Genomic DNA, 487526 nt, shown 5'->3' on the forward strand with positions numbered 1-487526 from the left:
CACTTCCACCAGCTAACGCTATTTTAAGAAGAAAGCTGCAACTGTTTATATGGACTTGGAAAAGTTGCATTCTCGTGTATTGCATGCTGTTTAAAACGAAGAATCATAGCTCTACTAGCGGAGTAAACCCTCTCTGCGATTCATGATAAATTGTAAGAGCAAAACCATACGGAAATTGGCAGCCTCTTGTTCTGCAATTTCTCAGGGCTGACCACTATAATGTTGTTGTCTTTAGAGGACGATATGGCCAAGCGTTTCACTTGTTTGGTGACACATTCTACATTGCTGTAGAAGTCCCAATTAGTCCCAAGTCCCTCGATTAAGTCCCAAGCCCGCCCCGCTCGTACCACCTACCACCGTTACCTCTCCCCACATTCAGTGAAGGATATGCTGAATGGTTCGACTTCTTCTCATTGTTCAAGATTACCATCGGACGGCAGACGAAGATGGCAAAATTGTCTTGGCTTATTTTTTGCTTGCGAGACTCTGCGCTGGAAACGGTCCTTTGAAAATTTCAAATAAATCACTTCTCTCTCTTCCTCTTAAGCGAGCGGTAGTGTTTTTTTTGAGCGCACTGCGTGAGGAGGGAGGGTGAAGAGACCTCATTTCGGTAGACTCCAATCTCGCTTCAGAAGACATAAAATCACAAGAGTTTGATGATATATAATTTATTTCCATTAAAATCATTTGGTCTGCTAAATCTTTATATACACATAAGCAACGGAATGAGGAGTTTAAAGCAGTGGTGGGCAAATCGTACACATGTTTAAAAATGAGTGTATGCGTAGCATCAAAAAAAATTTATTTTATTTTATTTTTTATTTAAAAAAAAATGAAAAACTAATTTTTCTCATTGATAATGTTTTTTATTTTTTGTTTGGGTTATCAAATGAGGCAAAATGGAAGCATATGAGAGGTTTATTCTTTAAAATAAGAATATAAAATAATATTAAATAATATTATATAATGTATAATAATATTTATAATGAAGTAAAATGTTTAAGCAATCAATTGTTTAAGATTCTGCCTAACAATCATCATGAAAATCACCTTAGATTAAAAATAAATAGTAACAGAAAAATGACTTCTAAATCAATTTACTGTTTGCTTTTCCTTACAATCTCGGCGGCAAAATAAATGGACTTCCAAAACTATCAATTTCTAGCAGTTTGAGACTCGCAGCTGGTGAGTCTTTTGACTCAGTAAGCAATAAAATAATATAAAGGAATAATAAATGTGGTCCGTAAACTGAATTAAGTATTACCGGATATTTCAACATATTGGTCTGCAGACCCATTGTCGATCGACCACCCGCATTTACCGTTACCGTGCGCAAGCATTCTCGACGACTTTGTTAAAATTGCCTATTGAAAATGCGTCTAGTTTGTCTCTCTTAGAAGCAAGCACTTTCTGAGCCAAAGTGCTGTTGTTCCCTTGGAGAATGTTTTCTCTCTGAAAAATAGAATATTACATAAAATTAGCAAATCTCATTTTCTGTCCGTCTTTCTCCAAGAATAGCTTATTATCAGATGTTCTAAGGGTTAAACCCTTTTATTCGCCAGGCCTTATTTTTCTTTTAAGAAACGCTCTAACACTTGAATCTCGGACTCTCCTCCAACTCAACGCTACAAACTTACTAAAAAGACTCGTCCCGATTCGCTCTAATAGGCCTTTTTATATACAGGGTGACAATAAATAACCCGGACAAACTTTGAAGCAATCTATTATAAATGTGTTATGATGCACCCTTAAATAAATGCATTAATCGATAGCTTGTACTTTTCTGAAACTAATATATTTACATTTTTATGATTCCCATCAATTTGATATTTGTTTCGGGATGTCTAACAATCGTTGTGCAATTTTAAAACTGTTTCAACAAGGAAATCGCCAATGCGACATTGTTCGTTTACTTGGCATACCAAAACAAACGGTCTCTGACGCTATCCGGCGATTTAATGAGCTTGGCCATGAAGGTGACCGTCCCGGACGAGGCAGACCATGCACCGCTAACGCTTCCAGAGTTCGCCAGATCGTGAAAAAGCGGATCACTCGGAATTGCAGAGTCTCGGCCAGAAAAATAGCCCGTGAAATCGGAGTGAATCGAGAAAGTGTTCGGTTGATTGCAAAAAATGAACTTAATCTCAAGCCCTACAAGCTCCAAAAAATGCATCTTCTTACGGATGACAATAAGCGCGTGAGACTCCAAAGATGCCGTCAGCTAAAGCGTCGCGCCGCAGGTCAAAAATGGGAGCGTATTCTCTTCACGGACGAGAAGATATTCACCATCCAACAGGCGCACAATCACCAAAATGACAGAAGCTGGTCTGCTAAAGCTCCAGGTACCTCTGCAAAAATCGAGCGCCGTCAATGTGAGCAATCTTTAATGGTTTGGGGAGGAATATACGCCACTGGCAAAACACCCCTTGTTTTCATCGATCAAGGGGTCAAAATCAATCAGGAAGTGTACCGCCTGGACATTTTGGAAACTTTTGTGCTTTCTTGGGCCCACCAGCACTTCGGTGATACGGAGTGGACGTTTCAACAGGATTCAACGTCACCCCATAGAGCCAAATTGACTCAGAACTGGTGCAAAGCCAATTTTTCGGACTTTATCACATCCGGTGTATGGGCACCTTACTCGCCAGACCTTAATTCGTTGAAATACAGAGTGTGGTCTATTTTGGAGTCCAGGGCATGTGCTTAACGCCACATAAGTTTGGAGGCGCTGAAGCAATCATTGCTCCGAGAATGGGATCGATTATCGGAAGAAGACCTGCTGCCCATTGCGCTAAATTTTCAGAAACGTTTAGGGCTCTGCATCGCAGTCCAAGGAAGCCACTTCGAAACCGGCTGAATATATGTTACCACAATACCTATTTAATAGTTGTGTATCTGCATTTTTTGTCAAGTACAGTTCCTTAAAAAGTTATGATCAAAAATGTTTGTCCGGGTTATTTATTGTCACTCTGTACTGCTTGGAGTACCCGGTAATACATGCTTTCTCGCCTTTCTCGGCCACGGACTTCTGCTATTGCTATACGGGCACCAGCGGACTTTCAGGGCCCGCTACACTTCGCGTTGTTTACGTTCCATGTTGTTTCTCCTTTTTACATTTTCAAGATAACGCTGCCGTTCCGCGAATCGTTACGTTCCACATTGATTCTGCCTTCCCAAAGCATGGCGGCGCTGTGGCTAGACCTTTCTTCCCGTCCCGTTACGTTCTTCCCGTCTCGTTACGTTCTTCCCGCCCCCCCGTACTGATCCTTAAAATACACCCCGCCCTTGCCCGGATTTTGACGTGTGCTTGACCGCTTTAGTTCCCTCCTCAACCCTACCAACCAAAAAACCTACATTAAATATGTTGAGGGCCTCAGTAGCACCTTCGATAAGTATTACGTCATCTTAAAAGACGGCCGTGACAAGATAATGAAAAGCACAAATCGTTAGGAAGATGCTGACGATCAAGTCGAAAATGAACTTTGACTCAACCTAAGAGGTGCTCTACGAGAGTTCAAGGCATCCGAGGGTGCCCCTACTGACTTGCTAAAAATTTAATAGACATTGGATACAACAAACCACGCGCCAAATCTCATTGATACTCACATTCCTCGGATAAGCGTTCCGAAATTTGAGGGGGATGTAATAAAGTGGACCAAGAGGATCCTCATGGATCGCGGTGGCCGGGTTACAAAATTGAATAAAGAAATTGCTCACATTAAGTGGCAATTATATTCACCCGAGGCCAACACACCATGGAAGGCAACAGCAAGGCTTCAGGCCATGCTTGACCTTTATAAATTAAACTTTACACCACATACTCACTTAGCAAAAATACAAGCTTTAAATCAAACTAATAATCCACCATCCCCAATGCCGTTGCCGAAATATACTTCTGTATATTCACTTGCCGTACCCGGACGCGTTTCTTCGATCGCTTTTGCTAGTTTGCAATTATTTTAGATGTTGAACTCATGCTTTCTCCTTCCGCGACAAGTGGAAATAAAACGAATAATCTCTAAAAATAAATTTGAGTTAATAAGTTCATTGAACTATTTATTTCCAATTTATACATTTAATCGTTTAAAGTTATCTCTGTTGCGCTTTAACTATATTCTCCAACATAAGTCTCTCCCAGCTGTACTCTCTGGACGTAACGCGTTACATCATAGTTACTGTGGAGTTTGTTGTTCTTCACGACGCCAAGCCTTCGTTGCACATCTCTTTTGTAACGTCGTCTCTTACATCCGATTTGATCGTCCACTCTCGGCTACAGAGTGCTTCAGAGAGCCTAAATTCTTTACACGCTACTACAGTGGTCTGCATTCCGTCAAAAATGAGTCTTATTTGCACAGCAAAAAAATGTGAATTTGGTGGATCCATCTCGGGAGACTCATACCTGTCTTGTTGGCTATGCAACAACTGCTCACATATTAAATGTGCTGGAGGAGGACACAATGGACGGATAAGTGACCTTATCAACAAGAAAATTGGCCTGACGTGGTCTTGCATCGCTTGTAGAGATATTGAGTCAGAGATGCGGACTTTTATGAAACAGACGAGAAATGGTTTCCTAGATGTTCAAATCTCGAGCCTCCTATCATCTTGGAGCCCCCATCGTTGGACATCGTTGGACAACCTCCATCGTTGGACAACCTACCCTCTGCTCTTGCTGTGATGTCTCCAAAGCCTCTGATTGGTGTGGCGCCTGAATTTAGATCTTCTGGACTTACGCTGAAAGCGGTGGCTCCTCGTAAGGCCATATTTGTCTCTCGGCTTATACCGGTTGATGTTGATGTTGATGTATACCGGCTTATACCGGCTACTGTTGATGATGTCAGGAGTTACCTGTTAAACCATGTTAAGGTAGCTCCTAATGAAATAGCTGTTTTTAAGTTTAACTTTAAGCATAAGCGTTCTATTTCTTCTTTTAAAATAGTTCTACCTGATTCCTACCTTGAAAAAGCACTTGATCCTGTAGCTTGGCCTGAGCACAGTATCATTCATGAATTCCTAGCAAAAGACGCTCAGAATCCTATCCCTGCAGAAACTGGGGTTCATTACGGTGAAAATTTTAACTGGCTCATCTCATATTTTCCTAACCTGTTCCTACATTCCTCCCATGGCTGAAGATATTGTGTACTTTCACCATCTTGATGCCATTAGGTCTGTTTTTTCGTTGGCCAAGGACCGTGATTTAATTCTTATCATGGGAGATTTCAACCTTCCCATCATTTCCTGGATCCCGTCTGAGGTAGACAATTCCTTGCTTTCCAGTTGTCATAACGACTTTATCGATGGCTTAACCGATCTTGCCCTGCGCCAGATTAATCCAATTCATAACACGCATGGCAGATTTCTGGACCTTATTTTTTCCAATGTGTCATCCTCTGTGACAGTCATTCGGTCCCCGCCGCTATCGCTTCCTGAAGACTTTCACCACCCTACACTATTGCATCGGTGTTAATTGATGTGCCTCACAATGATGCTTGCTTTAATGCTAAACCTCGTTTCAAATGCTTCAGAAAGACTGATTTTATGGCCCTTCGGAATCATTTAGCTGAAATCGATTGGAATGTTCTTTCATCTATAAACACAATTGAAGCAGCTACGGATTCGTTTTACGAAATAATTCATAATGCCTTGAACAAATTTGTTCCGGAAGTCCCAGTATCATTGTCTACAAAACCACCTTGGTATAATAAACACCTTTCTCGTCTTAAGAACAGGAAATCCAGAGCTTACAAAAAGTTTCTTAAGTCAGGACCAGTCAAACTTTCTTTATGTTCGCAACCAGTTTATTATTCTCAACGATCAACTCTATAAGCAGTATATCAGGAATTGTAAGTTAAACTTTCGTAATGATCCAAGCTCCTTCTACTCTTTTGTCAATATGAAACGTAAATCAAATCTTTTTCCTCCTTCCCTATCATATAAAAATATTTCACATCCTTCTGAGCAAGGTATTGCTAATCTCTTTGCGTCATTTTTTCAAACCACCTGTTCGTCTTATTCATATAACCACAGTTCTTCTTATCCTTATAAATTACCACATATAAACAACATTTACTTTTCAAAATTTCGAATTCAGGATCTGTTCGAAGCTCTTTCAACAATAGATATATCATTCTCAGCTGGTCCTGACAATGTTCCTAGCTGTGTTCTAAGGTACTGATCTTATATCCTTTGCTATCCTCTCACTATCTTATTCAAGCTATCCTTGGAGCTGTCATGTCTTCCCAAGAGATGGAACGAATCTTTTATTATTGCGCTTCACAAGAAAGGCTCTAAAGTACTTATTGAGAACTACCGGGGGATTGCTAAGCTACTTACTTTCCAACTGCAACATTTTTGTAAAAGCATTATTTCCACTTCACAGCGTGGTTTTGTCAAGCATCGCTCTACCACAACTAACCTTCTTGAACTCACTTCGTTTATCCACAGAGGTTTTCTGAGCCGCATGAAAACTGATGTGGTGTACACTGACTTTAGTAAAGCGTTTGACTCTGTGAACCACCATCTCCTCCTTCATAAGCTGTGACTTTTGGGGTTTTCTCCACATATAGTACAGTGGTTGACCTCTTATCTATCGAACCGCACGCAGCGTGTTTTGTTTAAAAACAGTTCATCACAGATTATAAACGTTTCATCTGGTGTCCCACAGGGTAGTCACTTAGGACCTCTTCTGTTTGTTCTTTTTTTTAACGATTTACCTAGTGTTGTAAACTATGGTACTACATTTATGTATGCTGATGATGTCAAGTTATGTCTTTCTTTCTCAGACCATTTCCTTCATAGACACCTGCAATTTGACCTTAACGAAGTCTTCTTGTGGTGCTCAAACAATCTCCTTTTACTTAACGGCTCTAAGTGTAAGGTTATGACGTTCAATCGCAGTGTGCCTCACATCGTTTCGTACTCTCTTGGGAATAACGTCTTTGACCGTATTTCCCTAATTAACGATCTTGGAGTCCTCTTTGACAATAAGTTGTCGTTCAACGAACACATAAAACTAACAGTTAATAAAGCCAGAGGTGTGCTAGCTTTTATCAAACGTTGGTCTAAAGAATTTGATGATCCTTTCACAACTAAAACTAATCCCAATATTATGGAATATCTTTTAACTTAATTTATCCTTACTATTAGTTATAATAATCTAGATTCTAGAATAACAGATCATTGTTAATAATAATAAATAAATACTGAAGTGTGCCCGAACGACTGCCATGGACCACGTGCAAATTTACTTGCATTAAACAACACAGCAGTGCAAAGACAGACACCGGCCCCGCCCAGGCCAAAAGCCCAGGACGTTAGCAGCTCCGAGGACCTGAGGAAAATCTTGTGACCTGTGCACCCAGCACCGGCCCCGTCGGGCGCATCAAGTGCGACCAAGGATATCGAGAACCGATAGCGCTACAAAAAGCACACAACAACAATAAATATTATTTTTTTTTGTTATTTTACTTGTCGCACTTCGTTGCATTGTTAATGTATTGCGTTGCATTATAATTATTACCGACTGTATGTGAAATTTTACCAGAATACTTTTTGCCTAACTAGAAGTGAGGCCCATAAAGCCAAACTGAAAAATTAGGCAGGTTGCTGACAAACTTCTGAAAAAAAAATTTTCAATTTCAGTCAACACATTGAATTAAATTAAAGCCCATAGGTAAAGAAACTATTCCATTTATGAATAGTAATGAAATAAGTAAATTTTCAGAAGATTTTTCAAATCCCAAAAGATTTCGAACCAAATCATAACTCTAAAAAGAATTCCAAATGGGATTAGCAGACGTTAAGGCATTGGATTCCACTGCTAATGCTACAAATAAAGTTGAATCAAGTAACGTAGATACAGAAGTAACAAACATATTACCAAAGATTATAAAGTACATAGATGGGACATCTTATACAAAGAAAAATTTTCTATGGCGGGTTCCAGCAGTGGAACCCGCTGGAACGAGCGGGTTCCATTGCGCGACAAGTTAAGTTTGAGACATTTTTCGCGCGACAACGAATGAGGAATAGCCGAGTGGTAGAGTGCTTGGCTTGTGTGCAAAGTAAAAATGAAATAAAATAAAGTAAATTTAAAATAATATATATGCATATTCATGTAAGCATATACAAAGAGCCATAAGTAAAACATATGAAAGGGACCCATACTTCAGCGAAAGGATTCACCAGTCACCTTTAGAAAACTGTTATGCCTCACCAGTTTTTCACTGCGCTGCAACCTAAAAAGGAACAACCATTCCGGGTGTGCAAGTTAGATCAAGAATAGATGACCACCCAATCATAGTTAGAGAAATAGTCTTGATGGTATCTAAGAAATAATTAATATCCATAATATAATGGAATGAAATGAATTATCAAAAGAATTATCAAATATTAAAGCAGACTTTGACAAATCGCATGAGTCACAAACCCAAAATAGACCGATACAGAAAACCACAGTTAGAAAACACGTAGAAATATTAGTCAAATGCTTTAATGAAGCACGAATGCTAATATATGAATATATATAATATGAACACAGAGATAAGTTCAATCAATATCATTGGTCTCAAGTATTAAAGTTTTTGGTCAGACTAAGATCCAATCTAACAACTATTAGAGAAAAGTTCAAGCTAGATATATCAATACCTAATATACTTAATACGTCAGTAATAATTAAAACTGGTGAAGAACCAGAATCAAAAGTAGTTATTAATATTGAACAAGAGGATTTGGAAGAGGAAGAAATAAATAATCTCAGACGCTAAGAATCCGAAGAATTGTCCATATAAGACATTAATTTAGCGGGACAGTGAGATTATTTATTTCTTCTCGAGTATAGTTGAAGAAAAATTTATTACAATGGCACAGTTAAATATTGATTTCACTAGGTACTCCTAGGTATGTTACTTCGTTTGCTTGTGGGAGTAGAGTGTTGTTTAATGTTATCGGCGAACAGTTTTGCCTGTTCAGAGTAAACGTAACATGCTTGCATTTTAGTTTGTTCACTTTAATTCGCCAATCTGACAGCCATTTTTCGACATCGACCATATGAAGAGCTAGCTGCGCAGTTGCTTGAATCGGGAATTTTGAGCGGCTAAGAATAGCTGTGTCATCGGCAAACGTGGATGTTGTTAGACGTGTGCTTGTCGGGATATCTGCTATGTAGAGGACATATAATATATTGGCTATATATTATATATATAATATTGGCTTTGGAATAATACGGAGGCTACGAGTTTTCCCATTCCTTTGAATTTTCCTATACAGTGTTCCTGCCCTTAATTCATACGTTTTTGCCAAATCCTCAGCAAGATCATCGTTACACAATTTAGAAACAATAGACGACGTTTCCTCGTCGCGTTGCCACTCAGCTAACAACCAATGGTCAGTGATCTCTGTCATATTCATATGTTTTTCCACTGTACTTTTTCACTTGATGCGATCTTTTGATATAGGATTTTGGGACAGAAAATCTACGTTAGCCATTCTTTCACCTGGCCTATGCTGAATATAAAACTCAAAAGATTGCATGTATGACCACCACCTATGGACTCTCGGAGTTCTGCATTTGTGCGAGAGGCTTTTAATTGCAGTCAGTAAATTCAACTAAAAGTCGACCATGTAGGTAATGGCGAAAATGTTTAATAGAGTTGTAAACTGCAAGTGTTTCCAGTTCGTATGAATGGTAACGCGGTTCCGCTGGCGAGGTCCGTTTACTAAAGTATTTGATAACTCGTGGCTTGTGTTCGATTTTATGCAATAAATTTGCAATGCAATTTTATGCAATTTTATGCATCAGTATGAGGTTCAATGAGTAATTGGGGATCGAAGATAGTAAGAACAGGTTCACTAGTCAGGATACAAATCACTTTCTGTCGTATTTTCTTATGCTCTAATTTCCATAAAATTTACATTTGAAGTAAGAGCATAGAGGGGTTTTAGCAACTGTGAAAACTTGGGTACAAATTGACGAAAAAACGAGACCAGTCCAATAAATTGTCACAGTTGAGTGACGGATTGCGGGGGCGGTAAGTCAACTAGAGCTTGTACTTTCCCAGGATTCGGTCGAATTTCACCTGCTCTAACTTCGTATTGCACAAAAATTTTAGAAAGGAACATTTCTTTATTTTGAAAGAAAATCCTGATTCGGATTACATCTTTCATATAAACAATGGCATATTATAAACCAGATCACCTAAGGCACTATTAATAGCCCTTTGGAATACGGAAGGCGCATTTTTAAGCCCGGAAGGCATAGCCAAGTATTCGTACTGTCGTTCTGGGGTTACAAAACCCGTCCGTTCAATAGAGTTTGCATGTATTGGGATCTGATAGAATCAACTGGCCATATCAATACACGTGAAAAAACCTAGCCTTACTCAACCTAGCTATCTGGTCAGATTTAAGTGGCAACGGATAATTGTCGAAAACAGTATTGGCATTAAGCTCTCGATAGTCAACACAGAGACGGTCTGTACCATTTTTCTTTCGGACAAGTAAAATCGGACTCGCAAAAGGAGAGGAATGTCTAACCTTTTCTTTTTCCTCCATACTCAAACGAAAAGGGTGGAATACAGTTTATGAACGAATTTGAGAATTTTTTTAATATTGATAGCAGTCTATCTTTATCTGGTCCATGCAAATCGGTATCCACATCGGCCAGGTCAGGAGTACATTCGGATACTACGACAGGTAATATAGACTTTTCACTAAACAAAGTATGCGCGCTTGATGTAATTGTCACGCCGATGCTAAAAATTTCTGCTCTGGCTCAAAATTTCGCGACCAATCAAAGCTTCAGATTGAATATGATTATCTAGAACTACGTTAAATAATATTTTAAGTGAACGCTCACAATTCAAAACATTTGCCGTAATCTGTAAAGTGCTACAGTAGATACATGTCCACATTTTCCACATTTGTAACAGATTACGGATGATCGATTTCTTCCTCCAGTTTATCCAGATTGTTGATTACGGGGCTGCTGACGCTGAGTTGTCTTTTTGTTCGACATTCCGCCTTCTTGTGGCCGGGTTTGCCACAGTTGTGACACGTGATGTGAGGCATAGCTCTGATTCTTTTTCGTTGTGGTACTGTTACGTTGTCTCCCTGCTGGCTCTGTCTGGCATCAAACGAAAAGCCTTTGAGTTCCTGATGCAGCTCGTTTCTGGTTTGGATGTCCGTGGTAAAAACCAATCGGCGTAATCGTTTATCTATCCCAGCTGCATGTGCACTCAAAATAAAATTAACCCTAATATTTAGAAATTCGCCCTATTTTTGTCTTCAATAGCACCGCACCATAAAATTTAGGCCATCGATGCCAACATCGATGTTTTTGAAACATTGGTAACATCGATGTTTTACCAGGCAACATCGATGTTTTTCCATCTCTAAAGCACTTCGAGGAAGATTGACGAATAACTTGTAAGTATATCATTTTATTCCATTATTTCATTATAAATTACTAACAGAATATTTTAAATTTAGTGATACTTGTTGGTGGTGTTGGCGTGAGTGTGGAGGCGATTAGACATGGACAGATTTTTAAGAGATCTTGAACAAGAAGGTTGATTGTGTGAGCTACACAGGGTAAGTGTTTATATTCCAACAAACGACATGCTTTTAACATGGTCGAGTCATTGTCGGTTACAACAAAAACAATCTTATTTCAAACTCCCCAATCATCAAGCATAGCCTTTAATATTTCGGAAATATTGCTTGCGTTGTGATTACTTGCATCGAGGAGCTGTCTTGTTGCTAGAACTGCAGATTCAAGCTTGAAGCTATTTTGAGACAAAGTGGCATGTAATCGTAATGTAGCCTTCATGTGCTCTAGAAGTCCAAAGGTCCGTCGTAATGGCCAGAAAATCAATGTCTATCAGAATGGAATAGAGCTTGTTTTTTAGAGAATCTTATTGGGTTTGCAGAACTACATCGCGCAGGTGTGATCTACTAGGTAACTTATAGCGCGGGTCCATTTCATTCATGAGCTCTTTAAAACCTTCGTCCTCAACGCATGGAAAAAGGTTGAACATCGACTGCAATCATGTTCATAACCTTATTATCCAGGTTACGTTTTCGAGCGGAATCACTATTGTAAAATGCATGAGATATTGCAAGAAAAGTTTCCATTGCTGTTGATTATTGGCCAGTTCCGACTTTTAGGCGATCACCATGAACGTGCTTCAAATGGTCCATAAGATTTGTGGTGTTGCCCGCTGTCTTTATAGCCTTACCACAGTAGTTGCAAATTCCATGAGTTTTCTCGACTGTTTTTTTGAAATGATTCCAAGCTATAGATACATCACGCTTCCTCCTCTTTGGCTCCTCATCCGATCGTGGCTGCTAGTTTGTTGTTCCTATAAAAATTTATCATATTAATTCAAAAGTACAACCACAGTTTAATGCAAAGGTAAAAATGAATGCAAGTATGTATGTATGCATGTGGACGTGCATAAAATCGTTAAAAAAAATCACAAGCAATATTTTCGAAACATTAAAGGCAGTGGCGGATTTAAGGAAAAAGGCTCAGTGGGCCAAATTTGTTCAGGGCCCCCCCTGTCACCCCATACCCCCAATTAGAGTTAAAGAGTTCAAATTTGACATGAGAGCTATTTTTGGCGAAACATTATGACATGCCAAATTTCATAAGGATCGGCTGACTATATCCTATAGCTGCCATATAACTGAACGATCGGAAATGACCCAACTTTCGTGTTTTCGTGAAGATAGAAAGCTGGAACTTGGTACAGATTATATTTTTGGTCAGTTAATCCGGCCTAACAAATTTCATAACGATCGGCCAACTATATCTTACAGCTGCCATATAACTGAACGATCGGAAATGGTTTTTGGTAAAAATACCAACTTTGGTATTTTTGAAGATAGAAGTTTGGGACTTTTTTTAGATTTTGTATTGTAATAAATTGGATTATATTATTATATTCTCATAAGAATCGGCCAACTATATACGATGTTTGCGATATATATCCCCTGTATCTGCAAGGGTATATCAACTTCGGCTCCGCCCGAAGTTAGCTTTCCTTTCTTGTTTTTGAAATATTTTTGATTGGTTCTTGCCGTCGAGGTGCTTTCCCTATCGGAAAAACTTACAAAACGTTTAATATCGACGCCGTAATATGGAAAAAAATTTAATTAAAAAAGAAATCGAAGGTGTAACTTTCAGCAAGAGGGGCCCTGAAAGCCTTTCGTCGGGGGGGCCCAGTGGGCAAGCGCGCCTTTGCCCACCTGTTAAATCCGCCACTGATTAAAGGCTATGCTTGATGATTGGGGAGTTGGAAATAAGATTGTTTGTGTTGTAACCGACAATGACTCGACCATGTTAAAAGCATGTCGTTTGTTGGAATATAAACACTTACCCTGTGTAGCTCACACAATCAACCTTCTTGTTCAAGATCTCTTTAAATTGCCAGATATCGATCCAATCCTTTCAAAATGTAAGTCTATCCTATCCGCGAAATTCAAAGAAGCACAGGGAGATAGTCCCTATACTCTGCTGTTAGAAATGCCAACTCACTGGAACAGCGCATTTGAAATGCATTACATTGGCTTATATATCTTCGCATAACGTTCCACCGCCCTTCTCTGCATCAGAAGTCGACATTTTACAAGACATATCGAAATTGCTATCCCCCTTTGAAGACGCTACGATTTCTGTTTCATCAAATCAAAAAGTATCAGTTTCTTTAAATATGCCAGTTATTTGCGAACTGCATCATAAAATTAACAATATTAAATTGAAAACAGAAGAAGGCAAATCCAAAACCATCACCTTGGGCAACTCATAAGCGACCGACGGACTCGGCTATCATCGACCGTTGTCGACAAACTTTTATTTCTTAACAAAAAAAAACATATAAATAATATGTACATATGTATATATGTACCATATGTATATAATAGTAAATTAAGAATACTATAGAAGAATAGTGTGGTGTTAGTATAAAGAAAGTGGAATGTATATAACAATTTGTTTTATCTTTTTAGTTTTGTTTTTATTTTCAAGGTAAATAATAAAATGGATCATTTTGTTTATGTTGGAAATTATACTTTTTTTTTTACTTTATTACAACTTAAAATGAACCAAAAGCACTTAATTTTGTTTTTTATTTAAAACATTGATGTTTCATCGATGTTTTGCGCCAAAAACATCGATGTCCGCGAACATCGATGTTTCTCCACCTCTACAGGGCAAGGCGCCCTAAAATTAAGAAACCCCTTTCTACAATATATAACAAAATCCTTAAATTGAGGGTAAACTTTTCTAAATACTAGAAATTTTATTTCTACATTTTACATTACATATTACATCATACATGTACATATTTTTACATTATTTTTACATTTAAATTTGTTTTCTTTGATAGCTCTCTTCAGTTCTTACTTTCACATAAGACTTTATTTATGGTATATAATGACTTGACTTTTAAATTTCCAGAAGCACCACGTTTTCCCCTTTTTGTGGGGACTAGATTAGCGTGAATCATGTGCGTCCTTTTTATCTGTGGAAAAATCACGTCAATTAATATTGCGATATATATATCAATGTACTATTTAAGCGTGAAGATTGTAAAACTTTTTTTAAGGTAGTGTAATTATGGTCTTTTTACCATAATTTTTTTATGGTAAAAAAAATTTTTTTTTTTTGTTTTTTAATTTTATATCAAAAATGACCTGAATTTTGTATCTCTCATGAAGATCTCTTGATCTCTGTTGAAGCTACCTTATAATTTATGTTATTGATAAGATAGAATAATTTTGATCTTTATTTTCTCTTTTTTATTATGTATATAGCTTAAAAAACAAAAAACCCTATGTGTTTGTAGGGGGGCGTTTGTTCCGCAAAAGACTCCAGAAATGGGGATAAAATGATAATAAGTCGGGGGCGTCTTCAGTTCAAGTAAAAAACGCGTTCAGCTTTATTGGCTGCGTACATCGAATTAAAAACTTAACTTAGAAAGAAAACAGGCAATGGTAATAGAAAAGAATACGATCAACGACGACCGACGAAGGAGCGAGAGCGCAAAGAGGGGCAAGCGCGGATGCGCTCTTCAGCGCGGGTGCGCTCTTCAGTGTTGGTGCGCTCTTCAGCGCGGGTGCGCTCTTAAAGTTGCGGCACAACGGCCCCTTACGTAAACATCCTCCCCCCCTTGCATTCGCTCGGGTTGCAACAGATCCCTCGTCGCTAGCTATGCGTCACTGCAGCTAGAGGGCGTACACGGGTCGATGAAGGCCCCCGTGTCGAAGATCCGGGTCCCGGTGTTGTCGCTGTTCCGGTTCAGCAGCGACGATAGGGTGGGCGCAGCGACCGCGTCCTGCGAGGGCCCTCGAGGAGAGGCGGAACATTGTTTAGGCGCGGATGACGCGGGCGGACGAGCGGTGGACGGCACTCGATGGGTGGCGGACGAATGCAGTGGAGCACTTGACGGCTGCCGGCCAGTGGCGGAAGAATGCCGAGGAGTTATCGAAGAGTGCCGGGAAGTCGGCGGCCGTGGATCGGTTTGGGAATGCCGGAAAATGGCGGACGCAGGGCGAGATGCACCCGAACCGCGCCGGGAGTTGGCGGATGACGGCCGACGAGAGAGCGAGACACCCCGTGTACTGTCTCCCGCGGGCGGTGACCGGTGCTCCTTGTTCACGGGGTGCAGCAGCGTGTGGTGATCCTGACCACACGTCTTACAGCCGTCCCCACGCCGACAGGATCCGTCGGAGTGCTCGTGGGCCAGGCAGCTCGAGCAATAGCGGTTCACGAGAACCGCTCGGAGCCGCTCCTCGACACTAAGGCGTAGCAAGCGCCGACACCTCTTCAATGGATGGATCCCATTGCAGACTCGGCATCGGGAGGATTGTGTACCTCGAGTACATCTGCTCTCCAGTGACTGGGCGTTGCGTGGGCGTGGCGACATCGTGCTGAATATGACCTTGGAATCCAGAATTTGGCCCGGATCAGTCGGATCATCAGCTGATTGCCACCGTGCAGCGTGATGCGATGTGTAAATCGAAGAAGGAGTCGAGACAGAGTTGTGCTCGCATCCTGAATCGAAACCCTGAACCAGTGAGTCACCGAGGCTGCGGGCAACTCGTGCGGAAAAAACAGACACGCTGCGGGGGTTAGCTGGAGACAATGGGCCTGTCAGCACCCATCCAAAAATGATCTCCTGACCGAGAAGCGACCCGCAGGTGTTAGCCTTGGAATTACAGAGGAGAATGGACAGAAGAATGTCAGCTCCTAATAACACATCGATTTGGGAGCTCTCAAAGAAGTTGGGGTCCGCCAGGGGAATGTCGGGCAGCCCCTTGAGAAGATATCGCGAAATCGGATATGACGGCAGATTTCCTGCCAACTGCGGAAGAACGTAAGCCGCAGTCTCTAATTATAGCCCGGGTCTAGACGGCGATCGAATGGAAAAATGGCACAATTTAGTAGACTGCGCGGAAATGGTCTGATTGAGGCCGGAAACTTGGGCTTGAATCGTCTTGAAGGGAGGCTTGACGAGGTTGAACAGTCGTTCCGTTATGAACGTCGCTTCGGACGCTGAGTCTATCAGTGCTCGTGCCTGGACGGTGCACCCCAAATGGCACACGTTGATAAGGGCCGTGCCCAGTAGGACGGCTCCTGACCCGGAAGCGAAACACACCTGCACATTCGACTGATCCTCTGAACTGTTTGTTGACGTAGGCGGACTTGGAGCGGTAAGCTGCGTAGGCGGACTTGGAGCGGTTACGAATGGATTGCCGCGGTGCAAGAGGGTGTGGTGTCTGCTGTGGCATGTGAAGCAGGTATGGGCGCTCGTGCAGTCTCGCTGCTGGTGCCCTCGGGCAAAACAGTTTAAACATAACTGCTTCCTCGTTATGTAGTGAGAGCGCCCATTTACATCCATTTCTAGGAAACGCGGACATAAGCGAATGGGGTGGTCCTCCCTCGAACAGAGATCACAGCCCTTTTGGCCCGGAACCACTCGAGTCTCGTATGAAGTGAGCCTCCGAGCAGAGGCAGTAGGAAGTCCCGCCCTTGGCGGAAATTGCACAGAGCCACTAGGCCTGACGTCGTCGATGGCCTCCAGAGTGCGATGGCGCTCTATCAGGAAGTTATCTAATTCCTTCCATGTTGGAATCTCGGCCTTATTATGTACGGATTGCTCCCACATACAAAGTGTGACCTTGGGGAGCTTTGACGAAATCATAAATACAAGGAGAAAGTCCCAAGCCTCAACATTAACGGAGGACATTTCTAGGGCTGTCAAACAACTCTGAATGGAAGCTTGCAGCTTCTTCAGCGCGACCCCGGACTCTTGAGAAATAGCCTGGATGTTGAAAAGAATCTTCAACTGGCTGTTGACCAATAGCCGCCGGTTCTCAAAGCGGTCTGTGAGGCTTTGCCATGCGGCGACAAACCCCTCATGGGTAAGCGGAGCCTTAAAAACAATGGCGTGGGCGTCACCACTTGTTTTGGACAATAAGTGGAACAACTTCTTTACCGGGGTGGGCCGCGAGTTTTGGATGCAAATGGCCGTAAACAAGTCTCTGAAGGTGGGCCACCGAAGATAATCACCCGCGAAGACCTCGGTATCCACGGGAGGTAACCGGCAGCCTGTAGGCGCGGGCGTGTCGACATTGACGGGAGCCTGAGTGGATTGGGAAGCAATTTTCTCCCGAAGCTGGGCAATACATCTCGAATAGACGGAGTAACAGTAGCTGTACTTCGCTTCCAGCACTGTCGAGGCGGCCGCATTGTCGTCGGACACGGCTAGCAAATCGGAGCAGCTCTCATAGTACTTCTCCACCTTCTCCCATAGTGCCCGAATTTGGTCCCGATGGACTTCGCACATGTATTGGGAGCCTATTTCCGTTTCTGGGGCGCCCGGAGTACTTATGTTAGCCTCAAATTGGCTAATTCGATCTGTTGTGGCGATGAACTTTTTCAACGCCACTTTGACCGCACTTGGAGCCATTTTCGCAACGGAGCGAGTCTGCCTCTGTAAAGGACCGGGGGTTGTATTGACGGATTCCTCACTCCTTGCCCTTGAACTGGCACTGGTAGCCTTAGGCTTCAAAAGAGGCGTCCGCGGAGATTCGGATTGAGATCTGTCCAAACGGATGGCTGGGATCGAACGCGGCTTTTTGTCGTCTCCCGTGGGCATTCTCAGAGTCCAATCCGCTGGTCAGCGCTTGTCGACTGACTCGCGCAATGGGTGCCTCGTACGAAGTGGTGGCCGGTCGCACTAACGTGATGAGAACGGTGAGATCGCCGATGAAAAGCAATTACAAGGAGCAAGTGCGAACTAGTGGCGCCGATGTGGAAAGTAAAGTCGTGTGCGGCACAATTCGAATGTGGAAAGAAAAACTTCAGGCACCAGAAAAAATCCAAAAGGAGACGAGGTTTGCTCGGATTGTAGGCGGATGTTGCCTGATGCGGAGTAGAAGCAGCGTTGGAGGTACGAAAAATGGAAAAAGTACCGGAAAATTCATGCTTGTTCGGAAAAAAATGATGACGGTCTATATATGTATGCATATTTCGACTTGTGTGGTTCGTACTGAATTTAATATATACTGAGATATAAAGTTCTTAATTATTTTCGAATTTGCGGAGCCGGAAGGTGGACTTAACTTTGGCTTGAATTTAACACACAAAAAATTATTAATTAATTTTTGGCTAACTGGCTCGGATTTAGTTATAATTATGATTAATTATAATCTTTATTTTTAATCAATTGAGGTTAATTATCACGAAGCTGGAACGGAGGAATTGAAACCTAAATCTTTAACTAATTGAATTTAATTAACACGAAGCCGGGAAGGTGGAATTAAAACCGCGGCTCTATTCGGACAGAAGGTGGATAATTAAATTAATTATTTATAATTTTTTTCGATAATTAAATTTTTGACTTTTATTATTGAGTGGCCGGAAAGGTGAATTAAAAACCCTGGCCCTTTGCTCGATAATAATTAGTTATAATAAGTTATAATATATAATATAAGTTAGTTATAATTATAAATACAAACATTTATAATTAATTGATTTTCTTTTAATCTATTTTGTTTCTCAGCCGGTTATGCCGTGGGCACCCTGTACCCACCTCAAAGGAAAAAAAGCAGAACCGAAAAACACAACACGGCTAGGTCGAGAATTTAAGCGACACAATCACGGATTTTTAGTGAAATGGCGGTTTATAATTGTTGGTTTTAAAAAATTTAAATTTTCTTAAAATTTTATCGTCTATATATTTCCTGAAATTGGAGGCAGAAAATATTTAGAAATATATGGACATGCATGCAAGTAGGGCAAGGGCATGTGGAGCATATGATGGCACAGTGGAACGTCGATAAGTGGACTGTATATTTTAAATTTTATCGGTTATATATTTCCTGGAATGGGAGGCAGAAAATATATGGACATGCATGCAGGTACGGATATATGTAAGGGCATGTGGGCATATGTTGGCACAGTGGAGCTTTGATAAGTGGACTGTATAATTGGGGGAATAGAAAAGTTATGTGGTGTAAAAAATGACACTGATTGAGGGAGATAAAAAACAAATATTACGACAGCGGCGGACTGTTCGGTGAATTTGGAAATTCCGGAACTAATTCACACCGGTGGCCAATATTAATTATGCCTTCTTTTTGTCACCACACAATTTCACTGTTCACTTGCGAGTTTTTCGCGGATTAATTTCACCAAAAATAATATGTACGTGCGTACGTATGTATGTGGATGCACATATGCCTCAACCGTTGGCAAGCGAATGGATAACGGAGAGGCCGAAAACGGCGAGGAATATGGGCAGCACACAAAACGGAGACGGATGGAAAAATTTGCAGAATTTTAAGATTATAGATTATTAGTAAATCTCAGCCGTTGTGTCGGAAAACTCGGACTTGGAGTTGACACGGAGGGAAAAACAATCTTGCAGCAGTGTGAACGAAATTTAATGTTCGGATCACTGCTGAAGACCGGCAGAGAGGTGGAGACGGAAAAATGTACGTATCTTTTGGCGGAACAATGCCGAGAACTGCTGGCAGAAGAAAATCCAGTAAATATCCGGCTCGAAGGACCAATGTTTGTAGGGGGGCGTTGGTTCCGCAAAAGACTCCAGAAATGGGGATGAAATGATAACAAGTCGGGGGCGTCTTCAGTTCAAGTAAAAAACGCGTTCAGATTTATTGGCTGCGTACATCAAATTCAAAACTTAGAAAGAAAACAGGCAACGGTAATAGAAAAGAATACGATCAACGACGACCGACGAAGGAGCGAGAGCGCAAAGAGGGGCGAGCGCGGATGCGCTCTTTAGCGCGGGTGCGCTCTTCAGTGCTGGTGCGCTCTTCAGCGCGGATGCCCCCTTAAAGTTGCGGCACAACGGCCCCTCACGTAAACACTATGTATGGGAAAAAATGAAGTAAATATGACTATACTATCGATACTATCGAATTTTTGATTGAAAACATCGAAACCATCGAATGGCGCGACCATCGATAGTATCCCAGCTCTATTCTACAGTAGAGCTGGGAAAAATCGATTCTCAGTGCATATCGATTATCGATAAGTCGATTATTTTCGATGTTTAAAAACAAAACATCGATTAAATAATTAAAAAAAAACATTTTTTTTCTCATATGTATAGAGAGCAATCAATCTTATTTATTTAGAAAACAAACAAAAATACTTTTCTATGAAATAAACAAGAAAGGAAAGCTAGCTTTGGGCGTAGCCGAAGTTGATATACCCTTGCAGTTAAAATCGGATAAATATCGCAAACATCGGATATAGCTGGTCGATCCTTATGAGAATATCATAATAAAACCAAATAATTACAATAAAATACATTAAAAAAAAAGTCCTAAACTTCTTTCTTTAAAAATACGAAAGTTGGTATTTCTACCAAAAACCATTTCCGATCGTTCCGTTATATGGCAGCTATAAGATATAGTCGACAGATCGTTTTGAAATTTGGTAGGTCGGATTAACTGACCAAATATATAATTTGTACTAAGTTCCAGCTTTCTATCTTCAAAAACACGAAAGTTGGGTCATTTCCGATCGTTCAGTTATATGGCAGCTTTAGGACACTAGTCGGCCGATCCTTATGAAATTTCGTATGTTGGATCAACAGACCAAGAATCGAATCTGTACTAAGCTCCAGCTTTCTATCTTCAAAAACACAAAAGTTAGGTCACTTCCGATCGTTCAGTTATATGGCAGCTATAGGATATAGTCGGCCGATCTTTATGAAGTTTGGCATGTCGTATTATTTTGCCAAAAATAGCTCTTTTAACTCTCTATTTTAAAAAAACCAAAGTTATACCATTTCCGATCAATCAGTTATATGGCAGCTATAGAATATAGTCGGCCGATCCCGACCGTTCCGACTTATAAGGAAAGAAGGGTGTGTGCAAAGTGTCCAACAAAAGTTGGGTCACTTCCGATCGTTCAGTTATATGGCAGCTATAGGATGTAGTCGGCCGATCCTTATGAAATTTGGCATATCGTATTATTTTGCCAAAAATAGCTCTTTTAACTCCTTAACTCTAAAAACACCAAAGTTATTTCATTTCCGATCAATCAGTTATATGGCAGCTATAGAATATAGTCGGACGATCTCGGCCGAAGTTTTGTCTGATTCAATCAGAGGAACAGCAAACGTTCTGTTTCAATTTTTGCATACATATCGACAATGTACTGATGACTTCGTTTCTTACTGAAACTGAACAAAATAGGTAATTAAAATAATAGTCTCCAATTTCTTCTTTCAATACGGTTGCCCTTGGCAACTATAAAGGAAGTAGATACGAACAGAGCATTTTTGTATATATATATAGATATATAGATAGATAGATATACAATACAAACATACAATACAATTCCCATACAAACAGGCTTACATTTTGAACTCGTGAATCTGAACTATAAGAGATAGAACTATCGGATTAGGAACTTGGGATCGTGTGATATCCGCGCAGGTCAAGTTTCTGTCAAAATTTTGGCACGCCCACTACCGCCCCCAAAACAGATACCTGAAGTTAGCGCCAGTTCTTTAATGGTTTTGGAAAATGTCTTAATGCCAAACTGTTCCAATGGCTTATTTACAGCTACAAATCAAATCGGATAATTTCAAGAGGATAATTTTTAGTGGAATAATTGAAATTTTAGTATTGACAGTATGGCCGTAGGTTTGTTGTTGTTGTCTTGCCCAAGCGCAAAAGAATGCAACACAAATTTGTTTGCTGAAAATCCATACCGTCAAAGTTTAAAGTTTAAAGCTTAAAGTTGTAAGTCCAAAGTTTTAAGTTTTTGGTTGCATCTTTGTTACAGTGCTATGCACAATCAACAATCTAATGCAGTGGTCGGCACGGCCCTATCCCGAGGGCATAGGAAATTTCTCTGCCCGAGCTCTGCCACACACACACAGTATAAATGTGTGAAACGTCATGCTCACAGCTTACTTTCTGCTATTCCTTACAAATACTAATGCGTTAAAATCATATAAATGTATTGGGGTGCCGACCACTGATTTAACGGGATCCTATTCTAATAGACATAAAAAAAAAACAAGAAAGGAAAGCTAACTTCGGGCGGAGCCGAAGTTGATATACCCTTGCAGTTAAATCCGGATATATATCGCAAACATCGAATACAGTTGGCCGATCCTTATGATTAGATCATAATAAAACCAATTAACTAAAAAAAGTCCCAAGCTTATATCTTAAAAAATACGAAAGTTGATAATTCTACCAAATACTATTTCCGATCGTTCAGTTATATGGCATCTATAGGATATAGTCGGCCGATCCTTATGAAATTTCAAAAATAGCTTTCGTGTCAAATATGAACTCTCTGACTCTAAAAACACTAAAGTTACACCAATTCCGATCAATCAGTTATATGACAGCTATAGGATATAGTCGGCCGATCCGGGCCGTTCCGACTTATATACTGCGTGCAAGGGATAGAAGGGTGTGTGCAAAGTTTCAAGACGATAGCTTTAAAACTGAGAAACTAGTTCGCGTAGAAACAGACAGGCAGACGGACAGACGGACATGCTCATATCAACTCAGGAGGTGATCCTGATCAAGAATATATATACTTTATAGGGTCGGAGATGTCTCCTTCACTGCGTTGCACACTTTTGACCAAAATTATAATACCCAATAATATAATTATAATATGACTCCAAACCAAAAAACTCAAAAGATTACAAGACTACAAGCCTGCACTAACTGCTTGTCCCTACATCACTTTAGGGGGAATTTAACCAGTTTTTGTGACATAAATTAATAACTCAATATCGGAGCAAAATATTTGACAACTGTTTTTTGCCAATAATCATTTACCAATAAAAACCGATATCATATACCAATAGAAAAATAAAGGGCGTTGCACCGCCCCTTTTTTTTGTTAGCTAATGTAAATTTCTGCAGATTTTTAGAGTACTTATTAACTAGTTCTGTGACAGTATTTTGTTGTATTTTTTAGAGAAAATAGTGGGCGTGGAACGCCTTTAACAATCTATTACAGTTTTAAGAAGAAAATCCATCTAAAGCGTCGTGTGCCCCTGTATTGAATGAACAATTAATAATGTATAGAAGACAAAAGTTCAGCTCTTCGTTCTCCAACTCAATTTATATTTATGTTCAAAATGCACAATATCAAAAGAGCTTTCCTCCTCACCCGCCGTGGTGTCATCGGGATTTGATGAACCCTCTAATAGGTTTAAAACCTCTAATGGAAGACACATTTTTTTCTGTCACTGTATTCTTCTATCTAAATTCACTGGCAAAATGATCGGATCAGAAGTATCTGTAGCTCGCAGAAATACTTTTGGACTACAAGTCTGGAGGCACTGCAGCGTGCTTTCTGCGAGATATATTGCCCTTCGCATGAAAAGGCAGTGTTGGCCTACTGGCTTTTAATTTAGCCGAACTGCATGATTTCGGCGCTACTGACTTTAGATAGAAGAGCACCTCTTCCACATTTGCGTCAAGCGGTAGCAAAATTTTTTACTCGCTTTTACTCTTCAAAATTCACTCCTGAGATGGAATCTTTAATAAAATGAAAGGCAGCATTCTCCTTTGCGACTTTTTCCTTTGCTTCGAAACACTTCGCAAAAAAATCTGTGTTTGCCAAATTCAGGTTATGTCCTAAAAATAAAAAATGTTTGCAAAATCGGAAAAAATGGTGTTGAAAGCGTTCCTGATGTCCAGGGTGACTATCAGGCAGTATTGCTTGGAGCCACCTTTCCTCCTGGTTCCCGCTATTGCGTTGCGAGCAATGCCGACCACCTCTGCTATGGCATCTACCGTAGACCTTCCCTTCCGGAAGCCATACTGCTTGGGAGACAGCCCTCCCGCCTCCTCTATGGCAGCTTCGAGCCTCGCCGCGATCACCCTTTCGAAGACCTTGCCCGTTGTGTCCAGCAGGCAGATTGGCCTATAGGACGACGCCTCCTCCCTTGGTTTCCGTGGTTTGAGGAGCAGCAGGAGCTTCTGTACCTTCCACCTGGTGGCAAAAGTTCCTTCGCGGATACATTTATTGTAGAACTCCGCAAAGCTGCCCGGCTGCAGAGCTAGAGCCAGCTTCAGGGCCGAGGAGGCGGAAAAAGGGGGTCAACCACCGGTCATCAACCCGGGCAGCCCAAGGGAATGTCGCCAGGATCAGTACGGGGGGTTGGGGGAAGGTGAAAGCCAGTTACCGTGGGTTCCGGTGAAGGACTACCCGTGGGAGGACGGAATCCACGTGGAACGTAATGGTGGCCGGTGAAAGGGTAAACGGCGCCACCCGGGGGAAGAAGGAATCGACGTGGAACGTAACGGGTCTCGGGGAAACGTTGGGAAAGTAGTCCAGTGGGGGAATCAGCACGATGCGCAGGCGTGCATTAGAAAGTGTGGCGAGGGTGGCGGAGGTGGAGAGGCGGCGCGGACAAACCGGACGGTGGTGTGTGATGGAGCAGTTTGGAGCCATATGCTTCCGGGTGCGAGGAGGTGCCAACGGCGTGACGGTAATGAGGAAAGTTTAGAAAAAGAAGTATGAATCAAGGAAAAACTTAGAAATAAAAAAAACAATTAATTAAAAAAAAAAAAAAAAATACATTAGGTTTAGAAAACATCCGAGTAAAAATGAGGGGGTCATATAAAAAAAAAAAGAAGAAAACAAAAACAGAAAAAAAAACAAAACAAAATATTAAAATAGAACAAATTTTAACTGAAAAAAATAAATACATATACATATATGTACACAAAAAAAAAATAATAATTGATAAATAAATAAAGAAAAAGAAATTTAAAAAAAAAGAAAAAACAAAGCAAAAAAAGATTATTAAAAAAAAAAAAAAAAAAACAACAACAACAAAAAATAAAAAACATGGAATGGGGTACATAGGCACCCATAGAAAGTAGTCCAGTGGGAGAATCAGCACGATGCGCAGAGGAGCAAAGGGGGGGTGCGACGAAGAGTGCAGCAGGCCCTGGAAGCACCGGTGCACCACATACCAGCAGCAGAGATCCGTGGCCGGGGGAAACGAGGGGCCACGGACAGCGACCCGCCAACGGGAAAGTCGCGTGATTGTGGAAGCAGGATTAACGGCAGGTAGCGTTCCAAGGAAGTGAGGAAAGGATAAGTCTGGCGTATGCCTTACCGACTCCTGAAATCACAACCAACAGGCGCTGTCCTGCGAAACAAGGAGGCCTATGTACTTGGGATCACACGCCCGGTAACCACGAGACGTACAGAACAAGGGAGACAAGGATTCGTTGCTGGACGGTTTCCTCTACGAGCCCGGGGCGCCAGAGTCGAGTAGGGCCATTCCCGAACACGGCAGGTAGCCTTGCAATGAAGTGAAGAAAGGATAAGTCTGGCGTACGTCTTGCCGACTCCTGGAAACGCAACCAACAGGCCTTGTCCTGCGAAACAAGGATCGGCCGACTCGAGAACTCGCGTCCAAATCACAGACCAAGTGAGAAAACTACAAACTCGGGTTCGCCGGCGCGTACGCACGGTGTCCCGGTGTAGCGGGAGCGCGACATACGGTCAGGCACACGGCGGCTTCCAAACCTGGCACCGGAGCGTATGCACGGTGTCCCGGTGTAGCGGAGACGTCACACGGCAACTTCCAAACCTGGCGCCGGAGCGTATGCACGGTGTCCCAGTGTAGCGGAGGCGGCAGTCAGCAAACAAACTTCCAAACCTGGCACTGGAGCGTATGCACAGTGTCCCGGTGTAGCGGAGGCGACCGACCGTAGCCAACCGTCTGACCAGTCGTAGTCGACCCAAGGGGGTGTTTCTCAAGGCAAAAGTGCGGAGGGTAGCGGAATCGCCAGCAGCGCGACAACAGGAGTACAAGCTTATATCTTAAAAAATACGAAAGTTGATAATTCTACCAAATACTATTTCCGATCGTTCAGTTATATGGCATCTATAGGATATAGTCGGCCGATCCTTATGAAATTTCAAAAATAGCTTTCGTGTCAAATATGAACTCTCTGACTCTAAAAACACTAAAGTTACACCAATTCCGATCAATCAGTTATATGACAGCTATAGGATATAGTCGGCCGATCCGGGCCGTTCCGACTTATATACTGCGTGCAAGGGATAGAAGGGTGTGTGCAAAGTTTCAAGACGATAGCTTTAAAACTGAGAAACTAGTTCGCGTAGAAACAGACAGGCAGACGGACAGACGGACATGCTCATATCAACTCAGGAGGTGATCCTGATCAAGAATATATATACTTTATAGGGTCGGAGATGTCTCCTTCACTGCGTTGCACACTTTTGACCAAAATTATAATACCCAATAATATAATTATAATATGACTCCAAACCAAAAAACTCAAAAGATTACAAGACTACAAGCCTGCACTAACTGCTTGTCCCTACATCACTTTAGGGGGAATTTAACCAGTTTTTGTGACATAAATTAATAACTCAATATCGGAGCAAAATATTTGACAACTGTTTTTTGCCAATAATCATTTACCAATAAAAACCGATATCATATACCAATAGAAAAATAAAGGGCGTTGCACCGCCCCTTTTTTTTGTTAGCTAATGTAAATTTCTGCAGATTTTTAGAGTACTTATTAACTAGTTCTGTGACAGTATTTTGTTGTATTTTTTAGAGAAAATAGTGGGCGTGGAACGCCTTTAACAATCTATTACAGTTTTAAGAAGAAAATCCATCTAAAGCGTCGTGTGCCCCTGTATTGAATGAACAATTAATAATGTATAGAAGACAAAAGTTCAGCTCTTCGTTCTCCAACTCAATTTATATTTATGTTCAAAATGCACAATATCAAAAGAGCTTTCCTCCTCACCCGCCGTGGTGTCATCGGGATTTGATGAACCCTCTAATAGGTTTAAAACCTCTAATGGAAGACACATTTTTTTCTGTCACTGTATTCTTCTATCTAAATTCACTGGCAAAATGATCGGATCAGAAGTATCTGTAGCTCGCAGAAATACTTTTGGACTACAAGTCTGGAGGCACTGCAGCGTGCTTTCTGCGAGATATATTGCCCTTCGCATGAAAAGGCAGTGTTGGCCTACTGGCTTCTTGGTTTTCGGAAAATTTATAAGAGTTTTTTAATTTAGCCGAACTGCATGATTTCGGCGCTACTGACTTTAGATAGAAGAGCACCTCTTCCACATTTGCGTCAAGCGGTAGCAAAATTTTTTACTCGCTTTTACTCTTCAAAATTCACTCCTGAGATGGAATCTTTAATAAAATGAAAGGCAGCATTCTCCTTTGCGACTTTTTCCTTTGCTTCGAAACACTTCGCAAAAAAATCTGTGTTTGCCAAATTCAGGTTATGTCCTAAAAATAAAAAATGTTTGCAAAATCGGAAAAAATGGTGTTGAAAGCGTTCCTGATGTCCAGGGTGACTATCAGGCAGTATTGCTTGGAGCCACCTTTCCTCCTGGTTCCCGCTATTGCGTTGCGAGCAATGCCGACCACCTCTGCTATGGCATCTACCGTAGACCTTCCCTTCCGGAAGCCATACTGCTTGGGAGACAGCCCTCCCGCCTCCTCTATGGCAGCTTCGAGCCTCGCCGCGATCACCCTTTCGAAGACCTTGCCCGTTGTGTCCAGCAGGCAGATTGGCCTATAGGACGACGCCTCCTCCCTTGGTTTCCGTGGTTTGAGGAGCAGCAGGAGCTTCTGTACCTTCCACCTGGTGGCAAAAGTTCCTTCGCGGATACATTTATTGTAGAACTCCGCAAAGCTGCCCGGCTGCAGAGCTAGAGCCAGCTTCAGGGCCGAGGAGGCGGAAAAAGGGGGTCAACCACCGGTCATCAACCCGGGCAGCCCAAGGGAATGTCGCCAGGATCAGTACGGGGGGTTGGGGGAAGGTGAAAGCCAGTTACCGTGGGTTCCGGTGAAGGACTACCCGTGGGAGGACGGAATCCACGTGGAACGTAATGGTGGCCGGTGAAAGGGTAAACGGCGCCACCCGGGGGAAGAAGGAATCGACGTGGAACGTAACGGGTCTCGGGGAAACGTTGGGAAAGTAGTCCAGTGGGGGAATCAGCACGATGCGCAGGCGTGCATTAGAAAGTGTGGCGAGGGTGGCGGAGGTGGAGAGGCGGCGCGGACAAACCGGACGGTGGTGTGTGATGGAGCAGGTTGGAGCCATATGCTTCCGGGTGCGAGGAGGTGCCAACGGCGTGACGGTAATGAGGAAAGTTTAGAAAAAGAAGTATGAATCAAGGAAAAACTTAGAAATAAAAAAAACAATTAATTAAAAAAAAAAAAAAAAATACATTAGGTTTAGAAAACATCCGAGTAAAAATGAGGGGGTCATATAAAAAAAAAAAAGAAGAAAACAAAAACAGAAAAAAAAACAAAACAAAATATTAAAATAGAACAAATTTTAACTGAAAAGAATAAATACATATACATATATGTACACAAAAAAAAAATAATAATTGATAAATAAATAAAGAAAAAGAAATTTAAAAAAAAAAGAAAAAACAAAGCAAAAAAAGATTATTAAAAAAAAAAAAAAAAAAACAACAACAACAAAAAATAAAAAACATGGAATGGGGTACATAGGCACCCATAGAAAGTAGTCCAGTGGGAGAATCAGCACGATGCGCAGAGGAGCAAAGGGGGGGTGCGACGAAGAGTGCAGCAGGCCCTGGAAGCACCGGTGCACCACATACCAGCAGCAGAGATCCGTGGCCGGGGGAAACGAGGGGCCACGGACAGCGACCCGCCAACGGGAAAGTCGCGTGATTGTGGAAGCAGGATTAACGGCAGGTAGCGTTCCAAGGAAGTGAGGAAAGGATAAGTCTGGCGTATGCCTTACCGACTCCTGAAATCACAACCAACAGGCGCTGTCCTGCGAAACAAGGAGGCCTATGTACTTGGGATCACACGCCCGGTAACCACGAGACGTACAGAACAAGGGAGACAAGGATTCGTTGCTGGATGGTTTCCTCTACGAGCCCGGGGCGCCAGAGTCGAGTAGGGCCATTCCCGAACACGGCAGGTAGCCTTGCAATGAAGTGAAGAAAGGATAAGTCTGGCGTACGTCTTGCCGACTCCTGGAAACGCAACCAACAGGCCTTGTCCTGCGAAACAAGGATCGGCCGACTCGAGAACTCGCGTCCAAATCACAGACCAAGTGAGAAAACTACAAACTCGGGTTCGCCGGCGCGTACGCACGGTGTCCCGGTGTAGCGGGAGCGCGACATACGGTCAGGCACACGGCGGCTTCCAAACCTGGCACCGGAGCGTATGCACGGTGTCCCGGTGTAGCGGAGACGTCACACGGCAACTTCCAAACCTGGCGCCGGAGCGTATGCACGGTGTCCCAGTGTAGCGGAGGCGGCGGTCAGCAAACAAACTTCCAAACCTGGCACTGGAGCGTATGCACAGTGTCCCGGTGTAGCGGAGGCGACCGACCGTAGCCAACCGTCTGACCAGTCGTAGTCGACCCAAGGGGGTGTTTCTCAAGGCAAAAGTGCGGAGGGTAGCGGAATCGCCAGCAGCGCGACAACAGGAGTACCATCGGCGACGGAGTAGCGGCGGCGTAACCTGGACAACCCGCAGAGGACGCCGACGACCAGCAGAAACGGAAGGAGCAACGAGAAAAAAAAAAAGAAAGCATTTTGTAGAGTAAAGAGGTCTCAAAATAAAGAGTGTGGAAACTGGAAGCTATTTGTATTACTTTCTGGGCTTGGGCAATCACGTTGTATCTATAAATTCGGTGGAACGGATCCACGAAACTCTGTGAGCTAGCCGCGGCAAATTGTGGCGAGCGGAAGCAGAAAAGACAGTTCGTTACAGTACTCAGCTCGGATGGAGCCAATCTCGTCGCTCCACCAGTAAACGGGAGCCTGGTTCTGGTTCTGGAGGAGCCGGTAGCCAGGGTATCAGCCATTTCGTTGGCTCCGCTTGGTAAGACGTTGCCGATGTCGCGCGCTGCCTCTGTGAAGTTCCTCGCCTGGAGCGTGCCGACTCTGTAGCCTCGTGGTTTCGGATCCCTCGGTCGTTTTTGAGGGTTACCAATTGAGCACAATATTGCTTCGTTGTCGCTGGCCGTAAAGCTGCCGCTTAACCTCCAGTTAGCGCCAGTCGCTAGCGAGGCGCTTGCGAACGTCAGGTCTATGATGGAACCTGCTCCGGCTCTGCTGAAGGTGTGCTGGTTTCCTTCGTTCAGCAGTACGAGATCGAGTGAAACAAAGGTTTCTCTGACCACTCTCCCTCTCGCATTCGTCCTCGGGCAGCCCCAGTCCTGCGCCCATGCGTTCAAGTCCCCTGCTACAAGGACGTCAGAACGGCCTCAGATATCATTTCCTAGGCAGTCCATCATGCGCTCAAACTCATTGGTGGTTAGGCTAGGTGCCATGTAGCAGCTGTAAAGCCATGCCCCACCTATCCGAGCCCTTACGAATCCCTCCGCACTGTGCAGTGAGTGCATTGTCGCGCCGGTTGCGCCGCAGCTCCAGATGGAAGCCTTCCCCGATAGGTCAACTGCCCAGCGGTTGTCTGAGCCAGTCCTATGGGGCTCGCTTAGGAGCACTATGTCCAATTGCAACAGCTGTGTTTTTCAGCTGATTCCTTTGTTTTGGCGCCCTCTATCAAAATTGGAGAATTTTGGTGAAAACTCTATTGGTGAATTTGGAATGTGTTACACTGAAACTTTATTTAATTTTCCGACTTTCAGAAAAAGGGTTTTTGTCACAAAAACTGGTTGAATTCCCCATAGTGCATCACATTTCCACACGTGTAGATCACATATGCCGAGAGAACCACAACACTAGGTTACATTTTCATGTTACTTTTTTCGTCGCTTATGGCATCATACAAGTTTACTTATTTACAAAAAATAAAATTAAAACTAAGGAATAGAAGTAAAACATAAGATAATTCGTGACGTAGTACGACTCTACGACTCATGAGATAAATGCTTCATTGGGTTAGGTTTTTCAGTTTTAGGATAGTTTCGCACCTATAGTTCTATAATAGTATAATCATTTCACTGCCCACTTCAGCTTTTCCATAGGGATTATTTGAACTTGTATGTACGTTGTGTTTTCGATGTCCGAGCAGAAAGAATTTCATGAGGATCGCTTCGCTTTACAGACGGCCTTATTATATGTGGCCAGGGGGTCTTATAGTTGGTCCAGAGACTTTCCTTGTTTCCGGCTTTCACCCTGTGTAACAAGGTTCTGCTTGCCGTTTGGAGGGTGATTAGCAATGACAACCACACGGGAAGTTTTATTCGCTTTTTGAGCCTTGTTTTGGGGCATGCCTTTTTAAGGCGTTGTTTCGCCATTATTTGTTGCACCAGAGTGTTCAGGCTTTCTACGCTTTATGGATAGAATTGTGGCTATGGTATGATTTTGTTCGCAAGGATTTAAGAATATTTAGACCAGTTTGTTTTCCTGGGGTTTTGAAAGTTATCTGGCTCTGCGCTTTTAAAAAGTAGAAAGGCTTCTATGTATCTATGGTTGGAGACCGAGTGCTTACTTAGCACTTTCCAGTGAAATACGGAGCTAAGTATCTGTTTGGATACTAATGTTAAATCTATCGATTCCTTACGGTTTTTACTGATAAAAGTGGGGTCATTTTCCCTAGTACAGAAGAACTGTTTGACCTGGGTGTAAAGTTAACAAAAAAAGGACGGCTATAGCCGAGTTTCCCGACAATATTATACCCGGTACTCATCTCTTGGGAAAAACAACAACAACAAACCTACGACCGTACCACCGATTCAGTAGGGAAGCAGGCTAAAAAGTCTTTAACTATTCTAAAAATTCCTCTGCGACTTCGGATCAAGCCATTGCCGATCTATTCGCAGAATTTTTTCAAACATCTTATTCTCCTCCTAAATTGACTGATCAGCCTTACGCATATAACATTCAAGCAGCAAATCTTATTTTCTGTCCGTCCTTTTCTGAGAACAACTTATTATCTGGTCTTTTAAGGGTAAAACCCATTTATTCGCCAGGCCCCGACGGAGTACCAGGCTGTGTGCTAAAATACTGCGCCAGGGCTCTGTGCAAACCTCTTCTAAGACTTTTCAACTTATCTTTGGAAACCTCGATTTTTCACCTAAGTGGAAGGAATCATTTATAATTCCCCTACATAAAAAGGGGAAAAAGTCCGAGGCTGCCAACTACAGAGGCATCTCTAAGTTGTCGACAATTCCAAAGTTATTTGAAAAATTAATTACCCCTCATTTGCAACACCTTTGCTCTTCGATCATCACTCCTTGTCAGCATGGCTTAATTAAGCGTCGCTCCACCACCACAAACTTATTGGAGTTGACATCCTTTGTCATAGATGGCTTTTGTAAGGGATATCAACCGATGTAATTTACACAGACTTCAGCAAAGCATTTGATTCAGTTAATCACTCACTCTTGTTGAGTAAACTGAATATGCTGGGTTTTCCTAAAGACCTCTTAACGTGGATCTCCAGCTACCTAGATGGAAGGACACAAAGAGTTTTATTTAAAAACATTCAGTCCCGTCTGGTCCGTGCTACATCCGGCGTCCCTCAAGGAAGTCATCTTGGCCCGTTATTATTTACGCTTTTTATAAACGACTTGCCCCCTGCTTTAACGAACTCTCTAGTTCTTATGTATGCAGATGATGTAAAGCTTTGTCTTCAGTACAAATCCATCTCTGCCCAATGCAGTCTTCAGTCTGACCTTGATAACTTTCAAAAATGGTGTTTAGCTAATGATCTAATACTTAATGGATCGAAATGCAAACATATGTCTTTTTATCGTTCTTGCCCTCTGCAAGCTACTTATTCTATTAATGGGATTGCCTTAGAAAAATTAACCCAGGTTAATGATATCGGCATCCTATTAGACATCAAACTTAAATTGGCCGACCATATTTCCTTAATGGTTAATAAGGCTAAAGGAGTCCTTGGTTTTATCAAAAGGTGGTCAAAAGAATTTAATGACCCCTATATAACCAAAACACTAATCATTTCTTTGGTCCGTCCTATACTGGAGTACGGTTCATGTGTCTGGAGTCCCCAATATGGAGTACATCAGGACCGCATAGAATCCGTACAAAAGAATTTCCTAACTTTTTCACTTAGAGGTCTAAACTGGGATGCAAATCTGCAACTTCCATCTTATAGTAGTAGACTCTTACTCATAAACTTACCTAGCTTAACAATTCGTAGGACAATGCTCGGTGTAGTTTTTCTGCATAACCTTATTAACGGGGATGTAGATAGCCAGCATTTACTAACACGCTTAAATTTTAACATTCCTAATAGAAGGACTCGAAACTTTAGTCCTCTGTTCCTTAGCCGTTGTAGTTCGACATATGCACTGCATGACCCTTTTAGGGTATTATGTTCGAACTACAATGGTCTCTACTCTATTACATCTCTTTCCTGTCCCTCTAAATTAAAATATAGAATTTTAAATTTCCTTACTAACTCCTCTTAGCTTAATAATTAACAAATAACTTAATATATTCTAACAAATCGTTTCTTGAGCGCCTCGGTCGCCTCTAAGCTTTATGATGAATAAAGGAATGCTAGCTGATCTCGCTGTCTTCCACTAGCCTTTTCACTAGCTCGTCTTCCGTCCTTTCGTAGGCCATGTACGCGAAAGCTCCCGAAATGGAGTTTGTTGAAGCTCCACGATTGCCGCCGCGTTGTCTACGTCACTGTAGTTCTAGATCAAAAATATGCTTAAATGCTTTTTAGCAAGAATGCAGGCTATAGTTTTACCTCATAAACCTGCTAACAGTAGTTTATAGTCCTTGGTTCCTAGTCCAAAGACCCTTCTTCCTAGAGTGAGCAAGAGAGCAGTCATGGCTGCCCTACAGTGGTGGAGGTTTACCTGCAGAATCCATAGGGACCTCTGTTGAATCACCATCCACCACCGTGACCTCCGACTTGCTGCCATGCAGCGAAACAAATAGTCGTCAAAGTTGTAGCCATCCTCGGCCTCTAAAGCCTCATCCTCATCCTCGTTACCAACCACATATCTATACACGTTTTGGTAACGTTTTGTAGAGCATAATCTTTTACATAAACTCTAAAATAATGTGGTAGTTGATTACCAAATTTAATTACCGGGTCTTGTTTATTTGTTTCGTTTGTCTAAGGATATTTTTAAAAGATAATTGTTCGCAATAATTTTTGAAGATGTAGATTCAACAAAATGTAATTCTATTGTATGCTTACCTTAAAACTTCAGTGAATTTAGTATTTATAAGATTTTCTTAAATTTTGTTCATATTTACATGCTTTAAATATATCATTGATAAATTCTTTGACGTACTCTGACACCATTTTATCTGTTAAAAATAGAATTATTTCATAATTTTGGGAACTCAATATGTTCCAGCTGTTGTGGTCTATCATAACATTAATTAAAATTATATCTTCTATAATGCTAAGATTTGACTTTGTGACAAATCTAAAATACGATAAGCGGCGGTTTTTTAATATTTTATTATATGCTGGACACAAGACGACTTTTTTGTTATGTAAAATCCGCATACAGGTAAAATCATCATAACAGTCATAGTCAATTAAATAGTTTAATAATAAAACTGAAAGTCCTCGAAACTTTTTTATTAAACAACTCTTATATATTTTAGTCAAATCCAAAATGATACCAATACAATTACTTCCAAACTTGAACTTATCTAGAAACGAATCTGAAAATATATATATACAAGAATAAAAAATATAAATAAAACATGAAAGGAAAGCTAACTTAGGACGAAGCCAAAGTTGAGATACACTTGCAGTTAATATTGGAAATATATCACAAATATCAGATATAGTTGACCAATTCTTATGGGAATTTCGTTATAAAAGTCGATAGCTTCAAAACTGGAAGACTAGTTCACGTTTCTACATAATACTTATTACGTAGAAGTAGAAACAGACAGACCGACGGACTATAAGCAAGTCCAATCTGTCTAAAAGACAAATATGCAATAGCCTGAAGCTATCTGGCATCTGACCTAAAACTTGGCCCTATTATATTATATAATATTATATAACTATTATAAAAAAATAGTTTTATCAAGAAAAGACGGCTTTAAATGAGTTTTCCGACTTTGTTACACCTACTACTTATCTCTTCCCCCCACACCTTAACCAACCTTTTAAATAATGTATTCACAGAAAATAAATTTTCTTTGCAGAATAAAAAGTCTATCAGACAGGCTCCAGTGTTTCCTTTACAAAACTGAATTTCGCAACCAAAATTTCCTGTGAATTCAATTGAGTTTCACACCTTCTTTTTTTCGTCAAAACTTTTCCCAGTAGAGTTGTCATACTCCTACCCCTTTGATTTCTCTCTTTTCAATTCCATATTCCGATTTTAATTCCGTGTCTGCACAATGCAAACTTCAGTCCGATCTCGAAAATTCAAAATCTCGAACCCTGGGCTGATGGACAGCTTTATTCTGTCACCTGAGTACGCGGAGTGAACTTTCGCCGAAATGGCTGCCAGGCTAATGCAGCTTCTGGCCCCGTCCCGCTGAAATTGGGCAAGTCTCCAGAAAACGTTCCATAGGTGTCGCCACTAAGCTGGCCGTGCAGGCTCAGATGAACCATACCTGACCAACGCGGATCTGGCTCTGAACTCTACACTTCGGACCTCGGGAAGGAGATCGCGCAGCTAGTGGAGATGCTGGAGGACGGTAAAAGTAGGTCCATCCAATGAGGGACACCATAGGGAGCATCCGAGCTCTCTACGAGCGACTGGCCGCTCAGACGGACGAGCAGGGACGTAAGGAAGCGCTTAAATCCCAACAGGCGTCACAAACATCGCCCCATCGCCAACATAGCGGATCCCAGAAGGAAGGGAACAGGCCCAGACCCCCTCAACAACAAGAGGAGCAAGAGGGAGACTTCGCAGGCGGCGACACGAACGAGGACGGAAGCCAGGGCACCAGGATAGGCCGTGGAACCTGCAACTCAGGCGAGCAAGGACGCCCAAGATAGGAAGCTAGTTGGCCCTAAAAAGAAACTGCCAAAGAAGCAGTGGGTAACTGGCTCAATGCCCAAGGAAAAGCCAATGCCGGACGCACTGGTCATCACGGCTAAGGGCGAATCTAGCTACGCCGATATCCTGCAACGGGTAAAGCAGGACAAGAAGCTGCAAGGACTAGGCGAAGCAGTATTGAGAATTAGGAGGACCCAGAAAGGAGAGCTACTGCTCCAACTGAAGAAGTCAGGGGAGGAAACAGCAGCATTCAAAGCTCTGGTCTCGGTATCGGTAGGTAATCAGGTGGAAGAGCGCTGCTTGTCGCACAAGATCGAAATCGAGTATAGGGATCTGGACGAGATCACTACAAAGGAGGAGGATTCTGAAGCCAATGGAAAGCTGGTGGAATCTCCAGGGGTGCCGGTAAGCGATATCCTTTTAAGGAAGGCTTTGACCAGACGCAGACAGCCATAATTAGACTGCCTGCAGCGTGTGCTCGGAAAGCAATGAATATAGGCTGGTTGAAGGTAGGCTGGGTGCGGTGCAGACTCATGGAAAGGACCAATGTCATTAAGTGCTTCAGATGCCTCGAGTTTGGGTACATGGCGAAACAATGTCAGAGCGCCATCGACCGCTCCCGAATGTGCAGGAGATGTGGCAAGGACGGCCATATGGCAAGAGACTGCGCGGAAGAACCAAAGTGTGCGTTCTGCAGCAACGTCGGGAAGGAAGCAGGACACATAGCAGGAAGTGGGAATTGTCCGATGTTCAGGAGCGCCCCCTCACAAAGGAAAAGCTAATGAGGTGCACCCAGCTCAAACTCAAGCATTGCGAGGTGGCTCAGTCGCTGCTTAGGCAGGCGGTCAGAGACGAGCAGACACAGGTAGTCCTTATCTCGGAATCATGTAGGAGCATCCCAGGAAACGGATGGCTGGCTGCAAGGGAGCGGCTCTGTGGTCAACGGAGACGGCTCCCCAGGACATAGGGACATCCAGCGAAGGTTTTTTTCGGGCCAAAATAAATGGGGTTACATTTTACAGCTGCTATTTTACAGCTTAAGATGGGAAATCTCGCGCTACCTAAGGATGCTACGAAGCTTGGTTGCGGATGCAAGAGGCAGATCGCCGGTGGTCATTGGAGGGGACTTCAACGCCTGGTCCCCGGAGTGGGACACACAGTCTCTTGGAACACTTTGCGGCACTGGACGTGGTCTTGGCCAATAGAGGCCACAAGCTGACGTACAGCAGGGCAGGGCGTGGATCTATCATCGACATCACCTTCGTTAGCAGCGCACTAATAAGGAGGTGCAGCTGGGAGGTCAGTGATGATTTTACTTTCAGGGCAACCAGGCCATACACTTCACTCTTGGAGGGGTAAGTAAGAAACGGATTCCCAAGGTGACAGGACCGAAATGGAAGGACACGCGTTTGGATCGAGAAGCACTCTCGGTAACCTTGCAGACGCTTGACTGGACTTCATCATCCTCTCCGGAGGGAGCAGCGGAGGAACTTTCAGGGTCACTAGCAGATGCTTGCGACAGTGCCATGCCCAGGAGGAAACCCAGCAGAAGAGGAGCATCAGTATACTGATCTCCTGAGGATCCAACTACCGACGGGATGTATACTCAGTGTCGTCACGTCGGTCTTGCTGTACGCAGCTCCCATATGGGCTGCGTCAGGCACAAGACAACAGGGGCCTAAGATAAAGCTATGGGCATCGTACCGACTAGCGGCCCTACGCGTCATATCCGGCTTTAGAACCGTATTCGAGGAAGCCGCCCTCGTTCTAGCCGGAATGATCCCAATTGATATACTGGCTAATGAAGCGAAGGAAATCTACGCATCCAATCGGCAACGGGGAAGGAATTCATCCCGAGGGGCCATCAAGAGGTCAGCCCGACAAGCGGCATTATCCTCATGGCAGGAGAGGTGGGACTCAACGACCAAAGGAAGATGGACGCACAGGCTAATCCCAAACATCCAGGAAGAAATAACGGTCAAGTTAGTTACCAGCTTACCCAGTTTCTTACAGGTCACGGGGATACAGAAAATACCTCCATAGATTCGGACACGACGAAAGTCCAGTGTGCCCCAACTGCCCAGGAGCAGACGAGGACCCAGAGCACATTTTGTACAATTGTAGAAGATATCGTGCCATGGTCGGATCGCTACCAGATCCGGAGCAGCTTGTGAAATTCATGTTCAGCTCACAGGATCAATGGGACTGGGTAAGCCAGTTGATAGCTTATACACAGGGCGACTTAAGAAGACTTAAAAATGAACGTCGCTCAAGGGAGAATGCCTAGTTTAGGCAACCCTTCCCCGCGAAATAATACTTTGCAGTGGTACCGTGGGGTCCGTGGTGTGTGCGGGGGTGCCTTTAGTAGGCGTAAGCGCCGGCTAGACATGCCGGTGAATCGTGCATGCTATTGGTACGGGCCAATAGTATCTATAATATCTAGGCAAACCAAAAAAAAAAAAAAAAGTGGTGCGCTTGTCGCACTTAAGAAAGGGTCGCACAGCAGGTCAGCGTGCAGTGCGTTGATAAGAAGATTTTCATGTAATAGATTTAAGATTTTCATGTATCTTTTTTGGAAGAAAATTGTACAAAAAAAAAACACTTTCTAAAAGAAACTCATTGGAGAAGGACCTTTATTTGGGGCTCCTCTTAACATTTGGTCCTTCGAGACACCCTGACGTTTTCCCTCCTGTGGGAAGTTCTAGCTATTTGTATTATTTCTGGGCTCGGGCAATCACGTCGATCTATAAATTCGGTGTTACAGACCCGCAAACTCTGTGAGCTAGCTGCGGCAAATTGTGACGAGCGGAAGGAGAAAAACAGTTCGTTGCAAGATCCAAAAGGAAGCGCACTCGGCCCGTGTCTATATATTTTGTATACTACGGATATTCCTACGAACGCTCAGCGTTCGACAACAATACCGCTATCGTTAGTCGCTTCAGATGCCCAACGCATGCAACAACCAAACTAGCTAATCATCTAATCGTAGTGGAAAAGGTAACTGTACGACTGGCGCATTAGGTTAACGAACAAAAGTGTAAACATATAACTTTTCATCTTAATAGACAAACATGCCCTCCGCTTTCACTAAACGGTATGTAGATCCCTCAAGCTACCGACGTAACGTACCTTGGATTCATACAAAGAAAAACTATCTTCGCATCCAAATTTTCTCGCTCGGGGATAGACTCGGGTTTCTAGCCTGCGATGCAACGACCTCCCAATCCAGCAATAGATTTTTAAGGCCGTCTAAATCTGAAATTATCCGAAAGCATTTTTTTAAATTATTAAATTTCTTACGTTAAAATAAATTTTTTTTTTTAATATGTCGAAAATTTGACTGAAAATTTTCAAGGGGCAATATTAGCCCTAAAATCGAAAATCTTAAGCTTCCGAGGAATTAGCTCTAACGTTGCATTTATTACGTCTTCTTTCGAGGATTTCCTACAAAATTTTGAGAAAACTAGAACTCTAAAGCACTTGCCAGCATCAGGAAAAAAAAAGGACACCAACTACCACAAGGATCGAATCCTTCCACAATTAAGCATGACTGATCGTTTCAAATCAGCAAAAAATTTACGAAGTAAGTTTTTCCAGTTGAATGGAGTCAAAATAGGCACTCGAACCGTTCGAAGGAACATTGAGAAGGCAGGACTATAACAAAAGGCTACAGTGGGTCAAAATGCAACGCTTCAAACGCTTCAAAAATAATTGCTTTCGGCGAAAAGTCAGGCAAGGAGCATGCCGGATGGTCCGGGGATGCTTTTCTTACTATGGCGTTGGTGATCTGGCATTAATTGATGTAACTGTGAATGCTGAAAAGTGTTCTGGTGTTCCAAGGTGTTCTGAATCGTCACCTTTTACCCTCAGTGAGCATCTCTCTCATGCCTTAAACATAATCTTTCAGGACGACTCAGGTCCTTGCCATCTTGCAAAAGAAAAAAGGATATATTTTTTTTTAATTCTTTAAGGATTTATTTAAACAATAAATTAAATTTTAAATGTCTAGTATTTTTTTTTTTTAATTTAGGTAATAAATTATTTGCAGAAAAATCGAATATCAACATTAGACTGGCCAGGCAGTAATCCTGATTTCTATCCGATTCAATATCGTTGTCCTATTTTAAAAGTTAAAATACATAAAAAACAAAACCAAAAAATATGAGGATTTAATTTAACAGTGGAAAATGTCTGTTATAAAGACATAATTAAGAAAACTTTATGCCATCAAGAATAAAGGCCGTATTAAAAACTCAAGGAAGTCCAACTAAATACTAAAGAACCAAATCAAAATTATTTTTAAAAACGTTAATTACTAAGCTATTAAGAAATAATTTTCAAAAATTGTTGTTACCTAGGAATAGTTACATAAAAATTAAAAAAAATACACAGTTTTGAAGATTACATCGGACAAATGATGGCCGCCGTTTTCAATGCACTGAGATACCCGATTTTATAAGCTCAGCTGAACTCTCTCAATGTTTATATGTGTTCTGACTCTCCGATGAGCTGGATGGGATTTTGGGATTCACGCTCTCCCTGAATGTTTTCACCCACGAAACAATCGACTGCCGGCCAGGAACGCGACCTGCAGGATGAATGTTAAAGCGAGTACGGAAGGCACGTTGAGTACGGAAGACCGTTGGAAAAGTAAGCCTTGCAGGCCAATGCGCGCTGCTCTTTCGTCCAATGCATGATGTCGACTGACTGCGGAGTAGACGAAACTTCAGGAAGTCCCCTAAAACATGAGACACTCCCCACCCTTACCAGACCACTCCCCGCCTCTTGGCGCCAATAACAAATCAACAAGTTTTCGTGCCGCACCCTGTATAATATGAATCCGTGGTATTAGTATATTTTCACCTCTGAACTTTCAATTTAAAATGCTGGCTTCGATCACGTTTTTCATTAATTTTTGAATGAATAACCGCTTACCGTTGCACAGTCGGGGCGGGTTCAAATTACGAATTAGGATAATTGGAGATCCAACCTTGAATTGTACATTATGCGTTGGCATGCCATGCGAATCCAGTGAGTTCAAAAACTCTGTAGAAAAATTTACTGTTTCGTTTCAACAATTCATTGTGCTCGTTTCATAGAGCATCTAGCTCGCTGACGATACGTCTGGCATAAAATTAATCAAAGTTATTATAATCACAACGTGCATTCATGCGATTGGCAAGTGCGCTTCCGAAATCCTCGCCGCCCATAAAGCAGATTTGGAAGAATTTATGTGGTTCGTTTGGCATTGACAGCAGTAAGCTCATTTTATGATAAATTTGGCCTCTGATTTTGAATGTAGAATTGTATTATTAACCATTTTCATTAGTTTTTCGAACTATTTCTGTTTCTCCAAACGATTTCATTTAAAAGCATGAATTGAATGTTCGAATTGACTTCAGGAACACATTAGAGTCTGGATCCGTGCCGATAAGTAAGCCGTTCAATGGTTCAGGTGGTGTTTCAATTTCTGGTAGTTGCAATTTTCCTGACGCGCAACACATCCCAGCTGGCTCATTTTTTAATTTCAGAGCGTGACAATGACAGGAATGAATTATTGAGCGGCAGAATTCGAAGCCACCAAAATCAGAAAACCGTTTGTATGCTTCGGAACTTTATTTGCGACTAAAAATGTATGCTAAGGAAAAATAAAAAAAGTTGGTATTTCTTATTTCTCTAATTTCTTATTCTCTACTTCTTAGAGAGGGACAATTATAACTTCTTCAAGATCTCTATCTCTTTCATATAACTACCATATACAAGCGTGCATTGCATCATACTAATAATGTACAGGGTACTTTATTTTTCTACATGAATTATATAAATGCTCGACTAATGACCGCAAACGGCGTGATTGTAGTTGTTGCGCTATTCTAACACGTACAAGTTAAATTTGTTTTTAGATTGTGAATCAAAAAAATATAATATTTATTTTAAATTATACAACTTGGTGTTAAACTATTATTGAACAAATTGAACTATTACAAGACACTTTCGATTTTCTTAAATATTTTCCGTCAACCGTTCGCGGTCTCGGTCAAAATAGGACTGCCTTCTTAATTCTAAATCTCATCCAAAGAACCTCGGTCATGAGTTGTGTTTAAGATAAAACTGTCACATCTCATTGTGAAATTCGATTAAGCTGATCGATGCAATTTGGTGGGTACTTGAAACGCAAAAGGCGCAATTGATTGGGCTTCGGAGGGAAGCTGATGTTTACTTTTAATTTTGATTTGTTTATGGGGAGCCGAGATCGGACCTCAGAGCCAAAGAAAAAGCCGAAAGCAAATGCAGAGTTTGAAAATACTGTTTATTAAAGCCATAAGTGGCCTGTATTTACGGGTTGGATAACTCTCCCCCTTCTAAAATGGATCATCCCGATTCAATATGAAATTCGTTTAAATGATCTCTTAATTCTGTTAAAAAATTTTCTTGGTTAATCGATTTTTCTGGTTCAGGCCAATGTTTTTTGGTTACAAATAATATAGCATTTTTGTATTTTAATTTTAACGAAACGGTTTAAAATGTTTAGTTTAGCTTTCCATCGATTTGGGAAATCGCTCTAGCGTGATACATTTCACATCTGTTTTTTATTATTGGGTATTTTATATAAATTATTAAAAGTTCTTTATGCAATGTGATTTTAAAAGAAGAGATGTCCATTATATCAGCTATAATTACTGGTTTTCGTTCATGTTTTAATATTTCCAAGATGTCATCAGTCTTTAAAATTTTGGTATTAAAAACGTAAATTTTTGCAGATCAAATGTTAATAATCGTAAGCGATGTTATCGAAGTGGTAGATCTTGATCAATAAATGTAGAAAATAAAGTACCCTGTATATTTTTAGTATGTTGCAATGCACGATTGTATAGTTATACATAGGAAAGAGATAGAGATCTTGAAGTAGTTATAATTGTCTCTCTCTAAGAAGTGTGGAATAAGAAATTATGTATACCAATTTTTTCATTTTTCTTTAGCATACTTTTAGTCGCAAATAAAGTTCCGAGGCAAACACACGGTTTTCTGCATTTGGTGGCTTCGAATTCTGCCGCTCAATAGTTATTCGGTGTGTGACTCAAGATTAAGAACAATGAGTGCTCTTTATAAAATTGATAAGTTAGGGGAGACTATGACACATGGAAAATACAGATGCGATCTGTGTTAGTGCATTCCGGTCTGTGGAGTGTTACGTCTGGAGAGCTAACTGAAACGAATGTTCCGGAAGGACAACAGTTTGCGGCCTTGGACAGTAAAGCGTTGGCGACAATAACATTGAGTGTCAAGACATCTCAATTGGCCTACATCAAGAATTGCTTAACGGCTGTGGAGGCATGGACCAAGTTGAAGGAAGTTCATCAACCAAGCGGACCTGTACGAAAAGTACAGTTATACAAGAAACTGCTTAATAAACGGATGGAGCAAGGGCAGAGCATGACGACCTACATAAGTGAATTTGTGGAAATTCTGGATTGTCTAACTGGAGTTGGAATAGACATAAACGACGAACTTCGCACTAACGTTTTGCTATCAAGTCTTCCAGAGCAATTTGAACATTTCGTGGTCGCTAGGGAGACACGAGATCAGTTGCCTTCGTTCGAAGTTCTCACCATAAAGTTAAAGGAGAAGAGCGAATGAAAAGGAATAACAGAGGAACGATTCGACACTAAAGCATTTGCTGCAACGCACAAGCACAACTCACAGACAAAAACGTATGGACAGAAGAAATGAAAAAATATCGTTTGTTTAATGTGTGGTGAACAAGGGCACATTAAGTCCCAATGTCGAACTGAGGGTGAGGGAGATCACCGCATGGTATCAAGAAGTGTGGTGAATCGACAAAGCAGCCTGTTGCACCCCTGTGACGTCAACAACATTGACAATTCAACATAGTGCTTGGATAGTGGCGCAACAAGCCATATGTGTTGCGCAAGAGAGCTATTTACAAAGTTTGAGGAGCACACTAAACAGATCGGACTGGCCGATGCTGGTTTCCTTCAAGCAGAAGGTATAGGTGACGTCAAGATACAGACAGGCCAGTGCATGTTTACACTAAAAAATGTTCTCTACGTTCCGATGATGACCGGAAATTTCTATGCCGTGAGCTGTGCTGTCCAAAACAGGTGCAAGGTGACCTTTGACATAGAGAATGCCAAAGTGATCCAAGATGGAGAATGCATAGAGAAAGACAAAAAGATTGGCAACTTGTACTTAATTGCAGGTGGCCGAAGTAAATGTTTCGCCATGTCAGCTGTTGATGGAATCTTGCTACACAATAGATACGGACATATTAATTTCTCTAGCTTAAAAGAGATGGTATCAAAAGGGATAGTTCGAGGAATAGAAAATATTCAAAATGTGTATGGTTAGCAAAATCCATGTTCAACCTTTTCCATCTGCAACAAGTAATCGGGCTAAGGAGCTTTTGGATCTGATACACGCAGATGTTTGTGCACCTTTATCAACACTGTCCCTCGGAGGTTCCAAGTATTTTCTGACCTTCATTGACGATAAGTCCAGGAGGACTTGTTTACTTCCCGCGTGGAAAGAACTAGGTGCTATCCAAATTCATCGAATTCAAGAACATGGTGGAACGGCAGACAGGAAGAAGATTGAAATGCCTGCGCAGTGATAATGGCGGAGAATTTGTCAATAAACAGTTTGACGAATGTCTGAGGCAGCATGGAATCGACAGACAGCTAAAAATAGCGTATACTCCCCAGCAAAAAAGAGTTGCGGAACGGGCAAATCGTACGCTAGTGGAGATGCTCTGGACAAGGGTCCGAGGAAGGGTAGCCAATTTCAACCTAAGGGCAAGGAGAACATTATGGTTGGGTATTCTGTGGCAGTCAAATGTTATCGACTATATGACCCATCAACTGAACAATTGGTCGAAAAACGTAATGTATTATTTGATGAACATCATGACGTGGCATCCAAGGATGATACTGTGACGATGAGCTGGAGAAGCTGGAGGAGGCCCGCCAGCAGCACCCGGAGATGCAGAAATCGTTTCTGACTTATCCATCGACGCCGACAGCTCCGATGAGAGCACAGATCAGTACGAGATAGCTGAAGAAAACAGTGAGCATGTTGAGGGGGAGGCACGCCGGGGCCCCGGGCCGCCCTAAGATCATCCGGACTAGAAAACCTGGACTTCCAAAGAAGCAGTACAATATCCTAGGCGCCCTTGTTTCGGAAAATGTTCCGATTCCGTTATCCTACAAAAAGGCGCTCGAGAGTACAAATGCAAAGGAGTGGCGTGAAGCTATGGAAAGAGAATATGATTCAAGTCACTGATTTACCCAACAATCAGTGAACCATTGGATTCAAGTGGGTGATCAACGTGAAGCGTGATAAAAATGGCCAAATAGAACTTTTCAAGGCACGACTGGTAGCAAAAGGGTGCTCCCAGAAGTTTCCCTTTCGAGAGTGTTCGCTTTATTATAGCACTGGCGGCTGAGCTCAAGCTACATCTTCATCAAATGGATGTGTGCACCGCGTATTTCAACAGCGATCTGAGTGAGACGGTCTTCATGAAGCAGCCGGAAGGGTACTCAGATGAATCATATCCTGACAAGGTATTGCTTCTGAAGAGAGCAATATATGGCTTGAAACAATCAGGAAGGGCCTGGAACGAGAAACTTAATGGCGTATTGGTTAATATGGGATTCGTTGCCTGTGATAACGAACCATGTTTGTACAAACATTGTAGCGAAGGTAATCTTTTACTAATCCTTGTATATGTTGACGATATACTTATAGCTTGTCAATCCCTCGAGGATTTGCTGAAAATCAAGAGCAGCATCTCACAATCATTCGAGTGCGTTGACAAGGGTCAACTTAACCATTTCTTGGGCATGGAAATCGAACGAGACGGCGATCTTGGAGCAATTACTTTGGGACATACGCAATGTATCAAGGACCTTTTGCATACCCATGAGATTTTTGCAAGTCGGCGACACCTTTGGATGCTGGTTTCCAAGTAGACTGTACAAGCCCTCCATGCAAAAAGGTGAATCCCACTACTTATCAGTCCGTAGTAAGAGAGCTTATGTGGCTAGTTCTTACAACAAGGCCAGACATATTGTGTCATTCAGTGTCAAAATTGGCTTAGCGGAATCAAAACCCGCATGCTGAACACATGGCTGGCATAAAGCACATCATTAGATACCTCTCATCAACGATTGACATGAAACTACACTATCGGCAATGTGGTCAATCGTTCTGTGGATACGTGGATGCAGATTGGGCAGGCGATAAGCTTGACAGGAAGTCATATACTGGTCACATCTCCCTGTTAGCAGGTGGTCCGATTTCTTGGCGTTCGGAAAAGCAGCGAAGTGTGGCGTTAAGCAGTACCGAGGCAGAGTACATGGCACTATCGGCGGCATTTAAGGAGGTAATAGTCATGCAAAGGCTGATTATGAAGATCGGTTGCGAAGACAACGACACCCCGATTGTCGTGTATGGGGTCTGAGTGCGCAGGCGTTAACCAAGAATCCTGTTCATCATTCGAGAACGAAGCACATCATCATTTTGATAGAGAAGTTGTGAAGGAAGGGCTGAAATGATTGCAGATATTTTGACAAAAAATCTTCCTAAAACGAAATACGAAGAGTTTACAAAAATGTTTAATTTGTTTTGATAATAATTTTTCATGAACAAGCTTGCATTGAGGAAGGGTGTAGAAAATAAAGTACCCTGTATACTTTTGGTATGTTGCAATGCACGCTTGTATAGTCATAGGAAAGAGATAGAGATATTGAAGTAGTTATGAATGTCTCTCTCTAAGAAGAAGAGAATAAGAAATGATGTGTATTAACTTTTTCATTTTTCTTAGCTAAATGTACGCAAGTAAAGTTCCGAAGCAAACACACGGTTTTCTGCATTTGGTGCCTTCGAATTCTGCCGCTCAATAATAAATACATTTTTAAAATCATTTAAAAGAGATTCTATTCTTTGAATAATTGGGAATTGATAATAGACTGATTATTATTGTTTTCTATTAATTCATTAATTTTATTCTGAACTGTTATAAAATCATCATGGTCTGGAGTTCCAGCTAACCTTTTCCACACGGTGCCTAACTCATTTATCCATCTTTTTGATCTAGTTGAATTTAGTTGAAATCTAGTTGAATAAATTTGCAATCAGATAATATTAAAAGGGATACTAATAAAAGGTTTCTGATTTTGTTAATAAAATAAGGTGTAAGGTGTAATGTTTTATCATACACCTGATAAAACATTTTCTGGGAAAGGAAAGAAAAAAAATAATGATATATACATACTTAGAATTTTATATTATCTTTGTGAATAATTCTATTTATATTCATGGGGTCCTGGGTTCGACTTCATTAACGGGCGGTTGTTTCGATTTTGATAAAGTTTTAGTTTTATGATTCTTTTTATATTTACTTTTATTTTTTTATTATTTTTTTTTTTACTTTATTATTATGTTTTTTAATTGAATTCTATTACAATTTTTGTAAAAATATGTGACGGACGTTTCGGATGACAAAATGCCGGAAGGACTCCCTTGAAATTTTATTAGCCGGACATAATAAAGAAAAAAAAAATATCACAATTTGAAAATTAAAGAAAAATATTATAATTAAGGAAAAATAAAAAAAAATTATAATTATAAAAGAACGAAAAAGTTCAAAGTCCTTACGAGGATTTGAACACAGAAAAATTACACATAGAGTAATTACTCTATGCATTACGCTACCATCCTGTCTCGATCGGTGGCGATCAAAAATACTATCTGTTCTACCAACTACCACATCGGCGCATCGAAAACAGAAACGAGAAATTGAAATTGAAATTTGGAAGCCAAAACATTTTTACTCCGTCGTGCGAGCAGTCACACATACACACATAGGTTCACATTTTTGTTGACGGGTACATGTAAAGAGTTCTAAAACTAGAATCGTATGCATGTGCGTTTCCCCCCTCACCAACAAGCTCGACGCAAAAAGTTGACCGTTTTGGGCCCTGATGTCCCATCTATGTACTTTATAATCTTTGATATTATATAATCTGGTTACTTTATTAGCTGGTTGACTTTCTGTTCCATCTGATTCTCTTTTTTGAGCTTGAGTTTGCTCTCTATTTTGATTTGTGCTATAGAAATTTGAACGATTTTTATTTTGATAATAAATATTATTATATCTACCTTGATTATCGTTTGCCTGCCAATTATTATATCTTCCTTGGTTACTAATTGCCTGCCAATTTTGGCTCGGCTGCCGATTGTTATTAGATTTATTCTGGAGTTGAATCGTTGGATCAACATCCATTGGCTCGATAGCTTTTTGCTTTTGATTATTATTTTGATTATTATTTTGCCAAAAATTTCCCTTTTGTGGCCAATTGTAATTTTGGTTATGATTAAAATTATTTCCCATTTTAGTGGTATTATTATTTTGTCGTATTTAATCAAATCGTAAGTTGTTTCCCAGATTTCCGATATTTACTTTCATTTTTAAATCCATTAAACCTATTTGCGAATTGAGCACGGAAGTTGTTTGATTCTAACTCTTGGACCTTTGCCAAAGCATTTGGTAAATCTGGTGGATTTAATGAGAAAAGAGTTTCTGAAATAGATCTATTAAGTCCGGATATAAATACTCGTAGAGCATTGTTCCTTATTGAATTGTTTGTTTCTTTGGTAATTACACTGTCCTTTACGTATGTCTTTATGGTTTTGTTTATTAGTAAGGTTATTTTTTTATTGACTTCGTTATAGTACTCAGTAATTGTCATTCGTCCTTGCCTGAGGATACTTAGTTCTGACACGAGAAGATGTATTGGTCGTTTGTCACTATATATAAAGTCAAATCGGGATAAGTTTAAAACTTCAAAGTTTAAAACTTTGCCATGATTGGTAAGAGCATCATGGGCAGCTCCCATAATTTTATTTCGTAAAATTGTTAGGGCGATAAAATATTGTTCACTTTCAATTTTATAGAGACTCATTGCAGTTTCTGCAGCTTCCCTCCAACCTACATATTGTGTTGGTTCCCCTGTGAAATTTGGTAAGGATTTTACCACTTCAAGTGTTGTATCGCATTTTATAGCTGGGTCAATTGTTTGTGTTTTATAATCTTCCACAGTTTTTGCATCTGTGGCTAGCCTTCCTTCTAAACATTCTACTTTCCTGCTAACTTCATTCAATTGAGCGTTTATTAATCTGTTTATCAATTCTACTGTTAAACCGCCGGCAGTGGCTACACTGCCTGTAGAAAAATTTGGTGCTGAACCTCCGGTTGCCATTGTTAGATTTAATTCACAAAAGCTATTTATCAAATCTTCCAGATTTATTCCTTATATTATTTGTTAAATCGCGAATCTTACTTTTTGCAATATATAAATCTTATATTATTTTTCTAAAATTCCTTGATTTTAATTTATAATCTTTAATTTTTTATTATTTTTTTTAAATTAATTCCTCACGATATTGTCCCGTTGGGGTCATTTTTCTGCGTGATCGTCCTTCCTGGATACAGTTGATTAATGGATAGAGAATGTCCTGTCTTCCTTTCTTGTTTTTTTTTTGTTGGAGCGAGTTGTCGTTTTATTTGAGAATGTACTGTCTTCCTTCCTTGGTTTTTCTTGTTGGAGCGAGTTGTCGTTTTTTTTGTTTTTGTTGTTCTTGTTTTTTTTTTTTTTTTTTTTTTTTTTTTTGTGCGTTGATTTATTAGTTTTGTGTTCTTGTAATTGGTTCGTTTAAAATATCGGTCCACCTTTGTTTTAATTCACTCTTTATGAATTATTTCATTCATTAATTTCCATTTACTTTGTTGTTAACGATCACTGTCACTTGGTAGTGTCGTTTGGTGGATGTTTTAATTTTTCCACTAAAAATGTTGAGTTGTTGACCGCGCGAGTTCCGTTTATGTTTAACTTATTTTTTATTTTAAATATTTTTTTGGAGCTTTATGTGACTCGGCCCCACGTGTTGGGCGCCAGTTAACTTTGTTGTTTGTCGGTGTTAAACATTTATTTATTAAACTGAATTATTATATGATACTTTCGATTTTCTTAAATATTTTCCGTCAACCTTTCGCGTTCTCGGTCAAAATAGGACTGCCTTCTTAATTATAAATCTCATCCAAAGAACCTCGGCCATGAGTTGTGTTTAAGATAAAACTGTCGCATCTCATTGTGAAATTCGATTAAGCAGATCGATGCAATTTGATCGATCAATCGATCGATGGTACTTGAAACGCAAAAGGCGCAATTGATTGGGCTTCGGAGGGAAGCTGATGTCTACTTTTAATTTTGATTTGTTTATGGAGAACCGAGATCGGACCTCAGAGCCAAAGACAAAGCCGAAGGCAAATGCAGAATTTGAAAATACTGTTTGTTTTTCGGTTCTTTCGGATCTTTCATTTTAGCACTTTTTGAGATCCAATTGTATCACGGTTCAAATCACCCTTTGCGTTTTCTTGGAATTTCTCACTGTACAAAAAATTCACAAATAGAATTATTGTATTTACCTAATGATGAAGGATTTTTGCCCCAGTTTTTTATGTGTCGAACAGGAGAATAGATGTTGGCGGATTTTCAAACCTACTCAATACACTCACCAAATTTCATGAGAATCGGTATAGCCGTTTCGGAGGAGTAACAAAAACTATGACACGAGAAATTTATATACATCGATTTTTTCGGTCTTTTAGAATTATTGGAATGGCTCGTGCACCAATTAGTGCATTCTTGCATTCATCATAAAGGTTAGAAGATTTAATTAGCTTAGAAGCTTTAATTTTACTTAATAAAGCTTTTATTTAATTTTTCGTTAATACAAAAGTTGGAATGGGCACTAAAATAGGGTATTTTATTTTAAAGAAAGCTTTGCTAGCAACAGTTCTTAAACAAATGAAAAACTACGCTTTACTATCTATTTTTTCAATAGAGAAAACTTTTTCCAACCCGATTTCTGAGAAAATGTTTCTCAATGGAATCATTTTGATTTTTAAACGGACCCATTCACAGGCGAGCATGTTGGTGAACTGAAAATTTTTTTGAAATTTTTTTTCAATTCGCTGAAATTTTCCCCGTGGATGGAAGTGTTTGTCGTCAAATTTTTGTTCGCCAAAACGCTCGCATGAAATTTAAATCATTCTATTTTGTCTACGTTGGCAACAACATTCTCGCCAATGGATGGCAACGTTGGCACGAACATCATTTGGAAAAATGTTTAGTACCGATAACAATCACAAAAAATTGAGAGTGCTCACACTGTCAGTGTGCCGGCAGCGCTGCGGCAGAATTTCCTACCCTATGCACGCATGCTATGGAAAATGAGAGTTTGCCCCCACTGCCCTAAAGGGTCGTGTTGCGCATATGTCGAGCTACAATGGCTAAGTAAAAGAGGATTGATGTTTCTAGTCCTTCTATTAGGTATATTGAAATGAAATCGTGTTATTAAATCACCGTTAAAGAGGTTATTTAGAAAAACTACACCCAGTACTACGATTTGTTAAGGTTTGTAAGTTTATCAGTATGCGTCTGCTACTATAGAGGAAAGATGAAGGTTTGCGTCCCAGTTAAGAGCTCTAAGTGAAAAAGTTAGGAAATTCTTTTGTACGGATTCTATGCGGTCCTGATGTACTCCATATTGGGGACTCCAGACACATGAACCGTACTCCAGTATCGGACGGACCAAAGAGATGAAAAATGTTTTGGTTATCCATAAAGATCCAATCCCATAAAGAGTATACGTAGCCTGCAGAGGACAGGAAGGATAAAAAGACATAAGCTTGCATTTTGATCCGTTATTCCGATCCGATATTAAATCGTTAGTTAACCACCATTTTTGAAGGATATCAAGGTCAGAGTGAAAACTGCATTGGCAGAGATGGAATTATACTGAAGACAAAGCTTTACTTCATCTGCATACATAAGAACTAGATAGTTCGTTAAAGTCATTTATAATCAGAGTAAATAACAACGGGCCAAGATGACTTCCTTGAGGGACGCCAGATGTAGCACGGACCAGACGGGAATGTGTGTTTTTAAATAAGACTCGTTGTGTCCTCGTTAAGAGGTCTGTAGAAAATCCCAGAAGATTCAGTTTAGTCAACAGAAGTGAGATATTACCTGAATCAAATTCTTTACTAAAGTCTGTGTAAATAACATAAGTTTGATATCTCTTTCGAAAGCCATCTATGACAGAGGATGTCAACTCCAATTAGTTTGTAGTGGTGGAGCGACGCTTAATAAAGCCATGCTGACAAGGAGATGCGATCGAAGAGCAAAGGTGTTGCAAATGAGGAGTATCTAATTTTTTAAATAACTTTGTTATTGCCGAAAATTTAGAGATGCCTCTGTAATTGGCGGCATCGAACTTTTTCCCATTTTTATAAGGGAATTATGAAAGATTCCTTCGAAAGATAAGTTGAAAAGTCTTAGAAGAGGTTTGCACAGAGCCCTGGTACAGTATTTAGAACACAGCCTAGTACTTAATCAGGGCCTGGCGAATAAATAGGTTTGACCTTTAGAAGATCAGATAATAAGCTATTCACTTGGCGTGTACGCCGTTTACACATAGCCAGCAATGGATGGTAGACTGGGATGAGGGGATTGTCTTGATACTAGACTTTATAGAAAAGACCAGTTTTAATTTCATATTACACACTGTGTAAAACTGTATTACACACAACAGATAACAATTTTAAGTTTAGCTGCACCTTTAGCCATATATACATATAATTAACATTTTTCTATTCAGCTGATCCCAACAGCCAATTCCCAACAGCTGTTAATAAAACGAAACTTTATAAAAAATCTGCAGTACATATGCACGAACACTTTGATCGGGCTTACGCCTCTGAATCTCCATTCGGACTATCTCGGGAATTAGCATGGTCAAACCGGCAACAAATTTCTTTACAATAATCGTCTATGACACATCCAACCTATTGGATCTATTATTAGATCTATTATTAAGAGCAATCTATTATCTACAGCTGTGTCATGAAGAACTGAGGAGAATTAATAACTGAGGAGCTTCTAATTGGTGTTGCTGTGGTAACTTACTTACACCTACAAATTCATTAGTTACACAGCCACACAAAAAAAAATATTTTTTCGGGTCTGGAGGTCAGACCATGTTTACTATATGTTTTCGGGGTCAGTGAATCCGAATCCGAGGTCCAAAAAACCCCAGCACGTCAGGATTCTGACATAACCTCAAAAAACCTCATACAAAATTATATTGGAGTCCGTGGGTCACACCATGTTTAATATATGTTTTCAGGGTCGCTGAATTCGAATCCGAGGTCTAAAAAACTCCAGAATGTCAGGGTACCGACATAACCTCAAAAACTTGATAAAATTCTTATTTTCCGAGCGACCCCAAAAACATATGGTAAACATAATCTGAGCCCAGAACTCGGAAAATAAAAATTTTATCAAGTTTTTGAAGTTTATCAAGCTATATTTAAGCTACACTTGCTATTTACTCTGCACTAAATTCGTTGTCCATTATTATTTTTTCGGGCTTACCAAATTTCGTAAATTAATCAAATTTATTTTGTAATTTTTTCCTCCAGTTCCTATCTTTGATATTGTATGCTGTCACAAATTTAGTAAGTTTATCTATAAGTGTCAAAAATGATGTATGGTTAATATGAAAAAATGGATTATTTGATTTTTTTCAGTGTTTCCTGTTTGTGTTTATGTTTTAGTTTAGGGAAGTAAATTTTGTCTTTTAAAGAAAATTTTTGTCGCAAGGGCCATTTTATGGCATTGAAATGATTTGTGATTGATTTTGATTTTGACCCAGTTTTCTATTTCTTAATCAGCTCCTTAGCGGAGAAATACATAAACAAAACACCAACATCCAATTGATTTGAATTCATTTTTGCGTATTTGTTTTTTGTTTACAAACATCAGCTGTTCAGTATTACCTTTTTTCTTAATTTTTTTGGCACACTAGCTCGGTAGCTGAATAAAGTGCGATTTCGTTATCGGATTTTCGACAGCGGATTTTCTTCAACTCAGTACTAGGCTTTAAGCTATAAAATATTTTATTCATGCCACTGTGAAAGGATTCTTTTGTTTGATATAGAGAAATTTGTTTATAAAGTTGTTCTTAGTTTTCTATTTCTATCGCCCTTTTTGTGCATTTAAAAAATTTTATATTTGCTTTGTCTTTAAAGATGTCTATTATGATGCATTGAACTTTATAATATACTGTGTCTGGTACTTCAGAAAATATACCAATTGTACCCATTCTAGTGGGTTATCTGCTGGTTTATAATTTTTCTCTCGGTTTTTTAAACAAAAGGGTCTCTTGCTGAATAGGTTACAATAATTTGTGTTTTTTATTTATTTACTATTCCTTCTTTTATGAAAAATTTTTGATTCGTTTTCGCCCGCAGAATGAATAGTTTCTGATATCTCTCCATTCTGTTCCTCATCATTGTTATTATTTATTAGAGGTGCTTTATTAGATGGATTTATATTATTTATTAGCATTTATTTTTTATTTTTATGTTGTGTTCTTGAAAGGATTCTTTTGTTTGATATAGAGAAATTTGTTTATAAAGTTGTTCTTAGTTTTCTATTTCTATCGCCCTTTTTGTGCATTTAAAAAATTTTATATTTGCTTTGTCTTTAAAGATGTCTATTATGATGCATTGAACTTTATAATATACTGTGTCTGGTACTTCAGAAAATATACCAATTGTACCCATTCTAGTGGGTTATCTGCTGGTTTATAATTTTTCTCTCGGTTTTTTAAACAAAAGGGTCTCTTGCTGAATAGGTTACAATAATTTGTGTTTTTTATTTATTTACTATTCCTTCTTTTATGAAAAATTTTTGATTCGTTTTCGCCCGCAGAATGAATAGTTTCTGATATCTCTCCATTCTGTTCCTCATCATTGTTATTATTTATTAGAGGTGCTTTATTAGATGGATTTATATTATTTATTAGCATTTATTTTTTATTTTTATGTTGTGTTCTTGAAGTTTTCGAAAAAATATTTTTCTACTTCACCCGCTGGAACAAGAGGGTTCCACTGCACGACAAGTTAACTTTGAGAGATTTTTCGTGCGACAACGAATGAGGGATAGCCTTGTGGTAGAGTGCTTGGCTGAGTGAAACGAGTTCAAATCAGGTTCGGGACAACCACTTTTTTTTATTTTAAATCTATTTATATTATATATGTATTCTTTTAGTGCAGTTTAAGTTTTTTTTTATATTTAGTGTTATTATTTTTTATTTCATTCTATTACTATTGTTGTAAACATAGTTATGTTTTTATTAATTTTATTATAAGAAATTAGCGGAATGGGGAAAATAGTTTCTGACGAGTCGGATGACAAAATGACGGACTCTTTTGGAATTTTATTTACCGGTCATCATTTTTAATTTTTTTCTTCAATACTACAATTAAAGATAGAGCTTAAAGATAATTAAAACAAAAAAAAAAGTTGATCCTTTGACCGGGCCCTCATGTCCCATCTATGTACCTTATAATCTTTGATGAAATCCATACCCAATAGAAAATCATATTATTTGTCTAGGGCTAAAGCCACCCATTTTGGACGCATATTTTGGGTGTATTGAAATTCCATTGGTACTTCTGTTTTTACTAAGAAATCGTTGGTTTGGAATTTCATGTTAATAGTATGAATTACTTTTGAATAGTTTTTAATGATTTTGAAAAAATTTGTAGTAACATCATTAGTGTTAAGTATAATAATTGTGGATCCTAGTCCTCAATGGTTCCCCCTATGAACATTTTTTCTTCCGAGGCTTCTAAATAAAATACTCTTTGGGGGGTTTAATTATTATGTTCTTATTGTCTTCTTCGGTTAAGTGATCTACACTCATTGCCTCTGAAGCATTTTGTCGAATGTTTAGGCTTTGATTTCTATTACAATCATTATTTAAATTGACTGGGTTTCGGTTTTGCTGAATATTATTATTATTTTGATTTTGCTGTTGGTTATAGTTAAAATTTCTATTTTAGTTTTGATTAGTGTAGTATTTTCCAGTGTGTTGGCTTCTTTGAAAATTATCATTTTGATTCTGATTTCTCTTATTTATATTTTTACCTGAGTTATAATCATTTTTTTGCAATAACCATTTTGGATTAAGGCTACCAAAATTTAGGCCTTTGTATTTTGAAATTTATCATCTTTAACTTGTGGTACTGTTGTTAATGGCATTAAAGACACTAATTATCCTGATGAAAATTCCTTTATTCTTTTGTATAAGTAGTGGACCTAATATGTTTACTAAGTTTTCATTGTTTTCAAATATTGCCAAATCTGTTGTGTAACTTTATATCTATATCTAGAATACTTGTGACTCTTATGTTGTTGATATTTCTGGTGAGTCCCAGTTGGTCCATCCTGGGTCGACAGTGACGTCTAAATTTTTTCTTGCATTGCTCCCATGTTGTCGACGTGTTAATGTTTAGCACTGTTCTGGCTTGTCCTTGTATGTTGGTGTTGAAAATAACACTGAATACCTGATCTGCCTCCTCTCCATGTTCCACGATCTGCACGATCGATCTGGTCTACTGATGCGATGAATACATGAAGAGTTCCCTCTTCTCCGGTGACAGTGGAAAGATATCGGGTCTCTTTCTCGATGTTATTTCCCATTTTTCAATAAGAGTTTTGTGAGGTATGAAATATTTTTTTGATTAGCCAGGATTTGGGTGAGAACTCGAATGCAATTCTGCATTTCCCGTTCTTGTCCGATTGCCACTTTGATTCTTTTTATTATTATATTTTTTGAAATACTTATTCAATATTTAACTCAAGGTGATTTTATTACTTTTTAGTGTGTGTTTTTGTTTAGTTTTGTTTGCAAAATTATGAATTTAATCCGAGTTTGTGTCAAAAAAATTTTTTTTTAATTTCACTTTTTCACTTTTGGTTTGTGAAAACCGAGTTATGTATTAATGAGTAATGTACCAAGTAAAATACAGCGCTAGTTATTATTTAAACTTATTTATTGGTGCATTCAATTTTGAAGTTGGTATAAAAACTGAACTTAAAACTATACAATCTGATGTATTGTCTTTTTGTTTGGGTTTAAGATTGCAGAGTGATTTCATATTGCAGAGTCTGGTTTTGGGTTCGAAGTGGGGAGTGTGATTCAAGTGGTTAAGTGGTTCCTTGTTTATGTTTAAATCTTTGGATTGACTCTGCATATTCGTAATAGGGTTTCAGTGTAATATAATTGGTATTGTTTACATTAATTTAGATTGCAACGCTGGCCTTATTAGAAGTTGTGTATTGTGTATCACCAGCTTCAAAGCTACGCCTTAAAAAAGCAACCCGATCACTCGACCAGGTTCTTCACCAACAGGAAGAAAATGCAGAGCTGAGGTACATCCAGAATCTCTCGCCAACAAGCACAAAGTACCCCCTGTACTTCCAGTACCTTCCAAAAAAGATACATGAAAATCTTAAATCTATTACATGAAAATCTTCTTATCAACGCACTGCACGCTGACCTGCTGTGCGACCCTTTCTTAAGTGCGACAAGCGCACCACTTTTTTTTTTTTTTTTGGTTTGCCTAGAAATTATAGATACTATTGGCCCGTACCAATAGCATGCACGATTCGCCGGCATGTCTAGCCGGCGCTTACGCCTACTAAAGGCACCCCCGCACACACCACGGACCCCACGGTACCACTGCAAAGTATTATTTCGCGGGGAAGGGTTGCCTAAACTAGGCATTCTCCCTTGAGCGACGTTCATTTTTAAGTCTTCTTAAGTCGCCCTGTGTATAAGCTATCAACTGGCTTACCCAGTCCCATTGATCCTGTGAGCTGAACATGAATTTCACAAGCTGCTCCGGATCTGGTAGCGATCCGACCATGGCACGATATCTTCTACAATTGTACAAAATGTGCTCTGGGTCCTCGTCTGCTCCTGGGCAGTTGGGGCACACTGGACTTTCGTCGTGTCCGAATCTATGGAGGTATTTTCTGTATCCCCGTGACCTGTAAGAAACTGGGTAAGCTGGTAACTAACTTGACCGTTATTTCTTCCTGGATGTTTGGGATTAGCCTGTGCGTCCATCTTCCTTTGGTCGTTGAGTCCCACCTCTCCTGCCATGAGGATAGTGCCGCTTTTCGGGCTGACCTCTTGATGGCCCCTCGGGATGAATTCCTTCCCCGTTGCCGATTGGATGCGTAGATTTCCTTCGCTTCATTAGCCAGTATATCAATTGGGATCATTCCGGCTAGAACGAGGGCGGCTTCCTCGAATACGGTTCTAAAGCCGGATATGACGCGTAGGGCCGCTAGTCGGTACGATGCCCATAGCTTTATCTTAGGCCCCTGTTGTCTTGTGCCTGACGCAGCCCATATGGGAGCTGCGTACAGCAAGACCGACGTGACGACACTGAGTATACATCCCGTCGGTAGTTTGATCCTGAGGAGATCAGTATACCGATGCTCCTCTTCTGCTGGGTTTCCTCCTGGGCATGGCACTGTCGCAAGCATCTGCTAGTGACCCTGAAAGTTCCTCCGCTGCTCCCTCCGGAGAGGATGATGAAGTCCAGTCAAGCGTCTGCAAGGTTACCGAGAGTGCTTCTCGATCCAAACGCGTGTCCTTCCATTTCGGTCCTGTCACCTTGGGAATCCGTTTCTTACTTACCCCTCCAAGAGTGAAGTGTATGGCCTGGTTGCCCTGAAAGTAAAATCATCACTGACCTCCCAGCTGCACCTCCTTATTAGTGCGCTGCTAACGAAGGTGATGTCGATGATAGATCCACGCCCTGCCCTGCTGTACGTCAGCTTGTGGCCTCTATTGGCCAAGACCACGTCCAGTGCCGCAAAGTGTTCCAAGAGACTGTGTGTCCCACTCCGGGGACCAGGCGTTGAAGTCCCCTCCAATGACCACCGGCGATCTGCCTCTTGCATCCGCAAACAAGCTTCGTAGCATCCTTAGGTAGCGCGAGATTTCCCATCTTAAGCTGTAAAATAGCAGCTGTAAAATGTAACCCCATTTATTTTGGCCCGAAAAAAACCTTCGCTGGATGTCCCTATGTCCTGGGGAGCCGTCTCCGTTGACCACAGAGCCGCTCCCTTGCAGCCAGCCATCCGTTTCCTGGGATGCTCCTACATGATTCCGAGATAAGGACTACCTGTGTCTGCTCGTCTCTGACCGCCTGCCTAAGCAGCGACTGAGCCACCTCGCAATGCTTGAGGTTGAGCTGGGTGCACCTCATTAGCTTTTCCTTTGTGAGGGGGCGCTCCTGAACATCGGACAATTCCCACTTCCTGCTATGTGTCCTGCTTCCTTCCCGACGTTGCTGTAGAACGCACACTTTGGTTCTTCCGCGAAGTCTTTTGCCATATGGCCGTCCTTGCCACATTTCCTGGACATCTCCTGCTTCACCCGTCGCAGGATATCAGCGTAGCTAGATTCGCCCTTAGCCGTGATGACCAGTGCGTCCGGCATTGGCTTTTCCTTGGGCATTGAGCCAGTTGCCCACTGCTTCTTTGGCAGTTTCTTTTTAGGGCCAACTAGCTTCCTATCTTGGCCGTCCTTGCTCGCCTGAGTTGCAGGTTCCACGGCCTATCCTGGTGCCCTGGCTTCCGTCCTCGTTCGTGTCGCCGCCTGCGAAGTCTCCCTCTTGCTCCTCTTGTTGTTGAGGGGGTCTGGGCCTGTTCCCTTCTGGGATTCGCTATGTTGGCGATGGGGCGATGTTTGTGACGCCTGTTGGGATTTAAGCGCTTCCTTACGTCCCTGCTCGTCCGTCTGAGCGGCCAGTCGCTCGTAGAGAGCTCGGATGCTCTCTATGGTGTCCCTCATTGGCTGGTGGATGGACCTACTTTTACCGTTCTCCAGCATCTCCACTAGCTGCGCGATCTCCTTCCCGAGGTCCGAAGTGTAGAGTTCAGAGCCAAATCCGCGTTGGTCAGGTATGGTTCATCTGAGCCTGCACGGCCAGCTTAGTGGCGACACCTATGGAACGTTTTCTGGAGACTTGCCCAATTTCAGCGGGACGGGGGCAGAAGCTGCATTAGCCTGTCAGCCATTTCGGCGGGAGTTCACTCCGCGTACTCAGGTGCCAGAATACAGCTGTCCGTCAGCCCAGGGTTCGTCGTCTCAAGTTCCTTTATTCCAGTTACCTATCCCAGGGCTTTACTGGACTCAGCCCTGGTCGCTTTCTCGCTATTTTGAAGAGGATGCCTTTCGGGTTATGAAGAAAGGTTGCGAGTAGCCTTTTCCCTGCTTTCCTGCAGGGATATCCCCTTGCCCTGACAATCGCCTCTTACGACAAACCAGAGCTTGTTAAAGGTTAGGGGGTTTTGGGATGGTTGGTAGAAGTTTTTTCTGTTTTTTTTAAAAGACTATGAATATATAAATATAAATTTAAATTAATAACATAACTCTAACGCTAGGCTAGGCTATAGCTCGCGACGGCAGGTATGCTCCATTTGGGGGGCGCTTTTTGGTAGTACCATCTAGCGCCGTCTACGGCCCATCCGTCTTCGTTGCACGACACTGTCAGGGCTGCATTACGCGTCTGTCCGCTTCGACCTCCAACCTTCAACTCCCAAGCAGAAATTTAGTGCTTTGTATGTCGTGCTGCTCGCACGACTGCGTAAAAATGTTTTGGCCTCCAAATTTCAAAGTCTCATCGTTTCTGTTTACAATGCGCCGTTGTGGTATTACTTTTGATCGCAGAGAGTATTTGCTCTCGGTACAATTTTCCTATGTTCGAATCTTCTTAAGGACTTTGAATTTTTTTTATTATCTTTAAGCTCAATCTTTAATTGTTGTATTAAAGAAAAAAATTAAAAATTGTGTCCGGTAAATAAAATTCCAAGGGAGTCCGTCCGTCATTTTGTCATCCGACACGTCCGTCACTATTTTCCCCATTCCCCGGTCCCATCCAGCTTTTCGGATCAAGTCAACGAGTCCGGGTGGAGCCATCTCCGTGAGGTCTGTTTCCATAGCCTGATTGCCGATAGCGTGGCTATCGTGACCCCTAATGTCTCTTCAGGCAATAGATTAAGTAATGCAAGTCTCTGCCATCCTTTGCGTTTTCCTAAACCTTTCCTAACATATGGAGGTCACTAGACCACTACCCCGTAGAAAAGGAAAGGTCAAATAACCTCTGTATATAGCCATCTCACTGTTTTTAGAGACATACCCCATTTAAGTCCAATGACCTTGCGGCAAGCATAGACGCGATAGTCGCCTTGTTTCCTCTAACAATAGTATTTAGCTTCCAGCCCAGTTTTTTATCTAATTCCTAGGTACTTGATGTTACCATGGAGGGTAAGTGTTTCCCGTGATAGCTTTGGAAGCCTTAGACTTGGTAGTTTGTACTCCATAGTGAAAAAATTAAGTTCGGCCTTGGATGGATTTACTCTTAGTCTCTTAATTTCTGCCCATGTTAAGAAAACGGATTCGTCGTATATATTGGCTTGTTATTAATTTGAATTTGTTGTTAAATTTAATTGTTTGTTTTAGTTGAATTGTTAGTTATCTAAATCTAGTATAAAAAAGCTTAGGTTGGAGCTGGAGCGAAAGCTCATATTCGCCCTCTTCGCCGCATTAGATAAGTTAGGCTTAAGATTAGAGAGAAATAAAGACCGAATTATTGACGTTGAATATAGATTGAATATATAGACCGAATTATTGAATATAGACCGAACTTTGAACAGGCCACGTATTAGCTTTCGTTTTCGTCATTTTGCTTATATTTAGCATCCACCCTTATTTTTTTTTATTTTTTATCGTTTTTGTGTTAGAGATAAAATAATCTCATTCAACATTTTGGCACCCCCGGGTGCTAAATATTTAAAAAATGTGGTTTTAAAACAATGGGTGCGTTTTGCCCCCACATGTTTAAAATTTGAGTACATGATACAAAAAATGGGAGAATCGACTGCAAGAGGAAAGTGGCAGCGGGATTAAGGGATCCTAAGGCAGAACCGCAGGTATTTGTCCAAAAAATTGAAAGTAGAGAAAAGACAAATTAAATATAATTAAAGTAAATCTAATTAAGTGCCGTTCAATTATTAGCGCATACATACTTGCAAGAGGTAACAATTTGAAAAGTTTCGAGGGCAACATATTTTCGATTATCGATTTTTTTGTTTTACTATGATGGTACACTCTTCCCTAACATCTGTACCAAGTTTAAATTGAATCCCCCTTTTTTGCGTCAAGGTTACAAGTTGTTTTGCGTGCTGGGCGATTTTTTGCTATCGAAAAATATGGATCAAAAGATTTGCATCACATTTTGTGTAAAAAATAAAATTAAGTGCTCCGAAACACTTGAAATGTTGACAGTGGCATACAGTAAAACAGTTCTGAGTAAAAAAATGTTTACAAGTGGTACAAACTCCTCCAAGATGGCGGGAAGATGCCAATAACGAGCCTCGCTCTGGACGCCCAAGCAGGCCAACAACTGATGAAAACGTTCAAGCAGTGAAGAAAATTGTTTTAGAAAATCATCGAATCACTATCAGAGAAGTTGCTGAAGATGTCGGTATATCGCTTGGCTCGTGCCATGAAATTTTTATTAACGTTTTGGGCATTCTTGGTGTGTCAGCGAAGTTTGTTCCAAAACTGCTAAATTTTGACCAAAAGAACCGTCGCATGAGCATCGCGCAAGAGCTGTTGAATTACTTCAACGACGACCCAGATTTACTCAAAAGGGTCATAACAGGTGACGAATTATAGGTATACGGTTATGGTATCGAAACCAAAGCCCAATCGTCCCAATGAAGAGCCAAAACCGAAAAAAGACTACATCGCTGAAAGAGCTCAAGGCTATACCGAAAAGTGCTGAGAGGGATTACTTTGAAGGGGACAACATAAATACTGATTAATAAATTAATAGTTTTTCTTGAAAATACAAAGTCACCTTACTTTTTGAACACACCTCGTATGTACATATATAGTACATATTTCCGTGCATAAAATATTTCGTGCATACAAATATATTCAGCGGTAAAATTCTCGTTTTCTCGTGTCATTGGCCACCAACAATTTTTTTGGATACTCAGTGATTGACTATCAACAATATTCGACTATCAATTACATAATAAATTAATTATTTCATCTTTTTCGCCATATATTAATTAATTATTTTTTCATTTTTATCTAGATGTTAAATGAAATATTTTTATTCCGTTTGTTTTCCCTTTTGTTATTTTCCTTAATTAATTAAATAATTGAAATAAAAAATATTTTATATAATTAATATTTTTTTTTTACTAAGTAATAAATTAAAATAAAGAATTTGTATTTAAAAATAAAAATAATACATTTTTAAATTTTTATCGTTGGTGTCTGTTTATTAAAAAATAAATAAAATCAGAAAATGGATAATAGTAAACCGAAATTGAAATCCACGACTCTTGATGACTTAAGACTTCTTCTTAAATGTCAGAGTTAAAAGCATTCGCCGGTTAGAGGAACGTTTGGAAGCTGGGTCAGTTCCTTTAACAAATACCGAGCTAGAGTGCAGGCTTCCGGTTTTATATGAGACAATTTAAGGCAAATGAGTTGCAAGACCAGATCGAGCAATTAGATGGGGAAGATGAATTTGGAACCGAGTTAGAAGAATTAGAAATAACGACCGAAGCAAGGGTGATGTCTTTATTAAATACCTTCACTGTAGATGAAGAGTCCCACCTGCTACTGCAATTTCTGCAGCCCCTACTCGATCTCGACTTCTCAGTTTGGCATTGCCAATATTCAGTGAAAACTATTCGAAGATTAAAAATTTTTTGAGTCTTTTTGAGACATAAGTAGACAAGGATGTGAACATTCCTGAAAACTATCTCGGGTTATCACCATGACCTGTCAGTGAACGTGAAAGATTGGGATCTACCAAAGTTGCCTTTAGCAGACCCATTTTTTTATAAACCTCAGTGGATAGACATGTTAATTGGAGCTGAGTTATTTTTCGAACTGTTGTCCGTTGGCCAAATAAAACAAGGTCCGAACCATCCAATCCTCCAAAAAACTCTCCTTTGATTAGAAGAATTACTCGAGTCGATAGACGGCAATTCGAAAAAATTCTGGTCGTTGGAAGAAGTACCAAGTTCTCATGTCACCTGTCATGAGGAAGTTATGTAAGAAACACTATCAGAAAAATACCGTTGTACTTCCTTCAGGTGGATGTGAAGTCAGGCTTCGACTTAAATTGGATCCAAGAGTGTTGGGAAACTCGTTCGAGCTAGCCAAATGCCGTTTTTTGTCGCTCGAGAGAAGATTATCTCGAGATCCGAATATAAAGAAAATGTATGTGGAATTTTTGGAAGAATACGAATCCTTAGGTCATATGTTCCCTACAAGCAATGATGTTCTTGCTACTCCACACTACGTCATACCCCATCAGTGCGTCTTACGGCCTCAAAGAACATCGACCAAATTACGAGTCATGTTTGATGCGTCTTGTAAGACATCAACACAGAAGTGCCTAAACGATCTTTTAATGGTTGGTTCTAAAATCCAGGAAGAGTTGTATTTAACTCTTCTTCGGTTCCGGCTAAACAGATTTTCTCTGATAGCAGACATAAAAAAGATGTATCGACAAGTAATGGTAAATGAAGCTGATAGGTGATACCAGTTGATAGTGTGGAGGAAAGACCCATCAGAGTCCTTGAAACTTTGCAAGCTCAACACCGTTACATATGGCACTGCGCCAGCCCCATTCCTGACCATAAGGTGTTTGAAGAGGTTGAGTGAATCTGTGAAAAATACATTCCCTCGAGCTGCCGAAGTTATTGGGTCCGACTTTCACGTCGACGACATGTTAACGGGTGCTGGGGGCATGTAAACGGGATAACGGGTGCATTGAGGAGCTAAAGACAGTTATGTCTGAACTCAGGGTTTTCAAAACGCTGGGTTTGAATTGAGCAAGTGGTTTTCAAACTCGCCTGAAGTTACTGCATCCGAAAGCACGGTTAAGCCAATAACACTTTCGGACTCAGAACTGAACTCAGAAGTTCCTAAAGAAGATATATTTAAATTTGAAATTGATGCTTCAGTCATGGGTCAAAGGGTGACCAAGCGGAACATTCTTTCGGTGACATCGAAGCTGATGACTCTCTTTGCTTATTAAGCCCTATACTTATAAAAGGAAAGATCCTATTGCAGGAACCAATTAAGCTAGTTGGGAATGAGTCAATTCCACTGCACTTAGAAACACCGTGGAACAAAATACAAATTCCTTTGCCGCAATTAGAGGTCATATCACCCGATTAGAGGAGCCGATGTCACCGATTCAAATTGATGCTCTTTCTGACGCATCGATGAGAGCCTATAGAGCCTGGAAATATATTCGTTGCGAATCTGCAGAAGGTCTTAAAGTTTCAAAACAAAGACGCTCAAGACAAAAATGCTCCCCCGTCTTGAGTTATTTACCGCTCACTTTCTCGCAGATCTCTGACGCATGACAAAGCCTCTATTAAAAGTTCCAATCAAACGAAGTGTATTTTGGTCGGATTGAGAAATAACTCTACATTGGATTCATTCCCATCCATCGTCGTTGTCAACATTTGTAGCGAATGGAGTAGCTGAAATTCAAGAGTGGTCAGATGATAGCACGTGGCGCCATGTACCAACTAAATAGAACCCGGCAGATATAGGGTCCAGAGGTGGAGACGTTAGGGAGACTGTAGAATCGAACTGGTTTACAGGTCCATCGTTCTTAATGGAACCCGAAAATAACGTGACCGACGAGCCCCCGGTTTTATCTGTCACTAGAACATCTGCAGATGGAAGCAAAAAAGAATGCGGTCGGATTTACCGCAATCGTATTTACCTCACATTTATTGGAAGTGATAGAAGGATCTGCGAGTGTTAGTTTATATGTTCCTCTTCATAAGGAAATCGAAGAGATTAGCAGTGAATTCTGATATTGTTCCCTCTTCTGTCGAATATAATGAAGAGATTAGCAGTGAATTCTGATATTGTTCCCTCTTCTGTCGAATATAATGAAGCCTTTAAGATAATAGTCGAAATAGCCCAAGAGCACGAGTATCAAGAAGAAATGGAAAAGATCCGAAAAAATTTAATTGTTGGCCCTAGTCTACAAAAGCTAAATCCCTTTTTACACGAACCCTCAGAGGCTGGGCTTATTTTTTCGTTGTTGCGGTTTCATGCCAAAGTTTCCAGTATTGTTGACAAAACGCTCTCAATTTGTTTAGAGCTACGTCCGATACTTGCACGAGTCTAATTTTCGTGTGGCCAACGAGCACTTGTGACTCTTTTGCGACAGCCCATATGAATCGTAAAACCGCAGGAATTCTTCAGTCAGACTGTACGGTCATGCATACGCTGCTTTAAATGCAAGCCTCGTTTGATTAGAGATTTACCCTTAGACAGAATTCGTGCTCTCCGTCCATTCTCCATATGTGGCCCTATTGATACGACATTGAAAATTCGTGATAGGCCACCCCATAAAGTCCAACATTGCCTTATTTGTTTGTTTTGCGTCCAAGGCAGTTCATTTAGAAGTAGTTTCCAAGGTTGTTTGCAGATAGTGCACTGCGATAACGCGACCAACTTCGTCGGAGCGAGTCGCCACATCGCGGAGCCCCGTTGGAGAATCGAGGACGAGGTCGCTTTAACAGTCGCTAGTACCGTTTACTAGGACCTGCTTTATCAGGTGCATGGATTGATCGTCTACCCCTAGTTTCTTCAGCGCATTGATTATTGAACATGGCAGGATATTGTTGAACGCACTTTCTATTCCTAGAAAAGCATTAACGCGTTTTCTTTGTCACTAAGTGCTTTTTCGAGAAACGTAGTGATCTAGTGGAGTGCCGTTTCTGTAGATCTGCCCTTCCTATACGCGTGCTGTGATCCCGAAATGTTATTTGGGTTAATGGTAAGATGAATGTGGAGGCTAATGAGCCTTTCCAGGGTTTAAAGCAGGAAGGACGACAGACTTATTAGTCTGCAGTCCTAAGTCCGGCGGAGTGCGATGCTTTTCCCGCTTTGGGTATGAAGACAACCTTCGTTCGCTACAACGTCTGGGGCACGATAACTGTCCTCAAAATTGCTGCAAAGATTTTCCTGATTTTCCTGACATAACCACAGATGGGACCCACAGATGTTTTCTGCGGCTACGTAATGTTCATTGCTGAAATTAGGTAGCAAAAAGAGGACATTTCCTTTTTGCGGCTTAGTTTTTTTGTCTCCGAGGATCCAGTGTTCCTGGATTAAGGCCACATCAGCTGCACTTTCGGCGGTGGAGTAGGAGGGAAGCTGATAGCGTCTTGGTGAAGGTTTATCTGCAAGATTGTCAGAGATATCCTTGAGATTCTCCACTACAGCAGAGAATTCTCCTCCATCCCGCCGCCTCTAAGAGCCCTTGCCAAGGCGCTCTCCTCCGAAATGTACCCTTCCAGGATATTTTCTCCTCATCCGACATTCCTTCCGGGTGCCCATCTTTGATCACTGGCTACTGGCTCTTGATCGTCTGCCTCCAGCTCGATGCCACCAGTCTTGCTCCTGGCATCAGACTTATATACCCAGACCTTAATGTGCTCGAAGCCGTACTTAATCCGGTGCCTCGCCTCCTCCAGGCTTTTTGCAGTCGGTCGGCTTTTCGGTGAGCCTTACTCCCTCGGCGTGTTGCGGATCTCAGACCAGTCAATCGTCTCCAGCTTTGTACCGGGAGGAACAAACCTTGTCAAACCTTTGTGCAGTTTTACCGATCGCGCGTATTCGCGCGTCAGCCTGCGTCTTCGCATTCTGGTAGGGGTCCTCCGCTCTTCAGCATCACCTCCATGAAGCACCCATGCAACTCATTTACAATCTTCCTTAGGGATCAGCCCATTCTTGGATCTCCTATCAAGGACTCCAATGAGCGTTTTACACTTTGTTACCCCGGCGAACGATCGATTAGTCGGCTGCGGCTGTAGATCCTTCTTCTTCGCTTGGCACCCTTCTCCTCACCGCTGCGTCCCGCCTCCGATTGTTACCCCTCCATTGGGAGCTTCTTCATCGCAGCATCTTTTTGGCTTTTAATTCCATATTACCCCATTTCCATATTTCTCAACTTTGGTTTTTATTTTAGTTAGTTTAACACATGTTTGGGGTACCTTATGGGATTGGGGGTACTTTAAGGGAGAGTTCTTCTCCCCGCCCGACTACAATTCGACAGCATCCTCGGCAAAGACATGACCGTACCTGTTACCAGCCGCCCTCACGTGGAAAGTATAGTCGCACTTCCAGCGGTGTACATAATTACGGCATGACATTGCTTGTGTTTTGGTCCCCATTGTATTACAGTACCATTAAAAATATAAATAAAAATAAATACTATACAAAAAATAAAAAACACTAAAAATTCACTTTTTAAAAATTGAAACAACCTCACTCATAGAAAACTCAAGAGTGCGGAGCGTGCGCTTTCTATCTTTCCATTCGGATCTCTTTGCTCTCACACTGGTTCGATATGAACGTTTCAAACTTTGAGCGTTCCAAAGATGTTACGTTCTTAAAATATAATTCTTATTCTATTTATAAAATAGAATATAATTTCTAGGCTGTCTCGTGAAAGAGCTCACAGCTATACGACTCACCTCAGCTATATGGTTTTGTAAAAGTAAAGTTTCTTTAAATTCGATTCTTAAGTGAGAATCCACCCAGATTTTTCCCTGTTATCTTCGCAAAGCTTTACTTTGTCTCTTTCTGCCATTTGTAAAGTAGGTGTTTAAAAAGAGTCGTCGAACAAGCAAGGCGATCAGAGTGGTGGAGAAGGTCAGGGTACAAACCACTAGAGTTTAAAGCTGAACCTTTCAGAAGTTACCAGTTGTACCCTAACCAAAATAAACAACCTTAAGTAATTAGCAAGTAAATAAATATATGAAGTTTAATGCATTAACACTGGCTAGTCGTTTGGATTTGAAATTTCCCGAGCCGAACTGTGGTCAACTATGACATTCCGCCCATGAAAGTCATTTGTCACAACACTGGCAAATTTCGCTTTATGTAAGAACTCGTATTATATAAGAAGAACTGTAAGAGGTAGTAATGAATTGGAAACTGTAAATGGTTAGCTGGTACCCCGCACTATGATGATATAGTAAAAATTGGAAACAAAATATTGACTTAATTGATAACAACAAGCAAAAAATAATAAATTTACAACTTTTTGTTGAAATAACAAGAAAGGAAAGCTAACTTTGGGCAAAGTCGAATATCAAAATTATTATTTTTAAATTTAGTATAAAAATCAGATAACCGGATAATTTTTAGAGAAGTTATAGACTTTTAGTCTGCTTCTGTACTGAATCGGTTGTACCATATGGCCGTAGGTTTGTTGTTGCTGTTTTGCCCAAGGTTTTGTTATTGCTCAGAATCCATACCGTTAAAGTTTTAACTTTAAAGGTTGGTTAAATTGTGGGTGGAAGAGAAGAGTACTAGGTATAATATAGTCGGTTTTTATATATATAAACACTTTCTTGTTTTTTATGCAAACCTCTTGAAAACATGTTGCGTTGTTAAAAAAATGATAATTATGAGCCGTAAGTAAGTGCTATTGATTGTTGAATAGACCTGTTGGAAGCAAACAGCACGTGCTTGAAAATATCAAAAAATAATGAAGATGAATTTGAAAGCGCAAAGTTCAAAATAAAAAATGTTTTTTGATGCAATTTGCGATGGACACCAATACTACAGGTTTATTATGTGTTTTGTGTATTTTTGTGTTTTGTGTGATTCCATTTGTGTGGAATAGAGAACATTTACAATGTTCTGTAAACTTTAAAAATTTTTGCTACAGACGCGTCTGTTAGCGCCCGTGAAAATTCTTGAATTACTTTAATTTATCAAGTTAAAACTTCATAAACATCGCAAACATCGGATATAGTTGGCCGATCCTTATGAGAGTATGTGTGAAAGGAAAGCTAACTTCGGGCGGAATCGATGTTGATATACCCTTGCAGTTAAAACCGGATATATATCGCAAACATCGGATATAGTTGGCCGATCCTTATAAAACATCATAATATAACAATTTATAAAAAATAAAGCTAAAACAAAGTACCAAGCTTCTATCTTCAAAAATACAAAAGTTGGTATTTTTACCAAATACCATTTCCGATCGTTCAGTTATATGGCAGCTATAGGATAAATTTAGTAGGTTGGGTTAACTGACCAAAAATAAAATCTGTACTATGCAAGTTTCAGCTTTCTATCTTCAAAAACACGAAAGTTGGGTCGTTTCCGATCGTTCAGTTATATGGCTGCTATAGGATATAGTCGGTTGATCCCGGCCGTTCCGACTTATATAATGCGTGCAAAGGAAACAAGGGTGTGTGCAAAGTTTCAATGTGTGCAAAGATAGCTTTAAAACTGAAAGACTAGTTTGCGTAGAAACAGACAGACATGCTCATATCAACTTAGGAGGTGATCCTGATCAAGAATATATATACTTTATAGGGTCGGAGATGTTTCCTTCACTGCGTTTCATACCTTTGACCAAAAATAATAACACCCTCTGCAAGGGTATAAAAATATGCAAATATTTTTAATGTTCTAATTCTTAATTTTTGTTTTTTTTTTCCTAAAAAAACCCTTTTTTTGGTTCTATAACTAGTTTTAACTTATAGCTAAAAGATATGGTTAGGACTTTCGGCAATAAATTAAAAACAAGGAAGGACCTTCCTCTAGGGAATGGGCCAGAGTGCCTAGAAGGAGGCGGAGAAAGTATAGACGCCGCACAATGCAAGAGTTTCCTGAGGGGCGGCTCGACCGGGCAAGCGACGGCGGAGGAGGAAGAAGGGAGGGCGGCCTGCAAGACCGTGGAGCCTATGGGCCAACGCCCACTTTGGCCCAAAAGGGCGCCCACTTCTTTTAATGTATAAGGGCGGAAAGGGGCCTGTTAAATATTTAACGCATATAACATAAACGCATGTTGCTGTCTTTATTTGGAAGGTCTAACTTTTGAAACCAGCGATATATTAGATTTTTTGTTGTTTTAGTCGGCGGTAAGGTCCATGACACGCCCATTTTTTTATAAAAGCTTTTTTGGTTCTTAAGCTTCATAACAAAAAAAAGGTTAAAAAAAAAACATTGAAACATCTTTCGTCTTACTGTTATTTTTTAAGGCCAAGAAAGTTGTTCGTTGGCCCCATGGTGCGCCAGGACTCCTCACATCAACACCAAAAGTCCAGGGCTGGGAGGATTGAGGGGGCACGAAAAGGGACCCGCCGAGAGTGTGCAGCGAGTTTGGAAAGGAAAATTAACACCCGGAAGCGAATTCAGGAGAATTGAATGTCGCTCCAGGCGATACATAGGGTAAAGACCGCTTTTAGAGAGTCCGACAAGCAAGTGGAAAAGTCTTCTTAATCTTTACCCCAACGAAAATGCGTGATCCTGCAATGCGAGGTGTGTCCGACTCGGGAATTCAAGCCCGTCAAGAACCCTGATCCGGGACACCCCGGTCAAGTCAGAAAACTCCTGATCCAGGCTGGCTGCTGCACAGGCACCGATATTCCCTGGTGTAAAAAAAGGCACGATGCCTAGTCTTGGGTCCGCAACAAATCCAGCAGTGCGTATGCATGCAGGTGTGAGGTGACTAGTGGCAAACGCATTCGTGAGTATGTCTTGAAAGGAGTAAGGCCCTTGTATGGCTGACTTTGTATTCTGAATTTGTATAGCGACAAGCCCGAATCAGGGGCTGGCCATAGCGAATGGGCGAAGTAACTGAGCCGAAAACGGCGACGGTGCGGCAGTAGAGAGTGAGAGGTTATGTACTTTCAGAATTGTATTGTCAAAAATTTGGTTTTCAAAACTCCGAATAAACCATATGTTTCTGTGTTTATTGCGTATAAGTTTTAAAGATTTATTTTTTTTTATACCCTTGCAGAGGGTATTATAATTTTGGTAAAAAAAGTGTGCAACGCAGTGAAGGAGACATCTCCGACCCTATAAAGTATATCAAGAATTCAGGATCACCTCCTGAGTTGATATGAGCATGTCCGTCTGTCCGTCTGTCTGTCTGTCCGTCTGTCTGTTTCTACGCAAAATAGTCTCTCAGTTTTAAAGCTATTGACTTGAAACTTTGCACACACCCTTCTTTCGATAGCACGCAGTATATAAGTCGGAACGGATCTGCCGGCTATATCCTATAGCTGCCATATAACTGATTGATTGGAAATGGTATAACTTCGGTGTTTTTTGAGTTAGAGAGTTAAAATTTTACATGAGCGGTATTGGCAAAATATTACGACATGCCAAATTTCGTAAGGATCGGCCGACTATATCCTATAGCTGCCATATAACTGAACGATCGGAAATGACCCAACTTTCGTATTTTTGAAGATAGCTGGAACTTGGTACAGATTTTATTTTTTGTCAGTTAATCCGACCTACCAAATTTCATAACGAACGACCGACTATATCTTATAGCTGCCATATAACTGAACAATCGGAAATGGTTTTTGGAAGAAATACCAAATTTGGTATGTTTGAAGATAGAAGTTTGGGACTTTTTTTAGATTTTGTATTGTAATAAATTGGTTAAATATATTCATATTCCCATAAGGATCGGTCAACTATATCCGATGTTTGCGATACATATATCGGCTCCGCCCGAAGTTAGCTTTCCTTTCTTGTTTTTTGATGTCTTTATCATTTTTAGGCGCATTTTGATATGATGATTTTAAATAGGTAAAATTTATTTGTGAAAAAATTACTCACACTCCATTTTCAATATAAAGTCTAAATGAATTTCTTTTTTGACCTTAAAAGATTGTCTTGATGCCAGTTTGAAATAATTATTCAATGTGATTAATTTATGCAAATTTTGATCAAAATCATACAACAATTTAAGTTTTGTTTGAAAACTTTCCGAGCTCCACAAAAATAATTTTTTTAAATTTTTCGAATCATTTATACCATAAATAGTTAATTTTAATAAAAAAAAGTCGTTTGACAACAATTTGTCAAACAATTTCTGAATTTTGGTTTCTTTAAAAGATACACAGCTTTTTGATATCATTTCAATTTTCTTTCTTAAAGCAAATATAAAATTATACTGGTATAATTCAGAGCTGTAAAGATCCATTGTTGCCTTTGAAACACGTATATTTTTCTAATTTTGAAAATGATTTTTGCATATCAAAAGGGTTCTGAAATGAAATAAAAGAAAATTATTAGTTTCTAGAAAATCGGTTATGTTATTGAATGTAACTATGAATAAGGAATCTAATATAAATATTACCTGCATCTACAGATTGTATAATATAATCGGCAATGAAAAATTGAATATGGGCATTTCCTGGGGTCGCGAACGTACGTTCGTACGCAATTAGTGCAACAAAAATTAAAGAAAAAAACATTTTTTGATACTTATTTTTTTTTGTTTCCGATAGCACTTGGTGATGGATTCTAATGGATTTTTCATTTTCATAATATTGGCAAAAAAACATGAGGTCGCGAACGTACGCGAAATGGAAGTCGGTTTTGGCTTGCTGTAGCAAAATAAATAAATCTGCGAATTGGAATGGAATATTTTAATGGAATAACTTTACTTTTAAAATAGAGGCATGAAGCTTTCTATCGAGTCTATTCCCAATTAAATATCTCTGTGTAGGGGGGCGTGGTTCCGCAAAAAGATTCCAGAAAAATTAGAAGTCGGGGGCGTCTTTGGTTTCAGTATAAAAGCGCGTTCAGCTTTATTGGCTGCGTACATCGAATTGATCTTAAAAACTAGTGAAAAAAAAGAGATCGCCGACAGCCAACGAGCGAGAAGAGAGGGCACAGAGGGGCGAGTGTGCACGCGCTCTTTAGCGCGGGTGCGCTTTTTAGCGCGGGTGCGCTCTTTAGCGCGGGTGCGCTCTTTAGCGCGGGTGCGCTCTTCAGCGCGGGTGCGCTCTTCAGCGCGGATGCGCTCTTCAGGTGAATGGCTCATGGCCTCACCTAAACATTCCGCCCCCCTTGCAATCGCTCGGGTTGCAATATCTCCCTCGGTCTGTCCGGGATAGTAGAGCAGCTGCTCCCACAAAGGTCTTCCCGTTGTCGGACTGCACTTGACGGGGGCATCCTCTCCGGGACACGAACCCTGCGAAAGCCGCCAGAAATTTCTCGGTCGTAAGGTCCGACGTAGGCTCTAAATGGATGGCCTTGGTGGAGAAACACACAAACACCAACACATAACCCTTTGTGATGAGACAGGCCCTCCCCGTATAGTTTTTTATCTCGAAGGGACCGGCATAATCCACACCGGTGAGCGTGAACGGGCGCGAGAAGGACGTCCGTTCCTTGGGTAGCTCTCCCATGAGTTGCGTCTGCAACTTCTTCTTGTGGATGACACATACCTTACAAGAATGGACAACGGACTTGACCAAATTCCTCACCCTTGGAATCCAGAACTTGGCCCGGATCAGACGGATCATCAGCTGACTGCCACCGTGCAGCGTGATGCGATGTGTAAAATGAACCAGGAGTCGAGACAGCTGACAGTCGTACGGAAGGATAATAGGGTGCCGTTCGTCATATTGGAGAAGCTTAGAGGACGTGACCCGGCCGCAGGCTCTCATAAGGCCTTGCGAATCCACGAAGGGGTTCAGATTCTGAATCGGACTGGATGCCGATATTGGACGCTTTTCGCTTAAGCAGCCCATCTCAGAGACGAAGTGTCTGCGCTGAGTGACGGAAACTAGAAGACGTTCAGCCGACGTAATCTCATTAGCGGTCAGGTGCTCTTCAAACGAGGGTCGAATCTTCCGCGCGCGCTGGATGAAGCGATTAACATAGGCAAGGACTCGTAATGCCTTGTCGAGTGTGGAAAAACGCTCAAGGAGATCTTCGGGGGGTACTTTCGCGACATGGACCTTGCCTGCTCGCTTCTCGAGTTCAGTCACGGGGGTATCATAGCCTTGAGTGGGCCAGTCGCTGCGAGGCCTCTGCAGCCAGTCAGGACCGTGCCGGCACAACTGGTTATCTGCAAGATCTTGGAGAGCTACGCCCCGGCTAGCGAGATCCGCAGGGTTATGCTCGGAGCGGACATGTGCCCATTTCTGCACGTCGGTGAACTGGGTGATCTTGGTCACCCGGTTGGCCACGAACGTTGTCCACTGGCACGCTGGCTTATGCAGCCACGCGAGGACAATAGTCGAGTCGGTCCAACAGTATAGGGCAGACGTGGCCCCCGGCATTTGTGGCAGAACGGCGGTGGCCATCTCGGACAACAACAAGGCACCGCACAGTTCTAGTCGAGGGAGCGATACCGTCTTAACTGGGGCCACTCGAGTCTTTGCAGTCAGCAGGGTAATACCGTGGACCCGATTTCGACACGAACGTAAATTGCTGCGCCGTACGCCTTCTGTGAAGCGTCGCAGAACCCGTGGTGTTCGACCTTTAGGTGTGGTCGGAACGCGACCCATCGAGGAACACGAATCTGATCGAGCACCGAGTAATTCTTTAGGAAGTCAACCCATCGCTGACAGAAATCTTGAGGGAGGGCGTCATCCCACCCTAGATCCAGAAGCCAAATGTCTTGCATGAACATTTTTGCCCGAACAATGAAAGGAGCGAGCCAACCTGCTGGATCGAACAATTTGGCAATTTGGGAGAGGACTTGGCGCTTTGTGAAAACCGAGCCGGAAGTCAATTCTGGCGGGACAAAAAAGAATTCATCAGTCGTCGCTTTCCACCGCACGCCGAGTGTCTTGGCCGTGCTCTCTGCATCGATGTCGAGAAAGTCAGCACGGAGACGGTGATCGATCGGAATGTCGGCCAGGATTGCCTTGTTATTCGACGTCCATTTCCTAAGTGGGAGCCCTGCTGACTCTAGGGCCCCTTTCAGCTTTCGAATCGAAGCTTGGGCTTCAGTTTTGGAGTCTGCCCCCGCGAGAACGTCATCAAAGTACATAAACTGCCGGATAATTTGGCTTGCCTGCGGATACTTCGACTCTTCGTCGTCAGCGAGCTGTCGCAGCACACGGATCGCCAGGAACGGGGCACAATTGACACCGAAGGTGACCGTTTTCAACTCGTAGTCGCGGATATCCCCATCGGGATTGCGAAACAAAATACGTTGGAGCGGAGTATGCTTGGGGTCTACCCAAATTTGCCGATACATCTTCTCGATGTCGGCGTTGAAGACAAACCTAAAGTACCGCCACTTTAGGATTTGAATCGTCAGGTCGGATTGTAAGACCGGGCCCGCGTAAAGAATGTCGTTCAGACTGGTCCCGTTTGCGGACGGGCTCGAAGCATTGAAGACCACTCGCACCTTGGTGGTCGTGCTTTCGGGCTTGAAGACTGCATGATGTGGAAGATAGTAGGTAGCGGAATTGCTCGCGGGAGAGATCTCGGTCATGTGGCCTAAGTCGATGTACTCCTGAATTACCGAGTCATAGCGGGCCTTAAGGGGCGGGTCCCTCTTCAGGCGCTGCTCGTTACGCAGAAACTGAGCAAGGGCAAAGGACCGTGAAGCCGCTAGCTCGGAACCCTTCTGCCCGGGGTCGCGTAAGGGGAGCGTCACAACGTACTTGCCACACTCGTCTCTTTTCGTCGTCTGGACAAAATTGTGCTCGCAAACGGAATCCGATTCCGAACTTATCGGTGTGGGCACATCTTCCACCTCCCAGAATTTGGTGAGGAGCTGATCCAGTGAGTCACCGAGGCTGGGGGCCACTCGTGTGGAAAAAACGGACACGCTGCGGGGATTGGCTGGAGATAATGGGCCTGTCAGCACCCATCCAAAAATGGTCTCCTGACCGAGAAGCGACCCGCATATGTTAGCCTTGGCGTTACCGAGGAGAATGGACGGAAGAATGTCAGCTCCTATTAGTACATCGACTTGGGAGCTCTCAAAGAAGTTGGGGTCCGCCAGGGGAATGTCGGGCAGCCCCTTGAGACGATCTCGCGGAATCGGGCATGATGGCAGATTTCCTGCCAACTGCGGCAGAACGTAGGCCGCAGTCTCTAATTGTAGCCCGGGTCTAGACGGCGACCGAATGGAGAAATGGCACAATTTTGTAGACTGCGCGGAATGGTCTGATTAAGGCCGGAAACTTGGGCTTGAATCGTCTTGAAGGGTGGTTTGACGAGGTTGAACAGTCGTTCCGTTATGAAGGTCGCTTCGGACCCTGAGTCTATCAGAGCTCGTGCCTGGAAGCTGCACCCCAAATGGCACACGTTGATAAGGGCCGTGCCTAGTAGGACGGCTCCTGACCCGGAAGCGAAACACACCTGCACATCCGACTGATCCTCTGAGCCGTTTGTGCTTCTGGCAGTCTGTGCGGGTCGAGCCCTTGCTGTAGTAGGCGGACTTGGAGCGGTGGCGAACGGATTGCCGCGGTGTCGGCTGTGACATGTGAAGCAGGTATGGGCGCTCGTGCAGTCTCGTTGCTGGTGCCCTCGGGCAAAACAGTTCAAACATAGCTGCTTCCTTTTAATGTAGTCCGAGCGCCCATTTACGTCCATTTCCAAGAACCGAGGACATAAACGAATGGGGTGGTTCTCCCTCGAACAGAGATCGCAACCCTTGGGGCCCGGAACCACTCGAGTCTCGTATGAGTGGAGCCTTCGAGCAGGGGCAGTAGGAGTTCCCGACCTTGGCGGAAGTTGCCCGGAGCCACTAGGTCTGACGTCGTCGATCGCTTCCAGAGTGCGATGGCGCTCTGTCAGGAAGTTGTCTAATTCCTTCCATGTTGGAATTTCGGCCTTGTTATGAACGGATTGCTCCAACATGGAAAGTGTGACTTTGGGGAGCTTTGACGAAATCATAAACATCAGGAGGCAGTCCCAAGCCTCAACATTGATGGCGGACATTGCTAGGGCTGTCAGACAACTCTGAATGGTGGCTTGGAGCTCCTTCAGCGCGACCCCGGACTCTTGAGAAATAGCCTGGAGGTTGAAAAGGATTTTCAACTGGCTATTGACCAGTAGCCGCCGGTTCTCAAAGCGGTCTGTGAGGCTTTGCCAAGCGACGACAAACCCCTCATGGGTAAGCGGAGCCTTAGAGACAATGGCGTGGGCGTCTCCACTTGTTTTGGACAGTAAGTGGAACAACCTCTCTACCGGGGTGAGTCGCGAGTTTTGGATGTAAATGGCCGTAAACAAGTCTCTGAAGGTGGGCCACCGAAGATAATCACCCGCGAAGACCTCGGTATCCACCGGAGGTAACCGGCAGCCTGTAGGCGCGGGCGTGTGGACATTGACGGAAGCCTGAGTGGATTGGGAAGCAATTTTCTGCCCAGCTTCGGGAGAAAATTGCTTCCCAATCCACTCAGGCTTCCGTCTCGAATAGACGGAGTAGCAGTAGTTGTACTTCGATTCCAGCACGGTCGAGGTGGCCACATTGTCGTCTGACACGGCTAGTAAATCGGAGCAGCTCTCATAGTACTTCTCCACCTTCTCCCACAATGCCCGAATTTGGTCCCGATGGACCTCGCAAATGTACTGGGAGCCTCCTTGCGTTTCTCTGGCGCCCGGAGTATTTATGTTAGCCTCAAATTGGCTAATTCGATCCGTTGTGGTGATGAACTTTTTCAGCGCCACGTCGACCGCACTTTGAGCCATTTTTGCAACGGAACGAGTCTGCCTCTGTCTGTCCAGACGGATGGTTGGGATCGGACGTGGCTTTTGGTCGTCTCCCGTGGGCATTCTCAGACACCAATTCGCTGGTCAGAACTTGTCGACTGACGCGCGCAATGGGTGCCTCGTACGAAGCGGTAGCCGGTCACTAATGTGATGAGACCGGTGAGATCGCGGACGAATTGCGATTGCAAGGCCAAGTTGGAATTAGAAGCGCCGGATGTGAGAGAAAATTCAGGAAGCCAAAAAGAAAAAACCCAGAAGGGCCAAGGTTCGTTGAGATTCTAGGCGGATTTTGCCAGATGCGAAGTAGAAGCAGCGTTAGGGAAATGACGGAACGGAAAATGGACAAGGCCCGGAAAATTCGTGTCTGATGACTGTCTTTATAGATATGTCTGTATATTTCGACCAGTATGGCTCGTACGTAAATATTCAATTCCTGACTATTTTCGAAATTGCGGAGCCGGAAAGGTGGACTTGACCTTGGCTTGGATTGAACACAGAGAAAAAAAATAAATAATTAATTTTTGCCTAATTGGCGGATTTAATTATTATGGAAACAAACGGGTGGAGTTGAAAATTTCAGTTCTTGATCAATGGAGGTTAAGGAACCCGAAGCTGGAACGGTGGAATTGAAACCGCGGCTAGGTTCAGAAAGAAGATCGACAATTAAATTATTTAATTATAATTTCTTTTTCGATAATTAAATTTTCGATTTAATTATTGAGTGGCCGGAAAGGTGAATTAAAAAACCTGGCCCTTTGCTCGGACGGAAAATACGAATTAAATAAATTTTTGTAGTTGTAAATATAAATAAATAAATTTATAATTAATTGATTTTTTTTTAAATTTGTTTGGTTATATATTTCCTGAAATTGGAGGCAGAAAATATTGAGAAATATGTGGGCATATATGCAATTAGGGCAAGGGCATGTGGGACATATGATGGCACAGTGGAACGTCGATAAGTGGACTGTATGGTTAAATTTTATCGGTTATATATTTCCTGAAATCGGAGGCAGAAAATATTTGGAGATATGTGGACATGCATGCAGGTACGGATATATGTATGTAAGGGCATATGTATGTTGGCACAGTGGAGCGTCGATAATGTGTAACGGCGGAAACGGAAAAGTTATGTGGTGTAAAAAATTGGGGATGAAAAACCAATATTACGACAGCGGCGGACTGTTCGGTGAACTTGGAGATTCCCGGAACCACTTCACACCGGCTGGCCAATATTAATTATGCCCTTTTATTTTAATATTTTTTTTTTTTTTTTCACCACACACTTTTACTGTTCACTTGCCGATTTTTTTTTTTTTTTTTGCGGATTAATTGCACTAAACACAATGTATGTGTGTATGCATGTACATATGCCTCGACCGTTGGCGAGCGAACGGATAACGGAAAGGCCAAAAACGGCGAGGAATATGGCGAGGCACACACAACGGAGATGGATGGAAAATTTGGTAATTTTTTGTCTTAGGAAAGTCTCAAGCTGCCGTGGTGTCGGAAAACTCGGACTTGGAGTTGACACGGAGGGAAAAACAATCTTGCAGCAGTGTGAACGAAATTTTATGTTCGGACCACTGCTGAAGACCGGCAGAGAGACGGAGACGGAAAAAATTTCGCACTTATCTTTTGGGCGGAACAATGCCTGAACTGCTGGTGGATCCAAAATATCCTGAATATCCTGGTATCCGGCTCGAAGGACCAAAATGTGTAGGGGGGCGTGGTTCCGCAAAAAGATTCCAGAAAAATTAGAAGTCGGGGGCGTCTTCGGTTTCAGTATTCAGTTCAGCTTTATTGGCTGCGTACATCGAATTGATCTTAAAAACTAGTGAAAAAAAAGAGATCGCCGACAGCCAACGAGCGAGAAGAGAGGGCACAGAGGGGCGAGTGTGCACGCGCTCTTTAGCGCGGGTGCGCTCTTCAGCGCGGATGCGCTCTTCAGGTGAGTGGCTCATGGCCCCTCACCTAAACAATCTCCATTAGTTTTTTTTAATTAAATTAAGTACGGGTCGCGAACGTACGGGTCGCAAACGTACAATTTTTCCCCATATAAAATTTTTTTTTTTACCTCTTTTTTGTATAAATAAATTTATATTTTCTTAAAAAATCATGTTTCACCAAATTTTTTTTTTTTAATTAAAAACAAGAAAGGAAAGCTAACTTCGGGCGGAGCCGAAGTTGATATACCCTTGCAGTTAAAACCGGATATATATCGCAAACATAGGATATAGTTGGCCGATCCTTATGAGAATAAAATAATATAACCCAATTTATTATAATATACTATCTAAAAAAAAAGTCCCAAACTTCTATCTTCAAAAATGCCAAAGTTGGTATTTCAACCAAAAAACATTTCCGATCGTTCAGTTATATGGCAGCTATAGTTGGCCGATCCTTATGAAATTGAGTAGGTCGGATTATCTGACCAAAAATATAATCAGTACTAAGTTACAGCTTTCTATCTTCAAAAACACGAAAGTTTGGTAATGTCCGATCGTTCAGTTATATGGCAGCTATAGGATATAGTCGGCCGATCCGGGCCGTTCCGACTCATATACTGCGTGCAAAGGAAAGAAGGGTGTGTGCAAAGTTTCAATGTGTGCAAAGATAGCTTTAAAACTGAGAGACTAGTTCGCGTAGAAACGGACAGACAGACAGACGGACAGACGGACATGCTCATATCAACTCAGGAGGTGATCCTGATCATGAATATATATACTTTGTTGGGTCGGAGATGTCTCCTTCACTGCGTTGCACACTTTTGGACAAAATTATAATACCCTCTGCAAGGGTATAATTAAATGGGTCGTGATCGTACGATTAGAACATAGTTAAAAATCAAAATACAAATTAAGAGGTAATTGAACATTTTTTCCCCCTCTTTAAATTTTTCTCGTCTTATTAGATTGTTATTAAGAGATTTAGTACAAAACGAGCAAACACATCATATGTTTTCCTTGAGAAATAAATAAACATAAAAATGTCTTTAAAAGTAAAAAAAAAGGTGAAAATTACATTTTTTTACTTTTCAGGCTTTTTTTTTTTAAAAAGCTGAGATATGCTATGAATCCAATAGATTATGAAAATTGTTATATTTATTTATGAAAATTAAAAAAAAGAATCGAGGAATATGGACATTTATTTTTGGTTGACCTGGTTGACCATCCGCCGGAATAGGCGATATGCAATAAAATATATATCGAAAGGCTTAATGCTGTAGATATCAGGTGTCATGAAAAAATTCTTTAGGATCAAGTTTGATCGACAATACAAATTTGAAGTTTAGAAATACCCCAAAAAAAATTTATATTTTGAGCATTATATCTTTATAATGTGGGTGCGTGCAAAAGAAGCGAATGCGAGCTAAATTTCTCAAAGTATCATAAAGACTGGTACAGATTTTCGGTTTTCTTTCGCGAAGTTTTTGCAGCAGATTCATAACATGCTTCTTATCAGTTAAAATCCTACCGAGAAACACGCAGGTTCAAAGTTAATGTGTAGTGTGCACCTTATTCCGAGATAAAGACAATTATCGAGGCAGGCCAATATTTCATTCCTTTACTGTATCCACCCAACCGATGGGAACAGAACTGCATAGATAGATGCGATGACATGAACGGACCAAATGAGGTAGAAAATTTGTTAGGTAGAACAGCTTATACCTTACACCCCCTTACAACTTCCAAGGCGAACCTCGATAGCTGCGCCAAATTCGTATCGACTCCCACCCTAACTGAAATCAGGCAAAACGCACACATGTTTAAAATTTGAGTGTATGCGGAGTTTTTTATTTCATTTTTCGTTAAGTCAAAAGTTGGAATGGGCACTAAAATAAAAAAGTTCTTAACCAAATGGAAAACTACGCTTCCCTATCTATATTTTCTATGGAGAAAACTTTTTCCAACCCAATTTCCCAGATAATTTTTCTCAGTGGAAAAATTTTGATTTTTAGCTTGGGCTGTCAAATGAATCAAAATGAGAGCAAAGAAGAGAGCTTCTAAAAAAAATTTGAGAATGACCAATTCCTAGTCAGGTGGCACAGCGTACGACGATTCTGACTAGGTGCAGCCTGATAGGCTTTCCGTTTGGAATTTGGCCTCGGATCGGGCGTATGGCAAAACGAATCAGGAGAACCGCCCTAGCAACCCCCCCATGGAATCAATTGGACTGCCGTAGTACTTCGCCTGGACCTCCGATAGAGTGCCGTAACCAGCCGACAGAAAAGCCTTAAAATAATCATGCAGTAGGGAGGATCAGGATGTAGAAGAGAAATAAGAATAAGTCGCAACAAAAAATAACTGTGGCCGCTCAGTTATTCAGTTTTGTTTGATTTGCTTCAGCGAGCAGCCAGCCACTTATTAGTGCGAGTTTTCGTATTTATATTATCTTTTGTGAGCCTGAGTAGACCAAACATCAGTGCTATACCGTGAGAAAACAATAACCCTTGCCTTTTTTTTTTGTATTCATGTTTATTTGCTTCTGACCGGGCTGTAAGAGCTTGGACCTAAGTTGTGCGATACGACCGTGAAGCAATGCTTCGCACAACTCTGGCGCCCTACTCCTCCCGCCCGTTTCGTGACCTTGCCTGCGAGCATGTGTGTGTGAACAACTTCCAAGGCGAACTTCGATAGCTGCGCCAAATTCGTATCGACTCCCACCCTAACTGAAATCATGTATAATTTTCCTTTAGTTTAATATTATAAATTCTTATTCTTATAATTCTTATAAAGTTTCTTAATATCGCTTAAATGTAAACTCATAGGAGTATGAAGTATTTAGCATAGGACCGTATCTTAAGTTAGTTTTATAAGCAGTCCAAATCAGCCTTGAAAGGAAGATCAGTCAGGTATTTCCCAGTTGTATTCCTTCTCTTTTTGTATTATGTAAACAGCTAAAACCTCATCCTCTTGGGCCCAACGATGAATGCAAAGTCGGAAAAGCTGAGTGAGTAAACCACCACGAGTAATTATTGAATTTGATTACAATGGGAAATCCGTGACATATTTTACTTTCCTTTTGAATATTAGGTTAAATTGTATTTTCTTATGGATTGTGTTTTCTCATTTTGAATATCTTTAATTATTTATAATGAACAGACGAAGGACCACAACATCTAGTCTTTCACTCAATAGGGTCAGTAGAATCAACCACCTAAGGATCGGCTAACTCCTACCGCTTTCCTTTCCCACTTCCTTATCTCTGTCTGCGACGATTTTCGTAACGTACACGGTCTAGTTTGCCGTGCCACGCCCCTTCCGACTGAGCCAAGCCGTCCCTCAAGTAGACAGAGGGGCGCGGTAGAGACCACGTGCAGTGTTAGGGATAGTTTACTGTACCTAACCTTATGCCTTACTGTACGCGTTCGTTACAAATGTAACTAATTAATGTAACAACATTATTAGACTTTTTTTTTTTAATAAAATATACATATGTCTGAAAGTTATTACGTTGTATTATTTATCATAAGCAACTGCAAATGATCAAACAAAAATAAAACAGAATGGATGTCTTCAACCGATGCGTATAAAAAATTTCGCCTCTCAAGTAGTCAAGAAATCGCAATCGTAGGATCTTGGTCTATATGTCAATAGGAGAGAACGACTGACCGGAAAAACTCCAGAAGCAGTCTTACAAAAAAAAACTAATTTACTTTAGAACAGAGGTCGGCACGGCCCTATCTCGGGGGCATAGGAAATTTCTCTGCCCGAGCTCTGCCACACACACACAGTATACATGTGTGAAACGTCATGCACACAGCCTACTTTCTGCTATTCGTTACTAACACTAATGCGGTAAAATCATATCAATGTATTGGGGTGCGATCCCTGCTTTAGAACAAATATCAAATTAAACCAGAAAGGACAGCTATAGTCGAGTTTTCCAACTATATTATAACCCGTACTCATCTCTTCCACCGACACCTTAACTCACCTTTACGACAAAAATCCGCTGCAACACGTGTAAAACGGTGTAAAAAAAGGAAAAAAAAGAAATTTGTGCCTCCTAGATTTTGCCGGTACTCTAACGACGAAAATGATGGCTGTCAAATTGAATGGCGTTGCCAGATCAAAATAGTAAACAGCTGATCTCGTGGTCTAATTGATCTAATTGACAGATTGTACAGATTGTTGTTACAGTTCATGATATTTTTGTTGTTGTTACATTTATTTATTTTTTTTTTTTTCAATGGTTTTATCTTCAGTGATGTACAAAGAACATTTCCTAACAACGGGATATTTTCCATGTAAAGCATTTCCTTGCTATCTATTTTTTGTGGATTCTAATATCTTCTTAACATTCATGAACATAATTTTTTATGTTCAACTTATGTTCAACAAAGGACAAAACTTGTGTTTTTTCTAATTATATAGCTATAACAATTTTTTGAATTTCTATACCCTATCATATCCTTCCGTATCATATCCTTCTATAGAAGGCTACATCTCCGACCATATAAAGTATATATATTCTTGATCAGGATCTCCTCCTGAGTTGATATGAGCATGTCCGTCTGTCTGTCTGTTTCTACGCGAACTAGTCTCTCAGTTTTAAAGCTATCGTCTTGAAACTTTGCACACATCCTTCTTTTCTTTGCACGCAGTATATGAGTCGGAACGACCCGGATCGGTTTTTATACCCTTGCAGAGGGTATTATAATTTTGGTCAAAAGTGTGCAACGCAGTGAAGGAGACATCTCCGACCCTATAAAGTATATATATTCTTGATCAGGATCACCTCCTGAGTTGATATGAGCATGTCCGTCTGTCCGTCGGTCCGTCTGTCTGTCTGTTTCTACGCGAACTAGTCTCTCAGTTTAAAAGCTATCGACTTGAAACTTTGCACACACCCTTCTTTCCTTTGCACGCAGTATATAAGTCGGAACGGCCCGGATCGGCCGACTATATCCTATAGCTGTCATATAACTGATTGATCGGAAATGGTATAACTTCGGTGTTTTTAGAGTTAGAGAGTTCAAATTTTACACGAGCGCTATTTTTGGCAAAATAATACGTAATATTTTGGCAAAATAAAAAAATAATACATGCCAAATTTCGTAAGGATCGGCCGACTATATCCTATAGCTGTCATATAACTGAACGATCGGAAATGACCCAACTTTCGTGTTTTTAAAGATAGAAAGCTGGAACTTGGACTACAGATTATATTCTTGGTCAGTTAATCCGATCTACCAAATTTCATAACGATCGGCCGACTATATCTTATAGCTGCCATATAACTGAACGATCGGAAATGGTTTTTGGTAGAAATACCAACTTTGGTATTTCTGAAGATAGAAGCTTGAGACTTTTTTTAGATTTTGTATTGTCATAAATTGGATTATATATTCATATTTCCATAAGGATCGGCCAACTATATCCGATGTTTGCGATATATATCCGGTTTAAACTGCAAGGGTATATAAACTTCGGCTTCGCCCGAAGTTAGCTTTCCTTTCTTGTTTTAGAGTAAAATAGTTCAAATTTGACACGAGAGCTATTTTTGGCAAAACATTACGACTTGCCAAATTTCATAAGGATCGGCCGACTATATCTTATAGCTGCCATATAACTGAACTATCGAAAATGACCCAACTTTTTGAAGATAGAAAAAAGTTCTTGGGAACTTGGTACAGATTCTATTCTTGGTCAGTTGATCCAACCTACCAAATTTCATTAGGATCGGCCGACTATATCCTATAGCTGACATATAACTGAACGATCGGAAATGGTATTTGGTAGAAATATCAACTTTCGTATTTTTGAAGATAGAAGCTGGGGACTTTTTTATATTTTTATTTAAATTAATTGGTTTTATTATGATGTAATCATAACGATCGGCCATATAACTGAACGATCGGAAATGGTTTTTGGTAGAAATACCAATTTTTGTATTTTTGAAGATAGAAGCTTGGGATTTTTTATTAAGTGTTTTATTGTAATTCATTGGTTTTATTATGATATTCTCATAAGGATCGGCAAACTATATCCGATCTATATATCAGGTTTAAACTGCAAGGGTATATCAACTCCCCCCGAAGTTAGCTTTTCTTTCTTGTTTCCAAAAAAGTGTTGAAACTAAAAGAATGTTCTAAAGTAAATTAAAAACTATTAAATTTAAGAAAACCAATAAAATCACAAGAAACCTAAGACAAAAAAGGTAAAAACCATATAGCTTTTGGAATGCCGAATGCAGCCGAATGTCTCGAATGGCTTTTAGCACACTCTATGCATTTGTTTATTTTTTCCAATTGAGCAAAACGCTTTTCTTCCTTAAAAATGAATGAGTTGGCCAAAAGGTATGTTAGAGTGCTAGTGTTTTTTTGTTCGCGAATGTATGAATTCTTCTATATTGTTTTATACTTATACCTCTAATAGAAACGTATAAAACGTCCAGCTCTCAGCCTACCCTTCTGTACCAGTGTTCCGGACTTCACAAATGAGGAACTCTCTAATACCTGCTCACCACTCTTAAGAAATTGCCTAGTGACCTAGTGGGGAATTTTTTCCTTAATGGGCTAGGGAATTACACACGAACTCATGCAAAGAAATCTTAGGGAAGATATTCGGTTATTTTTTGCATAGAACTTCTAAACGAGTTCTTGGAGAATATTTGTGAAAAAAAAAACAAAAATTAATTAGAATTCAAAAAAAAATATCGTGTCTCTAAGAAATAAATGGAAAAATCGTATTCAACCTCCCAACAAACTTAAAAACGTGTGATATATAACTTATTTATTTTTATAATTATTTAATTGTTGAAGGCTGAGCTGAAGCAGCACGAGCGAACTCGATAACTCACGTGAGTATCTATTTTGCGGGAGTCCATCTCCAGCAGAGATACTCATTCGCCTAACGACTTCGAAAGCTACGTCCGCCGCTACTACTACGTATTTGGCACATTTCATTCATGATCACGACGCCGATGCCGTTACTCGCGGTTTCGACGCAGTTATTAACAGTTATGAAAATACCGCCCGAGTGCCCAGAATGATGGTTATCGCAAAGCGAAGCCCAATTCGTTTTTGCAGGAATATGAAGAAGAAACGAAGTTTAACACGATCCTAGGGGCCGGTATAGGACCGAATCTCCGACGAAATCGTCAACCAACCAGGCAAATGCAAGTACGAAAGCTTAAAATCGTACATTCTAGAAAGCGAACAAAAGAAAATCCAGAAGTTAATATCGGCGACCGACCTTGGTGACAAGCACTCGGTGTAAAGAAAGTTAATGAAACTTTCTTGAAAGCACTGTGGCTGCAGCGCTTACCAAGTGTAAGCGATCTTGAAAGCATCGGACGCTGGCCTAGCAAACTTAACTAAGTTCGCAGTTAAAGTGATCGCCAACTTCCGATTCCTATCATGTTGACGCCATCCAGCAGCGTCGTTTTACGCGATCGTCTACTGTTGGTACCATAGAAAATTTGGCAACACCGCCAAGAAATGTCGCCAACCATGCTCATTTTCATCGCCAACCAAAAAACTAAAACAGTCTGCTGATTCGAAAGAAGGTCACAATACAATTGCCAATGGCCTCTCCATTAATGACAATTTCTCCAAAACTCAGAAGAAACTCAAAAAACGCATACCATTGTCACTGGGATTTGGACGAAATTTTGTTTGACCTGCGTGATAGCTGACGTCAACTTCGCTATCACTGGATCCGATTTCCCTCAACATTTCGACTTACTTGTCGATTTGAAAAGACCGAGCTACTCTGCTCGATTCAACAAGTCGCTCGCCTCAGCGTGAAATCAACGCGATTTTATCCTACGAAACGAGCAACCAATACGCTAGGTTTCTGCACAAACCGAGTTCTCCTATCTCATCGAAAAAGGAAAATTTCGCCCCTCAAATAACAACTGGTACATCCCATTACACCTGGTAAATAAAGCAAATGGACAGTGAATGCATGAATGTGCCGGATCGATATCCTATTCCGTTCATACTGAATGTAACGAGCGTCTTGTACTGTAAAAAGACATTCTCAAAAATCGACCTGCTAAAAGCATATCACCACATCCCTGTCGAACCACAAGAAATTCCCAAAACAGCAATAATTAGGCTTTTTTGGCTATTAGAATTTTTGTTTTTAGCGTCACATAAACGACATTATACAGGGCTTCGACTTCGCTTTTTCATACATCGACGACATTCTGGAGGCGCAGCACATCCGCACGATCATCGACCGCCTTCGAATGGCACATCTCACCGTGAACTTTAAAAGTGAAAATTCGGTAAATCACATCTCACGTTCCTGGTACACTACATCAGTCAGCACGGCTTAAAACCATACTCCATACTCCAAAACAGACTCCAGACGCTGATCCAAGGCAATAAAAACAACGACAGAATCCCGGTATTCTGGTCTACAGAAGCCAATCATGCATTTACCGCCTGCAAGGACAAGCTTGCAAACGCTACGTTTTTGAACTACGTGGCATGCACTAAACTCGCAATTAACGCTAACCAACGATGCATCCGATGACGCCATGGGTGATGCCGGCAGAAAATGCCTTAGTCAACAATACAGAACAATCTGTAGCCAACGCACTGATTTTGGGCTGCTTCGCTCACTACGGAATCCCTCTCCACATCACAACGGTTTTAGGTTAAATTGTCGACCTAAACATTATTCCAAGAGCTCGCCAAAATGTGTGGTTTTCACCACAACCAGGCCCGGTGACAGGGGGGGGAACGGTGTGTTTCCCCCCGGGCCCGGACTTCTGAGATGGGCCCGGAGTTTTGGCGAAAACTCAAATAAACTGTGTGTGCAAAAAAATGCTCCGCGATATTTTAAAGAAATCGCTAAGATGTGGAGCCTGAAAACTGATCAAAGATAAATTATTAAATTATGGACTATACATTAACAAAATTGAATATAATTTTCGTTATTTTCAAAAATATTTCTTATTATTTCGAAATTTTAACAAAGCACGACAAATATTTTAAGCTTAAAGGAAAAGAAGATCTCGATCGTTCGACCTAAACCAGCATACATCTTCAAAGACAAAACGTCTCCAAATGACTACAACCTAACACAACAAAAAGACTCATTTTGGTAACTAAAAGACTTACTAATTTTTGGTTAAAACTGGATAATTTGGTTATTCAGTCAAATTTTCCAAGAAAACAGGTAATAAAGCCATAAGCTATTGAAACAACGTTCAAAATGTGAACAATATTAATCTCAGACTCCTCTGTAAGTTAAGATAGTACTACATCAGGGCAAGGTTCTTAAGCTTTATTTTGCTAAAAAGCTTTAAAAGGAACATAAAATTAGAAATTATTATCTGATTATTAGTTAATATGATCGAACCTCCAAGTCCAAATTGAGTCGTGCCCAAAAATAGGAAAAAATTGTATGCTCAGGTGTATATTATATATATATTATTATATATACACTTCCGTGTACTTGAATAGGGACAAGAATTTGTTAATATTTCGTTTTATTTTTAATAATCTATTAATCTATTATAGCTTTGCTGATTTCTGAAGAAGAGAACAAGCTAACTATGGAAATACCTAAAAGAGGTCCCAACATTTTCCCGATATAATTCGGGTTTTCTTTAACCGTTTCTAGAATGCTATACATTTTTGCATGCACTTGAATAGGACAAACTTTATTCTCAGAAAAATTTCATGCGATAAAGTTTATTATTTGTCAACTTACACACCTTTTAAACATAAAAAAAACAGAATGGGCCGCGGCAAAACTCTAAATGTTGTTGAAAAAAGCAAAGTAATTTCATATAAGGAATGTAATCATACATACGTATTTGCAATTTCCTTAAAAACCCCGCAAATTATGGGAATAACGTGGAAGGACGCGCCAAAAAAGTCCTCTTATCTACTGCAGAGCGCCGAATTCTTTCAGAAGCGTCGAACTCATACTGTGCGGCTTTGAAAATTCGTTAAAAACTACATTTACATCCAAGTGTTGATACAGGTTGGAGAGTTATAGGGCAAGCTGATTATGAAAGCTGAAAAGAAGAGCTGGAATTAAAGGAACATGCTCCAGGAAAGGAAATGCTGTTGCCCACAAACGGCTGAAGAACGAGCAGCTATGGAAGAAACAGGGCACAGGTCTGGACCTGGAAAAGAACAAGCTACGTTGGAGCAGGATAAGAAAACGACCAGTTAAGGCGAAAACACCTATAATAAAAAAAAAGGCAGGCGCAGATGTGCGAAAGAAAGGGCCACGAAACATCCTGCTAAATCAGGAGCACGTTAAAAAAGAAGCTATTAGGTACAACGGCCGGCAAACAACCAGCTAGAGTCAAATCAAGGAACAGATCTAGAGTCAAAAAAAGGGTAAGCTACGTTGGGGACGGGCCGGCCCCTAGGACGGTTCAGATGGGTGGAAGAATAGCTGGAATAAATGGATCATTCTTCATAAAAGGCGAAGGTGTTCGGTACGAATAACATTGGCAAAAAATAAATAAAAAAAAAAATTTACCGTTAAAATGAATTATAATTTTAAAAATTTATTATATGGTTCGTTATTCCCCCAATTGAAAACAGTCCTACTCTTACCCAAAATTCTTTTTAGATATTCATTTGAAATATCCTTTTAAAAATACCCGTTAAAGCAACAAGAAAAATAATAGCCACACTTTCACTACTTACTTACAGATTCACTGAAATTTGATCCCTTACCTTGATAAAATTAACCACTTTAATAGATTTAAGCTTAAATTATATATTTAGGTAAAAAAAAAGTACGTAAGGTTAAAATTTGACGCGGAAACCACTGCAATGTGAAAAAACGTAATATTATTTAAAAATATATAGAGATAGAAATCTTGCAAAATGAGTTTGGTTGCTTAGTCAAATTTTCCAAAAAAATACCTAATTAAGCCGTACGTATTGATACAACTTATAGAAGTAATCAATATTGATCTGCGAAAGTCAATATAGTACTGCGTCACGGCAAGGTGGTTTTGCTAAAATCCAAAAAAGATTTTAACGGACCTCAAAATACAAAATGATGGCTTAAACAGTTCGCTTAAAGCCAGTTCGATGACTTAAAGTTAATTTATTAGTCTTCATTAAATGAAATGTGCCACCTTCAAATGCGCGACAAATTACACAGAGCATAGATGTAGTTTTCCAAGTAGCCTTCGAATGGCACGACGCTCAAAGTGGTTAATTCTGATGGTACATTATATAAAAAGGTATGGTATATTAAAGTCACAACACAAAAATGCTTAAGTATTGAGGGTACAGTATAGTTTTCTGGGCATACTTTTCCTATAATGGAGTATAAAAACCCATCATGGATTAGCATAAATGGATGAATATCTTGAAGACATCTACGATACCTTTTTTAGAATGCAAAATGCCACTTATAGAGGTCCATTAGCTAAAAATTAATTAATGCAGGGGGTCTTAGTTTTGAGTATTGATAATGTTCTCGGTCATACTGACAAATTCATTTGATTTTGAAAATTTACATTGTTTAACAAAAAACTTACTTAAATAAATCTTCCATTACCGGAGAAGTCATTTGTTGTTTTTATTTATACTTGGGTGTAAAAATATAAATTTAAAACAGTGGTCGGCAGGGTCTATTCTAGGGGCATAGGAAAATTTTTCTGCCCGAGCTCAGCCACACACACAGTATTAATATGAGAAACGCTATGCTCACAGCCTATTTTATGCTATTCGTTGCCAATATTCGTTTGATGTATTGAGTGCCGAGCACTGATTTAAAATAATTATTGCGGTAATAAAATAGTTGCAGTTAAAACCGGAAATATATCGCAAAAATCGGATATCCTTATGATCGGCCAATCCTTATGAGAATATCATAATAAAACCAATTAATTACAATAAAATATCTAAAAAATAGTCCCCAGCTTCTATCGGGACTTGGTTCCTCAAAATCTGTGGGACCGATTTTAATGGGACAGGTACCATTCAAATGGGCTAAAAATTAGCTTTCTCGTGGTATACCGTGCATAATGGCGCATCCTCTTTAAAAAAAGGTAAACATTAATAATGGCGGCTGGGGTGTTGGGCAGCGTCAAAACTCGGGAAAATGATAATGCCCAGAATTGGCGAACCAGGGTCCGAAAATTTCGGGACTTGGTTCCTTAAAATCTGTGGGAGCGATTTTTAGGATGTAGTCTCATGTTCCGGCCTACTTTTTAGAGGTTATTTCAAAAAATTTATTTTGTAATAAAAAATAATGCGATCGTTTCAATTTTCACATATGTTTTTATAGGCATCATAAACTATTTGAAAATATTTTGTTTAATTTATTCTTGTGTAGTTTAATACACTTTATAGCATGCCAAAAAATGCATATAAAAAAAAAGGTAGGTCCCTGGCGCAGGTGATTTCGACTGCTAGAGTCATCCGAAACAAAAAATTAGAATAGATTATTGTTTTGTAAGCTTATGGCTCTGTCCCATACTAGAATGAAATATTTTCATCAATAAACAACAAAATGGCAAACACACAAAAAAAAATTTTTTTTTTAATTTAAAAAATTGATTTTAAATTAATGATAAAAAAAAACTAATCATTAAAAATAAATGATTATAGTACGGGACAGAGGTGTTACTTTTTAGAACAACATATCCAAATTTCAGCTAGATTGGTAACATAGAATTTTGTAAATCACCTGCGCCGCACACAAAAATGTCGTTCCGAGAAAAACGCGTTTAAAGTTTAAACGCTACCGAGAAACTCATTCTTTTCGGTGTAGGCGCGCTTTCGATTATGGGCTGTATCTCTGCCATTATTTGATATTTTTATTTGAAACTTTAACAGTACATTCTTAATAAACAATACTATCGAAATATGTGAAAACAATTTTTTCAACCTCACACATGAGACTACATCCTTAATGGCACAGGTACCATTCGAATGGGCTAAAAATTAGCTTTCTCGTGGTATACCGTGCATAATGGCGCATCCTCTTTAAAAAAAGGTAAACATTAATAATGGCGGCTGGGGTGTTGGGCAGCGTTAAAACTCGGGAAAATGATATTGGCCAATATTGGCGAACCAGGGTCCGAAAATTTCGGGACTTGATTCCTCAAAATCTGTGGGAGCGATTTTAATGGCACTGGTACCATTCGAATGGGCTAAAAATTAGCTTTCTCGTGGTATACCGTGCATAATGGCGCATCCTCTTTAAAAAAAGGCAAACATACATAATGGCGGCTGCCGTGTTGTGCAGCGTGCAAACACGGAAAAATGATAATGGCCAGTATTGGCAAACCAGGTCCCGAAAATTTCGGGACTTGATTTCTAAAAATCTGTGGGAAGGATTTTAATGGCACTGGTACCATTCGAACGGGCTAAAAATTAGCTTTCTCGTGGTATACCGTGCATAATGGCGCATCCTCTTTAAAAATGGCAAACATACATAATGGCGGCTGCCGTGTTGTGCAGCGTGCAAACACGGAAAAATGATAATGGCCAGTATTGGCAAACCAGGTCCCGAAAATTTCGGGACTTGATTTCTAAAAATCTGTGGGAAGGATTTTAATGGCACTGGTACCATTCGAACGGGCTAAAAATTAGCTTTCTCGTGGTATACCGTGCATAATGGCGCATCCTCTTTAAAAATGGCAAACATACATAATGGCGGCTGCCGTGTTGTGCAGCGTGCAAACACGGAAAAATGATAATGGCCAGTATTGGCAAACCAGGTCCCGAAAATTTCGGGACTTGATTTCTAAAAATCTGTGGGAAGGATTTTAATGGCACTGGTACCATTCGAACGGGCTAAAAATTAGCTTTCTCGTGGTATACCGTGCATAATGGCGCATCCTCTTTAAAAAAAGCTAGGGGGGCATTCAAATTCCATAACGGCTAGCGCCGTGTTAGGCAGCGCAGAAATATGTGATGCTGTTAATGGCCAGTGTTGGTGAATCAGGGTCTGAAATTTTCGGGACTTGATTTCTTTAAATCTGTGGGAGCGATTTAAATAAAAGTTGTCTTATAATGTTCTGTATAAAATAAGCTTTTCAACGGTATACCGTGCATAATGGCGCATCCTCTGTGAAGGACTTAATAAGTCTAACAGAGCCATATAGTATTTTTAAACTAGTTCAATGAACTTTTTGCGGACTGGTTCCGGTTCATTGGTTGGCGCTCCTCTTATTAGTTCAAATTATATGGGAAACTGTAATTCGATTTTCTCAAAATCTGTGGGAACGATTTGTATGATTTTTGGTCCATATATACTTGAAAAGGTCCTACATCGACTCCACTACCGTGCATATTGGCGCATCCTCTTGGAGCTTCACAATTTTAAAAACAATTTTTTGGGGTCATTTTTGTATGGGCTGTTAGCCGGGTTGGTCCACTTTTAGTCGATTTGCTCCAAAACGTAGGGAACGATTTTAATGAAATTTTCAGGGCATATTCTCAAAAGAATGGGCTATAAGCTGGTGTATCGCGCTTATTGGCGCATCCTCTTATTTCTGAGATAATGCTCAATACAGTATAGGGGCAATTTTTCAACCCCATTTTTAAGCTACTTAAAGAGTGAAGAACCCGCTCAAAGTAAGAAAAAACAATAGTTTATTCAATTCTTAACAATTCTAGTGTTTATTTCATTAAATTTAGTGGCTAAATACGGAAATAATTGAAAAACAAAATATTCGTTGCTGTGTTGCAATTCCACCGTTCCACTTCGACGCTAACTGAGCGACGCTAATTTGACGTACATCAAAAAGTATACATAAATACAAACTTGTCAATAATTATCTAAATGTTTGGTCACACCAGGCCATAAATTCTCCATTGATTACGGAAATTTCTTTAATATATTTCAAAAATTTCTATATTGTTTTTTTTAACATTTATATTAATTGATTAAATAAAAGTAGACTATGCACTCGATATGAGCAGGGATAGTGAAATTGCGTTAAATACGTCTAAGAAAAAGGGCGTCGACCCAACTTGTAGTGCTAAACCAGTGCTGAGTTGTGTTGATGATTTGGTTCTTTTACAATCGGAAGCAAGGTTTAAAGATTATCAACTTCATGAAAAAACGCAAAATATGTCAGGGGATCAGAAATTGTTGCTGAAAGGTCAATCTTCTCAGTATGTTAAATTAAATGTCGGTGGTAGTTTGTACTATACGACTGTTGGCACATTGACTAAACATAATGATACAATGCTCAGCGCGATGTTTAGCGGTCGTATGGAAGTATTAACTGATTCAGAAGGTATGTATGCATCCAATGTAATAAGTTAACTTAAAATATCACAACGTTCTTTTTAGGTTGGATTTTAATCGATCGTTGCGGGAATCATTTCGGAATTATTCTTAATTTTTTACGTGACAGTTCTGTACCACTACCCGAAACCAACAAGGAAATAGCCGAATTACATGCCGAAGCAAAATATTATTGCATTACAGAATTGGCTTTGTCCTGCGAAAGGGCCTTGTATGCACACCAAGAACCAAAGCCAATTTGTCGTATTCCTTTGATAACTTCACAAAAAGAGGAGCAGCTTTTAATAAGTGGATCGTCGAAACCAGCGGTTATTCTGGTGGTACAGCGTCAAAACAATAAATATTCATACACAAGTACATCAGATGACAACTTACTTAAAAATATAGAACTTTTTGATAAGCTATCACTGCGGTTTAACGAACGCATTTTGTTTATCAAAGACGTTATTGGTCCAAGCGAAATATGTTGCTGGTCCTTTTACGGTCATGCTAAGAAAGTTGCTGAAGTGTGTTGTACTTCGATAGTTTATGCTACTGATCGAAAGCATACCAAGGTTGAGTTTCCCGAAGCACGTATTTACGAAGAAACACTCCAAGTCTTACTTTATGAAAATCGAAATGCTCCTGACCAAGAACTTATGCAGGCCACATCTTCAGTTCGAGTGGGTAGCGTCGGTGGCACAAGCCTGCAGCAATACACAAGTGACGAAGAAGAAGAACGCACTGGTCTGGCTCGGTTACGAATTAACAAGCGAAACAACCCAGCTTAACTTTTTGGACACTCATCTTGTTATAATTGATCGCGTTGCAAAATTATAGTATCATTGTATACTTTATAAAATGATCAATCTAAAAAAATTTGTTCAGTATAATATATAAATTACTCAATATCGATTTTGTGTGCTTTTACTGCAATAAAAAACGAGATGAATTTCTGACGCAGAACTTAAGGTCTGTTGACTTCGAAAACTTGTGTTTAGGGACAAATTTTGGGTAGCGCAGTCGACACACCAACAGTAACCGTGTTTTTTTGGCGCTGCGACAGAAAATTGCCTATGCAAAAACTTCGACGCGGCAGAGACGCAAAACTTATGGTCTGTTCACTACGCAAACAAACGCACTAAAAATGTGTTTCTGCATACCGACCACTGATTTAAGGTTATAATAATTATTGAACAGCCTGAATGCAAGTCTAAAGACTATTGGGAACGGAAACACAACTGGGTTCTTAACAATATCGTCCAATTCTATGATTTCGAATTTAAGTAAGTTAAAGGAATTTTGGCACGTCCTTATGGCACAGTGATTGCATCCATAGGACAAAAATCAAAAAATATTAGTCATAATGTAATGCAAATCCAAAATTTGGATTGGCGAACCGGTTTGGCTCGGAATTCTATGGGAATAATAATTCGGAATAATAAAATGTGATAGAATAAAATGTGTGAGCACGTGTTTAATTTAGTGTATTTGTTAATGTTTTAAGGTAATTAAAATGTTAAGTCTATCTGCTGATAACACAGTGCGACACAAAAAACGAAGGTATCGTTTTATTCAGAATTAACGAGGCAATATTGATATTAATATTGTCAAAAATTATACCATTTCTTGGAAGTTGTACCGAAAAAATGGCGTCAAAGTCCAAAAAACACGACTAAAATTTGAAAATGTCAGTTACTTGTGTAAAAATTGTATCCTTTTTGTTAAAATAAATTAAAGATCTATTTTTTTCAAAAGCTACAACATTAAACTATTAAAAAACGTTAAAAATTTTAAAATTGGTTTAAAATTACGCGCTTAGAAATTTTTAAGAGCAAAAAAGTTCCGAAAAACGGTTTTTTCTAAATAATTCAAGGTTTCGAGGGTGTTAGAAAAATTTCAAACATGGTTTTTTACTATATTCTCTTATATTTTCTCTATTATGTTCTCTATAGGTCTCTTCAAAAGTTCCAAATCACTGTCGCACTGTGTAATTGCTTATTTGCATATAATAATTACTCAGACTGTTGCTCTTCGTTTGTTTTTTGTTTTTGTCATTTCTTTTTACCGGAAATTTTGACTATTATTTTTTTTTTTTAATTTTTATGTTGCCGTTAGCTTTAGTCGCTTCATGTAACTTCGAATGTTGACGCATATACATTTTTGATATTTGGTGCACTCAAAAGGGGACAAATGCAGAAAAAACTCGTAGTGTGATTTGTTTAATAAAAGAAAATATTGAAAACAAAGGCAGTTGAGATAAATTATCATGACAATTGTATTAGTTACATTTGCAAAAAAATTATTGCTTATTGGTCAAAATATAATCAAATCAAAAGCGCAATTGTTGAAACTAAAATTGACCAATAAGAAATTACTCATAAATCATAATAAGTCATACATTTTTATCATCATTTGAATTGTTAGATCTTTATTAAACTTTACACATTACTTTTAATAATTAAAATAAATGTTTTTATTCTTATAAACGATTGGAAAAACTAAAAACCATTTTTTTTTTGTATTTCGTATAGCTTGTGGAAGGAATTGATGGGGTGGGGGGCTGGCTGGGGTAAAAGGGAGGAGTTACACTTTCACATATTTATACAAAAGATAATTTAAATATAGCACATACATACAGCCAAAAATGAAATTTAAGCAATTCAACTATACTGGAAGTATTTTTTGGCATCATTGCCAATTCAGTCTTACTACGGTGCTATGTGAGCTATAGAAAAAATTCGTCCAATGCAGGCAACTTTTTTACTACATGTTTAAATTGTTTTTGTTGATTGTTGAAAAAAGACACGATGAAGGAATGGTGTCGTCTCTTCTAGGCTTTGGTATTATTATAATGGATTTCTTCAACCGTTTTAGAAAATAGCCAAGAATAATGATCCCATTGAATAGTTTAAGGACGACCCCAATAATGCATTTCGGAAGTTCGACTTGCATCGACTTTTTATGGTCAGTATGCCTTTTCTGGCTTTAGCTTCGTTTCGATTTCGTTCCGCCGAAACGTTAGTGAAGTTGGAAAAGGGATAGTTTCTGGCTGAATTAGTGACAGAAAAAGTGAATTGGAGGCAGTATTTGACTGCAACACACTTTGAAGATTTGTGGGCGCACTTCCAGCTGATCCCCTATCGATTTAGAGCCCAGTGCTTTGAATCCAGTTATTTTCTCTCCTGATTTCCTGAGCTTCTTGTCCTGCTTCGCAGGATATTGGCGTAACTCGATTCACCCTTGACCGTGATGACAAGTGTGTCCGGCTTTCGCTTCTAATTGGCCAATGGGTTAGTCCCTCGGTGTTTCTTCAGCTGCTTCTTTTTGGGGCCTACTAACTTCCATTATTGGGCGTCTTTACTCGTCTATTTTGCCGGTTCCACGACATGCGCTGACGCCTAGACTCCCGTCGTCATTTGCGTCGCTGCCAGCAAAGACTCCTTCATGCGCCGCGTGATATTGCGGGGTCTATGAAAGGGGCGAGGTTTATGACGTCTGGTGGGATTTAGTCGCTTCCTTGCGTCCCTGTTCGTCCGTCTGCGTGGTCAGTCGCTCGAAGAGAGCTCGGGTGCTGTGGTCAGCGTCCCTCAAAGGCTGATGGAAGGGCCTGCATTACCGTCCGCCTAAATTTCAATTAGCTTCCCGACGTCTTGCAGTATTGCTCCACGCGGATTCCTGAAATTGGAAGGGTACCATCCAGCTCAGTGCTTCGTGATCTGGTTATTTTTCAGCTTTTCACGAAAGCTGACTCTCCGTCTGTAATGGCAGAAGCTGCATTGGTTTGGCAGCTATTTCAGCGGGAGTTCACTCCGCATACTCAGGTGCCAGAATACAGCTGTCCGTCAGCCCATGTTTCGTTAGGGCTCGTTTGTTACAGTATCCTATCCCAGGGCTTTAGTAGACGCAGCCCTAGTCGCTTTCTCGCTTTTTTTGAAGAGATGCCGTTCGGGGTGCGAAGAAAGGTTGCGAGTTGCTTCCGGCTACTTTGCTGGTAGGGACCTTTCATCCTGCAGGGATATCCCTTGGCCCTGTCAGTGGCCTCCCACGAAAAAACGGAACTTGTCCCGGTAGTATTCTAGGCTCCCGCGCCCGGGCGCGAGGAGGGATTTAGTGGAGAGTTAGGGGTTTTGGGATGATTTTTCTGAGAGTCGGCATGGTTGGGGAAACACTTCTACCCGAATCAGGAAAGCTAGATCTAGCACTAGGACAAGGCCAGCCGCAGCATACTCCATTTTTAACGGCGAGCTTACTACATTTTGTGGTCGCTTTTTGGTAACGGCATCTAGTGGTCACGACGTTACCAAAAACGCCCTTCCCTCTCCATTGCCCCACACTGTCAGGGCTGCATAAATGATCAGCTGGAAGCACTTTTGGTGGGTGGCCACGTTCATGGAAGTTTCGGAGAAACTATCTATCAGAAGCAGAAAGAGCTGCAAAGAGAGCGACAGGAAGAGAAAGTATTCTGAAAGTATAGGTAAGAGTACCTTAGCATTGGCGCCATTGGCGTCGGATAGACCAGGATTTAGGCGTTTCGAAGCAGGCCATTATGTTCCCTTACGGGTAAGTCCTTTGCACACCTGATGGGCACTTTTTTTAAGCACTATGTATTTGCCAAGGTACTATATGCGGCTTGCGCTTCGGGGAGCGCCACACGACACGTATGTTAACTTCGACCTCCAACCGTCTTGACGAAGTTTACGCCTTGACAGGGTCTGATTGTAGACTGTTGTGCTCAAAGTCTCGAGCGCTCATAAAGACTCGGACTATACCACAGCTGAATTTATTTGGTGCTCAACAAATTTTCCGATTGGGTTGATTTTTTTTTTCCAGATCCTGACGGTTAAAATTGAGGGCAATAAGGTCTGGGTCGATGAAAGCTTAAGAAGCGCCGTTGAAGCTGACATTCAGCAGGGTTTTCTGAAATTGATACAATAGGTCTTGAATTAACGATTGAGGCTATGTGGCATAACACAGTGCTCAATTCCTCGAAGCCAAAAACTGTGGGACCAACGCCCCTATACAGGTGCTCTTTTGCTGTCGTTGGGCGGCTTCCCACAGACTGTCAAAATGGGCGTGGAGAATTAAACCGCAACTGGACAGGCAAAACTTGTAAAGAGAAGTCTGGTGATCCTGGCTGGGGAATTTTCGTTTCAACTCGACCACTTTATCTTATGTCAAATCAAAGCATTAAAAACTTTTGACTTTCTCAATCGGAAGACATGCTCCAGTTGCCGAGGCTTAGTGCGAAAATAACGTTTAAATTTGTTCAATCCCCTCGAAACAGTCTTCCATCTCCCAATGGGCCAGTATTGGTAACGAGAACCAGAGTACAGGTTCGTCTCAAGAAAATGAGCCACTAAAGTCGAAGTGATAGGATAGCTTTTTTTTTTTAAAAAAAGGCGAAACTTTTTGCAAGACGTGAAACAAGTTGTCATACTTGGACCATGATGCGATGTACTGGGGAGAAGCCGTCAATAAGATTCTGTCGAAAAGTTCAATCGTTGCCTTTTCGACAGGTGGCAGATTAGTCATCCTTGAAATCGCGAAGAAATAAAGGTCCAAAGGTGCCAACAGCTTATTGGGAAGAGCATCTGTCGAAAGTAGATCGGCTGAATTGACGGTTGTGGGAACGTACCGTCATTTCATTGCTTTCGTGAACTCCTGTATGCAAGAGACGCGATTTGAAACAAACACGTTAAATCGAGCGGTTTCGTCTTGAATCAAAAATAGAGCAACCGAAGACTCCCACCAACAATAATAATCTCCGTTATAAGCCCCTGGCTCAGCAACCTTGTGGCCCAAAGTCCGAGGTCCGTTATCAGTCTCCAAATATGCAAGAGAGCTTAAGGCTTTTTGATGAGTTTTAAGCTTTTTATTCTTATTCTTTCTACCTTTTTTTTATTTCCCGAGCCAAAAAGTATGAAAAAACAATATTCAATACTCAATTCAAAAAAATTCAAAAACTAATTAAAAGGGCGTATCCAGCTTGTGGGCTGCTCTCCTAATCTCAGCTCCTGAGCTAGTCCTGACGCCGATGACGCTGTCCCTTGATCTGTTGGCCACTTCGACCGCGTCTGTAGGTTCAAGATATACTCCCGGGACCATCGCTGCAAAAACGTTCGCTTGATTGACGAGACAAGCCGCCATCGCCACAAGCATGCTGGCCCGGGGTCTGCGGTGCTGATGGGCGATGGCAACAGGTGCCTTGGAGTAAGCGTCTCGCCGTCGCTTGGCAACGGTAAATCGTATCAATAGGGCAGTGGTGGGCAAAACGAACACATGTTTAAAATTTGAGTGTGTGCGAAAGCAGCAAAAAACAATGAGAGCTAATCATTCACTGAGCATAAAAAAAAAGTTTTTTTTGTCATTTTTCGTTAATTTAAAAGTTTGAATGAGCACTTAAATAGTGTATTTTATTTTAAAGAAATCTTTTCTATATTATCTATATTTTCCTATAAAGAAAACTTGTTCTAACCCAATTTCTTTTCTATTTCTTCTTGATACTCGTGCTCTTGGACTATCTTTAAAATATTTTTTAAAGGCTTCATTTTGTTCGACAGGATAAGGAACAATATCAGAATTCACTACTAATCTTTTAGATTTCTTTATAAAGCGGAACATATAAACGAACACTTACTCACTTACTTATGTGAGAGGAAAATCCTTCTATTACTCCCAATAAATATGAGGTGAAGACCATTGCGGTTAATCTGGCTGCATTCTTTTTTGTTTTCAGCTGTAAATATCTTGTGACAGATTAGCCTGTGACAGGGGGCTCGTTGCACACTTAACATTCGGTTCCTTTAAAAACGATGGACCTCTAAAACTGAAACTATTTCTGCTGGGTTCTATTTAGTTGGTACATGAACACTTCTAATTTTAGCAACTCTATTCGATAAGAACATTGACAATGACGCTGGATATGAATAAATGCAATGAAGAGTAACTTCTGAATTCGTCCAAAATACACTTTGGTCGATCGGAACTTTGACTAGAGGATTTATCTTGTGGCAGAGATCTGCGAGAAGGTGAGCAGGACATAACTTTAGACGGGGGAGCGTCTTTGTCACCCCCTATCGATAACAATGATATGTATATCGCTGCCACTGGGTCGATGAAACCTCAAAACGACGACGCAGACCAGTCGTATTTCGGAAAGCTGAATAATTATTTTTTATTAATTATTATTAAAAGTTATATTTTGCTTATTTGGTTCGCAAAGATGAGACATTCGATATCGTAAATTCTTTTTATACTAGCGATAGCTTTGTCATAATTACTCTCGGTGACTTAAGTATAATGCCTATAGTTCCTAAGGCTTCACCGGAAAGACTTATAACATTTGTAAACTTCAAATTCTTTTCACTGAATTTTGTTTCCGCTCGAAGTAGCTTTCCGCAGACATTGCAGTAGCGGAAAATCATTAGGGAGGGAAATCATTAGCTACAGCAATTTAATAATTACATCACCCTTTGCTAAGTCGTTATGTCTAATTTTACCAACTCGGCTCCAAATTCATCTTCCCCTTCCAATTGCTCAATCTGATCGTCCAAACCAGTGCCAGTACCACCAAACAAACCAAATCAAATAAAAAAAAAACCAAACATGGTTGGAAAAAGAAATCATTGCAAATCAGCCTCATTTGCCTCCTCCTACTTTCAGCGATGGATACTCTGAATGGTCTAAGTTTAACTCGATTTTCTGTAAAATCGTTGGCGGCAAGCCGTATATCAGTAAGGTGGAAAAGCTGCAAAGGTTGCAATCTGGACTTTGGGAGTCCGCTTTCGAAGTAGTTCGTTTCTTGGAAGTCTCCGATGAGAATTATGATGTCTCACTGAAATTGTTGGAGAAACTAATAAAAACAACACTCCCACCAGCACATAGCTCTATCTACACGACGGAAATGGCAGCTATTTATTTAGCTTGCAAATACGCTATATTTCAAAAGAAGACAAACCTAACATCAAAACAACCTCGCAAAGCCATATACATATAAATCAGACAAATCTGAACGATCGGAAATGACCCCACTTTCGTAATTTTAAAGATAAAAAGCTGGAACAAAGTACAGATTCTTTTTTTGTTTATGGTAATTGACCCAACCTACCAAATTGCATAGCGATCGACCGACTATATCTTATAGCTGCCATATAACTGAACGATCGGAAGTGGTATTTGGCAAAAATACAAAATTTGATATTTTTGAATCGGCTCCGCCCGAAGTTTATTTTCCTTTCTTTTTATTATTATTATAATAGTATTGATTCTTTAATGGAACTCTAACGGATACAAAAAAAATTACGACCAACTATAATTACTAATTAAACGTAAAAACCCCCATTAAACCCCAAAAGCCATCTGCCTGCAAGAAACCCATTTATATTCCCATCATAAAATTCCCATCCCTATCATCCTTAAAAACATCACAAATTCTTACGGTGGAGTATGATTTCTAATCCACAATTCAATACAGCACGAAAAATTTAATCTTAACATCATTTTAATTCTGTCGGAATTGTGATTCCAAGTTTCACTTCCCTCTCTTTCTTTCAAGCGAACGGTCGTGTTTTTTTTGTGCGCACTGCGTTTTATTAAAAATATTGGTAAACCGGTGTTTTCATACTTGTGAATTAAATCTTGTGAATCTTAACAATCTTAAAGCCTAAACGGTATCGCTTCGCGAGTGCTGTGGTGTATTTGGAGTCGAATTGATAATTTGCCTAATATCTATTCCAAGCATAGCTCAGCTCTGCTTCTTCCCCGGCTTATCTATATTTCTGTTTCTCTTTTTCTCTTTTGCACTCTTTCAAAGCTCCCGCTTCGGCTACTTGTTTGGCACAGTGGTTCAAGGTATTGTGTTTTTTAACTTTTTAAATATTAATTTTTTTTTTATTAAATAAAAAAAAAAAATAATAAATAAAATGGAATTTAAACTTGTCTGTGCCATTAAGTCTTGTAACAAGACAATTTCCACATCCCAGCCTACCATCCATTGCTGGCTTTGTGAAAACGTCGTACACGCCAAGTGTGCCGGGTTCACTGCATCAGTTTCGGATGCCATTTCCCGTAGGTCAGGGATAAATTATTGTTGTGAAAATTGTCGTGCTGTGCAAGGCGAAATGAGGTCGTTCATGAGACAGACCAAAAATGGATTTAAAGAGCTGATCACTGGTTTTCGTAAAATCAATGACCAGCTCTGTGCGCGTGACACTCAATTTAGTGGCCTTCAGCTGCTAAATGAGTCCCCTAAGCGTAAGAAATCCGCTGTTTCTGATCCGCCTCAGCCTGCTCAGCCAACATAAATGCAGCCACTCATATCTCTGGCCACCCCAAAAGCTAGGACTGAGAAAAATTCGTCAGAATTTCTCAGGGATAATGAGCAATTGTCTGATATGTCCGCCATGGCATCCCTTCAAGTGATGCCACAGGTCCTAGGGAACGAAACCCCCATTAGAGTCACCCAAAAGGGTATTCCACAGTCCGGACCACCGGCACCGACTGATGCTGCAGTTCTCGTACCTGCGACACCAAAACCCTTACAGGTGATTCCTCCATCGAAACATATATTTGTTTCTCGGCTTGCCCCTGATACTTCAGAGATTGATATCTCGGCTTATATCAAAGCCAAAACAAAAGCCGATATAAAGGTGGAGGACATAACTAAATTTAAATATAATTATACACGGCGCACGTCTTCTTTCAAGATTCGTGTGCCCGCGCTGATGTTCAAGACGATTTGTTCTCCCAGTTTTTGGCCAGAGAATCTTTTCGTCCAAGAACATCAGCCTAGTTCCGTGAAGAAAAAAGTTAAAAAACCAGTGGGAGTGAGACTTCCCAATATCGGAACCACTGACCAACCCTCCATCTCTTTTTTGGCTACTAACCCAAAAAACTAGTTTCGTCACTAACTCTTACCTATCAGAATACTAGGGGGCTACGTAGCAAACTCCCCAAGCTATATTCTGATAGTTCTTTCTTTGCATCCCATATAATAGCATTTACAGAAACTTGGTTAAATCCGGAGATCTTTAGCTCCGAAGTTTTTCCAAGTAAGTACACCACTTTGAGACGGGATCGATCTCAGCGAAGAGGAGGTGGAGTCTTCATTTCGGTAGACTCTACTCTTGCTTCTGAAGAGGTGAAATCCCATGAGTTTGGTGACATAGAATTTATTTGCGTTAAAATCACTTAAAGCTTGCGTTAAAGCTTTATTCATTACATGTTCATATATACCTCCTATGTCTGAACCGCCTACATATTGGCAGCATTTGTCCGCCATTCGATACGTCTCTAATCTTATGTCACTTTAGAAAAATTTTATTTTACTTTAAATAAATTTTTTGACTCATGTGTGCCTTGGAAATATCCGTCCGCTTCAACAAATCCTCCTTGGTTTACAAGGTGCCTCGCTAACTTAAAAAATAAAAAAAATAAGCTTTTACTTAAATATAAAAAAACCTGCAGTAGTGTTGATTTCTCAAGATACCTACTAGCTCGGTCGAATTTTACCGTGCATAACGCTGAATGTTATAGGCATTATATTGACCGCTGCCGGATACAATTTACTCAGGATCCAAAGCAGTTTTATAATTTTAAACACTAAGCGTAAACACGCATCTTTTTCACCCCTGCTTACGTTTGAAAATTCCTCTGCGACTTCTGAACAGGCCATTGCCGATCTATTCGCAGAATTTTTTCAAACAACTTATTCTCCTCCTAAATTGACTGATCAGCCTTACGCATATAACATTCATGCAGCAAATCTTATTGTCTGTCCGTTTTTTTTCTGAGAACAACTTATTATCTGGTCTTTTAAAGGTAAAACCCATTTATTCGCCAGGCCCCGACGGAGTACCAGGCTGTGTGCTAAAATACTGTGCCAGGGCTCTGTGCAAACCTCTACTTAGACTTTTCAACTTATCTTTGGAAACCTCGATTTTTCCCCTTAAGTGGAAGGAATCATTTATAATTCCCCTACATAAAAAAGGGAAAAAGTCTGAGGTTGCCAACTACAGAGGCATCTCTAAGTTGTCGGCAATTCCAAAGTTATTTGAAAAATTAATTACCCCTCATTTGCAACACCTTTGCTCTTCGATTATCACTCCTTGTCAGCATGGCATTATTAAGCGTCGCTCCACCACCACAAACTTATTGGAGTTGACATCCTTTGTCATAGATGGCTTTTGTAAGGGATATCAAACCGATGTAATTTACACAGACTTTAGCAAAGCATTTGATTAAGTTAATCACTCACTCTTGTTGAGTAAACTTAATATGCTGGGTTTTCCTAAAGACCTCTTAACGTGGATCTCCAGCTACTTAGATGGAAGGACACAAAGAGTCTTATTTAAAAACATACAGTCCCGTCTGGTCCGTGCTACATCCGGCGTCCCTCAAGGAAGTCATCTTGGCCCGTTATTATTTACGCTTTTTATAAACGACTTGCCCCCTGCTTTAACGAACTCTCTAGTTCTTATGTATGCAGACGATGTAAAGCTTTGTCTTCAGTACAAATCCATCTCTGCCCAATGCAGTCTTCAGTCTGACCTTGATAACTTTCAAAAATGGTGTTTGGTTAATGATCTAATACTTAATGGATCAAAATGCAAGCATATGTGTTTTTATCGTTCTTGCCCTCTGCAAGCTACTTATTCTATTAATGGGATTGCCTTGGAAAAATTAACCCAGGTTAATGATCTCGGCATCCTATTAGACATAAAACTTAAATTTGCCGACCATATTTCCTTAATGGTTAATAAGGCTAAAGGAGTCCTTGGTTTTATTAAAAGGTGGTCAAAAGAATTTAATGACCCCTATATAACCACAACTTTATTCATTTCTTTGGTCCGTCCTATACTGGAGTACGGTTCATGTGTCTGGAGTCCCCAATATGGAGTACATAAGGACCGCATAGAATCCGTACAAAAGAACTTTTTAATATTTGCACTTAGAGGTCTATACTGGGATGCAAATCTTCAGCTTCCATCCTACAGTAGCAGACTTTTACTTATAAACTTACCTGCTTAACGAATCGTAGGACAATGGTCGGTGTAGTTTTTCTGCATAACCTAGCCAGCATTTACTAACACGCTTAAATTTTAACATTCCTAATAGAAGGACTCGAAACTTTAGTCCTCTGTTCCTTAGCCGTTGTAGTTCGACATATGCACTGCATGACCCTTTTAGGGTATTATGTTCGAACTGCAATGGTCTCTACTCTATTACATCTCTTTCCTGTCCCTCTACTTTAAAATATAGAATTTTAAATTTCCTTACTAACTCCTCTTAGCTTAACAAATTTCAATTAGCTTAATTTGTACTAAAAAATCGTTTCTCGGTCGTCTGGGCCTCTAAGCTTTATGGTGAATACAGCAGGAATGCTAGCTGATGCTCTTATTGATGCACAAGCCATTTCCAAATTCTAAAAAACCGCACAAAAAAAAAAAAAAAAAAAAAAAAAAAAAGTTTGGGACTTTTTTTTTTAGATTTTTTATTATAATAAATTGGATTATATTATCATATTCTCATCAGGATCGGCCAACAATATCCGGTGTTTGCGATATATATCCCGTTTTAACTGCAAGGGTATATCAACTTCGGCTCCGCCCGCAGTTAGCTTTCCCCTCTTGTTTTATATTGCAATGAAAAATATCTTATAAATAATAATTTGATTTTTTTAAAGTATATGTGCTCTTAATAGTGTTTCATTTTAGAAGACAAGCAATAGTAGCAATTATAAAACATTCAAAAAGGTTTGGCACATATCGAGCTGTAGACACTTATTGTTACAGACCTAATCATACCTGTGATAGCTCATTCCTTGCATAAGATTTTCTTCCATATAGGCGTACTTTTGTTTCGAATTCTTGCAGTTTTTTTGTCAATGAATTAATGTTTACGCCTATGTAAGGTTGATGGATTTATTTTGTATTGAAACATTGTCGGTGCACATATAACAAAGTATTTAAATTTTTTTTTTCGGGATGAATGGAATGAATTATTATAGAATTTCAACTTTACTTAAGTTTTGAAATTGTTTAAGTGAAAATGGTGTGGCTTACGTTTACAGATACATTCCTTGGTCTTATGACTATTTATTCCGTATTAAAGCAATGAAAGTTTTGGAGAGATTTGAGATTGTACTTCACAACAAACTTTAAGATATATTTTTTTAGAGACATATGTTCTTGCATAAGGCAGCGAAGATGTCGACTGTTTTAAAATTGACCATAGCTTGTTTTTTGATTTGTTTATTTAATTTAATTTCGTGAAACTAAAGTGTTTATGATATGTTTAATTCAAAATGGGCTGCGGAAGGACATTAATTAATAAAAAAGAGAAGATCAAAGCTAACATGGGTTCTGAACTATTCATTGCTAAAATAGCTGAAAATATCAACAGTTGTCGATACGTTATTAACTCATTTTTACGTAATGAGTCTAACTTAGTGATGCGGGAAAGCGGACATGCGGACACTTAGCCACTAACCCAATATTTAAGAAAAATGCAATGCCAAGGTAAGTAGTTATAAAAGCAATGCATCGTGTAATTAATGATTATCCGCATCTGAAAAGGAAAAAATAATAAACAAGAAAGGAAAGCTAACTTCGGGCGGAGCCGAAGTTGATATACCCTTGAAGTTAAAACCGGATATATATCGCAAACATCGGATATAGTTGGCCGATCCTTATGATTACATCATAATAATTAAAATAAAAAATCTAAAAAAAAGTCCCAAGCTTTTTTCTTCAAAAATACGAAAGTTGATATTTCTACCAAATACCATTTCCGATCGTTCAGTTATATGGCAGCTATAAGATGTAATGGGCCTATCCGGGCGGTTCCGACTTATATACTGCGTGCAAAGGAATAAAGGGTGTGTGCAAAGTTTCAAGTCGATAGCTTTAAAACTGAGAGACTAGTTCGCGTAGAAACAGACAGATAGACAGACACTATTTCCATGACCTAAGAACAGATAGGCTGATACCACGGATCCAATTCAATGAAGTTATTTCCGTTATTTTCACCCAACAGGGTATTGCACAGGACTGATGCTGCAGTCCTCGTACCTGTGAAACCAAAACATATATTTGTTTCTCGGCTTGCCCCTGATACTTAGGGGATTGATATCTCGATTTATTTCAAAGCCAAAGCCATTTCAGAGGACATAACTAAATATTAATTTAAATATATAAAGCGCACGTCTTCTTTCAAGATTCGTGTGCACGAACTGATGTTCAAGACGATTGGTTGACGCAGTTTTTGGACAGTGAACATTTTTGTCCAAGAACATTAGCCTAGTACCGTAAAAAATGCTTGTAGCTTTGGGTAACTTTAATATCCCAGAAATAAAGTGGTCTAATGCCGATAACTCACTATCTGTATTACTTATCAGGAACCATGACATCACCGCGGGCATGTTTGACATGTCCCTTGGCATGTTTGACATGTTAACCATTCATAGGTCGGCTATTAGATTTATGTTTTGCTTTTAGGCTCTTCTCAGAGCATTGCCCTTTTCAACCTCTGAGGATCCATTTTCATATATACCTCACGCTTGAGGTTTTATTGAAACCATTTCTGGTATCGATCAAAAGATTCCTACGCTGTTTCCGTAAGGCTCATTTTCATTAACTTATTAGTCTTATCGAAAGCCTTATTATTAGCCTTGATTGGTCCGATATTCTGGCATGCACCGATGTCAAGTCACCTTAGAAAAATTTTAACTTACTTGGATACAACCAATCCATCTTGGTTTACAAGGTGCCTCACGGGCTAAAAGAAATACTAAAAACAGGCCTTACAGCCTTACGCATATATCTTTCAATCAGCAAATCTTATTTTCTGTCCGTCTTTTTCCGAGAATAGCTTATTTTCATATCTTCTAAGGGTTAAGCCCGTTTAAGCTCGTTTAAGCCCGCCAGGTCCCAGGCTGTGTGCTAAAATACTGTGACAGGGCTCTATGCAAACCACAACTTAGACTTTTAAACTTATTTCTTTCTTTCTTAATTCTTTCTAAATTCCTTAATTTTCAATTCCTTAAGAATCTTTCTTAATTCCCTACATAAAAAAGGGAAAAAGTCCGATGCTGCCATCTATAAAGGCATCTCTAAATCGAGAATTCCAAATTTATTTGGAAAAATTACTTGTCAGCATGGCTTCATAGGGCGTCGCTCCACCACAACTTATTTAATGGAGTAGATATCCTTTGTCATATATGACTTTCAAAAGCGACTTTAAATTTACGTTGTTTACACAGGCTTTAGTAAAGCATTCGATTCAGTCAATCCAAACTCCTGTTGAGTAAACTGAATCTTCTGGGATTTCCTACAGACCTCCTACCGTGGATCTCCAGCTACTTTGATGGAAGAACATAAAGATTCTTATTTTTAAAATGTACCGTACTGCTAGGTCCATGCTACATCTGAGGTCCCTCAAGAAAGTCATTGTTTACTGTTTACTTTTTTAATACTGTTTCTTCTTCTTAATAACGACTTGCCCCCTGCTTTAACGAACTCTCTAGTTCTCATGTATGCTGATGATGTTAAACTTTGTCTTCAAAACAAATCCGCTTCTGCCCAATGCAAACTTCAGCCCGATCTCATTCTTTAAAAAAAGAGTCATTGGAAAAAAAAAATTATTTTGAATGGTCGGCTATAGTAGAGATTCGTGACCATCTTATATCCGGTATAATATTCCAATCACAACTTAACTTACCTTTAAAGTGTAAGCTTTAACGGTTTGGATTCTCTGCAACCAATTGGTGTTACAAACTTTTTCGCTTGGGCAAAACAACAACAACAAGCCTACGGCCATACTACCGATTTATTAGGGAAGCAGACTGAAGAGTCCTAAACAGCTCCTCTAAGAATTATCAGATTTTGCTGCTTTTTGGTTTGAAGAAGTAGATTAGCCATTGAAACATTTTGAATTATATTTTTATAATTACTTTCCGTCTTTTTTTAACTTATTCCACCAAAGTGGAGCTCGGAACTCCCAAAGAAAGTCCGAAAATGGGATCAATGATCCATTACCCTCCATTACAGAGTGCTAGGATATGGATAAGCTGGGATGGTGAAGTTCCACAAAGAGGGACTATATTTGGGTTGAGTCGTTTGGTTGGGATACAACCTAATGGGACCCTAATGAGACAGTCCTTAGGGTTCAGCTACGAAACAAACGGAACCGGGCACCTGAGAATCCCGGTTCCGGCAGCGGCTCACTCGACGCAGCGCAAAGGAAAAAGGTGCAGACACAGCTGGCCAAAAAGTCACCGAAGTGACGAAAGGCTAGGCTATTATTGAAGTTCTTGACAATAGATCCTAGGATGGTCTGATCATAAGGACCTTTGGGGAAAGGTCGTGAACGAACTGCCCGGGCGCTTCATAGAGGAGATGTTACAAAACAGTACCATAATGGTACCTTGTTACCAAGTTAGCATTCAGTTGATAGCATACCAGGATGTGGTATTCGTATGTCTTTAAAAGCGCATGATCGCCTCGCTTGGAAAGGTGTATCTGGGGGTTAAGCTAGAGACGGTGGATTGAGATTAACGGAGAAGTCGGCCACCTACGTGGAGAGACTTGTGGTTCCAACGGCGGAAGGCGAAAGTTACTGTGGTGGAGGATCTCAGAGATGTCTCTAACGATCCATTGATAATCCTCCACCACAGTAAGGCAGCATCAGCTACATTTCACCTTAAAAGGCGTAAAAGGCGGGCCTGTATTCTCGAAAAAAGGACCTTTACCTCTTTTTGCTACTAAATTTCAGCAACGAAGACTATGTATCTGCAGCAATAGAATACCCAAAAGAGACTCTGATTATGTGCTCGGCGTATATGAGCCATGAGCAGCCTCAACTAAATGTGACAGGTTGGCTCGGCAATGTTGGCCACCGCTCCGCTTCATCGTCGCTGCAGCCTAACCTAACTAATTTATGTGAACTGTGGCAGCCTGTTACTGCGAACTTTGCTGAGAGCGGAGAGCATTTAAGCTCTTATTGAGTCAGTCGTTTGACTTGTAGAGCACTTGATCGCACCAAAGAAATAATTAATATTTTTTATTAATATATTTTGCGTTCAATCGTTCGAGCTAGTCTCTCAGTTTTAAAGCTATCGACTTGAAACTTTGCACAAACCCTTCTTTTCTTTGCACGCAGTATATAAGTCAGAACGGACGGAATCGGCCGACTATATCCTATAGCTGCCATATAACTGATTGATCGGAAATTGTATACCTTTTGTGTTTTCAGAGTTAGATTGTTTAAATTTGACTCGAGAGCTATTTTTGGCAAAACATTACGACATGCCGAATTTCATAAGGCCGACTATATCCTATAGCTGCCATATAACTGAACGATCGGAAATTATCCAACTTTCATGTTTTTGAAGATAGAAATCTGGAATTTAGTACAGATTATATTTTTGGTCAGTTAAAGATCGCTGCCATATATACATTTGATAACGATATCCTATAGCTGCCATATAACTAAACGATCGGAAATGGTTTTTGGTAAAAATACCAACTTTGGTATTTTTGAAGATAGAAGTTTGGGACTTTTTTTTAGATTTTTATACCCTTGCAGAGGGTATTATAATTTTGGTCAAAAGTGTGCAACGCAGTGAAGGAGACATCTCCGACCCTATAAAGTATATATATTCTTGATCAGGATCACCTCCTGAGTTGATATGAGCATGTCCGTCTGTCCGTCTGTCCGTCTGTCCGTCTGTCCGTCTGTCTGTCCGTCTGTCTGTTTCTACGCGAACTAGTCTCTCAGTTTTAAAGCTATCGTCTTGAAACTTTGCACACACCCTTCTTTCCTTTGCACGCAGTATATAAGTCGGAACGGCCCGGATCGGCCGACTATATCCTATAGCTGCCATATAACTGATTGATCGGAAATGGTATAACTTTGGTGTTTTTAGAGTTAGAGAGTTCAAATTTGACATGTGAGCTATATTTGGCAAAACATTACGTCATGCCAAATTTCATAAGGATCGGCCGACTATATCCTATAGCTGCCATATAACTGAACGATCGGAAATGACCCAACTTTCGTGTTTTTGAAGATAGAAAGCTGGAACTTAGTACAGATTTAATTCTTGGTCAGTTGATCCAACCTACCAAATTTCATTAGGATCGGCCGACTATATCCCATAGCTGCCATATAACTGAACGATCGGAAATGGTATTCGGTAGAAATATCAACTTTCGTATTTTTTAAGATAGAAGTTTGGGACTTTTTTTAGATTTTGTATTGTAATAAATTGGATTATATATTCCTATTCCCATAAGGATCGGCCAACTATATCCGATGTTTGCGATATATATCCGGTTTTAACTGCAAGGGTATATAAACTTCGGCTCCGCCCGAAGTTAGCTTTCCTTTCTTGTTTATTATAATAAATTGGATTATATTATCATATTCTCATCAGGATCGGCCAACTATATCCGATGTTTGCGATATACATCCGGTTTTAACTTCAAGGGTATATCAACTTCGGCTCCGCCCGAAGTTAGCTTTCCCCTCTTGTTTTATATTGCAATGAAAAATATCTTATAAATAATAATTTGATTTTTTTAAAGTATATGTGCCCTTAATAGTGTTTCATTTTAGAAGACAAGCAATAGTAGCAATTATAAAACATTCAAAAAGGTTTGGCACATATCGAGCTGTAGACACTTATTGTTACAGACCTAATCATACCTGTGATAGCTCATTCCTTGCATAATATTTTCTTCCATATAGGCGTAGTTTTGTTTCGAATTCTTGCAGTTTTTTTGTCAATGACTTAATGTTTACGCTTATGTGAGGTTGATGGATTTATTTTGTATTGAAACATTGTCGGTGCACATATAACAAAGTATTTAAAATTTAAAATTTTTTTTCGGGATGAATGGAATGAATTATTATAGAATTTAAACTTTACTTAGGTTTTGAAATTCTTTAAGTGAAAATGGTGTGGCTTACGTTTACAGATACATTCCTTGGTCTTATGACTATTTATTCCGTATTAAAGCAATGAAAGTTTTGGAGAGATTTGAGATTGTACTTCACAACAAACTTTAAGATATATTTTTTTAGAGACATATGTTTTTGCATAAGGCAGCGAAGATGTCGACTTTTTTAAAATTGACCATAGCTTGTTTTTTGATTTGTTTATTTAATTTAATTTCGTGAAACTAAAGTGTTTATGATATGTTTAATTCAAAATGGGCTGCGGAAGGACATTAATTAATAAAAAAGAGAAGATCAAAGCTAACATGGGTTCTGAACTATTCATTGCTAAAATAGCTGAACATATCAACAGTTGTCGATACGTTATTAACTCATTTTTACGTAATGAGTCTAACTTAGTGATGCGGGCAAGCGGACATGCGGACACTTAGCCACTAACCCAATATTGAAGAAAAATGCAATGCCAAGGTAAGTAGTTATAACAGCAATGCATCGTGTAATTAATGATTCTCCGCATCTGAAAAGGAAAAAAATAATAAACAAGAAAGGAAAGCTAACTTCGGGCGGAGCCGAAGTTGATATACCCTTGAAGTTAAAACCGGATATATATCGCAAACATCGGATATAGTTGGCCGATCCTTATGATTACATCATAATAATTAAAATAAAAAATCTAAAAAAAAGTCCCAAGCTTTTTTCTTCAAAAATACGAAAGTTGATATTTCTACCAAATACCATTTCCGATCGTTCAGTTATATGGCAGCTATAAGATATAATGGGCCTATCCGGGCGGTTCCGACTTATATACTGCGTGCAAAGGAATAAAGGGTGTGTGCAAAGTTTCAAGTCGATAGCTTTAAAACTGAGAGACTAGTTCGCGTAGAAACAGACAGATAGACAGACACTATTTCCATGACCTAAGAACAGATAGGCTGATACCACGGATCCAATTCAATGAAGTTATTTCCGTTATTTTCACCCAACAGGGTATTGCACAGGACTGATGCTGCAGTCCTCGTACCTGTGAAACCAAAACATATATTTGTTTCTCGGCTTGCCCCTGATACTTAGGGGATTGATATCTCGATTTATTTCAAAGCCAAAGCCATTTCAGAGGACATAACTAAATATTAATTTAAATATATAAAGCGCACGTCTTCTTTCAAGATTCGTGTGCACGAACTGATGTTCAAGACGATTGGTTGACGCAGTTTTTGGACAGTGAACATTTTTGTCCAAGAACATTAGCCTAGTACCGTAAAAAATGCTTGTAGCTTTGGGTAACTTTAATATCCCAGAAATAAAGTGGTCTAATGCCGATAACTCACTATCTGTATTACTTATCAGGAACCATGACATCACCGCGGGCATGTTTGACATGTCCCTTGGCATGTTTGACATGTTAACCATTCATAGGTCGGCTATTAGATTTATGTTTTGCTTTTAGGCTCTTCTCAGAGCATTGCCCTTTTCAACCTCTGAGGATCCATTTTCATATATACCTCACGCTTGAGGTTTTATTGAAACCATTTCTGGTATCGATCAAAAGATTCCTACGCTGTTTCCGTAAGGCTCATTTTCATTAACTTATTGACTTATCGAAAGCCTTATTATTAGCCTTGATTGGTCCGATATTCTGGCATGCACCGATGTCAAGTCACCTTAGAAAAATTTTAACTTACTTGGATACAACCAATCCATCTTGGTTTACAAGGTGCCTCACGGGCTAAAAGAAATACTAAAAACAGGCCTTACAGCCTTACGCATATATCTTTCAATCAGCAAATCTTATTTTCTGTCCGTCTTTTTCCGAGAATAGCTTATTTTCATATCTTCTAAGGGTTAAGCCCGTTTAAGCTCGTTTAAGCCCGCCAGGTCCCAGGCTGTGTGCTAAAATACTGTGACAGGGCTCTATGCAAACCACAACTTAGACTTTTAAACTTATTTCTTTCTTTCTTAATTCTTTCTAAATTCCTTAATTTTCAATTCCTTAAGAATCTTTCTTAATTCCCTACATAAAAAAGGGAAAAAGTCCGATGCTGCCATCTATAAAGGCATCTCTAAATCGAGAATTCCAAATTTATTTGGAAAAATTACTTGTCAGCATGGCTTCATAGGGCGTCGCTCCACCACAACTTATTTAATGGAGTAGATATCCTTTGTCATATATGACTTTCAAAAGCGACTTTAAATTTACGTTGTTTACACAGGCTTTAGTAAAGCATTCGATTCAGTCAATCCAAACTCCTGTTGAGTAAACTGAATCTTCTGGGATTTCCTACAGACCTCCTACCGTGGATCTCCAGCTACTTTGATGGAAGAACATAAAGATTCTTATTTTTAAAATGTACCGTACTGCTAGGTCCATGCTACATCTGAGGTCCCTCAAGAAAGTCATTGTTTACTGTTTACTTTTTTAATACTGTTTCTTCTTCTTAATAACGACTTGCCCCCTGCTTTAACGAACTCTCTAGTTCTCATGTATGCTGATGATGTTAAACTTTGTCTTCAAAACAAATCCGCTTCTGCCCAATGCAAACTTCAGCCCGATCTCATTCTTTAAAAAAAGAGTCATTGGAAAAAAAAAATTATTTTGAATGGTCGGCTATAGTAGAGATTCGTGACCATCTTATATCCGGTATAATATTCCAATCACAACTTAACTTACCTTTAAAGTGTAAGCTTTAACGGTTTGGATTCTCTGCAACCAATTGGTGTTACAAACTTTTTCGCTTGGGCAAAACAACAACAACAAGCCTACGGCCATACTACCGATTTATTAGGGAAGCAGACTGAAGAGTCCTAAACAGCTCCTCTAAGAATTATCAGATTTTGCTGCTTTTTGGTTTGAAGAAGTAGATTAGCCATTGAAACATTTTGAATTATATTTTTATAATTACTTTCCGTCTTTTTTTAACTTATTCCACCAAAGTGGAGCTCGGAACTCCCAAAGAAAGTCCGAAAATGGGATCAATGATCCATTACCCTCTATTACAGAGTGCTAGGATATGGATAAGCTGGGATGGTGAAGTTCCACAAAGAGGGACTATATTTGGGTTGAGTCGTTTGGTTGGGATACAACCTAATGGCACCCTAATGAGACAGTCCTTAGGGTTCAGCTACGAAACAAACGGAACCGGGCACCTGAGAATCCCGGTTCCGGCAGCGGCTCACTCGACGCAGCGCAAAGGAAAAAGGTGCAGACACAGCTGGCCAAAAAGTCACCGAAGTGACGAAAGGCTAGGCTATTATTGAAGTTCTTGACAATAGATCCTAGGATGGTCTGATCATAAGGACCTTTGGGGAAAGGTCGTGAACGAACTGCCCGGGCGCTTCATAGGGGAGATGTTACAAAACAGTACCATAATGGTACCTTGTTACCAAGTTAGCATTCAGTTGATAGCATGCTAGGATGTGGTATTCGTATGTCTTTAAAAGCGCATGATAGCCTCGCTTGGAAAGGTGTATCTGGGGGTTAAGCTAGAGACGGTGGATTGAGATTAACGGAGAAGTCGGCCACCTACGTGGAGAGACTTGTGGTTCCAACGGCGGAAGGCGAAAGTTACTGTGGTGGAGGATCTCAGAGATGTCTCTAACGATCCATTGATAATCCTCCACCACAGTAAGGCAGCATCAGCTACATTTCACCTTGCCGAGAGTGGAACTGATGAACCACTCAGCCAGAAACCAAGGAGACATGTTTCTTGGGTTGGAAGCGTCAGAGTAGAGAATTTGCAAATCAATATGGGACGTAAAAGGCGGGCCTGTATTCTCGAAAAAAGGACCTTTACCTCTTTTTGCTACTAAATTTCAGCAACGAAGACTATGTATCTGCAGCAATAGAGTACCCAAAAGAGACTCTGATTATGTGCTCGGCGTATATGAGCCATGAGCAGCCTCAACTAAATGTGGCAGGTTGGCTCGGCAATGTTGGCCACCGCTCCGCTTCATCGTCGCTGCAGCCTAACCTAACCTAACTAATTTATGTGAACTGTGGCAGCCTGTTACTGCGAACTTTGCTGAGAGCGGAAAGCATTTAAGCTCTTATTGAGTCAGTCGTTTGACTTGTAGAGTGCGGATCGCACCAAAGAAATAATTAATATTTTTTATTAATATATTTTGCGTTCAATCGTTCGAGCTAGTCTCTCAGTTTTAAAGCTATCGACTTGAAACTTTGCACAAACCCTTCTTTTCTTTGCACGCAGTATATAAGTCAGAACGGACGGGATCGGCCGACTATATCCTATAGCTGCCATATAACTGATTGATCGGAAAGTACAGATTAGTACAGATTATATTTTTGGTCAGTTAAAGATCGCTGCCATATGTACATTTGATAACGATATCCTATAGCTGCCATATAACTAAACGATCGGAAATGGTTTTTGGTAAAAATACCAACTTTGGTATTGTTGAAGATAGAATCATAGAATGTATGGCCTTATCCATACATTTGACTGGTCTGATATTCTGGCGTGCACTGATCTTAATGTCACTTTAGAAAAATTTTATTTTACTTTAAATAAATTTTTTGACTCATGTGTGCCTTGGAAATATCCGTCCGCTTCATCAAATCCTCCTTGGTTTACAAGGTGCCTTACTAACTTAAAAAATAAAAAAAATAAGCTTTTACTTAAATATAAAAAAACCTGCAGTAGTGTTGATTTCTCAAGATACCTACTAGCTCGGTCGAATTTTACCGTGCATAACGCTGAATGTTATAGGAATTATATTGACCGCTGCCGAATTCAATTCACTCAGGATCCAAAGCAGTTTTATAATTTTGTAAACACTAAGCGTAAACACGTATCTTTTTCACCTCTGCTTACGTTTGAAAATTCCTCTGCGACTTCTGATCAGGCCATTGCCAATCTATTCGCAGAATTTTTTCAAACAACTTATTCTCCTCCTAAATTGACTGATCAGCCTTACGCATATAACATTCATGCAGCAAATCTTATTGTCTGTCCGTTTTTTTCTGAGAACAACTTATTATCTGGTCTTTTAAAGGTAAAACCCATTTATTCGCCAGGCCCCGACGGAGTACCAGGCTGTGTGCTAAAATACTGTGCCAGGGCTCTGTGCAAACCTCTACTTAGACTTTTCAACTTATCTTTGGAAACCTCGATTTTTCCCCTTAAGTGGAAGGAATCATTTATAATTCCCCTACATAAAAAAGGGAAAAAGTCTGAGGTTGCCAACTACAGAGGCATCTCTAAGTTGTCAGCAATTCCAAAGTTATTTGAAAAATTAATTACCCCGCATTTGCAACACCTTTGCTCTTCGATTATCACTCCTTGTCAGCATGGCTTTATTAAGCGTCGCTCCACCACCACAAACTTATTGGAGTTGACATCCTTTGTCATAGATGGCTTTTGTAAGGGATATCAAACCGATGTAATTTACACAGACTTTAGCAAAGCATTTGATTAAGTTAATCACTCACTCTTGTTGAGTAAACTTAATATGCTGGGTTTTCCTAAAGACCTCTTAACGTGGATCTCCAGCTACTTAGATGGAAAGACACAAAGAGTCTTATTTAAAAACATACAGTCCCGTCTGGTCCGTGCTACATCCGGCGTCCCTCAAGGAAGTCATCTTGGCCCGTTATTATTTACGCTTTTTATAAACGACTTGCCCCCTGCTTTAACGAACTCTCTAGTTCTTATGTAGTTCTAGTTCTTTCTTATGCAGACGATATAAAGCTTTGTCTTCAGTACAAATCCATCTCTGCCCAATGCAGTCTTCAGTCTGACCTTGATAACTTTCAAAAATGGTGTTTGGTTAATGATCTAATACTTAATGGATCAAAATGCAAGCATATGTGTTTTTATCGTTCTTGCCCTCTGCAAGCTACTTATTCTATTAATGGGATTGCCTTGGAAAAATTAACCCAGGTTAATGATCTCGGCATCCTATTAGACATAAAACTTAAATTTGCCGACCATATTTCCTTAATGGTTAATAAGGCTAAAGGAGTCCTTGGTTTTATTAAAAGGTGGTCAAAAGAATTTAATGACCCCTATATAACCACAACTTTATTCATTTCTTTGGTCCGTCCTATACTGGAGTACGGTTCATGTGTCTGGAGTCCCCAATATGGAGTACATAAGGACCGCATAGAATCCGTACAAAAGAACTTTTTAATATTTGCACTTAGAGGTCTATACTGGGATGCAAATCTTCAGCTTCCATCCTACAGTAGCAGACTTTTACTTATAAACTTACCTGCTTAACGAATCGTAGGACAATGGTCGGTGTAGTTTTTCTGCATAACCTGATTAACGGGGATGTAGATAGCCAGCATTTACTAACACGCTTAAATTTTAACATTCCTAATAGAAGGACTCGAAACTTTAGTCCTCTGTTCCTAGCCGTTGTAGTTCGACATATGCACTGCATGACCCTTTTAGGGTATTATGTTCGAACTACAATGGTCTCTACTCTATTACATCTCTTTCCTGTCCCTCTACTTTAAAATATAGAATTTTAAATTTCCTTACTAACTCCTCTTAGCTTAACAAATTTCAATTAGCTTAATTTGTACTAAAAAATCGTTTCTCGAGCGCCCCTCGGTCGTCTGGGCCTCTAAGCTTTATCGTGAATACAGCAGGAATGCCAGCTGATGCTCTTATTGATGCACAAGCCATTTCCAAATTCTAAAAAACCGCAAAAAAAAAAAAAAAAAAAAAAGTTTGGGACTTTTTTTTTAGATTTTTTATTATAATAAATTGGATTATATTATCATATTCTCATCAGGATCGGCCAACAATATCCGGTGTTTGCGATATATATCCCGTTTTAACTGCAAGGGTATATCAACTTCGGCTCCGCCCGAAGTTAGCTTTCCCCTCTTGTTTTATATTGCAATGAAAAATATCTTATAAATAATAATTTGATTTTTTGTAAAGTATATGTGCCCTTAATAGTGTTTCATTTTAGAAGACAAGCAATAGTAGCAATTATAAAACATTCAAAAAGGTTTGGCACATATCGAGCTGTATCGAACGCCAATGGTGTCTCACGGCATAAACTAGAATTGTCACAATTCTTGACCGAAAACCATATTGACGTTATGCTACTGGTGGAAACGCATCTTACAAGCAAATACAACTTTCATATAAGAGGCTACACAATCTACCGCACAGATCATCCAGATGGGAAAGCCCACGGCGGAACTGGAGTTCTAATCAGAGAACGAATTAAACACCATTTTCACAAAAGGTTTGCAACAAACTTCTTGCAGGCCACATCGATACAAATTCAGTCAAGCAACGGAATCCTTTCAATTGCTGCCGTTTACTGCCCTCCTCGCTTCTCAATCTCGGAAGGACAATTTATGGACTTCTACAATTCACTTGGGGATCGATTTATAGCCGCAGGAGACTACAACGCCAAACATACGCACTGGGGATCACGTCTAGTGACTCCCAAAGGAAGACAATTGTACAATGCAATTATAAATGTGAAAAATAAACTGGACTACGTTTCCCCTGGAAGTCCCACATACTGGCCAACAGACTCACGAAAGCTCCCAGACCTTATTGATTTTGCAGTGACAAAAAACATACCTCGCAATCTAATAAGTGCCAAAGCAGTCTCGGACTTATCATCAGACCACTCGCCTGTGATTCTAACGCTTCTTCAAAGCCCAGAAATAACCGAACACCCCTTCAGTCTGACGACGACAAAAACAAACTGGCTAAAATACAAAAAGTACGTGAGTGCCCACATAGAACTCGCCCCGGATTTTAACATGGAATCGGACATCGACTACACTACGAGCGCCCTGGAAGAAGTACTCGTTGCGGCAGCTAAAATCTCTACTCCTCATAGGAAAGAAGTAGACCGAAACAAACACTTCAAATCTAATCAGCAAATCGAACAGCTCGTGCGAGAAAAGAGGCGCACGCGTCGTGATTGGCAAAACAGCAGATCACCAGCTTCAAAACAACGCCTTAAGGAAGCAACCCGATCACTCGACCAGGCTCTTCACCAATAGGAAGAAAATGCACAGCTGAGGTACATCCAGAATCTCTCGCCAACAAGCACAAAGTACCCCCTGTGGAGGGCCCACCCAAATCTTAGTGCCCCAATTGAAACGACCACCCCGATAAGAAACTCTTCGGGATGCTGGGCTCGCAGCAACGAAGACCGAGCTGAAACATTCGCCACACATCTCCAAAGTGTCTTCCAGCCAAACCCAGCCTCAAATTCATTCCTCCTGCCAGTAATTCAGCCAGAGTCCTCCCCTCAGCCAGCCGCACCTCCATTCCGGCCGAACGAAATCGAAAAAGTCATAAGAGGGCTAAAACCAAAAAAGGCTCCCGGTGGTGACCTATTGACCCCAAAGATGCTGATCGAACTTCCAAAATGCGCTATAGAGGTCGTCTGCAAACTATTTAATGGAATCATTAATCTTGGCTATTTCCCAAAAAAGTGGAAGAAATCCATTATTATAATGATACCGAAGCCTGGAAAAGACCACACAATTCCGTCATCATACAGACCAATAAGCTTTCTATCTTGTTTGTCTAAACTGTTTGAAAAATGCTTGTTAACTCGCATAATACCACATTTGGAAGCTTGCAATATCATCCCGGCACACCAATTTGGCTTTCGAAGAAACCATGGAACCATCGAACAAGTGAACAGATTAACATCCGAAATACGCTCAGCCTTCGAACAACGAGAGTACTGCAGCGCTATTTTCCTCGACGTATCTCAAGCTTTCGACCGAGTTTGGCTCATCGGACTCATGCACAAAATTAAAACGTATTTGCCAACATACACCCACAAGCTACTGGAATCATACCTCTTCAATAGGGTATTCTCAGTGAGATGCAACGCAGCTACTTCGGGCGACTACACCATCGAAGCTGGAGTTCCACAGGGAAGCGCACTCGGGCCGTGTCTATATGTTTTGTATACTGCGGATATTCCTACGAGCGCACAACTAACAACGTCAACGTTCGCCGATGATACCGCTATTCTTAGTCGCTCCAGATGCCCAACGCAGGCAACAACCCAACTGGCTAATCATCTCACAATAGTGGAAAGGTGGCTGTCCGACTGGCGCATTAAAATAAACGAACAAAAGTGTAAACATATAACGTTTACTCTTAATAGACAAACATGCCCTCCGCTTTTACTAAACGGTATGCAGATCCCTCAAGCTAACGACGTAACGTACCTTGGCGTTCACCTTGATAGACGACTTACCTGGCGTAAGCACATCGAATGCAAAAAGATGCATCTAAAACTGAAAGCCAGCAGCCTCCACTGGATCATAAACTCACGATCGCCACTGTGCCTAGACTACAAGTTACTACTGTACAATTCAGTCCTAAAGCCAATCTGGACGTATGGCTCCCAGCTGTGGGGGAACGCGAGCAGCAGCAACATAGACATCATACAGCGCGCACAATCAAAAATCCTGAGAACTATCACAGGGGCACCTTGGTATGTTCGCAACGAAAACATCCACCGGGATCTGGGCATCCTCGCAGTGAAAGACGAAATCCAGAAGCAAAAAGAGTCATACAAAGAAAAACTGTCTTCGCACCCAAATTTTCTCGCTCGGGGATTGACTCGGGTTTCTAGCGTATCCCGCCTTAGACGCAACGACCTCCCAACCCAGCAATCGATTTTTAGGGCCGTCTAACTCCGTATCAGTCAATATGACTGTTAGTTAAGTTAAAAATATAAGATTTGATACACCTCTTGTTAGTCTCGCAAAGAGAAGATTCAAGAAATAAAAGCAACGTTAAAATAAAAAAAAAAAAAAAAAATATCGAGCTGTAGACACTTATTGTTACAGACCTAATCATACCTGTGATAGCTCATTCCTTGCATAAGATTTTCTTCCATATAGGCGTACTTTTGTTTCGAATTCTTGCAGTTTTTTTGTCAATGAATTAATGTTTACGCCTATGTAAGGTTGATGGATTTATTTTGTATTGAAACATTGTCGGTGCACATATAACAAAGTATTTAAATTTTTTTTTTCGGGATGAATGGAATGAATTATTATAGAATTTCAACTTTACTTAAGTTTTGAAATTGTTTAAGTGAAAATGGTGTGGCTTACGTTTACAGATACATTCCTTGGTCTTATGACTATTTATTCCGTATTAAAGCAATGAAAGTTTTGGAGAGATTTGAGATTGTACTTCACAACAAACTTTAAGATATATTTTTTTAGAGACATATGTTCTTGCATAAGGCAGCGAAGATGTCGACTGTTTTAAAATTGACCATAGCTTGTTTTTTGATTTGTTTATTTAATTTAATTTCGTGAAACTAAAGTGTTTATGATATGTTTAATTCAAAATGGGCTGCGGAAGGACATTAATTAATAAAAAAGAGAAGATCAAAGCTAACATGGGTTCTGAACTATTCATTGCTAAAATAGCTGAAAATATCAACAGTTGTCGATACGTTATTAACTCATTTTTACGTAATGAGTCTAACTTAGTGATGCGGGCAAGCGGACATGCGGACACTTAGCCACTAACCCAATATTTAAGAAAAATGCAATGCCAAGGTAAGTAGTTATAAAAGCAATGCATCGTGTAATTAATGATTATCCGCATCTGAAAAGGAAAAAAATAATAAACAAGAAAGGAAAGCTAACTTCGGGCGGAGCCGAAGTTGATATACCCTTGAAGTTAAAACCGGATATATATCGCAAACATCGGATATAGTTGGCCGATCCTTATGATTACATCATAATAATTAAAATAAAAAATCTAAAAAAAAGTCCCAAGCTTTTTTCTTCAAAAATACGAAAGTTGATATTTCTACCAAATACCATTTCCGATCGTTCAGTTATATGGCAGCTATAAGATATAATGGGCCTATCCGGGCGGTTCCGACTTATATACTGCGTGCAAAGGAATAAAGGGTGTGTGCAAAGTTTCAAGTCGATAGCTTTAAAACTGAGAGACTAGTTCGCGTAGAAACAGACAGATAGACAGACACTATTTCCATGACCTAAGAACAGATAGGCTGATACCACGGATCCAATTCAATGAAGTTATTTCCGTTATTTTCACCCAACAGGGTATTGCTGCAGTATTGATGCTGCAGTCCTCGTACCTGTGAAACCAAAACATATATTTGTTTCTCGGCTTGCCCCTGATACTTAGGGGATTGATATCTCGATTTATTTCAAAGCCAAAGCCATTTCAGAGGACATAACTAAATATTAATTTAAATATATAAAGCGCACGTCTTCTTTCAAGATTCGTGTGCACGAACTGATGTTCAAGACGATTGGTTGTCGCAGTTTTTGGCCAGTGAACATTTTTGTCCAAGAACATTAGCCTAGTACCGTAAAAAATGCTTGTAGCTTTGCGTAACTTTAATATCCCAGATATAAAGTGGTCTAATGCCGATAACTCACTATCTGTATTACTTATCAGGAACCATGACTTCACCGCGGGCATGTTTGACATGCCCCTTGGCATGTTTGACATGTTAACCATTCATAGGTCGGCTATTAGATTTATGTTTTGCTTTTAGGCTCTTCTCAGAGCATTGCCCTTTTCAACCTCTGAGGATCCATTTTCATATATACCTCACGCTTGAGGTTTTATTGAAACCATTTCTGGTATCGATCAAAAGATTCCTACGCTGTTTCCGTAAGGCTCATTTTCATTAACTTATTAGACTTATCGAAAGCCTTATTATTAGCCTTGATTGGTCCGATATTCTGGCATGCACCGATGTCAATGTCACCTTAGAAAAATTTTAACTTACTTGAAATACATTTTTAACTCATGTGTACCGTGGAAATATTCGTCTGTTTCAACCAATCCATCTTGGTTTACAAGGTGCCTCACGGGCTAAAAGAAATACTAAAAACAGGCCTTACAGCCTTACGCATATATCTTTCAATCAGCAAATCTTATTTTCTGTCTGTCTTTTTCCGAGAATAGCTTATTTTCATATCTTCTAAGGGTTAAGCCCGTTTAAGCTCGTTTAAGCCCGCCAGGTCCCAGGCTGTGTGCTAAAATACTGTGCCAGGGCTCTATGCAAACCACTACTTAGACTTTTCAACTTGTTTGTAGGGGGGCGTTGGTTCCCCAAAAGACTCCAAAATGGGGATGAAATGAAAAGTCGGGGGCGTCTTCAGTAATTTCCAAAAGAAGCGCGTTCAGCTTTATTGGCTGCCTACATCGAATTAAAAACTTAACTTAGAAAGAAAACAGGCAAGGGTAATAGAAAAGAATACGATCAATGACGACCGACGAAGGAGCGAGAGCGCAAAGAGGGGCGAGCGCGGATGGGCTCTTCAGCGCGGGTGCGCTCTTCAATGCTGGTGCGCTCTTCAGCGCGGGTGCGCTCTTAAAGTTGCGGCACAACGGCCCCTCACGTAAACACAACTTATTTTTTGACTCTTCCTGGAATGAAGCTTTCATAATTCCTTACATAAAAAAAGGTAAAAGTCCGATGCTGCCATCTATAAAGGCATCTCTAAAACGGGAAATCAAAATTTATTTGCAAAATTTATTACTCCTCATTTGCAACATCTTTGCTCTTCGATCTTCTCTCAATGTTAGCATGGATTCATTAGGCGTCTCTCCACCACCACTTGTTTACTGGAGTTGACATCCTTTGTCATAGATGGCTTTCGAAAGAGATATCAAACTTATGTTATTTACACAGACTTAAGTAAAGAATTTGATTCAGGTAATATCTCACTCCTGTTGCCTAACTTAATCTTCTGGGATTTTCTACAGACCTCTTAACGTGGATCGCCAGCTATTTAGACAGAAGAACACAAAGATTTTTATTTTAAAAATGTACATTCCCGCTTGGTCCGTGCTAATGGAACTGAATATTTTGGGATTTCCTAAAGACCTCCTATCGTGGATCTCCAGTTACTTAGATTGAAGAAAACAAAGATTCTTATATCAAAAATATACATTCCCGCTTGCCCGTGCTTCATCTGGGATCCCTCAAGGAAGACATGTTGGCCCGTTACTTTTTATTTTTTTTACTATCGACTTGCCCCCTGCTTTAAAGAACTCGCTAATTCTCATGTATGCATATGATGGTAAGCTTTGTCTTTAATATAAATCCGCTTCTGCCCAATGCAAACTAAAGTCCCATCTCAAAAATTTAAAACAAATGGTGTTTAGCGAATGATTTAATACATAATAGTTCAAAATGCACACTTATGTCTTTTTATGGTTCTTGCCCTCTCCTGGCTACGTATTTTCTCTATGGGATTGCCTTAGAAAAATAAACTCTGTTTAATGATCTTGGTCTCCTATTAGACGTTTTACTCAAATAAGAGACTCTTCCTCCTATTATCCAGGGTTCCTGCCAGGGTAGGAACTAGGGACTAGTTCCTGGACTAGGACGATGTCGGCTCCATCCTCAGCCGGATGGACCAAGAGAGCAGCCGAGGCTGCCTTACAGTGATAGGGTTACAGTTTATCTGCAGAATCCGCAAGTAAATCTGCTCAATTCCCCTCCACCACTGTGATTTTCACCTCTTCGTCGTTTATGATGTCATTGTCCAGCCGACTAGCTGCCAAGGAGCGCAGCAAAGAGTTGTATATCCATCTTCGGCGGCTGAAGCTTCAATCTCAGGGGCCAGATCCTGCGTAATATTGGCTGCTGTTGCAACGCCTTCTCAGTCAAATCTTTACACCTGAATGTGATAGAAGTGATCCAAGTTCAGCTCCTCTTGCGCAGCTTCTATGAGAGCTAGCGATTTCTTATTGATTTTAAGGATCGCTTGGTTGGTCAGTCTCTCCATTTGTTCCAACTTTGCCGCTTGCCGCTGGGAATTATGCCTTAGAAAAATTAACCCAGGTTAATGATCTCGGCATCCTATTAGACATCAAACTTAAATTTGCCGACCATATTTCCTTAATGATTAATAAGGCTAAAGGAGTCCTTGGTTTTATCAAAAGGTGGTCAAAAGAATTTAATGACCCCTATATAACCAAAACATTATTTATTTCCTTGGTCCGTCCTATACTAGAGTACGGTTCATGTGTCTGGAGTCCCCAATATGGAGTACATAAGGACCGCATAGAATCCGTACAAAAGAACTTTTTAATATTTGCACTTAGAGGTCTATATTGGGATGCAAATCTTCAGCTTCCATCCTACAGTAGCAGACTTTTACTTATAAACTTACCTAGCTTAACAAATCGTAGGACAATGCTCGGTGTAGTTTTTCTGCATAACCTTATTAACGGGGATGTAGATAGCCAGCATTTACTAACACGCTTAAATTTCAACATTCCTAATAGAAGGACTCGAAACTTTAGTCCTCTGTTCCTTAGCCGTTGTAGTTCGACATATGCACTGCATGACCCTTTTAGGGTATTATGTTCGAACTACAATGGTCTCTACTCTATTACATCTCTTTCCTGTCCCTCTAATTTAAAATATAGAATTTTAAATTTTCTTACTAACTCCTCTTAGCTTAATAATTAACAAATAACTTAACTTAATATATTCTAACAAATCGTTTCTTGAGCGCCCCTCGGTCGTCTGGGCCTCTAAGCTTTATGATGAATACAGGAATGCTAGCTGACGCTCTTATTGATGCACAAGCCATTTCCAAATTCTGAAGACCGGAAAAAAAAAAAAAAAAAAAAAGGTTTCGATAACATCGCTTGAGCATAGTAAGAATCTGAACCGGTTTCTTGATAGTAGCCTGGATCCAGATCCTCGCTTGGGCCCTACAGTGGCGTTAAACCAGCGCAGCGCTACAAGTTTGGCGCCCTCGTAGACCTCACCAAGCTCCCCTACCGCAGTTTTGTAAAGATCCTCAAATCGCTTGTCATCGCACGCTTTCACCTTTACCCTGCCCTGCCACCAGTCCTAGTCAGGACCTCAAAACATTTCGTAGTAAAGGCAGCTTCCATCCATCTCCACTTGTCTCAAGGTATCTTTCCATCAATATTGGCTCGGCTTGTTGCTGTTTCCGCAAAGGACCTTTTTGGGCTGAATGCTCAATCGCTTCGCTTTAAGTCCTCCTTGTACGTTTTGAGCTTTCGAGCTTTCCCGCTTGGGCTGCGGTCGCTCCTTTTTGGGCTTTTGTGCAAGGTCCGTCGGCTTTGGAGTCGTGCCATATGCCGCGAGTATAGATGTTTCTGGCCCACTCCACCTTTTTCAGACATTCCTCTGAGCTTTTAGAGATTTTGGCTCTTTTGTGACTTTTAAGTATTTGGCCAGCGCTTCTTTTCTCCGCGTATGTTGGGCCCTGTGACCAGGAGATGGTACCATGGTACCATGGCAGCTTATTTCCAGCCATTTCCAGTTTGGGATGGGGCCCTGCCGGATCCTGCTTAGCAGGTGGGCTCGCTCAGCGTCTTCTCTACCTCAGGCCCTGTCTAAACTTGCACGTCAACGCCAGTTTACTGGGTTTTTTAGGAGATCCCGGCAACGTATTTTTATTGTTACTTCAACTGCTCCATAGGTGGTGCCACAAGGTGCGTGAAAGGGTAGTCCAACCAGGTGGAGATCCGCGAGATCTTTTTAGGAAAGAGTGTCGCCAGGTACCCTAAGCCCTCCGTTAAAGACAGGGCCAGGCTGACTCTCGGCACGGGTCGAGTAACACGTTAGTCCAGCCCGGAGTGAGTGGAAAGGTAAATGTATGAGGCTACTTAAGGGTCCATTCTGGTTAATTGTGTAAAAAAATAGACAATCTTCAAGAATTTTTTTTTAACAAAGAAAAAATCATAGATATTTCAAACTTTTCAGGTATATTTATGATATTTTAAAGATAATTTTGTAAAAATTAAAAAAAATTTGAAGCATTTCCGGAAGCAAGACACAGGGCGACGTAGGCCAATACCCGAAACAGGAACACCGCTGGCGACTCTTCTACAGGTCGTAAAAATCGTCTGAAACAAAACTCTCAACAATCTTCTTGTTTATTAGGAGTGCGGTTATGGAATAGACTACTTGTATCAAAATTAAATAAAAAATAGTTGAAATTGAAAAAAAATTAGTGTAGTTTTTACTAAAAATTTTCTTCACTGTTTTGTCGATAAAAAATCCAAAGCTATCTATGTAATTATAGTCCATTCCATAGACAATTTAATTACCCGTATTGCAAAAAAATTGATTGAGATATGACAGTCGCCAGCTCGAAAAATGTAGTTTTCCAGAAAATGCGTTTAGTTTTATGTACAGTTTTTTTCGATCAGTGTGTTCGTTTTTCGTAGGTTATAAACAGTGTAGAATAGGTTATGAAACTGATTTCATCAGTGAAACCGTCTTAATTCAATGCAGAAAGACTTCATCTAACGTCAAAAATAGAAAACTTCGGGGAAAATGACATTCCGAAAAAAATGCGGTCGACTATGTACCTGCGCCGCTCGACCCATTCGACGCTCCCTACCTGCTTTGAGTCGGTCAGCTCAGAGGCTCATAACTTTTAAACTATTACGTATTTCGATTTACCATTTTAGTTATCGATTTTTTTTTACAAAACTAACCAGAGTGGACCTTTAAGAGAGACGGCAACACAAGCGCATCGTCGGTACCGCTTACGGCGCGGATGTCGGCAAGCTGTCCGGGGCTGTTTATTTTAGAGGAGGGCCCCTCTCTTCTTCAGCATCTCTTGAGCATAAAGTCTTTAATTAAACCATAACAGGCAATATTCTTATGAATTTTAATCCAGTATCGGACAGACCAAAGAAATAAATAAATTTTAGTAATGTAGGGGTCATAAGTCATTAGTTTGCATTTGAGCCATTAAGTATTAAATCATTCGCTAGACACAATTTGTTTTTCATTTTTGAGATCGGACTGAATTTTGAATTGGGCAGAAGCTGATTTTTACTGAAGACAAAGCATACATGACTACTTTAGAGTTCGTTTGAGAAGGGGGCAAGTCGTTAATAGAAAGAGTAAACAGCAACGGCCCAAGATGACTTTCTTGAGATGTTGCACGTTCAAGGCACAGATGTCAACTCCACGAAATTATGCACAAATACCTAAAGTCACCCACACCAACTGACTAACACCCCCATACATACACAGCAGCTACCAAATGTATGTATAAATCAAGTCGAACAATAAAAATTGTTTATTTTGAATATTGAATCGTAATTTTAGATAGCTTAAGATAGTTTAGGCCGGAGCTTAGAAAATTTAGCGAATTATAACGTCGAGCTGAGCGTGTTGCCCCCGGGTGGACATGAGCTTAATTATCAAACAAAACCAAAACTAAACAAATTAAGAAAAAAAGAGGATTTTACAGTGACCAGGATCTAGGATCCCATCGTCATCACATTGAAAGGCCCCTGTATTGCACCTGCATCGATTTCAAGATGGAAGTGGCAGCAGGATTGAAGGATCCTAAGGTAAAACCGTAAGTATTTGTAAAAACTTTAACTTTAATTTGAGAAAGGACAAATTAAATCCGTCTTATGCTGAAATATTGAACCCTCCTTTCAATTTTTGAAAAAAAAAGTTTGCTTTAAAAAGCCTTAAAATTTTTGAACATTACTAAAAAACTGCCTGTAGAAAAATTTAATAAAAACAAAAATACTGTCGCTAATAACTTGATTTTAGTGGAACGCCAAGTGAAGCGCTACCCTACATATTGGTGTCGTGTCGTGTCATATTTTCGGGCTATTGTCAACCAACTATGTTTTCTGGATTCTGGGAGCAACATTATTCGACTATCAATTAATTAATAATATCAATTCGTTCTTCTCCCTATATTAATTAATATCTTTCCGTTTTTCGCCAGAAATAATTTAATTTAATATAATAATTTAATATAATATAAATTAATATAATAATTCAATATTTAAAAATAATTACAATAAATAATTGTCAGCTTATAAAAAAATAAATAAAATAACAAATATGATAATTGTTGGATTAGCTTAACAAAAGGTACATAAACTGATTGCTGGGTGGTTGCCGAAACTTGAGCTTAAAGAAGTTGGACGAGAAGAAAGAAATCTCTCATCCAATTTACAGAATAGGTTTGTCTGAGATTTAATTTTTAATTGATTTGAATTCAATAAAAATGAGAATAGGTTTTTAATTGATTTAATTGATTTAAAACTGCAATGTTTATAGCTAAGTTAATACATGAATATTTCTGGTGGTAAATTAATGAAGATATGGCCCAAAATAAAAATGATAAATTTTAAATTTAAAAGTGTGGACTATGTTACAATATTTTAGTGATTTCATCAATCGGAAACTCATCAATTCTTGTTCAAGCTGTTGTTCCTTTTATGTGTAATCAGCATTTTGTGGTATAGTTTATGAGGTATCATTTTATTTATTGTTTATAATATTTTGTAATTTAGGCTATGACTTAATATTTTCCCGGCCGTTGAATGCTCTATGAGTGCTCTCCCAGCTCTATGGTAAAATTCCTTACAGTAGTTTCGGGAGTGGTCTTCTATTGGTACCTTTAATTTTTGGAGTCCACAATTATCGTTTATAACGCAAGATGTACACTCATATCAGAACCAGTATGGAAATATAAGCCCATTCAAGTTGAGTTTTTTTTCCAATGCCGCTACTGGAGGGAGCTGCGAATCCACATTCAGAATCGCACACAACGCACGAACGTGCAACTCATAATCCATGTAAACAATCACAGCCTTATTTTTCACGTACTGTTCCATGGTGGAAGCGTCGGCAGCGCTAACCTTAGCTCCAGAATCCATATTATAACCCCTGCAGAAACACACGAGCAGCTTGTGGATAACTTTGTTTGGAAAAAGAACACCAAGTGCCAATTAAAGTGCAAGCATTTGCAACTGGGCCTTATTGGACGCCAGGTGTAACAAACTGTTTTCCTCTTCGCTTGCAACAATTTGCCGCGGCTAGCTCACAGAGTTTTTAGGGTTTTTCCATCGAATTTATTGTTCGACGTGATTGCCCGAGCCCAGAAATAATACAGATAGCATAAAAACGTAATAAAAATTTAACTAAGAGGCCCTGAAACAAAAAAAATATATTATTCGTTCCCAAATAGACTCCAATCCAAAGACTCCAATAGACTCGCCGCGGCTGTTCCTGTTGCTCCGTCGCCGTCGGTTCTCGCCCTTTCGATGGCTCTTTTCACCTTTTAAAAGTGTTGTTTGTTCCACAGTCGGTCCGCAAACTGCCAGTTCTTTTTAAGAAACGCCATTACACTTGAATGTCGGACTCTCCAAAGGCGGTCCTTCAAGCCAACGCTACAAGCTTCTTAAAAAGACTCGACTCGATTCGCTCCATTTGGCTCCATTTTATGCTGCTTGGAGCGCCCGTTACTTCTCCTTTTTTTCTCCCTGTTTTTCATTATTATTATCATTGTTCTGTTTTTTTTTTGTGTGTGTATCTCCCGTCCTATTTTTATTGTTTCAAACTCATATTATAAACTCATAAAATATTACTCTTTTTTTTTTTGGTTAACTTTAGTTTTTTATTCTTCAATTTTTTTCTATTTGTGTTGTTTTTTTCTAACTGCTTCTCTGATACCCTAACGCTGTGGGCACTTCTTCGCTCCAGGAACCACTTTGCTCCCAGCTGCCACAGGACGGCCCATCTTTCTGGCTGCTCTCTCCTTATCTAAATCTTACCCGCCACCTTAGGGCTGAGGTCCAGTGGCCATCTCTCCTCCGGAACCTCCTTCTCACCCCTGCCGAAAGCGACCGCTTTAGGATTGGCCTCAGGGGCCGCATCTTGGGGCAGGAGCTCTGGCGAGCCACCGCTGGCCTTTCTGGCGCTGGCCATATCCATGGGCCTCTCGTTCATGGCTTCTCCTCATCCCACTTCTTTCTGGGGCGTGGAGTTGGCGGTACTGCGGGCCATCAAGTAGGCTACCTCCGCGAATTCTTTACCCGCCGCAGTCTTGCGTCTCCCTCCTCCTTCCTGGTCCATTGCACGGACCGCCGCATCCGCCGCTGCTCCATACTCCTTATCTTCGCCATCCTCAGCATGGGCTTGCGGTTGTTCTCTGCCGCCTCATTCTACTTCCTCACGGGCCTCTGCCGGACGACCTTAGCCAGTTTGGCCCTCGCTCTGGCTAGGTCCTTCATTGTTGTTCTTTACTTCAGCCTCCTCCACGTAATTTTGTGGCTTGCCTATTTTGGCGCAGCCTACCAGGATCCACCGCCGTCCTGCCGCTGCTCGGCCGTCTTCGTCATGCGGATGTCTCACATCCGCTCGATAACCACCTCCAAATCGCTCTAGCCTGACGAGACGCTCATTTTTCCCATTTTTTTCTTGATCTCTCTCTTGTTTGTTGGTGCATCTATCTATTTTTTTTTCTCTTTCTCTATTTTGTGAGTTTTTGGTTCGGTTTTTGTCCCTTACGCGTTTTCTTCTTACAGGGCCCGCGGCATCCTTGGCTTCCGGCCCTGTGTTACGAAGCACGGTGACGGTCTAGTGGATTCTGACTCGCTCGAGAATCACACAGAATAACGATGGACCCACAGTCAACCGGTCGTAGAGGAAAGGTGGCAGCGAGAGGAAGTTGGAAGTTGGAGGAAGTACCCGTTGTGTCATTGGGCAAGTGAGTGCAGGAGCCTAAGAATGTTGCTATGCAAGCTGTTTGGCGCGACAGAGGTACGTAGCACAGAATGCTGCCAGGGGCGGAAAATGTGCAACGTTTTCAGCCACATAGAGGAGAGCAGGCCTCTCAAAACTAATCAAAGGATTGTCAGAAGACGAGCAGTAGTTGTCAGCAATCGTCGAGGTCGGAGGCACAGAAGTAAAGGCCATGGTAGACACAGGAGCAACGGCGAGCTTTACTCGGAGGAACTAGCGGACAGCCTGGAAATCACCGGGCGATGCACCGAGACGAGAAGGCAGGTAAAGTTGGACAATGGAAGTTGGCAACGTGCCGTATTCCAGACAAGCATAAGCTTCGGTGACAAGACAAACTTGAACTTTAACATCTCTGAACTTGATGGTGATGTCAGGCATGGAGGGCAGTCTGGTGCTAGCATGAGACTAGTTCGATACAACGGTAACATGCGCAGGCCACCACATTGCGATGCCTTAAAAGGAGATGGATCAGCTGTCTGGAGGATAGAGGTTCATTAAAGAGAGCTGGATGCGATCGCAGGCCAAAGAGGGTGTTCAAACATAACACAGCACACGATCACCATGAAGAACGACATTCCCATAAAGCAGAGGTATTATCCCAAAAACCCAAAAATACAGGTGGATTTAAACGCGAACATGAAAGAACTGCTGGAGAAAGGATGCATCGAAACCTCAAATAGCGCGCACACTTCATCCATTGTAATGGTAAAGAAGCAAACGGGTCAATGGAGGATGTGCGTGGACTTCCGACAGATTAACGCAAAATCGATAAAGGATGCGTAGCCGATGCCACAAATTAACTTCAGTGCACCAAAGAAACGGCTTCTACTCTTAGTTTTCTGCCCGCGATACCGAAGTGGAAAAATCGACGATTAAGAGCAACCTGGCTTTACTGACCACTGAAACCCAAAGGGCACGGTCTTGCTCACCCGCTCTGCTCACTCCGACTCCCGCGTCATGGAGTTCGCAGTGTAGAACCCCCCTTCCAATATCGGAAACAAATCTCGCACCAACAACTAGCAGTGCTAAAATTTCTGAAATCACAGCGACAACCACTGCAATTCAAAGTACCGCGACGTCAATGACTACAGCGAGTACAAAAACAACAACTTCGGAAAGTGCCAAAGCGGCCACACAGACTGGAATGGATTGCTACCTCCAAATTAAGCGCAAGCTTAGCCCCCAGAGTAATCCGGCAGGAAATAAAACAAAAATTAACCGTGTCCTAACCGATTTGCCTTACTGGCGGAGGTTGAGGAAAACCAACCAGCCCAAGATACCGCAAAATAACCCAAGCCCCCTCCAATCTATATTAGGGAAAAAAGCTCGAGTGCCCTGGTTAACAAAATTGCGTCGTTGATTGGGAACGGTGACAACTTTCATGTTGTTCAGCTTATCAAAGGGAACATCCATGAAACAAAGGTGCAAACCAAGACTGAAGAGCACTTCCGAATCGTGTCCAAATATCTGGACACTGTACAGAAAAACTATTACACGTACCAGCTGAAAAGCAGTAAGGGCCTACAAGTGGTAGTAAAGGGAATAGAACCTGGTTTTACCGCCGCGGAAATAAAAACCGCCCTTAATGAAAAGGTCTTCGCCCCCAAGAATGTTATTAACATTCTAAATAAAGATAAAAAGCCGCAACCCCTCTTCAAGGTCGAGCTCGAGCCAGAAAGCAGGTCGCTGAAGAAGAACGAAGTCCACCCAATCTACAACCTGCAATATTTTTCGCACCGGAAAATTACTGTTGAAGAGCCACATAAACGCAACGGTCCAGCTTAATGGACTAATTGCCAAGAGTATGGACACACCAGGTCTTACTGCACACTTCGGGCTGTCTGTGTAATTTGCGGGGACGCCCAAAACTCCGCTTTCTGCACTACAAACAAGGACAGTACCGTGAAGAAATGTGGAAGCTGCGGTGGCAACCATACGGAAAACTATAGAGGGTGTATGGTGTATAAATTAAAGAGTCGCGTGCGTCAAGCGACCGCAACGCGCAACCAAAATCCACAGAATGCCAGATGTCTTCTTTGCCAAAGCTGCGAGGTCCTCATTCGGTCCACTAAAGACCACCAACGACTTCTCCTATGCCGATGCTCTACGATCTGGAAGGGAAATACCTATTCAGCCTTACTCTCAAAGCGCTCAACACGCCCCAGAACAGCCACACAGCAAAACGGAAACTATGATGCTTACCCTCCAACAAAGTACGATGGAGCTTATGTCATTCATGAAAACGACCATGCAAACGCTTGTTCAAAACCAGAACATGGTGATACAGCTGCTCGTAGCACAACAGTCTAAATAATCTATGCAGGCTCTACGAATATCAATGTAGAACGCCAATGGTGTCTCACGGCATAAACTAGAATTTTCACAATTCTTGACCGAAAACCATATTATGCTACTAGTGGAAACGCATCTTACAAGCAAATACAACTTTCATATAAGAGGCTACACAATCTACCGCACAGATCATCCACATGGTAAAGCCCACGGCGGATCTGGAGTTCTAATCAGAGAACGCGTTAAGCACCATTTTCATAAAAGGTTTGCAATAAACTTCTTGCAGGCCACATCGATACAAATTCAATCAAGCAACGGAATCCTTTCAATCGCTGCCGTTTACTGCCCTCCTCGTTTCTCAATCTCAATTATAAATGTGAATAAACTGGACTTCGTTTCCCCTGGAAGTCCCACATACTGGCAAACAGACTCACGAAAGCTCCCAGACCTTTTTGATTTTGCGGTGACAAAAAACATACCTCGCAATCTAATAAGTGCCAAAGCAGTCTCGGACTTATCATCAGACCACTTGCCTGTGTTTCTAACGCTTCTTCAAAGCCCAGAAATAACCAAACACCCCTTCAGCCTGACGACGCCAAAAACGAACTGGCTAAAATACAAAAAGTAACATGGAATCGGACATCGACTACACTATGAGCGGCCTGGAAGAAGTACTCATTGCGGCAGCTAATATCTCTACTCCTCATGGGAAAGAAGTAGACCGAAACAAATATTTCAAATCTAATCAGCAAATCGAACAGCTGGAGCGAGAAAAGAGGCCCACGTGTCGTGATTGGCAAAAAAAAGCAGATAACCAGCTTCAAAACAACGACTTAGGGAAGCAACCCGATCACTCGACCAGTCTCTTCACCAACAGGAAGAAAATGCACAGCTGAGGTACATCGAGAATCTCTTGCCAACAAGCACAAAGTACCCCCTGTGGAGGGGTCCTAAGATCTAAGACCCAAATCTTAACGCCCCATTTGTATGACGTGGTACCATTTTGGATGCGTTCGTGTCGAGAACACCCAGACGCCAAAGGATGGGAATGCTTCTTCTGCAGTAAACAGCCACCTGACACAACCACCGGATGTGTCACCGGATCTACCGACACTCAACGGAAACCCGGATGACTGGCCTGCGTTTCTCAGTGCCCACGAAAAAAGCACCACAGTTACTGGGTGTTCCGATGTCGAGAATAGGTATGCTACGACTCCAAAAATGCCTTAAAGAATAGGCACTCAAACTGGAGAGAGATAAGCTTTTGCTTCCGACGTCAGTAGCACGCTGAAGACGTTCTTCCGACGCCCCGATCTAGTAAGATAGATTAATTGAAAAGGCGAGAAAAACCTCTATAAACAAGGAAAGACTTGACACTCTTATCGAAAACGCCCTGTCAGTACGAAATATTTGTGCTACCATGGATGCATGCAAATTAAATGAACACCTAAACAATCCCTTGCTGTTGAGAGAGCTGGCAGAAAAGTTGCCCAGCCATTACAAACTGACTTGAGTTATGCACCCGAAAGACCCTAGCGCTGCATCAATAAGGGCGTTCAGCGACTGGTTCTATACAATCGCCGAAGCAGCATCCACAGTGACACCATCAATATACTTCAGGTCCAGCCAAGTAACACAGCCATGTCCAATATAGCATGGACCAGAGGTCGGCAAGGCCCTAACTTGGGGGCATAGGAAATTTCTCTGCCCGAGCTCTGCCACACACACACACAGTATAAATGTGTGAAACGTCATGCTCAAAGCCTACTTTGTGCTATTCGTTACTAACACTAATGCGGTAAAATCATGTCAATGTATTGGGGTGCTGACCACTGGCATGGACGAACACGGCAGCTCGTAATACAATCCACCTACGCATAAAGCTTCTCAAAGAGAAGTTTCCCATTGCATCGTCTGCAACAGTGCACTCCATCCTATCACCGAATGCGAGGTATTTCAAAAGCTACCTTATGAAAAGAAACAGAAAATTGTTTGAGAATACAGGATTTGCTTTAAATTCTTAAAGATCATAGACGAAAAATTCTTCAAAATTTTAAACGTCCAACGTATACCTCGGTAGTCTGGATGCTATCTGCATGCTGTGGACGAATCTAATGATACGTACGGAGAACGAATCCGTTTGCTTCACGGTATCAAGAGTATCCATCATAGCAAAACATGAGGGAGTCAACCTATAAACACACTTATCTACATAAATACTCTTATATACACGCAATTATTACCGATTGTGTTATACTATACATTGATGCTTTATCAATGGTGCTAATTGGAACGGACAATTGTAAGCTAGCCGTTACACAGAAAATAAGAGAAGAAAGGTGGACAGACCCCATCGCATCCACCACTGTCAATGGCCCAAAAAATAAAAAGGCCGTTAAGGAAAGCTTCAACATAAAATCCGTCATTCCAAGGACACTTCGCTCTAACGAAGATGAAAAATCTTGTAAAATCATGAAAGAAACTTGCATTATAATCGACGAACGATACGAAAATTGCCTTCTTTGGCTTTAGGTCGACCTAAGTATTTCCTAAGTTACAAACGCGCTTAGTCGAATCAATTGCTAAAATTGAAAGAGAGCCAGATCTACGAGGGAAAATTCAGGACCGAATTGACAATCTACAAAATAAAGGTTACGCCGTCGAGCTGTCGGAAAATGAAAATGCATACCACAACTTGGTATCTTCCAAGTGTCGAATCAATCAAGATTCGACTGGATTCGAAACATGGCGGTCGGGAATCGGATGGGTTGACAAACTACCCGAACCTTTACAGATATGTTGGCCCAATTGTTTGTATATATTCACCCAGGCTAAGTCCGTGCATATTCCACGACATTACTCGCCATTATTGAATACAGCCGACAGCGTCGAACTATACACTTTTGTTCATGCGAGGGAATATGCGGCTGGTTGCTACCTCCGGGTTATTAAAGGATCAGACATCACGACAAATCTGGTCATAGGCAAGTGTAAAGTCTTTCCCTTGAAACCGCTTTCGATACCACGAATGGAACTGTTAGCTGCCGTCGTTGGCGTCCGCCTAACTCATAAAACACAACTCATTCGAAACTTCTAGCCACCAGAGTATAGCCACCCACTCCCACTCCGTCCTTTGGATGTTTTTGTTTTTTTTTAAGAGAACCTAAAGCATCTCTTTTCGCTACTTTGTACAGCAGGTTCTTTTCTTGGTTTTAAGTCGTTACTTGCTACTTTGTACAGCAGGTTCTTTTCTTGGTTTTAAGTCGTTACTTGTTTATAAACATAATATTGAGGGAAATACGTAGAACTCGCAACTTGGGCTACTTAGCTATGAGACGGAGCATAGCAAGCTACGAGCAAATAAAATAACCCCAACGAGCCTGAGCTGCAAGATATGTACGTGTGTTCCTTACGCCCATGCTTATGAGAAATATTTGAATTGTACCGCCTAAAAATATTATCGCTCTGTTAAGTACTCGTTCTAGTTACTCGCTGCGTCGCAGTTTCGAATGAAAGAAGAGAAGGAGCAGATAGAAACTAGTAATAAATGAACTTCCATTGAATTCGGCTGATGCGTTTCTACTGGGAGCATAGTTGCTGGCCTGAAAAGGCATTTTCACAGTTTGCCAATTCGGAGCCAACACTTGGATTACTATTTCATCGGAGAACGTTTTCAGGATGATTTCTCCTCGGCATTTCGCCTTTAAGATTTTCACGTACATGATGAAGGTCGCTGTGGCACGGTAAAGACGTTTCCTGCTTGAAAACGACTCCAATTTAGTTTCAAAAAATCTGGTCTGTATACTCTCGTACATATAGAGATAGCGCATACTATGCGCCGCATAGCCTTGACACAAGCTCAAGCGTAATGTGCCTCTCAAACTTTATGGCCCGACGAGGAACACCCAGAGAAATATACTCGGATAATGGAACCCATTTCAAAGCAACTGAAAAAGTTGTCAGGGATGAGCTGAAGAATGTAGACTTCCACAACCTAACCGTCAAATACGATGAGATTAGATGGAACTTCAATCCTTTAGCGATCAGGCCAATGAGGTAGCTGATCTTTTCTGGAAATGCCATATTTACTCGTCGCTCAAAGTGGTTCCCGAAGCGGCCACCATTGGCAATCGGCAGAGACGACGTATAATCGATGTAGCCACAGTCGAGGACGGGCAGGTGTATTCGGCTACAGTGGTGGACCATGGTGTGGCTAGCAACAAAAATAGCAGTGTTAGACTTGAAGAATGGATAAACACCTGCAGGCATTTATGGGGGAGAGAATGTTAGCGTCTACACTACAGCTACAACTAAATAGATCAGTGCCACCACGAGACCGTGGATGGTAGCAGTACTTAAGGTCACCGATATTTAGTTGAACAGTTATCGAACCCAAATATCACCTCTAATCGTTACCAGTGTCATTATAAGCCAAAAAGAACAAGAACAACATTTTTTAAAGATTGACAATTTTGATTAATTAAATATTGAAATATCATAAAAGCGTACTATAGACACTTGTTTTCTTACACTACATATCCTAGGCTGCAAAAGACGGAAATTAGAAGATCCCTTTGGAGGAAGGAAGCAAGAAGTACACCGCCCTAACTGTACTAAAGAAAGGCCTATACCAATTGAAGGTGATGCCGTTCGGGTTGCACTTAGCCTCGGCAACGTTCCAGAGGGCCCTTGACCAGCCCAAGGCCTTCAGCAGTCCATATCAGGCCCGTTCAGGAGGGTAAATGCGGCGAACCTGAGGATAAATGCGGAAAAGCGTCATATCTATAGCAGTACCAACGTAACGGGAGTACGCCAGTTTATCGTGATTTCTTTATGGTATCGGCGTTTCGTCCCAGGCTTCGTAGGAATCACGAAGCCACTGAACGATTAGAAAAGGACGGAAAAGGAGGACATCGGAATGAACAGCCTGATACCAGGAGGCTGTCAATGTGAGCCACTGAAGTCACGGATAGCAAAAGATCCCGTGCTGGCATGCCCAGATTTTGGAAAAAGATTCGTGCCGCAAACGGACGCCAGCGACTAGGGCGTCGGTGCGGTCCTGACGCAAGACTCCAAGGAGGTTCAACGAGAGATCGCCTACGCCAGTCGAACCTTGATAGGGGCGGAAAGAACTACTCGACAACTGAAAAGGAAAACCTCTCCATACTATGAGCGATTAGGCAGTTGAGACCCCAAATGGAGCGATATACATTCGACGTAATCACGGCTTACATGGCGCTGAAATGGCTGAAGAACATTGATAGTCCGCTTGAGAGAATAGCGAGATTGGTGTTTAAGTTGCAGCAAAACGAATACATCATCAGCTACCTGAAGGGAAAGCGTCTCCTACGTTCAATGGCTCAGCTCACGACAAGTACAAGGGAGACCCCAAAACCCATGCATCATACAAAAGTGAGAGCGAGAAGCTTAAGGTTCAGATAGGCTAAAGGCATTTCGCTATGTACAAGTACTTTGGGTGCAGCTAATCTTCCCAAAAAGCCTTCAATCGCTGCCGTTTACTGCCCTCCTCGTTTCTCAATCTCAATTATAAATGTGAATAAACTGGACTTCGTTTCCCCTGGAAGTCTCACATACTGGCAAACAGACTCACGAAAGCTCCCAGACCTTATTGATTTTGCGGTGACAAAAAACATACCTCGCAATCTAATAAGTGCCAAAGCAGTCTCGGACTTATCATCAGACCACTTGCCTGTGTTTCTAACGCTTCTTCAAAGCCCAGAAATAACCAAACACCCCTTCAGCCTGACGACGCCAAAAACGAACTGGCTAAAATACAAAAAGTAACATGGAATCGGACATCGACTACACTATGAGCGGCCTGGAAGAAGTACTCATTGCGGCAGCTAATATCTCTACTCCTCATGGGAAAGAAGTAGACCGAAACAAATATTTCAAATCTAATCAGCAAATCGAACAGCTGGAGCGAGAAAAGAGGCACACGTGTCGTGATTGGCAAAAAAAAGCAGATAACCAGCTTCAAAACAACGACTTAGGGAAGCAACCCGATCACTCGACCAGTCTCTTCACCAACAGGAAGAAAATGCACAGCTGAGGTACATCGAGAATCTCTTGCCAACAAGCACAAAGTACCCCCTGTGGAGGGGTCCTAAGATCTAAGACCCAAATCTTAACGCCCCATTTGTATGACGTGGTACCATTTTGGATGCGTTCGTGTCGAGAACACCCAGACGCCAAAGGATGGGAATGCTTCTTCTGCAGTAAACAGCCACCTGACACAACCACCGGATGTGTCACCGGATCTACCGACACTCAACGGAAACCCGGATGACTGGCCTGCGTTTCTCAGTGCCCACGAAAAAAGCACCACAGTTACTGGGTGTTCCGATGTCGAGAATAGGTATGCTACGACTCCAAAAATGCCTTAAAGAATAGGCACTCAAACTGGAGAGAGATAAGCTTTTGCTTCCGACGTCAGTAGCACGCTGAAGACGTTCTTCCGACGCCCCGATCTAGTAAGATAGATTAATTGAAAAGGCGAGAAAAACCTCTATAAACAAGGAAAGACTTGACACTCTTATCGAAAACGCCCTGTCAGTACGAAATATTTGTGCTACCATGGATGCATGCAAATTAAATGAACACCTAAACAATCCCTTGCTGTTGAGAGAGCTGGCAGAAAAGTTGCCCAGCCATTACAAACTGACTTGAGTTATGCACCCGAAAGACCCTAGCGCTGCATCAATAAGGGCGTTCAGCGACTGGTTCTATACAATCGCCGAAGCAGCATCCACAGTGACACCATCAATATACTTCAGGTCCAGCCAAGTAACACAGCCATGTCCAATATAGCATGGACCAGAGGTCGGCAAGGCCCTAACTTGGGGGCATAGGAAATTTCTCTGCCCGAGCTCTGCCACACACACACACAGTATAAATGTGTGAAACGTCATGCTCAAAGCCTACTTTGTGCTATTCGTTACTAACACTAATGCGGTAAAATCATGAAAAGAAACAGAAAATTGTTTGAGAATACAGGATTTGCTTTAAATTCTTAAAGATCATAGACGAAAAATTCTTCAAAATTTTAAACGTCCAACGTATACCTCGGTAGTCTGGATGCTATCTGCATGCTGTGGACGAATCTAATGATACGTACGGAGAACGAATCCGTTTGCTTCACGGTATCAAGAGTATCCATCATAGCAAAACATGAGGGAGTCAACCTATAAACACACTTATCTACATAAATACTCTTATATACACGCAATTATTACCGATTGTGTTATACTATACATTGATGCTTTATCAATGGTGCTAATTGGAACGGACAATTGTAAGCTAGCCGTTACACAGAAAATAAGAGAAGAAAGGTGGACAGACCCCATCGCATCCACCACTGTCAATGGCCCAAAAAATAAAAAGGCCGTTAAGGAAAGCTTCAACATAAAATCCGTCATTCCAAGGACACTTCGCTCTAACGAAGATGAAAAATCTTGTAAAATCATGAAAGAAACTTGCATTAAAATCGACGAACGATACGAAAATTGCCTTCTTTGGCTTTAGGTCGACCTAAGTATTTCCTAAGTTACAAACGCGCTTAGTCGAATCAATTGCTAAAATTGAAAGAGAGCCAGATCTACGAGGGAAAATTCAGGACCGAATTGACAATCTACAAAATAAAGGTTACGCCGTCGAGCTGTCGGAAAATGAAAATGCATACCACAACTTGGTATCTTCCAAGTGTCGAATCAATCAAGATTCGACTGGATTCGAAACATGGCGGTCGGGAATCGGATGGGTTGACAAACTACCCGAACCTTTACAGATATGTTGGCCCAATTGTTTGTATATATTCACCCAGGCTAAGTCCGTGCATATTCCACGACATTACTCGCCATTATTGAATACAGCCGACAGCGTCGAACTATACACTTTTGTTCATGCGAGGGAATATGCGGCTGGTTGCTACCTCCGGGTTATTAAAGGATCAGACATCACGACAAATCTGGTCATAGGCAAGTGTAAAGTCTTTCCCTTGAAACCGCTTTCGATACCACGAATGGAACTGTTAGCTGCCGTCGTTGGCGTCCGCCTAACTCATAAAACACAACTCATTCGAAACTTCTAGCCACCAGAGTATAGCCACCCACTCCCACTCCGTCCTTTGGATGTTTTTGTTTTTTTTTAAGAGAACCTAAAGCATCTCTTTTCGCTACTTTGTACAGCAGGTTCTTTTCTTGGTTTTAAGTCGTTACTTGCTACTTTGTACAGCAGGTTCTTTTCTTGGTTTTAAGTCGTTACTTGTTTATAAACATAATATTGAGGGAAATACGTAGAACTCGCAACTTGGGCTACTTAGCTATGAGACGGAGCATAGCAAGCTACGAGCAAATAAAATAACCCCAACGAGCCTGAGCTGCAAGATATGTACGTGTGTTCCTTACGCCCATGCTTATGAGAAATATTTGAATTGTACCGCCTAAAAATATTATCGCTCTGTTAAGTACTCGTTCTAGTTACTCGCTGCGTCGCAGTTTCGAATGAAAGAAGAGAAGGAGCAGATAGAAACTAGTAATAAATGAACTTCCATTGAATTCGGCTGATGCGTTTCTACTGGGAGCATAGTTGCTGGCCTGAAAAGGCATTTTCACAGTTTGCCAATTCGGAGCCAACACTTGGATTACTATTTCATCGGAGAACGTTTTCAGGATGATTTCTCCTCGGCATTTCGCCTTTAAGATTTTCACGTACATGATGAAGGTCGCTGTGGCACGGTAAAGACGTTTCCTGCTTGAAAACGACTCCAATTTAGTTTCAAAAAATCTGGTCTGTATACTCTCGTACATATAGAGATAGCGCATACTATGCGCCGCATAGCCTTGACACAAGCTCAAGCGTAATGTGCCTCTCAAACTTTATGGCCCGACGAGGAACACCCAGAGAAATATACTCGGATAATGGAACCCATTTCAAAGCAACTGAAAAAGTTGTCAGGGATGAGCTGAAGAATGTAGACTTCCACAACCTAACCGTCAAATACGATGAGATTAGATGGAACTTCAATCCTTTAGCGATCAGGCCAATGAGGTAGCTGATCTTTTCTGGAAATGCCATATTTACTCGTCGCTCAAAGTGGTTCCCGAAGCGGCCACCATTGGCAATCGGCAGAGACGACGTATAATCGATGTAGCCACAGTCGAGGACGGGCAGGTGTATTCGGCTACAGTGGTGGACCATGGTGTGGCTAGCAACAAAAATAGCAGTGTTAGACTTGAAGAATGGATAAACACCTGCAGGCATTTATGGGGGAGAGAATGTTAGCGTCTACACTACAGCTACAACTAAATAGATCAGTGCCACCACGAGACCGTGGATGGTAGCAGTACTTAAGGTCACCGATATTTAGTTGAACAGTTATCGAACCCAAATATCACCTCTAATCGTTACCAGTGTCATTATAAGCCAAAAAGAACAAGAACAACATTTTTTAAAGATTGACAATTTTGATTAATTAAATATTGAAATATCATAAAAGCGTACTATAGACACTTGTTTTCTTGCACTACATATCCAAGGCTGCAAAAGACGGAAATTAGAAGATCACTTTGGAGGAAGGAAGCAAAAAGTACACCGCCCTAACTGTACTAAAGAAAGGCCTATACCAATTGAAGGTGATGCCGTTCGGGTTGCACTTAGCCTCGGCAACGTTCCAGAGGGCCCTTGACCAGCCCAAGGCCTTCAGCAGTCCATATCAGGCCCGTTCAGGAGGGTAAATGCGGCGAACCTGAGGATAAATGCGGAAAAGCGTCATATCTATAGCAGTACCAACGTAACGGGAGTACGCCAGTTTATCGTGATTTCTTTATGGTATCGGCGTTTCGTCCCAGGCTTCGTAGGAATCACGAAGCCACTGAACGATTAGAAAAGGACGGAAAAGGAGGACATCGGAATGAACAGCCTGATACCAGGAGGCTGTCAATGTGAGCCACTGAAGTCACGGATAGCAAAAGATCCCGTGCTGGCATGCCCAGATTTTGGAAAAAGATTCGTGCCGCAAACGGACGCCAGCGACTAGGGCGTCGGTGCGGTCCTGACGCAAGACTCCAAGGAGGTTCAACGAGAGATCGCCTACGCCAGTCGAACCTTGATAGGGGCGGAAAGAACTACTCGACAACTGAAAAGGAAAACCTCTCCATACTATGAGCGATTAGGCAGTTGAGACCCCAAATGGAGCGATATACATTCGACGTAATCACGGCTTACATGGCGCTGAAATGGCTGAAGAACATTGATAGTCCGCTTGAGAGAATAGCGAGATTGGTGTTTAAGTTGCAGCAAAACGAATACATCATCAGCTACCTGAAGGGAAAGCGTAAGGTGGTCGGAGACGCATTTTCCCACTAGCCAGTAATGGAAAAACTTTAAGCGCCACAGCAATAGAAAATGTAAAGAGCGTGTGGAAAATCGCGCTGAGAAACAAGACAATCGCCAAAGTGGCCGCCATATATTTCTGGCCAGTAATGCAGAGAGACATTCAAAGGTATGTCAGGAGATGAGAGACGTGCATGTCTCCTACGTTCAATGGCTCAGCTCACGACAAGTACAAGGGAGACCCCAAAACCCATGCATCATACAAAAGTGAGAGCGAGAAGCTTAAGGTTCAGATAGGCTAAAGGCATTTCGCTATGTACAAGTACTTTGGGTGCAGCTAATCTTCCCAAAAAGCCTCCGGTCAATAAAGACAACATGATCCGGGAGCGCCTCTGAGAGAGAGCGAGATTGAGCCATGCTCTAGAAAGAGTAATGCAGAAAGAGTAATAACCGACAACAGATAACAATTTTAAGTTTAGCTGCACCTTTAGCCATATATACATATAATTAACATTTTTCTATTCAGCTGATCCCAATAGCCAATTCCCAACAGCTGTTAATAAAACGAAACTTTATAAAGAATCTGCAGTACATATGCACGAACACTTTGATTGGGCTTACGCCTCTGAATCTCCATTCGGACTATCTCGGGAATTAGCATGGTCAAACCGGCAACAAATTTCTTTACAATAATCGTCTATGACACATCCAACCTATTGGATCTATTATAAGATCTATTATTAAGAGCAATCTATTATCTACAGCTGTGTCATGAAGAACTGAGGAGAATTAATAACTGAGGAGCTTCTAATTGGTGTTGCTGTGGTAACTTACTTACACCTACAAATTCATTAGTTACACAGCCACACAAAAAAAATATTTTTTAGGGTGTGGAGGTCAGACCATGTTTACCTTATGTTTTCAGAGTCGCTGAATCCAAATCCGAGGTCCAAAAAAGCCTAGCACGAGTTCTGACATAACATCATACAAAATAATATTCGAGTCCGGGGGTCAGACCATGTTCATTATATGTTTTCGGGGTCGCTAAATCCGCTTTCGAAGTCTAAAAAACTCCAGAATGTCAGGGTTCGACATAACCTCAAAAACTAGATAAAATTTTTCTTTTCCGAGAAAAAAAACAAAAACCCAATAACATATGGAAAACATGATCTGAGCCCAGTACTCGGAAGTACTGCAAAATGTCTATGTTATCTGAACGTTACAAAATGAAAGAGGTCCATCATATTTTTATGATGGGACGTTTATTATCCACAGAGTACAACTCAGAGTACATGTTTAAAAATAAAACTAATTGAATCACCTCGTTTGCAAACTAACACAGTATAAACAAATTGCGATTCTTATAACTGACATCGTATAATCATTTTTCTTTTGATAGTAAAAATAAACTAGTTCTTTTAGAATCTAAAGAGTTTTTCATGTGATGTTATTGGTGATAAGTGCTTTTCAAAAAGTTTTTCGCTTTGACTAGTTTTATGTATATTAAACTATTGCGAAATATACAGATTTTATGGCAAAGATATAATTTAATTAATCTTCCCCCTTTTTTTTAATCTTAAAAAGCTTTATTAATACACATGTAATAATTTTAAAAAAACTTAAAAAAAACGGAAGACTTCCTAAAAATACTTTTTGATTCCTAATTTATTAAAAATTTAAATTGTTTCATAAATTAATACCCGGTACTTGTTAAGTGCAACAGTTTCTTGGGTTCGCCCCAATGAACCCGATCTTCAACCCCCTAGTCGAGACATATTCTCTGTTGATACATACATAGACCTAGTCTATACTTAGTCTATGTCAATACAAACATGTTTGGACAGACAAACCACCTGTTTCAAATTTTCAAAAACACCTTCTCCGCAGTAACAAATGACATCTTTCTGTAACACTAGGTTAGAAAGTATATTTAAAAAGTTATAATACCCAATGATTGTAAATTTCAAAGATAAGTTGGAATAGTAAAAAAAAAGCGAAGTTTAAAGATTTTTAAAAGAGTAATTGAGATTATTATTTTTTTTTTAATATTTTACTTTAATATTTTTTTTTTTGTATACCCCTGCCTCTGCAAGTTTTTACTTCGCTAATTTCAGTGTGCAACGCAGTGAAAGAGACATCTCCGACCCTATGAAGTATAAAGTATAAGTATGACCAGGATCACCTCCGGAGTTAATAAAGGCATGTCCATCTGTTTTTCTGACTGTCCGTCTGTCTTTTTCTACGCCAACTATGAAACTTTGCACACTCCCTACTCTTCTTTGCACGCAGTATATTAGTCAGAACGGCCGGGGTCGGCCGACTATATCTTATAGCTGCCACGTAACTGCATGGGTATATCAACATGGGCTCCGCCCGAAGTTAGTTTTCTTTCTTGTTTTATGATTAACAGGCAATCTCCGGTACATACTTTTGTGTAGTGAATTCTGACAACCCAAAATGTGAATTTAATCCAGTTTCATTTTATGTCATCATGGTAATCCATAAATCTCTAAACCTGATACACAGATCCCGAAAACGTAAAGCTTATTGTTAAGCTACATTTTTAAGATCCAAAATTAAGGCTCATTAAATTAGAAGCTATCGTTTTCAAAAATAATGGAATATGAATTGAACAATTAATTCACTTTAAAAAGTAAACACCTGGAGCCTGTCTGTAAGTCAGGTGTGAGAGTCAAAAAAATGTGAAAAAAGAACACCGGGTATCATATAGTTAAAAATCTTGACTATACTTCCATTTTTTTTTAGTTTTATAAGCTTTCAAAACGCTATTAAATAACAAAACTTAATTATAGATTTTTTATCATTCTTTTGGCTTATATCTGAAAGTTCACTAGCGTTCAAATTAAATATTTTATCATTAATTTATGGACTTGAAGGTCAAATTTTCCAGACACTTCATTTATAAAATTAGTCTGATTTTTCAAGCTTTTTCGATGCCCACTAAGAAATAAATACGCTATTCAGCTGGTACAATGCTTTGATCTAAATCTGGCTTAGTGTCATCAGGATCCAAGCTTAAACATTCCGCAAAATAATGCTCCATTGAAGAATATACATGTTCAAGCACGCCTGATAAGTCATGGCTCTCATCTGCATAGGCCTAAAAAGAAGTCAGTTGGTTTAAATTAAAATAATATTTTGTAATTAACTAAGCTATTATACCTGATAACGATATAATATATTGGCGTCAGTCAATGACTTAGCTAATTTAACTCCGTGAACATAGGGAGCGGAAGAATCGGCTAATCCATGAATTAAGAAAAATGAGTTCGACTTTATAAGGCGCGCCCGCTGAGTTGCATCTGCTTCCACATATCCTTTGTAATTTTCAGAAGGTAATCCCAATATACGCTCAGTAAATGCAGAATCTGATAAAAAATGATTAAATTTTTATTATTTTTAAATTTTTTAGCCTTACTAAAATAAAGCCAATCTGCAATTGGAGAAATAGCGATGCCACATTTAAAAACATCCTGCTGTGTACCGAGAACCATTGATGTAACATAACCTCCATATCCCCAACCCCATATTCCTACTCGGGTTTCATCTAAAAAACCAATAGTATCGAGCAAATACCTTAAAATAGAAAAAATTCTAAAATTAATTCAAAATTGTCGTATTTAAGTTTATATCTAATTTCTTACCTTAATACAGATATTTGATCAACAACTTCTGCCCCGCCTAAATGGCGGTATAACGATTTCTTGCTGTGTCCTTTGGCACCTCTAACATCTAAACGTACATATATAATATCGTTTCTTGATGACATATAGGTTCCCCAGTCTATTTTGAACTTCTCTGAAACAGATTCTGAACCAGGGCGACCATTTCTAAAATAAATTTTTTATGGCGTATGTAAATGAATATTAATCTTCAACATGTATGTATGTATTAATTTTTATGATTTTAGTGTTTGTTAAGAATGGGGAAAGTTCCTCCAGAGATAGTGAAAAATTGTACATTAAGTATAATATGATAATTGATATAATAAGTTATAGACGCAAACTGCATTTTGCAACATAATGAATATGACCCCCAGTGGCAGAATTGAACTCTCTTATTTAATAACACAGGCCGACAATTTCGAATTTTTTTCTCCACGCATAAATTTTACTCCTCCATAACCTTTAGGACTCCCTGAACCAAAATCCAAAAAAACACAGGTTCCATCACCAACAGTTTGCGATGGACCACCGCGGTGCACCAAAGAAAATAAATTGAACAAATATTATTATAAATTGAATTATGTAGGCCGTGTAATTGACCATCATCGTTTTTAGTATAAATCATTTTTGAAATGTATGTATACCATCTCAAATTTAAAAATGACATCTAGCAGTTACCACATCTTTGGATTACGCATCCAAAGATGAATTAACCGATTTTATACCTTTATTTTTGTGCTTCTATGATTTTTCCCAAACAATATCCTATGGAGAATTATTTTTTTATACCCTTGAGGGTATTATAATTTTGTCCAAAAGTATGCAACGCAGTGAAGGAGACATCTCCGACCCTATAAAGCAGGGGTACCTACCAACCTACCAAATATCATAACGATCGGCCGACAACATCTTATACCTGCCATATAACTGAACGGTCAGAAAGGGTATTTGGTGTTTACTAAAAATAACAACTTTGGTATTTTTAAAGATAGAAGCTTGGGGCTTTTTTTTTAGTTTTTTTATTGTAATTAATTGGTTAATATATGAATTATATAATATGAAATTATATGGTTATATAATATGAAATTCTCATAGGGATTGGCCAACTATATCCGATTTTTACGATATACCATATATACGCTTTTATCTGCAAGGGTATATCAACTTCGGCTCCGCCCGAAGTTAGCTTTCTTTTCTTTATTGAAATCTGTAAATTGTACCATGGTTTTAGGGAAACGCTAAAAATAATATTATTATTATATTTATTATTGATTTATTTAATATTTTTGTCAATTTAATTGGATTTTTTAATCTCTCTTTTCTAAATGGCTATCTTTTAAATGGCTAGTAGCCTTAGAGACCAAGGTCTTAGGTAGCCATGACATTAAAAAAAATTAATCTAGATAGTTTGTAGAGAAGGTAAAGACTTTTTATTATGGCCGGTTGTATGTCCGAAGGGGGGTTGAAGTTGTGGTTTTGCCCAAGTGCAGAATTATGCAACATACATTTTTTGCTGAGTATTCATACCTTTACAGCTGTGGTCAGTCCAACAAGTCAGTCCAATCTTCATAGCTTTCCGGAGCAATAGTGTGCCATTCCATTCCGCCCATTCCTTTCTTTCACACACTTTTACTCCGGAGCGCTAGTTAACTTGTTTTAGGAAAAGCGTTATAACTTCAACAATTTTCATAATTTCGAAATGAAATTGGTCTCGTTTTATTTAAAATTAACAGGACAATATTGATGTGTGTCAAAAATGATACCATTTCTTGGAAATTGTACCGAAAAAATGACGTCAAAGTTTGAAAAACATGACAAAAATTCAAAAATGTCAGTTTCTTTTGTAAAATTTGTATCCTTTCTGTTTAAATAAATTAAAGATGTATTTTTTTTTCAAAAGCTACAACATTTTACTATTGAAAAACGTAAAAAAATTGAAAATCGGCCTAAAATTACGTGTTCAGGAATTTTTAAGAGCAAAACACTTTTGAAAAACCGTTTTTTCGAAATAAATCAAGATTTGAGGGTGTATGAAAAATTTAAAAAATGGTTTTATACTATACTCGACCTAATGAACAATTCCTACTAGGTCTCTTCAAAAGTTTGAAATCACTGATCTTTGTCCCAATACCGTAAGTGACTGGGACAGTCATACTTTTAATTTGGAGTCCAAGTTTGGTCTTAGAAAACAGAACATTTTTTTAAGACTTTGAGATCTATCTCAATAAAAATTATTATATGTAAATATGTATTAATAGTTATAACACAAAATATATTAATGGTTATAATGATTTTAGAATATAAGTTAACTGAAGTTAACGGCGCAGCGGCAATGTCCGATTATTTAAGAGCTCGCTCTGGCCAAACTGCTGACACAGCGTCTGGCCGGATGCCCATACGTAGCGGCGAGCACTGCATATTTGCGTGGCCGCTATGAAATAAGTTTTGTTAGCTTTAAGTTTCAGTTTGTATCAGAGCCTCAAACAATAAAGAGCACTTAAAATCAATACTCCGGCACAGCCGTCAAAGTCAATTCACTTATTAAACATTGGTTGCTGTACCTCAAGAGCAGTAACAACGGAGTTAGTAACTCCCACCCTAACTTCCTGCTAAGAAGGAAGAAACCCCTCGTCAACCGCCAGGGCCCATAATCTTATCATCACCTGCAATGACGACAACCCCTTGGCAAGCGCCAGGGCTCATCTTCTCCTGGGACGACACCGCCATCAGTGAGGTATTCCCAAATACTCTATCACACCTCTACTACACCCATACTTTAATTACTGGCGCCGAACGAAAAAATCATGTGAGTGAGCCCTTTAATCTAAATACCCTCTATGTCTAAATAAATTTTTTGTATAAAAAAGAAAAGACAAGAATAGTGAAATATTGTTCCTTACACTGACAGCTAAAAAACTGCAGACCCATTACCTTTTTCAATTTAATTAATTTACATAAATTGGTTGACGGTTTAGCGTTAACTCATTTTATTTTTATAAAATTTTTATAATCCATTTTTGGGATATTTACTTCCCAATATTGTTTGCATTTCTTTTTTGTGTGAATAAATAAATAAGTATTACTATATAACACAAAAAGTGCGGAATGAAAATTCTTAGCCAAGACGAAAGAATCGCTGGCAAAAAATTTAATTTTCGAACCAAATTAATTCATATAATTGTGTGTATTTAATTCAGCTTTTATATGTCTCTTTTGATACACAAGAATTCTTGGTATTAGCCGCGCAGTTTTGGTAATTTATTTTTCTTTTCCGTTTCGTATCCCCACTCCGTTTTCGGAAATACAGCTCAGCTCCCGCTTCAGCTCAGCTCCCGCGGCCCCCTTACCAGCCCAATCGCCTCTGTCGGCATATAATTCATGCATGAATTTATTTTTTTTTTTTGCCCGATTTTATAGCTACAGCTCAACATCCCAAAAAGCGCTAGCGCTAGCGCTCTCAAACTCGCGAACACGGCTTTCAGCATGGAACAAATGACAGCCACTATACAGGCGGCCGTTCAACATGCTGTTCAAAAAGCCAATATTGAAAACCAGCGTAGGGAAAACGAACTGCGCCTGGCTATACACCGGCTGACCAAACGGGTCGAAGCAAAAGAAATCGCTCCCGCCCAAGCGGAAGCTCCCCAAATCAAAGCATATGAACCTATATAAATTAGGGACGACGTCAAATGTGACGAGCCCCTAGATGCCGTCAATTGCCTGCCCGAATTTACGAGAGCACAAGACGCGTATGTCTCGACTCGATGTACGACTCGACTACAGTATAGTGATAAGCGTCAGATTCACTTTATCGAGCAGGTACTCAGGGAAATATGACCCTCCTACAATACTATGACGAGGTCGAGAAAAAACTCACCTTGCTTACCAATAAGGCCACCATGTCGTACGAAGCCTCTGCGGCAAAAGTTTTTTGTGACAAATTCCGGGATGACGCACACCGAGTTTTTTTCTCGGGACTCAAGCGCAGCCTCACGGATGTCCTTTTTCGGCAAAGCCGAAAGATATTCCTTCAGCTCTCGCTTTGGCGCAAGAAGTGGAATCTAACCACGAATCGTACTCTTTCGCGGCTTCATTTGCCAAAAGACAGGAGGACAAGGACAAAAAACAACATCCAAAGGCGCAAGAATACCGACAGGCTTCTTCGCAGGCAAATGCACATTCAAACGCTGGCAAAAATCCGTACTACGCCAAGCAACACAAGGCGCAGGTACATGCTGCCCCACACAGTGGAGGCACCCCTGAACCCATGGACATTGACCCATCGCTGTCCAAGATGCTTAAACCATCCCAAGCCCCGGCATACCAAAACAGGAAGCCGGCTGAGTCCGATCGATATGCCCCATACAAAAGGCAGAAGGTTAACCTCGTCGCGCAGGGCGCAGGCGAAACCGGGGTGAAATATACTGCCGCAGCTTCAAGCGCGGCTCAAGAAATTGACGACGATGCCTTTAAGGATTACGATTCAGACGTCATTAATTTTGTAGGGGAAAGTCCCTGCTACCCGTCATCAGACAAAGAGTAGCAGGTGTAGAAATGAAGCTTTAAATAGACACGAGCGCGTCAAAAAATTGCATCCGTCCATACGAAGGGTTCAGAGGCGTCCGCCCAGTAGATTCGGCATTTTCGGTACATTCTATCCATGGCGTTACCACGATTACAAAAAAATGCTTCATATCCCTGTTTAACTTGAAGGCTACGTTCTTAATCTTACCAGATTTGTCCTCCTTTGGTGCCATTATCGGCCTGATCTATTAAAACAGGCAGGAGCATCATTTGATTTAGCTTCCGGCCACCTCAAATGGGGCTCCGAGGTAGAAAAGCTAGATTACAATAATGCCCCAATGTAAATTTCACTGAGTTGGACTGCTCCAGCGCACCACCTTTAGTCAGAAAAACATTTTCAAAAATGCTAAGCGACAGGAAAAATGCCTTCGCGAACCTAAATGAGGCGTTACCTTACAACACGTCAGTGGTAGCCACCATCAGGACAGTTGATGAGGAGCCCATTTATGCCAGACCCTATCCGTACCCGATGGGAGCGGCAGAATTCGTTAATGGCGAAATTCAAGACCAACTAAAAAACGGCATAATCCAGAAGTCGCGATCGCCCTACAATAACCCAATATGGGTAGTAGACAAAAAGGACACCGACGAATCTGGTAACCGTAAAATGCGGCTGGTATTAGGCTTTCGAAAGTTAAACGAGAGGACAATACCGGATCGCTACCCCATGGCAATTATCTCTATGATACAAGGGAATTTATACTAGGGCGGTTATACTTTATACTGGCTACCACCAAACTATACTGGCAGTACGAGACCGTGAAAAAACTTCCTTTTCCGTAAACGGGGGAAAATACGACTTTCGGCGACTGCCATTCGGGTTGAGGAATGCTGCCAGCATCTTTCAAAGAACCATCGACGACATACTGCGAGAGCAGATTGGCAAATTTTGCTACGTCTATATCGATGATGTTATCGTCTTCTCAGCAAGAGGGGCGACCCATTACTATGATCTTTAGGACCTTAAAGAACAGAGAGGTTAACTACGTTACCAACGAAAGGGAGCTGTTAGCCATAGTTTGGGCGCTAGAAAAGCTGCGTCACTACCTATATGGGGTCAAAGATTTAAACGTCTACACTGACCACCAACCGCTGATCTACGCGGTGTCGGATTCTAATCCGAACCCAAAAATTAAAAGATGGAAAGAAAGCATCGTCGAGTGTGGTGCCAAAGTCGATTACAAGGCCAACCTCGTTGCGAATGCCCTCTCGAGTCAACAACTCAACGTTGTAGAAGAGGAGGAGGCATTTTCAAGCGCGGCCACAATTCACAGTGAGCTGTCGCTAACCCACACCATCCAATCCACGGACAAGCCTCTCAATTGCTTTCAAAACCAGATAATTCTGGAGGAAGCCCGCTCTCCGTTAAATCGCAGCTTCGTTCTCTTTGGAAACAAGAGACGGCATATTATTGACTTCACTTGCTAGGAGTCATTGCTGGAGGAGCTCGCAGACGTACTTGTTCCTAAAGGCGTAAACGCCATTCATTTTTGCAATCGATGAAAGGCGGGAAATTCTCACTGTCGAGCATAACAGAGCTCACAGATCTGCCCAAGAGAACGTGAAGCAAGTACTTTCTGAGTACTACTTCCCAAAAATGACCAAGCTAGCGAACGAAATAGTCGCTTCGTGCAAGACTTGCGCCAAAGCTAAATACGACAGACATCCAAAGAGACATGAGCTTGGCAAAACACCAATCCCATCTCAAGTAGGAGAAATGCTGCACATAGACATCTTCTCCACGGATAAAAAGTATTTCCTTACGTGCATCGACAAATTCACGAAATTTGCCGTTGTCCAACCAGTTCCCTCTAGAACTATAGGGGATCTCAAACCAGCGCTACTACAGCTGATGAATATTTTCCCCAAGGCCAAAGTCATATATTGCTACAACGAACTATCGTTGAACTCGCACACTATCGTTGAAGCATGCTGGAAAACCACTTCGGCGTTAGCATCTCAAATGCTCCGCCCCTACACAGTGTCTCCAACGGACAAGTGGAGCGCTTCCACAGAAGCTTGGTAGAGCTTGCTAGATGCCTTTAAATCGATAAAGGCATCAGTGATACCGTAGAGCTGATTCTTCTGGCAACGGCCAGACATAACAAGTCTATTCATTTGGTCATCGACAAGAGGCCGGCTGACGTGGTTCAGACACAATCAAATGAGCCACAATACGAAATACAGGATAGGATGAAACTCGCCCAAGCCAAGCTCCGGGACATGGAAAACGCTTCCCGCCAAAATAGAGTGTTCGAAATAGTGGTCCACAAAGACAACCTTAGGTAGGCCGTGACTATATTATCGCTCGCCTGATAATTTTTCATTTTATATTATCTTTTTCCCTAGCCACTTGTATAAGTTTTGCTTCCATTATTATTTTAATGGTGGTGCTTTGGTGGTGGGCTACCCAATCTCAACAAAATTCACAGCATATCCAAATTACAGGTTTTCAACCATATCCCAGATTTTCCTTTTGGCCGCAACATCGGCACACGTCATGGACTATTCCAAAGGACTATACATTCCCATCGTTGATGGCCGAATTCTTGTATGGAAGGAATTCGCATTTATAAAACACTCAGCGAATCTCTCGGAATATAGGCGTGTCATCGAAGAAACTAATGGGATGACAACACGTTCCCTCATTCTCACATGCAGAAACTCCTAGTTGTTGATGTCGCCCACCTACGCGACCAGATCGACTCGTTGAGCATCCATCATAGGGTATCAAGAAGCTTAGACTTAGAAGCTTCTATGATGCATAGGGTTAAAAGTAGTGGCAGGAACGCCAGACGCCGAGGACTTTCAAAAAAAAAAAAATCTAAAGAATTCCAATTAATAAATGCAATAGGCAAATTAATATTAACTATAAAGTACAAATCCAAATCAAAAAAATTTCTGCTACCTTCAACCAACTTCTGAGGTCAGCGAAAAAGTCCCAAATTGATACAGGGTACCTATTCGAGATGCTTTTAACTCGGAATAGGCTGATAGCAATGGAGCTGCAGGGTTTAATGCTAGCAGTTGCACATGCCAAGGTTAATGTTGTTAGCCCCAGCATCCTAGATCATGCAGACCTAGAAGGTGTGTGGATGAAAGAGCCCACCGATACCGTGATTAGAGATGTTTTGTCCGTATCGTCCGTTAAAATTTTACAGTCCGATAATATCTTACATTCTATCTTTAAGTTTCCGAAAATAAAGTCGGCCTGCAGCAAGATCACCGTTTTCCCGGTGTCACATCACGACACCATACTCAGGCTGGAAGACAACGAAAAAGATCATGCGCCCAAGAGCTTCACGCTGGAGGCACGGCGCATTGCGAGATCCAACAAAGCGATTTACACCCCATCACTTGTGTTGGGGTGAGCGGATAGTAATTGTAAATAATCGCCCGGCTCGCGTGTGTGTGGATAATGGCACCTGTGTCCATATAAGGGGCACATATCTCGTCACCTTTGACAAGAGCGCCATTGTCAAGGAAACTCATTTGGTCAATCATGATACAGCCCAGAAGAGGGCTCCAGGAGTGGCCACACCACCTTCCCTGAACGTCACTAAGGAACGTAACATTCTCAGTCTTCCTTACCTTCACCGGTTGAGTGAACGTAACCTGGAACATATTAAGGAGTTCGGGAAGAAGATTAACCACCATCAGTTATATTAGTTGGTGTTCATAGCCGGAGCAATGCGCTGCGCTTTAATTTGCATCGGCTTGACTTATCGGCGAGTCACTCAGGCTCCAAGAACCGCGGCCCAACTAAAGGAAATGATTGCCCAAATAGGGTCGGCCGAGGGCGGCCTCATTCTTGAAGGGGGAGTATTTAACTGAAGTTGGCAAGCGCCAGGGCTCATCTTCTCCTGGGACGACACCTCCATCAGCGAGGGATTTCCAAATACTCTATCACACCCCTACTACACTCATACTTTAATTGCTTATATATGTAAGAGAACGGCACGGGTGGCACTTTCCGACACACTGTGTATACCCATAAAAATTTGTGTGTGAGTACCACTCTCCACACATAAGACAAAAGGCAATAACGACACACACAATTTTTGTAAGAGTACAAAGTGTGTTTTGCCTTTCTTGCGATCGTGATTTTGTGCCTGTGTGTCTTAAGACGCAAAACACCGGGTATGTTTCGTCCCTTGTGCAGATCATACCTGCCACCCTCAAAAAAAGTGGAATGAGAGAGTAAGTAAAAAAAAATGATCTTTGAAATAGAGCATGGGTAGGAAAAACACACATGAAAGTCTCGGGGGTTTTGCCAAATACCCAAGTATTTTAAAAAGCACTCTGTTGTCTACGCATTGATTGGCTGCTTCAAATGGGTTCAACAATTGTGATCACCCAGTTTATGGTGCTAAGCAGTGACTATGATATGGACAGAGAGTGCGGCCCGAATAGACATACGCGAAGCTACAGCTCTCGATAGCGGAGAGGACGGCCCTACTTAGTGATTGCGAAGCTAAAGCTATCTTAAAACAGGCCCGTTGAAATCGAGCGGTCGAGAAAGAGTCGGCTTGCGACCAACCAAGGCGATATGTCCATACTTTAGCTTAATAAATAAACTAAACTATAATTCAGCGGCTGCTTCCTGACCCGACACGACTCTTTTTTAGGGTGGCAGGTATGATCTGCACAAGTGACCGAAAAATACCCGGGTGTTTTGCGTCTGAAGACACACCGGCACAAAATCACGAGTGCAAGAAAGGCAAAACACACTTTGTACTCATACAATAATTGTGTGTGTCGGTATAGCCTTTTGTCTTATGAGTGGCCAGTGGTACTCTCACACAAATTTTTATGGGTATGCATATGGTGTCGAAAAGTGTCACCCGTGGCGTTCACTGCTATGTAAGTACATATTATTTTTAATTTTAATTATTTTTTTATTCCAATGTGATTGAGGTAAAAAAAAAAGATCTTAAGCTCTTATGTAGACTTGGTGCCACAGAGGCGGTAATTCAAAAAGGCACGGGTACCTATAACATAAACAAGTAAAAACAACAAAACCCTTTCCCGCGATCGTTTTATGATCTTCTTTGTGTCCCTTTCTATCTACCCGTTTGTTTTTTATGTGTGCCTGCAATACTTGTTGACAAGTGTTTCTACTTGTAAAAAGCTAAGTATATGATCATTCTGGTATAAGTTTTCTTTAAAACTATATTTCCAGTTGAAGTCATGGAAAGAACTTACGGAAATCAGTCTTGTATGGCGGTTTAAGTAAGAAACAAACATTCATGAATTTATTCATGAATAAAATCAATTTGCAATTTAAAATCAAATCACTTAATAGATAAAATCTAAATATTTGTCTTACTTTCAGTACCTTACAGCTCCTTATTTCTTTTTATTATTTTAATAATTTTTCTGCATAATTTTTTATTTAAAAATCCCAAACCTAAGAAGTAAGAACCTTTCCTAAGATTTATTTCCAAAAAATAACCCATACCTTTCCTAAGATTTATTTGCATGAATTTGTGTGATAATTCCGCAGCTCGTTGAGAAAACAAATCCCCAGGTCACCGATGCATATGACATCCCATACAAAAACTCTTCAACGATTTTCATATACGGTCACTAGGTAATTCCCTAAGAGTGGTGAGCAGGTTAATACCCTTTCCCTTTGTGAACAAGAGAGAGTTCCCTTGTAAACTCCTCAGTACTCCTAGTACTAAAGGGTTAAACTTTGAAGCAGTGGTGGGCAAAAAGCACACATGTTAATCATTTAAGTGTGTGCGTAAGCATGAAAAAACAATGAGAGCAGTCGTTTTTCTCTGTGGAAACATTTTTGTATTATGTTTTGACAGTATTTTGAAAGTAATGCAAAATAAGAGCAAATAAGAGAGCTTCTAAAAAGTTGGTGAGTTGGTATTTAAACAAACAGTGCCATTCAGCCATGTGGTTTCTTAATGATAAGAGCTGCGAGCAGTATCGAAGCTATCTCTCTGAACTCTTTGGCTACGAGCGGCAGCGGATTGAGCGCCAGCGACCATCAGCAGCTTAAACGGGATCAAGAGGAGCCGCCAAAGGATCAGGAACATCATCAACCAGCATAGCATGAGGAGCAGAACATCAACTCGGCGGCGGATAAATATGATCCCGATTCTGCTATTAATGGGGATTTCGATTCCGATGACGAGTACATGCAATCGGGGCAACATCAAGAGCAGAATCGAATGTCGAAATGACTTAAGCGATGAGGAGCGCTGGGAGCGCGAAGAAGCGGCTGCTGCCGGGGTCCCAATCTGGGCGGAGGACCTGAAAGAGATGGATGAACAGAAAACTCAAAGGCAACGACGCAAATGCAAGAGTCATTGGGGTGAAAAGAATCTTCCCATACCCGGCGCAAGCACCCCGGTAACTACAAGGTAACTACAATCTGCTTTGGACATGATGCAAAAGCGGGCAGAAATCGATCGCCTTGGGCGGGGAGGAAAATTTAAATACGTGACGACTCCGATATGGGTATTGAGGGTGGTACCTGGGAACAAAAACTTCAGACTTCCGAATTGGAAGCCACTTCCTTGTGGGCCAAAGTTCTGACAAAACAGAGCGAGGGCAAGCTTCACATCGGTGACTTTCTGCCACCCGAGGAACTTAAGAAGTTTATCGAACAGTGTGAGGCTAAAACAATCGGCAGCCAGACCTAAGTGACTACAAGGAGTAAAAACAGAAAGAGGGAATTATTGGATTCGAAATGCTGCAGAAACTCGGATGGAAAGTGGGTCAAGGTCCGTGGGTCCTGTGAACAAAGCACCATAATGCGATAGAAATCACGGTCTTGGCGTCAGTCATGCCACCGCCCAAGTGAATGCGATAATGAGTACGACGCTTCCAGAAAGCGTATGATGTTAGCCTACCGTTTTTGACCAAATTCCTTTGAACAATCCACGTCGCGCCTACTTCTACTACTATGTATGTACATTAGTTCGCCACGCAGTGAAAAAATTAAAAAACAAAAAAAAAATTATAAAGGGGTCGGATAAAATAAGATATGTATGTTTTGCTATCTAGTTTTGCCGAATGTGGTGTAAAACGAAGCTACAAAGAAATATTATGGTAGATCTTTTTTTCTAGACTCGAGAGCCTCTTTTCACATGAGAACTTTTGCAATGATACGCAATGACCTATGACATGAGCCAAATATTTTATAATTTCTGTACCATGAATAAAATTTTTGTGGCAAGATGTAGGCATGTAAAACCATGGATAAAATTCTACAAAAAGTGATATCAATTTTCTTTCCAGATTCTAGTGTTTGTATAGCGCTGAATAAATGAGGATAGCGCTGAATAAATTAATTCAGAGCTAACTTCAGTTATTTTTGGCAGCCAATTTTGGTTCTTGAAAATATATTCTTGCTTTGTTGCCGTTATTAGTATTGCCGTATCCAGACTTGGAAGCATGAATCAGTATGCCCATATTTTTCGGCAAATTTTCGTGTATTTCCAGTTTTCTAATATATAAAACTGTGTTATCTGCACTGTGTACCATTTAAATCATTTATGTTTACAGTTTTGTACCACATATTATAGGGATGATAATTGTGCCAAACACTAAATACTTTTTCGTTTATCATAGTCATATGGATCCAATGATGTATACATTATATTTTGAATTTTTCGTCGGCCTTAGTTCAGCTATTTGACTTTAAAAATTTAATAAAAATGAAAATAAAATCATTTATTTAGTCATTTAAAAATGACTAAATAAAAATTTAAAAATTTAAACAAATCTGATGTTTCTTTTAAACAAAGCAATTTTAATGGACTATAATTCGTAATAACGATTGGATGAAGGTTTCATATTTTGCTAAATAATCTTCGACCGTGGTACTACTTTTAATGGTACCAAGCACAAAAAAAATATGTTGATTGACCATAAACGCATTTTAATTACGCGCATTATATGTATATTCTGTCCACTGTCTGATCCACCAAGCATTGTAACTGTACCTCCAATGAATAATCAGACCATCAGGGTTTTAGACCATCAGGACAGCACAATTTATTCGCAGAATTTCGGCCCCGTTTGGAAACATTAATAGCTCTCAACTGATGCTTGCCTGATTTGATAAAAATGGGACCTGCTGCAACTCTTTATGGGTAGAATGCCGCCAAAGAATACATTTTGCAAATATCTCCCCTGATAGCCACTCGATGGGATCGGAACCTTAAAAAAATGTGCATAATTTTGCCTGAATAACTGGGCCAGACATCAACACGTCATACAGTGAATATCCAGTTGTAGTGGAAGCAGATCTGAGTTTAGTTGTTGAACTGCCTCCTTTAAAACGGAATCTCCTTAAATTTTTGAGAAAATCGAGTATTACTCACACCATTACGAGGATCCACCGCTGATGGTAGGGAAAGGAAGAGAAGGCAATGCTTGAAAGCTCTGACTGAACCCTGGGTTCGGCTGCATGGTGGAAAATCCTTTGGCAAGGGTGGAGTGGGCAGCAATTTGAGCAGAGCGAAGTGACGCATCGCATTTGGCATGTATTAGATTATTCAATTCCTTAAGCTTCCCGTGGATGGCACTGAAGTCATCGTACATGCCAACTTACTGGTCATGATGCACGTGGAGCATGGCATCATCCACCTCGGACGCAGGCTGAAGGGCTCCTCAGATCCTCTTCATGTCCTGTAGAAATCTTCAAAAAAAAGAGTAAACAATAACGGGCCAAGATGACTTTCTTGAGGAAACCCAAATGAATCACAGACAAAGCGGAAATGTAAATTTTTAAAATAAGGATCTTTGTGTTCTTCCATCTAAGTAGCTGGAGATCCACGGAGGTCTGTAAGAAACCCCAGAAGATTCAGTTTACTCAACAGGTGTGAGTGAAAGACTGAATCGAATGCTTTATTGAAGTCTGTAAATAAAATCAGTTTGAAATGCCTTTCAAAAGCCACAAAGGATGTCAACTTCAGTAGATAAGTGGTGGTGGAGCCATGCTGACATGGAGAAATGATCGATGAGCAAAATTGTTGCAAAAAAGGAGTAATTAATTTTTCCAAATATCTTTGGAATTCCCGACAATTAAGAGATGTCTTTGTAGTTGGCAGGAGCCGACTCGATTCAACAATCATATTGCTGTCATTCAAGTGCTCAATAAAAATATGGAGTGGCGATACATCCCCACGGCCGTTAATACAGCAGACATATTGTCAAGAGAAGCTCTTCTCAAAGAGCTTGCTAAATCCAGTCATCATAACGCACTTTCACGAAATGAATTTGCATTCAGGTCCGTTAGCATTGTTGGCTAAAATTAGATCCCAGTACTGGTCTGTTGGGGGAGGAAGGCTGTCTCCAAGGTGATCAGTCAATGTATCAGATACTTCCGTAACAAGTCGCACATTTTGGAGCAAATCGTGGCGGATCTGACTGGGAAATGTGTTGAAAGTTTCCAAGTATTCGATGTAACCGGCGTTGACTTCTGCGAGCCATTCTTTTACAAGCTGGAAGCCTTAAAAATAAGGCTCCCATAATATGTTACATAAACGTGTTTATATGCTTTACTACTAAAGCCTTGCACCTGGAGCTTTACTACTAAAGCGGTGCATCTGGAGCTGGCCAATTATCTAACTACCGGCTCTTTTCTGGGCGCCCTGAAGAAATTTATTTGCAACAGTCAAAGGCCCAGGCAGATTTGTTCGGAGAATGCAACACACTTCGTGGAATGAACGAGTCAGTTCAATGTCAGATTGCATGGTGGCCCTGCGTCAACGTTCATTGAGTTCTTAAATTTACGAGCTGTCTCGATGATTGGCAGCGTGTATTCTTTATGCAGCAGGTCTTTTGTTCCCGTTGGAAAGAGGAATACCTTACTCTGCTTCAGCAGCGTGCTAAATAGCGTGTTCCTGGTTTTGTCATAACCGGTTTATCGTAATGGTCATGGATGAAAACCGGCCTCCTATGAATTGGCCGCTCACTAGGGTCATGGAGCCTATTTCTCATGGAAGATAGAAGGGAGGGAGTTCATCGTGTAGTCGTCTTAAAAACAGCGACTGGAAGTACGACGCACGCCGTGGCTAAGCTATGCCGAGTGCCGTTTAAGGATGTTGTTGAAAGCCAGTTTTCCATCGGGAGTATATATATATTTTACATATATTCGCTAAGCACCTACGCTAAATGTGCAGCTTAAAATAAACATTAATTTTTCCACATTACTTGTACTCTTTCTGCACTTTCAGCGCATTTAGTTGTCGTATTGTCCAAGAGCTTTTTATGAAAGATAAGCTGCACCCAAGCTACATATATACATAGCGAAATGCATTTGTTGTGCGACTCGTTTGCTTCTTTCTCTCAGTCTTGTGGAATGCATGTGTTATTGGGTCTCACTAATACTGGTCTTAGTTGCTTAGCCACTGAACGAAGCGGGAGCAAGCCCTAAATAAAGTTCATTTTGATTTCGAATTGCCGAGTTATTTTTATACCCTTGCAGAGGGTATTATAATTTTGTCCAAAAATGTGCAACGCAGCGAAGAAGACAACTCCGACCCTATAAACTATATATATTCTTGATCACTTCCTGAGTTGATTTAAGCGCAAACTAGTCTCTCAGTTTTAATGCTATCGTCTTGAAACTATGCACACACCTTTCTTTCTTTGCACGCAGTATATATGTATGTACATAAGTCGGAACGGCTATATCCTATAGCTGCCATATAACTGATTGATCGGAAATACTATAACTCCGATGTTTTTAGAGCAGAAATCGGCACGGCCCTATCTCGGGGGCATAGGAAATTTCTCTGCCCGAGCTCTGCCGCACACACACAGTATAAATGTGTGAAACGTCATGCTCACAGCCTACTTTCTGCTATTCGTTACTAACACTAATGCGCTAAAATCTTATCAATATATTGGGGTGCCGACCACTGTTTTAGAGTTAAGGAGTTCGGATTTGTACGAATGCTATTTTTGACAAAATAATGCGACCCATCAAATTTCAAAAGGATCGGCCGACTATATCCTATAGGTGCCATATAACTGAACGATCGGAAATGACCCAACTTTTGTAATTTTGAAGATAGACACCTAGAACTTACTACAGATTCTATTTTTGGTCAGTTAATCCGACCTACCAAATTTAATCCGACCTTAAAATAACGATCGACCGACTATATTTAATAGCTGCCGTATAACTTAACGATCGGAAATGGTACTTGGTAAAAATAGCTACTTTTCTATTTTTGAAGATAGAAGCTTTGGACTTAGTTTTAGATTTTTTATTGTAATAAATTGGTTTTATTATGATATTCTCGTAAGCACCGGCCAACTATATCCGATGTTTGCGATATAAACTGCAAGGGTATACCGGTTTTAACTGCAAGGGTATATCAACTTCGGCTCCGCCCGAAGTAAGCTTTTCTTTCGTGTTATTATCTTTTACCTTACCTATTCCCAGGCACGTATCCAGGGAGGGGGCCCAGAGGGCCGGCAAATTTTAAATTTAGTTAGGAATAAGATTAGGTGTTAGCAGTGAATTTTTTTGTGTATATGTATACATTTTTAAGAATCATTAAAAACAAGATACTTAGAAAGGAACAGGGTATTTTTCAGTCGTCATCACTTAAACGCCGGTTGCTTTTAAGTTTTTGTTGTTCTGCATGAGAATTGTGTTTGCATACCCTACCGATTAATGATTTTCTTCTCTGTGGCAAGTCTTCAGTCACTTCTGTGTGGCAAGCAAATCGCTTCGATATTGGAAACACGGACACGAAAAACACGAAATTCTCTCGATGACACTGCGAAACAAAACGTGCTTTCAAACAAACTACTTCCTACAGAACCATACAAATACCCTACCGAAAAATCACACAATAGGGGTTTTCAACCCAAGTGGATTACCAATGATTTCACTTGGCTGGCGTACTCAGCGAGTGAAGACAGCGTATACTGTAAACCTTGTTGGTTATTTTTCCATGAAAGCGTTGGAAAAGCGGTCATCAAAATCCAGGAAAACTTGTGTCTGTCGGTTTTCAAGATTGGAAAAAAGCAAAGGAATATTTCAAAAAACACATGGAAAAATAATATCACAAAAAGTGCGTTCTGCAAGCCACTTCGTTCCTCGAGATATTATCTGGAAAGCAGCTTGAATCTCAATTGGACAGTCAACGCACCAAAGAAATAGCTGACAATAGGGCTGCAATCGAACCAATCATTCGGACAATTCTTTTTTGTGCAGAGCAAGAATTACCTCTGAGAGGCGATCATGATAGTGGTGCCTTATCTTTGACACGACCTGAAAAAAAAGATGGAAAGTTCAGAGCACTTTTGCGGCTTAGAATTGAGTCTGGTGATAAAGTTTTAGAAAAACATGTTCTCCATAGCTTCAAAAACGCTACTTATATGGGTCCTATCATCCAAAATGAAGTCATTCAGACGTGTTCTGATATTGTCACCGAAAAAGTCATTGACAGAATTTCGAATCGAATTGACAGAATGACAGAATTTTAGTCGGATTCATCCCAATCAACGATCAGTCTTCTGAAAATCTGGCGAACGTTATTTTGCAGCGATGTGATGAGCTCAATCTTGATATGAGTAAGTGTGTTGGGCAAGGATACGATGGGGCAGCAAATATGGCAGGTCATTTGAGTGGAGTCCAAACAAGAATAAGAGAAAATTATACCAAGGCAAGATAGATTCATTGTGCCAGTCACCGTTTGAACCTTGCTCTGTAGAATGCCATGTCTGTTTCAGCAGTACGTAACTGTCTTGGAGTTGTTAGTCAAATTGTAAATTTGTTCAGGAATCATTCGATTGCAAACAAAATTTTTCAAAAACTATTCAAAAACATGCTCCAGACAGTAAAAAGAAACGACATTTCCGGCTTTGTGACACAAGATTTATCGAAAGGCATGACAGTATTATTGTGTATTTGGAACTTCTTGAATGCATTGTTATAGCTTTAAAAGAAATCGCTCAAAAAACCTATATTTTTTCTTCAACGGCATCAACTCTTCACGCAGCGAGTCAAAAAAGTGAATTTTTAGTCAGCATTGTTGTTTGCGAAAAACTGTTCAGTTTGACCCTTCCACTGTCGATTTTCCTCCAAAATAAATCATCAGATTTGGTTTCCGCTGTACAGTATACAAATGAAGTATTGAGTTCACTTCGACAAATGCGGGAAACAGCTAACGACACTTTCAGAGAAATTTTTCAAGTAGCGCCAAAATTTTCTGCAGATCTTTTCGACACTGTAATTTAAGCTCCCAGAGTTACGTCACGACAAAAATCTCTGGCGAATCCGCAAACGACATCGAATGAAGAGTATTTCAGAGTCAACACATTCATTCCTTGCATCGATACTTTGATACAAAATTTGACGGACAGATTCATCAAGAACGAAGATATTTAATCCAGTTTCCAACTGCTACTGCCAGGATATGCTTGCGAGAAAAAAATTTATGAACTGGAAGAATTAGGTCCATACTTTCAAAACGAAATGCCATTGTGCGCAGTTCAAGCTGAGTACAAGTTATGGTGTACCAAAATTTCATCACTTGACCCATCAACCAAAATTTTGAGACTGTTGGAGTGTTGTGATGGAACATTTTTTCGCGGGATAAAACTTCTTCTCAAGGTCATGACTACTCTTCCAGTCACAACGGCAAGCGTCGAAAAAACGTTTTCAACAATGAAAAGGATAAAAACTCTACCTCGTAGTGTGATGGGCCACGACAGACTAAGTGCACTCGCGACGATGTCAATTCACTGGGATACTGTTGTTGATCCGGAGAAAGTTCTCGACCGTTTAGCGAAGAAAAAATTAAGGAAGTTACTCATTTAAGGTGTATGATCTGAAGGAAAATACATACTGCATTCACATTTGGCTATTGGCAGATATTTTATGTGAAACAAAAATAATGCTTCAATTTTTTTTAACATTATAGTAACTGTTAATTGTAACCTTATACCTTTTTTTTATAGTAACTGTATACTGTACCTTTTTCTTGCACAATAAATAATAAAAGATCAAACGTCACGGACTGATTAAAGATTGATTTGTGTTTTGCCTTTTTCTGAATTTATTCGAATAAGTCCACATTTTTTATTGATTTTTGTCCTTTATTTTTTTTATTGAATAATGTCACTTCAGATAAGTTTATAGAGTCGTCAAAAAAGTAAAGTCAGAAGTTTTCAATTTTTAAGTACGATGTTTGGGTGATGATAATCCATATTTCTTGCAGAATTAATTTGATTAGGTTTTAATTTTTTTCTGTATATAGTAGGAGAGTTATTGAACAGTACAAGATCTTTGCAAGGGTGAATTTAGTTGTCATCAAATCGTATTTTTATAATAATTTTGGGTTATCTAGCCATTTAATTATATTGAGTCTTTGGAAAATTTTAGTTGCCAGGGAATCTATGAATCTTCCATCTGTATCTTTTGAAATTCGTTAGAGCCTGCCTATTCCTTACTAATTAGTAAGCCGATAGTTAGGCGGTTTTGTGCAACTTTGAATCATGTGATAATAAAAAGCATCACGAAAATTTAAACAAAATGAAAACTGGACGTTAGAACAAGTGAAACAATTGTTGAAAGCTTGACTTGAAACAATGGACAATGGTAGGCACCAAGGCAAGAAAACACATAAGTTCTTTCTTTATTTTTATACCGATTTTTACATGTTTATGCGTAAAGCATGGTGATATCTAAGATGGTTCATGGAGATCAAGTGTCTCATTAATTTGATTTCCCATTTACCCTTTGCTACTGTGAAGGTGTTTTGATTTATTAACGGATAGGTTTGCACCTGAGTAATCTCCCCAGTTGAATATATCTTTAAAAGTGGGTTGATGTTCAGTGTCTTTATTTTAATATCATTGCAGAGGGTATTATAAATTTCTCCGACTCGATAAAGTATATATATTCTTGATCAGGATCACCTCATGAGTTGATACAAGTCCGTTGGTCTATTTCTACGCGAACTAGTCTGTCAGTTTTAAAGCTATTGACTTAAAACTTTGCACACACCCCTCTTTTCTTTGCACGCAGTATATAAGTCGGATCGGCCGACTATATCCTATAGGTGCCATATAACTGAACGATCGGAAATGACCCAACATTTGTAATTTTGAAGATAGAAAGTTGTATCTTCGTACAGATTCTATCTATCGGCCGACTATATCCTATAGCTGCCATATAACTGATTTATCGGAAATGGTATAACTTCGGTGTTTTTAAAGTTAGAGAGTTAGAAATTTGTCATGAGAGCTATTTTTGGCAAAATAATACGACATGAAAAATTTTGTAAGGATCGGCCAACTATATCCTATAGCTGCCATATAACTGAACGATCGGAAATGACCCAACTTTTGTGTTGACCCAACTTTGGAGATAGAAAGCTAGAACTTGGTACAGATTATATTTTTGGTCAGTTAATCCGACCTACCAAATTTCGATCGCCCGACTATATCCTATTGTGATAAAGGATATAACCAAGGGTTAAGTTTGGTTGGTTTTTTATTTGGAAGGAGCAGCAAAGGTGCCGCTCCATCATTTAGATGGAGCAGCTGAGGTGCCGCTCCAACGATCAAAATGTCTCTGTTCTTTTACAATATTTCTTAAGTCTAAGTAAGGCTAAGTCTCGTAGCAGCGCTGCTCGCAGGCGGCGGTACTTATGAATAAAGGAATATAATAATATATGTTGTTATGCGCTCTCAAGTGGAGGCGCGAGGGATATGCATATGCTGACCGTTTGTTACTATTATGCTGACACTAGCACTTTCTGTGTGCGGGCTAAGCCATAACGATCGGTTCATATTTCGGCGACTTAGGGTTTATGACCGGGACTTTGGATTATGTAAACACTGCAACAAAGTGTTACAGTGCGCACCCTTTAAGTACTCTCGGTACAGAAGGTATTCAATATACATATGTGCATACTACATCTCCCTCCTTTTGAAAAATAACGTAATATAATGAAGTTATTTTTATAATAAAAATTTCTAATTAATACATCTTTTTTTTATTTATTTGTTTTGTTTTATGTGGTTAGAATCATAGAAAATGAAATTATTAAAAGTATATGTGTACTTATTTATCTATGTATGTGTGTCTTTGTATGGCCATACTAAGTGCAAATTTATGAAATAAAGATTTTTAATCTATCCTTATGAACTGTTTGTTTTTTATGTTTATTATTTGTTATTACAGGGTGACAATAAATAACCCGGACAAACTTTGAAGCAATCTATTATAAATGTGTTATGATGCAGCCCTTAAATAAATGCATTTATCGATAGCTTGTACTTTTCTAAAACAAATATATTTACATCTTTGTGATTCCCATCAATTTGATATTTGTTTTGGGATGTCTAACAATCGTTGTGCAATTTTAAAACTGTTCCAACAAGGAAATCGCCAATGCGACATAGTTCGTTTATTTGGCATAACAAAACAAACGGTCTATGATGCTACCCGGCGATTTAATGAGCTTGGCCATGAAGGTGACCGTCCCGGACGAGGCAGACCATGCACCGCTAACACTTCCAGAGTTCGCCAGATCGTGAAAAAGCGGATCACTCGGAATTGCAGAGTCTCGGCCAGAAAAATAGCCCGTGAAATCGGAGTGAATCGAGAAAGTGTTAGGTTGATTGCAAAAAATGAACTTAATCTCAAGCCCTACAAGCTTGATGCATGCATCCAAAAAATGCATCTTCTTACGGATGACAATAAGCGCGTGAGACTCCAAAGATGCCGTCAGCTAATGCGTCGCGCCGCAGGTCAAAAATGGGAGCGTAATCTCTTCACGGACGAGAAGATATTCACCATCCAACAGGCGCACAATCACTAAAATGACAGAAGCTGGCCTGCTAAAGCTCCAGGTACCTCTGCAAAAATCGAGCGCCGTCAATGTGAGCAATCTTTAATGGTTTGGGGAGGAATATGCGCCACCCGCAACACACCCCTAGTTTTCATCGATCAAGGGGTCAAAATCAATCAGGAAGTGTACCGCCTGGGCATTTTGGAAACTGTTGTGCTTTCTGTTGAGCAGCACTTCGGTGATATGGAGTGGACGTTTCAACAGGATTCAGCGTCACCCCATAGAGCCAAATTTACTCAGGACTGGTGCAAAGCCACTTTTTCGGACTTTATCACATCCAGTGAATGGGCACCTTACTCGCTAGATCTTAATCCGATGAACTACAGTGTGTGGTCTATTTTGGAGTCCAGGGCATGTGCTTAACGCCACATAAGTTTGGAGGCGCTGAAGCAATCATTGGTTCGAGAATGGGATCGATTACCGGAAGAAGACCTGCGGCCTATTGCGCAAAATTTTCAGAAACGTTTAGGGCTTTGCATCGCAGCCCAAGGAAGCCACTTTGAAACCGGCTGAATATATGTTAACACAATACCTATTTAATAGTTGTGTATCTGCATTTTTTGTCAAATACAGTTCCTTAAAAAGTTATGATCAAAAATGTTTGTCACCCTGTACTATGTTATCTCTATCTTCTATTTCCGTTACTATATACGGACCTGTATATTTAGGATCTAACTTATGACCTGTCTCGTTTTTTAATAAAACTTTGTCACCTATTGATATATCTATATCCCTTACTTTATGATCGTATAGTAGTTTATTTCTATTCTTATTTGCTTCTAACATAACTCTAGCTCTTTTATAGGCTACTCCTAATCTATACTTACTCTCCATATATAGTCATCTATATTATATAGTGCTTCTACACTATCTATGCTATTAAAATGTTTTGGCAAATTACTTGTTTTACCGAATACTAGCTCATATGGACAATATGTATGTGCCATAGAGGGGGTCGTGTTGAAACAGAAGACAAAATATTAAAGCCATACGTCCCAATCATTTTTATCAACCGATATGTAAGATCGTATGTATTCATTGAAAGTTCTATGACTTCTTTCTATTGTTCCAACTGTCTGGTGGTGGTGTGCTGTGGATGTAATATTTTCAATATTTAAATATTTGCACAAGTCGTCTATAATTGAATTCTTATATTCTGTTCCCTAACTAATTTATGTCAACTGTGGCAGACTGTTACTGCGAACTTTGCTGAGAGCGGAGAGCATTTGGGCTCTCATTGAGTCAGTCGTTTGACTTGTAGAGTGCGGAACGCACCAAAGAAATAATTAATATTTTTTATTAATATATTTTGCGTTCAATCGTTCGAACTAGTCTCTCAGTTTTAAAGCTATCGACTTGAAACTTTGCACACACCCTTCTTTTCTTTGCACGCAGTATATAAATCAGAACGGACGGGATTGGCCGACTATATCCTATAGCTGCCATATAACTGATTGATCGGAAATTGTATAACTTTTGTGTTTTCAGAGTTAGATTGTTCAAATTTGACTCGAGAGCAATTTTTGGCAAAACATTACGACATGCCAAATTTCATAAGGCCGACTATATCCTATAGCTGCCATATAACTGAACGATCGGAAATGATCCAACTTATGTGTTTATGAAAATAGAAAGCTGGAACTTAGTAAGGATTATATTTTTGGTCAGTTAATCCGACCTACCAAATTTCATAAAGATCGCTGCCATACATATATTTGATATCGATATCCTATAGCTGCCATATAACTGAACGATCGGAAATGGTTTTTGGTAAAAATACCAACTTTGGTATTTTTGAAGATAGAAGATATATTATAATAAATTGGGTTATATTATCATATTCTCATAAGGATCGGCCATCTATATCCGATGTTTGCGATATATATCCCGTTTTAACTGCAAGGGTATATCAACTTCGGCTCCGCCCAAAGTTAGCTTTCCTTTTTTGTTTTAATTTTTATTTTTTTGTTGTACATTTTTGTTTTTTTAATTTTTCTCATGTTTGTTTTTATTTATTATTCTTTTACCGGTGACTACATCTTGGCTTTTGAGCTCACTAACGTGTGCCCTCTTCTCTTTGTTTGTGCCACCTTGCCGTAATATGGCAATCACCGGCGACACAAAATCCACGACCGTGTAGGGACCGTTATACCGTGGCTCAAGTTTTTCCGCGAAACCTTCAGCCACCTTTGATAAGTGGTGCTCTTTTGCCACACACTCGTCACACTGGACGATCATCGTCTTGACCACCGACCACCGTCCTGTTCGCTCTTTCCGTGGGATTCCCCTGCATCGTGTATGGTGCGGTGAACTGGTGATGCACGCCAAGCTCCCCGAGGAAATTCTTAAAGCTTCGGCTTGTGAACTGTACGCCGTTGTCCGTCACCATTATCTTTGGTACTCCATAACGAGCAACAATTCTTTCCCGGATCGCTCTCTGTAGCGCCTCGGTCGTTGCCTTTCTGTTGCTTTTCTGTAGCGCCTCGGTCGTGGCACCATTTCTGTCCATTTCGAAAACCGATCAATTATTACGAACACCATTGTGTTTCCATGTTTCGACCTGGGCAACAAAATCCGCGCATACCGTTCCCTTTAGCTGTTCCGGAACCTGTGTCAGAATTTTTCCTGCCGCTTGCATCAGGCTCGGCTTGTTCTTCAGGCACGTTTCGCACCTCATGACATATTTCCGGATGACCCTCTGCATTCCTGGCAAGAAGTATTTGGCGGCTACTTTGGCTATTGTTTTCCTCACGCCTAGGTGTCCAGCTGTCGGTGCGTCATGGTTTTTTTTGGAGGATCTGCTGCCTCGTCTCCGTCGGCACGCACAATTTCCACGATGCCACTTCCTCGCTTTCGGCTCTATTCGGATCGTGGCGGTAGATCAAGCAGCCTTCTTCGACGTAATCCGGAAACTTCAGCGGGCTCGTCTTCATGTTATTCTTCAGCGCGCTTATACAAGTTAAACACTTGGGTTTATTATTTTTAAAAAATATAATTTTGTTGGACACTTGGCCCGTATTTATTAGTACAAAAATTGGAACTAAATTATGTTTATAAAAATTGGCCTATTTATACCCAATAGCTTTGTCGCTGCCTCTGCCAACGTCGGAGCTTTGCCGTTGTCTTCGCTGCAGCGGGAAGTGGATCAGACGCTGCAGTCAGCGCTGCCTTTTGAAAGCTATTAACCGAAGCCGGGAAATTGCCCTTGCACTTTTGCTTGCTGCTGCAATGCCGGATGCGCGTGGCCAACTTCGGTTGCGAATTCGTTTTATGTTAACTCCTGCACCTTTAAAATCGAGTGTCCACGCTCGTTGCGGTCATTGATCTAGTTACCGGAAGCTTTGTGCAGTACTGTGACCCTTTTAATCAAGAAGCGAATTGCTATTGCTGCAAGTCCAAGTGATTATTATGGAACCTATTAAAAAATCGGCTGTATGCGATGTGGTTTTCAAGAGTTCCAAGGTTTTCGTATTGTTGATGTTTAGTGATAGCTTCTCTTCTATCTTTCGAATGGTCATCTCTGTTTGGAGAATGGCTGGCATCGGGTGATAGTGCACCGTGTCTTTGTTGGTCCATCAATATTAATTGTAGAATTGCTGAAGTTGATAACGAAGGTTCCGTTGAGACTTGTGGATGTCCCATTTATTTCTACGTTGCCAGAGAATTTGTTGAGTAGAATTACACCAGGTGCGAGTTCATCAATAATTGGAATGTGTTGGTGGTTGATTTGAGTGCAGGTGGCAGGACGACTTTTTAATAAGTTTGGTAGGCAAGAAGAATTACTTATGTCTATCATAGTTCTATGTTTGCAAGTTGTTAATTCATTATAATTATTACATTTTGAAATTTTTGCAAAAAGTTTTCCTTTACATCTGATTACATTTTCGTTTTGGATTTTTTTAACATATTGACCAAATTTTATTGGTTTGATTAAAAGTTCTTCACAAAGGTTGGTGCCGGTTATTGGAATTTTAATAATGTAAATAAGTTGTGATGAAGGATATTACCAAGAGTTGAGTTTGGTTGGTTTTTATTTGGAAGGAGCAGCAAAGGTGCCGCTCCATCATTTAGATGGAGCAGCTGAGGTGCCGCTCTAACGTCTAACGACTATATCCTATAGCTGCCATATAACTGAACGATCGGAAATGATCCAACTTATGTGTTTGAGTCAGTCGTTTGACTTGTAGAGTGCGGAACGCACCAAAGAAATAATTCATATTTTTTATTAATATATTTTGCGTTCAATCGTTCGAACTAGTCTCTCAGTTTTAAAGCTATCGACTTGAAACTTTGCACACACCCTTATTTTCTTTGCACGCAGTATATAAATCAGAACGGACGGGATTGGCCGACTATATCCTATAGCTGCCATATAACTGATTGATCGGAAATTGTATAACTTTTGTGTTTTCAGAGTTAGATTGTTCAAATTTGACTCGAGAGCAATTTTTGGCAAAACATTACGACATGCCAAATTTCAAAAGGCCGACTATATCCTATAGCTGCCATATAACTGAACGATCGGAAATGATCCAACTTATGTGTTTATGAAAATAGAAAGCTGGAACTTAGTAAGGATTATATTTTTGGTCAGTTAATCCGACCTACCAAATTTCATAAAGATCGCTGCCATACATATATTTGATATCGATATCCTATAGCTGCCATATAACTGAACGATCGGAAATGGTTTTTGGTAAAAATACCAACTTTGGTATTTTTGAAGATAGAAGATATATTATAATAAATTGGGTTATATTATCATATTCTCATAAGGATCGGCCATCTATATCCGATGTTTGCGATATATATCCCGTTTTAACTGCAAGGGTATATCAACTTCGGCTCCGCCCAAAGTTAGCTTTCCTTTTTTGTTTTAATTTTTATTTTTTTGTTGTACATTTTTGTTTTTTTAATTTTTCTCATGTTTGTTTTTATTTATTATTCTTTTACCGGTGACTACATCTTGGCTTTTGAGCTCACTAACGTGTGCCCTCTTCTCTTTGTTTGTGCCACCTTGCCGTAATATGGCAATCACCGGCGACACAAAATCCACGACCGTGTAGGGACCGTTATACCGTGGCTCAAGTTTTTCCGCGAAACCTTCAGCCACCTTTGATAAGTGGTGCTCTTTTGCCACACACTCGTCACACTGGACGATCATCGTCTTGACCACCGACCACCGTCCTGTTCGCTCTTTCCGTGGGATTCCCCTGCATCGTGTATGGTGCGGTGAACTGGTGATGCACGCCAAGCTCCCCGAGGAAATTCTTAAAGCTTCGGCTTGTGAACTGTACGCCGTTGTCCGTCACCATTATCTTTGGTACTCCATAACGAGCAACAATTCTTTCCCGGATCGCTCTCTGTAGCGCCTCGGTCGTTGCCTTTCTGTTGCTTTTCTGTAGCGCCTCGGTCGTGGCACCATTTCTGTCCATTTCGAAAACCGATCAATTATTACGAACACCATTGTGTTTCCATGTTTCGACCTGGGCAACAAAATCCGCGCATACCGTTCCCTTTAGCTGTTCCGGAACCTGTGTCAGAATTTTTCCTGCCGCTTGCATCAGGCTCGGCTTGTTCTTCAGGCACGTTTCGCACCTCATGACATATTTCCGGATGACATATTTCCCAATAGCTTTGTCGCTGCCTCTGCCAACGTCGGAGCTTTGCCGTTGTCTTCGCTGCAGCGGGAAGTGGATCAGACGCTGCAGTCAGCGCTGCCTTTTGAAAGCTATTAACCGAAGCCGGGAAATTGCCCTTGCACTTTTGCTTGCTGCTGCAATGCCGGATGCGCGTGGCCAACTTCGGTTGCGAATTCGTTTTATGTTAACTCCTGCACCTTTAAAATCGAGTGTCCACGCTCGTTGCGGTCATTGATCTAGTTACCGGAAGCTTTGTGCAGTACTGTGACCCTTTTAATCAAGAAGCGAATTGCTATTGCTGCAAGTCCAAGTGATTATTATGGAACCTATTAAAAAATCGGCTGTATGCGATGTGGTTTTCAAGAGTTCCAAGGTTTTCGTATTGTTGATGTTTAGTGATAGCTTCTCTTCTATCTTTCGAATGGTCATCTCTGTTTGGAGAATGGCTGGCATCGGGTGATAGTGCACCGTGTCTTTGTTGGTCCATCAATATTAATTGTAGAATTGCTGAAGTTGATAACGAAGGTTCCGTTGAGACTTGTGGATGTCCCATTTATTTCTACGTTGCCAGAGAATTTGTTGAGTAGAATTACACCAGGTGCGAGTTCATCAATAATTGGAATGTGTTGGTGGTTGATTTGAGTGCAGTTGGCAGGACGACTTTTTAATAAGTTTGGTAGGCAAGAAGAATTACTTATGTCTATCATAGTTCTATGTTTGCAAGTTGTTAATTCATTATAATTATTACATTTTGAAATTTTTGCAAAAAGTTTTCCTTTACATCTGATTACATTTTCGTTTTGGATTTTTTTAACATATTGACCAAATTTTATTGGTTTGATTAAAAGTTCTTCACAAAGGTTGGTGCCGGTTATTGGAATTTTAATAATGTAAATAAGTTGTGATGAAGGATATTACCAAGAGTTGAGTTTGGTTGGTTTTTATTTGGAAGGAGCAGCAAAGGTGCCGCTCCATCATTTAGATGGAGCAGCTGAGGTGCCGCTCTAACGTCTAACGACTATATCCTATAGCTGCCATATAACTGAACGATCGGAAATGATCCAACTTATGTGTTTATGAAAATAGAAAGCTGGAACTTAGTAAGGATTATATTTTTGGTCAGTTAATCCGACCTACCAAATTTCATAAAGATCGCTGCCATACATATATTTGATATCGATATCCTATAGCTGCCATATAACTGAACGATCGGAAATGGTTTTTGGTAAAAATACCAACTTTGGTATTTTTGAAGATAGAAGATATATTATAATAAATTGGGTTATATTATCATATTCTCATAAGGATCGGCCAACTATATCCGATGTTTGCGATATATATCCCGTTTTAACTGCAAGGGTATATCAACTTCGGCTCCGCCCAAAGTTAGCTTTCCTTTTTTGTTTTAATTTTTATTTTTTTGTTGTACATTTTTGTTTTTTTAATTTTTCTCATGTTTGTTTTTATTTATTATTCTTTTACCGGTGACTACATCTTGGCTTTTGAGCTCACAACCGTGTGCCCTCTTCTCTTTGTTTGTGCCACCTTGCCGTAATATGGCAATCACCGGCGACACAAAATCCACGACCGTGTAGGGACCGTTATACCGTGGCTCAAGTTTTTCCGCGAAACCTTCAGCCACCTTTGATAAGTGGTGCTCTTTTGCCACACACTCGTCACACTGGACGATCATCGTCTTGACCACCGACCACCGTCCTGTTCGCTCTTTCCGTGGGATTCCCCTGCATCGTGTATGGTGCGGTGAACTGGTGACGCACGCCAAGCTCCCCGAGGAAATTCTTAAAGCTTCGGCTTGTGAACTGTACGCCGTTGTCCGTCACCATTATCTTTGGTACTCCATAACGAGCAACAATTCTTTCCCGGATCGCTCTCTGTAGCGCCTCGGTCGTTGCCTTTCTGTTGCTTTTCTGTAGCGCCTCGGTCGTGGCACCATTTCTGTTCATTTCGAAAACCGATCAATTATTACGAACACCATTGTGTTTCCATGTTTCGACCTGGGCAACAAAATCCGCGCATACCGTTCCCTTTAGCTGTTCCGGAACCTGTGTCAGAATTTTTCCTGCCGCTTGCATCAGGCTCGGCTTGTTCTTCAGGCACGTTTCGCACCTCATGACATATTTCCGGATGACCGTCTGCATTCCTGGCAAGAAGTATTTGGCGGCTACTTTGGCTATTGTTTTCCTCACGCCTAGGTGTCCAGCTGTCGGTGCGTCATGGTTTTTTTTGGAGGATCTGCTGCCTCGTCTCCGTCGGCACGCACAATTTCCACGATGCCACTTCCTCGCTTTCGGCTCTATTCGGATCGTGGCGGTAGATCAAGCAGCCTTCTTCGACGTAATCCGGAAACTTCAGCGGGCTCGTCTTCATGTTATTCTTCAGCGCGCTTATACAAGTTAAACACTTGGGTTTATTATTTTTAAAAAATATAATTTTGTTGGACACTTGGCCCGTATTTATTAGTACAAAAATTGGAACTAAATTATGTTTATAAAAATTGGCCTATTTATACCCAATAGCTTTGTCGCTGCCTCTGCCAACGTCGGAGCTTTGCCGTTGTCTTCGCTGCAGCGGGAAGTGGATCAGACGCTGCAGTCAGCGCTGCCTTTTGAAAGCTATTAACCGAAGCCGGGAAATTGCCCTTGCACTTTTGCTTGCTGCTGCAATGCCGGATGCGCGTGGCCAACTTCGGTTGCGAATTCGTTTTATGTTAACTCCTGCACCTTTAAAATCGAGTGTCCACGCTCGTTGCGGTCATTGATCTAGTTACCGGAAGCTTTGTGCAGTACTGTGACCCTTTTAATCAAGAAGCGAATTGCTATTGCTGCAAGTCCAAGTGATTATTATGGAACCTATTAAAAAATCGGCTGTATGCGATGTGGTTTTCAAGAGTTCCAAGGTTTTCGTATTGTTGATGTTTAGTGATAGCTTCTCTTCTATCTTTCGAATGGTCATCTCTGTTTGGAGAATGGCTGGCATCGGGTGATAGTGCACCGTGTCTTTGTTGGTCCATCAATATTAATTGTAGAATTGCTGAAGTTGATAACGAAGGTTCCGTTGAGACTTGTGGATGTCCCATTTATTTCTACGTTGCCAGAGAATTTGTTGAGTAGAATTACACCAGGTGCGAGTTCATCAATAATTGGAATGTGTTGGTGGTTGATTTGAGTGCAGGTGGCAGGACGACTTTTTAATAAGTTTGGTAGGCAAGAAGAATTACTTATGTCTATCATAGTTCTATGTTTGCAAGTTGTTAATTCATTATAATTATTACATTTTGAAATTTTTGCAAAAAGTTTTCCTTTACATCTGATTACATTTTCGTTTTGGATTTTTTTAACATATTGACCAAATTTTATTGGTTTGATTAAAAGTTCTTCACAAAGGTTGGTGCCGGTTATTGGAATTTTAATAATGTAAATAAGTTGTGATGAAGGATATTACCAAGAGTTGAGTTTGGTTGGTTTTTATTTGGAAGGAGCAGCAAAGGTGCCGCTCCATCATTTAGATGGAGCAGCTGAGGTGCCGCTCTAACGATCAAAATGTCTCTGTTCTTTTACAATATTTCTTAAGTCTAAGTAAGGCTAAGTCTCGTAGCAGCGCTGCTCGGAGGCGGCGGCAGAGAGACGGCTATGTACTTATGTATAAAGGAATATAATAATATACGTTGTTATGCGCTCTCAAGTGTATAGGGTGTAGAGAGGTATGCATATGCTGACCGTTTGTTACGATTATGCTGACACTAGCACTTTCTGTGTGCAGGCTAAGCCATAACGATCGGTTCATATTTCCATATGAAGGGTTTATGACGGTTAGGGTTTATGACCACTTAGGGTTTATGACCGGGACTTTGGATTATGTAAACACTGCAATAAAGTGTTACAGTGCGCACTCTTTAAGTACTCTCGGTACAGTGGGTATTCAATATATGTGCATACTACACAATAGCTGCCATATAACTGAACGATCGGAAACGGTATTTGGTAGAAATATCAACATTCGTATTTTTGAAGATAGAAGCTTGGGACGTTTTTTTTAGATTTTTTATTTGAATTAATTGGTTTTATTATGATGTAATCATAAGGATCGGCCAACTATATCCGATGATTGCGATATATATCCGGTTTTAGCTGCAAGGGTATATCAACTTCGGCTCCGCCCGAAGTTAGCTGTCCTTTCTTGTTTTTTGTTGATACCGTGAAACACCATTAGCGTTCTACAGCGTTCTTGATACTCGTTTTTATAGACGTTTTGCATAGTCCTTCTTATGAATGAAATGACTTCCCTCATATTTTGTTAGACGGTAATTTCCATTTTGCTAGAGTGCTGTTCTGGGGCCTGCTGAGCGCTTTGTATACTAGGGCGAAGTCCCAAAAAATTACGCTACCAGCACAAGGTGGGTCGTCTTCAATTCGCTAATAATAATATAGACATCAATCGGGACTCCATATGTTTAATTATATTAGTGTCTAGGAATTATATATAATTGGAATTATATTTGTCAGTTAACACTAACATGTGAGCTTATTAGTGGAAGCTTTGAATGCTCTCCGAAGCTTTATAACGGGACTCTTTTCGTGTTGCATGCATCATGCATTGGCGCCCAAATTTGTTGTGTGATTCGAATTGTGTTTTTGTTAATTAATAAAAGTGAAATAGGTTCAATTCAGCAAAATAAAAATGATGTTCTTGAAGGTAAGATAGTGTATAATCCAAATAAAGTTGTATATATTCAACTTTATACAACTTTATTGCAGCAGCGAAATTTTGATAGAAGCACTTAACGCGGCATTGGAGGATGCCGAAACTGTTTCATTTAAAGACAATATTGGAGATAATAAAAATAATAACAAAGAAAACGTACAGCAGTTGGAAATAATATTATTGGAAATAATAATAATATTAATTCCTGTATAGAGACCTGTAATGAGACCTCGTTCACCACTGCCGATTGTTGAATATTCACTGTGTACATCTACGCCTTCTTTTGGTGGTTTTAATTGTGCCGGCAAGAAATAAAAGTTGTACTCAAATAAGTAATTCATTTATGAATAGGTTGAATTAATAAACAAGGTGCCAAATAACATAACATGGTGGCAGAAATCGTTGCAATTACATGTTAGCGACATAGCTTTTCGGGTAGTTTCTTCACTTTCCGATTGTATAAAGGAACTTGGCTTGGAACAACGTTATCTTGGCTTTAAAGCCATCGCTCTCAGTTGGTGAAAAATCAAGAATCCAGTTTTGGATATGCGGTTTCATGAAGTACGAAATTTTTTCTTTGTAAGCTCATATATGTAAAAATTGGCTTAAAGCGCCAAGAGTGCCTTAAGGCACTTATTTACCTTTGTTCGGTTTACAGGTAAATTAAAATTAGTACACACTAATTGAGGTCATATTTAAAATTATAAGCTACCACTTACCCCAAAAAAATATTATCCATCGTAGTTTTTTTAATATTTCTCTAATGGCTGATACAGGGCTTTAAGGGCTAGCTAATACATACAGGGTGACAATAAATAACCCGGACAAACATTTTTGATCATAACTTTTTAAGGAACTGTATTTGAGAAAAAACGCAGATACACAACTATTATATAGGTATTGTGTTAACAAATATTCAGCTGGTTTCGTAGTGGCTTCCTTGGGCTGCGATGCTTGGGCTGCGCAATGGGCCGCAGGTCTTCTTCCGATAATCGATCCCATTCTCGGAGCAATGATTGCTTCAGCGCCTCCAAACTTATGTGGCGTTAAACACATGCCCTGGACTCCAAAATAGACCACAAACTATAGTCCATCGGATTAAGATCTGGCGAGTAAGGTTACTATTTACTGGATGTGATAAAGTCCGGAAAATTGGCTTTGCACCAGTCTGCCTCGTCCGGGACGGGCACCTTCATGGCCAAGCTCACTAAATCGCCGGATAGCGTCAGAGACCGTTTGTTTTGGTATGCCAAGCAAACGAACAATGTCGCATTGGCGATTTCCTTGTTGAAACAGTTTTAAAATTGCACAACGATTGTTAGACATCCCGAAACAAATATCAAATTGATGGGAATCACAAAAATTTAAATGTATTTGTTTCAGAAAAGTACAAGCTATCGATAAATGAATTTATTTAAGGCCTTCATCATAACACATTTATAATAGATTGCTTCAAAGTTTGTCCGGGTTATTTATTGTCACCCTGTAATATAAATATTTAAAAGTTATATTTTATGAATAAAAAAAATTAAGCTCGGACTAGATATCTCGCACTATTTCGGAAGGGATTTGAGAAAAACGATGCATATTTTCCTAAAGAAACTATTTTCCTTAAGAAAAGAAAAGAATGGTCTGAGGTACTATTCATAAGAATAGTCTGTGAGCTCAACAATGAACAGCGCACAATATTGTCGTGTGATGGCCAACACTCAAGACATACAAAACGGGCTATAGTGACATTATTTTATGACTGTTCCGTTGCGTCACCCGACCGAAATATAATAGAAAACGTTTGGGAAACTTGAGTTTATTCTGAAATGTCAACATACGCCAACAAAAGGAAGCCATTTTGCGAGAATTGAATAGCTTGGAGAAAAGTATATAATTCGATGAGAACAGTTTTTGAAGAGGGGTGGTATACAATTAATCATGATACAAATATGGGAACGGGCAAATCGCGATGGGCGTAGGAAATTTTTCTGTCCGAGCTCTGCCCCACGCACACAGTATAAATGTACAAAACGTCATGGTCCAAAGCCTACATTCTACTTTTCGTTACTAATACTAATGCGCTTAAATATTATCAATGTATTGAGTGCCGTTCACTGTTTTAGCCCCATGCACCGTGTGCGGGTTAATCGAAGCATTGTATATCCGTTTCACTCACACATACTATTCAATGCTATTTCACTCGCACTTATGTATATTAAGGGACTATAATTCTGCCGAGTGGACTTTCTTGTATAATGGATCCAATTAGTATAAATTTAGCTTAAAAAATATTTTTAATTAAAGTGGTCTTAGTGAAAACATAAAAAATATGAACTGTCGTATAGTTTTTATACGGGCGAAATCACGCTGAAAAGCGATCATTCTCCAACGGTGAATCTTCCAGGAAGATTTGTGTCGATAAGTAGACATATTTGTATACGTTATGCATTTTACACTAGTATTTACAAATTTTTCTATCCGCCCGTGGCAAAAATTGGGCGTGGGTTGGAAGAAAACTTTTCTTGGTTATGTTAAAAGAAAGCCAAAAGAAACTAAATCTTTGGCAAAATCTTTGAAAGGAATTTCGCTACATTATTTTCCGGCTATCCAGCTTTCCAGTTGCCTTTTACTGCTCCAGATTGTAACGCACTATCCGCAAGCTGCCCGGATGGTCAGTGACCATCGGCTCCTCTGTCTACTTGAAGACGGCTTGGCTCAGTCGAGTGGGGCGTGCTTGCGGGCATGGCAAACTGGACCATGTACGTTACCTATCGTAGACGTCGTAGATAGAGATTGGGGAAGTTTGAAAGGAAAACGAAGGTTCTAGACCCTTCCTACCATGTAGATTTTTCAATAATAAGTGGGGTCTACCCATATTTAACTGCCATGTTAGGATCCGAAATTTCCATAGCAATCGTGCATAGGCTCGGAAATTCTGCCGCAGCGCTGCCGGCACACTGAAAGTGTGAGCTTTTTAAAAGCTCTCTCATTTGCTCCCATTTTGCCCCAAAACTTAAAAAAAAATGTTTCTACTGAGAAAATTTTTTTAAGAAATTGGGTAAATCCATAAAATACACTATTTTAGTGCCCCATCCAACTATTTAATTAACGAAAAATGAAATAAAAAACTACGTTTTTTTCGCTCAATAAAAACGCTCTAGACTAGAGTTTAGCTCTACTCGCGTTTTTTTTCTTCTACTCATACACTCAAATTTTAAACCTGTTTGCGTTTTGCCCCCCACTGCTCTAAATAAAACGATTTGTCTTGAGTTTATTTTATATGACATCCAAAACTATATTGAAAAATTTCGGTAATAAGAAAAATAAAGAATGATATAAAGGCTAATTACAAATTTGCTTACCCCGGCAAGAAAATGCATGACTGATCTATCTTTCGAGGCGGGTTTGTTTACTTATACTAAAAAAAATGATCACGGAAACTTGATAAATAACATCCGCACAACTTATTCCGAAAACCATTATGCAGCTGAAAAATGATCACGGAAACTTGATAAATAACATCCGCACAACTTATTCCGAAAACCATTATGCAGCTGCGGCGGTTACATTTACATAATTTCTGGGTCTTTCATGTCCCCAATGCGTCAATAGACGCTGCTGACCACCTAGTTCTTTTTGGTGATCCAGAATAATATTAGAATAAGGTGGGGGTTGTTGACTTGGCGGGCTGCTGCTGCGCTGCATTTCCGTTGTCCGATCCGGGGCTACAGTGCACCGGGCCGAGAGGCTGCACCGGGTCAGAACAGTCGTATTTAAATACCGAGATATGTGAAATTGGGTTCTTGCGCTATTTAAATTTCGGTTTTTCTTACGCTATTAAATGAGTTAGTTACCTCGCACAACCAAATAACACTCCGTAAAAATATTAAAATATGGCTGAATTTCTTTTACTTTACTTAATGTGTATGCATTTTTTTTTACTTAACTTTGCACTACACATTCCTTGGTCGAATTTTTTTTTAAATCTTACTATTTTCCATCCTAGAAAAGCCTAGGAAGGTGTCTTTTATAGTTCAAGAGATGCTCAGGAGCTCGTTGCTCAAAAAATTTAACGACTTGGTAATGGAAGTGAAATTGATCATCGATGAGGAAGTAATACTTCGCTCTACTCTTTTGAACGGGCACTTAAAGATAATATACAGTAACCACTGCCATTTAGCAGCTGGATTTTACAATCCAGCGGAGGCTTCACCGAATGGCTTGATATATATTTCAGAGGATAAGGACTCGTATATGCGGATCTTCGCTAGCATTCGCACCACCCAGCAAGTAGCCGAATTCATTTTCGCGCAGGTGCTGAAACAGAAGTTGTACCTTGATATTTGGAGCGGAATGCAGTCGGCGCCGGAAACGATGGAATTCATTCCAAAGTAGGTTTTGCGGGTCTTCAAAGTTTGTAGCGCCGCCTCAGTAAAGACGCTCGTGTAGATGCTGATAAGTGTTTATTTCTTTTCTTCATTCATAACAAGGTTTGCATCGGAAAATCACTGTTGAAGAGCCACATAAACACAGCGGTCCAGTGCAATGCAGTAATTGTCAAGAGTATGGACACACCAGGTCTTACTGCACACTTCGGGCTGTCTGGACAGTACCGTGAAGAAATGTGGAAATTGCGGAGGCAACCATACGGCAAACTATAGAGAATGTATGGTGTATAAGTTAAAGAGTCGCATGCGTCAAGCGACCGCAACGTGCAACCAAAATCCACAGAATGCGTACATTGCGTCAAAAATTACGCCAGATGTCTTCTTCGCCAAAGCTGCGAGGTCCTCATTCGGTCCACTAAACACCACCAACGACTTCTCCTATGCCGATGCTCTACGATCTGGAAGGGAAATTCCAATTCCACCTAACTCTCAAAGCGCTCAACAGGCCCCAGAACAGCCACACAGCAAAACGGAAACTATGATGCTTACACTCCAACAAAGTATGATCGAGCTTATGTCATTCATGAAAACGACCATGCAAACTCTTGTTCAAAACCAGAACGTGGTGATACAGCTGCTCGTAGCACAAACGTCCAAATAATCTATGCAGACTCTACGAATATCAATGTGGAACGCCATTGCACAGTGGTCCGGCTTGTATGAAGAGAGCGGCCAAAAATACTTCTAGTTGAGGTAGGGACTGGAAACTTGGCACAAAATATTTATATTCTTATTCTAAAATAATATGTTAAAATCAGATCGGGCAACTACATCATATAGCTGCCATATAACTGATTGATCGAAAATGCTATAACTTGGGTGTTTTTACAGTTAGATAGTTCAGTTTTTGTAAGAATGCTATATTTGACAAAATAACCCGACCTACCAAATTTCATAAGGATCAGCCGACTATATCCTATAGCTGCCATATAACTGATTGATCGGAAATGATATAACTTCGGTGTTTTTAAAGCTAGAGAATTCTGATTTGGTACGAATGCTATTTTTGGCAAAATAAGAACAATGTCGCATTGGCGATTTCCTTGTTGAAACAGTTTTAAAATTGCACAACGATTGTTAGACATCCCGAAACAAATATCAAATTGATGGGAATCACAAAAATTTAAATGTATTTGTTTCAGAAAAGTACAAGCTATCGATAAATGAATTTATTTAAGGCCTTCATCATAACACATTTATAATAGATTGCTTCAAAGTTTGTCCGGGTTATTTATTGTCACCCTGTAATATAAATATTTAAAAGTTATATTTTATGAATAAAAAAAATTAAGCTCGGACTAGATATCTCGCACTATTTCGGAAGGGATTTGAGAAAAACGATGCATATTTTCCTAAAGAAACTATTTTCCTTAAGAAAAGAAAAGAATGGTCTGAGGTACTATTCATAAGAATAGTCTGTGAGCTCAACAATGAACAGCGCACAATATTGTCGTGTGATGGCCAACACTCAAGACATACAAAACGGGCTATAGTGACATTATTTTATGACTGTTCCGTTGCGTCACCCGACCGAAATATAATAGAAAACGTTTGGGAAACTTGAGTTTATTCTGAAATGTCAACATACGCCAACAAAAGGAAGCCATTTTGCGAGAATTGAATAGCTTGGAGAAAAGTATATAATTCGATGAGAACAGTTTTTGAAGAGGGGTGGTATACAATTAATCATGATACAAATATGGGAACGGCCAAATCGCGATGGGCGTAGGAAATTTTTCTGTCCGAGCTCTGCCCCACGCACACAGTATAAATGTACAAAACGTCATGGTCCAAAGCCTACATTCTACTTTTCGTTACTAATACTAATGCGTTTAAATATTATCAATGTATTGAGTGCCGTTCACTGTTTTAGCCCCATGCACCGTGTGCGGGTTAATCGAAGCATTGTATATCCGTTTCACTCACACATACTATTCAATGCTATTTCACTCGCACTTATGTATATTAAGGGACTATAATTCTGCCGAGTGGACTTTCTTGTATAATGGATCCAATTAGTATAAATTTAGCTTAAAAAATATTTTTAATTAAAGTGGTCTTAGTGAAAACATAAAAAATATGAACTGTCGTATAGTTTTTATACGGGCGAAATCACGCTGAAAAGCGATCATTCTCCAACGGTGAATCTTCCAGGAAGATTTGTGTCGATAAGTAGACATATTTGTATACGTTATGCATTTTACACTAGTATTTACAAATTTTTCTATCCGCCCGTGGCAAAAATTGGGCGTGGGTTGCTCTAAATGGGTTGCCCACTGCTCTAAATAAAACGATTTGTCTTGAGTTTATTTTATATGACATCCAAAACTATATTGAAAAATTTCGGTAATAAGAAAAATAAAGAATGATATAAAGGCTAATTACAAATTTGCTTACCCCGGCAAGAAAATGCATGACTGATCTATCTTTCGAGGCGGGTTTGTTTACTTATACTAAAAAAAATGATCACGGAAACTTGATAAATAACATCCGCACAACTTATTCCGAAAACCATTATGCAGCTGAAAAATGATCACGGAAACTTGATAAATAACATCCGCACAACTTATTCCGAAAACCATTATGCAGCTGCGGCGGTTACATTTACATAATTTCTGGGTCTTTCATGTCCCCAATGCGTCAATAGACGCTGCTGACCACCTAGTTCTTTTTGGTGATCCAGAATAATATTAGAATAAGGTTACGGGGATGAAGAAGAAGTCAGTGGGGGTTGTTGACTTGGCGGGCTGCTGCTGCGCTGCATTTCCGTTGTCCGATCCGGGGCTACAGTGCACCGGGCCGAGAGGCTGCACCGGGTCAGAACAGTCGTATTTAAATACCGAGATATGTGAAATTGGGTTCTTGCGCTATTTAAATTTCGGTTTTTCTTACGCTATTAAATGAGTTAGTTACCTCGCACAACCAAATAACACTCCGTAAAAATATTAAAATATGGCTGAATTTCTTTTACTTTACTTAATGTGTATGCATTTTTTTTTACTTAACTTTGCACTACACATTCCTTGGTCGAATTTTTTTTTAAATCTTACTATTTTCCATCCTAGAAAAGCCTAGGAAGGTGTCTTTTATAGTTCAAGAGATGCTCAGGAGCTCGTTGCTCAAAAAATTTAACGACTTGGTAATGGAAGTGAAATTGATCATCGATGAGGAAGTAATACTTCGCTCTACTCTTTTGAACGGGCACTTAAAGATAATATACAGTAACCACTGCCATTTAGCAGCTGGATTTTACAATCCAGCGGAGGCTTCACCGAATGGCTTGATATATATTTCAGAGGATAAGGACTCGTATATGCGGATCTTCGCTAGCATTCGCACCACCCAGCAAGTAGCCGAATTCATTTTCGCGCAGGTGCTGAAACAGAAGTTGTACCTTGATATTTGGAGCGGAATGCAGTCGGCGCCGGAAACGATGGAATTCATTCCAAAGTAGGTTTTGCGGGTCTTCAAAGTTTGTAGCGCCGCCTCAGTAAAGACGCTCGTGTAGATGCTGATAAGTGTTTATTTCTTTTCTTCATTCATAACAAGGTTTGCATCGGAAAATCACTGTTGAAGAGCCACATAAACACAGCGGTCCAGTGCAATGCAGTAATTGTCAAGAGTATGGACACACCAGGTCTTACTGCACACTTCGGGCTGTCTGGACAGTACCGTGAAGAAATGTGGAAATTGCGGAGGCAACCATACGGCAAACTATAGAGAATGTATGGTGTATAAGTTAAAGAGTCGCATGCGTCAAGCGACCGCAACGTGCAACCAAAATCCACAGAATGCGTACATTGTGTCAAAAATTACGCCAGATGTCTTCTTCGCCAAAGCTGCGAGGTCCTCATTCGGTCCACTAAACACCACCAACGACTTCTCCTATGCCGATGCTCTACGATCTGGAAGGGAAATTCCAATTCCACCTAACTCTCAAAGCGCTCAACAGGCCCCAGAACAGCCACACAGCAAAACGGAAACTATGATGCTTACACTCCAACAAAGTATGATCGAGCTTATGTCATTCATGAAAACGACCATGCAAACTCTTATTCAAAACCAGAACGTGGTGATACAGCTGCTCGTAGCACAAACGTCCAAATAATCTATGCAGACTCTACGAATATCAATGTGGAACGCCATTGCACAGTGGTCCGGCTTGTATGAAGAGAGCGGCCAAAAATACTTAAGTACAAGCTAGATATATCGGACTAGATATCTCGCACTATTTCGGAAGGGATTTGAGAAAAACGATGCATATTTTCCTAAAGAAACTATTTTCCTTAAGAAAAGAAAAGAATGGTCTGAGGTACTATTCATAAGAATAGTCTGTGAGCTCAACAATGAACAGCGCACAATATTGTCGTGTGATGGCCAACACTCAAGACATACAAAACGGGCTATAGTGACATTATTTTATGACTGTTCCGTTGCGTCACCCGACCGAAATATAATAGAAAACGTTTGGGAAACTTGAGTTTATTCTGAAATGTCAACATACGCCAACAAAAGGAAGCCATTTTGCGAGAATTGAATAGCTTGGAGAAAAGTATATAATTCGATGAGAACAGTTTTTGAAGAGGGGTGGTATACAATTAATCATGATACAAATATGGGAACGGCCAAATCGCGATGGGCGTAGGAAATTTTTCTGTCCGAGCTCTGCCCCACGCACACAGTATAAATGTACAAAACGTCATGGTCCAAAGCCTACATTCTACTTTTCGTTACTAATACTAATGCGTTTAAATATTATCAATGTATTGAGTGCCGTTCACTGTTTTAGCCCCATGCACCGTGTGCGGGTTAATCGAAGCATTGTATATCCGTTTCACTCACACATACTATTCAATGCTATTTCACTCGCACTTATGTATATTAAGGGACTATAATTCTGCCGAGTGGACTTTCTTGTATAATGGATCCAATTAGTATAAATTTAGCTTAAAAAATATTTTTAATTAAAGTGGTCTTAGTGAAAACATAAAAAATATGAACTGTCGTATAGTTTTTATACGGGCGAAATCACGCTGAAAAGCGATCATTCTCCAACGGTGAATCTTCCAGGAAGATTTGTGTCGATAAGTAGACATATTTGTATACGTTATGCATTTTACACTAGTATTTACAAATTTTTCTATCCGCCCGTGGCAAAAATTGGGCGTGGGTTGGAAGAAAACTTTTCTTGGTTATGTTAAAAGAAAGCCAAAAGAAACTAAATCTTTGGCAAAATCTTTGAAAGGAATTTCGCTACATTATTTTCCGGCTATCCAGCTTTCCAGTTGCCTTTTACTGCTCCAGATTGTAACGCACTATCCGCAAGCTGCCCGGATGGTCAGTGACCATCGGCTCCTCTGTCTACTTGAAGACGGCTTGGCTCAGTCGAGTGGGGCGTGCTTGCGGGCATGGCAAACTGGACCATGTACGTTACCTATCGTAGACGTCGTAGATAGAGATTGGGGAAGTTTGAAAGGAAAACGAAGGTTCTAGACCCTTCCTACCATGTAGATTTTTCAATAATAAGTGGGGTCTACCCATATTTAACTGCCATGTTAGGATCCGAAATTTCCATAGCAATCGTGCATAGGCTCGGAAATTCTGCCGCAGCGCTGCCGGCACACTGAAAGTGTGAGCTTTTTAAAAGCTCTCTCATTTGCTCCCATTTTGCCCCAAAACTTAAAAAAAAATGTTTCTACTGAGAAAATTTTTTTAAGAAATTGGGTAAATCCATAAAATACACTATTTTAGTGCCCCATCCAACTATTTAATTAACGAAAAATGAAATAAAAAACTACGTTTTTTTCGCTCAATAAAAACGCTCTAGACTAGAGTTTAGCTCTACTCGCGTTTTTTTTTCTTCTACTCATACACTCAAATTTTAAACCTGTTTGCGTTTTGCCCCCCACTGCTCTAAATAAAACGATTTGTCTTGAGTTTATTTTATATGACATCCAAAACTATATTGAAAAATTTCGGTAATAAGAAAAATAAAGAATGATATAAAGGCTAATTACAAATTTGCTTACCCCGGCAAGAAAATGCATGACTGATCTATCTTTCGAGGCGGGTTTGTTTACTTATACTAAAAAAAATGATCACGGAAACTTGATAAATAACATCCGCACAACTTATTCCGAAAACCATTATGCAGCTGAAAAATGATCACGGAAACTTGATAAATAACATCCGCACAACTTATTCCGAAAACCATTATGCAGCTGCGGCGGTTACATTTACATAATTTCTGGGTCTTTCATGTCCCCAATACGTCAATAGACGCTGCTGACCACCTAGTTCTTTTTGGTGATCCAGAATAATATTAGAATAAGGTTACGGGGATGAAGAAGAAGTCAGTGGGGGTTGTTGACTTGGCGGGCTGCTGCTGCGCTGCATTTCCGTTGTCCGATCCGGGGCTACAGTGCACCGGGCCGAGAGGCTGCACCGGGTCAGAACTGTCGTATTTAAATACCGAGATATGTGAAATTGGGTTCTTGCGCTATTTAAATTTCGGTTTTTCTTACGCTATTAAATGAGTTAGTTACCTCGCACAACCAAATAACACTCCGTAAAAATATTAAAATATGGCTGAATTTCTTTTACTTTACTTAATGTGTATGCATTTTTTTTTACTTAACTTTGCACTACACATTCCTTGGTCGAATTTTTTTTTAAATCTTACTATTTTCCATCCTAGAAAAGCCTAGGAAGGTGTCTTTTATAGTTCAAGAGATGCTCAGGAGCTCGTTGCTCAAAAAATTTAACGACTTGGTAATGGAAGTGAAATTGATCATCGATGAGGAAGTAATACTTCGCTCTACTCTTTTGAACGGGCACTTAAAGATAATATACAGTAACCACTGCCATTTAGCAGCTGGATTTTACAATCCAGCGGAGGCTTCACCGAATGGCTTGATATATATTTCAGAGGATAAGGACTCGTATATGCGGATCTTCGCTAGCATTCGCACCACCCAGCAAGTAGCCGAATTCATTTTCGCGCAGGTGCTGAAACAGAAGTTGTACCTTGATATTTGGAGCGGAATGCAGTCGGCGCCGGAAACGATGGAATTCATTCCAAAGTAGGTTTTGCGGGTCTTCAAAGTTTGTAGCGCCGCCTCAGTAAAGACGCTCGTGTAGATGCTGATAAGTGTTTATTTCTTTTCTTCATTCATAACAAGGTTTGCATCGGAAAATCACTGTTGAAGAGCCACATAAACACAGCGGTCCAGTGCAATGCAGTAATTGTCAAGAGTATGGACACACCAGGTCTTACTGCACACTTCGGGCTGTCTGGACAGTACCGTGAAGAAATGTGGAAATTGCGGAGGCAACCATACGGCAAACTATAGAGAATGTATGGTGTATAAGTTAAAGAGTCGCATGCGTCAAGCGACCGCAACGTGCAACCAAAATCCACAGAATGCGTACATTGCGTCAAAAATTACGCCAGATGTCTTCTTCGCCAAAGCTGCGAGGTCCTCATTCGGTCCACTAAACACCACCAACGACTTCTCCTATGCCGATGCTCTACGATCTGGAAGGGAAATTCCAATTCCACCTAACTCTCAAAGCGCTCAACAGGCCCCAGAACAGCCACACAGCAAAACGGAAACTATGATGCTTACACTCCAACAAAGTATGATCGAGCTTATGTCATTCATGAAAACGACCATGCAAACTCTTGTTCAAAACCAGAACGTGGTGATACAGCTGCTCGTAGCACAAACGTCCAAATAATCTATGCAGACTCTACGAATATCAATGTGGAACGCCATTGCACAGTGGTCCGGCTTGTATGAAGAGAGCCGCCAAAAATACTTCTAGTTGAGGTAGGGACTGGAAACTTGGCACAAAATATTTATATTCTTATTCTAAAATAATATGTTAAAATCAGATCGGGCAACTACATCATATAGCTGCCATATAACTGATTGATCGAAAATGTTATAACTTGGGTGTTTTTACAGTTAGATAGTTCAGTTTTTGTAAGAATGCTATATTTGACAAAATAACCCGACCTACCAAATTTCATAAGGATCAGCCGACTATATCCTATAGCTGCCATATAACTGATTGATCGGAAATGATATAACTTCGGTGTTTTTAAAGCTAGAGAATTCTGATTTGGTACGAATGCTATTTTTGGCAAAATAAAACAACATGCCAAATTTCATAAGGATCAGCCGACAATATCCTATAGCTGCCCTATAACTGAAAAAACGGAAATTACCCAACTTTCATGTTAAGATGGTGTTAGTATTTTTACGATATTAGACACATAGGCAAATTTTGGCAAAACATTTTTGCACATTTGTTACCCTTGGAGACCCACAAACACATTGGTATACAAACGAATTGTAGAATTTTGTGGGATCACTACTAAAACTTCAGCTAAACATGAAATATAGGCAAAACATCTTCAAATCAATTTTTAGAAAATTCCGTTAGATTTTTAGAAAAATCTTTGCCATGAAGAAGCTTGGACATTTTAGAGGCGATTTGTTTACTTTTCGTACATTTTTGCCGTTATCAATTTTTTTATTTTTGGCCTATGGGAGCAACCACTGTGCATTGGTGTCTCACGGCATAAACTAGAATTTTCACAATTCTTGACCGAAAACCATATTGACGTTATGCTACTGGTGGAAACGCATCTTACAACGTCAACGTTCGCCAACGATACCGCTATCCTTAGTCGCTCCAGATGCCCAACGAAGGCAACAACCCAACTGGCTAATCATCATATAATAGTGGAAAGGTGGCTGTCCGACTGGCGCATTAAAATAAACGAACAAAATTGTAAACATATAACGTTTACTCTTAATAGACAAACATGCCCTCCGCTTTTACTAAACGGTATGCAGATCCCTCAAGCTAACGAAGTAACGTACCAAGGCGTCCACCTTGATAGACGACTTACCTGGCGTAAGCACATCGAATGCAAGAAGATGCACCTAAAACTGAAAGCCAGCAGCCTCCATTGGATCATAAACTCACGAACGCCGCTGTGTCTGAACTACAAGTTACTACAATACAATTCAGTCTTAAAGGGGAACGCAGCACCAACATGGACATCATACAGCGCGCACAATCAAAAAACTTGAGAACTATCACTGGGGCACCTTGGTATGATCGCAACGAAAACATCCACCGGGATCTCGGCCTCCTCGCAGTGAAAGACAAAATCCAGAAGCAAAAAGAGTCATACAAATAAAAACTGTCTTCGCACCCAAATTTTCTCGCTCGGGGATTGACTCGGGTTTCTAGCGTATCCCGCCTGAGACGCAACGACCTCCCAACCCAGTAATTGATTATTAGGGCCGTCTAACTCTGTATCAGTCAATATGAGTGTTAGTTAAGTTAAAAATATAAGATTTGATACACCTCTTGTAAGTCTCGCAAAGTAAAAGTTCAAGAAATAAACGTTAAAAAAAAAATTCATAACAAGGTAGCAAGGGCTAACAGTGGTACAATCGGTAACCACTCTTACACTCCAAGAAGAGATAAGCACTTGAAATTCTTAGTATATTAATGGTTGTACGATTCATAATCAAATCTTAATCCTATGTTCTCACTTTTCGTCCGCTTCCCTCGAGTGTCAAAATAGAAAAGAAAGCTTAGGCACATGGTTACCGGCTGACTTAACAGAGATTCAACACCCGCTTAAACTATCGGTCCTGGAACTTCGGCATTGCCGGATTCCGTGGGAGCAGTTTTACTATCTATCGTAACAGTGGGAGTTAAAGGAAAGTTTCTTGGAGCTGAGGTGCCGGATTTAGGATAAAGTGAATTTATATTGTTGTTCTCTCAGTCAAAAGCAAGGTAAGACGACAACGATGAGCTTCCTAGATTTCAGATATCAGTGTGCTTTCTAGACAAGTGTGCTTCGTACGTTCTATTTACTTCGAAGAATGTATTTTTGTATTAGCGCGAGCTTCTTTTATGAGATGTTGTGTGATGAAAAAATCAGGATTGCAGGTCTAACAGAAAACTTACTTCAATTGTCATGTTTGAGTCAGAGGAAATTAGATGGAAAGAATGGCCAGGGGTCCCCTCAAATCTTAGGCTTGCAAGACAAAGTATTTTTCGTCAAGCTATTTGGAAATTATATGCTGTTCAGCTGGGACTGCACCCTCTATTTCCAACGGAGTGAGGATGGCGGGTCTTGCAGGAATACATAATTGGTCAACTAAAACTAAGCTGGGCAAGGCTAAAGAAAACATAATTTATGGTTTAACATTGCTCTCGCTTCTCCAGTACTAACCAATAATAGTAAAACAAAAGATATTTTTCATTGAAAAGAATTCACTATTATAGAAAAGTGGTTGTGTCACTGCCCATAAAAAACAAACGTGCCATATCATTTAAAAAAATTTGATTAAAACTAATTGGCGAAAATATTATTTTAATAACTATAATAAATCCAAACAATATATTTCGAGCTATTCTTAAATCCAAATAAAAACATTGTATAATCCACTTATTTCAACAGAAAAAAATGTTCCATAAGAAAATGTTTGGGGAAAAATTATAGAAGTACGAAAATAAATGTATAAAATCGGATATTTTAACTTTGGATGAGTATTCTAAATATATGCTTACTTCTAAATGCTATTTTTATACCCTTGCAGAAGGTATTATAATTTTGGTCAAAAGTGTGCAACGCAGGGAAAGAGACATCTCCGACCCTTTAAAGTATATATATTCTTGATCAGGATCACCTCCTGAATTGATATGGGCATGTCCGTCTGTCTGTCTGTCTGTCTGTCTGTCTGTCCGTCTGTCTGTTTCGACGCAAACTTTGCACACACCCTTCTTTCCTTTGCACGCAGTATATAAGTCGAAACGGCCGAGATCGGCCGACTATATCCTATAGCTGCCATATAACTGATTGATCGAAAATGGTATACCTATGGTTTTTTTAGAGTTACTAAGTTTAAATTTTACACGAGAGCTATTTTTGGCAAAATAATTCGAAATGCCAAATTGACCAAATTTCATAAAGATCAGCCGACTATATCTTATAGATATAACTGAACGATCGGAAAGGGTTTTTATTAGAAATACCAACTTTGGTATTTTTGAAGACAGAAGCTTGGAACTTTTTCTTTAGATATTTTATTGTAATTAATTGATTTTATTATGATATTCTCATAAGGATCCTCTAACTATATCCGATATTAGCGATATATATCTGGTTTTAACTGCAAGGGTATATTAACTTCGGCTCCGCCCGAAAGTTAGCTTTCTTTTCTTGTTAAATCAGTGTTGCTCCAAGCAACACTGCCTAATAGTTAACCTGGACATCAGAAACGCCTTCAAAACGGCGAACTGGGACAAAACATTGGCAGCCCTAAGGCAGTTCAAGGTGCCCAGTGCTATAATGAACGTTGTCTGTAAGTACTTGAGCACCAGAGTGCTACTTTTGACACGGAAATGGGCACGGAGATCTAGATCTTCAAGGGATTGGACCCACGAGTCAAACAGCATGGTTTAAAACCGATCCCCTGCAGCCTACACAAATATATACTCAAGTGGTGCGCTTATCGCACTGGAGAAAGGGTCGCATAGCAGGTCAGCGTGCAGTGCGTTGACAAGTAGTTTTAATAGATTTAAGATTCTCATGTATCGTACTTACCTATAAGAGAACTTTACCAAATAAAATAAGTTTCTAAAAGGAGCTCATTGGAGTAAGACCTATTTATTTAGGGCTTCTCATAACACCTTCATTACCTTCATAGTTTTTTTCCGCAGTTTCAGAATTTTGGAAATGGCAGAAGACCGAGGGGCGCTCGAGAAACGACTTATTATTAATTTGTTACTCATTAAGCTAACAGGAATTAGATCATTTTAAATCAAATTTTAAATTTGAAGGACAGATGATGAGTCAGATCATGATGGAGTTGATAAGTTTTTTCCATGGGGGGATATGAGGCAATAAATATACTTAGATACAGAGATCTTCATACAAGATCTTCATACGATAAAGAAATCTGTCTTTTATAAAATAGCAAAGTTTCTGATCTGGTAGTTTTACTTTTATATTATTTTTATTAATTTTTCAAAAACATAATATAAAATGTCAATTTTTTTAGAGTCAACCTATTTAGTTTTATCACTAAAACAATAAAAGTTGTTAAAATTAGAAACATTTGAAGGTACTGCCTAACTGAAATAATAAAATACATTGTTTTAGAATTATTTAGTATTTGGTATGCCCAACCACGTTCTTAATTAATTAGAAAATACGGTTTGGTAATGAATCATAATAGTTTGCAATTTCATTTAGTGTAATTGTTGCCCAGGTTTCTTTAATTGCTTTACCCAAAGTTCCAGAATCACCAAATTTTCTTCCATCTTTTTTAACACTTCGGGAAAAAAGTCCCCACTTGTTTTCCATAATGCTAATGTCGGGGGAGTAAGGCGGCCAATCAAGCAATTTGACATTTTGGTCCTGAATCCATCGCTTTACAACCAGAGCGGTATGGATAGGAGAGTTGTCATTTTTTTTTGTCGCGGTCTTTCAGAATTTGAAATGGCTTGCGCATCAATTAGAGCATCAGCTAGCATTTCTGTATTCATCATAAAGCGAATATTTAAAAATAGCTAGTTGTAATATAATATAAAGCTAGTTGTAATATATTAAGCTAGGAGGAGTAAGTAGGGAAATTTAAAATTCTATACTTTAAATTTGAAGGACAGGAGAGAGATGTTATAGAGTAGAGACCATTGTAGTTCGAACATAAGACCCTAAAAGTTTATATTCCTTCTATTAGTTTATATTCCTCTAATAAAACCAAGGACTCCTTAAGCCTTATTAACCATTGTGGAAATATGGTCGGCAAATTTAAAATTCGAGTCTATTAGGATGCCGAGATCATTAACTTGAGCTAATTTTTCTAAGGCAATCCCGTAAAGAGTATAGGGAGCCTGCAAAGGGCAAGAACGATAAAAAGACATAAGCTTGCATTTTGATCCATTAAGTATTAAATCGTTGGCTGAACACCATTTTTGCAAGTTATCAAGGTCAGACTGAAGACTGCATTGGGCAGAGATGGAAGCAGGGAGCAAGTCATTTATAAAAAGAGTAAATAACAACATGTTGGTATGTCCATGGAATACGACCATAAATCCCAGAAATCTGGGGAAAAGCCTTATGTAGTACATTCTTGTAGTCATTTGCGCTCATCTTTGAGGTAACAAACTGCAGCTCGCACGTTCTATAAAAAGATATGGCTCCCTACACCACTACTCCACCTACACACTTGTTATGACGACTTAAAAAGCATTAAATCACACTTTTTCAAATCGTGGAAATAATTATTATATCCATCGGGTCCATCGACGTGAAACTTCTTTTCGTCGGAGAAGATCACCGTCTTCCACTCCGTGTTGCACGTCATGTCATCGAAGTCCTGCACTCTTACGAGCATCGTTAAGAGGTGGTTTTTTTAATATTTTTAGTCTCTTCAAATGTTTGGCACTTATAATAATTTGCTTAACCGTTGCCACACTTGCATTTACGCCGCATTGTTCTCTTATTTTACGAGCAAAGAGGTGGGAGTTTGAGGCAGGTCGCAGAATAGGTCGCCTCTCTGATGCTGTCATTGCGTATTTTTTCCCGCCTTTCATTTTTTAAGTTGCTTCATAGTTTGCTTCATTACGAATAAAATTACTCACAACGTTTTGACTTCGGCAGATTTTCTTACCTATTTCATTACATTTTAGGCCAAATTCAATATAGCCTTTTATATTGCCTTTTTCAAAACCGGGTAACCGTTTTGCACGGCCCATTTTACAAAATATTGATGAAAAAAGATTACAATTTTGTAATGAAATTGAATTCAACTTCTTTCAATCCAGCAGTCAAACACAAAGTGAAGCTGTCAAACCTAATCAGACAAGCCAAAAGAGAGCGCTCATTAACAGAATCACAAGATAAAGGCAAAATTTTGAATAACCGTTGCATTATTTCCGTTACTTTTTTCTTCCAAATAATGAGTAAATAAATGAAGAATTAAAATAAAAAAAATTAAATAGGGGGAACAAAAATTTTCCAATTGGAACAAAGATATGACGAAAAGTGTAAGAACGATTTTTCAAACCTATTCAGTTCGCATAGAGAATCCTCATATGAATATCATTTAACCAATTTTGTACAATAAAGCTAAAACAAAGCCCCAAGCTTCTATCTTCAAAAATACCAAAGCTTGTATTTTTACCAAATACCATTTTCAATCGTTCAGTTATATGGCAGCTATAGGATATAGTCGGCCGATCCTTTTAAAATTTGGTAGAAATATATAATTTTGATTGATTAAATAACTAACCAGAAAGGAAAGCTCACTTCATGCGAAGCCGAAGTTGATATGCCGGATATATATCGCAAACATCGGATGCAGCTGTCCGAACCTTATGGGAATATCATAATAAAACCAATTAATTACAATAAAAAATCTCAAAAAAAAAAACCTTCTTCAAAAATACCAAAGTTGGTATTAATACCAAAAACCATTTCCGATCGTTCAGTTATATGGCAACTATAAAATTAAGTCGGCCGATCGTTACAAAATTTAGTAGGTCGGGTTAACTGACCATAGAATATAGTCGACCGATCCCGGCCGTTCCGACTTACATATATACGGCGTGCAAAGAAATGAAGGGTGTGTGCAAAGTTTCAAGTCGATAACTTTAAAAATGAGAGACTAGTTTGCGTAGAAACAGACAGACGGACATGCTCATATCAACTCAGGAGGTGATCCTGATCAAGAAAATATATACTTTATAGAGTCGGAGATGTCTCCTTCACTGCGTTGCACACTTTTGGACAAAATTATAATATAGGACATATATAATTTTTATAGGACATTTACGACCCTATAAAGTATATAAATTAACAAAATGTCCTTTTTAGGATTTATTTAAGACGCGATTTTATTCTGCGAATGAGAAGACTCGGTAATTGCGAGGTTTGACCGTCACCGTTTATTTCCAAAGTTCAACTAACTGCTAAGTACATTAATTCTTATAACGGAAGGTAGTCCTATGCCGTAAAAGTGCTGACCCGCTGATTGCGCCGCTGATTGCGCTGACCGAAGGCTGGGATTTTGGCAACGTCGTTGTGCACCGTCCGCAGGTGTCACTAGCCTTGCATTATTTTATTCTGTTAAGCATTATCAGCCTAGGAACTTCCGTTCTTATTCTTATTCCGGCATTATCAGCTTGGGAAGGACGTCCTTAGAATTCTCGAAGCTGTCAATGATAACTTGAAGGTCACGCTGACGTTGGTCTCGCTGGCATTTCTGATAGAGCTTGTAAATAGTAAAGCAGATGACCAAGAAGGCGATCGCGGGCACTCCAGATATTAGAGGCCGTGTTTCAAGTGCCTTTTCTATTCTGCCAATGTAACATAGGTTTTTCATATTTAATTTTTTGCGTCATTTTTTCAAACCACTTATTCGTCCGATTCATATAACCTCAATTCTTCTTATCCTTTACTTTTCCAAATTTCAAATTCAGGATGTGTTCGAAGCTCTTTCAACAGTAGATATCGCATTCTCTGCTACTCCTGACAATGTACCTAGCTGTGTTCTAAGGTACTGATCTTATATCCTTTGCTATCCTCTCACTATCTTATTCAAGCTATCCTTGGAGCTGTCATGTCTTCCCAAGAGATGGAACGAATCTTTTATTATTGCGCTTCACAAGAAAGGCTCTAAAGCACTTATTGAGAACTACAGGGGGATTGCTAAGCTATCTGCGATTCCCAAACTGCTTGAGAAACTGGTTACTTTCCAACTGCAACATTTTTGTAAAAGCATTATTTCCACTTCACAGCATGGTTCTGTCAAGCATCGCTCTACCACAACTAACCTTCTTGAATTCACTTCTTTTATCCACAGAGGTTTTCTGAGCCGCATGCAAACTGATGTGGTGTACACTGACTTTTGTAAAGCGTTTGACTCTGTGAACCACCATCTCCTCCTTCATAAACTGTGTCTTATGGGGTTTTCTCAACATATAGTACAGTGGTTGACCTCTTATCTATCGAACCGCACGCAGCGTGTTTTGTTTGAAAACAGTTCATCACAGATTATAAACGTTTCATCTGGTGTCCCACAAGGTAGTCACTTAGGACCTCTTCTGTTTGTTCTTTTTGTCAATGATTTACCTAGTGTTGTAAACTATGCTACTACATTTATGTACGCTGATGATGTCAAGTTATGTCTTTTTTTCTCAGACCATTTCCTTCATAGACACCTGCAACTAGACCTTAACAAAGTCTTCTTGTGGTGCTCACACAATCTCCTTTTGCTTAACTGCTCTAAGTGTAAGGTTATGACGTTCAACCGCAGTGTGCCTCACATCGTTTCGTACTCTCTTGGGAAAAACGTCTTAGATCGTGTTTTCCTAATTAACGATCTTGGAGTAATTTTTGACAATAAGTTGTCCTTCAACGACCACATATCACTAACAGTTAATAAAGCCAGAGGTGTGCTAGCTTTTATCAAACGTTGCTCTAAAGAATATGATGATCCTTTTACAACTAAAACTCTATACGTATCGTTGGTTCGTCAAGAGGTTCAAGGTGGCTGGTGCGAGTCGAGCAGTGTGCGTTGCCCCCTGAATAAAGTTGCTGGTCATTTCTCTGCAAAATGTTGTTGTAAGTGCGGTGCTGCAGTTTCCAATCGGCAGGATTTTGTTACCACAGCCAGCTATAGTATTATCTTCAGCCAAATTAAGAATAGTGCCCTTGTTTTCAACCGGGTTGCAAGATTCTCTTCTTACAAGCTACTTACGGCTTTGGATATTTTAATATAAAGTGTAAAAAATTATTATTTAATGAAACTTTAATTTGAGCAACTTCCATTAGATCAGTAACAGTAACATTTGTAGAATGTTCATTGATTAAATTTTGAAAATCATTTGAATCTAAAATAGCGGGGTTGATTATTCCAATTTTCGCAAGTGTAACTGACAACATTCAGGCTTCGAGTTCGGAAATAATTATTCTATTTCTTGATAGCAATTTTTCATCCAAATTTCCTGTATTTATCTGTTCTTCTTTAGCATTTTTAACTAAAATGTTTACTGTGTTTTTTAGGATATTTATTTGTTCCTGGGTCTTTGTGTTAATGTTTCAGAATGTTAATGTTTCTGATTCTATGAGTTCTTTCTGCGTGAATTTAATTTTCTCTAAGTCATCGAAATCTGGAGTACCGGCTACGATTTTTAATGCGGTGCCTAATAAGTTGATGCTTCTAGCGTGTCTATGGTTTACTGTCTATTTACGTGTCTATTTACTGTATCTATGAGAATTCTAATGTGTCGTAAATCCGAGTCTAATATCTGCCCCATATATGACCGAGGAAAATGTTCTTCCAATTCTTCCGTGTCCTTTACTATCTCTGAATTACCTCAAATTGTCCTTATGGACCACCCTCGCTTTTATTAAGACTGTGGTCCCTAAGTCTGCTTCAATGGTTTCCTCGGTGTAAAAATTTGAAAGTTTGTTTTCCAACCTCTTATTTGATTTTACGAGAACTTTGTCTCCTACTTGAAAATTTTTTGTCTTGTCTAGTTTTATTTAATCTTTGTAGTTGGATGTTCTGTGCATTTGAGACTTTATCTCTAATTTCTGCGTTAAGCTTTATAGTTGATGAGTGAATTATGTCGATGGGTCGATTATTTGTTACAGAATGAATGGTTCTATTGTATTCTATAGAGGCGAGTAGTATTAATTCAACCGTGTCCTCAATACCTTTTTCGATTTTTAAACACCGTGAACATTTTGTTACTGAAAAAACTCGACATCTCTTAAATTTCTCGGATAGAGAAACACGAGTTTCTATGCGATGTGTAGAGTACTGTGGAATCTTTTCACTTGTCCGTTCGATGTACTGTAAAGCGGCGGTGCATTAACGATGTGCACGTTAAACCGATTGCTTAAAAGAGACCTAATTGTTTCAGATTTTATTGAGGGCTCATTATCGCAATATATTGTTTTTGGTCGCCAAGAGAAATTAATAAGTTGTAAAATCGCGGTTCGCACGTCTGCAATGGTTCTGGAAGTAATTGGTTGAACAATTGAAAATTTTGAAAATTTGTCTATGTAAGTTAAATAGTATTTTTTTTTTGAATTTGTTCTTGAGGGTGTCTATCGTATTTTGCCTTCTGGCATATTTTACAATTTGCCATATGAGTTATTTTGGGAAAAAAATAGTTTTGCAGAATCTGTTTCACGTTTTTCTGAGCGGCTCTATGAGCCCTGTTATGTTCTAACACCGTCATTTCTTTTTGTTCGTTTTTGTCTAGGATGTCAGTCACCATTCGTATAACGGAATGCGGTTGTTGGGAAAGTTTCTATTAAATTATGTTGGATAAATGCCAGTACTGGTAGTTCGCATAAAATTGTATTGACTACGTCTTTTTTGACCACAGCGCATACTCTACACATCGCATAGAAACTCGTGTTTCTCTATCCGAGAAATTTAAGAGATGTCGAGTTTTTTCACCAAACATAATGACCGTTCTAACTGAAGCAGTTCCGCTTTCTTCTATGATTATCTGGTTCCGAAAGCAGTTGACCGGTTTGTCTGTTTTTTCAATAGTGTAGGTGAGTTATTCTTTTCCTGGCTTATATTCCTGAGGCTTTTTAAGGCCCATACTATTGCTAATAACTCTTTTTCGTTAGTTGCAAAATTTAGTTCCCTGTCCTTTAAAGTTCGTGATATCATGATTATGCGTTTTTCGTCCTGTGACAAGACTGCTCCCAAACCAAAAGACGAAGCATCTGTCGTCAAGTCGAACACTTTTTTGTAGTTTGGATATAATAGCATTATGTTTTCAGACGCGAGAACACTCTTAAGTTTTTCAAATGCCTGGCGTTGATTTTCGTCGAAGTTGACAGGTATTTTATTTGATTGTCCTGCCCTTTTTGTCCTTTTAGGATGTCACTTATAGGTTTTGCAATAGATGCAAAGTCTTTAATGAAACACCTATAGTAACTAGCTAGTCCGAAAAATGATCTGACATTGTGGTCGGTTGTTCGTAGTTACGCATTGCATCTACTTTGTTAGGGCATGTTCTTTTGCCTCCACTTGAAACCACGAAACCTAAATACTCTACATTTTCATAAAAAATTAGATTTCTCTCGCGAAACTCTCATGTTGGCCTCATATAATTTGTCTAAGACCCATGCTCGTGCATATTTTCCGAAAAAATAATTACGTCGTCGACGTAGACATGACATGATTTCGATATTTGTTCCCTGAGCACATCGTCGATGGATCCTTGAAAAATGCTGGGTGCATTTTTCCATCCAAAGGGTAGTCGAGAAGGCCGTTTTTTCTCTGTCGCCTTCGGCGAGTAGTATCTGGTGAAAACAAGACTTTATCTACAACCCAAACGGGGTTGTTATATGGAGACCGAGATGGTCGGATTATGCCGTCTCGTAATCGCTTGTGTTTCTGTGTTTACAAAGTCGGACACGCCCATCGGGTATGGATACAGTCATTCCCTGTCCGGATAGTACCAACAATGTTAGTATTGTACGGCAGCGCTTCGTTTGGCTCTGCAAATACACCCGTACGGTTTCCTAACATTTCCTGGAATTTTTTCAATATTTCCTGTGGTACCACTATATCTCCAACTTTTGTAAAATTTACATTTTCACACTTCAAAAATTTAATTTCCTCCGAACTGCTGTTAGTTATTAACTTTTTTTCTTTTAGATCAAGTACGACGTCAGTCTTTTTTAGTAGGTCCAGTCCAATAATTCCATCAAACGTTGTTAAGTTTGGTAGCAAGAAAAATCTTGTATTTGTATTAAAAATGTGCATTATACATTTTTTATCCACTTTGGTTCACTTTGTTGGTTTTGGGTTGGTTGTCTAAAACGGGATAATGAAGGATCGACGTCCATTGGTTGGGTCGGTTCCTGTCTGGGTGGTATTTTATTAAAATGGGGATTTTTACCATTTGGGTTAAACTTAGCATCAGTCGATGCACTTCTTTGTTCAGCCCTTTGGTGTTTTCCCTCCGTGCTACGTGCGAAACTACTTGCGAAGATGTATCGATCATGATTAGCGTCTACTTCTTGCGCTAATGCTAAAGCGGAAGGAAGATCGGTTGGTTTTGCCGAAAAAAGAAAGTCGCTAAGCGATTTTCTTGTGCCCGAAATAAATACCCGTAGCGCATCTGCTCTATATTTTTCGTTCAGTGAGGCAGCTACGGTGTTGTCGTAGGTCATAATTGTCTTGTTTATAAGCAAAGTCAGTTTTTTCTTCACTTCGTCATAGTACTGTAGAAGTGTCAATTTTTTCTTGACGGAGTGTTGACATCTCCTTTGTTATATTATATATATCGTCGTTTGTCCGCGTTTGTAAAGTCAATCCTGTTAATAATAGCTTTAAAATTTAAAGGCGTGTCGAGCGACGAACGAACCATAGGCCGAGCCTTTTATTTTGTTTCGAAGAATGCCTAAAGCTTGGTAGTGTTTGGAACTACCATCATATTTCTCAAATACTTTATAGGCGGTATGCGCCTCTTTCCTCCAAGAAACGTATGTCTCATTCTTTCCCTCAAAGTCCGGTAGGTACTTCATAATATCTAACGTTTCGCAGCATGCGATACCTATTATAATTTCGGCATCCCTATACGTTCCTACTTCTGGTGTGCCAATATTAACACCACCTAATCGCTTCTGAACTTGTAATTTTTGTTCAAAGCTTTTTTCCTGCGCGGCGAGTGCGCTCGTAACTGCGCCTTCTATAATGGATTTTAATTGTTCACTGGTCAATGCCATGTTTAAACTATTTTTTTGTGAACTTTCCGCGGTGTTTAGCTTTTGAAATATGTCTAACAAATCTTCTATCTCACTAACACTCATAAGATTTTAACACAAAGAACAACGAATTTTGTTCCTTTTGTATTTAATTGTTTCTAAAAAAAAATTTCCGAACTTTTGCCTTTATTTTTTTTTCTTAATATTTTGCAATTTGAAAATAGTGGGCGTATCAATGAACACTCTACTTACATGATTTTTATTCAATTATAGAGCTAAATTTTGTTGCCGCTTTCGGGTGTCTTCCTTCTTTTAATTCAGTTGCGCTCTTGTAGTCGTTCCTGGTTTGTTTTTATTTGGTTGTGTTGTTGTTGTTGCCTGGTTTTGTTTGGTTACCGTTGTTTTGTAGTTTTTTTTTTCTTTTTTTTTTACGGATTGAACTCCTTTTATATATTTTTATACCCTTGCAGAGGGTATTATAATTTTGTCCAAAAGTGTGCAACGCAGTGAAGGAGACATCTCCGACCCTATAAAGTATATATATTCTTGATCAGGATCACCTCCTGAGTTGATATGAGCATGTCCGTCTGTCCGTCTGTCCGTCTGTCTGTCTGTCTGTTTCTACGCGAACTAGTCTCTCAGTTTTAAAGCTATCGTCTTGAAACTTTGCACACACCCTTCTTTCCTTTGCACGCAGTATATAAGTCGGAACGACCGGGATCGGCCGACTATATCCTATAGCTGCCATATAACTGATTGATCGGAAATGGTATAACTTTGGTGTTTTTAGAGTTAGAGAGTTCAAATTTGACATGAGTGCTATTTTTGGCAAAACATTACGACATGCCAAATTTCATAAGGATCGGCCGACTATATCTTATAGCTGCCATATAACTGAACGATCGGAAATGACCCAACTTTCGTTTTTTTGAAGATAGAAAGCTGAAATTTAATACAGATTCTATTTTTGGTCAGTTGATCCAACGTACCAAATTTCATAAGGATCGGCCGACTATATCCTATAGCTGCCATATAACTGAACGATCGGAAATGACCCAACTTTCGTGTTTTTGAAGATAGAAAGCTGGAACTTGGTACAGATTAAATTTTGATCCATCCTACCAAATTTCATAAGGATCGGCCAACTATATCCGATGTTTGCGATATATATCCGGTTTTAGCTGCAAGGGTATATAAACTTCGGCTCCGCCCGAAGTTAGCTTTCCTTTCTTGTTTTATTTAATGTTTTTATTTAAACGTCGAATCGAGGGTCTTACGATCGCGTTTTTTCGAACAAAGGTCGAGGGTCTTACGACGCGTTGTTTTTTTATACCCTTGCAGAGGGTATTATACTTTTGTCCAAAAGTGTGCAACGCAGTGAAGGAGACATCTCCGACCCTATAAAGTATATATATTCTTGATCAGGATCACCTCCTGAGTTGATATGAGCATGTCCGTCTGTCCGTCTGTCTGTCTGTTTCTACGCGAACTAGTCTCTCAGTTTTAAAGCTATCGTCTTGAAACTTTGCACACACCCTTCTTTCCTTTGCACGCAGTATATAAGTCGGAACGGCTCGGATCGGCCGACTATATCCTATAGCTGCCATATAACTGATTGATCGGAAATGGTATAACTTTGGTGTTTTTAGAGTTAGAGAGTTCAAATTTGACACGAGAGCTATTTTTGGCAAACTATTATGACATGCCAAATTTCATAAGGATCGGCCGACTATATCTTATAGCTGTCATATAACTGAACGATCGGAAATGACCCAACTTTCGTGTTTTTGAAGATAGAAAGCTGAAACTTGGTACAGATTATATTTTTGGCCAGTTGATCCAACCTACCAAATTTCATTAGGATCGGCCGACTATATCCCATAGCTGACATATAAATGAACGATCGGAAATGAGCCAACTTTCGTGTTTGTGAAGATAGAAGTTTGGGACATTTTTAGGTTTGGTTTTTGTGTTATAATAAATTGGGTTATATTATCATATTCTCATAAGGATCGGCCAACTATATCCAATGTTTGCGATATATATCCGGTTTTAACTGCAAGGGTATATCAACTTCGGCTCCGCCCCAAAGTTAGCTTTTCTTTCTTGTTTTTATTTAACACTGGTCGAGGGTCTTACGACGCGTTGGGTGCCAATTAACAAAATATTTTTTATAGGATTTATTTAAGACGCGATTTTATTCTGCGAATGAGAAGACTTGGTAATTGCGAGGTTTAACCGTCACCATTTATTTACAAAGTTCAACTAACTGCTAAGTACATTAATTCTTATAACGGAAGCTAGCCCTATGCCGTAAAAGTGTTGACCCGGCTGCCCATGCATGGTGTTGGGTTGCGTCGGAGTGCATTGCCCGCTGATTGCGCTGACCGAAGCCTGGGATTTCGGCAACATCGTTGTGCACCGTCCGCAGGTGTCGCTAGCCTTGCATTATTTTATTCTGTTAAGCATTATCAGCCTAAGAACTTCCGTTTTGCTGGGAGACCGTGTTAACTTATAAATTCTTGATCTGGACCACCTCCTCAGTTCATATAAGCATGTCCGTCTGTCTGTTTTTACGCAAACTAGTCTCAGTTTGAAAGCTATCTTTTGCACGCAGTCGAAACGATCGGGATCGGCCGACTATATCCTATAGCTGCCATATAACTGATTGATCGGAAATGGTATAACTTTGGTGTTTTTAGAGTTAGAGAGTCAAATTTTACGTGAGAGCTATTTCTAAAAAAAAATACGACATGCCAAATTTCATAACGATCGGTACAGTACAGAGTATATTTTTGGTCGTTAATCCGACCTACCAAATTTCATAACGATCGGCCGACTAAATCTTATAGCTGCCATATAAATAAACGATCGGAAATGGTTTTTGCTAGAAATACCAACTTTGGTATTTTTGAAGATAAAAGTTTCGGACTTTTTTTGGGCTATATTATGATATTCTCATAAGGATCAGCCAACTATATCTGAAGCTTGCGGAATGTATCCGGTTTTAGCTGCAAGGGTATATCAACTTCAACTCCGCCCGAATTTAGCTTTCTGTAAATTGATTTGTATTTATTGAAGTTGATTTGTGAAAATTGTGAATCATAGAGGCAAGATCATAAGACCGTACATAACCAAAACCTTTTTCATTTCTTTGGTCCGTCCGATACTGGAGTGCGGTTCATGTCTGGATGTATATGGAGTACATCAGACCGTCATGGAGTACATCAGAGTACATCATATGCACAGCACGACCCCTTAAGGGTCTTATTTTTGAACTACAATGGTCTCTACTCTATAACATCTCTGCTCACAGACGGACATGCTCATATCAACTCAGGAGGTGATCCTGATCAAGAATATTTATACTTTATAGGGTCGGAGATGTGTCCTTCACTGCGTTGCACACTTTTGCACAAAATTATAGTACCCTCTGCAAGGGCATAAATATATCACATAAACGTACGATGAAATACATCACGAATGGCGGATTTTGAACACATAACCTTGTTAGCGTGTGGGTTTGAATAGAAAATTCCCTAAGCTCGTAATTAATACACAGCTCCGGTAAATTGGTTTATCGCGTACTCTCTGTCATCAATACGCTTTTTAATCGGAATATAAAATTGATTGAAAAAAACCAATATGGAAACCTGAATTCAACACGAGAGAGGGGAGAGAGATCTAAACCAGGGCTCGCATGCATGGAAAAACCAACTTAGAAGTTTCACTTCTGCCGTGCGTGAGTCTGACACACACAGTTTTTTTTCTTCTGGATTTCGTCTTTCATTGCGAGGATGCCCAGATCCCTGTGAATGTTTTCGTTGCGAACATACCAAGGTGCCCCAGTGATAGTTCTCAAAATTTTTGATTGTGCGCGCTGTATGATGTCTATGTTGCTGCTGCTCGCGTTCCCCCATGGCTGGGAGCCATACGTCCAGAATGTCTTTAGAACTAAATATTAGTGTAGTAACTTATCAGGAACATCAGGAGTCCAGGAACAGTGGCGATCGTAAGTTTATGATCCAGTGGAGGCTGCTGACTTTCAGTTTTAGGTGCATCTTCTTGCATTCGATGTGCTTACGCCAGGTAATTCGTCTATCCAGGTGGACGCCAAGGTACGTTACTTCGTTAGCTTGAGGGATCTGCATACCGTTTAGTAAAAGCGAAGGGCATGTTTGTCTAAGAGTAAACGTTATATGTTTACAATTTTTTTCGTTTATTTTAATGCGCCAGTCCTACTGGCTTGGGTGATTGGATGATTAGCCAGTTGGGTTGTTGCCTGCGTTGGGCATCTGAAGCGACTAAGAATAGCGGTATCGTCGACGAAGTATCCGCAGTATACAAAACATATAGACACAGTCCGAGTGCGCTTCCTTGTGGAACTCCAGCTTCGATAATGTAGTCGTTGCATCTCACTGAGAAGACCCTATTGTAGAGGTATGATTTCAGTAGTTTGTGGGTGTATGTTGGCAAATAAATTTTAATTTTGTGCATGAGCCCAATCAGCTAAACTCGGTCGAAAGCTTGAGATACGTCGAGGAAAATAGCGCTGCAGTATATTCGCTGTTCGAAGGCTGAGCGCATTTCGGATGTTATTCTGTTCACTTGTTCGATGGTTCCGTGGTTTGTTCGGAAGTCAAATTGGCTTATATAAATAGCCAATATAAATGATTCCATTAAATAGTTTGCAGACGACCTCTATAGCGCATTTTGGAAGTTCGATCAGCATCTTTGGGGTCAATAGGTCACCATCGGGAGCCTTTTTTGGTTTTAGTCCTCTTAGGACTTTTCGATTTCGTTCGGCCGGAATAAAGGTGCAGCTAGTTGAGGGCAAGACTCTGGCTGAATTATTGGCAGGAGGACTGAATTTGAGGCTGGGTTTGGCTGGAAGACACTTTGGAGATGTGTGGCGGATGTTTCAGCTCGGTCTTCGTCGCTGCGAGCCCAGCATCCCGAAGAGTTTATTATAGGAGTGGTCGTTTCAATGGGGGCGCTAAGATTTGGGTGAGCCTTTGGGTGAGACTTTGTGATTGTTGGCGAGAGATTCTGGATGAACCTCAGCTGTGCATTTCTTACTGTTGGTGAAGAGTCTGATCGAGTGATCGGGTTGCTTCCTTAAGTCGTTGTTTTGAAGGTCGTTGTCTGGTTATCTGCTGTTTTTTGCCAATCATGACACGTGCGTCTCTTTTCTCGCTCGAGCTGTTCAATTGCTGATTAGATTTGAAGTATTTGTTTCGGCCTACTTCTTTCCCATGAGTAGAGATTTTAGCTGCCGCAACGAGTACTTCCTTCAGGCCGTAGTGTAGTAGATGTCCGATTTCATGTTAAACTCCGGGGCAAGTTCTATGTGGACACTCACGTTCTTTTTGTTAGCCAGTTCGTTTTTGGCGTCGTCAGGCTGAAGGGGTGTTCGGTTATTTCTGGGCTTTGAAGAAGCGTTAGAAGCACAGGCGAGTGGTCTGATGATAAGTCCGAGACTTATTAGTTTGTGAAGAATGTTTTTTGTCACCGCAAAATCAATAAGGTCTGGGAGCTTGCGTGAGTCGTTTGGCCAGTATGTGGGACTTCCAGTATGTGGAACTTCCAGGGGAATCAGAGTCCAGTTTATTTCTCACATTTATAATTGCATTGTACAATTGGATTCCTTTGGGAGTCACTTGATGTGATCCCAAGTGTGTATGCTTGGCTTTGTTGTCTCCTGCGGCTATAAAACGATCCCCAAGTGAATTATAGAAGTCCATAAATTGTCCTTCCGAGATTGAGAAACGAAGAGGGCAGTAAACGTCAGCGATTGAAAGGATTCTGTTGCTTGACTAAATTTGTATCGATATGGTCTGCAAGAAGTTTGTTGCAAACGTTTTGTGAAAATGGTGTTTAATGCGTTCTCTGATTAGAACTCCAGTTCCGCTGTGGGCTTTCCCATCTGGATGATCTGTGCAGTAGATTGTGTAGCCTCTTATATGAAAGTTGTATTTGCTTGTAAGATGAATTTCCACCAATAACATAACGTCAATATAGTTTTCGGTCAAGAATTGTGACAATTCTAGTTTATGCCGTGTGACACCAATGTGGCGTTCCACATTGATATTCGTAGAGTCTGCACAGATTATTTAGACTGTTGTTCTACGAGCAGCTGTATCATTATTTTCTGGTTTTGAACAAGCGTTTGCATAGTCGTTTTCATGAATGACATAAGCTCCATCATACTTTGTTGGAGGGTGTTTAGGTGAGGGGCCGTTGCGCCGCCGCTCCGCTGAACTTAAGAGCTCATCCGCGCTGGAATGCGCTCCCGCGCTGAAGAGCGCATTCGCGCTCGCCCCTCTAAGCACTCTCTCTCTCTCGTCGGCCGTCGTCGATCGTCCGCTCTGGTTGTAGCGTTTTTTGTTTTTTAGATAAGTTGAGTCCCATGTAAGCAGCGAACAAAGCGAACATTAAATTTCGTTCACACTGCTGCAAGAATATTTTTTCCTTCCGTGTCAACTCCTAGTCCGAGTTTTCCAACACAACGGCAGTTTGAGTTTTTCTATTCTTCTTCGTCTTCAAATTCTTCAAATTTTTCAATCCGTCTCCGTTTTGTGGGCTTCGTCATATTCCTCGCCATATTAGGCCTCTCCGTTATCCATTCGCTTGCCAACGGTCGATGCATATGTATATCCATATACATACATACACACATACATATTTTTATACCCTTGCAGAGGGTATTATAATTTTGGTCAAAAGTGTGCAACGCAGTGAAGGAGACATCTCCGACCCTATAAAGTATATATATTCTTGATCAGGACCACCACCTGAGTTGATATGAGCATGTCCGTCTGTCTGTCTGTTTCTATGCGAACTAGTCTCCCAGTTTTAAGGCTATCGTCTTGAAACTTTGCACACACCCTTCTATCCTTTGCACGCAGTATATAAGTTGGAACGACCGGGCTCGCCCGACTATATCCTATATCCTAACTGATTGATCGGAAATGGTATTTTTAGCTTCGGTGTTTTTAGAGTTAGAGAGCTAAAATTTTACATGAGAGCTATTTTTGGCAAACTAATCCGACCTACCTAATTTCATACGATCGACCGACTATATCTTATAGTTGCCATATAACTGAACGATCGGAAATGGTTTTTGGTAGAAATACCAACTTTGGTTTGGGACTTTTTTAGATTTTGTATTATAATAAATTGGGTTATATTATCATATTCTCATAAGGATCGGCCAACTATATGTTTGCAATATATATCCGGTTTTAACTGCAAGGGTACATCAACTTCGGCTCCGCCCAAAGTTAGCTTTCCTTTCTTGTTTTTGGTGCAATTAATCCGCGAAAAATTTGCAAGTGAACAGTGAAATTGTGTGGTGACAAAAAGAAGGCATAAGTAATATTGGTCAGCCGGTGTGAATCAGTGTCATTTTTTACACCACATAACTTTTCTGTTCCCCCAGTTATACAGTCCACTTATAAACGCTCCACTGTGCCAACATATGCCCCACATGCCCTTACATTTATCCGTATTTGCATGCATGTCCATATATTTCCATATATTTTCTGTTTCCAATTTTAGGAAATATATATAATAACTGATAAAATTAAATAAAAACAAGAAAGGAAAGCTAACTTCGGGCGGAGCCGAAGTTTATATACCCTTGCAGCTAAAACCGGATATATATCGCAAACATCGGATATAGTTGGCCGATCCTTATGAAATTTGGTAGGATGGATCAAAATTTAATCTGTACCAAGTTCCAGCTTTCTATCTTCAAAAACACGAAAGTTGGGTCATTTCCGATCGTTCAGTTATATGGCAGCTATAGGATATAGTCGGCCGATCCTTATGAAATTTGGTACGTTGGATCAACTGACCAAAAATAGAATCTGTATTAAATTTCAGCTTTCTATCTTCAAAAAAACGAAAGTTGGGTCATTTCCGATCGTTCAGTTATATGGCAGCTATAAGATATAGTCGGCCGATCCTTATGAAATTTGGCATGTCGTAATGTTTTGCCAAAAATAGCACTCATGTCGAATTTGAACTCTCTAACTCTAAAAACACCAAAGTTATACCATTTCCGATCAATCAGTTATATGGCAGCTATAGGATATAGTCGGCCGATCCCGGTCGTTCCGACTTATATACTGCGTGCAAAGGAAAGAAGGGTGTGTGCAAAGTTTCAAGACGATAGCTTTAAAACTGAGAGACTAGTTCGCGTAGAAACAGACAGACAGACAGACAGACAGACGGACAGACGGACAGACGGACAGACGGACATGCTCATATCAACTCAGGAGGTGATCCTGATCAAGAATATATATACTTTATAGGGTCGGAGATGTCTCCTTCACTGCGTTGCACACTTTTGGACAAAATTATAATACCCTCTGCAAGGGTATAATAAAATTTTCTTTAAGCCAACAAATATAAAACGCCATTCCACTACAAATCCGTGATTGTGTCGCTTACATTCTCAGCCTCGCCGCCGCAGTAGCCGTATTGTGTTTTTTGTTTGGTACTGTTTTTTTTTCCTTTGGGGTGAACAACGTACTGGGTGCCGACATACCGGCATACCCGGCTGCGTAACAAATAAATTAAAAAAAACAAGAAAGGAAAGCTAACTCCGGGCGGAGCCGAAGTTTATATACCCTTGCAGCTAAAGTTGGGTCATTTCCGATCGTTCAGTTATATGGCAGCTATAGGATATAGTCGGCCGATCCTTATGAAATTTGGTACGTTGGATCAACTGACCAAAAATAGAATCTGTACTAAATTCCAGCTTTCTATCTTCAAAAACACGAAAGTTGGGTCATTTCCGATCGTTGAGTTATATGGCAGCTATAGGATATAGTCGGCCGATCCTTATGAAATTTGGCATGTCGTATTATTTTGCCAAAACTAGCTCTCATGTCAAATTTGAACTCTCTAACTCTAAAAACACCAAAGTTATACCATTTCCGATCAATCAGTTATATGGCAGCTATAGGATATAGTCGGCCGATCCCGGCCGTTCCGACTTATATACTGCGTGCAAAGGAAAGAAGGGTGTGTGCAAAGTTTCAAGACGATAGCTTTAAAACTGAGAGACTAGTTTGCGTAGAAACAGACAGACGGACAGAAGGACAGACGGACAGACGGACAGACGGACATGCTCATATCAACTCAGGAGGTGATCCTGATCAAGAATATATATACTTTATAGGGTCGGAGATGTCTCCTTCACTGCGTTGCACACTTTTGGACAAAATTATAATACCCTCTGCAAGGGTATAAAAATCAATCTATCAAAATGTCAGTTAGAAACGAAGTCATAAGAAACGAAGTCATGCCATCCAAGAAGTCGAATTTGGGTCGTCATACTCGCAATACAGAAGCAAAAAGACTTAACATTTCCAATATGACTGACGAAGAGCGGGCCTCCATTCGGGAGACTGAACGGCTGAGAGCAATGCGGATGCACAACGCGGAATTAGCAGAAACGCGAGCAGCTAGGCTTGAGCGAAAACGATTGAGAGCTAGGCAGTCGCGTTCTGCAGCAATCGATTTGATTCGGTCAAAAATCAAAAAAGATTTTTTGAAACATTTTTATTTTTAAGTTTGGGTTGTCAAATAAGTCGAAATTGGAGCAATTGAGAAAGCAGAAGTAATTGAGAAGTTCGAGATAAAAAACTATACGGGGCGGGCCTGTCTCATCACAAAAGGTTATGTGTTGGTGTTTGTGTGCTTCTCCACTAAGGCCATCGATTTAGAGCCTACGTCGGACCTTACGACCGAAAAATTTCTGGCGGCTTTCGCACGGTTCGTGTCCCGGAGAGGATGCCCCCGTCAAGTGCAGTCCGACAGCGGGAAGACCTTTGTGGGAGCAGCTGCTCTACTATCCCGCGATTTTCTCCAGAGCCTAAAAGGGGCTGTGACCGGTGCCTATAGTCACCAGCAGCTTCTCTGGCATTTCATTCCTCCGGGAGCTCCCCACATGGGGGGCCTTTGGGAAGCAGGGTTCAAGAGCTTCAAGACCTTGTTCTACAAGTCCACCGCCACGCGGAAATACACCTTTGAGGAGCTGGCTACTCTCCTGGCGAAGATCGAGGCGTGCCTGAATTCGCGGCCACTCGCGCCAATGTCCGAAGACCCCGCTGACCTGCTGGCTCTTACACCCGGGCACTTTCTTGTGGGAGGCCCACTTCTCGCCACGATTGAACCTCAGATAAAGGGGAATACCAGGTAAATAATGATTTACCGCTGGCAACACCTGAAGGCTCTTCAGCAGCAATTTCGGCTGCGATGGAAGGAAGAGTACCTCAACAAGCTCCATAAGAGGAATAAATGGCGAGCTTCTACGAGGGATCTCCGCGTTGGGGATATGGTGGTCATCAAGGAGGACAACCTTCCGTCCAATGAGTGGCGATTAGGCATGGTTGACGCGGTGTCAAGCGGCCCGTAGCTAAGGTCGAGCATCTTTCGATGAAAGCGTCCGCCTGCCCACAATAATTATGCATTTCTTCCGCTCCAATGTTCCTGTTCATTATGATGTCTCGTAGCTCTCTGCCCATAGTTCCAAATCGTTATTCACACCAATTCTGATAACGTTGTTTTGTTTTTTCATCATATTTTTGCCAGTCACACTCGACACGATGTCGCCACGTCCGCGCAGCGCCCAGTCACTGGAGAGCAGATGTACTCTAGGTACTCAGTCCTACCGATGCCGAGTCTGCAGTGGAATCCATCCGCTGAAAAAGTGTCGGCGCATTCTGCGTCTCAGTGCCGAGAAGCGGCTCCGGGCGGTTCTCGTGAACCGGTATTGCTCCAGCTGCCTGCCCCACGAGCACTTCGACGGATCGTGTCCGCGTGGGGATTGCTGTAGGACGTGTGGTCAGGATCACCACTCAATTCTGCACCTCGTGGAGAAGCCGCGGGCTCGGCGCCAGCCACGTCAAGGGGAGCACCGGTCACGGAGCGCGGGAGACAGAATACGGAATGTCTCAGCTGGCGCTCGGCCGTCGTCCGCCAACTCCCGGCGCGGTTCGGTTGCTTCTCGGCGTTCGTCCGCCACTTTCCGGCACTCACAAGCCGATCCACGGCCATCGACTTCCCGGCGCTCGTCGGCAACTCCTCGGCATTTTTCCGCCACTGGCCGTTTTGCGCCGACTGCGCTAGTGCGCATTGACACCGGGACCCGGATCTTCGACCGGGGGCCCTCATCGACCCGTGTACGCATCGCTAGCGGCGTTATTCCATTTGCCCACTACCAGCGTGGGGAACGAAAAAAGTTTCTTCAGCCACCGTGGCTTCCAAGAGCTGAGCGAGGCGGTGCGTGCCCACTTCCAAGGCGTGACATTGGCGGATGAACGGTTCCATCTGCCAGCGACGATCTCCGTTGTCCTGGGCGCGGATATGTACCCGCGTATCATGCAGCCGGGCGTCCTAAAGATCCAGGACGGGCTGCCAGTGGCCCAGAGCAGCGTTTTAAGATGGGTCGTGTCCGGAGCCTGTCACCAGCCGTAACGACGAGGGATCTGTTGCAACCCGAGTGATTGCAAGGGGGACGGGATGTTTAGGTGAGGGGCCATTGCGCAGCCTCTCCGCTGAACTTAAGAGCTCATCCGCGCTGAAGAGCGCACCCGCACCGAAGAGCGTATCCGCGCTCGCCCCTCTATGCACTCTCTCTCTCGTCGGCCGTCGTCGATCGTCCGCTTTGGCTGTAGCGTCTGGCCTACAACAGAGGGTAAGCTTCATAGTTTCAGTTTTGCTGTGTGGCTGTTCTGGGACCTGTTGGGCGCTTTGAGGGTTAGGCTGAATTGAAATTTCCCTTCCAGATCGTAGAGCATCGGCATAGGAGAAGCCGTTGGTGGTGTTTAGTGGACCGAATGAGGACCTCGCAGCTTTGGCGAAGAAGACATCTGGCGTAATTTTTGACGCAATGTACGCATTCTGTGGATTTTGGTTGCGCGTTGCGGTCGCTTGACGCATGCGACTCTTTAACTCCTTGTACACCATACATCCTCTATAGTTTTCCTTATGGTTGCCTCCGAAGTTTCCACATTTCTTCACGGTACTGTCCTTGTTTGTAGTGCAGAAAGCGGAGTTTTGGGCGTCCCCGTAGACTACACAGACAGCCCGAAATGTGCAGTAAGACCTGGTGTGTCCATACTCTTGGCAATTAGTGCATTGCACTGGACCGTTGCGTTTATGTGGCACTTCAACAGTGACCTCCGATGCAAAAGATATTGCAGGTTGTAGATTGGGTGGACTTCGTTCTTCTTCAGCGACCTGCTTTCTGGCTCGAGCTCGACCTTGAAGAGGGGTTGTGGCTTTTTATCTTCATTTAGAATGTTAATAACATTCTTGGCGGCGAAGCCCTTTTCTTTAAGGGCGGTTTTTATTTCCGCGGCGGTAATATCAGGTTTGATTCCCTTTACTTCCACTTACTGCTTTTCAGCTGGTATGTGTAATAGTTTTTCTGAGCACTGTCCCAGATATTTGGGCACGATTCGGAAGTGCTCTTCAGTCTTGGCTTGCACCTTTGTTTTTTGGATGTTCCCCTTGATAAGCGCGAGTCGAAGTGACCAGAGCGGGTGAGCAAACCGTGTTTTCAGCGGTCAGAGCCGGATTGCTCTTAAACGCCAATTTATCCATTGCGGTATCGCGGGTTGAAATGTAAGAGTAGAAGCTGTTATTTTTTCGTTTGCATGCAGTATATAAGTCGGACCGGCCGGGATAGACCGACTATATTCTATGGCAGCCATATAACTGATGGATCGCAAATGGTATAACTATGGTGTTTTTAGAAATATAACTTTGGTGTTTTTAGAGTTTTCGGATTTGGCATGAGTGCTATTTTTGGCAAAGTTATACAACGTACTAATTTTCATAACGATCGGCTAACTATATCTTATAGATGCCATATAACTGAACGATCCGAAATGGTTTTTGATAGAAATACCAACTTTGGTATTTTTGAGACTTGGGACTTTTTTTAGATTTTTTATTACAATAAATTGGGTTATATTATAATATTCTCATAAGGATCGACCAACAATATCAGATTTTTGCGATATGTATCCGGTTTCAACTGCAAAAGTATATCAACTTCGGCTCCGCCCGAAGTTACCTTTCCTTATGTTTAGATTTTTTATTGTAATGAATTGGTTTTATTATGATATTTTCATAAGGATCGGACAACTATATCTGATGTTTGCGATATATATCCGGTTTTAACTGCAAGGGTATATCAACTTCGGCTCCACCCGATGTAAGCTTGCCTTTCTTGTTTTTATTTATCTTTAATTGTAGTATTAAGGAAAAAAAATTAAAAATTATGTTTGGTAAATAAAATTTGAAGGGAGTCCGTCCGTCATTTTGTCATCCGAAACGTCCGTTACTTATTTTTACAATTGTAATAGAATGCAATTCAATATAATAATAAAAGTAAATTATAAAAATAAAAATAAATTATTAAAATAATCAAAAAACTAAAACTTACTTTTTAAAAATGGAAACAACCTCACTCATAAAATTTAACTCTGGACCCCAAGGACAAGGACCGCGCGCTTTCCATCTAGGCTTTTCTCCAAGTGGATTAATTGATACTTAAAGTTGAAGTAAAAATTGAAGTATTGAAGTAAAAGCGAGAATCCATAGCTAAATCCGAGCTGAAGAGTAAAGATAGTAGAAGATATTTCTGATCTCTTTGCTCTCAAACTGGTTCGATGCGAACGTTTCAAACTTTCATCGATCAAAAGATGTTACGTTCTAAAAACATAATTCTTTCTTTTCCTCCCGCATCTGCTAGCCGTTTGTCGTGGAACTCGCTCTCAAATGTTTTTTCTTTTTACAGCGGGTTCCACTACGCGGCCTGCCAATATGCCGTATAACCCGTAATCATAGAAATTTTTACAGCGGGATACACTACGAACTGCGGCAATGTTAAGGTGATTTTAAAATGTTGTATTTTTTTGTGACCCCAACGCTGCGCTGGAACCCGCTGCGCTGGAACTCGCCATAGGAACACTTTTGTTTCTATGAGATGTCCCCTCTGTGTCCTGCTTAATCATTGATAATACTATTGATATTGAGCTGAGATTCCGTTGTAGAATTCTCCAGCAGATATTTCTGTAGAGCGCAATGAAACAGGTGTTTACATTTGAGTCAGAAGCATGGCTGCTTATGGCTGATTAAGCAGATCGACGCAGGCTGGCGTACTTTTTGAAGTCGGTAAATAGTTCGTAAACATTATTAAACCGTGCGATTTGGTCGTCACTCTTGCAAAAAATGCATGGCTGGTACTCTTTGAACTTAGTTTTTGGCCAAATTTAATTATAAATACATAGATGCTTGGTCGAACTTTTTCAATAAACGAATATTTTTAAATACTAAATATTATTCTAAAACAATACATAGATACATTTTCTTTTCATTGTTGACTACAAATTTTAATTAAATTGAATAATTTTTTAATATACGTGTGTACGGGTAGTCGCAATTAGAGTTAGGGATCCACAATTAGGTTCGATTTTGATACGGGCGCTAATTTATTAGATTTAATTTGATACAAAATGATTTGATGTTACGATAAATGAAACCAAAAGATTAAGCTCGGGTGTTATATATCTGATAAGTCAGCCTGTAACCACTTGCCTAATCTTTCTTTTCTACTTTGACACTCGAGAAGCTCGAAAAGTGAGATGATAGAATTAAGATTTAATTACGAATTATACGATTATAGCATCTACAATAGCATCTACACGGGCGTTTTTACAGGGGCGGCGCTATCAACTTCGAAGAACCGCAACAGCCGATATATGGATATGTATGTCTGAAGGCTAGAAGACCGCTAGACGAAGTAAGCACTGGGACGTGGCTCAAGGCGTGATGCTGCGGAGCTACCGAGATATATCGCGAGAGAGCGCTAGATTATGATGGCAGACGCAGGTGGCCCATCGAATTTCACGGAAGCGGGCGACGCGGAAAGATCTGACGGAAAGCGAAAATAGAGGTGCCCAAAAGTCGGTGAAACCGATTGACTTCACGGGTGTTTCTCGATGTCAATAAATTACACAGCCACACAAAAAAAAAATATTTTTTCGGGTCTGGAGGTCAGACCATGTTTACTATATGTTTTCGGGGTCGCTGAATCTAAATCCGAGGTCCAAAAAACCCCAGCACGTCAGGGTTCTAACATAATCTCAAAAAACCACATACAAAATTATACTGGAGTCCGTGGGTCAGACCATGTTTATTATATGTTTTCAGGGTCGCTGAATCCGAATCCGAGGTCTAAAGAACTCCAGAATGTCAGGGTTACGACATAACCTCAAAAACTTGATAAAATTTTTATTTCCGAGTTCTGGGCTCAGATCGTGTTTACCATATGTTTTTGGGGTCGCTCGGAAAATAAAATAAAAAATTTATATAAAAAACTTGTTCTGACCTCCAGACCCGAAAAAATATTTTTTTTTGTGTGGCTGTGTTATCGCCGGTTACATATCGCTGTATGACACGAAAATATGTGTGAATATATAATAAGTGTGAAAATTTTTTTTCAATAGACGCATCATTTTCTTATGTCTATAAACATTTACATTTTTTTTTTCCATTTGATTATAAGTCATATAAAAATAATAATTGCTTTAAAAAGGTAATTAAAAACGATTTTAAAAAAACACTACATACACTTCAACAATAACCGGAAAAGCAGCATCCCGAAGCTCTTCTCTCCAGCTGGGTGGGAGAAGTAATTGAACTTGGGCACGCCCTCCATGTGGCAATGGAATTTCAAACGAACGCTGGGTTGGTAGTGCAAGTTTTTGGAGCCTTTCCGTATAAAAGGGCCGGGTATCGTATAGAATTTTAATAAGGCTATGCGTTTTTTGCATATGCACTCCTGATACCGGCAGACCTGGACCTTGGCATTCTAAAATGTAGAAATCAATTCCATAGCTAGTTGCAGCACCTAATGATGGTGTAATAAACGCATCAAAATGTGAACAATTTGTATAATAGTAACGACTACTCCAAAGGGCCTCTCCTAAATCACATGTTATGCATTGTGGCTGGATTCTAATAATAATAAATATATATAAATAAATTCTAACTTTATTTTTTGGATTCTTACTTTCTCGTATCATCGTTTACAGGATCCTTGACAGAATATAAGTGTCGCTGGCCAGGTTTTTTGTCTTGAGTGGCTAAATAGTAAACAATATGATTTACGGTATCCCAGCACAATATTTTTATCACCTGTGGAAATTTAAATTCATTTAATTGATATACAATTATATTTATGAACCTTATTATATATTTATTATTTATATATTTCAGCCAGGAAGATTTTAGTATTCTATTTTATCAGTGTACTATTTTTTTTCCGAAAAAGTAACATGTTCTGTAACGAACTGTTTTTCTGCTTACCGCTCGCAACAATTTGCCGAGGCTAGCTCACAGAGTTTGTGGGTCTGTTCCACCGAATTTATGGTTTGCCCGACCCCAGAAATAATAAAAATAGCATAGAACTTAATTCAATTCAATTTAATAATTCTTCTTTATTTTCCACTATCATTTTCAATTTTGCTTAAAGGTAACCATTTTTTTACTTAGAGTTTAGACTTATTAACTATATTTACAACTATAATATTCTATTATTTTGTTTATTTAATATTTATTTGTTCATTTTTATTTATATTTAATAAACCAAGAAAATGGTAAAAAACTTGGCTCAAAAAAGGCTTAAGAACTAAGATAAAACTAAGACTGGTACTTTGTGTTTACTAGCGTAATACTAGGAAGGGAAGCACCTGTCAGCACGCGGATGATCGATTAAAAAATGTTGTATATTGAATTTATTTGTTGAATAAGAGATGAGTGCATCGATTATTTCGCCTAGAAAAATGGTAAATTATAAATCATTTTTAAGATTTAATTTTGTGTAATTTGTAATTTATTTGTATGGGTCTTGGCACTACAGCCCCAGATTTCAGATCCATAAAGCATTATGCGTAAAAATATTTGTTTATATATTGTCAGCTTATTGTGATTAGACAGATTTGATCTGCGATTTATAAAAGGGTACAATATTCGGATAGTTCTATTTATTTTGTCAATGGTATGACTTATGTGACCATTGAAAATAAGTTTAATGTCAAAACAATGCCTAGATGCCACATGGAGTTTCCCCATTTAATGTCAATGTTATTTAGTTTACCTTTTTTATTTTCAAAAAAATCGAAATTTTTTTTATTGCTTTATCTTAAAGAACAACTTCTTGAGAACATTTTTTCAAATTTTCATAGAGATTCGAGCAGTTGAAAAAAAGTTACAGCGCTCCTAACCGCGCGCCTCGTCGCGGCCTTGAACTGAACTTAAAACTTTAAACACGAATATCTCGAAATGGTGTTTCTTGAAAAATGACTGCGGTGATATGGATTGGCGGAAAACTACTGAACCGATTTACTTCAAATTTCTTTTCAAATGTTTGTAATTACATTTTTTTGTGCTTGAACGATCGAATTTGTCACGCACAAACTTTTTTTTCGTCGAAGTGAATTTTTATTTACAAGAAATAACCCTAAACTAATTAAATTTTTTTACTTTTATGGTTTAAGTTGACCTAGGGAAGTATCACCGCAAGGCTCTTCAAAAAAAAAGCCTCTAAGGGAAACAGCCACCCCTTAAAAACTATTTAATATTTTTCCACGAAATTTTGCAAAAACATTGTTAATAAAGTGTACTATCAAAAAATTACACATCCGTGTAATTAAATAATTGCTACATACTTAAAAAAAAATCCGAACTTTCCTCTTTTTCTTCGACAAAGAAGGTATATAACCCCTTAAGTTCACTATTTGGCAGAAAACACAGTTTCTGTTTTTTTGGTGAAGAAAATTATTTTCGTTTTTGAGGCATTTTAATTTTCCACTTATAAAAATAAGAACATATTGCACCTAAGGACATTTGCAGTTCGTTTTCTATCGAATTATAAGTAGTGCGAGAAATAAACAGGGCTGTATAGTCGGCAAATATAAGTGTATGACATCTCTGAAATAGGGGGATGTCATAGGTGTAAATGTTATAAAGAACAGGTCCGAGCACAGAGCCCTGTTGGACACCAGCTTTGATTAGTTTTTTATTCGAATTGGTACCATCAAGACTGACGAAAAAGTACCTGTCTGAGAGAAAACTTTGAATACTCTTTGTTAAATATATTGGGCTGTTACAAGTGGTAAACTTATGGATTAGACTATTGTGCCAGACAATATCAAAAGCAGCTTCTATGTCAAGCGTTACCATGCCAACTGACTCTTTTATTAAACTGGGGGTAAAATGGTAATATCTTCCACATGCAGATTGATTTAAATTACAGATTTAAAGTAGATTTCAATAATCTTTCAAAAAATTTTCGTACTGCAGTTGAGGTATTATAATCTGAGAAACTGTCAGTAATGTAATGTTTTAATTTATTGGTCCGGGAGCGTTTCACTCGACGCAGCGAAAATGCTCTTTTAAAGATAAGAGAAGATTGATTCTTGCAAAGAACTGCGTAAGGCAAAAAGGAATGCCTGGGCCAAGTTCTGCACGAACATTCAGCAAACATCAGAGGCCTCCCGACTCCGGAAGGTCCTCGCAACAACTGCACCAAACGTAGGATACATTAAAACCCCGGAAGGTAACTGGACATCGTCCAGCAAAGAAACCCTAGAGGCTCTCACAGAGGCACATTTCTCGGGATGCTCTCTAGAAGAAACAACTCTGTAAACGCAAAAACAGGGGGAGAGCCCCTCCCTCCCTAACCAACTTGAATACCTATTGAGTATACCAACTAATTAAAGCCGGACCCAATCTGAGGTATTGGGTCAGAAAAGCTTTCTCAGCAATTTTCAGAATAGGCATCGTACCCACAATGTGGTTGCGGACGAAAGTCGTATTTATACCCAAGGCGGGAAAACCTTCGCACTGCACCCCTAAGGACTTCAGATCAATAAGCCTGTCGTCCTTCCTTCTCAAGACAATGGAGAGACTAATCAGCCTCCGCATTAATCTTACTATCATGATATCTCGGAATCACAGCATGCGCGTAGGAAGGGCAGAAGAGGCACTCCGCAAGGAGGCGTACTCTCACCCCTACTGTGGAACGTGGCGGTTAATAGCCTACTGCGATCCCTAGAAGGTGGTGGTTGCAAGATTATGCGGATGATGTCGCAATTGCCTTCTCTGGGAAATTTTCCCAGACTCTATGTGACCGCATGGCGGACAAACTTACTTTGGGAGTTTACTAGCCAAGTTCCTAGGGATTACGCTAGACAAGAAACTGGACTCAAAGGCAACCTACGTACCACACCGACTGATGCCCTAGACTTCATACTCGACCTATTACCTGTAGAGATAATGGGGGCCAAGATAGCCACGCTATTGGCAATTAGGCTACGCGAGACGGGCATATGGAAAAGGACCGACTATGGACATACCAAGTTGGACCTACACCACTGCACGCTAATGAGGGCTACAGACTACTGCGTAAATGTTGATGATCCTATCTTAAAATACAAGGTTTCCATTCCAACAAGGGAGGAATGGGCCACACAAATCCCGGGACCAGCCAGTTCCCTCCATATTTACACAGAAGGTTCAAAATTGAATGGCCAGGTGGGAGGCGGTTTCCATTGCGAACGACTGTGTCTAAATGAGTCCTTCAGACTCCCCGACCACTGCAGTATGTTCCAAGCAGAAGTAATAGCTATTGGGGAAGCACTTAGATCCCCAGCACTTACTGGTATTCAAGACACAATCTGTATCTTCTCAGACAGTCAAGCGGCACTCAATGCCCTTAACGGATTCTCATCCAACTCCAGGACAGTAAATGACTGTCGCAGATCTCTTAACGAGATGGCAAAGCAGTGTTACATTCACCTCATATGGGTGCCCGGACATAGGGACCACGAGGGTAATTACGCCGCTGACGAACTAGCAAGAGCAGGAACTACCTACAACTAGAGCAGGAATCCTCTCCTCCCGAAGAAGGAACCAGTAGGTATCCCCCTAGCTACGTGTCGGCTAAAATGCAGGGATCACTTTGACCGCGCATCACTGAGGAAATCTCCAAAACTGCAGGAACTCACGCATGATATGGCCCATCCGCTCTAGGAAGAGATCAATGATGCTTATCGCCCTCAATAGGCAGGACTGTAGTCTGGCAGTCAAGGCCATCACGGACACTGGTTCATAAGAGCACACGCGGCTAGACTAGCGGTGCCACATTATGACTACTGCAGGAGCTGTGGGGATGTAGAAGAGGAAAAGACAGTCGCACACCTTCTGTGTCAATGCCCTGCGCTGGGGCGCAGCCGACTCAAATTCTTGGGCGCAGCAGCACTTACGAACCCAACGGACCTCGCGGAGATCGATCCACCCAGACTCGTAGCCTTCATCCGTAAATCTGGATGGGAACGCGAGCCGCCGCAGGAAAGATAGCAAACTCTTGGGCACATTAGTAAATAGGAGGGGAGAGGTTCCCTTGTAAGACCTCTGCCTGTGCGGTATCACAAGGAGCCCCAGCGGCTCCAGTGGGGCGGGGTGTCAGTCACAGTCAACCTAACCTAACTTAATGTTTTATTTAAAAAACTTCTGCTAAGATGTCTGCTTTTTCTGCTCTTGTGTGGGCAAAACTTGGGATAAACTGTTTTTTGTTCTTACTAATTTTAGTAAGCTTCCAAAATGGTATGGAATTTTTGTCCAATTTGAACAGTTTAAGATTCCATTTTTTATTGTGATGCTCAAATAGTTTCTGGCGAATCATATGGTTGCCTCCCGCCTCAACCTAACCTAACCTAATGTTTTATTTAAAAAACTTCTGCTAAGATGTCTGCTTTTTCTGCTCTTGTGTGGGCAAAACTTGGGATAAACTGTTTTTTGTTCTTACTAATTTTAGTAAGCTTCCAAAATGGTCTGGAATTTTTGTCCAATTTGAACAGTTTAAGATTCCATTTTTTATTGTGATGCTCAAATAGTTTCTGGCGAATCATATCGTTCAAATAGTTCACTCTAGCCTTAAAGATGGGTTGTCTGGTCCTAATCACTTTTTTTTTGTTTTGTGTTTCTATCACTTATTATATTTTTTATTCACTGTGGAATTTTCAAAACTATGGGCCTAACAGGCGCTTCGGGTAAACACTGTTTTATTGCATTATGTATGTCAGCTTGAAGAATATCGACCATTACATCTACTACTTCTTGCCGCTTCAAAATCCGAAAGAGCTTCGAGATTGGCTTAGGATGCAACAATGCGGATATTCTTAAATTTTGTCCATTTCGCTTTGAAGTATTGCAAGTGTGTATTATTATTGCAACGAACACCTTTAGTAAACTTACAAAGTACTGGTAAATGTTCCTTTGAGAGATCAGTATGCACAATTGGCTCGGAGAAATTTATCGGTGTATTGTAAGGAAAATGTCAAGAGTGGAAGGCTTGCTACTAAAGTTTGCTGGTATATAGGTTGGATCTTTGGAGTATAAAAGCGAAAATTTTCCTGTTGACAAAAGCTCATGAAGGCAATTTCCAAACGAGTTTGCTCTGGCACAATTCCATAATCGATTTCTACAGTTGAAGTCACCACCCAATATGTAACGGCCATCAATTTGTGAATATTTTACTAGGTCGGCCCTGAACATTATTTTTATGTGTTTATTTGTTAAGGGGACCCCCCCCCATTCTCGATTTTAAATTTTGACGATTTTCAATGGGCTGGCAAATGAACATAAATTATTTTCTAGGGTTGTAACTGTGCTTACATATATTAAGACACAAAAAGGAAGAAAATCATTTCACAGAATTTTTTTTTTTTGTTTTTGTTGTTGTTTTTTGTGATCAAAGACGCTTAAAGTTTTGAGACGGCTCTCGCCGTCGCCTGAGGCTTCCACCATAAATTGGCTATATCTTCAAGAGTTTTTGAAATTTTTACTTGAAATTTTCAGGGAACATTCTTGAATAGTTATAAGTTCGAATTAAATTAAAAAAAAAATCGATTTTTTAAAACCGAGAATGGGGGGGGTCCCCTTAAAGGAAAGTTGCATGGATTGTTTAGGCATTTAGCTGAAGCACCAGGAAAATAGGCTAAATATATTTTAATAGATGGATTGGACTCACTGTTCTCTACTATAACCGCAACACCTCCACCTTTTGTAGTACCACGATCATTTCGATAAACCTTATAATTTAGTATGGACAGTTTGATTTTCAATTTATTGATGAGCACAGTCGTAAGAGCTGTGAGTTCATCGATGGTAAAAAGGTCGGGAGAACTCGGTGGATTTGAGTCGTGGTTTACGACTGCATTTCTACAGCTGTGGAATGAAGCTTGAGGAAGATTTGGCGGCCAAATCGGAGTTGAGTGCTGTCTTATGTGGGGTCTTGTGTGGGCCGGCACAGTGGGCGCAAGAGGGTATAGAACTTTTCTTTTAAAAAACGCTTTATCACTTGAATGTCGGACTCTCGCTCTAATGGACCTCCTTTTATACTGATTTTATACTCCGGTCCCACTGAGTCCACCCGAATAGAAAGTTGGAATTTTTAAAAAAACGTTTGCCCTGACACCCATGGTAATTGATAAAAACCATAGCTCGCAAATAACTGTTAACTGATTGCAGAGTGGGGAATTCGCTCTGTTTTGTGGCATTAATTAATAACTTAAAAACAAACCAACATTTTTTAATTCGGTTTCTTAAATTAAATCAATACCCTTGCAGAGGGTATTATAATTTTGTCCAAAAGTGTGCAACGCAGTGAAGGAGACATCCCGACCCTATAAAGTATATATATTCTTGATCAGGATCACCTCCTGAGTTGATATGAGTATGTCCGTCTGTCCGTCTGTCTGTCTGTTTCTACGCGAACTAGTCTCTCAGTTTTAAAGCTATCGACTTGAAACTTTGCACACACCCTTCTTTGCACGCAGTATATAAGTCGGAACGACCGGGATCGGCCGACTATATCCAATAGCTGGCTGATTGATCGGAAATGGTATAACTTTGGTGTTTTTAAAGTTAGAGAGTTCAAATTTTATTTGAAGCTATTTTTAGCAGAATAATACGACATGACAAATGTCCCTGATGACAGCACAGCCGATATTGTATACGAACCAAGCAACTATTTTCAACTTGCTATAAAAAGTCATGGATTCCGGCCATTCGTGGCCTGAAAAATTCATGGAAACAGGCAGTTTTTTTTAGTTTTAACCCCTAAATGGACGCGGATACTTTACACTCCATTATAACCAAACTTCACTAACGAGGATATCTCGAAGTAGCTATTGTTTCTGATTTGGGCTATGTAAATCAAAGATTGTGGGCAAAACATGTCTTATGGGAGAGTAAGTAAGCGTTCTCCCCATGCAGGGAAGAAATCTTGTATCCCTCTGGCGACAACGAAAGATTGAACTTTGAAAAAAAAATCGAATCCAAGCAATGCGTCATACTCCATATTTTCATCCTCTACAACAACGAACTTGTGTTGAGTTATCTCGTGATCTACTGCAACCTCAGCCAAAAATCATCCCTCTGGGTACGTGATCTTCTTTCCTAGTCCACGAAGCGTCGATGTACATTTCTCCAAGAAGACATTCGGGATTTTGTTAAAGATGAACTTTCTCAATATAGATACATCGGCTCCAGTATCCACTAGGCACTCCACTTCGACGTCGTTGATGATGACCTTTTTCATCCGTCTTCCGCTGCGCACAACTTGGACACCAGCAGCTGACCTAGGGCAATCTCTAGACATGTGTTCTTCTTTGTTGCAACTGAAGCAATTCGTGGCAGCTTTGCAATCCTTGCGAAGATGATCAGCTGATCCACAATTAAAACAGTAGCTCTTTCGTTCGTTGAACTCGTACTGTTTTTTCTGATTCGGCGTCCATTTTGCATCGTTCAGCTGGAACGGCTTGAAGCTCTTTTCGTTGACGCGTTCAAATAGGTCATATTGCTCCTGCAGCTCTTTGAAAGACTTGCAATTGTACAGGGTGTATTTGAAGTCACTCCTCAAGTTCAGGCCGTCTACTATGTAGCGGATTACAGAACTTCCATCGATGCTGCCAAGTGCTGCAATTTTCTTCATCTGTAGAATTTATTCGTGAAATGATTCCTGCTTGCGTTTCTTGCGATCACGAAGCTGCTCATAAAGATCCGCACTGCATACGTATTGACGACTAAACACTGCCTGCAGCAACATCCGCATCTCTGTGTATTGGTGTACGTAAGTCGAATCCAAAAACAATTTAGCTGTTTTTGTCATTTTGGCACGTGTCTGTACGTACCTGCTTTAAGGTACATCTGCTTTAAGTTCAAATCGTAAGCTTCAGCATTCAGCTCGAAATTGTCAATCCAATTCTTGACCGGCATTCTCCGTCAAACTCCGTAGTTATTTTCGTGAAACTTTCCGCTGTAACTGAGCAACGGCTATTTTGTTCATCTGGTCCCATTTTTAATGCCATAAGCTGAACATGATCCTGCAGCGTTTTTGTGTTCTCGGCGATGGAACAGCTTGCAATTGCCTCAGCTGCGACATTTGTTCCTCCACTCGATTCGACGGGATTCTGTACGTTGCTTTGTGTTTTAGTCACACTTGCTTCGACGAGACTCTACACGTAGCTCTTTGTGTCACTCATATTTTTTTCTCCACTTGCTTCAACGTTTCTCTCCGGCTCATTCATTTTCCGATTTTTATCTGCTGCGGCAACTGACCTTGTTTAGTACGGCTGTTTTCCTTTCGCAATTGGTATTCTAGAAGTCTCCTGCTGTCTGGACTTATCACTCATTTGCTCTCATTCCTTTTTGTGATCCAATTCCTTCACTTTTTAAGACTTTTCGGGACGGCGTCACTTTGTAATTTTCTGGTTAAGACGAGCCCCCAAATGTGAGGAAAGTTTTCAACTCTACTCAGTTTTATTGGAGATAGTTATGTGTATTAAATATTACAAGTTCTGATTCCTTATATTTTAAAATTAGGATGTCTGCTGCTGCTTTCCGTCGTTCTCTCTGCTGTTGCTGCTTCCTCGATGCTGCCCTTCCGACACTTTTTCTTTCAAGTTTCCATACTGCTGACCTTCACACTGTTGCCATACTGCGGATTTTCATACTGTTATACTGCTTCTGTTACATCTTCCACTCTCTTACATATATGACACCACTTTCGATTTTTTCTCATTCTTATTAAAGTCATGAATAGAGTTCACATTGCAGGTGACTGCACCGGACCTGTAGTTTGAATTTTGTTTGTTTTATTGTTTTTAATATAGCATTTTGCTGACCACTGTATCTACCAAAAATCATTTCCTTATTTTCCATGCTACTGTACTGAGGCAATGATAGATCCTGGTAAACTGTTTCCGATGGCAAATTTTTGGGTTGAGTCGCGAATAGTATGTCTGAGAGGTTTTTTGTACGCCGGAAATGAGCACGCAAGGAGTGTGCACATATGTGTGCCGTTCATAAGGAAGCCTGATAAAGCCCATGTGGCATGGTCGGTTTATTGATAAGGGGTTCGAGGGGTTAGGGGTTAGGGCCTGTCTTAGCATGGAAAACCCTCTTTTGAAAAAGTGCAAGGGACGCTTATCTCAATATGTACAATTAGGACGGCAAAAAATCACATCAAAGCAGCTCCGATATAGACTCTGCCAGAGAGAGACTTTACGGCATCTAGACCTTCACTACATTCTACCCCGCTCACGATCGTACGGTGTTGGTCTGGTCTGTGGTCTATTTCAGCTTGACTTCGAAATCTTCCTTTTGTGCCTGCAGTGCACTGTGGGAAAAAAGTGCCGAATTGCGGCATCTTTAATTTTTTTTTTTTGTTCCGAGTTATTAAAAATTTATTAAAACTTGAGTTTCCTAAAGATGATATTCCACGCGGAAAGCCTAGTCGCAAACTGACATACACTGAAGTATAACCAAGGTTAAAGCGGAAATCGGCATCTGATCTGGTCGATAAAACTAAAGATATCATGCCATTGTTGTTGGATGCAACTTATACATTTGCCAAAAAATGGAAATCGGGTGGCACTTCTCTTCTTGCAGTAGAGCCAATTTACGAACCAATTAAGCTGAACGAGATGAATTTCATGAGATGAGAGTTCAAATTTTAAACGAAAGCTTTTTTTGGCAGAATAATACCAAATGCCAAATTTCATGAAGATCGACAGACTATATCCTATAGCTGCCATATAACTGAACGATCGGAAATGGTTTTTGGTAGAAATACCAACTTTGGTATTTTTGAAGATAGAAGCTTGGGACTTTTTTTAGATTTTAGATTATAATAAATTGGGTTATATTATCATATTCTCATAAAGATTGGCCAACTATATCCGATGTATGCGATATATATCCGGTTTTAGCTGCAAGGGTATATCAACTTCGGTTCCGCCCTAAGTTAGCTTTCCTTTCTTGTTTTTAGTTAACTTATGTTTAATCCCGCCCGTCTGTTTAATATATTTTTTCTTCGCAGAACATTTTTTTTAAGTAAGAAGCTCTGCATATTTGTCATAGTATAAAAATAAGCTGTTGTAAGATATTTAGGGCCTTTTTTTAATTGCTGTAATAAAATGTATTTTTTATTATATTGATATTTTTAAGCCCCTTGTGAATGTTACTATAATTTTATTTTTCAGTGCAGCCACATGGATGGGAAAAAAATTCTCGCACCAATGTATTGGTGATTTTTTGTATTGGTATGGGAGTTTGCTCTTCCGTATGCAGAGCTTGGGCACCACTGGTGTAGATAGTCGCTTTTATGTCCACTCTGATGTGATGATAATTCAATGTTTAATTTCGAGGCTGCTGGTTTTTATTGTCACAGAACTCTTTGGGCGCCAATTTTTATCTTCTACCCTAGCGTAGTGGGTACGGCTTCTAAGGCAGATAAATTGCTCCTCCTGCTTCTTTTCAGCAACCAAGACCCGTAGCCTAGGTGTTCAAACATTACGTTGAACATAACAAATAAAAGCTTAAATAATTTTCAAATAATTAAAATATTAAAATTCAAACTAATTAATACTTTCACTAATTATTAAAAGAAAAAATTTATTAACAAAATACAAAAACAAAAATAGTCATTTATACAATCCACTAAAAATTATCAACGAAGAAAAGGTTAAAGTAACATAAAATTTATTCAAAACATATTAATCAAATACACATCAAATTTACACCTCTTTTTGTGGCCCTTTCCAGAATGTTCAAGCATTGAACACTATTTTATATAGAAATTCTTAAGTTAGAGTTTCAAGGGATCGGACCCATGAAATACGAGTCAAACAGCATGGTTTAAAACCGATCCCCTGCAGCCTACACAAATATGTTCTTAAGTTGTGCGCTTATCGCACTGGAGAAAGGGTCGCATAGCAGGTCAGCGTGCAGTGCGTTGAAAAGTAGTTTTAAATAGATTTAAGATTCTCATGTATCGTACTTATAAGATAACTTTACCAAATAAAATCAGTTTCCAAAAGGAGCTCATTGGAGTAAGACCTATTTATTTAGGGCTCCTCTTAACACTAGGTAAAGAAGCATAGATTCTACAATTCGTAGCGTTGATGCTCTATTAACAAGAGTATCATCTACAAATTCTTTGAAAAGGTTTCACTACATCGAGTCAGTCGTGAGAGTCGGTTGACTATTGTTATCTTACACTTGAATATATGCTTAACATAAAAATCAGTACAATCTTTTGATGGGCCAAAGAAACAAAATCCAAAAAATCAGCTAAAAACGGCATAACATTTGATCAAATGACAAAAGCGTTTTTATATTTATCTTTTGGATGATTCTGTGGTAAGTTCTTCGGATGATTAACTTTTTTTTAGATGACTCCGGACTCCGGAGATTCCTCATAACTTGGTCCATTCTTAATATTTCTTTATATAAAAGTTTTTCAGAATTTTTGAAATCGCTCGTTCATCAATTAGTTCATCAGCTAGCATTCCTGCATTCATCATAAAGCTTAGAGGCCCAGACGACCGAGAGGCGCTCGAGAAACGTTTTTTTTGTATTTATTAGGATATTTGTTATTTAGCTCAATTTGTCAATAATAATTAGTAATAAAAATTAATTATAATTAAAAACAATTCGTATGTACAAGAATATTCTTTAATTGCTGAATTATAAAAAAATTGTATTATTTAATTACGAACAAGAAATGAAAGCTATTTTCGGGCGGAGCCGAAGTAAATGTACTTTTGCAGCTAAAACCGGATATATATCGCAAAAATCGGATGTAGTGGGACGATCATCATGAGTATATCATAATACAACCAAGTTGTTAAAATACAAAATTAAAAAAAAAACCCCAAGCTTCTAAATTTGTAAAAATTCGTAAATAATTTATTCGATTAGTGTTTTCTATCACATGATTACTGTGCAAGTTTCATGCTGTTTTATTAACACTGGTAATTTTGGCGGGCTTTTAGCGCATTCACTTTTGCATTGTCGTCAACATGAATAAAATCGAATATCGTGCTTTCATAAGGTTTCTGTTTTTAAAAGAGACATCCAACGACGATATTAAAAAGGAGTTAGACAAAGTTTATAAGGATTCAGCTGCATCGTTTTCAACAATTAAATATTGGACTGCTAAATTAAAACGCAGGCGGACCAGCATTTTTGACGATGATCGCCCAGAGAGGGGACAACACCAAAAATTGCAGATAAAGTCCTTGGAATGATATTGGATGATCGCCGAATCAAGCTGCGAGAGATTATAAATGCTCTAAACATTTCTCGGGAACGCGTTGGAAACATTTTAAACGAATTTTTACACATGAGTAAGCTTTCGTCAAGATGGGTGCCGCGATTGCTCACAATGGAAAATAAACGCAACCGCTTGCACATTGCGAAGGAGAGTTTAGCACTGGTTAACGCAAACAAAAACGAATTTTTTCTTTCTTTTTTGACTGTTGACGAAACCTGGATTCATCAGCATGAATAAGAAACCGAGTAAGGAACAGTCAAAGCAATGGATTTCAACTGGAGAAACGGCACCGAAAAAGGCAAGGATCGGTTTGACGGCCAACAAGGTGATGGCAACGGTTTTCTGGGATGCCCGAGGTGTAATTCATGTTGATTATCTGGAAAAAGACAGTACAATTATGGGAGAATGCTATTACAATATCTTTGGACGATTTGATTTGGACCTGAAGGAAAAATGGCCGCTCATGGTGAAGAAAAAAGTTTTGTTTCACCAGGACAATGCTCACGCTCACAAGAGCGTTGCCGCCATGTCGAAATTGTGTGAATTTCACTACGAGATTCTTCAGTTAATTTATTTTTTTCCAGAACACAATATCCATGTCCTTGTTATTGCGCATGGGTGGGCGACAATTTCGGACCATTCAGCTATCTCTTAGGGCAAATCATTTTCATGAACTGAATAAAGAATATACATACATATGAACATATATCTACGGGTAAGTTTCTTTAAGGATGTAGTCTCATGTGTGAGTTTAAAAAATCGATTTTTTTTTCACACATTTCGATAGTATTGTTTATTAAGAATGTACTGTTAAAGTTTCAAATAAAAATATCAAATAATGACAGAGATACAGCCCATAATCGAGAGCGCGCCTACACCGAAAAGTATGAGTTTCTCGGTAGCGTCTATACTTTAAACTCGTTTTTCTCGGAACGACATTTTTGTGTGCGGCGCAGGTGATTCACAAAATTCTATTGTACCGATCTAGCTGAAATTTGGATATGTTGTTCTAAAAAGTAACACCTCTGTCCCGTACTAGAATCATTTATTTTTAATGATTAGTTTTTTTTTTATCATTAATTTAAGATACATTTTTTAAATTTTTTAAAATTTTTTTTTTTTTGTGAGTTCGCCATTTTGTTGTTTATTGATGAAAATATTTCATTCTAGTACGGGACAGAACCATAAGCTTACAAAACAATAATCTATTCTAATTTTTTGTTTCGGATGACTTTAGCAGTCGAAATCACCTGCGCCAGGGACCTACCTTTTTTTTTTTATATGCATACTTTGGCATGCTATAAAGTGTATTAAACTACACAAGAATAAATTAAACAAAATTTTTTCAAATATTTTATGATGCCTATAAAAACATATGTGAAAATTGGAACGATCACATTATTTTTTATTACAAAAAAAAATTTTTGAAATAACCTCTAAAAAGTAGGCCGGAACATGAGACTACATCCTTAAACGGCCACTGCACGGCTTTCTTTCAAATGTGCTCGTTTCTTCCAAATTTTTATACCCTTGCAGAGGGTATTATAATTTTGGTCAAAAGTGTGCAACGCAGTGAAGAAGACATCTCCGACCCTATAAAGTATATATATTCTTGATCAGGATCACCTCCCTAGTTGATATGATCATGTCCGTCTGTCCGTCTGTCTGTCTGTTTCTACGCGAACTAGTCTCTCAGTTTTAAAGCTATCGACTTGAAACTTTGCACACACCCTTCTTTCCTTTGCACGCAGTATATAAGTCGGAACGGCCCGGATCGGCCGACTATATCCTATAGCGGCCATATAACTGATTGATCGGAAATGGTATAACTTCGGTGTTTTTAGAGTTAGAGAGTTCAAATTTTACACGAGCGCTATTTTTGGCAAAATAATACGACATGCCAAATTTCGTAAGGATCGGCCGACTATATCCTATAGCTGTCATATAACTGAACGATCGGAAATGACCCAACTTTCGTGTTGTTAAAGATAGAAAGCTGGAACTTGGTACAGATTATATTCTTGGTCAGTTAATCCGATCTACCAAATTTCATAACGATCGGCCGACTATATCTTATAGCTGCCATATAACTGAACGATCGGAAATGGTTTTTGGTAGAAATACCAACTTTGGTATTTTTGAAGATAGAAGCTTGAGACTTTTTTTAGATTTTGTATTGTAATAAATTGGATTATATATTCATATTTCCATAAGGATCGGCCAACTATATCCGATGTTTGGGATATATATCCGGTTTAAACTGCAAGGGTATATAAACTTCGGCTCCGCCCGAAGTTAGCTTTCCCTTCTTGTTATAAATGGTTTCAACCGAGGCTTTACTAAGGTTTTACAATTTGACAATTTCACCAAAGGATCTTTTATCTTTTCTATGTTTTACCACTAATATTGGCAGAGAACAGAAAATTGTCTGTTGAGGAGACATTTTTGAGATTATATGGTTTTTTAAATAATGAAATAAAACCATACCAAATCCAAAAAAAATGAGCAAAGTATAAATTTAAATAAAACTGTACTTCACTGTTTCGATTCACCGCTTTCTTTACTGATAAAAAAGTAGGTAGACTTTTGTCCGCCTTTTGTTTACAAAGACACCATCATCATAGTGCGAGCGCAGCACAAACATTGAAGACGTCTGTGATTTTTTGAAAGTGATAAATGTAATTTATTCAAGATATGTATGTTATAAAAAAACTGAGAACACAAAAAATTCTAAATCTACTACATTTAGAAAATTTAAACAAGCACATATTAAGTTTTGATACTCGGCGGACTTCCGTATGCACGTATGTGTCATTTAGTTCTTATATTAAAAGAATTTTGTCTAAACATGACAAAATAGCTTCTTTTAAAAAACTTTTAACAGGACGCATTATACAATTTGTGGGATTTGCCTGTTTATGAGTGTTTGGTCATTGAGGGTTTTCAATACCATAATCCGCACCAGAATAAAAGGCCAAATTTAAGTTATTTTAAAACGTTATAAATATGTTTATTTTTGCATGCAGATGAAGCCGGATGATGAGCAGATAGACCAGCTTATGTTGCATACAGAGACTCAAGTAATGTACAAAGAGGGCGGCCCGACTAGTCATACGCGAAGCTAAAGCTCTCGATAATGGAGAGGGCGGCCCGACCTAGACATTGCGGAGCTAAAACTCTCTAAAGAAAGAAACTCTTTAAAAACTCTCAACGAGAAAACGGGACCAACTTCATTAGGAAATTATGAAAATTGTTGAAGTTATAACGCTTTTTCCAAAACACGTCAGTGCAATCCTGCTAGCTTCCGGAGCAATAGTGTGCCCTTCCATTTCGCTTATTCCTTTTTTTTAAACACTTTTACTCCAGAGCGCTAGTAAAATTGCACTGATTTCTTTTGGGAAAAGCGTTATAACTTCAACAATACTCATAATTTTGTAATGAAATTGATCTTGTTTTATTCAGGATTATTCAAACAATATTGATATGTATCAAAAATGATACTATTTTTTTGAAGTTGTACCGAAAAAATGGCATCAAAATCCGAAAAACACGAAAATAATTCAAAAATGTCAGTTTCTTAAAAAATTGTATCCTTTTTGTTTTAATTAATTTAAGATCTAAATCATCTTGATTAAAACATTTTTAGGACATGTTTTTTAATAAAGGCGTTATAATAAATTGTCATTACAGATGCCAATATTAAACAATTTTTCTTCACATAATTCACATAATCGAGTCTTCCTTTTGTAATGAACACTGTTATTTATGGAATTATTAAGGAATCCTTGATTATGTCCTTTAAGGATATTGGATACATTATTTAAAAGGTACTGCGCCACAGATCATAAAAATATAAGCGGTTTTTTAAAAGTCCACTCGGTTCAGAAGTTATTCGCATTCAATTTTTATTTTCAACTAGCAGTACCCTGCCACGTTTCGCTGTGGCATATTGTTGTTGCACGCATAAAAAATAAGTCAAACAAAAAAGAATAATTTTCAAATTAATTAAATTCTGTAATACTTGTGGGTATACAATATTCTTTGTTTCTCCTCCTTAATCATTCATTATTATTTCTGTATTTTAGTATATAGGTTGCTCTTCACTCAAGCACCTTGCGATACACGACATTTTTTTGTTTATTATCAGGCGCAAAAACAAACAACGCAGATGGTCTTCCGACCCGTGAACATGCCACGTATAATTGACCATGGGAAAAACATGAATGTTCTAGATTTAAACCACAAACTTTTAAGGATTGGGCTTGTGATTTGTTGATTGTCATGGCAAATGCAAGACGTATCGGAAATTGAAGTCTTTTAAATTCAAACGGCATATCGGTTGGGATCATCGGGATCCTCGGAATTAGAACTTCCTCACCTTTGAATTTTCCTATCATTATCGTAGCGTAAATTACATTGTTTATCAATTTACTAACCACCAAACGCGTACCGTTGCACAGTTTTGGTTGGTTTATGTTTCGAAGCATGATTACTACGGAGCCAACCTTTAGGCGTAAATTGTGCGGTGGTAAGCCAGGCACGTCCAAAGAGTTTAAAAATTCAATTGGATAGTTGGTGGCTTCATCTTCATTTGTGACGCAGTCAATAGATTTGAATGAATGCATTGTTCCAATGATCTTATTTTGAATTATGTAGTTCAGGTCATCTACATCTTTATTCTTAGCCGCTAAAATTGCTCGCTCACTCAACCATTCATTATTTTTGTAGTTAGAAATAATATTTGGAAATACATTGTTGATAAGTTCGTCTTTTGATGAGACAAAATTACAAAAATTATTTGGAAATGATATTAATCCGCTCGATTCATCGACAGGTACTTGACCATTACCGATAGTCAGCAATTGCTCCGAGAAATCTTCAGCAGATGTATCATTAAGCAATGTAACTCTCATGTTTGTTATCAGCTGCAGTTTCTTCACATAGCGCCATAGATTTGACGATTTGAGGCAAGCGTTTATTTCGTCGGCAGCCGCAGATCTTGGAATTACTGGCAACTTCACTTTATCATTAACGCAGCATAATCCAGGCGTTTCTCCGGAAAACTTTAATGCACCACAATACTCGCAAACAACGTCCATTTGCCCAATGCAAACGCTAGGATGCAAGCTGTAATCATTGCTGCAATCGTATCGAAACGCAGCTCGATTCAAATCAGCTAAAATTTTTCGTCGCAAATTAAAATCTATTTGAGAAGCACGAAGTCGAGCCTTACTATTGCGGCTCTGTTCACGTGCAATTTCTCGTTCTTCTTCAGTCCTTTCATATGCAGTATTTTGTATTCTTCTTGCATTACGGCTTTGTCGGGAAAGATTCGATCGTCTTGGTCGCGGCATTATTAATTAAACTTCACTTCACTTCAATCCACTTGTTAATTATTTATTTAATAGAAATAGTTTTAATATTGATTTCTTACAAATATTTATATAGAGAGTGCAGAGGCTCTAGTGGTGCTTCAAGTTGAGGCAATTTCACTTTCCCGGAAGCGCAACACAATCTTTTTGGTTCGTTGTTAAATTTGAGAGCCTGACTATGAATTTGACTTCGTTTGTAACTGACATTTTGACATTTGACATTTTCTTCTTAGCTGTCTGCCTAAATAAAAAAGTATGGGCCAGGGAGGAACGCTGTCGAACGGGACAAAAAGTATCCTATGTCCTTCTCCTGGCTCTAAGCTACCTCCCTACCAATTTTCACTCAAATCTGTTCTTCCGTTCTTGATTTATAAGTGTTGTAACATAAAACACGTTGTTCTTTTATATATATAGATTTTTATAATAAAAATTGAATCGTAACACTTATTTTCAATTTTTTTAATAAAAATTGAATCATAATTTTTATTTTTATTTTTTTTTTTTTAAATTGAAAAATAATTCTTATTCTTAATTATTATTATAAAAATTGAAAATAAGAGTTATATTTCAATTTTAGCAATAGAAATTGAAATAAAAGTTTATTGTGTTTCTGGATTCACCGTTAAAAAATGGTATATGTGACCTTATAGAAAATGTGGTATATTTATACAGTTTCTTATAAAGAAAATTGTATAATTTATAATTTATATTTTATAAATTTTATTTTTCCATAATAAAGTATAAAAAGAATGAATGTACATAAATTGTTTTTAAAACCCGTGTTTAAACTGGAACCTCGTTCCAGCATGTCCAGCATGCTCTCAGCCCCGGTGGGAAGTTGAATTCATTTCGTTGGTTCAGTTATAAGGCAGCTTTTAAACAATGGTCGGAACGAGCTCTGCCACACACACACACAGAATAAATGTGTGAAACGTCATGCTCACAGCCTCTTTTCTGCTATTCGTTACTAATACTAATGTGTTAAAATCATTTCAATGTATTGGGTGTCGACCACTGCTATAAAATATAGTCGTCCTAGTGATTAGGATGGAATGGAATGGAAAAAAAAAGAAGCTGTACGAAGTTCCAACTTTCAACTTTTACAAACACGAAAGTCATTGTCATTTCCGATCGTTCAGTTGTATGGAAGCTATAGGTTATAGTTGGCCGATCCTTATGAAATTTAGTGGGTCGTATTATTTGTCGAAAATAGCATTCGTACAAAATCCGAACTTTTTAACTCCAAAAACACCGGAGTTAGAGCATTTCCGATCAATCAGTTATATGGCAGCTATACGATATAGTCGACCGATCCTTATGAAATTTGGTAGGTTGGGTCAACTAAACAAAAATTCGAAATTCCAGCTTTGTATCTGCAAAAACATGAAAGTTGGGTCATTTCCGATTGTTCAGTAATATGGCAGCTATAGGATATAGTCGGCCGATCCTTATGAAATTTGGCATGTCGTATTATTTTGCTAAAAGTAGCATTCGTCTAAAATCCAAATCTCTAACTCTAGAAAACCAAAGTTATACCATTTCCGATCAATCAGTTACATGGCAGCTATAGGAAATAGTTGGTCAATCCCTGTCGTTCCGACTTATATTTGACTTACTGCGTGCAAAAGAAAGAAGGGTGTTTGCAAATTTTCAAGTCGATAGCTTTAAAACTTAGAGACTAGTTTGCGTAGAAACAGACAGACGGACAGACATCTAGACGGACAGACGGACATGCTCATATCAACTCAGAAGGCGATCCTGATCAGGAATATATATACTTTATAAAAAATATACTTTATAGAGTCGGAGATGTCTCCTTTACTGCGTTGCACACTTTTGACCAAAATTATAATACCCTCTGCAAGGGTATACAAAAAGGAACGAAATAAACTTTAAGAAACAGGACTCATCATTATAACCTTTGCCTCATTGACTCTCCCAGAGGCAATTATGATCGGTTATGAAAAGGTAAACATACCATACATTCCACTCCCTCTCAGATGTCGCAACTGTCTCAGACTTGGACACCTAACAACAGCTTATAAAATACCCACACTACGCAAAAACTGTTCCGCCGAGAAACACACAACCACAGAAGAAACTTGTAACAACGAAAAATTCTGCATAAATTCCAAATAAGAAATGTCAAACAGCAAACACTGCCCAATGGACAAAACATGCCAAGCTTTTATAAAACACAAAGAGCTCACATTAATCAAAACACTGAAAAAAGTTGACCACAAAACAACTCTTAAGATATACTACACTCGTCACATCCAAAATATACCACTATACTCTACAAACTTAGCAGAACAGCCCAACAAAAATTCAACAATATCCGCAAACCCATCTTGCATGCGCTCCCATTTTCGTTGTTGATTTAAAATCCTCTCGGGTGCGAACAATTTTTTGTTTCACTCCAAATTGTTTGGCTCGTGTTCAGCATAATGATTTCGGGCGCAACTCATTCGGTTCAACAATCCTTTTTCGAACAAGGAAAGCAATCAACTCGTGAGATTCTACTCGTGCGCGCAGCAAGCGGTACTTTTTCTGCACAGATGAAAAAGGAACGAAAACAAAACAAATCATCAACAAGCTTCAAAAAGCTGGCATAGAAATTGTTATTGTACATGCAGTCGTACATTGCTCACATTGTGTCGTCTTGTCGCTAATCGTTTACTCATCCAAATCCATCCAACTCAAATTGATCCCAATGATGTTTTTGTTTTGATCATAATGATGTGTACGGCAAAATGAGTTGATTTTCACTCAACACTTCGGTGACTTGAATCGGTGAGAAATCTTGAACCGAAGACTCAAGAAGATCGGAATGATGTGTACGAGAGTTGATTTTTATCCATCACTGTGTTTTGTTCAGTGAGTTGAGTTGATTGAAAAAGTTCGCGTATGATAAAACCTAAAAAGATCTATAAATGCAGAAACACTCTTCTCAATAGTGAAAGCGACAGCATTTAATTATATCTAATTTAATCCAAAGGTGTAGGTGTACACTTTAATACATAAGTAAGTTATTTCTAACAATAAATAGCTTAAGCAATGGTAAAAGTACTTCAATGGAATTTAATTGGATACATTAATAATTATAATGAATTGCAAATGCTCATTAAAATATACACTTTTAAAGTTATATCCTTACAAGAAACCCACCTATACTCTATTCAAAATATCCCTATCCCAATTACCTACACCCTTTACCACGAAAATACGTCCACTAATGGATAAGGAGGTGTGACACTCCTAATCCACAACTCCATAAAACAACAAAACGTCACGATCAATGCTTCCGACTTCGACACAATAGGAGGAACAGTCCACTCCAAAATCAAATTCACAATAGTCTCCTCGTATATTCCACCCAATAAAACCTTTAAAACCGTTGGTGCCGCTCGGATCAGGAGAGGGCGGACGCATTTTCTGCCCACTTATAAGACGCCTTGCACAGGATTGTGCAAAAAAAATTCTAAACAGCCTGAAGGAGAAGAAATACTGTTGTGCCGTTTTTCTTGACGTCAAACTGGCGTTTGACAGGGTCTGGCATCCGGGACTACTGATGAAGATTAAAAGGAGCATACCTCACGAGCATTACACTTTCCTTAAGTCGTACCTGAATGACAGGACATTTAGGGTCAGATGTGGAGGGGCACGATCTGCATATAGGTTCATTAAAGCAGGAGTCCCGGAGGGCAGCGTACTTTGCCAAATCCTCTACACGCTATACACAGCAGACATGCCTGTTACAGAGAAAGGAGGTTTGCTAGCCGCGACATTTGCAGACGATACAGCATTCCTAGTCTCGGCAAGTTTGTCTTAGGATGCCTCCGACTGTATCCAGCGTTAGCTCGATGCCCTCGATCCGTGGCTTCAAAGGGTGAACACTGTGATTAATCACGAAAAGTCCGCCAAAACAACATATACCTTGAGGAGAGGCGACTGTCCACAAGTCAATATTGGAGGCACTGCCATACCACCAAACTTAACCCCAAAATGCCTAGGAATGACGTTGGACAGGCGTCTCCACCTGGAGAACTCACCTACTGCACACAAGTGCAGGAGAAGCTGCGGCAGCTTTACAGGCTGATTGGACGTAGATCACGCCTGAAGCTGAGGTTTGAGCTACTAATTTATAAGTCCGTAGTGAAGCCAGTTTGGACATATGGCATCCAACTGTGGATGCCATGCCCCAAACACAGAAATTTAAGATACAGAAATCTGTCCCATGGTGGGACCAAACCCTTCAAAATCTTAAAAATGAAAAAAACTTATATTGGCAGAATCTTAAAAGAAATATTAACATCCCAACTATTCTTGCCTACAAAAAAGCATATCTCAACTATCTCACGTCCCATCTCAAATAGCACTGAGTATCAAAAAGGACATCACCATGATCGAAATGTAAGCCTCCATCAACCATTTAAAAGAAAAACCGCTGGCCGAGATCGTGTTAGCTAGACTATGATAGGGTGATATGGATCCACTTGGATTGAAAGGGGGAAAGCTCTGGAGAGAGTGGTACCATCACGATCAGATACAAAACATAAGTCCAAAAGCCGACCTAACGAATTTCTAACATGGTTAATCTGACCTAGGGACATGTCAAACATGCACGCGGTGAAGTCATGGTGCGTGATAAGTGACAAAGATGGTGAGTTATCGAATTTGCACCACTTCAATTCTGGGATATTAATGTCGGCCACAGCTACAAGCTGGTCACGATTAGTCATGAGATTAAAAACTGATTGAATAGCGGACAATTTTTTTTTTTTTTTTTTTTTTTTATCAATCAATCAATAGTTATTATATTTAAAATCTGTCCGGAGTTATGGACAATAATTACATTTTCTAATGGGACCTTAACTTAACCTAACTTAATGAAATATTGAGTAGTACAATGTTTGCTTATCCTAGGAAACTAATTTTAACAGGAAACCTTAGCGATAGAATTCAAGTTATTTATTGTCGGGCCCTTTAGTGGGCCTTGTTGGTTTTACAACTGCAGCTCAGTCCCGTTCGCCCGAGTGGCAGAGATCCAGTGGGTGGGTCCGTTTCAGCCTCCTTGTGGTGTAGCTGTTGTCCAGAAGATTGATGGCTTCAGGGTTAGGATGTCGGTCCAGCCTTTCCACGTACCTATTGGCGAATCGCTGAACTTCTTCGCTCACATATGGGACTCTCAGTTGGGCGTGGATTGTCGCATTGTCGTGGAACGGATGAGCTCCAGTTAAAGTTCTTAGGGCCTTGTTTTGGGCCTGGATGATCCTTCGGTTGCTTAGACACGCCGTCCCCCATAGCTTGATACCATAGGTCCAGACTGGCTTTACAATGGCCTTATATATAAGGAGCTTGACTCTTAGCTCTTAGCCAGTTGAGCTGACGCAGCTTGATCCCGATTTGCGTCCGTTTGCGCTGCAGGTGGGTTCTCCAGGTGAGCCTTCTATCCAGGGTCATACCCAGATATTTGGGTGTAGGGCTTTCTGGAATTGGAGTGCCTCCGAAACTGACTCAAGGACAGTCGCCTCACCTCATGGTAAAAGTCGTTTGGGCTGATTTTTCGTGGTTGACGGCAATGTTTCACCTTCGAAGCCACGGATCAAGGATGTCCAGCTGGCGTTGGAGAGACGCAGAGGCCTCCTCTGGAAAGATTGCAGAGGTCAAAAATGCCGTATCGTCTGCATACGTAGCCGCTAGATGGCCCTCCTCTTCAGCGACAGGCATGTCGGCTGTGTATATGGTATACAGAATGGGGCCAAGTACACTGCCCTGCGGTACACCTGCCTTAATGGGCCTATAATCTGACCTTGCGTCTCCACATCTAACCCTAAATGACCTGTCATTCAGGTATGACTTGAGGAAGGCGTAATGCTCATGGGGTACGCTCCTTTTTATTTTAATTAGTAGTCCTGGATGCCAGACCCTGTCAAATGCCTGCTTGACGTCAAGGAAAAATGCGCAACAATATTTCTTCTCCTCCAGGCTGTTTAGAATCTTTTGTACAATCCTGTGGCATTGCTCCGGGGTGGCGTGACAACGCCTGAAACCAAATTGATGGTCTGGAATCAAGCCAGCCTCGTCTAATACGGTCTGAAATCTGCGCAGAAATACTCTCTCAAGTAACTTGGATAGTACTGATAATAAGCTTATCGGCCTGTATGAGGCAAGACCAGCTTCAGGCTTTCCTGGCTTCGGAATGAGTATGACCTCCGCTTTTTTCCAGTCAGAGGGGAAGTGGCCGATCTCCAAGCACGCGTTGAATATGCTCGTAAGCCTTTGGATACCTAATGGGGGAACAAGATTAATGGCAAGTGCTTCAAGGCCATCCGCACCCGGGGATTTTTTGGTGTTAAGGCCAGCAACCTCCTCTTGAACTTCCTCTTCCGAGACTGGCTCCAATTGACAGAAATCCGTGCAGGGTAGAGACAGAAACCTCTCAGTCTCAGCTTGGTCCACCTCCGAGCATCTATTGAATGGAGTGAAGGCGTCTTCCAAATGAGCAGCAAATGCGTCCGCTCTCTCCTGATCGGAGCGGCACCACTCACCGTCGGGTTTCCTAACCTGAGCCACCCTTTTCTTTGGACGCTTGATGTGACTTGTCAGTTGCCACAAGTTGTGCTTGGGGTCGCCGGGCTCAACCTGACGTAGGTATTCTTCAAAAGCACACGTCCGCAACCTCTGGAGTAGCTTCTTGAGTCTTTTGGTCGCACGATTGAGAGCTGTTTTGTCGCTGGGATACCTAGTTCGGAACCAGATCCTTCTAAGCCGTCGCTTTTCATTGAGCAGTAGAGCTACTTCTGGAGACCACAAATGTAGGTGCCTTTGAAGGATTTTGTTATTGCATGGAGCTCTTGGTGTTGCGACTAAGGAAGCATTGTAGAGTAGAGTCCACCGAAATAAGGACTCCACCTCCCCTTCGCTGAGGTCGATTCCGTCTAAAAGTGGTGTACTTACTTGGAAAAACTTCGGAGCTAAAGGTCTCAGACTTTCACCAAGTTTCTGTTAAGGCAATAATATGGGATGCAAAAACAGAACTATCAGAATATAGTTTGGGGAGTTTGCTACGTAGCCCCTAGTATTTTGATAGGTGAGTGTTAGTGGCGATACTAGTTTTTTTGATTGGTGGACGAAGAAGAGGTTGGTCAGTGGTTCTGATATGGGGAAGTTTCACTCCCACTGGTTTTAAAACTTTTTTCTTCGCGGAACTAGGCAGATGTTCTTGGATGAAAATGTTCTCTGGCCAAAAACTGGGAGAACATATCGTCTTGAACTTCAGCGCGGGCACACGAATCTTGAAAGAAGACGTGCGCCTTATATAATTATATTTAAATTGAGCTATGTCTTCCACCTTTATATCGGCTTTTGTTTTGGCTTTGATATAAGCCGAGATATCAGATATCTGAAGTATCAGGAGCAAGCCGAAAAACGAATATATGTTTCGATGGAGGAATCACCTGTAAGGGTTGTAGCAGCTGAAGGCCGCTAAACTGTGTGTCAAGCGCAAAGAGCTGGTCATTGATTTTACGAAAACCAGTAATCACGTCTTTAAATCCATTCTTAATCTGTTTCATAAACGACCGCATTTCGTCTTGGACATTAAGACCATTATCACAACAAAAATGTAACGACCTACGGGACCTACGGGAAATGGCATCCGAAACTGAGGCGGTGAACCCGGCACACTTCGCGTGTACGTTTCACATAGCCATCAATAGAAGGTAGGCTGGGATGAGGAGATTGTCTTGTTACAAACCCTTCATCGAACAGACCATTTTAAATTCTATATTAATAATTAAAAATTAAAAAATAATGTATAAGAAGTTAACAAATACTATACCTTGAACCACTGTGCCAAATAGGAAGCCGAAGCGGGAGCTTTGGATAGTGCGAAGGAAAATTGAAGAAAATTGCCATTTTTTTAAATATTTTTTTGTAAAAATTTGATAAAACATTCTTCTAATGTCATACTTTAATATACCGTTGGTTGAATAAATAAATTTTAACTGTGTCGTCAGGAAAAAAATCACAAAAACATGGCTTTTTTTCGCATGATTTGACCTTACCCTCCCCTTAAGGCAATATTTATAATAAACGCAGGGCGAACAAAAAAAGTACGACCGTTCGCTTAAGAGGAAGAGAAAGAATGAAATTATTTACTTAATTTGAACTTACAATATCTTTTTATTCTTGAATATACAATAATCGTACGTAGAGAATAATTATTTCTATCTATGAATCTGGCTATGCGAAATAAAAATTATGTTAATGGGTCGAGTTGAAACAAAAACCGAAATATTGGAGCAGTTTATTATAGTGTTTTCTATGAATCTGGGTCGAGTTGAAACAAAAACCGAAATATTATACAGTGTTTATTATAGTGTTTTTATATACAATAATCGTACGTAGAGAATAATTATTTCTATCTATGAATCTGGCTATGCGAAATAAAAATCATGTTAATGGGTCAAGTTGAAACAAAAACCAAAATATTGGAGCAGTTTTATCAACCGATATATAATATAATATATGAGCGTATGTATTCATTGAAAGGGTTCTATGACTACGTTATATAGTTCCGACTGTCTTGTGGTGGTATGCAGTAGATGTTATATTTTCAGTTTTAAGGTGTTTGCAAACAAATTATTTACAAATTATTAAACAAATGAAAAAAATTTTTTTAATTAAATTCTTATATTCTGTACCCTTAATTAACCTGTCCGTAATTAACGTCTTTATTGGACCGTACTTCAGAAAAAATGATTAAAAAATTGCTTTAGCGACAGTGTTCACGTTGTTATTTGGAACTGGTATGGAAACTAAATATTTAGTTAGGTCACATTTTAAAGTGCCATTTCATTGCCATCAGTGGCCACTGGGATAGTGGCCGAAAGCATTTATAGGCATATATGTTATTATTAATGTGATTTTATTGTGCTTAGTTATTATAGATTTTGGGCATTTCTGACATTTTCATTTGTCCTCAGTAATAAATCGAGTCATACCATCCAAAAATAATGTCTTGGCCAGGGTTTTTGCAATGCCTGTATGTCCTCCTTCTATTGAATCGTCAAGGAATTTAGACAGTACCAGGTTTAGTAGCACTACTCTTAATGTATTCAATATCTTATTGCCTATTTGTTAAAAATTATCTATTAAAATATGTTCAAAGAAATTTCCCCTCGGATTCATTTTGAGTTGGCTGATTTTTTTTATACCATACCGTCTTGCATTTCAAGTCTTTGGAACAATTGACCTTAGTCTAGGACTCCATTGGTATATAAATCATAAACATCATATCTTGTAGTAATTTTTTTTACCATATTTAAATAAACATAGCATATCTACGGCATATCATTGGTACGAGATTTTTTTTATAAAAGGTATAATAGTCCCTCCATTTTTTACAACTGCCTATTATTAAAAATACTTTGACAAAGAATGTATAGATTTTCACTTAAAAATGTACTGCGAAGAAATTCATCGCTTTAAGTCGACAATTTTGGCAGAAAAAAAACAAGAATTAATTTTTTGCAGTGAAAAGTTTTCGGCTATCCAACAACAAAATGCATTCGGATTAGCACAGTTGAGGAAAACAGGGAAAACAAGAAATTTTGGTTATTATGGCCGCTTGCCTGTGATAGGAGTCACACTTGTATATGACTTTGCATGTTCGATATAAAAGATCAATCCAACAACAAAGGAGGAACGAGAGCAATGGGAGTGGGCACCCCTGCTTTAGATATTCAACTGTCAAATCATACTCTTCTAATTCTAGCCCTATACATGAAAGTTTAGAACTCTGATTGTTCATTGAAAACAAGTATATTAATAGTATGTGATCTGATTTAATTGTAAAGTGTTTTCCATAAACATATGGTCAAAAATGTTATATTTTCGAGTGAATTGGACCTAATTTCGGCTCAGTTGTACATTTATTACAGTTGTGAAGCAGGCGTTCGACCGAGTCTGGCATCCCGGTCTACTATATAAATTAAAGACTAGCCTACCCCGACCATACTTCCAGTTCCTAAAGTCGTTCTTGGAAGACCGTAAATTTGCGGTACGATGCGGCGAGGCCATCTCAGGTATAAGAGAAGCTCACGCTGGTGTACCCCAAGGCAGCGTTCTTGGCCCGTTGATGTACAACGCTTACACGGCCGACCTCCCTGTTCTTCAGAGGCCTGACCTGCCCGCAGCAACCTATGCAGACGACACCGCCTTCCTTACCACCGCCGATAGCGCCATGGGGGCAGCCGAAACGATGCAATTGCAGCTTGACTTGCTCAGCGACTGGCAAAAGCGATGGAACATTGCCGTCAATAATGAGAAGTCCACTGCCACCACATTTTCTCTCTGCAAAGGCAACTGCCCTCCAGTTAACCTCAACGACTCTCCAATCCCACAGGAAGACAATCCCAAGTACCTTGGATTCACCCTAGACAGGAGGCTCACCTGGAGGCCCCATCTGATTAAGAAGAGGAAAAAGGCTGATCAAAGACTTCGGTCCTTCTACTGGCTCATGGGTAGGAGATCGAAGCTGAGAACTTCCACGAAACTTCTCATTTGCAAGGCCATAATACGCCCAATCTGGACGTACGGCATACAGCTCTGGGGCACTGCGAGCAAGACAAATGTCCGAACTATACAAACGTTCGCAAAATAGAGCCCTTCGAACCGCCACCGGGGCCCACGTCTATCATGACAATCGCACCATCCACAAGGTTCTCAATTTTCCTTGGGTCAAGGACGAGATCCAAAGAAGCAGCGCATGCTACATGCAGAGGCTTCATAATTACCCGAACCTGTTGGCCATCTCCCTGCTAGACAATAGCGAGCAGCCCAGAAGACTAAAAAGGACACACCCTCTGGACCTCCCCTTACTACTCTATATTATTTCTACCGTATAATATGTAAATCTATGTATAAGTTAAGTTCATGTGATAGCATTTAATAATCTTGATGCATATGTAATGGGAACTTGGATACCCTTATGGTTTTGAGATAAAACCGCTCCCCACGCTTGCTTACTACTATCAGTAATTGTTCAAGCATTAAACACTATTGTATATACAAATTTTAATGAAAGAGTTTCAAGGGATAAAAACTATTACGGGGTGACAATAAATAATCCGGACAAGCTTTGAAGCAATCTATTATAAATGTGTTATGATGTAGCCCTTAAATAAATGCATTCATCGATAGCTTGTACTTTTCTGAAACAAATATATTTACATTTTTGTGATTCCCATCAATTTGTTATTTGTTTCGGGATGTCTAAGAATCGTTGTGCAATTTTAAAACTGTTCCAACAAGGAAATCGCCAATGCGACATTGTTCGTTTGCTTGGCATACCAAAACAAACGGTCTCTGACGCTATCCGGCGATTTAGTGAGCTTGGCCATGAAGGTGCCCGTTCCGGACGAGGCAGGCCATGTACCGCTAGTGTGTTCGAGAAAGTGTTCGGTTGATAGCAAAAAATTAACTTAATCTCAAACCCTACAAGCTCCAAAAAATGCATCTTCTTACGGATGACAATAAACGCTAAAGCGTCAGCTAAAGCGTCGGGCCGCAGGTCAAAAATGCGAGCGTATTCTCTTCACGGATGAGAAGATATTCACCATCCAACAGGCGCACAATCACCAAAATGACAGAAGCTGGTCTGCTAAAGCTCCAGGTACCTTTGCAATAATCGAGCGCCGTCAATGTGAGTAGTCTTTAATGGTTTTGGGAGGAATATGCGCCACCAGCAAAACACCCCTTGTTTTCATCGATCAAGAGGTCAAAATCAATCAGAAAGTGTACCGCCGGGACATTTTGGAAACTTTTGTGCTTCCTTGGGCCCAGCAGCACCCATACGGAGTGGACGTTTCAACAGGATTCAGCGTCAGCCTATAGAGCCAAATTGACTCAGGATTGGTGCAAAGCCAATTTTCCGGACTTTATCACATCCGGTGAATGGTCACCTTACTCCCCTAGATCTCCTTAGATCCTAAATCCGATGAACTAGTGTGTGGTCCATTTTGGAGTCCAGGGCATGTGCTTAACGCCACATAAGTTTGGAGGCGCTGAAGCAATCATTGCTCCGAGAATGGGATCGATTATCGGAAGAAAACCTGCTGCCCATTGCGCTAAATTTCCAGAAACGTTTAGGGCTCTGCGTCGCAGCCCAAGGAAGCCACTACAAAACCAGCTGAATATATCGGCTATTCCGGCGGATGGTCAACCAGGACCGAAAAAATTAATGTCCATATTCCTCGATGTTTTTTTTGTATTTTCATAAATAAATATCCAAAATTTTCATAATCTATTGGATTCATAGCATATCTCAGCTTTTTTTTTTTTTTTAAAACCTGAAAATTCAAAAAATGTAATTTTTACCTTTTTTTAATTTTAAAGAAATTTTTATGTTTATTTATTTCTCAAGGAAAACATATGATGTGTTTGCTCGTTTTGTACTAAATCTCTTAATAACAATCTAATAAGACGAGAAAAATTCAGAGGGCGAAAAAATGTTCAATTACCTCTGAATTTGTATTTTGATTTTTAACTATGTTCTAATCGTTCGCGACCCAAAACATAATCTTGTTGTAATTGCTTCGCATTAAGTGAAAGCAGGCGGATGAAACTTTATGTGTTAAGTCATTTTAGTGTAAACTATTGAAATTTAACAAAAAATTCCGACTTTTTCAAGAAATTTTTTTAATATTGAATTTTAAAGTGACGTACGTTTGCGACCCTATGTATGACGTACGTACAAATATAATAATTTATTTTTTTGTTTAACAAGCTTATAAATAGTTGTAGATGGATAAAAGAAGTGACAATTAAAATTAAATTAAATTAAAATTAAAATTTAAAATAAAATTAAAACTTTATTTTAAATACAAAAAAAAATTTGACAAAACATGATTTTTTAAGAAAATATAAATTTATTTTTAAAAACAAAGGGGTAAACAACAAAAAAAAAATTATATGTGGAAAAATCGTCGGAAATCGTCGTTATATGTGGAAAAATCGTCGGAAAATTCTTAATTTAATTAAAAAAAACTAATGGAGGTATTTAATTGGGAATAGACTCGATAGAAAGCTACATGCCTCTATTTTAAAAGTAAAGTTATTGCATCAAAATATTCCATTCCAATTCGCAGATTTTTTGATTTTGCTAGAGCAAGCCTAAACCGACTTCCATTTCCCGTACGTTCGCGACCTCATGTTTTTTGCCAATATTATGAAAATGAAATAATTTACACTAAGAAAAAAACTCCCCAAATGCTATCGGAAACAAAAAAAAAAGGATCAGAAAATGTTTTTTTCTTTAATTTTTTGGCACTAATTGCGTACGAACGTAGGTTCGCGACCCCAGGAAATGCCCATATGTTAACACAATACCTTAATAGTTTTGTATCTGCATTTTTTCTCAAATACAGTTCCTTAAAAAGTTATGATCAAAAATGTTTTTCCGGGTTATTTATTGTCACCCTGTATTTGGGGCTCCTCCTAACGGTAATTATTCAAAATTCTTTGCTGAAAATGGAATATTGTAGCAAAGAAGGCTCCATGAGATTTGTTTTTTAAATAATGGAATGCGTTTTGGCATTCATCTGTCAATTCAAAAGGAACATTCTTTTTAGATAATCTTGTTATGTGGCGTGAATGTTCTGCAAGTATTCTGGAAGTATTCTTTTACCTGTGCATTTATGACCGAGAAAAACCACCTTATGTATTACAAATGAATATTTTTCCGGATGTAACTTCAGATTTTATTTCTTACATTTCTCAAAAACGTCTGTTTAGTTTTTAATCTTATAACTATTAAGTCGAAGGTTCTTATACAGAGAATGCTTTAATCATCATTCTCTAAAATGAATTAGGAGCTGTTATAAATCTTGAGATTTTTAAGTTGTGAATAAACTGATTTTTTCTATTTATTATTCCTATGCGATGGAAATCACCTGAAGACACATATGTGTGTATTATGAGGCACATAACATTTCGTGATTTTATTTTAGTAGAGATGCAAGCCTTATAAATTTAGGTATTTTAGTCAAAACAAGAAAGGAAAGCTAACTTCGGGCGGAGCCGAAGTTTGTATACCCTTGCAGATTAGATTGTAGATTGTATACCCTTTATTCCTATACATCTTTTAAATTAGACATACATATCTACCCTTTTTCGTCTGGCCTTTTTAGAATGGTGGGAGTGACTGTTACAGTCATAAAAATTACAACAGAGTTTACATTCTTAAATTTGCAACCCTTTACTTTTTGATAACACTAAAGACATCCATGGGATTATCCCATTTTAACCTGGTTAACAGGTAAAATTTGGTAGACCGTCATTTGGTTTATTTTCAATGAACACGTGCAAGGGGTCAGAATTTTTTAAAAGACCTTAATTTCGCAACCCTTTACGCAGGTATGAGTGCAATTTATAGAATGGCTTCTTACTGTACAATATCAGGTAATACTTTTTTTGATTGGTCGAATCGGAAGAAAAGCGCTACAATTTAAGACTCAAATGATTGAAAAACACCTAAATTGCACAACAGGTAGCCCAGGTACAAAAAAAGAAAAATCCATTTTTATTGCCTTTTTTAAAAAGGGTAATCTAGGGAACCTTTAAAGGGTCAAAGGATAATTCTTTTTTGTTTGGATATTACCTAGCTTGGCTATATATTTAGAAATCCTTTAATCCCTAGATCAGTCAATGAAAAAAATTTACCGAGTGATGACGTTACTCTGTCAGTCAGTATTTTTACAAGTGCAAAAATTTTAAAGAGAGCGGAAGTATTTTTTCGACGTCGCGGAAGTATTTTTTAAAAGTGCCAAATTTAAAGTGTGATAAAGTGGAAAAAAATTAAAGTATTTTTACAAGTGATACAAAATTAATAGTACGTTAATATCGTGCTTAAAAACACAAACTTTGGTAAGTATATTAACTTTTTAATTCTTTAAAATCTTATACCCGTGGACGGCATTCCATGTCGGTGATTTTATATGCATTCCATAACATTCCATAACTTTCATTTTTTTCATACAGGACTATAAAAAATGCCACGCGTATCACGGTTATCCCAGGAACAACGCCGCCAAGCTGCTTTAAACCGCAGCAGAGCCCGCTATGAACGGAATGCGTCCCAAATAAGAGCTCGGAACTCTGAACATATCGCTAATGTTCGAGACAATAACCCTAACGTACGGGAGGAAAGTCGTGTTCAGGATTCCATTGCACGCGCGCAGCGGAGAAGAAGCGAAAGGGTTCGCAACCTTGAACGGATTCGGGACGCACAAGCGCATTCAACTCGTCGGGAGGACTCTGACGAGCGCCGACAAGAGCAGTTGCGAAACACTGCTGAGCATGCGTCTCGGAGGACTAATCCAGAAATCCGTTCTGTAGAGCGTATTCAGGATGCTGCAAGGCATTCAAATCGTCGACAGGACCAGGACTATCGTGTCTCAGAGCGGACTCGGGATATGGAGGCACGCGCAACCCGTCGACAAGACTCTGAGGAGCGAAGACAAGAGCAGTTGCGAAACACTGCTGAGCATGCGTCTCGGAGGACTAACCCAGTAATCCGTTCTGCGGAGCGTATTCAGGATGCTGCAAGGCATTCAAATCGTCGACAGGACCAGGACTATCGTGTCTCAGAGCGGACTCGGGATATGGAGGCACGCGCAACCCGTCGACAGGACTCTGAGGAGCGAAGACAAGAGCAGTTGCGAAACACTGCTGAGCATGCGTCTCGGAGGACTAACCCAGTAATCCGTTCTGCGGAGCGTATTCAGGATGCTGCAAGGCATTCAAATCGTCGACAGGACCAGGACTATCGTGTCTCAGAGCGGACTCGGGATATGGAGGCACGCGCAACCCGTCGACAGGACTCTGAGGAGCGAAGACAAGAGCAGTTGCGAAACACTGCTCAACACTCTACTCGGAGGACTATTCCGGAGTTTCGCATTCCTGAACGCATTCGGGACATGGATGCACATGCGATCCGTCGAGAGGACCCCGAGGAGCGACGACGAGAGCAGTTGCGAAACACTGCTGAGCACTCTACTCGGAGGACTATTCCGGAGTTTCGCATTCCTGAACGCATTCGGGACATGGATGCACATGCGATCCGTCGAGAGGACCCCGAGGAGCGACGACGAGAGCAGTTGCGAAACACTGCTGAGCACTCTACTCGGAGGACTATTCCGGAGTTTCGCATTCCTGAACGCATTCGGGACATGGATGCACACGCGATCCGTCGAGAGGACCCCGAGGAGAGGCGACGAGAGCAGGTGCAAAATACTGCTGAGCATGCCTCCCGGAGGACGAATCCGACATTTCGAATTTCAGAGCGGATTCGGGACGCCGCAGCGCGAGCTGCTCATCGCGAGGACTCAGAGGAACGAGCCAGAGAACAGGAAAGGAATACTGAAGAGCATCGACAGCGACGAAGGGATTCTGAGGAAAGACAGCGAGAACGGCATAGGGACGCCAATAACCGGAGAGCAACCAGGAGAAATCCCATAGCAAGAACACAGGAGCAACGGATAAACACATCACAACGCCGGGAAACACGACAACAGCGGAGGATTCGGGAAGAACAAATTCGGCAAATGGCAGAGGATCGATTAATAAACTTCAGGATGGACCCCCAAAATCGACTGGATGCCTCCCAAAGGCAGTCGCAACGCAATATGGACGCAAGAGCTCAACTTTCGGAGGACGAACTGGATCAGGAACGAGAACAACAGCGAAATAGGATTCGAGCAACAGCAAGGGATCTTTATCACAGGAACATAAAGGAAGGACCAACGGAAATTTGTATTTGCTGTGGAGGAACATGGTTCCGTTCGCAGGTAAGTGGATTATACATCCTGGCTATCTCCTCTAAATTTCCCCTCCTAAACGTTGGCAACGCTTTTTATTTGTCACGAAAATTTCCCAGTCCGTCCGGCAAATATAACTTTTGCAACACTTGTCGTCGTGCCATCTCTCTTGGCAAACTACCATCACTCTGCCTTTCCAATGGGTTCGACTTCCCAGAAATTCCTGAGTGCTTAAATGGACTCACCTGCCTCGAAGAACGCCTTATTTCACCGAGAATTCCTTTTATGAGGATTATTTCCCTCGGCTATGAAAGGCAATGCGGAATCAGAGGGGCAGTAGTGAACGTTCCAATTTCAGTTCCTGATATTGTGACTGCGCTTCCGCGCTCTTTCGACTCTACTCATGTCATCCAAGTCCATTTAAAAAGGAGACTAGAGTATGCTCACAATTTCATGACTGAAACTATTCGACCCGCTCGGGTCCTTGAAGCTGTACGGTACTTAGTGAATACCGAGCTCTACAGAAAGCACAACATTTCACTGAACGAATCATGGCTGGCAGGACTTCAAGGAATTAATGAAATTCCTTTTATTGCGGATGAATCTGATCGCGAAGCAGTAGAGCAACTTCTTCAGCAGCAACACCTATCCCAAAATGCTGCAGAGCTCGAAGAAAATTTAAATCCCGGAGGCCATGAAACATTATTGGAAAATAATGACACTGCAATTCAGCGCATTGCATTGGCACCGGGTGAAGGCCGTCGCCCAACAAGCTTAACGCTTGACGAAGACGCAGAGGAACTTTCCTTTCCAACTATTTCTTGCGGAGAAATATTTAAAGGAAAGACAACCTATGCAAAAAAAGCCAGATCTCAAATCCGATTTTACGACCGTCGATGCGCTGTAGTTCCTAAAGTTTTATACATGTATAAATTTTACGAAATGCAGCGCATTCAAAATTCTATTTCAATTGCTTTACGCAAAAAGTCAGGTGCAGTTACCGCTGGTAATCTGCGGGATGAGTCATTTGTTGACAGACTTGTTCAACATGATGATGGCTACCACATCCTTAAAGGCTTACGGTCGGCACCAGCTCATTGGGAGGCTGAAAAAAAAAAAGTTATTGCTATGATTCGACAATTTGGCTTGCCAACGTTTTTCATAACTCTTTCCGCTGCTGAAACTAAGTGGAATGAACTTTTAGTTATCCTTTCCCTTCTATTGGACAATAGGGCTATAAGCGAGGAAGAAGCGGCAGCTCTTTCCAGCTCCGAAAAGGCTCGGTTAATCCGATCCGATCCAGTGACGTGCTCTCGATACTTCGATTACAGGTTGCGACAATTAATGAAATTGTTCAAAACCGATATTTTTGGGGAATTCAATCTTTCCCATTTTTATTGGAGAATCGAATTCCAGCACAGAGGATCTCCGCACTCTCATGGCATGTACTGGCTTGCTGGTGCTCCTAAGCTCGAAGACGCCGAAAATACCGAGCAAGTAATAAACTTTATCGATAGGTTTATTACTACAAATGGAGACGATCCTGAGCTACAAGAAGTAATTCAGTATCAACGCCACAAGCATAGTGCTTCCTGCCTGAGAGAGTTACGCGGACAGGAGTTCTGCCGATTCAATATGCCATATCCTCCTATGCCCGAAACGCTTATTTTGCATCCAATGGAAGAAAACGAAGTAAATGTTGAAGAACATAAAACTTTGTTCAAAAAAATTAAGGAAGCTTTAAGGACCATTTCTAATGAAGACGCAGCTTTATATAATAATTTTGATTATTTTCTGACCCACCTTGAAACTAATTTTGAAGCCTACAAATTAGCCTTACGTTCCAGCTTGAAAAAGCCACAAATTTTTCTTCGCAGACAATTCTCCGACCGATTGCTCAATGCTTATAATAGAGATATTCTAGGCTTACACAGAGCTAATATGGATATTCAATTTATCCTAGATGCTTACGCCTGTTGTAGTTATATTATTAACTACATAAACAAATCGAACAGAGGCGTATCGCAGTTGCTCCGTGAAGCCATGGCAGAAATAAGCCATGGGAATATTTCTATTAAAAGGAAATTACAGCACCTCGGGAATAAGTTTATTAACGCTACAGAAATATCGGCCCAAGAAGCAGCTTACAATATTTTGGGTCTGCATATGTCAGAGGCAAGTGAAGGTACTATTTTTATAAACACTTGCCATCCAGACAAACGAGTTAGATTGACTCGCTCAAATGAAGAATTAGAGCGACTACCAAACAACTCGGTGGATATTTTTGAGCGTAATATTCTTGACCGATATGTGCAAAGGCATGCGCAGTTGGAAGGAATTTGTTTAGCAGATTTCGCGGCTTGGTACAGATTTGTCAAGCGAAATGCACGATCTGCCGCTAATCATAGGGAAGACTATGAGGAAGCAAATGATGTGGAGGTAGATGACGAAGATGAAGTTGCTGAGCAAAGCTATCCACTGATGGATGGGTCTGGTTGTGTTAAGAAACGCAGGCATCCCCTGATTCTAAGGTGGGTTCGATTTAGCATTAACTCTTCACCTTCCGATTATTTCCGAGAGCATTTAATGCTCTTCTATCCTTGGCGAAATGAAGAAGCTGAACTTCTTTCCAACGACATTGAAAACACATTCCGAGCAAACCACGAAGCCATTAAGACAAAAAAAAGGAACTATGATGTGTTTGATGATATGGAGTTAGAAAGAGTTCTGGAAGATTTGCAAGAGGATAGGGGGGATAATGCTCCTGTTGCGGAAGAACCTGCCTCCCAATTTTTAGACGAAGAATTTAGAGCTTTGGCAGTACCAAATATAGAGCGGAACGTAAATATTCTTCAGGATGACAACGCGATAAATAACCCTGAAGAAGACGGCGAACTTCAAATAATTAGACTCCCCCCGTTAGTTTCCAATGATGACCTTTGTTCGCTAACTCGGTCCCTCAACTACAAGCAAAGACAATATTATGCACATGTGATGCATAATGTTGTTTGTAAAAATATTTTTTACGAATATGTTGGTGGAGGGGCCGGTGTAGGAAAAAGCAGACTGATTTCTACCATCTATCAGTCTGTGACTTGGCGAGCAAATAAGCTTCCTGGTGCTACGGATTCGGCAAAGGTTTTATTATGTGCTCCAACTGGAAAAGCTGCTTTTGGAATTGGAGGACTGACACTGCATTCAGTGTTTTCTCTTCCAATAAATCAAGCTTCAGGTCCCTTAAGACCTTTAAGCAATGACAGTTTAAATACAATTCATTGCAAGTTGATCGATCTCCAATTAATTATAATTGATGAAATTTCTATGGTTGGTTCGAAAATGCTTTCATTTTTGGATCAAAGGCTTCGCCAAATTTTCCGAAGCCCTGACATAAGTTTTGGTGGAAAATCAATTATTGTTTTTGGAGATCTAAAGCAGCTTTCCCCAGTTGGAGACAGTTGGATATTTTCGGAAAGGACAATTAATCCTTATAGCGTTTTAGCAGGAAATAGCCTATGGAGCAACTTTATGTATTTTGAGCTCACAGAAATAATGCGCCAAAGAGGCGATCATGCATTTGCTCAAGCCCTGAATCATTTATCTGAGGCTTGCATGACAATTGCAGATATAGAGCTCCTAAAACAAAGAGTTGTTTCACCCAGCGAAGTTCCTGATGATGCCATTCATTTATTTTCTTCTAACGAAGAAGTTAACAATTACAATTCCATAAAACTAGCGCAAATTGGGACGGAAGAGTTGGTTTCCACTGCTGTTGATACAGTGAAAACTGCGAACATATCTGCACGAAACAGAGAAAACACGTTAAGATATGCTCAAAATATGAAAACCTCTGAAACACAAGGTTTACCATATAATCTTCATCTCAAAACAACCGCTAAATATATGGTAACCGTCAATATAGACACAAGTGACGGACTTGTAAATGGAGCAACTGGTCAGCTAATGCAAATTGACCATTGCTTAGTGAATGGCTCAAATTTAGTGACGCGAATTTGGATTAAATTTTTTGAACCCACGGTTGGCGCTATCGCCAGATCAAAAGTTCGGAACAGTCCCGATCCCGAATGGACTCCAATAGTAAAAGCCTCTCGAGTTTTTCAATGTGGAAGATCGGAGCATGCCTCTGTTGACCGAAAACAATTCCCAATTGTTCCTGCTGAGGCTATTACCATCCACAAAAGCCAAGGAGCAACATATAGCAAAGTCGCCGTGCATCTTAAAAGAGGCATCAAGCGAGCTTCGCTATATGTTGGATGCAGCAGGGCTACTAGCGCATCAGGACTTTTCCTTTTAGGCGACTTTGTTCCTCCAACAAGATTTGGAGCACCAAATGTCCAAGACGAACTTCAAAAGTTAAGAGAGGAAAAGTTCTTGACTACGCATTATGAAATTGTGGTCAGCAGTAATGAAGAAATCTCCCTATATTACCATAATGTTGAGTCTCTTCGAAGCCATCGCGAAGATATTTTCAACGACCCTATTATTTGTTCAGCAAATTTTCTTTGTTTTGTCGAAACTTGGACTCTTCCCAGCGAAGACTTTTCTTTACAAGGTTTCGACATTATAAGAAGAATTGATAGCAATCGATTGAATGGTATTGGCAAAAATGGAATTATGATTTATGCCAAGCAAAATATTGCCGAAAATGTAGTTTTCTTGTTTGAGACAAATAAGTCTTTAAGCTCAAGAACTACATACCAATCAATTGCCTTCAAATATCTCGATACATCTTTTATTGTTGTTTATAGGAACCCTGCTTTTCCTATAACACAATTTCGAAATGAAGTTATGGCGGATGTAGAAAGAATACGCAGCTTAGAAAATAATACAAAATTGGTAATATTAGGAGATTTTAATATATGCAGGTCTACAACCACTGATCAACTGGAGGTATCTTTAAATGAAGTTAACCTTATTCCAATCAATAATTGTGCGACTACAAAACATTTAACGCAAATTGATTGGATATTTGCTGAAAATGAGCTTAGGAATGCTGTGGCTCTTACATACAAAACGAGCTATAGTCATCATGACGGAATTTTTCTTAAATATAGCTGCTAAAATTTTTTGTTTAATTTATTAACTTATTTATTTATTTTAATTGTATATATTTCATTAAATTAGTCATACTAGTATTATTAAATTATTATTGCTTAGTTGTTTAGTTATAAAGTGCAATATAAGTTAAGTTATTATATTTCCCTCTCGTGGATTGAGACCTTGTCGTGGTGAGGGGGCTGAGTATGTGAGGATTCATAATAAATATCACGGAAACCAGCATCAATCCTTTGTTTTAACTAGTTTATAAAAAAATTATTTATTGATGATACCTATGATAGCCGTATTTTATGACTTGCGGTTCTTAAGTTCTTATATGAACCAGTGCTCTCTAAAAATTGTAAATAAGGCTTAAAGTTATTTCTGAAGAAAACACCAAAGTTATCGCGTTTCTGAATGTTCAGTCCCATCTTTCTAACTTAAGAAACAACCATCGTATTTCCGATCAATCCATTATTTTGCAGAAATAGGATAAAGTCAGCTGATCCTTATAAAATTGGGTAAGTTGGATCAGTTGGCCAAAAATAAAACCCGTAGAAAATCCCAAGTCCCTAACTTTAAAAACACCAAAGTTATGGCATTTCCGATCTTTCAGTTGTATGGCAGCTATAGGATATAGTCAGCCGATCTTTATGAAATTCGTCAAGTCGTATTTTTTTGCCAAAAATAGAATCCACAGAAAATCCCAATCCCCTCACTTTTAAAACACCAAAGTTATGGGATTTCCGATCGTTCAGTTGTATGGCAGCTATAGGATATAGTCGGCCGATCCTTACGAAATTTGGCATGTCGTATTATTTTGTCAAAAATAGCGCTCATGTAAAATTTGAACTCTCTCACTCTAAAAACACCGAAGTTATACCATTTCCGATCAATCAGTTATATGGCAGCTATAGGATATAGTCGGCCGATCCGGGCCGTTCCGACTTATATACTGCGTGCAAAGGAAAGAAGGGTGTGTGCAAAGTTTCAAGACGATAGCTTCAAAACTGAGAGACTAGTTTGCGTAGAAACAGACAGACGGACAGACAGACGGACAGACAGACGGACAGACAGACGGACAGACGGACAGACGGACAGACGGACAGACGGACAGACGGACATGCTTATATCAACTCAGGAGGTGATCCTGATCAAGAATATATATACTTTATAGGGTCGGAGATGTCTCCTTTACTGCGTTGCACACTTTTGACCAAAATTATAATACCCTCTGCAAGGGTATAAATATGAAAAATGAATACATTTGAGAGCGGGTTCCACGACAAACGGCTGGCAGATGAGAGAGGGAAAGTCGGTTTTTCCCGTCAAACCTGTTTTTTTTTCAAAGGCCGTTTGCTAGAAAAATTTGCAAACAGCGGGCATTCTGGCTTTTTTACTTAAATGATTTTTTTGGATTTTTTGGTATTTAATCGCATAATTTGGTCAATTAAATCGCCAGTGAGGCACCCCAAAAGACGCCAGGGGTAAGTTTGGAACAGGGTTTCTTCCCTTGCGGTGAACTCCCGAAGGACGTAAAGGAATGATCCGAGGCTCCACAGGATCACCCCACCGCAGCCCCGAAGAGCACCTCTCGGAGGAAAGATAGGGATCCTGAGGAGCCGCCGGGAAACCAGGAAACCGCGTGGTCGAGCTCATCTCCCCGCCAACTTACACTCCCACCATAACGGAGACCCACATGTTACGGACGAATGGACAAGTAAAGAGGCATAATTGGGACACAGAAGAGGAGAATAAAGAAGGAAGAAGAACACGCTACGGAGGTACAGTACCGTGCTGGAGGAGGTTGGAAGAGCTCGTTCATCTTGCGCTCATATTCTCATTGAATGCTTTCTGTTTCTCAGTCGCTGAAAGAAGCGCGACGAAGTAGGTTGGTCTGGGCTTGGATTGTTTTTTGTATGTATGCGTGTCACACATTCACATACACGGGGGCATGTGTGCGTGCGACTTCGTTTCGAAGCCAGCGCACAAAATGTTCATTTTTTTAACTTTTCAGACTGTCACCCTAACAAAATGCAGGTATTCGTTATTTGGTGAAATGACGAAAGAAATAATATTATTTGTTATGTTATATTTTTTAATATTTTAGTACACATTTTAAATTTATTTAGGAATAAGATTAGGTGTTAGCAGTGAATTGTTTTGTGTATATGTATACATTTTTAAGAATCATTAAAAACAAGATACTGAGAAAGGAACAGGGTATATTTCAGTCGACATCACTTAAACGCCGTTTGCTTTTAAGTTTTTGTTGTTCTGCATGAGAATTGTGTTTGCATACCCTACCGATTAATGATTTTCTTCTCTGTGGCAAGTCTTCACTTCTGTGTGGCAAGCAAATCGCTTCGATATTGGAAACACGGACCGAAATTCTCTCGATGACACTGCGAAACAAAACGTGCTTTCAAACAAACTACTTCCTACAGAACCATACAAATACCCTACCGAAAAATCACACAATAGGGGTTTTCAACCCAAGTGGATTACCAATGATTTCACTTGGCTGGCGTACTCAGCGAGTGAAGACAGCGTATACTGTAAACCTTGTTGGTTATTTTTCCATGAAAGCGTTGGATAGCTGAAAATAGGGCTGCAATCGAACCAATCATTCGGACAATTCTTTTTTGTGCAGAGCAAGAATTACCTCTGAGAGGCGATCATGATAGTGGTGCCTTATCTTTGACACGACCTGAAAAAAAAGATGGAAAGTTCAGAGCACTTTTGCGGCTTAGAATTGAGTCTGGTGATAAAGTTTTAGAAAACATGTTCTCAATAGCTCCAAAAACGCTACTTATATGGGTCCTATCATCCAAAATGAAGTCATTCAGACGTGTTCTGATATTGTCACCGAAAAAGTCATTGACAGAATTTCGAATGCAGGGTGTTTTAGTCTCCTTAGCGATGAAACAATGGTTGTTTCAGGAACCGAGCAGTTATCACTATGTATCCGGTACGTCCATATCCAAGATCTCCCAGCTCCTGTTCTTGGTGAAGATTTAGTCGGATTTATCCCAATCAACGATCAGTCTTCTGAAAATCTGGCGAACGTTATTTTGGAGCGATGTGATGAGCTCAATCTTGATATGAGTAAGTGTGTTGGGCAAGGATACGATGGGGCAGCAAATATGGCAGGTCATTTGAGTGGAGTCCAAACAAGAATAAGAGAAAATTATCCCAAGGCAAGATACATTCATTGTGCCAGTCACCGTTTGAACCTTGCTCTGTAGAATGCCATGTCTGTTTCAGCAATACGTAACTGTCTTGGAGTTGTTAGTCAAATTGTAAATTTGTTCAGGAATCATTCGAATGCAAACAAAATTTTTCAAAAACTATTCAAAAACATGCTCCAGACAGTAAAAAGAAACGACATTTCCGGCTTTGTGACACAAGATTTATCGAAAGGCATGACAGTATTATTGTGTTTTTGGAACTTCTTGAATGCATTAATATAGCTTTAAAAGAAATCGCTCAAAAAACCTATATTTTTTCTTCAACGGCATCAACTCTTCACGCAGCGAGTCAAAAAAGTGAATTTTTAGTCAGCATTGTTGTTTGCGAAAAACTGTTCAGTTTGACCCTTCCACTGTCGATTTTCCTCCAAAATAAATCATCAGATTTGGTTTCCGCTGTACAGTATACAAATGAAGTATTGAGTTCACTTCGACAAATGCGGGAAACAGCTAACGACACTTTCAGATAAATTTTTCAAGTAGCGCCAAAATTTTCTGCAGATCTTTTCGACACTGTAATTTAAGCTCCCAGAGTTACGTCACGACAAAAATCTCTGGCGAATCCGCAAACGACATCGAATGAAGAGTATTTCAGAGTCAACACATTCATTCCTTGCATCGATACTTTGATACAAAATTTGACGGACAGATTCATCAAGAACGAAGATATTTAATCCAGTTTCCAACTGCTACTGCCAGGATATGCTTGCGAGAAAAAAATTTATGAACTGGAAGAATTAGGTCCATACTTTCAAAACGAAATGCCATTGTGCGCAGTTCAAGCTGAGTACAAGTTATGGTGTACCAAAATTTCATCACTTGACCCATCAACCGAAATTTTGAGACTGTTGGAGTGTTGTGATGGAACATTTTTTCGCGGGATAAATCTTCTTCTCAAGGTCATGACTACTCTTCCAGTCACAACGGCAAGCGTCGAAAAAACGTTTTCAACAATGAAAAGGATAAAAACTCTACCTCGTAGTGTGATGGGCCACGACAGACTAAGTGCACTCGCGATGATATCAATTCACTGGGATACTGTTGTTGATCCGGACGAAGTTCTCGACCGTTTAGCGAAGAAAAAATTAAGGAAGTTACTCATTTAAGGTGTATGATCTGAAGGAAAATACATACTGCATTCACATTTTGCTATTGGCAGATATTTTTTGTGAAACAAAAATAATGCTTAAATTTTTTTTTTATCATTATAGTAACTGTTAATTGTAACCTTATACTTTGTACTGTACCTTTTTCTTGCACAATAAATAATAAAAGATCAAACGTCACGGACTGATTAAAGATTGATGTGTGGTTGCCTTTTTCTGAATTTATTCGAATACATCCACATTTTTTATTGATTTTTGTCCTTTTCTGGATACGGGCCTGGCATGGACGTAGTGTAGTGGGTGCTGGAACCAGGGCCGTAGCTAGAGCCTCGGGGGCCCTGAGGCAACAAGTAAATTTGGGACCCCCTATACGGAAGTCTTTTGCCCCGGCGGGGCCCCTTCCCTTCGGGGGCCCTGGGGCACCGCCCCACCTGCCCTATGCTAGCTACAGCCCTGGCTGGAACCTATGTTTGCTTTGGACTTTGGTTTAGCGGAAAATGAAAATTTTCGGTCTGTGTAATTTTTGTTTTCTGTTACAAATATTTCACTGCACGTTAACAAGTTACACCCCGATCGCTATGAAGGAAAAAAGAATGTTGATAACTGAATAATCAGGAATATACCAGAATAACCAGGATTCTTAAGCTAAGGTTCAAATTCAAAGCTTAAATGAGGTCTTTGTTTTTTCTTACCTCATAACGCCCGTGGGAAATTACAGAAATTCTTCGTTGAGAGATGGTTACATGTTTTATATGAGTAAAATGATCATGACCCGATTCTTGTACACTAGCTAGCAACAAAAAACTATTACCATCTGATGAAAAAACTGGGTGAGGAAAAATATCCAACCATTCATCTTCCGCAGCTCGTTCCGAATGTACCTAAAAAGAAATTTAATAAATAGAAATGAATGGTTAAAATATTTATATTATTTGTTATTTGCTATATATAAATATATAAAATATTCGTGTCACAGTTTTTGCTACCATACTCCTCCGAAACGGCTATACCGATTCTTATGAAATTTTGTGAGCGTATTGAGTAGGTCTGAAAATTCGCCAACATCTATTTTATTAAAGAGAGTTGCATCTATAAGAGCCAGAAGATACACGAGTTGAGCGCAATGAAGTCAGAAGATTAGTACAACGACAATCACGCCGTTTCACAGTCAATAGACGCAGAACAAATGACTCACAACGACAACAGGAAAATCGAGCATTTATATTCCAGTATGAGCCTGATATTGAGTATTATGCCCCCTCAAAAGTCGTAATTGGTGCTATAGACAAGGAATGTCCGCATTGTCATGCTCTGAAATTCAAAAATAAGCCAGCTGGGAAGTGTTTCGCGTCAGAAAAAGTGTAAGTACCAGAAATTGAAACACCACCTAAACCATTAAACGGTTTATCGAAAACTTAGTTATCGGCACGGATCCAGATTCTAACGTGTTTCTGAAGTCAATTCGAACATTCAATTCATGCTTTCAAATGACATCGTTCGGAGCAACAGAAATAGTTCGAAATTCTAATGCAAATGGTCAACATTACAACTCAACATTCAAAATCAGAGGCCAAGGTTATCATTAAATGGGCTCACTGCTGCCAATCCCAAGCGAACCACAAAAATTCTTACAAATCTACTTTATGGGTGGCAAGGATTCCGGAAGCGCACTTGCCAATCGCGTGAATGCACGTTGTGATTATAATAACCTTGATTCAATTAAAGCCAGACGTACATTAACGAGCTATTAACACAATCACCCGGCGGCAAATTTAGTTAATATACATAAAATCTCATATATAATAACATATTTTTTTTATTTTTTTATTATAGCTTTGTTTTTTATTTATTGAATCTAGGTACTCTTAATTTTGAGACTAACAAAAAGTTGACGAATCTTAACATTAAAATGTAACTAACAGTATACTAAGACTGCATTCTGGTTGCGCGTCCCTCAGGTCGGTCGCTGGGTGGGTAAGTCATTGCGACGAAGGCGTGATTGGTTGCTCAACCTTGTTAGCTTGGTTAAGTACTGTTCTGCGATCGCTTCTTTGACTGGTAGAATGTTTAAGTCGCGGTGTAGGTTTGTGTTGCGAACGTACCACGGTGCCCCGGTGATTGTTCTCAAGATCTTCGACTGAACTCTTTGAACTATGTTAATGTTGCTATTGCTGGCGTTCCCCCATAACTGGGAGCCGTACATCCATATAGGTTTTAGTACCGAGTTGTACAGCAGGACTTTATATTTAAGCCTAAGAGGTGATCGGGCGTTGATAAGCCAATGAAGGCTGCTGGCTTTTAGCTATAGGTGTGTTCTTTTGGCTTCATTTTGCCGGCGCCATGTGAGTCTTCTGTGGAGATGTACTCCTAGGTATGTTACTTCGTTTGCTTGTGGGAGTAGAGTGTTGTTTAATGTAATCGGCGGGCAGTTTTGCCTGTTCAGAGTAAACGTAAAGTGCTTGCATTTTAGTTCGTTCACTTTAATTTGCCAATCTGATAGCCATTTTTCAACATCGACCCTATGAAGAGCTAGCTGGGCAGTTGCTTGAATCGGGCATTTTGAGCAGCTAAGAATAGCTGTGTCATTGCCAAACGAAGATGTTGTTAGTCGTGTGCTTGTCGGGATGTCTGCTGTGTAGAGGACATATAATTTTGGCCCTAGCACGTGGGTGCTGTAGGGGAGCGTTCTCTTGATCTTGCACATTAGACCTTCTAGCTAGACTCTATCAAATTCTTGAGAGACATATAAAAATATGGCAGTACAGTACTCTCGTTTTTCGAACGCGTCCCGAATTTCTGATGTTATCCGGTTGACCTGCTCAATTGTTCCATACTTTTCACGAAACGCAAATTGGTGTGGCGGGATTCCTTCCTGGATTCTCCGGTATGTGTTTATCCGAGTCATTAGGCATTTTTCAAAGAGTTAAGGTAGGCAAGAGAGTAGGCTTATAGGTCTATACGACGTGGGGATAGTGTGCTTTGCTATCATTATTATAATTGACTTTTTCCATCTCACTGGAAAGCGGCCAAGTTTTGCGTTTTATGGCATTTCGTTTGGGCGAAACTCAATTGGCTCATGTTGAGGCTGGGGCTCATATGATAGAGTCGGCAAAGTAAACGCATTTTTAAGGTATTTGGCTCTGTCTGCGTCGCTGCGCGCCCACCCGCCTGTGGAATTTCTAATTGGAATCACGGTTTCTTTCGGTGAGCTCAGAGTTGGGTGAGCTCTCCATAGTGAGTGTTTTGTACTATTAGTTGACAATTGCTCTATGTAGCGGCGGTGGACATACGTTTCTTCTTGCTGTAGAGCTGGATCAAGTTGACGTGAGGCATGTTTTAAGCGTTGCTTAGCAGATGGCGATCAGTGACATTGCCATTCTCGACGTAAGCGTCGCTTTTCGAGGACGAGCAGTTCGATTTGTAGATTTGTCTTCTTTTGAATGCATTGTGTGTTTATAGTTTGAGGTGTTAAAACTCGAACTGCAGAGACGAGTACAGACTCCAGTGAATTAACAAAACTGTCTACGTTGGACTTCCTGTACTTAACCCAATTGTTGTTATGTGAGCAAAGTCTGTTAAATCAAGAAGTTTCTTTGGATCTACCGGCTAGTATGTTGGTGTGCCAGAAGAAACATAGTCTAGCTTGTTCTTAGCTTTGATAATTGCATTATAGAGCTGCTTTCCTTTTGGGGTCACAAGACGAGATCCCCAGTGTGTGTGTTTGGCATTGTAGTCTCCAGCTTCTATGAAGTGGTCTCCGAGTGAGTTGAAAAACTGCATAAACTCATCTTCGCTATGGTGAAGAGTGGGGGGCAGTATACGGCGGCTAGAGTTAATTGCTTGCCAGTATCACTAACCATACAGGATATGGACAATCCATTTTATACAACGAAAATGGACGACAAAATTTCTTGTGACAGGCCCCAGCAGGCCCCAGAGCGAAATCTTACTCTCTTTCTTACGCTCACCGCTCGTTCATCTTGCGCTCATATTTTTATTGAATGCTTTGTGTTTCTCAGTCGCTGAAAAGAGCGCGACGAAGAAGGTTGGTCTGCGCTTGGATTGTTCTTTGTATGTTTGCGTGTCACACATTCTCATACACGGGGGCATGTGTGCGTGCGATTATGTTTCTAAGCCAGTGCACAAAATTTTGATTTTTCTAACTTTACAGGCTGTCTACCCTAACAAAATTCGGGTCTTCGCTATTTGGTAAAATCACGAAAGAAATAATATTATTTATAATATTAAATTTTTAAAATTTCAGCATACATTTTAAATTTATTTAGGAATGAGATTAGGTGTTAGAAGTAAATGTTTTGTATATATGTACATATTTTTACGAATCATTAAAAACAATATACTGAGAACGGAGCAAGTTATATTTCAGTCGACATCACTTAAAACGCCGACAAAACGACTTTTAGGGGAGTGAGCAGACTTTCTTTACTTCTTCGAAAGGAGCAGACTGAAATCTTTACTTTAACTTTTTTCAGTCTGTTTTTATGAATTTTTTTAAATTGAATTTTTGTTAAAGTGAAGTTATTTTCTTATTTTGTCAACTTTAATGTAATCAATGTAACCAATATGTGTTTCTGAAAACAGAATTACGTCGATTTGATTGTTTAGTAGGAATTGCGCTATTCGAGTTTATGTTGCGAAACGCCGTTAGCGTTCCACGTAGATATTTGTAGGGAAGTCATTATGTGGATTGTTGTGAAACCAGCATATGTATTAATAGATTTTGGTTTCGCATTATATCTTGCATAAGTTGTACGCATAAACGAAATAAACTCCGTAAGGCTTTGTTGTAGACTGCATATCATAGCTTCAAAGTTACTTTTTGGCTGCTCCGGCGGTTGATGCTGCTGAGCCGTGTTCGATTTTTGGTGTGCTGATTGCGGTAGTGAGCTTTTTGAGGCTGGGTAGCCTGTCCTGATTTTAAAGCGCTTGCGTATGTGACATTTTTGGCAGAGTTTATGGGTTCAGAAGGCAGTCGAGAAGAAGACTTCTGGGTTTGACCTGGAGGCTATGAACTGATTATTTTGGGCGCGGGCAGTAAATCCTTTCTGGTGGATGCGACTATTCAGCTCCTTATAAACTGGGAAACCTCTTTAGTTATCAGTTTGATTTCCACCGCATATTCCGCACTTTTTCGAGTTGTGGTCATCTTTGGGCAGTGTGCAGAGCCACAAACTACACACACCGGGTGCAGTTTACAGTAAGACCTTGTATGGCCATATTCTTGGCAGTTTGCACATTGTACCGGGCCATTGCGTTTGTGTGGCTCCTCAACAGTAATTCTGCGGTGCAGCAGGAACGGAAGATTCTATATAGGAGTTCAACCTTAAAGAGTTCCTGTGGCTTTCTATCCCTGTTAAGGATATTAAAGACTGTCTTAATGATAAATCCCTTCTCTTGTAGCGCCTTTGTAATCTCTGCAGGCGATACTTCGGACTCTATGCCCTTAAGTACGACTTGCAGGCCCTTGCTGCTTTTTAGCTGATACGTGTGAAAGTTCTTTTTTTTTGTCGGTGAGGTATTTCGATAATACTCTGTAATTATCTTCAGACTTCGTTTGAACTTTTGTTTCCTGGATGTTGCCCTTTACGAGTGGTATTATGTGGAAGTTGTCCTTGCCAATAAGCTCTATAATTTTGTTGACAAGAACGTTGGAACTTTTTTCTCGTATGTAAATTGGCGGGGGCTTAGGCTTCCTTTTTTCGACTTCTGTAGATTCGGCGTCATCCTCATAGTCTGGCAAGATTTTAAAACGGTCTGAGTTCGTGGGCGTTTCTATTGCAGCTATGCTAGCATTGCCAAGGGTTATTTTGCGTTGAGAGTTTAGGGGGCTCAGCTTCCTTTTGATTTGGATGTAGCGATCCATACCAGTCTGCACAGCCGGCTTAATATTTTCTTTGTTTTTGTTGTCTTTTTCGGGCAGCGCAGCGGCAGAAGTATTAATGTTTGCGCTGCTAGCTGATGACGTCGTTAAACGCGCTTTCGTTACAGTTGCTGCTGTTGTTGTTACGGTTGACGTTGTCAAAGAAGTTGAGGTGCTAGTTACTGCGCTCTTTGGCTGCAGAGACATCGATGGTATCGAGTGGGAGCCAGAACGCGCTCTCTCGTTCTCTACGTTTAAGAATTCGGTCAAGTTTGGGGTAATTGACCGTGTGTGGGTTGAGCTTGGATTACATTCGGTTGCCTTAAAAGTGAAGTAAGCGTTGTTTCTTTGTACTGAGAGCCGTCACTCGTCTTGCTCACGTTGACGTTGTATGCGAACGTAGTTTAGACTCATTGCAATAGAGGTTGAGTTTCTTCGAGTTCAAAATTTAATTAAATTAATTAATATAAACATTAGCGATTTCATCGCTGAAAGTGACTTTTCGCATTGTGTTGATTTACGACACCAGTCACTGCACTTTTTTTGATATTATTGAATACTTTTTTCCCGGAGCACAATAATTGTGCGTGTAGCATGCATGCAACGACGATTCGATTCGACTCCGATATAGAATTCGGAAGAACTCCGAATTCGATACAATAATATAACATATATTATTGGACATATAGTCGTAAGACCCGACCACAATGAACTTGGGTAGTAGTAAGGCGAGCTTTACAGTAAGAACATTTCGATACTTTGTTTTCGTTAATAGATTTAGCTATTAGTCGGTCGATAGGGATAGCGATAGCGATTAGCGATAGTCAGTCGATATTTGGAGCTCATATCACCATAATCACCAGCCAAGCCTCGTAATAAAAATCTGAACTCACAAAAACCACGCGGATAATTATTATATAATTATAAATCATCTTAATTCATTGTATGTATAACGCATGTAACTGTGTACACCGCTGGTAGTGCGACTATACTCTCCAAGTGAGGCGGCGGGTAACAGGTCCCGGTAAGGTCATGTCTCGGCCGAGGATGCTGGCTAATGGTAGTCGGGCGGGGAGAAGAACACTCCCTTCCTTAAGTCACCCCAATCCAAGGTGGAACAGCATAACCAGGCTTATCGTGACAAGCGGGCTATGTCATGATGGACGAACCCCTTTCCGCCTACTCGTGGACCAAAACATGAATTCGAACTCACCAAATAAAAACCTAAGTGGAGAACGGAACTCCCTAAAAAAGTCCGGAAATGGGGTCAAACTCCAAGGCCCTCAAAAGCCAAGGAGTTGCTGAGATGGAGAAGCCCCCCACAGAAAGGCAACATCTGGTGGCGGGACGCGGCGGTGCGGAGGAGGTTGCCAAGGCTTCTTCTTCCAAAGCGGGGCTAGCCATGGAACCACCGAACGGCGTGGAGAGGAAGACCCCAGGGTCAATCTCTAAACCATCCGGCGGGGCCCCTAAGGCGAACCCTGGTCCGGGAGCGTCTCACTCGACGCAGCGTAAGGGCTCTTATAAAGATGGGAGAAGAGCAGCCTTCATTCTGATGAGGCGGACCTATCGGCCGAAGCCAACCCGGGGCAAAGGAGAATGGGCAAGGGAGATCCTGCCCGACTTTAATCCGGAAAAGGCGGGTGTGAGGCTGGAACCGAACAAACGTGCCGGGTCAGACACTGCCAAGGAGATCGCGCAAAGCGCGAAATGGCAGAGGTCTATGGAGGGAGAAGCCCCCCAGGCTAAGAAGAGGAAGGCCCAGCCGCAACCGTCCAACCGCTCGTTCGCCGAAGTGACGAAGGGAAGAACCCTTATTGGAGTCCTGGACAAGGGCTCCAAGGATGGGCTCATCCCCAAGGACTTTTGGCGACGAGTGGTAAACGAGTTTCATGGGCGCTTCGTGGAGGAGATGCTGTGATGCGGAAGACCCCCACCAGAATGCGAAACGCAGGATGGTATCAGGGTAGCGTCAAGGTAATTACCTGCCAAGACGCGCGATCGTTAGAGACCTACAAGCGTATGGTAGCATAGGAGAGGTCTACCCTGGAGCTAAGCTAGTGGCGGTTGACTGGGAGGAGATCCCAAGCAAACCGAGGGCGCGAGTGTGGCTCACTGAAAAGCCAGCCGACCCTTAGACCATCCTAACTATGCTTAGGATGTGCAATCCGACGCTTCCCACGGCGGACTGGAGAGTCGCCAAGGTCGAGGAGTCGGTGGGACTGCGGAGGCAGGTCCTCCTCACACTCAACGAGGAGACCGTAAAAGCCCTGGAAATGTCGGAGCACCGGCTGAAGTACGGATTCGAACACGTTTCGGTCCGTATCTACATATCCGATGCGAAGGCCAAGCCAGGAGGTATTGGGCTGGAGACAGACACGCAAGAGCCATACTTGGAGGAGCCGACCGAAGAGGGGCACCCGGAAGGAATGTCGGATGAGCAGGGGGACATCGTGGAAGGGTACACCTCGGAGGAAAGCGACTTGGCAAGAGCACTTAGTGGAGTCGGAATGGAGGAGGACTCTCTGCTGAGCTCCGAGATGGAGGCAGAAGTTACTGTGGTGGAGAATTGTAAGAATGTTCCTGACGATCTTGCAAATAAACCTCCATCACACTAAAGCGGCGTCAGCGCCCTCCTACTCCACCTTGCCGAGAGTGAAGCTGATGTGGCCCTCATCCAAGAACGTCGTATATGGGCAACGACCAGGAGGGATCACGACCGCCCTTTAAAACCAAGGCCCGCAAGGCCTTTAATTTTGCCAGCAAGACAAACTCGGAAACAGCCTGGGAGACGTATAAAGCGAACCTTAGGCAATACAACAAAGAACTGCGTAAACAACCCTATAAACGCAGAGACAGAGGGACAGCCCCTCCCTCCCTAACCAATTTGAATACCTATTGAGTGACAGGTATCTCAGCTGGGCGATAAATAGCTTCAAGCCTTTCACATCCCCAGGCCCAGATTGCATTGTCCCGGCTCAACTAATTAAAGCCGGACCCAATCTGAGGTCTTGGGTCAAGAAAGCTTTCTCAGCAATTTTCAGAATAGGCATCGTACCCACAATGTGGTTGCGGACGAAAGTCGTATTTATACCCAAGGCGGGAAAACCTTCGCACTGCACCCCTAAGGACTTCAGACCAAGGATTACGCACTCATTGCTTTTCTAGACATAGAAGGTGCGTTGAACAACATCTTACCAAGCTCGATAATCAATGCGCTGACGGGACTAGGAATAGACAATCAATCCGTACGCCTCATAAAGCAGATCCTGGTAAACAGGACTGTTGAGGCGTCACTAGGAGGAGAATCTATTCATAGATACGTCAGAAGAGGCACTCCGCAAGGAGGCGTACTCTCACCCCTACTATGGAACATCCCTGCGATCCCTAGAACGTGGTGGTTGCAAAGTTATCGCTTATGCGGATGATGTTGCAATAGCCTTCTCTGGAAAATTTCCCCAGACTCTATGTGACCGCATAACAGACAAACTGAAGGTTTCTCAACATGGGCAGTTACGAATGGACTAGGAGTGAACCCATCCAAGACGGAGCTTGTCCTCTTCACTAGGAAGTACAACATACCAAATTTAAGGCTGCCAAAACTAACTGGGGAAACACTCTCCCTCAGTGTTAACGCCAAGTACCAAGGGATTACGCTAGACAAGAAACTGGACTGGAAGTCAAACACTATGGATAGAGCTAACAAGGCAACAATCGCGCTTCATACATACCGAAAAGCCATTGGCCTTAAATGGGGAATGTCCCCAAAAATAGTAAAATGGCTTTACACAGCGGTCATAACACCCATCCTTTTCTACGGGGTGGTGGTCTGGTTGCCTGCTCTCACAAACTCCACAATTAGGGAGAAACTTAGGAAAACGCAAAGGATGGCGGAGGTCTGTATCACAGGCAGCTTACGTACTACACCGACGGATGCCCTAGACTTCATACTCGACCTATTACCGGTAGAGATAATGGGGGTCAAGATAGCCACTCTATCGGCAATTAGGCTACGCGAGACGGGCATATGGAAGTGGAGTGTCTATTTACATACCAAATTAGATCTACACCACTGCACGCCAACGGAGGCTACAGACTATGCCTACCTGTTGATCATCCCACCTTAAAAAACAAGGTTTCCATTCCAACAAGGGAGGAATGGGCCACACAAATCCCGGGACCAGCCGGTTCCCTCCATATTTACACAGACGGTTCAAAATTGAATGGCCAGGTGGGAGGCGGTTTCCATTGCGAACGGCTGTGTCTAAATGAGTCCTTCAGACTCCCCGACCACTGAAGTGTGTTCCAAGCAGAAGTAATAGCTATCGGGGAAGCACTTAGATCCCCAGCACTTACTGGCAATCAAGGCACAATCTGTTTCTTCTCAGACAGTCAAGCGGCACTCAAAGCCCTTGACGGATTCTCATCCAACTCCAGGACAGTAAATGACTGTCGCAGATCTCTTAACGAGATGGCAGAGCAGTATGACATCCACCTCATATGGGTGCCCGGATAGGGACCACGAGGGTAATTGCGCCGCTGACGAACTAGCAAGATCAGGTACTACCAATCCTCTCCTCCCGGAGAAGGAACCATTGGCATCCCCTTAGCTACGTGTAGGCTAAAATGCAGGGATCACTTTGACCGCGCAGAAAGGACCCCTGCCTGTGCGGTATCACAAGGAGCCCCAGCGGCTCAAGTGGATGGGGGGTCAGTCACTGGCCCCGCATCGCCGGCTCAACTTAACCTTACCTATTATATATCCCTGAATATTTTATATTCTGTGCAAATAGAATTGACGACAAAAACACATGAGCGACAGTGAACTCGTTTTAAACGACCTCTTGTTAAATTTGAATAAGTGGTCAATGCATCAGGCAAGGCGGTTAGACAATACAAAGCAATGCAACTCGTCAGGAAATAATTGGTGGTCAAAAACAAATAGAGTTAGCGAAACGGAATTGAGTGAAGCTCAGTTAAAAACGATCGCCGAAAGTGCTGTTGTGGGTGCGCTCGCAGTTCAAAAACAATCATTTAAAAACCAATTACAGGAGATTAGTGAGCAGATACAAAAATTTACAGTCGAAACCCAGGAGCTGGAAAGTTACACAGATACCGAGATCATTGTGTGTAAGGAACCCTTGGATATAATAAAGTCTCTGCCAGAGTTTGAGGGCAATTGTAAAACATACGTGTCGTGGAGGAAATGTCGGCTCATATCGCTTTTAAAGTTTTTGAAAAATGCGAGGGCAGTTCAACATACTACCAAGCTTTTGGCATTAATAAAGAACCAATAAAAAAATAAATACCAACCAATAAAAGTAAACACGGTGTTGGCTTCTTTTAATACACCGTTAAACTTCAAAGCAATGATCAGCCGTCTTAATTTTACATATGCCGACAAAAAACCGGTCTATCTAATTGAACAGGAGCTATCAACATTTTTTTTTTTTTTCGCGGTCTTTTAGAATTTGGAAATGGGTTGTGCATCAATAAGAGCATCAGCTAGAGGCCCAGACAACCGAGGAGCGCTCGAGAAACGATTTGTTAGTATATATTAAGCTATTTCTAAATTGTTAGGCTAGGCGGAGTTAGTAAGGAAATTTAAAATTCTGTATTTTATATTTGAGGGACCTGAAAGAGATGTTATAGAGTAGAGACCATTGTTGTTCGAACATAATACCCTAAAAAGGTCATGCAGTGCATATGTCGAACTACAATGGCTAAGGAACAGAGGACTGAAGTTTCGAGATTCTATAAGGAATGTATCCAACTCCAGTCCAGTATCCAAAGATAAGTTGAAAAGTCTTAGAAGAGCTTTGCACAGAGCCTTGGCACAGGATTTTAGCACACAGCCTGGTACTCCATCGGGGCCTGGCAAATAAATGGGTTTGTCCCTTAGAAGATCAGATAATAAGTCGTTCTCAGAAAAAAACGGACCGAAAATAAGATTTGGTGCTTGAATGTTATATGCGTAAGGCTGATCTGTCAATTTAGGTGGAGAATACGTTTTTTGAAAAAATTCTGCGAATAGATCGGCAATGGCCTGATCAGAGGTCGCAGAGGAATTTTCAAACGTAGGTGAAAAAGATACGTATTTACGCTTAGTGTTTACAAAATTATAAAACTGCTTCAGATCCTGAGTAAATTGTATCCGGCAGCGGCGAATATAATTCCAGTAACATTCAGCGTTATGCACGGTAAAATTTGACCGATATCATGAAAAATCAATACTACTGTTCAAGCATTGAACACTATTTTATATACAAATTCTTAAGTTAGAGTTTCAAGGGATCGGACCCATGAAATAAGAGACAAACAGCATGGTCTAAAACCGATCCCCTGCAGCCTAACACAAACACATACATAAGTGGTGCGCTTATCGCTTTTGAGGAAGGATCACATACAATGTCAGTGCGTTGATAAGTAGTTTTAAATAGATTTAAGGTTTTAATGTATCTTTCTTATAAGAGAATTTTAAAAAATAAAATCAGTTTGCGAAAGAAACTCATTGGAGTAAGACCTATTTATTTAGGGTTTCTCTGAACAACTACTGCATGTTTTTTTATAGTAAAGTAAAAGCTTATTATACCCTTGCAGAGGGTATTATAATTTTGTCCAAAAGTGTGCAACGCAGTGAAGGAGACATCTCCGACCCTATAAAGTATATATATTCTTGATCAGGATCACCTCCTGAGTTGATATGAGCATGTCCGTCTGTCCGTCTGTCTGTTTCTACGCGAACTAGTCTCTCAGTTTTAAAGCTATCGTCTTGAAACTTTGCACACACCCTTCTTTCCTTTGCACGCAGTATATAAGTCGGAACGACGGGGATCGGCCGACTATATCCTATAGCTGCCATATAACTGATTGATCGGAAATGGTATAAGTTTGGTGTTTTTAGAGTTACAGAGTTCAAATTTGACATGAGTGCTATTTTTGGCAAAACATTACGACATGCCAAATTTCATAAGGATCGGCCGACTATATCTTATAGCTGACATATAACTGAACGATCGGAAATGACCCAACTTTCGTGTTTTTGAAGATAGAAAGCTGAAATTTAATACAGATTCTATTTTTGGTCAGTTGATCCAACCTACCAAATTTCATAAGGATCGGCCGACTATATCCTATAGCTGCCATATAACTGAACGATCGGAAATGACCCAACTTTCGTGTTTTTGAAGATAGGAAGCTGGAAATTGGTACAGATTCTATTCTATATTCCGGTTGTAACTGCAAGGGTATATATAGCTTTATATAGGTATATATTAGCTTTGCTTTCTTGTTTTTAGTATTTTTTAGGTTAGTGAGGCACCTTGTAAACCAAGGAGGATTTGTTGAAGCGGACGGATATTTGCATGACACATATGAGTCAAAAAATTTATTTAAATCACAAGAAAATTTCTCTAAGGTGACGTTAAGATCAGTGCATGCCAGAATATCGGACCAATCATATGTATCTATAAGGCTATTAAGTTTGTGAAAATCAGTTCTTATTCAGAAACAGCAATTCTTATTTACCACGCGTGGAGACATCTGATCGATACCAGAAATGGTTTCGATTGAGACCTCCAGCATGGGGTGATATGGATCCTCTGGGGTTGAAAGGGGAAAAGCTCTGGAGAGAGCGGTACCGTCAGGATCAGATACAAAACATAAGTCCAAAAGCCGACATAACGAATTTCTAACATGGTTAATCTGACCTAGGGGCATGTCAAACATGCCCGCGGTGAAGTCATGGTGAGTGATAAGTGCCAAAGATGGTGATTTATCGAGGTTGGACTGCATTAATTCTGGTATATTTAAGTCACCCACAGCGACGAGCTGGTCACGATCAGTCATAAGATTAAAAACGGATTGAATGGCGGACAAATGCTGCCAATTTGTGGGCGGTTCAGACGAAGGCGGTATATACGAACATGTAATGTATAAAGATTTCTCGGACAAAATTATTTTAATGCGAATAAACTCAATGTCATTAAAGTCTTGTGATTTCAGCTCTTCAGAAGCAAGTTTGGAGTCTACTTCGCTGAGGTCGATCCCTTCTAGAAGGCATGTACTTACTTGGAAAAACTTCGGAGCTAAAGATCTCCGGCTTTAACCAAGTTTTTGTTAAGGCTATAATATGGGATGTAAAGAAGGAACTATCAGAATATAGGTTGGGGAGTTTCCTTCATAGCCCACTAGTATTCTGATAGGTAAGTGTTCATGACGATATTAGTTTTTTGGGTTAGTGGACAAAGAAGAGGTGGAAGGTTAGTCAGTGGTTCTGATGTCGGGTAGTTTAACTCCCACTGGTTTTAACACTTTTTTCTTCACGGAACTAGGCTGATGTTCTTGGACGAAAATATTCTCTGGCCAAAAACACGGTGAACAAATCGTCTTGAACTTCAGCGCGGGCGCACGAATCTTGAAAGCAGACGTGCGCCGTACATAATTAAATTTAAATTTTGCTATGTCCTCCACCTTTATATCGGCTTTTGTTTTGGCTTTGATATAAGCCGAGATATCAATCTCTGAAGTATCAGGGGCAAGCCGAGAAACATGTTTATATATGTTTGTATATGAGAAACATGTTTATAACATGAGAAACAATATATGTTTCGATGGAGGAATCACCTGTAAGGGTTTTGGTGTTGCAGGTACGAGAACTGCAGCACCAGTCGGTGCCGGGGGTCCGGACTATGGAATACCCATTTGGGTGACTCTAACGGGGGTTTTGTTCACTAGGACCTGTGGCATCATTTGAAGGGATGCCACGGCCGACGTATCGGAAAATTGTTCATTTTCCCTGAGAATTTCGGACGATTGGTTCTCAGTTCTAGCCCTTGGGGAGGCCAGAGATATGAGCGGCTGCATTAATGTCGGCTAAGCAGGCTGAGGTGGATTAGAAACAGCGGATTTCTGACGCTAAGGGGACTCATTTAGCAGCTAAAGTGTCAAGCGCACAGAGCTGTTCATTGATTTTACGAAAACCAGTGTTCAGCTCTTTAAATCCATAAACGACCTCATTTCGCCTTGGAAAGCATGAAAATTTTCACAACAATAATGTATAATAGACCTTCGAGAATGGCATCCGAAACTGAGACGGTGAACCCGGATGGATGGTAGGCTGGGATGAGGAAATTGTCTTGTTACAAGACTTAATTAATAAAACAAAATTAATATATAAAAAGTTAAAAAACACTATACCTTGAACCACTGGCCCAAATAGGAAGCCGAAGCGGGACCTTTGGAGAGTGCAAAGGAAAAATGCAGAAATAGAGATAAGAGGGGAAGAGTCAGAGCTGAGCTAGGCTTGGAATTGATTTTAGACAAATTATTAATTCGCCTCCAGATATACCACAGCACTCGCGAAGCGATACGGTTTAGGTCAAAACTTAAGTTTCTCAATAGATTCGATTCACAAGTAAGTAAACACCGGTTTACCAATATTTATCATAAACGCAGTGCGCAAAAAAAAACACGACCGTTCGCTTAAGAGGAAGAGAGAGGTCAGGGCAGGGTGACATAACGCTTACGGAATTCTACGACGAGGTCGAAAAAAACTGACCCTTCTTACTAACAAGACAATAATGACATTCGATAATGCCTTGTCCTCGACACTAAATGAAAAGTATAGGGTGGACGCGTTACGTTAGTTTATAACTGGAGTAAAGAAAACGTTGAGCGATATCCTTTTTTCGAAAAGCCCAAAAGATCTACCGACAGCTCTTGCTTTGGCGCAGAAGGTCGAATCTAACCATGAGCGTTACCAATTTGCCCTTAATTACTCGAGAAAATTAGGAGACAGAGGTCAGAGAACCTCTCTATCACAGAGGTGTGATAGACACAACGATAGGGATAAAAAATTGACTTATGCCCATACAAAACAAAAACCCTTATTTCACTTACGGTAACCAGGAAAGGCAAGGTCGCATCCAGTCAATGCATCATGATGTTTCTATGCGCACTATTTGAATGGGTCAAGATCAACTTAGGCAAACACCTTTTCCGACTCAGGGAAATTTTTGGCTACCTCATAAAAAATTTTTGGCCAAGTGAACATAAAAATTCATCGCCAATACACAATCAAAACACATGGTAAGCTCAACAACAGAACGCACGTCAGGATCAATGACACACCGGTTATGCACAGCCATCAAAGAGACCAAATAGTGGCACTGCAAGGATTACAGGACCAAAACAACAAGGGATTAATCAATTAGCCCATGGGAAAGATCAAGGTAGGGAAGTCGCCGACGATAATCATCAGGAGGCTGAAGCGACAGTTGAAGATTTTGAAGACGAGCTCACAGGTTATGATCATGTTCATTTTTTAAGCCACAGGTTCCTGCTACCGTACATAGAGAGAAAGATAGTAGGGCGAACCATAAAACTTTTGATCGACATCGGGGCTTCAAAAAACTACATACAGCCCCTTTCTGAACTAAAAAAAACCAAGCCGGTTGCAACCATGGTTGCAATACCGTAAAATATAAATGATTTATTAATCTTTTTAATACAGACGTTCCCTTCTTCATTCTCCCAGACCTTTCTAGTTTTGACGCCATAATAGGACTTGACTTACTAAAGCAGACAAACGCAATCCTAGATTTTAGAACCAAAACTCTAAAAATCAACAATGAAGTCGAGCCAATTAAATTTAAAAAACTTGTTAAAGGACGGGCTTTATCAGGCCTCCGACGTCACCTTACAGTTAGTTTGGGAAGTCCATAAAAAAGGTACAGATGAAATGGGAAATACGAAAAAAAATTGGTCATTGATTTTAGGAAGCTTTGCTGAAAAACCGTCGACGATAAGTACCTTATACCAAATGTAGTATTCATCCTGTCAAATTTGGGAAAAGCCAAGTTTTTTACAATTTTTTTTTCGACCTTAAATAGGTATTCTATTAAATCCTGCTGGTGGAAAGGCATAGGGAGAAAACAGCCTTTTCAATTGGAAATGGAAAATATGAGTTGTGCAGATTGCCGTTTGATCTGAAAAATGCACCAAGTATTTTTCAACGTGCCATAGATGATTTTCTTAGGGACCAAATAGGGAAGTCATGTTATGTTTACGTTGATGACGTCATAAACTGTTTGAGGCCAACACGAGGGCCTCTAAAGAAAAATCTTTTTTATTTAAAAAAAAGCGTAGAATATCTTGGCTATACGGTATCTAGCGAGGGTATTACAACCAGTGCTAGAAATGCTATCAAAAATTATAAGCAACCCACAAAGTTGTTCAGTGTTCGATCATTCTTAGGGGTGGCAAGCTATTACCGCTGCTTTATCAAGAACTTCGCCTCAGTTGCTAAACCCCTGACTAACATTTTGAAGGCAGAAAACGAAAAAAATTTCCGCCAGCCAGTCTAAAAAGGTTCCAATAAGCTTTGATGAAAAACAATGTTTCGCTTTTGAGAAGCTTAAGTATGTCCATTTATAATAACGCAGAACAAAAAGAAATAGTAGCTAAGACGCACAACAGAGTGCACAGGGCAGCGCAGGAAAATGTGAAACAAATTCTTCAGTGCTACTTTTTCCCTAAAATGTCACAATTAGCCGCTAGTTTTGCAGCTAACTGCTTGGTTTGTCAAAAGCTAAATACGACCGCCATCCACAGAAGCAAATCCTTGGCACAACACCTATTCGTTCACACGTACGCAAGACCTTACACATTGATATTTTCTCCACGGACAGAGAGTACTTTTTGACCTGTATTGATAAATTTTCTAAATTTGCTATTGTGAAACCCATAGTTTCTCGAACAATAACTGATATAGAACCAATAATCCAATTGATGAACTTCTATCCTCATTCAAAGACAATATTTTGTGACAATGAACCGTCTATAAATTCCCAGTAAATCAGGTCACTTCTTTCAAATAGATTTGATGTTGAGAAAGCAAACCCACCATCACTCCACTTCAAATGGGCAGGTGGAAAGGTTCCACAGCACACTTTTAGAAAAAGCACGCTGCCTGAAACTTAAAAGAGGCATGAGTGATACGGTCAACCTCATACATCAGGCAAATATAGAATACAACAAAACAGTTCATTCAGTAATAGATAAAAGAACGATCGACATCATTCTTTCAATTTCTCCCGAATTTGCACATGAAATCAAAGGAAAAGTTAAATAAGGTCAGGAGATACAGCTAAGAAGGATAAACGAAACAAGACGAGACAGAACTTTTGAGGTGGGAGAAAACGTCCTAGTCAAGTTGAACAAACGTCTGGGAAATAAACCTTCTCCCCTATATAGGACAGAAACGATCGAAGCAGACCTTGGGACAACGATCCTCATAAAAGGGAGGGTCGTTCATAAAGATAATTTACGTTAAAATCATTGAACATCAATTAATCGTTTAAATTCTTTAGTCTTGTTGTTTATCTTTTGGGCTGACAACCGTCAAGAAAGCTAGCCTGCTTTCTTCAATGCAGATTCACACATTTCACGAATGCAGATTAAATACAAGTAACAAGATTGGCAAACGATTATCAATTAAACATTTGACAAATCTTACTATAAATAAATTCAACTACACCTTGGTATACAAGAAATGATACACACCAATGATTTCACAAATTTTAAGTTTACGAAACCAGAGTTTTTTTTAACAAATTTATTCATTCAATTAGCGTTCTACTAAGACCGCAAAAACAAACTTAATATAAATCGCTTTCATATTCTCGTAATTATAATTTTTTAATTTAATTAGTATATAAAGCTTAAAATATCTAATATTTAAGATGCTGCAACGCCGCAATGAATACTTACTGTTATTAGCTGTTTTATGTAAGATGCTTACAAAAACTACACGGTATATAAAACGGAATCCTAAACATTTTCAAGTCAAGCAGTAAAACCGACAATGGGACCTGATCATAGACATGACCACAGTTACAATAAAGGGGTTTGTTGACTTCGATACGACTATCTCCAGGACCTTGCCTCTCACCTACACCTACGAAAATCAGCGATGAAACTGAAACCCAAGAATTACCATTTATGGCTAGACGCAATACCAGTACGGGATTAATCGGTGAAGAAGAAATCAAAATACGTCACCAATTCTATCCAGAGAAACAGTTTCAAATTAGATCGTCGTTCAAGTCCTCACAGTCAATTTTAAGAAGTCTGTGGACAGCCTTCGACTTAGAGAGGGAGGAGTTAACACAATCGCGGCAAATTTAGTTAATATACATAAAATCGGATATTTAAAAATATAACATATTTGGACATATAAGACCCGACCGCAATGAATTTGGGTAGTGGTAAGGCGAGCTTTAGAGATAAAAACATTTCGGTTCTTGTTTTCGTTAACAGATTTAGCATTAAAGATAAGAACAATTTCTGTACAGTCAGTCGATATTTGGCCTCGTAATAAAAATCTCAACTCACAAAAATCACGTGGATAATTATTATATAATTAATCGGGCACGCTAGACAGCGGACCGAATAAATAGAACTTATTAACAAAACATAAACTAAAAAATCTTAATTTATATATAAATAATTCCTATTCGTTTAAAGGTAAAAAAATTTAAATAATTAAGAGAAAAATTCTAAAAACATTTTTTTTCTTTGCCACAAAAGCTCAACTACTAGAAATCAGTTTTCGAACCACAATTTTTAAGAAAAGCGTTTAATTTTGGAGCAAAAAACCAAAAATACACTTTTTTTTGTTTTTGTTAGGAAACCAAAATTTAAAAAAATGGTTGAGCATAATTTTTGTATGTTTTGCTAGAAAACATACTTTATATTTTATTTCACTAAATTAACCAGGTCTTGTTTTCTGTTTGAAAGGAAATCTATCTTCGGGCGAAGCTGAAATTTATATACCCTTGCAGTAAGTATCTCAATATTTTTTTGTAAAACCAATTTATAAGAATACAAAATGTAAAAAATGTCCCAAGCTTTAATATTCAAAAATAGCAACATTGCGCCATTTCCGATAGCTAAGCTATATGAACAGATCCTTATGAAATTTGGTGGGTCGTATTATTTTGCCAAAAATGAAATCTCAAGAAAATCTTAACTCTCTAACTCTTCAAACAGCAAAGGTATGGCATTTCCGATCAATCAGTTATATGGCAGCTATAGGATATAGTCGGCAGCATTCCGTCGGTTCGAGCTTATAAACTGCGTGAAAAGGAAAGAAGGGTGTGAGTTAAGTTTCAAGACGATAGCTTTAAAACTGAGAGACTAATTCGCGTAGAAACAGACAGACAGACAGACGGAAATGCTTCTATTTACTCAGGAGTTGATCCTTATCAAGATTATATATACTTTATAGGTAGGGTGTCCAGATAGCTGAGGTGGGAAATACGGACACCGCCGTTTTGTCGTGCTCCGAAAAAATAGTAAAAAGCAGTAAGCAGTAACGCTGAAAAGCAGTAAAGACCTACAAGTGGTAGTAAAGGGAATCAAACCCGATATTACCGCCTTAAAGAAAAAGGCCTTGCCGCCAAGAATGTAATTAACATTCTAAATAAAGACAAAGAGTCACAACCCCTCTTCAAGGTCGAGCTCGAGCCAGAAAGCAGGTCGCTGAAGAAGAACGAAGTCCATCCAATCTACAAGCTGTTATATCTTTTGCATCGGAGAATCACTTTTGAAGAGCCACATAAACGCCACGGCTCAGGGCAATGCACTAATTGCCAAGAGTATGAGCACTAGGTCATACTGCACACTTCAGGCTGTCTGTGTAATCTCCGGGGACACCCACAGCACCGCTCTTTGCACTACAAACAAGGACAGTACCGTGAATAAATATGAAAACGGCGGAGGCGACCATACGGCAAACTATAGAGGATGTATGGTGTACAAGAAGTTAAAGAATCGCATGCGTCACGCGACCGCAACGCGCAACCAAAATCCACAGAATGCGTACATTGCGTCAAAAACTACGCCAGACGTCTTCTTCGCCAAAGCTACGATCTGGAATGGAAAATCCAATTCAGCCTACCTCACAAAGCGTTCAACAGGCCCCAGAACATCCTTATAGTAAAACGGAAACTTTGATGCTTACCCTCCAACAAAGTATGATGGAGCTTATGTCATTTATGATATTCGACAAAAGACCATGCAAACAATTGTTCAAAACCAGAACATGGTAATACAACTACTCGTAGCAGAACAGTTTAAATAATCTTTGCAGACTCTACGAATATCCATTTGGAACGCCAATGGTGTTTAACGGCATAACTTCTTGCAGGCCACATCGATACAAATTCAGTCAAATAACGGAAGCCTGTTAATCGCTGCCGCTTACTGCCCTCCTCGTTTCGGGATCTCGGAAGTACAATTTATGGACTTCTATAATTCACTTGGGGATCGTTTTATAGCGGCAGGAGACAACCATGCCGAACATGCGCACTGGGGATTACGTCAATTGACTCCAAAAGGAAGGCAATTGTACAATGCAATTATAAATGTGAGATATAAACTGGACTATGTTTCCCCTGAAGGTCCCACATACTGGCCAACAGACTCACGCAAGCTCCCAGACCTTATTGATTTTGCGGTGACAAAAAACATAACTAGCAATCTAATAAGTGCCAAAGCAGTCTCGGACTTATAATCAGACCACTCGCCTGTACTTTTAACGCTTCTTCAAAGCCCAAAAATACCCGAAAACCTCTTCAGCCTGATGTCGCCAAAAACGAACTGGCTTTAATACAAAAGTACATGAGTGCCCACATAGAACTCGCCCCGGAGCTTAACATGGAATCGGACATCGACTCAGCTAAAATCTCTACTAGAACTCTACTACTAGGAAGGAAGTAGACCGAAACAAATACTACAAATCCAATCAGCAGTCCGTAGAGGCTGTCTATTGTGTAGAGGCTGTCTATGAAAACCGTGTGGCGCTCTTTGCTCAAATGAGCTAATTTACATGCATTAACGGGTAGCATGTGCTTTGGCTGTAAATGCTGCAGATGAATCCGTAAGGATTCCACGAGACTGCTCAATATTGCTGAAATACTCTACCGAAAAGGCAGCTTACTCGAAATAATCCGTCTGTGATAAAACATTTCGTGTCTTTATATATTTAGTTCTTCTTTAGAAATAACTGTTGGAAAGTTTCTTGGCCGGTGTTACTTTTATGTTCGTGCAGCGACGTATTAAAGAATAAGCTGTGTACTAGACAAGATGCAAGAACGCAGGTTGATCGTATGATTGATGGAGTGTCGGTGGACTTTAGATTTTTTGCGAGGGCTGCGACTTGGCGGATTGTAGATTTAACTTTCTATTTTTTTATTAATTATAAAGCATTATAATTAATGGAGAACCATTATTTTTGTGTTTGCGGTCCAATCACATATTGGTAACCCATCAATCAATTCATGAATCTAAAATCAAAAATTTTAGCTGGCTTCGAAACAAAATTGAACGCACACATATATATATATTTTTTTTAATTGCGCCATGGAAGTGAAAATCTATCCTAGATACGATTGACCCGTACAAATAGCATGCACGATTCACCGGCGTTTCTAGCCTACGTACGTGCAACACCCTCGCACACACCACAGACCCCGCGTAACTACTGAAAAGTATTACTTCACGGGAAAGTGTTGCCTAATCTAGGAATTCTTTTTCCAGCGACGTTCATTATTATGCCTTCTTAAGTCGCCCTGTGTATAAACTTTCTACTGGCTTGGTCTTCTAAGGTATACATAAAATTTATAAGCTGCTGGGTTGTGATCCTAGAGTTGTTGAGGATGTTCTATGGGTCCTCTTCTGTTCCTAGGCAGTTGGGCTCTGGGCTTTCATCATGCCCAAATCTGTGGAGGTATTTTCTTTACCCACCGTGGCTTGAAAGAAACTTGGTAAGTTGGTAACTTACCTAGCCCATCCACTTCTGGATGTTAGGAATTACCCTGTGTGTGGGGTAGATGCCTTTGGTCGTTGAATCCCACCTCTCCTGCCATATGGATAATGCCTCTTATCGGGCGGACTCTCTAATGGCCTCCCGGAATGTGTTCCTCCCCGTTGTTGAGTGATTGCGTAGATTTCTTCCACATCATTTGCTAGAATATCGATAGGGATCATTCATACAAAATCGAGAGCAGCTTCCTCCGAGATTGTTCTGAGCCCTGTAATGACCCGTAGGGCCGCTAGTAGGTAGAATGCCCCTAGCTTCCTCCTAAGCCCTTGGTGTCTTCTGACTGAAGCAGCTCATGGGCGCTGCGTACAGCAACACCAACGTCATGACTTTGGCTACGAGGCGTCTCCTGCCTTCTTTTGAGTCTCCCATGTTTGACAGCATCCGTAAAAATGCACATTAGATCCCTGGTCCTCTTATGGTAACGTACTCCACGTAACTTAGGACAACATGTTGATAAACATAACCCCTCGGTAATTAATTGCCTCCTTATGCCTCTAATGGCCTACTTGAATGGTAATAAACTCCACCTTATTCCTGCTCGTGAAGAGAGCCGCCTCTGTTTTGTGAGCTGGCAATTCCAGTCCGTAGTCAGATATAGGCTTCAGGCTTCATTCGCCTTGCTTCCAACGTCCTTGCTTTGCTCAGGGCCACCATGACTAGGACCAGGTCGTCCGCGAAGCCGATAAGTTTGCACCCCTCTGGTAGCTTGGTCCTAATTACTTCATCGTACATGATGTTCTAATGAAGCGGTCCGAGGGCCGATCCTTGCGGAACACCTACTGTCACCTCATGAGTTTTTTTGATGGTGTCAACCGTAGAGCGTACTTTTCAGAATCCAGACTGATTGAACGAGAGCATTTTTTTGTCCTCAGCGAATTTTGAGATGCAAGTAGCGATGGTCATCTCAAGGACTTTCCCTACCGTGTCTAGGGGACATATGGGGCTGCATCCTGATGGGGTTCTGTCGCCTTGTTCCTTTATGGCAGCAGAATCAGGTTCTCAATCTTCAACATTTTTGGAAATGTGCCATCCTGGAGAGACTTGTTGAAGGTTCCACCCAAGACTTCCGGTTTTTCCTGCATTGCTCCTGCAAGACCTCTGGCTTCAACAGCATTTAGAACTCCGCTTGGTCCTTGAGTCTTTCTATCGTCAACCTTTGTGCGTTATTCGGGATCTCCCGTTACTGGCGCAAATGGCTCCTTACCGTCAGCTGGTAAAATTTCCCTTTTTGGCGGGTGCTTCGGTAACAAAGAGTTTTCTTTTTTTTCTTAGTAGGGTAAGCATGTTGGCCTTAGGTCTTCCTGCCCCTAATCTTTCTCATAAAGGCCTTATAGGCTGTTCCCCATAGGTCGAGCTCTGCCTCGTCGCAGATCTTTTTCAAACACTCGCGTTTGTTCGCACAATCGCATTTTCTTATTAATGGGCTGCTTACAAAAGGGATTTCGTTAATCAATCCTCGCCCAGCCTTGCTATACGTCAGCTTTTTACCTCGATTGACCAGGACCACTTCTAGTGCCGCAAAGTGTTCCAAGATGCTGGTGTCCCTCTCTTTCAATGCTTGGCTTCCCCACTCCGGAGACCAGGCGTTAATTTCTCCTCCAATGACCACCGGCGATCTGCCTCTTGCGTCCGCAACAAAACTCCTTAGTATAGTTAGGTAGCGCTAGATGTCTCATCTCGGCGGGCGTAGAAGCTGTAAAATGTGACACCATTAATTTTAGCCCGAAAGAAGCCATCGCTGGTTGTGTGTTTTTCTTTGTGAATATCGGACATTTCCCAGGTCAGCTATGTGTCCGTTTTCGTTCCCGGCGTTGGTGCAGAACGCAAACTTTGGATATTTAGTCTAAGTCTTTAGGTAAAGGGCCGTCCTTGCCACATCTCAGGCTCCTGAGTGATCGATCGATTACACTGTGGCATTGTTTCGCCATGTTCCCAAATTCCAGGTATCTGAAGCACTTGGTGACGCTCATCCTTTCCCTAAGTCTGCACCGCTCCCAGCCTACCTTTAGCTTTCCATGCTTTTCGAGCTTAACCTGCAGGCATTCTTATTAAGGATGTCTACGTCTTCCCTTCCTTAAAACGCCTTCATTAAAAGGATGTCGGTCGCTGGCAGCCGTGGAGATTCTACCAGCATCCCAATGGCTTTCGATACCTCTTTCTTTGTGGCTATCTCGTCCAAATTCCGGCACTCGAGTTCTATGTGGAATGTGGAAGTAGAACTCACTTCCACCTGGTTCCCTTTCGTTTCGGATACTAGTGCTTTCCAGCTGTGTCTTTTCCTGATTTATGAAGCTGAAGAAGTAAGTCTCCCTTCTGGGCCTTTCTAATCCTCAATACTGCTTCCTTCAGTCTATGTAGCTTTCTTCCTGCTTCTATGTAGTTGATCTGATTATGTTGCAGCTTTTCGCGAAACCTGCCTCTCCGTTCATATTTTTATACCCTTGCAGAGGGTATTATAATTTTGGACAAATGTGCAACGCAGTGAAGCAGTCATCACCGACGTCATAAAGTTTATATATTGTTGATTTAAGCATGTCCGTCTGTCTGTCTTTTAATTTCTACGCGTACAAGTCTCTCAGTTTTAAAGCTATCGACTTGAAACTTTGCACACACTCTTCTTGGCACAGTATATAAGTCTGAACGGCCAGGATAGGTCGACAACATCCTAAAGTTGCCAGATAACTAAATGATTGATCGGAAATGCTATAACCTTAGTATAACATACCATATTTTATAGGGCTCACCCAATTGTGTCGCCCGACTACCGGAACGCAACTGAAAGAACGGAAATGACCACAGTTTTTAAAAATAGACGGTTTGAACTTTCCAAAGATTCTATTTTTTGCCAAATAATCCGACCTACCAATTTCATAAGGATCGGCTGTCTATATCCTAAGCTGTCATACAGGGTGGGCCACGTAGCGGTCACTTTTTGAACTAATAGTTATTTCGAGAACGTCACCACATATGTCAGTCGCATATTGGTAGTTGTTCAGTATATCAACTCCGGTTGATAGATGGTAATGGTAAATGGAACGCTTCTCGAACGAACAACGCTGGGAAATGGTAAAATTTACTTCCAAAGTAACAAATCAGATTTGGACGAAAAGTCATCTTTTCGGACGAGGCGCATTTCCATCTTGGCGTATTTGTCCATAGAAGCTTGAGACTTTTTAAAATTTTGTATTTTAATAATTGGTTTTTATTGTGAAATTCTCACAAGGATCGGCCAGTATTTTCCATATATATCCGATCTTAAAAGAAAGGGCATAATAACTTAAGCTCCGCCCGAAGTTAGCTTTCTCCTTTCTCGGTTTTTTATCGATGTAATCATTTAAAGGGGTCCCAACTCCTGAGCCGTCGTTCTTGGGAGTTGTGCAATGGTGCTGTGTGGTGTCTTTGATCCCATGGGTACTTCTGGGCGCAGTCGGGTTCATACTAGGTTTGACTCTATCCCTTACATGTTGGAAAGTTCAGAGCCAAATCCGCGTTGGTAAGGTATGGTCCATCTAAGCCTGCGCGTTCAGCTTAGTGGCGTCGCATAAGGAGTGACTTGTGGAGACTTATCAGATTTGGGGGCTGGGGGCAGAAGCTGCAATTTCCTGGCCGCCATTTTAGAGGGAGTTCACTTCGCATACTCAGACTTATCATCACGGCCCGGAAGAAGCACATGTATGATGACCAGCTTATGACCAACATCAGGAAATTCCAGTCCTGGATGTGCTTTGCCGCGGATCTTAACACAACTCTGGAATCCCCCGACCAGATTGACGCGTCCGTAGAGGAACTGACCGCACAAATCAAAACAAAGCTTTCCAACCGCCCGAGAGCCACTGACAGGGATATCCAGACGTCACGGCTCTCAAGGTGGAAAAGCGGTGACTCAGGCGGGTTTGGATACTGTCCAGAAATCCGAGGGACAAGACCAACCTGAATAGAGTCAGTTGGTGCAGGTCAGACCGACCCAACGCGTTCGCCAAACACCTGGAAAGCGTATTCACCCCTCTCTACCGCTGCTCGCCAGAAGAGAAAGCGGAAACTGAATGACTCTTGGCAGAACCTGTGACGGAAGACGGATTTCAGTTTTGAGCAACAACAAGACTCCGGGCGATGATGGCATCAATGCAACCTCATTAAAACTCCTGCTACCTCCAAGCATCAATATAGTGACGAAAATTTACAATAGATGCTTAGAGATTGGGTACTTTCCGACCAACTGGAGAAATACTCAGGTAACCATGATACCTAAGCCCCGAAAACCCGAAGCCGATCTTACCGCTTATCGTCCGACTAGTCCTTTATCGATACTCTCCAAAATACTCAAAAGAGGGCTGGACGAGGCTGGTCTGATACCCAATCACCAGTTTTTCTTCAGCCGGTCCCACGGAACCCCGGAATAATGCCACAAAGTGGTGGAGTATATCCTGGACGCCTTCGAAATCAAGAAGTTTTGCCTGGCTGTAATGCTGGATGTAGAAAAATCCTTCGACCGAGTCTAGCACTCCGGAGTCCTGCTTAAATTGAAGACTATTGTGACCAGAGCTTACTACCTTATCCTGGAATCGCTCCTGAAGGACCGCAAATTTGCGGTCATATGCGAAGAGGATACTTTCGGATTCAGGAAGGTCCGCGCCGGAGTCCCCCAAGGGAGCGTGCTGGATCCTTTATTAAACAATGTCTACACGTAACATAATGACAGCCACCTATGCGGACGATACCGCCTTCTGCTGTCATGCAGGAGAAACTAGATTTTTGGCAGAGAAGGTGGAATATTCAAGTGAATACCGATATATCCACCGCCACCACATTTTCTCTCTGTCCAGGAAATTGCCCACCGGTCCACCTCAACAACTCCCTATCACGCAGGTAGAAAACCCAAGATACCTGGGCTTCACGCTAGACAGGAGGCTTACTTGGAAGGTGGCTTACCTCACCTAGTCAAAAAGTAAATCAGTGTGAGTAGGATTAAAGGCGTACTATTGGCTGATGGGTAGGAGGTCGAAGCTGAGAAAATCCTAATCTACAAGGCGATTATTCGGTCAATTTGGACATTCGGGATCCAACTTTGGGGCACGGCCAGCAATACTAATATTCGAAATATCCAGACATTTGAAAATAAAGCCCTCCGTACTGGGGCCCACGTCTACCACGACAACCAATCCACGAGGTGCTTGGCTTGATGGATGAAGGAGGAGATACAGAGAAGCAGCAGCAAGTATATACCACCCTAACCACCCCAACGAGTTGGCGACCACCCTCTTCGACAACAGCGGACAGTGAACTCACCCGCTGGACCTCACCCGGAATAACTCTTAGACATTCTTATTCTTATTTCTCTTATTCCACCTCTAACTATAAGTTACATATAGCCAAGTCTTCTGTCACAATATTTAATGGTTGTCGCTGTTGGAAAGTTTTTAAAAAATTCAGCCCTGTCATAATAAAAAAAAAAAGTTAATGGATCATTATTATGCATAGGTGATGGTACTGAAGTTCCAAACTCAATGATTATTCATTTATTTTTGAGTACAGTGGATCCAGTGACGAGAAAAAAATGGGAAGATTCATGTGAGGAATTGCCGCTGTAGTCAGATTTTTAAAAAATTATTAGATCGTAGATACCAGCACCTGTCTTCTGGCAAACCAAAACCCTGCTGGGTTCAGCAAGCATCTCAATAGAAGTTAGTGTGTCTAATCCTCTGCTAATTACAAATACCTTAGAGGCTATTAAAACGGAACGGTAGTATAGTCCGTTCGCTCGGTGTACAGCAAAAGTTTTAGTTTATAAAGTCAGCCTCCCTTTGTATAAATTGTCTGCGAAAAGGTCACACGGTTGCGAAGTACAAATCAACTAGATTTTAAATTTTTACAAGATCGCACCAAAAACTTCTGATTTACTGTCAGTGAACCTTCAAATGAAAATCTTCCTCCTGGTGATCGTAAGCGATCGTAAGCGTTCTTTAAAAAAAGTCACATATTGGCACGAGCATTTTTTGACATTGGGTCACAATTTAATTTGATTTCTGAAGATCTTGCTCAACACTTACAGATGGTTAGGAAGGAATCGTGCATTAAGTTGCTTGGAATTGGTCAAGCTACTTCACATCAAAAGAAAAAGATACACACTATGCTGTAGTCCATAATTAATGGTAGTGAATTTCCGTTCGACTTTTGGATTTAGAGCAGAGGTCGGCACGGCCCTATTTCGGGGGCATAGGAAATTTCTCTGCCCGAGCTCTGTCACACACACACAGTATAAATGTGTGAAACGTCATGCTCAAAGCCTACTTTCTGCTACTCGTTACTAACACTAATGCGGTAAAATCATATCAATGTATTGGGGTGCCGACCACTGATTTAGAGAACAATTTCGGGTTATCACCCTGACCAGCAAGTGATCGTGAAAGATTGAGATTTATCATATTTCATACAGAGATTTTTTTTACCATCCCATTCTTAAAAAAGCTCTCCTTGGATAGTATCGGAAAAATATATGGAAAGTCCTCAACTCATCAACAGTCTGTCTCTAGCCTGAAATGCCAAGATAAATAAATGGATAGATACCAATTTGAAAAAATTCTGGTCGTTTGAAAAAGTAAGTTCTCCCAATACGATTTTGTCGCCAGGACCAGAGTTATGTAAGTAATGTTATTACCATTATCAGATAAACACTCCTATAAATCTGATCCAAGCGTTTGGCGAACTTGTTGAATGCCGTTTTTAGTCGCTCGAGACAAGATTGTCTTGTGTTCCGAATTTAAACAAAATGTATCGACACAAGATTGTCTTGTGTTCCGAATTTAAACAAAATGTATCTTGAATGTAGTGGCAACGTTCTTCCTACTCCAAACTATGTTTTATCCCACCATTATGTCTTACGGCCTCAAAGAACATCGGCAAAAATACGAGTCGTTTTTGATGCGTCTTATAAGACATCTACAGAGATGTGCCCAAACGACTTATATATTCAACTCTTCATAAGTTTCGACTTGCCTTGACAGCCGACTTAAAAAAGACGTATCGCCAAGTAATGGTAAATGGACCCATCAGCACCATTCCATCACCAGCAATCCACAAAAAATGCTCTCCCTCGAGCTGGCGAAATTTTTGGGTCTGACTTTTACGTGGACGATATGTTAACTGGGGGCTAGTTGCATTAAGAAGTTAAAGACAAATAATTCTTAAGTAACTGAGGTTCTTTAAACCGCTAGGTTTAAATTAAGCAAGTAGTTTTCAAACTCGCCTCAATTTACTGCATCAGAGAGCACCGTTAAGTCAAAAACACTTTCGGACTCCGAGCTGACTAAAGCATTGAAATCGCTGAATGGTTTTTGTTTTTGCGGTTGAGAATGGAATGACTCATGCCCCATTAGTGTCCCAGCTAGCATTCATGCATTCATTACAAAGCTGTGAGCCCAGACGACCCCAAGCTGGTTGACTTATTGAGCCTAGAAGGTCATTAAAGGAAAGATTTTTAATGGCTTAGCCAATGACTTGCATAACCAATGGCTTAATAATTGGAAAACAGCGTAGAACAAAATACAGATTGCCTTCTCGCAATAAGAGGACATCTCAACACCGAGATTCGTGGGAGGCAGGTGTGAAATCGGCTGACCTTGGCGGAGCTGCAGACTGTCCAATCTGTAAAGAATTTGCTACGAATATCTACAATGTCTGAATTAGCTAAACTAAAAGGATTTTCTTTGAGGATCTACATTACTTTGGATCTACATTACTATATGAAACCGGCATTGAAGACTTATATTGAAAGTAATTATTATGCTATTCTATCTGATCTTGAAGATGAAGTTTTAGACAACGGCACGGAAGCGGTCGATGATGAAGAGGTACTTATGTCTTCTAAGTCCCCCAAGAAGAAGGAAATCAAGCCACCACCGATTTTTATCCCAGATGTCTCTAACATTGCTGCTCTAATTTCCTGCATCGAGGACATCGTTGGCAAAAAGAAGGACTTCTCCTACAAAGCCGCCAGAGACAATCAGTTGAGGATTATGATGCCGGATAGGGAGTCGAACTCTGCCCTCAAATCCCACCTCGATAGTGCCGGGAAAAGGTACTATACGTTCCAGCACAAGGAAGATAGAGCCTATCGAGTTGTTGTGAAAGGTCTGCATCATACCACTGACATCGATGACATTAAAGCGGACTTCCGGCTACAAGGACACGTGGTCCGAAATGTGCGCAATGCCGTAGGGCACATCTCCAAAACACCGATGTCGATCTTCTTTGTCAATCTGGAGCCGTCCAGCAACAATAAGGAGATCTTCAATGTCAAGAGAGTCTGCCACTCTGTGGTCACTGTCGAACCTCCACGCAATTTCCATGATGTGCCGCAATGCTACCGGTGCCAAGGATTTGGGCACAGTCAGCGATACTGCAAGCTGCAGCATCGCTGTGTTAAATGCGGCGATCATCACAGCACAAGCGAGTTTAAGAAGACACGTGAGGAAGCGGCTAAATGCGTGCACTGTCACGGGGCCCATCCTGCGTCGTACAAAGGATGTCCGGCTTACAAGAAAGCCAAGGCCTGCATGGCTCCTAAGGAACCACGACCACCTCAACCACGCCGCTTAGCGTACCCACCCCCTCAGCCATATCCAATTACGGACACCACAGCCAGAAGCTATGCTGACATAGTTAAAGGAGGAGCCTGGCCTTCACAGACACCAGCGACAGCACAGGGGATGCCACAAGCAGACCAGATGGCGGCATTTATGACGAGGGTGGAAAACCTTCTTGAGAGAGTAATGGACAAAATATTCGAGCGAATGACAGCTATGATGAGCTCCATCCTCTCTCAAGTATGCAGCAAATAGGCCTGTACGTAGCCTTTTGGAACGCTAACGGACTTGTCCAAAACAGGCTTGAGATGGAACATTTTATACACACTCAATGCATCGACATACTGCTTATAGCAGAAACCCATTTCACCCATAAGCCATTCCTGAAATTGCACGGATATGACGTAATACATGCAGACCATCCTAGCGGAAGAGGACACAGAGGAGCGGCGATCATAGTCAAGGCCAGCATTGACTACAACGACATAGCAATACTCAAGGAAGACTGGATCCAGTGCGCCAGAATTTCCGTCTCCACTCCTTTGGGAAAAATCACCATTGCGTCTGCATATATACCCCCACAACATAAAGTCTCGGAAGGCCAGTTCGACCTCCTGCTGAGTGATATGGGCGACAAATTCATCGTCGCAGGAGACTTTAACGCCAAGAATCCTTGGTGGGGCTCGGGAGTGAGTAATCCCAAAGGTACTGCATTATTCAAATGCATACAGCGCAGAGCCTATAACTGCCATTCAACTGGAGAGCCCACGTATTGGCCCACAGACCCCCAACGACTGCCGGACCTTCTCGACTTCGCCATCTCCCATGGAATCCATCCGGACTCCATAGCCTGCTCGGCAAATAAAGATCTCTTCTCCGATCACAGTGCGGTGGAACTCCACATTAACACCCCTGTAGAGAAGAAAGTCACCCGACTCAGGATGATCAGACCTCGCACCAGCATAGAGAGCTACTCCGAGTGGATGGAGAACGCCCTAGAGAGCGCGCAGCCAGACCTTAGCACGGGTGCTGGTATCGATCAGGCTGTTGAGAATCTCACTCAAGAGATGCACAACGCTGCCTTAATTGCAACTCCTAGGGCTCCATGCAACAATAGGAAGTTGCAAAGGCATTTACACCTGTGGTCTCCTGAAGTGGCTGCACTCCTCAATGAGAAGAGACGACGGAGAAGGATTTGGTTCCAAACCAGGTACCCCAGCGATAAAACAGCTTTCAATCGTGCAATCAAAAAACTCAAGAAGCTGCTGCAGAGGTTGCGGACTTGCGCATTCGAAGAGTACCTGCGCCAGGTCGAGCCTGGGGACCCCCAACATAACTTGTGGAACTTAACCCGCCATTTAAAGCGTCCCAAGCAAAGGGTCGCCCAAATACGAAAATCCGACGGTGGATGGTGTCGTTCGGATCAGGAAAGGGCCGATGCTTTTGCTGCTCACCTCGAAGCAGCCTTCAAGCCATTCAACATGTGCACGGAAGAGGACAGAGCAGAAACGGAGTTCGTACTGGCCCTATCACCCACGAACCTTAGCCAGATGGAGCCCGTATCGGAGGAAGAGGTCAAGGAGGGGGTGTCAGGCCTCAACGCCAAAAAATCTCCGGGTGCAAATGGGATAGAGGCACTCGCGGTCAAGCATCTCCCACCTTCAGGAATAAGGAGGCTCACAAGGATCTATAATGCGTGCCTAGAGAGTGGACACTTGCTGGAAACAGGCGGAGGTCATCCTGATCCCTAAGCCTGGAAAGCCTGAAACTAATCTCGCCTCATATAGGTCGATTAGTTTACTGTCTGTAATGTCCAAAATACTCGAGAGAGTATTTTTGTGCAGACCTATGGTATCCAGCTATGGGGGACGGCGTGTCTAAGCAACCGAAGGGTCATCCAGATTGCCCAAAACAAGGCCCTAAGAACTTTAACTGGAGCTCATCCGATGCTGGTTTGATCCCAGATCACCAGTTTGGTTTCAGGCGCTCCCACTCCACCCCCGAGCAATGCCACAGGATCGTGGCAAAAATCCTGGACAGCCTCGAAAGAAAACATTACTGCTGTGCTGTTTTCCTGGATGTCAAGCAGGCGTTTGACAGGGTCTGGCACCCTGGTCTAAAAGCGAAGCTCAAGAGGAACCTGCCACAACAGTATTACGATTTCCTTAACTCGTACTTGATCGACAGGAAGTTTAGGGTCAGAAGCGGAAATGCTACATCGGAGTACAGGCCCATTGAAGCTGGAGTTCCGCAGGGCAGTGTACTTGGTCCCATCCTGTACACCATGTACACAGCCGACATGCCTGTCGCTGAAGAGGAGGGCCTTCTAGTGGCTACTTATGCCGACGACACGGCATTTTTGGCCCCTTCAATCTTGCCAGAGGAGGCTTCTGCAAGACTCCAACGCCAGCTGGACATCCTCGACCCGTGGCCTCGAAGGTGGAACATCGCCGTCAACCATGAGAAGTCAGGCCAAACGACGTTTACAATGAGGAGAGGCGACTATTCTGGAATCAGTCTCGGAGGCACCCCAATTCCAGCCAGCCCTACACCCAAATATCTGGGTATGACCCTGGATAGAAGGCTCACCTGAAAAACTCACTTGCTGCGCAAACGGACGCATATCCGGATCAAGCTACGTCAGCTCAACTGGCTCATTGGAAGGAGGTCCAGACTGAAGCAAAGAACCAAGCTCCTTATATATAAGGCCATTGTAAAGCCAGTCTGGACCTATGGTATCAAGCTATGGGGGACGGCGTGTCTAAGCAACCGAAGGATCATCCAGATCGCCCAAAACAAGGCCCTAAGAACTTTAACTGGAGCTCATCCGTTCCACGACAATGCGACAATCCACGCCCAACTGAGAGTCCCATATGTGAGCGAAGAAGTTCAGCGATTCGCCAATAGGTACGTGGAAAGGCTGGACCGACATCCTAACCCTGAGGCCATCAATCTTTTGGACAACAGCTACACCACAAGGAGGCTGAAACGGACCCACCCACTGGACCTCTGCCACTCGGGCGAGCGGGACTGAGCTGCAGTTGTAAAACCAACAAGGCCCACTAAAGGGCCCGACAATAAATAACTTGAATTATATCGCTAAGGTTTACTGTTAAAATTAGTTTCCTAGGATAAGCAAACATTTTACTACTCAATATTTCATTAAGTTAAGGTCCCATTATAAAATGTAATTATTGTCCATAACTCCGGACAGATTTTAAATATAACTATTGATTAATTGATAATAAAAAAAAAAAAAAAAAAAAAACGGAAAAACGTGGCGTCTGCCATCGCTGGGGGAAGCTAGCGAGGCGAGTGAAACGGACGAAGTTTTTTAGCGCACGTCTCACAGCATTGATTGGAGTAAGAATAAAGGAAAAATAAACCGAATCCATGTTGGCTCAAAAAATTTGGTAGCAACCTCGCCCCAATCCCAACGTTTCCAAAAAACTTCTTCTAAAAACTTCATTACCTGCTGATTGACGCGAAGAAGCAGCGTCGCGTCGCTAGCATACAACAGCTAGACCGACTGCCGGCGACAAATACATATTTGGAAAAACGAAAGCGAAGGCGTAGCGTCCCTAGCAGCCAAGAGCTAGGTTGAATTGAGCACGTAATTTTTGGGGAAAACCAGAACTCCGGACCTGAGCGGAGGAAAAGACTTTTGCGGGTAAAGGCAGAAGTAAGGCGTTGCGTCCCTACCAGCCACAGACTAGGCCCAGTAAGCACGCAGTTAAGAAGAAGAAAAGCAGACGCCACATTGCATGGTCACCTGGTTAGAGATAAACTCCTACTTTCTAAACTTGTCCCAGAAGTCAGCAGCACTTTGAAGATGTTCTTTGGCAAACCAGAGCACACATTATAGAGAATGGTGGAAAAGGTGCGAAGACTGGCACCACCAAAAGACAGATTGGAGGTTTTACTTTACTTAGAGTTGACATCCTTTGTCATAGATGGCTTTTGTAAGGGATATTAAACCGATGTAATTTACACAGACTTCAGCAAAGCATTTGATTCAGTTAATCACTCACTCTTGTTGAGTAAACTGAATATGCTGGGTTTTCCTAAAGACCTCTTAACGTGGATCTCCAGCTACCTAGATGGAAGGACACAAAGAGTCTTATTTAAAAACATACAGTCCCGTCTGGTCCGTGCTACATCCGGCGTCCCTCAAGGAAGTCATCTTGGCCCGCTATTATTCACGCTTTTTATAAATGACTTGCCCCCTGCTTTAACGAACTCTCTAGTTGTTATGTATGCAGATGATGTAAAGCTTTGCCTTCAGTACAAATCCATCTCTGCCCAATGCAGTCTTCAGTCTGACCCTGATAACTTTCAAAAATTGTGTTTAGCTAACGATTTAATACTTAATGGATCAAAATGCAATCTTATGTATTTTTATCGTTCTTGCCCTCTGCAGGCTACATATTTTCTTTACGGGATTGCCTTAGAAAAATTAACTCAGGTTAATAATCTCGGTGTCCTATTAGACATTAAACTTAAATTTGCCGACAATATTTCCTTTATGGTTAAAAAGGCTAAAGGAGTCCTTGGTTTTATTAAAAAGTGGTCAAAAGAATTTAATGACCCATACATAACCAAAACATTATTCATTTCTTTGGTCCGTCCGACAATAGAGTACGGTTCATGTGTCTGGAGTCCCCAATATGGAGTACATAAGGACCGCATAGAATCCGTTCAAAAGATTTTTTTAATATTCGCACTTAGAAGTCTATACTGGGATGCAAATCTTCAGCTTCCATCCTACAGTAGTAATTTTTACTTATAAACTTACCTAGCTTAACAAATCGTAGAACAATGCTTGGTGTAGTTTTTCTGCATAACCTTATTAACAGGAATGTAGATAGCCAGCATTTACTAACACGCTTAAATTTTAACATTCCTATTAGACGGAGTCCTCTTTTCCTTAGCCATTGTAAATTCTGAAAGACCGGTAAAAAAAAAAAAAATAAAAATAGAGTACGCGCTAGCAGTTTGAAACGTCTGTGCGACTCTGAAGGCGTGTGATCTGAAGACGCATCTCAACAATCCCATGATAATCAAGGAGTTGGTTGATAAGCTTCCCAACCAACACAAGCTATGCTGGGCAATGCAATTCCGCGACGATAGAGTGGCCGCAGTCAAGGCATTCAGTGATTGGCTATACAAAACCGCAGAGGCAGCGTCATTAGTGGTGGCGCCATCGTTTTACAAAACGGGCGCAGTTAATTCCCACAACAAGCGCCGCCCGGACAAGGGAGACGCAGTTGAGCCTGGACCATAACGAGGACAAACACGTTCGAACGCGATCCCGACTGAAGCAGCTCAGCAGCAAGTTCAATTGAGGTACGTAGCTTGCGGCGACACGAGTCATAGCCCAGCACAATGCCAGTTATTCTTGAACCTTGACGCTGAGCACAGTAAGCACAGAAAGGTAATCAGAGCGGGTTAAGCATGTTTCTGCTGCCTCAAGGTACACCGGAACAGATGCCGAACCGGGAACTGTGGAATTAATGCCTTTACAAGAAGACACCATGAGTTACTTTATACAGAAAATGTTCCCAACACAAATCGGCCAAGACAGACCACAGAGTCACGTGAGTACGCATCAAGACGACCATCACGGAAGTAAGTTTTTTTGCATCATTCCAGTCAAGCTGCATTACGGCAGCAGGCAGACCGAGATCTAAGCCTTTCTAGATGAAGGATCATCCGTGACCTTAGCAGATGCATCCGTATTCCAAAGACAGGGAAAACAAGGCCAGGCAGCGCCAATGTGTTTGCAGTGGACCGGAGAGACGACTCGATTTTAGAGTGCATCCGTCCAAATCTCGGAAATGAACTGCAATAAGGTTTACTGATAGGACAACGTCCAGATCGTTCAGAACCTAGCATTACCGAGACAGAGAGTCAATATGAAAGAGCTATGCGACAGATTCCAGCGTTTGAGAGAATTGCCGCTACAGTCCTAGTCTGCCCAGCCGACTTTGCTAATCGGAACAAATAACTGGAAGCTGCCAGTCCCTCGCAAGATCCGCGAAGGAAAATGAAACGAGCCGATAGCATCGAAGTGCATGCTAAGATGGAGCATCCAAGGATCGGCGAACCCACAACGATCCATTTTTATGCACCACTGCGACTGCGACTGGTAAGTACTTCATGACGACATCAAGGAACATTTCAACCTTGATGCACTCGTACCACGAAAGCTATACTTAGCTGAAGATAAGCTGGCAGTGAAGATTCTGGAAATCACCTGCCAAAAGAAGTCTGGATAATATGAAGGTGGACTTCCGGGGCGCGGTGGCATCGACAAACTCCCTGAGAGCCGGGGTAACGCTCTGAAGCGCCTTACCTGAATGAGGAAAAAGGTCTCTCAGGAACCCCATCTAAACGAAAAGATTGACGCCCAAATCTGGAACCTCCTAGACAAAGGATACGCGGTTAGCTATCCGAGGAAGAAACCAGCCGGGCGAACAGCCGTACATGGTATCGGCCGATATTCATAGCGCTGAATCCAAGCCGAACAAGAAAAGGCTCGTATGGGATGCTGCGATGCTGCTATACAAGCAATCTCAAGCCATCGCCTTCGCATAATAAGTAAAAACGTTATCCGCGGCACCGGCGCTCCTCAAGGGAAGCAGATTGGCCGGATTGAACGCATACCTAGACAACGATGCAGAACAACGAACTAGAGGCAAACTGAACGCAGTTGACATAGCTGAGGATGCCATCATACCAGCTCCAGGATGCCGGATAACCGACCTCATAGTTAGAAGCTTTCGCGAAAAGTATCACCATCTTGCTCATAAGACTGTAAACAACGACATCAAAAATTCTTTTTATATCAGCCGGCTACGAGTACTGCATAAATCTGTACGAAACACATGCCAACGATGCAAGATTGACAGAGCCGTTTCCAGACCACCCCAGATGGCGCCGATCCCGAAAGCAAGAGTTGGAAGCTTCGAAAGGTAGTTCACTTATACACGCTTTGACTATTTTTGCCCATTTTTGGCAAACGTCGGCCGGCGCAAAGAGAAGATATGGGTAGCTCTATTCACCTGTCTGACGTTGCGCGCGGTGCAGTTTGAGATCGGCGATTCAAGCCACCAGGAGCACCGCACATGTGTGGAACATGGGAGAGACTCCCAAGTTTCCCAAGTTACTCTTTCAATTGAAGGAGGCACAATTTATCATCAACTCACGACCTCTTACGTTCGTAAGTCTGGATTCCGAGGATGACGCCGCCCAAACTCCAAACCACTTGCTACTAGGATCCGCGAACGAATATAAGCCGCTGCCCAAAGTGGGGATGGATCTGAAGAGTAGATGGAACAAGACTCAACGCTTCGGAGACCGCTTTTGGCAACGATGGCTTAAGGTGTATGCGCCCGTATTAACTAGGCGCACCAAATGGTTTGAGGAGGTATCTCCAATCACCATCGGAAGCAGTATGGCGTTATGGAAAGACCAGCAACAAAGGTAGCTGTTCTGGACGTCGGATTGGAGAATGGTAACTGACCACGTATCGCAGAATGTAGGCTGAGAACATGACGTTTCATACGTTTATACTGTACGTGAGCGGGGCAGATAAATTTTCTATGCCCCTTCTACGCCCCTTCCCCATATTGGAACCACGGTCCAACCTTCCACCTCTTTTTCGTCCACCAATCCAAAAACTAATATCGTTGCTTACGTGGGGGGCCGTTGTGCCGCAACTTTAAGAGCGCACCCCCGCTGAAGAGCGCACCAGCACTGAAGAGCGCACCCGCGCTCTCCCCTCTTTGCGCTCTCGCTCCTTCGTCGGCCGTCGTCGATCGTATTTTTTCTATTACCGTGGCCTTTTTTCTTGGTAAGTTAAGTTCACTGGAAGACGCCCCCGACTTTTTATTCAACATTTCTACTCCTGGAATCTTTTGCGGCAACCACGCCCCCCTACAAACATTGGTCCTTCGAGCCGGATATTCAGGATATTTTGGATCCCTTTTGGATATTTTCTACCAGTAGTCCAGGCCTTGTTCCGCCAAAAGATAAGTACATTTTTCCGTCTCCGTCTCTCTGCCGATCTTCAGCAGTGATCCGAACATTAAATTTCGGTCACACTGCTGCAAGATTGTTTTTCCCTCCGTGTCAACTCCAAGTACGAGTTTTCCGACACAACGGCAATTTGAGATTTTCTACTCTTCTTCGTCTTCAAATTCTGCAAATTTTTTCCATCCGTCTCCGTTTTGTGTGCTGCCCATATTCCTCGCCGTTTTCGGCCTCTCCGTTATCCATTCGCTTGCCAACGGGCGAGGAATATGTGCCACATACATACATATTTTTTTGGTGCAATTAATCCGCGAAAAATTCGCAAGTGAACAGTGAAATTGTGTGGTGACAAAAAGAAGGCATAATTAATATTGGCCAGCCGGTGTGAATTAGTTCCGGAAATTTCCAAGTTCACCAAACAGTCCGCCGCTGTCGTAATATTTGTTTCTTTTCTTCCCCAATCAGTGTCATTTTTTGCACCACATAACTTCTCTGTTCCCCCAGTTATACAGTCCACTTATCAACGCTCCACTGTGCCAACATATGCCCCCATGCCCTTACATATACCATATCCGTACCTGCATGCATGTCCATATATTTTCTGCCTCCAATTTCAGGAAATATATAACCTATAAAATTTAACCTATACAGTCCACTTATCGACGTTCCACTGTGCCATCATATGCCCCACATGCCCTTGCCCTACTTGCATGCATGCCCATATATTTCTCAATATTTTCTGCCTCCAATTTCAGGAAATATATAACCAAACAAATTAAAAAAAAAAATCAATTAATTATAAATTTATTTATTTATAATTATAACTACAAAAATTTATTTAATTCGTATTTTCCGTCCGAGCAAAGGGCCAGGGTTTTTAATTCACCTTTCCGGCCACTCAATAATTAAAGTCGAAAATTTAATTATCGAAAAAGAAATTATAATTAAATAATTTAATTGTCGATCTTCTTTCTGAACCAAGCCGCGGTTTCAATTCCACCGTTCCAGCTTCGGGTTCCTTAACCTCCATTGATTAAGAATTGAAATTTTCAACTCCACCCGTCTGTTTCCATAATAATTAAATCCGCCACTTAGGCAAAAATTAATTATTTATTTTTTCTTTCTCTGTGTTCAATCCAAGCCAAGGTCAAGTCCACCTTTCCGGCTCCGCAAATTCGAAAATAGTCAGGAATTGAATATTTACGTACGAGCCATACTGGTCGAAATATACAGACATATATAGACAGTCATCAATTATTTTTCCGAACGATCACGAATTTTCCGGGCCTTGTCCATTTTCCGTTCCGTCATTTTCCTAACGCTGCTTCTACTCCGCATCTGGCAAAATCCGCCTAGAATCTCAACGAACCTTGGCCCTTCTGGGTTTTTTTTTGGCTTCCTGAAGTTTCTCCCACATCCGAATTGTGCCGCATCCGACGTTCCTCTCGACATCGGCGCTTCTAATTCCCACTTGGCCTTGCAATCGCAATTCGTCCGCGATCTCACCGGTCTCATCACATTAGTGACCGGCTACCGCTTCGTACGAGGCACCCAGTGCGCGCGTCAGTCGACTAGTTCTGACCAGCGAATTGGTGTCTGAGAATGCCCACGGGAGACGACCAAAAGCCACGTCCGATCCCAACCATCCGTCTGGACAGATCTCAATCCGCTTCTCCGCGGACGCCTCTTTTAAAGCCTAAGGCGTACAGTGCCATTCCAAGGGCAAAGAGTGACGAATCCGTCAATACAATCCCCGGTCCTTCACAGAGGCAGACTCGTTCCTCCAAAAAAAATGGCTCAAAGTGCGGTCGACGTGGCGCTGAAAAAGTTCATCGCCACAACGGATCGAATTAGCCAATTTGAGGCTAACATAAATACTCCGGGCGCCAGAGAAACGGAAGGAGGCTCCCAATACATTTCCGAGGTCCATCGGGACCAAATTCGGGCACTGTGGGAGAAGGTGGAGAAAAGCTATGAGAGCTGCTCCGATTTACTAGCCGTGTCAGACGACAATGTGGCCACCTCGACCGTGCTGGAATCGAAGTACAACTACTGCTACTCCATCTATTCGAGATGTATTGCCCAGCTTCGGGAGAAAATTGCTTCCCAATCCACTCAGGCTTTCGTCAATATCCACACGCCCGCGCCTACAGGCTGCCGGTTACCTCCGGTGGATACCGAGGTCTTCGCGGGTGATTATCTTCGGTGGCCCACCTTCAGAGACTTGTTTACGGCCATTTACATCCAAAACTCGCGGCTCACCCCGGTAGAGAGGTTGTTCCACTTACTGTCCAAAACAAGTGGAGACGCCCACGCCATTGTCTCTAAGGCTCCGCTTACCCATGAGGGGTTTGTCGTCGCTTGGCAAAGCCTCACAGACCGCTTTGAGAACCGGCGGCTACTGATCAATAGCCAGTTGAAAATCCTTTTCAACCTCCAGGCTATTTCTCAAGAGTCCGGGGTCGCGCTGAAAGAGCTGCAAGCCACCATTCAGAGTTGTCTGACAGCCCTAGCAATGTCCGCCATCAATGTTGAGGCTTGGGACTGCCTCCTGGTGTTTATGATTTCGTCTAAGCTCCCCAAGGTCACACTTTCTATGTGGGAGCAATCCGTCCATAATATGGCCGAAATTCCAACATGGATGGAATTAGACAACTTCTTGACAGAGCGCCATCGCACTCTAAAGGCAATCGACGACGTCAGGTCTAGTGGCTCCGGGCAACTTCCGCCAGGGTCGGGAATTCCTATTGCCCCTGCTCGGAGGCTTAACTCATACGAGACTCGAGTTCCAGGCCCCAAGGGTTGCGATCTCTGTTCGAGGAAGAACCACCCCATTCGCTTATGTCCGCGGTTCCTAGAAATGGACGTAAATGGGCGCTCGGACTACATTAAAAGGAAGAAGTTATGTCTAAACTGTTTTGCCCGAGGCCACCAGCATCGAGGCTGCCCGAGCGCCCATACCTGCTTCACATGCCACAGCAGTCACCACACCCTCTTGCACCGCGGCAATCCAGTCGCAACCGCTCCAAGTCCGCCTACGTCAACAAACGGCTCAGAGGATCAGTCGAATGTGCAGGTGTGTTTCGCTTCCGGGTCAGGAGCCGTCCTATTGGGCAGGGCCCTTATCACCGTGTGCCATTTGGGGTGCACCGTCCAGGCACGAGCACTGATAGACTCAGGGTCCGAAGCGACTTTCATAACGGAACGACTGTTAAACCTTGTCAAGTTTCCCTTCAAGACAATTCACGCACAAGTTTCCGGCCCTAATCAGACCATTTCCACGCAGTCTACTAAATTGTGCCATTTCTCCATTCGGTCGCTGTCTAGACCCGGGCTACAATTAGAGACTGCGGCTTACGTTCTTCCGCAGTTGGAAGGAAATCTGCCGTCATATCCGATTTCGCGATATCTTCTCAAGGGGCTGCCCGACATTCCCCTGGCGGACCCCAACTTCTTTGAGAGCTCCCAAATCGATGTGTTATTAGAAGCTGACATTCTTCCGTCCATTCTCCTCGGTAATTCCAAGGCTAATATCTGCGGGTCGCTTCTCAGTCAGGAGACCATTTTGGGATGGGTGCTGACAGGCCCATTGTCTCCAGCTAGCCCCCGCAGCGTGTCTGTTTTTTCCGCACGAGTTGCCCGCAGCCTCGGTGACTCACTGGTTCAGGGTTTCGATTCAGGATGCGAGCACAATTCTGTCTCGACTCCTTCTTCGATTTACACATCGCACCACGCTGCACGGTGGCAACCAGCTGATGATCAGACTGATCCGGGCCCGCCACCCATCGGGTGCCGTCCACCGCTCGTCCGCCCGCGTCATCCACGCCTACGCAATTTTCCGCCTCTCCTCGAGGGCCCTCGCAGGACGCGGTCGCTGCGCCCACCCTATCGTCGCTGCTGAACCGGAACAGCGACAACACCGGGACCCGGATCTTCGACACGGGGGCCTTCATCGACCCGTGTACGCCCTCTAGCTGCAGTGACGCATAGCTAGCGACGAGGGATCTGTTGCAACCCGAGCGATTGCAAGGGGGGGGGGGGGGGGAGGGTGTTTACGTAAGGGGCCGTTGTGCCGCAACTTTAAGAGCGCACCCGCGCTGAAGAGCGCACCAGCACTGAAGAGCGCACCCGCGCTGAAAAGCGCATCCGCGCTCGCCCCTCTTTGCGCTCTCGCTCCTTCGTGGGCCGTCGTCGATCGTATTTTTTCTATTACCGTGGCCTGTTTTCTTGCTAAGTTAAGTTCAGTATTCTCTTGTAAGCAGCCCAATAAAGCTGACCGCGTTATATTCACTGGAAGACGCCCCCGACTTTTTATTCAACATTTCTACTCCTGGAATCTTTTGCGGCAACCACGCCCCCCTACAATTAATCGTTATTAGCACTTACCTATCAGAATACTATGGGGCTACGTAGTAAACTCCCTAAACCTTTACAGAAACTTGATTAAAGAATTTCTTATTTTTTTTCACTTAGAGGTCTTAACTGGGATGCAAATCCATTCCATTTTATACTAGTAGACTCTTACTAATAAACTTACCAAGTTTAACCTATCGTAGGACAATGCTCGGTGTAGTTTTCCTACATAACCTCATCAATGAGAATGTAGATAGCCAGCTAACACGATTAAATTTTAACATTCCCAATGGAAGGACCAGAAACTCTAGTCGTCTATTCCTTAGCTATTGTAGTTCGACATATGCACAGTATATATGCACAGTAATTTAATAATTTACAAATAGCTTAATATACACTAATTACCCGTTTCTCGAGCGCCCCTCGGTCGTGTGGGCCTCTAAGCTTTATGATAAATATAGAAATGCTCTAATTGATGCACATCCCATATCCAAAATTCTGAAAGACGAACACTGATGAAAAGCATTACTCGACACCGATTTCACGTAACATTTTCCCGGTGATTTCACGTAACATTGACATTTTTCCGTTTTCCCAGCTGGTTGGCTCCAAAGACCCCATAGGATGTCGTAGGACCCGAGAGACAGAGCTTGTGGTCTAACTGCTTTCTCTTTGCTCCTTCACTTTTTTTACCTGCAAACCTGGCTATAGGTATCCTGTAGGAAGGAAATCTTCCTGCAGGTATCCTGCAGGCTAAGATATCAAATAAGTCCTTTGGAACCCCAGAAAACGACTCCGACAAAGAGGACTACAGCTATAAACGAACACCTATGCGCCGGCGTGCTGTCGGAGCTGGAGGCGATCCCAGAGAACAATTTTCAGCAAAGAGGTTATTGCGGTTATAGTATTAACCTCAAAATGTAGAGGATGTTCGGCAGGATGCCGGAGTTGCAGGAAGGTCTCAGCAAGACTCTTGGAAGCCCCATCGATGCAGGCAAGCCGGAGGCAAAAACAGAGGTTTGTCAATATCAGAGTCAATAAAAGAAAACAAAGGATAGAACTGATACAGCTTAAGCTGAATCAACCTCAACGAGGACCTCTTTCTGCACAGTTTAGGGGAATTGAGAACAGTCATGGCCATCCTTAACGAGCTGTACTGCAATGGATCATGTCGGACTGGGTAGCCGATATTTCAGGCAAGGACGCCTTGAATATTTAAAACTACCGCGGACGAACCAACGAGTAAGGAGAGGCGAATTCAGTTGGGAGGTACATGGATAGACAGCTTCAATTTAGCCCCAGCTTCTCTCACGAGGAGTAAAGTACTAACAGTATTAAAAAAGTACTACGGGATAGCAAGGGAGATGAATTCTTCAAGCGGTGCGACAAAGCCCGTGGGGTCAGGCCTTTTAAATAGTAACTAAAAAGTTAACTGTGGAAAACCAGCCTCCATCTCCCTCTGATTGAAGGCTATAACTGACGTCCTTTTCCCTAGCAGACGGAGGGAATCGCCCGACCATAGAAGTCTACGAAGTGGAGTCGGTGGAGGGGTCACAGCGGAGGAGGTGCTGGTGCTGGAAAAGCAGTATGGTTTCCGGAAAAGGAATTCGACGGTAGGCACCATCTGGGGCTTGAAAGTATCGAGATCGACTACCGTAGGACGACGCACCGATCGCAGGACTGTTACCCATCCTAGACCTGGTTCGAGAGAAGACGGAGCTGGCCAATATACTACAGGACAGCACTATAACGGCCAGTGATGGCTAGAAACACGGCGATGACAGTAAAGACGGCTGTCGTCGTGCGACAGGTGGGGCACAGAGAACCCACTCCACGTCTTCTTCGACTATTAGCGCCTCGAACATGATCGTCCTATCCTGAAGGAGAACTTGAAGGAGGGTTTAACATCCACCAGCTTTGCGCCTCAAAAGCTTCAGACGTCGGAGAATTGAAAGACATAGCCGTATTTGTGACCAAATGATGAAGGAGCTGAGAGCCATGGAGAGGGCGCATAACGGGCGGGAGGAGTAGGGCGATAGACCTCTTTCACAGTCTCCACAATGTGTTATAGAATAACTATGTGTTTTTCTATATAAATATTGAAATAAAGTTAACACTTTTTGCGCATACTTGCGCAAATTTCAAATATTTGAATAGTTTTGGGACATCTCAAAATTCGTCGCTCCGATTTGCTGGAAGTGTGTCTGGTCAGAAGTTGCAGTATTGAAGCCACTTTTGGCCACTTTTTAAAGTAAAAAAAAAATTATTTATCTACCGATTTGATTTAATTTTGATTTTAATGTAAATAAATAAATATAAATAAATAAATAATAAAATTTACCAATATTTTTTTTTAATAATTCTACATTCAAATCAAAATCCAAATCAAATTTTAAAAAATTAAATTTAATAAGTTTGAAGTTTTAGTTCTTTATCTTAAAATCTTATTACATTAAAGTTTATGTAATAAGTAAGTAAAAATGAAAATATGGCCCGTTGTTCATAACTTTGGTTAAATTTCAAAAACCAAATTCGACGAAAATAATTCAAGGAGATATGCAAAATTTGAGCCCAGTATCTTTAAATTTTATGCCAAAAAAACAGCGTTTCCTCCTAATGTGCAATGCAGTACTGAATACAAGGCACTCCAAGTTCATTTTTGCAAAACCAAAGAGAACATTCCTACCACAATAATAACTTTGGTGATTATTGAAATCGAAATTTATAGAAAATATGGAAGAAGTTACTTCAATAATAATAACCAACGAAACAATGGGTATTACCAAAAAAAATGGTTATAAACAAAACTATAATAACCACACCTATAATAATGGGCTTCGTATTAATTTTAGAGGTAATAACCGTGTTGTAAGCAATGCGTACAACAACGAAAGCATTACTGACAGAAATACTAATTTTTAAGATAAAACTATTGAATCTCAGTAGGGAAAATAACCTCAAAAAAACTTAAAATTTACCATAGTCTAAATATTTATAAAACAATAAAAAATTATATTATCAAAACAATGTTGCTTTTCTGCTTCCCGCTCGCAACAATTTGCCGCGGCTCCCTTCCACAGTTTGTGGGTCTGTTCCACCGAATATATATTTCGACGTGATTGCCCGAGCCAGAAATAATACAAATAGCATAAAACTTTACAAACTCTTTATTTAGAGGCTTTTCCCAAAACACATTATCTTGATTTCAATAACTGGTCCCATTCCGTATTCTTCCTGCTCCTACTGGTTCCGCCCGGCTCCGTCGTCGCCGCTGCTACTCCTCGTGCTGCGTTGCCTTAGATTCCCCTAACCGTCGCCCTTTCGCTGGCCACACGCGGGCCTTCCTACCTTTCGGAACAGTCCCTTGGGTCGTCTGCGACTGATCAAAGACTAAGCTTCGCTGTTCCGCTCCGCTACACCAGGGAAACACCGTGCATACGCGCTAGCGAGCCTGGATTGGGAGTTGGTCGCCGACTTTCACACCTCCGATGCTCCAGGGATCCACCGCGCATACGCGCTAGCGGGTCTAGAACGGGAGTTGGCTGCGGACTGACGCCCCCGCTACACCTGGACACCGCGCAGTGCCAGGTTTGGGATTTGGCTGTGGTTGTCGCCCCCACTATACCTGGGATCACCGCACATACGCGCTACCAAGCCAGGATTGGGAGTTGCCAGTGGCTCTCTCGCCCCCTACTACACCTGGGAACACCGCGAATACGCGCAAGCGTGCCAGGATTGGAAGTTGCCATCGATGACCGTGCGTCGCGCACTTACTACACCGGGGATACACCGCGAATACGCGCTAGCGAGTCCGGAGTTGGGAGACGCATGGCTGGTTGCCGGGGTGTTCTGGATTGGTCTCTAATTGGGCGTGAGTTCGCAAATCGGCCTATCCTTGTTTTGCAGGACTACGCCAGTTGGCCACTCTTCGTCTATCTTTAAGCCCTGCCCTGCAGCAGCTCTGGCATAGCCTTCCGGATCGTGTTTATGTCCAGTCTATACTCCTTCCTACTCTTGGCTCCGGTACCGCCAAGCTCTGGCTCTAGCTCTCTATGAGTCTGTCGGTCTCGCCCGAACGAGACCGTCCTGCAACGGATCCTTTCCTAGCTCGTTCTTTACGATCTCCTCTCTTTGGGCTGTTGGACTCTACAAAGGCGGTCCTCCATCTCAACGCTACAAGCTTCCAAAAAAGACTCGTCCCGATTCGCTTCAATGGGCCTCCTTATATACTGATTGAAGCGCCCGTTAATCTTCCTAGATTCTGTCCCTGCCGTTAATCCTGCCTCCAAAATCACGCCACTTTTCCGTTGGCGGGTCGCCGTCCGTGCTTTTCCCGGCCACGGACCTTTGCTCTTGCCATTCCCATACGTTAGAGAAGTAAATTATTAAATTTCACTAGGCCACATTTTAAACTGTGGCATTCTCTTTACCTGACGCTTTTATAGATGTATATATATATATATAGTAAAGTACTGTTCGACAAATTAAACGAATAGCAGTACTCCAGTTTTGAGAGGCAGTTGTTCAGCAATATCTGTCCTATAGAAGCCAAATTGTTTTGAGTAATATCTGGAATTGCCAAGTTTATTATTTATTTACTAATTCGGGGCTGTTGAAAGCGCTTGGCAACTAACATTTCATGACCCCGACATGATCCGCGCTACCGGTAGTTGCAGTTGCATGTGCTTAAACACTCGTTTTTACTTGGTGCACATATGTCTACGCAAGATTTAGCCACAAGCTCCGTGTAAGTTATTGCAGTGGGCTGGGGCTAGCGCTATAGACGCTTCCACAAGGGAACTTTATTTGAAAAAGAAGGCTGCAACTGTATACATGGAATTGGAAGAGTTGCATCCTCGTGTATTGCTTGCCAGGCAAATTCTTAGTTATTCATGATGAATTGGAAAAACACAGTCATGAGGAATTCGGCAGCCCGTTGTTCTGGAAATTCACACGACTGTCCACTAAGATATTGTAGTTTTTGGAGCAAATCGCTCCACTCTTTTGGCGACGCATTCTACACTGCTGAGGGCGCCAGTGCACCATCGATTGTGTACTCCAAGCCGAAAACACAAACAGCCTCATCCCACATTCATTGGCACATACGCAGAACGGTGTGACGTCTTCTCACTGTTCAGGACTACCATCGAAAGTTACCCCCTGCTTGGGAAAATGGAAAATGGAAAATGGAAAAACTTTGCTGGCTCATTTCGTGGGTCTTAAGCCATTGTGCAACAGGCTTAATAATCATCAATTAATTTTCCAGATTTACATAAATGTTTTTTTTTTTCATTTATTTTGTTTAGAAAATGTTTCCATGTTTTATTATATTTTCAGTTTTCAGTATTTTCACGTACAGCAACTTTCGCATCGCCAATATCTAACAGCTGTTTAGAGAAAATTTCGGAGGATGGATCCCGAAGAAGCAATCTTTATTTAATCTGCGTACGTTGAACGTGGAATAACGGGAAGAGTTTGTCTGTAATCACCTAAAAGGAGTAACAAAGAGCCGCCAAATAGTTTATCATTGTTTTTTATATCCCTAAATGTCCAATCCAGTGTAAAAAAAAAAATAATCCATCCAAAATAATTATTTTAAATTGTTTCAGCACTATTCCCATAGACGATTGTTTTTTTATGTCGCACGCTGCATGTGGATTATTTTGAATGTTAAATGGCAGCTTAATGGGCTGTTCTGCCTTCATCTAGTAAAGTTGCTGCAATGTCAGAAGATGCAATAGCCAAAATGATGCCATTTTTTTAATCGAAATTCCACATGGTGCATCAAAAAAATCCTCCTTGTCCTGCCGCATGCTGCGAGCATAATGCGGTCGTAAATAATTTTTTGTTCGTCATAAGTAGTGGAATATTGCGACTAACAATGCCTCTCATTTTCACAGTATCGTACTGTTGTTCCAGATTCATATCTGTGATAAGTAAAAAACGATGTCATTTGGAAGCATTAATTGAATGTACGAATTGACTTCATGGAACAGGGTAGAATCTGGATCTGTACCGAGAAGTATGCTGCGCAACGGCGCACCACACCTTGGTGGTGTTTCAATTTCGGGTAGTTGTACTTTTTCTGATGAGCAACACAAGTACACTTTTTTCAGAGTACTAATAATCACTTTGGAATAAGCAGAACATTCAACATCAGGCTCGTACTAGAATGCTAGTGGAAGAAATGGCCCTAATGTAAATCCTTGATGAACTTGTTGGCATTGTTGTTTAATTCTTCTTCTAAATATGAATCTGTGCGCTTCTTTTCGTTGCAGTTGTCGTTCCATGCTCACATGCGCATTTTCATTATCTTCTTTAATTTCTTCTCCTGATCTTCGTGCTTTTCTATCTCCGCGGCTCTAGAATTGACCGTTCGACTACTCAAATTGGCCCAATTGCGTTTTCTTGGATTTGCTGACTGTAGATAAGTGGTCGGCAGGGCCCTATTTCAGGGGCATATGACACACACATAAATTTATGATACGTTACGCTAACTGTTATTTGTTACTATAAGTGAAGCCATTTCGGAGGAGTATAATTCCCGCTGCCGAACGGGATAAAAAGTATCCTATGTCCGTCTCCTGGCTTAAAGCTACCTCCCTACCAATTTTCACTCAACTCTGTTCTACCGTTCTTGATTTATCAGTAGTGTAAAAAAACACGACATTGTTTTAAGCCTAGTACTCTGGTCGAAAATCCGCTATTACACGTGTGCTAGCGAAATCTCTCTTTATTTGGCTACCGAGCTATTGTGACCAAAAAAATTAAGGAAAAGGGTAATACTGAACAGCTGTTCTCTTTCTTTCTCTCTCTCTCTCTAATATTTTTTTTTCAATTTTCGCTCCATGTTTTGGGTGTCAAAATAAATCAAATGAATTATTTTTTTACCCCGAGATCAGCTGTTTACTTTTTTTGATCCGGCAATGCCATTCAATTTGATAGCCATCATTTTCGTCGTCAGAGTACCGGCCAAATCTAGGAGGCACAAATTTCTTCTTCTTCCTTTTTTCACACGGTTTTTTTTATTAAAGTTGGACCGCTGTAACACGTGTGAAAGCGGATTTTTGTCGTCAGATTACTAGGCTTTATATTCATATATAGATTGACTGCATATAAATTACTTATATTGTGAAATCACTTTGCCAATAATAATGGCCAATATGAACCATTGAAGCTTGATGTAATTATAAAGTAATGTAGAAATCTTAAATGTATTTTAAAAATATTACTTTTGCCTACATAAAGTTGTTACGATCCATTAAAGATAAAGGGGATTTTAGGTATTAAGAGTTAGGGGCAAATAAGATCTACAATGGTTTTTAATATGATATTGGATTATTAGAGATGGGTTGAGTCAGTCTACGGAATTCCAAGTAGCACCTGTATTGCTACTTTGTGTTAGGAGTTAAAGTATAAAAGAATGATAAAAGGAAGAAAGGAATAAGAACTCACGTGGAATTGATATTAGTCGAATATTGGTTAATAATTCTTAGTGTTAATTTAATAATAATTAATAATTCCGTTATTTTATACTAATAACATAGCACAATAACATTCTAAAAACGTAATGTTAATCCGTTATGGGTTATTGTTTACTTGGTGCTCCATTGTCTTACCCTCGTGGTCTTCTTGCCGAGGAAGTCTCGATGCACGTCTGTATCATTGCATGATACGAAAGATTATCTTGGCTATAAGTTACCAATTTCGAATTGTTCCTGAGTTATAAGATACCTAAATTTGTTTTAAATTCTTCGGTCTGAGATCTGTTTCGTTTTATGCTAATTAAGAACTAGTGTAACGTACATACATATGTATAATTCATAATGTGAACGAATACTTAAGCGATTCTCAGGTATGGTAAAAGTGGGAGGAGGTTTATAAAAAGAGTGCTTAATAAAATATAATTAAATAAAAAAAAAGGGTGCTATAAAAGGGTTATATTAAGCGTTTTAAATAAGTATCCCCTGCTTATAAAAATGTGGGTCCACCAGGAAAAATACCTGATGGCAAGATGTTGCGGTATTGCCGAAAAAAACCGTTGCGGTTTAACTCGTGGAGATCCCGTGACCAACCTCGCGACATAATAAAAACCACTTATGTAAGAACGTCGGTGCCAGTGGCTGATCAAATGCACAGAAACTAAATGCCCGCGAGAAAGTGCAGACTGATAAAGTAGCGATAATGATCATATCCGAATATGACATAAAAATAATATTCAGGCAATATGCGAATATAGCAATACAAAATACATAAAATACATTTTTTGATTAATAATATTTCTTACTTCTATACATTTCCAATTATCCATTTTTGAGCATGTTGCGATCACACTGTAGTTTTGTGAACGTCCCATATAAACTACTGAAACTTTTTCGTTTGAATCTGATACCCAGCCGGCTGATGTGAGATAATATTCCCTAATATAAAAAAGAAATGTAAGTTCTTATGGAACATTTGATTAAAAAATTGACAAAATATTTATTTGGCATACTTACTGCCCAATAATAGATTCAGGCGGTATAATGGGAAATTCCTGGATATTTTTTATGTTTGTAATGTCAACTGCCCTCAACTGTACTTCTGGATTTACGGTTCCTGGTGTGGGATATCGAACATTTTTCGTTTCAGGAAAATAACTTCCAGAAACCATTCCGCTTCCAAATAAGGCTCCTGATGAAAGCCATGGATATGACATCAAACCAACAAGAGTATCATTGAAAGTAGCAAACATGAAATGTGTACCATCAGAAGAAGACCAAATAGCTTCCGGCGTGTCAAATATTTCTTCTAAAAAAACCAAAAATTAGAATTGTTGCTTATTTCTGAGATTTGAGGGTCTTTTACATTTTTAATATAATTTCAATATTATATGAACGAACGAAATCCTGTAAGACACTACTCAAAATCTATAAATTACAATCGTGAATAAATATTTTAATATAAAGTAGAGTACCGCTACACTAAGTGAAAGTCAATTAATAAATATTACTGACATTTTGGATGCAGAAGGGGCTGATTTCGAAAAGCAGGTTTTTTTCCTTGAGTTTTGAGGAAATTGGATTGCTTTGACGCTGCCACTTCAGCTTTAGCACTGAGAAGTAGGGTCCAAATATCGATCCAAGTCTGTTTACAGCTGTTTTCTTGAAAGTGGATGCAATAGAATTAGAGTCTTGATAATCACGAAGAGTGGTAGCTATGTTGCCAGGACTTAGTCTCTACGGAGGCGAAGGACTGATTTTATTCCAAAGATATGCTCTGTCTGTATTGCACTTCTTGCTAAACTGTATGCATCATTTAATAAAGATAGGTACTTGCTTCGATTCTTGCAGGCTGTTAGCCGTTAAGGAGAATAGGGTTGTTTGAGCTAATCTGGATTTTGCGAATCCAGATTCGAATCCAGAGAATCCGGCTTCTGCAAAGTGCAATGCACATTATGAGGGTAGTAAGGAATACACCAATGCAGCGTCATGGGGGCGCCTTTTTTTGTAGGTAGGAAAGCGCACAATAGCCGTATATAGGAAGACAATACCTTATTTTAGAGAGAAATGATATATAAAATTCCGCTTCGATGTTAGAAATTTAATTCACTTAAAATTACTTTTTTATTTAATTTTACAAATTGTGTTTAGTCTATTTTTAAGATTAATCCGAAGTTCATTACAATGTTGTTTATAAGTTAGTCGATAATCAATTGTCAGGCCAAGAATTATCAATATCTACGTTGTTAAGCGTTAATGACCGGTAGAATGTTTTTTTACAGTTTGAGTTATTTTTTATTTATTTGAGTTTTTGCGAAGACTTGCAAAACTATTTTCCCGCCTATTCGTGGGTATAAAACATGCATTCTACATAAAATCTTAAATACAAACCAAAGCAGAGAAGGTATGTAAGTCCCTAACGTCAACGACCCGTCAAACTCCAAGGCCCTTAAAAGCCAAGGAGTTGCTGGAATGGACAAGCTCCCTACAGAGGGGCAACATCCGGAGGCGGAACGCGCCGGTGCGGAGGAGGATGCCAAGGCATCTTCCTTTAAAGCGGGGCTAGCCCTGGGACCACCGAACGGCGTGGAGAGAAAGATCCCAGGGTCAACCTATATACCAACCAGCGGGGCCCCTAAGGTGAACCCTGGTCCGGTAGCTTCTCACTCGACGGGGCGGAAAGGCTCCTACAAAGACATGAGAAGAGCAGCCTTCATCCTGATGAGGGCGGACCCATCGGCAGAAGACAACCCAGACCAGGCCGAGATCATAAGGTGGGCAAGGGAGATACTGCCCGGCTTTCAACTGGCAAAGGCAGGAGTGAGGTTGGAACCTAAGAAGCAAGCTGGGAACGATTCCTGCCAAAGAGATCGCGCAAGGTGCGAAAAGACAGAGATAAAAAAAAGGAGGAGCCTCCGAAGTGAAGAAGAAGGAGGTCCAGCCGCAGCCGTCCAACCGTCGTTCGCTGAGGTAAAGAAGGGAAGAACCATCACTGGAGTCCTGGACAAGGGATTCAAAGATGGGCTCATCCCCAAGTACCTCTGGCGACCAGTGGTAAACGAGTTGCATGGGTGCTTCATGGGTGAGATGCTACAGAGCGGAGGACCCCCATCAGAATGCGAAGACGGTGTATCCGGGTAGCGTCAAGGTAATTGCCGGCCAAGACGCGCAATCGGTGAGACTTTCAAGCGAATGGTAGCACCGCTTAGAGAGATCTAACCCGCGGCAAAGCTGGTGGTGGTTGACTGGGCGTACATCCCAAGCCGAGGGCGCGAGTACTGCTCACAGAAAAGCCAGCCGACCCTTAAACTATCCTGGCAATGCTGAGAATGAGCAATCTGGCGCTTCCCACGGAGCACTGGAGAATCGCTAAATCGCTAATCGAACCAAACAGGAGGTATCGAACTGGAGGCAGACGGACAAGAGCCAGACGTCGAGGACCGAACCAAAGAGGAACACCCGGAAGGAATGTCGGATGAGCAGGGGGACATCGTGGAAGGGTACATCTCAGAGGATAGCGACTTGGCAAGGGCACTTAGAGGCGTCGGGATGGAAGAGGACTCTCTGCTGATAATCAAGACGGAGGCAGAAGTTACTGTGGTGAAGAATCTCAAGAATTTCTCTGACAGTCTTGCAGATAATACTCCTCATACTCCACCTAGCCGAGAGTGGAGCTGATGTGGCCCTCATTTAGGAACCATGGATGCTTGAAGACAGGATTCTTGGGCTGCGGGCGTCGGAGTATGGGCTCTGTAAAGCCGATACAACAGGTAAAATGCGAGCCTGATTTCAGCAATGAAGACAACGTACCCGCAGAAATAAAGAGCCCAAAGGGATCTTTAAGGGTGGGCTCGGCGTTTATGGTCCAGTATGCCCTTCCCCGCACCCGCTACTTAAGCCGCTGGTGAAAGACAGCGGAAAGCAAAACATCGACCTGATCATAAGATGTGATGCCAACGCCCATTATCATCAGTGGGGAAGCACTGACACGAACGAGAGGGGTGAGTCAATTTTCAATTTTATCCTAGGCTCAAATCTTCTGGTGGGTAATAGGGTTACAGAACCCACCTTCATAGTCAAGAATAGAAGGAAAGAACTTGACATTACTCTCTACTCCGACTCCCTAGCAGATAGGATTGTTCTTGTGATAGGATGGGGAGTCCAAAGAAGCACTCTTTTTCGGACCATCTATGGATAGAATTAGTGATAAATTTCGAGAACGTCTCTCGACTAACAGGACGCAATCCTAGAAAAGCAAGTAAAAGGGCCTTTAAGCTTGTGTTTTCCTTTAAAGTAAAGCCAAACCTTTAAAGTAAAGTAAGGCAAACACAGAGGTAGCCTGAGAAGCGTACAAAGCGCACCTAAACAGTACAACAAAGAACTGCGTAGGGTAAAGAGCCTGGACCAAGTTCTGCACGAAAATTCAGCAGTTATCGGCCTCCCGACTCAGGAAGATCCTCGTAAAAACGGCACCAAATGTAGAATACATTAAAATTTCGGTTGGTAACTGTCCATTAAAGATACCCTAGAGGCTCTCACAAATGCACATTTCCCAGGATGTTCTCAGGAAAAAACAACCCCGGATTCGCAGATACAGGGGGACAGCCCCTCCCTCCAAATCAAACTCAAATACCTATCGAGTAAAGGTATCTTAACTGGGGATCAGCGATAAATCGTATCTCAACGATAAACATCTTCAAGCCCTTCAAATCCCCCGGCCCAGGTGGCATTTTCCCGGCAAAACTAATCAACGCCGGATCCAATCTGATGCCATGGATTAGGAAAGCTTTCTCAGCAATTTTCAGAATAGGCATCGTGCCCGCGACTTGGTTTTGGGTTGTGTTTATACACAAAGCAGGAAAACCATTGCACTGCACCCCTAAGGACTTCAGACCTATAATCCTGTTATTCGGGATGATATTTTGGGATCACAGTATGCGTATAGGAAGGGCCGATTCATGGAGACGGCACTCCACGAGATCACTACGTTCGTCGAAAAGGCTCTTAGCGACAAGCAATACGCATTTATTGCTTTTTTAGACTTAGAAGGTGCGTTGTACAACATCCTGCCATGTTCGATAATCAATCTCGGAACTCGGCGGAACTCGGCGAGGTATACGAGGCCGCCAAGCTCGTTGCGCTAAGCTGGTGTGACGTCCCTTGTAGGACCCAAGCGAGAGTATGGACTTCTGCATTCATGAAGGAGACGAGTCGGTGTAGCGGTAGCGGTGTTTTCTCTTAGTGGTCCATTCTTTTACTGCGGCAAGATGTTTTCCGCGGTAAAAGCATCAGCTAGCGCAACCAGTGGTAATTACTGATTGTTCAGTGATATGGCAGTTACAGTCGGCCGCCCCCTCTGAAATTTCATATATAAGATAAAAATACGACATATTCAATCAACTGGGGAAGGCCAGTTATATACTACGTGCAAAAAAATAATGATGTGCAAAATTAAAAGACTAGTTTGCGTAGAAATTAATAGAGGAACAGACGCACCTGCTTATATCGACTAAAGGAGTGCTCATATTCATGAGTATATGCACGTTATAGAGTCGAATATGTCCCCTTCACAGCTTTGCACACATTTGATCAAAACCAAACACCCTTTCTGAAGTGAACATATATCAAGAGTATTGAGTATTTGCAGTATTTGTTAGTAAATTGAACATTTAGCAGCTTGTGAAATTTTATATTTATCCATTATATATAGTATTGATCCCATATTGATTCGACACCAAATGTAGGATTTCAATATTTTTTCAATACTATATATAATGGAAAAATATAATATTTCACAACTTGCTATATGTTCAATATACTAACAAAATGTGTCACGAGATTGACAAGTAGTTATGTAACTTATATAACATAATATTATTACTTAATATGTATGACAGAATATTACTTATTATGTAATTATAAAAGGGCTGTGTTAAACAAATGTATCTTTTTTTTATTTTATATTTAAAAATTTGTTTTTCTTTAAATGTAATCAGTAATTTGTGTAGAAGGATAAATTCAATTGCAAAAGGATATTTAAATATTCGATCTATTTACAAAATTATAGCAAAGATTATAAAGTACATAGATGGGACCTCAGGGCCCAAAACGGTCAACTTTTTTTTTCGAGCTTGTTGGTGAGGGGGGAACACACATGCATACGATTCTATTTTTAGAACTCTTTACATATATCCCTCAACAAAAATGTGAGCCTTTGTATGTATGTGTGACTGCTTCCACGACGTTTTGGCTTCCAAATTTCAATTTCTCGTTTCTGTGTTCAATGCGCCGATGTGGTAGTTAGTAGAACAAATAGTATTTTTAATCGCTGCAGATCAAAACAGGATGGCAGCGTAATGCAAAGAGTAGTTACTCTATGTGCAATTTTTTTGTGTTCAAATCTTTTTATGGAGTTTGAACTTTTTCTTTCTTTAATCTTTTTTTTTTTCTTTAATTGTAGTATTAAAGAAAACAAATTAAGCCTTATGTTCGGCTAATAAAACTTCAAGGGAGTCCGTCCGTCATTTTGTCATCCGACACAATTTAAAATTACAACAATTGTAATAGAATGCAATAAAAATAATAATAATAAAGTAAATAGGAAAAAATAAAAAAAAATAATAAAAAATACAAATAATAGACAAAAAAAAATAAAATAAGTAAAAGTAAACATAAAAATAATCATAAAACTTCTTAAAAAATAAAACAACCGTCCACTAACGAAATCGAACCCAGGACCCCAACATTAAGGAGCCAGGACCCCAGGACCCCAAATTAATGTTTTTATTTTAAAAGCGGGTTCCACGACGCAAAAAGTGAAAACATTTGAGAGCGGGTTCCACGACGCGGCCTGCCAAGATGCCGTAGAACTCGCACTTATAGACATTTTTACAGCGGATTTCAATACGAACTGAGGCGATGTTAAGGTGATTTTAAAATTTTGTATTCTTTATTATTGGATTATAAATTTAGGAAAATACATTAAAAGAATAAAAATATAATATAAATAGATTTCAAATTTAACAAAAAATGGAGCCCGCTCGTTCCATCGCCTTCTCGCTCTCAACAATGGACGCTCACTGAGGTTTATGGGAACGATTCACCGTCAAGATACAATAAAAACAGCTACAGGGTCTAGCTAATAGCAAAGATTATAAAGTACATAGATGGGACATCAGGGCCCAAAACGGTCAACTTTTTGCGTGAAGCTTGTTGGTGAGGGGGGAACGCACATGCATTCGATTCTATTTTTAGAACTCTTTACATGTATCCGTCAACTACAATGTGAGCCTTTGTATGTATGTGTGACTGCTCGCACGACGCACTATAGGCCGGATGACCACTTTTTCTGGCCAAAATTAATAACTTCTAAACGAAACAAAATATTTGGGTTCTGTTTTTTGATTTGGGTTCTTAGTAAGCTAAGGAACATATTTTGAGAAAATAGGCGTGGCACCGCCTCCTCTGGGCTGAACTAGATTTTATGTCTTCCAAAGTTATATAAAAGTAGATAGCAAAAAAATATAACTTAAAAACAAACAATAATATTAAGGTCTGGTTTTTTTATTTTGGTTTTTCATAAGCTTAGGTATTAAAAAAAAGGCGTGTCACCGACACTTTCTGGCAGGAACTATGGACATGTTTTCTACAATTGCTACGCCCAAACCGTTAAAAGTAATTATTATTAAAAAGGCCTGAAAGGTAAAATATAATCTAAACTGTTTCACATGCTCACCTAATCAACATCTTCTTCGGTCTCAAGTTCCATTTCCCTGAACTCAAGTGGATCGTCTTCAATATTTTACTGATACTGATCATCAGCGCTCCTTAAGGGACTGTGGAGCTATTCTAATACTTCTTTTGGAAGAAGCTATCTGTTTTGTTGTTTGATACGGTTGGCTAGGTTAACCGATGATATTGTAGGGTCTGATATATATAATGATCTGTGGAATACGTCCTTTAAACTTTAGCTTCGACTGCTTTTTCTCGGCTTCAAATACAGAACCAGCTATAGAAACTTTGTATCTAGCCAATATTGCATTCTCTTTCGCACATTTGGTCGCAGCAGATCTCCAAACATCGAAAAACTCCATGTTGGCAAGCCTGAGGTTGCAACGTTAAAAAGTGAATTACGCAGAAAGTGCGCAAAAGGGCACTTTAATATTACATTCATATGAACAAGAATTGAATTACCTTCAACCCAGTATAAATATTAAGGTCAAACTAGCTCAAAGACCGTTTAAATCTCTAACTAAACATTAGTTTTTGTTATTGATTAACACACACAAAAGCTCTGTTAAAAACACTCAATTACAGGGACAATCCCAAACAAACCAACATTTGAGAATCGAAAACATATAGTACAAATCACTCCCTTTCGATGCCATAACAACATTTTTATAAATTACTAAGTTTAGTGCCTTTTTTATTAGCTTTAAATGGACTCTTTTTTCCGATAACAAGCACACGTGATCACGACACTCCGAACAGCTGTTTTTGAAAGCCGATAACTTAAAGGAGCGTGGCTCTGTCAAAATTTCTGTTACGTAATATTGAAGTCTGATATTATACTAATATAATGACATCATAAAATCTTAATTATAAGAACTTTCGAAAAATGGGTTTTTGGCCAGAAAAAGTGGTCATCCGGCCTATAGTGCGACGGCGTAAAAAGGTTTTGGCTTCCAAATTTCAATTCCAATTTCTCGTTTCTTTTTTCGATGCGCCGATGTGGTAGTTGGTAGAACAAATAGTATTTTGATCGCCGCAGATCGAGACCGGATGGTAGCATAATGCATAGAGTAGTTACTCTATGTGTAATTTTTCTGTGTTCAAATCCTTATAAATATTATTATTTTTTTTTTCTTAAATTGTAATATTTTTCTTTAATTTTACAATTGTAAAATTGTTTTATTCTTCATTATGTCCCGCTAATAAAATTTCAAGAAAGTTCTTCCGGTATTTTGGCATCCGACACGCCCGTCACTTATTTTTACAACAACTGTAATATAATGCAATTAAAAAAAAATAATAATAAAAAAATAAAAGTAAATATAAAAATAATCATAAAACTAAAACTTTATCAAAGTTAAAACAACCGCCCGCTAATGAAATCGAACCCAGGACCCCATAAATAAGGACCACGCACTATCCATCTAGGCTACCCTCGATGTTGATTTTATGATACTTAAAATTGGTGTTAAAGGAGGCGCTAGAATCCATACCAAAAACAGAGCTGACGAGTAAGGATAGTAAAAGATATTTCTGATCGCTTTACTCTTACATTGGTTCCATTACAACGTTTCAAACTTTCATCGTTCCAAAGATGTTACGATCTAAAAATAGAATTCTCTCTCTCCCTATCTCATCTGCCAGCCGTTTGTCGTGGAACCCGCTCTCAAATGTTTTCATTAATACAGCGGGTTCCACGACGGGAAAAATGAAAACATTTGAGAGCGGGTTCCATGACGCGGCCTACCAAAATGCCGTAGAACCCGCACTTATAGACATTTTTACAGCGGGTTCCACTACGAACTGAGACGTTGTTAAGGTTATTTTACAATTTTGTATTTTTTTTTATTGGATTATAAATTTAGGAAAACACATTAAAATAATAAAACAATAATATAAATAGATTTAAAATTAAAAAAAAATTGACTTCCCGAGCCTGGTTTGAACTCGTTTTACTTTGCACACCAGCCAAGCACTCTACCACTCGGCTATTCCTCATTCTTTGTCGCGCGAAAAATTTCTCAAACTTAACTTGTCGCGCAATGGAACCCGCTCGTTCCAGCGGGTTCCACTGATGGAACCCGCCATGGAAAATTTTTCTTTGTATGAGATGTCCCATCTATGTACTGTATAATCTTTGCTAATAGCTAGGGTCTTGGTTTTTACAGATTGAATAAAAGATCTCAACGTACTCTGATCTGCTCTGAATCCTCCTAGGCTATCGCTCGTCTTCAGCGTTAACGCTTCTTCGTCCGTTGCTTACCTTTACCGCTCTATTAACTACTCCAACTTCCCCTTCCTTGGATTCGTCCAACTCGCTCATATGTCTTGGCGTGTGGAGAGATTTAATCTCCTCACAAAATGTGGATGCCATCATTTCAAAATCGGCATTAAGCTAAAAAAAAACGTAACCGCTTCAATTTTGCATGCTGTTGTATTAATAACAATACCTGTGCTTATTGGTTGATGCATATTGCCGAAGCAGTATGCTTCGTGGCACTTTTCGAATACCCTCTTGTTGCACAGCGATTTAGCTTATAAATTATTATTTGAACCTTTTTTTATTTTTATTACACCTTTGCAAGGGTATTATAATTTTGGTCAAAAGGGTGCAGTAAAATAGTGTTGTTGGGATCGGGGCGAGGTTGGTGCACGATTCTTAAAAAAAAAACAAAAAAAAACTTCGTCGTTTACTTTAGCCTCGTTAGTTTCACCTAGCCATCGCAGACGCCTCGTTCTTCCGCCATTTTTTCATATATCGATATGCTTACGTCTAGCATTTTTCAAAACTTGTTCTAAACATTATTCAACACTATTTCTAACGATTTCATTTTTCAAATATAAACCCAATTCTATGACGGCGGTAACATTCCCTCCCCCGTAATTTATCCCGATCCGTGGTCAGCTACCATTCTCCAAGCCGACGTCCAGAACTGCTACCTTTGTTGCTGGTTTTTCTATAGCACCATGCTGCGTCGTGATGGTCACCCGCCGAACTTGTCCATCCCTGGCCATCATTGCGTCAGTCACGCGTCTTTTTAGCCACATGTTCCTAAAGAGAATCTAATCCACGACTACGACAATGCTTCCGATGGTGAATGGAGGTACCTTCTTAAACCATTTGGTGCGCCTGGTTAATACGGGTGCATACTCCTTAACCCATTGTTGCCAAAAGCGGTCTCCGAAGCGCTGAGTCTCGTTCCATCTACGCTTCAGATTCATTCCCTAGCTGATCCTAGCAGCAGGTGGTTTGGAGTCAGGGCAGCGTCAGCCTCGGAATCCAGACTTACGAACGTGAGAGGTCCCGAGTTGATGATAAATTGTGCCTCCATCAATGCGTTTCTCAACCCCTCGTCGTTGAAAGAGTAACTTGTTCATATGTTCTTAAAGATTCCTTTCGTCGTCCGGACGAGTCTTTTCCATGCTGCACCCATGTGCGGTGCTTCTGGTGGGTTGAATCACCACTTTATGCCGTCGAACTTAATGGGGATCTTATCGTTCTCGATCTTTTTCAGCTCCTCGCGCACGGCTTTTTCCGTGGCTCTGAAATTTGTACCGTTGTCTGAGAACATTTATTCGGTGTCCCTCGAAGGGCCATAAAATTGGCTAGGCACATGATACATGAACTGGTATCTAGACTGTAGGCGATCTCAAAATATACCGCGCGCAACGTAAAACAGGTGAACATCTCTTCTGATCTAAGTGTGAGGTTATGACGTTCAATCGCAGTGTGCCTCACATCGTTTCGTACTCTCTTAGGAATAACGTCTTTGACCATGTTTCCCTAATGAACGATCTTGGAGTCCATTTTGACAATAAGTTGTCGTTAAACGAACACATATCACTAACAGTTAATAAAGCCAGAGGTGTGCTAGCTTTTATCAAACGTTGGTCTAAAGAATTTGATAATCCTTTCACAACTAAAACTCTATATGTATCGTTGGTTCGTCCTATCTTGGAATACTATTCTAGCGTTTGGAGTCCGCAATACTTTGTTCACGAAAGGAGGATTGAATCTGTCCAAAAGCAGTTCCTGCTATTTGCATTAAAAAGCTTAAACTGGGATACTGCCACTTGCCTTCCGTCGTATCATTGCCGGTTAATACTATTAAACCTACCTCATTGAAAAGAGCGCCGTAGTTGTGGACAGGTGGACTCACAAGTACTTCTTGAAAAATTAATGTTCTCTGTTCCTAATAGAGGAATAAGATCCTTCCGACCCCTTTGGTTACCAATTTCTAGGTCTAATTTCGCTGAACCCGATCCATTTCGCGTTATTTGTAAAAATTATAAGTCATTGTCCCATTTATTATCCCCTGAACTATCCCTAGATGCAAATAAATCCAAAATTATGGAATATCTTTTATCTTAATTTATCCTTACTTTTATTTATAATAATCTAGATTCTAGAATAACAGATCATTGTTAATAATAAATAATAAAAGTATCCGGTCTTAACTGCAAGGGTATATCAACTTCGGCTCCCCCCGAAGTTAGCGAAGTTAGAATCTGATTAAATAGACAAACATTTTAATTTACACAAAAAAATTACCTTGGTATAGCCAATCGGGGACACCATTGTAGATTTTGTTTTCATTTCCAGTTGAAGTTATTCTTATATCATTTTCTATAAGTGGAGATTGACGGATGAATATATCGTTTTCTATAACAAATATAATTGCGGTTGTATTTCCAAGCCAAGCGGCATATTGCAGTCGAGTTCTTTGAACTTTTAAGGAGTTTTTCACTTTCACGGGCATATGATGATCGTTTTCCACATCATAAATTGTATAGAATGCCGTAAATGATTTTAAAAAAGTCTAAAAGAAAAAGGTTTATGCATATTAATTTACGATAAAGTAATGTTTACTTACTTTTTTAACATTATGTTTAAATAAAACATACTTGAGATCTTTGGAGCATAAATATCCATGAACATTTAATTGGCGAAGAGTATGATTAGTTACTAAGACATTTATTAAATTGGTAGTTGTATCCAAGGTTGCTAACCCACCATCGTCTGACTGAAATACATATTTGCGAGTAGTAACCCAAGAAGGTGGCAATCTTGTTGGCATTAAATCTCCTTGTAAGTATTCATCTAGAATCATCCTACGTCCTGACCAATAAAGTAGCTCATCGACATATCTGAAAAATATATTTTTCTAGAACTTAATACATTCTTTAAAGTTTTAAATTATACCCCAGTAAGTATATAGCAGTAATAATACCAGCTATTACGAAACTAATTACAATTAAGGAAAAGATTATACTTCTCCAATTGTGACCTTCGTCTAAATCAAGATCATGGTCTTTTTGTTTTGGATCTTGCACCTGTAAAGTTTCATCTGGTGGAAGTCTCCAAGAGCCCCCTGCACCACTTCCGCGATCTGAAGTGACATTAGCATGCATTTTTTTTCCCACGATGTAACAAAGGAAAATATTGATCTTTATACGAGGCAGTGTCTGTAATTAAAAGATACAATTTATAAAATATGTATTGTAATAGTCTTTTTCAAAATTTAAACCTTCTTAAAATAAATTATTTATCTTATTTTTCATCAAATTGAATTTCAAGGGAAGTTAAAAGTATCTTAAATGTATGACTATTAAACTTTTCGACGAAACTGTTTTAGTAAGTCAAATGTAAGTTTAAAGGTCTAATTTGGAGCCATAAAACGAAGTGAGTAAGTGTGGAGTATAGAGGCGTAAGTTTTGTGGGTAGCGGGGTGCACTGGCAGCGAACTAAGATTATCCACACCGTCAGCGAAACATTAACAGACCGTAGCAGGTTTTGGTATGTGCTGCCCCAGCAGTCAGCTGGTGATATTTGGCCGAGAGTTAAATTTTTCATGTATATAATGAATAAAATTGTACTATATTAGTATTAGCAAAGATTATAAAGTACATAGATGGGACATCAGGGCCCAAAACGGTTAACTTTTTTCTTCGAGCTTGTTGGTGAGGGGGAACGCACATGCATACGATTCTATTTTTAGAACTCTTTACATGTATCCGTCAACAAAAATGTGAACCTTTGTATGTATGTGTGACTGCTCGCACGACGGAGTAAAAATGTTTTGGCTTCCAAATTTCAATTTCAATTTCTCGTTTCTGTTTTCGATGCGCCAAAGTAGTAGTTGGTAGAACAAATAGTATTTTTAATCGCCGCAGATCGAGACAGGATGGTAGCGTAATGCATAGAGTAGTAAATCTATAGTATTAGTATTATAGTTAGTATTGTATGTGTTCAAATCCTCGTCAAGACTTTGAACTTTTTCTTTCTTTTATAATTATTATTTTTTTTTATTTTTCTTTAATTGTAATATTTTTCTTTAATTTTACAATTGGTAAATTGTCTTATTCTTTATTATGTCCCGTTAATAAAATGCTAATAAAATTTCAAGGGAGTCCTTCCGGCATTTTGTCATCCGACACGTCCGTCACTTATTTTTACAACAATTGTTAATTGTTAATAATGCAATTAAAAATAATAATAATAACGTAAAAATTAAAAGTAAAAAAAAAAATAATACAAAAATAAAAGTAAATATAAAAATAATCATAAAACTAAAACTTTATCGAAATCGAAACAACCGCCCCGCTAATGAAGTCGAACCCAGGACCCCATGAATAAGGACCGCGCGTTATCCATCTAGGCCACCCTCAAAGTTGATTTTATGATACTTAAAATTGGTGTTAAAGGAGGCGCTAGAATCCATACCAAAAACAGAGCTGACGAGTAAGGATAGTAAAAGATATTTCTGATCTCTTTACTCATACATTGGTTCGATTACAACGTTTCAAACTTTCATCGTTCCAAAGATGTTACGATCTAAAAATAGAATTCTCTCTTTCCCTCTCTCATCTGCCAGCCGTTTGTCATGGAACCCGCTCTCAAATGTTTTCATTATTACAGCGGGTTCCACGACGGAAAAAATGAAAACATTTGAGAGCGGGTCCCACGACGCGGCCTGCCAAAATGCCGTAGAACCCGCACTTATAGACATTTTTACAACGGGTTCCACTACGAACTGAGGCAATGTTAAGGTGATTTTACAATTTTGTATTTTTTTTAATGAATTATTTATTTAGGAAAACACATTAAAAGAATAAAAATATAATATAAACAGATTTAAAATTAAAAAAAAATGGATGTCCCGAGCCTGGTTTGAACTCATTTTACTTTGCACACCAGCCAAGCACTCTACCACTCGGCTATTCCTCATTCATTGTCGCGCGAAAAATATCTCAAACTTAACTTAACCTGGAACCCGCCATAGAAAATATTTCTTTGTATGAGATGTCCCATCTATACTTATACTTATATACTTATATCGGTTCTGTATATTCACTTGCCGTACCCGGACGTGTTTCTTCGATCGCTCTTGCCAGTTTGCAATTGTTTTCGATCATGAACTCAAGCTTTCTCCTTCTGCGACAAGTTGAATAATAACAATTAATCCCTAAAAATAAATTCGACTTAATAAGTTCATTGAACTATTTATTTCCAATTTATACATTTAATCGGTTAAAGTTATCTCTGTTGCGCTTTAACTATATTCTCCAACATAAGTCTCTCCGAGCTGTACTCTCCGGACGTAACCCGTTACATTCATAGTTACTGTGGAGTTTGTTGTTCTTCACGACGCCGAACCTTCGTTGCACATCTCTTTTGTAACGTCATCTCTTACATCCGATCTGATCGTCCACTCTCGGCTACAGAGTGCTTCAGAGAGCCTAAATTCTTTACACGCTATTACAGTGGTCCGCATTCCGTCAAAAAGAAGCCAAAAATGAGTCTTACTTGCACAGCAAAAAAATGTGAATTTGGTGGAACCATCACGGTTGACTCATACCTGTCTGTTGGCTCTGCAATAACTGCTCACATATTAAATGTGCTGGAGGAGGACACAATGGACGGATAAGTGACCTTATCAACAAGAAAATTGGCCTGACAATATTATTATTAATTTAAAATATAATTAATTTAATAATTTAAAATAATAAAAAAAACATTCGGAAAAACTAACTTCAGGCGGAGCAAAAGTTTAAATACCATTGCAGTGAAGATCGCAAATAAGATATGTATCGCAAAATTGGATATGGTTGGGTAATCCGTATAAGGATTTGATGAAACCAATTTCCTAAAAAAAAAAATTTACAAGAATACAATTCCGGGCAATTTTCGTTCGTTCGTTAAGTTGAAGGTATAAAATATCGAAAGCTTGTTAGTCAGTTAGAGCCATGATTATTATTCGTTTATTAATATTTATTAAAAAGACAGGAAAGCTAACTTCAGGCGGAGCCAAAGTTCATATATATCCTTGCAGTTAAGATACGAAATATATCGCAAAAATCGGATATAGTTGCCGATCCTTATGAGAATTTCATTAAAAAACCAATTTCTTCTATCTTCAAAAATACTTTTTTTTTTTTTTTTTTTTTTTTACCGGTCTTTCAGAATTTGGAAATGGCTTGTGCATCAATAAGAGCATCAGCTAGCATTCCTGTATTCATCATAAAGCTTAGAGGCCCAGACGACCGAGGGGCGCTCAAGAAACGATTTGTTAGAATATTTTTATAATTTATTTATAATAATTTATAACTATTTATAATTTATTAAGCTAGGAGGAGTTAGTAAGGAAATTTAAAATTCTATATTTTAAATTTGAGGGACAGGAAAGAGATGTAATAGAGTAGAGACCATTGTAGTTCAAACATAATACCCTAAAAGGGTGCAAATGCAGTGCATATGTCGAACTACAACGGCTAAGGAACAGAGGACTAAAGTTTCGAGTCCTTCTATTAGGAATGTTAAATTTTAAGCGTTTTAGTAAATGCTGGCTATCTACATCCCCGTTAATAAGGTTATGCAAAAAGATTAGACCGAACATTGTCCTACGATTTGTTAAGCTAGGTAAGTTTATGAGTAAGAGTCTACTATTATAAGATGGAAGGTGAAGATTTGCATCCCAGTTTAGACCTCTAAGTGAAAAAGTTAGGAAATTCTTTTGTACGGATTCTATGTGGTCCTGATGTACTCCATATTAGGGTCACCAGGCACATGAACTGTACTCCAGTATAGGACGGACCAAAGAAATGAATAATGTTTTGGTTATATAGGGTTCATTAAATTCTTTTGACCACCTTTTAATAAAACCAAGGACTCCGTAAGCCTTTTTAACCATAAAGGAAATATTGTCGGCAAATTTAAGTTTAATGTCTAATAGGACACCGAGATTATTAACCTGAGTTAATTTTTCTAAGGCAATCCCGTAAAGAAAATATTTAGCCTGCAGAGGGCAAGAACGATAAAAAGACATAAGATTGCATTTTGATCCATTAAGTATTAAATCGTTAGCTAAACACAATTTTTGAAAGTTATCAGGGTCAGACTGAAGACTGCATTGGGCAGAGATGGATTTGTACTGAAGGTAAAGCTTTACAACATCTGCATACATAACAACTAGAGAGTTCTTTAAAGCAGGGGGCAAGTCATTTATAAAAAGCGTGAATAATAGCGGGCCAAGATGACTTCCTTGAGGGACGCCAGATGTAGCACGGACAGGGCGTTCCATGGGTGTATCCAACTTAAAAACCTGCAACTCATCCTGGATGGAATCCCGTCAAAGAATGCACTGAATATAGCTGTCCTCAGGAAAAACCCTGATGCAACGATTCATTTCGCAAATATCTCCAGAAATGGCCACCCGATGGCATCGGAACCTTAACAGAATATGCAGCAACTTTGGCTGAATAACTGAGACAGACATCAACACGTCATTCAATGAATATCCAGAAGTGCATACATAAGAACTAGACAGCTCGTTAAAGCAGGGGGCAGGTCATTTATAAAAACGTAAATAATAACGGGCCAAGATGACTTCCTTGAGGGACGCCAGATGTAGCACGGACCAAGAAAAAAGTTATATTTTTTAAATAAGAATCTTTGTATTCTTTCATTTAAGTAGCTGGAGATCCACGTTAGAAGGTCTTTAGAAAATCCCAGCATTTTCAGTTTACTCAAAAAGAGCGAGTGGTTGACTGAATCAAATTCTTTGCTAAAGTCTGTGTAGATTACATCAGTATGAAATCCATTTCGAAAGCCATTTATGACAAAGGATGTAATGATCGATGATCGAAGGGCAAGATGTTGCAAATGAGGAGTAAATAATTTTTCAAATAACTTTGGAATTGCCGATAATTTAGAGATACTTTTGTAATTAGCAGCAACCGACCTTTCCCCTTTTTTTATGTAAGGGAATTATGAAAGAAAAATCGAAGTTTTCAAAGATCATTTGTAAAGTTTATGAAGATGTTTGTACAGAGTCCTGGCGCAGTATTTTAGCACACAGCCTGGTACTCCATCGGGGCCTGACGAAAAAACGAGTTTGATCCTTAGAATATCAGATAAATAAGCTAATTATCTATTTATCTAAGCTATTCTCGGTGAATAACGGACAGGAAATAAGATTGGCTGAGTGAATGTTGTGTGCGTAAGGCTGATCTGTCGATTTAGGCGGAGAATAAGTAGTTTAAAAAAATTCTGCGAATAGATCGGCAATGGCCTGATCAGAGGACACAGAGGAATTTTAAAAAGTAAGCAGGGGTGAAAAAGATACGTGTTTACGCTTAGTGTTTACAAAATTATATAACTGCTTTGGATCCTGAGTAAATTGTATCCGGCAGCGGTCAATATAATTCCTATAACATTCAGCGTTATGCACGGTAAAATTTGATATCTTGAGAAATTAATACTACTGCATGTTTTTTTATATTTAAGTAAGAGCCTATTGTCAATATTTTTAAGAATAGTGAGGCACCTTGTAAACCAAAAAGGAATTGTTGAAGCGGACGGATATTTCCATGGCACACATAAGTCAAAAAATGTATTTAAAGTACAATAAAATTTTTCTAAAATAACGTTAAGACCAGTGCACTATAGGCCGGATGACCACATTTTCTGGCCAAAAACCCATTTTTCGAAAGTTCTTATAATTAAGATTTTATGATGTCATTATATTAGTATAATATCAGACTTCAATATTATGTAACAGAAATTTTGACAGAGCCACGCTCCTTTAAGTTATCGGCTTTCAAAAACAGCTGTTCGGAGTGTCGTGATCACGTGTGCTTGTTATCGGAAAAAAGAGTCCATTTAAAGCTAATAAAAAAGGCACTAAACTTAGTAATTTATAAAAATGTTGTTATGGCATCGAAAGGGAGTGATTTGTACTATATGTTTTCGATTCTCAAATGTTGGTTTGTTTGGGATTGTCCCTGTAATTGAGTGTTTTTAACAGAGCTTTTGTGTGTGTTAATCAATAACAAAAACTAATGTTTAGTTAGAGATTTAAACGGTCTTTGAGCTAGTTTGACCTTAATATTTATACTGGGTTGAAGGTAATTCAATTCTTGTTCATATGAATGTAATATTAAAGTGCCCTTTTGCGCACTTTCTGTGTAATTCACTTTTTAAGGTCGCAACCTCAGGCTTGCTAACATGGAGTTTTTCGATGTTTGGAGATCTGCTGCGACCAAATGTGCGAAAGAGAATGCAATATTCGCTAGATACAAAGTTTCTATAGCTGGTTCTGTATTTGAAACCGAGAAAAAGCATGCGAGAAAAAGCAGTCGAAGCAAAAGTTTAAAGGACGTATTCCACAGATCATTATATATACCAGACCCTACAATATCATCGGTTAACCTAGCCAACCGTATCAAACAACAAAACAGATAGCTTCTTCCAAAAGAAGTATTAGAATTGCTCCACAGTCCCTTAAGGAGCGCTGATGATCAGTATCAGTAAAATATTGAAGACGATCCACTTGAGTTCAGGGAAATGGAACTTGAGACCGAAGAAGATGTTGATTAGGTGCGCATGTGAAACAGTTTAGATTATATTTTACCTTTCAGGCCTTTTTAATAATAATTACTTTAAACGGTTTGGGCGTAGCAATTGTAGAAAACATGTCCATAGTTCCTGCCAGAAAGTGTCGGTGACACGCCTTTTTTTTAATACCTAAGCTTATGAAAAACCAAAATAAAAAAACCATACCTTAATATTTTTGTTTTTTTTTAAGTTATATTTATTTTTATCTACTTTTATATAACTTTGGAAGACATAAAATCTAGTTCCGCCCAGAGGTGGCGGTGCCACGCTAATTTTCTAAAAATATGTTCCTTAGCTTACTAAGAACCCAAATCAAAAAACAGAACCCAAATATTTTGTTTCGTTTAGAAGTTATTAATTTTGGCCAGAAAAAGTGGTCATCCGGCCTATAGTGCAGTGCACGCCAGAATATCGTACCGATCATATGTATCAATAAGGCTATTAAGTTTGTGAAAATCGGGTTTACGGAAACAGCGAATCTTATTTACCATGCGTGGAGACATCTGATCGATACCAGGAGTGGTTTCGTTTGAGACCTCCAGCGAGGGGTGATATGGATCCTCTGGGGTTAAAAGGAGAAAAGCTCTGTAGATAGCGGTACAATGAGGATCAGATACAAAACATAAGTCTAAAAGCCGACCTAACGAATTTCTAACATGGTTAATCTGACCTAGGGACATGTCAAACATGCCCGCGGTGAAGTCATGGTAAGTTATAAGTGACAAATATGGTGAGTTATCGACGTTGGACCACTTTAATTCTGGGAACTTCGCAAGGCAAAAAGGAATGCCTGGGCCAAGTTCTGTACGAACATTCAGCAAACATCAGAGGCCTCCCGACTCAGGAAGGTCCTCGCAACTACTGCACCAAATGTAGTATACATTAAAACCTCAGAAGGTAACTGGACATCGTCCAGCAGAGAAACACTAGAGGCTCTCATAGGGACACATTTCCCGGGATGCTCTCGAGAAGATACAACCCTGGAAATGCAGACACAGGGGAATAGCCCCTCCACCACTAACCAACTTGAATACCTATTGAGTGATAGGTATCTCAGCTGGGCAATAAATAGCTTCAAGCCCTTCAAATCCCCAGGCCCAGATGGCATTGTCCCGGCTCAACTAATTAAAGCCGGTCCCAATCTGAGATCTTGGGTCAAGAAAGCTTTCTCAGCAATTTTCAGGATAGGCATCGTACCCGCAATGTGGTTGCGGACGAAAGTCGTATTTATACCCAAGGCGGGAAAACTCATCTCACTGCACCCCCAAGGACTTCAGACCAATAAGCCGGTCGTCCTTCCTTCTCAAGACAATGGAGAGACTAATCAGCCTCCATATTAATCTTATTTTAAACCCAGATGATATCTCGGGATCACAGCATGCGTATAGGAAGGGCCGATCCACGGAAACGGCACTCCACGAAATCACTACTTTTGTCGAATAGGCGCTTAGTGACACGGAATACGCACTCATTGCTTTTCTAGACATAGAAGGTGCGTTCAACAACATCCTACCAAGCTCGATAATCAATGCACTGACAGGACTAGGAATAGACAATCAATCCATACGCCTTATAGAGCAGATCCTGGTAAACAGGACTGTTGAGGCGTCACTAGGAGGAGAATCTATTTAAAGATACGTCAGAAGAGGCACCCCGCAAGGAGGCGTACTCTCCTACTCTACTACGTACCCCTACTTTGGAACGTGGCGGTTAATAGCCTACTGCGATCCCTAGAAGGGGGTGGTTGCAAAGTTATCGCTTACGCGGATGATGTCGCAATTGCCTTCTCAGGAAAATTTCCCCAGACTCTATGTGACCGCATGACGGACCAACTTAGGGTCCTTTCAACGTGGGCAGTTAGAAATGGACTAGGTGTAAACCCATCCATAACAGAGCTCGTCCTCTTCACCAGGAAGTACAACATACCAAATTTAAGGCTTCCAAAACTATTAGGAGAAACACTATCCCTTAGCGATAGCGCCAAGTACCTAGGGATAACGCTAGACAGGAAACTGGACTGGAAGTCAAACACTATGGATAGAGCTCTCTATACTTGCAGGAAAGCCATTGGCCTTAAATGGGGAATGTCCCCCAAAATAGTAAGATGGCTTTATACAGCGGTCATAAGAACCATCCTTTTCTACGGGGTGGTGGTCTGGTGGCCTGCTCTCACAAACTCCACAATTAGGGAGAAACTTAGGAAAACGCAAAGGATGGCGGAGGTCTGTATCACAGGCAGCCTACGTACCACACCGACGGATGCACTAGACTTCATACTCGACCTATTACCGGTAGAGATAATGGGGGTTAAGATAGCCACGCTATCGGCAATCAGGCTATGAGAGACGGGCACATGGAAATGGACTGACTACGGACATACCAAGTTAGATCTACACCACTGCACGCCAACGGGGTCTACAGACTACTGCGTACCTGTCGATCATCCCACCTTAAAATACAAGGTCTACATTCCAACAAGGGAGGAATGGGCCACACTAATCCCGGGACCAGCCGGTTCCCTCCATATCTACACAGACGGTTCAAAATTGAATGGCCAGGTGGAAGGCGGTTTCCATTCCGAACAGCTGTGTTTAAATGAGTCCTTCAGACTCCCCAACCACTGTAGTGTTTTCCAAGCAGAAGTAATAGCTTTCGGAGAAGCACTCAGATCCCCAGCACTTATTGGAAGTCAGGACACAATCTGTATCTTTTCAGACAGTCAAACGGCACTCAAAGCCCTTGACGGTCTTTCATCCAACTTCAGGACAGTGAATGACTGTCGCAGATCTCTTAACGAGATGGCAGAGCAGCATGACATACACCTCATATGGGTGCCCGGGCCTAGGGACCACGAGGGTAATTGCGCCGCCGACGAACTAGCAAGAGCAGGTACTACCAATCCTCTCCTACCGGAGAAGGAACCAGTAGGCATCCCCTTAGCTACGTGTAGGCTAAAATGCAGGGATCACCTTGACCGCGCATCACTGAGGAAATGGAGAAATCTCCAAAACTGCAGGAACTCCCGCATGATATGGGCCATCCGATCTAGGAAGAGGTCAATGATGCTTTTCGCCCTGAATAGGCAGGACTGTAGTCTGGCGATCAAGGCCATTACGGGACATTGGTTAATAGGAGCACACGCGGCTAGACTAGCGGTGCCACATTATGACTACTGCAGGAGCTGTGGGGACGAAGAAGAGGAAGAGACAGTCGCACACCTCCTGTCTCAATGCCCTGCGCTGGGGCGCATCCGACTCAAATTCTTGGGCGCAGCAATACTTACAGACCTTACAGACCTCGCGGAGGTAGCTCCATACAGACTCGTAGCTTTCATCCGTAAATCTGGATGGGACCGCGAGCCGTTTCAGGAAGGATAGAACACACTTGGGCACATAAGTAGTGGGAAGGGAAAGGTCCTTTTGTAGAATCCTTGCCTGTGCGGCATCACAAGGAGCCCCAGCGGCTCAAGTGGATGGAGGTCAGAACCGGCCCCTCATCGCCGCCTCAACCTAACCTAACCTAAAGTCGCCCACCGCTACGAGTTGGTCACGATCCGTCATAAGATTAGAGACGTGTCGAATAGCGGACAAATGCTGCCAATATGTAGGCGGTTCAGACATATAATATATATATAATATATATGTATATGGCGGTATATATGAACATGTAATGTGTAAAGATTTCACGGACATAGTGATTTTAACGCAAATAAATTCTATGTCACCAAACTCTTGAGATTTCACCTCTTCAGAAGCAAGAGTAGAGTCCTCCGAAATGAGGACTCCACCTCCCCTTCGCTGAGGTCGATTCCGTCTAAAAGTGGTGCACTTACTTGGAAAAACTTCGGAGCTAAAGGTCTCAGACTTTCACCAAGTTTCTGTTAAGGCTATAATATGGGATGCAAATAAAGAACTATCAGATTATAGCTTGGGGAGTTTGCTACGTATCCCCCTAGTATTCTGATAGGTAAGATTTAGTGACGATACTAGTTTTTTGGGTTAGTGGGCAAAGAAGAAGTGGAAGGTTGGTCGGTGGTTCCGATATGGGGAAGTTTAACTCCCACTGGTTTTAACTTTTTTAACTTTGCAGTACTAGGCTGATGTTCTTGGACGAAGATGTTCTCTGGCCAAAAACTGGGAGAACAAATCGTCTTGAACGAATCTTGAAAGAAGACGTGCGCCGTTTATAATTATATTTAAATTTAGTTATGCCCTCCACCTTTATATCGGCTTTTGTTTTGCCTTTGATAGAAGCCGAGATATCAATCTCTGAAGTATCAGGGGCAAGCCGAGAAACAAATATATGTTTCGATGGAGGAATCACCTGTAAGGGTTTTGGTGTCGCAGGTACGAGAACTGCAGCATCAGTCGGTGCCGGTGGTCCGGACTGTGGAATACCCTTTTGGGTGACTCTAATGGGGGTTTCGTTCCCTAGGACCTGTGGCATCACTTGAAGGGATGCCATGGCGGACATATCAGACAATTGCTCATTATCCCTGAGAAATTCTGACGAATTTTTTTCAGTCCTAGCCCTTGGGGTGGCCAGAGATATGAGCGGCTGCATTTATGTTGGCTGAGCAGGCTGAGGCGGATCAGAAACAGCGGATTTCTTACGCTTAGGGGACTCATTTAGCAGCTGAAGGCCACTAAACTGAGTGTCAAGCGCACAGAGCTGGTCATTTATTTTACGAAAACCAGTGATCAGCTCTTTAAATCCATTTTTGGTCTGTCTCATGAACGACCTCATTTCGCCTTGCACAGCACGACAATTTTCACAACAATAATTTATCCCAGACCTACGGGAAATGGCATCCGAAACTGATGCAGTGAACCCGGCACACTTGGCGTATACGGCGTTCTCACATAGCCAGCAATGGATGGCAGGCTGGGATGAGGAAATTGTCTTGTTACAAGACTTAATGGCACAGACAAGTTTAAATTCCATTTTAATTATTATTTTTTTTTTTATTTAATAAAACAAAAATTAATATTTAAAAAGTTAAAAGACACAATACCTTGAACCACTGTGCCAAATAGGAAGCCGAAGCGAGAGCTTTGAATAGTGCAAAAGAGAAATGCAGAAATAGAGATAAGCCGGGGAAAAAGCCGAGCTGAGCTATGCTTGGAATAGAATTTAGACAAATTATTAATTCGACTCCAAATATACCACAGAACTCGCAAAGTGATACGGTTTAGGCTTTGAGATTCTTAAGATTCACAAGATTTATTTCACAAGTATGTAAACACCGGTTTACCAATATTTATCATAAACGCAGTGCGCACAAAAAAAAACACGACCGTTCGCTTAAGAGAAAGAGAGGGAAATACTCAATTGTTCTATTGTTCAATTGTTTCTATTGTTCAGTTATATGGCAGTTATAGAAGATAGACGGCCGATCGTTCGGCAATTCGGTTAAAATCGTTCGGTTAAAACCACCAAAATTATAGCATTTCCGATCAATCAGTTATATGGCAGCTATAAGATATAGTCGGCCGATCCCAACCGACTCATATACTGCAAACAAGGAAGAATGGTGAGTGCAAAGTTGATAGCTTTAAAACTGTAAGACTATTTCGTGTAGAAACAGGTTCCTGTATCAACTCCAGAGGTGATCCTGATCAAAAATAAATACACTATAGAGGGTCGGAGATGTCTCCTTTCCTGCGTTGCACACGTTTGCCCATTTTACAGGGTAAATTGCAAGGGTATATAAATGGTATGGTATATATAATGGTAAGACTAAAACGGTTATAAAAATAACCATTTGACGCCAAGATACGTCTAAATTCCCTCCTTCTAAAGTTTTCATCTGACAAAATATAAAAAAAACCTAGAGCTGCGCAACTACCCCGGTAGAGCCGGTAGAGCCCGACGAAGTGCTATATACTTTTTTTTAAATAAATGAGCCGGGCGACGGCGAAGACCGATCGTCCAAGAGTCAAACTCACTGCGCCAAACTGCTGACACAGTCTTATTTTTGTTAGCTTTAGGTCAGTTTGTTTCTGAGCTTCAGAATAAAGAAATTATTAATTTAAATACTCCGCGAATTATGACAACAAAATTTTCTCTGAACTCAACCGAGTTTCACAGTTTTTTTTTGAAAAGCAAAACTTTTTCCAGTAGAGTTGTCAAACTCATACCTCTTCCATTTCCCTCTTTTCAATTCCATGATCCTTACTTAGCTCTCATAAATAGCTTTTAACTTACATGTAAAATAATATTCACCTTTCTTTAAAAAATGTTTAATTGGATCTAAAAACTTTATTTTTTAGCCGCCTTAATCATTCCAAACATTCCGCTTCAATACCCCAATAGCATTGGAATCAAAAAAGTCTATAAATTTGTCAAACACAGTACCAAAAACCTAAAAACGAAAGGTGAATTCCTAGTCTACTTTTTTAAGATCCTGTAATTCTGTATGTCTGTCTCTACGCGAACAAGTCACTCAGTTTTAAAGCTATCGACTCGAAACTTAGCACACACTTTTTCTTTGGACGCAGTATATAAGCCGGAACGACCGGGATCGGCCGACTATATCCTATAGCTGCCATATAACTGATTGATCGGAAATGGTATAACTTTGGTGTTTTGGTGTTGCAATATATATCCGCAAACTGTTTTAACTGCAAGGGTATATCAACTTCGGCTCCGCCCAAAGTTAGCTTTTCTCTCCTGTTTAAAAGTGAAAACAGCAACGAGGATTTACGTTTTGCACAAGAGAACAAGGGGACAAATAGTAATATTGAAAATAAATATGAACAAGGTTCGTTTCCGATTAATGCGAAGAGCGACCATCGCAATCGGCCAGAACAGTTGAATTCAGTAAAACCTCCTCATCCTCCTGATTCTGACATCCAAAAACCTTCAACAAGGGGCAGTAATTAACAGAAAAATGAAGAAGAGGTCTCGCTTTTAGAGGAAGTAATTAAAAATTTGGTGACCTTTTTGGTCATCTTGATAGACTGAGAGCTGAAATACAGAAAAGGCATATTGCTTTCTTAAACTTTAAAGACAAATTTTCATTTTTAACAAAAATGACTGAACTTTCAATACAAGCAGTTCCAGAATTGTTCTTTCATTCAAGAATGCCCTTCATTGTTTTGATTCAAGAATGTGGGCATTTTCAAAGTCACATTTCGTTTGATAAAACTGCAGTGAAGCTGCAGTTTTGAGTGTGCAGTGAAGCCTGAATCAAACTCACTACTCAATCTCTCATCTTTTTGAGAAATCAAAGTCTGTATAATGTATACCCTAACTTGGATATAGCTCATAAGCCGAGATCATAAGGTGGGCAAGGGAGATCCTACCGGACTTCCAACTGGCAAAGGCAGGAGTGAGGCTGGAACCTAAGAAACAACCTGGGAACGATTCCTGCCAAAGAGATCGCGCAAGTTGCGAAAAGACAGAGATCAAAAAAATGAAGAGCCCCCCAAGTGAAGATGAAGAAGGTCCAGCCGCAGCCGTCCAACCGTCGTTCGCTGGGGTAAAGAAGGGAAGAACCATCACTGGAGTCCTGGACAAGAGATCCTTTAATGGACTCATCCCCAAGTACTTCTGGCGACCAGTGGTAAACGAGTTGCATGGGTGCTTCATGGAGGAGATGCTAAAGAGCGGGGGACTCCCATCTGAATGCGAAGACACAGGATTGTATCAGAGTAGCGTCAATGTTGTTGCCTGCCAAGACGCGCGATCGGTAGAGACATACAAGCGAAAGATAGCATCGCCGGGCAACCGGGGCAAAGCTGGTGACGGTTGACTGGGCGTACATCCCAAGTAAGCCGAAGGCGCGAGTACTGCTCAAAGAAAAGCCAGCCGACCCTAAAACTATCCTGGCAATGCTGAGAATGAGCAATCTGGCGCTTCCCACGAAGGACTGGAGAATTGCCAAGGTGGAGAAGGCGGTAGGGCTGCGGAGGCATTTCGTCCTCACTCATAACGAGAAGACCGTGAAGATCCTGGAAAGACCAGAGCACCGGATTAAATACGGATTCAAGCACGTGACGGTCGAAGAACAAAACAGGAGGTATTGAACTGGAGGCAGACGCACAAGAGCCAGACGTCGAGGACCGAACCAAAGAGGAACACCCAGAAGGAATGTCGGATGAGGAGGAGGACATCGTGGAAGGGTACATCTCAGAGGATAGCGACTTGGCAAGGGCACTTAGAGGCGTCGAGATGGAGGAGGACTCTCTGCTGATATTCAAGACGAAGGCAGAAGTTACTGTGGTGAAGAATCTCAAGAATGACTCTGACAGTCTTGCAGATAAACTCTTAAGCGAACGGTCGTGTTTTTTTGTGCGCACATGATAATGATAAATATTTATGATAAATAAATTGATAAATACCGTTTATGATAAGTATTGGTTAACCGGTGTTCACTTACTTGTGAATTGAATATATTGAGAATCTTAAGAATCTTAAGCTTAAATCGTACCGCTTCTCGAGTGCTGTGGTATATTTGGAGTCGAATTAATAATTTGTGTAAATTCAATTCCATGCATAGCTCAGCTCTGCTTCTTCCCCGTCTTATCTGTATTTCTGCATTTCTGCTTTGCACTCTCCAAAGCTCCCGCTTCGGCTTCCTATTTGGCACAGTGGTTCAAGGTATAGTGTCTTTTAACTTTTTAAATATTAATTTTTGTTTTATTAAATAAATAAAAAAAATAATTAAAATGGAATTTAAACTTGTCTGTGCCACTAAGTCTTGTAACAAGACAATTTCCTCATCCCAGCCTGCCATCCATTGCTGGCTATGTGAGAACGTCGTACACGCCGGGTTCACTGCATCAGTTTCGGATGCCATTTCCCGCAGGTCTGGGATACATTATTGTTGTGAAAATTGTCGTGCTGTGCAAGGCGAAATGAGGTCGTTCATGAGACAGACCAAAAATGGAGTTAAAGAGCTGATCACTGCTTTTCGTAAAATCAATGAACAGCTCTGTGCGCTGGACACTCAGTTTAGTGGCCTTCAGCTGCTAAATGAGTCCCCTAAGCGTAAGAAATCCGCTGTTTCTGATCCGCCTCAGCCTGCTCAGCCAACATAAATGCAGCCGCTCATATCTCTGGCCACCCCAAGGGCTAGGACTGAGAAAAATTCGTCAGAATTTCTCAGGGATAATGAGCAAGTGATGCCACAGGTCCTAGGGAACGAAACCCCCATTAGAGTCACCCAAAAGGGTATTCCACAGTCCGGACCACCGGCACCGACTGATGCTGCAGTTCTCGTACCTGCGACACCAAAACCCTTACAGGTGATTCCTCCATCGAAACATATATTTGTTTCTCGACTTGCCCCTGATACTTCAGAGATTGATATCTCGGCTTATATCAAAGCCAAAACAAAAGCCGATATAAAGGTGGAGGACATACAAAAATTTAAATATAATTATACACGGCGCACGTTTTCTTTCAAGATTCGTGTGCCCGCGCTGATGTTCAAAACGATTTGTTCTCCCAGTTTTTGGCCAGAGAATCTTTTCGTCCAAAAACATCAGCCTAGTTCCGTGAAAAAAAAGTTAATAAACCAGTGGGAGTGAGACATCCCAATATCGGAACCACTGACCAACCCTCCACCTCTTCTTTGGCCACTAACCCAAAAAACTAGTTTCCCCACTAACTCTTACCTATCAGAATACTAGGGGGCTACGTAGAAAACTCCCCAAGCTATAATCTGATAGTTCTTTATTTGCATCCCATATTATAGCCTTAACAGAAACTTGGTGAAAGTCTGAGACCTTTAGCTCCGAAGTTTTTCCAAGTAAGTGCACCACTTTTAGACGGAATCGACCTCAGCGAAGGGGAGGTGGAGTCCTCATTTCGGAGGACTCTACTCTTGCTTCTGAAGAGGTGAAATCTCAAGAGTTTGGTGACATAGAATTTATTTGCGTTAAAATCACTATGTCCGTGAAATCTTTACACATTACATGTTCATATATACCGCCATATACATATATATTATATATATATTATATGTCTGAACCGCCTACATATTGGCAGCATTTGTCCGCTATTCGACACGTCTCTAATCTTATGACGGATCGTGACCAACTCGTAGCGGTGGGCGACTTTAGGTTAGGTTAGGTTGAGGCGGCGATGAGGGGCCGGTTCTGACCTCCATCCACTTGAGCCGCTGGGGCTCCTTGTGATGCCGCACAGGCAAGGATTCTACAAAAGGACCTTTCCCTTCCCACTACTTATGTGCCCAAGTGTGTTCTATCCTTCCTGAAACGGCTCGCGGTCCCATCCAGATTTACGGATGAAAGCTACGAGTCTGTATGGAGCTACCTCCGCGAGGTCTGTAAGGTCTGTAAGTATTGCTGCGCCCAAGAATTTGAGTCGGATGCGCCCCAGCGCAGGGCATTGAGACAAGAGGTGTGCGACTGTCTCTTCCTCTTCTTCGTCCCCACAGCTCCTGCAGTAGTCATAATGTGGCACCGCTAGTCTAGCCGCGTGTGCTCCTATTAACCAATGTCCCGTAATGGCCTTGATCGCCAGACTACAGTCCTGCCTATTCAGGGCGAAAAGCATCATTGACCTCTTCCTAGATCGGATGGCCCATATCATGCGGGAGTTCCTGCAGTTTTGGAGATTTCTCCATTTCCTCAGTGATGCGCGGTCAAGGTGATCCCTGCATTTTAGCCTACACGTAGCTAAGGGGATGCCTACTGGTTCCTTCTCCGGTAGGAGAGGATTGGTAGTACCTGCTCTTGCTAGTTCGTCGGCGGCGCAATTACCCTCGTGGTCCCTAGGCCCGGGCACCCATATGAGGTGTATGTCATGCTGCTCTGCCATCTCGTTAAGAGATCTGCGACAGTCATTCACTGTCCTGAAGTTGGATGAAAGACCGTCAAGGGCTTTGAGTGCCGTTTGACTGTCTGAAAAGATACAGATTGTGTCCTGACTTCCAATAAGTGCTGGGGATCTGAGTGCTTCTCCGAAAGCTATTACTTCTGCTTGGAAAACACTACAGTGGTTGGGGAGTCTGAAGGACTCATTTAAACACATCTGTTCGCAATGGAAACCGCCTTCCACCTGGCCATTCAATTTTGAACCGTCTGTGTAGATATGGAGGGAACCGGCTGGTCCCGGGATTAGTGTGGCCCATTCCTCCCTTGTTGGAATGTAGACCTTGTATTTTAAGGTGGGATGATCGACAGGTACGCAGTAGTCTGTAGACCCCGTTGGCGTGCAGTGGTGTAGATCTAACTTGGTATGTCCGTAGTCAGTCCATTTCCATGTGCCCGTCTCTCATAGCCTGATTGCCGATAGCGTGGCTATCTTAACCCCCATTATCTCTACCGGTAATAGGTCGAGTATGAAGTCTAGTGCATCCGTCGGTGTGGTACGTAGGCTGCCTGTGATACAGACCTCCGCCATCCTTTGCGTTTTCCTAAGTTTCTCCCTAATTGTGGAGTTTGTGAGAGCAGGCCACCAGACCACCACCCCGTAGAAAAGGATGGTTCTTATGACCGCTGTATAAAGCCATCTTACTATTTTGGGGGACATTCCCCATTTAAGGCCAATGGCTTTCCTGCAAGTATAGAGAGCGATTGTAGCCTTGTTAGCTCTATCCATAGTGTTTGACTTCCAGTCCAGTTTCCTGTCTAGCGTTATCCCTAGGTACTTGGCGCTATCGCTAAGGGATAGTGTTTCTCCTAATAGTTTTGGAAGCCTTAAATTTGGTATGTTGTACTTCCTGGTGAAGAGGACGAGCTCTGTTATGGATGGGTTTACACCTAGTCCATTTCTAACTGCCCACGTTGAAAGGACCCTAAGTTGGTCCGTCATGCGGTCACATAGAGTCTGGGGAAATTTTCCTGAGAAGGCAATTGCGACATCATCCGCGTAAGCGATAACTTTGCAACCACCCCCTTCTAGGGATCGCAGTAGGCTATTAACCGCCACGTTCCAAAGTAGGGGTACGTAGTAGAGTAGGAGAGTACGCCTCCTTGCGGGGTGCCTCTTCTGACGTATCTTTAAATAGATTCTCCTCCTAGTGACGCCTCAACAGTCCTGTTTACCAGGATCTGCTCTATAAGGCGTGTGGATTGATTGTCTATTCCTAGTCCTGTCAGTGCATTGATTATCGAGCTTGGTAGGATGTTGTTGAACGCACCTTCTATGTCTAGAAAAGCAATGAGTGCGTATTCCGTGTCACTAAGCGCCTATTCGACAAAAGTAGTGATTTCGTGGAGTGCCGTTTCCGTGGATCGGCCCTTCCCATACGCATGCTGTGATCCCGAGATATCATCTGGGTTTAAAATAAGATTAATATGGAGGCTGATTAGTCTCTCCATTGTCTTGAGAAGGAAGGACGACCGGCTTATTGGTCTGAAGTCCTTGGGGGTGCAGTGAGATGAGTTTTCCCGCCTTGGGTATAAATACGACTTTCGTCCGCAACCACATTGCGGGTACGATGCCTATCCTGAAAATTGCTGAGAAAGCTTTCTTGACCCAAGATCTCAGATTGGGACCGGCTTTAATTAGTTGAGCCGGGACAATGCCATCTGGGCCTGGGGATTTGAAGGGCTTGAAGCTATTTATTGCCCAGCTGAGATACCTATCACTCAATAGGTATTCAAGTTGGTTAGTGGTGGAGGGGCTATTCCCCTGTGTCTGCATTTCCAGGGTTGTATCTTCTCGAGAGCATCCCGGGAAATGTGTCCCTATGAGAGCCTCTAGTGTTTCTCTGCTGGACGATGTCCAGTTACCTTCTGAGGTTTTAATGTATACTACATTTGGTGCAGTAGTTGCGAGGACCTTCCTGAGTCGGGAGGCCTCTGATGTTTGCTGAATGTTCGTACAGAACTTGGCCCAGGCATTCCTTTTTGCTTTGCGAAGTTCCCAGAATTAAAGTGGTCCAACGTCGATAACTCACCATATTTGTCACTTATAACTTACCATGACTTCACCGCGGGCATGTTTGACATGTCCCTAGGTCAGATTAACCATGTTAGAAATTCGTTAGGTCGGCTTTTAGACTTATGTTTTGTATCTGATCCTGATGGTACCGCTATCTACAGAGCTTTTCTCCTTTTAACCCCAGAGGATCCATATCACCCCTCGCTGGAGGTCTCAAACGAAACCACTCCTGGTATCGATCAGATGTCTCCACGCATGGTAAATAAGATTCGCTGTTTCCGTAAACCCGATTTTCACAAACTTAATAGCCTTATTGATACATATGATCGGTACGATATTCTGGCGTGCACTGGTCTTAACGTTATTTTAGAAAAATTTTATTGTACTTTAAATACATTTTTTGACTTATGTGTGCCATGGAAATATCCGTCCGCTTCAACAATTCCTTTTTGGTTTACAAGGTGCCTCACTATTCTTAAAAATATTGACAATAGGCTCTTACTTAAATATAAAAAAACATGCAGTAGTATTAATTTCTCAAGATATCAAATTTTACCGTGCATAACGCTGAATGTTATAGGAATTATATTGACCGCTGCCGGATACAATTTACTCAGGATCCAAAGCAGTTATATAATTTTGTAAACACTAAGCGTAAACACGTATCTTTTCACCTCTGCTTACGTTTTAAAATTCCTCTGCGACTTCGGATCAGGCCATTGCCGATCTATTCGCAGAATTTTTTCAAACAACTTATTCTCCTCCTAAATTGACTGATCAGCCTTACGCATATAACATTCAAGCAGCAAATCTTATTTTCTGTCCGTTTTTTTCTGAGAACAACTTATTATCTGGTCTTTCAAGGAGTACCATTTATTTTCCAGGCCCCGACGGAGTACCAGGCTGTGTGCTAAAATACTGCGCCAGGACTCTGTGCAAACCTTTTCTAAGACTTTTCAACTTATCTTTGGAAACCTCGATTTTTCCCCTTAAGTGGAAGAAATCATTTATAATTCCCCTACATAAAAAGGGGAAAAAGTCCGAGGCTGCCAACTACAGAGGCATCTCTAAGTTGTCGGCAATTCCAAAGTTATTTGAAAAATTAATTACCCCTCATTTGCAACACCTTTGCGCTTCGATCATCACTCCTTGTCAGCATGGCTTTATTAAGCGTCGCTCCACCACCACAAACTTATTGGAGTTGACATCCTTTGTCATAGATGGCTTTTGTAAGGGGTATCAAACCGATATAATTTACACAGACTTCAGCAAAGCATTTGATTCAGTTAATCATTCACTCTTGTTGAGTAAACTGAATATGCTGGGTTTTCCTAAAGACCTCTTAACGTGGATCTCCAGCTACCTAGATGGAAGGACACAAAGAGTCTTATTTAAAAACATACAGTCCCGTCTGGTCCGTGCTACATCCGGCGTCCCTCAAGGAAGTCATCTTGGCCCGTTATTATTTACGCTTTTTATAAACGACTTGCCCCCTGCTTTAACGAACTCTCTAGTTCTTATGTATGTATGATGTAAAGCTTTGTCTTCAGTACAAATCCATCTCTGCCCAATGCAGTCTTCAGTCTGACCTTGATAACTTTCAAAAATGGTGTTTGGCTAATGATCTAATACTTAATGGATCAAAATGCAAACATATGTCTTTTTATCGTTCTTGCCCTTATATTCTACTTATAAGTAGAATAAGCTACTTATTCTATAAATGGGATTGCCTTAGAAAAATTAACTCAAGTTAATGATCTCGGCATCCTATTAGACTCGAATTTTAAATTTGCCGACCATATTTCCTTAATGGTTAATAAGGCTAAAGAAGTCCTTGGTTTTATCAAAAGGTGGTCAAAAGAATTTTATGACCCCTATATAACCAAAACATTATTTATTTCCTTGGTCCGTCCTATACTAGAGTACGGTTCATGTGTCTGGAGTCCCCAATATGGAGTGCATAAGAACCGCATAGAATCCGTACAAAAGAACTTTTTAATATTTGCACTTAGAGGTCTATACTGGGATGCAAATCTTCAGCTTCCATCCTACAGTAGCAGACTTTTACTTATAAACTTACCTAGCTTAACAAATCGTAGGACAATGCTCGGTGTAGTTTTTCTGCATAACCTTATTAACGGGGATGTAGATAGCCAGCATTTACTAACACGCTTAAATTTTAACATTCCTAATAGAAGGACTCGAAACTTTAGTCCTCTGTTCCTTAGCCGTTGTAGTTCGACATATGCACTGCATTTGCACCCTTTTAGGGTATGATGTTTGAACTACAATGGTCTCTACTCTATTACATCTCTTTCCTGTCCCTCTAATTTAAAATATAGAATTTTAAATTTCATTACTAACTCCTCTTAGCTTAATAAATTATAAATAGCTTAATATATTCTAACAAATCGTTTCTCAAGCGCCCCTCGGTCGTCTGGGCCTCTAAGCTTTATGATGAATACAGGAATGCTAGCTGATGCTCTTATTGATGCACAAGCCATTTCCAAATTCTGAAAGACCGCAAACAATAAAAAAAAAAAAAGGTGCAAGTAGGGCCAATGGACAAGTAGAAAGGGTCATGAGCACGATGAAAAGTATGTTGACAGCGGTAGAGATAGGTGAACGTTCCTGGCAGGATGCTCTTGGCGAGGTACAGTTAGCCAAGAATTGTGTGACAGGGTGACTAAGTATAGCCCGTTAGAACTAATGATTGGAAGAGAGGCCAAGCCAATGGACTTATTGGCAATAATTGAGAAAACTAAAATATATTGTAAGCAAGCGATTGCTCAGGCCAAATAAAATATTGAAATTAATGCAAAATATGAAAAGAATTGAGTTAATAAAAATAAGGCCAAGATTGTAAAACACAAGGTTGGGGATCATGTCTTGCTTAGAAGAGAAGAGCGGCATCAGACCTGTCTGATGCTGTGGGACGAGAAGATCTCTGAGATTATTGAGAAAGCTGACGGTGGTGAAGAGGACACTTATCGAGAGACATTAAAAACAAGGGATAGATCTGATCGAAAAGGTTCTCTCAGAGAGAGAGAGAAATAAAAAAAGAATGAACAATTGGATGATGAAATGTGGCATGGCTCGTGCCAAGGGAAGCGGGCAAAATAAAAGTAAAGTTCAGTTTGCTGAGAGATCGAAAAGGGAGAAGTGCTCGTGCTTGACCGCGGTTCACTGCGCATCAGCAACAAACATGCAAGAAGAAGAACAACAAACGAAACCCTGACATAAGCATATATCTCCGCCTAACCGAGCATAGCTGTTCCTAAGAATATTTTAAAGAAGGAGAACCACTTAGAAGCTTGGAGCGGCAACAACGGCTGCTCCAAATATAATATCCAAATAAAGATCCATATAAAAATACAAAATAAATCTAACTTGATTATAAACGACGCCATACCTCTGCATTTATCCGCAAGAATCTTTTCCTCCACCCAGGTCCGCAGGAGTTCTGGTTTTCCCCAAAAATGACGTGCTCAACTTAACCTAGCTGCTAGGGACGCGACGCTTTCGCCTACGTTTTTTCAGAAATTTGTCGCCTCCAGTCGGTCTAACTATTGTGTGCTAGCGACGCGACACTGTTTCTTCGCCCTAATCCGCAGGTAAAGTTTTTGGAGAAAGTTTTTTAGGAATGATGGGATCGGGGCGGATTGCCTAACGATTTTTTAAGCCAACATGGATTTGGTATATTTTTCCTTTTTTCTTACTCAAATCAATGCTGTGTGGGGCACGCTAATAAACTTCGTCCGTTTCCCTCGCCTTGCTAGCTTCACCTAGCAATAGCAGACGCTTGTTTTTCCGCCATTTTTCATATATCGAATAGCTTTACATCTAATTCTAGCTCTAACACTAATTCGAACGTTTTCGTTATTCAAATATAAACATATTTCTATGACAGCGGTAACATCATGGGTATTCTCCAGGACTTAAAGAACCCCAGGAGCTCTTCAGCCTGTTTCCAATGTGAATGATGCCATGCTCCACGTGCGACATGGTCAGATAGTCGCCATGTTCAGCGACTTCAAGGCCATCCACGGGGAGCTTGGAATTGCGACATTTCGCAGATCCGATGGACTGTTTCGGAGCTCGTAGTGACAATGCAGGCCAAAATTGAGCACGAGACGACCCTTCGCTCTTCCCGAATCGATGCCCACTACACCCTTGCCAACGGAATGTCCACCATGCAGGCTGACGCAGGGTTGAGTCAAAGGTTTCAAGCTTTGCCTCCATTGCCACTTTCTACCTTCAGCGGTGGATACTCGGAATGGCTTGAGTTCTACTCCATTTTCTGTACAATCGTCGGCGGCAATCCGTGTATCAGTAAGGTGGGAAAGCTGCAAAGGTTCGGGGAGTTCGGTTCGATGAGAATTATGATGTCGACGAGATTCTTGGCCTCACTCTATTGGAAGGTGACTCAATAACAGGTCTTCGAGGGTTATTCGACAAATTCAATGCCCATATGAGAACCTTAAAGAATTTGGGCACGACAAATCAGATTGCATGCCAGATTGATCAGATGGCCTCGCCCAGCCAAATTGAATCCAAATCTATTTAAAATAGAACCCAGAACCAAGTCTAAACCTTTGGGTGTACTCTGTGATGTACTTCCAACCAATCCAGCAGATCTTAAAAGTGGTGACTGTCTACCTGTCTACCAGAAGCTTTATCATGTGAGACTGAGGGAACTTTTCACCTACTACGACTGTCTCTTCTACGACTCTCCTGTATTCCGAGAGGTTTGCAGAGGTGACACGTGCGCGAACTCTTCCCATACTAGGATGCGGCCCTCCACAATGTGGCTTGTGAAAAGACAGTGATGAGTGCCCACGCCAATCTTAGCAAAATGAGAACTATCAGTTCGAGCCTGCCAATTCAAATTTTCCTTTTAGGTGCTTATGTTGAGATTTCCCACCACCAAAAGGCATCACTTAAACTAACTTGATCTTATAACTAATGCCAAGTGGCCAAAACTTATAACTATAGGAGGCGTATGGCCTAATGGTGTTATTTAAGGTTGTCCTTGTGGGCCACCCTCCCTTGATGAGGACCGTGGTGCCCAGGTCAACAGTTCAACAGTTTTCTCCTCACACAACGGTGTGTGGTTGTTTCCGACTCTTCGGTTTGATTTTATCTTGCCGCCAACTTCGCCTGTTTTGGCGAGAGTCGTTTTCCCTGGCCCTAAACGCAACTTGGACTCTTCTGATCCACTCTGGGATGGCTATTAATTTATTTTAATGCGATTTTAACGATGGTTCGTTTTCGCAATAAACTGTCTTCGCCTTCCGGAAATTCATAAGCTGCAGTAAAGTCTTCGATTGTTCAGGAAGCAATGGGCTGCACCATAGCAAATTTGGTGAACTTATCTATGCAGTTGAGGAAGTACTTTCTACCTGTGAAGAAAATGTCAATTTGTAACGATTCCCTTACATGAGAAGAGACTGGTGACTCTCCTTTTTCGTGTTTACTCGGATGTCTATCAAATTTGGCCCTGGCGCATGTTTCGCAATTGGTTACAATTGGCCATTTTTGGGAAGTTGTACTCGGTAATTTTACTTGTACTTTTTGTTTTCTTGGGCTGCTCTATGTGCCCTGTTGTGTTCGGCCTTGAGTATTTCTCCCCTCTCGTCAACTGTAATAATATCTGTCACTCTATATTTGCAGTGCCAAAACTTTGTGGCCGGGAATGCACGGACCCGATCGTCTTGGATCATTTCAAGTGTGTGTAAATCACACTGTATTGCGTTCACACCCTTGGGGACGACTGCGTCTGCGAGCTCTTCAAGTAATGTTTTTTTACAGATAAAGTCTATTATATGCAACCTTTTGTTTCCAAAAAAGTACGCAACTTCGTTCTGGGGGAAGCGTACTTCTTCCAGAACGATTTCATTCTGGAAGCAATTTAGCGGCTTGTCAATCATTTCGATGGTATGAGTGAGCGAGCGCTCACTGTGGATCGTAGCTGCGTAGGACTCGGCTTCTTGCTGATCCACTGCATTATGCTGTTGCCTGGAAAAGGGCATCAGCATCTAAATTCTTTTTCCTAGGCTTATAAAAAATTTGAGCTCCGCTTTCGTCAATTTGCGCATTGCATTTTTTAATCTTCGCGTTGGGGTTCGAATTTGTATCTTCTCCTACACCTTGTTCGTGGTTTTATTTTTGGGGTTTGTTCTGAGACTTGAGACACACTCATCGCTGCCATCTTGGAAGTAAGCATATCAATTGTTTTGCGCAATTCTTGTTCTCATTGCTGGTTTTGAGCGGCTTGCTTTGCCAAAGAATTGCCGATTCCTTCGCGAAAAATTGCAACCCCTTGCAAGTTTCGCTTATGATGCCAGAACGCTCCCTTCGCCCTCATTACACCCAAGAAAAGAAAAAAAGAGACAAAGTCAGCCAGCACGTAAGTGGCCGGACTATTCCCACGTCAAAACTGTGCCGTCAGCACCTGGAAATAAAAACAGAGACAAAAATAATTGTAATTCGACCGCGGGTTTTGTATTATCGTCCGGGCCGGCCAAAGTGATGAAAAAACTAAATTAAATAAATTTAAGATGGAAAAATAAATTCTCTTCGCTTTTAAATCGGTGTAAAATATATATATTTTTTAATTAATTTATTTTTACTTATATTTTTTGTATTTTTTTCTAACATCAGATATAGCGTAAAATTTTGGTGTAACTAACTGTTTTCTACTACAATAGCGGACAATGAAATCCGGACAGACAGAAAATACTACTTTTTTTAGTTTTTTTCGGACAGCGTTTTCTTTATGAAGTAAATTGGTTTCAAATCGATTAAATTAATATAAATGGTAATTCAAAACGTGTTCTTTTATTTGGAAATAAAACATATACTTCAATATTTGATAGAATTACCAAAAATGTAGGCAAAAAAAAAAAATTTTATTTTTACCGAAGAAATTTAATAATTTAGAAAATGCTTTCAGATCATGAAAGCTTAATACCTTCCTGATATAACGAAAAAATTTCAACTCGATATAAGTTCGATATAAGTGCAAAATTCACATTTAGTGCAAGTACTTGATGTCCGGATTTCATTGTCCGCTACTGTATATGAGTCGTAATCAACTTCTGAACTGGCATTAGATTAAAAATCAATCATTCGTCATTTAGTTGTTTTTTTTTTTATACCCTTCTATCGCTTAGGTTTGCACACACAATTTTTGTTACAAATAAAAAACTTGCGATTTTTATTATTGTTTTTTTCTTAAGTTCTTCAATAAAAAAGATGTCTTTGAATAAAAGAGATTTGGATAGTCTGGATCAAAAATTATACTTAAATTATTTTAGCGGGGAAATTTTTTAAATTAGAATACTATATCCTCTTATATCCAATTCCTTTTTGGGTCCAGGTAAATGTTGGTTGCTTCCTCGCTACCCTGCATAGTTACGAAGAGTAAGTTGCGGAGTTTACGGTCTTCGTTGCCGCTGGCAACGTGACTCAGCCGGCAAATAAAAGATAGATAATTATTACGGAATTGGCGGTGTTAAAGCTTTATTGAGCAGTGCGCTCCTAATTCTTTGAGATACATACTTAAACTGAATTGTCTCTTTAAATGTAAGTTATGGTCGGTTGCCCGACCGCGCATAACTGTGAAGTACCAATAAACCACATCGGGAACGAACGGCTGAAGACCCATCCCCAAAAAGCGTCTAAGCTGATTCAAATAAGGCTTGACTCAAATATAAGTATTTACGGCTGGTGCCTATTTCACTGGATTTGTTATAAGTGTTTTAATATTATTTAATATTTATATTATTATATGCGTTAACTATTGTTAACTTATATCTGAAAAACAAATTTCATCAACATAGGCAGATTTTTAGAGGAATCCATTATTTATTTTTTTTTTTTTGTCGCGGCCTTTTCGCGATCATAAAGCTTAGAGGCCCAGACTACCGAGGGGCTCTCGAGAAACGATTTATTAGTATTTATTAAGCTATTTGATATTTCTTAAGCTAATAGGAGTTAGTAGAAAATTTCAAAAATATTACATTTTAAATTTGAGGGACAGGAAAGAGATGTTATAAAGTAGAGACCATTGAAGTTCGAGCATAAGACCCTAAAAGGGTCGTGCTGTGCATATGTCGAACTACAATGGCTAAGGAATAGAGGACTAAAGTTTCTAGTCCTTCTATTGGGAATGTTAAAAATTAAGCGTGTTAGTAAATGCTGGCTATCTATATCCCCATGGATTAGGTTATGCAGAAAAACTACACCGAGTATTGTCCTACGATTTGTTAAGCTAGGTAAGTTTATTAGTAGGAGTCTGCAACTATAAGATGGAAGATTAAGATTTGCATCTCAGTTAAGACCTCTAAGTGAAAAAGTTAAGAAATTCGTTTGAACGGATTCTATGCGGTCCTAATGTACTCCATATTGGGGACTCCAGACATATGAACCGTACTCCAGCATTGGACGGACCAAAGAAATTAATAGAGTTTTAGTTATGTAGGGGTCGTCAAATAGTTTTGACCACCTTTTAATGAAACCAATGACTGCTTTGGCCTTATGAACCATTGTGAAAATATGTTCGGAAAATTTAAGTTTAGTGTCTAATAGGACGCTGAGATCATTAACCTGACTTAATTTCTTTAATGCAATTCCATACAGAGTTTACGTGGCCTGCAGAAGGCAAAAACGATAAAAAGACATAATCTCCATTGACAAGGAGAGACGATCAAAGAGAAGAGGTGTTGCAAATTCGGAGTAATTAATTTTTCAAATGACTTTGGAATTGCCAACAATTTAGAGATACCTCTTTAGTTGGCAGCATCGGACTTTCCCCCTTTTTTATGTAAGGGAATTATCAAAGATTCCTTCCACTTAAGGGGAAAAATCGAGATTTCCAAAGATAAATTGAAAAGTCTATGAAGAGGTTTTCACAGGGCCCTGGCCCAGTATTTTAGCACACAGCCTGGTACTTCATCGGGGCATGGCACCTGGGGCCTGGCAAATAAACGGGTTTAACCATTACAAGATCAGATAATAAGCTATTCTTGAAGAAAAACGGACAGAAAATAAAATTGGCTGATTGAATGTTATATGCGTAAGGATGATCTGTCGTTTTAGGCGGAGAATAAGTTGTTTAAAAAAATTTTGCGAATAGACCGGCAAATGGTCTGATCCAAAAAATTTATATAACTGCTTTGGATCCTGAGTAAATCCGGCAGCGGTCAATATAATTCCTATAACATTCAGCGTTATGCACGGTAAAATTCGACCGAGCTAGTAGGTATCTTGAGAAATCAACACTACTGCAGGTTTTTTTATATTTAAGTAAAAGCTTATTTTTTTTATTTTTTAGGTTAATGTTTACAAAACAGTTTTATCTGCTTCGGATCCTGAGTAAATTGTATCCGGCAGAGGCTAACATAATTCCAGTAGCATTCAGCGTTATGCACGGTAAAATTTGACCGAGCTAGTAGATGTATTGAAAAATCTATAGTACTGCAGGTTTTTATTAGATTTATGTAAAAGCATGTTTTTTGTATTATTTTAATTGTTTGTTGAAGCGGACGGATATTTCCATGTCACACATGAGTAAAAAAATGTATTTAAAGTATGGTAAAATTTTTCTAAGGTGTCATTTGCATCGGTGCATCCCAGAATATCGGACCAATCAATTGTATCGATAAGGCTATTAAGTTTGTAAAAATCAGTCTTACGGAAACAGAGAATCTTATTTGCCACGCATGGAAACTTCTGATCGATACCAGAAATGGTTTCGGTTGAGACCTCCAGCGTGGGGTGATATTGATCGTCTCGGGTTGAAAGGGGCAAAGCTCTGGAAAGATTGGTACCTTTAGGATCAGATACAAAACATAAGTCTAAAAACCCATCTAACAAATTTCTAATATGGTTAATTTGACCAAGTCAAACATGCCTGCGGTGAAGTCATGGTCCGTGATAAGTGATAAAGATGGTGAGTTATCGACATTTGACCACTTTAATTCTGGGATATTAAAGTCACCCAGAGCTACAAGCTGGTCACAATAAGTCATAAAATTCAAAACGGATTGAATAGCGGACAAATGATGCCAGTATGTTGGTGGTTCAGACGAAGGCGGTATATATAAACATGTAATGTATAACGATTTAGCGGACAAAATGATTTTAATGCAAATAAATTCTATTTCACCAAACTTTTGTGATTTTACCTCTTCAGAAGCAAGTTCGGAGTCTACCGCAATAAGGACTCCACCTTCCCTTTGCAGAGGTTCATCACGTCTAAAAGTGGTGTACTTACTTGGAAAAACTTCGGAGCTAATAAACTCCGACTTTAACCAAGTTTCTGTAAAAAACAAGAAAGAAAAGAGGGGTGTGTGCAAAGTTTCAAGACGACAGCTTTAAAACTGAGAGACTAGTTCGCGTAGAAACAGACAGACAGACGGACATGCTTATATCAACTCAGGAGGTGATCCTAATAAAGAATATATATACTTTATAGGGTCGTAGATGTCTCCTTCACTGCGTTGCACACTTTTGACCAAAATTATAATACCCTCTGCAAGGGTATAAAAAGTAACTTCCACTGGGAATACGTGGAAGTGAATACGTAATCATACAGTATATAGACAACCCATTTCATACAACGAAACTGGACGTAAAAATTTCTTGCGACAGGCCCCAGAGCGAGTTCTTACTATCTTTTTTACGCTCATATTCTCATTGAATGCTTTCTGTTTCTCAGTCTCTGAAAGGAGCACAATAAAGAAGGTTGCACAAAATTTTAATTTTTTTAACTTTTTGGGCTTAATAGCCTAACAAAATTTAGGTATTCGTTATTTGATGAAATGACGAAAGAAATTATATTATTTGTTATGTTCTAAATAAAAAAAAATGTATAAATAAATATATAATATATTTATATTTACGGCGTATATAAAACGCTGATGTTGACTAAATAAGAAAATAATTACACTTTAACAAAAATTCAATTTAAAACAAGAAAATAAAGCTAACTTCGTGCGGAAGTTATATACAGTCGGATATACCCTTGCAGTTAAAACCGGATATATATATCTGTTCAAGCATTGAACACTATTTTATATACAAATTCTTAAGTTAGAGTTTCAAGGGATCGGACCCATGAAATAAGAGATAAACAGCATGGTCTAAAACCGATCCCCTGCAGCCTAACATAAAAAACAGAAACATAAGCATCGTAAATAACAAACATAAGCGCATCCGCTTGTCACACTTGAGAAAGGGTCGCATAGCATGTCAACGTGCAGTGCGTTGATAAGTAGTTTTTAATAGTTTTAAGATTTCCATGTATCTTACTTATAAGAGAACTTTACCAAATAAAATCAGTTTTGAAACGGAACTCATTGGAGTACGACCTTTATTTTGGGGCTCCTCTTAACAATATCGGAAACATCGGATATAGTTGTCCGATCCTTATGAGAATATCAAAATATAACCCAATTTATTGTAATACAAAATCTAAAAACAGTCCCAAGTCTCAAAAATATCATTTCCGCTCGTTCAGTTATATCGCAGCTATAAGAAATAGTCGGCCGATCGTTATGAAGGTAGGTAGGATTAACTGACCAAAAATATCTCAGTAAATATACCAAGAATCTATACTAAGTTTCAGCTTTCTATCATTAAAAACACGAAAGTTGGGTTATTTCCGATCGTTCAGTTATATGGCAGCTATAGTCGGCCAATCCCAGTTCCGACTAATATACTGCGTGCAAAGGAAAGAAGGGTGTGTGCAGTTTCAAGTCGATATCTTTAAAACTGAGACACTAGTTTTCGTAGAAACAGACGGACAGACAGACGGACATGCTTATATTAACTCAGGAGGTGATCCTGATGAAAAATCGGAGTCGGATGTTGCACACTGCACACTGATGATACGATGCACACTTTTGGACAATATTATAATACCCTCTGCAATGGTATAAAAATTCATAGAAACAGACTGAAAAAGTCTAATAAAGATTCGTATTTGCTCACTTCAATAAGAAGCATTTATCGGTAGAGTATGCAAGCACAATTCACATGCAGAACAACAAAAACTATAAAGCAATCGGCGTTTTAAGTGATGTGACAATTTACTGCTAACACTAAATCATATTTCTAAATAAATGTAAAATGTATGCTGAAATATTAAAATATATAGTATAACAAATAATATAATTTCTTTCGTCATTTCACCAAACAACGAATATCCGATTTTTGTTAGGGTAGCAAGCCTGAAAAGTTCGAAAATTCAAAATTTTGGTCGCTGGCTTCGAATCGAAATCGCACGCACACATACACCGGTGTATGTGAATGAATACATACAAAGATCAATCCGAGCGCAGACCAACCTACTTCATCGGCTCTTTTCAGAGACTGAGAAACAGAAAGCATTCAATGAGAATATGAGCGTAAGATGAACGAGTGATGAGCTCAACTCTTAAAATCCATTCTTAGGCTGTCTCATGAACGACCTAATTTCGTCTTAGACAGCACGACAATTATCACAATAATAATGTAAACCACATCTACGGGAAACGGAATCCGAAACTGAGGCTGCCACGTGATGCCACGGTTGCCACGTTTCTCAAAATTCGATTCTCAAGTAAGTAAACACCGGTTTGCGGAAAAATTTATCATAAACGAAGTAGGCACAAATAAAACACGACCACACGATATACATATATACAATTTCTTATAGAAACGGGCTAAAATTTAGAACTTATGATCTCGAGGATTACAAAGGTAGAGCAATCCGAACACAAAACAACTTTGGTGTTTTTAAAGTTAGATAATTTTAGCCCGTTTGTATGGGAAATTGTATATAAATGAAATTTGTCGTGATTTGTTTGAGCACCTTGCGTTTATGATAAATTCTTATCACATCTCTAGCATTTTCTATCAATCAGTTATATGGCAGTTATATGGCTATAGGCCGTTTCGACTTATATACTGTGTGCAAAGTTTCAAGTATAAAGCTCTCAAACTGAGAGACTATTTCGCGTAGAAACAGAATGACGGACAGACGGACATGCTATCAACTCATATCAACTTAGGAGGAGATCCTGATCCTGTAGCAAGGCAAGTGAAAGTAAATATTTGGGATCACCAACATTTAATTCGCGGAACTGGTGAACATGGAAGGGTGGGCAACGGCGTGGCAAAACATCCGCCCAGCCATCTGCAGCGCAATGATAACGGCCTCGATAGCTTTGAATGTCGAAAACAATGCAAGAATCATTTTTTTTTCATTTCCCCCCCCCTATTATCTTGAGTTTTTACTAACCCACCCACCGGAACTTCTTTTGAATAATTATTGATAACTGCGAGAGAGTAGCGCCCTAGTAGAGGTCTACCGACCAAAAAACAGGAACCAGCGTGTGTGTTACAATGATTCTAAATGTCTAAAAAGTTGTAGAAATAGTTAAAAATAATATAAAAAAACGAAAAGTTCTAAAATAAAAAATTATATGCAAGATTTTATTCAGTTAGATCTTGCATAAAACTCAAAAAACCAACGAAACTGTGAGAAAGGGACAACCCTCGCCCCCCTCCACGAAAATAATCCAAGAAAAGGGAGCTGTAGGGATACCCCTCGCCCCCTCTTAAAATTTTGTTTTTTTCCCACCTTTTCTAAAAGGCTTAAAACTTGTCAAACTTATTGTGCAAGAGAAATAAAAAATTAATACAATAGGAAATACATGATTTAAAAAATAAATCCATTCTTTTATTTTCTTCGCTGAAATCTGAGTATGAAGAAATAAATTTTTCTCTGAGATCCGAAAAACGAACAAAATATTACGAAAAATAGATAAATACATTACAATTTATTTTTAAACAAAATATTTCAAATTTTGATAAAAACCCGCAGCAATTTTTATTATTAATTTTGACCCATGTCCACGGAAAACTACGCGTCGTCGAACGAAGAACTTTTAGAAGAATATAGAAAATCTCGGGGGTCAAGGGCTCACCAGAGGACTTTTATCCATCAACCAGTAGGGCCGCAACTAACACCCTCGTTCGAGAGAGCGTTCTTAAAACTAGAACCTTTGAATTTTCCAGTCAAACAATAGAAATGTCTCATGAACAGTGTTGTGACTGCGCCGATAGAATACGGGAGTCAATGATTAGCAGAAGTCTGCTATGGGGACTTTGCTGTTGCCGTTTTATAAAAACACAGGGTTTGTTTCAAGTATGTCACTGAATTTAATTTGAATTGATTTTAGAGATCAAACAATGTTGGCAGTATAACAAAATGTGTTTCAGTCGTAATAATTGGAAGAAGCTTAGAGATGTCCCGCTTTCCAAAGGGACCGGGGTCTCGAGATCGATAGACATCAAGCAGGTATCGATTGTAGGGTTGTGGGATGCACTAACATTGAACATTACGACAACGAAAATGACCGTACATGCCACCCCGCAATGCTGGGTCCAGCATTAAGACATCCTTCTAATGGTAACTGAAAGAAACAGGTGAAATGTTTGCTGTGATATGGATGTGAGATCAAATGCGTGTATCACTATTGTTCAAGATTAGCTTCCTCGACTTTAGCTTCCGTGTAATTCGGGATGGGTAATCTGCAGATCTTGGATACTGATCGCTTATATGTACCCGAACCTGTATAGATTGTTGCAACTCGTACCATCCCATCGGCTCCAGGGTGTAATTCTATAACACGACCTAGTTTCCAATCGGTTGGACCTGTCCTGTCGTCCTTGATAATAACTAGATCATTGACCTGTAGGTTTTCTTCCTCTTGTCTCCACTTAGGGCGTGCCTGAAGGTGAGACAACCAATCTGAGCTCCACCTTTTCCAGAGCTGGCGTAGGATCCGTTGTCCCTCCATGAACTGTGTGTTGAGCGACTTGTCCTTGTCACTGGGGGTAGGAAGCGATTGCATGGAGTCTCCGATGAGAAAATGAGCTGGAGTCAATACTTGCAGATCGTTAATATCCGCGGTTAACGGGCATAATGGCCGAGAGTTAAGACAGGCCTCGATCTGGATAAGAACGGTTGATAATTGTTCATAAGTCATTGGGTATCCTTTGAAGGAACGATGAAGATGTGACTTTACGGCTTTGACGTTAGCCTCCCAAAGTCCTCCGAAGTTTGGGCTGTGTGGGGGGTTAAAGTCCCACTGAATATAGCGCTTTGTGAGTTCTGGGACGACTGTCTGGTTGATTTCCTGCCGGAACTCGTTAGACCATAACTGTAGGGATTTATCTGCTGCTATAAAATTTGTGCCGCAGTCACTGTACATGTGCCGCACAAAACCGCGGCGTCCAATGAACCGTTGGAGAGCCCAGAGAAAATGTTGTGCTGTGAGTCCTGTCACCAGATCCAAATGGATAGCTTTACTGGCGAGGCAAATGAATACTGCAATATAGGCCTTGTATGTAGTGTGTCCTCTGAACCTCGAGGCCTTGACATCGATAGATCCTGTGTAATCCACACCTGTAGCTTCGAACGCTCTTTTCGGCGGATTAACACGATGGTATGGAAGATCACCCATTAATTGTCGAGAGGGTTTAGGGCGATGCTGAAAGCAAGCCACACACTGTCGGAGAACTCTTTTTACCGCTTGTTTGCCATTAATGATCCAAAACTGCTGATGGATGATCGCACGGGTCAGTTGCACTCCCCCATGCATGGTGTTCAGATGGGCGTTTTTTATGACGAGGTCCGTAAAATGATGTGACTTCGGTAGGATGATGGGCGTGCATTGTTGAGTGGTGAGCTGCAAAGCGTTTCGAAGTCTGCCCCGCACTCTGAGGATCCCTTGGGCATCTATGAATGGCGACAGTTGGCTAAGCTTGTTAGATTTTGAAAGCGATTTGTTTGCTCGCAACTTGGACAGTTCGTGAGAGAATGCTTCCTGTTGGACAACGCGAACCAGAGTATACATTGCCTTGGAAAACTCCTTTACGCTAATTGGTCCGGAAAGCCGAGCCTCCCTTTTGCAGCGAGTATTATGGATAAAGCGATTAATGAATGCTGCCTGTTCCTCGCAGATTGTGCTCGGATCTGGAGAAGTAAGAGTTACCTTGGGCCAATGATCTTCGGGTTCCTGCAACCAGTCTGGGCCGCTCCACCAGAGCTTATCCTGCGCGAGCTGTAGTGGGGTTAAACCGCGCGTTGCACAATCCGCAGGGTTGTCCTGCGTAGACACATGACCCCACTGTGAAGCAGAGCTGACCTCTTGGATGCTGCCAATTCGATTGGCTACAAAAGTCTTCCACCTGCATGGATCTCCATTTATCCAGTGAAGCACGATCATGGCGTCTGACCAGTAGTACACTGTGACCCGCATCTGAGGCACGTGAAGTTGCTGCTGGATCCATGTGGCGAGTTTGGTAGCTATAACTGCTCCGGAAACCTCCACTCGCGGTATGGTGAGAGGCTTTGTTGGTGTAACCCTAGTGCGAACTGCGACTAAGTGTGTATGTATAATTCCAGCAGTGTCGAGTACTCGAAGGTAGGCACACGCTGCATACGCGAGGGACGACCCATCGGAGAATTACGACAACGAAAATGACCGTACAAACAGCTTCTAGCCATCGAGAACGCCATGAAAGGCAACAACGAGAATTTGATGAGAAGGTAGCCACATTGATGGCAAAAATAAACTCATTAAAAATCAAAGCTCCAGATATCAAAACGGATCAGGAGATCAAAATTGTACCGGGAATAGATTGTACCGAACCGCTAGATATAGTAAAATCCGTCCCAGAATTTGAAGGGAAACAGGAGAGCTACGTCTCCTGGAGGCAGGCTGCCACAGCAAAATACAGGGTATTCGAGCTTTACGAGGGCAGCAGTCGAGGGCAACTACAAGATTTGCCATCGGCATTGGCCCATGAAGCCAAATCGAGCAACGAAAGAAGTGTTTTTGCGACTAGTTTTGCTCGACACAGCGAGGAAAAAGTGAATAAACCAAACAACCAGCGACAAGCGGGTTGGAAGAATTGGTCCACAGACCAAGAACAAAGCCGAAATTTGGGGGCAATGCAAAAGACCCCTTACTTTGCCAGACCTCAAAAAGGGGGCAATAATAAACTCGGTTCTTTTAAACAAAGACCATATAGTAATACGGGAAACGCCCAGGAACAAACAAGGGCGGAGCCAATGGATGTGGATACCTCATCCCGTTTTAGACAGCCTTCGGCATGGGTAGCAGGGCAATCGCAGGGCAATTAATTTTTTAGTGTAAAGTCACTTCTCTCGTACATTACGCGTACGCTGGCAGGAAGGGAAATAAAGCTTTTAATCGATACAGGTACCTCAAAATTATATTACTCCACTCCCGGGGCTGAAAGGCGTCGTGGCTATGGACGCCCCATTTAACGTAAAGTCAATCCACGGCTTTACAAAAATCGAGAAGAAATGTTTTGCTTCCATATTCAATGAAGCACTTCCTTTCAATATAAATACTGTTGCTAAAATTAAAACAAATGGGGAGCCGGTGTACTCAAAGTACTCACCCCATGGGTGTAACTGAGTTCGTTAACGCAGAGGTTAAACAACTTCTAGCGGACTGCGTAATAAGGCCGAAAAAACCGTAGACGATAGATACCCTATCCCTGCGATTACGACAATATTATCGAACCTGGGCGAGTCAAAGTTTTTTACAACACTCGACCTTAAAGCCGTCTTTCACCAAATAGAGCTGGCAGAGAGAGACCGGCAGAAGACGGTTTTCTCAATAAATAATGGTAAATACGAATTCTGTAGATTGCCATTTGGACTAAAAAATGCTCCGAGCATTTTCCAAAGAGCTATCGATGATGTCCTACGAGATGGAATTTCAAAGATATGCTATGTTTATGTCGACGATGTCATAATATACTCAAAAACGAAAGAGGACCATCTTAATGACATAAAATAGGTCCTAGGAAAACTTTCCGAAGCAGGTATGAGAGTATCTCAAGAAAAATCAAAGTTCTTCAAAAAGAGCGTTGAATACTTGGGATTCATAGTGATGCAAGGGGGATTGCGGACATCACCCGAATAGGTCAAGGCCATCAAGCAATTTCCCCAGCCAAAGACCCTTTTCGAGCTAAGATCTTTCATAGGGTTGGCTAGCTACTACAGATGCTTTGTTAAGAATTTTGCAGCAATTGCTAGGCCTCTTACTAGCATTCTTAAGGGCGAAAACGGTAAGATAAGCAAATACCAATCAAGAAAAATAAGCATTGAAATGAACAAAGAACAGATGGAAACATTCTGCAGACTAAGAGAAATCCTAGCATCAGAAGATGTTTTACTTTCCTACCCAGACTATAAGAAACCGTTCGATCTAACAACGGACGCGTCAGGTTTTGGTCTAGGGGCGGTTCTATCGCAGGATGGTCGCCCAATGACAATGATATCACGCACTCTGCGTGATAACGAAAATAACTATGCAACCGACGAGCGGGAACTCCTCGCAATAGTCTGGGAACTGCAAAACCTCAGCAATTATTTGTATGGAGTAAAAAATTTACAGATCTTTACCGACCACCAGCCACTCACTTACGCCGTCTCTGATAAAAATCCTAACACTAAACTTAAGCGCTGGAAAGAAATCATTGACGACCACGGTGCAAAGGTGATGTATACACCTGGCAAAGAAAACTTTGTCGCTGACGCGTTGTCCCGTTGTCAAAACGTTAACGCTTTAGAGGAAGAACAGGACTCGGATATGGCTACCATACATAGCTAAAGTATACCATGGCCACAAGAGGAATTACAGCCCGCACCCAAAGTAAATAGTTCCCACCCACCCAAGATCAAACCCCTGAAGTCTTCTTCTCGACTGCAGCCAGATCCTTACCAGACCCCATAGACTCTGACAAAAATGTGACATACGAAAGCGCTTTAAAATCCGGACTGGCCACTCCTGCCTCAAAAAGTTCATTTCTGCAATCAGCATTCCAAGAAGCGAACATATCAATCGCCGGCAACTTTAAAGCTATAGTATGGAGCCTACAACAAAGCCTTACGGAATTTATTAATGCTGCTATCAGAAACACACCTTACAAACAAATACAATTTTAACTACGGGGATATTCACTCACTCACAAATCATCCAGACGTTAAAGCACATGGTGGGGCTGGAATCTTAATCAAAAGCCATATTAAGCACCACTATCATAACAAACTTGCTAATAACTACCTAAAGGCCAAATCTATAAATGTACAGCTAAATACAACTGGCAACCAACTTACACTAGTCGCCGTGTTTTGGCCTTCTCGCTTCACTATAGCTGAAGATGAGTTTATGTAGTTTTCCAACTCACTACGAGACCACTTCATAGTAGCAGGAGACCACCATGCCAAACACACACACTGAGGATCTCGTCTCGTGACTCCATAAGGAAAGCAGCTCTATAGAAAATACAGAAAATATCAAAGTCAAGAAAAAAACTCGACTATGTTTCTTCTGGCACACCAACATACTGGCCGGCAGACCCAAAGAAACTACTAGATTTTATAGGCTTTGCGATTACCAAAAACATTCCAAAATTTTTTATTTATTACAATAAAAAATCTAACAAGTAAGAAAAGCTATATTTGGGCGGAGCCGAAGTGATATACCCTTGCAGTTAAAACCGGATATATATCGCAAAAATTGGATATAGATGGCCGATCCTTATGAAAATATTATAATATCTATAACAAATTCATTACAAAACAAAATATAAAAAATGGCCCAAACTTCTATCTTCAAAAACACCAAAGTTGTTATTTTTACCAAATACCATTTCCGATAGTTCAGTTTATATGGCAGCTTTAAGATATAGTCGGCCTATCGTTTGGCCGGTAGGTGGTACCACCTAATTTGGTAGGTGGGATCCGTACGATAAACTGTACGAAGTTTTAACTTTCTGTCTTAAAAAATACGAAAATAAGGGAATTTCCGATCTTTCAGTTATATGGTAGCTATAGGATATAGTCGGCTGATCCGTATGAAATTTGGTACGTCATATTATTTTGTCAAAAATAGGATTCGAAATCCGAACTCTCCTACTCTAAAAACACCGAACTTATAGCATTTCCATTAGCATATACTGCGTTCAAAGAAGGGTGTGTGCAAAGTTTCAAGTCGATAACTTTAAATCTGAAAAAACTAGTTCGCGTAGAAACAGACAGACAGACGGAAATGCTCATATTAACTCAGGAGGTGATCCTGATCAAGAATATATATGCTTTATAAGGTCGGAGATGTCTCCTTCACTGCGTTGCACACTTTTGGAAAAAATTATAAGGGTATAAAAATAGTCCCAAGCTTCCATTTTCAAGAATACCAAAGTTGGTACAATATTTTTTTTACCATTTCCGATCGTTCAGTTTGATGGCAGCTATAAGATATAGTCGGCCGATCGTAATTAACGTAAGTACATAGGTGGGATCAACTGACCAAAAATATAACCTATACGAAGTTCCAACTTTCTGTCCTTAAAAACACGAAAGTTGGGTCATTTCCGATTGTTCAGCTATATGTCAGCTATAGGATATGGTCGGCCGGTCCTTATAAAATTTGATGTATAGTATTATTGTGCCAAAAATAGCATTCGTACGAACTCTCTAACTAAAAAAAAAATCAAAGTTATAGCATTTCCGATCAATCAGTTCCAACAGCTATATGTACGTCGTGTAAAAGAAACATCTGATTTTAAGAGCTCTTACAGTCAAATCTAAGTTTTATAACCGCTGCGCATTACATATGTACATATGTACATATCTCATCACTACCGTGTTATTTATAAACATTGACTTATATAACTGTATAATTTGACTTACATTTCATGAATAACGAGGTATGCACCATTAAATATTGGATTATCCTGCTATTTTTCATTTCATATGCAGTTTAAACAGTAAGCCGCCGAATTCATTTGATTATGATGTTTGCATGTTTAATGATACTTGTTCCGTCGCTGATTTTTATTTCACCAACATTGTAAAAAATTATTATTATTACATATTAAATGTACATATATACTGGAGATTATAAACATGTATGTACATTGTACATATACAATTTATCATAAAAAGGTTATTTTTCTTTACTATTATAATTGTTTATTTTTTTCTCAGATGCGTTTCATAGTTATTTAAATACACACAAACATATGTACATACATACATATGTATACATAGTACATAACGTCTTTCAATAGGAATTTTATTTTATATACATATTTCTATAAAAAAACAATTGCCGCATATCTTTGTTTAGTATGTGCATATGTATGTAAAACGTATTTAACCTTAACTTGTTTTTTGTTGGTTGTCTAAAACGAAACCATAAACTTGTTTATCTTTTTTAAAATGAAGTAGGAATGAGCTCAAGGGTTTGAACTTTTTTTAGGGTGTAAATATCCAACACCAATGAAAAGTAAAAACATGTATACATTTGCGAATACTTCAAATGTACATATAAGATTTAGGAATACTTTGTTAGTTTGAAATTTACAACCGGCATCTATAAAAATAAGTTTTATTTACGCTACACTTGCACTAATTTCTCTTATATTAGTTCTCCTGTAAGTCAGACTTAACTGTCAATGGAGGCATGCGCATTAAACTTTTTTCAGGTTGAAGCGGTGCTTTTAAGAAAAACTTCTGCATACATATGTACAATGTATGCATGTTAATAAGTATTTATGTTTGTCAGTATTCCGAAAACAGTAAATTGGCATTTTTGCAATGTAACGAATTTAAGGTGACTACGAGCATTACTGGTTCGTTTGTACTATCTGTGTGTTGCAACAGAGAAATTTCCTCTCATTTTGCACCCTGAAACTGTTTAAGGCAGATTAGCTTTCCCAAGTTTAGATGACAACATGCCTGTAGTACCATTTGATCTGGAACAGGCCTGGGCAACAAGCCCTCCTATTCATCGGCGGCCGTAAAAGAGCTACATCTGTATAACTTCCCATACAAGCGTCGAGGAATTCTGTAAGGAGATTTTTGAAAATGTTCTTACATTAGGGAATTTCGAAAACGAGCATGAAACGACCTGAAAGAAGCCGAGAGTTCGAACAGGATTAAAGGAAGAAACTCCGTCTCTTTCCTCCATGGTATTCCCGCCTCTTTTCAACGTTAAACTCTTGCCTCTTTCCCAAATTAAATTACTGCTTAATTTTTTTTTTTAAATTTTTCCGTAACAATTTTCATTGCATTATATGCCCAAAAGACATATCTTTTATCCATTTTTGCGTTATTATTCTTTACTATTATAATTTTTACGAAAAATTCAATATACATACATACAAGACATCTGCATGAGTGTCAAAAAACACACATTCAAATGTACAATGCTCAAAATGAGTTAAGTGAATTTGAAAGCAAAGCCAACCCGGTGTGAGAGATTCGGTTCTCTTACTCATTTGCACAACTAATAGGAAAAAGGAAACGAATTGAATGAATTGAGATGGTTAAAAACAGAGACGTTTCATTCGAATGATTCGAGTTGCTAATGTTTAAGTTTTAATTTAATTTATTTCTATATTAACAATAATTTACAAGTCATTTAAATTTGAATGCAAAAACATTATTTTGTTTATGTTTTCTGAATTAGTGGCTATTTGACACCGCTTTTCTGTAATTAAATTTCTTGCGTTTGAAAATGTACGTTCTGACGCCGCGCTGCTCCCTGGAATGCAAAATATTTTGCAGCTTGTTTTGTGCAATAGCGGAAAAAATTGCTTATTCATATGCCACCAGCCTAAAGCATTAAAATCAATGGTGTATGCTACATTAATATTGCAATATCCTGAAATTTCTTGATCCACCGGGGACGGAGCATCTTGCCGAAAACACAGTCTCTTAGCAGTAGTCACTTAATAGCTAACCAAACAACGGCAGCTAACGAGTGACCCACCGGCGCTGGTAAACTGTCTTTTCAACCAGCTGCCATCTGTGACAGTCCCTTAACAACTTGTGAAGGATTCTTGCAGAGGCGGAATAAGCAAAAGTCGCCTTGCATTTAATAATAAACTAATTTACGAGGTCTACAAATACATACAGATTCGTCGGCTTCTTTTTCTATTTGGTTTTCCATAATTTCGGCTTTGTTCCGGATTTGTCAAAAAGGGAATGTATTGAAATCTATCCAACAACTCGAATGATTCAAGTATACATTGTATACTATACAAGGCATCTGTCAAATCTTTAATATTACTTTTAGTTTCGTTCATTCTCTTTCATTTAGTTTGACCTGTCAAATTATGAGAGGAACACAAACTTGTACTCATTCAATGACATTTCATTCTAACATTTCTTTCACTTCATTCTATTCAATTCGAAAGTATTCTTTGAGACTTATGTTATGAATGTAATCATAACATAAAATGTCACATTCAAAACTATTGCACGCCAAGTGTCTTTGTTTTAATTATGTAGGTAGTTTTTTCTTGCACGTGACGAATAAGAATACTTTTTAATGTATAGTTTTATGTACCAATCAACTTTTTTTGGACGTGGCTTTTTTGTGCTTGTCAAGAGGTGTTTTTAATGGATAATATTTTTTAATAATGTGTAATTGTTACACTGTAATATATAAAGTATGAAAGTATATGTGTATAAATATAATAAATTATAGAGTAGTAACTTAATTGTAGTAGTAACTCTATGTGTAACTTTTTCTTTCTTTTATAATTATTATTTTTTATTTATTTTTCTTTAATTGTAGTATTTTTCTTAAATTTTACAATTGTAAAATTTTTTTATCCTTCATTATGTCCCGCTAATAAAATGCTAATAAAATTTCAAGGGAGTCCTTCCGGCATTTTGTCATCCGACACGTCCGTCACTTATTTTTACAACAATTGTTAATTGTTAATAATGCAATTAAAAATAATAATAATAACGTAAAAATTAAAAGTAAAAAAAAAGAATAATACAAAAATAAAAGTAAATATAAAAAGAATCATAAAACTAAAACTTTATCAAAATTGAAACATCCGCCCGCTAATGAAATCGAACCCAGGACCCCATGAATAAGGACCCACTATCCATCTAGGCCACCCTCAAAGTTGATATTATGATACTTAAAAATGGTCTTCAAGGAGGCGCTAGAATCCATACCAAAAACAGAGCTGACGAGTAAGGATAGTAAAAGATATTTCTGATCTCTTTACTCATACATTGGTTCGATTACAACGTTTCAAACTTTCATCGTTCCAAAGATGTTACGATCTAAAAATAGAATTCTCTCTTTCCCTCTCTCATCTGCCAGCCGTTTGTCATGGAACCCGCTCTCAAATGTTTTCATTATTACAGCGGGTTCCACGACGGAAAAAATGAAAACATTTGAGAGCGGGTTCCACGACGCGGCCTGCCAAAATGCCGTAGAACCCGCACTTATAGACATTTTTACAGCGGGTTCCACTACGAACTGAGAAAATGTTAAGGTGATTTTACAATTTTGTATTTCTTTTATTGGATTATAAATTTAGGAAAACACATTAAAAGAATAAAAATATAATATAAATAGATTTAAAATTAAAAAAAAATGAATGTCCCGAGCCTGGTTTGAACTCGTTTTACTTTGCACATCAGCCAAGCACTCTACCACTCGGCTATTTCTCATTCGTTGTCGCGCGAAAAATTTCTTAAACTTAACTTGTCACGCAATGGAACCCGCTCGTTCCAGCGGGTTCCACTGCTGGAACCCGCCATAGAAAATTTTTTCTTTGTATGAGATGACCCATCTATGTACTTTATAATCTTTGCTATAACCAAGGTAACAAAACCCTAATACAACCAGTCATACCCATTAATAATAAAACTTATCAGTTCATTTATAAACAACATTCCAGAGCCTACTATTGAAATAATTAAAATCAATTAGACACAAGCCCTTTCCCATGCCATTATCATCGCCATCCAGACATAAACATAGCCCTAAACCAGTGGTCGGCACCCCAATACATTGATATGATTTAAACGCATTAGTTTTAGAAAAGAATAGCAGAAAGTAGGCTGTGGGCATGACGTTTCACACATTTATACTGTGGGTGTGTGGCAGAGCTCGGGCAGAGAAATACACCAACCATATGAAATGCGAACCCCCCCCCACACCCCAAACAAATGCACGAAAATTAAATGTGCCAATTGACTCGGAAAACACTTTGCATCCTCTCGCCAATGCCCCAAATACATAAAAAGCTAAAAAGGACTCTTTTGAAAGATTTACATGTAATATATTCCCCTTATCAACAACTAAAAATACCTGGTCTTACCTGGTATAGGCAAGGCCCCTAACAACTTTACAGCAGTGGTCGGCACGGACCTATCCCGAGGGGATAGGAAATTTCTCTGCCCGAGCTCTGCCACACACACACAGTATAAATGTGTGAAACGTCAGACGTGTTTTTTTTATCCATCAACGATCCAGTCTCACGCACAAGCTTCACAAAACTATCCACAAACTATCTGATAGGCGTTTCATTGTTTCCGAATTTTGACCGCAATTTTCTTGCAGTTTCTGACACATTGACAATGACATTCGAAATATCCAAGTCAAAATTATCGATAGTTCAAAAAGCAAACGCTAGATGGCCCACCCTTTAGTATCGGCGCACTCCCAACTACTCCTACAAAATGGTTTTAGCCGAGTCAGAATTGCCTGAAATTGGAAGGACTACCAAGTAAGCATAGAAGGAGATTTAAAGTGCAGTCTACAATTCGTAACATACAGTTCAAGAAGAAATACAAACACATCACGAATAATAACTAAACACGCAGAAGAAAAAAAAATATTTTGCATATTTTTAGGTATTTATATATATATTTTTCTAGAATATATTGAAGACTTACAAATGGGAATCCAGTTGACAAGAATAGGAATATTTAATCTAAAAATATTAAAACAGGAAGATTTAGATGATATAAATGAAGAGAAACTTCCACTTGGACATGCAGTCAAACAAAAAATACTTTTATATTAGTTCATATACCAACATAATTTAAATATGTTCAAAAATACAGAATAATTAAATATCCTGATAACGCAGGTCGCCAAATTGACATAAACGAAAAATTCGAATATTTTATGAATATTGTTTATTATATTGAAAATCTGCAAATCCTTCGGAAAATGTATTGGACCAAAAATATATAGTAACAGATCAATTTATTTAAAAGATTTTAACAAACAATATAGCAATTTGTCAACACACCTTTTGAGAAAAAGAATTTATTAAGTACATTGAAACAAATATTGTAACAACATATAATTTAAGTAAAACTAAAAACAATCAAAATTGTTTATTATTTAAAAAGACGATTGAAGAAAATAATATTACAGTATACACTTAAGCCAATGTACACTTGAAATGCGTTTTTTTAAATTTATAAACAAGTACATTAGTCATTTAGTTAGCGGTTACCATTTTTACGCGATTTTTTTGTTCTATTTCTATTTTTTTCTTCTCTCACTCTCTATCTATTAGTTGGTTCACTCAGGGAGATTGCAAATATTTTCAAATTATGTTTATCCATAGCTAAAATGGATAATAGTTAGTTTAGAAATAGTTAGATAATAGATAGAGGAAGGTTGCGCATTTGAATGTCGTTTTTTAGCTATTCATGGTCACCGATCAAAGCTATAGTTCCAAAATATTGAAATGATAAAATCAATTTGTAAAAGGCAATCTAACTATTAGAAACATTATAAAACTCATTTTAGATAATTAAATAAATACAATTATAAAATGATAGAGATAAAGATATATCTGAATTTTATTATTTTGTTGGGAATTAAAAATACAAAATTTTTATGAACATTTTATGTACATGTCTATGTATTAATTAGTTTTTTTTGCACTTGCCGAATAAGAATAGTTTATAATGTGTAGTTTTATGTCCCTATATTGCATTTTTTTATCACAAAAATGACTAAGGATAGTGTCATGAGAAAATGATGCTTACGCTAACTTTACTAACCTAAAAGCCCCCCCTTCTGTTGTGTTTTATAATTTCGAGAATAATGGGTTTTTTGACCGTTTGGTTGCAAGTTTGGCCCCAGGGGGGTAATAAACCTAAAATAATAGAGAAATATCTTTTTTGATTTGTTTTTGGCATGTTCTTTTAAGTGCATTTATGCAGGTATTATGAAAGGTAACTTATTTTTAATCTAAATTGTAAATAATACATTCGTTACAGGTTGGATTGATATCTACAGAATGGGGAATACGCGCAGTGGTAAAAACTTTGGAAAAATAATGAAAATGCACCGAGTTCAATTGGGAAGACCCCATCGAAGGATCCGACATTGATATGGTAGAAAAAACTATTATAGAAAACGGCTAAGCCTGCTGCAAAACTCACAGAGAAAGTCATGCAAAAGATTATTGGAATGGTAGAGTCTGGATAAGTATAAGCAAAAGGTAGATTCCTTCATTAATATCATCGCTGCTTCTTCTATTAGAAACGCATCGATGGCTGGGGTCGTACAGGGTGGCATCCATATCTTAGTAAAATCCTAAATCCTACAATCCTACATCCTAAATCATTCATCCTACACTGAGTAAAATTATTTAGTCTACTTATAAGGAGCCAACTAAATAAAACACATCAGAAATGTTGCCAATCTTAGACCACAATTTCCTGCACAAGATTATCCTGTTTGCCGCTGAAGTCTGAAACTTAACAGTATTTTTAATATCTGCACACAACACTTAAATAATCCTGTGTTGTTAAGTGAATTGATTAGTAAGATCCCTATGCGAACGTCAACCGAATAGTCAACCTACGTCTCTAATCTAATACCGTAGCAAACAATAAAATTTTTGCCAAAAATGTTAATGGGAATTTATTTAAAGAATAACTTTTTCGGAAGTTGGATATTCCAAACCGACAAAAAAAAATCACCGCAAAGGTCAATTTTTTCGAAGACGTTTCCCACAACAGCTGCAGAAGTGGAATTGTAAAATATTCGTTTTTTTGGAAAAAACATGATCGACATAATATTATCACCTTAAAAGTAGGTTCTACTTAAGTAAATAATAATAGTCTTAAACAAGTTCTAAATTTCAATTTATTAATGGGTCGAAATTATTTAATTCACTGCTCTTATAATTTTTTTTTAAATTGTTATTCTGGTCGGTTCGGATCTCAAAATCGGACTGCTGATCTCTAGATCAATAATCATTAATCAAAGCTCGGCTTAAAATATTTATCCCAAAAACTGATTAAGAGATTGACTCAAGAGAGACGGAAAATAGAATGATGCAATTTGTCAATTAACTCGAAATCTGTAATTGGGCGGAAATTTATGTTTAGCTTGGCGAACATTAGGGACCGCTTGGAATCACTTAGCGGACTGTGGGAACTGATTTGGATAGGAATATTTTGAAGGAGTACTTGACTGAAATAGCTGACCACGGATTTATTTCGGATCTCTTCAAGTTATTTGGAAATTAGTTCTCGGCTCAATGTTGTATATAAATTGGGTATGGGCCCTTTAGTAAATAAGGCGTCATATAACTTGCATTGGCTTTCTAAACCCCAAATGCGACAGTTTTGCTTATTAACATAACCACCGAGGTGGAAATGGGCCTTATTAAAAACACGATTTTTCGGTAAAAATGGTCATCTTCGACCAAGCGCTCCTGAGCCCATTCCGCGAACCGAAAACGCATTGAATGGTCATGCAGCTTAAGCTACTGAACCAACAGAATCTAATATGGCCTTAGACGAAGGTCTTTGGTTAAAATCCGCTGCAGGAAAGTGCACAAAATGTCCAACTCTTGAACATGGTGCCGAGTCGACGGATTGTCATTGACACATTCGGCCACATTGGATGTTTTCGACCAACCGAACTGAATGAGCACGTAAACGTGTTTTTTTTTATCCATCAACGATCCAGTCTCACGCACAAGCTTCACAAAACTATCCACAAACTATCTGATAGGCGTTTCATTGTTTCCGAATTTTGACCGCAATTTTCTTGCAGTTTCTGACACATTGACAATGACATTCGAAATATCAAAGTCAAAATTATCGATAGTTCAAAAAGCAAACGCTAGATGGCCCACCCTTTAGTATCGGCGCACTCCCAACTACTCCTACAAAATGGTTTTAGCCGAGTCAGAATTGCCTGAAATTGGAAGGACTACCAAGTAAGCATAGAAGGAGATTTAAAGTGCAGTCTACAATTCGTAACATACAGTTCAAGAAGAAATACAAACACATCACGAATAATAACTAAACACGCAGAAGAAAAAAAAATATTTTGCATATTTTTAGGTATTTATATATATATTTTTCTAGAATATATTGAAGACTTACAAATGGGAATCCAGTTGACAAGAATAGGAATATTTAATCTAAAAATATTAAAACAGGAAGATTTAGATGATATAAATGAAGAGAAACTTCCACTTGGACATGCAGTCAAACCAAAAATACTTTTATATTAGTTCATATACCAACATAATTTAAATATGTTCAAAAATACAGAATAATTAAATATCCTGATAACGCAGGTCGCCAAATTGACATAAACGAAAAATTCGAATATTTTATGAATATTGTTTATTATATTGAAAATCTGCAAATCCTTCGGAAAATGTATTGGACCAAAAATATATAGTAACAGATCAATGTATTTAAAAGATTTTAACAAACAATATAGCAATTTGTCAACACACCTTTTGAGAAAAAGAATTTATTAAGTACATTGAAACAAATATTGTAACAACATATAAATTAAGTAAAACTAAAAACAATCAAAATTGTTTATTATTTAAAAAGACGATTGAAGAAAATAATATTACAGTATACACTTATGCCAATGTACACTTGAAATGCGTTTTTTTAAATTTATAAACAAGTACATTAGTCATTTAGTTAGCGGTTACCATTTTTACGCGATTTTTTTGTTCTATTTCTATTTTTTTCTTCTCTCACTCTCTATCTATTAGTTGGTTCACTCAGGGAGATTGCAAATATTTTCAAATTATGTTTATCCATAGCTAAAATGGATAATAGTTAGTTTAGAAATAGTTAGATAATAGATAGAGGAAGGTTGCGCATTTGAATGTCGTTTTTTAGCTATTCATGGTCACCGATCAAAGCTATAGTTCCAAAATATTGAAATGATAAAATCAATTTGTAAAAGGCAATCTAACTATTAGAAACATTATAAAACTCATTTTAGATAATTAAATAAATACAATTATAAAATGATAGAGATAAAGATATATCTGAATTTTATTATTTTGTTGGGAATTAAAAATACAAAATTTTTATGAACATTTTATGTACATGTCTATGTATTAATTAGTTTTTTTTGCACTTGCCGAATAAGAATAGTTTATAATGTGTAGTTTTATGTCCCTATATTGCATTTTTTTATCACAAAAATGACTAAGGATAGTGTCATGAGAAAATGATGCTTACGCTAACTTTACTAACCTAAAAGCCCCCCCTTCTGTTGTGTTTAATAATTTAGAGAATAATGGGTTTTTTGACCGTTTGGTTGCAAGTTTGGCCCCAGGGGGGTAATAAACCTAAAATAATAGAGAAATATCTTTTTTGATTTGTTTTTGGCATGTTCTTTTAAGTGCATTTATGCAGGTATTATGAAAGGTAACTTATTTTTAATCTAAATTGTAAATAATACATTCGTTACAGGTTGGATTGATATCTACAGAATGGGGAATACGCGCAGTGGTAAAAACTTTGGAAAAATAATGAAAATGCACCGAGTTCAATTGGGAAGACCCCATCGAAGGATCCGACATTGATATGGTAGAAAAAACTATTATAGAAAACGGCTAAGCCTGCTGCAAAACTCACAGAGAAAGTCATGCAAAAGATTATTGGAATGGTAGAGTCTGGATAAGTATAAGCAAAAGGTAGATTCCTTCATTAATATCATCGCTGCTTCTTCTATTAGAAACGCATCGATGGCTGGGGTCGTACAGGGTGGCATCCATATCTTAGTAAAATCCTACAATCCTACATCCTAAATCATTCATCCTACACTGAGTAAAATTATTTAGTCTACTTATAAGGAGCCAACTAAATAAAACACATCAGAAATGTTGCCAATCTTAGACCACAATTTCCTGCACAAGATTATCCTGTTTGCCGCTGAAGTCTGAAACTTAACAGTATTTTTAATATCTGCACACAACACTTAAATAATCCTGTGTTGTTAAGTGAATTGATTAGTAAGATCCCTATGCGAACGTCAACCGAATAGTCAACCTACGTCTCTAATCTAATACCGTAGCAAACAATAAAATTTTTGCCAAAAATGTTAATGGGAATTTATTTAAAGAATAACTTTTTCGGAAGTTGGATATTCCAAACCGACAAAAAAAAATCACCGCAAAGGTCAATTTTTTCGAAGACGTTTCCCACAACAGCTGCAGAAGTGGAATTGTAAAATATTCGTTTTTTTGGAAAAAACATGATCGACATAATATTATCACCTTAAAAGTAGGTTCTACTTAAGTAAATAATAATAGTCTTAAACAAGTTCTAAATTTCAATTTATTAATGGGTCGAAATTATTTAATTCACTGCTCTTATAATTTTTTTTTAAATTGTTATTCTGGTCGGTTCGGATCTCAAAATCGGACTGCTGATCTCTAGATCAATAATCATTAATCAAAGCTCGGCTTAAAATATTTATCCCAAAAACTGATTAAGAGATTGACTCAAGAGAGACGGAAAATAGAATGATGCAATTTGTCAATTAACTCGAAATCTGTAATTGGGCGGAAATTTATGTTTAGCTTGGCGAACATTAGGGACCGCTTGGAATCACTTAGCGGACTGTGGGAACTGATTTGGATAGGAATATTTTGAAGGAGTACTTGACTGAAATAGCTGACCACGGATTTATTTCGGATCTCTTCAAGTTATTTGGAAATTAGTTCTCGGCTCAATGTTGTATATAAATTGGGTATGGGCCCTTTAGTAAATAAGGCGTCATATAACTTGCATTGGCTTTCTAAACCCCAAATGCGACAGTTTTGCTTATTAACATAACCACCGAGGTGGAAATGGGCCTTATTAAAAACACGATTTTTCGGTAAAAATGGTCATCTTCGACCAAGCGCTCCTGAGCCCATTCCGCGAACCGAAAACGCATTGAATGGTCATGCAGCTTAAGCTACTGAACCAACAGAATCTAATATGGCCTTAGACGAAGGTCTTTGGTTAAAATCCGCTGCAGGAAAGTGCACAAAATGTCCAACTCTTGAACATGGTGCCGAGTCGACGGATTGTCATTGACACATTCGGCCACATTGGATGTTTTCGACCAACCGAACTGAATGAGCACGTAAACGTGTTTTTTTTTATCCATCAACGATCCAGTCTCACGCACAAGCTTCACAAAACTATCCACAAACTATCTGATAGGCGTTTCATTGTTTCCGAATTTTGACCGCAATTTTCTTGCAGTTTCTGACACATTGACAATGACATTCGAAATATCAAAGTCAAAATTATCGATAGTTCAAAAAGCAAACGCTAGATGGCCCACCCTTTAGTATCGGCGCACTCCCAACTACTCCTACAAAATGGTTTTAGCCGAGTCAGAATTGCCTGAAATTGGAAGGACTACCAAGTAAGCATAGAAGGAGATTTAAAGTGCAGTCTACAATTCGTAACATACAGTTCAAGAAGAAATACAAACACATCACGAATAATAACTAAACACGCAGAAGAAAAAAAAATATTTTGCATATTTTTAGGTATTTATATATATATTTTTCTAGAATATATTGAAGACTTACAAATGGGAATCCAGTTGACAAGAATAGGAATATTTAATCTAAAAATATTAAAACAGGAAGATTTAGATGATATAAATGAAGAGAAACTTCCACTTGGACATGCAGTCAAACCAAAAATACTTTTATATTAGTTCATATACCAACATAATTTAAATATGTTCAAAAATACAGAATAATTAAATATCCTGATAACGCAGGTCGCCAAATTGACATAAATGAAAAATTCGAATATTTTATGAATATTGTTTATTATATTGAAAATCTGCAAATCCTTCGGAAAATGTATTGGACCAAAAATATATAGTAACAGATCAATGTATTTAAAAGATTTTAACAAACAATATAGCAATTTGTCAACACACCTTTTGAGAAAAAGAATTTATTAAGTACATTGAAACAAATATTGTAACAACATATAAATTAAGTAAAACTAAAAACAATCAAAATTGTTTATTATTTAAAAAGACGATTGAAGAAAATAATATTACAGTATACACTTAAGCCAATGTACACTTGAAATGCGTTTTTTTAAATTTATAAACAGGTACATTAGTCATTTAGTTAGCGGTTACCATTTTTACGCGATTTTTTTGTTCTATTTCTATTTTTTTCTTCTCTCACTCTCTATCTATTAGTTGGTTCACTCAGGGAGATTGCAAATATTTTCAAATTATGTTTATCCATAGCTAAAATGGATAATAGTTAGTTTAGAAATAGTTAGATAATAGATAGAGGAAGGTTGCGCATTTGAATGTCGTTTTTTAGCTATTCATGGTCACCGATCAAAGCTATAGTTCCAAAATATTGAAATGATAAAATCAATTTGTAAAAGGCAATCTAACTATTAGAAACATTATAAAACTCATTTTAGATAATTAAATAAATACAATTATAAAATGATAGAGATAAAGATATATCTGAATTTTATTATTTTGTTGGGAATTAAAAATACAAAATTTTTATGAACATTTTATGTACATGTCTATGTATTAATTAGTTTTTTTTGCACTTGCCGAATAAGAATAGTTTATAATGTGTAGTTTTATGTCCCTATATTGCATTTTTTTATCACAAAAATGACTAAGGATAGTGTCATGAGAAAATGATGCTTACGCTAACTTTACTAACCTAAAAGCCCCCCCTTCTGTTGTGTTTTATAATTTCGAGAATAATGGGTTTTTTGACCGTTTGGTTGCAAGTTTGGCCCCAGGGGGGTAATAAACCTAAAATAATAGAGAAATATCTTTTTTGCTTTGTTTTTGGCATGTTCTTTTAAGTGCATTTATGCAGGTATTATGAAAGGTAACTTATTTTTAATCTAAATTGTAAATAATACATTCGTTACAGATTGGATTGATATCTATAGAATGGGGAATACGCGCAGTGGTAAAAACTTTGGAAAAATAATGAAAATGCACCGAGTTCAATTGGGAAGACCCCATCGAAGGATCCGACATCGATATGGTAGAAAAAACTATTATAGAAAACGGCTAAGCCTGTTGCAAAACTCACAGAGAAAGTCATGCAAAAGATTATTGGAATGGTAGAGTCTGGATAAGTATAAGCAAAAGGTAGATTCCTTCATTAATATCATCGCTGCTTCTTCTATTAGAAACGCATCGATGGCTGGGGTCGTACAGGGTGGCATCCATATCTTAGTAAAATCCTAAATCCTACAATCCTAAATCATTCATCCTACACTGAGTAAAATTATTTAGTCTACTTATAAGGAGCCAACTAAATAAAACACCAGAAATGTTGCCAATCTTAGACCAAAATTTCCTGCACAAGATTATCCTGTTTGCCGCTGAAGTCTGAAACTTAACAGTATTTTTAATATCTGCACACAACACTTAAATAATCCTGTGTTGTTAAGTAAATTGATTAGTAAGATCCCTATGCGAACGTCAACCGAATAGTCAACCTACGTCTCTAATCTAATACCGTAGCAAACAATAAAATTTTTGCCTAAAATGTTAATGGGAATTTATTTAAAGAATAACTTTTTCGGAAGTTGGATATTCTAAACCGACAAAAAAAAATCACCGCAAAGGTCAATTTTTTCGAAGACGTTTCCCACAACAGCTGCAGAAGTGGAATTGTAAAATATTCGTTTTTTTGGAAAAAACATGATCGACATAATATTATCACCTTAAAAGTAGGTTCTACTTAAGTAAATAATAATAGTCTTAAACAAGTTCTAAATTTCTTTTTTTTAGGACGCGCATCTGCTTGTAACCCTGTAATTTAAGGAGAAGGTGAAAACTGCGAATTTTGCAGTAATAACGCCATTGATAAAATATGGACTATGGCAATTATTTGGTTTTTATTTTGTAGCCATATAAGGCTTTATCCGTTGGAGAAAAAGCTTAAAAAGCTGTTGTAAAATTGTTATCCCAAAGATTGTAAGTAGTATCATAACAGTATGCTACGCCATTTACAGAAGCCCCTACTTTTAATCACAATCGGACCGATTCAAACTTATTTCCGCTTATTTGCATTAATAGACAAAGGATCCTCCGCCGCTTAAATAAATGAAGTTGGCCCAAAAAATGGGCATCTCAGCAGGATAGGAAATCAAGACAGACAAGCAATTTGTTTCATCTAAAAAAATTTAGCTTAAGATCAGCGAATCATCAAAATTGGATTCCAGGAGTTGGCTCCACATTTCCTAAAATAAAATTACCAACCAAATCGTCGATACCAAAATATCGACTTATTACAAAAAAATATTTCCAACTGTAAATCCAAATCTTCACTTATTCTTAAGTGAATAGTCGTTTTTTTGTAGGCTCTGCGTTTTTATATACATTTTTTTGTAAACCAGTGTTTACCAAATTAATATTTAAGTTAAATAAACGTTTCACTTAATACAAAAAATTTAGTGCACCGCATGTGCTGTTATATATTGGGAGGCGAATAAAAACATATTTAAACTTTAATCCAAGCATAGATGGGCTTCGCTTCTTCGCCTTTTTTGTGTCATTTTCTCTTGTGTAATAAAGATTCCTATCTATATTTGTGCCCATTTCCTTTGCCTCATCTATCGGTCTCTTCAAAGCTCCCACTTTGTCTCTATTTGGTACAGTGCTTCAAGGTATATTTTTATTGTTGATATGTTTTAAGCTTTTTATATGGAATTTAAATTAGTCTGGTTAATTAAATTTTGTAATAAAACATAATCGTCATCCCAGTCTTCCATAACGTCCCAGTCTACCTGCTATGCGACAACGTTGTACATGCCAACTGTGCCGGGTGAAGACTGCTTCAGTTTCGGATGTCGTACTGCCCAGGAAAAAATAAGATCGTTCACGTGACAGACAAAGAGCGGATTTAAAGGGTTGATCACTGGTTATCGCAAAATCAATTACCAGCTTGACTCTCAGTTTAGCGGTCTTCCGCTGCTAAATGAGTTCCCAAGGCATAAAAAATCTGCTATAGTGATCCGCTTACGCTTGTTCAGCCGACAATGACGCAGCCGCTCATATCTCTGGCTACGCCAAGGGGTGAAACTGAGAATAATTTGCGTCCGAACTTCTCAGTAAAAATTAGCAATTGTTCGATATATCCTCACCTTAATTAATACCACGAATTCAATCAAACGAAACTCGCGTTAGATTCACCCAAACAGGGTAAACTGCCGTACCGACCACTAGGGTCTGCTTATGTGGCAGTTTTTCTACCTGCAACACCAAAACCCATAAAGGTGATTCCTCCATCGAAACATATATTTGTTTCTGGGCCATACTACAGCTTATTTATACCTACGCTTACATCAAATCCAAAACAAAAGACAGTATAAAGGTAGACGACAGAAGTAATTATAAATATAAATACATTAGGCGCCATGTTCTTTCAAAATTGTTTTATTTGAATGAAAATTTGTATGTTTGAATTTTTTAAATGAATGGGAATTTTCATATATTAGCTGTTTATTCATTATCTCCTTTGTCCGAACCGCCCACATACTGGCAGAATTTTCCCGTTGTTTAGTCCGTTTTGAATCTTATGTCCCATTGTGACCAGCTGGTAGCTTTGGGTGACTTAAATATCCCAGAGATAAAATGGTCAAATTTTGATGATTCACTATTTTTATGCGGGCATGTTCGACATGACACACGCTAAAACTATGCACGTAACAAATTCTTTAGGTCAGCTGCTCATCCACATTCAAATTCATTCTTTGATTACTGCGTACTATGGAAATGTCCGTCCGTTTCAACAAATCCGCATTGGTATTTAAGGCTTAAAGAACATTGTTTAGATGATTTTCAATAATTTCTGGCGTTACTCCAATGAGTTCCGGTCGGAAATAGTTTTATTTTCACATTATTCTCTTACATGAAAGATAAATGAAAATTTTAAGTCTATTAAAAACTACTTACCAACGCACTGTAGGCTGACATGTTATGCGACCCTTTCTTAATTGTATTTGTAACAGTCTGCAGGGGATCGGTTTTAATCCAATCCCTTGAAACTCTATCTTTAGAATTTGTATCTAAAATCGTGTTCAATGCTTAAGAAACATAAAAATTAGACTCCTAAATAAATAAAAATATACTGGCTGTACAATTAGTTACTCAAGATACGTAGTAGCTTGGTCTTATTTCACCGAGCATAACGCGAAATAGTATAGTAGCTATATTCGCCGCTGTCGGATTCAGTTTACTCAGGATCCGATAAAGTTTTATAACTTAGCTAAATAATTTATCCTTGCTAGCATGGTTTCTTTTTTTTTTCTTTCGCGGTCTTTCAGAATTTGGAAATGGCTTGTGCATCAATAAGAGCATCAGCTAGCATTCCTGTATTCATCATAAAGCTTAGAGGCCCAGACGACCGAGGGGCGCTCGAGAAACGATTTGTTAGAACATATTAAGCTATTTAAAATTTGTTAAGCTAAGAGGAGTTAGTAAGGAAATTTAAAATTCTATATTTTAATTTAGAGGGACAGGAAAGAGATGTAATAGAGTAGAGACCATTGTAGTTCAAACATAATACCCTAAAAGGGTCGTGCTGTGCATATGTCGAACTACAATGGCTAAGGAATAGAGGACTAAAGTTTCTAGTCCTTCTATTGGGAATGTTAAAAATTAAGCGTGTTAGTAAATGCTGGCTATCTATATCCCCATGGATTAGGTTATGCAGAAAAACTACACCGAGTATTGTCCTACGATTTGTTAAGCTAGGTAAGTTTATTAGTAGGAGTCTGCAACTATAAGATGGAAGATTAAGATTTGCATCTCAGTTAAGACCTCTAAGTGAAAAAGTTAAGAAATTCGTTTGAACGGATTCTATGCGGTCCTAATGTACTCCATATTGGGGACTCCAGACATATGAACCGTACTCCAGCATTGGACGGACCAAAGAAATTAATAGAGTTTTAGTTATGTAGGGGTCGTCAAATAGTTTTGACCACCTTTTAATGAAACCAATGACTGCTTTGGCCTTATGAACCATTGTGAAAATATGTTCGGAAAATTTAAGTTTAGTGTCTAATAGGACGCTGAGATCATTAACCTGACTTAATTTCTTTAATGCAATTCCATACAGAGTTTACGTGGCCTGCAGAAGGCAAAAACGATAAAAAGACATAATCTCCATTGACAAGGAGAGACGATCAAAGAGAAGAGGTGTTGCAAATTCGGAGTAATTAATTTTTCAAATGACTTTGGAATTGCCAACAATTTAGAGATACCTCTTTAGTTGGCAGCATCGGACTTTCCCCCTTTTTTATGTAAGGGAATTATCAAAGATTCCTTCCACTTAAGGGGAAAAATCGAGATTTCCAAAGATAAATTGAAAAGTCTATGAAGAGGTTTTCACAGGGCCCTGGCCCAGTATTTTAGCACACAGCCTGGTACTTCATCGGGGCATGGCACCTGGGGCCTGGCAAATAAACGGGTTTAACCATTACAAGATCAGATAATAAGCTATTCTTGAAGAAAAACGGACAGAAAATAAAATTGGCTGATTGAATGTTATATGCGTAAGGATGATCTGTCGTTTTAGGCGGAGAATAAGTTGTTTAAAAAAATTTTGCGAATAGACCGGCAAATGGTCTGATCCAAAAAATTTATATAACTGCTTTGGATCCTGAGTAAATCCGGCAGCGGTCAATATAATTCCTATAACATTCAGCGTTATGCACGGTAAAGTTCGACAAAGCTAGTAGGTATCTTGAGAAATCAACACTACTGCAGTGTATTTAATAAAAATATTTAATATTTAATATTTTTTTTATATTTAAGTAAAAGCTTATTTTTTTTATTTTTTAGGTTAGTGAGGCACCTTGTAAACCAAGGAGGATTTGTTGAAGCGGACGGATATTTTCAAGGCACACATGAGTCAAAAAATTTATTTAAAGTAAAATAAAATTTTTCTAAAGTGACGTAAAGATCAGTGCACGCCAGAATATCAGACCAGTCAAATGTATCGATAAGGCTATTAAGTTTCTGAAAATCAGCTTTACGGAAACAGCGAATCTTATTTACCACGCTCGGAGACATCTGATCGATACCAGGAGTGGGGTGATATGGATCCTCTGGGGTTGAAAGGGGAAAAGCTCTGGAGAGAGCAGTACCATCAGGATCAGGGTTTGTGGGGGGCAGTTGGTTGTTCATGGATGATGGATAGAAGGGGCTTGAGAGCGGGCGGGACGACCGCTAGGCATTGCTTCGCCCGCCACAGGCGCCAACTCTCCACCCTACCGCCTCTCCTGCTCGATGCTCCTGAGCCTCTGCATTAAAGCTGCAGCAAAAGTTGCTACTGCGTCCCAGAGCATCTGGTTCTCCAGCATTACCTCCACTAGGTTTCCCGGGTGGATTGATCGGCCCGCCACCGGCGGCACTCAAAGACAACGTGCCTGGCGTCCTCGATTATCGAACTCCCGCACTTCGGGCACCAGTCATCCTCCGCGTGGCCAAAACGCTTCAGGTATTGCCGGAAGCAGCCATGTCCGCTCAAGACCTGGGTCAGGTAAAAGTCGACCTGCCCGTGGCTTCGCAGCACCCACCTTCTAAGGTTAGGAATGAGGGTGTGTGTCCATCGTCCCTTCGTCGACGCGTCCCAGCAATCCTGCCAGGCTGCGAGCGACCTCTCCTTGGCGTCCTCCCTTGCAGCTGTATTGGAGGTGCCGCCGGCACCCTCATTGCGAGCACGGGTTTCCTTAAGCTCCTTGAGCTCACGAGCGCGCTTCTTCAGCGGGACCATCCCCGCAATGACCAGAATGGCGTCGTCAGAGACTGTCCTGAAGCCGGACACGTTCTCTTATAGCACCCAGCCTGTACACTGCATCTACCCCTCTCCTGTAGCTGGGCGTATTCATCGCCTCAGCCCAGATGGGCGCTGCATACAAAATTTGCGCCGAGGCAACGCTCACGAGGAGCCTTCTCCTGTTCTGCTTGGGGCCTCTGGTGTTTAGGAGGATCCTGGCAAGGCCCCTGGTAGTGGCTGCAGCCTTGCCCTGGATATAATCAAGGTGCTCGCGGAAGGAGAGCCGGGCGTCGATCATCACGCCCAGGTATTTTATGGCCCGCTGGGAGGTTATGGCCATACCACCAACCCGGATTGTCGCCGTTTCCAGGACCTTGCGGCTGCTGACCAGCACCGCTTCGGTCTTTTGCGGGGCTAGGCTTAGACCGGCATTTTAGAGCCACATCTCCATTGTCTCGAGTGCCTTGTTCGCCGCTCTCTCCGCTTCCTCCCTGTGCTTGGCCACTATTACCAACGCTACGTCGTCTGCGAAGCCGACGACGTCGCATCCCGCTGGGAGCTGCAGCCTCAGGATTCCGTCGTACATGGCGTTCGACAGCAGCGGTCCTAGGACCGATCCTTGGGGCACACCCGCCGTAACGTCGTAGGACTCCGTGCCCATGTCCGTGTCGACCAGTAGCACTCTGCAGCTAAAGTAGCTACTGACGACGTTCATTATGGCACTGGGAACGTTGAACCGCCTTAGGGCTGCCAGTGTTTTGCTCCAGTCCGCCGTGTTGAAGGCGTTCCTGATGTCCAGGGTGACTATCAGGCAGTATTGCTTGGAGCCACCTTTCCACCTGGTTCCCGCTATTGCGTTGCGAGCAATGCCGACCACCTCTGCTATGGCATCCACCGTAGACCCTCCCTTCCGGAACCCATACTGCTTGGGAGACAGCCCTCCCGCCTCCTGTATGGCAGCTTCGAGCCTCGCCGCGATCACCCTCTCGAAGACCTTGCCCATTGTGTCCAGCAGGCAGATTGGCCTATAGGACGACGCCTCCTCCCTTGGTTTCCCTGGTTTGAGGAGCAGCAGGAGCTTCTGTACCTTCCACCTGGTGGGAAAAGTGCCTTCGCGGAAACATTTATTGTAGAGCTCCGCAAAGCTGCCCGGCTGCAGAGCTAGAGCCAGCTTCAGGGATCGGTTAGGAACCGAGTCCGGGCCGGGTGCTTTGTTCGGGCCAAGGCCTCTCCCTATGGCCAGTACTTCCTCTTCCGTTACCTCCTCAGCCGCTTCATTGTCTGCTGGGGGGGGGTGGGAAGCTGGGTGACCTGGTTCCCGGCTGGGAACAGTGCTTGCACTATGGTCCTTGGCACGTTCGGGTCCGTGGGGGACTGGCTTCCTGCGCGCAGCCTCTTCACCGCTATCCGCGTTGCCCCATGGATTTTCCTCCGCCGAGTCGCATAGCTCCAGGAAGCATTTCCTTTTGCTGTCTCGGATGGCCACCTTCAATGCTTTGCGTCGTTCCTTGAAGGCTAGGTGCCACTCCTCAAAGGCGTCGCTGCCTCTCGCGCGCTGCATGAGCCTCCTTGCTCTCATGCACTCAGCTCGGATGGAGCCAATCTCGTCGCTCCACCAGTAAACGGGAGCGTGGTTCCTACGGTAGCGGCTTCTCCGCTGCATGCTCGCCATGCACGCTGCCTCCAGCTTAGCAGCCAGGGTATCAGCCATTTCGTTGGCTCCGCTTGGTAAGACGTTGCCGATGTCGCGCGCTGCCTCGGCGAAGTTCCTCGCCTGGAGCGTACCGACTCTGTAGCCTCGTGGTATCGGATCCCTCGGTCGTTCTTGAGGGTTACCAATTGAGCACAATATTGCATCGTGGTCGCTGGCCGTAAAGCTGCCGCTTATCCTCCAGTTAGCACCCGTCGCTAGCGAGGGGCTTGCGAACGTCAGATCTATGATGGATCCTGCTCCGGCTCTGCTGAAGGTGTGCTGGTTTCCTTCGTTCAGCCGGACGAGATCGAGTGAGGCAAAGGTTTCTCTGACCACTCTCCCTCTCGCATTCGTCCTCGGGCAGCCCCAGTCCTGCGCCCATCCGTTGAAGTCCCCTGCTACAAGGACATCATGCGCTCAAACTCATTGGTGGTTAGGCTAGGTGCCATGTAGCAGCTGTAAAGCCATGCCCCACCTATCCGAGCCCTTACAAATCCCTCCGCACTGTAAACTGTCGCAAGGGTCTGTCGTAGTCCCATTGTTGGTGACTATAAACCCCAAAAAGTTAACGCTTTTTTTGAAGAAGACCGACTTTTGCGCTGACACTCTCATGTTGGCGTCGTGCAGGCTCTTTAGAACCCAGTCTACGTGCCGTATGTGGTCGTTTTCGTCTTCTGAGAAAACGATAACATCATCGTCATAGACATAGCAAAATTTGCCAATCTCCCGCAGTATGTCGTCGATGGTTCTTTGAAAGATGCTGGCAGCATTCCTCAACCCGAATGGCAGTCGGCGAAACTCGAACTTCCTCCATTTACGGAAAAAAAAGTTTTCTTGCGGTCACGCTCTGTCAGAATAATTTGATGGTAGCTAGACTTCAAATCGAGCGGTGTGAAGTATTTGGCTTTGCCTAAATTCCCTAGTATCATAGGGATAATTGGCATAGGGTAGTGATCCGGTATTGTCCTCTCGTTTAACTTTCGAAAGCCTAAAACGAACCGCTTTTTACGGTTGTCAGATTCGTCGGTGCCCTTTTTGTCTACTACCCATATTGGGTTATTGTAGGGGATCTCGACTTGGATTATGGCTATGCCGTTTTTGCCGTGGATTATGCCGTTTTTTAGTAGGATTTGAATTTCGCCATTGACGAAATCACACGGCCCCATCGGGTACGGATAGGGTCTGGCATTAATGGGCTCCTCATCAACTGTGTTGATGGTGGCCACCACTCACGTATTGTACGGTAATGCCTCATTGGGGTTCGCGAAGCCACTTTTCCTGTCACTTAGCATTTTTGAAAACGCTTTTCTGACTAAAGGTGGTGCGGACTCCTTTAAACCCTTCGTATGGACGGATGAAATTTTTTGACGCGCCCGTGTCTATTAAAAGCTTTATTTCTACCCCCGCTACTCTTCGTCTGATGACAGGCAGCAGGGATTTTCCTCTAAAAAATTAATGACGTCCGAATCATAACCCAGAATGGCGTCGTCGCCAATAAACTGAGCCGCGCTTGAACTGTGGCTGTATTTTTCTTCCCGGTATCGCCTGCGCTTTGCGCGACGCGCGAACCCTCTGCCTTTTATGTGGGCCCGATCGATCGGACACGGCCGGCTTCCTGTTTTGGTATGCCGGGGCTTGAGATGGCTTAAGCATCTTGGACAGTGATGGGTCAATGTCCATGGGTTCGGGGGTGCCTCTATTGCGTGGGGCAGAGTGAACTTGAACCTTGTGTTGTGTGGTGTAGTACGGATTCTTGCCTGAGCTTGTCTGGGCATTTGTCTGCGCAGGAGCCTGTCGGTGTTCTTGCGCCTTTGGATACTGTTTTCTAACCTTGTCCTCCTGGCTTCTCGTAAACGAAGCCACGAAGGAATATCTCTCGTGGTTAGATTCCACTTCTTGCACCAAAGCGAGAGCTGATGGCATATCTTTCGGCCTTGCCGAAAAAAGGACATCCGTAAGGCTGCGCTTGAGCCCCGAGATAAATACTCGGAGTGAATCATCCCGGAATTTATCGCATAATTTTTTTGCCGCCGAGGCTTCGTACGACATAGTGGCCTTGTTGGTAAGCAAGGTGAGTTTTTTCTCGACCTCGTCATAGTACTGTAGAAGGGTCAGATTTATCTGCCTAAGAGTACCCATTTCCTGCTCGATGACATGAATCTGGCGCTTGTCACTGTACGTAAAGTCGAGTCGGATTATAATCGCTTCGAAATTTAGCACAGTGCCGAACGAGGATACCACGGCATTGGCAGGGCCTCTTATTTTACTTCATATAATAATAACTGCCTTGCAGTGGCGCGAACTATTTTCGTAATTTCTTAAAATATAATAAGCGGGTACTGCCGCTTGCCGCCAGGAGACGTATGCGTCCTGTGCTCTCGTGAATTCGGGCAGGAACTTAACGGCATCTAGGGGCTCGTACCATTTGACATTATCCCTAATTTCTAAGGGCTCGTAAACCTTGATTTATTTTTTAGTTATGTGTGCGAGCTCGTCGAACTGCGCTATTGCCTTGCTAAGAAGAGGCATAATGAGGGGTGCGCGGGGACTGAGCCTTTGCTACAACAAACGAAGAAAAATAAAAACAACAAAGCGCCACACACTGCATGCGCGGCCGTATCTCATTCCCGAAAATGGACTAAGGAGACAAAACGGAAAAAATAAAACAAATAACCAAGACTGCGAAGCTAGTACCAAGAATTCTTGTATAACAAAAGAGACATATGAAAACTAAATTAAACGCACACAATTATATGAATTGTATTTGATTGGAAATTAAATATGAGCTAGCGATTCTTTTGCCCTGGTTAAGCATTTTTTAATTCCGCAACTCGGTGTTGTTGTATTAAAATAATTATTTATTTATTCACACAGAAAAAAGGAAATGCAAACAATATTGGGAAGTAAATATCCCGAAAATGGTTTATAAAGAGTTACAAAAAAATCTGGCAAACCGTCAACCAAATTAAGGAAATAAATTTATGTGAAAACGTTATATTGCATATTTTATCTGCCAGTGCACATTGGAATGAAATGCCTTTATTTTGGCCAAAACCTGAAAAGTGCGTTTTAATATATCCCAAGAAAGAAGAAAATATTTAATTTGTATTTTATTGTGGAGCCCTCGTCTTGCACCAGCTCTTGAAAATGAGCTGTTCTTGCCACGTGGTGCGTGCAAGCTTGCTGATTAGTGAAGTTCCTAAATTTTGGCGTTCTCGAATTTTTCAAAAGTTTGACCAATTAAAATACCTTAAAATGGAAAATGTTTCGGATGGTATGTAGAAAATATTTGTATAAGTGTTTAATTATATGTGCTTTTTTGTTGTCATAGTTTTAATGTAATACGTAAACAGTAGTTTTGTTGATTCTAACCTGAAAATATTTGTGTTTCGTGGAGTATATCTAGCAAGATACAACAGGATTCAAATAACAACTTATTTGGTAGTATGAGTTATTATGTGTATATTCAGATAGAATATAAATAATTGCGGGAATTTGCGGGGGGTTAAGTTTGGAAGTTTGGATGGATGAAAATCGCAATTTCTACGTTACTTTTGACTGGGTTGGCGTCTAAGTAATTCCAAATGATTTTCCGGAAAACGATTTGTGATCAAACGAGGTGATTAAAAACAGAACAAAAAACTTTATTGTTCAAACTAAGAGACTTCTGAACAAAGTACACAGAAATATTCGTTGTTTCAAATAAGAAAATGCTAGCTTGCTTGCATCGGAGCTAATATTTTATTCAAAAGATAGTTGTAATCGTATTCTCGGTGGACGAACTCGGGTCTCTTATGACGAAGGAAGTTTACGGCATAAAAGGAGATTTGCTTTCGAACATGCAAAGGAAAATTCAACACTTCTACTTGTTGAAGCAGCTGCTATGTCTGCTAAGAACTCAAAAAATACGTTCAAAGTCACACTCATTATCAAGGGAAGTTAATGCATTTTTAGTTTCTCCAAAGCTGGAAGATGCAGCCCACGTATATAGTGTTGAAGACGAGATAAAAAGTATACCATTTTTTTATTTTGATTTAGAAGAACGTTTATATTAATACACGTTTAGAAGAGAAGTGAACAACTTTCACTTCTTTTGTGTTCTTTTTTTTTATTTAAAAAAAATTGTATGCAGACATATATGGTATTTTGATAAAAGTGCTCACTAACATGATTTTTTTCGTTGGGCGCCAGGTAATTAAATTATGGGGTGGTATATTATATTCGGTTATCCGCTGCAGTCAATGGTGTCGCAGGAGTTAGAGAGATATACGGTGTCGTAGGGTGTAGTCGTCCTTGTAGGTAGTAAGCGATGATTGGGTCCCTGGCGGTTGCCGAGAGAAATTTATTCTATGACTTGAATTACGGTGGGAGCACTTGCTTTGTTATCACGGCCCTTGAGCCGTGATATATTCAAAATTTCAATAAAATGAATTTACTATTTAACGGCTGTGCCGGAGTATGGCACAAATGCCTTTTTCATTGAATGAAGCGCAAGTACAAACTGAAACTTAAAGCTAACAAAAATGTATTTCATAGCGACCACGCAAATATGCAGTGTTCGCCGGCTTTGCATGGGCATCCGGCCAGACGCGGTGTCAGCAGTATGGCCAAAGCGAGCTCTTAAATAATCGGACATTGCCGTTGCGCGGTTAGCTTCAGTTAACTTATACATAAGCGGCACCGCGGCCCTTAGGTTCAGATATCTTTTTGTATACACCAATGATCAGATAATAACGAGCAGTGGAAAAGAGTACATTGCGTTTCACATTAAACAATTAAAAAGACTTTGGCATCGAAGATCTTTAATGTTTGATTAAAAGGATTGCTACAGGACTTACAATATTTTTAGTCCCAGCCTCTCCCATGAAAAATAGTTTTTTTTAATGATTTATCTTAAATGCTTGATGATCTCATATTTTTAAATAACGCGGTAAATAATAAAGTAGAATTATGCAATTTACTATTAAGTCAATGTGATATGCACCATAATCCGTTAGTAATTCATATTGAGTCTTAAATATTTTGCCTTCGGCTTCACCCACATTCCATATAATCATCTGAATGATACTATTTGGTCACTTATTATTGCCTCTATTTCAGCTGATTGGGTTTTCCTTTTTTCGGACTTAAAGAATAGAAGGGATAAACATAACAAACGATTTATAAAGACAGGAGCCTCGAGCAGGAGAACTGTACCGGGCATTTAAGCGGGAATTTGAATTTGTTAATAAATTTCTTTACAACCAGTTTATATCCAATGTCGAAGCTAGCCTCCGATCCAATCCTAAAGTTTTTTGGTTGTTTGTTAATAGCAAAAAGTCAACATCGGGCATAGCTTCCATATTTTTTGGGAATTTAGTAGCCGGCTCTGATCAGGCTGTTTCGGAAATTTTCGCAAAATACTTTGCCTCTAACTTGATGCCGAAGGTTCCTCGGAATGATGATGAAACTCTTCTTAGCATTGACCCTTTTCTCAATGTGAGTAATATGAACATATTGGACTGTGACGTAGTTGGAGCAACAAGACATTTTACCGAGTAAAATTGGTAGATTTCACTATCGGCGAAAAATTACTTCTATCACTCCTATTCACAAAGGTGGCAGTAGGTCTGATGTTACCAACTGTCGACCTATAGATAAAATTTGCAATGTCGCTAAGATACTGGAGTGGATAGTTACTAAAGCATTTAAGTTTCTGACTCGTTATTTTATATCCCCCAACCAGCATGGTTTCTTTCCTGGGAGGTTCACTACAACTAATTTAAAAGTCTTCTCTAAGCCCTGCCTTGAAGCTTTTGAAAACCGACTTCAGGTTGATGCCATTTACACTGACTTCTCCAAAGCCTTTGACAAAGTTTGTCATGCTGCCCTTCTGGCCAAGTTATATAAATTAGGTATTTATTCCTTCTTATTAAGCTAGTTCGAGTCATATCTGGCAGGCCGGCCTTGCCACGATTCTAATGGAGACGATATATATATACATAATGTATAATATGTATATATTTCTTTAATTTTATTAATCTGTTGTGTTATTGGATACATTTAGCGGTACATATAGAGGCAGCGGTTTCGGTCGATTGCTCATCTTTGGAAAGATAAATACAGGAAAAAATTGAAAGAAAATAATAAAAGAATAATACTAATCAAAAAGAAAAAAACAAAAACAATAAAAAAAATTCCTGGTACTAAGAACAAAAGTCAATTTTTCAGTTATGTACATATGCTTATGTCAGTGTAAAGTAAAGCAAAAATACAAAACCTAATAACATTTAGAGTAGCAATGCATTGGAAATGCAATGGAAAAAAATGCAATGAAGAGTTTGTGATTCTTCTTTGTTTTAGAATGAAATATGAACGAGATACCTATATGTATATAAATATTCGGGAAAAAGTCACATCATTTCAGTAAATTAGATTATATTTCTTAATTTCGTAAATTCAAATCAACGTAAATTGCTCAAAAAATCGCTGTAAGTTTAGGTTTAGCCTAACCTTAACTTTGAATATCACTTTGAATAATAAAATGTTGGCTTAGGATTAGAGTTTTATTTTATTAGGAATAATGAAACAAACGCTGATATACCTATATTAAATCACTTCCCTCTCTTTCTTTCAAGCGAACGGTCGTGTTTTTTTGTGCGCACTGCGTTTTTGATAAATATTGGTAAACCGGTGTTTACATACTTTGTGAATTAATCTTGTGAATCATAACAATCTCAAAGCCTAAACCGTATCGCTTCGCGAGTGCTTTGGTATATTTGGAATCGAATTAATAATTTGTCTAAATTCTATTCCAAGCATAGCTCAGCTCTGCTTCTTCCCCGGCTTATCTATATTTTCTGCATTTCTCTTGTGCACTCTTTCAAAGCTCCCGCTTCGGCTTCTTGTTTGGCACAGTGGTTCAAGGTATTGTGTTTTTTAACTTTTTAAATATTAATTTTTGTCTTATTAAATTAAAAAAAAAAAATAATAATAATAAACAAAATGGAATTTAAACTGGTCTGTGCCATTAAGTCTTGCAACAAGACGATTTCCACATCCCAGCCTAGTATCCATTGCTGGTTATGTGAAAACGTCGTGCACGCCAAGTGTGCCGGTTTCACTGCATCAGTTTCGGATGCCATTTCCCGTAGGTCTGGGATACATTATTGTTGCGAAAATTGTCGTGCTGTGCAAGGCGAAATGAGGTCGTTCATGAGACAGACCAAAAATGGATTTAAAGAGCTGATCACTGGTTTTCGTAAAATCAATGACCAGCTCTGTGCGCTTGACACTCAATTTAGTGGCCTTCAGCTGCTAAATGAGTCCCCTAAGCGTAAGAAATCCGCTGTTTCTGATCCGCCTCAGCCAGCTCAGCCGACATTAATGCAGCCGCTCATAACTCTGGCCACCCCAAGGGCCTTAACTGAGAAAAATTCGTCAGAATTTCTCAGGGATAATGAGCAATTGTCCGATATGTCCGCCATGGCATCCCTTCAAGTGATGCCACAGGTCCTAGGGAACGAAACCCCCATTAGGGTCACCCAAAAGGGTATTCCACAGTCCGGACCACCGGCACCGACTGATGCTGCAGTTCTTGTACCTGCGACACCAAAACCCTTACAGGTGATTCCTCCATCGAAACATATATTTGTTTCTCGGCTTGCCCCTGATACTTCAGAGATTGATATCTCGGCTTATATCAAAGCCAAAACTAAAGCCGATATAAAGGTGGAGGACATACAAAAATTTAAATACAATTATACAAGGCGCACGTCTTCTTTCAAGATTCGTGTGCCCGCGCTGATGTTCAAGACGATTTGTTCTCCCAGTTTTTGGCCAGAGAATCTTTTCGTCCAAGAACATCAGCCTAGTTCCGTTAAAAAAAAAGTTAATAAACCAGTGGGAGTGAGACTTCCCAATATCGGAACCACTGACCAACCCTCCACCTCTTCTTTGGCCTCTAACCCAAAAAACTAATTTCCTCACTAACTCTTACCTATCAGAATACTAGGGGGCTACGTAGCAAACTCCCCAAGCTATATTCTGATAGTTCTTTCTTTGTATCCCATATAATAGCATTTACAGAAACTTGGTTAAATCCGGAGATCTTTAGCTCCGAAGTTTTTCCAAGTAAGTACACCACTTTTAGACGGGATCGATCTCAGCGAAGAGGAGGTGGAGTCCTCATTTCGGTAGACTCTACTTTTGCTTCTGAAGAGGTGAAATCCCAAGAGTTTGGTGACATAGAATTTATTTGCGTTAAAATCACTATGTCCGTGAAAGCTTTATACATTACATGTTCATATATACCTCCTATGTCTGAACCGCCCACATATTGGCAGCATTTGTCCGCTATTCGATACGTCTCTAATCTTATGACGGATCGTGACCAACTCGTAGCGGTGGGCGACTTTAATATCCCAGAATTAAAGTGGTCCAACGTCGATAACTCACCATCTTTGTCACTTATAACTTACCATGACTTCACCGCGGGCATGTTTGACATGTCCCTAGGTCAGATCAATCATGTCAGAAATTCGCTAGGTCGGCTCTTAGACTTATGTTTTGTATCTGATCCAGATGGTACCGCTCTCTCCAGAGCTTTTCCCCTTTCAGCCCCAGAGGATCCATATCACCCCACGCTGGAGGTCTCAATCGAAACCACTCCTGGTATCGATCAGATGTCTCCGAGCGTGGTAAATAAGATTCGCTGTTTCCGTAAAGCTGATTTTCAAAAACTTAATAGCCTTATCGATACATTTGACTGGTCTGATATTCTGGCGTGCACTGATCTTAATGTCACTTTAGAAAAATTTTATTTTACTTTAAATACATTTTTTGACTCATGTGTGCCTTGGAAACATCCGTCCGCTTCAACAAATCCTCCTTGGTATACAAGGTCCCTCACTAACCTAAAAAATAAAAAAAATAAGCTTTTACTTAAATATAAAAAAACCTGCAGTAGTGTTGATTTCTCAAGATACCTACTAGCTCGGTCGAATTTTACCGTGCATAACGCTGAATGTTATAGGAATTATATTGACCGCTGCCGGATTCAATTTACTCAGGATCCAAAGCAGTTTTATAATTTTGTAAACACTAAGCGTAAACACGTATCTTTTTCACCTCTGCTTATGTTTGAAAATTCCTCTGCGACTTCGGATCAGGCCATTGCCGATCTATTCGCAGAATTTTTTCAAAAAACTTATTCTCCTCCTAAATTGACTGATCAGCCTTATGCATATAACATTCAAGCAGCAAATCTTATTTTCTGTCCGTCTTTTTCTGAGAGCAACTTATTATCTGGTCTTTTAAGGGTAAAACCCATTTATTCGCCAGGCCCCGACGGAGTACCAGGCTGTGTGCTAAAATACTGCGCCAGGGCTCTGTGCAAACCTCTTCTAAGACTTTTCAACTTATCTTTGGAAACCTCGATTTTTCCCCTTAAGTGGAAGGAATCATTTATAATTCCCCTACATAAAAAGGGGAAAAAGTCCGAGGCTGCCAACTACAGAGGCATCTCTAAGTTGTCGGCAATTCCAAAGTTATTTGAAAAATTAATTACCCCTCATTTGCAACACCTTTGCTCTTCGATCATCACTCCTTGTCAGCATGGCTTTATTAAGCGTCGCTCCACCACCACAAACTTATTGGAGTTGACATCCTTTGTCATAGACGGCTTTTGTAAGGGATATCAAACCGATGTAATTTACACAGACTTCAGCAAAGCATTTGATTCAGTTAATCACTCACTTTTGTTGAGTAAACTGAATATGCTGGGTTTTCCTAAAGACCTCTTAACGTGGATCTCCAGCTACCTAGATGGAAGGACACAAAGAGTCTTATTTAAAAACATACAGTCCCGTCTGGTCCGTGCTACATCCGGCGTCCCTCAAGGAAGTCATCTTGGCCCGTTATTATTTACGCTTTTTATAAACGACTTGCCCCCTGCTTTAACGAACTCTCTAGTTCTTATGTATGCAGATGATGTAAAGCTTTGTCTTCAGTATAAATCCATCTCTGCCCAATGCAGTCTTCAGTCTGACCTTGATAACTTTCAAAAATGGTGTTTGGCTAATGATTTAATACTTAATGGATCAAAATGCAAGCATATGTCTTTTTATCGTTCTTGCCCTCTGCAAGCTACGTATTCCATTAATGGGATTGCCTTAGAAAAATTAACCCAGGTTAATGATCTCGGCATCCTATTAGACATAAAACTTAAATTTGCCGACCATATTTCCTTAATGGTTAATAAGGCTAAAGGAGTCCTTGGTTTTATTAAAAGGTGGTCAAAAGAATTTAATGACCCCTATATAACCAAAACTTTATTCATTTCTTTGGTCCGTCCGATACTAGAGTACGGTTCATGTGTCTGGAGTCCCCAATATGGAGTACATAAGGACCGCATAGAATCCGTACAAAAGAACTTTTTAATATTTGCACTTAGAGGTCTATACTGGGATGCAAATCTTCAGCTTCCATCCTACAGTAGCAGACTTTTACTTATTAACTTACCTAGCTTAACAAATCATAGGACAATGCTCGGTGTAGTTTTTCTGCAAAACCTTATCAACGGGGATGTAGATAGCCAGCATTTACTAACACGCTTAAATTTCAACATTCCTAATAGAAGGACTCGAAACTTTAGTCCTCTGTTCCTTAGCCGTTGTAGTTCGACATATGCACTGCATGACCCTTTTAGGGTATTATGTTCGAACTACAATGGTCTCTACTCTATTACATCTCTTTCCTGTCCATCTAATTTAAAATATAGAATTTTAAATTTCCTTACTAACTCCTCTTAGCTTAATAATTAACAAATAACTTAATATACTCTAACAAATCGTTTCTTGAGCGCCCCTCGGTCGTCTGGGCCTCTAAGCTTTATGATGAATACAGGAATGCTAGCTGATGCTCTTATTGATGCACAAGCCATTTCCAAATTCTGAAAGACCGCGAAATAAAAAAAAAAAAAAAAATGTATTGAAGTAATGAATACATAATGAATCGCGTCTAAATATTTCCGTGAGGCTTCCAGAAACAATCTAACGCAATATGGGTTGCCCAAGAATAAAGGTGCAATAATGCAGGGCGGGTAAAGAGGAGATCTATTACATTTGAGTTCTCCAAGCTAGTATCCTCGTTCTCTCTCCCCCAAAGTCGGTTCAATGCCTGTGCATAGAATGTTCAAGAGCTCCACGCTATGCTTGATTGGAAGTCGAACCGAATAAGCACCTGTTTCTAGCATTCGTGGTGACGGTTGAGGTAGGCATTGCAAGCGAGTTTCTTCTTAACCTGAATGATCGGCTCGGTGCTCGGTTCCAGTTTCTCAAATTGGCGACGAAGGACCAGAAAACCACAGTTGGCGTAAAACCACTAATTAAGCGTGGCGATCCTAAACGTGTTACCTAGCGGAGCCTGAGAAATCGCAACCTTCAGCTTCATTGGCCTGATGGACTGTTTTCGAGCTCATAGCAACCATGCATGCCGAAATCGAGCACGAGACATCCCTGAGATCGCTGCTGCCCAGGATGCTTCTGAAACGGTTGCTGCAGCCGATGCAGCAACCACTGTCGCTGCTGGAACCCCCGCTGCCGTCCCGGTTCGTTCTGCCAGTCCAATGCGCTGTCTCGGCGGTGTCAACAGGAATGGAGCTGATGGCATATTGGATCAAGCGGCTAACACTAAGGAGCATTTTGTCTCCCTGGCGGTGGAGTCGTTTCTGCCGGTTCGATGGTCTCGACCAGTGGAATTCAAAAAGCTGCGAGCGACGATGCCGCTACAAACACCGCCGGTGCAGATCATCAGCTATGGCACCGCCAGCGGATATATCTGTAAAAACATCGATAATAATATCGATATATTGATGTTTCTATATTTTGCATTAGTATTTTGGTGTATCGATATATCGTGCTCAACCACCACTAAGTACGAGGAAGCCGAATAAGAGGTAAGTAAAAATGGTTAGTACAAATTTTTATTAAATTTATCTGTTTTGTATGCGGTTGACCAATTATAACTGGTGGTGTTGGTGGTCAGGAGTGCGAAACGGACAGATATCTGATAGGTAAGATAAATAAACATATATCAAAACGTGTAGCTATAGTACTGAAAATGTGTGCTCGTGTCGCACCTCAAGCCACACAAGTGGCTTGATACAATAGTTGATAAAATACTCTTTATCAACAAAAATTAGAGATGGAGAAACATCGATGCCAATATCGATGTCATCGATGTTTTCGAAACATCGGTAACATCGATGTTTTTCCATCTCTAAAGCACTTCGAGGAAGATTGACGAATAACTTGTAAGTTGTAATAAAATGATATTATTCCATTATTTCATTATAAATTACTAACAGAATATTTTAAATTTAGTGATACTTGTTGGTGGTGTTGGCGTGAGTGCGGAGGCGATTAGACATGGACAGATTTTTAAAAAGTATGTATTAAAAAGCCAAGTTTTAACGATTTTATGCACGTCCACATGCATACATACATACTTGCATTCATTTTTACCTTTGCATTAAACTGTGGTTGTACTTTTGAATTAATATGGCATATTTTTATAGGAACAACAAACGAGCAGCCACGATCGGATGAGGAGCCAAAGAGGAGGAAGCTTGATGTATCTATAGCTAGGGATCATTTCAAAAAAACAGTTGAGAGAACTCATGGAATTTGAAACTACTGTGATAAGGCTATAAAGACAGCGGGCAAATCTTATCTTATGGACCATTTCAAGCACCTTCATGGTGATCGCCTAAAAGTCGGAACTGGCCAAAAATCAACAGCAATGGAAACTTTTCTTGCAAAATCTCATGCATTTTACAATAGTGATTTCGCTTGAAAACGTATCCTGGATAATAAGGTTATGAACATGATAGCAGTCGATGTTCAACCTTTTTCATGCGTTGAGGACGAAGGTTTTAAAGAGCTCATGAATGAAATGGACCCGCGGTATAAGTTACCTAGTAGATCACACCTGCGCGATGTAGTTCTGCCAACCCAATATGATTTTCTAAGAAACAAGCTCCATTCCATTCTGATAGACATTGATTTTCTGGCCATTGCGACGGACCTTTGGACTTCTAGAGCAAATGAAGGCTACATTACGATTACATGCCACTTTGTCTCAAAATAGCTTCAAGCTTGAATCTGCAGCTCTAGCAACAAGACAGTTCCTCGATGCAAGTAATCACAACGCAAGCAATATTTTCCAAACATTAAAGGCTGTGATTGATGATTGGGGAGTTGGAAATAAGGTTGTTTGTGTTGTAACCGACAATGACTCGACCATGTTAAAAGCATGTCGTTTGGAATATAAACACTTACCCTGTGTGACTCACTCAATCAACCTTCTTGTTCAAGATCTCTAAAAAATTGCCAGATATCGATCCAATCCTTTCAAAATGTAAGTCTGTCGTTGCCTTTTTTAAAAGAAGTCAGATTGATTACGCGAAATTCAAAGAAGTACAGGGAGATAGTCCCTATACTCTGCTGCAAGAAATGCCAACTCGCTGTAAAAGCGCATTTGAAATGGTCAAGCGAATCCTTAAGACCAACGAGTGCATTACATTGGCTTTGGTATCTTCGCATAAAGCTCCACCGCCCTTCTCTGAAGCAGAAGTCGACATTTTACAAGACATATCGGGATTGCTATCCCCCTTTGGAGACGCTACGATTTCTGTTTCATCAAATCAAAAAGTATCAGTTTCTTTAATTATACCAGTTATATGCGAACTGCGTCATAAAATTAACAATATTAAATTGAAAACAGAAGGCAAAACCAAAACCACCCCTTGCTTACTGGCAGGTAAGAAACTATGCAATGCTATATATTTTCCTATTTTTGGTATAAAATATTGTATTTTAGATGACTACAGATGGTGACGCCGTTAAGACATTGGATAAAAAATATTTCTGTGTACCAGCATCTTCTTGTGAGTCTGAAAGAGTATTCAGTAAAGCTGGACAACTCATAAGCGACCGACGGATTTAACTATCATCGACCGTTGTCGACAAACTTTTATTTTTCAACAAAAGCAAACATATAATTAATATGTAAATATGTATATAATAGTAAATTAAGAATACTATAGAACAGAGGTCGGCACGGCCCTATCTCGGGGGCATAGGAAATTTCTCTGCCCGAGCTCTGCCGCACACACACAGTATAAATGTGTGAAACGTCATGCTCACAGCCTACTTTCTGCTATTCGTTACTAACACTAATGCGGTAAAATCATATCAATGTATTGGGGTGCCGACCATTGCTATAGAAGAAAAAGTAGTATAAGGAAAGTGGAATGTTTGTATATAACAATTTGTTTTTATATTTTTTAGTTTTGTTTTTATTTTCAAGGTAAATAATAAAATGGATAATTTTGTTTATGTTGGAAATTATACTTTTTTTTAACTTTATTACAACTTAAAATGAACCAAAAGCACTTAATTTTGTTTTTTATTTAAAAAATCGATGTTTCATCGATGTTTTGCGCCAAAAACATCGAATACATCGATGTCCGCGAACATCGATGTTTCTCCACCTCTAACAAAAATCATAAAAAAAATCAATATTTCCCAAATTTCTTAAATTATTGGTAAAATAAATTTATATTCTTGGAATACGATAAAAATATTGAAAAACATAACTGTTATTAATTAATTACCTAAAAAGTACGATGTATCGCAATATGTCCATATTTTGAAATATCAATATCCCGAAAGTGTCAAGTATTCAAATATCGATGTTTTTAATATTTTATCAAATAAAAAGGTTCCATGCTGCTTGTGGTTTGATGAGAAAACCCTATAAAATAAAGCTTATGTAGAAGGAGAATATGATTCACAGATGCGGCTCAGAAAACCCTGTTGATGATCGAAGTGAATTCAAGAAGGTTATTTGTAGTAGAGCGAAGATTGATAAAACCATACTGGGAGGTGGAAATGACGCTTTTGCAAAAATATTGGAACGGCGAAGAAAGCAGTTTCAGCAGTTTGGGAATCGCAGATAACTTAGCAATTCCGCGGTAGTTCTCAACAAGCGTTTTGGAACCATTCTTATGAAGCGGAATAATAAATGATTTATTCCATCGCTTGGGAAAACATTCGAGCTCCAAGGATAAATTGAACAAGATAGTAACAGGATAACAAACAATATCAGATCAATGCCCAAGAACACAAATAGGGATATTGTCAGGACCAGCAGATAATGAGAAAGCCATGAATCATGATATTGAATTATCATGTTTCTCCGAATTGAAAAGGCCTGTAAGACTTTAATGACTTCAGCTATGAAACCCTGCTGCATCCAGCCTGACTATCCAGGAATCTTCATATGGCCCGAATAGTCTTGCCTACTCCTCTGGCTGATATACAATTTACCGCAGTTTATCTTCCACCAGCCCTCTATTGAAGATTTTTAAACGCTTTTAAATTAGGCAGGTTAAAAGTTTCTTGTTGGTGGAGATTTGAGTCCTATACCAAACATGTTGTTGCCAGTCTAAAAAACAAGTTTTGACGCCTATGTTGGCCAGTCAAATGTTCTGGAAAATTGTCCCTCCGGAACAAAGTTACAATTTATAAAATAATTCTGGCCTCCATCTGGAAATATGGACTGGCAATATACGATGTAGCTGCGAAAAAATACTTAAACAGGGTTCAAGTGTTTCAGAACAAGTTCCTCCGACTACAGAAAGAGCTTGGCGTCCTTTTTATGTGTGACACTCATGGCAGAAGTCTATAGTCCCACGCAAATTCAAACACTCGCTTCACAGCTCCCGCTTTATCTCTATTTGGTACAGCGGCTTTAAATACAATTTACGTTTCATATTGAAAAAGAATTTGAATGATCTCAAATCATTACGAAAAATGACCTTTCAATTCATAATATAACCATGATACAATTATATCATGGTTATTGAACTATGTTGAACTTATATTAAAGGACTATAATTCTACGAATGGTCTACCTTGTATATTTTATCATGAATATAACGTTCTTCTACATCCCCGTAGCTCCTAAAGTAATCATAGTGTGGCGCCGCTAGTGTATGCGCGTGCGTTCCTGTTTACCAGTGTTCCATGATGGCCTTGACCGCCAGACTTTAGTTTACGGAGGGTGATAAGCATTATTGATGTTTTCCTAGAGCGGATAGGCCATATCATGCGTGAGTTCCTGCAGTTTTGAGATTCCTCCATGAGGATCCCTGCATTTCAGCTTACACGTGGAGGAGAGGGTTGGTAGTACCTGCCCTTGCTAGTTCATCAGCTGCGCAATTTCCCTCGTGGTCCCTATGTCTCATATATGGCCACCCATATGAGGTGGATTTTATGCTGCTCCGCCATCTCGTTAAGAGATCTGCGAAGATACAAATGGTTTCTTGATTGCCAGTAATTGCTAGAGATTAAGTGCTTCCCCGATAGCTATTACTTCTGCTTTGAACACAGTGGTCGGGAAGTCTGAAGCACTCATTTAGATACAGGCGCTCGCAGTGGAAACCGCCTCCCACCCTGGCCATTAAACTTTGAACTGTCTGTGTAAATATGAAGGGAACCGACTGCTCCCGGGATTTGTGTGGCCCATTCCTCCCTCGTTGTCTGTAGCTCCCGTAGGCGTGAAGTGGTGTAGGTCCTTCTTGGTATGTCCATAGTCGGTCCTTTTTTATAGACCCGTCTCGCGTAGCCACATATAATAGGGTCGAGTATGAAGGCTAGGATGTCTGTTGGTGTGGTACGGAGGCTGCCTATAATAAAGACCTCCGCCATCCTTTTGCGTTTTTCTAAATCTCTCTACATATGGAGTTGGTTAGAGCAGGCCACCAGACCAATACCCCGTAGAATAGGATGTGTCTTATGACCGAGCGGTGTCGCCTTGCTTGCTGTATCCATAGTATTTAACTTCCAGTCCAGTTTCCTGTCTAGCGTTATTCCTAGGTACTTGGCATTACCACTAAAGGGGAAAGTGTTTCCCCTGATAGTTTTGAAAGCCTTAAACCCAGCCAGGGTCCACTGGCTTTTCTGTGAGCCATACTCGCACCAACGGTTTACTTTGGATTTCCGCCCAGTCAACCGCCATCAGCTTTGCCCCGGGGTATATCTCTCCAAGCGATGCTATCATTCGCTTTTAAGTCTGCACCGATCGCGCTCCTTCGCAGGCAATCACCTTGACGCTACCCTGGTACCATCCTGCGTCTTCACATTCTGGTGGGGGTCCTCCGCACCGCTGGTTCGGGTTGGCTTCTGCCAATGGGTCCGCACTCATGAGGATGAAGGCTGCTCTTCCTCTGTCTTTGTAGAAGCCTTTCCGCTGCGTCGATGGGACGCTACCGGACCAGGGTTCACCTTAGGGGCCCCGCCCGTTGGTTTAGAGGTTGACCCTGCGGTCTTTCTCTCCACGGTGGTCCCATGGCTAGCCCCGCTTTAGAAGAATATTCCTTGGCATCCTCCTCCACACCGGCGCGTCCCTCCTTCGGACGTTGGCCCTCTGTAGAAAGCTTCTCCATTCCAGCAACTCCTTGGCTTTGAGGGCCTTGGAGTTTGACGGGCCATTGACCCTATTTCCGGCCTTAGGGAGTTCCGTTCTCCGCTTTGGTTTTTGTTTGGTAAAATAGAATTCATATATTTGGATCCACGAGTAGGCGGGAAGGGATTCGTCCATCATGACATAGCCCGCTTGTCATAATAAGCCTGGGTAACACTGGGGGGTCGGGTTCGCATATTAGCGGCGTACGAGCCCTTACGCGGACCCGCATCCCTCGGCATATTTTGGTCCACTTTGGATTGGAGGGTCTTAAGGAAGGAAGTGTTCTTCTTCCTGTCCGACTACAATTAGCTAGCTTCCTCGGCAGAGACATGACCTAACTGGGATCTGTTTCCAGCCGCCCGCACGTGGAGAGTATAGTCGCACCGTCAGCGGTGTACACAGTTACGGCACGCAATTACGGTTCAATTGCTTGCGTGTAGGTCCCCCTGTTGTACCCGTTGGCTGACAACCGAAACACAGTAAACTAAAAAATAAAAATTTTTCAATCAGAGACTTTAGAGAGAGAAAAAATTTTCAGAGAATTTTTCAATCAGAGACAGAGGATTTAAGACAAGATTGAGTAAGTGCGATAGCGTCAAAATCAAAAGACGCACTCTGTGTACAAAATTGACTCAACTTAAGGATGTAGTCTCATGTTCCGGCCTACTTTTTAGAGGTTATTTAAAAAAATTTTTTTTGGAATAAAAAATAATGCGATCGGTCCAGTTTTCACATATGTTTTTATAGGCATCATAAACTATTTGAAAATATTTTTTTAAATTTATTCTTGTGTAGTTTAATACACTTTATAGCATGCCAAAGTATGCATATAAAAAAAAAGGTAGGTCCCTGGCGCAGGTGATTTCGACTGCTAGAGTCATCCGAAACAAAAAATTAGAATAGATTATTGTTTTGTAAGCTTATGGCTCTGTCCCGTACTAGAATGAAAAATTTTCAACAATAAACAACAAAATGGCGAACTCACAAAAAAAAAAATTTTAAAAAATTTAAAAAATTCATCTTAAATTAATGATAAAAAAAAAACTAATCATTAAAAATAAATGATTCTAGTACGGGACAGAGGTGTTACTTTTTAGAACAACATATCCAAATTTCAGCTAGATCGGTACCATAGAATTTTGTGAATCACCTGCGCCGCACACAAAAATGTCGTTCCGAGAAAAACGCGTTTAAAGTTTAGACGCTACCGAGAAACTCATACTTTTCGGTGTAGGCGCGCTCTCGATTATGGGCTGTATCTCTGTCATTATTTGATATTTTTATTTGAAGCTTTAACAGTACATTCTTAATAAACAATACTATCGAAATGTGTGAAAAAAAAATCGATTTTTTCAACCTCACACATGAGACTACATCCTTAACTAGAAAACTTCGAACTTTTTGATAGCAACAGGGAAATAATTTCTTTTTCCGGTTTTATGGAACAGTTTCTGCAGAGTTGGATACTGAGGTTTTTTGGCTAGAAACTCATGAATGAGACTGTGCCAGGCATCATGATTAAGTGCTTTTGGCGAGGTAGGAATCAGGTAATATTATTTTAAAAGAAGACAGAGAACTCTATAGATCTACTATGTTTAAAGATAAACTTAAAAACAGCTATTTCATAAGGAGCTACCTTAAGATAGTTTTACAGGTGATTTCTGACGTCATCAACATTAGTGTCCGTCTCAAGGCGAGAGACTATAGGTAGGTTATAGGTGGCTCCAGATTATTGCTCGATTCTATTCGAAGACTCGGTTAACTGATCACTTCATGCAATCAATATTATTCTGGCCTTTTTGGTACTGGTACCCTTAATACTGTAACGACATAAGTAGGTAGGCAAGTAGGAGATTGTAAAATATTTGGCGTCAAAAATGTATTATCTTGTACCACATGGAAGGTAGCGGTATCGTTTGCTATCTTCTTTTTATCTCCAATCTTGTTATTGATAAGATAACTTATTCTTCCATTATGTCCACATCCAGCGCATTTAATATGCGTTGTTGCTAATCCAGCAAGACAAGTATGAGTCACCCGTGATGACTGCACTAAATTCGCCTTTTTTGGCTGTGCAAATTAAACCCATTGGATTTCTGATCACTGAAGTAGAGTGTGAAGAATTTAGGTAAGCTCCCTGTAGCTCTCAGTAGCCGAGTGTAGTCGATCAGATGAAAGAAAAGAAGTAACTAAAAGAATGACGTAACTCTTACGTCCACATAGTAAGACTCAGTGAGAGATTATGTTTAAGAAAATAGTTAAGGCGCGACAAAAATTACTTTTAAACCACTTATAACTTGATTACAAAAAAAACTTAAACAATCTAAGAATTAAGTAGTTCAATAAACTTTTTAAGTCAAGCAGTATTTGTTGCAGCTTTGCCAGAACGCAGCGTGCCGAGCTCCCTAGGTGGGCACTTTTATCACAGTCCGATGTACAGATCAATGAATTCTGTTCTTTTTTTTTTTTTTTTTGTAATACCAGGATAACGTTTATTTAAAACTGTCCTTTAGGGACAACCATTAAATGTTATCACATAAACTTCACGTATAGATGATTATATTAAAATGGTAGAAATAAATTAGAGCAGTAAGGGGAGGTCCAGCGGGTGTGTCCTTTTTAGTCTTCTGGGCTGCTCGCTGTTGTCCAGCAGGGAGCTGGCCAACAGGTTCGGGTGATTATGAAGCCTCTGCATGTAACGTGCGCTGCTTCTTTGTATCTCGTCCTTGACCCAAGGGAAATTAAGAACCTCGTGGATGGTGCGATTGTCATGATAGACGTGGGCCCCAGTGACGATTCGTAGGGCTCTATTTTCGAAAGCTTGCATAGTTCGGACATTCGTCTTGCTCGCAGTGCCCCAGAGCTGTATGCCGTACGTCCAGATAGGGCGTATTATTGCCTTGTAAATGAGGAGTTTCGTGGAAGTTCTCAGCTTCGATCTCCTACCCATAAGCCAGTAGAAGGATCGAAGTCTTTGATTAGCCTGTTTCCTCTTCTTAATCAGATGGGGCTTCCATGTGAGCCTCCTGTCTAGGGTGAATCCCAGGTACCTGGGATTGTCTACCTGTGGGATTGGAGAGCCGTTAAGGTTAACTGGAGGGCAGTTGCCTTTGCAGAGAGAAAATGTGGAGGCAGTGGACTTCTCATTATTGACGGCAATGTTCCATCGCTTTTGCCAGTCGCTGAGCAAGTCAAGCTGCAATTGCATCGTTTCGGCTGCCCCCAATGCGCTATCGGCGGTGGTAAGGAAGGCGGTGTCGTCTGCATAGGTTGCTGCGAGCAGGTCAGGCCTCTGAAGAACAGGGAGGTCGGCCGTGTAAGCATTGTACATCAACGGGCCAAGAACGCTGCCTTGGGGTACACCAGCGTGAGCTTCTCTAATACCGGAGATGGGCTCGCCACATCTAACAGCAAATTTACGGTCTTCCAAGAACGACTTTAGGAACTGGAAGTATGGTCGGGGTAGGCCAGTCTTTAATTTATATAGAAGACCGGGATGCCAGACTCGGTCAAACGCCTGCTTCACGTCCAGCATGACGGCCATGCAGTACTTCTTGGTTTCAAACGCGTCCAGGATGCACTGCACTACCCGATGGCACTGCTCTGGCGTACCGTGTCGCCGCCTGAAGCCAAACTGGTGGTCAGGGATCAGTCCAGCTTCGTCAAATACTGGCAGTGCTCTGCTTAAAAACACTCGTTCAAGTATTTTGGAGAGCATTGGTAACAAACTTATTGGTCGGTAGGACGAAAGGTTTGCTTCGGGTTTCCCGGGCTTAGGTATCATAGTTACCTGGACACGTTTCCATGTGGACGGGAAGTACCCTATCCCCAAGCATTTATTATAGATCCTCGTAATTAGCTGAATGCTTGGAGGTGGTAACATTTTTAATGCAATTGCATTGATACCATCATCGCCCGGGGCCTTGTTGTTGCTCATGATGGTTATGAGCTCAGCTGTTTCCTCCTCAGTCACTGGTGGTATTAGATCGGCGTCCCTGGAAGGCTCGGCTAGCAGTCGGGCAGTTTCAGCAGCATCCTCCGGTGAGCAGCGATCGAAAGGCGTAAAGACACCTTCGAGGTGTTCGGCGAAAGCGTTGGCCCTGTCCATCTCCGATCTGCACCAGCTGCCGTCGGTTCTTTGTACAGGTGGGATCCTTTTCAGCGGCTGTCTGATAGATTTGGTGACTCGCCATAAGTTATGTTGAGGGTCACCTGGCTCAAGTTGTTCGACGAACCCGTCAAAGGCCTGCTTCCTTAGTCTTGCCCGAGTTTCTGTCAGACATTTGGTCGCTCTATTGAAGGCGGTTTTGTCCAAAGGATTCCTCGAGAGCATCCACACTCTTCGGAGTCGTCGCTTTTCAAGTTTGAGTTCTTCGACTTCTGGGCTCCAAAAATGGATGTCCCTGTCAGTGGCTCTTGGGCGGTTTGAGGGCCTTGGTGCTGCTTCAGAAGCTGCCGCCTGAATATGGGCTGTTAACTCTTCTACAACGGTGTCGATGTCAACCGGGGAGTCAAGTGTCGGGCTGGGGTCGGTAACGTTGTTCAGGTAAGATTGGTACTTGTCAACGTCTGTTGTCTTGTAGATCAGCTTTTTGCGGGCTGACCTGAGCAAGGCTGGGGTGAAAAGTGACACGGCAAAGGCGCTGTGGTCCGAGAAGAGGTCTTCTACTTCTCTCGCTTGAATTCGGGCAGAATCCAGTCCTCCGGAGATGGCGAAGTCTAGGACATCTGGGATTTTGTGAGGATCCGTAGGCCAGTATGTGGGTGCACCGGTCGCGTGACAGCTCAAGTTTCGGGACTGAATCTGCCTGTATAGGGCCGAGCCCTTTGGGTTCGTAATCCTGGAGCCCCACCAGGGGTGTTTAGCATTAAAGTCCCCTCCGATTATGAACTTGGGGCCTAGGCAATCCAGTAGCAAGCCGAATTCCTGTTCGTGGATGTTGTGCCTGGGGGGGCAATATGCTGCATCGATTGTTATGTCACCGTTGGTAGTGAAGATTTTAATTAGGGCACATTGCACCCAGTCTTCGCACATGGCTGGCAGTGCCTCATACTTGATGCAGCTGCGAATAAGGATGGCCGCGCCCCCGCGACCTCTACCGTTCGGGTGTTTAGCGGCAATGAGGTCGTATCCTCTAATAGTCAAGTATGATCTGTTGGTAAAATGCGTTGGAATTCTGTGACGCCAGCATCGAGGCGTATGGCTTAGAACTGTAAAAACATCGACATTTGAATACTTCGATACTTTTGATTTCGTATTTTTTAGGTAATTACAAAAACATAACAGTTGTGTATTTTTTTGCCACTAGTGTGGCTTGAGGTGCGACACGTGCACAGATTTTCTGTACTATGGATTTACGTTTTGAAATATGTTGATTTATCTAACCTGTCAGATATCTGTCCGTTTCGCACTTCTGACCACGAACACCACCAGTTATAATTGGTCAACCGCCTAAAAAACAGATAAATTTAATAAAAATTTGTACAAACCATTTGTACTTACCTCTTATTCGGCTTCCTCGTACTTAGTGGTGGTTGAGCACTATATATCGATACACCAAAAAATAAATCGATACTAATGAAAATATAGAAAAATCGATACTAATATCGATGCTCTTACAGCACGTGACCAAGTTTTCTTAGCGAATTTACCACAATGTTGTCACGGCTAGAGACATCAAGTCTGGAACCCAGCTGTTATTGCGACTAGTGCATCGTGTGTATTTTTGGGAGGACATAAAAGCGCTTCATATAGGAATATCTCCTGTCCTCGTTATCCAGTGTAATTTTCTTATACGCTCCCTTCTTGGACAAATTTGGTGATCACCCAAAGCAAAGAGTCATCGGCTGCCATATCTTTGGAGTCACAGGCGTAAAATGTTGTGTTCCTTGTTAATATATGTAAATCAGAAGCTGGCAATAAGGTCCCCGCAATAAGGTTTCATAAGTTCGGCCACCATTTTTTCCTAACAGGTGGTACTCCAGTCAGCTTTATCGAGCATGAACTTCAACCGAATGGACAGCTAGCTGGAGTCTTTCTGGGTCGGGGCCAGGAGGGGCTATTGGAGAAGGAGGAGTACTTAAGCCTGACTCAACTAGGGGGAGAATGTCAGCTCAGGCAACATCCAATTAATTTATCTGCTGCTATTATCGCTATTGTTTGTCGCAAGCCGGCTCTTTCACAGCCGCTCAATAGGCCTTACCATTAGCATCTTAACCTAGCGAGATTTCGCTCACCATATTGTCTAAAGCGGTCGTTAACTCTCGTTTTCACTCTTAAACAGCCCTTATTTTTTACTATTATGCAAGTTAAAATGTCCATCTCAAAAGTGTTTGGAGTGGTCTTCACTTTTTTAAAGACCTTACTTACCGATCGTTTTCTTTAACCGCAAAATATATGAAAAACTCACTTCTTATAATAAATCTGCAACTTATATATTTTTGTGTTTATTTACATATTTAAGCGAATTATAATAATAGTCGCAAACAATACAAGTTGAATGCTGTGGTGACATTTCTCTCCATATGAGATATGAACGTTCGGCTTGGCGAATTGTGCTGTCTGAGTTGAACGTATATACCTCTTTCACATATGATTTTCTGCTACTGTCTCGTTAGAAAAGGGGGTGAAGTTTTAGATCACCATATCTCGAGGCTTACTATAATAATCAGCTTATTATTATTATAATAAAAAAAACGACGCAAAACAAATACAGGACCTGATGAAAGAATTTACAATCAATGACAATTTCAAGGACATCACTAATTTAGGATCAATCGGATGGAATCCGCTGCTACTTTTGCGACTTCTTTTATTGTCATCCTACCATGGCCATATTTTGCGCCCATAATCACTGGTATGGTCACTTTAAGGTGTGAGGAATGGGGTTTCCTAGCGGAATTGGCGTCAATTTCGGGGCTTTGGTGACTACAGGCTGCGATAAAATTTTTTACGTCTGCAACTAATCCTGGCCAAAACAATAACTCTTTATTCTCTCTAACGTCTTATGCTCTCCACCATGTGAAGCTAGAGGGTCATTATGTCCTTTTCTCAAGACCTCCATCAATTCCATTTGTAGCCACAACTTCCATGCATAACAATCATTGCAGGAGCTCGCCTGTTGTGTGCTCTGAACCCCTAAACCATGTTTAGGCGTAAATGTCTATTCCGGTGTTCTATTCAAAATCTAAGCCTTTAATACCCATCTAAACCAATACCCAATACCCATCTGGCCAACATCGAATTAAAATCACCTTGCGTCATTAGCCACTTTAGCGGCTCATAATCCCTAATGAACGTAAAATCAAGCCCCTCTATGTACGAACAAAATCGCGATGCTCACGAAAGCTGCCTCACTCCTAACGGTGTAGTTTCGCTGGGCCCTATTAAACTTTTTGGGCACTATCGCTATTTAGGTTTTGGAAGTCATAGCACACCGTCTATCTAAGGCAGTGGATGAGTATCCTTCTCCGGGACTGAGTTTACTTAGCGGTGATCCAGACATAGCCTAACCTTCCCTGGTTTATGCATTATCTTCATGGTAGCACCGGAGTTTTGCAACCCTTATATTTTCCCTTCAAGAAGATTCATATTTTCTGAGAGTTTTCCAATTGGTAATTTTTTAGGAACCTTTTTTTTATATCAGTACTGTAGGCTTTATGGGCTACTCTTTTTTCACCTTATTCTCTGAGCTCCTGGGTTTTGTGAAACTCTAATCGTCTGGTGCATGGGAGTTTTTATGAAATTAGTTTTTTTTAAGCATTTGCTACACGATGTACAGTTCTTCTTCCTCAAGCTCAGATGCCCAGTATCACCAGCACCAGAAAACCAGACCTAATTTGTCGGGTTTTGTAATTTGTACATCCACTTCGCCATATTTCCTGAAATATTATTTTTGCATACATCACGTAGAAGGATATGAGCCCTAAAGGATCATATATAGACATCAACACACTGAGAAACTCTCGTTTGGTGGGTCGTTGCCTTCCTTGGAGAAGTTCTTTATGGCGATATCGTGGGGATACAAGGTAGCGGATGAGATCTTCTTTCGTGTCCCACCACATTCCCAGCACCTTCTCGGTCTGTCCATCCGTTGTTTCGTCTAGTCTCACTAGCGTGGATGCTCCTTCGCCGAGTGCGCTTAATACTTCTCTGGAATTCGATACCCAGTTTCGAATGAGGAATCCGTCCTGAAGATGAATGTAGTGGACCTGACGCGCGAGGCTTATAGCTTCTTTCTCCGTGTCGACGCTGTCCAGCATGTCGTCTACATAGTGATTCTCCAATATGCACTTCACCGCTCGTGGGTATTCCTTCTTGAACGACTCTGCATTTCTGTTCTTCACGTACTGGGCACAGCTGGGGGAGCAACTAGCCCCAAACGTCATTACCTGCATGGCGTAGTTCTCTCTCCGTTGTGTGTATGGGTCTATAAATACAAAGCGTTGGTATCTCTGATCTTCTGTGTGTATTCTGACCTGATGAAACATCTCGGCGATATCGCCGCCGATAGCAATACGTTTCTCTCTAAATCTGTGAAGTATTGGTACCAACTGCGCTAGTTGGTCAGGTCCCTTCAGCAGCATTGTTCAGCGAGATCCCTTCCGTCTTCGCAGCCGCATCCCAGGCTATGCGAAGCTTTCCTGGCTTGTTGACGTTTAGCACGGGAAAGATAGGTAGATACCAATATGGCTTTTCCTCAGCTTCTTCCGACGTAATGGGCCGTGCATATTCTTTCTTCACGTACTTATCTAGCTGTCGGCGAATTCCCTTCGCAAGCTCCGGCTCGCGAGTCAGTTTCTGGTACAGGCATCGTGCTCGCTTTAGGGCTGTAGGTAAACTATCCGGCAGCTTGTCATCTTTATACCTCCACAGCAGACCTGTTTCAAATCGGCCATTTATACGCCTCGTGTTCTTCTCCAGCTGCTGTATAGCCAACTGGTCATAATTGGATACGCTCTTGCTATTCATCTCCGGTCTAGGGCCGCCGTCCGACCACATGCACTGCTCAAGCAGGCGCAAGATCTCCTTATTCTCGTCAGCTTCACATGCACATATGTGAAACACGTGGTAGTTTGGGGTTATGTCATCTCCCACACTGTTGGAGCTTCTTCCTTTAATCGTCCACCCCAGGCGGGTCTTCTCAGCGATCGGTTCTTCTGTTGTGCCTTCCTTGGTGCGAAGCACGCGCCCTAGTTTGCAATTATTGAGACCTATCAAGAGCCTGGGCTGTGCTGAGTCGTATCCGGACAGTGGTAGATGTCCAAGGTGTGTGTGCTGTGCTTTCAGGTGGGTTATATCCAACGACTGTGATGGAAGATCAAGAGACTGGACCGAGTGAACGTCGCGAAGATCATATAGCTTCGTTTGGCCAATGCCGGAGATCCTTAAGTCGAATCTGACCGAGGTGTCCTCATACCGATGCATGCCGGCAGTCCACTGCATACGTAGAGGCTGCGGTTGTCCTTTCACTCCAAGGTCTTCTAGCAATGGGGCGTCGATCAAGGTTAGAGATGACCCGTCGTCGATGAAGGCATACGTGTTGACTTGCCTACCATTTCCATACAAAGTCACTGGCAATACCCTGAACCTTCTTGTCGGTGTGCAAGGCACCTGGCTTGGACGGGAGCCGTGCTGCCGCGATGCAACAGGGGATGATGGCGTTCTAGGCATCCATCTATTCCGCAAGGATTGGGGACGCCGCATCTTTCCACCTTGTGGCTTTGGAAGCATCTCCAGCACAAGCCACACCGTCGAGTAGCATTCCAGCGATCGCGGATCGTCATTTCCAGGAATGCTGGACACTCCTACAGGGTTCTGCAATTGCGGGTGCAAAGCCGACAGCCTTGGCGCACAGTGTGTGTATGTACCGTGCCCCTTCTCTCCGTTCTTGACGACGAACTTGGGACTATCACATGGCTCGCTCCTTCTGCCATCTGCGAAAGCCACGTACTAAACTCAACCAACGTACACACTGTTAGAGAGGCTTTGTGCATTCCCCAAAACGTCTGCACCATCGATGGCAACTTGCTCACTAGCTCCTGCGTGAGCGCTGGGTTGTTTAAGTACTGGTCCAACTTGGAGGCTTTCATCGTAGCACAAACATTTTGCACCTCCACCGAGAAGTCAACCAGCATTTCAAGCTTATTCTCCCTCACTTGAGGAAATTGTTTAATCCTTGTCACTAACAAGTCAATGATAATTTCGGGTCGCCCAAATCGCATTCTTAGCGTGGCGATTATCTGCGGAACACAGTCCGCATGCAGCATTAGACTTTGTACTGCGTTCTTGGCTGGTCCTTCCAACGCATGCCGAAGCCGCATTAGGTTCTCGGCATCCGTGAATCCGCATAGCTCCGTCGTCTGTTCATACGTTGCGATGAATAAGGGCCAGTCCTCCGGCCTTCCGGAAAACTTCACCAACTCAGCCACGCTAGTCTTCCTCGCTGTCAATTGTTCGTAAGATGGTCTGACCACAGGTTTAGTGACCCTAGCAGCTGAGTTGTCCTCCCCACTGGTATAAAAGAGCCATGGGGGCCCAGCGTGGGCTCTCTGCGTACTGCCGCTTCCTTCCACAACGGCAACTTCACCAATTGTGTCCGTACCAGCATTCTGGTACCGTGTACTAGATGCTCCAGGCATCTTTTCTGCGTGGCCAGTCTCCGAAAGCCTCTCCCTTGGGAGCTTGCCCATGAGCGCCTTTCGCCTATGTAGAAGTTGTTGTCGCAACTGCAGCAACTGATCTTCTTCCTCCAACAACCTTAGCTCCGTCTGCAGGTCCTGCGCTTCCTTCGAGGCCTCGACGTCATTAGTTCCGCTCCTCATCTGGTCGCCACCTGAGTATCTTTGGTAGTTGTCCCCAGCCGTCAGGCTGGTCAGCTTTTCTGTCCTGATCAACGTCGAGTTCTGTGCATGGACGTCTACGTCACACTCTGCACAGATCCATCCTACGCCGCCATCCTCTAGAGCAGCACACTTAGGATGGCACATGCTCACGCAGCCGGCGCCAATGCAGCCAACTGTCACGTGCTCACTCACATGCTTCACTTCACAGAGGAAGCATGTCGCCACCAATCTTGCCTCTCCACCGGATCCAGTAGGCATCTCCATGTTGATTTCGCTCTCTGGCTCAAGTATTCTCCAAGAATACACCGGAAAAGAATTTAAAGAAATGTTGCGGGAATTCGAAGTTGTTTAGCGCCGCCCGAGTAAAGACGCCCGTGTAGATAATTGTTTATTGTTTTCTTCATTTATAACGGGGCAGCAAGGGCTAACAGTGGTACAGTCGGTAACCACTCTGCGATAGCAGCACTTTAAATTCCTAGTAAATTAAAGGTTGTACAATTCATAATCAAACTTAAATATTAATATGTCCTCACTTTTCGTCCGCTTCCCTCGAGTGTCAAATAGAAAAGAAAGCTTAGGCACATGGTTACCGGCTGAGTTAACAGAGATTCAACACCCGCTTAAACTATCGGTTCTGCAACTTCGGCGTTGCCGGATGCCGCGGGAGCAGTTTTGCTATCTATCGTAACAGATGGGTCGTGTGTGGGAACGGTTCACATGTCCAGAGAAGGTCACTTGTTTCCACTGCCTACAAGGATGTTTCAAAGAGCGCAATATGATGGATGATCGGTTAAATTGTCTGCTTCGCCGGTTTCGGGAAATCCAAGGCTGCTGCGAGCCTATTGTAAAGCGGACGAAGGAGGAGTTAGGCTGCGATGCACATTTTGATGCGGGCAGACTTCCGTTGTGAGTCTTCCGTTAAAATGTAGTTCCAAAGTGCTGAGAGAATTTTATTCAGAATATGCTGCCTTCATAAAAGAGTATTTGAAGTTGGGTCATATGTCTCCAGTCTCTGCTGATGCGATCGTCACTGGCCAGTACTTTCTGCCCAACCATTGTATTTTTAAGGAGGACAGTTCAACAACTAAGCTCAAGGTTGTTTTTTGATGAATCTGTCACCACTTCTAGATATTCATTGAATGACGCGTTGATGTCTGTCCCAGTTATTCAGCCAAAGTTTCTGCATGTTCTGTTAAGATACCGATGCCATCGAGTGGCCATTACTGGATATTTGCAAAATGTATCGTTGCGTCATCGTTTCCTGAGGATGGCTATCTGCAGTGCATTCTTTGGCGGGATTCAGCCCAGGATGAGTTGCAGGTTTTTAAGCTGGATACTGTCACCTATGGAACGAAGCCTCATTTTTATCAGTTCGGGTAATGCATCAGTTGTCAGAGGATTTTTTTTTTATTTATTTTTTTTTTAAACGTTGCTTTTATTTCTTGAATATTGCGAGACTAACAAGAGGTGTATAAAATCTTATATTTTAAACTTAACTAACAGTCATATTGACTGATACTGAGTTCGACGACCCTAAAAATCGATTTCTGCGTTGCGTCGCAGGCGGGATACGCTAGAATCCAGAGTCAATTCTTGAGCGAGGAAATCTTGGTGCGAAGACAGTTTTTCTTTGTAGGGCTCTTTTTGCTTCGGATTTCGTTTTTCACTGTGAGGATGCCCAGATCCCGGCGGATTCACTTCTAGCCCGTCCTTATCTGTCCATGCACCTTCATGTAATACACGTTTTACATGTATTAACCGTTTCAATATTTTGTTTATTGAATAAATTTATGTGTAGCATGCTATGGTGATTTCGTTTGCACAGCGATCATAAAATTATAATAATAATGGTGTTGTTTGGTCATTGATATTTTTCAATGACGGAAAATAAAAAGTCCGAACGTATTTTATTTTGAAACGTAATAAAAATTTTTATTTGGCCGTATATGAAATTGGGATTTAAAAAAAAAAAAGGAAATTTAGGGTGCGAGCGCAATAAGATAACGAACGAGAGTGCCAACCTTAGATAATAGGCTGAGCGGATGCTCGCTAAAAGGAGTCGGCTTGCACACAACAATGCATACATTATTAATTGATTATTTGAACCTTACAGTTGTTTGCTGCCTGACCCGACATTCTCCCCCCGGTTGGGGCTTCCAATCCAATTTCATCAATAGCAACAGACACAGTTGGTAACTCCATTATTCTAGCAAGTGGCCATTTCCTAGCGGGGTAGGTTCTCGTCTTTGACTAGCACCACATCGTTCAGGGCTAAATCAGGCACGGAGGCACGCCATTTGGAACGCTGCTAAAGAAGGTTTAGGTACTCCTCCCTTCATCAGGACCAGAAAGACTCCTGCCGGAAAAACACGCCCTGCCATCTGTCCAATCGGTTAAAGTTCAGCTTTGTGACATCAGGCTCGATAAAGCCGACTGACGGACCACCAGTTAAAAAATGAGCTGGGGTTAGAACATCGAGATCTGCAGGATTGTCTTGAAGAGACAATAAAGATTGTGGATTTATGACTGCCCTAATATGGCACAGCAGCGTTCGCAGCGCCTTAAATCCAAAAACTGCAGATCCAACAGCCCGGAAAAAATGGTGCTTGGCGGTTTTAACAGCCGCTTCCCACAAACCACCGAAATGCGGAGATCGAGAAGGAATAATATGCCTGCCATTCGATGGACTCCATAGAGAATAACTCCAGAGTTGATGCTCATTTAGCTCGTTTTTGGCTCCAAAAAAGTTGTTTGCGTTGTAAGACCAACTATTTTAAGACCTTCGGGGGGTGAGTATAAACTGCTTCAATACATGCAGAAAAGAAGTTGTGGACAGACCCCTTAAACGCTCTAGGTGGACGGCTTCGGCGGCAAAACAAATAAAAACTGAAGCCTTATTACGCAATTCCGGCTTAGGAAACGGCGAGTACAAGGAGAAGCGCGTGAACATATGTCAAGTTCTTCAGCCCAAAGGCTTATTCTATCAAAGGGGTGAGACCTTTCCATTGTTTTTTTTGACTCGGGTGCCGAGTTTTCTTTGATAAAGTAAAATTTAAGTAAAAAAATTGCTGGAAAAAGATTCAATAATTTAATTGTACTACGAGAAATCGGCTACAATATTGTTAAGAGCCATTTGCAGATTTTGTCTACGATTCAAATATCACAGTTTAATTTAGAAATTTTGTTCCATGTCGTATTAGAATATTATTCTTAATATTAATAAGATTCTTAATATTATATTAATATTATTCGTATTATCTAAAGCGATATATCATGATTGACCAAGAAATATTCAAACTTTGTTTTGGTGTTATAATCGAAACAGACAAATTTAATATTTACAAAACTAAGATTGTTAATGGTATACATGAAGATACATCCATTTTTGAAAATGTACTTGATACCAACATAGAATTAGGTGAAATTGATAAATGTAAACTAAAAAACATATTGAAAAATTACTCTGACAATTTTATAAATGGAATCCCAACTAAACGCCTAACCACAGGAGCATTAGAAATTCTTTTGATAGACAAGAATAAAACTGTTCAAAGGCGCCCTTATCGGCTCAGTGCAGATGAAAAGCTATTGGTTAATGGAAAATTAGACCAAATGATTAAATACAATGTGATCCCTCCAAGCAATTCGCCCCCTTGCCAATGTCCAAGTTCAATGCTATTAGTCAAAAAGAAAGATGGCAGCGACAGACTGTGTATTGATATTCGTGATTCATATTCAAACACAATCTCAGATAAGTACCCGTTGCCATTGATTTCTGATTAGATAGATCGCTTGCGAGGCAGAAAATATTTTTCTACTTTATACATGGCCAGCGGATTTTATCGAATACCGATCCATCCTGACTCCATAGAAAGAACAGCATTCGTTGCCCCAGAGGGTCAGTATGAATTGCATCTTCTAATTTGTACATAGACTATGTTCTGATTGTAGCACAAACAAAGGAGGAAGCATATGAAAGGTTAGGCATAGTGCTGAGAGTTTTGTCTGAGGCAGGTTTTACATTTAACATAAAGAAGTGCGCTTTTCTTGGCACATGAATAGATGACCTGGGATTTTATATTAAAAATCGTGAAAGTTTGAATGGTAAGAGAAGCATGAGCAGATCCGACAAAAGCTTATCAAAGTACTGACGTCTGACCCCGTACTGACAATCTTTGACCCTGAACTCCAAGTCGAATTGCATATAGATGCCAGTCGACACCGCCTTCTTTACCACTGCCGATAGCGCCATGGGGGCAGCCGAAACCATGCAGTTGCAGCTTGACTTGCTCAGCGACTGGCAAATGCGATGGAACATTGCCGTCAATAATGAGAAGTCTACTGCCACCACATTTTCTCTCTGCAAAGGCAACTGCCCTCCAGTTAACCTTAACGGCTTTCCTATACCGCAGGAAGACAATCCCAAGTACCAGGGATTCACCCTAGACAGGACGCTCACCCTTCGATCCTTCTACTGGCTCATGGGTAGGAGATCGAAGCTGAGAACTTCCACTAAACTCCTCATTTACAAGGCCATAATACGCCCAATCTGGACGTACGGCATACAGCTCTGGGGCACTGCGAGTAAGACGAATGTCCGAACTATGCAAGCTTTCGAAAATAGAGCCCTACGAATCGCCACTGGGGCTCATGTCTATCATGAAAATCGCACCATCCACGAGGTTCTAAATTTTCCTTGGGTCAAGGACGAGATCCAAAGAAGCAGCGCACGCTACATGCAAAGGCTTCATAATCATTCGAACCTGTTGGCCATCTCCCTGCTGGACAACAGCGAGCAGCCCAGACGACTCAAAAGGACGCACCCGCTGGACCTCCTCTGGATATCCTAACCATAATTGTTTAGGTGAGGGGCCGTGGTGCCGTTCACCTGAAGAGCGCATCCGCGCTGAAGAGCGCACCCGCGCTAAAGAGCGCACCCGCGCTGAAGAGCGCATCCACACTCGCCCCTCTGTGCCCTCTCTTCTCGCTCGTTGGTTGTCGAAGATCGTCTATTTTTTGTACTAGTTTTTAAGTTGGCAATTTAATGTACGCAGCCAATAAAGCTGAACGCGTTTTTTACCTGAAATGAAGATGCCCCCGACTTGTTATTTTCAACCCCCATTCTGGAATCTTTTGCGGCACCAGCGCCCCCTACACATTTTGGTCCTTCGAGCCTGATATCTGGATATTCAGGAAATTTTGGATATTTGGATATCGTCCACCACCAGTCCAGGCATTGTTCCGCCAAATGATAAGTACGAAATTTTTTCCGTCTCCGTCTCTCTGCTGGTTTTCAGCAGTGGTCCGAACATTAAATTTCGTTCACACTGCTGCAAGATTTGTCATTTTTTCTTTCTCTACCGTGTCAAATCCAAGTCCGAGTTTTCCGACACCACGGCAGCTTGAGACTTTTCCAAGACAGAAAAAACCCTACACAATTTTCCATCCATCTCCGTTTTGTGTGCCTGCCATATTCCTCGCCGGTTTTTGGCCTTTCCGTTATCCGTTCGCAGGCCAACGGTCGAGGCATATGTGCATGCATACACACTTACATTGTGTTTGGTGCAATAAATACGAAAAAAAAAAATCCGCAAGTGAACAGTGAAAGTGTGTGGTGAAAAAAAAAGGGCATAATTAATATTGGCCAGCCGGTGTGAAGTGGTTCCGGGAATCTCCAAGTTCACCGAACAGTCCGCCGCTGTCTTAATATAGGGTTTTCTTCCCCAATTTTTTACACCACATAACTTTTCCGTTTCCCCAGTTACCTATTATCGACGCAGTTACATATTATCGACGCTCCACTGTGCTTACATATGCCCACATGCCCTTACATATATCCGTACCTGCATGCATGTCCACATATTTCCAAATATTTTCTGCCTCCAATTTCAGGAAATATATAACCAATATAATTTAACCTATACAGTCCACTTATCGACGTTCCACTGTGCCATCATATGCCCCACATGCCCTTGCCCTACTTGCATGCATGCCCATATATTTCTCAATATTTTCTGCCTCCAATTTCAAGAGATATACAACCGAACAAATTAAAAAAAAAATTAATTAATTATAAATTTATTTATTTATAATTATAACTACTAAAATTTATTTAATTCGTATTTTCCGTCCGAGTAAAGGGCCAGGTTTCTTAATTCACCTTTCCGGCCACTCAATAATTAAAGTCGAAAATTTAATTATCGAAAAATTTTAATAAATAATTTAATTGTCGATCTTCTGTCTGAATCGAGCCGCGGTTTCAATTCCACCGTTCCAGCTTCGGGTAACTTAACCTCCATTGATTAAAAATTGAAATTTTCAACTCCACCCGTCTGTTTCCATAATAATTAAATCCCGACAATAAGGCAAAAATAAATTATTTATTTTTTTCTCTGTGTTCAATCCAAGCCAAGGTCAAGTCCACTTTCCGGCTCCGCAAATTCGAACATAGTTAGGAATTAAATATTTACTTACGAGCCATACTGGTCGAAATATACATACATATATAGACAGTCATCAATTATTTTTCCAAACGATCGCGAATTTTCCGGTCCTTGTCCATTTTCCGTTCCGTCATTTTCCTAACGCTGCTTCTACTCCGCATCTGGCAACATCCGCCTAGAATCTCAACAAACCTTGGCCCATCTTGTTTTTTTTTTGCTTCCTGAAGTTTCTCCCACATCCGAATTGTGCCGCATCCGACGTTCCTCTCGACATCGGCGCTTCTAATTCCCACTTTCCTTTCAATCGCATTTCGTCCGCGATCTCACCGGTCTCATCACATTAGTGACCGGCTACCGCTTCGTACGAGCTACCCATTGCGCGCGTCAGTCGACAAGCTCTGACCAGCGAATTGGTGTCTGAGAATGCCCACGGGAGACGACCAAAAGCCACGCCCGATCCCAACCAGCCGTTTGGACAGATCTCAATCCGCTTCTCCGCGGACGCCTCTTTTAATGCCTAAGGCGTACAGTGCCATTCCAAGGGCAAAGAGTGACGAATCCGTCAATACAATCCCCGGTCCTTCACAGAGGCAGACTCGTTCCGTTGCAAAAATGGCTCAATGTGCGGTCGACGTGGCGCTGAAAAAGTTCATCGCCACAACAGATCGAATTAACCAATTTGAGGCTAACATAAATACTCCGGGCGCCAGAGAAACGGAAGGAGGTTCCCAATACATTAGCGAGGTCCATCGGGACCAAATTCATGCACTGTGGGAGAAGGTGGAGAAAACCTATGAGAGCTGCTCCGATTTACTAGCCGTGTCAGACGACAATGTGGCCACCTCGACAGTGCTGGAATCGAAGTACAACTACTGTTACTCCGTCTATACGAGATGTATTGCCCAGCTTCGGGAGAAAATTGCTTCCCAATCCACTCAGGCGTCCGTCAATGTCCACACGCCCGCGCCTACAGGCTGCCGGTTACCTCCGGTGGATACCGAGGTCTTCGCGGGTGATTATCTTCGGTGGCCCACCTTCAGAGACTTGTTTACGGCCATTTACATCCAAAACTCGCGGCTCACCCCGGTAGAGAGGTTGTTCCACTTACTGTCCAAAACAAGTGGAGACGCCCACGCCATTGTCTCTAAGGCTCCGCTTACCCATGAGGGGTTTGTCGTCGCTTGGCAAAGCCTCACAGACCGCTTTGAGAACCGGCGGCTACTGGTCAATAGCCAGTTGAAAATCCTTTTCAACCTCCAGGCTATTTCTCAAGAGTCCGGGGTCGCGCTGAAAGAGCTCCAAGCCACCATTCAGAGTTGTCTGACAGCCCTCGCAATGTCCGGCATCAATGTTGAGGCTTGGGACTGCCTCCTGGTGTTTATGATTTCGTCAAAGCTCCCCAAAGTCACACTTTCCATGTGGGAGCAATCCGTTCATAACAAGGCCGAAATTCCAACATGGAAGGAATTAGACAACTTCCTGACAGAGCGCCATCGCACTCTGGAAGCAATCGACGACGTCAGGCCTAGTGGCTCCGGACTACTTCCGCCAAGGTCGGGAACTCCTACTGCCCCTGCTTGAAGGCTCAATTCATACGAGACTCGAGTGGTTCCGGGCCCCAAGGGTTGCGATCTCTGTTCGAGGGAGAACACCCCAGCAACGAGACTGCACGAGCGCCCATACCTGCTTCACATGTCACAGCCGACACCACACCCTTCTGTACCGCGGCAATCCGTTCGCCACCGCTCCAAGTTCGCCTACGACAGCAAGGGCTCGACCCGCACAGACTGCCAGAAGCACAAACGGCTCAGAGGATCAGTCGGATGTGCAGGTGTGCTTCGCTTCCGGGTCAGGAGCCGTCCTTCTAGGCACGGCTTTTAACAACGTGTGCCATTTGGGGTGCAGCTTCCAGGCACGAGCACTGATAGACTCAGGGTCCGAAGCGACCTTCATTACGGAGCGACTGTTCAACCTCGTCAAACCACCCTTCAAGACGATTCAAGCCCAAGTTTCCGGCCTTAATCAGACCATTTCCGCGCAGTCTACTAAATGGTGCCATTTCTCCATTCGGTCGCCGTCTAGACCCGGGCTACAATTAGAGACTGCGGCCTACGTTCTGCCGTAGTTGGCAGGAAATCTGCCATCATACTCGATTCCGCGAGATCGTCTCAAGGGGCTGCCCGACATTCCCCTGGCGGACCCCAACTTCTTTGAGAGCTCCCAAGTCGATGTGTTGATAGGAGCTGACATTCTTCCGTCCAATCTCCTCGGTAATTCCAAGGCTAACATATGCGGGTCGCTTCTCGGTCAGGAGACCATTTTTGGATGGGTGCTGACAGGCCCATTATCTCCAGCCAATCCCCGCAACGTGTCCGTTTTTTCCACACGAGTGGCCCCCAGCTTCGGTGACTCAGTGGATCAGCTCCTCACCAAATTCTGGGAGGTGGAAGATGTGCCCACACCGATAAGTTCGGAATCGGATTCAGTTTGCGAGCACAATTTTGTCCAGACGACGAAGAGAGACGAGTGTGCTGAAGGGTTCCGAGCTAGCGGCTTCACGGTCCTTTGCCCTTGCTCAGTTTCTGCGTAATGAGCAGCGCCTGAAGAGGGACCCGCCCCTTAAGGCCCGCTATGACTCGGTAATTCAGGAATACATCGACTTAGGCCACATGACCGAGGTCTCTCCCGCTAGCAATTCCGCTACCTACTATCTTCCACACCATGCCGTCTTCAAGCCCGAAAGCACGACCACCAAGGTGCGAGTGGTCTTCAATGCTTCGAGCCCGTCCGCAAACGGGACCAGTCTGAACGACATTCTTTACGCGGGCCCGGTCTTACAATCCGACCTGACGATTCAAATCCTAAAGTGGCGATACTTTAGGTTTGTCTTCAACGCCGACATTGAGAAGATGTATCGGTAAATTTGGGTAGACCCCAAGCATACTCCGCTCCAACGTATTTTTTTTCGCAATCCCGATGGGGATATCCGCGACTACGAGTTGAAAACGGTGACCTTCGGTGTCAATTGTGCCCCGTTCCTGGCGATCCGTGTGCTGCGACAGTTCGCTGACGACGAAGAGTCGAAGTATCCGCAGGCAAGCCAAATTATCCGGCAGTTTATGTACGTTGATGACGTTCTCGCGGGGGCAGACTCCAAAACTGAAGCCCAAGCTTCGATTCGAAAGCTGAAAGGGGCCCTAGAGTCAGCAGGGTTCCCACTTAGGAAATGGACGTCGAATAACAAGGCAATCCTGGCCGACATTCCGATCGATCACCGTCTCCGTGCTGACTTTCTCGACATCGATGCAGAGAGCACGGCCAAGACACTCGGCGTGCGGTGGAAAGCGACGACTGATGAATTCTTTTTTGTCCCGCCAGAATTGACTTCCGGCTCGGTTTTCACGAAGCGCCAAGTCCTCTCCCAAATTGCCAAATTGTTCGATCCAGCAGGTTGGCTCGCTCCTTTCATTGTTTGGGCAAAAATGTTCATGCAAGACATTTGGCTTCTGGATCTAGGGTGGGATGACGCCCTCCCTCAAGATTTCTGTCAGCGATGGGTTGACTTCCTAAAGAATTACTCGGTGCTCGATCAGATTCGTGTTCCTCGATGGGTCGCGTTCCGACCACACCTAAAGATCCAGCACCACGGGTTCTGCGACGCTTCACAGAAGGCGTACGGCGCAGCAATTTACGTTCGTGTCGAGGTCGGGTCCACGGTGATAGTGACCCTGCTGACTGCAAAGACTCGAGTGGCCCCAGTTAAGACGGTGTCGCTCCATCGACTAGAACTGTGCGGTGCCTTGTTGTTGTCCGAGATGGCCACCGCCGTTCTGCCACAAATGCCAGGGGCCGCGTCTGCCCTATACTGTTGGACCGACTCGACTATTGTCCTCGCGTGGCTGCATAAGCCAGCGTGCCAGTGGACAACGTTCGTGGCCAACCGGGTGACCAAGATCAACCAGTTCACCGACGTGCAGAAATGGGCACATGTCCGCTCCGAGCATAACCCTGCGGATCTCGCTAGCCGGGGCGTAGCTCTCCAAGATCTTGCAGATAACCAGTTGTGGTGGCACGGTCCTGACTGGCTGCAGAGGCCTCGAAGCGACTGGCCCACTCAAGGCTATGATACCCCCGTGACTGAACTCGGGAAGCGAGCAGTCAAGGTCCATGTCGCGAAAGTACCCCCCGAAGATCTCCTTGAGCGTTTTTCCACACTCGACAAGGCATTACGAGTCCTTGCCTATGTTAATCGCTTCATCCAGCGCGCGCGGAAGATTCGACCCTCGTTTGAAGAGCACCTGACCGCTAATGAGATTACGTCGGCTGAACGTCTTCTAGTTTCCGTCACTCAGCGCAGACACTTCGTCTCTGAGATGGGCTGCTTAAGCGAAAAGCGTCCAATATCGGCATCCAGTCCCATTCAAAATCTGAACCCCTTCGTGGATTCGCAAGGCCTTATGAGAGCCTGCGGCCGGGTCACGTCCTCTGAACTTCTCCAATATGACGAACGGCACCCTATTATCCTTCCGTACGACTGTCATCTGTCTCGACTCCTGGTTCATCACGCTGCACGGTGGCAGTCAGCTGATGATCCGTCTGATCCGGTCCAAGTCCAAGGGTGAGGAATTTGGTCAAGTCCGTTGTCTATTCTTGTAAGGTATGTGTCATCCACAAGAAGAAGTTGCAGACGCAACTCATGGGAGAGCTACCCAAGGAACGGTCGTCCTTCTCGCGCCCGTTCACGCACACCGGTGTGGATTATGCCGGTCCCTTCGAGATAAAAAACAAGACGGGGAGGGCCTGTCTCATCACAAAGGGTTATGTGTTGGTGTTTGTGTGCTTCTCCACTAAGGCCATCCATTTAGAGCCTACGTCGGACCTTACGACCGAGAAATTTCTGGCGGCTTTCGCAGGGTTCGTGTCCCGGAGAGGATGCCCCCGTCAAGTGCAGTCCGACAACGGGAAGACCTTTGTGGGAGCAGCTGCTCTACTATCCCGCGATTTTCTCCAGAGCCTAAAGGGGGCTGTGACCGGTGCCTATAGTCACCAGCAGCTTCTCTGGCATTTCATTCCACCGGGAGCTCCCTACATGGGGGGCCTTTGGGAAGCAGGGGTCAAGAGTTTCAAGACCTTGTTCTACAAGTCCGCCGCCACGCGAAAATACACCTTTGAGGAGCTGGCTACTCTCCTGGCGAAGATCGAGGCGTGCCTGAATTCGCGGCCACTCGCGCCAATGTCCGAAGACCCTGCTGACCTGCTAGCTCTTACACCCGGGCACTTTCCTGTGGGAGGCCCACTTCTCGCCACGGTTTTGCCCGAGATAAAGGGGGACACCAATTCCATCATCAATCGTTGGCAACACCTCAAGGCGCTTCAGCAGCAATTTCAGCTCCGATGGAAGGAGGAGTACCTCAAGGAGCTCCATAAGAGAAACAAGTGGCGAGCCCCTACGAGAGACCTCCGCGTTGGGGATATGGTCGTCATCAAGGAAGACAACCTTCCGTCCAATGAGTGGCGTTTAGGCAGGGTTGACGCGGTGTATCCCGGCTCCGATGGCCATGTCTGCGTGATCGACATCCGCACCGCGCGAGGGCTTGTAAAGCGGCCCGCTGCTAAGGTCGTGCTTCTTCCGTTGGACGCGTCCGCCTACCCACATTAATTAACATTTCTTCCGCTCCAATGTTCCTGTCCATTGTGCTGTCTCGTAGCTCTGCCCGTAGTTCCGAACCTTCATTTACACCGATTCTGATCATGTTATTTGTTCCTTCATCATATTTCCGTCAGCCATAGTCAACACGATGTCGCCACGTCCACGCAACACCCACGCATCGCTGGAGAGTAGATGTTCTCGCGGTATTCAATCCTACCGTTGCCGAGTCTGCAATGGAATCCACGCCTTAAAGAAGTGTCGGCGCTTCCTACGCCTTAGCGCCGAGAAGCGGCTCCGAGCGGTTCTTGTGAACCGGTATTGCTCGAGCTGCCTGGCCCACGAGCACTCCGACGGATCCTGTCGGCGGGTTGACGGTTGTAAGACGTGTGGTCAGGATCACCACACGCATCTCGTGGAGAAGCCGCGGGCTCGGCGCAAGGCACGCCAAGACGAGCACCGGTCTCGGAGCGCGGGAGACAGGACACAGAGTGTCTCGTCCGGCGCCCGGCCGTCATTCGCCAACTCCCGGCGCGGTTTGGGTGCTCCTGGGCCTGGGTCCGCCACTTTCCGGCAATCCTAACCCGATCCACGGTCACCGACGTCCCGGCACTCGTCGATACATCCTCGGCATTCTTCCGCCACTCCTCGGTTGCCAACCACCGCTCATCCGCCCGCGTCATCCGCACCTAGGCAAGGTTCCGCCTCTCGTCGAGGGCCCCCCCTGGACGCGGTCGCTGCGCCCACCCTCTCGTCGCTGCTGCAACGGAACAGCGTCAACGTGCTGCCGACTGCACTAGTGCGGATAGACACCGGGACCCGGAGCTTCGACACGGGGGCCCTCATCAACCCATGCACGCCCTCGAGCTGCATCGACGCCTCGCTTGCTGCGTGTTTCCGGCCGCCCACTACCAGCGTGGGGGACGAACAGGTGTGTTCCGCCACCGTGGGGTCCGATGATAGCGTTCGGCTGGAGGTCATGTTTAAGATTGAGCCTCACGTGCGAGTTCGTACGCCGTCCCGGGAGCTGAGCGAGGCGGTGCGTGCCCACTTCCGAGGCGTGACCCTGGCGGATGAACGATTCCATCTGCCAGCGACAATCTCCGTCGTCCTGGGCGCAGATTTGTACCCACGGATTATCCAACCGGGCTTCCTGAAGATCCAGGACGGACTGCCAGTGGCCCAGAGCACCGTGTTTGGATGGGTCGTGTCCGGAGCCTGCCACCAGCCATAACATCGAGGGAGCTATTGCAACCCGAGCGATTGCAAGGGGGGCGGAATGTTTAGGTGAGGGTCCGTGGTGCCGTTCACCTGAAGAGCGCATCCGCGCTGAAGATCGCATCCGCGCTGAAGAGCGCACCCGCGCTAAAGAGCGCACCCGCGCTAAAGAGCGCACCCGCGCTGAAAAGCGCATCCACACTCGCCCCTCTGTGCCCTCTCTTCTCGCTCGTTGGTTGTCGAAGATCGTCTATTTTTTGTACTAGTTTTTAAGTTGGCAATTCGATGTACGCAGCCAATAAAGCTGAACGCGTTTTTTACCTGAACTGAAGACGCCCCCGACTTGTTATTTTCAACCCCTATTCTGGAATCTTTTGCCCGATCTTCTCGAATCCAACACAGACAGAGCCGTTTCAACTCCCGAATAAGTCGGGTCGTTTTTGTCCTCTATTCCGTGAAGAAGTTAAGGCAGCTACAACAAGTGTTTTCAAATTAACCACAAAACTACAACCAAAATCACAGTTAATTTAAACCAGCTCGTTTTTACGAGTATATAGGACGAAACGAAAAACGAAAATAAAGATATGGTACCCACTTCCAGGGTTTAAATAATCTTTGAAGGCGCACAAATTCCGGAGGAAATCATCTTCTTATATACTAAAGTTAAAGTCGAACTGTTTCTTGCTTTTAGTGAGTGCTTCAGGTGTTTCAGGTTTGGCCATTTCGCCCAACACTGCAAACAAACTCATAATATTTGTCGCGATTGTTCCTTTTTGCATCCAAGAGAAGAGAAATGTGTTGTTCTTAAGTGCGCAAATTGCAAACAGCCTCATTTTGCTACTGACCTTCAATGCCCATCAAGAAGAGGTATTCAAAAATGAATGACATTCGAGAATCCTTCTAGAGTAGAAGTCAAAACCAAATTTCCATCTTTATTTGAGAAACAAACCGCTATTTTTTTTGAAATTTTTAATTTCTCTGATTTTTCTCTGCTTCAGACCCAGAAAAATTCAGCCATACCGTCCATTCAGAAAGCATCCACAATTTTATTGCCTATAACAGTTAAAATTAACCAAGACCGTATAAATAAGAATAGAAATGCTGAAGTCACTATCGACAGTTACAGATCTGCAATTAGTGAAAACCGTTATTCTCTTAATGAAAAATTCATTCCTCCTTCTTCAAAATCTTCAACTTTTTCACAGCAATAGCAAACCCTCTCTCTATCCCTATTCCAACCTATTACTTTGACCCAATTTTCAGCCTTAGAAACCGCTGAAAACAGTTTAATTTCTATCTCCTCTTAAATTTCTTCATTTTCACTAGAAAATAATACAGACATTCTAGCAGGTGCTAGAACTTTTTTAGAAAATTTAAAACACGTATTGCCAAAACTAATTCTGAAATTGATGTGCAAAAATTGCGCTCAGGTTTTTAAATTATTATTTGTTATTATTATTATGTTTTTGTCATTTTGTTTTTAGAAGCTTTTCAGTATAATATTTATTTTTTTTATTTTTTGTTTTTTATTTATTTTTTATTTATTTATTTATTATTTTCTTACTTAATTTATGAAAATCTTACAGTAAATCTTTGAATATTAAAGTTTGACAGCCAATAATCTTGACAGCTTCTTGAACTTTTTTTTAGTCAATAAAAATAACCTTTTGCAGTCTTGCCAATTTTAATTTTGTATGCAAGCCCCGTAATGACACGGTTATGAGGGTGTAGGTATGTTTGATCATTGGGGTTTTCAATGCCATTAAAATAAACGCAATGTTTATTCCTGCATGCAGATGAAGCCGAATGATCAGACGATAGACCAGCTTATGATGCATGCAGGGACTCAAGTAAATACCAAAGAGAGGGCGGCCCGACAAGTCACCTCGATTTTTTCACAGCAATAGCAAACCCTCTCTCTATCCCTATTCCAACCTTTTACTTTGACCCAATCTTCAGCCTTAGAAACCGCTGAAAACAGTTTAATTTCTATCTCCTCTTAAATTTCTTCATTTTCACTAGAAAATAATACAGACATTCTAGCAGGTGCTAGAACTTTTTTAGAAAATTTAAAACACGTATTGCCAAAACTAATTCTGAAATTGATGTGCAAAAATTACGCTCAGGTTTTTAAATTATTATTTGTTATTATTATTATGTTTTTGTCATTTTGTTTTTAGAAGCTTTTCAGTATAATATTTATTTTTTTTATTTTTTGTTTTTTATTTATTTTTTATTTATTTATTTATTATTTTCTTACTTAATTTATGAAAATCTTACTGTAAATCTTTGAATATTAAAGTTTGACAGCCAATAATCTTGACAGCTTCTTGAACTTTTTTTAGTCAATAAAAATAACCTTTTGCAGTCTTGCCAATTTTAATTTTGTATACAAGCCCCGTAATGACACGGTTATGAGGGTGTAGGTATGTTTGATCATTGGGGTTTTCAATGCCATTAAAATAAACGCAATGTTTATTCCTGCATGCAGATGAAGCCGAATGATCAGACGATAGACCAGCTTATGATGCATGTAGGGACTCAAGTAAATACCAAAGAGAGGGCGGCCCGACAAGTCACTTCGAGCTAAAGCTCTTGAAAATGTAGAGGGCGGCCCGACCTAGACATTGCCAAGCTAAAACTCTCTATAGAAAGCCCGTTAAGTCGAGCGGCCGAGAGAAAGTCAGCGTGCGATCAACTAAGCTTTTGTACAAACTGAAGCCTAATAAATAAACATTACACTAAACATTGCACTTAACATTACATAAACATTAAAAGCCTGGCTGCTGCCTGACCCGACATTCCCCCCCTCGTTGGGGCCTGTCCTTCAACTCCATCCGTAAGGGGAAAGGCACTGCTTAATCCGTCCCGCTCGGAAGTACTCCATCGCAGGCAGGGACAAGCTCCATTGTTTTGGTCAGTGGTCACATTCAAAGCCTCCAATGTCCTACATCGCTGCTCCAGAAACTCCGCCATAATTTTATCGTTCAAACATATTTGCTCGCGGCGAATACGATGTGTCCCACTGTGCGTTCAGAACCGCAAGTAGCGTTGTGGAACATATATATGTATGAAGGCGTTATGCGCGGGCCATTGCACTTGAAGGTGGATCGTATGTATATATGTTTTTAAATATTTTTTCGAGGGTCAATAGTTTTTAAATTGTTAATTATATTAAATAAATCACGTCGGGGTCACCAATGTTTGGTCATTGGTAATTTTCAATGCCAGAAAATAAAAATCAGCTTGTATTAAGTTAAACGTTATAAATCTTTATTTGCCCGCATATGAAATTGGGATTTATGTACAATATGTGAAATCCAATTTAGGGTGCGAGCACAATAGGAAGACGAACGAGAGTGCCGCCAACCTTCCAGAATAGGCTGAGCGGATGCTGGTTAACTTTAAAGGCCGAATTAGTAAAGCCGAGCGGCCGAATGAGAGTCGGCTTGCGACCAACAAAATATCAGTTAATAATTAATTATTATGTTTAAACTAGTTGCTTGCTGCTTGACCCGACAAGGTATTTATATAAAAAAAAATATTAATTATAAAATTATTCACTGTGATACGGAAATTGGAACCATTGCAATCTCTACGATCAACCTAAAACACAACATCAATGTTTTCAGTGTATACTCTCCGCCTAGTACCAATGTAAATGACTTCGAGGAAGGTTGTAGAGATTCCCTTATGACGGCAATGGCTCTTGGGGGACTATATATAGTTAGTGGTGACCTAATGCTAAATCGTCTTTTGGGGGAAACTCTACGCATGATAATAAAGGTCAAATTTTAGAACAGGTCCTCATTTCTGCAGGCTTTTCCTGTTTAAATGATGGTTCTCCCACATACTCTCCTAATCCGTCATATTTTTCTGCACTTGATTTTACTTTTACAAACAAAGAAACCCTTTCTCTTAAATGGTCTTCCTTAAATTCCAAAATTTCCATAAGTAATCTTTTCCCAATAGAATTGTCTAATGTTACTGCTTCTATGAATAGTCATAAGCTGCTACAGTCTAAAATTTTGAATGATTTTTTCAAAATTAAAATTACATCTTTAGACAATCTCACAAATACAACAAACAACATTTTAAAAAGAAATACAATTAAAATTAATGAGAATAACAAATATATACCAAAAAAATAATTTTATTTATGTTTTATTAAACTTTTATGAGATGCTATCATTTTATTTGAAAATAAAAAAACTAAATAACTATTTTTATAAGGTAAGAAAGGAAAATATGGAGAAATTAGCAGATAATTTGACAAACCCAAAATTAAGTGTTCTTTAACTATAGAAAACTGTTTGAGAGTGGCAAACTATCAAATCCTTAAAATCTTTTTTTTTTTTTTTTTTTCGCGATCTTTCAGAATTTGGAAATGGATTGTGCATCAATAAGAGCATTAGCTAGCATTCCTGTATTCATCATAAAGCTTAGAGGCCCAGACGACCGAGGGGCGCTCGAGAAACGATTTTTTAGTACAAATTAAGCTAATTGAAATTTGTTAAGCTAAGAGGAGTTAGTAAGGAAATTTAAAATTCTATATTTTAAATTAGAGGGACAGGAAAGAGATGTAATAGAGTAGAGACCATTGTAGTTCGAACATAATACCCTAAAAGGGTCATGCAGTGCATAGGTCGAACTACAACGGCTAAGGAACAGAGGACTAAAGTTCGAGTCCTTCTATTAGGAATGTTTAAATTTAAGCGTGTTAGTAAATGCTGGCTATCTACATCCCCGTTAATCAGGTTATGCAGAAAAACTACACCGAGCATTGTTACGATTGTTAAGCTAGGTAAGTTTATAAGTAAAAGTCTGCTACTGTAGGATGGAAGCTGAAGATTTGCATCCCAGTATAGACCTCTAAGTGCAAATATTAAAAAGTTCTTTTGTACGGATTCTATGCGGTCCTTATGTACTCCATATTGGGGACTCCAGACACATGAACCGTACTCCAGTATAGGACGGACCAGAGAAATGAATTAAGTTTTGGTTATATAGGGGTCATTAAATTCTTTTGACCACCTTTTGATAAAACCAAGGACTCCTTTAGCCTTATTAACCATTAAGGAAATATGGTCGGAAAATTTAAGTTTTATGTCTAATAGGATGCCGAGAACATTAACCTGGGTTAATTTTTCTAAGGCAATCCCATTAATGGAATACGTAGCTTGCAGAGGGCAAGAACGATAAAAAGACATATGTTTGCATTTTGATCCATTAAGTATTAAATCATTAGCTAAACACCATTTTTGAAAGTTATCAAGGTCAGACTGAAGACTGCATTGGGCAGAGATGGATTTGTACTGAAGACAAAGCTTTACATCATCTGCATACATAAGAACTAGAGAGTTCGTTAAAGCAGGGGGCAAGTCGTTTATAAAAAGCGTAAATAATAACGGGCCAAGATGACTTCCTTGAGGGACGCCGGATGTAGCACGGACCAGACGGGACTGTATGTTTTTAAATAAGACTCTTTGTGTCCTTCCATCTAAGTAGCTGGAGATCCACGTTAAGAGGTCTTTAGGAAAACCCAGCATATTCAGTTTACTCAACAAGAGTGAGTGATTAACTGAATCAAATGCTTTGCTGAAGTCTGTGTAAATTACATCGGTTTGATATCCCTTACAAAAGCCATCTATGACAAAGGATGTCAACTCCAATAAGTTTGTGGTGGTGGAGCGACGCTTAATAAAGCCATGCTGACAAGGAGTGATAATCGAAGAGCAAAGGTGTTGCAAATGAGGGGTAATTCATTTTTCAAATAATTTTGGAATTGCCGACAACTTAGAGATGCCTCTGTAGTTGGCAGCCTCGGACTTTTTCCCTTTTTTATGTAGGGGAATTATAAATGATTCCTTCCACTTAAGGGGAAAAATGGAGGTTTCCAAAGATAAGTTGAAAAGTCTTAGAAGAGGTTTGCACAGAGCCCTGGCGCAGTATTTTAGCACACAGCCTGGTACTCCGTCGAGGCCTGGCGAATAAATGGGTTTTACCCTTAAAAGACCAGATAATAAGTTGTTCCCAGAAAAAAACGGACAGAAAATAAGATTTGCTGCTTGAATGTTATATGCGTAAGGCTGATCAGTCAATTTAGGAGGAGAATAAGTTGTTTGAAAAAATTCAGCGGATAGATCGGCAATGGCCTGATCCGAAGTCGCAGAGGAATTTTCAAACGTAAGCAGGGGTGAAAAAGATACGTGTTTACGCTTAGTGTTTACAAAATTATAAAACTGCTTTGGATCCTGAGTAAATTGAATCCGGCAGCGGTAAATATATTTCCTATAACATTCAGCGTTATGCACGGTAAAGTTCGACCGAGCTAGTAGGTATCTTGAGAAATCAACACTACTGCAGGTTTTTTTATATTTAAGTAAAAGCTTATTTTTTTTATTTTTTAAGTTAGTAAGGCACCTTGTAAACCAAGGAGGATTTGTTGAAGCGGACGGATATTTCCAAGGCACACATGAGTCAAAAAATTTATTTAAAGTAAAATAAAATTTTTCTAAAGTGACATTAAGATCAGTGCACGCCAGAATATCAGACCAGGCAAATGTATCGATAAGGCTATTAAGTTTCTGAAAATCAGCTTTACGGAAACAGCGAATCTTATTTACCACGCTCGGAGACATCTGATCGATACCAGGAGTGGTTTCGATTGAGACCTCCAGCGTGGGGTGATATGGATCCTCTGGGGTTGAAAGGGGAAAAGCTCTGGAGAGAGCACTACCATCAGGATCAGATACAAAACATAAGTCTAAGAGCCGACCTAGCGAATTTCTAACATGTTTGATCTGACCTAGGGACATGTCAAACATGCCCGCGGTGAAGTCATGGTAAGTTATAAGTGACAAAGATGGTGAGTTATCGACGTTGGACCACTTTAATTCTGGGATATTAAAGTCGCCCACCGCTACGAGTTGGTCACGATCCGTCATAAGATTAGAGACGTATCGAATAGCGGACAAATGCTGCCAATATTTCACTTATTTCACTTCATTCAGGCACTTTTCCCACCAGGTGGAAGGTACAGAAGCTCCTGCTGCTCCTCAAACCAGGGAAACCAAGGGAGGAGGCGTCGACCTATAGGCCAATCTGCCTGCTGGACACAACGGGCAAGGTCTTCGAGAGGGTGATCGCGGCGAGGCTCGAAGCTGCCATAAAGGAGGCGGGAGGGCTGTCCCCCAAGCAGTATGGGTTCCGGAAGGGAAGGTCAACGGTGGATGCCATAGCAGAGGTGGTCGGCATTGCTCGCAACGCAATAGCGGGAACCAGGTGGAAAGGTGGCTCCAAGCAATACTGCCTGATAGTCACCCTGGACATCAGGAACGCCTTCAACACGGCGGACTGGAGCAAAACACTGGCAGCCCTAAGGCGGTTCAACGTTCCCAGTGCCATAATGAACGTTGTCAGTAGCTACTTTAGCTGCAGAGTGCTACTGGTCGACACGGACATGGGCACGGAGTCCTACGACGTTACGGCGGGTGTGCCCCAAGGATCGGTCCTAGGACCGCTGCTGTCGAACGCCATGTACGACGGAATCCTGAGGCTGCAGCTCCCAGCGGGATGCGACGTCGTCGGCTTCGCAGACGACGTAGCGTTGGTAATAGTGGCCAAGCACAGGGAGGAAGCGGAGAGAGCGGCGAACAAGGCACTCGAGACAATGGAGATGTGGCTCCAAAATGCCGGTCTAAGCCTAGCCCCGCAAAAGACCGAAGCGGTGCTGGTCAGCAGCCGCAAGGTCCTGGAAACGGCGACAATCCGGGTTGGTGGTATGGCCATAACCTCCCAGCGGGCCATAAAGTACCTGGGCGTGATGATCGACGCCCGGCTCTCCTTCCGCGAGCACCTTGATTATATCCAGGGCAAGGCTGCAGCCACTACCGGAGGCCTTGCCAGGATCCTTCTAAACACCAGAGGCCCCAAGCAGAACAGGAGAAGGCTCCTCGTGAGCGTTGCCTCGGCGCAAATTTTGTATGCAGCACCCATCTGGGCTGAGGCGATGAATACGCCCAGCTACAGGAGAGGGGTAGATGCAGTGTACAGGCTGGGTGCTATAAGAGTCGCGTCCGGCTACAGGACAGTCTCCGACGACGCCATTCTGGTCATTGCGGGGATGGTCCCGCTGAAGGAGCGCGCTCGTGAGCTCAAGGAGCTAAAGGAAACCCGTGCTCGCAATGAAGGTGCCGGCGGCACCCCCAATACAGCTGCAAGGGAGGACGCCAAGGAGAGGTCGCTCACAGCCTGGCAGGATTGCTGGGACGCGTCGACGAAGGGACGATGGACACACACCCTCATTCCTAACCTTAGAAGGTGGGTGCTGCGAAGCCACGGGCAGGTCGACTTTTACCTGACCCAGGTCTTGAGCGGACATGGCTGCTTCCGGCAATAGCTGAAGCGTTTTGGCCACGCGGAGGATGACTGGTGCCCGAAGTGCGGGAGTTCGATAATCGAGGACGCCAGGCACGTTGTCTTTGAGTGCCGCTGGTGGCGGGCCGATCAATCCACCCGGGAAACCTAGTGGAGGTAATGCTGGAGAACCAGATGCTGTGGGACGCAGTAGCAACTTTTGCTGCAGCTTTAATGCAGAGGCTCAGGAGCATCGAGCAGGAGAGGCGGTAGGGTGGAGAGTTGGGGCCTGTGGCGGGCGAAGCAATGCCTAGCGGTCGTCCCGCCCGCTCTCAAGCCCTCACTATCCATCATCCATAAAGAACCACCTTATGTTTTTGGACGAAAAGATTCTCTGGCCAAAAACTGGGAGAACAAATCGTCTTGAACATCAGCGCGGACACACGAATCTTGAAAGAAGACGTGCGCCTTGTATAAATATTTAAATTTTTGTATGTCCTCCACCTTTATATCGGCTTTAGTTTTGGCTTTGATATAAGCCGAGATATTAATCTCTGAAGTATCAGGGGCAAGCCGAGAAACAAATATATGTTTCGATGGAGGAATCACCTGTAAGGGTTTTGGTGTCGCAGGTACGAGAACTGCAGCATCAGTCGGTGCCGGTGGTCCGGACTGTGGAATACCCTTTTGGGTGACTCTAATGGGGGTTTCGTTCCCTAGGACCTGTGGCATCACTTGAAGGGATGCCATGGCGGACATATCAGACAATTGCTCATTATCCCTGAGAAATTCTGACGAATTTTTCTCAGTTCTAGCCCTTGGGGTGGCCAGAGTTATAAGCGGCTGCAATTATGTCGGCTGAGCAGGCTGAGGCGGATCAGAAACTGCGGATTTCTTACGCTTAGGGGACTCATTTAGCAGCTGAAGGCCACTAAATTGAGTGTCACGCGCACAGAGCTGGTCATTGATTTTACGAAAACCAGTGATCAGCTATTTAAATCCATTTTTGGTCTGTCTCATGAACGACCTCATTTCGCCTTGCACAGCACGACAATTTTCACAACAATAATGTATCCCAGACCTACGGGAAATGGCATCCGAAACTGATGCAGTGAAACCGGCACACTTGGCATGTACGACGTTCTCACATAGCCAGCAATGGATGGCAGGCTGGGATGAGGAAATTGTCTTGTTACAAGACTTAATGGCACAGACCAGTTTAAATTCCATTTTATTTATTTATTTTTTTTATTTATTTAATAAAACAAAAATTAATATTTAAAAAGTTAAAAAACACAATACCTTGAACCACTGTGCCAAACAAGAAGCCGAAGCGGGAGCTTTGAAAGAGTGCAAAAGAGAAATGCAGAAATATAGATAAGCCGGGGAAGAAGCAGAGCTGAGCTATGCTTGGAATAGAATTTTGACAAATTATTAATTCGGCTCCAAATATACCACAGCACTCGCGAAGCGATACGGTTTAGGCTTTAAGATTGTTAAGATTCACAAGATTTAATTCACAAAGTATGTAAACACCGGTTTACCAATATTTGTCATAAACGCAGTGCGCACAAAAAAAACACGACCGTTCGCTTGAAAGAAAGAGAGGGAAGTGCTTACAAGCAAATTAAACCCACTAGCAGCCAATATGAGAATTCTGATCACATCGCTTTCCTACACCACATCTCTTCAGCCCCAAACACCCCATTTTTAAAACACGTAACCCAAATTCTGCAAAAGGTCTAGACAAAATTTCCTATAGCATGCTTCTCTCCTTACCCCCTGACGGAATCCAAAATTTAGTATCTATGGTTAATGAAATTTTTAACGATGGCACAGTACCGGATTCTTGGCGTAGAATTAAAGTTTTTCCAGTCCCATAAAAAGAACACCGACTCGTCTATAATTACAAATAGCCGCCCAAAATAATATAGTTACAAATAATATAGAAGGTATTATTAAAGTCAACATGGAGAAGCACATAAATAGATTTAGTTTAATTCCAAATCGGTCTTACACTTTTAGGAAAAACCACTATACAGCTCACTGCAATCACGATGTTATTAATAATATAGCTTATCTAAGAGCTAAAGGTTTTTATGTCACAGCAGCAGTACTAGATACAAACAAAGCTTTTGATTCGGTCAACATCCCATTTTTGGCAAATATTCTTTTACATAGAGGTTTCAACTGTTTAGTTATTAATTTTATAATCGGCGTAGGACGCCGAGTAAAAGAATTTTAACAATGGGTAACTCCGAAATTACTGTAAGTAAGGAGGTCAGCCAGAGTAGCTGCCTTTAACTTTTTAATTTGTACACCTCAGATTTGCATGCCATAAGTGATAATTATCACTTATTATAATCAAAGCATTTTATTTCAATACGTGGACGATTTCTTTCACAATACTTTTGACAAAGATTTTACCACTGAAAGAAATGAACATAAAGTAAATGTTTTTAAGGAAATGTGCAATTCCATAAATTTATTTTTTAATCCTCTCAAATCGTCTGTGATGCATTTTTAATACGAGGGTAGGCTGATAAAAAGTCGGCCTTACAAAGAAAAAATTTTTTTTTTTAATTCGTGGATATTTTATTTGATTAGTGTTTCTATCAGATGATTAATGTGAAAGTTTCATGCGGTTTTTTCAACACTGGTAATTTTGGCGGGACTTTTAGCGCATTCAATTTCAATTTCAATTTTTTTATTCGTCAACATGAATAAAATCGAATATCGTGCTTCCATAAGATTTCTGTTTTTAAAAGAGAAATCCAACGACCATATTAAAAAGGAGTTAGACAAAGTTTACAAGGATTCAGCTCCATCGTTTTCAATAATAAAATATTGGACTGCTGAATTTAAACGCGGGCGGACAAGCATTTTTGACAATGATCGCTCGGGGCGTCCCAGAGAGGTGACAACACCAGAAATTGTAGATAAAGTCCATGGAATGATATTGGATGATCTAAACATTTCTCGGGAACGCGTTGGAAACATTTTACATGTAAGCTTTCGTCAAGATGGGTGCCGCGATTGCTCACAATGGAAAATAAACGCAACCGCTTGCACATTGCCAAGGAGAGTTTGGCATTGCTTAATGCAAACAAAAACGAATTTTTTCGTCGTTTTGTGACTGTTCACCAGAGAGTAAGGAACAGTCAAAGCAATCGATTTCAACTGTAGAAACGGCACCAAAAAAGGCAAAGATCGGTTTTTCTGCCAACAAGGTGATGGCAACGGTTTTCTGGGAGGCCCGAGGTGTAATTCATGTGAATTATCTGGAAAAAGGCAGAACAATTACGGGAGAATACTATTTCAATATCTAAGGACGATTTTATTCAGAGCTGAAGAAAAAAAGGCCGCACAAGTCGAAGAAAAAAGTTTTTTTTTTCACCATGACAATGCTCCCGTTCCTATTATTTATTTCCAAACTTGTTTGTTAAAAAAAATAAAAAGAAAAATTTAAAATTTTTTTGCCAACCACCAAACAAATATAAAACCACTCTTATTTACTTAATCTTGCGGCCATTCTCGGGCAAAACCAACTTAATGGGCTGGCAAAACCCTCCCAGTTCCATCAAAATCAAGCCGCCTTCGAAGAAGAAAGCCTATTCTAATTTTCAAGATGACGATTCCAGCGACTCCGAGCATGGAGAAATGAAGCGGAAGTCTGCTAAAAAGCCCATTATGCAAGACGAACCTACCACCAGCGAAACAGCCAGAGCTGCACTTAAAGCTAATATTGAAAAAAATTATTATGCAATTCTATCTGATTTAGACGATGAAGATCGTGTCAGCGCAATGGAGGTTGACGTTATGAAGAAAAAAGATGATAAGAAGACCAAGCAATCTGCGGTAAAAACGGCGAAAATCATCAAACCGCCCCCAATTTTTATCCCGGACGTATCCAGCATCAAGGGCCTTTCCAAAGACATTTCCCACCTCTTAGGCGGGGATGTTGAAGTGACCTACAAAGCAAGCACTAACAACACAATTCGCGTCATGACTCCAGACAAGGATACTCTGAAAAAGTTCCTGAGCGAAAATAACCATCGATACCACACATTCCAGGCCCGAGACGACCGCGCTTATCGGATCGTCGTTAAAGGGCTCCACTTCTCCACCGACCCGGAGGATATTAAGGTGGGTTTCAGCAGCCATGGACACAAAGTCAGGGATATACACAATCCTACGCAAAAAAGTACAAAGAAGCCACTAAACATTTTCTTTATTAACCTCGAGCCAGCCAAAAACAACAAGGAGGCTGTTTGGTCATCGAGAGTTTTCGATGCCGTAAATAAAAAATCAGAATTTAATTAATTTCAACGTTATAAACTTTATTCAGGCCGCATATGAAATTAGGATTTATGTACAATATTTCAAATCCAATTTAGGATGCGAGCGCAGTAAAAAGACGAACGAGAGTGGCGCCAACCTTGCAGAATAGGCCGAGCGGATGCTCGCTAACTATAAACGCCGAAGTAGCAAAACCGAGCGACCGAAAAAGAGTCGGCTTGCGACCAGCAAAACATCCGTTACTAAGTAATTGTTGTGTTTAAATTAGTTGCTTGCTGCTTGACCCGACATTCTCCCCCCAGTTGGGGCTTCTACTCCAACTTCATCCTTAAGGGGCAAAAGGCACAGCTTAGTCACTGCTCGCTTGGTAATTCCAGATGAGGTTTTTATCACCGCCACTCGAAAGATACCATCCCGACCAGGGATTAACTCCACTATTCTCGCAAGCGGCCATTTCATCGGAGGTAGATTCTCGTCCTTTACTAGCACCACATCGTTCGGGGCCAAGGCAGGACCGGAGGCGCGCCATTTGGAGCGCTGCTGGAGAAGACTTAGATACTCCTCCTTCCATCGGGACCAGAAAGACTGCTGCAGGAAAGAGACGCGATGCCAGCTGTCCAACCGGTTGAAGTTCAGCTTTGTGACATCAGGCTCGATAAAGCTGACGGACCACCAGTTAAAAAATGAGCCGGGGTCAGAACATCAAGGTCTGCAGGATTTTCTGAAAGAGACAATAAGGGTCGTGAATTTATAACAGCCCCAATATGGCACAGCAGCGTTCGCAGCTCCTCGAATCCCAGAACTCCAGATCCGACAGCTCGGTAAAAATGGTGCTTGGCGGTTTTAACAGCCGCTTCCCACAGACCACCGAAATGCGGAGATCGAGGAGGAATAAAATGCCATTCGATGGACTCCATAGAGCAAAACTCCAGCAGTGACCGTTGATGCTCTTCGCTTAAAAATAATCGGCGCAGCTCCTTTAGCTCGTTTTTGGCTCCAACAAAGTTGGTTGCGTTGTCAGACCAAATATGTTGAGGACTTCGGCGGGTGCATATAAAACGCTTCAAAGCCTGCAAAAAAGACATTGTGGACAGATCCCTTACAAGCTCCAGGTGGACGGCTTTGGTAGCAAAACAAATGAAAATGCTAATGTAACATTTTATTGGAGCCTTATTACGCACTTCCGGCTTATAATAGAACGGTCCACAAAAATCCACACCAGTGACTCCGAAGACCTGGGAGCCGCTAACTCTTTCCTCCGGGAGATCAGCCATAATGTGCTGCAACAGCATCGGATGCAACAGTCCGGAAGCATCGGATGCATTTGTGTAATGCCTTCGTCACGGTTTTTTTCCCCCAATTGGCCAATATTGGGACCGAATAATTGCCAACAGTGCGCGAGGTCCCGTATGTAAGTTTTGCTCATGGAAGTCAACAATTATAGCCCGCGTAACTGGATGGCTTCTTGGAAGTATAATTGGATGCTGACTATCAAAATCCAACGACGAATTTTTTAGCCGACCGTCTACGCGCAACAGTCCAAATTTGTCCAAGAAGGGAGAGGATGAGGCACTGAATACCGCTATGTCTTTTCCATTTTGAAGAGCCTTTATTTCCTCCCAAAAATGCACACGTTGCACTAGCCGCAATAACAGCTGTGTTCCAGATTTTATATCGCTAGCCGTAACACCGTTGTGGTGAATTTGTTGAGAAAACTTGTATACGTAAGCGAATACCCTCTGCAGTGCTGGAAACGAATTAGCGTACTTAGAAACCGCTGTTATATCCACGTACGGAGACTGAATGAGCAGGACCCTTGCACGTAACTCCAGGGTTGATCTCTCAGATGGAAGAGATCACTCCATTTCTCTAGTTAGCTTCTGAATGGTCGAAACTCGATTGGCGACGAAAACATCGAACACTTCGACTTCGAACAGAGTAAATAGCTTGCAGATCCGGCGCCCTTGGACACGACATAAACGCATGCCCCATACGCCTCAATGCTGGCATCACAGAATCCATGGACCTCCACCTCGGATTTCGATGTTAGCACCCATCTAGGGAATTCGGCGCGCTGCGTACTACCAAAGCTGCTACAAATCATATTCCAGTCGCAGTGAAGAGCTTGAGGAAGACTTTCATCCCAGGACAACTTCTCACGGCACAGCTTCTGGAGAAAGATCTTTGCCTTTGAAATTACAGGACCAACAAGGCCTAAGGGGTCATAAAGCCGAGCGACTGAAGAAAGCACAATGCGCCTAGTGGGCTTTGAGATTGACTGAATCCCTTCAAAAGAAAATAGCAAGCGGTCAGTTGCAGGATCCCAAGCAAGACCCAGTGTCTTTGTGAAGTTGCTACCATCATCAAACTTTAGGAAAGACTCCCGATCTTCTTCAGGCACCTTATCCAGAATAGAATACACTACAGAATACAGAAGAATACACTGAAGATCCTCAGTGTATCCTCAGGAAAAACCCTGACGCAACGATACATTTTACAAATATCTCCAGTAATGGCCACCCGATGGCATCGGAACCTTAACAGAATATGCAGTAACTTTGGCTGAATAACTGGGCCAGACATCAACACGTCATTCAATGAATATCCAGAAGTTGTGACAGCAGATCCATCAAAAACAACCCTGAGCTTGGTTGCTGAACTGTCCTCCTTTAAAACACAATGGTGTGGAAGAAAGTATTGGCCAGTGACGCTCGCATCAGAAGGGACTGGAGACATGTGACCCAACTCCAGATACTCCTTTATGAAGGCAGCATATTGCTCCTTTAATTGAGGACGGCGACAGAGCTTCCTTTCGAGGGAGAGAAATCGTCGAACGGCTTGGGGGTACGACTCTCCCAGCAGCTTAGAGCCGCATTTTAACGGAAGCCGCACAGCGTAAGCGCCGAAATTCAGCCGAGCAACATGTTGCACGAAATGCGCATCGCAATCTAGCTCTTCATTCGTCCGCTTCACAATAGGCTCGGAGCATTCTTCAATTTCCCAAAACCGGCGGAGCAAAGAATCCAGCTGATCATCCAGCATTGTTGCGCTCTCCGGAACATCCTTGTGGGCAGTGGAAACGAGTGATCTTCTCTGGACATGTGAACCGCCTCCACACACGACCCATCCAAGTTGAGTTTTCTGCAGCAATGGCAGGCCGGCTGAGAGCTTAATTTGCCCAACACACAACAGCTCATAAAACAGACTGGCTCCGATAAGAAGGTCGATGCGCTGTGGGCGGAAAAATTCAGGATCAGCCAAAGAAAGATTGCCAGGAATATTCCAGCTGGAGACATCCAAACTGAAGCTAGGCTGCAGGTCCGTGATATTGGCGGCGATGACGGCGTTAACCAGGGCCGAGTACTCGGAACAGTGGGAACGTAGGAGAACATCAACAGAGAATCCATCTGTCGCAAAGCCGGTATCTCCAATACCAGACACCGCCATGAATGATTTGTACCTCCGGAGCTGCAGCTGACTTGCCAGCCGGGAAGTGATCACGTGCACCTGAGATCCAGAATCCAACAAAGCTCGGCATGGAACAAGGGATCCAGCGCGACTACGAACAAAAATGTTCGCTGTAGCAAGCAACGATATATCGCCGCTGTGACCTTGAGCAACTAGTGCATTAGCAGTGGACGGCGAAGAGGCTGCAGGCTCGGCAACCTCGGCTATGGCTGACGTGGGACTAACCAAAGGCTGGCCGCTAGATGCCGGCGGCTCCAGGAAATGCAGCAGGCTGTGATGCCTCCTTCCACAACTGCGACAACTAGCAGCGAGGCACTCACGCATGTGATGGCCCGTTTGCAGACAAAGACCGAGTCGCCTGGCCTCACCAAGGCGAATCTCAGGGGGCATTGATAGAAATCGGGGGCATGCAGACATTAGACATGGAACCATCCACCGCATAGAGCACAGGTAGAGGGAAGCGAATTAGTAACAATAAAGGATGATCTACCATTATTTGCACCTCGACGCCTTCCCACATGAGCGCCCGGGGCATATGCAGCCATGGCCACGTCCATAGCCTCCAGCGTCCTACACCGCTGCTCCAAAAATTCGGCCATCGGCTCCCAAGTAGGGATGGCGTCTGAACCTGAGGAGTTTTGACTCTCCTCCCACTTGGCCTGGGTAGCTGGGTCCAACCTTTGAAGCAGAACTTGGACGATGATGCAGCTGGCGATCTGAACTGACAAATTCTTTAAAGCTCGCATATGGGCATTAAATTTGTCCGAAAGACTTCGAAGTGATGCTATTGAGCCACTTTCCAACAGACTGAGGCCCAGAATCTCGTTCACGTGTGCCTGAAATATTAAGCGACGGTTATTAAATCGTTTCTCCAATAAATTCAGCGCAACATCATAGTTCTCGTCGGAGACTTCCAAGGAACGCACTGCTTCGAAAGCGGACTCCCGAAGGCAAGATCGCAACCTTTGCAACTTTTCCACCTTACTAATACGAGGATTGCTGCCGACGATGGTAGAGAAGATCGAGTAAAATTCAGCCCATTCCGAGTATCCACCGCTGAACGTAGGGAGCGGCAAAGGAGGCAGCACTTGAAAACTTTGACCTAACCCTGGGTCAGCCTGCATGGTGCACATTCCGTTGGCAAGGGTGCAGTGGGCAGCAATTCGAGATGAGCGAAGGGTCGTCTCGTGCTCAATTTCCGCCTGCATCGTCGCTACGAGCTCCGAAACAGTCCATCGAAGGTCACTGCTGATCTGCAAAATGTCCAAATCCTCAAGCTCCCCGTGGATGGCCTTGAAGTCGCTGAACATGGTGGCTATCCGACCATGTCGCACGTGTAGCATGGCATCATCCACATTGAAAATAGGCTGAAGAGCTCCTTGGATCCTCTGTAAGTCCTGGAGAATACCCAGGGCCTTGGACTTTAAAATTGCACTCCGGGTTGGAGTGGGTGCTCCTGTGACGGCGCCGCTGGAGTTCATGATTTATTATATTGAGTTCCGAACAACGGAAATAAATTTTATTTGCTCGCGGCGAGCCAATAAATGTTTGGTCATTGAGCTTTTTCAATGCCGTAAATAAAAGACGAATTTATATTTAATTTAAAACGTTACAAATGTTTATTCCTGCATGCAGATCAAGCCGGATGATCCGCAGATAGACCGGCTATGGTGCATGCAGGGACTCAAGTAAATACAGAGAGGGCGGTCCGACTGGTCACTGCGAAGCTAAAGCTCTCGAATAATGGAGAGGGCGGCCCGACCTAGACACTGCGAGCTAAAACTCTCTATAGAAAGCTTGTTGAGTCGAGCGGCCGAGAAAGAGTCGGCTTGCGATCAACAAAGCCTTTGTACAAACTTAAGCCTAATAAATAAACATTACACTAATAATTACACTAAACATTACATAAACATTATTTAAACATAAACATTAAACGCCGTGCTGCTGCTTGACCCGACATTCCCCCCCCCGTTGGGGCCTGTCCTCCAACTCCATCCGTAAGGGGAAAGGCAGTGCATAATCCGTCCCGCTCGAAGTACTCTATCGCAGCCAGGGATGAGCTCCATAGTTGTGGCCAGTGGTCACATCCAAAACATCCAACGTCCTGCATCGCTGCTCCAGAAACTCCGCCATAATTTATCGCTCAAACATATTTTCTCGCGACGAATACGATCTGTCCCACTGTGCGCTCAGAACCGCAAGTAGCGTTGTGGAACATATATATGTATGAAGCCGTTATGCGCGGGCCAATGCACTTGCAGTGGAACGTATGTTTATATGTTTTTAAATGCTTTTTCGCGGGTCAATAGATTTTTAAATTGTTAATTATATTAACTAAATAACGTCGGGGTCACCAATGTTTGGTCATCGAGAGTTTTCGATGCCGTAAATAAAAAATCAGAATTTAATTAATTTCAACGTTATAAACTTTATTCAGGCCGCATATGAAATTAGGATTTATGTACAATATTTCAAATCCAATTTAGGATGCGAGCGCAGTAAAAAGACGAACGAGAGTGGCGCCAACCTTGCAGAATAGGCCGAGCGGATGCTCGCTAACTATAAACGCCGAAGTAGCAAAACCGAGCGACCGAAAAAGAGTCGGCTTGCGACCAGCAAAACATCCGTTACTAAGTAATTGTTGTGTTTAAATTAGTTGCTTGCTGCTTGACCCGACAGAGGCCTTTCAAGTCAAGCGGCTATGCAGCACGGTGGTTACGGTTGAGCCAACAAAAAAATTCGACGATGTGCCCCAATGCCATCGCTGCCAGGGCTTCGGTCACACGAAACGGTACTGCCATCTGGAGTACAGATGCGTAAAGTGTGGAGATAGGCACCCATCGTCCGAATGCACCAAAATCGCCAGTGAACCAGCAGTCTGCCTCCACTACGACGGATCACACGCGGCCTCTTACAAGGGCTGTCCAGCCTACAAAAAGGTTGACTTCAACCCCAATTCCGATCCCAGTCTTTCAAGTAATCCAATGGACGCCCTAACGGCTAGGATGGAATCTATGTTTGAGCGCATGATGGAGAAGGTCTTGAGCCAAATAGCCCAAATGATGGCCACCGTTTGCAAATCCTTATGCATACGCAATTAAATATAACCATATGGAATGCTAACGGCCTGGTAAAAAGAAGGCCAGAGGTCGAGCTATATTGCAAGACCCTCCAAGCAGACGTTCTCCTCATATCAGAAACGCATTTTACCAACAGATCATACTTGACTATTAGAGGATACGACCTCATTGCCGCTAACCACCCGAACGGTAGAGGTCGCGGGGGCGCGGCCATCCTTATTCGCAGCTGCATCAAGTATGAGGCACTTCCAGCCATGTGCGAAGACTGGGTGCAATGTGCCCAAATTAAAATCTCCACTACCAACGGTGACATAACAATCGCCGCAGCATATTGCCCCCCCAGGCACAACATCCACGCACAGGAATTCGGCTTGCTACTGAATTGCCTCGGCCCCAAGTTCATAATCGGAGGGGACTTTAATGCTAAACACCCCTGGTGGGGCTCCAAGATTACGAACCCAAAGGGCTCGGCCCTATACAGGCAGATTCAGTCCCGAATCTTGAGCTGTCACGCAACCGGTGCACCCACATACTGGCCTACGGATCCCCACAAAATCCCTGATGTGCTAGACTTCGCCATCTCCGGAGGACTGGATTCTGCCGGAATTCAAGCGAGAGAAGTAGAAGACCTCTTCTCGGACCACAGCGCCTTTGCCGTGTCACTTTTCACCCCAGCCTTGCTCAGGTCAGCCCGCAAAAAGCGGATCTACAAGACAACAGACGTTGACAAGTACCAATCTTACCTGAACAACGTTACCAACCCCAGCCCGACACTTGACTCCCCGGTTGACATCGACACCGTTGTAGAAGAGTTAACAGCCCATATTCAGGCGGCAGCTTCTGAAGCAGCACCAAGGCCCTCAAACCGCCCAAGAGCCACTGACAGGGACATCCATTTTTGGAGCCCAGAAGTCGAAGAACTCAAACTTGAAAAGCGACGACTCCGAAGAGTGTGGATGCTCTCGAGGAATCCTTTGGACAAAACCGCCTTCAATAGAGCGACCAAATGTCTGACAGAAACTCTGGCAAGACTAAGGAAGCAGGCCTTTGACGGGTTCGTCGAACAACTTGAGCCAGGTGACCCTCAACATAACTTATGGCGAGTCACCAAATCTATCAGACAGCCGCTGAAAAGGATCCCACCTGTACAAAGAACCGACGGCAGCTGGTGCAGATCGGAGATGGACAGGGCCAACGCTTTCGCCGAACACCTCGAAGGTGTCTTTACGCCTTTCGATCGCTGCTCACCGGAGGATGCTGCTGAAACTGCCCGACTGCTAGCCGAGCCTTCCAGGGACGCCGATCTAATACCACCAGTGACTGAGGAGGAAACAGCTGAGCTCATAACCATCATGAGCAACAACAAGGCCCCGGGCGATGATGGTATCAATGCAATTGCATTAAAAATGTTACCACCTCCAAGCATTCAGCTAATTACGAGGATCTATAATAAATGCTTGGGGATAGGGTACTTCCCGTCCACATGGAAACGTGCCCAGGTAACTATGATACCTAAGCCCGGGAAACCCGAAGCAAACCTTTCGTCCTACCGACCAATAAGTTTGTTACCAATGCTCTCCAAAATACTTGAACGAATGTTTTTAAGCAGAGCACTGCCAGTATTTGACGAAGCTGGACTGATCCCTGACCACCAGTTTGGCTTCAGGCGGCGACACGGTACGCCAGAGCAGTGCCATCGGGTAGTGCAGTGCATCCTGGACGCGTTTGAAACCAAGAAGTACTGCATGGCCGTCATGCTGGACGTGAAGCAGGCGTTTGACCGAGTCTGGCATCCCGGTCTTCTATATAAATTAAAGACTGGCCTACCCCGACCATACTTCCAGTTCCTAAAGTCGTTCTTGGAAGACCGTAAATTTGCTGTTAGATGTGGCGAGGCCATCTCCGGTATTAGAGAAGCTCACGCTGGTGTACCCCAAGGCAGCGTTCTTGGCCCGTTGATGTACAATGCTTACACGGCCGACCTCCCTGTTCTTCAGAGGCCTGACCTGCTCGCAGCAACCTATGCAGACGACACCGCCTTCCTTACCACCGCCGATAGCGCATTGGGGGCAGACGAAACGATGCAATTGCAGCTTGACTTGCTCAGCGACTGGCAAAAGCGATGGAACATTGCCGTCAATAATGAGAAGTCCACTGCCTCCACATTTTCTCTCTGCAAAGGCAACTGCCCTGCCCAAAGTATGAGGCACTTCCAGCCATGTGCGAAGACTGGGTGCAATGTGCCCAAATTAAAATCTCCACTACCAACGGGGAAAGACTGGCCTACCCCGACCATACTTCCAGTTCCTAAAGTCGTTCTTGGAAGACCGTAAATTTGCTGTTAGATGTGGCGAGGCCATCTCCGGTATTAGAGAAGCTCACGCTGGTGTACCCCAAGGCAGCGTTCTTGGCCCGTTGATGTACAATGCTTACACGGCCGACCTCCCTGTTCTTCAGAGGCCTGACCTGCTCGCAGCAACCTATGCAGACGACACCGCCTTCCTTACCACCGCCGATAGCGCATTGGGGGCAGACGAAACGATGCAATTGCAGCTTGACTTGCTCAGCGACTGGCAAAAGCGATGGAACATTGCCGTCAATAATGAGAAGTCCACTGCCTCCACATTTTCTCTCTGCAAAGGCAACTGCCCTGCCCAAAGTATGAGGCACTTCCAGCCATGTGCGAAGACTGGGTGCAATGTGCCCAAATTAAAATCTCCACTACCAACGGTGACATAACAATCGCCGCAGCATATTGCCCCCCCAGGCACAACATCCACGCACAGGAATTCGGCTTGCTACTGAATTGCCTCGGCCCCAAGTTCATAATCGGAGGGGACTTTAATGCTAAACACCCCTGGTGGGGCTCCAAGATTACGAACCCAAAGGGCTCGGCCCTATACAGGCAGATTCAGTCCCGAATCTTGAGCTGTCACGCAACCGGTGCACCCACATACTGGCCTACGGATCCCCACAAAATCCCTGATGTGCTAGACTTCGCCATCTCCGGAGGACTGGATTCTGCCGGAATTCAAGCGAGAGAAGTAGAAGACCTCTTCTCGGACCACAGCGCCTTTGCCGTGTCACTTTTCACCCCACTGTCAGCCCGCAAAAAGCGGATCTACAAGACAACAGACGTTGACAAGTACCAATCTTACCTGAACAACGTTACCGACCCCAGCCCGACACTTGACTCCCCGGTTGACATCGACACCGTTGTAGAAGAGTTAACAGCCCATATTCAGGCGGCAGCTTCTGAAGCAGCACCAAGGCCCTCAAACCGCCCAAGAGCCACTGACAGGGACATCCATTTTTGGAGCCCAGAAGTCGAAGAACTCAAACTTGAAAAGCGACGACTCCGAAGAGTGTGGATGCTCTCGAGGAATCCTTTGGACAAAACCGCCTTCAATAGAGCGACCAAATGTCTGACAGAAACTCTGGCAAGACTAAGGAAGCAGGCCTTTGACGGGTTCGTCGAACAACTTGAGCCAGGTGACCCTCAACATAACTTATGGCGAGTCACCAAATCTATCAGACAGCCGCTGAAAAGGATCCCACCTGTACAAAGAACCGACGGCAGCTGGTGCAGATCGGAGATGGACAGGGCCAACGCTTTCGCCGAACACCTCGAAGGTGTCTTTACGCCTTTCGATCGCTGCTCACCGGAGGATGCTGCTGAAACTGCCCGACTGCTAGCCGAGCCTTCCAGGGACGCCGATCTAATACCACCAGTGACTGAGGAGGAAACAGCTGAGCTCATAACCATCATGAGCAACAACAAGGCCCCGGGCGATGATGGTATCAATGCAATTGCATTAAAAATGTTACCACCTCCAAGCATTCAGCTAATTACGAGGATCTATAATAAATGCTTGGGGATAGGGTACTTCCCGTCCACATGGAAACGTGCCCAGGTAACTATGATACCTAAGCCCGGGAAACCCGAAGCAAACCTTTCGTCCTACCGACCAATAAGTTTGTTACCAATGCTCTCCAAAATACTTGAACGAGTGTTTTTAAGCAGAGCACTGCCAGTATTTGACGAAGCTGGACTGATCCCTGACCACCAGTTTGGCTTCAGGCGGCGACACGGTACGCCAGAGCAGTGCCATCGGGTAGTGCAGTGCATCCTGGACGCGTTTGAAACCAAGAAGTACTGCATGGCCGTCATGCTGGACGTGAAGCAGGCGTTTGACCGAGTCTGGCATCCCGGTCTTCTATATAAATTAAAGACTGGCCTACCCCGACCATACTTCCAGTTCCTAAAGTCGTTCTTGGAAGACCGTAAATTTGCTGTTAGATGTGGCGAGGCCATCTCCGGTATTAGAGAAGCTCACGCTGGTGTACCCCAAGGCAGCGTTCTTGGCCCGTTGATGTACAATGCTTACACGGCCGACCTCCCTGTTCTTCAGAGGCCTGACCTGCTCGCAGCAACCTATGCAGACGACACCGCCTTCCTTACCACCGCCGATAGCGCATTGGGGGCAGACGAAACGATGCAATTGCAGCTTGACTTGCTCAGCGACTGGCAAAAGCGATGGAACATTGCCGTCAATAATGAGAAGTCCACTGCCTCCACATTTTCTCTCTGCAAAGGCAACTGCCCTCCAGTTAACCTTAACGGCTCTCCAATCCCACAGGTAGACAATCCCAGGTACCTGGGATTCACCCTAGACAGGAGGCTCACCTGGAAGCCCCATCTGATTAAGAAGAGGAAACAGGCTAATCAAAGACTTCGATCCTTCTACTGGCTTATGGGTAGGAGATCGAAGCTGAGAACTTCCACGAAACTCCTCATTTACAAGGCAATAATACGCCCTATCTGGACGTACGGCATACAGCTCTGGGGCACTGCGAGCAAGACGAATGTCCGAACTATGCAAGCTTTCGAAAATATAGCCCTTCGAATCACCACTGGGGCCCACGTCTATCATGACAATCGCACCATCCACGAGGTTCTAAATTTTCCTTGGGTCAAGGACGAGATACAAAGAAGCAGCGCACGTTACATGCAGAGGCTTCATAATCACCCGAACCGGTTGGCCAGCTCCCTGCTGGACAACAGCGAGCAGCCCAGAAGACTAAAAAGGACACACCCGCTGGACCTCCACTTACTACTCTAATTTATTTGTACCATATTAATATTTAAAATTATCTATACGTGAAGTTTACGTGATAACATTTAATGGTTGTCCCTAATGGACAGTTTTAAATAAACATTACCCTGCTATTACAAAAAAAAAAAAAAAAAAAAAAAACTTAAAAAAATGGCTGGGGGGTAAGAAATTTCAGCAAATGAACGGGTAATCTGTAGAACAAACGACTATTTTGAGGACCTGGACAAATCATATTTTATGGAAGGTATGGAGGAAACTGGAGGACCGGTGGTCCAAGTCCATACGTCTAAAAGGAGATAATGTGAAATAAATGTAATTTTTTTGTAAGGCCGACTTTTTATCAGCCTACCTTTGTAATAGTAGAAAATTTTTAAATATTATTTGCAATAATTTAGCTATTAACGATGTAGATCAGGTACACTGAGCATTGTCCGATTGGTTAAGCTTGGTAAGTTTATTAGTAGGAGTCTGCTACTATAAGATTGAAGATGAAGATTTACATCCCAATTTACCTCCTAAGTGAAAAATGAGGTCCTGATGTACTCCTATTGGGAACTCCAGTCACATAAACCGTACTCCAGACCAAAAAAATTAATAAGCTTTTGGAAGTCGATAAGAGGTCGATAAATTCTTTTGACCACCTTTTTATGAAACCAAGGACTCATTAAGCCTTATTAACCATTGTGGAAATATGGTCGGCAAATTTAAGTTTGGTGTCTAATGAGTCGCGGAGATCATTAACCTGAGTTAATTTCTCTAAGGCAATCCCATACATAGTATACGTAGCTTGCAGAGGGCAAGAACGATAAAAAGACTTAAGCTTGCATTTTGATCCATTAAGTATTAAATCATTTGCTAAACACCATTTTTGAAAGTTTTCAATATCGAACTGAAGACTGCATTGGGCAGAGATGGATTTTTATTGAAGGCAAAGCTTTACATTATCTGCATACATAAGAACTAGAGAGTTCGTTAAAGCAGGGGGCAAGTCATTAATAAAAAGAGTAAATAATAAGGGGCCAAATGACTTCCTTGAGGGACGCCAGATGTAGCACGGACAGGTGGTTTCATGGGTGAACCCAACTTAAAAACCTGCAACTCATCCTGGGTGGAGTCCCGCCAAAGAATGCACTGAATATACCTGTCCTCAGGGAAAACCCTGACGCAACGATACATTTCGCAAATATCTCCATTAATGGCCACCCGATGGCATCGGAACCTTAACAGAATATGCAGCAACTTTGGAAGAATAACTGAGACAGACATTAACACGTCATTCAATGAATATCCAGAAGTGGTGACAGCACATCCATCATAAACAACCATGACCTTGTTTGTTTAACTATCCTCCTTTAAAACACAATGGTGGGGCAGAAAGTACTGGCTAATGACGCTCGCATCAGCAGGGACTGGAGACATATGACCCAACTCCAGTTACTCCTTTATGAAGGCAGCATATTCCTCTTCAATTGAGGACGGCGATAAAGCTTCCTTTCGAGGGACTCTTTTCCGATGCTACTAAACATGTGAGGTCGAAAAACGGTATTCCCAGATATCGACAGGTGGCAGCCCCACCTCTGGGATAGGTTGCACCTGGCTAATCACCGGATCAACTGAAAAACAACTGATTAACGAAACTAATTCAAGAAGAGAAGAAACCAACCACCCTCCCAACCCGTTGACGACCATTCGCATATCAAAACGGACACGAATTGGACTATGGAACGTGAGGACTTTAATGGAACCAACCAGACTGGCGCAGTTTGAAGGAGAAATGGAAAAAATGCAGATCGCAATCGCAGGCATCAGTGAGATGAGATGGAGAGGTAACGGGACAACAACAACATCAAGCGGCAATCTAATGATGCACAGCGGGACCAATGATGGAGGCAGGAGCGGAGTCGGGATATATGTGTCCAAACAGTACAAACAGACACTAATTTCCTGGACCCCAGTATCCGACAGAATCATCATTGCCAGATTCCGATGCCATGCTAGACACATCACCATCGTGCAGTGCTATGCCCCAACAGAAGACGCCAGCGATGACATCAAAGACGACTTCTACAACGCCCTCACATCCTAACTCACTAGGATCGAAAGAGGTGACATAAAAATTCTCATGGGAGACTGACTTCAATGCGAAAATCGCCCCCAACAACAAAGGATTGGAAACAATCATGGGCCGACATGGTGTTGGCACACGCAGCAATAATGGTGACAGGCTAATCGACTTATGTTAGACCTTCCAACTGGTTATCGGTGGCACTGTATCATATTCCCCCACAAGGAAATCCATAAATACACATGGACCTCTCCGATTGGACATACTCGCAACCAAATCGACCACATCTGCATAAGTAGGAAATGGAGACGTTCGATAATGGATGTTAGGAATAGTAGAAGTGCGTCTATCGACAGTGACCACGAGCTGATAATCGGAGAGCTTTTAATCAAGCTCAGACGAAATAGCAACACTGTCAACAGGACCACAAGAAGACCGCCTCCCATTAACGTACAACGGCTGAGTGACTCCAACCTATCCACCAGAATGGCCACAACGTTGCGTGAACAGATGACAGCACAACCGTTGAATCACTCATGGGAACAAACATGCAGTATACTGAGGAGCACCGCGGAGGAGATGCTTGGCACCCAACAACGCAGGCGCACAGATTGGATATCAGCGCACACTTGGGAACATATCAGCAAACGGAACAGCCTAAAGTCGAAAGCAGATCATGACTGCAGAGCTCGCGACGAACACAAAGAGCTGTGCAAAATGGTGAAGAAATCAGCAAGAAACGACAAAAGAAAAATTCTGGACAGGCTCGCTGAAAATGCAGAAAGAACAGCCAACACGAACAACATGCGCTCACTGTACCAGATAATTAGTCAACTGACCGGAAGCTGCCATAGGCGAACCCAACCAGTGCGGGACCCAGATGGAAGACTCCTTACTGATGATGAGGCACAACTCCAGAGATGGCGACAGCACTTTATGGAGATCAGCTGCACAGAACAACCGAGCAGCACGCAAGATAACTTCAGGAGTATTGTACCGAGCAATAACCTCAGAAAATCACCCACGGCACCATCAATTAGAGAAATAAAGGATACAATCATGAAATTAAAATGCAACAAAGCGGCTGGAGATGACGGCATACCGGCCGAACTTCTCCAGATTAACACGCAACTAATGGCCGAAACACTGCATCCACATTTCAATAATATATGGGAAAGTGAGCGGATCCCAACATCCTGGAAAAAAGGAACCATCATCAAGCTACCGAAGAAAGGAGACCTCAGTGACCGCAACAACTGGCGAGGCATTACCCTGTTGAACACAAGTTACAAGGTACTAGCCACTCTACTGAACGAACGTCTTCAGGAAAAGATCGAGCCAACACTACGAGATGAACAAGGAGGATTCAGACCACACAGGAGCTGCGTAGACCAGGCAAACACACTACGCGCAATAACCGAGCAAACTGTGGAATGGCGCTCGCCGCTGTACCTCCTGTTCATAGATTTCCAGAAGGCATTCGATTCGGTAGACAGAGCAGCGATATGGAGGTCACTTGCAAGAAAGGGAGTGCCAGTGAAAATCATAAACATAGTGAAAGCTATGTATGATGATGCTGAGCTGGCGGTACTGCACAACGGGAAAATTAGTGCACCCTTCCAGACGAACACAGGCGTCCTCTATCACCACTTCTGTTCAACTTGGTAGTCGAAGAAATTATGGGAGAAGTATGCATGAACAGACGCGGAATCACCTGGAACTTCACCCGACATTTAGAAGACTTGGATTACGCGGATGACATATGTCTCTTGGCTCACAAATTCGAAGACATTCAAGCCAAAGCTAGGGACCTCGAGATCCGAGCCAGCGCAGTAAGCTTAAAGATCAACGCATCAAAAACGAAAGCGATGCGGATCAACAACTCCAACACAAACAACATCACAATCAGAGATAATACCATCGACTTCGTCGACAGCTTCACATCAAATGGTGGAGTGGAAAGTGATGTGGAGAACCGACTGCGCAAAGCGAGGTCTGCATTCGGAAGACTAAACCGAGTATGGAGAAACCAGCAGATAAACAGAAAAACAAAGCTGCGCATATTCAACTCGTGTGTAAAATCCATACTGCTATACGGATTGGAGACGTGGCTAACCACTCAAAGGATATTTATGAAGCTGCAGGCTTACATCAATAAGTGCCTAAGAATAATACTTGGGGTATTCTGGCCAGACAAAATATCCAATGAGGACTTATGGCACTGCACAGGAGAGGTCCCAATCCATGAGCAAATAAAGAAACGAAAATGGAAATGGATTGGCCACGGCGGAAGGAAGGAACCAGGAAGCATAGTAAGAATGGCTCTGGAATGGAACCCACAAGGAAACAGAAGAGTGGGTCGCCCGTACAGCTCTGCTAGAAATATCCCGGAAGAACATCAGCTGGGACACAATAAAGCAAACAGCGGCAAATAAAGTTAGGTGGAAAGCCCTTGTAGAGGCCCTAAGCCTAAAAAAAAAAAAACAGTTCCTTGCTGCCTGACCCAACAGATATGTTTTTGAAAAAAAAATTAGAAAACAAAAAAGAATAAAAAAGACTGTAACATTAGTTTATACAAATTTATTGTAATTTTCAATTTTCAATTAAAAAAAACCCTTCGTTCTTCCATTGAGATTGTATTGTTGAATCTGCAAAACAAATTTGAAACCAATTGGATAAAAACTCTGAAAAGTCTTACCAGCCAACTTCAAAAATGAAGTGTCGAGAAAAACGCGATAACAGTTTTAGCGCGGGGCGGTACTCCAAAGCGCGCTTGAATAGAGCAGTAGAACAAGCGGCGGTATTTATTGAAATAAGGTCAGTTGGAGATTGGCTAGGAGTTTGACAGGTTATTTATATAATATCAAGGTATCCTATAGGCCAATATTTTTTTCGAAAATTTTAAAATTCTATCGTTGTGTAACCTCTTAAAGGAAAACCAAAATAGAAAACATATGTCTTGTTTGTTCTTTTTATTGAGTTGTCTAAAAATACCAGAGCCAGGTCCCGTGGTCTCGTCGTGAAGCTGGTTCCCACCCCTTGACCAAGCTTGGCTCCCGTCGTTCATTGCTCTCCAATAAGCTGCATTGGTTCGTTGCTAGTCCTGAAGCTACCGACAAATAACGTCGGCAGCGAAAGAATCAGCACCGTGACAGACAAGTACAGTCTGGACGCACAAAGTGGATCCCAACGAGCGTATCCGCACTCCTATTCGAGCGATTCGGGACAATATGCCATCCGAATTCGCGCAAATCCAGCTAGCGACGAGCCATACTGCAATCCCACAACCATCTCAGCTGTCCTGATAGCCGGCGTCTTTCCCACGGTTCTCCAGTCGGTTCTTATGACTGCGGAGAGGGCATGCCAATCGCCCAGATCCATTTTTGGGTAGACAGGTTGGATAAACTCAACTATCAAGAAGTAGTTAACATACGTATTACGTAGTTTATTAACTCAGACAACTTTGAAAGGAGAAAATAATCATTACCTTAAAAATGGATACTGCAAAAGACGTTTGACATAATGGCATAAAGGACTCCTAAATAAGCCGCAAAGCATCCTATCATGTAGCCTTTTTTAACGAACTGTTTTTTGTGCTCGCTTGCAACAATTGCGGCGGATAGCTCAAAGAGGTTTGTGGGAACGTTCCATCGAATTCATGTTGTTGTTGAATTTATGTTGCTCCTGTTTTTGTAGCCGCTCGGTCTGATTAGTTTAGCTATTGGCTTACTGGTTTAGCCTTTTCGATGGCCGGCACCTGATCCGGGTTGGCCATTAATATACGACGGCCCGAAGCGGCTCACTATCTTTCAGGAAGCACACACAGTTGCGTTCACCAGTAGGCACCACACACCAACGCGCAAACGCGCTGCCGGATCCATGAAGGGTCAGGGACTAGGCGTCCCGCCTTCGTTACACCAGTGACCTTTGTAGGATCACGCCTATTCGTCGCGGTTAGGACTCGACTCTTTTACGATGAACCGTCCTGCATGGCTCTTTTTTGACTCGCTTATATTCTCGCACTTTACTGTCTCTGGACTGTCTGACTCTCCAAAGGCAGTCCTCCAGCTCTTTCTAGGAACACTCTAACACTTGATTGTCGGACTCTCCAAACTAGGTCCTTCAACTCAACGCTTCCATCTTAAAATTACTGTTCGTGTCCAACACCTCCGTTGCCGGGTTCCCTCCCGTGCCCTCTCAATCCCGGATCTTGCTATGTCCCCATCCCATAGCTAGCTGTTGTTACGCAGGGTACCGGCCCCCACTCCTTCTCAGCTGTCGCTCGCCCAGCCGCGTTGACCCCCCTCAAGTTGCATAATAAAGCCCAGGAAATCCAATGATTATCGCCACCAGGATCCCCAGCGAGCTCCATGTCCGGTACCTTCATTGACTGCACGAGGAAAGATGCAGCGGGATTAAAGGATCCTCAGGCAGAACCGCAGGTATTTGTGCAAAAAATTTAAAGTTGAGAAAAGACGAATTAAATCTACGTCTTGTGCTGAAATATTGCACCCTCCTTTCAATTCGTGGCGCATACGTACTTGAAATTAGTAGAGCTAACAATTTGAATAGTTTGATTAAATTAATTAACAAACTACCTGTGTGTAAAATAAATAAACATCATAATACATATATCCACATCACTGTCGCCCTCCTTTACCCCTCGTTAGTTTTTCGACAAACAAAATTATTAAATTTGGTGCAGACAAACATTTATTTATATGCAAATATATGTCCATATAGTACATATTTACGTGCATAAATAATTTGGCGTTCATGCAAATATAGTCAGCGGTAAAATTCTCGTTTTCGCTTCAACCGTTGTCCGCTGCTATGTATGTAAGTTATCCAACCCGTAAATACAGGCCACTTATGGCTTTTATAAACAATATTTTCAATCTCTGCATTTGCCTTTGGCTTTGTCTTTGGCTCAATTATCCAACCCATAAATCCAGGCCACTTATGGCTTTCCACTTATGAATTTTATAAATAATATTTTCAAACTCTGCATTTGCCTTCGGCTTTGTCTTTGGCTCTGAGGTCCGATCTCGGTTCCCCATAAACAAATCAAAATCAAAAGTAAACATCAGCTTCCCTCCGAAGCCCAATCAATTACGCCTTTTGCGTTTCAAGTACCCACCAAATTGCATCGATCAGCTTTATCGAATTTCACAATAAGATGCGACAGTTTCATCTTAAGCCTCTAATCTAAACACAATTGATGGCCGAGTCCTATTTTGACCGAGACCGCGAACGGTTGACGGTAAATAATAAATAATAATAAATACTAATAATTACGTTTAATAATTAAGGTTTAACACCAAGTTGTATGATTAAAAAATAAAATTTACATTTTTTTAATTAACCGAACTACAAACAATTTAACTGGCTCCAAACTGGCTAACAAAAAGCTCCAAAAAATTTTTTTAATGAAAAATTAGTTAAACATAAACGGAACTCGCGCGGTCAACAACTCAACATTTTTAGTGGAAAAATTAAAACATCCACCAAACGACACTACCAAGTGACAGTGATCGTTAACAACAAAGTAAATGGAAATTAATTAATGAAATAATCCATAAAGAGTGAATTAAAACAAAGGTGGACCGAAATTTTAAACCAAACAATTACAAGACCACAAAACTAAAAAAATCAACGCACAAAAAAAAAACAAACAAGAACAACAAAAACAAATGAAACGACAACTCCAACAAGAAAAACCAAGGAAGGAAGGCAGGACATTCTCAAATAAAAACGACAACTCGCTCCAACAAGAAAAACCAAGGAAGGAAGACAGGACATTCTCCATCCATTAATCAACTGTATCCAGGAAGGACGATCAACCACCAACCACACAGAAGGAAGACCCCAACGGGACAATATCGTGAGGAATTAATTTAAAATAATAAAAAATTAAAGATTACAATTTAAGATCAGTGAATTTGAGAAAAATAATATAAGATTTATATATTGCAAAACGTAAGATTCGCGATTTAACAAATAATATAAAGAATAAATAAGGAAGATTTGATAAATAGCTTTTGTGAATTAAATCTTACAATGGCAACCGGAGGTTCAGCACCAAATTTTTCTGCAGGCAGTGTAGCCACAGCCGGCAGTTTAACAGTCGAATTGATAAACAGATTAAAAAACGCTCAATTGAATGAAGTTAGCAGAAGTGTAGAATGTTTAGAATGAAGACTAGCCACAGATGCAAAAACTGTGGAAGATTATAAAACACAAACAATTGACCCAGCTATAAAATGCGATACAACACTTGAAGTGGTAAAATCCTTACCAAATTTCACAGGGGAACCAACACAATATGTAGGTTGGAGGGAAGCTGCAGAACCTGTAATGAGTCTCTATAAAATTGAAAGTGAACAATATTTTATCGCCCTAACAATTTTACGAAATAAAATTATGGGAGCTGCCCATGATGCTCTTACCAATCATGGCACAGTTTTAAACTTTAAAGCAATCTTATCCCGATTGGACTTTATATATAGTGACAAACGACCAATACATGTTCTCGAGTCAGAACTAACTATCCTCAGGCAAGGACGAATGACAATTACTAAGTACTATAACGAAGTCAATAAAAAAATGACCTTACTAATAAACAAAGCCATAATGGCATACGGAAAGGACAGTGTAATTACCAAAGAAACAAACAATTCAATAAGGAGAAATGCTCTACGAGTATTTATATCCGGACTTAATGGATCTAGTTCAGAAACTCTTTTCTCATTAAATTCACCAGATTTGCCCAATGCTTTGGCAAAGGTCCAAGAATTAGAATCAAACAACTTCCGTGCTCAATTCGCAAATAGATTTAATGGATTTAAAAATTAAAGTAAATATCGGGGAAACAACTTACGATTTGATCAAATACGACAAAAAAATAATACCACTAAAATGGGAAATAATTTTCATCATAACCAAAATTACAATTGGCCACAAAAGGGTCCTGTCTTATCCACGATAGGCTAATATCCGTATGCTCTATCTGTCAACGACTTCGTGAATAGCGAATTCAAAAGAATGTTATCAGAAAAAATAATAAGGCCTAGCAGAAGCCCTTACAATTCACCACTACTGGTAGTCCCAAAGAAAGGAGAGAATCAAGACGGAAGCCATAAATTAACCTCGTCATTGATTATAAAAAATTAAATGAAAGTACCATACCTGACAGGTACCCAATGCAAGACCCATCAGTAATTCTATCAAATTTGGGAAAAACAAGATATTTTTCAAAAATAGATTTAGAGTCAGGATTTCATATATACATACGAACTATCGAACTGAGCGGACGTGCTTTGTCCGAGCTCCGGGAAAACTGCACCATAATACAGCTAATCAAAAAAACTGGGGTAACCCAATATAAGCGAAAAGACGCTGAACTAAAATTTACTAAAAGCGACAGACAAGCTTTTTATAACAGTTGTGATGTGGTAAACCAAAACTAGTGCATTGTTAAAAAAAAAAGTAAGAGCCACGCAATAGCTCATTGAGCAACGATCAAAAGAACGAGCATAGAAGTTCAGTGAACCAAAGAAACGGCTTCTACTCTTACTTTTCAACCCGCGATACCGAAGTGGAAAAATCGGCGATTATAAGCAACCCGGCTTTACTGACCGCTGAAACCCAAAGGGCACGGTCTTGCTCACCCGCTCTGCTCACTCCGACTCCCGCGTCATGGAGTTCGCAGTGTAAAACCCCCCCTCCAATATCGGAAACAAATTTCGCACCAACAACTAGCAGCGCTACAACTTCTGAAACAACAGCGAAAACTTCTGTAACTCAAAGTACCGCGACGTCAACGACTACAGCGAGTACAAAAACAACAACCTCGGAAAGTGCCTAAGCGGTAACGGCCACACAGACTGGAATGGATCGCTACATCCAAATTAAGCGCAAGCTTAGCCCGCAGAGTAATCCGGCAGGCAACAAAACAAAAATTAACCGTGTCCTGAATATCGATAAAGAACCAGACAATCCACTACTAACAGATTTGCCCTACTGGCGGAGGCCCAATCAGCCCAAGACACCGCAAAAAAACCCAAGCCCCCTCCAATCTATATTAGGGAAAAAAGCTCGAGTGCCCTGGTCAACAAAATTGCGTCGTTGATCGGGAACGGTGACAACTTTCATGTTGTTCCGCTTATCAAAGGGAACATCCATGAAACAAAGGTGCAAACCAAGACTGAAGAGCACTTCCGAATAGTGTCAAAATATCTGGACACTGTACAGAAAAACTATTACACGTACCAGCTGAAAAGCAATAAGGGCCTACAAGTGGTAGTAAAGGGAATAGAACCTGATGTTACCGCCGAGGAAATAAAAACCGCCCTTAAAGAAAAGGGCTTCGCCGCCAAGAATGTTATTAACATTCTAAATAAAGATAAAAAGCCACAACCCCTCTTCAAGGTCGAGCTCGAGCCAGAAAGCAGGTTGCTGAAGAAGAACGAAGAACGATAAACGCAACGGTCCAGTGAAATGCACTAACTGTCAAGAGTATGGACACAAGGTCTTACTGCATACTTCGGGCTGTCTGTGTAGTCTGCGGGGACGCCCACAAGTCCGCTTGCTGCACTACAAACAAGGACAGTACCGTAAAGAAATGTGGAAACTGCGGAGGCAGCTACACAGCAAACTATAGAGGATGTATGGTGTATAAGGAGTTAAAGAGTCGCATGCGTCAAGCGACCGCAACGCGCATCCAAAATCCACAGAATGCGTACATTGCGTCAAAAACTACGCCAGACGTCTTCTTCGCCAAAGCTGCGAGATCCTCATTCGGTCCACTAAACACCACCAACGGCTTCTCTTATGCCGATGCTCTACGATCCGGAAGGAAATTCCAATTCAGCCTAACTCTCAAAGCGCTTAACAGGCCCCAGAACAGCCACACAGCAAAATGGAAACTATGATGCTTACCCTCCAACAAAGTATGATGGAGCTTATGTCATTCATGAAAACGATCATGCAAACGCTTGTTCAAAACCAGAACATAATGATACAGCTGCTCGTAGCACAAAAGTCTAAATAATCTATGCAGGCGCTACGAATTTCAATGTGGAACGCCAATGGTGTCTCACGGCATAAACTAGAATTATCACAATTCTTAACCGAAAACCATATTGACGTTATGCTACTGGTGGAAACGCATCTTACAAGCAAATACAACTTTCATATAAGAGGCTACACAATCTACCGCACAGATCATCCAGATGGGAAAGCCCACGGCGAAACTGGAGTTCCAATCAGAGAACGCATTAAACACCACTTTCACAAAAGGTTTGCAACAAACTTCTTGCAGGCCACATCCATACAAATTCAGTCAAGCAGCGGAATCCTTTCAATCGCTGCCGTTTACTGCCCTCCTCGTTTCTCAATCTCGGAAGGACAATTTATGGACTTCTACAATTCACTTGGGGACCGATTTATAGCCGCAGGAGACTACAACGCCAAACATACGCACTGGGGATCACGTCTAGTGACTCCCAAAAGAAGACAATTGTACAATGCAATTATAAATGTGAAAAATAAACTGGACTACGTTTCCCCTGGAAGTCCCACATACTGGCCAACAGACTCACGAAAGCTCCCAGACCTTATTGATTTTGCAGTGACAAAAAACATACCTCGCAATCTAATAAGTGCCAAAGCAGTCTCGGACTTATCATCAGACCACTCGCCTGTGCTAACGCTTCTTCAAAGCCCAGAAATAACCGAACACCCCTTCAGCCTGACGACGCCAAAAACGAACTGGCTAAAATACAAAAAGTTCGTGAGTGCCCACATAGAACTCGCCCCGGAATTTAACATGGAATCGGACATCGACTACACTACGAGCGCCCTGGAAGAAGTACTCGTTGCGGCAGCTAAAATCTCTACTCCTAATGAGAAGGAAGTAGACCGAAACAAATACTACAAATCTAATCAGCCGAGGCACGGAGAAGAGAGGCGCACGCGTCGTGATTGGCAAAACAGCAGATCACCAGCTTCAAAACAACGCCTTAAATAAGCAACCCGATCACTCGACCAGGCTCTTCACCAGGAGGAAGAAAATGCACAGCTGAGGTACATCCAGAATCTCTCGCCAACAAGCACAAAGAACCCCCTGTGGAGGGTCCACCCAAATCTTAGCGCCCCAACTGAAACGACCACCCCGATAAGAAACTCTTCGGGATGCTGGGCTCGCAGCGACGAAGACCGAGCTGAAACATTCGCCACACATCTCCAAAGTGTCTTCCAGCCAAACCCAGCCTCAAATTCATTCCTCCTGCCAGAAATTCAGCCAGAGTCCTCCCCTCAGCCAGCCGCACCTTCATTCCGGCCGAACGAAATCGAAAAAGTCATAAGAGGGCTAAAACCAAAAAAGGCTCCCGGTGGTGACCTATTGACCCCAAAGATGCTGATCGAACTTCCAAAATGCGCTATAGAGGTCGTCTGCAAACTATTTAATGGAATCATTAATCTTGGCTATTTCCCAAAAAAGTGGAAGAAATCCATCATTATAATGATACCGAAGCCTGGAAAAGACCGCACAATTCCGTCAATATACAGACCAACAAGCCTTCTATCTTGTTTGTCTAAATTGTGTTAAAAATGCTTGTTAACTCGCATAAAACCACATTTGGAAGCTTGCAATATCATCCCGGCACACCAATTTGGCTTTCGAATAAACCATGGAACCATCGAACAAGTGAACAGATTAACATCCGAAATACGCTCAGCCTTCGAACAGCGAGAATACTGCAGCGCTATTTTCCTCGACGTATCTCAAGCTTTCGACCGAGTTTGGCTTATCGGACTCATACACAAAATTAAAACGTATTTGCCAACATACACCCACAAGCTACTGGAATCATACCTCTACAATGGGGTATTCTCAGTGAGATGCAACGCAGCTACTTCGGGCGACTACACCATCGAAGCTGGAGTTCCACAAGGAAGCGCACTCGGCCCGTGTCTATATGTTTTGTATACTGCGGATATTCCTACCAGCGCACAACTAACAACCTCAACGTTTGCCGACGATACCGCTATCCTTAGTCGCTCCAGATGCCCAACGCAAGAGGCTCTTGTTAGTCCCGCAAAGAGAAGATTCAAGAAATAAAAGCAAAGGAAAATACGAATTTTTAAGAATGGCATACGGATTAACAAATGCACCAAGAATCTTTCAGAGAGCAATGGACGATATTCTAAGAGAACAAATGGGGAAAACATGTCATGTCTATATGGACGACATTATAATATTCTCAAACTCAATTGAACAACACTATACATATCTAAACAAAATTATAAATATATTATTGAGGGCAAACATAAGTTTTCCAAACGCGAAACCCGTTTTCTAGGATACATGGTATCCTATAACGTCATCAAGACAGACCCAGGGAAAATTGAAACCATTAGTAAATATCCGCTTCCAGAAAATATTCGGGAACTAAGAAGTTTCCTAGGTTTTACGGGCTATTATAGAAAATTTGTTTTAAACTACGCCTACATAGCCAACCTTCTAACAAAATATCTTGGAGGTCATAATGGCAAAATCTCAAAAAGAATGTCAACAAAAATGTTAATTTGGCTGGATGAACCAGCAACAGTTGGTTGCAAGTCAAGAGAATAAAAAAAAGGGAAAAAAAAGACAGAAACACAAGCGTTATTAAATGAGTGACTGTGTAACAGTTAGTTACAAGTCAAGCGAGTCATAAAAAAAAAAGAAATAAATAAAATTTTTAACTGGGCAACAGTACGAATTAGTACTGTTTAATTATTCTTTTTTTCTTTAGTTAAGGGGACCCCCCCATTCTCGGTTTTAAAAAATCGATTTTTTTTTTTAATTTAATTCAAACTTTTAACTATTCAAGAATGTTCCCTGAAAATTTCAAGTAAAAATTTTAAAAACTCTTGAAGATATAGCCGATTTATGGTGGAAGACTCAGGCGACGTAGAGAGCCGTCTCAAAACTTTAAACGCGTTTTTCTCGAAACAGTGTTTTTACGACTGGCGCATGAGGTTACTCAAAAACTATTAATCCAATCGGTTCCAAATTTTAACACGTTATTCTATACATATATAGCTCTCGTATGAACTAGGATAAATCAAAACGGTGAAGATCTTCTTTACTTTTCAACTCGATTTGTGGCTGAAAAAAATGGAAAAAAAAATTTCAAAGGTCCACCATTTTATTAATTTTTGAGCGAAGTTAATAATCCTAGTTCATACCAGAGCCAAACATGTACTTTTTCTAATCCCGTTGGAATTTTTGGATTCAGATGTTCCAGTGAGCGGAAATCACATGCGCCGCCGAAAAGAAGGGCTTTTCTTTGATCACAAAAAACAACAACAAAAAAAATTCTGTGAAATGGTTTTCTTCCTTTTTGTGTCTTAATATATGTAAGCACAGTTACAACCCTAAAAAATAATTTATGTTCATTTGCCAGCCCATTGAAAATCGTCAAAATTTTAAATCGAGAATGGGGGGGTCCCCTAAAAAGAAAAAAATTCTTTTAAACAGAGAGATAATCTGTTTGTACAGAGGCAGTTACCCTTGGAATAAGCTGACATAGCCAGCGGCAAAAAAATTAATAAATGAAATTTTGGTTTTCGTTTCACATGCAGAATTTGCAGAAAAAGGAAAATGGGTGAAAATATAATCAAACCTCTCCTGTGTGAAACCATTGAAAAATCGCTGTTACGAAACGAGTGGGAAAGATGGTTCCGCGCATTTCAAATACTTGTATATATCGATTCTGAAGAGACCAGGAAACGAAATAAATTGCTTCACTTGGGAGGCGTGCCATTGCAAACAGTTGCTTTCTCCTTACCCAATGCTCTAGTAGACCCGGATAATAACAACAAAGTCGACGTATTTCTGGTGCTGGTGAAAAAGCTAAATGATTATTTCTTACCGGAACCAGTTTAGGAACCTTTCACCTTTGAAGGTGCAAAATTTACAATTCGGCTACGTCAGCAAATACAGAAATGCAATTCCTGCAACTGATAGAGTTCAATATTTCAATAGGAGGGCAGCTTGACCCCCTTATCATCGACTCAGGCTCGCGTTTTAATCTGATTGGTCAAGCTGACTGTTTATTAATGGAAGCAAACAAAGCCGTAGTCTTCAACATCAGATCCAACTCGGAGAGAACATTTTCGGGGTTATGCTTCAAACCAATTGCTTAATGTAATTTGCGTATTCGAGGCTCCCATATCAACAGACTCAGATAAAAAGATGATTGCTTTATTTTATGTGGTTGAAAATGGAAAACAATCGTTACTGGGCCGAGAAACAGCGATGAAATTGACCGTCTTAGCATTGGGATTACAGTTCAGCCGAGCTAAATGCATTATTTCATTTCCCAAGTGGAAAGTAGTAACAGTCAAGTTATTAATTGACCCTAGCATTAGGCCCATAGAACAGCCAATGCGACGTATATCGGCTGCAATGGATGCTAAGGTACTGTCCAAACTAAAGGAGGCTCTAAGCAGTGACATAATAGAGCCAGTGGTCGGTCACAGCCCTTGGATCTCGCGTATCGTAATAGCTTTTAAAGAAAATGGCGACATCCGGTTGTGTTTGGATATGCGGACTACGGCCTAGCTTTGATTCGTTTATGACAAAGTTGAAAGATGCTACATACTTTTGAAGGCTCGATTCGAAAGATGCATATCATCAATTAGAACTGGATGAGGCATGCCGACAGATAGAAACCTTCAAAAGCCCAAAAGGTTTGTTCCGCTACAAACGATCAATATTTGGGATAAATTCAGCCCCCAAGATATTCCAGCGACGGCTTGAAGAGTTATTGTCGCCATGCCCCAACGTTCTTAATTATATAGATGCTATAGACGGTCAGGAAAGTCCGGCCAATTTTCAAGAATAATAATGTGGTACTGAATGACTCAAAATGTGTTTGGAAAACACACCGGTTAAAATTTCTAGGCCACATTCTATCAGACAGGGGAATCAGAATCGATCCCGAGGAAAAAGATGTCATCATTTCATTCCGAGACCCGAAAAATAAGGAGGAGACGAGGAGCTTCCTAGGTCTGGTCACTTACGTCTACGTCACTTAGAAGTTTATTCCGGATTTAGCCGATCGCACAGAGCCGTTGAGGAAATCGTTGGGAAAAGACACCAAATATGTCTGGGGCCCCAAAGAAAAAGAAGCGTTCAACGATTTTAAAACTCACCTGGATGAAATACCCCAGACTTTCATACTTCAAAATAAAACATCGAACACGTCTGATTGCTGATGCCAGCCCGCTGGCGCTGGGACCAGTACTGCTACAATTCACAGAAGGAAGCTAACTCCAGATCATTTCTTTTGGCAGCCGAAGTTTGTCTGATATGGAGAAGAGGTACTCACAAACCGAAAAAGAAAGATTGGCACTGGTATGGGCGGTAGAAAATTTTTATAACTACTTAGCCGGTTTAGAGTTTGAGTTGGTTACCGACCACAAGCCGCTCGAGACAATATTTAAGCCATCGTCAAAACCACCAGCTCGCATCGAAAGTTATAAATTTAAAAGTATTCATAAAGCTGGGAAGGAAAACATCTCAGACACTTGGTCTCGTTTGTGTAATATATCATCCACAAAGGATTTCGAGTCAAGAGCCGAATATAGCATTTTTGGTATACTGGAGAGCTGAATCTCTATGTCAATGATCATATCGGAGATAGCAGAGAAAAGCATCCTTGATGAAAAAATTGTGGATGCCATTACTTGTTTGCAAGATGATTCATGGATTACCGGCGCATCAAATAACCTCTACCCGTTCCAATTCGAACTTTCCACAATCGGGAACATCCTACTGAGAGGAAACCGTTTAATCATTCCGACTTCTCTGCGGAAAAAGGTGCTAGAGCTAGCCCATGAAGGTCATCCAGGCGAATCCGCAATGAAGCGTCGGCTACTCTCCAAGGTTTGCTGGCCTATAGATCGTGCGGCTGAAAAGTTTGTAAAGTCCTGCAGAGATTGCCTTCTAGTCTCGCAAGCAAACAATCCAGCACTAATGAGTAGAACACCGTTTCCAACAAGTCCTTGGATATGCGTGCCTTCCGATTTGTTGGGTCCCTTGCCAAATGGCGAATTCTTACTCGTTTTCATTGATTATTAATCGCGGGACATGGAGGTAAAATTCCTGCGTTCGATAACATCAACGACCATTATCAATGTAATGAAAGAACTTGGTAATCTGCACACTTGGTTTTCCCAAATACAATGGACGGCAGCACATCAGTAGTGAGTTTTAAGAATATTGCAAGGTTTGTGGCATAGAGCAGATTAGTACTCCGCCTTACTGGCCTCAGGCAAATGGTGAGGCTGAAAATACAAGAAAAATAACTATAAAGAGGAGATACAGAAATTTGTGTTTATGTACAAGGTAACGCCACAAAGTAGCACAAGTGCTTAAGGTGTAGTTAATGTTTAATAGGATGATCCGATAAGATGCCAGAGATTCAGTAGTTAGTAGTTAAACAGGTTCAGTAGTTAAACAGGTGTAGTTAATGTTAAAAAGGCTGATCCGTGATAAGATGCCAGAGATTCAGGATTTGGGCGCGGAAGTATTAGACTCAGCAGAACGAGACCAAGACTGCGTTGTAAAACAGAAGGGGAAAGAATCAGCTGATGAAAAAAGCGGCGAAGGAAATTGATATAGGAGTAGGTGAAAAGGTCCTAATAAAAAATGTTGTGTTCCCACATAAGCTAACACCAAACTTCGACCCTACCGAATACGATGTTATAGAGAGAAAAGGAAACATAGCTATATTGTGAAAAGATGGTACACGTTTAACCAGAAATATTAACCACTTAAACAAGATACCAATAAGGAGACCGTCGGACAGTAGCTCCGATCCTGATTCTTTTCCACAGGTCCTGATTCAAACACAGAACAAACGGAACACCAGCCACTACAGACAGCCGGGATGGAACAGACCAAGGAGTGACATTAACGCTGGTAAAAAAGGAGGGATGGGGAGCCGGCGGCGAAGAGCGAGGACGATGCCGGTACCAGCGACGTCAGCGCCGACTTAACGATTGATTCATTTGCTCTCTTAATCGCCGGACCAGCATTGCCGGTCCGCAAAGTTTGCAAATTTTATGAGTCTCTTCGAGACATTTTAAAATTTCACAAAGATGTAAAAATTCCTTTTATCGAGAAATTTAATCATTTAATTTCTTGACTTTCTGGTGAAGTCTCAGGAACTTTCAAGGCATTCCAATTCACCGAAAGTAATTGTGATAAAGCTATCGCTAGTCTAATGAGAGTTTACGATAACGATGTCTCATCTTTGGAACCAAATAAGCAATTTATTCAGCCGAAAAATCTCCAGCCGTCTGCGATGATCCAGTGTGGAAGATGACACTAAAAATGCAAACTAGATGATTATTAATTTAGTTTGGAGTAGAGTAGATCCAGTGACTAGACAAAAATGGGAAGAATCACTGGATTATGAGAAATTTCCGCTGTGGTGCGATTTCGAAAAAAATATTAAATCGTTGGTACCAGCACCTGTCCGCTGAAAAGACTGGCAATCCAAAACAGGAGAAAACTGTGTTCGGGAAGCAGCACAATAGAAGTTCGTTGGCTTGCTCTGCTTCCAACAAACAAGCTTGCAGTTATTGCAAAGCACAAGACCATAGTCTTGCCCAGTGTAGTCCGTTCGCTCGCCTTGCTGTGATGCAACGGTTTGAGTTTGACAAGTCAGCCTCATTATGTTTAAATTGTCTGCGAAAAGGTCACACGGTTGCGAAAAAATTTGTGCAAGATCGTATCACAAACTTCTGCACCGATTTACTGTGACCGAAAATAACTTGGCGTTACCACCACCAAATGAACATCTTCCTCCAGCGCTACTTCTTGATGGCCCTTCTACGTCACATGCTTTGCATGCGTCATCCCTAGAAAGGGTTTTGTTAGCGACGTCAATCGTAAGCCTTGGAACTAAAAATGGCAAGCACATATTGGCCCGAGGATTACTTGACTCTGGGCCACAAATGAACTTCATTACTGAAGATCTTGCTCAACGCTTACAGATCCGTAGAGAGGATCGAGAATCGTGTAACAACTTGCTTGGAATTGGTCAAGCTAATTCACAGGTTAAAAAAAAGATACACACTGTGGTGAAGTCAATAATTAATGTTAGTGAGTTTCCAATCGACTTTTAAATTTTGAGAACTATTTCGGGTTATCATCGGTCGGTGAACATGAAAGATTGAGACCTACCAAAGAACTTGCCTTTAGCACACCCATATTTTTATAAACCACTTTTTGAACTTTTGTGCGTTGGCCAAATAAAACAAGGTCCTAACCATCCCGTCCTCCAAAAAACTCTCCTTGGATGGATAGTATCGGGAAAAATAAAGCTAATACCTCAACTCCTTAACAGCTTGTGTCTAGCCTGAATTGCCAACAAAAGTTACTCGAGTCGATAGGTGGCAATTTGAAAAAATTCTGGTCGTTGGAAGAAGTACCAAATTCTAAAAAGTTGTTGTCATCTGAACTAGAGTTATGAGAGGAACATTATAAGAAATATTGTACTGCCTTCAGGTCGATTTGAAGTCAGTCTTCCATTTAAATCGGATCCAAGCGTTTTGGGAAACCCGTTCGAGGTAGCCAAACTCCGTTTTTTGTCGCTCGAGAGAAGATTATATCGAGATCCGAATTTAAAGCAAATGAATTTGGAATTTACATATGGCACATATGGTTAAGCAATGATGTTCTTGCTGCTCCACACTACGTCATACCCCATCAGTGTGTCTTACGGCCTCAAAGCACATCGACCAAACTACGAGTCGTGTTTGATGCGTCTTGTAAGACATAAACACATAAGTGCCTAAACGATCTATTGATGGTTGGTCCTACAATACAGGAAGAGTTGTATTCGATTCTTCTTAAGTTCCGGCTGAACAGATTTGCTCTGATAGCCGACATAAAAACGATGTATCGAAAAGTAATGGTAAATGAAGCCGATAGGCGATACCAGTTGATAGTGTGGAGGAAAGTCCCATCAGAGTTCTTAAAACTTTAAAAGCTCAACACATATGGCACTGCGCCAGCCCCATTCCTGGCCCTAAGGTGTTTGAAGAGGTTTAATGAATCTGTGAAAAATACATTCCCTCGAGCTGCCGTAGTTATTGGGTCCGACTTTTACGTCGACGACATGTTAACGGGTTCTGGTTGCATTGAGGAGCTAAAGACAATTAATTCTGAAATAACGCAGGTTCTTCAAAACGCTGGGTTTGAATTGAACAAGTGGTTTTCAAACTCGCCTGAAGTTACTGCATCGGGGAGCACGATTAGAGCAAATTCGAAAGAGCCAATTTACGCTATAACATTATTTCGGTGACATCGAAAATGTTTGACCCCCTTAGTTTATTAAGCCCTTTACTTATAAAAGTAAAGATCCTATTGCAGGAACTTTGGCTAAATAAGCTAGATTGGGATGAGCCAATTTCACTGCAGAAACAGCGTGGAACAAAATACAAATTGCCTTGTCGCAATTAGATGACATCTCAATTTCGAGATTTATGTTTACCGAGACGATGTTACCGATTCAAATATGCCTTTTCTGACGCATCTATGAGAGCCTATAGAGCCTGCGTCTATATTCGTTACGAATCTGCGGAGGGTATTAAAGTTTCATTGTTGACGACAAAGTCCAAAGTAGCGCCACTCAAGACAAAGATGCTCCCCCGTCTTGAGTTATGTGCCGCTCACCTTCTCGCAGATCTCTGCCGCAAGATAAAGCCTCTAATAAAAGTTCCGATCGAACGAAGTGTATTTTGGTCGGATTCAGAAGTAACTCTTCATTGGATTCGTTCTCATCCATCGTCGTTGTCAACGTTCGTATCGACTAGAGTAGGTGAAATTCAAGAGGGGAGAGAGGTAGAGACGTAAAGGAGACTGTAGAATCGATCTGGTTTACAGGCCCATCAATTTTAAAGGAACCGGAAGATAAGTGGCCAACGAGCCTGCGGTTTAATCTGTCACCAAAACTTCTACAGATGGGAGCAAAAAAAAATGCGGTCGGATTAACCGCAATCGTCTCTACCTCACATTTATTGGAAGTGATAGAGGGATATTCCTCTCACCCAAAACTGCTGCGAGGTTTCGTTTATATGTTCCGGAAAGGAAAGGAAAATAAGGAAATCGAAGAAATTACTAGTGTATTCTGATATTGTTCCCTCACTTGTCGATTATAATGAAGCCTTTAAGAAAATAGTCGAAATAGTCCAAGAGCACGAGTATCAAGATGAATTAGAAAAGATCCGAAAAAATTGAACTGTTAGCCCTAGTTTATAAAAGCTAAATCCCTTTTTACGCGAATCATCAGAGGATGGGCTTACTTTTTCGTTGTTGCGGGTTGGGGGGCGACTAGCTAATGCTCCTATATCGTACGATGCCAAGTTTCCAGTATTATCGACAAAACGGTCTCAATTTGTTCAGAGCTAAGTCCGATACTTGCTCGAGTCGAGTTTTCATGTGGGTCCACGAGCACTTGTGAGTCTTTTGCGACAGCGCATATGGATCGTAAATGCGCAGGAAGTCTACAGTCAGACAGTACGGTCATGCATACGCTGCTTCAAATGCAAGCCTCGTTTGATGACTCAAATCATGGGAGATTTACCTTTAGATAGAATTCGTGCTCTCCGCCCATTCTCCACATGTGGTGTTGATTTTTGTGGCCCTATTGATACGACATTGAAAATTCGTGGTAGGCCTCCCTATAAGTCCTACATTGCCTTATTTGTTTTGTGTCCAAGGCAGTTCATTTAGAAGTAGTTTCCGACCTTTCAACGGATTCCTCTTCTTTGCTTTTCAAAGGTTCATTGGGCGCCGAGGACTCATCAAAAAAAGGATGCGTATTTGCGTTCATACCGCCGCGGCTCCGCACATGGGCGGACTATGGGAGGCAGGTGTGAAGTCTGCACAGCACATACTCCTACGAGCGGTAGGGAACGCCAGGCTGACCGCGGAGGAGCTGCAGACCGTCCTCGTTGAAGTCGAGGCCGTTCTGAACGCACGGCTTTTGGACGCTCTGAGTCAGGAACCAAGCGACGGCGAGGCGCTTAGTCCCGGGCACCTGTTGACAGGCGGGCCGATCATCGCCCCACCAGCGCCGCAGACCCCGGACCAGCAGGGTCTAACGTGCTTGCGGCGATGGCGGATTGTCTCGTCAATCAAGCAAACGTTTTGGCGGCTATGGTTCCGGTAGTACGACTTGTGGCTCTCAGGAGGTGCAACGACCGCCGGCGCGGATGGAAGGGTGAGGGTCGCCGTCGTCAGCTTTGGAGCGGAATATAGGAGAGCAGTCCACAAGCTGGCGCGGCTGCCAGTGAGTTAAAGCCGGATGGAGGCCTTCAACGTGGCAGGTGTTAACGGACTCGTCGTATTTGATTGGATTTAATGTTAATTTGAAGTTGGTTTTATTTTGAATTGTAATTTGTAGTTGTATTATTAGTATCTAAATCTAGTCTAAGATAGCTTAGGGCGGAGCGGTTCGCCTCGTTTCGCCGAAATCGATAAGTAAGGCTTAAGATTAAAAAAAAATGTAGATCGAACTATAACATTGACGAGGCCACATCTTTTTCGTTTCGCTTTCGCTATTTTTTATATAGTTAGGTTAGGTTAGGTTGAGGCGGCGATGCGGGGCCAGTGACTGACACCCCCATCTTCTTGAGCCGCTGGGGCTCCTTGTGATACCGCACAGGTCCTAAAAGAGGACCTCTCCCTTCCTATATACTGATGTGCCCAAGAGTGTACTATCCTTCCTACTATCCTATCCAGGGCATTGACACAGGAGGTGTGCGACTGTCTCTTCCTCTTCTACATCCCCACAGCTCCTGCAGTAGTCATAATATGGCACCGCTAGTCTAGCCGCGTGTGCTCTTATTAACCAGTGTCCCGTGATGGCCTTGACTGCCAGACTACAGTCCTGCCTATTAAGGGCGATAAGCATCATTGACCTCTTCCTAGAGCGGATGGGCCATATCATGCCTGAGTTCCTACCGTTTTGGAGATTTCTCCATTTCCTCAGTGATGCGCGGTCAAAGTGATCCCTGCATTTTAGCCCACACGTAGCTAAGGGGATGCACTGGTTCCTTCTTCGATAGGAGAGGATTGGTAGTACCTGCTCTTGCTAATTCGTCAGCGGCGCAATAACCCTCGTGGTCCCTATGTCCGGGCACGCATATGAGGTGGATGTCATACTGCTCTGCCATCTCGTTAAGAGATCTGCGACAGTCATTTACTGTCCTAGAGTTGGATGAGAATCCGTCATGGGCTTTGAGTGACGCTTGACTGTCTGAGAAGACAGATTGTTTCTTGATTGCCAGTAAGTACTGGGGATCTAAGTGCTTCCCCGATAGCTATTACTCCGCTTGGAACACACTACAGTGGTCGGGGAGTCTGAAGGACTCATTTAGACACAGCCGTTCGCAATGGAAACCGCCTCCCACCTGGCCATTCAATTTTGAACCGTCTGTGTAAATATGGAGGGAACTGGCTGGTCCCGGGACTTGTGTGGCAATGGAAACCTTGTATTTTAAGGTGGGATGATCAACAGGTACGCAGTAGTCTGTAGCCCTCATTACCGTGCAGTGGTGTAGGTCCAACTTGGTATGTCCATAGTCGGTCCTTTTCCATATGCCCGTCTCGCGTAGCCTAATTGCCAATAACGTGGCTATCTTGGCCCCCATTATCTCTACAGGTAATATGTCGAGTATGAAGTCTAGGGCATCAGTCGGAGTAGTACGTAGGCTGCCTGTAATACAGACCTCCGCCATCCCTTGCGTTTTCCTAAGTTTCTCTCTAATTGTGGAGTTTGTGAAAGCAGGCCACCGGACCCCCACCCCGTAGAAAAGGATGGGTCTTATGACCCCGTTTAATGCCAATAGCTTTTCGGCATGTATAGAGCGCGATTGTTGCCTTGTTAGCTCTATCCATAGTGTTTGACTTCCAGTCCAGTTTCCTACTTGGCGCTACCGCTGAGGGAGAGTGTTTCTCCTGATAGTTTTGGAAGCCTTAAGTTTGGTGTTTTGTACTTCCTGATGAAGAGAACAAGCTCGGTTTTGGACGGGTTTACACGTAGTCGATTCCCAACTGCCCATGTTGAGAGGACCCTAAGTTTGTCCGTCATACGGTCACATAGAGTCTGGGGAAATTTTCCAGAGAAGGCAAGCGATAAGCGATAACTTTGCAACCACCACCTTCTAGGGATCGCAGTAGGCTATTAACCGCCACGTTCCACAGTAGGGGTGAGTGTACGCCTCCTTGCGCAGTGCCTCTTCTGACGTATCTATGAATAGATTCTCCTCCTAGTGACGCCTCAACAGTCCTGTTTACTAGGATCTGCTCTATAAGGCGTACGGATTGATTGTCTATTCCTAGTCCCGTCAACGCATTGATTATCGAGCTTGGTAGGATGTTGCTGAACGCACCTTCTATGTCTAGAAAAGCAATGAGTGCGTATTCCTTGTCACTAAGAGCCTTTTCGACGAACGTAGTGATCTCGTGGAGTGCCGTCTCCGTGGATCGGGCCTTCCTATAGGCATGCTGTGATTCCGAGATATCATCTGGGTTGATAGTAAGATTAGTGTGGAGGCTGATTAGTCTCTCCATTGTCTTGATGAGGAAGGACAACAGGCTTATAGGTCTAAAGTCCTTCGGGGCGCAGTGCGATGGTTTTCCCGCCTTGGGTATAAATACGACTTTCGTCCGCAACCACATTGCCTATTCTGAAAATTGCTGAGAAAGCTTTCTTAACCCAAGACCTCAGATTGGGTCCGGCTTTAATTAGTTGAGCCGGGACAATGCCATCTGGGCCTGGAGATTTGAAAGGCTTGAAGCTATTTATCGCTCAGCTGAGATACCTGTCACTCAATAGGTATTCAAGTTGGTTAGGGGGGGGAGGGGCTGTACCCTGTCTTTGCGTTTCCAGAGTTATTTCTTCTAGAAAGCATCCCGGGAAATATGCCTCTGTGAGAGCTTCTAGGGTTTCTTTGCTGGACGATGTCCAGTTATCTTCTGAGGTTTTGATACATCCTACATTTGGTGCGGTAGTTGCGAGGACCATACGGAGTCGGAAGGCCTCTGATGTTTGCTGAATGTTCGTGCAGAACTTGGTCCAGGCATTCTTTTTTGCCTTACGAAGTTCTTTGTTATAATGCCTAATGTTCGCTTTATACGTCTCCCAGGCTGTCTCCGAGTTTGTCTTGCTGGCAAATTTAAAGGCCTTAAAGGTCTTAAAGGGCGCAAGTGTTTGCGACCACCATGGTGGTTTCTTTGACTTGCTCTTGCCCAATCTGCTTTTGGGACAAGCTTTATTGAAAGCCCTGGCGCACGCTGCCGTAAGCGTGTCCACCATGGCATCCAGGGCTTCCCTACTGTCCCTTGTTGGAGGTTTCCCCAAGGAAATATCTAGTTTTTTCGTGTATAACTTTTATATAGTTAGCAGCCACTGAAATTTTTTATTTATTATATTTTATCGTGAGAGATAAACTAATTTTATTTAACAAATACATTCAAAAATGTTGTGTTTAAATTTCATATCGATCAGTTTATCTATTTTTCGACATATGTATAATATACATATATAACTTCACTTCCCTCTCTTTCTTTCAAGCGAACGGTCGTGTTTTTTTTGTGCGCACTGCGTTTTATTAAAAATATTGGTAAACCGGTGTTTACATACTTGTGAATTAAATCTTGTGAATCTTAACCCTCTTAAAGCCTAAACCGTATCGCTTCGCGAGTGCTGTGGTATATTTGGAGTCGAATTAATAATTTGCCTAAATTCTATTCCAAGCATAGCTCAGCTCTGCTTCTTCGCCGCCTTATCTATATTTCTGCATTTCTCTTTTGCACTCTTTCAAAGCTCCCGCTTCGGCTTCTTGTTTGGCACAGTGGTTCAAGGTATTGTGTTTTTTAACTTTTTAAAAATTAATTTTTGTTTTATTATATAAAAAAAAAAATAAAAAATAAATAAAATGGAATTTAAACTGGTCTGTGCCATTAAGTCTTGTAACAAGACAATTTCCACATCCCAGCCTAGCATCCATTGCTGGTTATGTGAAAACGTCGTGCACGCCAAGTGTGCCGGTTTCACTGCATCAGTTTCGGATGCCATTTCCCGTAGGTCTGGGATACATTATTGTTGTGAGAATTGTCGTGCTGTGCAAAGCGAAATGAGGTCGTTCATGAGACAGACCAAAAATGGATTTAAAGAGCTGATCACTGGTTTTCGTAAAATCAATGAACAGCTCTGTGCGCTGGACACTCAGTTTAGTGGCCTTCAGCTGCTAAATGAGTCCCCTAAGCGTAAGAAATCCGCAGTTTCTGATCCGCCTCAGCCTGCTCAGCCGACATAATTGCAGCCGCTTATAACTCTGGCCACCCCAAGGGCTAGAACTGAGAAAAATTCGTCAGAATTTCTCAGGGATAATGAGCAATTGTCTGATATGTCCGCCATGGCATCCCTTCAAGTGATGCCACAGGTCCTAGGGAACGAAACCCCCATTAGAGTCACCCAAAAGGGTATTCCACAGTCCGGACCACCGGCACCGACTGATGCTGCAGTTCTCGTACCTGCGACACCAAAACCCTTACAGGTGATTCCTCCATCGAAACATATATTTGTTTCTCGGCTTGCCCCTGATACTTCAGAGATTAATATCTCGGCTTATATCAAAGCCAAAACAAAAGCCGATATAAAGGT

At 41.0% G+C, this 487526-nt stretch overlaps 6 protein-coding genes, 3 long non-coding RNA genes and 1 pseudogene across 20 annotated transcripts; 5 read left to right on the top strand and 5 right to left on the bottom strand.

Moving 5' to 3' along the window:
• Window positions 1–14281: 14281 nt before the first annotated feature.
• LOC138926161 (uncharacterized) lies at window positions 14282–109208 on the bottom strand. Of its 4 annotated transcripts, XR_011442530.1 has the most exons (5): window positions 108998–109208; window positions 73150–73580; window positions 39595–39720; window positions 34686–35164; window positions 14282–14522 (listed from the first exon to the last, which is right to left on the bottom strand). It is a non-coding gene; the product is annotated as an uncharacterized lncRNA (long non-coding RNA). The 4 variants fall into 4 exon arrangements; XR_011442531.1 differs by lacking the exon at window positions 34686–35164 and having other exon boundaries at window positions 14285–14522; window positions 108998–109194; XR_011442529.1 differs by lacking the exon at window positions 39595–39720 and having other exon boundaries at window positions 14289–14522; window positions 108998–109195.
• Window positions 95755–97157, top strand: LOC108123320 (BTB/POZ domain-containing adapter for CUL3-mediated RhoA degradation protein 3). The gene is made up of 2 exons (XM_017238487.3): window positions 95755–96201; window positions 96258–97157. Exons 1-2 carry the CDS (start codon window positions 95874–95876, stop codon window positions 96980–96982), a joined length of 1053 nt encoding a protein of 350 aa, XP_017093976.1. The 5' UTR covers window positions 95755–95873; the 3' UTR covers window positions 96983–97157.
• Window positions 109209–149567: 40359 nt separating the features above from the next.
• LOC108133741 (dipeptidyl peptidase 4) lies at window positions 149568–375357 on the bottom strand. Of its 3 annotated transcripts, XM_070278426.1 has the most exons (15): window positions 375087–375357; window positions 374924–375023; window positions 373865–374869; window positions 333523–333785; window positions 333194–333467; window positions 332872–333139; window positions 321606–321897; window positions 321395–321527; window positions 270062–270250; window positions 225151–225275; window positions 224709–225095; window positions 152006–152191; window positions 151780–151937; window positions 151524–151729; window positions 149568–151461 (listed from the first exon to the last, which is right to left on the bottom strand). In XM_070278426.1, the coding sequence occupies exons 4-15, from the start codon at window positions 333729–333731 to the stop codon at window positions 151318–151320; spliced, it is 2571 nt and encodes an 856-aa protein (XP_070134527.1). In that variant the 5' UTR covers window positions 333732–333785; window positions 373865–374869; window positions 374924–375023; window positions 375087–375357; the 3' UTR covers window positions 149568–151317. The 3 variants fall into 3 exon arrangements, with proteins under 3 accessions (XP_070134527.1, XP_070134528.1, XP_070134529.1); XM_070278427.1 differs by lacking the exons at window positions 333523–333785; window positions 373865–374869; window positions 374924–375023; window positions 375087–375357 and adding an exon at window positions 309333–309383 and having other exon boundaries at window positions 333225–333371; XM_070278428.1 differs by lacking the exons at window positions 332872–333139; window positions 333194–333467; window positions 333523–333785; ... (1 more) ...; window positions 374924–375023; window positions 375087–375357 and adding an exon at window positions 309333–309383 and having other exon boundaries at window positions 321395–321552; window positions 321606–321708.
• LOC138926169 (uncharacterized) lies at window positions 162519–165271 on the top strand (annotated as a pseudogene).
• LOC122321142 (uncharacterized) lies at window positions 357084–369392 on the bottom strand. Its single transcript, XM_070278306.1, has 4 exons — window positions 368157–369392; window positions 367891–368081; window positions 358956–359094; window positions 357084–357422 (listed from the first exon to the last, which is right to left on the bottom strand). Exons 1-4 carry the CDS (start codon window positions 369390–369392, stop codon window positions 357084–357086), a joined length of 1905 nt encoding a protein of 634 aa, XP_070134407.1.
• Window positions 373408–388640, top strand: LOC108131559 (uncharacterized). 7 transcript variants are annotated; one of them, XR_011442362.1, is made up of 6 exons: window positions 373536–373881; window positions 380237–380460; window positions 383711–383934; window positions 387178–387988; window positions 388050–388235; window positions 388338–388639. It is a non-coding gene; the product is annotated as an uncharacterized lncRNA (long non-coding RNA). The 7 variants fall into 7 exon arrangements; XR_011442360.1 differs by lacking the exon at window positions 373536–373881 and adding an exon at window positions 373408–373454 and having other exon boundaries at window positions 388050–388639; XR_011442358.1 differs by having other exon boundaries at window positions 388050–388638.
• Window positions 388641–406997: 18357 nt separating this feature from the next.
• LOC138925988 (uncharacterized) lies at window positions 406998–407698 on the top strand. The gene is made up of 3 exons (XR_011442264.1): window positions 406998–407027; window positions 407098–407161; window positions 407292–407698. It is a non-coding gene; the product is annotated as an uncharacterized lncRNA (long non-coding RNA).
• A 12345-nt stretch (window positions 407699–420043) lies between these two features.
• LOC138926025 (uncharacterized) lies at window positions 420044–420643 on the bottom strand. Its single transcript, XM_070278307.1, has 2 exons — window positions 420150–420643; window positions 420044–420080 (listed from the first exon to the last, which is right to left on the bottom strand). The coding sequence occupies exons 1-2, from the start codon at window positions 420641–420643 to the stop codon at window positions 420044–420046; spliced, it is 531 nt and encodes a 176-aa protein (XP_070134408.1).
• A 169-nt stretch (window positions 420644–420812) lies between these two features.
• LOC138926026 (uncharacterized) lies at window positions 420813–423355 on the bottom strand. The gene is made up of 2 exons (XM_070278308.1): window positions 422218–423355; window positions 420813–422182 (listed from the first exon to the last, which is right to left on the bottom strand). Exons 1-2 carry the CDS (start codon window positions 423353–423355, stop codon window positions 420813–420815), a joined length of 2508 nt encoding a protein of 835 aa, XP_070134409.1.
• Window positions 423356–462495: 39140 nt separating this feature from the next.
• Window positions 462496–462807, top strand: LOC122321140 (craniofacial development protein 2-like). Its single transcript, XM_043210570.1, has one exon. It carries the CDS (start codon window positions 462496–462498, stop codon window positions 462805–462807), a length of 312 nt encoding a protein of 103 aa, XP_043066505.1.
• Window positions 462808–487526: the final 24719 nt, after the last annotated feature.

The sequence above is a fragment of the Drosophila bipectinata genome, chromosome 2R, assembly GCF_030179905.1.
Source record: "Drosophila bipectinata strain 14024-0381.07 chromosome 2R, DbipHiC1v2, whole genome shotgun sequence".
Taxonomy (NCBI): domain Eukaryota; kingdom Metazoa; phylum Arthropoda; class Insecta; order Diptera; family Drosophilidae; genus Drosophila; species Drosophila bipectinata.

What these genes read in the sequence shown, in the direction of transcription:
- LOC138926025 (XM_070278307.1), bottom strand. Translation starts at nt 420,643, where the DNA reads ATGCAGGTAATGACGTTTGGGGCTAGTTGCTCCCCCAGCTGTGCCCAG. An exon ending in CTCATATCCTTCTACGTGAT is followed by an intron (nt 420,081 to 420,149) that starts GTATGCAAAAAT and finishes CCGACAAATTAG; the next exon opens with GTCTGGTTTTCTGGTGCTGG.
- LOC108123320 (XM_017238487.3), top strand. Translation starts at nt 95,874, where the DNA reads ATGAGCAGGGATAGTGAAATTGCGTTAAATACGTCTAAGAAAAAGGGC. An exon ending in AGTATTAACTGATTCAGAAG is followed by an intron (nt 96,202 to 96,257) that starts GTATGTATGCAT and finishes CGTTCTTTTTAG; the next exon opens with GTTGGATTTTAATCGATCGT.
- LOC108133741 (XM_070278426.1), bottom strand. Translation starts at nt 333,731, where the DNA reads ATGCATGCTAATGTCACTTCAGATCGCGGAAGTGGTGCAGGGGGCTCT. An exon ending in ACTGCTATATACTTACTGGG is followed by an intron (nt 333,468 to 333,522) that starts GTATAATTTAAA and finishes TATATTTTTCAG; the next exon opens with ATATGTCGATGAGCTACTTT. An exon ending in CCTGAATCTATTATTGGGCA is followed by an intron (nt 321,528 to 321,605) that starts GTAAGTATGCCA and finishes TTTTTATATTAG; the next exon opens with GGAATATTATCTCACATCAG.
- LOC122321140 (XM_043210570.1), top strand. Translation starts at nt 462,496, where the DNA reads ATGGAAAAAATGCAGATCGCAATCGCAGGCATCAGTGAGATGAGATGG.
- LOC122321142 (XM_070278306.1), bottom strand. Translation starts at nt 369,392, where the DNA reads ATGCGGGTCACAGTGTACTACTGGTCAGACGCCATGATCGTGCTTCAC. An exon ending in CTACGCCAGCTCTGGAAAAG is followed by an intron (nt 359,095 to 367,890) that starts GTGGAGCTCAGA and finishes GCCCTTTTCCAG; the next exon opens with GCAACAGCATAATGCAGTGG. An exon ending in ATGAAATCGTTCTGGAAGAA is followed by an intron (nt 357,423 to 358,955) that starts GTACGCTTCCCC and finishes GAACCTTTGCAG; the next exon opens with CTTTCCCACCTTACTGATAC.
- LOC138926026 (XM_070278308.1), bottom strand. Translation starts at nt 423,355, where the DNA reads ATGGAGATGCCTACTGGATCCGGTGGAGAGGCAAGATTGGTGGCGACA. An exon ending in CAAAGCCTCTCTAACAGTGT is followed by an intron (nt 422,183 to 422,217) that starts GTACGTTGGTTG and finishes TGGCTTTCGCAG; the next exon opens with ATGGCAGAAGGAGCGAGCCA.